Genomic DNA, 492,068 nt, shown 5'->3' on the forward strand with positions numbered 1-492,068 from the left:
TAAAATCCAACACCTGAGGTGGTTCCTTGTTTCCCTCCTTCATATTGGTACCTCTCTCATACACACAAAATAGGTTGGAAATTATTAACACTACAACCACTACCAAGAGCAAATTGATGAAGTAAAAATTTTTACTTTTTTCCCCAAGATTTTATGTCCTTAGCAAAAAAATATGTATTGTCACAACACTATGTTTAAAAGTTTAAAAGTTTAATTATTCTTTTCATTGTGGTTATGTCATCAGTTTGATACCCAATTAGATTTTTTCTATCCAACTTTAAGGTTTCCCCCTTACTGCTTTATGTTGGTATGTAAAAATCAGGGGTGCCTGGGTGGCTCAGTGGGTTAAGCCTCTGCCTTCGGCTCAGGTCATGATCTCAGGGTCCTGGGATCGAGCCCCTCATCGGGCTCTCTGCTCAGGGGGGAGACTGCTTCCCACCTCCCCACCTGCCTCTGTGCCCACTTGTGATCTCTCTCTCTCTGTCAAATAAATAAAAAAAATCTTTTTAAAAAATCAATATAAATACATAGTATATATTAACATAAATTTTCCAATTACAAATAGCACCACAACGAATAACCTTATGCATATGGGGGTTTTTTTTGTGTGTGTTGGTGGAGATGACTCGTTAGGGTAATTTCCCAGAAGTGGAATTAATGAGCCAAGGGTAAATGCGTATGTCATTTTATTAGGTACTGTCAGATGTACCTTGGGAGGGGTTACATAACAATGCCTGCTTCCCCTCAGTCTTGCCACCAAGCTGGGTTTTTCAGCTTTTGAATTTTTTGCCAAGCTGATGCATATCTCAGTGTACTTTTAATTTTCTTATTGGTGAAGTTTGATGTCTTCAAACATTTAAAAGCTTTTTGTCTAATTTTTTTGTGAACTCTACAGGTCTTTTATCATTTTTCTATCCGATTTTTTGGTCTTTTTTTTTTTTTTCCTTTTCTTTAGTTGTCTCTAGATTAGGAAGATTTTCCTTTTCTCTGTAACATTTATTCTCTCAGTTTGCCACTTGTTTTTTAACTTTGCTTTAATATTTTGCCCTGAGTTCCTTTGAAGAGCATTTTCCAAAAACACTCCGTAAGAAATCTACTCCAGGGTAAACCAGGGTCCTACTGGAAAGTTACAGTAGCACCACCAACCTTCCCAGCCAGTCCTTGGCTCTTTTTTATTACTATTATTTATTTAAATTCAATTAGCCAACATATCATTAGTGTTTGATGTAGTTTGATTCCTTAGTTATGTATAACGTCACCTGATGTGATGAGCACTGGATGGTCCTTGATTCTTAGCGGCTCCTGAGTTGAGTGGATGTTTTAAAAAACCGTTTTTCTGCTGCGCATCCTATGATCTCCCTATCTTCAGCCAGCGCCTTGCCTGCTCGAGGCTCTTTACGTGGTGGGTGATTCAGGGTACCGTTCCGAGCCGTCTGGGTCCTTCGTGGTCTTGCATTTTGGGGTTGCCTTAATGTCCCCTTAAACTAATTTCCATGTTAAAGCAGCCCCTGGCCGAGACGTGGTCCTCCTTACCCACTATATGACAGCGGTTGGATCCTGGGATTCCGTCTACCCAACAAGAACAGGAGTGTGCTGCTTTGCCTGCTGATTCGGAGGCGTGATGAGTCCCAAATGGCCGTAAGGTCATGTCGGTTTCCACAACGATGGAGCCGTTGTTGTGTTCCCTGGAGGAATCCTGTCTCCCTTAGAAACGAAGACATAAACTAGAAGATCTCAAGGGCACAGGAATAGGAAGCAAAAATTCCACAAATGCATCATTAGCTGTGATTGTGAGAGAAAAGTATTTATAGCTCCGTTTAAAGATAAATGCCAACCTAGCATATTAAAAGTAACTGTAGAATAAAGACTGTAAGCATCCCAATTGTGCTTCCCACAAGAACTTTCTTAGGACCTGCTAGATGAATTTCATTCTCTAATCATCTTTTTAAAAATGTTTATTATGTTTTTTATTGAAATATAGTTGAGGGGCGCCTGGGTGGCTCAGTGGGTTAAAGCCTCTGCCTTTGGCTCAGGTCATGATCCCAGGGTCCTGGGATCGAGCTCCGCATCAGGCTCTTTGCTCAGCGGGGAGCCTGCTTCCTCCTGTCTGCCTGTCTGCTCTGCCTACTTGTGATCTCCGTCTGTCAAATGAATAAATAAAATCTTAAAAAAAAAAAAAGAAATATAGTTGACACACAATATTACATTAATTTCAGATGTACACCTCATGATTCAACAATTCTATACAGCTGCTCTGCTCACCACAACTGTAGCTACCATCTGTCACCATATGCTATAATAACAATACCACGGACTATATTATGCCAGACCTTTCATTCCTGTGACTTCTTCATTCCATAACGGAAGCCTGCTCCTCCCACCCCTCCCCTTCACCATTTTGCCCATCTCCCCATCTGCCTCCTCTCTGACAGCGACCCATTTATTGCCTGTACTTATGGGCATTTCTGCTTTTTATTCATTTGTGTTTTAGATTCCACATATAAGTGAAATTATATGGTACTTGGGGTCTTTGTCTGAATTATTTCACTTATAATAATACCCTCCAGGTCCATCTATATTATAGCAAATGACAAAATCTTATTCTTTTTCAAGACTGAGTACTATTTCATTATATATATATCTCATCTCTATCCATTCATCTATCCCTGAATACTTACTTTGCTTCCATATCTGGGCTATTGTAAACAATGCTGCAGTAAACATGGGGGTACATGTATCTTTTTGAAGTTTTGTGTTCATTTTCTTTGGGTAATTACCCAGTAGTAAAATTGCTGGATCTTATGATATTTCTATTTTTAATTTTTAAAGGAAATTCTATACTGTTTTCTATCAGGACCAATTTACTATCCCATCAGTAGTGTACAAGGGTTCCCTCTTACCACATCCTCATATTGTTATCTTATTATTTCTTACCTTTTTGTTAATAGCCATTCTTTTTTTCTTTTTTAAATATTTTATTTATTTATTTGACAGAGAGAGAGATCACAAGTAGGCAGAGAGGCAGGCAGAGGGGGGGGAAGCAGGCTCCCCGCAGAGCAGAGAGCCCGATGTGGGGTTCGATCCCAGGACCCTGAGATCACGACCTGAGCCGAGGGCAGAGGCTTAACCCACTCAGCCACCCAGGCGCCCCCAGTTAATAGCCGTTCTGAGAGTTTTGAGGTAACATCTTATTATGACTTCGATTTGCATTTCCCCAATGATTAGAGAAGTTGAGTGTCTTTTCCTGTGTCTCTTGGCCATCTGTATGTCTTCTGGAAAAAAATGTTTCAAGTCCTCTGCCTATTTTTGATCAGATGATTTATCTGTTAGGTGCTGAGTTGTATAAATTCTTTATATAGTTTGGATGTTAACTCCGTACCAGATATGTCATTTGCAAACATCTTCTATTCATTAGATTCCTTTTTTGTCTTATTAATCGTTTCCTTTATTGTGCAAAAGCTTTTTTTGGTATAAAATGGTATAAAATGGACTTCAGTCCATTTTGAGCTTATTTTTGTGTGTGGTATTAAAAGGCGGTCCAGTTTCATTCTTTACATGTACTGTCCAGTTTTCCAGAACCATTTATTGAAGAGACTGTCTTTTCCCCTTGTATATTTTGCCTCCTTTGTAGTGTATTAACTGACTATAGAAGTATCATTTCTGGGCTCTCTATTCTGTTCCATTAATCTACGTATCTGTGTTTGTGGCAGTATCATATTGTTTTGATTACTATAGATTTGTAGTATATCTTGAAATCTGGGATTATGAGTCCTCCAGGTTTGTTGTTCTTTCTCAAGTTTGCTTTGGCTATTTAGGGTGTTCTGAGTTTCCATATGAATTTTAGGATTATTTGTTCTAGTTCTGTGAAAAACACTATTGGTGTTTTTTTTTTTAAAGAGTTTACTTATTTATTTGACAAGCAGAGATCACAAGGAGGCAGAGAGGCAGGCAGAGAGAGAGGGGGAAGCAAGCTCTTGCTGAGCAGAGAACCCAACATGGGGCTGGATCCCAGGACCTTGGGATCATGACCTGAGCCGAAGGCAGAGGCTTTAACCCACTGAGCCATCCAGGTGCCCCAACACTATTGGTGTTTTGATAGGGATTTCATTGAATGTATAGATTGCTTTGGGTAGTATGGACATTTTAGCAATATTAATTCCAGTCCATGCACATGGTATATCTCTCCATTTGTGTTGTCTTCAACTGCTTTCATCAGTGTTTTTAGTTTTCAGAGTACAGGCCTTTTACCTCCTTGGTTAAGTTTATTACTAGATATTATTTGGACTACAATTATAAATGGATTTTTTCTTAATGTCTCTGCTACTTTTTTATTAGTGTATAGAGACACAGCAGATTTCTGTATATTAATTTTGTAACCTGCAACTTTACTGAACTCATTTATTCTAATAGTTTTTTGGTAGAATCTTTAAGGTTTTCTATATATAGTATCATGTTTGTAAACAGTGACAGTTTTACTTCTTTCTTACCATTTTGCATGCTTCTATGTCTTTTTCTTGTCTGATTGCTGTGGCTATGACTTCCAATACTATGTTGAATAAAAGTTGTAAGAGTAGACGTTCTCGTCTTGATCTTAGAAGAAAAGCTCCCAGTTTTTCACCATTGAATATAATGTTAGCTGCATGTTAATCATATATGGTCTTTTTATGTTGAGGTTATTCCCTCTAAACCCACTTTGTTGAGAGTTTTTCAAATAGTTTTTCTGCATCTGTTGAGATGATCAACATCAAACATACCAACATTCACATTATAAGGGCTCCAGAAGAAGAAGAGAGAACGAAAGGGGCATAAAACAGAATTTAAGAAATAATAGCTGAAAATACCCTGAACCTGGGGAAGGAAGCAGATATCCAGGTTCAGGAAACAAAGAGTTCCGAACAAGATGAACCCAAGGAAGTCCTCATCAAGATATATAATAATCATAATATATAATATATATATAATAATCAAAATGTCAAAGATGAAATATAAAAAGAGAATTTTAAGAGGAGCAAGAGAGAAGCAACTACTTACATACATGGGACAACACTTAAGGCTATACACTGATTTTTCAGCAGAAATTTGGCAGGCCAGAAGAGAATGGCATGATGTATTCAAAGTACTGAAAGTAAAAAACCGACAACCCAGATTGCCTGGCAAGTTTATTGTTCAGAGTTAAAGAGAGATGAAGAGTTTCCCAAACAAACAACACTTAGAAGTGTTCATCACCACTAAATTAGATAAACCAACTAAAATCCGCTTCTTCCTGAAAACAAAAACATACTCCTTGGAGAAAACTGGAAAAATACTATCACAAAGCAGAAAGTAAAAATTACATTTCCTTCATATGTGCAGCAATCTACTCTATTTGCAGTCTGGCATGTTTCCCTCAAGTCTTTTTTTTTATTTTTTTTTAGTTGAAGTATAGATAACAGTCAATGTTGTATTACTTTCAGGTGTACAACATAGTGATTCAACACTGTACATTACACTGTGCTCACCACAGTAAGAGTAGTCACTATCTGTAAGTATATGATGTTATTACATTATTTTTCACCCGTGGAGTTTTGTTTTCCTTTAAATTCAATTTATTTAACATACAGTGTATTTTAGTTTCAGAGGTAGAGTTCAGTGATTTTATCAGTTGCGTATAACACCCTGTGCTCATTATAGCAAGTGCCCTCCTTCATACCCATTACCCAAATACCCCCTTCCTATACTTACCTCCCCTCCAGCAACCCTGTTTGTTCCTTATTGGTAAGAGGCTCTTATGCCTTGCCTCACCCTCTGTTTTTATCTTATTTTATTTTTCTTTTCCTTCCCCTATATTCATCTGTTTTGTTTCTTAAATTCCACATATGAGTAAAATCACATGTCATTTATCTTTCTCTGACTTATTTCACTTAGCATAATACCCTCTAGTTCAATCCTATCATGCAAATAGCACTATTTCAATTATTTTTGATGGCTGAGTAATATTCCCTTGTCTATATGCAACACATCTTCTTTATCCACTCATCTGTCAATGGACATCTGGGCTCTTTCCGTAGTTTGGCTATTGTGGACATTGCTGCTATAAACATTCGGGTGCACATGCCCCTTTAGATCACCACATTTGTATCTTTGGGGTAAATAGCCAGTAGTGCAATTGCTGGGTTGTAGGGTAGCTCTATTTTCAACTTTTTAAGGAACCTCCATACCGTTTTCCAGAGTGGCTGCACCAGCTTGCATTCCCACCAACAATGTAAGAAGGTTCCCTTTTCTCTGCATCCTCGCCAACATTGTTGTTTTCTGAGCTAATTTTAGCCATTCTGACAGGTGTGAGGTGATATTACATGGTGGTTCTGATTTGTATTTCCCCGATGCTGAGAGACGTGGAGCATTTTTTCATGTGTCCTTTGGCCATGTATGTAAGACCAGCCTTTATATGAATTTGCAATCCAGGTAGTTGAAGCCTAGGCTGACTAAGGAACATCTAATTGCAAACTGACTTGAGGTGGTTCTCAGCTGGTAGTTCCTATAAATCTATGGCAGAAACAAATGAAAAAAGCTCACTGGAGAAGGATATATTCATCTTAGGTCTCTAGGAAAGCCCACAAGTCCTTTTTGAAGGTCAGTGAATGACCAGCCAATGGTAATCAGGAACTCAAGAACAAAAACAACATGAGTTCTAGAAAAACAATAAGCAACAGCAATACACTTACTCACATTCTGAGTGCTGGAAATGCCATACCCATATTTTAAAACTGTTAAGTTCGCTATTTTAATAAATTACAAAGAATAGACTTTTTAAACTACAAAAAATAAGGAATTATTAAAAGTGACATATCTGACAGGAATCGTAGTGATGCTAGAGATGAAAAATACGGTAATTGAAATGAAAGCTGCTGTAGACATCTTTCACAGCAGACTTTTCATCAAGAAGAGAGAGTTAGTGGATTGGAAGATGGGTCAGAAGAAATTATCCCTGATACAAGACAGAGAGAGACAAATCCAGAAGTAAATAAGTAACTAAGTTAAGCAATGAGGAAGAAACAGTAGGAAGGTCTACTTTCCATTTCATCTAAGACCCATAGTTTAGGAGAGAGAATACGCAGAGACTGGATCTGACCAAACAGTGGTTGAAAATGTCCAAAACCAAGACAAGCACTAATCCACAAATTTAATAAAGAGAATTTAATAAAGAATTGAATGAAGAGAATAGAGAGAAATTCACAACAGGTAGAACACTGTGAATTTAAACGAAACTACAGAAAAAGAGAAAAATCTTAAAAGCAACCAGAGTAAAAGGACAAATTACCTTCAAAAGAATGTGAGTTAGAAATACAGGTGACTTCTCCTCAGCACCACTAGAAATCAGACACAATGGAATGGTGTTTTCAGTTGATGAAAGAAGGTAACTGTTAGCTAATTTGTTATAACCTGCAAAGGAATCTTTGAATAATGAGGGTGAAATGAAGACATTTAAAAACAAAAACCAAGAGGGCTTCTTATTAAGAGACCTGACTGAAAAAATGCTAAAGGAGATTCATCCTACAGAAGGAAAGTAATCATAAACAGAAAGTTATAGTTGCAAGAAGAAATGGGAAAGAAAGTGTTGAGTATTTGGACAAATTTACATGAAGCTTATCTTTATAAAACCATAATAATACATCTACTAAGGTTAAAGATAAGACATAAACTAGATCATGATAACAGTATGTAAGGAAGGAATAAATAAAGTTATGATGTTCTAAGGCCCTTGTATTATCCAAATGGAGGGTAAAGATTTTGATTAACTTTAGACTTTGATCATTTAATTATGTATGTTTTAATTTCTGGGATAGCTGCTAAAAGAGAGCACGTATAACTTAGAAGAGAAAAGGGGGATAATTTTAAAAATACTCTGCTGTCTCCTCATCAAAAAAATAGGGCAAAGAGGGAAAAGGGAGGAGCAGGGAGCAAAACTTAAAAAATGAGAGAGAGGGAATTTTTGAGCACAAAATAAGATGTTAGATGTAAATAAAAATATATCAGTAATTACACTAAATTCATTTTATTGAGAAAAGTAAATATAGGGATGCCTCAGGTGACTCGGTTGGTTAAGTGTCTGACTTGATTTCAGCCTAGGTCATGATCGCAGGGTCATGAGGTTGAACCCCATGTCCAGCTCTGTGCTCAGAGGGGAGTCTACTGATTATCTCTCTCTCTCCACCTCTCTGCCCATTCATGCTTGCGATCGATCTCTCTCTCAAATAAATAAATACATCCTGAAAAAAAGAAAAGTAAGTATAAACAGAGAAGATGCTTCCAGTAAAACAGTATCAGACTGGATTTTTAAAAAACCCAACTGTATGCTGTGAATAAGACACATCTAAAACATAAGGATACAGAATGTTTAAAGTAAAAGAAAAAGCATAATATGCAGATTCTAACCAACAGAAAGCTGGTGTGGCTTCTAATAATGTAATAATATAATATAATATGCGGGGCACCTGGGTGGCTCGGTCAGTTAAGCATCTGCCTTCGGTTCAGGTCATGATCCCAGAGTCCTGGGATCAAGCCCCACTTCAGGCTCTCTGCTCAGCTGGGAACCTGCTTCTCACTCTCCCTCTGCCTGCCGCTCTCCATGCTTGTGCTCGCTCGCTCTCTCTCTCTCTCTCTCTCTCTGTCAAGTGAATAAATAAAATCATATATATATGTGATTGTATATATGTATGTGTATATATATGTGATTATATATATATTACACACACATATCTATATATATGTGTGTGTGTGTATATATGGTAATACATATGCTTTAAGACAAATGATATTATTAGAAATATAATCATGGTAAATAGTTCATTCTACCAAGAAGATACAATTCTAAAATTTGTGACTTGTAATAATATTACCTTAGTATACATAAAGCGGAAATGAACAGAATTGTTAGACAAATAGAAATATCAACAATCGTCATGAGATACCAAATCATGAGTCAGAGAAGAAATTAAAATGGAAATATGAACATATTCTAGCTGATAAAAATTGTAGGATCAGTAATAATCAGATATAGTCGCATTATATAGGCTAGAAATGTTCTAAGTTCCTTGTATCATACAAATAAAAAATTTGCTATCTCAAAGTAGCACCTATCTCAAGAGGCTGGGAGTAGCTCAGCACTTGTGCCCTACAAAAAAGTACGAGCAAGGAGATGACAAACATCAGAGCAGAACTTGGGGAAATAACAAAGGAAGCTCAGAATGAGTGTATCAACAGCAATAACCATAAAACCAAAGTGAGTTTTCTGAAGACCAATAAAACTGACAAACCTCTGGCAAAATTAATGTGAAAAAAAAAGAAGAAGATACACGTATCTGGTGTCAGGAATGAAAGGGAACCTCACTCCAGATGTCTTAGCATTAAAGAAATGGTAAGAGAATAGTAATGACTTCATGCCAGAGCAAATTCCTTTAAAAAGACATAATTTATTACCAAAATTGACACTAGAAAAAAAATTTTTAATCTGAAAAGTGATAAAACCATTAATGGAAAACAATGCAGAATTTATACTCTTTAATACTCTTTCCACAAAGAAAATGACAAGCTGATTTTGTTTCACTAGTACAGTCTATCAAAACAGCGAAGGAAGAAGAAAAATCAATTCTTTACCATTTTTTTCCCCAGGGAACAGAATAATAAGGAATACTTGCCAACTAATTTATTCATTGTACCTTAATACCCAAATCTGACAGTACAGAATGGAAAAGTGCAAACCATTTTAACTCAAGAATATAGGTGTAAGATTGCTAAGGAATAATTGCAAACGGGAGTTAGGAATGCACAGTATGTTGCTAAGCCAATGTTAGCAACATATAAAACACACCCAGTAATGAGCCACATTAGAGAGAGATCGCCATGCGAACACCTAAGTATGTGCAGAAAAAGCATTTGATAAAATTCAGCATCTTTTCATGATTAAAAAGAATACCCAGCAAACTGAGAATAAGGAAACTTTTTAAAAGATGAAGGATACCTACAAAAATCTGCATGTAACAAGCATCATACTTAATAAGGGACGCTTAAAGTTTGCCTTTTCTGGTAGAAGATAAGTCCTAAATGTGTGAGGCACAGTGTAATGAATATAGAAGACAATATTATCATCATCAAACTTGCTTAGAGACTAGGTCTTCATTATTCCCACCACAAAAAAGAAGTAAGTGATAATTACATGATATGAGAGGGCTAAATGCTACAATGGCAGTTATATTACAAGATATGAATTTATCAAATCAACCTGTTGTATAGCTTAAATTGACACAATTGTTATATGTCAAATATAATTTTTAAGTAAGTTTGCCTTTAATATCAAGACTTTTCTCAGCATCCTATGCAAGGTCCTAGTCTGTAAAAAGGCAAGGAAAAGACATAAAAGATTTAAGAATCAAAAGGGAAAAAACGAAACAATGATTTTTTTTTTTTTCAAATGAGAAACCCCTACCAACCTTCATTACCTCCAGATCCATAGAATCAGATCTCAAGCGCCATATGGGGATGACCTCAGGAAGAGGTTGCTCATATGTCCTGAGGAGTACGTGTAGGAATTAGAGCAAGGAACAGAACAGAACAAAACAGAATTCTGGGTTAGGCTGCAGTTATTAATACAGGTGCACAAAGCAGAGGCTGTGGATTTAATGTTTCAACCCGAGAGGGGCTCTAATAATTTGCTTGCTTGCTTGACCAAAAACTAAATTCAGTTGGCTCACTCCATGAGGTTGGGTTGTCAGATCTTCCCAGATATGATGAAGAGGAAGGAATCCAGAGAGTTTTAAAGAGATCAAAATATTGGAATGCCTCATCACGTGCTACCACATTCCCACGACCTCCCAGTCTCCATAGTCTCTCTCAGAGGATACTCCCTTTATTAACCTGTTGAAAAACGCTGTCATGTTAGAAGGATCAACAACATCCTTGAAAGAACTCGGTGTCTGGACTCTTCAGACCCAGCGATAACGGGGAGAGGTGGTAGCATTGAAATGGGTTTTCCAGTTTGGGAATGACGAGATAACAGAGGGGCAGAGCTTACCTTCCAGGGACAAGATGGGAATAATGTGTATAGTGCATAGCATGGACGATATGGTGATCAGAATATTTTGAATTCAGACCCCTGTTTTTAATATCCATCTACATGGACCACCAGAGCAGTTGGCTTTCACTTGGTAGAGCCCGTGGTACCCCTTCGCCATTTTGCTTCTGGGCTGTGTCAAAACCTAGCCTTTGGTGGTCTTGATTATTCTGGCAACTCTTGGCGCATCCCGTCAGTCCACTATATTGATGGCATCATGCTAAATTAGTGAACAGTAAGTGGAAACAGTACCTTCACTGATGTACTAAGTCCATACCAGCCAGAGAGAGGGAGACAAGCCCTCCCCAAAACTGAGGACCTCATCACAAAAGTCAAGTTTCTTAGTTATAATAGTGTAGATAGTTTTGTGTTCTCTTCAAAGTGAAAGATGAGTTGTTGCACCTTATGGCACCTACCACGAAGAGAATGGCACAGGACTTAGGAAATGTCTTTGGATTTTGATGTTGTAGGTACCCCCATTTGACTGCAACACTTTGATCCATTTGCCAATAACCTGGAAGGCTGTAAGTTTTAGTTTGGGCAAGGAAGGCTCTCGAGTGGGCCAAATTGCTGTCCAGGATGCTCTGCACTTGGGTACTGGAACTGTCTGTAGAGAATAGAGATGCTGCCTTGAACGTCTACCATTCGCCGATAGGAAAATCCCTAGAGTTTAGGAGCAGAGCCACTTCCTCTTCAGATAATTTTTCTTTTGCTGATTAGCACCTGGCCTGCCCAACATGAACTGGGTGTTATCTGATTCATCAAGACATCAGGTTTGCTGCGTGAAGATTCAATCCATCACCAAGCAGAAATGGTATATACAGGGATCAGGTTCAAGTACGTCACGAAGGCATAAGTAAGTTGCGTAAGCAGGTGGCTCTGGTTTTCATGACACCAATTCTTGTTACACTACTGCCTCTGTCAATTCACACTTTTGGCCTCCCAGGGATTCTTTATGACCAGTTGCTGAGGAAGAAAAAAATGGGTCTGGTTTACAGATTGTTCTTTATGATATGCTGTCTTTAACCAGAAGTGGACCAATGCAGTATTACAGCATCAAGAGTGTTCTGGTGGACACCTGGGTGGCTCAGTTGGTTAAGCATCTGACTGTTAATCTCAGCTGAGGTCTTGATCTCAGGGTTGTGAGTTCAAGCCCTGCACTGGGCTCCACACTGAATGTGAAGCCTACTTAAAAAAAAGAAAAGAGTGTTCCTGAAAGACAGTGAAAGCAAATCCTCCCAATGGGCAGAACTTCAAGAAGAATATCCAGTTTTCCACCTTATCTGGATGAAAAAACAACCTGAGGTACAGAGCTATATTAATACGTGGAAATGCCTGCTGATTAGACCATGTGGTTGGGTGCTTGATAAGAAATATTAAATAAGAAGATTGGTAACAAAGAGTTTTATAGGCAAGACATATGTGGATATACCTCTTGAAATGGGCAGAATATGAAGATATCTCTGTTCCACTTGATAGCTCTTTAAAAGACACTATAGCAAAGGCTCAATAAAATGATCTCTTTGGAAGCTCAGTGTCTCTTCCCAGCCTCCCTGGCATGTGATCAATAAACTTATGCTTCCACATAGGCAGGAATACAGACTATTTATGAGCTGAATATGATAGAATTCCTCTTTGGGCACCCGGGAGGCTCAGTGGATTAAGCGTCCAACTCTTGATTTTGGCTCAGGTCATGATCTCAGGGTCATGAGATTGAGCCCCAGTTTGGGCTGCGCACTGAGCGTGGAGCCTGCTTAAGATTCTCTCTCCCTCTCCCTCTGCCCCTCTCCACTCATGCTCTCTCACTCTTAAAAAAACAAAAAAACACAAAACCTAGAATTCCCCTCATTTCTTAGACCAGTTGTCACCTGGAGGCAGGCTGAGGTGGTTTATATTGGATACATTTTGTCATGAAAGGGAAAATGATTTGTTCTTACTGGCAAGTATGTGTGTATGTGTATATATATATATATATATATATATACACACACACACACACACACACACACACACATATTCTTTTATGTGTGTACAAATGCAATACATAGATATTCTATAACTTATATTTATATAAATATATATTTACTTATATATGTGTAAAATACATGTGCACAAATTTGTATGGTGAGTTTTCCTTCTCTACGATGTTTCTGCCAGGACCACTGTCCATGTATTTGCAGAATGCCTTATTTACTTTCCTGGTATCCCCACAACTAAGGAACTAACTAACTAAAGAATGCATTTTACAGCAAAAGAAATATGACCGTGTGCTCAAGTGCATGGAATGCAACAGTCTTAGATACCCCATCACCCCAAATTAACTGAGCTAACAGAATAGTGCTGCAGTCTAACATGCCTTTGGTTAAAACAGCAGCTTAGAAACAAGTGCAAGAGGTTGGGTTCTGTCCCTATGGCTGTTTTTTGTACTTTGAATTCGTGACCAGTATATGATTCTCTGTAGAGGAACTGATGAGAGGGGTGCCTGGGTGGCTCAGTCACTTAAGCGTCTGGCTTCTGCTCAGGTGATGATCTCAGGGTCCTGGGACTGAGTTCTGCATCAGGCTCCCTGCTCAGCAGGGAGTCTGCTTCTCCCTCTGTCTGCCATTCCCCCCTGCTTCTGCTCTCTCTCTCTCTCTATGGCAAAGAAGTAAATAAAATCTTAAAAAAAAAAAAAAAAAGAAGTGATGAGAAAGCACACTTCAAACATGTAAACAGAAGCCATGAAATTACTAAAGACTGATATCCAGAATGTTTAATAAATTCATTTGTACATATTAATGAAGTAACTTAAATGATAGAAAACCTGAACAGGCAAAAGAGGAAATCTAAATTATATTAATTGTAATAATTAATTAACAATTTAAAATAAATGAAATAATTTATAAAATTTATAAAATTAATTATTTAATTATAATTAATGATTATAATATAATTACTGATTTATTGGGGTTTAAATTTAGCTTTTTTTTATTGCTTTCTATTCATACCAATTGATCTATGTTTCTTTCTTGCCTTCTTTAAGACTTTTTTTTTTTTTGAGAGAGAGGGAGATAGAGCACGCAAGGGGGTGGGGCAGAGGGAGAGGGAGAGCGAGAATTCCAAGCAGACTCCGCACTGAGTGTGGAGCCTGACCTAGGACTTGATCTCATGACCCTGAGATCATGACCTGAGCCTAAACCAAGAGTCGGTCACTTAACTGACTGCGTCACCAGGTGCCCCTCTTCTTTTAGACTTTTTACATTTTTTATTCTGTCCATTAACTGGAGGTGACACTCCCATACTGCTTTTTAGTGGAGAGTAAAAATTACCGCATGCATCGATGACTCCTCAAAATCTGACATTTCTCAGCACAAAAATCTTAGCATTTCTTAACTTCATTCCATGTCTCCTGATTTGCATGCTATCTTTGCTGCGTCTTTGTATTATATATAGTTTAAATACGATGAGATTGGTTGTTTTATAGAATCAACATTCATTTAGATTTGCCCTCATGTGTACTTTTTTGTTGCTTATTTCTCCCTGCATTTCTGAATTTCCGTCTGTGGTCACTTTCCTTCTGCCTAAAGAATGCTATTTTCTTTTCTAACAGCATATCTGTTAATAATGAATTCTCTCAGTTGTCGTTTGTCTGAAAATGGCTTCATTTCCCCTTCACCACTGGAGTATAGTTTTACTGGAATTCTAGATTGGCAGATGCTAGCGTTCAGCACTTTGAGGATTTCATTCTATTGCCTTTAACTGCCATAATTTCTGTAGAGAAGTCATACGTGATTCTGTTCTTGCTCCTTGGATGACATCTGTTTTATTTCTTCACGTAGCTCTTTCTCTTTCCCCCTCTCTGCAGGTTTATTGTGATGTGTCTGATTCAGGATTTCCTTTCATGTATCTTAGTTGGAGTTTGTAGGTCTCCTTGAATGAGTGCTGGTTTGATGTTGTTCAATGTCATAGAAAATTCTTAGCAAATCTATTTGAATACTGCTCCTGGCCCATTCTTTTGCTGCTTCGGAGACTCCAATTCCATGTGTGTTAGACCTTCCTTCTGTACCCCCTTGTCTGCTCCCTCTCTTCTGTTTTCCTTCACTTCATATGGGATATTTTTTTTTTCTGAATTTCCTTCTTGTTTATTGGTTCTTTTTTCAGCTGGGTCTAATTTGCCATTAGACTTCACCACTTAGTTCTTAATTTCATCTACTTTATTTTTTATATATAGAGGCTTCTTTTTTAAAGAGCCCAGTTTCTACAAAAAATTCTCAATTTTGTCTTTCTTCTTACTGAATATATTAATCATATTTGCTTGAAAGTCTGTATCTGATCATGCCATTACCTGGGCCTCCATAACTATATGAAGTGTATGTTGTTTCTTTTGGTTTTCCTTCATGTTGTTTTTATCTTTGTATGCCCAATTTTTAAAGAATTTAATAAAATATTGCATATACCCATGATATATAAAAATTTATAGAAATAATATATAGAAAAATGTTCTTTTGGTTTGGCAAACTAGCAATCTTGGATCACCTTAATCTAATTTCAAGAACTGAGATGATAGGAAGTTGAGTTTCAGTCTATCCCAGCTCATCTTCTCTCTTAGAGTATAATCCTCTGTGGTCTAAAGCCTAAGTAGAGGGGATATCAGGCCCTTGTTGAGCCCTAGACTATGGGTTTTGCCCCATAGCTCTCATAAATTCTACTCAGCTTTCTGATTCCTCACAGCCTTTTTTGAAATTGGCATAGTGGAGAGAGCCAGTCCAAAGTATGACATGCCTTCAACAATGTGATAAAGAATATTGATGTAATCTCTTTTATCCAGAGGATCTTGCTTCATTAAAAGTTCTCTTGCATTTATTAAGAGCATCACGATCATACTGTGTCTGGCCTCTCCAGGTGACCAGATGAATCATAGGAATTTTTTTTTTTTTTATAGTAGAAGCATTGACGAACACCTTATGTGCAGTGCCCTGTCATAAGTTCCATTACCGTCAGGGTAATATCAGCTCTGATCTCTGTTATAGAACATACAAAGGGATGTTGCTGCCTGTGCCTTGTAACTGGGGGGAGAGAAGAGGGAGGACATGTGTGAGAGTGAAGGCTGTGTGTAGAGGGGCCCCAGTTCAGGCCCCCTCATTTTGCCTGCCTAAATTCAGCATCAGGAGAGTCACCATGAAAAGAAGGAACAACTAAAACATGTCCTGTAAAATAAGGCTACAAAATAGTGGATTTAGCTGAAATTTCCAAAAGAGCCAATGGCCAGACGAATGTGCTAGTGCCAGCCTCTCCCATAGGCAGAGCCATCAGGCTGAAGGCAGGCAAGTTGTCACCACCTGTCTGCCAGGGACAGAGGCAGACACTCTCCTCTGTCTCTCTGGCTCCACTTGCATCTCCCCAGGGCATCCCATTTTTTTTTTTAAGATTTTATTTATTTATTTGACAGAGAGAGAGATCACAAGTAGGCAGAGAGGCAGGCAGAGAGAGAGGGGGGAGGAAGCAGGCTCCCTGCTAAGCAGAGAGCCTGATGCGGGGCTCGATCCCAGGACCCTAGGATCATGACCTGAGCTAAAGGCAGAGGCTTTAACCCACTGAGCCACCCAGGCGCCTTGAGGGTGTCCTGTCCTACCTACAGCAGTTACAAAGTAACCACCTGGATGCCTAGACTTTTCTGGCACATTCCCAGATTACACACATTCTGGGTTGTGTCCAAAGAAGAAATTATGATAAAACGTATCTAACATACAATTTACCATTTTAACAGTTTTTAAATATGTACGTCCCTGGTATTGAGTATATTCACCATTATTGTGCAACCAATCTCGAGAACTCTTTGCATCTTGCTTATGAAACCGAAACTCAATACCCATTAAACAATAACCCTCCATTCCTGTCTCCCCTCAACCCCCCAAAACCATCTTTCTATTTTGTTTCTGGAAATTTGATTACTCTATGTACCTCATACAGGTGGAATCATAACAATATTTGTTCTTTTGTGTGTGGCTTATTTCACTTGGTATAACGTTTCCTCGAGTTTCTGCCATGTTGTATGTACACTGCATGTCGTGTATTTTGTGTATCCATTCATCCATGGATGGAGAGTTGGGTTGTTTCCATCTTTTGGCTATTGTGAATAATGTTGCTGTGAACATTGGTGCTCAGATATCTGGTCTGGTTCCTGCTTTCACTTATTTTGTGCGCTTACCCAGACATGGAATTGCTTGGTCACGTACTCATCATATGTTTAATTTTTTGAGGAACTTCCATGTTGTTTTCCATAATGGCTGCCCCATCCTTGCCAATACTCGCTATGCCCTGCTTTGTTTTCTTTTGTTTTTTAGTGCTACCCCTCCTAATGGGTGAGAAGTGGTATCTCATTGTGGTTTTGATCTGTATTTCCCTAGTGATGAGCCAGACTACCTTTTGTTTGGCCCCACTTAACATCTAAACTGCTTTTTATATCTGGAAGCAGATTTAAAATCCTTTACTAGACCACATAAGGGTTTCTGGTTAAAAAGAAATAAGTGCCAGGGTGCCTGGGTGGCTCAGTCAGTTGAGTGTCCAACTCTTGATTTTGGCTCAGGTCATGGTCTCAGGGTCCTGGGATTGAGCCCTGCACCAAACTCAGAGGGCAGTCTGCTTCCCCCTCCCACTTCCCTCCCCAATAAATAAATAAATAAAATTTAAAAGAAAAGTATCATTGAAGTCAACCAGAGGGGTTCTTGGGTTGACCAGTCTGAGCCTTGGGCTATTTACTGAGGAAGGCTCTTCACTGAGGCCCTGTAGGCCCAGCTCCAGGAGTGCAGGTGGGACACCCTCCTCTCAACCCCTCACTGTCTCTGGAGCACAGTGAAATTTACTTCAGATGTAATGGCTGGGGCCTTTTTACTGCTGTGAACAATGTGACATTAATTTCTAAGAGGTGCCATCTTGCAGTTCAATGTGTTTCATGGGTCACATGTTCTCCGATTACTAAGGTGACACTTAGGACAATTTTATGGCAAATTGAATCCCAAATTACAGCCCCTGAAGGGGTCCACATTAATAATGGTCTGTAAGAGCACAGCAGGGGGCCTAGGCCAGGTTATGTCGCAATCAAGTACAGTTACTAAAGCCACATTGCAGTAAGACCAAGAAGAATGTGTTATTAAGACACATACGCTGATCTCCTTTCAGTGAGGGAGCAGCCAAATTGCTGTAGACATCCCTGGATTGTGGAATAATGAAGACAGCATTATGTTCACATGAATTGGAACTTCCCCGTAGCTAAGTTAAGCAGCGTGACCCACTATGAATGAATTGGAATTACTTTTTCTTTCTTCCTTTCCTTTTTTTTAAAAAAAGGATCGTACACTGATCATTTAATTTCTCCTGTGGGCATTTTACTTCTTCCAAGTGAGAAACCAGTGCCTCTAGCCTAACAGAGTGTGAGGAAGTCTACTTGGGTCTTCATTAAGCAAAACCTATAAAAATAATAAATATGTTTTATTAGAATAGGATAATCTCTGAGCGATTTCAGGATTTGAAAGCACTTGTTTGTAGCAATGCGCTAAGTTTGCGAGAGGCTAGTAAAGAAGATGGTTCTCCTCCCTTTTAAGAATCTACTGTCGTGGATGCCCAGGTGGCTCTGTTGTTAAGTGTCTGACTCGATTTCGGCTTAGGTCATGATCTCAGGGTCGTGAGATCAAGTCCTGTGTTGGGCTCCTCACTGAATGCGGAGTCTGCTTAAGATTCTCTCTCTTTCCCTCTGTCCTTCCCCACGTGCCTGCTCACGGGTGCTTTCTCAAAAAAAAAAAAAAAAAAAATCTCCCGTAGGAACCAGATACTGACATTGAAGCAAAAATAAGTGTCAGATAAGAACATTGTTTATGCCATATTAAGCAACATCACACTGGGATTTAGGTGGCTTTTTTTGGACACACGAAATATTGGACTCTTCCTGGATTCTTCTGCGGTTTCAGGGAACGCTGACTCAACACCTCTCAAGTGCATGTGAAACTGTGCTCTGGGACTTGGCTCTGTGGGTTTGTTACGTCCTACGTGTAGAGTACGCATTTCTAACTAATGTAAAAGATGAAGTATTACCCAGTTCTTTGCTCTTCTGGTTTTCTTTAAAGACTTGAGCATCCTTGTGATATGACTAATGAACGCATTCACCCACTGGAACTAGACTGCATATCTATCCTATGCGAGGTGTGTTGCTAGGTCCTGGGGAACCAGACACTGTCGTGTCTTATCTGGACGTACGGTCTAGCAGTGAAGACACACTGGGCATGCCGAACAGCAAGATGCGAGAAATGCGACATTTTTGGTCACCAGGTACCCATCCCCTGGGTGCTGAAGACACGATGGACCTTCTAGAGACTTTCCAGTGGCAGTCCCCAGCAGATAGAGCGTAGTTAAGTTGAAAAAGAAAGGATAGGGGAAAGTGAAGAAATTAACTATTACAGACTGAATTCGGTCTCCCTGCAAGTTAGTGTGGTGAGGTCCTAAACCCTAGTACCTCAGGGCGTAACTGCATTTGGACACAGGGCTTTTCCGGAGGGGGCTCAGCTAAATGAGCCGATTAGGACAGGCTCTGATACAATCTGACTGGTGTCCTCAGAAGAAGAGGAAATTCGGACCCATAAATTGGCTGTCTGCCCAGGAAAGAGGCCTCCAAGGAAACCAGCCCTCCAGGGTCCTGGTGAGACTTTCAGCGCCTCTGGAATGGAGAGAAAATATGTTTCCGTCATCCCAGCTGCCCTGTCTGTGGTTATTTTGTTGACGCAACCCAAGCAAACCAACACACTAAGCGTTATTTCTATTAGGATATTAAAAAACAAAACAAAACAAACAAACAAAAACCACCACCACCACCAACAAAAACAACTAAAAAAAAAAAAATCCCAGAAAACTTGCAAGTACAGGCCAGAAAAACTTTTTTTCCCCCCTGAACACTTTGACAGTAAGTCATTAACCTTTTTTTCTGTTCATCCTTCCTGACCTTCCCTAGCGTTTCCTTCTCTGAAAACTTATCCCATCAAAATCATTTCTCCTTATTTCACCTTCTCCCCACTAGACTCTAAACCCCCGGAAGATGGGACCTGGGTTTCTTTCTCTTTGTAGTCTCAGCTTCTGACTGTGTATTTGGCTCACAGTAGGTCAGGGCCGGACAACTGTGCCCTGAGAGGGCCGGGCACTCTGTCGGCTGGGCGGAGAATGTTCCTCCTTAGGGTGGGGGGCAGGGGGGTAGTTCTCAGGTTGGCCGGGGAGAGAGATGATAAAGGGGCAGTCACAGTGGAGGGGGGAGACCGCTACAGTGGGAGAGGTAGGCTTGATATAACCCGCAAGACGACAGGAGGGTGCCTTTCAGAATTACACTGGGCTGGACGTGCCCTTGGATATTGCCAGGGCCTTTGCCAGGGCAAGTATTGAAGAAATGTTTGCTAGACTAGAAGCTCCGTAAGGGTTTGGACCGTGTCCGCCTTGTTCATGGCTGTTTCCCCAGCTCCGGGCATACCTAACACCTTGTGGTAAGCAATAAATATTTGTACAGTGAATGCATGAGCCAGCCGACAGCCAAGACTGTCCTGATTTTTTGCAGAGGCCCTTCCCACCTTCCATGTCACTTTCTGACTCGTCCTTGTCCAAAGGTGTGAGCTAATCCTTACCTCAGTAGGGCTGGTGCCAAAGATCAAAGGCGGTCATGATATGAAAGCACTTAGCATAGCACCAGGTGCTCTGTAAACACGAGTCAGTACCACCGCCTCTTCCCTTCCAAGGGATGTGTTGGATGAAGTCGTGCTGGGCTGACCTGGTTGGGGTTCAGAGGCCCTGAGGACCTATTTATGCTCCTGTCAATGCAAAACAGACCCAGGAATTCTCAATTTACCATTCTTTAGATGTTCCGTAGGTTTTAATAAGGACCTTGGAGATTCCTTCCTTTGCAACCAGGCAAGAATAATTCAGGTGCAGTAATTAGGGTTCATGCAGTCGCTGCTCTTGGGGACGGTCCTAATGAGGGTTTTTCTTTTTTTCTTATTGAGTTGTCCTCAAGGGAGCTCTTATTAGCGGAAGAAGAGACCTGCAGTCACAGCGGGAGGTGGCCTGTGTCAGTCCGGGTTCTGCAGAGAGCCGGAGTCTGTAGGGTGTGCGTGCATATGGGCGGGGGTGTCGACTCCCCGCACACCACCGGGTCTCGCAGGAGCATGGAGGGCGCTGACCGGCCATGAATAATGAGCTCTGTGTGTGTGTGTTGGTGGGGGGATGTTTGGGGTGGGGGTTGAGGGGCTGTCATGGTCCTGCTGGAGCAGGTCCCTTGTCTTGTCTGTGCCTGAGTGACCGAAGACAGACCTTGTGGGGAGGAGCTTCCTTCCTGGAGCCGGAAGGTTCTCCGTCATTTGTCAGGGTGGAGGAGCACAGCGGCGCCCCCGGGAGACAGGAGAAGGCCAGGTGACCTCGTCAGCCTGTGGGAGCCCTGAGGGTCGTGCTGGCTCCCTTCCCTGAGCCGGATCAGCACCCACTGTCTACACTGTGTATTCAGGCCGTCCGCACACCCCTGCACCTGCCCACTGAAAGTTACGTGGTGCTGGTGAGTTGGGAGAAGGGGGTTAGGGAGAAAGCCTCCCCCCCCCCACCCCGCTGCCCAGACACGTGTGCCTGAGGATCGGGGCCAGCTGGGGTCCTGGTGTTGGGAAAGTTGCTTTGGGTTCTCAGGTGCCCAGAGGGCAAACCGTGGGGGTGGAAGCCTGGGGTGCAGATGTGGGGGCCACATGGTGACCAAGTGTCACACCCTCCTGTCCCCAGCCCTCAGCAACCAGGTGAGGGCGGCACATCACCCCCACCACCCTGGGGGCGGGGATGGGGATACAGCTTAGGCTCAGCACTAGGTATGCGAGCGTGTGCCCCGTCCCGGCAGACCCTGTCCCAGCCGGCCCCGGGCTCCCCTGGTGGTGGGGGCTGCCTTTCCTGCCGGGCCTGTGGGTGCGCGGCCTGCGTGGCCTCCGTCCCTGGGGCTTGTTGCTCAAAGGAACAGTATCAGCCAAAGACTTTTCACCTGCTCCTTTGCAGGTGGGATGGGAGGGAACAACCGCCTCGGCAGACTTTCTGCCTGCCACCAAGGACAGGGGGTGACACGGGCCGTGTGCTGAGTAGAATGAGCTAGGGCTGCTTCCCCCCAAGCCTTGCATGTGCGCGTGTGCGCGTGTGCACGTGTGCACACAGACGTTCCCTCCCGGGTGACGGAGGCAGCTTCTGTGTGACGTCGAGCCCCTGCGGGGAGGGCTGCGCTAGCTCGGGAAGGGCTCTGGCCGCGGCTCACCCTCCAGAAGTCCCTTCAGGAGGCCCCAGAAGGCTCGTGACCTCCGTCTAACCAGGATGCCCGGGAATCACCCTCTACGACATTCAGACCTTCCATTTCCTGGTAAATGAGAGGAAGTGAAGACGCGATTGCCCCGAGAAGTGTCAGCTCCCCCCTCCTTGCAGGGGGCGGTCAAGGCTCCCCTGCAGAGCAAGGCTCTGGGTCTGGCGCTGCACTCAGTTACGTGTCCCCTCTGCTTAACGAGGACCGGCCACTCCTGCCACCGGGTCTGACCTGGGTGAGCCTTTCCTGCTAGGGTGTCCCCGGAGCTCCTGAGGACAGGGTCATGGGGCATGAGTCTGCTAGGGGCTCCTTGACTCCCAACCAGCTGCGAGGGGCAGAGTCCCCCTGAGATGTCCTGTCACCAGTTAGCCCCCGGGAACGAGGCTTAGGGAGTGGGGGGGACACACACCCCACCTGCTGCTCACAGATGGGGGCCACTGACACTGGCCAACAAAGGGACAAGTGCCAAATGAGGAGAGCCGCCCAAGGTGGCCGTGGGCGAGACGAGCGTCTGCCTCCCCGCCCCCTCATGGTGGATGAGCGCTTAGCAGGCCTTGACGTCCTTCTGCGCCCGTGTTTGCCCGTCCACAAGCCCGGGGGACTGGAGTGCATGTCAGAATCCTCGGGGAAGCTTTCGGCCAACGAGCATATTTGTGAGGCATCTAAGCCTCCTTTTCTGAGAGTGGTTAGCCAAAGGCCTTCTGATCTCCCCTTTTCTTCCCGGAAACAGGAGGTAGACCTCCCACGGGCCAGATGCCCTTCCAGAACCAGGAGAACAGAAGTATTCTCATCATGGGGGGTGCGGGGGGTCGAGGCTGAGACGGACCTCGTAAGAGTAACTCCTCTTCCTCTCGCCTCCCCGTGTAATGAGTTATGTCTCCACCAAGTGCCTCTCTCTGTTCAACTGCGGATGAAAGCATTTCCGTGTTGCCCCTTCTTCGCGTTGTCCCTTAGGAAATCTCCTGTGTCGCCTAAAATGTAATCGAAGTATGTGTGTGTGCTCTTACCCTGTTCACCTGTGTGACGCCAGTTACGTTCTTGGGCCCAGCAGAGACCGAGGAGGAGGCTGACCCAGCCCTCCACACGCCTGTCGTCTGGGGACAGGGACGCGTGTCCTCCCTTCCATAGCGCCAAAGGAGTGTAGACTGAGAACTTGGGGTGCCCGACAGCAGCGGCCCCGCTCCCCCTTTAGAACCTCAGTTTGTGCTTGTGGAATAAACTGGGTCCGTGAAATGCATGTCCAGGGAGGACGAGATGATGGTCCTGAGACGGTCAGAGAAGGCCGGTTCCGGACGTTGCTCAGGGTGGAGGGAATGAAACATGGGCCGGGGATAAAACGCCTTACGCTGTTTTTGTCCTCTTGGTACAGCTGTGTCGCTTCTGGAGAATATCCTAAGGCACGTGTCAGAGAGTGGAACGGAGATTTCCGTTCAGAACGTTTATAGTGTCATTTATTAGAGCAAAAAGTACGGAAACAAGCATAAGGGCAGGGAATTGTACCTCCACGATGGTCCGTCTGATGGAATGTTCTGCAGCCGATAAGGTCGCTGTAGGAGCACACGAGCTGGTGGGAGCGAATGGCAGGCTAGGGTCATTCAGGGGGAGGAAAACAGATTCCAAAAGGTTTCTGTTCCGATGACGGAGAGTGTGTAAAATTATATGCCACTGTGTGTCTATAAAACAATGGCAGTGGTTCTCTCTGGAGTGAGATCGAAGGCCATTTTTAGTTTCCATTTCCAGAAGTCCATTTCCAACTTCCATTTTCAGAAGTCCAGGGAGAGAACGAAAGGCCTCCCTCTCAGGGCCTGGCGGTCGGTGGATCCCTTTGGCCCGGTGGAGGCCTTCCCGGGGTGGGGGGGGGCGGAGGATGGGCTGATGAGGGCAACTTAATGATTCTGACATGAAAAACACACTGTTTACCCAGCATGCGGGGACGCTGAGCACCGAAACCGTTTCTTCCGGTGGCCTCTGGGTCACCTCCCCTGCTGGGGACACCAGGTGGCCCTGGGGGACAGCTCGTGCCTTGTCCTCCAAGTCCCTCGGCTTCCCAGCTCCTTCCTGGGCTCGTGGCAAGTGCGGGGGGAGGCTTCCCCAGTAAGGCAGGAAGGCCTTGGCTGAGGGGCTCTGGGGGAGGCACTGGGGATGGTCTGGCCTGGGGCCTCTCCTCGTGCCCAGCAGAGGGGGGCCGTAGGGCTGGGCCTGCCTGGGGGCTCCCCAGGGAGTGAATTTCTGGAGCAGAAACGAAGTGACGGACAGGGTGACCTGTGTTTGTCCCCCTCCCACTCTCCCCCTCTTCTTGCCTGCCCAACCCTGGGGCCTAAGAAGATTCTTCTGGAAGTGAGGCCTGGCTAAGGGCCCCAGATCGAGGAAAGAGGGCATGTGTTGGGGGCTGGTGGGAGAAGCCTTCCTCCTTCACTGAGGGGAGAGTATGTTCGCCTGTTCGTAATGGGTTTGCCAGCCAGTCTTGCCAACGTGACCGAGTCTGTCTCACGCATCGGCAGCCCGCTGCGCCAAAGCAAACGCTCAGGAAAGGTCTTTTCAGGGATGCCTTTCTCAGTGACCAGTAGGGATCCCAGCGCTTGAGCACGACTCTTTTTCGTCTCTTGGAGAGAAAGGCTTCAGGAGGCTGGAAGCCAAGGCTGGGCAGTAGCTGGGAGGTGAAGGTTATGGATATATTGAACCCAGGGCCTGGGCTTGACCCGGTATGGACCTGGGGACTTAATCCCAACTGCGCATTTGCAAACGCAGACCTCAGAAACTTCTGTTAAGTCTGTTTGAAATTTCAACAGACTCCTGCCCAAGTGTTTTCTGGTCCCTCCTCTTTTCCCAAAGGTCATCCCGTCCGTCTGTCCATCTGTCCATCCATCCACGCATCCACCCATCCGTCCATCCAGTTAATGAGTAGCCCTCTATCCCAGACTCTGTTCTAGAGGCTGCAGTTAAAAAACAAGAGGCCCCCACAGGTGCTGGGAGCACACCAGCCGCTGACAGGCCAAAGTGTTTGCACTCTAAGTGCTCTGTGTGTTCATAAGAATATTCTGGAAACTAAGCCTTCACCTGGAAGAGCAAGTGAAAGCGTCAGACGTGGACACACTTTCTCCATGCAGGTGCCAGGACGTCCCAGTGTGCCTTGCTCATACACGGTGTCACCTTGCTTTGTTCTCATATCGGTCCAGGGTGCCCTGGTGGACAGGAGGTTAATGTTCTCCCTGAGATAAAAACGCAGCAGCGAAAGGGAAAAACAATAAAAGTAACAATATGAGAATTGAATGGTTTGAGAGACAGATAAGATCCTAGGTTTGGATGACGTTTTCCCAAGGTTAAGGGGCAGAGGGGATTGGAATCTCTTCTAGATGCTGCCTTTCTGGCCTCTCTTCTCTTGGGGGCAGTGGGAGAGGTGGGGGGTGCTCAGAGTCAGGCAAGGCCTCGGCTCACTCTAGTAGTGAAGCCTTCGTTTCTAGAAAACCCTCATGGTTTACAGCCATGGGAGCCCAGGTAGGTCTGGTGTGTGATTTGGGGAGAAGAGGAGCAGGGGGCCTGGGAGGTACAGGTGTCCAAGCCAGCTCTGCGGCGTAGGGGATGCAGAGCTGGAGCGGGGCCATGCCAGGAGCAGACAGTGTGCGGGAGTGCGGAGGGACGCTCAGATGTTTGCACAGATGTGGTACGGCTTCTTGGAATCGGCCGGAACGGCCGCTCAGGGGAGAGTGTCTGTGTGATCGGGTGAGGAAGAGCTTGTCCTTGGTGGGGAGGGGTCCTGGGAGCCCAGTGGCTGACTCCCAGGGATGCCGCTTGGTGCTGGGGCTCCGGGACTCGGCCCCCACAGTCACCCAGCCCTGGCCGTGCGTCCACACTCGCTGGACACAGGCCTCGGCCCGGGAGGTCCCTCAGGGCCCGGAGGAAGCCCCCAGCCAGGGTGTTATTCGAGGGAGAAGAACCCACCTCCCCTGCCCTGAACCGGGTCCCCCTCTAAACAGAAGAATACATTGGACAGAGAGGCATCCAGGACTCGGAATAGAATAGAAGTGAACATTTAATGCCACCATAGTTTCTTTTTAAACACCAGATTCTTTTTTGACAACATTTTACACCTCATATACCACAAGAAGTGCGAGATGGTAGCCGGCAAACAATGCCTCCCCCCGGGAAGTGGCACACAGCTTAATGGATTCAGGTCATCAGTTTTGGAGAACTAGAACTTTCTTTTCCAGAATGTTCTCCAGGTGGCCTGCTCATGACCAAGCCAACAGCCAACTTGTACATAGCGATGTGAGGGCCCAGACGCAATATCCACCCCGCCGGCCAAGAGGCTTGTTGGGACCTGCCCAAGTACAGAACGGCTAAGATTTCAGCCTTTAACACATGAACTTTATTAAGAGGTTGTAACAGCCAACCCTTGTAAGCTAAGAGCTGGATTTTTAAAACGGCATCAATCTTTGATCCAGTTAAGCAGTGAATTTAAAACCATGACCTTAGCTACGACCATTGAAACTTAAAACGAGATTCTGGGAACTGGTCTGTGAACAGGCTGTCCGTGACACAAATGAATGACTCAGCAGGCCTTGTCTCCAACTTCCAGGCTGGCCCATTTCTACAGATAAGCATATTTATATACACATACATACATTTCTAGAGCTGCAGGAACCACGATGCTCGCTGAGTACAAGGTCCTCATTTTATAGATTGGAACATGGGAGTCTCGCCGAAGTTCCGTGGCGTACCCAAGGCCGTAGGACCTCTGACACTCCAGCTTTCTGTCCCGTGCTCTCCCCGTGCTACACACCTTCTGTGCACACACATCCTTTGACGCCCCGTGCACACACGCGCACACGCCAGTACGTAGGCGTGACGTGTGGCCACGTGTTCATGGGAAGAGCCCATGATTCCAGATTCGGGGTCACGGTCCACCCCGTGGAAGCGACTCTGGACTTGGGTCTCAATCACCCGCTATTGACTTAAGTTTCTTCATCGAGCCATGATGATCCCCAACCCCTACACAGAGCTGTGATTTCTTCAAAGCACGTCCCATCACGGATACCATTTTCTCTCTACATGACCCCAGAAGGGCAGCTCCTCTGAGCTCTGATCTCCCCACTGGGAAGCCCAGGGTTGCATAGCGAGGGAGGGAACTAGGTCGGGCCCCAGCCTCCTGACTCCTGGCTCCAGGCTTTTTCTCTAGGGAGAGCTGCCTCTCGAGTGAGACGCAGGACCCCAGCCCCTCCTCGCCTCTCAGGGTCCCGGGGCGGGTTGGGGACCAGATGCTGTAGGGATTGCAGGTTGTAAACCTCACTAAAATGCTTTGGTTTCTCCAGAACAGACAGGTACAACACAAATCCAAGGGCAGGAGCTCCGGGTGCTTCTCCAGACCCCCTTTCCGTAGCACCTGAGGGGTGCTTGGGGCTCTCAGGGGACCGTGGGGACCTAATACGGTCCGTGCCTTTTGCAGAAGTTTCCCAGAAGTCCCATCCAGGCCTGTGGAGGCTGGTTTCCAAGCCCGTGGTCATCAAATTCAAAATGCAGGGACCTTCCCCCATCAGCTACTCGCTATGGAAACGCTTAGATGTTGAACGCAGCCTGATTCTTTGAGGACTGGACCCTCATCCCTGGTCTCCTGACTGATTTGTCTTTCACTCCCAGACCTCTGACTCCATTAGCGGAGCTCACGAGAGGGAGAGGCGAGAACAGCCATGGACGCACCCCGCGCTCACGTCTGTGCACTGGCCTCGGACCGCACTGCCAGCCGTGATGCACGAAAAAATCACGAAACACGGGTGAGGCTACACAACGGTATCCTGACCTTACAAATCAATTACACTTCTTCCTGCAATGAGCGGGACTGTGGGCCGTTGGTTAGCGGGACAGGGAACGGAGCGGGTGTGCGAGCCGGGAGCTCGGCGCCCACCCCGATGCGCCCGGACACGGGGCGTTCAGAGCGGGTTTGCCGGGCACGGTGAAGGCCGTCTACCGCCTCGAGCGCCTGCTCCGTGCCCGGTGTTAGGACATCAGTGTCTGGTTCTGCAGAGGCCCTCCTAGAAGCAGGGCGCATTCGTTTAGGGATGGGTAAACCAGCTTCTAAGAATGGACAGAAAACCTCTTTGAGAAGGTGGGCTTGAGTTACAAGAGCTTCCCCTGGCTTGGGTTTAGGTTTTTATCTGGAAAGAAACAGTGTGTAATTATAAAATGTGTGTGTGTGTATGCGTGTGTGTCTCAGGGAAATGGCTGAGTGGCAGAGATTGAGTTCTTACCCACAAATGTTGACAGGTATTTGCTGGAGGAGGAGAAAGATTCTAATCCAAAGGAACGTGGTATTTTCACAGCCTGTTCCGTGACACCCCACCCCCCAAACAACTTTGGGCCACTTATTGGCAGTGTCAGTGGAGCTGGGCAAATGGCCTGGCTTCGTGGGGCACAGAGTCAAGTGGGCTCTGCTGGCCGGATCTTCCGTTGGCAGTGATGAGCAGCGTCCCTCTGTCGCAGGAGGCCGAGGCCCCGGGGACAGTGGGACCGGATGTTTTCAGCATCGACTAGTTGTGACAAGTTTTGTGACTAGTTGGGACTAGTTTGTGACTAGTTTCCACCTGTTTCTTACTGACAGGTTTTGAGGTTTAAAGGAGATTGCCTTTAAAAGCGAGGGAATCCTTCAGCATGTGCTCAGAGTGGGCTGACATTCTGGAAGGAAGGAACGCTGAGTCAACTCGTGATTTCTTCTGGTTTCAGTCATGAAATGGTCTCATCTTTAGTCGTTTCTTTCACAGTCCAAAATCCTTTATGGAATTTTTGGAAACCTCCACTACACATGAGCCGTGGCCGAGGCCACAGGTCATGGTGTCTGCAGGCTCTCTCAAGCCTGGCCGTCTCTCCCACGAAGCACAGGTCCGTCACCTGCTTTCCCAGCGGGACACCTTTGGGAAGGGTCACAGATCAGCCCAGATGCGCCATCAGCTTTAGAATCTGGAGCCCACAGAAGGGCTTCTTGCTCAGCACGCACCGAAGTCTAGGAACGAGCATAAGTTGTGTGTGTGTCCGATTTCTGGAAGCACCTGCCTGGATGGCGTTTGTGGCCCCAGTGAGGTCACTGCCACCTTCCAGGGATGCGGACTTCAAGCTTAAGGCTAAGTTAGGCCCACTGGCCAGCTTCTTGCCTGCTGAGTTCCCCGCGATGGGCTGCATGGCTTCTTGTCGCAGCTTCTGCCCCCGGCCCAGCTCAGGGTCCCTTGGAGGACTACCGCCGGCGTCCACACAGACCGCCCTCTGCGTCTGTCACGAGCTCCCCATGTTCGGAATAGTGACTGGAGATTAAAGCACTCGTGGGGTGTTATGATTTCAAAGCTGGGACAGATGGAGGCCAGCAACAGCTTCCCTGTGGTGGACGGGGGACTTCAAGGACCACAGGGTCCCAGGCTGCAGCTCTCGGGTGGGGGCCGCAAGCCCGGGACAAGCCCACCGTCACCCGGTCACAGCACGAGCCGGCCTCATGAAGAGTGACCTGGATTCACTCCCTGGGAAGCAATATCTCCATTTCCCTCTTGTGGGTCTGAGTGGTGGGTCTGAGTTGTATTGTGCGGCTCCTGCCTCAGCTCCCGCGAACTATCTGGGCCGACTTCAGACAAGGAGCTTATAGATCTAGATGCTAATTTCACACAGGAAGTTTCCAGTCCTTCTCTTTGTGGATAATGACATGGAAATGGGTTCTCTGACCTTCTCCTTAGTCATCTGTCACCAGAACCAAACGGTGGTGCCACCTCAAATCAGGTCATTGAGCGAGGCGCTCCGCAGTGATTGGGACTGCCTCGGGAGAGTCGGCCAGACCTGCTTCCGTTTGTGCCCAAAGAGCATCGCCTGCTTCGTCCACCCCTGGGAAGAGCCAGGAAGCGAGGCAGCCCACAGTTCATGACGTCTTCCTATGGGTAAGCCACACTTGGTACATGAAGATGTTTCCAGCTCACTGAGGTTTCAAGGAAAGAGAAAGGAGAGAAAAAGCCAGAATGGACAACCTCCGCATGGAGTTGGCTGATAACTTCCTGAGCGACACTCACGGCACAGCGTCTTGGAGAAGCCGGTCTGACTTGTTAAGAAAGCTCTAGGTTTCATTCAACCCTTTGGCGGCTCACAAAGGTGCAGCTAGTGGAGAAACACAGGCCTGAGTAGGAAAGCTTCCAGGAATTGAGATTTTAAATTTTTGTAGATGTTTCGATTTGGTCTCGCTCCAGAAAAGGCACTGGGGACCCCATGGCTGGTCTGTTGAAGGAAGGCAGTGCTGCATGGTGACCTCAGGGCCAGGGGAGATGTGCCGGGGAAAAGCTAAGTACGTGAGTTCCTCCTCAAGTGAGTGTTTCCAGCACAGACTAGAATACTCATTTCTGACAATTCCCAAATTAAAGGCTTTTCATCAAGTGGTATATTTCAGGGCAGCGACCAAAACGGATGCAAACCCTGACTCAAAAGATGGGCATTCCTTGGGGTCCAGAAGCTTCCATAGTGTTCAATAAGCCTGTTCGTACAGGTGTGGGGAGGGCAGAGACGTGCCCAGAGCCTTGTGCTTGCCCCACAGGCTGGGGTGAAGGCTGACGAGCTGGGGGCGGCCCCACTTCCCATGGTGACAGACGACTTGTCAAGCTAAGGGGAGCACGGGCCGTTCTGGAGCCCCTTTCACCACGTTGGAGCCCGTTTAGCTGTCCAAGGTGAGCATCTTCTCCATGTGTGTTTCTGCCCAGGAGCAGGTGGACACGAGGCAGAGCTGGACCGGTCACCCATGGGGCTGGTTTCCAGGTGCACGAGCCATCGGGCCATTGGTGTCGGTTCTGACCAGTCAAGGACCACATGCCGTAGGCTCATGAGACCCCCGCTCCCGTGCACTGAACCCGGCTGAGCTCCACCGGCTGCCTGGCCAGCTCTGCTGGGCTGTGTGTCTCCACACGCGCACTCAGGTCTGATTCCTTGGGGTGCGGCTGGGTCCGAGGCACTGGGTTGCAGGGACTGTCGCACCGAGAAATTGGCTCATGGTGATCTCATGGTACACTGGAGGGCCGAGCCGAAGTATACTCTGGAAGAGCCTGAGCACCCTCCCCTCCCGGCCCCAGGAGGTGGCAGGTGGCCCCTGCAGCTCCACGGCTGTTACTGGATAATCCCTTGACCCCTTGGTGCCTGGGGGTTTCATCACTAAAATGGGTATGAGAATCCCTAAGGGAGTCGAGGCAGGGATGAACCCCGCCCCCATCTGAGAACGAAGCCCCATGTTCCTGGGACAGCTCCGTGCACGAAACTCTGGGCTCTGGCTCTCCAGGGGGTGTGGTTCCCGGCAGGAAACCTGCCTTCCGTGGCCAAGCTGGAGGGGACCAGCCTTGTTTCTTTTTGGGATGGAGGCCTTGGGACATGGGAGGTTGGGGACATTCTGCATTTGAGCAGCACTCTGGACCCCAGAGACATTATGGGGTTCCCAGCACCCTTCCTTGTTCTAAACCAAGACTGCTGCCAGTCTCTGAGCGCAGACCAGCCCGAGACGGTCTCCACGCTGGGCAAGAGCCCTTGCTTTTGATAGCGTCGCAGAACCACAGAACAAAAAATATGGCTCTATTGAGTTGGTTCAAGCTTTCAATCCAGTCTTTGGAATAAAAATGACTATGAAAAAGGTTTGGAGGGCCAAGAAAACCTGGGTCTGGGGGTAAAGGAACCAGTATGCACGCCAGGACTGGGAAGGAGAGGCTGTATCTGGAACAAATATCCTTCTCAAAGCACACGGAAGGCCCGGTCATAAAGGCTCCTTCCCCTGGGAAGGTGCGGCCCCCGTCTTCTCTCCTGTTCTCTCGAACTGACGCACCTGCCCCGCGAGGCTGCCCACCGCCCGCATCCCTGGCGAGAGGTGGCACGGAGTGTCACCCACTGTCCCCGCCGTCTTTGGAAACACACTGGCTTGTGCCCATCGAGTCTCTCTGTTCTGTTCGAATGGCCTCACCATAAGAACCGTGAAGGACAGTGAACATTTATTCAGAGGCAATACTGATTAGGGGATAGAGCTACAAACACTACTTATTTAGAAACAGCAAGTCAGAAATAGGATAAAACACCAAGAGAAAACGAGCTGTAAATACATTTCAAAAATGCGTTTGATTTTGATTTTCGTGGTGGTGGCGGCGGCGGTGGTGTTTTCCTCTGGACTAGCACCATCTGTACACAAGAAAGTCTCAACATAAACTGTGTGGATAATAAAGATTTGCAAGGCACTTAATCAGTCGCTCTGGGTCATCTGTTGTTGTGTGTCCGCTTCCGACAGCAGTCCTGCACGCGCCCTCGCCCCTTCTCGCCAAGCCGGAGAAGAGAGGGGTCCCTTGCCAGCAGTTCTTACGTTATCAACAAGTTCTCGAAAGTTCCTCAAAGTGCTTTTTCAGTCTCATGGGGCTTCCACGTCCCTTGGGCTTCCCAACATTTCCTCCTCCCACACGTGTGGTGTTTGCACCTTTCCTACAGAAAACAAAAGAAAACTGCCTTCCGCTCAGCGCTCGCTCCAGACTTGCACCAACCTTCGTCCTCCTTCCGCTGTCTCCGAGCCGCGGGCACCGAGGGCCTGCCGAGGGGCTGGCTGGGGGGGGGGGGGGCGGGGGGGGGGGCGGGGGGGGTCCCCGGGCAGTGAGGGGAGGGGCTGGCAGGCCGGGCCGGGTCCTCATCGGCGCCGGGAGGTGATGTCGAAGCAGGTGATCATCATGAGGTGGGCCTTGCAGAAGTTGACCCGGCTCTCCAGGCGCTCGGTCACGCACTCCAGCGCCTCCAGGTACTCCAGGGAATCAAGCTCCAGAACCTGCTCCAGGTCAACTGCAAAGAAGGAGAGGCCTGATGGAGCCGCGTGGGGGCGTGGCTTGGGAGGGGGCCCCGCCCCCGTCGTGGCCCCGCCCACTCCTGGCCCCACCGCCCAGTCCTGGGGCAGCACTGGACTGCCGCCTCCCTCCGCTGGCCATGCGGAGACTCCCCTCCTTTTGTGGGGGTGGCCCTCACCTGTGCGACATTTATCCCTTTGTCTACTTCCGTTTGTTCCCTAGCAGGCTGAGAAACCTGACCCTGTCTCTGGGCACTTCCTGCCTCCACACACGCCCTGGTGCTTCAGGAAACGATGAGGCCAAGTCCATAATAACTAAGCCTGCTTGTGCTCAGAAGACAAGCGGAGATTCGGGACCCAGAGGCCATCCCTCATGGTCAGGCCCGCACGGAGAACGGTCTGTTTCCTTCAGAGCCCAAGGAGCAGTGATGGGGGCCATCCCCTCCCTTCCCCAGGCCCCTGCTCTGTCCGGTGGTGACAGGATGGTGGCAGGGGGTCCAGCAGGGAGGGGAGATGGCCCCAGAAGAGGACGCCGGCCTAGGACCCCCAGCTCAGCCATGCCTCCCCGTCGCCGGCACAGGTTCCTTCCAAGGGAGAAGCACAACGGCTACTCTGCCTGCATTACAAGCCTCGAGTTGCCGTGAGGAGTAAAGCAGACACGAGAGGGGATATGTGACTGTGGCTGGGGAACCAGAACACGACGCCACGGGGTCTGTAACGCAGGCCGCCTCTACAGGTGCTCTGGCCGAGATCCCGAGGAGCGAGGCGACTTGCTCTGGGTCACAGACAATGAGGATGACAGCTGGGAATGAGACCGAGGGCTCTAAGCCTCCAGGTAGTGTTTAAAAAAAAAACAGGCAAGATCCAAGACACTGACTGAGGAGGACCCTGGACTCCCCTCCTCCCACACACACAGGCCAAGCAAATCCTCAAGACGCAGGGAGGCCGAAGGCCTTCTGTACAGCACAGGCTGGAGGGAGCACACAGAGAACCACAAGAGACGTGGAGGCACAGCACTGAAGGGAGCCCCCACCACCCACACGCCTCTGCCGGACACCAGGGGCTCCTGGGGGAGGATAGAGTCAAGGGGCCAGCGGCAGATGCGTCAGCCCTGGGGCATAGGAAGGAAGCCATGGGTTAAACATCTCTGACAAGAAGAGAAAGGAACCAGCCCCGTGCCACCCAGCGAGGGGCTCTGCTGGGACTCTCCGGGTAAGAGGCGCTGGGGAGCGCGAGGGTTTACATTCAGTCCCAGCTCGACAGCGCAGAAGCAGAGCAGGGTCCAGGTGCCGGGCCAGCCTGCCGTCTCAGTGGACCCTGGGCCCCCAGCCCACACCTGCTCCGGATGCCCTGGGGCTCTGGGACAACATCAGATGTACTAATATTCACATTATAGGGGTCCCAGAAGGAAAAGAGAAAGAAATAGGCGGAAGACTTACAAGAAGAAATAATAACTGAAAACATCCATAGCTCGGGGAAGAAAGTGCAGAGTTTCAAATGAGGTGAACCAAGACGGTCCACATCAAGACATATAATAATTGAAATGTCAAAGATGAAATATAATTTTTAAAGCAAAGCAAGAGAGAAGCAACTCTTCTCTCTGAAAGAGAAACCTCACAAGACCATCAGCTGACCTTTCGGCAAAAACTTGGCAGACCAGAAAGGAGTGGCAGGATATGTTCAAAGTGCTGAAATGGAAAACAAAAACAAAAACAAAAACAAAACCCCTACTATCAAGAATACTCTACTTGGGGGTGCCTGGGTGGTTCAGTGGGTTAAAGCCTCTGCCTTTGGCTCTGGTTGTGATCCCAGGGTCCTAGGATCGAGCCCCGCATCGGGCTCTCTGCTCGGCGGGGAGCCTGCCTCCCCCCCACCCCGCCCCCACTGTCTGCCTCTCTGCCTACTTGTGATCTCTCTGTCAAATAAATAAAATCTTAAAAAAAAAATACTCTGCTTGGCAAGATTATCATTCAGAACTGAAAAGAAATAAAGAACTGCTCAAACAAAAGTTAAAAGAGTTCATTGCTACTAAATGAGCCTCACAGGAAATGTCTAAGGAGACTTAAGTAGAAAAGGATTTAATTATTAGAAAATTATGAAAGGAAAAAATTCTTGAGTAAAGTGAACATACAGTGAAGGTATAGATCAATCACTTAAGAAAGCTCATATGAAGGTTAAAAGAAAAAAGTTTAATAAAAGCAATTATATCTAACAATCAGTTAAAGGGACTCACAAAAAGATGTAAAATCAGACAACATATATATAAAATGTGGAGAGAGTAGAAAAGTTCTTTTAGAGTGTGTTCAAACTTAAGTGACCTTCAATTTTATATAGACTGCTACGTATTTAGGATGCCATATGAACCACAAACCAAAAACCTGTAATAGATACACAAAAATGAAAAGGAAACCAAACCAAGCATAAGACTAAAGGAAGTAATCAATCACAAGGAAAAAAAGTGAGAGAAGAAGAAAGGAAGGTAGAAGAATTACAAAAACAACCAGGGAACAATTAACAAAATTACAGTAAGTATGTACCTATTGATAATTACTTTTAATGTAAATGGTCTAAATGATCCAATTGAAATACACAGGGTGATAAAATGGGTAAAAAACCAAGACCCATTGATATGCTGCCTATAAGAAACTCACTTCAGACCTAAAGACATACAGAGACTGAAAGTGAAGGGATGATAAAAGATATACCATGCAAATAGAAGAAGAAGAAGGAAAAAAAAAAAAAAGCCAGGGTGACAATACTTCTATCAGACAAAAGAAACTTTGAAACAAGAACTGTAACAAGAGACAAATAAGGGCATTACATAATGATAAAGAAATCGATCCAAGAAGGTATAACAATTGTAAATACCTATGCACCAAACACTAGAGCATTTAAATACATAAAGCAAATATTAACGGACATAAAGGGAGAAATAGTCACAGAGTAATAGTAGGAGACTTTAATACCTCACATCAGTAGATAGATCATCCCACCAGAAAATTGATAAGGGAACAATGGCTTTGAAGAACATATTAGACCACGTGGACTTAACAGATACACACGGAACAATCCAACCCAAAATGGCAGAATACACATTATTTTCGGGGGCATACGGGACATTCTCCAAGACAGATCACATGTCCAGACACAAAAACAAGTCTCAGTAAATTTTAAGAAGGGTGAAATCATATCAAATACCTTTTCCAACCACAGTGTTATGAAAGTAAAATCAATTACAAGGAAAAAAAAAAAAAGCCCTGAAAACCACAATCATGAAAAAACCCTAAACACCATGCTACTAAGCAACCAGTGTGTCAATGAAGAAATCAAGGTGGAAATGAAAAAAGAATACATGGAGAAAAATGAAAATGAAAACACAATGGCCCCAAACTGGGACAGAGCAAAAGTAGTTCTAAGTGGGAAGTTTATAGTAATACAGGCCTACCTCAAGAAACAAGAACAATCTGGAACAATCTAATCTTATACACAAATGTACTAGAAAAGAAGAAAAGCCCAAACTAGTAGAGGAAAGGAAATAATAAAGATCAGGGTAGAAATAAATGAAATAGAGATTTAAAAAAATAGAAAAGACAGATGAAACCAAGAGCTGGTTCTTTGAAAAGTAAAACAAAATTGATAAACTTTCAGCCAGACTCATCAAGAAAAAGAGGACTCAAATAAAATTAGAAATGAAAGAAGAGAAGTACCAACCAATATCACAGAAATACAGAGGATTGTAAGAGACTATAATGGAAAATATGCCAACAAATTGGACCACCTAGAAGAAATGGATAAATTCCTAGAAATACACCATTTTCCAAAACTGAATCAGGAGGATGCAGAGAATCTGAACTAATTACTCATAATAAAATTGAATCAGTAATCAAAAACTCCCAACAAACAAAAGTCCAGGGCCAGATGGATTCACAGGTGAGTTCTACCAAACATTTAAAGAAGAGTTAATACCTACTCTCCTCAACCCGCTTCAAAAAAGCAGAAGAAGAAGGAAGCTTCCAAATTGAGGCCAGCGTTACCTTGATACCATAGACAGATAAAGACACTATATAAAAAAGAAAACTACAGGCCAGTATTCCTGATCAACACAGATACTAAAGTCTTCAACAAAATATTAGCAAACCACATGAAACAATACATTAAGAGAATCATTCACCATGACGAAGTGGAATTTATTCCATGGGTGCAAAAATGGTTCAAGATCCACAAGTCAATCAACGTGATACACCACATCAACGAATCGAAGGATAAAAACTGAGGCATTATTTCAATAGTGGCAGAAAAGGCATTTAACAAAGTACAACATCTGTTCATGATAAAAACTCTGGTTTTAGAGGAAACATACCTCAACATAAAAAGTGGTGGTTTTAGAGGAAACATACCTCAACATAATAAAGGCCACCTAGGACAAACCCACAGCTAACATCATCCTCAGTGGTGAAAAACTGAGAGCTTTTCTTCTCAGATCAGGAATAAGATAAGGATGTCCACTCATTTTTATCCAACATAGTACTGGAAGTCTTAGCCACAAATTTTAGACAATAAAAAGAAATAAATAAAAGGCATCCAGATTGGTAAGGAAGAAGTGAAACTGTCACTGTGTGCAGATGACACAATACTTTATATAGAAAACCCTAAAGACCCTACCAAGAAACAGTTAAGAGTAATAAATGAACTCAGGAAAGTTGCAGGATAGGAGATTAATACACAGAAATCAGCAGCAGTTCTATATAAGAACAATGACCTAGCAGAAAGAGAAATTAAGAAAACAATTTATGATTGCACCAAAAAGAATAAAATACCGAGGAAAAAACTTAACCAAGGAGATGGAATATCTATACTCTGAAAACTACAAAATAATTGATGAAAGAAATTGAAGATGACATAAATGGAAAGATATACCATGCTCATGGATTAGAAGGATTAATATTGTTAAAATGTTCATACTATCTAAAGCAAGCTACAGATTCAGTTCAATCACTGTCAAAATACCAATAGTAATTTCACATAACTAGAACAAACTGAGCTAAAATTTGTATGGAATCACAAAGGACCTCAAAAAGCAATCTTTTAGGGGCACCTGGGTGGCTCAGTGGGTTAAAGCCTCTGCCTTTCGCTCGGATCATGATCCCAGGGTCCTGGGATCGAGCCCCACATCGGGCTCTCTGCTCAGCGGGGAGCCTGCTTCTCCCTCTCTCTCTGCCTGCCTCTCTGCCTAGTTGCGATCTCTGTCTGTCAAATAAATAAATAAAATCTTTGAAAAAAAAAAAGCAATCTTTTAGAAAGAAGAACAAAGTTGTAGGTATCCCAATCCCAGGTTTTAAGCTATACAACAAAGCTATGGTAATCGAAACAGCGTGATATGGCTCAAAGATAGACTAAAGAATAGATAGGGAGCCAAAGGAATAAACCCATGCTTATATGGTCAATTAATCTATGGCAAAGGAGGCAAAAACATACAATGGTGGAGAGATAGTGTGTCTTCCTAAAATGGCATTGGGAAAACTGGACAGCTATATGCAAAGAATGAAACTGGACCATTTTCTTACACCACACACAAAAATAAACTCAAAATGGATTAAAGACCTAAATATGGGACCTGAAACCACAAAACCCCCAGAAGAAAATAGGTGGTAATCTCTTGGACATTGGCCTTAGCAACATTTTTCTACAAAAGCAAAAAATAAACTACTGAGACTACAGCAAAATAAAAAGCTTCTGTTCAGTGAAGGAAGCCAGCGACAAAACAAAAAGGCAACCGACTGAGTGGTAGAAAATATTTGCAAATATATCTCATAAGGGGTTAATAGCCAAAGTATATAAAGAACTTCTATATCTCAACACCAAAACCCACAAATAATCTAATTTAAAAAATCGGCAGAGGATCTGAACAGACTTTTTTTTCCCAAGGAAGACATGCCAGCCAATAGACACATGAAAAGATGCTCACCATCAGGGAAATGCAGATCAAAGCCACAATGAGGTGTCCCCTTAAACCTGCCACACTGACTATTCTACACATAACACATGTGCACACACACGCACACACATGGGAATATTACTCAGCCATAAGAAAGACTAATAAGCTCTTTCCAACTGTCACAACACAGATGGACCCAGAGGGCATTATGCTAAGAGAAAAACAAATACCATTTGATTTCACTTATATGTGGAATTTAAGAGACTGAAAAATGAGCAAACCAGAACACAGAAACAGACCCATAAATACAGAGAGCAAGCTGCCGCTGGTTGCCAGAGGGGAGGAAGAGGGTAGCAGGATGGGCCGAGCAGGTGAAGGGGTCTGGGGTGGGGGCTTGCAGGTGTCCAGCTACGGAATAAATCACAGGGATGGAAGGCGCAGTGTAGGGAATAAAGCCAATAGTTCTGTCATGGCCTTGTGTGGTGACGATTGGTGGCCGCACTCGGGGTGAGTACAGTGTAATGTATAGAATCCGTATGTTGTATGCCTGAAAATAATGTAACCATGTATGTCAACTAGACTTCAATAAAGAGAGCAATAAAATTTTTGAAAATCGAAGAAAGAACCCACCAGGACATAACTCCTTCAGGCTGTTCCCAGACCACCTTAAAGGTGGCACCAGGATTAAGAATGAAAATAAAAATGGTTGCTGGCACCTAGATTTCTATGCCAATATTCGACTTATCACCCACGCCAGGGAACAGTCAGCGTGCAGCCTTATTGGTTGGTTTTTTTTCCCCCTCATTCTAGGTTTCATTTCATCTTAAAGGAGCGATCTGTGTTTCTCCTTTGATGTGGCCTCCTGTTCACTCCCTTTCTCAGCGTTAAATGATCGCTGATTCCTGACACGTATGAAGGCAGGAAGGGAGCGACTGCTTCCCGGGAGCTTGCACACGCACGTGCTGGGGCACACACCTGCCCCCATCCCAGGAAAAAAACCGTGACTTTGTGAACACCGTTCTCGAGCCTGCCTTCAGCATAAATAGTTTTCAAAAAATAAAACTTGAACACAAACTGTGCAAATGAAGGGGGGGGGGAGGCTGCCCGCATGGGCCCCCGGGATGTGAACTGCCTGGAATTCATGAACGGAGGAGACGGGAAGCCACGAGGGGGAGAGAGGGAAGCACTCGCTGATGTCCTCGTTCATGTCCTCTCCCCTGCCAGTGCCTGGGGAGGCAGGCACAAGGGAGCGGGCTTCGATCTGGTTCAGCTCTGGGATAACATAATAACATTGCTACCAGATAGCATGCCTTCCTATGGGCCCAGCAGCGCTCGTGCCTCACACCACCCTATGAAGCAGGCCCCATTATGTCTCCCTATTTGACAGTTAAGGAAATCAAGGCTCAGAGAGGTTAGGTGCCTTCCCTGAGGCCCCACAGCTAGCATGTGGGAAAGCCGGCAACCAGTCAGGTCCACGTTGCGGTCATCGCACATGACTGGTGTGCAGGGGACAGGGGTGGAGGGAGGGAGGCACAGGGAGGCTGAGGGGCTGGCGAGTGTCGGACAAGGGGAAGAAAGGAATTTTAATAGCAGTCATGCATTTCATTCATGGACTAAGTCTTCCAATGTTGCCCTGTTCCTATCAGTGAAAGAGCTGGGACCCGATTTGAGCTCATGTTTTGTGATAATATGAGACAGCTGAATCTGTCAGAGAGCGCCACATTGTTCTGGATTGTTCTGAGATGGTTACTGTCATGGTGGGCTTTCTGTTGAACAGAAATAACACAGCAAACACTGTTCTTTCCCCCTCAAAAGTGTTTTGCTTGCTTTCTGGGTTCTTTGTGAGGCTTTTCTGGGATTGCGCATTCTACCCTATTAGGAGCTTCCGAAAGTCTTGTCTAGTTTGGGTGAGACATGCAGTGTGATTTTGCGGTCTTGGAGGGGATTCGTACCTCATCTTTGTGTGTGGGGGTCTTCTGCTGTATGCGGGGAGCTGGGGGGTGTGTCTCATTCTCAGGTGCCTGGGACTGAGACATGGGGGAGGAATTCCTGCAAAGTCATCCTGGCTACGCCTTTGCTGCCTGCCCCCCAATCTTCCCCACAAGGCTGTGGGCCCCCAGAGCCCGGCACCAGCTGCGCACGCCTCCCCCCGCCCCACCCATGGGCCCAGTGGCGGGGAGGAGCCCAGGGCCTTACACTCGCTGAGCCACTTGTTGGGGTCCAGCATCAAGTACTGCTTGGTGACCTCCAGCTCCTTCATCAGCCACTCGTACTTGGCCCGGACCTCCGCGATTCTCTGCTGGCGGTGTTCCAGAATCTTCAGTTTCGCGTTGAAGCCTGTGACCTCCTAGACGGCAGAGAGAAGGATGGAGGTGCGTGGAGAGAGGGAGGAGGGCCCCCCAGCTTGGATGCAGGCTGCCTCCCGCCCCTCGCCCGGAAGCTGGGAGGGCCCCGGGCCCTCCTGGCCACGTCTGTGCCTTCTGCCCGAGCCCGCTCAGACGACCACAGCGTAGGACTGTCATTTCTTCCATTTAGGAGGCGGCTCGGGTTCCAAGCTGGAGCCAGACAAGCCCCCAGGACCAGCAGCTTCCCTGGGCTTTGAGCCTTCGGGACGCCTGGACAGAGAGGCTCAGAGCTCTGTGGCTGGGGCACAGCCACCGACACCCGCCCACCCCAGAAGCCCTCGGGCAAGTCTGCGTGGGTCTGAGCACACGGCCCCGGGCTGTGGGCAGGTGCAGGGGCGGCCGCCGCCGCGTGGGGACCAGACGGCTCACCTTGCTGCCGCCCCCGCGTCGCCGCTGCAGCCGCTCCACGTCGTCGATTTCATAGACTTTGATCTCGAAAGGTTCCCCGAGGCCCCTCTGGGTGCTGCGCAGGGGGCCGTCCACCCAGCGTACCCCGCTGCTGCTCGCGGGTTTTCTTGCAGGGGACGGGGTGTCGAGGGACAGTGCTGGGATGAGCCTCCGTCTCTGAGAACCTAAGGACGGAACGAAGCCCAGAGTTTATCTCCTTGAGTATCGGTCTTTCAAAAGTACGTGTTTTGTGATGCGCGGGCAGGTCTGTGGCAGGCCTGACCGTGGACTGTCTACTGCCCGGTCACGCACGCGCTCAACAGTTACTCCCTTCATCTGCCTTTCCTGCTCCCCCGGCTTGTGCTCCCCTCGATGCCTCGACCCACGGTGGCCTCCACCCCATCCCACATGCTCGATCCCCCCACGAGGCTGGATCGAGGTGCTTTCCCCAGCAGACTGTCACGTGGCGCCTTCCCCACGTCTGAACACTTCCCACACTTCCACCGCGCGACCCCACTCGGGACTCGGTGGTTGGCCTCAGTCACCATCCGGCTGCACGCCTCTCCTGCTCTTCTCCCGTTAGGTGACAGGCCTCCTCAATGCCGCCCGCCCCTCCCCACCACGCTCGAGCCTGCGTGTCCGCGAGCTCCAAGAGCACAGAAGACGGGGGCTGATTGAGATTTAATAAAAGAAATCCCCGTGACTGTGGGTCGCCGTAGGGAGGTCCTGTGACCACCAACATTCCTTATATTATCTGCGTTGTCTCCTGTGGCAAGCATTGGAGAGACGGTGGTGGTGGTGGCGCGCTACCCGGCCCCTTGCCTGTGTGAGCCCGGCCCGCGTCTCCCGCTCTCCAGATCTGTCTTCTCACCGCGCCACACTCTGGCTAATCCCAGGCACTTTCCACCAACGCGGGTCTCCAGGAAGGGGACCCAGAAGGTAAGCTTAATGACACTCGGCTGTTCCTCGTGCTACCCGTGCTACAAAGCCCTCGGAGGTCAAGGTTATCCTCCTTGTGATCTATTTCTAGTTCATTTTTCAACCAAAGCATTACAGTTTCCCAAATTCAAAAGCAGGGCCCGATAAGCGGTAACTGCCCGTGTCCCCTGCAGGTTCAGACATCCCTAGGAATGTTGGTACAACCCAGCCGTCCAGCTAGGAGTTTCCTTTGTGGAGTAATATGGCTTCTCTTAAGCTGCTTTTGATTTATGCCACTCACGTCTGACAGCCAGCATGTCTCTTAATAACCACCTAAATAAGTGGGACGAGGTCACCTAACCTGCAAAGCGCTTATGTCCACTGCCACGTCCATCCTGGGCTCCGAATCCCCGTCCCCTCCTCGCAGACACTGGATTCTGCTGGCGCTCAGTATCAGACCCATCTCTGGGCCCGAGCCTGGGGCTTTCCTACACCGGGGCCTCTGACAGCCTTGCCCAACAGAAGAGCCTCCGAGGACGGCTTTATGGATGGAGACAGCCCTAGGCAACGGCGGGTACAGAACCTGCTGGCCGCTATTCACGCAGCTCTGTACCCCAGCACAGCAGCCGAGCCCCAAAACCACAAGTCTCGAAGAAAGAGGAATGGAGGTAGAGAGAAAAGACTGGACCGGTCGGTAGGAGGCTCTCGACGAGAGTGGGGGAAAACATTCTACTCTCCCGACACCCGTGAGCATGCAGCTGACATCACAGTGACCCGGGTTCCGGGGCACGACGGGCGGGGGTAGGTGGTCTCAAGAAGGTTGGTCAAGCAAGTACTGGAAAGGCCAACGGATCCGCCCCACCCCCACCCCTGCAGACTCTGGCTGGGATACACTTTCTTGCTATTTTTAGCGACTAATATCAGTGTGTTTTAATGCCCTGGGCCCTGAAAAGACCCGCCTCATCTTTGACTTCCCAACAAGCCAGTAGCACCAGTTCAGGAGGACTGTGTTTTCCGAGGGCCCCACGGAAGGGCCCCAGATGGTGAAGGCCAGGCTGGGGGGGCCGGACCCTCGCGCCCGCCTCACGCCGGTCAAGGTACAGACCGCACGCGGGGCTCTGCGTCAGACGGCCTCAGTGAAAAATGTGCCCTTCGCTCCAGAACACGGAGGGAAGTGTCTGTGGGGGCCCCTGGAGAGTGGAGCTGAGTCGGGGGGGAGGAGGGTCCCCCCTAGCTCACACTGTCCTCGCTCCTTCTGTCTCCTCATCCGGGCCTCTCCTGGCGCCGTTTCCCCTCACCTGCTCCATGGCTACAGGGCCACCAGCTCTGACCTGAGTCCCCTCTTGTCCTCCCTGTCCCTTGTTACCCCAAACTCCACAAGTCAATGGCCTTTGTTATATTGAGTCTTTGGACTTTTTACTTGCCGTTTGATAGGAAATTCCTGGAGGTGGGAGACATTCTCTGACAGCATGCATTTGGGGCACCAGCGTGCTTGGTGTCCGTGTTAGTGTGCTGTGCGTGTGTCTGTGTGTGTCGTGCTGGTGCGCTATGCGTGTGCATGTGTGTGTGCTGGTGCACTGTGTGTGTATGCACGTGTGTGTGTAGTGCTAGTGCACTATGTATGTGCATGTGTGTGTGTGTGCATGTGTGTGTGTCATGCTGGTGCACTATGTGTGCGCGTGTGCGTGCATGCGTGCACAGGCCGGGCACACTTCGGGCCCCGAGGTGGCGGTGCGCGCCTGACTATCCACCGTTAACGACACCAGCGCGCTCCATGCCGCTGCGGGAGGGCGGCCGTTGGGTCCCGGGACCAGCAGTCCCACGTGTTGGTGTCCGCAGCCGCCGGGCCGCGAGCCTAGCGGCGGTGACCCAGCCCTTGGAAGCGCGCGCGGCGGGCACGGAGCTGGGTCACCGGCAGCACCCAGGCCCCAGGGCTGGGGGTGGGTGCAGGGGCGCAGGGCGCGGGGGCACGCGGAGGGCCCGGCGCCTACCTGAGTTGGAGCGCTTCTTCGGGGCTTTGAGGCTGCGGCAGCGGCCGCCCACGGAGCTGCTGTTGTCGCTCGTGGAGTCGTGCGCGGACGAGGCGCTGCCGGTGGCCTCGCTGTCACGCAGCACGCTCTCGTAGCCGCTGCTGCCGCCGCTGTGGTAGAACAGGGCGGTCTTGCCCATGGCGGGCGGCAGCTCGCCGCTCAGCACGCTGCTGTTGTCGCTGCCGTGGCCGCTGCTGCAGCGGTGCGGCCGGCGGGGCGGCGTGACCTTGCTGTAGGGCGAGGGCAGCGGGGGCGCGGCGGGCCGCTCCTCGCCCGGCGCCCCCGCGCGCCCCTCGGCGCCCCGCGCGCCCGCGCCGCCCTGCAGCAGCTCCGAGATGCGCCCGTTAACGGCGCGCAGCGGCGGCTTGCAGGCGGGCCCCGCGCCCCGGCTGCGGCTCAGGGACTGCGTGGACCAGGAAGTGGGCTTGGCGCTGGCCGCCAGGCCCGGGCTCTGGCCCACCGACTGCGGCAGCGACTTGGTGGAGAAGCTGAGCGTCTTGGTGGTGGCGGTGGCCAGGCTGCGTGCCTTGGGGCTGGCCAGCAGGAGCTTGCTCACGGCCGAGATCTTGCACGGGCCGGCCTTGGGCGACGCGGCGCCGGCGGCGGAGGAAGCGGCGGGGGGCGGTGTGGGACCCGGGGCGGTGGGCGAGGCCCCAGGGGCAGCGGCAGCGCGGCCTGGGCTCCTGCCTGTGCGGGGCATTGTGCTGTCCTTGCCCGCGTGCGCCCGCCAGCTGCCCCCGCACAGGCTCTCCGCCCTCTCCAGCGACAGGCACTCGTAGTGGCTGACGGTGGCCCGGCCCAGGGAGTTGGTCCTGCCGGCCAGCTGCTCCAGCTTGGCGCTGAAGAGCCTGCTGCTGCTGCTGGTCTCCTTCACCTTGCCGCCGGCCTCGTCCGCGAAGGGAGCCAGGAAGGGCGCCGGGGGGTGCGAGGGGCTGCTGGTGCTGCTGCTGCAGGCGCTGTGCTGGGGGCTGGCCCGGTTCTTCTGGTCCAGGCTGGACTTGCGGACCGGCGGCAGAGGGGGTGTCCCTTTGGGACGAGCCAGGACACCATGCTTGGGCGACGCCACCTTCCTCTCCAGGGTTGCCTTGCACGGGGGCACGCCCAGCCCGTTGGTCTCCGCGGCGCAGTGGTAGAACAGGCTGCCCAGGTCCTCCTGTCTGCTGGCCTTCTGGAAAGCCCGGGGCAGGCTGCTGGACTTCAGGCTCCTGTTGGGGTGCACTGGGCTCTGGGCGGCCCCACCAGGCAGAGCCATCTCACAGCCATCCACAACCCTCCTCAAGTTGTCGCTCCCGGGCGAGGCAGACACTTCCCCGCTACTGCTACTCAGCCTGTCCCCGGGGCTGGCCTTCCTGTCCTGTTCTGCCCCAGCCTCAGGCTTCGGGGGGCCTGGGGCAGCCTCACCCCCGGTCCCCTCTTCGTTGGGATAGGCACTCTCTTTTTTGACCTCCTCTTCCCGTTTTAGCCAAGGGTCCTCGAATTTCATCTCTGCCTTTGCGCCGGTCTCCCTGCTGTCCGGGGACTGCACGGCTCCCGGCGCTGAGCTGAGCAGGGGGGCGATGGGCGCCTCGGGCTCTTGGGTGGGCCGGGGGCTCACGGCGATGCAAGGATAGACCGTAATGTTGGTCTTCATGGGGATGTAGCCCTCGCAGCCGCCCAGATTTGCCGTGTTGGAGATGGTGACCATGGCTTTGCCCAGCGTGGAGATCTTGCAGCCCTTGATGGGGGCCGCCTTGCTGAAAGCGTCCTCGCCCGCGTCAGACAAGATGAGCAAATTGTCGGGCCCCACCTTGGGCTTCTCCCGGCACACCGCGGTGCCGTTTTGGAGGCTGCCGACGAGCTCCGAGGTCGGGGGCTCTGCCATGGCCTCCCCGGGCCCAAAGCACGTCTGGGCGATGAAGCTGTGGCAGGACTGCTCGCCGTCGCTGCCGGCGCTCATCTCGCTCAGCCAGGAGCTGATGGACGAACGTCGGCTCCCGGCCTCGCCGTCCTTCTCGTCCAGGGTCAGCTTCGGGAGGGGCAGGAACTGCGTGATGCTGACCTCGGAGACGGGCGCCACGCCGGAGTAGCACTCCAGGTCCTCGCTGATGCTCCCGATGATGCTGACGGGCCTGGAGCCCGAGGCCAGGGCCTGCACGGAGCAGTCGCTGTTGAAGCTGATGATGCTGGTGGGGCGGCCGCCGTCCAGGACGCCGCTGATGGTCAGCTCCTCCACCAGCGTGAACACCAGCTCGTCCTCGCCGTTCAGCTCCAGCGGCTGCTGCACTGTCACCATCGTGGTGCTCAGGATCTCCTTCTTAGAATCCGGAGACGTGGCGGCCGGAGGCTCGTCCTCGCCAGGGCTCTCGGGGAACCCCTCGCTCCCGGCGGACATGGACTTCTTCAAAACCTGGGGGCTCATTCCAACCGGGGGGGTGCGCACCTCGGGCGGCAGCAGGGACTCGCTGGAGACCGGGCCGGGATCCTTGCTCGGCGGAGGCAGGGGCGCGGGAGCGGGCAGGACGCCCTTCTGGGTGTAGACCTTGCACCTCTGGGAGGGAGAGCTGGCCGGCTTGTACTCGGAGGTCTTGGACAGGCTGGCGACGCCCAGCCGCGGGGAGCCCATGGGCCTGGGCTTGCCTTCCACGAAGCCGCAGGAGTTCAGGCTCTCTCGGCTGCTCTGCAGGCTGGACGTGCTGCTGCCGGGGATGCTCCTGGGCGAGGCCGGGGTGGGGCTGCCGGGCAGTGCGGGGCCGGGCGCCGGGCCAGGCGAGTGCTTTCTCTGCATCTTGGAGGCGGGAGGGTCGGTGCCTTCTCGGTCGGTGGACAGGCCATCAGACCCATTATCTTCCTTATCAGACTCACAGAGCGGGTCAGCCCCGGCCGCCTGGCTCAACGGGGGCGCCTTGCCGGCCTGCTCTGCCCCGAACTGCACGGGCAGCTCTTCGAAAGGGAACTGACTGGGCTCTTCGCTACCATCGATGCAGCCCAGCCTCTCCTGCAGCTCCGCGAACGTGTTGCACTTCAGACAGTCCCTTTCTGACTTGCTGGCCGCGGCCCCGCTGGCCTCTGCGGGCCGGTTGTCCCCCCGCGTCTTCTGCAGGGCCGGCACGATGGGGACGAAGTCGGGGGGGCCCTCGTTGTCTGTGAGCTCCTTGTCCGAGAGGGCCGTGCCGTTGGGCCCGATGTAGATGACCGTGTCGCAGGACTGCTCGCTGCTGGAGGAGTAGTCCGGCTCGCTGGGCAGCTGAGGGACGGGGAAGTCCGGGTCCGCCGCGGCCCTGGCCTGGAAGGGCCGCAGCTGGGTGGGCCTGCGCATCCGGCCTTCTTCGCAGGAGCTCTCGCCGCCGGAGGAGCTCGACGTGTACTGTGGGTGAGAGGAGGGAGGTGAGCGGGGCCGGCTCTCCAGAGACCGCCCTCCCCGCGAGCCCACAAGTGGACCCCATGCAGGCCCCCCCAGGCGGTCCCCCCGGGCTGGGCCATTTCTCGTGGTACGCAGGCCAGCGGGCCCCGGCCTTGCACGCCACGGCCTCTCGCGGGAAGAACAGCCCCTGTGTGGCCTGCCGGGCACAGAGCCTGCTCAGGAAAGGAGGTGACTGGCCAAGGCCCCGTCCGACATCTGAAAGGCTGAGGCGTCCCTGCCTTGGCAACTCTGCCCCCCAAAACGGAGAGACACAAACAGGAGAGGAAGAGAGCTTCCCACTTCACCCGCTGGCCCGGTGACCACAACCGTGATGGCTCTCGGACAGGCGCTCGTCACGCCCCCAGTGTTCTGGCTTTGCCTCCGAGAACACAAGCTGGTCGTTTCCGGCAGACCCCGCGCCTCAGCCAGAGACCACTGGGTTCACACGGCAACACCCAGGAGGCTAGAAAGGACTCCCGGAAACGCAGGGGAAGCGAGCAGGGCCGTGTGAGCAGGGAACTGACGAGCCCCTTCGGGCTCAAGCGCCTGAAGGATGCGGTCTTGACCTACGCGGGACCGGGGTGGGGAGACGGATGCGGAGTATTTCTCGCCGTCTCCAATTCTTCACCACCAAGGAGCAGTCGTCCCTCGAACTGTCTCAGAGCGGGCCCAGCGCTCCCGGGTAGGGGGCCAGGCTGGATGACTGAAGGCCGTCGGGGAGGGGGAAGGGACGTTGCTGGCCTGACAGCTGTCCCGGCCCGAGCGGCTGCCAAGCGGCGTGGGCAGCACCGCACACCCCTGCCCCCGGGGCTCGGGGGTTAGAAAGACTGACCCGCTCCGGGGTTGGGCTGCAAAAACGCCTTCCTCCGCTGCACCCCTCTCCCCCGGGAGCGCCTTACCTTCGTTTTCTTCTTCTTCATTCTCAAGACCCTGGAGGCGATCTGGATGGTGGACAGGGTTTCGGCGTAGCTGCCGGCGGCGGCCGAGATGTGGGCGATCATGGTGGTGCGGCAGTTCACGTTCCCCAGGGACTCGCGCAGCAGCATGGTGAGCTTGCTCTCCCTGCGGGCAGAGCGAAGAGGGCTGCGTTAGCGCGCCAGGCCGCCCTCCGGCGGGCAGGCCAGGGCCTCGGGCCGCTACGTGGCTCTTGTTGTTGAGGGCGGTGGGTTTTTTCCTCCCATTTTTAAAAAACGGCATACAAATGAACCTCATCTTTTTTGCACGGGGCTATTGGTAGTTCCGACCCCAAGGATGGAGTCCATGCAGGACACCTCTCGTCTGCGCTGTCCTGCTGCCAGGGGTAGACCCGTGTGTCTGCGTGCACGGGACATCGTGCCTAGTGGGACCTGGGGACAGGAACGAGCGGAAGGAGCAGGACAGAATGGCTCTGTGGCTGGCGGCTGGCAGGCTGCACGCACGACCCCTCACGCCAGCGGTCCCCACGGCGGAAGGCAGCCTGCCAGCCACGAGCCGGCGCGGAGGAGCCGAGGGCTTGCGATGTACGCAGCTGGTTTGCACGGAGTTGCAGGCACTGTATTACCGGGGTCTCTCACTCTCGTGTTTGCACACAGTGGGAATGCAGGAAAAGGTGTATGTATTCCTGATCACAACACAGACATGGCCCCAAGCACTCAGCCGGCCGGCCACAGAATGTGGAACTTTCTAGAAAGCCCTCCTCTGGGTGACTCTGAAGGTGCCATGTGGGGCCGGGGCCCCGAGGGGTGATAATGAGGCCTGGGAGTTCACAGATGGTGTTTCCAGGCTCTTCGTAAACTGACCTGGAGGAATGGCTCCTGTTTTTCCATTCCTGCCCTCGTCCCAGCTTTTGAAAGGCTTTTGCTTACATCGTCATCAGTGCCCACCCCTCAGCTGCCGCCAGATGTCATTTCTGCCCCAGAGCCTTCCCTGAGCCCAAGGGCAGAGGCAGCCTCTGTGTTTCTCGTGTCCTGCATGCATAGCTGTGTGTCGTGCTCGTGACACCAGGTGCAAGGGGCCTGTCCCCCCACCCATGTCCCTACCGGGCTCTCTGCCAGCTACCCCAGCTGAACTCCCTGGAGAGGGGTCGTCCAGCTTGGTAGACCCCAGGTGAGAGGCAGGCTTCTGTCAGCAGAGATTAGGCCTTCGACACGGGGAAACCATTTCACACGTGACCTGCAGCAGGCCTTTGGGGAGGAAGACCGTGGTGGACGAGCCGCCCTTTGCCTTTCCACCTGGAACCAATTAGGGTGTCCGTTCGGGAGGCTGGGCTCACTGTGGCTCAGTTACAGGGCAATTTAAAAAATACATCGGGGTTTCCTTTTGAGCAAAATTGTCAGTGATAAAAGTTGTGCAAGCAGAGTGTTCTGGGAAGAGTGTTTCGGTCCCTCAAACTTGTAGGTTGAACCCTAACCCCCCGAGTGATGCCATTAGGGGGCGGGGCCTTCGGGAGGTGACCGGTCATGAGGCTGGCGCCTTCGTGAATGGGAATGAGGCTCTATTGAGGGGAACTTGTGGGAGCTCCCTGGGCCCTGTCGCAGAGAACCAGGAAACCTCTCTCACGGGACACAAGATCTGCCGTTGCCTTGTCGGACTTTTCCAGAACGGAGAGAGAGAAAGGCCTGTGGTTTCAGCCACCCCCCCCACCAGCACTCCCTTCTGTGATATTCTGTTCTAGCCGCCTTGATGGAGTAGGACAGGTAAGAGGGGTGTGCAGGAGGACCCAGGCCCAGCGGCCCACACTTCATTTCCAGCAGACACGGCACCGGTGCTGATGGCCGGACAGGAAATCTGGGCCACCCCCGGCAGACACGCTGAGCCGAGACACGGCACTGGCGCCGTCCCGGGCTTTGTCTTCCCCGTGGCTTCGAGTGGAAGACCGATCCCGTTAGGGTGAAGCTGTGACCCTTTCGGTCCGTTCGTTCTGACTGTTCGTGGCGGTCGTGTTCGTCTAAGTCTCCGTGAACGCCGAAGTCGTGAACACTGTCCGGGAGGGCACCCAGCGACAGAGCAGTCCGTGACGCTGTTCTGGGTGTCCCTCCTTCAAGACAGCTGATTTAATGTGCCTTTCTTACAAATAATGAATTATATGCACCCTCTCTTCATAATAAAACACTAGCCGAGAGGGTGCAACGTTTTTCTGACTCTGGGTAACATGAACGTAAATGTTTTCGGCTTTCAGTCTCACGAGATTGTCCACTGAGCTTTTTTGGTTCTTTTGTTTTGTTTTTTAAAGAATTTTACCGTTCCTCTCATGGCTCCACTCAAATAGAGCCATCTTTCCCATAGCTTCGCCACAGGCTTTAGAGGATCTCTTAAACTTTCCAGAGCCTGATGTGTAGCTCACTGAATGCTTTCTTCCTTTCTCTGGATGAGGCCTAGTGTTGATTCATTAACGTTGAACTCAGGCCAACAGTACGGTAAGTCATAACCGGAACCAAGCTTCTCTACAAATGTAGAGAAACCTTCTTGCACCAGGGAACACTGGACACCCCCACAGCCCTGTGCTGGGGGCCAAGGGAAACGGTGAAACCACCAACAAAAAGCATGCAAATAGGGGCGCCTGGGTGGCTCAGTCGTTAAGCGTCTGCCTTCGGCTCAGATCAGGATCCCAGGGTCCTGGGATCGAGTCCCACTTCTGCCTCTGTCTCTCTGTTCCTCATGAATAAAAATCTTTACCAAAAAATGCACACAAATACAACGCTGGCGTTTGTTTAGAACGTAATTCGCAAATACGGAATCCGTGACGAGGGTCGATGGGGCTCTGAAGCCTCACGTTAACGCTTGTTAATCGGGGCCGGCTGCTGAGGACACGTTCCACTCGCTTCCCCGTGTGGCTGCGTGTGAGTCCTCAGGCAAAGGGGCCAGAATCAACAGGACGTGGTCACACCAAACTGTTTGCCTGGTGCATTTCCACACTATTCCCCATTCATGAGTCAATCACAGGGCGTTTTTTTTTTTTCAAGTCCATGTTGTTGGAAGAAGCCAGGGCATGTGTGTTGCTTGGCAACCGGCATTTTAGCTCTCCTCGAGGAAAGCCAGTAAAACCACGAGCAAGGCTCCTTCACGCGGGCCTCTCCAGACGCTCAGACATCTTATGGGAATGAAAAATGGTGGCTATAAAGCTTTGGGTTTTTTTCCACCTCGTGATGATCTTTTAACTTGGAACAAAGACAGTTAAGTTGGGGAGGGAAGATGAAAGAAGGGGCAGGCACTAAAGGCTGAAAACTGTAGATTTCGCTCAGTGTCTTTGGTAGGAAAATAAAGATTCAAGAGTTTCTAGGGCAAAAGCAGAGATTCGATCCGCGCCTCTGCATCGGGGCCGAGGCAAGAGGAAGGGAAATGCACAGGTGCAGAGCTAGCGGCCCCGAGCCCAGGACCAGTCTGGAGGAGAGATTTAGGGATGGGGGGGCCACATGGGAGGGGTCCTGGCTGGGCAGGACAGCTGGGGCACGAGGGGACTGGTGACAGCAGAGCCGAAGGGGGTCTAGGGAAGGACCGTGCCCCTCTTTGAAGCAGCCATGTTCTATACGTACATACTCTACCTCCCTCCCGACCCAAATGGCCCATGTCTTTTAAAATTTTTGGAGAAATGTCTTGCTTTTAGATCAAGTCAACTTTTTCTTAGACCCAGCAAGAACGGAATCCTGAACAAATGTTCATAGTGATAATGCTAAAAGCATGATGAGCATGAACTTGGGCTGACAAACCGGGGCCTGGAGGCCAAAGCCGGCCCACCACCTGCTCTTATAAATGAAGTTTTATTGGGACACAGCCACGCCCATTAACATACTGGTTCTGGCTGGTTTCGTGCCACAACAGCAGAGCTGGGTGCTTTTGTGACAGAGCCTGTGTGGCCCACAAAGCCACAGATGTTTACTATCTGAACCTTTATGGAAAAAGGTGTTTGTTTTCCCCCGTGTCCTAGAGTCACGACATAGCGTGTTCTCATCCCAGATGCAGCGCCCAAGAGTCACCAACCAGAACATGAAAGCGGGTGGTGATTTCCTTGCTTTAGATCGTCTCTTGCCGAATGGAAACCGGCAGAGAAACAAATCCTGAGCTTTAGAATCGCTCGAGCGCCGGGGCACAGCTACAGACAACTGCCCAGATCCCCTCCTACGGCTCACGGATGCAGAGCCTGTCCTCCCGAGGGGGCTGGGAGGCTGCACACACTCGTTCACTCATGTCTGCAGTGGCTCGTTCCGGAAGCACGTGGCAAGCCTGTGCCACCCGGACACATGGTGCAGGGACAGCGTGGGGACAAAGGGTGAGGCTGTGCTCCCTGAGCCGGCTACCCGGTGAGCACACACACCGGTGAACAGACACGACGACATCATTTGTGAAAGCCAACGGCAAAACATCTAACACTGCTCGTGATAAGACCTGAGGCCGAGGGCTGTCGCCACTGTCACGGTAGCTTCTTGACTTCTAGAAACGCCCTCACCTCCACGGTCTGTCTCGTGGGCTGGGATTCTCCTACTTGGCTGACATTTATTTGCCCCAAACCCCACAAAACTCTGAACTCCTTTCGGAGAGGGTGGTCCGCAGCGCGTGGTTTACGGACCCTCAGGGAAGGAAACCCTCTCAAATCCTCCCAGCTGGCGAGACGGTTCAGGGTTCTGCTGAAATACAAGCTGTCCGTGTCACCCAGCAGTGGTGGCCAGGTCATCGCGTCCAAAAGAGGCCCTTCCTTTCACGAGCAGCGCGAAGTAGCCTTTTCCAGAAAGGCAGTGACGGAACCCTGGAGGTACCGGGTGGGGCGTCTGGGAACCGAGTCCTTGTGCAGGAGACGGTGGGGGGGGAGGCTCTGAATAGGCACGACGGGCAGCCCACCCACAGCCCCACGGGACGGCCCTCCCTTGGCCCTGCTTCTCACGAGCCAGTCTGTAGATAACCACTCCTGCCACACTCTAGAAACCGACCCGCTTTCTACCCACTTTCTCCGGAAACTGCGGGAATGTGCCGTAGAGCCCGAGGTGGGCAGCCTGACGTTCTGGACAAGGACCGTGAGAGTTCTGAGCCCACAGTCCTGCCCCCAGGGCCCTGCTTCTATCCAGCAACCCCCAGGAGGAAAGAGGACAGTGAAAAGAAAGAAGGAACGGAAAGAAAAAGAAGACAAGATGTACGTCATGAACTTGACCTAGTTTTGGCCACTCAAATGGTACCCTACACTCTCTCTCCCACTGCCTCCTTCCTAGTCACACCCCATTGGTCTGTGAACATCTTTCCCTACTGTCACCCAAGGGGTCACTGGGGAATCCTGAGTTCAGCCCAAGTAGTGGGGACCAGGGTCCCCCTGGGTGAGGACAATTCTCGTCCTGTCTTCTAGGTCCCAAGCAGATGCCTTTGTGACCCCGTTGAGCTGACAGACTGAAACACACACAAAAAAGCCCTTCCCTTGAGTTTATTGTAAGGGACATGGTGGCTCCCTTCTTATAACTGTTCCAAAGACATGTGCACTTTGGGAGAAGACTCTGTCCGCCTTCTCTTTAGGGAAACCGTCTCGGCAGCATGCCCCTCGAGGGTGCCAACAGGGCCTGAATGATCTGGTTCTGTTTGCTACAAAAGAACCAAAAGCTGGGTACGAGCCACGCTAGCCTAAGGGCATTTTCGAAAGGAGTTAAGTGAAGTTAGAGCCTTCGGATGTGGTTCCCTCTGTGCTGCCTGAAGACAGACGTGGTTCGCGGGACACCAGGGAGCAGGGTGCGCAATAAAGCAAACTGGGCAGAGATCTGGGCCGAGACCGAGACTGTGACACCCGCACGTGTGTCAGAGATGCCTCTAGAAGCAATGGCATTCAGCTGCGTGAGAGGTGGTGACTTCACTTCCCTCACTGGGTGACAGCTTAGAGAAAGACCCTCTAGGGAGCCACCTAGTGCCTTAGGACCAGCCTTGGGGACCCGACCAACATGGCACCTGGTCTGGGACCTGCGGTTGGTGGAGGGCCTGACACTGGAACCCCAGAGAGTGGACAAGGATAACCGAATTGCTCGCTCACAGGGTTAGATATCGTAGAACCCTGAGGCCCGAACAGCACCGTGTTGGAAGGCCCCTGACACAGGTAAGACATGGAGAGATGGGGGGTGCGCCTCGGGGGCTCACTCGGTGGAGCGTCCAACTCTTGGTTTCAGTTCAGGTGGTGATCTCAGGGTCACGGGATCGAGCCCCGTGTTGGGCTGGACACTCAGCACAGAGTCTGCCTGAGGATTCTGTCTCTCCCACTGCCTCGCCCCCATCTTGTGTGCTCTCTCTAAAATAAATCTTTTTAAGAAATACATGGGAGTGGGGCACCTGGGTGGCTCAGTTGGTTAAGCGTCTGCCTTTGGCTCAGGTCATGATCCCAGGGTCCTGGGATCGAGCCCCACACTGGGCTCCCTGCTCACCGGAGAGCCTGCTTCTCTGTCTCCCTCTCTCTGCCGCTCTGCCTACTTGTGCTCTGTCAAATAAATAAATAAAATCTTAAAAAAAAAAAAAAAAGAAATATATAGGAGAGATGCCATCCAGCTTACCTAGGGCTGGCACCATGTGGCTCTAGGCCTTTGGTAGCAGTGTCCAATGAGAGGCAGGAACCAAAGGATGGTGCCCCACAGGGGCCTGCCATTCTAAGTATGACGAGCCATGTGACAGGCATTCCTGACAATGGGACATTGGAATATGTCTGGATGGAAAGCCAGTTCATGCCAGCTAAAGGGTTTGCATTGCACGTATGGGTTGGAGCCAAAGAAACCCGCTTTATGACTAATAGTTTACCACCGTACACACAGGAAGACGAAACCTAAGGAATTCTGGGCTGCACACATCCATTTGACCCTGGACATCAGTGTTCCATTTCTCTGAATAAGATAAAATTCACATTAATTCCACCTGCTTCGTGAGAAAGACCAAACAGTGAATCGTCTGGACAGAATATTTTAAGAGAAGTATGGGATGCAGCTTATACTGAGTTTATAGCTATCAGGAGGTTTCCAGTTAAAATCCTAGCTAACCTGCTTCAAACTCATTTAATAAGACATACTCGTGGGCTGCCTGGGTGGCTCAGTTGGTTAATCATCTGGCTTTTGATTTCGGCCCAGGTCATGATCTCAGGGTCGTGAGATCAAGCCCCGCATTGGGCCCCAAGCTCAGTGGGGAGTCTGCTTGAGATTCTCTCTCCCTCTGCCCTCCCTGCTCTCTTTCTCTAACAAATAAAATCCTTTCAAGAAAAGACATACTTGAAATGACTAAACTGATCATGACACATGGGTTCATTTTCAGAAGCTAAATGCATTCCATGAAAACTTTTTTTTTTTTTTTTTTTAACATTATTCACTTTTAAACAACTCAAGCCTCCTCATTTAGAGCAGGGAAAAACTTCCATCTGGTCTACGTTGCTGACCGGTGAGAATTAGTAGACTCTGAATTGCTCTAGATATTCTCGGTTCTGCTCAGGAAAATGTACATTCATTCCGAGGCCACAGACACACAGGGATGACATAAGATATTTTTAAAGGTAATTCATACGATGAGCATCACAGGCTAGAGATTCCAGGAGACGATTCTGAGTCAGGCTGAACAATATTTTTAGAAGCACAGAGTATCAGAGTTGAAAGGATTCTCAGAGGTCGCCGCACTTTCTGGAAAAAACTTGCCACTGTAGCAGGTGATCTGCTCTCTGCCAGAAGATTTTTAATGACTGAGAACTTACCAACTCCCGGGGCAGCCTGTGTGATACTTTTGAGGAGCCTCAATTGTGAGAAAGCTCTGTCTTATACTGAACTTAAACCTTCCTTAGGCATCTTCTTATACTGAACTTACGCCTTCAATGGGCACTCACAGTAGTCTAGGGGCAACACAGGGTAAGAACAATCCTTGTGCACACAACAGCCCTTCACATTTTAAAAGACATTCATCATATCCTCCCTTAAAGGTTCTCTTGCTTGGGAACATTCGCATTCCTTCCGCTGCTCCTCAGATATCTGGTTGGTTGTCCAAGCTCATCCTCAGCCCACTTCCATTACCACGAAGCCAGCACCTCCTCTCTGCTCAGAGTTCTTGTGTAGTGAAGAACATGGCTTTGCCCAAAGAGGTCCAGCCTTTGCCCTCAGCCTCCGGGTGGTAATCTATGTCATATCTGTCAGGAAAGGCCCTGTTTAGGGCAGGGACTGGCTACTCCAGATCAGAGGGCCACACCTGACTGTCTTAGGGTGGGGGCTGGCCACACCACAAAGACCAACTGTGTGATTTAGGTCAGGGACCTTGGGCCATGCTGTATCAGTCCTAGACTGAATGTGACCATGTGGGAAATCAATCAATCAATCAATCAATCACGCCTACATCATGTAGCCCCAGTAAAAACTCTGCATGCCAAAGCTCAAATGAGCGTTCTGGGTGGCAATACTGGTGAGTACTGTCACCCACGGACACTGGGAGGGTAGCCCACTCTGACTGCATGGGATAGGACAGCCAAAGCTTCATGCATGGAACCCTATGCCCCTCTTCCTTGGGCTAGTTTTCATCTCTGTCCTTTCTCTGTAATGAATCACAACTGTGAGTACCTTCAGCAAGTCTGGGAGTCCTCCTTAGTGAATTACCAAACTTGAAGATGGTTTCGGGAACCCTTCAAACTTGCCATTGGTGTCAGAAGTGGGAGTGCCTTGTGGAAACTCTTCTAACTTTGCAGATAGACTCTACAGAAGTCTGGGGCCAGCTTGGCAGTCTGAGAACTGTGCCCTCAAGCCCCATGGTGTGGCCAATGCCAACTTGCTCTTTTCAACAAGATCCTGAGAACCTTGAGGGTAGGAGCTGCACTTTTATTTTGATCTTTTTATGTGGACCTTTCTTTTTTTTTTTTTTTTAAGATTTTATTTATTTATTTGACAGACAGATCACAAGTAGGCAGAGAGGCAGGCAGAGAGAGAAGGGAGGAAGCAGGCTCCCTGCTGAGCAGAGAGCCCGATGCAGGGCTCGATCCCAGGATGCTGGGATCATGACCTGAGCCGAAGGCAGTGGCTTTAACCCACTGAGCCACCCAGGCGCCCCTATGTGGACCTTTCTTTATAGTAACTTGGACAATGTTGATGACATATGAGCTCTAGGACAGAAGGGAAGAGATCCTATATATTTTTTTTTTTTTTTACTTTTAGCATGATCAGGAACTAAGAATACCATCATCACTTTGACAAAAAACAAGACAAAACAAGAACTAAAAACAATAGCTCAGAAGGTAAATAAGTAGACCTTACAGACAAATAGGAAGTAGGCCCAAAGTTTCCCCCTGAATTCACAGATTGCCAAAAATTATATAGGCTAATGAGGCTTAAGATGCTATCAAGAGATGCTTAATGAGTCAACGTGACAGCCTCTGTACTTACTAGACATGCAGACAGATCTATGATGGATGCACGCTCATTATTTGACCCACCTGCAGGACCAGATTAGGAGCAATAATGTTTCTATCATTTACTGCAGTTTTTTTTTTTTTTTAAGATTTTATTTATTTGAGAGAGAGAGAGAGAGAGCGAGCGCACTGGAGAGAGCAAGCATGAGTGGGGGGCAGAGGGAGAAGGAGAAGCAGGCTCCATGCTCAGCAGGGAGCCTGACTTGGGGCTTGATCCCAGGACCCCAGGATCATGACTTGAGCCGAAGGCAGACACTTAACCAACTGAGCCACCCAGGCTCCCCATGAAGTTTCACTTCCTTTGTGAAATTCATTTGGCCTCACAAGTGATGGAAGCAGCCCAAGTGTCCATCGATCGATGAACAGATAAAGAAGATGTGGTCTCTGTATATGGTGGAATATTATTCAGCCCTAAAAGGAAGGAAATCTTGCCATTTGCAACCACGCAGGCAGAGCTGGAGAGTACAACGCTACGTGAAATAAGTCAAACAGAAAGAGAAAGACCATATGAGTTCATGCATCTGTGGAATTTAAGAAACAAAACAAACTTGGAAAGAAAAAAGGAGACAAAGCAAGAGACAAACTCTTAACTCTAGAGAACACCCTATGGTCGCCAGAGCGGGGTGGGGGATGGGGGGATGGGGGAAACAGTGATGGGGGCGAAGGACGCACCTGTCGTGATGAGCACCGGGTGCTGTATGGAAGTGTGGGGTCACACACTGTACACCTGAGAGCAACAGAACCCTGTATGTTCACTAGGAAAAAATTCCGTTGGCCTCAGCCATTAGTAATCACCGATGCTTAGCCTTTTCTGTAGTCCAGTCACGTTCCACAGAGCCACAACAGCCGTGGAGGACAACTTTACTGGGGCAGGGATGAGGGAACATCTCAATTATGTGGCGTTATAACTATTTACACATCTGCTGGGTAAACATGAGTTCACTGTTCTGTGTAGAAACTTAGCCCTTCTTCAAGAGCAAACTACCCTCAGGTTTGCGAGCATGCCTTAATTCCAAGGTCAGCGATCTTCACGGGCATCCTAAAGGGGGTCAGGCACCGACGGATGGCAGAGACGGTGGCAAGAGTCATGTTGCCATGGTGACCGAGAGCCCATCCCGCTACCTGCTCGCTCCTGTCCTTCTCCGTGGATTTTTAAAGAATTCTCAAAAAAGAGAGGAAACAGACGTTACAAAGGGCGTTCTTGACCTGATGGAATCCTACTCTTGCCTGATGCTTTCTCTCAGATCTTTGCCCCGCCTTCCTGCTGCACCGTTCCCCACTTTCTGCGTCCCCTTAGCAATACACCGACCCTTTAAGAATGTCCCCACGCTCTTCCACAAGTTCTGATGTTTGTTTCAAGTAGGGAATGTGCAGGACGGCATGCCTATGTGGCGTTTGATGGCGCCTCTTTCCAGAGCTCAGCCTGTGACTTCCCTTCGGGGCTGACATTAGAAGTATGTATACTCTGGGCTTTGAGAATTTGCAAGTGTGCTTAGAATTTTATCAAAAGAAATGTGTTTAGCAAGAAATGGCAGGGAAGCCTCTGGAAGGGATTCACCATCTTTCTTGACCAACCTCTCTAAGCAAAACCCTGAGATGACAGAGCAGTGTGGGTCCTGGGTGAATTAGGGACTTTTATTCTCCAGCCCAGGAAACCCAGGTGAGTCCCTCTCGTGCCACATTCCTTGGAAAGGCTAAAAAGAGGTCGAATGGCATTAGCGAAAGGGTCTGGGCTTGATGCTAACACTGGGTTATAATTATGACTGTCTCCAGCCTCCAGAGTTCAATTTAGCCAGTTTCATGCTTGTTCTCTCTCAGAATAAACACAGGAAATGCAAATCCGAGCCCCGAGTAGTCATGTCATTTGCATTCCCTTGACCGTGTCTGATCTCATGCACACAAAAGGCAGGGAAGTCTACTCTCGCTCTGGTCAATCGGACTCTCCATCGGTGGGCACCACTGGGTCACAGGACAGCCTCCCAGGAGAGCAGACATAAGGTGGCTCATTATTTGAGAATGTCGCCCCATTGGAAAGGATTCAGCCCAGTTCTCGGGAGGGTGGGTGAGATGATCAAATGTGTCTCCTCCTCCTGTGATATCGAGCTCCCATCACTCTCTGGGCCGTGGGTTTGCCTTCAAGTCACCAGTGTGGAGCTCCAAACAGGATTCTGACTGTCAAGGTCAGCACAAGCCATTCACCGCCCTCTCCCTCCATCCCTGCCACCTGGTTCCTGACCATCGGCCTTGCCGAGACTCAGCTGGGGGACAATGAAGATGGCCACAGGGGGAAGGGGGAAGCACCAGTGCCACAAAATCCATGACTCGCCAAGATGCGGGACGTGGGCACGTGCCCGATCAGGTGCAGACAGGCATGACCGTGGCTCCAATCCATTTGTTATTTCATTGACCGACGGTCTGCGAGGCCTCCTCCTCATCACGTGAAGGGTGACGGTGAAAGCGATTTGGCGGTTTTGGATCTGGAGCTGGACAGAGTGAGGAGGACACTGGAAAATTGTCTAGATGCCTCCCGGGAGGCGGACTCTGGCCATCCCACTACCCATAGCTCCTTGAGCAAGTGTGGACTTTGTCCTCTCCTGCACTAAGTCCATCCCAGGAGCTCGGCCTGGAATGCTGTTTACTTTGATCCTACGGAAATTCTTTCACATCCAGCTCCATTCACTAACCCACAATCATCTACCCGCTCCCCCCAAAAAACATAAGTAAAGGAAAGGAAACATCTGACTGTCCTAGCAACTCCCAGGGACTTCATGTCCTTGGAAATCACCTGTCTTTCCTACTCTTCTTTTTTATTGTAGCCAAATACACACAACATGAAATTTATTATTTTAGTCCTTTCAAGTATCCAGTGGAGCCGAATACTATTCCCATGCCGGGACGTACCACATTCTGCTTTCTGTTCACCTCCTGATGACGCTTGGAGAGTGTGCACCTGTGGGTTATTGTGCAGAATGCCGCTGGGAATGAGTATCTGTTCAAGTAGCTGCTTTTGAAGCTTCTGAGTATATACCGAGGAGTGGAATCATGCAATAATACAGCAATTCTCGTTTTAACGTGCAGAGGAACTGCCGACGGTCTTCGGCGTGGTTGCAAAGTTCACAATCCCACCAGCTGTGCATGAGGCTGCCGATCTCGCCGCGTCGTTGCCAACATTTATTTCTGTTTCTTGAATCACAGCCCTCCCCACGCATGTGAGGTGGCATTTCACGGTGGTTTTGCTTGCATTTCTCCGGTGGCTAAGCGTGCAGAATGTCTTTTTGTGTGCTTGTTGGCCATCTGTGTGTCTTCTCTGCAAAATCGTCTGTGCGGGTCCTCTTCCTATTTGTGAAGCCGAATTGCATTTTTGCTGTTGTTGTTGAATGGGAGGAGTTCTTTATATATTCTGGGCAGGAATCCGGTACTAGAGATAGGATCTGCAAAGACTTGCTCCCATTCTGTGGGGTTTCAATCGCTGGATAGTGTCCTTCAATGCAGAGAGTTTTTGAGCAACACTCCAACATTCTTAGATTTTAGCTCACATTTTGTGGTCCTTGGGGTTCAAAAACCTTCCAGTGTTGCTTTTCCTGTGACAGGCCTGCCAATAAGAGTGACCAGACATTGCCTGTGGAATTTCGTGACGATCCTTGTCCAATATGGTTCTTGTTACTCGCAGACCACTACCCAGGAACCCGCTGGGGAGAACTTGAAAGACTGTTGTTAAACGCATGTGGCGGACTGCCCGGGGATACACTTCTTTTGAAATCACGTAAAACCAACTTTCAGGAGATGACGGGGGCAACTCTGCTAGAATGCCTTCCAGGTATCAAATGTGGCTTAAAGAAACGCGACCCCACCGTCCTCACAAAATGTACCAACGGGATTGGCTCTTGGCACCAGAAGCAGGGGCCCAGTAATTGGAAGGAATTAAAAGGAAATTAAGTTTGAGAATGGTTTCCATTACTGGTGCGTGTCTGAAAAAAAGATGTTACACTGAGGCCACAATGCAAACGTTTAATAATTTGAGAGTCTGCAAAATTTTAACGGGGAATGACATGAAAAAAATTGCACATTTCTTGAAAAATAATGAACGAAGCTGATTCGAGGTTTCCAGTGATAATTATTTTGTTTGGAAAGAAAGGCCATTATGGCATGACCGTTATCTCGTTTAGGTGGATACATCTAATGGCAAATGACTCTTCACTTCTTAAACACGGGGTTCACGTGGTTTGATTTCAGAACCAAATCACGGATATCCTGTAAGATCCTTAACTGGGCAGTTTCTCAAATCTTGCCGGGGACAAGAAGCTTGCAAATTAGGAGTTCATCCCATCTTCCCATGCCCCCTTCTTTGTTCCTCTCCCCTATACAGGAAAATTTCAAAAATCTCAAAATTTCAAAACATCAAAGATTTCAGAAGTGCTCTGAAGGTTTTGATTTGACTCTCCCTGTGGCTAATGATGCTGAACACTTTTTCATGTGCTGTCAGCAATGCATACGTCTCCTTTGGAGAAGCGTGTGTTCCTGTCTTCTGGCCATTTTCTGACTTGTTTTTTGGGTGCTGAGTTTGAGGGCCATAAGGAGTAGCGTGGAGGACGGAGGAGGAAGGGAAAAATGAAGGCGGGGAAGGGGCCCTCAGAGGAGGAGAGGACCCACGAGAGACTGTGGACTCCAGGAAGCAAACTGAGGGTCTTAGAGAGGAGAGGGGTGGGGGGGGGGTAGTCCGGTGATGGGTATTAAGGGGGTGGGGCACGGAGTGCATGGAGCACTGGGTGTTACATGCAATGAATCTTGGAACACGACATCAAAAGCTAATGATGTCCTGTATGGTGACTAACATAAAAAAATAAAGTGCTCTGGAGGGTTCTCTGTGGGTCACGTATCACAGAGGACGCCTACTTGTTGAAAAACTCCGTAAGATGGGCAGAGATCACTTCTTTTCTTTCTACCCGTCTAGGGCCCAACACAGTATCCAGCATAGAGCTGCCTTTCTATAAATATTTAAATAAATATCAGAGGAGCTCCTCCCCATCAAAAGAGGTCTCCTCACCGAGCTTCTCAACTCCAAAGCACTACCTTTGCTTTTTCCTCGTAGGAGCCACGGTCAGAGTCGAACCACGACCCCTGCCACTGCCACGGACGGAGCGAGTGCTGGGGCGAAGGCTCACTGTCTCCCCCACAGGACGCCAGGGCGACTCCTCCAGCCTCCCAGACCATGCCAGAGGGGACGCCAGGGCCTACGGCCCACCGCCTTGGAGGACAGATCGCAGGCGGACACTTCTGCTCAGGTACAACATTCCCCAAAGAGGAACAGCCAGAACCACCTCGAGGCCCTCAGCTACAACAAGACTCTGGCCCTGTCAATTCTGGCCCGTCTGTCACCTGCGTCCGTGCCACCACCCATGGGTTTTCTGAGGTTGATTCTGCGTAGAACGAAGGTCTCCAGAGCAGGAATGTGTGGTCTCAGCAGCGTGTATGGGGGAGAAGAGCTGGTAAAACCAGGTCGCAGAGTCAAGGTCAATGCCTCTGGCTCTTAGAACAGGTGTTCCATGACAGCACCCAGGGATCGCCGGCCTGCCGCTAAGGGTCCGCAGAGCGGACGGCTGCCCATGTGCCAGTGCTGAGGGCCATCCTCCGGGGCCGCCCCATCCCTGTTCCTTTACACTAACACCGAGAAATATTATTCAGACAAATCAGCTTGCTGGGAGGCAGTTTGCCCGAGCAGCATGCGTGAAGGACCGAGGGCAGAGGTGGGCCCTCTGTGCGCCCGGGGATCGCAGACCCAAATGCGACACACCCCCTGGCTCTGCGAGTCTGATTCCAGGCTCCGGTTTCCCCACACAAGTCTCCATTGATGCCCCTTATCCTGCATCCTGCCCAGTTTACGTGGTCCTGGAGTTTTTCGTTGTTTAAAGCAAAGTATTATTATTAAGACTTGAAACAGCGAGATGGGAAGAATGGGACAGACCTTCACCCTTGGTCTCCACGGTCCCAGCATGTGGGACACGCACAGAGCCCAGGGCTCCCGCCTGCAGACATGCTGTTCCCTCGGCTGGAGACACATGTGCAGAAACGCGCTTGTCGCAGGTTCCGGCGCACACAGACCTCCTAACGAGGCTCAAACACACTCCTGTTTCTCCCCAGAGGAGTATGAGCTGCGGTTGTCAAAATTGGCAAGATTGACATCTGCAGAGACTGACCTTAACAAAAATGCTGTGATCAATCTTATGTTAAACAAACATCTATTTCATTAGGAGAACGGGCAGCTCTCTCTGCGGCCTGTCATCAGTGAGGTTTGAGAAACGTTGGGGCTCTCAAGAACCAGCTTAAATAATATGAAATTGCTGGGATTAGCCATTTTTGAACTTTGAAATGTATTTACCTCGGTGTTCTACCCAAAGGTACTGGAATTTTAGAAACGGGTCTTTTAAATTTTGGTTGCACTTTGTTCAAAATAAGCTGTAAGTCTGTCATCAGGTGCTCAACAAATGAAATATAAAAATCTCAGCCTCAAGGTAAACCATAAGAGACTCTTAATCCTAGGAAACAAGCTGAGGGTTGCTGGAGGGGCTGGGTGGGGGGCCGGAGTCACTGGGAGATGGGCGTTAAGGAGGGCACATGATGGAATGAGCCCTGGGTGTTCTCTGTAACTGATGAATCACTGACCTCTGAGACCAGTAATACACTATGTGTTAATCAAATTGAATTTAAATAAAAATTTTTAAAAAATAAATTCCTTTAAATAAAATAAAGAAACCCTCAGCCTCAGACGCCTGTAATGAATTGCAACTATTAAATGAAAGGAAACTTGCGCACAGGCAGGACCCTGAACACTTCCCTGCTAGAGCAAGGAATGAACTACGGGAATATTGGGCCATAAGAAACGGCACAGATTGAAACATAGAGTTTTAGATGTTCACACACAGACTTAAACACGTAGGTAAGTGAAGAAGCAAAATACTGTAGCCCTAAGATAATACTAGAAAAATATATAGTCTTAAGAAAGACACTATCACAGTAAACCTGGGTGGCTCAGTCGTTAAGTGTCTGCCTTGGGCTCAGGTCGTGATCCCAGAGTCCTGGGATTGAGCCACGCGTCAGGCTCCCTGCTCAGTGGGAAGCCTGCTTCTCCCTCTCCCACTCCCCCTCCTGTGCTCACTCTCTCGATGTGTCTCTCTCTGTCACATAAATAAAGAGAATCATAAAAAAATAAAAATAAAAAGACAGCATCGGGGCATCTGGATGTCTCAGTCGGTTGAGTGTCTAGCTCTTGATTTTGGCTCAGGTCAGGATCTCAGGGTTGTGAGATTGAGCCCCACTTCAGGCTCTCTGTTGGGCATGGAGCCTGCTTGAGATTCTCTCCCTCCCTCTCTCCCTACCTCATGTAGATGCTTTCTTTCTCACTCTCTCTCTCAAAAAAAAAAAAAAAAAGGCACGAAGGTGGATTGTGAATAACTATTCTGCTTTGCTTTATTTGAATGTTCTGAAAAACAATATAAAGAGATTTAAATTTTTTTTCTTTGGTGCACATGGATTTTTTTTTGGTCAGAAAATATTTTAGTTTTGAAGGTAATTTTAAATATAACTATCTTATAAGTCCACTAACAGAAAAGGATTTGTCAGAAAATATTTCAGAAAGTTAATAATATCAACTAACGCTTTTACTCTGAGAAGTGTCCCAGTTTGGACAGTAATTATAGGGCTCCCTTGCTGATCATTTAGAACATTGAGAAATGTGTGACGGAATGTAGAAAAGGATCAAAAACAGCCACAGGGTAACCTAGGTACCTGAAAAGAACTTCTTATTGAGTACAATGAAACATTGTGAAGAAGACATTTTCATAAATCTCATTCAGAACATCACTGAGTTTGTCAGAGTAAAGAACTGTCAGGCTAAAAGAAAGAAATGAAGTTGGGAATTCACCAGAACTGAGGAGAACGTGGACGTTTGCTATGACCCTGAAGGTATTTGCCAAACCAGGTAATACTCAGCTTAGTTTAATATGGCTTCAAAGGGCGTGCAAAACTGAAGACATAGCTGAGAACCTGCCCAACGTGAGGATTTTTAACCTGCTTCGGTAACACCTGCTCCCCTCACTATATAAGACGTGTCTGTCTTGAAGTACGGCTCTAAGTAGAAAAGAAATTGTCCCAAGAATTTGGAACCACAGGCTGGGTTAACACAAGTTGGCAGTTTGAATTCTTGGTATCTGGGGGGTCCAAAATAGTTCAAGCTGGGAATATAACACAGAGTGTCCTCAGCGGGTGGTGATCCCAGGCACCAAGCAGAAGTAAACACAAATGCTAAAAGTAAACCATCTTTATCCTTGGCCTTGAAGAATGCTCACACACACACAAAAAGTGAATGCAAATGAATCGCCCCGGGGCAGAAACACACACAGACAAGTAAGGCACCACGAGAAAGACCCAGCAGAAACAAGAGACGGCGGAATGGGATGTTCGAACACAGATTACAAGAGAACAACAAAAAGTTGATGAACATGCTTCAGGAAATGAAGATGTTTAAAGAAACAAAATAAGCAAGGAATTCATCAGAGATGACCAATTTCTGCTTCTGGCCATGGGGGGTGGGGACAATGGAACTAGATCTACCCTCCAGCCTTAAACAACTAGGAAACCAGACAGAATATTAGCACAAAAGTGGGTTTGGGATACTGGGCAAGAGCAGCAGAGAAAAGACATCTTTGAGAGGAGGAGAACAAACCACGGGAGACCTCGCCAACAGCCCAGCTCACCACCCAGACAGGCCACGCGACCGGGAAGGACGCCCAGATGGAGCCAGGCAGTCACACTACTGAGACAGGGAGACGAAGTTCAGCATTTGGGGAGGCCAAGGCAGCCACAATTTGCAGGCAAAATAAAAGAAAAAGGAGAGAGCTGGAGAGAGAGAGAGAGAGCGAGAGAGCGAGAGCGAGCATGCATTCCGTGTCTGCTCAAGCAGTCAGAGTGGGAAGATCTGCTAATATATGGGGTTTAGGATGGAATCCTCAGAAGAGACTAATAACAACCACGGCAACAACAACAACAGTAATAATAATGCTAGAGTCCTCTAATGGTGGCTCCAACTAGCCCTCTGTGCTCTGTACTTGCCCTAGCAAAGCAAGCCCCAGAAGGAGTGAACGGAATCCAAGTAACTTCGCTGTGGACATTAGTCCCATGGCTCAAAGGGCAAATAGAATGAAAACTAGAAACTAGGTTGACCTCGTGATAGTGAAAACAATCGTTATTATAAAAACTTGAGGATACAGACAAAGCAGTTCCTAGTGGGTAATGTACAGCATTAAGGGCTTATATTACAGAGCAAGAAAGAGAGGAAATTAAGCCGAGTAGCCGTCTGAAGATGGAGATTAAAAATAGAATGGCAAAGCAAACCAGAAGAAAGCAGAAGGAAGGAGACAGTAAAGCGCAAAAAGGCATTCGATGGAAACCGGCATGCCACAAAGAACCCACGGAGCCCGACGGGGCTGCGACCATGTGGTATCGACCTGGGGGGAGAGCCCGGAGACAGACCCCCCTGCATTTTTGGACACCTGGTATACGACCAAAGGAGCCTTGCAGATCTGTGGGAATTCGACAAATTCGGCAAAATAGTAGGAGCCGGAGTTTACAAAGAATTCCCACAAACCGATGAACACAAAGAAAAGCAGCTCCACAGAAAACCGAGCAAAAGATGTGAACGAGAGGACAGGGACAGAGAGTACTAAGCAACAAGCATGAGGAGATACTCAACCGTAAGGACACGGCATCCAACACCCACCTGACGGCCACTTGCTTTTCAATCAGACAGCGCAAGCGCTGATGAGGTTGGGAAGAGTGGGAGCACTCCCGGGGCCAGACCGTCCTCAGACAGGACCGTTCTAGCTGAGACGTGGCCCCATCACAGAGTCGGAGAAGCGAGTGCTGCAGGGGACCTCGGTGTTGTTGCTGGTGTGGAGTTAACAGAGGCCTCGGACCTCGGGGTCTGTCCGCCGTGGAGGGGGGAGGCGGGGAGGGCCGCGTGAGGGGCAGCCTTGAATGGAGGGGCAGCAGTGGGGCACAGGCACCAAACTTCGCTTGTTTGTGATTCTGTCCCTTACCGGCTCCACGAGCAGGGGTAAGTCAAGTGTGGCCGCAGAGCTTTCTTCGGGCTCCCGCGGGCCCCAGGCTGCTGTGACAAAGGACACTTGGAATGAACCTCCTTTGGCCGATTTCCAGTGGTGGTCCCATGGGGTTGAGGTGCAGATTAAAAAATCAATCGCGTTGGCTCCACTGTGGGGTCTTCCAAGTTGTCGTTCTAGTGAGTAAAATCGTCGTATGAGAAATGCCTTTGGGGCATTTCTTTGGGACAGTCGTGACTGGGAGCCGGTGTCTTCCCGGCCAGCCCCCGCCATGTAAGGAATTGAGTTTCAGGACCTTACACTTGGGAGCCTCTGGCTCGACTTGCTTTCTACTCAAATCTATACGGCAAGAAGTCTTGATGGGGGGGCGGGGGCGGTTCTGCTCCATGTGGTCAAACCTTGAGAGAATAGGTTGAAATGCACTAGACACCACTTTCTCATGGTGGGTCCCGGGGCTGCCATGGGGTCAGCCACATCTGTTGTCTCTGGATTCCGCAGAGACGCACCCAGCCGTCTGTCTGGACTTGGGCTGTGGCACGCGGAGAGATGTTTGACCTCCGTTTCTAACAGGTTCCTACACGTTCGCTTCTACTCTTTGCTCCTGGGAGGAGTGAGACAGAGGACAGTGGGTTTAACGTGGGGATGGCCTGAGATGAAAGTCCAGTCCCCCTGGGGAGCGAACGCAGGGAACATACCCTCAGCACATCGGGGATGCGGGCGGTGTTCGTGAGAACCCCAGGATTACGAGGCCGGCAGGGAGTTGCAGCTCACTGGTACCACGAGGACACACAGCTGAGCCCTGAGGTCACAGTCAAATTCTGTGCCTGAGCTCCTCTTGGGTTGGGGTCTATACAGGACTCCGAAAGGCCTGATAATGACCCTGAAAGAGACCTGAGAGATCGTGGTCATATTCTCGCAGTGGTTCACGGAGCACCAGATGCCTTCCTGTGCGCTACTCCCAACAAGCCGGAACCTTCTCCTCCTTGTCCAGATGGAGCCTGAGCATCCTTAAGTCACAGAGGCAGCCGGGGCAGAGCGAGGCCTGAGCCCAGGTCCGTCTGGTCTAACTCTGTGCCCTGGGGAATGGTGCGGTGAATGGAAGGGCGAGTTTTGAGCCCCAGTACCTGAGCTCTAATCTTGGCTTCCCAGTTACTCTACCTGTGAGAGCTGCTGATTTGCTAGGCCTTTCTGTGTCTCGCCATCTTCATCTCTAGAAAGGGAAGGACAACAGCTTCTACCTCTACGGTTCATGTGAAGATGAAAAGAGAATGTCTGTACCTTGTAGATGGGGCGTGTGCTCAGCAAATACTCAAAGTGGTGGCTCTGGTGCTCGTTGCTGTTGCACAACACCCATGGTTCCAAGACCCTGTGACACGGTCCTTACATGGGTCCTTGAACAGAAGACTTAATGACGTGAGGGTGATTTGGACTCCCTCCAGAAGGCTTTGAGGGGAAAAATCACATCGTTCTTGGCATTTACAAATTATAGGCTCAAATAAATGACTTTGGTGAGGAGAGCCTTTGGCTCTTGGAAAGGTCAAATTGTATGGCTTTTATTTTTTATTCGTGTTTTAAAGATTTATTTATTTGAGAGCGAGCGAGCGAGCGAGCAAGCACAGGGGGAGGGGCAGAGAGAATCTCAAGCAGGCTCTGTGCTGAGCGCCGACCCCGACGCAGGGCTCGATCTCACAATCACGAGATCACGACTTCAGCCAAAACCGAGACTCAGATGTTCAACGGATTGTACCATCCAGGTGCCCCAAATTGTATGGGTTTTAAAGGTGGCTGTTCTCCTCTTGCAAAGGAAATTGTCAAGAAGAGTCTCATTATTCTAGTAAGAAATCGAGTGGGGAAGTTTGTTTTTTTCAGAATTTTTTTTAAAAGATTTTATTTATTTATTTGACAGAGATCACAAGTAGGCAGAGAGGCAGGCAGAGAGAGAGGAGGAAGCAAGCTCCCCGCTGAGCAGAGAGCTCGATGTGGGGCTCAATCCCAGGACCCTGGGATCATGACCTGAGCCAGAGGCAGAGGCTTTAACCCACGGAGACACCCAGGCACTCTGTGCTTTTTCAGAATTTGATTGTCAAGGGCTCTGGGCTGTGGGTCTGTCCATTCCTTACGGTAGTACAGGGTCAATGAACCAGAAATGGGAAGGGCCCGCAGGCACTTTTCTGGGCTTTATACAAGAGAGACTGTCCTCTCAGCCACCGTAGGAAGTTGATCCTGGCGAACGGTAAAGCCCCATCTAGGCTGTGCGGCAGGCCAGGAAAAGTTGAAGGCAGATGTCTGACTTATACCTGCTGCTGAAAAAGGAGTGTTCCTCTATAGACTCCACCCAAAACCTCTTAGAAGTAATTAAGGCACCCGGTAAAGCTGCAGGATATAAAATAAACCTACAGAAATTGGTTGTATTTCTATAGGCTGAGACTGAAGTAAGAGAAAGAGAGTTTAAGAAAAAAAAATTCCATTTACACCTGCACCAAAAGAATCAAGTACCTTTTGATTGCTACAAAGATCTATACTCTGAAAACGATAAACCACTGATAACAAGAAATTAAAGGCGACACAAACGGAAAGACATTCCGTGCTCATGGGTTAGAGGAATCAAAATTGTGAACGTGTCCAAACTAGCCAGAGCAATCTATAGATTCGATGCCATCCCTATCAAAATACCAATGGCATGTTTCACAGAACTACAACAAATAATCCTAAAATTTTTATGGACCCACAGAAGACTCTAGGTGAAGCAGACTTGATAAGGACTAAAGCTGGAGGCGTCAGAATCCCAGATTTCAAGCTATATTACAAAGCAGGAGTCATCAAAGCAGTAGGGAACAGGCACAAAAACAGACACACAGATCAGTGGAACAGAACAGACAGCCCAGAAGTCAACCCAGGATTATAAGCTCAATTAATCTACTACAAAGCTGGCAAGAATATACAACAGGGGAAAGACGGTCTCTTCGACAAATGGTGTTGGGGAAACTGGACAGCTATTTGCAAAAGAATGAAACTGGACCACGTTCTGACACCGTGCACAAATATAAACTCAAAGTGGATTAAAGGCCTAAATGTGAGACCCAAAACCATGAAACTTCTAGAAGAAAACACAGGGCGTGATCTTTTTTATATCAGCCGTAGAAACATTCTTCTAGGTATGTCTCTTCAAGCAAAAAAAACAATAGCAAAAACAAACTATTGGGACTGTACCAAAATAAAAAGCTTTTGCACAGCAATGGAAACCATCAACAAAATGAAAGACAACCTACTGAACAGGAAGAGATATTTGCAAATGACGTATCCAATAAGGAGATAATATCCAAAATACACGAAGAACTTCAACAATTCAACGTGAAAAAAAATCCCAATAATCTGATTAAAAATAGGCAGAACAGATGTACAGATGGCCAACAGACGTGTGAAAAGATGCTCAACATCACTCATTATCAGGAAACACAAATCAAAACCACAATGAGATGCCACCTTCCTCCTGCCAGAACGGCTAGAATCGAGACAAGAAATCACAAGCGGTGGCGAGGATGCAGAGAAAGGGGAAGCCCCGTGCCCTGCTGGTAGGAATGTGAATGGGACCAGTCGCTGTGGAAAATAGTATGGAGGTTCCTGAGAGTTGAGTTGAGGATGGAAATACCGTATATTCCAGTAATTCCACTACTGGGTGTCTACCCAAAGGAGAAAAAATTATTTCAGAAAGACACATGCATCCCTATGTTTATGGTGGCATTATTTACAACAGCCAAGATACAGAAGCAGCCCAAGTGTCCACAGATAGATGAATGGATACAGAAGAGGTCGTGTACACACACAACGGAATACTACTCAGCCATGAAAAGAAAGAAATCTTGCCACTGGCAACAACATGGATGGACCGAGAGAACATTATGCTAAGGGAAAGAAGTGCAACAGAGAAAGATAAATGCCATAGGATTTCATTTATATGTAGCATCTGAAAAGCCAAAGAACCCACAGCAGAAATGGGCTCACAAATAGAGAGAACGTATTGATGATCGCTGGGGTGGGGGATGGGCAAAACAGGGGCGGGGAGCGGGAGACACAGGGTTCCAGTTATGGAAAGAATGAGTCACGGCGATGAAAGGCACAGCGTAGGGAACACAGTAGACAGTAGTGAAATAGCGTCGTATGGGGACAGACAGCAGCTACACCTGTGGCAAACCCAGCCTATCGTACAGACTTGTCGAATCACTATGCCCTATGCCTGAAACTGATGTAATACTGTGCATCAACTACATTTCAATTAAAAAAGGGGGGAAGGGGGGCACCTGGGTGGCTCAGTGGGTTAAGCCTCTGCCTTCGGCTCAGGTCATGATCTCAGGGTCCTGGGATCGAGCCCTGCATCGGGCTCTCTGCTCGGCAGGGAGCCTGCTTCCCCCTCTCTCTCTCTCTGCCTGCCTCTCTGACCACTTGTGATCTCTGTCAAATAAATAAATAAAATATTTAAAAAAAGGGGGGGGGAGGTTCCAATCAGGTTGATTTACTGCAAATTAGTGCAAAAATAAGGTACCTGGAAAAAAAAGACTATCAGTATCTCGATGCGCTCATATGATAGGAGAGATAAGTATGTAAACAAATAATTAAAATACAACATCAGTGCCTGTAATACAATACCTTCAGAATGCCGTAGAGGATTATAGGAGGGAAACAACTTTCCTGGAACAAAGACGCAGGAGGGAGGAAAGGAGACCCGGACAAGGCTTCAAAGAGGAGATAATATTGGAGGTAAGCCTTGAAGAACAAGCAGGAAGGGCTGCAAGGATTTTTAATATCAAAAAATTGATTAATGTAATATACCATATTAAAGGATTAAAGGCAGAAAACCCCACGATCATCTCATTAGATGCAGAAATGGATTAGACAAAAATTCAACAACCAATTTTCCAAAATCTCTTGGAAATCCATCAACAGAAGAACCAATACTCTGTGATATCCTCCGACAGCGGAAAAATTGTCCATCAAAGAAAATTAATAAGCTATAGCTCCACACATCAATATGGATGTCAGAAATGAAATATTGGTTGAAAAAAGGAAGTTCGAGAACAGCCACGGAGACAGTATGACTCCATTTATGTAAAGTTCAAAATCAAAAAGAACCAAACAGTATATATCGTGTTGGACGCAAATTTAGGTGGTAAAAGTATAAGGCAAGCAAGGGGACAATAAACACAAAATTCAGCATGGCGGTCACCTCCAGGAACGGTGGGAGGGCAACGTGGTCCCAGAACAGCACATGGACCTTCTAAATGTTCTATTTCCTAACCTGGGTGGTGGGCCCCCAGGTGTCTGATTTGTTGGTTTGTAGACTGGGCAGATGTGTTTCTACATCTGTGTACACGGCAGATTTCACAATGAAAACGTGTAGGAGAAATAAGCAGAAAGTCAATAACTGAAGAAGGGGATCCAGGACCGTATGGAATTACAGCACATTCTTGGGACCCAGTCACTGGAAGAATGAATGAATGAATGAATGAACGAACGAACAAGGACATCTACAGGCAGAAAAAGTAGCGTGTATACAGTCTGGAGGCCGAGAGACAGCGTGGGGGTTCGGAAGCCTGGAGGCAGTTTCCATGGTCGGAAAGGTGGGTGTGGTCCAAAGGACAAAAAGCTTCATGGGCCATAAAAGGGTTTGAACTCTGGGCGCCTGGGTGGCTCAGTCATTAAGCCTCTGCCTTCAGCTCAGTTTATGATCCCAGGGTCCTGGGATTGAGCCCCACACCGGGTTCCCTGCTCAGCGGGGAGCCTGCTTCTCCCTTTCCCACTGCTTGTGTTCCCTCTCTCTCTGTGTCAAATAAGTAAATAAATAAAATCTTAAAAAAAAAAAAAAAGGTCTGAACTCCACCCTGCAGCCACCAAGAAACCGCTGCAGGATTTGCAGAAAGGGGTGACATCAGCAGGTGCATAGAGGGCTGTGACACTGCCTTCGCCAGAGAGCAGCCTCAGACAGAAGCAGCGTATGGCCCTTGCCCTGAGTGAAGGGTAGGGAACTTTGTTCCCAAAATGGCATGCAAGTGCTCTCCACACTCTCGAAAACACCTATAGAGTTTGGTCCTCGGTGCTGGGGGCCGTGCGCAGAGACAGCCAGGTGCCCGGGAGCGGGAAGCCAGACGCAGTGGGAAGGGCCTGACTCGGGCTTCAAGGGCACACGCACGTGTAACCCTTGGAAAAAACCAGCACTTCGACACAGAACTAGGAAATGTATGCTTACAAACCCCAAACCAAGACCCACCCCCTTCCCCACTACAATTTGTCCTGATCTCGCTGCTAGGGAATAGGATAAGAGAAAATCCAAACAAAAATGAAGAGCCACGTCAGGTGCCCCCCCCAAGAGGACTGAGTATTGTCAGGTCTCCTAAAGTCGACTATCCTTCAAATTATTAACAGATTTACTCTGACCTCTGGTTCTCTCCGGTTCTCTCTTTGGTAGACCCAAATGAAACTCAGCTCTGTGTTAGTTAAAGAATTACTGGTACATTAGACGATCTGATACAACTTAACTGCTCCGTGAATGTAACTATGTGAAAATTGTTCAATTACACATGAGCTAAATTATCACCTCATTTGCATGGACAAAAAAAAAATCTATTAATGCTCAGTTGAGCCTGAACCAGTTGTGAAACAGGTGAGAATTTATGGTCGGATACTCTGATTGAAGCTCCATTAACGTTCAAGACAGTTTCTTAATGAATTAAGCCCCAATTCATTTGTATGCTCCGTCCCTTCTAATGCCTAATTGTGCCTAAATCTGGCCACCCTTGAGCGATCACGGGCGCCCAGGGGCATCTCAGGCACTCTGTGCACTGGCCCCAAACGACCCAGTTTGGCTGTTTTCTTCCAGCAGCAGCACAACTGGAGAGACGATCATTAGTTATCATTAAAAGTAACAATTAGCGGCGGACTCCGAGTCCTGCGTTCAGCTCGGCAGTAGATCATGATTTGTGTCAGGCAGGATCGACATCACTGCGGCCAAGGCCAGCGTGCCGCCAACGGCTCAGGGGATTGAGGACAAGCTGTGGGACACTTGACAAAACTGGCATGTGCGGGAACGAGAGAGCGGTGTAGACGAGCACAGGGCTTTCAGAGTCACCCCGTCTGCCCAGACAGCCTTCGTTCCGCCTTACTCGGACCCGTCTTCCCCCGGTGAGGGGTGAGCACTGGGCGCTCACACGTTACGGCGTGTGGGACCGGCTAAGTGCGCATCAGCGTCTCCACTAGAGTGTGACTTGTCCCAGAGGGGAAAGCACCTGTGTTATTTACTGCATCCCTGGGGCCCTGCATATTGTCGGGGTCCGATAAATATTTTTGAATGAGTGAGGGAAGGACTGCATGATGAATGCTGACTATATTCCAAACTGTTTCTTATGTGCTTGGTAGCCTCTGTCCGGCTTAGAACAGAAGCAGTCCAGGAAAACCGCTAGCCAGGCCCTTCGGGTCAGAATCCACCTTCCTGGGTAGAGCAGAGCTGAGCCCCGTGACGAATGGAGGTCAAGTCTATGTATCCCTTGGGCTCGGAAGTGTAGGGTGAAATCTTCATCATCAAGCTTCGTCTTGGAAATCTCTTCGGAAGAAAACTCTTCCCTTGGGGGACCCAACACGGTCAAGTTTCGTTGGGACACATCATGGTTCCAACCAAAGCAGCAAAACAACTTGCCTTCTATTGAAGGACCATCTCACCTGAAACGTCTCTGTCTTTAAAGATTTGAATCCCACCCTGGTCAGTGGGATATTCAGATACAACCGAGGGCACAGCTGCCTCTGACCCCCAACGCCCACTCGCCCTCAGGCTCCAAGGACTGGTCGAGGGAAGTTGTAGGCAGAGATGTTCCAGTGCTTAAGCTGTTACGACTCTCACGGTGCGGAGTCCACAGGGCTGGACTCTCTCAAACTAAATGTCCACATCTGGCGGCAGTCCTCCCCATATAGTCCTCCCCATTGCCCCCCTCCCCCCCCCCCAGACTCTCGTTGAATCACCTTATGAGCTTCCCATTTTAACAAAAGATTAATTACGATCCATTTGGCCTTTCAAAATCGAGGAAGACAGGATGGTCGCTCGAAGGGCCCGTCAGTGGAAGAATGGAGAAAATGTTACGCGCGCTCCCACCCACGCCCGCTCTCTGTCACACTCCCATGTGCGTATAAGTATAATGGAATATTATTTGGCCATTAAAAAGTTAGGTCCTGTCACTTGTGACAACATGGCTGCCCTTGAGGGCATGATGCTACAAGAAAGAGGTCAGAGAAGGACAAATACTGTAGGATCTTAATTATATGTGGAATTTAGAAACCCGAACTCAGATCCAGAGAACAGATGGCTGGTTGCCAGAGGGGGTGCAGGGGGGTAGGGGGATGGGGGAAGGGGACCCACACCAGGCTCACAGCTCAGCGTTGGCTCCCCAGCCCGTGTTGCAGACCAGCTCGTAGACACTACAGGCATGTGACCAGAGAGTTCCTTGGGAGCCCCGCCTGAAGAAACTTCCCAAATTCTAGCTGATGGATTGACTGCCTTTTGGGCCAGCTGTGGAAACCCCCACAGCTGCTCTTATTAGCCGGGTGTCGGAGGCAGCTCGTTATCCCGGGCCCTGACAGCCGGCTGTCACTCTCCCCCCCAGCCCCTCCCTTCCTTGCCTTTCTCATCCCCAGCAAAACTTTGAGACGCAGGCTGGGTGATAACCTCTCCTATTCTGACAGGAATCTTTTCACGCAGAAATGCCTCCACGCACTTTCTAGAAATTTCTACCTCCTAGAAACTAGAGAGGGCCAGAAACTGTCTCATCGACGGGCCGTGCCCAGCAGGGGACCCGGTCACCCTTCTCCTGCTGGAGCCCCCCAACCCAGTGAGGCAGGTGAGGGGCTGGGGTGGGGGGTCCCGGGGGCCCTGCAGCCCGAGAGAGCATCGCGGAACGTGCAGCTTCTCCCGTCAGTGCGCCGGTGGAAAGGCTCTGCCCACTGTCAGGCCGGAGCACAGAAATGAAGAAATCAAGAAAGACAAAATTAAGAAAGACAGAGGCCCTATGACACTTCACAGGGATCCCTGCGGCCGCAATACGAGTCCCACCGAGCACCATTTAAGGAGGTCAACCCAAGCCCTGTTCTCCAACCTTCTACCTCGGGGCCTGCGTGCAGACCCTGAGTGAGGAGGGTTCCGCTCAGTCCCACACCCTTAGCTGGCATTTCTGAATCGGGTTCGATGGCGTGGGTGCCCTTCCCTCCTCCACCCTCCCCATCCCACTGCGCCCACTGCCACGAGGCTCCGGGAGTCCGCCTGCCCCCCCGCCCCCGCCCCGTGGCCATCCCCAAGACGGGGAGGCCTGGACGCCGCTGCCCCTGCCCGCACCGCTGGCCCCAGCCGGGCCCCCGCCTCGGAGCTTCGCCTTCACTTCCACCGTCTTAGCGCATCGGCTCCTGCCGCCAGCCCTGACTGAGCGTGTCCGGGACACCGAGTGAGGAAGCAGCGTGGCACGGGGGGAGGGGGCCAGCGAAGCAGGCTGTCACCCGCCAGCTGTGCGGACGTGGCCGAGCGACTCGGCCCTCCTGTCTCCGGCGTCCCATCTGCGGCTCGAGCGTGCTCAGTCGGGCCTGGGCCGTGCGGCTGTGCCTGGGCCGAGCGACGCCCGTCAAGCATCTGGAGCGGTTTCCGAGACACAGTCGGAGAACAGGGACGACGAGCCATCATCCTTGGGCTCCCAGGACGAAATAAGCCGAAGTCAGGGCTCATTCACGCCCCAGGCTAACTACCCAGGACGTTGCCGGAGAACCAGAAAATAAGTATTGGAAACGATGCGCTGCTTCTCCCTACGACCCGGCCAGTCCACATTTCGGAACCTCTGCCCCCTTGGAAAGATTGAAGAACACGTTCCCGCCTTTCTATCTGCCCTTTTATTCACTTCTTCGCATGGCACAAGAAAGGTCTGCCCGGCGAGGCTGGGCAGCTCCAGCCCAACGCTGTCTGTCTGTCCGTCTGTCTCTCTCCCTGCAACGCACACGTTCTCTCCCGCACATGAGCCACGGGGCTGTCCGGGCACCTGACTGCCCTGCTGGCCCGATTCTGCCCGTGGGTGGGTCCTGGCATCTGGTCTGCGGAGGGACAGGGGCCCACCCTGCACTCTGCCGGGATTAAGCAGATAGACTGTTTCAGCTCCCCGTCGTACTCTTGTAACTCTTTGCCAACTGGTTCAGAATCTGGAGGGAAGAGGGTTTTGTTCGTAATCTCCGGGACCAAACGGAAAGGAAGGAAACTGTTGCAAGAGCCAAGAGGGAAACAAGGACGTCTCCGTTTCTACCCACAGTCCTCTGAGCACATGGCCCGTCATCCAGTCGGGGGTGAGCCATGGACGAGGGGGGAAACTGGCCCGAACAGAGTGTGTGAGCCAAGGTAGTGGAGAAGGACCGATGCTTGAACCTGGGGCTTGCAACCCTGCCGATTCCCAGACAGCCTCATTTCTCCCCGAGTGACCTGTGGGACTCTATTTACTGGGAGTGGTGGCTAAACTCTTAAGAACATAACATCGATCTCTGGAAATACCCATAATTGAATATGAAGATACCACTGGCCAGGGAAGTAAATGGAGCCAGGAGGAAAGAACAAAAGAAAGAATGTTCAAATTAAAAAAAAAAAAAAAAACAACAAGAGGGGGGAGGGGTGTCTACGTCCTGGTGATTTTTCCGGACCTGCTTTCTTTGCATCCTAACAGTCATTAAAATGTATAAAAATGAGTATTTTTCAAGCAGCCATCTAAGAATTACCATTGCTGTGGTTGCCTGGCAACCCAAGACTTTAGTTATTTTATTTCTAAACAGGGAATGCTATAAACTGGTATCCGGAGTTCGTGCAAATAGTTCTAAATTGATGTTCTCCCTGTAAATCAGGAGGAGATAATACGGCATTAATGTACATTTAAAGGTTGCTAAATATGCGTGTCTCTCTCTCTCACACACACACGCACGCACACGCTCACGGGAAGATTCTTACCAAGTTTCTGGTCCGTGCTATCGTCAGTAAACCTGGAGAACTGTGATTCCTTTACATTTTTTCCTGGAAAATACCTATGTAATTTCATACTAGGTGTAAGTAATATACATCTGGACAACCCTATCATGAACCGGGGAAATAATTTTGCAGGTAATACTGACCTATAACGCCCTTCCTGAGTTTCACGGACACCGAGTGGGTCTCGGGTTTGGGGAGAGCAGAGACTATCCCAGTGGCCACTGGGAGAAAACATTTCTCACGGCAAGAAGAGGCAGGTCTGCCTTACACAGAGAAGCAAGTCCTGGAAAGGCCTCCCGAGTTCAGGCCCGGGGCCGCGGGTGCCACCCACGGAGTCCACACCCCCCACCCCTGCCGGCGATGAGAAGCGGCGCGGACATGCCGGGAAAGCTGCCTCTGTTTAAGAAAAGTCATTTCTCCGCAAGTCACGGACTGGATTTGGAGTTTCCAGGGCTGCTCACTGGCCTGAACGAGCTGCTCTGATGCAGGAATGTTCTTAAGGTGGCCTTGGTTCCCCACCCCACGAGGGCCTGAGGAGGAGAGGTGCTCCCATCCCACACCCTCACGGCGGACTCCTTAGTGCTTCTGTGGAGTCGAAGCCCCTCGACATGGCCCCCCCGGTGGGGGTTGTCGTGAGCTCCAGCCTGCATCCCAACAGCCTGCCTCTGGCTCCCCGGTTGCCACCCACAGATTTGCCACCGAGAAGGGGAAAGCTCGGGGACGCCAGACAGGTCAGCGGCCGACGTGAACAAACAAGGAGCGGGTCTTGGTCGGAACCGCGGACCAAACCGTCGAAGCAGGGCATCGAGCATCCCTGCCTTCCTGGGGCTGCACAACAGAGACAGCTCTCAAGCTGCCTTGGGAAGAGAGTCTCAGACACAGCACGAACGAGTGTTGGAGTGATCTTCCGTGACCTCTTGCTAAACGGAAACCAAGACATCATAAAATGTCTGGTCTTTGGAATCAGAGGACAAGCATCTTGTTGGCAAAACAAGCAAACAGGTCTTTTGTCCTGCTAGGCAATTCTTTCTCCAAATGCAGTAACAGCCGTAAACGAAACTAGACGCTTCAGTGCGGAGAGTAGGTTCCCTAAGGGTCTGTACCCCTTCTAGGACAACATCTCAAAGGGCCCCAAAATTCTCTATCGAGAGACTCGGTGGTGGCTAGAATGTCCGAGTCCCTGGAAAGACCACAGTCCTGCAGATCAGTTGGGACACGAGAGCCCCGAGGGCAGAGCTAAGTTCCCACGGCCAGATCCTCGCCGTAACCCTTCCGGGGGCCGGTGTGTCTGCAATCCTGGAGTCTGGCATGGGAATTTGTAATGCCTCAGCCTCTTTCTTTTCTCATCTATCAACTGGGAAAAACTCCTGTTACGTTGGTGCCCAGGAAGGGGCGGGCGGGGGAGGGGAATGGCAAATCCCTGAAATGAGCAACAGAGGGGAGCCGGATGCTCGGGACCGCCGCAGAGATCCCCAGACAGGACATGCCCCAGAGCTGGAGAGTCACGGGTGCGGCCTGCTCGTGCAGACCTGGAGAGGGGGCTGGGGCCCTTGGTGGTCTCCCGGCCTCCCTTGCAAGCTCCTGTGAACGCAGGACGGATTTATCACGCTCGGATCGGCTGGCAAGTCTGCGGCCCGAGCCGTGCCCACCCGACGGCTCCAAAGCCAAGATCGTCTGCAAAGTCAAAACCACTCGGGGCACCCCTGAGGTGGCCACAGGAGTGCCTGGGATGGGTAATGACTCCAAACCCCCACTCTAGCTTGCTCACAAGGACAGTCAGAGAGAATGAAGAAGAAAAATGAGGACAGGCCACCTCCCCTCCGTGTGCATTTCAGTTAATTTCCCAGAAGCAGACACCAGGGATGCTGGCTGCAAGCTCCGAGCTGTCCAGGGTGACCGATGAAGGGGGGGGGGGTTCTGTGGCTCTGGGAGGGGGGAGGGTAAGGCATGTGGAGTTTGGTTTCCCTGGTGTTTGCTGCACGTGAGCAAGAATGAGAGGAAGCTGCCAGGGCAGGAAACCTCCGCCCTCCCTCCCGGAAAAGATGAGGTCTGACTGGTGAGAGGTGTTTAGTATGCTAACAAAATGCAGCATAATGTGGCTTTAGAGCCTTGACTGAATTGATAAAGGACATCCGAGCCCTCCCGCCCTTCGCTAAAGGCCCCATGCTGGGCGAGTCCCCAGCAGCTCACAGATCACGGGGCCTGATGGGGCTGGGGGAGCGGGTTGGCTAAGTGGGCCCCGTGCTGCCAAGGTCTCCAAGCCCTGGAAACTGAGGCAGTTTGATCCCGCCACCACCGGGCTTGGGGATCGGAGTACATCTTTGCCTTCTTTTCCTGGACCTTGAAAGGGGAGAGCTTCTAGTTGGATGAATGCATCTGCAAAGGGGGATCGACAGGCGCCAAACACTGGCTATGTGCGGAGGCTGAGGGGTGAGTACAGCAGGGGCCTTTCAAGGCTCGAACACGAAGATGGGCACGAGGGACTGAGGGCTGCGGGACGAGTCACTGGTAAACGAGTGTTCTGGGGAGGACGGCCAGGCTGCCATGTTTCCCGGCCCCGAGCAATGGGCAAGATCTCCAGGAGGGTCCTGACTGTGGCTCAAGTCTAGGTCTTGAGCAGACGCCGAATTTTTGTTAAGTCTGTGCTGACTCCAGACATGCCAACGATGCAGTCATCACTCCCACGGAGCTAGCATGCGAAGGAAGAAAGCTGGAGGTGAAGGAGACAGATGTCTGCAGGGGATGGTGAACGGAGGTGTCACACTCTGTCACACTCTGTCAGCCCTCCCCAGGGAGCGGGTGCCTGGTCCTTGGGACTAGCTGATGCCACATATGTTTAACTGTCCTCCAACTACTAATAAAAACAATTCTCCCTGGATGTTTACAATGAAATGCAACTAGAACCCAAAGGAAGTTACTTCGTCTGCGGTAAAAGTCATTTCACGGGTTTACTTTCACCCATCCCCTCCCTCCCCACCACCAGTTCAACAAATATTTACTGAAATCCTAAAAGCCTGTCACTCCACAGAAACAACGTGAGAGACATAGAAGTAAAATATATAATCAGTGACCGAGAATGTGGTATTTTGAATTTTTTTTTTTTTTTTAACATTGTGATCTATTCTCACTTTAATAGACACGTCTCCCTTTTTATGGACAGGGAGTCCGACTGAGGCCGGTATGCTTTCTTTCTAAGTCTGCAGCCCTGACAGGCCCCGTCCAGATCTTTCTTTTTTCCCTCTTCCCTCCCTTCCTCCCTCGTAACGACACCTCGAGTTTTTTCAGCTGATGAAATGATACTGAATAAAACTTTATGAACCTACAACTTGAAATTTTTTTCTCATAGGAAAGGGTCCTTCCAAGGGCTGGGAAAACCATTTCTGGGTTTATCCAACCAGGTCTCCAAATTTCAGGAGCTGAGACGCATAGGATTACACCTGTCACTTAAAGTGCTGAAGTCCGCGTGCGAATGGTCCTCCCAGTGAAGGAAGTCACAGCTTGGGCAGAGGGGAAGGAGAAGACGAGGACTCGTCCCGAATCTTGCTCATTATAGAACAAATGGCCCGACTTAGCTTTTCCTCCACACAGCAGTGACTTAGATTTTGCCTGATTTTACAGATTAAAAAAAAAAAAAAAAAAAAAAAGACACCGTGTACCTTTGCTTCATCCTCACGGCAACCCCATAGGTGTTCTTGCCATGACGTAGATGCAGGTAGGCCCAACCAGAGGATCATTATTCCTTCTTGGCTCCAGTGTTCTAAATTTTACAAAAAACTTCCACCCTCCTACCATTCTGAGTCTCATATCCTTGGGGTATCTCACATCCTTGTGATGCAGAGAAGACGCACAGCGGAAGCATCTGTTTACGGTGCGTGAAGGTTCCGGGAGCTCGTGAAGGGAGCACCTGGGGCTTTGGCAAAGCCCCGAACAAGCAGGGAGCACCCCGCACCATCACCACATTGTTCAGTGGCAGAGCTGAGTCAGGTGGTGGTGGTAAGGGGTGGTCCTAGGCTGGATCATTCATGGGCACAGATGACACAGCCAGGCGTTGGCCATTCCAGACACAGGAGCAGCTCTAAATTCATCCTCTCGGAGCATAATGGAAGGACAGAAGGGATCTTGGGGCTGGAGTAAACATTTGCATGGGGATGGTGTGTGGCAGTGGCAAGTTTTAGGAGCTCTCCTATGTAGGGTTGCCAGATAAAATACAGGATTCCTAGAGGTTCATGCAATACTGGGCGCATACTTCCATTCAAAAAAATTATTTGTTGCGTCTCTGAAATCCAAATTTTCCTGGGCATCCTGTATTTTTATTGGTTAAATAGGACAGCCCGACTCTTAATGGAAGGGTAGTTCGATCTTCCCGCCTTTGCCGTCATGCCCGTGAAGGGTCTGTGCGATGGCGGCAATGATCTACCAGTGGCAACTGTGACTGGAGACCCCAACCGAGATAACTTCCTATTCTCCCTGACTTGAGCCGAAGTCAGGATGGGGGCAAATGGAAGGATTTTCACAACTTTTGATTTCGGAAGAGCATGGAATACATAATCGTTAGCAAAGGCTGGTTCAGGCAAAGAGCTAACAGCGCGGTCCAGACGGTCCCTCCATCGCATGCGCCTTTCCCGAGATGTCACTGGACCGAGAGTCTCATGCCCAGCCCTGGCACGGTGTTACCCCAGCCCGTGCGTCCAGTGGAGGGATCACTTACTTGTAGGGGATGTGTTTGCTGCCGTTGACGAGAGCCAGGATGACATTGCCCAGAGCGGACAGTGAGAGGCACAGCCCTGAGCCTCCTTCCCGGTTTTTGCTAAGAGCTTTCACACAGCTGCCGAGGTCGATGAGGTGTAGACGGCTGCGGCCTCCAGACACTGACACAGAGAAGACAAGAGAGAGGTGGTTAGGTTCTGGCAAACGCTCATCTGTCCTTCAGGTAGCTCCTTGGGAAGCCGGAGGGAAAACTAGATGGGGAAGGAAAAGGATGACACTCGTGACTTAGTAGGAAACCCCCAAAAATCATGCTCGGTTGCGAACAGTGTGGTCCTCTTGAATTCTGTCTGCCACACATCACCGACCTAAAACCTCCTGACGTCCATCCTATAAACAAACGGGTAATTCCCACAGGTTGAATTGGAGGAGACCTCAGAGAAGGTAAATATCCCACGAGGAGGATAAGGTTTGCACCTACATGTTCTTTGGAGAGTAGAACTCTGAAACCGATTCGAGGGGCGTCTGAAGGGCCCGGGGGTGATTATGTGTTTGGGTTGATCGTCACAGAGCCCCTGACTGAGAGCTCAGCCAGCAGTCAGGTTGATACCCCAAGGTAAAAATCAGGAAGAAGTAACAACCAGGTGCAGAGACAGGGAACGATCCAAGTATTTGCCGAGTATCTACCAAGTGCCGGGCACTGCACAAGCACCAGTCGCATTCAGTTCCGCAGGAAAGCCATGAGCTGAATGCCCCTTGTTCTTTGTAGAAATATAGATGAGAAAACAGAAGGGCAGAAAAGTGAAGCCACTTTTTCATGAGGACTTCTGCTTCTGGCGTAGATGACATCACAGGGATGAGATCAATGGTCTTACCTAAAAACAAAATGTATAAAGCCACTGTTTCTAAGACACTAGACATCAAGCAGTGAAGGACCGTGATCCCTGGGAGGTGGCAAACAAACAAGGGGAGCACTGCCTGTGCCCAGCTTACGGCTCAGAGATGGGGAACTCCGGGGGGATGCAGTGGACTACCAGAACGGAGGAGACAGACTGGAGTCCAGGGAGACCAAGGTGGCAACAGCTGGCAGGACAGAGTACTGGAGAGAAGAGAACGTGGGATTTGCAGAGATCCCCTCAAGTATTCAACGGAGTACTGGTCAGGACAGGCATGTGAGGGAACCACACAGCTGGGGAGCTAGCCACCCGGGAAGATTAGAGGTAACAGCATACAGCACTCATGCAAGGCCAGGAATAATGCCTGTTTCCAACAGCCAGACTAGAAACCTCAAAATTCACCAGGCATGCGATAGGGGACCCAGAAGGGTCTCGCTTCTGTAGCGGGGAATGCTTTGCCCGAGATGAGCATAGATCAGGTCCCACCTACCAAATCTTAAAAGCAAGACCAGAAAGGATTGAACTGTTCAGAAATAACTATAACCCAAAACAATGCTTAAGAATATTTATAAGACACAGAGCGCCTGGGTGGCTCAGTCGTTAAGCATCTGCCTTCCGCTCAGGTCATGATCCCAGGGTCCTGGGCTCAAGCCCTGAGCCGGGCTCCCTGTTTGGCGGGAAGCCTGCTTCTCCCTCACCCACTCCCCCTGCACGTGTTCCCTTTCTTGCTGTGTCTCTCTGTCAAATAAATAAAATATTTTTAAAAAAATATATTTATAAAATACAAAGATGTCCAGCATCCATCAAGACGGCATGCAAAGAAAATGAGACTCATAACGAAAAGATAACTGAAACCAAACAGAACTGACTGATATGAGATCGTGATGGTGAAGGACATTAAAATGGCTAAGGCTGTATTGCAGGGGTGCCTGGGAGGCTACTTGGTTAAGGGTCTGCCTCTTGACTTTAGCTCAAGTTATGACCTCAGAGTCATGAGATCAAGCCCTGCATCAGGCTCCACTGCTCGGGATTCTCTCTCTCTTCCTCTCCCTCTGCCCCATCCCCCTGCTGTGCATGCATTCCCCCTCTCTCAAAAACAAAACAAAACAAAACGAAACAAAACAAAAGTGAAAATCCAGTTATGGCAATATTTCAAATGTTTAAAGACTTAAGTAGACACATGGGATAATTAAAAAAGACAAACTGCTTCTGTACCAAAAGGAAAGCTAGAGCTGAAAAGTACACTGTGTCAACGGCAGATCCCATCTCACAGCAGGGAAGCCTTGTAAATTTCAAGACAAAGTCACTGAAACTGTCCAAAATGAGGCAGAAATTTTAAAAATAAAAACACAAACAGAAGGGTGCCTGGGTGGCTCAGTGGGTTATGCCTCTACCTTCGGCTCAGGTCATGATCCCGGGGTCCTGGAATCGAGCCCCGTGGCAGGCTCTCTGCTCAGCGGGGAACCTACTTTCCCCCCTCTCTCTCTGCCTGCCTCTCTGCCTACTTGTGATCCCTGTCTGTCAAATAAATAAATAAAATAAAAAATAAAATAAAATAAAAATAAATTTTATTTAAATTTATTTAAATTTTTATAAAATTTTATAAATTTTAATAAATTTTATAAATTTATATTTTATAAATTTTATAAATTATATAAATTTATTTGTATAATATATAAATAAATATATAATATATTTATAATTTATTTATAAAATTTAAAATTTATAAATTTTATAAATTTAAATAAATTTAAATTTATTTTATTTAAATTTAAAAATTTTTATTTTTAAAAATAAAATTTTAAAAATAAAATTTATTTTTTAAAATAAAAAAAAAAAGACACAGCAACCAAGACCTTCCCAAACCTGATAAAAAACTGTAAACCCACAGACCCACGATGAGCCCCAAGCCCAAGAAATGTGAAGAAAACTATGCTAAGGCTCATACTCAAACTGCTTAACACCAGGGATAATGAGAAAAACCTTAAAAGCAACCAGAGGAGGAAAACGGGTCCCATACAAAGGACCAAAGAAAAGGATGATGACAAGTTTCTTGTTGGAACTGATACAAGTGAAAAGACTATGAAGCAACATTTCTAAATGTCAACCTAGAATAATATATCCAACACAAGTATCATCCTCAGGCAAAGGGAAATAAAGACTCTTTCAGACTCAAAGAGCTGGAAGGAGTCACCAAAGCAAACCCACAGAAGATATACACAAAGGAACGAGGAGCTCTAGAAATGGTAACTACGCCAGTAAATGTTTGCTTTTCCCCCTAGTATTTAAACTTCTTTGAAAGGTAACTTGCTGCTAAGGCCATTGTCCTGTATGGGTTCTAACATACGCAAAATTTAGAAGTTCAAGGACAATAGCACGAAGATTAGAAGGGAGGAAATGGAGGCACTGCACTGTAGGATTCTTATTCCATTCATGAAGTCCTATAACATCACTTGACAGCAGACTGTAATAACAACTTTTAAAAAAATAAGATTTTATTTATTCATTTGAGAGAGTGAGAAACAGAGAGAGCACAAGCAGGGGGAGAGGCAGAGAGAGGGAGAAGCAGATTCCCACTGAGCAGGGAGCCCGATGTGGGGCTCGATCCCAGGACCCCGAGATCATGACCTGAGCCGAAGACAGAGGCTTAACCGACTGAGCCACCCAGGCACCCCCAGACTGTAATAATTTAAAGGTTCATACTATAAACGCTAAAGAGATCAGTAAATGGAGAACAGTTGCAGCTAGGAAGCCAACAAAGGATCTAAAGTAAAATTCTTAAAAATATTCAGTAAATCCAAAAAAGGCAGATTTAAAAAAAAATAAAAGCAAAGGAAAAGAAAGAACAGGTAAGTTGAATAGAAAGCCTAGTGAAAAATAAGAATTTGGACCAAACCATGTCAATAATTACATGAAATGTAAATAGTCTGACCATTCTTATTTGAAAGGTAGAAATCGTCAGACCGCACAAAAGAGCGAGCCCTTGCCGTAGGCTGCCTATGAGAAACGCACTTCAAATATAAAGAAACAATCCATTAAAAGTGTAAGAGTGGGAAAGGCTGGACCATGCAAACAGTGCCCATGAGAGAGCTGAAATGGTTATATCAACATTAAACAAAAGAAACTGAAAACAAAAAGTGTGAATAGAAGCAAATAGGAACATTTCATAAAGGCGATGATTCATCAGCGGTCCTAACAATCAAAAATATTTATGCATCTAGTAACAGACGTTCAAATACTTGAAGCAAAACCTCATTGAACTCCAAGAATAAGCGAGTCCATAATTACGTTGTAGGTTTCAAATAACCCTTTCTCCAGAATTGATATAACGTGTAGACAGAAAACCAGTAAAGATGTCGAAGATTTGGAAAACACGGTCAACCAACTTGACATTTATAGAACACTCAACCCAACAACAGCAAAATACACATTCCTTTGAAATTCACACAAAACATTTCCCAAGGCAGACCATATTCTGGTCCGTAAACCAAGTCTAAGTAAATCTTGAAGGGTTCACATCAGAGTATGTTCTCTGACACGATGGAATTCAATCAGAAGTTGGCATGGAAAGATATCTGGAAAATTCTCAAATATTTTGAAACTCAACAGGACTGTTCCAAATAACCTACGGTCAAATAGGAAATCAAAATGGACATTAGAAAGCATTTTTAAGTGAATGAAGATGTGTGAGAGCGCTGAAGAAGTACGGAGGAGGAAATTTACAGCATTAAACGCCGTGATTAGAAAACAGAGGTCTTGGGGCGCCTGGGTGGCTCAGTGGGTTAAAGCCTCTGCCTTCGGCTCAGGTCATGATCCCAGGGTCCTGGGATCGAGCCCCACATCGGGCTCTCTGCTCAGCAGAGAGCCTGCTTCCTCCTCTCTCTCTCTCTCTGCCTGCCTCTCTGCCTACTTGCGATCTCTGTCTGTCAAATAAATAAATAAAATCTTTAAAAAAAAAAAAAAAAGAGGTCTCACAACAACAACCTCAGCTTCCACCTTAAGACAGAAGAAAAAAATGAGCAAATTAAAGTTTAAATAGCAGAAAGGAAAGAGTGAACATACAAGCGGAAATCGATGGAATAGAAAAGTAAAAACAGTAGAGAAAAATCCATGAAGCCAAGAGCTGGTTCTTCAATAAATCTCTAGAATGATAAATCTCTTTGGCAAACCTCCTCTGATCAGGAAAGGAGGAGAGAAGACATGAATTACTAATGTCAGAAATGAGAGAGATGGCCTTGCTCCCATTTCTACAGATGTAAAAGGATAATAAGGAAACATCGCACCCGTCAATTAGACAGCTTGGAAGAATGGACAAAAGTTTTGAAAGATGTCAAGTCCCAAAGCTCCTTCAAGGGGTAACAGGTAAGATGAATAGATCTATGTCCGTTAAAGAAATAGGTTCTGTAGTTAACAACAGTCAACAACCTTTTAACAGAGAATATTCCAACGTCACAAGGCTGCACTGGTGAATTCAACCAAACACTCAAGAAATGATAATGTATAAGAATGGGAAAGGCTATCCCAATTCTATATAAATTCCTCCTGAAAATCAAATAGGAGAGCGTATTTCCAACTCATTCTATGAAGCCAGGATTTCCTTGATACCAAAAATAGACAAAGACATTACAAAGACAGAAAACCAAAGACCAATATCTCTCATGAACATAAGTATAAAATTGCTAAACAAATAGAGAACCACATTAGGAAACTATCTAGGAGCATATAAGAAGGACTTTGGACCACTAGTAAGTGGGATTTATCCCAGAAATGCAAGGTTGCCTCCGAAACACAAAAAAAAACATTTACCAAAAGTCAACATCTATTCCTGATTAAAATTCTCAGCAAAATACTGCCCAGAAGGCAGTTTCCTCAGGTTGATAAGAGTTTCTGAATAATCTACTGCTAACATCACACTTAATGGTAAAAGATCAAACGCCTTCTAAGATCAGGAATGAGACAAGAATGTCCATTCGCACCATTTCTGTTCAGTGTTGTGTTGGGGTACCCAGATTGGTAAGCAAAGAGTCAAACAGTCTTTGTGGACTAACATGGTCCTCGGCACAGAAAATCTAACAAAATCCACAAAAAAAAGCAACTAGGATGAATAAAGAGAGCTTAGCAAGGTTGCAAGATACAAGATGAGCAGATAAAAATGAACCGCATTTAAAAAAAAAAAAAGAATTTATTTATTTGACAAAGATCACAAGTAGGCAGAGCAGCAGGCTGGGGGGGGCACGCTCCCTGCTGAGCAGAGAGCCCCATGTGGGGCTCGATCCCAGGACCCTGGGATCATGACCTGAGCCGAAGGCAGAGGCTTAACCCACTGAGCCACCCAGGCGCCCCTGCATTTTTTTTTTTTTTTAAAACAGGCTCCATGCCTGAAAGGTGGGGCTTGAACTCACAACCCCAGGATCAAGAGTCGCACACTCTACTGACTGAGCCAGCCAGGCTCCCCTGTATTTCTAGTATTTACAAACAACTAGAGATTGAAATTTTAAAATACCATTTACAGGAGTGCCTGGGTGGCTCAGTCGCTTAAGTGTCTGCCTTCAGCTCAGGTCATGATCTCGGGGTCCTGCAATCAAGCCCCGCCTCGGACTCCCTGCTCAGTGGGGAGTCTGCTTCTCCCTCTGCCCCTACCCCTGTTTGTGCTCTCTAAAAAAATCTTTGAAAAGAATTAAAATACCATTTATAATAGGATGAAAATACAAAATACTTTAGCGTAAATTGCACAGAAGACAGATCTATACACAGAGAACGACAGAGTATTGCTGAGAGACGTTCAGGGAGACCTAAAAACCGGAGATAGACATTGCGTTTGTGAGTCAGAAGACTCAGCATCGTTGAGATGTGAATTCTCGCCAAATGGACCTACAGATTCAGCGTAATCTCCGTTAAAATCCCAGCAGTCTTTTTCTGGTAGAAAGTGATGCTGCAAAGTCAATTTAGAAGCCGACTCTAGAATTTATATAGAGATGCATATATAGAGACTAGTCAAAACCACGTTTAAAAATAAAGACAGAACTGGAAGGCTAGTAGTACAGGATTCAATTTCAAGGGCTGTTACAAAGCCACCAGAACCCAGGACAGTGTGGTCTTGGTGTAAAGCTAGATGAAGAGATCAATGGAGAAGTGTAGAGAATCCCAAAACAGAGCCACACAAATATGAACAAGGAATTTTTAACAAAGGTAATTTAGTAGAGAGAATAGTTTTTATAATGAATGGTACTGGAACCATTACACAGAGCTCAGGGCTGCGAGGTTGAGCCCCGCATTGGGCTCCACACTCAGTGTGGGGTCTGCTCGAGATTCTCTCCCTCTCTCCCTGTGCCCCTCCTCCCGCTCTCATACGTGCTCTCTTTCCAATTATATATATATAAGCTGCATGTCTTTTCCCATTATGTTAGCAGATTTTTCAGAAACATTTTTATCAGACTGAAGAAACTGTTCTATACACACACACACACGCAACAGGAACCCCTTTAATCTATACGTTGCACCGTTTACGATAAAAATGAATCAGAGACCTAAATATAAAACCTAAAATTATAAAACTTCTAGAAGAAAGCATAGCATGAAACCTTTCTGACCTTGGGTTGGGCAAAGACTGCTTAGCTATGAAACCAAAAAGAGAACACACAGATCAGCTGGATGTCGTGAAAACTGACTACTTCTGCTCTTCGAAATACACAGTTAAGAGAATAAAAAAGCAAGCCACAGCCTGGGAGAAACCGTTTGCAAAACATCTACCTGCTAAAGGACTTTTATCCGGAGCATATAAAAACTCTCGAAGCTTAATTATAGGACAAAAACAATTTTTAAAAGGGCAAAAGACACGTTGGCTGAGAAATCTGGAGGGTGAGGGCTCTGTCCCTTATCTCGACTGTATGTTCGCATTCATGGGCTTATACACAGACCGCAAAGCCAAATATGTGGGTTGCTCTATCTCAAGTGTATCTTGTTAAAGCTGTTTTGTTTTTTTAAAGATTTTATTTATTTGAGAAAGAGCACGCGAGAGCACACGGAGGAAGGGCAGAGGGAGAGGGAGAAGCAGGCTCCCTGCCAAGCGGGGGACCCCCCCCCCTGCCAAGGCGGGGATTGATCCCAGGACCCTGAGATCATGACCTGAGCAGAAGGCAGGTGCTTAACCCACTGAGCTGCCCACGTGCCCCTGCTTTGTTCTCAACCAGGAAACCTGTCAAGACCGCCCTGCGGGGAGGAGGGAGGGGGCAGAGGGGCTTCACTCTTTCAAGACCCGTACCCCTCCATCCTGTGCAATGTGGCCTTAGCCAGTTCCCCAGATGGTGGGGGCATCGGGCTCCCTTTCTGCCCCGGCCCCACTCTCCGAGGGGAGTGCCCCCCCACCCCCGCACACAACCCCAGCCTCTAGATCAGCTCCCCACTGCCCGGCTCCCCAGGCAGCAGCAGACCACTGGATCCCACCTTCCAGGGTGGCTCAGGTCCTCCTGCTCCTGGGACAGCGACTGTTCCCTCTGCCTCCCCTGCTCTGCGTGGAAGGTAGGCAGCAAAGGTAGACAAAGAAGCTTCCAGAAGCTGTTGCAGAAACCGTGACTTTGGGGGCAAGGCGGAAAAGGGGCTGCGGTGGGAAAGTAGATGCAGGGGGTGGGATGGGCCCGGGTCTGGGTCCTGGGGACGTGGGATGAGCCTGTGGCCAGTCCCTGGGTGTCCACCGATCTGCGGGCAGAGGCCCCACGAGCACAGATGCGGGAGGGCAGGACCCTCACTTTGCCTCTACTGAGTCCCACCCTCAACGTCCACATCTAGGAGAAAGGGTGAGCATTGTTTAGGGAAAGCCCAGCATCTCCATCCACAGGGGCCCAGTGACTCGGATACGTCCACGGACAAGAACTGTTCACATCAAGGATGCTACGTTTTCTCCCCCTTCCCCTCTCCCTGGGAAAAACCCTCACAAGGGAAGATACAACACGGAACTTCTCCTTTATCCCATTTCGTATCACGCAAGATCAGGTCACAGCAGCATGCTAGGGAAATAGTTATTTTTAAAGCAAAATATCATCTGTTTTGCAACCTAATTACCTAGACAAGAGCAGCTCAGATCTCCTACCTGTGCTGCAGATTAAAGGGCAAAGACAGGGACCGGCTGGGATTTTTAGACTCTAATGGACCATTTGATGTAATGGAATAAAATGCACAATGTACACGGAGTAAAACAGAACACAGAGAACAAAGGCACAGTTTAGCCCGAGCCGAAGAACGTTATAAAACACCTATAATTAGGGCTGCGTGACTCAGAACGGGAGTCCCAGCCAGACCGTGGAAAATCGAGTCTGTCCGCCCAACCCACTCAAGTTCAAGCAGCCACAGAGTCCTGGATTCCACGCCTGGGGCGTCCTCCGAGGGGACAAGGTGAGCGCACCCAGGCCACGTGCTACCGGCAAGGACGCGCGTCACTCCGGATGGCTGGCGAGAAAGTTCTGTGATCCGCAGACAGTCCGAGATTTCCGGGGTCGCAGCGTGGGGTGGACGGATCCCAGAGGCCTTCCGCCACCCTTCACTCGCGCTCTCCTGGTTATATGGCAAGTCTGGAGCGCGGCCAGACCCTCCCCATAGGAAGCAATCCTAATTTCCCCCCATTCCTGGGCCACCCTCCTGACTCCCGCTGACCGAGGGCCCGGGAGGTGCCGGGACACGCTCTTCTGATTGCATTTAATTCCTGCAACCCTCCTGTAAGACGGACATCGGTTCCGTGGGGCAGACGAGGAAAACGAGGTTCACAGGGGTTAAATAAATCGCGCCCCCAAATAAATGAAAAAAAAAAAAAAAAAAGGCCCAACATCTCCTGGAAAAGTAACGCGGAAGCTAAGACAAAAAGCCACGGCTCACTATAAAGCGAGTAGAAGCGCCTTTAACTCACCTTCTCGCAGCTTCGCGGTTCCCAAACCTGGTTGCGCGTTGGAATCACCCTGGGAGCTAAGAAAACACGGGTGTCTGGCTCCTGCGCCTCGGCTTTCTAATTTAACCGGCCCGGAGTGCGCCCTGGGCCCTGGGATTCACTGGAATGTTCCCCCAGGTGACTCTCGGTTGCGGCCAAATTTGGGAACCGCTGCCTTGCCGCGTGGCCCTCACCTGTGAGGCCTGTGGACTGATGGGATCCACGTGGCCCGGGCGGGCTGTTTTCCCATTTGTCTGCACCCTCTTGCTCCCTGCAGGTGAGCTGCATACTTAACGGGTCATCTGGGCTCCCTCCTACACCCACGGATGCTGCTTGTCATCACGGAAAAAACAGGAGCAAATCTTATGCAAACCAGTAAGATAGGATCGTGTAAAGAGAGCTAGTGTTTCTTGAAGAGCTAAACTCAAGGGGCTCCTTGGGTGGCTCAGTCATGTCAGTGTCTGCCTTGGGCTCAGGTCATGATCGCAGGGTCCTGGGATCGAGCCCCATGTCAGGCTCCCTGCTCAGCAGGGAGTCTGCTTCTCCCTCTGCCTCCCCCAACCCCATTCATGTTCCCTCTCTCAAATCAATAAAAAAAAATCTTTAAAAAATAAAATTAAGGGGCGCCTGGGTGGCTCAGTGGGTTAAGCCTCTGCCTTCGGCTCAGGCCATGATCTCAGGATCCTGGGATCAAGCCCCGCATCGGGCTCTCTGCTCCGTGGAGAGCCTGCTTTCTCTCTCGCTGCCTGCCTCTCTGCCTACTTGTGATCACTGTCTGTCAAATAAATAAATAAATAAATCTTTAAAAATAATAATAAAATTAAATTAAATTAAAATAAAGAGATGCTGGATTAGGTGGAAATGAGAAATTATAGAGCAGGGGAAAAAATGTAAGAAAGTCTTTTGAGTTCTTGAATCACTTAGAAGAAATTTAAAGCAAGAACCAGACTATTAATATGAGCGTGGTTTATAAAAGCAGAACTTTAGATTGCAAAGTCATTTCGAAGAGAAAAATCCATATCAGAGGATGGATGAGTAAATAAATACCCATTTGTGTGTGTGTTTTGAAATATTACTGAAATAAATATTCATGAGATGAAATGTTCATGGCATGAATGTACCATTTTACAGGATCCTCCCCTCGGACTTTCTCAATTAACCATCTCCTGCTTGTGCTGCACCAAGGACTTCTCTGAACTCACACCACCTGCTGATGTGAAAGGTAACTGGATGGTCTTTCTCCTTCAGAAACGTCCCTGAATGAGGTGACAGAGAAGCACCGATGTTTTGAAAACACAGCATTCGCTCCGTTTGATTTCAACAGTGTGGACAGTCTCCTGAAAGCCCCGCTCATGAGGAGACGCTCTTGATCATTCGGGCCCTGGGGCTCTGTCCCAAGGCTGGAATTCCCATGGGGGCTCTCAGCCTTCACACATGAGCTCGGCAAAGCAGGCGAAGGTTCCAGAACCGTCGGAGAGTCGGCCCCACTAAGACTCCAAAAACTCCCTAAACCAGGGAAATATTTCAAGTGTAACCAAAGGCTATGTGTGAAACAGTACATTTTCTCTCCTATCCTGGATGGACACGTTTAAAACATTTTTGTCTGCCCCTTTTATATGTGTGTATGTCTGTACACATGTGTGCGTGTAAAATACATACGTGTGTAAGATTCAGGCGCATGCATACACGTGGCAAGCTCTTCCCGAGAGACCTGTCTGAAACCCACCATCTAAGCCACCGACGGCCCGTTGTTCACAGCAGCAGACTCCGCTCTCTGCTTCCCTGCAGGGTAACTAATTAATAAACTTTCCTTTAATTGAGTTCTGCCTGCCAGGTCCACAGGGATTATTACTTATGTATAAGTAAACAAAAATTTCCATTTTAAACAACACTCTGAATCTCCTTATTATATTTTAAGCAGATATAAATTCAATGAAGTCAAGCGAGCCTCGGGCTGGGGGCCGGCTGTGCACATCCATGCCTAGACTCCTCTCCTCCCGGGAAGCTGGGTGCCGTGGCAGGCAGGTGACGTCCCCTGGTCTCCCTCCCACCCCCCCTCCCCGACTTCTCATCTACAGATACATTAGAAAGTAACGAAAAGCGTTTTGGGGAGCCATTAATGGTACTTGCCTTTTCCTTTACCCTGAATTTATTATTTAAAAGCAATTTGCCTTCCTGATATATAAACAGCAAGGAGGCGAATGGGATCTTAAATATTCCATAAGTGCCCAGACGTGTTGCGGAGTGACTTGGACAGGGCCCAGCCCACACCTCTGTGAGGCTCGATTTCCACTTCTTACAGTCAAAGTCATTTCATTAACTGTTTATTTTCAAGAGTCCTCCCTACTTTCAGTTTCCAAATCGAGAGCAGAACCACGAAAAAAAAAAAAAAGAAGAAGAAAAACTGAATATAGTTGTTTTCAGCACGGTTTGAAACCTAGAAGGAGAACGAGATTATACTGTCTACTGAGATCTCCCGCTCAGTGCCATTTGGAAGCAATTTGGCTGAAAATGCGTACCTTTTGCAAGTCACCCTCTGCTGAAAGTACGAGCACCCACAGCAGGCTCTGATTATTAATATTGACTTAAAAGAAAAGAACAGCTTTAAAGAAATAAAGCTTAAATAAAATAAAAAAGTAAGCTTCAAAGAATAAAACATTTCTCAGACTCCCCCATTCATGAGGCTAAGACACAACCCAGAAAAAACAGTGCAGGCAGAATTGAAAGCCAGCGCCCAGACTGTTGCGGGGCGGGGGGATTCTGTGTCAAGTTTTAAAAGTCTGGATCTTCTCATCCCCGTCCTAATCCCTTGTTTCCTTCTTTGAGAAAGTTTTTCTAAACGGAAGTGCGGTACTCGGGTGTGAGCCCATCACTGGGAATCAATTTCCTCTGGAAGTTTCCCATTCAAACTCTCTTGCTCACCCCGCAGTCAGACCTCCATGACCTTGGCCCGTTTAAGAGAGATCCAGGCTGCTGCTGGCTGGCCACCTGGGATGCCCAGTGCCCCACCAGTGAGGCCAATATCTCTAGACTCCTGGGCAGCCCCCAAGCCCGGGGCATATGGTGAGATCTCAGGCCTGGGGGTGGGAGGAGGGGTAGGGGCAAGTCTCCAGTCTCCGTCGAGAAAAATAAGCAAACAACCCGTACACACAACCATGTGGGTAAGTCTCCGATGCTTCAAGCCAGATGCAAGAAGCCAGACACAAAAGGTCACACGGGGAAAACGGGATTCCATCAAGATGAGGTTCTGGATAAAGGCAAAACTTAAAGGACAAAAATCAGAACGGTGGTGGTCAGGGGCTCGGGGTGGGGGCGGGGAGCTTTTGGTGCGGACAGCTTTGTTCTCTATCTGGATGGTGGCGGGGGATACCCAGCTATACAGATTTGCCAAAACTCATCTAACAACACACCAACGGGGTAGGTTTTTCTGACTGTGAACTGGACTTCATGAAAACTGAATGACAATAACAGTTAATGGCAGACGACTGGGCCAGCGGAGGCATTGAGACTGGGGAAGGGCAGAGCTTCTCTGGGGGGCCAGAGAAGACCCGAGAGCTGTTCCCAGGATACTGGCTTCCAGGTCTTCCAGCAACAGGCAGAGAACCGGGAAGTCCAGCTCCTGATCCCGGTTCGACGCCTAACTCAGGGCCCCACAGAGAATTAGGTTTGTTGATTGCCTCTGTGTTGGTCAATTAGCTTCACGATTTCCAGGCCCCTGGGTTAGTCTCCTAGCTTGGAGCTAATGTCCGTTTTCCTGGCACCCAGTGCCCCAAGGCAATCATTTTCAGGGAATACTGGGGGGCTGACTGTCTGTGTTTTGAAAGTTCTTAGAAGTGGACATTGAGAGAGTAGGGAAGCTGTCACCCGGCAGTCCAGGCCTGTGGCTCACAGGGGAGAAAGCCCAGCCAGGTCAATGGACCACGCAAACCATGGTCCAGAATCCCACCTGAGACGCTCCTTAGAGCGCCGAGCCTACACGACTTGGCAGGCAAAGGGTCGGGTGCCGCACCGTGGTCAGTGCTGGCTTTGGAGCCAAAAGGGGCCTGTGTACCCAGCACACTGGGGTCCCGGGGGTGCCGCTCATCATGGAGCAGGCCTGTGCCCGGGTCTTACAGAGGAATGCCACCGAGGCACAGAGGAAGCCAGAACCTGGTTAGTTATCCCAAAGTCTGATTTATAGGCAATTTAGAAAAATGCTTTTGTTTCTCCCGGGTCCATAGAGTGGACTCAAGCTACTGATGAGTAACCCATCACCAGGGGGCCTGGGGTGTAAATATTAGACCTTCCCGGAGAGCACCTATAAAGTGTGTGCAAAAAAGATACAAGTCACCCGTTGTTTTTTCCGTTTAAAGTTTGTCCTCGCTCACCATCCCCTGGTAATTGCATTTGTCAATTATCCTCACCAAGGAAAACCCTTTTCTCCCAGACAGTTCAAAGGAAACCGCAGCCCAGGCTCTCTCATCGTCTGGAACTCCCAGTCAGCAGACCCCGTACCGGTGCCAGGGTACCCCGCTAAAAAAGGGTCAGGGGCACTTGGCTGGCTTGGTCGATGGACTGAGGGGGAGGGGGGCTCGATCTCAGGGTCGTGAGTTCAAGCCCCACGTCGGGCATGGGGGGGCATGGCTGCCCCAGATGGTGGGCTGGGCCAGGCGGCGCGTGCACTTACTTCCCCCTTTCCCGCTCTTCTCCATGCGGTACTGGTAGATGTGCAGGGTGAAGAGCATGTGCGAGTTGCGGTGGTCGTCCTCGTCACAGTCCTGCTGGCTGCCCCGGCGCGAGGCGATGGCGGCGTCCAGGAAGAAGGCGGCCTTCTCGGCCGTGGGGGCCCGCAGCTCGCTCTGGTTCTGCAGCTGGAAGACACAAGCCGAGAGCTGAGGCCTCCCTACCGAGGAGGGTCTGTGCACCACCCATGCCTGGCCCTCTGTTGTGCAGAGAAGCTGCATGCCTCTCGGAGGCTGGAGATCCTTCTAGAACAAGAGTCTGGACTCACATGGGGCTTTCTGCTTCACAAACCCTTTGCTGAAAGATAATATTGAGCATGCATAGGGGATGAAATCTAGTTTTAGCCATTTCACACTTTCACAGCGAGTCTTAGCAGGTGTGGAGTGTGAGGTCATATCCAAGTGACTGGGGGAGCAGGGGGCCCAGCCTGACCTCTGCAGAGCCCTGCAAACCCATGCCCTTGGCTATCCACCTACCTAAGAAAACCCGGAGGACGCAACCGCATCCTGCTCTCAAAGACTACAATGTTCACAGACAGGCAGGTGGCACGATGGGACCTCAGGCCAGACAGCACTGGCTCCCCCAAGAAGGAAAAGCCAACCCTGGTTAGCTTGAACTCCACTCCCCATTTCTCCAGCGACTTAAAGCCACTTTTAGACTTATATGTACGAGCATAGTTTTAAACAAGATGCGAAAACACCCAACATACTTGAAGGTCTCATCTCAATTATTTAAGGAATATCTATTTTTACGTTAATTTCTAAATTCACGATCATGGCATATTTAATCAATTAAGAAACCATTGTGAGCCATGTGTCTAAATCCTATGAAATCCCTTAGAAATTAGAGGAAACCTTCAACAGAACAATATTATCAGAATTGGAGGGGCGCCTGGGTGGCTCAGTGGGTTAAAGCCTCTGCCTTGGGCTCAGGTCATGATCCCAGGGTCCTGGGATCGAGTCCCGCATCGGGCTCTCTGCTCAGCGGGGAGCCTGCTTCCCTTCCTCTCTCTCTGCCTGCCTCTCTGCCCACTTGTGATCTCTGTCTGTCAAAGAAATAAATAAAATCTTAAAAAAAAAAAAAAAGAATTGGAGCAACTCTCCTTCTTAAGGGGAAAAAAGGAAACATCGGCTGTGGTCAAACAAAGAGTCTGCCGTGTATGTCTCAGGGTCGGCACACATTCTTAGAATTTTCTATTTCTGACTCTGACTGCACTATCATTCTGAATGGTGAGAGCTGATCTGGGAACCCGGCACCTTCAAAATCCTCAGACTTCGAAGAGAGACGGTTGTGTTCACGGTCCTGTACTTACTATGGTAGAAAGATAAGCTAAAGATTTTTTTGTGATTTTTCAATAAGAAGAGTTAAAATAAAGAGGACTTGATGGCTTCTTCTTAGCCTTCAGAGAACCAGATCCTTGGCCGATGTGGGACTTCCCAGGCAGAGTTTTTATAAAAGTTAATGGAGTTGTGAGTGATGAATCACTGAATTCTACTCCAGAAACCAATATTGCACTCTATGTTAACTAACATTTTAATTAAAAAAAAAAAAGTGAATGGAGGCTATAGCGTATCTGAACATCTAGGTAATTCTTGGAAAGGGAACAGAAGGCAGGTGCCACCGGACTGAGCTTCTCAAAGTGCGGTCCCTGGACCAGCCGTATCAGAGTCACATGGGAACTTGCGAGACATGTTTTTGGGGAATCTATCCCAGTCCTACAGAGCCAGAACCTGCAGGGTCACCAGATCCCCAGCGACCCACATGCACGCTGAAGTCTGAGGGGCACGGCTTTTTTTAGGCACCTGCGTGTAATTTACGAGGAGGGGCAAGAGAGGATGCTGGAAAGGTAGGCAGGGGCAGGTCACGTGCGGCCGTGCAAATCACGATGAGTTTTGCAGCTGGAGGTGGGGGGAGATTCCTAACCGAAACGGAAGGATGTGAGGTGCTCGGAACAGGAGTAGAACATGGCCAAGTGCAAGTATCCTCACCTACGCAAACAGATCCCACCTGCGATGAGGCAGGGGCTCATCAAAATGAACTTAATCTGAAAAAAAAAAAAAATCTAGGAAATAAAGCCTGCTGGAGATGGAAAGAGCCGATTCTTCTGGACGGCAAGCAGGGAGCTCAGAGCCCCTCCTCCCCCTGCAGTCAGCCAGCGAGGGACAGACCCACACGGCCGTCCTGCGTCACGCCCCGCACAGGCGGACGGGAGCTTCTCCGGGCTTCCACAGACCGAGCAATTATATCATGGTGCTAATTAGAAAGTGGTTCTTACTTTTTCCTATAGCGCTACTAATATAGCGCTACGTTTGCCGGCGGCAAAACCGGGGCCAGAAACACGGTTTATTAAAGAGCCATAAACAGCCCCCATAAGGGCTGGAGCCCTTTGTGCAGAGCAGTAAATATTTCGGCTTGTTGTTTAAACAAAAGAAACACTGGACTTCCCTTTTTGTGGAAAGGGGCGTAAAGAAAGTGAATTCCACCCCCGCCCCCCACGATGGCTACAAGGATCGCGGCTCCTGTTCACTGTCAATCAGGTCCAAGGTACAAATATTTAGGTTGGGGGAGCGGATGGCTCAGCAGCTGCAGCCACACAGCTCCCGGCCACCTTAAAGTAAACACTCGCAAGCCGGCCCCGCCCCAGGAGGGAGCCGCCGGGGGGTCACGGGCGCGCACCCCAGCCGGGAGCTGCTCACCTGCGTGCCGCAGATGGGGTCCTCGCACAGGTACACGCCCGGGGACTGGCCGTCCTGCAGGCTGCCCGTGGCCACCTCGGCCAGCAGGTCCCGCAGGTTCTCTTCCTTGCCCCACACCTCCACGGCTGAGATCCGCACCGAGAACCGGGCCCCCGTCTTCTCCTTGCGCTCATTGATCAGCTTGAAGAGCCAAGAGATGGCACAGGGGATGATGCCGAGGTTTTGCATGGAATCGTCCTTTCCGATCATGGTGTAGGATTTCCCTGGGGGGAGCGAGGCAGGAAGGAACACAGTGTGAGCATGGGGAGGGGGGAGGGGGGCATTCTATTAAGTGCGCCCCCTCCCTGCCCCCCACTGCCGAGAAGTTGGGGGAAGGAAAGGGAAAGGAGGGAAATACTAAGGGTCGAGGACCGCAACCACCAAGGGCATCTCCTAGCCCCAGGGACCAAGAACGTGAGCGCCCAGACCCGAGGAGAGGATCTAAGCCTGGACTCCGCTCGAGGACAATCCCAGACCCCAAACGCTATCCAGCTGCTGCCCTGTTTTACACGAGGAGGGAAGGCCGAGATCTTCCAGCGCCGTCATGGTTCTTTTTATCACCACCCAGATGAAACCCACAGCCTTGCCCTTTATATCCTTGCTCAAGTTAAATGCGGTGTATATTTTTATCGCAGCAGCAAATTCTATTAAAATCTGCATTGCTGCTTTGATCCGTTATCGAGAAGACCGAAGGCAGATGAAATGAGCTTTCGGTCTCAGCCTCAAATGCCCCCCCCCTTCACTGCAAGGCTTTTGTGGGAACTTCTGCCGAGGGGCACTTCCGGAGTTCCCCAAATTCCTAACTTCCCCAGCTCCTAAGGTAAGGCCTGCAGAGCAGACGGCCCCAGGACAGGATTAAGAAGGCACCTGAAGGGGGTCCAAGCATCCAGACCCTGTCCTTTCTCGCTTGGCTCAGCCTGAAGGCTGGGGACTGAGGCTGGCTGTCCGATGCCATCCCCAGATGGGTCCTGACATGGTTCTGGGCTTGGCCTGGGGGCTGCTCCTGTGCCTTGTCCTGGGCTCCGTCCACCACTGTGAACCCCAGAGCCCCGGCTCGGCGTGCATCCCCCCTCCTGGTGGCTTTCTGGGCGTGCCGCTGACCTGGACCAAGTGGGAGGGACCCTGCCACCCCTTTCAAGAAGCCTGGGTCTCCACTTAGCATGAACGCTACATTTCAAAAGCAGAAACGGTGAGGGGGGATTCTACAGTTGGGCACCTAAAGGAGACAACCTCCCCTTTCATCCGCAGACTCCGGGGCGGGAACAGAAGACCAGACCGCATGCCCGGGGATACACACGGCAGGAACAAGGAAATCTCTCACTGACCCAGCTTGGCGTGGCCGAAACAGAACACGCAGCCGTCCGCCCCGTTGACCACAGACTGGATCACCTCTGCCACGGTTCCAGCACACACTTCAGCCTGGCAGAAACGAGAAGAGACACGCGTGGTGAGTGGACCATGAGCGATGGGAACCAGAGCCCCCTTCCCTGGGACTCAGGTCTCAGGGTCACAGCCTTATAGGTGGGTCAGGCTGTAAGGCCGTTCGGGAGTGCTCAAAACCCTCTGGGTCCTCAGCCTCTTATAAACCCGAGCCTTACACACGTGACCTACAAACCACCCTTCTGCTAATTCGTGGGGCATTTCAGCTGCTGTCTCTGCAGGGCAGGCGGGAACAGGCTGCCACGGGACACAGGGTGCTGTTGTGGACCTCAGGCCCTTCCCTGATCTGCCCTTCGGGCCTCCTGGACAGGCTTTTAAACTTCCCACTGGCCATCTGTTACCTGGATCCTTCACTCACACACGCGCTTGTGCACACACACATACACCCACACAGAGCATATGAAATGGACCAAGCTTCTTAGTGGGGAAAAAGATGATGGACCATTTCAGGAACATGACCTTGAAACATTGTATTTCTAATAGAAGCTGGAGGCCTGTGATCTACGTCTACTTTCTCTCCAACCTCCTTCCTCTTTCTTGATCCACGTCCCCTTCTTTTTAAAACCAGCCTTTTCTTTCTCTCTGTGTGGATTCAACGTACGTTATCAAAGGCCACTTGTCAGGCTGTCACGGTGGGGGTTCTTCGGCTGGCCGTGTGGCTCAGCCCCCACGCCACTATCTAAATCCTGAGAGGGCGGCCAGACTCCTGATGACTTTGTGTATTTCCCCACCAAAACCCAGTAATACAGAGCTCTGCAAACCAGGGGCATTCTGTGAATTCTGCGGCTGCACCTGGAGATCCAAGAACTCTCTCTGGGCGGCAGGAGGACAAAATCACAGACGGTGTGCTGTCCCCACCACAATCCGAGCTTCAGGAATCCCTTGGAGGCGTCAGAGCCACGTGCCGCACCCCCACACCCGGGGGCCGGGGGAGTCCGAGAGCCACTGCCTTGCCAGGAACGGGGCTGCACATTTGGAAATCGATGCTCTCTCCCAGACCCAGATAGAAAACCCACACTCCCACCCGTTCTCGCGCGTTCTGGTGGTCTCCTCCGAAGCTCGACTGGGGGCTCCTCCGGGGCCGAGGGGGTGGCAGGACGAGGCTGCCGTGGGGACTGCGGGATCTGTCACACCCCTGGGACCCCTGCAGGGAGAGGCCGGCTGGAAGCCCCGAGACAGATGCCGGAGAATCTTGGTGGAATTTGTCATGGGTGACTCTGCAGCGACGGCTGGGGCAGGGCCAGGTCTGCAGGATGGCTCTGCGCACCCACGGGGTAAGTCCCCCCCACCCCGCTTCCTGCTCCGTATGGAATGTTTGTGCCCCGCCCCTTTCCCAATTCCTACGGTGAACCCCCACATCCAACGTGGTAGCATTTGGAGGTGAAGCCTTTGGGGAGGTGACTAGGAGGGCTCACCCTCCTGAATGGGATTCGTGCCCTGAAGAGAGCAGGCTTGAGCTCCTTGAGGCCATGTGAGGACACAGCGGGAGGACATCTATGAATGAGAAAGAGGCTCTCGCTGGAGCCCGGATGCCAGTGATTTGACCTGGGACTTCCCGGCCTCCAGAACTGTGAGAAATAAATTTCCCTAGTTGACAAGGCCCCGAATCTGTGCTGTGTGTTGTGGCCGTCCAAATGGACTACGACACCTTCCCAAAGCCAGAGCCTCAGCGGTCTGCCCCAGAGTGGGCAGCGGGTGACCTAAGGGGGCTCACGGGGGTAACGAGGAGCAAGGGCCGTTCTGGTCATTGCTGAGAGCTGATGTCCCGACAGACCGACAGAAAGCCAAGCTCCTTGTGGCCTGGGCCTCCCTGGCGCCTGCTGCCCCATAAGCCACAGGGAGGACCTGAGAGCAGAAGCCTACTGCTCTGTCCAGCTACCTCCTGTCCCGCGTCGGGGGCTCAGACGGAGCTCACCGCTGGGGCGCAGAGTCTGACCGTGACCAGCAGCATGACCTTCCCCGCATCAGTGACGACCTGACAGCATGAGCTCACGTGCTCGGAGCCCTCGCTGTGCTCTGGCTCTCTTCCACCAGGCGTCTCGTGTGTCTCACCTCGTGAATCCCAGCAGCCCAGGTGAGGACATGGAGGCCCAGAGAGGTCGAGTGACCCGCCCCAGGCCACACCGCCCGAAACCCGTTGGGTAGGACGGCGGGCACGTCGAGCACGACAGAGAATAGGAGGGGATATAGCAATGCTTCCCTCTTTTACGCCACAGACTTTGGGAAGAGTCAAGTGGGTGAACGTGTATGAAACTTCCCGGAAAATGCACCGTTTGTAGACAAATGCAATGTATTCTAATAGTGGCCATTTTAGCAAAACTAAAGCATTCCGAAGCCAGCGTGACTATAAGCGTCGGGCCTCTGAGCTCTGCCAACCCCGTGTGAAATGTCAGCAAACACAAGCAATAAAAATGGCTCCTTTTTTCTGGAATAAACCTAAAACCCATTAATAGTCCACACTGAATTTAGGGTTTGCCTTGGGACACTTCCAGCTTAGGGAGAATTGCTTTAGAGAAGTTTTTAACTGTGATTGTGAAATGATTTGTGGGCCACTTATTAGACACAACGTCATGGTTGGACGAGCGAGCCTGTGGGGCGGTAGAACACATTTTACGAAACGTAATAAAGCGAGGGACCATCAGACTGGCTTGTAGTATTTTGTCTTTTCAAGGTGAAACTCTTTGGGGAAGCCACCAGCTCAGCTTGTGAATGAGCGGAGCGGATGCCGTGTGCTGCATGTCTACGGGATAACATCGGGGCCTGAGCAAGTGTCCCCGAGGCCCAGGCTCAGACGCAGCACGGAGGAAATTCACAGGAGCTACTAGCCCCGTCTTCCAGTTCTGCTATAGCCATCAGTGATCCTGATGCGCCCCGCTTTATATAAATCTTGGGAAGTGCTAGAAATTTGTCCAGAAGATGCAGCTGTTGGGGCCCAACGTGTAGGCAAAGTAGGTCACTGTATACCTCTAACTTGGGTTATGGGTCTACTAGAAGCTTCCGTCGTGCCGGTTCCTTGCAGATGAATCGCACCAGATGGTGCAACTGAATCTTCCAGTAGACATCTGTTCTTCCTGGGATAGGCTCCAGGAGCTCTGGTCCAGGAATCTTGGCACCCTGGCCCCCGAGAAGCCTCCAAGTTATCATCACCGCGGTGTGGCCGTCATTCTCCACCTGTGTGTGTGTGTCTGCCCCTTGCAATGTCAATGTGCAGCTCCTTCGGTTCAGAGGTGGGGTCTCCTCCCACCCCTCAGCCCTGAGCCAACAGAATGCAGCAGAAACGACGTGCTCGCAATATGGAGCCTATGTCTCGAGAGGCTTGTATACTTGGATCGTGCCATCGGCGTGACAGCAAGCCCCAGACAGCCCAAAGCCAGCCAGTCCCCAAACAGGTGACGGCATCCAGCCAAGACTGCGATACATACGTGAGCCGAGCTAGAAACAGAAGAAGGCTCGGCCGGCCCGCAGACTCATGGGTAGTAATAAATGCTTACTGTTCTAAGCCACTGAATTTTAGAATTTTAGCGGGGTTTGTAACGCAGCGCTGGCTAACCCGGGAGGTCTCCCTAGCCTCTCTCCTTCCCTTCCACTACACTCCACTGATCTGAGCCACAGACATGTCAGCCTTAGCTTCTCGGCCTCTCACTTGCCCTAGAACCCTGCCTAACTCCAACCCAGCTCCTGGACCAGCGCCCCACACCCCCGCCACCCGTCCCTAGAAGCCCAGGTAGGACCGGCGTCCTCATGGACCACAGACGCCACAGCCTCGACGCAGGGGTTCCTAAAACCCCCACTTCCGCCTTCCATCTCCTGCTCCTATAAGCCGTCGGCTGACTGGCTCCCACTTCCTTCTCTCTTAAGATATGTTTTATTAAGATCCCGGCACAGTGATCCTGCCCAAAGTCGGACACCAGTAATTCAAAAGGACTGAGCTACTCGGGGGAGCCCTGAGTGGTTTCCAGAAGTTGTCGGGATGGAAGGATGCACAGAGCGCCCTGGGAGACCCCCTCCCAGCTCACAGGCTCTCACGACAGTCAAAGCTTCTCGAAACCAATCAGCATGGCCTGAGCCCGAGGGGACGGGAAGGGGAGACACCCACCTGAGAAGCGTCTTGTGGAAAAACAGCATCAAAGGCGAACATCTTAGGAGGAACCTGGTTGCTTCTCTTTTGGAAGACGTTCTGACCTCCACACGTCAGGGGGTCGTACAGGGTGATCTGCTTCTTCCGTGGGTCCACCTTTAAGAAGGAGCTGGATTCCGAGGAATCGCGAGCCAGCGTGGAGCAGATGCGGAGCATGACTTTCACCTGCCAAGAAACAAAGGCAGGAAAGGACGTGGAGCGAGATGACTGGATGCTTCTGGAAGGGTCAGTGTGCGCGACGGCAGGGAACCTTCTGGTAAATGATGATGAGGGTCAAGGGAAAACGAACTTATTTTTAGCTACCAGGTGAAGTATTTTGATACGTCCATTGCTTTATTATAGAAACGGCACATCCTGTTGTCTCGTTATTAATATAAAGTGAAAACCAAACGCTGGTGACCCACATACAGAGATGCAAAGGGATTCCGGACAGCTGAGGTCTCGGGGCTGGTGGAGTTCCCCTTGAAGAGAACTCGCAGATCAATAACCCACGGACATAAAAGTTAGCCCCTTAATTTACTCCTGGCCTCTGCCCGTCCGGACTCTCCGAGACAAAAACCCACAGCGATTAGCGTCATCATTAAAGGCCGGTGAAACGGCCTGTTGTTACCAGCCAGCATTTCAAATGTGTCCAAGGAGCAATGGTGATAAAAGATTTGTTTGAAGCGTGTTATTAGGGACCCCATTAAGTGAGTGCACAGAAGTTGTCATCTCAGGGAACGAAAGCGCGTCTCAGCAGGAAACAGGGGCAGCGCCCTTAAGTCGCCTCCCGAGTCATCGAAGACAGACCAGACATGACCACCACGGCCCGCTGCACCCCTGGGCCACGTGGAGGACGCACAGACCTACTCGGCCTGCCCGCAAGCCCTGTGGTGTGCAGAAGTCAGGCTGAAGACACACACACACACACACACACACACACACACGGCTCTGCAGGCGCAAGGTCTGGGGGAACTGGACAGCGTGTGCTCCCTTCCCAGCCTTTGTCACCGTGTCACTAGCTCAGTCCAAAGGGGTCGAGCACCTGCTATGTGCCAGGCCCTGGGCTAGGCAGGCACTGGGGACGCGAAGGCTGATGATACATAGAGCGCCACACAGACAGACAGACAGTCGAGACAGGTGGTTTTCATAATACCACGTGGCGAACCCTGTAGCAATGTATAGGGTTTTTTCTAAGCTCCTCTCTCTCCGTCTCGCCTTCTTCATCGGATCACCTGTCACGTCTGACGCATGTCAGTCGTGCGGTTTTGGAGAGAAGGGTTGTGATTTTTTTTAAATGAAATATTTCAGATGTGTAGAAATGTCGGGATAATCTGCATGTGCAACATGGATGAAGGCTTCTTTCTGCTTGTCTTTTTCCTGTCTTTTTCTCCTGGATCTAGGGGCCCCGTGTCACAGTGGAAGGAGCCCGTGGCTGGGATGAGGTCACCCTCTCGGGATTCAAATGCTGGTTCTCCCACCGGGAGGTCTGTGATGACTCCTGCATTTCGGGGGTGGGGGGATCTTTCATGTGCTGGGCTGTGCTCTCAGCTACAGGGCATTAAGTCGTTCTCCTAAGAATCCAGCGCCTCCGCACACCTGTCCAGATTTTACAGATGAGGGAACGGATGTTTTGAACTTGCCTCCCACCCCTGAAAATGTAGGTGGTAACGCTGTGCTCTGATCCCATCTCTGACGCCAAAGCCCATAACTTTTTCCATCACAGCCACCACTGCCTCCCCTACGTGGTGCAGCCTCTCAGAGCCTCAGTGTTCTCACCTGCGTAATGGGGACAATGAGGCTTCTCTCGTGGGACTGTGGGGAGAACGAAACCTCCCAGGCTCTGATAGTGAAACAGTTACTGCATTTACGACCATAAAGCCCCCCCGTCTACCTTTCCATTCGGGCAATTTTCTTGTTCACCGTGAATGTCCCCGGTCTTATTTCGGCGCCACTTGTTCCTCCCGCCCTCCCGCAGTGACACAGGTGTGCTGAGGGCACGTACTCGGATCGCGACTTGCAGGGGGTGTCTGGGGGCCTCCGGGCGTTCTGTAAGCAAGTCCCCTCGCCCGGTCTCTGAGCGGTACGAGTCAAGGATGAGGCCACGACAGGCAGAACTGATGGCAGTCGCGTGGCCCACTGCTTCTCTGTGTCACAATTTCGCATGCGATTTCTGGGTAACTAGCGGTGCTGAATGTAAGATATGAGCTGAGCCAGGCCAGGGCCCACGAGGAGAAGCAGGAGAGAAGGGCTGAATTAGGGAGTCTTTTGCCCGGGGGAATGTTCCTGCGCCCTAAAGAGGTCCCAAGCCTGCACTTGCATTTCTGGGGACGGGCTGAAGATCACGGTCGCTGGCCGTTTCCACACGCCTGAACTCAGGGTGGTTGGGGGTGGGGGGGATGCTACCCTCATTCTTTCCTTCACAATTCATTTCAATAAATGGATATATTTTTTTCCCCTTAAAGGAAGGAAATGGGTTTTTTCTGCTTGACTTCCTTGGTGTCATTATCCCTTCCGTCCAGCACTCCACTTCCTGCCTAATCCTCTGTAAGTAAAGTGCTTCGCAGATACCACTTGGGAGCAAGACTATCCCCCCGGACTTGGGAACGTGCCCTCCCTTCTCCCGGCTCTCAGGGCACAGGGGATGGTCTCTGATTCCAGTCCCAAAGGGCGAACCGGCAGGATGAGATCCAGAAAGCCAGGGCGCAGCCTGAGTAGGGGGGAGGGAGGGCTCGACACCCCCGTTCGGATGACAGGAGACTGGTGCTTCCTTGCCCAAGCCCTTAGGGGTCAAGACCCCACTTGGCCTCATTTACGTGATTGTGCAGTGGACAGTGCAGTCAGCTGGCGCTCGGGGTGGCTGTGGCCTCTGTGTCTTGCCCATGAATCACGGCAGCCCCTCCCCCTGGAGGGCATGAGGGACTCGGGGTGGCTCTTGGAGAGACTAGTCTGGAGAGGCAGAGCCTGGCGCCTGAGCGGGGCCGACGCTCCATCAGAGCGGAAGACATGGCCGTGCCGCTGGTCACCAGGTTCAAGGACACGGCACACACCTGGGGGTCTCCTCATTGCCCACCCCTCGACCCACAAGCTGTCCAGCAGGAGGCTTTCTTCAGACACTAGCGCTAAGGAAGGTTTTGGGCAAATGTGACCCTTGGGGGAGATCTCTCACCGCTCAGAGAAGACCACAGAGGGCAGTGGGGAGTTGGCTTAAACTCCTCTGTGGGTCCCTACGATGAAGACCTTCAAGAGACGCATGAGGAAACTGTGACTTGTCCCGAGCCACGTCCCGGCCACGGCAAATGCTCGAGGCATGTGTGTCAGTGAGGATATGTTGTTTTCCCCCACCAAGAAGGTTAGAGGCTGCAGAATACACTAAGCACTAACAGCTTTGACTTCGTTTGCATTTTTATATTTTGAATCTCTTTATGCTGATGTCCACGGTCACAAATTTTCAAGAATACGGTCAGTGGAAACGAGTCAAGGTCAAGTCAGAGCAACCTAAGAAGCAGCACCACTTGGCACCATTTTTGTCTTCATCCCAGAGGATCAGAGTTATCTTTAAGCCTTCCATACCCAGTCTTAAGTTCCTAACACGTGCCTGGGAAGGACTCAAGGCCAATCGGAGGCCAAAGTCATCGGTTCACCAAAATCCACCCACAGGAAGGAGAGCAAGAAAAATGAACAAGTGAGAGGGTCAGGGGGAGTCTAGAAGAAAGGACTCGACTGCTGAGATGGAAGAGCCAAACCGTAGAGCCCGTCAGCGTCCCATGCGTCTGCCGGGATCCCGCATCCCTCCTGCTGCATGGGGCTGGCGCCAGTGGTGGGGAGGCTGGGGTTCCTCGGGACGAATGTAAGCCACGGAAATACGATCTTCTCTGCCTCTGACAAGAGAAAGCCCGAGTTCGGGAGAAAGACAGAGTTGGTGTCCCGGCCAGGCCTGGTGGGAGTGGAGGGTGGGCGTATGTGGAGGCAGCGCCGTGCTGGTCTCAGGGTGCACCAGGACGCCTTCCCTGGTTTCTGCATGTTTTCAGATGGGGTTCAGCTCTTGAGGGACAGAGGAAGGACAACAGACGGGTCCGGTGCCTATCATGAGTCTATCTCCTTTCTTACCAATTCCAGATGTGACAAGCACACAGTGAACTAGGAACCAGGAGACTGGGTTCTTTTTTTAAAAAATGATTTTGTTTATTTATTTGACAGAGAGACACAGCGAGAGAGGGAACAGAAGCAGGGGGGGTGGGAGAGGGAGAAGCAGGCTTCCTGCCGAGCACAGAGCTGGATGCAGGGCTCGATCCCAGGACCCTGGGATCATGACCTGAGCCAAAGGCAGACGCTTAATGGCTGAGCCACCCAGGCGCCCCAGGAGACTGGGTTCTAGTCCAGATGTCCCCACCACGGAGTGGCTGTGTGACCTCAGGTGTGGGCCTTGGTATCCTTATCCCTTAAATGGGCCTGTTGTGCTACTACCCCCGCCCCCTGAAGGACAGCGGGGAGGCCTACAAATGCAAGATATTATTCTCAAAAGAAAGAAAGGATGCATATTCCTCACATCAACTAGTAGAAAATGGACTTTCCTATGTCAGATTAATCACATCAGAAGCCTTTCTCCTAGGCTTAATTTTTAAAGATTTGTTTTGTTTTATTTGAGAGAGAAAGAGAGAGCAGAGGGGAAGGGCAGAGGGAGAGAGAGAAAAAGTCTAAAGGAGACTCTGTGCTGAGCACAGAGCCCGATGTGGGGCTCGATCTCGCCACCCTGAGATCATGACCTGAGCCGAAACTAAGCATAGGACACTTAACCAACCGACTGTGCCACGCAGACATCCTAAGCTTAATTTTAAAAATTAAAGCAAGAAAGTCTTTCATGAGCACGCAGGTACATGGTGACATGAGAGATGAGATAAATTATTTTCCTCCCACCCTGCCCAACAAATTAAAGACTATGTGGTCTGCTTACAACTTTTGCAAAGGTAAGAAATCCCTGTTCAATTTTTAATCTGAACACCTAAAATCTAGATGTGGTGTTTCCCTTATATTATTCCTTTCTTTTCTGCCTCGATAAACGAGCCTGGATATGCTCACGTTGTCTCTTACAGCACATTGATCCCTTCTGGAAGGTTCCCTAGGCATTCTGAGGGAGATGACTGGAGGGACGGGAGCCGGAAACGGTGTCTTCTCACTATGCATTCTTCTCAGCCCACTCGCTTTTCCGATCTACACGAAATTAAGCAACCCTCCGTGTCCCTCCATGCTTAGGACATTCTGACAAAACTAGGGTAAAAGATTCCGGTGAAGGTCCCATTTCTAAAACACACCACAAAGGGTTTAGGGTGTAATCTTCCAGCTTTTATTCATTCATTCATTCATTCATTCATTTATTAGCTTTTATTTATTTATTTGAGAGAGAGAGCGACAGCATGAGAGAGGAGGTCAGAGGGAGAAGCAGACTCCCCGCGGAGCTGGGAGCCTGATGTGGGACTCGATCCCGGGACCCCGGGACTATGACCCAAGCCGAAGGCAGTCGCCCAACCCACTGAGCCACCCAGGCGCCCCTCTGCCAGCTTTTATTTAAGGAGCACTTTCCTCTCTATAAGCTGATTCTCTCACTAACCCACCGCTCACGCGCCGACCCCCATTCGTCTGACTTTCCTTCCCCCTTTTGATGCCCTCCATGTGCCCGTGTGACCTGATGACGAGAGCGAGGCAAAGAGGTTCCATAAAAGAGCAACTACAGCTGGGCTTTACAAACGGAGATAGTTTAAATACTTCTCTGGTAAAATGTCTAGAAAGAATCCGAAATTGCTTTCTGAAAGCAGATCATGATTTCACGTGACTGAAAGGCTCCAGAAGTTTCCTGGGAGGCCGCGGGGGTCGTGTGTCAAACAGCAGTGGTGTCGGAAGTCTCGAATGACCCTCATCCCGGGGGCTGTGCTCCCTGAGTTTACAGAGCGAGCCTTTACACAGAGCTGGCAGAGCTGGGGTCCATCGAGGCACAGTTAGCTCACAGAACTCTATCTCGTCTAACTCCAGCTCAATCGTCACTTACAGGACAAAGCCAAATCGGACGGAATTTCTTTGATCAACACACAACAGTCAGCCTCCATGCTCTGGTCAAGGTTCAGGGGGCTATTCCCCTGCGGGAGGTCCAGAGCAATAGGGTCTGGCTTCAAGTTTGGGGGAAAGGAGGGCAGGCGCCAGGAGGCTGAGTGCTGCCCTCTCGCCCCACCGCCGGACGTATTCCGGGGGTGTGTCCACTCTGTGTCAACAAAATCAATCACGCCATCGCGCACTTGGCACCTGCCCTCGGCACCGTGGCTGTAACTTCTTCACAAATGCTGCAAGTTTTGTATTTACAGAGGATTTTCTCCCTTCTAGTTTCCACCGGATTCCCTGCGGCAGCTTTACTGGGGAAAGGTTAATATGATCGTCCCGAGCATCATCCCTCCTTTACGACCGAGGTGGCTTAGGTAACCCCATGCTGGGGACTGCCATGACTCGCCCAAAGCCAGCGGCCCGCTGAGCGTCCTGGGTCGGGTGGAGCCAGAGAAGGAGCCGGTCCTCCCACCAGACCCAGCCGGGCTCTAACCCGATCAGCGCGGCTGGGCTGGGGCTGAACCAGTTTGGAGGAAAGATGCCTGCACTGGGCGGCTGGCTTCTCAGAGGGCCCGGTGGGTGAGCCCATGTGGTGCTAGACAGCAGTGATGCCACCGGGGGCGGGGCTGGGGCGGATTTACGTTATTAAAAGCCAGGCTGGGAAAGGTGACAAGTGGTGGCACAGGGAAGCTAAGTGTGAGACCAGAAAATGGAGCCCAGTAATGAGATGTGCTCACTAAGGAAGTGCTTAGGGGATGGAGGAGGAGGAGGAGGAGGAGGAGGAGGGTGGTAAGTCCCCAAGCTCCTGGCGGGCGCAGCTGTCAGCAGGGCAAGCAGCCTGGAGGGGAGTCTGCAGCCCGGGAAGGATCCCTCCCCAGAGAGGCGAGAGGCGCCGCTCCCGGCCAGGCAGCCTCTGGGAGCGAGGTCCCTCACACCAATTAGCAGGCTGCGGGGAGGGCTGGCCAGGCTGGGAGGACGGAGACGAGCATATTTCAGGGGCTGGGCTGGAAACGGGGACTGAACAGCGTGTGCAGCAGCAGCCCCGTCTCGCAAGGCAGCGGATCTGGGAACGGATTTCAGATGGAGGCGCTGGTTTAAAAAACCCGTCCTAAGACACCGTCATTCCTGGGTCCAGAGTGATGTGGGAAAAGGGGTTCTGAGGTGTCCTCGAAGACGAGCAGCTCCAAGGTTAAGGACACATGCTGTCGGCTCGTCCTCCCTACGGCCTGGAGGCTGGGAGGCAGGCTGTCCGGGTCTGAGCTCTGGCCCTGCTGTTCATGGGCCTGTAGCTATGCACCAGGGGCTTAACCGCCCACGTGCCGCCTCTGGAAGCTCGTCCAGCACTCTCCGGGCGGGGTTGTCGCGATCGGAGAAAGAGCAGACGCCTAGAGGACCCCTTACAACTCCGCCTGCTACATAATGAGTGTTCAATAAATTCTAGCGGTTAGGATTTTATAGTAACTGTATTATGTGATCCTATATTAATACGATAAAGTTTTAGTGTTTTACACATTTATAATATAAATTAAAAAATTACGATTGTGGAGGGTGTGTGAGTCTGCTGGAAAGATCGTGAGCTTTGAAGTCAGATGCCAGCTCTTTCCAGCTGTGTGACCATGAACGTATGATTTGAACATAATTTTCTCACCAGTATAGGGGGTAATAACCATCACCTGGAAGGATTTACGTGACTATTCGGCAGATAATCGTGCTACGCACTTGGCACAAAGTGTCTCTAGAAGGACGACCGTCACGGTGAACCCTCAGGAGCCTCGCCCAAGGTCATGGCTCTCTCAGCGATCCCTTCCACCGCCTTTCACCTCAGCTTTCCAGAGACCTAGTCACTGGACCCTTCCTGGTTTATGCCACATGCACGAGAGGACTGGAGAGAGAAAGTGTCCTCGTGTCACGCAGACTTGCCCCAGGCCCCCCGGTTCTTACAAATCCAAGGCAAAGCTCGCGATGTTCAATTTCCACCGCTCTTTCTTTCGCCTGAGTTTTGGTAAATCCTGGGTAAGCGGCAAAGGGAGATTTTTCTGAACATCGGGTAGGAACACTGCTGTGGTTAGCTTGTGGTTACAGTGGTTATTTTATCTTTTGAAACATTCATTCAAGAGACAAAATGGACTTTTGGAGCAAATCAGCTGTGGGCCCCCCTCACATTAGAATTCTTCCCGATGCACTCGGCTTGGCACTTACTGTTAATAAGAGCCCATTCCCCGCTAAAGCTCACTCATGTGTTATGACCGCAAAGCTAAATAGTAGATCTGTCGTTAAATAGCAAACACTCGGGGAATGCCGCATATGCGTCCGACAGACGCAGACCCCGTCTGTCACCAGGGAGGTGCTATCTGGTTTTGCAAACAACAGGACCAAGGGAACATTGCTTTCTTTTTTTGCACTTGATTATCAATATGAATATCAATATCTCATATTGATTATCAATATGAAAACCTCAGCGTGCCAACCTGACCCTGGATGTCGTGTCTTCTGCATCTCTTTACGGGAGGGGGGGTCTCCTCCCAGCCCCTAGGGAATTCACCACCTCACGGCTTCCGGCCTTTGACCGAGGTAACTAACACCCAGAACTCTGAGAAGTCAAGTAACCCAGGCTAGTGACCATCTAGAAATACCAGCTCCAGATACGCCAACAGAATTCGGTACGGCATTGTAAGAAACCACCTGGTTATCCAAAACGTGAAGACATGAGCCATGATCATCTCATAATTAGGTGTATATCTTTCTGGCATGCATTACTGAAGGCCCTTTTCTATAGAAAGCTGTCATCTAGGAAGACTGTTTCTGCTGGCTCCCAGGTTCCTGAGTACGTACATCTCCCACAAAACGATAATCTTGCTCAGGTGGGACCACACGTGGATGAAACTTGAACAGAGCCTCAGGGTACTGGCTTGGCCTGGGTTCTCAGAGTTTCCTGTGGACAGATGTCAGGTCAGCCAGATCAGAAAGAACCCCTCTGTTCAGCAGTAACGCTTCTACTGCCTATAGACCACTTGCCTGGTGGTGGGAGAGAAGGCGTCCTTCTCGGGGTCTGCAGGAAGGTGGGTTCGAAGCTCGGTGGGGAGTCCGCTCCTTAAAACGCCGAGATAGGCACACTCTGGGACTGGACTCTCGTCCAGCCTGGAGCCTGGTAGCCCTGGTTTCAGGTAAGAAAACGGGCCTTGGAGGGAACTTTGGGGTCGAGGGGTTCAAATCTGGAACAGACCTGGGTAAACTTTAGGAAGTTGGGTAGATTAACTCTCATGGAAGCCTGACGGGCCCTCGATGGATCAGCACCCCGCACGATGCAGACGGAAGAAAGGGAGTAGGAGCAGGAAGACAGCACACACATCCCCAAGCCCCGGACCCTTGGTAAGTTTGAGAGACTTTCATTCTTCTTCAATAAGAAAGGGTAAGAGAGTTCTATAAAAGAAGCACTAGCCACAATCACTCCCAATTCTGTCCCTGTGCATTCGACCCTCAGAGCGCATCGGTGCCATAAACCACATATGAAACCCACGTTGTGCCGGGAGCCTGGGCCAGGCTGGGAGGAGGAGAGGGACAGGGATAGGGTGGGAACAGAGAGGAACAGCCAGGTCCTCCTGCAACGCAGAAGGGAGACATAGGCATTGCCATTTCGGATTACTTTCTCTCTTTTCAAATTGCAGGCTTGGGATGACAGCAGCTGTCACTCGGTTTGGCAGCAGTCCTTCCTTGCTGGAAGGACTCACAGCAGGGGATCCACCTGGACAGCCAGGGGAGGTGGACGGGGCACTGGTGAAAAGGGGGTGAAGCCCAGCCGGGGGTCAACGTGAACCAGGCGCTCCTGCCTGCTCTGGCCGGAGGTGAGCCACTGACCACCTCGAGTCCCCTGACCCAGCCCCCCTGCTTGGCGAGAAGCCCTTGCCCACAACAGGACAAGTTCAAAGCAGGATGGGAAACTCTGATATCGAGGATTATTTGGAGGACATGTTTTCTCTTTACCTTCTTGGAAACGTGCATGCTTAGCAAATGGGAGGGAGATCAGGGAGGGAAGTGCTGAGCAAATGTGATATTGTTCTAACTGCATTCTGCTCCAGGGAGCGTATGGTCGGGACCGAAAAAGCAACACAACAAATAAAGTCATGTGCCCGTATTGCAACAATGACGACAAAGCTGGGGCTGCGGAGGGGTTCCAGGAGGACAGCCTTCACTCCCTCTAGGGCCGGGGGGGCTTTGGCGACCTTTAATGAAAGGCACCTGATCAATTTGAGAATTTAAAGCCTTCTAGTACGTTCTATCTGAAGGAAATTTATCATGCCTGGGGATGGGCGGTCTGCGCCTGCAGCTTGCCAGACCATGGAAGTTAAGTTTGCTGACATCCCACCATCCCACCAATACCTTCAACAGGTCCTTTTGTGCTATACGGAGTCAGCTCTCCTCCAAGACCAGGGTCCAGCTGAACGCTCCATCACGCCTCGGCAGAACGGGCACTGACTTGGTGTCTCTGTCATGGAGCTTTGTTCCCGGGACCCAGCTTACGGAGGGCGGGCTTATCTCGCCTTCCAGGGGGACCAGCAAACTGACCCTCTCAATATTTAGAAAGAGCCTGCGCTGCTGTCCCTTCATCAGATCAGAGCGTACTTTTCACCTGGTTTGGATAAAGAACCCCCGACTACAAGAAACTTGCCCAAGATATCAGACGCATCAGAGCAAGGTCAGTGCCTCCCGCAGCCCCTGACCACCCCCAAAACCAGTCTGGGCTCCATCAATCCATTCCTTCGTTCCTCCAGCATCTGCTGAGTGAGGACCTCGTGACTTGGGCCAGGCACCGTCCAGGATTACAAAGAGCTCAAAAACCAGCTGTGTCTCCAGGGGGTTTCTGATGTGTCAGGGGAGAAGGAAAAAGAGAACAGAATGTTACAAACAGCTCCAAATGGGGAGGGGGGCATTTCCACCCAGGGAGCAGCGGCCGGCCAAAGTTTCCTGCAAGCGATCATCAGCGAGGCTTGGAAAAGGAGCCGGTGTGAGCAGGGCACCCAACGCAGGGCTCAGGGACCCCGGGCAGAGGGAACGTGCGGGTGAATGTGAGTAGTGAGGGGCTGACAAGTAGCCACAGGGCTCTGAGTCAAGCTTCTTAGCTTCTCTGTGCTTCAGTCTCTTCATCTGTAAAATGGAGGTGGTCAGAGTGCCCACGCCGCATGGGAGCTGTTACGAGGATGACGCGGGAGACGGTGTGTGGCACACAGTGAGGGCTCGGTGAGTGCGGTCCTAAAACGATTTTGCTCTGACCATGGTCCAGGGTGGGCTCGGTGCAGGAGGGGTAAGACACCCAGCTGGAAAAAGCATGTTGATATCAGACGTCTGACTGCGGACAGACTTGTTTTCCAAACTAAACGCTGTCTATTTAACCTATAATAGGGAGCCACTGAAGGTTTAAGAGTGAGACTAGCAGGAGGTCCCACTGCTGTGCGGTAAATCTCCAGGGACTGATTTCTCCATCCGAAAAGCCCTCCAGCGCTCTCCCAGTCTGGGCTGCTATGGAGTTAAGGGAGAAAATGCTCAAGGGACTTGCACTTTCCGAATCGCATAACGTTCTAAAATGGGCTGACGATTTCTTCAGTGAGTTTGGGGGCACTGGGAGGAGGACCCACAACCGTGCAGTTAAGAGCCTGCTGTATGCCTCTGCACTTGGTGTTGGCAGGGGCCCCGTAACTTGACAAGAATAATGACTCAGTCAAGCAACAAATAAATATTTATTAAAATGCCAATGAGCAAGGCGCTCGCCTCACCTAGAGAAGCCAAGTATGCCAAAAGCTTTGCATTCAGGAGAGAAGCAAAGACAGATGTGTTTTGGAACTCTCAAGAAGAGGGAGCGCTGTTCTACACGAGCATACCTAAATCCACGCGACCCAGAACAACTCTCCAGGTGGCCAGGGGTCTGCCCAGGGCACAAACATCTCTCTTTGCTCTGCAGCGGAGGAGAAAGGGCAGTGCTGGCCCCTCCGTCCTCAGGATCACGTATCAGCTCACCCACTGGACATCGCCCTTCCCTGCGTCGGGGTCAGACTCGCGCTCAGGGATGGGGTGTCTAAAGCGTAAGGGAAACAGCACAGATCCTTTACTTTGTGAACTTTTATGAGGCAATTGGCCACTTGCTGTGGTCTCTCCAGGCACATTTTTGCTGAGGTGACAACAGTTAAACGCACGTCCCCTGGAACGGACTTCACATCAGCACGCGAAAGGAAGCATGTGTTGTCTTACTCAAGAGTAGCAAAGCTCGAATTGAAAGGACTGATTTAGACACAGACTGGGGGGAGGAGGGGCTCCTAGAGATGGTCACTCGAGTCAGCATTTCTAACAAGACCCTGATTTTGTCGCTGCGGGCATCTCACTTGAAGAACCACTGTCCTGTAGGGTAGGTTGGCTTCGTTCTCGTGGAAGCTTCCCCTCCGATTCCGTCGGGCTTCCGAAACACACTGGTGAGAATGTTACATTCTGGGGAAGTGACAGTCTTATTAATTTTAAACGTTCTGGTGCCTAACGAAAGAATATCTTGGTGCTGTCAGAACGGAAGTGGCTTCTGACTCTGCTCCATAGTCGATGGGAGAAAAAAAATCTCAAGATCTAAAAGTGAGCAAGCGTCGACCTTAGTAAGAAGGGCTCCTCTTCGGAAAGTAACCCAAATCTTGGATCTGTACTTCTTTGGTTCTGCAGCTCTCCTCTGGTCCCCCCACTTTTATTACTTGTATGGAAGCATAGACTTCCCCCAGTAGAATCCAAACCAACCCTTCCTTTAGGTTCTTCTCCGTCTCTCTTTCTTCAAAGAAATGATCATTTAGGATCATATAAAAATTATGCTTCTTGGGAAACCCAAGAAGTATAATCCAAAAATTATACTTCTTGGGAAATCCATTAAAGGAAGTCAACAACTATTCCAAGACCATCGTTCCTCCTAGAGAACGCTGTCCCGGCTCGGCAACGCTGTGTGAGTGCATGTGCAATGTGCATGCGTGTGTGTGTGCGCGTGTGCAAGTGGGAGCATGTTTGAGAATAACATTTAACACCTTCATTTACAACTTCTAGAACCAATCAGCATTGATGGTCCTGGAGTAGAATGGTCCATCTGAGTAGAAGGGTCTATATTTATTTCAAGTGGAAAATAGTTATTTAAATTCAAAAACCTAGGATCATTTCACCAGGGAAGGATCCTCTCTGCTTCTAGCTCACAGTTCATCCAGAATGATGTTTGAATGTGATGGAAGTATTTCAGAAGAAACCGGTCACTGAAAACACATAATACCTGCCAAGGGAGGGCAGAGGATGTGCTCATTTTGCTTTGTTGGGAGGTGAAAACTCATAACTTTCCAGCCTGTGTTTCCAGCTTTGATGTTCTCACAAGTGGGAATGATGATGTAACCCAGATCCATTTTGAAGCCCATTTAGGTACCAGAAGATCTGATACTGTCCACCTCTAACACAGTCCAGATGGCCGAGGGCTCTCTCGTATCATCGGGAAAACTCTAGAGAACGCCACTCAGAGGGAACTGATTTAATAAACCCTCCTGCATCATAAGAAACGTTCACCTACCAAAATGGAGTAAATGAGACAGTGATGAATCTCCCCCAGGAGGCTGAGTTTAGGGTCAGGGTGTCTGGGTGGGACATGTTGGCAGTAAGTCTCCAGGGAGAAAGCTCCTGGAAGGAGCTCCCCACCCTCCTAGTTACCCTTACATCCCCAGGGTCACTGATGGTGCCTTTCACCCAGCTGAAGCTCAATTCCGTGGGGCTGGTGAGTTTTCAATCTCGGAGCCAGAAAGGAGACATGGAAGCATCCAGAGATGGGATGTTCCCTGGGACGGCTCTGGATAAGGAAAAGGAAATGAAGGAGGAATGAAGGAAGAGAAGGAGGTGCTCTAGAAACAATCATGACAAGTGAGGTCCAGGGTTGGAAAGGTCTTCACCCAGATGGTGAACTCATGCTTCTTGTATTTTTAGGGGCTGGACAGGAGGTGGGAGTTGTGTTGATTGGTGGTGTGGGGGCTGAATTTACGAGACAGACAGAGATAAAAATACTCTGACTGCTGGTTTTTCTGGGGGACAGAGTGGGTGTGTGTCGGTTTCTGGGGAATGGGCGGTAGAAAATCCTGTCCACCCTAAGCTCAATGTCCGCCATTGCATGTGGTTCCAAGTCAATAAGCATCTCTTGGTGGTTTACCTCTGCTCTACGCCAGCCTCCCAGCTACCCTACATGGTCAGCCTTTCTTATCATGGGATGGAAATGGCCTCACTAAGGTCTCAGAGGAGGTCAGCAGCAGACGCGGGGCTCAAGCTCAGCTCTGGCTCTAAGTTGTGCAGCTTTTCTTCCATCCCAACTGCCTACCTGGGGAGACAAGGCACAGGGACAAATCCTAACCCTTTAGATCAAGCGGCACCTATGGCGTTTAAATCACACAAAACAGACTCCGCCCTGAACATATTTACGCTTGCCTTGGCAAGTTTTATGGAACTCCCTTAAGTCATTTTTTTCCCCAGTGTTGCTGCGGTCCGGCGTGCTGAAACGTATTTCCGCACTTCAAGAAGGCAGAAGCTGTGATTAAGTATATTAAGGGACTTTAAAAACTTAGATGAATGGCCTGGTAAGTTGTAAAACAACTCAAAATTGTGTAAATTTGTAGTCGGGGATTTTCTAAAATTGTAACTTACTGACTCTATAGATTGTAACAAGTCCTTTGAAACTATTCCGCTCTAATGATTCGACTCTTTACCAAGTGGTTTATTGACAGGTTGATGGATACAATGACCCCGTTGGTGGCCACCAGTTAAATTCACAGCTTGTGTAGACTTCCCTCAGAGGAGAACTTGCTAGTCACTCAGCAGACACGCGGTGCAGACCGCTAGGACCAAACCCCCAGTCAGCCATCTTGCCAATGGAAGCCATTCACTTGATGTGGGCGAAGGCAAGAGAATGGATGGTTCCAAGAAAACCGACCCCATTCTTTAACACACGTACACACACACACACACACACACAAACACACATGTCTATCTATCTTCTACAATTATCCATTTTATCACTATAATGCCCACAAATATATTTGCAACAAAACTCAGTGCTGTTCTGATCAAGGGCAAAGTCTCATCAGTAGCTCTTGGTTCAAACTTGGGAGAAAACGAGGGGTCGACAGTGTGGCGAGTACCCTTCTAGGCAGTATCACCTCCTGGAGGTCTCTTTGATATTGACAATGTATCTGAAGAAACAGCGTCCTGTTAAGTCACTCCAGAGGACCAGCATGACACGTCTGGAGGACGTGCGCTGTGAGATGTGCTTGCATCTGGAAGCTTCCTTTTGGCAAGCTGGTCCCACCCAGCCAGACTTGGGCCAGGCAGGAGCTGCTGAGAAAGATGGTCTATGCCACGGAAAACGGATGCCGTGAGCTCAGGGTAAAACCCCGCCCTGGGGGGGCGCCTGGGTGGCTCAGTGGGTTAAAGCCTCTGCCTTCGGCTCAGGTCGTGATCCCAGGGTCCTGGGATCGAGTCCCACATCGGGCTCTCTGCTCAGCAGGGAGCCTGCTTCTCCATCTCTCTCTCTGTCTGCCTCTCTGCCTACTTGTGAGCTCTGTCTGTCAAATAAATCAATGAAATCTTGAAAAAAAAAAAAAAAACAACCCCACCCTGGATCTGTGTCAGTCCTAACGGCCGAGCAAACCTTGCGCTGCCAGCAGGAGAACGAGATGTTTGGAAATAGCCTCTATCTGTTCTGCCCGTGATGACGGTATTGGCAGCACGAGGAATGAGGGCAGCGCAAGGGCAGGGGGCAGGGGGGAGTGGTGAGCCACATCCATCCAAGGACAGAGACGGGGGGAGCAGGCAGGAGCAGAGGCCAGGGTGCCTCTTCGGCTCAGGGAGTAGGGAGGCTATTTTGAAAGAATCGTTCTGATCCATGCTGGGCCAATTTTCTTCTGTGCCTTCCGGATGCTCCCCACCCTTCCCCCATCCTGCTGGGGCCCAGGGAGCCCGGAATGGCTGGAGCCCCGGGCAGAAGGCAGGTAAGTCCGGAGGCCTCTCCCATCTGCCCTGCTATGAAAACTGTCCCCTCCCCGGGCCCTTCAGACCCAGGGGTACTGGGACCCACTCCTCCCAGCCCTGCCTGCTGCCCCGGTCCTTCTAGTTTTCTCCCCCACCGACGGATACTTGTGTCAACATCCCTTTACCAGACTTTGCAAAATACCCAATTTGAGTGTGACACCTTTTCTTCCATCCAGGACCTGCTCTGTCCTGCTCCTTTCCCTCGCTTTGCTAGCCATGGCTGCTCTCAGGGGAGGGAGGACATAGGACTCTCTAGTTTCGACACCTCTGCTGGCCAAGGGAAACATCCACATGGTGGAGTGGGAAGAGGCCGCCCCCTCGCACCCCTGAGCGGGCGTTCTGGGGTTTTCGCCTGTCATGATGGGAGGACGTTCTTCGGTAAAAGTCTGAGCTCTTCCCACCGGCACAGTAGCGGGAGTGAGGAGGACATGGCCCCGGAGGAACGTGGTTCTCCAGTGAGCACCCGGCCTCACGCACGCCGGACGCTCACCGAGGGGAACGAGACACCACAGCCCTTCCTCAAACAGGGAAATATTCCAAAACCCAGACTGGACTCGTGACAGTTGTGGCCTCTTTTACTGGATGTCGTGGGTTTTTTTTTTGTTTGTTTTTTGTTTTTTCTCCCTCCAGGAAATTTCAGCTGTAGAGATAAACATGAGTTTTTCATTGTGCAAAATTTCTAGAATGTTCTCCATTTGTTTCATGGAAAACGGAGCAATAGGATCTGCATGCGAAAGGCAATGAGGTACGGCTCATAGATTCAATCTCATTTGTTTTTCCCTCTGGATTATGACCAAGTGGCTGGGAAGGAAATAACTCAGAAACACAGAGGCTACCCCGCTGTTCATTCAAAGAATAAAAAAAGAAATAGGGCAGGGAAAGTCTAGAAAGGACTTTTCTCTAAAGCAATGATTTACTAGAATAAAACCCCAGTTTCTAGTAGCATAACCAGAACCTATTTTCCCTTGGTTCATTAACTCTGTCCCCGGAGCCTATTTAATTCCGTGAAAGTAACTTCATGCAAAATTTCTGTTTCAATTTCAGAGTATCTGACATCATTTAAACAAAAGACTCGAAAGCTGAGGGAAATTTGGGCTTTGCCTGTAGGCACAGCCACCTAATGAAATCCTGCGTTTAGAGGAAAGTCACCTCAGGCCCGCTCCGTGGAGCCAACAGCAGAGCTCAGCAAACAAACGGGAGAATGGTTTCCATCCAGAGCCCTGACGGTGGAAGTTTCTTATTTACACCGTGGAAACCCAGGTGCATTCCAGCCCCAGAATCAGGCTCAGCACGACAACTCCTGAACTCTCACCCACGAGATGCCTGGTACTCACGGTACCGTGATGCCCGAGTACCACGAGATGCCTCCTCCATCAGGAAATCACAGAACCCCGGGGGCATTCATTACCTGCCGTGTTCTGCGCACGGTCCTGGGGTGAGTTCCAAGCCTGTGGCCAGGAGTGAAACGTGACAGAGACGTAAAGGAGAGGACGGACAGAGCCCTATGCTGCCAAGATGCTTGTTACACTTAGGAAAAAGTGCCAGAGAAACGGTGTGAATCGGGACCTGCCCCAGAGGAAGGAGATCGGGGCCAGCTGCCGTCCACCTGCGGGCGAGGAGTCACGCTCTCTCTGGGTGAGGCCCGTGGAGCCTCTGCCGCAGGGCCAGTCCCGGTTCTGGACGTGAAGACGGTCAGCGCACACGGAGCAACATTCCTCTGCCCCTTGTGTGCCCCCTAAGTCTGTTCACTCTGGACATGGATCTTACAAGTTTCTGGGACGCGTCACTTGGTGGAAATTCATGTGCAGATGTTGAATCGATGGGTCACTGGGCTGGGTTCCGCTGGTACTGAGAATGCATCTGCCCAGAGTCCCACAAAGCTCTCCCTTGCTCTGGGCTGCTCGGCCTCCTTTCCCCTTTCGCGACCCTCGAGAGCTCTGGAGGTGCTCCTGACCCTTCCTTTGCGCTCCGGTCGGGTGGGGAGCCCAATTCACCTGCTCGGCCGTAGAGGGCGGAACTGAGATTCTGGACACCTGGGCTCTGTTTCTGACCTTGTCACGACCTAGCTGTGCGTCCAGCCCTAGGCCATCAGTTCTCAGCCAAGGAGCATGGGCGGTGTCTGAGGACCTTGCACTTGGGGGATGCTATTGGCATCTAAAGGACGGAAGCCAAGAACGCCGCTCAGCTCCGTACGACACATCAGCCATCCCCAACCCCCGACCCGGAATTAGCTGATCCGAAAGGTCAACAGTGCTGCTCTCAGGAAACCCTGCTCTGGATTTCTGCCTTTTTCATCTACGAAAGGAGAGGCCTGGATCAGGTCATTCAAAAAAAAAAAAAATTTTATATATATATATATATATATATATATATATACACACACACACACACACACACACACATACATACATACACGTTTTTGGAGACCAGAATTCTGAAACGTAGCTGCAGTATTTGGGGACGTATATAATGTTAGATGAAAATCAGATACGAATCACACCGCCAGTGATGCCGAGAAGCAAAAATGAATCGCCCAACGTGTACAACCGTAAACACAGTGGCTCGCCTCAGCACTACGAAGGGAATGTGTCTTGGGGCTAAGGGCAGTCCCTTATGATATGAAGAGGTGAGAAGCTGCACGGTGTCAACCCCCTACCCAACAAGGCATTCGTTGAGAGGGCAGAAAAAAAAAAAAATCCCCAACTCTCAAATCCCAGGCTTCCACTCAGGAGCATCTGGTGGGAAGCGGCCAGTACAAACTCCTTTTTGTCTAAACAACGTGCCACACAGAGAAAGGCCAGAGGCGGTTCATGTGGAAATGGGGTTTTTAGAGGAGCTGCCATAAAGTATCCCCTTTGCTCAAGCCCTAGAGACGTGTTAGCTATGTAATCCAGGTAACAAGGCAGAAAAAGCCTGGGAAGGTTCCAGAAAAGCCTCTTCAATGTCCAGACCCTCGAAAGTCCCTGAATCCTCACAAAGACAAGTGACGGTAAAGACGGTCCTCGGGTTGGGGGGGATCTAAGGGAAAAGGGGAAAGTCTTACAGCCAGGCACCCCAGCACAGTGACTCTGCAGGCACAGATGGGTGTGGCCAGGACACAGAAGTGACATCCCCCCTGCTAACTCCAGCCCTGTCTCAAGGGACCATCTAGATTACCTGGAAATGCCTGCCTGAGCTCCCCAGGGATAACCTCTGCTTGCAGGCCAATGAGGCTGAAGTTCTGGACTTCCTTCTCTCATTTCCAGGTTGGGGGAAAGCAGGGCACACGCGAGTCACACGGACCTCTCGAAGGTCAGGGCTCCTGCAAGGTGACAGCAATGCTGAGTCCCTGCTGTGGGTATTGGCTGGACGGGCACGGGTGCTCCCTCACCTGGCGGATGCTCCCAGCCTTCTTGGCACCTGCTGTGGTCTGGAGGACAGGCAGGCAGGGGTGGGCGTGATCTCTGCAGACAGTGCTGGGACCTGAGCCTCGTGTCAGGCACGAGGTTGTTTAGGACGTAGATGCCCCCCCTCCGCCCCCGCCGCCTACCGCCCACTGATGGCTGCCTCATTTTCCTAATTTGATGAAAATCATTCAGGAAAATGTCACACAAAAAGAAAATGGATAGAGAAGGTGGCCTCTGTCAGTGACCGGTTTCCTCCTAGAAACACTGATTAAATTGTACTGACAGTGTCAATAATGTTATAGATTTTATTTTGTTTGACTTTATTTTATATTTTATTTACTTATTTAATTTATTTATTATATTTATTAGAGCACAAGCAGCAGGGGATGGGGCAGAGCAGGGCGATCCCTACACAGGGCTCGATTCCAAGGCCCTGGATCATGACCTGAGCCGAATGCTGATGCTTAGCCTACTGAGCCACCTGGTGCCCCGGTGTTGTGGATTTTAAGTCGTCATTTCCTCAACACCCTCACCCACACGACAAAGTCCCTGTGATTTGAGCAGAATCACTCTCTGAGAGGACAGAGAACACAGAAGCTAGTGCAGTCCCCAACTCCAGGACCAAGCTGGGAGCCAGAGCACCAAAAGAGCATCCAAAAACACATTCGTGAGCAAAATCTAATTTCCCTGGAACCATCAACAGACTACTGCTTTTAGTTTTATTTCATATGTTGAAAAAGATAATGAGCATGAGAATTTCCCCCAAATATCACAAGTTCTATTTTCACCAGTCTTGGAAAAGGAGGGTTGCGGTGTGCAAGGAGAAGGGAATGGCGGGCCAACAGAGAGCCCCCTGTTCCCCTCAAACCCACGATGCTGGTGTGGACGGTGCCTCCTGTGGCCTTCGCCCCTCTGCCTCAGGGGTCCCACCACAGAACAACAGGGGCGAAAGGTGGGCTCCTAGGCGGCCTGGCCTCCAGAATCTTAGCAGGGAGATACGGGACCTGATGGAGGGCGGCTGGGCGGAGCCTGCCTTGGCCTCCCGGGCCACACCCCACAGTCCCTCCGGGCACCTTCTCCCGCCACTCCAAGGCCTCCGACCTACCTTCTCTGGATACTTACTCAGATCAAATGGTCTCTAAGAACGACTGAGGTGTGATCTAAAACTGGCCCCAAAGGAAAGCATGTCAATCTTCATTCTCAGAAATGGAAGAAATTGATTTTTTTTTTTTTTTTTGCCCTTTAGCCAATTTTCAATAAGCAAGAGCCAACCTGAGTGGGGAGGGGTCAGTGAAATATCAAATAAAAGAAAAAATAAGGTATACTATGATAAAGAAGAAAGTGCATTCAGGGGAAGAAGAATCTTCATTAATTTATAATTTTTTTGAGATTTATTTATTTGAGAGAGAGAAAGAGAGTGAGTGGGGGTAGAGATAGAAGGGAAGCACATTCCTTGCTGAGTGCAGAGCCCGACATGGGGCTTGATCTCATGACCCTCCGATCGTGACTTAGACCAAAACCAAGAATCAGATGCTCAAACGACTGACCACACTGGCGCCCCACTTTCATTCATTAATCTCAAAAGCACTGTGGCCTAGCCAAACTTTGGGACTTTGACATGTGAAAAGTAAGTATTTTAACACAGATAAAATTTGCCTCTACGAGTCTCATGTATGACAATCGCAGGGACAATGGCTGAGCCTCGCCCTTGGTTTCCCTTCTGGGTTCTTCGGATCTCCCTGTGGTTTTTGAATTTTATTCTGTGTGTGTTTTAGCTCTTCCTCCTCAGGTACTGCGAGAAACGTCAAGAATTCTATCCATATGTACATTTAGAAGGCATCCGACATTACGCAACCAAGTGTGTTCAGGGCAGGCAGCTGGGAGGGGAGAGGATGTATTTCCCTCTTTCTGTATCAGGAAGGCGCCCTTTCCAACAGACAAGCTGAGCCCACTGCTCACAGCACAGACGTCTGAGCCACAGAAGGGCCTTAATATGTGGCCACGTTTTGATCAGATGGGTGTTTCACAGGTCACCCTACATAAAAATAAACCCATGGTATTCATATGTGGCAAACCCTTTTTTTAAAGGATTTTATGTATTTATTTAGAGAGCGCACAAGCAGGGGGAGAGGCAGAGGGAGAGAGAGAGAGACTCTTAAGTAGACAACGTTCTGAGCACAGAGCCCAATGCGGGGTTCGATCTCACGACCCTGAGATCATGACCTGATCTGAAATCAAGAGTTGGACACTTAATCAAGTGGGCAACCCAGGCACCTCCTGTATGTGACAGATCTTGAAATAAACTTGGGCATTAGGATGGGACAGTAGGAGGCCTCAGGGATAATACTGCTCTCAAGAGATGAGATTAATATTTCATTTTAAAAATTGTACTTGCCGTGTTCTGAGGTGAAATTCACATAACATAAAATTTTCCGTTTGCACAAGGACAATGCAGGGTTTTTTTTATGTTACTTAGAATATGATGCAACCATCACCACTACCTAATTCCAGAAGATTTCCATCACCTCAACAGAAATCCCACTCCTTTTAATAGTGACTCCCAATTCCCCCCTCCCTCGACCCCTTGGCCATCCCTGACCCACTTTCTGACCCTGTGGGCATGCCTGACGATGACTGTGTTGAGGGAATTCCAAACGGCCGCACCAACACCCTCATTCATCCTGGGAGCAGTGACAGGCGCAGACAGAGAGCAGGATGGTGGACTGTTCTAGAAGGCTGGGCCAGTGGGCCAGAAGGGTCCTCCATATGGTTAGTGACGGCCACAGGGCCAGAACGCAGGAGTTCGTGCCTGGAAACACTGCACGAAACAAGAGATATGTGCCCGGCCTCCTTTTCGGGGTCCCACCCTCCAACTAGCCCCGCCCCAGTCAGGTGGCACCTCTGTTCCCACAAATGGTCAGGAGCTAAGTGGCGAAGCCCCGGGGTCTCACCCTCGGCATCTAAAATAGGAAAACCTCATCTACCTCCTTCTGTTTCCAAAAGTGATTATTGCCACAAGAGTCACGGCCAAGTACGCAAGGCTGATATGGACCATTCCAGGCCAAAACATGCCTGGTCCCAGGCGTGGGGTACGAGTTAGTCCTGTCTGTGGGAGCAGGCACACAGGCTCCTTGCTCCTGCAACCTTTCCAAAGCCAGGCCATGCGATCTGGGCTTTGTGCGCATTGGCCGTGCTTGTCATCCTTTGAGGATAAGGCTAATTATTCCCTGAGGATGCTGCTCTAACAGGATGCTCCATTGCTAAGGCCAGCAGAACACTCATCCCGTCTCAGTCAAGGTGGCCTAAAAGAGGGAAGCCAGCCACGCGCGTCTGTCACTTGGACGATTAGCCCTTTTGACGGCTGATACCTCTTTGAAAGGCCGGCTCTCACAAGCACCTGCTTGCTCACGCGGAAATAATTTTCCTCTGTCTATCGGGGCAGAGACGGAAAAAATGTCCTCAGAGGGTGTGACCTGGAGGTTCCCAAAGGCATCTGTGTAAACCCACTGAGGATACCCTAGTCACCTATGACCACATGCAGAACCCTGCCTTGGACAGATAGAATTCTGGGGGCCACAACGCAGAATCCGCCATATACCAGTGAACCTGTCAGAATGACCCCTCTCCTGAGTTTCTGGTTCTTTTTCCAAAGCCAAGAGAAAGGCTTAATTCATTCTGTGACTTAAAGGGTAAAAAGGAAGGCAAAAGCTATCGGATAAGCACCTTCCCAGAATAGCCAATTGGTACGGAATTATGGAACGGTTTCCCCGGGGTCAGCTCATCTGTGAAGGAACAGTGCAGCGGGATGATAAAGAAGGTCTATCTACCTGGAAATCAGATTGATCTGCTTATCCTTCTAGGGATGAAATAGCTTCTCACAAATCTCTCACAATCAACAATATTTATTTGGAAGCCATGTAGGGTTGTAGTGGAAACGCAGGCTCCTGCCCCATTCATTCCCAGCACCATCATTTCCCACCCCGGGGCACATCACTGATGTCGAGCAACCCAACTCCTATAGGATGAGAGGTTAAGTGTAGAACTTTCTACGTGACAGGTACTCAACTCCATGCCTTACTGAGTAACTGAACACGTGACCCAATATGGTTCTTTGTCACTGAGGGACTCACCATCTTATTGGGGAAGAGGGCATGACAGAAACTAAAGATGACAGGAGTGCCTGGGTGGCTCAGTCAGTTAAGCATCTGACTCAGGTCTTGATCTCAGGGTCGAGAGATCGAGTCCCGCGTCAGGCTCTGCGCTGGGGGTGGAGCCTGCTTAAGATCCTCTCCCTCTCCCTCTGCCCTTCCCCCACCCTGTTCCCCTCCAGCCCCCCACTTGCACATTGTCCCTCTCTAAAAACAAAAAACAAACCAAAACAAAACCCAAAAAGCTAAAGATGACATAATGTGGTTTTGTTACTTCATAAATGAAAATGTGGATTATAAAGCAGGCAGTATTATCATTCCAGCTGACAGATTTTAGTTTATTACGGTAGATTTTTAAAATTCGGCCATAACAAAGAGAACCTCAGAATCACATGCAATGAGGTCTGGTGACACGTGGAGAGTAACATGAACTCTGTATTACGAGTGTGGATACGAGGCCCCAGTACCCACTTGGCACTCATTCTAGTAAATTCTGGGAAAAACAAAAGAATTTCAGTTTGAGCTTTCACTGATTCTGTGAGCAGACACTAAGTGACAGTGTAACAGAGAGAAATGCAGATTCATCCAACCATAGGGCTACCCTAAACAGAGGACCATGGTTCAAAAGCAGATATGAGGAGCTTTTGTGACACTGAATCATGGGTTGAGGGCACAGGTATGTTAAGACGCTCTGCAGAGCCCTTCCTCTCTCAGGCATCACGGTAGCTCCTTGGCTCTGTGCCCAGAACCCCTGGGAGTTGCCCAGTGAATGGAGCAGATGATTCAAGATCCCGGAACTCAGGGAAGATATCAAGGAAGTCACGAGATGGCATCTGTGACAGTCCAGGCACAAGATGGTGAAAGTCCCAGCAGGTGACACTGGAAGTGGACAGAAAGACACAGATGCAGGCAACCTTACAGAAAGAAGTTAACAGCGTCTGGTGATGGATTGAATGTGGGATGAGTAGTAGAAATACAAAAATGATGCTGAAGTTTCTTTTCTTAAAAAAGATTTTATTTATATATTTGAGAGAGAGAACGAGCATGTGCAGGGGAGTGGGGAGGCAGAGAGAGGACCAGACTCCCCACTGGAGCAGGGAGCCCCACACAGGACTCGATCCCAGGACCCTGAGATCATGACCTGACCCAAAAAGAGATGCTCAGCCGACGGAGCCACCCAGGCACCCCAAGGCTAAAGTTACAAAGGTAGGTGGCATCATCACCAGACATCCTTGAATTTCGGTGCTGCCGTCTATGAAGTGGAAATTGAATGCATCTGTCCCTAACTCACTCATAGGTTTGCCTCAAGGAAAAGATGAATGGTTATGGGAAAGCATACAGAAAAAGACAAAAAGAACTCTTGACTGTTCTAGAAGGCCCTAACTGGATTCTTCAATTCTCTCCAAGGAGAGGTTTTCCGAAAGGTCCAATGGGATGATCTGGGAGGACAGGCGACACATAGCAGAGAGCATTATACAAAGAGAACGAAAGAGAACTCCAGTGATCATCTGTCTAACCTTCCAGCTCCGAACATCCAAATTCAGTTTCCAGCGGTGAGACACTGCACCTTCCCCATTGGCCGATCGTAGCATTTTCTCAGTGACTACAAGGAACGATCTTTATCACACCCAACTGTCTTGACGCACCATAAGCCTCTTTCTCAGTTTAGTTCGGTGAGTGTGGAGCAAACCAACCGTCTTCATCAACTTAGACCTGGCAATACTCGTAAACCCCTTTTTGCTAAGAGTGGGGACGTCGCAGAACTAGACCTCTCATTTAAAACTCGTTCGTCCTGGGCTCCTGTATTCGCTCTGGTTCAACTCAATTCAAAACCACAGCTTGGATGGATGGCTTTAAAGCTCTCAGAGGTGGTGGAACTCCTGGGATTGCTTCTGATTCCCGATATCCCTGACCCTTGCTAGGACACCCAGCGAAGATTCAGAACATGCAGGGAAGATATAAAATAAATAAATTCCCTCATGACCTCAGTTTCTTTTCAGAACCCTTCCAAGGAGCCCCCATGAGAGCCGGTGACCCCAAGGACCCCAGTACGATGTCGCTGGTCTGGACCAACAGCTGGTCAGTAAACGCTCCCACCAGCTCCTGGTTCCTCTCCACGCCTTTGCACGCAGCCAGGAAGTGCCTCCAACTACGGAATGTTTCACACGCCTTGTGCCTTTTGGGTCTCTCGGTAGGTTTTGAGAGTCTTTACCCCTTTGAATTCCAACCAAAGACTCTTCATTTAGATGAAAGCTTTTGAACAGGGAAATGATAACAGAGAATGGAGAGAGAATGATGTGCCCCTCACCGCGCTGCCCAACCCTATTCTACTTGCCCTCTCGATAGTTAAAGGAGAAGAGCTCTGTCCTGACATCCAGCTGTGACACATCCCACAATTTTGCAGAGGTCCCATAATGGGGAGCCTAATAAGCCCATTTTTCAGTGTTTTCACTGAAAACACTGTGGGTGGACCCCAGGATTATCTGTATGGTTTGGTTTGAAGAATGCAAGGAAGCACCTCCCAACCCGAACGTTTGAGTACAGCCCGCATCCCTGCCGTTGTCCTCACTGGAGACCATGGCAAAATGTCAGCGTGTGGCTGCGGGTGGGAGAGGACACTTCAAGCCATTATCTCTCTCTCTGTCTCTCTCTGGACCCATCGGCAGCTCCTGGCGAGCAGAGGGGAGAAGGGCGCTGTGGGTGGGCTTAGCGGCTGGAGAAGGTGAGCCCGCCGCTTCACCATGTGGGAAGGTGGGACTGTGGGGCACAGCTCTGTCCCCCACCCCACACACTGAAAGGTGGCCAGATAAGAAACTTTAAGACAGCTCCTGAAAAGCTAAAAGTCCCTTCTGTGCCAACTCGCCATGAAAGAAAAGCTCTTCCCTGATGGAATAAATCAGGAGCAGGAAAGGCTGGGCCGTGCCACCGTCTGTCTCCCCGGCCGCATCTGGATTATCTCCCAGGGAAATATTAATTGCTGGCCTTTATGGGTCTGCTTATTTCCAGTCTGGTCTGCAGAGACAGTGAACGTTGGCTGTGTCCTTAGACAGGAGCCGCCTGATGAATCACGGCTGCTGCTCCTGACCCTTCCCCCGAGCTGGGGGGCCCAGGGCTCTCCGCTCCGGGAACCGAGGATGCGGGCGCGCACATGTCGCCATTTAGAGTTTGACCCTGTGCTCTGGGTTAGGGAAGGAAGTTTTAGAACTTGGTGGGTTGCACCTGAAAGCTTTTGCTTTGGAGGAAGAAGTACGAATACTTTTGCCCTTCATTTCTTTTTTATTCTCTTAAAGGTAACCCCAGCACCAGCAAGGATATTCATGCATTTGGTGTTTATGCCTTCGTTCTCGCCTTCATCCATTCACACTTCACCAGGGTCCCTGGCAGGGAGAGAACACGGGGGCGGGTGATGAGGTCCCCAGAAGGGGCACCACGGGCTGACGGGAACATGGGAGCTACGACAGGTTCAACTCTGGACTCAGGGCGGATTGGCATTCACAGAGGCATCGGAACTGTGCCGACTTCTACCTTTAATAGACGCCTTTCAGAATCCCCCGCCAGTGACCTCCCACTCACTCCTGGGACACACGTGTCCTGGGTGCCAGGTCCTGTGCAGGATGTTGGGAAAAGGCAGCAGGAGGCAGAGACTATAAGGCAGTGATTTTTTTTTTTTTTTTCAAATTTTCAAGAGGAATTCGCTGTCTCATGGGGAAGAGGAATGGCCAGGCCCCTTGGTCACTGCGTGCAGAGGGCCATGGGGCACTGACAAGGGGGACCCACACGCTACCAGGGGGCTCTCAAGGACTTCTCCAAGAACCAGGGTGGGCCAGGCAGGGAGCAGAGCTCAGGGAAAGGGGCCAGGGTCTCGATGGTGTGCAAACATGTGGATTCCGTAACTGTGCTCACACAGGGAACGGGCAGGCCAGGAAGACGCCGTGGGACCTGGGTTTGGCTCTCATGATGAGAAGGCATCAACACAGCATGAGGTTTTTGGGAAATGTCTCCCTGAAGACCCCTTTTAAACAATGTGAGGGTCTTCCCATTTTGAGGGGACAACCTAAAAATCGCCATTCCTTGCCACAAGGTTACGTGGGGTTTTTTTTTTTGAAGAGTCTGACTGTCACATTAAGTGCAAAAGGTTAAAGTCATAAAACAAATGACCCTCTCACCTTTCTCTGTAGGATTTCTGACCTTTGCTTCCACGCCCATCTCTGGGCTTCGTTCTCGGAGGAGGCTGGGAGGTGGGGTCCTGCCCTCCACACCCTCCACCCCGGGGAGAGGAAACAGAGGGTGGGGGAGGACACGGACCCAATCAGCAGTCCCATCTGGCCCCCCTGAACTTGTCCCATCAGCCCTCCAGGCATGGGCCGTCGATCACAGCTCATGCAGCAGGACTACGAGGCCACAGAGAGCAGGACAGGCCCTGGCATCCCCTCTGATCGCCCCCCTCCCACCCCCAACGACCAGGAGCCCTAGGTTACGGCTGGTTTGTAAAGGGTTCTGTCCATCTTCTGGGAGGATCAGGCGGGCTGACGGGCGCCCAGCAAACCGCAAGGCACCCACCCGTGCAGTAGCTGGTGACAGGTGCCCAGCTAGGGGACTGATCCCACCCCAGCAGCTGAGACTCTGGGGCCAGAGCTAAGCCCCGTGACCTCAGGCGCGGGATTCCCTTGACTCTGTTTCCTCATCAGCAAAACAGGGGATTGAAATGAGTTAATATAGTAAATGTATTGCATGCGTTATGGACCAAACAAATGTTTGTGTCCCCCCAAAATTCAGGTGCCGAAAACCCAGCCCACACTGGTGTTTGGAGGTGGGGTCTGGGGAGGGGATGAAATGCGAGGGGGTGGGGGCCTCAGAGAAGAGACCCCCGAGAGCTCCCTCACCCTTCCCACCACATGGGGACGCAGGGGAAGATGGCTGTCTGCAAACCAGGAAGTGGGTTTGTCTCGGATACCAGCCTCCAGAACTTTCTGTGAGAAAGAGATGTTCGTTGTGGAAACCCCCTCACCAGCCTGCGGTATTCTGTTACAACAGCAGCCCAAACAGACGAAGACGGTATGCAAATGAATTATGTATATAAATGATTTAATGTATGCAAACATTATATATGCATTATGTATGTAAATGACTCAGTGTATGAGAATGCATTGTGTATGCAAATGAGTTGGTTATACAGATGCACTGTGTATGCAAACGAGCCAACGTATGTAAAGCACTTAGCACAGCACTTTGCACAGTTAGCACTACGTAAGTATTAGTGGCTATTATCTCAGCAGAAATAAGAATGTTCTCCCGTTTTCTGCAAGAATGCAAATATCAATGCCGCGTCAGAAAGATGGACGGTTCGAGAGGTTCTCTGCAGAGGAACCCAGCCGACCCCTCAGCTAACCTGGTCTGTGTGCAGACAGATGACTCTGCCTCCCTCTTTCAGGTCTGCTCTCCCCCCGGGAGGGGAGCGTTACACACACCAAATGCCTCCCCAAATGTCCAACTCTCCTCTCCCACCCCCTACTTGCTGTCAGCTTGTGGCTGCACCATTGCTGGTTCATTACTAATCAGCCACGATCCAGCTGGAAATCGCTTTGTGCTGCTGGGTTTCGGCAACTGCCTCCTGGGTGCTGAATGGCCCTCGTGACAACCAACCACCCACGAGCTGGAAAGCTTCCCAGCGGCCCCGAACACCCGTGAGCCTCGGCAGGGCAGCTCTGGTTTCCCCTCAAAGGCGCTGGGGTCCCCCTCTGTTGACCACGTCTGCATTGGCTGCTGCCAGCCCGGCCTCCCTGGGATGAGGAGGGTCCGGCCAGCGATCCCCTTGAGCTTGGCTCCCCTTGGGGACTGGGGCTTTGAAGGGGAGACCCAGAAGTCCAGAATGTGTTCATTCCAGAATACAGGGCTGTCTCGGGGAGACTACCCGGGTGGAGAGCCTGGTCCTCCTCATCTGGAAAAAAAAAAAAACCCTGTTGGGACAGGGAGCGAGGGGTGGCAGAGAGAGGGAGCTGGCAGCCGGAGGGAAGGATGTCTCCGGGGGCAGACAGCTCCTCTGACAGCAGGTCTGACAACCGGAGATGCACATGTCAGATTTCCTCCGAGGGGGAGACTGCCAGGTTCCACACGTCTGCATTTTCCCAGAAACGGAAGGGTTCCTGAGAACCTCCGGGAAGTCTAAGTGAGATGTTTTAAGCCTCCCTACTCTGTGAAATCATCACAAAATCCAAGTTCACTCGCTGTCCCTCTTCTGATATAATTAGCAACAGGAGATAATAAGAGGATTAACATCTGGTGATCTCCGACTTTTAAAACAAGTATCACGGCAGAATTAAAATGAAATAATACCGTAAGCTACACTTTCTTTCCCGGGAAGGAGACGGAAGAGCAGGTTGTCGGGCCCAGCATCACGCGCAGATCGCAATCAGTCCTTCTCTTTTCTTAACCAGAAGGAAAGCTCTCAAGTAAAGGTCAGGGCCGCAATTTGGGGGCGTCTGGGTCTCCTTCCAAGAGGGGAGACTGCAAACAACAGCTGCTCGGTGCACTGAAGGGACCGGGCTGTGCGTGTTCAGATGAGTATGTACCGAGAAAGGCGATGAAAAGATACGGCCCCTTCCTGCACAGTTCATGGTCCGCACTGGACGCTCACACTGCGCGAGCAGGTGGTTCAAAGCGGGAGGGGCTGCAGGTGGCGGGTCACGCGGGAGCCCAGCCTCAGGGGACGAACGGCAGCATTTGTCCAGGGCAACCAGGGACGGGGAAGTACGCACCCCTGGCCCAGCCGAGGGTAGATGAGCAGACGGGGGCATGACATGGCATCAAAACCGCTTGTCTGGCACCAAACTGTAAAAAATATTGATGGAAAAGAATAGCGGAGCCCAAGAAGAAAACAAAACCTGTTGTCAGTCACTGTCCATTTGGTAGTAAAATGAGAATTCCTTACATTGTAATTTAAGTCCTATGAGCCTGCGTATGTCAAGGCTTTGCGAAAACACGGCGAGTAGTATAACGATGTGTTGTTATTCTTATAATCTGATAAAAATTCTGCCTTGACTCCCACTGCAGATTTGAGAGCATCTTCCGTAAAACTAAATCACCTGGACAGAAACGGGTGACTAACCCTCTCCCCTTATCAGCACTTCCCAAGGCGAGGGCTAAGTGAGACACTGGGAGGGAGGTCTGAGTGACAATGTCATGAGTTTCGCCTTCCAAATAAATGTGTCTTTCTCAAGCATTACGTTGTTACTCAAGTAAAAGGTGACTGCAAGCGTTCAAGCAGAGTGTTCTGAGAGGACAGGCAGGAAAAGGACCTAGTGGGCACCCTGTCCCTGCACCTTTCTTTTTTTTTTTTTTTTTTAAGATTTATTTATTAATTATTTATTTATTTGACAGACAGAGATCACAAGTAGGCAGAGAGGCAGGCAGAGAGAGAAGGAGGGGAAGCAGGCTCCCTGCCGAGCAGAGAGACCATACCGGGCTTGATCCCAGGACCCTGGGATCATGACCTGAGCCAAAGGCAGAGGCTTTAAGCCACTGAGCCCCCCAGGCGCCCCCCTGCACCTTTTTGTCTCTCATACTGAGCGAACATTTATGCAGCACCCAGGGGCAGGGTGAGGGACGGTGGAATGGGACACAGTAAGACACAACCTCCACCCTAGATGGGGCGTGGTCAGATGCAATCTCTGTCCTAGATGGGGCGTGGTCAGGCACAATCTCCCCCTTTTATGGGGCGTGGTCAGATGCAATCTCCGCCTCCAGAGAGCCGTGGGGACTGGCAGTAGGCGAAGCCCAACACAGCGGAATAAATGCAGAGTTGGAACCCGCACAGGTGCTGTGGGTCCAGCAAGAGGCCTCGGGAAACAGAAGGAATCTTCCTGCGGGGAGCAACACCCAAATTCAAGTCTGAAGGACGAAGGTGGGGTGGGGGATGGGGGTTGCATGACCAAAGGTTTGGAAGCCAGAGGAAGAGGGCCCTCCTTACAGCACTGGAAGCCGGTCAGTGGAGTCGGGGGGGGGGGGGGGGTCGGGGGGGGGGGCGATGAGGCTGGAGGGCGGGGAGCAGCCCGGCGCTGGACTGAATAATTTGGAGTTTCGATGGCAGGCAAGGGACAGCGTGGCTGGGGATCCTGTGATTAGCTGGACGGGAGCAGCGTGAAGCACCAGGGTTAGACCGTGTCAGGGCAGCTGTGGGCATAATCCAGGCTCTGTCCCCAGCTGTCCTTCCCAAGAGGAACCAGAGAAGCTGCGGGGCCGTCACCTGCTGCGCCAGCATCTAGGCAGTTCGCGCGGCCCTGGCTCTGATCCTTGGACCCTAGCTTTCTAAGAGTCAAGGGCCTTTTTGGTATCCAAGATGGATTTCTTGTCCCTGAAATGCAAGGCTAGCAGGAACCAGCCCCTTAGGAAGAGCTGTTACCATGCTCCCCAGTGTCAGCCATTGGCCCCTTGACCGTGGAGGACTGTTGGCTAAACATCTCACCTCTAGTTGAATGAACATTCTCTGAGATTGGCCTCAACTTGGCCCTTTACCGAAAAATATCTGTACCTGACCTGCGCTTCTTCCCCTTATCGTTTAAATCCTAGCTCCAGACCTAACCATGGATCCCCACCCCCCGCTCCCATCTCCTGAACAACCACCTGACGCTTCCACACCCAGGGGCCACCCGGACTCTCAGTTCCAATTTCCCTGGTCTGGAACGTCACATCCTGAGCTCCGCAGGCCCCTTGAAGGAGGTTTGCCCAGAGCTCAGTCAGCCAGCTGCCTCATTTTGTCCGGCAGTCATTGGACACTCGGCAATGACCTTCGGAGGAAGGATGATTACTTTCCCCATTTCACAGGGAAGGAACTCAGGGCCCAGAGAAATAAGTGTTTTCCTGCTATGGACTGAATGTTTGTGTCCTCTCCAAATTCATGTGTGGAAACTGAACCCCCAAGGTGATGATTTAAGAGGTTGGGGACATGGGGGGCAATCAGGACATGAAGGTGGTATCCCCAGGAATGGAGCTAGTGCTCTTATAAAGGGGACCCCACTGAGTCCCCCAGCCCATTCTGCCACAGGAGGTAAAGGGGTCTATAACCTAGAAGTGGGCCCCACCAGGCCACGCAGGTACCCTGATCTCACACATCCAGCCTCCGGGGCTGAGAGAAGTAAATTTCTGTTGTTTAAAAGCCACCTGGTCAGGGCACCTGGGTGGCTCAGTGGGTTAAGCCTCAGCCTTCGGCTCAGGTCATGATCTCAGGGTCCTGGGATCGAGCCCCGCATCAGGCTCTCTGCTCAGCAGGGAGCCTGCTTCCTCCTCTCTCTCTCTCTGCCTGCCTCTCTGCCTGCCTCTCTGCCTACTTGTGATCTCTCTCTCTGTCAAATAAATAAATAAAATCTTAAAAAAAAAAAAAAAAGAAAAGAAAAGAAAAAAAAAAGGAAAAGAAAGCCACGCGGTCTGTGGTATTTTGTTGCGTAGCCTGAACAGACCAAGACAACTCCTTGGGGTCATCCAGCAAATGTAGGAGGAGAGCTGGGATTCCAACACACATTCTCTAATTCCACGTTCTGTCCACTACACTGACCTGAATGCCCCCGACTCCTCACACTGCCGGTGGTGATGAGAAAAGCGAAGAGGCTGAGAGCTGCCTCTGGCCACCCTGATCTGCAGCCTTTCTCAGGCTTCACGTCCACTTAAAATCTATGAACCTGTTCAGCTTTTCACTGACTGAAGATGAATACACATGAATACCAATTATTGATGTTATTCAAGTGATTTGGAAACTTCTAGAATCTAAAATTTAAAAAAATCCCCCGTGTGTTTTGCTTCCACTGCACAGCAGGTGTCTTCCCCACAATGCCTGGGACTCCTGAGTGGGCTCCGAGTACTTGTGGAATGAGTGAGACCACTGCCACTCCGCTGTATGTTTCACAATGTAATCTTACAAGGGTTTACTTGGCAGCCTGTGCCATTCTGGCCAGGAGCCCCCCACCGCTAGGGAAGTGGGATGGCTGTGGTGAGCCACGGTGGGAATGGATAAAAGGAGAAATGAACATTGTCACCAAGATTGGTGTGGCTGAAATCCGGGCATTTCTGTGCAACATTTGTGCTACAGAGGAAGCCGATCGTGGCCAGCATTAACTGGTGGAAGGCAGACTGCCTGCCCAGAACCGGTGCCCCTGAAAGCCGGAGCTCTGACCCAGGGCTGCGAGTCCATCTCCTCTAAGATCCACAAGGACGTCGGTGCTCGCTGGTGTAGCCACACCCAAGTTCTCCTCCAAGGTGTCCAAGGCCTTAGATTTTCTCCCCAGTGCCCATCACCCCGTTTCACTCCCATGGCGGCTTTGCTCTAAACTCTCTTGAACACCCACATGGTTCTTCACCCCTAGAAACTGCTTAATGATGGTGCAACAGCGGTCCACGACATGAACTCCCAGAGAACTCCTTACTTCATGAGCACATAGCAAAGGCTCAGTAGCTACGGCCTGGGTCTGACATGGGTTATGTTTGAATTTAAGGCACCTCATCTCCCCACACTGACCTCTCCTCCTAGCTGCTCATTCATGCTTCCTGCGAAGCACCTGTAAATGCAGGGGATGACCTTCATTTGCCTCCTTCTGGAAGGGCAGCATCGTCTTCTACTTGGACATGCTCCTTCTCACTCCAGCCCAGAGGGAGCAGCCGCTTTCTTAGTCCCCCTACACCCAACCTAGGCCAATGCCAGCCCTTGCCTGGAATTTCAAGCTTAGGGCCAGAGAAGATCGGACCATGTCTGGTCTGGTGAAAACTGTAGGAATAATACTTGAGAGCTGTTAGCTGCTGGATGAGGCAAAAGCCAGTCTGAACTGAAGACAGAGAGAGAGAGTATGAAGTATTCAGCACATCTTTGCTCCAGGGCTCCCTGATTTCATGGTCTCGTTCCAGGAGCTGCCAATGCCCCTCGTCATTTGCTATTTCTAAAACACTTCGCATTTGTGTGGCTTGAAACTAAAAAAACTTCTAATTCATACAAAACCCTTTTCCTTTGCTCCCCTCCTCCCCTCCTCCCCTCCTCTCCCCCCTCCGGACCATTCCCCTTGCAAGTCCACATATCTTGCAGGATAACTTCAGAACCCGACCTATCACAATCGCCAGTCTCCCCGTCATAACAGGGGCATTCCCAAAGCAAAGGAGGCAACACTGGAACTTTGCAAAGTAGGAAGGCACAACCCAGAGCGGGAGCCAGCATTCTCTATGACCTTGAACAAAGCCCCTCACTTCACCCCACCTCAGAGGGGAAAAGTACAATTGCCTTAGCACCTGCTTTCAGCGCAATTCTCTCCATAAGCAAAGGACGGGTGCATTCTCCCGGGAAAGAGTTCGTGTGAATACGAATGCTTCACGTGCTGCCGTGATTCATTCATACAAACTAATTGCAGGGGAATTTCAGGAGTACATCCGTGTGTTAAAAAATGAAACAAAAGTACGTTCTTTCCTGCCTGCTGCACTATCAGTTGCCATCACAATGCAGTATGAATCCTGCAGGAATAACACAGTGTACTCAGTAGAAAGAAGTAAGGGAGAAAACTCCCCAGGAAGCCAATTATCTTGCACAAATTTCAGCCTTATCTGCCACGATATGCCAGCAAGGTGAAGATAATAATAATAGGTATTTTTAGTTTGCGTTGTCGACCTAGAATGATTTTTAACTGTCTTGAATAGCAGTTTCTGGGATTCTTAAGGACAGAGGTCATTTCGAACTCATCTGTGTAGCCACAAAGTAACTAGGACACGGCAGGTCCGCGACGCATGCCGTATCTGTCACCTGCACAGACATGTGGGTGAGTGGGTGGTAGATACATGAAGGAGGGATGAAGGAGGCAAAAGCAGGAGAAATAATCACGAAATGAAATCATCATACTCTATATTTTTTATTTATTAAAGAAAGAGAGGGACACCTGGGTGGCTCAGTTGGTTGGACGACTGCCTTCGGCTCAGGTCGTGATCCCGCAGTCTCGGGATCGAGTCCCGCATCGGGCCCCGCATCGGGCTCCCAGCTCCACGGGGAGTCTGCTTCTCCCTCTGACTTCTCCTCGCTCATGCTCTCTCTCACTGTCTCTCTCTCAAATAAATAAATAAATAAAATCTTAAAAAAAAAAAGAAAGAAAGAGAGTGCGAGAGCATGCAGGCAGGGGGAGAGGCAGAGGGAGAGAGAGAGAGAATCCCAAGCAGGCTCCATGTTCAGTGCGGAGCCCAACCAGGGGCTTGACTTCACAACCCTGAGATCATGACCTGAGCCGAAACCAAGAGTCCGACACCTAACCTACTGAGTCACCCAGGTGTCCCCATGTTCTGTGTTTTAACGTCTTTCAGTTCAGCGGATTTTCCCTGCCAGGTGTACAGCTAAGCCTTTGGGGGACATGAAAGTGGTATAAAGCTTCATGCAGACCAAAGACTCGGTGGAGGAAACAAGCTAAGGAGAAGAACCCGTGCTGGGGCTCGGCACGGCACAGAACATCAGAGTGGTGAGGGAGCCGGCATGGGGTGGATGCGGGATGTTGGTGGGAGCAGGCATTTACCCAGATCTGGAAAAGCAGACCCAAAGTGAGGGAAAAGAGGCAGAGCAGGCAGCAGGGAGGGCAAGCCCGAGGGGCTCAGGGTGGGCCCGCTCCTCACACTGCCTCCAGGAACCATAGCTCAATGCACACTCAAGACAGACGTCTTTAAACAAAAGTCGAAATGCAGCCATTTCTTCTGTCCCTGATCTGCTGTTCTAGACAGAACTCTCTTGGGACTGAATCACCCAGATAGCTCAATACAGTCCAGGGTGGGATTAAATATCCAGTGAGCTTCAGGGGGCCCGTCCCCCCCAGCCCCCAGCTCTGGCCCTGAGTTCTCACTACTCTGGAGCAGGGCTGATGTGCAAGGGCTCTTTCTCCCATGGAGAAACAGGTTTCTGTTTGTTTGTTTGCTTGTCTGGGCCTTTAAAATATCATTCTGGATATTAATTTACTTTCACTGGTAATTTGATTTTACTGCCCCGAAACCACAGAAGGCGATCCACACCAGTATAGCTTTCGGTGCAGGGGATAAAGGAACACAGTGATGAAGGCAAAGCTCTCTGAGATGTCGAGGGACGGGGATAGCGGTGGGACTCTGGCAGCAGAGGAGGCCCTCCCTCACCTGATCTGGCCTCGTGTCCACGCCCCAAACATACCACTGCACCCCTGCAGTGGGGCATGTCTGCACACCGGGCCTTTTCTGAAACCAAATGACACAGGAAGTGTGTGGAGAGACGGTATCGTGTAGTGGTGCAGAGAGCCTGTCGCAGAACTGGGCTTTGTGTCCCAGCTCCACCGTGGACAAGGTATGTCAGTGACCTCGGGCAGATGCCTCAAATCGGTCCCAGCTTCCTGGGATGTAAAAGAGGGGTGATTATCACAGACCCTGCCCTCAGGGTGGACATGAGGATTCACCAGTGCCTGGCCCAAGGAAACGGCTAATCTCTGTTACATGATCAGGAAGAGAACACTTGGAAACAAGATGCACGGTCTCCCCATCTGGTCATTCTCTTGTCCTCTCTGAATGTCAGTGCTCTTGTCTACCAGTAGGGTCAACTCTCCCCACATCCTCCCTACTGCCCACCTCTCAGGGCTATGCTGAAGGTCAAGGGAGGGGATCCAGGTGACAGCAGCTGTAGGCATCACACACAGAAGTGAAGGATCACCACAGGCCAATGGAGACCCAGGGCATGATTCCATTCTTCCACTCATTCACCTATGGGATGGTAAGGTTATGTGTCAGTTTGTCTGGGCCAGGGTTCAGATGTTTGGTCAAACATTATCCTAAATGTTTCAGTGTTCTTTGGGTGAGATTAATATTTAAGTCAGTAGACTTTGAATAAAGCAGATTACCCTCCATGTTGTGGGTGGGCCTTATCCAATCAGTTGAAGGCTTACTGACCTTGCCTGGAGGAAGAGGGAATTCTACCAGCAGACTGTCTTCGGACTCGAATTGCAGCTCTCTCCTGGGTCTCTACCTTGGACGTACCAGCCTACACACACACACACACACACACACACACACACACACACATCCTATTGGTTCTGCTTCCCTGAAAACCCTAATATACCTACCATTAACTGAGCACCTGTGTAGTGCTCTGGCTTTTGAAAGGGGACGAGAGAGAGGCGACCCTGCCATCCAGAAGTTTATAGTCAACAGAGATCCATTAAACAGTGAATGATGGAGATCAGTCATCCAAAGGGTACTAGATACAAAGAAAAGAAAGTCGGGTCCCCTAACCAGGGAAATCTTTCCCATGGAAACGGCATTCCCGCACTATCCATTGGATTGGCAGGAACCAACCAAGTGAAGGCTAAGCAGACCTGTAGATGACAGCAAGCTTTCTGGGATCACAGTCTTGCTTCCTGCATCCCCTCCTGGGCTGGGCTTCCCACATCCACTCCTTATGCGACACCCTACCTCTCACACTTGTAACCAGAGCACATGGCCATTTCAGGGCGATGGAGCCAGCAGCGGTCTGAATGGCTCTATTTGTCCTGGAGTCCTATGAAGGTGCTACTTTCTCCACTTCTTACAGAGTGCGGGTGGAGCGAGAGGCAGGCAGAGCAGCAAACCCTATCTCAGCTCCCCCACGCGGTAAAGCGTTCCCAAAGGCTCTTACTCCTCCTTCCCCACCTCATTGCTGGGGTGGTCGGGGAGCATCTGGCCAAGCAGCTGAAGGAAATAACCCTTGCGAGAAAAGAGTCTCCCCTTGTATTTTCCCTGCAAAAAAAGTCACAAGATTCCATCGAGGGCTCCCTGTTCTGAGGCTCAGAGAGAAAGAGCTTTGTGTAGTGATGATGGCTGGTGGTGTGTCTGGAGGTAACATGCCGGCCTGATCCCATTCTCACCTCGCTCCACAACAGACCTGAGGCTTTCCCAGTGCCTGGCCCCCAGCAGCTCATCCACCACGACGGCTGACCCAAACTCACCGTCTCAGTCCTCTGACTTTTGCCCCACATTGGTCTGAACTGCTCCAGGCTAAGGGTCGTGCGTACCCACTGGGTCTTCAAGGCAGCGCAAGTAAGCTGGGCCACCGGGGAGCCTCAGGATGGAGCGAGCAAGAGCGCTCCTTCCCTTGCCATGTGCCAGCAAGCCTGCGTTCTGGAGTAAGAGAACTGAATTTGCAAACCGAAGGAGCCAGCCCTGGGAAACAGAGACTGGTTTTATCATCACTGGTCTCGGCAAGAAAAAGTCTCGGGCTCGCTACAGCTGGTACAGTGCCCCAGTAAGGAACCCACCGAGTATCTCACCAGTGGTGGCAAAGAGACCTCAGCTCCAGGGGACAAAGTGTCTACGCGAGTCATTGGCTGTGGCCCGGAGCACAGAGCACACCAAGCCAACAGGAAAAGAATGTGAAAGGAATCCCGTCCCCAGCACTAAATGCTACTCTAATGGTTCTATTTCTGGTTGTTTAGAATTAGAGGTCAAGTACTCTAATTCAATGCTGGAATTTAGAGGTCAGTGTTGCGGACTGGACTGCCAGTTGGTGCCCCCCCCCCAATTCCTATGTCGAGATGCTAATCCCCAGGTAATGGTATTAGGAGGGAGGGTCACTGGGGTAATTAGGGCAGGAGGGTAGATCTCTCACCAGTGGGATGAGTGCCCTTATAAGAAGAAATGAGAGAGCTTCCTCTCCCCGTCTCCTCCCCTGTCTTCCACGTGAGATGTGACAAGATGACCACCATGTGCATGCCAGGAAGAGAGCTCTCCCTGGATCCCAGATCTGCCAGCACCCTGACCTTGGGCTTCTCAATGTCCAGAACAGGGAGAAATAAGTTCTCGTTTCAGCCGCCCAGTCTATACGGTATTTTGGTTAACAGTCAAATGGGCTCAGAGGGTATTACAGAACAGAGCTGAGATGGATTCGTAAAGCCATGGGAGAGAATGAGTAGTCGAAGGACTTTTAATTCAGCAACTATTTAGCAACTCGAGAAAATTATGGTTTGCTTTTAAGAATGCATCCAAATGATTTCCTCCCTTCCATAATGATTCATTTTAGTTCAATGAAGCATTAGAAAGGAATTCAAACGTTTTGTTATGCGAGTCATTCAGGAAGCTAGAACAGCATTTCCTACTCTGAGGCACAAAGGAAAACTTTCTAATTAACTCAGCAGTTTGGACTCACCATTTTTTATAAGGCATTACTATCAATCCCATTTTAATGGGATAATTATAGCAAATCATGATTAACTTTCCTTGCAGCCATTAGCAAGAGAAAGACACAGAAAGATAAGATTGGAGAAATGTTAGCTTAAAATATACCTACTATTCCCATTCTTTTGATATCAGTAATTGTCTAATTGTGCTGAGCCTGACCAAAATGTGGTTTTTGGACAAAGAATGATCAAAAGCCCTATTCTGGCATTATAATCCATCTTATTGCCCTTTGGTTAATTGAGAACGTGGCATTTATTCCAGGGAGAATTCCCTCATTTCATCTCGTGCTTTCATTCCATAAGTCAGGATGCTAATTAGGATTACGGGTATTCCAGGAGGCCCCAAACCTATCCAATTATGGCACAGGTTTCTAGCCTTTACAAAGTCCCTTCAGAAAAATCACCTTCCTCTTTCTCTTTCTATACGCTTGCATGTCTACACACACACACACACACACACACACACACACACAATGCCTACCATCTCCATTAATACCTTAAGAAAATACCCTAAAAAAAAAAAAAAAAAAAGGCCGGTAGACTTGAGGTTGCAAATCACAAAATGGGGAAAAAGATCAACCATCTCTCATGCAGACTGTGCCTTAAAGGCTTCATGACCGATCAGCTTCGTAAGGTAAAACTTCTCCCTTCTCCCACATAACACGGAGGCTGGCCACGGAGAGCTGCAAAGACGGAAAGAACACGATTCCCTTCTCCCAAGAAGTTTACAACCTCGGGAGAGACACCGAGAAGCCGTTTCAGCAGGAATGCAAGGATTTCAAAGCTCGCTTGGCCGCGGAGGTCTCTTCTGCAGCATGGCCGTGGAGATCAGGGTCTGCAGGACTTCCCCTCTCTGGAGCTTGAGCCGGAAGGTTTCAGAAGGCCTCCTGCTCCACCGAAAGCAGGCGGAAGTTCAGAGAACCGGAAGGTGTAGACGCTCTATGAAGAAAATGGACCTACGAATCTCTTCCCTTTCCTGAGCTCTGAACACTTCAATAATGGACCAAGACATAAAACTGGTAATTCCGGGCCGCAGGACCCCATGATCCCTCCCTGCTGGCCTGAGAACCATTTCATTCAGTTTGTTCTTTGTAGATAACCCCTGGCAAAGAGAGCCCTGAATGGAGTATTTTATATATGGTGATGCACCCTCCTGTCCAAAATCAGATCTAATGAAGCTGAAATGGGCTGCTTACCCTTCTAGTTTTCCTTCTGATTATAAAGACAACGGCAAATTACCTCCATACAAGTTGGCCAGCAGGACTAAAGGCACTCACGCTAGGAATGAAAAGCAAAATGGCGCCCCACTTTCTTTCTTTTTTTTTTTTAAAGATTTTTATTTTTATTATTTACTTGAGGGAGAGAGGAAGAGAGAGCATGAGAGGGGGTAGGGTCAGAGGGAGAAGCAGACTCCCTGCTGAACAGGGAGCCCGATGTGGGACTCGATCCTGGAACTCCAGGATCATGACCTGAGCTGAAAGCAGTCTCTTAACCAACTAAGCCAGCCAAGCACCCCACCCCACTTTCTTTATATGTGTTTCACGGGGACCCTTTCTGTCCAAGTGGCCTTTAATGGAGAATATCTTCTAATACTTCCCTCTCTTGCAAGAATGAGAGCTGCTAAATGGTAAGAGCAGCCTCTTGGAGGTGTAGACGAAAGCCCCCATGATTGAGGGCATCCAGGTTTGCTCCAGAAGCAGCTGGGTCCTTGGAGAAGCCCCGGAGTCTGGGATGGGAGGGCGCTAGGACTGCATGGAAACCTCCTCGGGGTGGGGGAGGGGAAAGGAAGGACCCACCCAGGTGGACCCGTTGGAAGTTTTCTTCCAAGCTCCCTTTCCTCAGGCGCAGCTCTGAGGAGGAGTCAGAATAAGAAAGGAAGGAAGGAAGGACAGAAAACCAAACTCCAATAACAAGAGCTCAGCCCACTCAGGCAAAACCAGCAGAGCCGAGAAAGGAATATCTGTAATTAGGGAGTAGAAGGTCACACGAGTTGACTCCCCAGAAGAGCTGACAACTTAATTTACAAAGCTATCAGGCTAGCCGTCCGGATGAATTATTTTGTATTATTTATGCAGTATTATTTATACATTCTTCCCCCTGCTCCCGCCCCCCTCCAGCACACCGAAATAGAGAGCTCACGAGTCACGTTTCCCATTTGTAGTAGCATTTGAGGATGGAGTAGTGGCTGGTGAGTGAGTAGCGGGATCCAGAATTTTCCATCATTTATATATACCTGAAATGAATGTCTAAGGCTGGCCGGGTCTTTCCCGTTCTCTCCAATGAAGCTTCAGGATGAAGAATGATTGAACCAATAATGAGGAATTTGACAATCTACAGACTGTTTAAATAACCTGGACCTTGGTGGGCTGGAAGGCATGAAATTCTCCTCCACATAACCCGGCATCACTTCCTGAACGAGGGAGAGATACACCAGCCATTCCAACTTGTTGAATAAATAAGAGCTATAGGAGTACCTTTAGAAAATGATTTTAATCAAATTTTTCTGTCTTGTTGTGCTCATCTTGTAATCAGGATATCAGAAATCCTGGCTCCCTCTTCCCCACAGTGTCACAGGGGTTCAACACGGCCAGACCTCGTTTCACTGTATTTCATTTTACTGCACTGCCCGGACATTGTGTTTTTTATGAATCGAAGGTTTGTGGCAAGTCTCCTGGCGCCATTTTCCCAACAACACCTGCTCACCACCTGTCTGTGTGTTCCATTTTGGTAATTTGCCCGATATTTCAAACTTTTTCATGTATTTGTTATGGCGATCTGTGATCTTTGTTATTATTGTAATTGGGGCATCCCACACTGTGCCCATCTAGGACGATGAACTGATCAATAAATAACCTGTCGCTTCCAAGAGCTCCACGGACCAGCCGTTCCCCATCTCTCTCCCTCTCCTCAGCCCCCCATTCCCTGAGATGCAGCTATGCCAAAACTGAGCCAATAATAACCTTATAATGGCCTCCGTGTTCAAGTGAAAGGAAGAATCGCATGTTCTCACTTTAAATCAAAAGTTAGATGTGATGGGAGTGCGGAAGGCGTGTGGAACCTGAGATGGGATGGAAGCCAGGCCTCTTGGACCAAGCATGAGCCGAGCTGAGAACGCAAAGGGAAAGTTCGTGAAGGAAACGACAAGGGCTACTCCAGTGAACGCATGAATGAGAAGAGAGCGAAACAGCCTCATAGCTCACACGGAGGACGTTTCGGTGGTCTGGACCCAAGAGCCATCAGCCACCACATTCCCTTAAGCCAAAGCCTAACCCAGAGCAAGGCCCTAACTGTCTTCAACACCAAGAGGACTCAGAGAGGTGAGGGAGCCACAGAAGGAAAGTCTGAAGCTGGCAGAGGTGGTTCACGAGGTTTCAGGAAAGAAGTCGTCTGGACAGAAGTGCAAGTTGAAGCAGCAGATGCTGCCGGAGAAGCTGCAGCAAGTTCTCCAGAAGATCCAGCTCCGAGAAGTCATGAAGGCGGCCACACGCAACATCAGATTTCAATGTCGACAAAACAGCCTTGCCCTGGAAGATGCCATCTAGAACTTTCACAGCCAGAGAGAAGTCAACGCCTGGCTTCAAAGCTTCAAAGGGCAGGCTGACTCTCCGGTGAGAGGCTCACGCAGCTGGTGACTTTAAGGGGAAGCCAGCGCTCAGGTGCCATTCCAGAAATCCTAGGACCCTTAAGGATGATGCTAAGTCTACTCTGCCTGTGCTCTGTGACCAGAGCAACAAGGCCTGGATGATAGCACATCTGTTTACAACCTGGTTTACTGAAGATTTTAAGCCCACTGTTTAGACCTACTATTCAGAAAAAAGATTCCTTTCAAAAGATTTCTGCCCGTTGATAATGGACCTGGGAAACCAAGAGCTCTGATGGAGCCGGACAATGAGATTAGGGTTGTTTTCATGAACAGAACATCCATTCTAAGCCCATGGATCATGAAGTAATTTGTACTTTCAAGTCTTAATATTGAAGAACTACATTTCATTTGGCTACAGCTGCCACAGAGCGTGATTCCTCTGATGGATCTGGGCAAAGTAAATCAAAAACCTTCTGGAAAGGATTCACCTTTCTATTTCATCCACTCTAGATGCCATTATGAATATCTGTGAGTCATGGGAAGTCATCAAAATATCGACATTCACGGGGTTTGGAGGAAGTTGACCGCAACCCTCAGGGATGACTCTGAGGGGTTCAAGACTTCAGGGGAGGAAGTCACTGTAGACGGGGAGGAAAGAGCAGGAGAACTAGAATCAGGAGTGGAGCCCGAGGATGGGACTGACGGGCTGCAACCTCATGATGGAACCTGAACGGATGAAGTTGCTTCTCATGGAGGCGCAAGGAAAGTGGTTTCTTAGACGGAATGTACTTCTGCTGAAGATGCTGTGAAGATCGTTGAAACAACAACAAAGGTTTGGAATATCCCATAAACTAAGTTGGTAAGACAGCAGTAGGGTTTGAGAGGACTCACTCCAATTCTGGGAGAATTTCTCCCACGGGTCCAATGCTGTCAAGCAGCATCGCATGCTACAGAGAAATCCCTCATGAAAGGAAGCGTCCATCGATGAGCCAAACTTCACTGTGGTCTGATTTTAAGAAACTGCCACAGCCACCCCGCCCTTCAGCGCCCACCACCCCGACCAGTCAGCAGCCACCAACGTGGAGGTGAGACCCTCCAGCAGCAAAAAGATTACGACTCCCTGAAAGCTCAGATGGGTAGCATTTTTTAGCAATAAAGCAGTTTTAATTAAGGGTGTACACTGCTTTTTTTAGAGATAACGCTACTACACACCTGACAGATCACCGTATCGTATAAACATCACTTTTATATGCACTGAGAAACCAAAAAATTCATTTGGCCAACTTCACTGTGATCTTTGCTTTTACTGTAATGGTCTGGAACCGAACGACATCTCTGAGGTGTGCCTCTAATCAGATGGCTTTGTCCGTAAAAAGGCATATAATAAATCTGTAAAAGACATAGTCTTTACTAAGAAGCTCGCATGGTTTTTTGGTTTTTTTAATCATTTTTTTCTACACTAGGAGCTTCCACATCAATCAAGAGACAGTTTAGAATGAAGCTTAATGTAGACAACGTGGGAGCTGGTGGTGACCCCGGACGTGTGTGTGTGTGTGTGTGAGAGAGAGAGAGAGAGAGAGAATTTAGAGCCCATACCTTTCAATGCAGGTCAAAATATGCTGCTACTGTGTTTGACAAATACTGATGAACACAATACAGATGGGTTAAAATCAAGGCTGAGAAGAGCGAACAAACAGCCCCAGCCTCGACGGCACAGGAGACGTAATCCAGCCAGACAAGCCAGTCTGTTTCTAAATCACAGCTCCGAGGACCCCACCAAGTCGCCTGCCTCTGGGCTGCACGGCCCGAAGAGGAAACCTCTCGGGGAAGCCCTGGAGAAATGCAGAGATGGGTGCGGGTCGATGGTGAGGGGGACGGATCCCCAGGAGCAGGGAACAGCATGGCTGGCACAGGAGCGTGGCTGAGGCTACAAACCAGGCAAACACTGTCACAGGAGCCTCGAGTTCATGGAGATCAGGACGCCCCTCCCCGCTTCCTTTACGGGGATGTGCCCAGAGCAGCCAACCAGCTCCGCTGTCCTGTGCCCTGCTGGGACTCAGGACCTCTCCAGATGGGACTCAGGAGCTCTCCAGATGATCACTGAGTGACTCAAGAACGACAAGCCCTCCCCATCCTGTCCCAGCTTAATTTTCCATCATGCCTCTTCATGATCACTCCCTCCAAATTTGTGGGATCTTTCCATATTCTGTAGGATCTGTTCTCTTGCTGCTAACACTCACCTATTAGAGTTTTCTTATATTCCCAAAACACGACTGGGGGTCGACGGGCTGAGCGCTTCTCATGGCGTGCTTTGGAGGCATTCCCAGAAATTCTAAAGAAAAAAGAAGGCTCCTTTGCGCCTTCGTGCTTCATGGATTTCCCTTTGGGAATTCTCCTGACAAGAGAAGAATTAGCCAGTATATGGGGGGACATGACTGTCACCATTACCAGTCTCGTCTTCAAAGTGCCACACGCGGGAGGCATGGCGGCAGAGCCTCACACTCAGGGAGTTAAACAGATAACGTGATTTGCTCTAGAAGCTTGTAATCCAAGACAAAGAGCTCTGACACTAAGCTGTGACAACTAACAAATGAATCTTAATCATGGATGTTAATTAATTGTGCAAATAAATTTCACGAGGAGCATTTACTGACTTAGGAGAAGGAGCCATTTTCAAACAGATTAGAGGTATCATTTACATATAAGCCAAACCAATGAAATACAAACGGGGACTAAGCTGCTTTGGTCCACTAATCATTTTTATCTATTCAGTAAGAATGTCTCTACAAGACCACTTAGTATAGTTTTGTTTATATTGCTTGGAAGTAATTCCAACTTTTCCTTAAATCAGATTGTCCTTCATTTTGGTCCAAATTGGTGAGATTTCATTTTTTTTAAAGAGATTTTTTTAAGAGATTGAGCCTGTGCATGAGCACACGTGCGTGAGCAGGGAGGGAAGGGCAGAGGGAGAAAGAGAATCTTGAGCAGGTTCCAAGCCCAACGCGGAACCCAACGCACAACCCAAAGCAGGGCTCCCTCTCTCCACCCTGAGATCATGACCTGAGCTGAAACGAGGAGTCAGACACTTACGTAACTGACGGAGCTGCCCGACTGGTGAGATTCTCACCCTACTGGTGAGATTCCTAAGACTGACTGGAATAATGCGCAAGGTTCTAAGTGCCGTGAGGACTGCCGTTCTGCCTTGTGTGTCGGCGACTGCAAGCCTAGTGCCCAGCACCGTGCCTGATACATAAAAGGTGCCCGTGGAATAACCGCAGTGTGCCCGGGAGAGCCCCAGATGCTGATGAGGTTGGGGTGTTTCCTGTGTCTGCTGAACTTGAGCTTCAAGTACACTGAAGTTATTTGCAATGTCTTCCATCACCATGGCGTCCCAAAGAGCTCCGGCCTCAAGCGGTGCTCATTGGCCGCAGGGACGCTGGGTGGACAGTCTGGGGAGCTGCTGGCACCGGCAGCACCTCTGATCTCACTGTGTGTCTGCTCTTCGCAGCTCCCCCTGCCCTTTCTCTCCCAGCCTCCTTTGCTACCACTGCGACCCCCACACATTCTTGTCTCCACCCCCAAATTGTAAAGCTCATGTATATCTCGTGGCAGCCCAGCGAGACCTAGAAAATAAAAGGGCTTTAATGCTCCTGACTCAGGGGGCACCAGGCGACCTCTTACCCTCTGGGGGCCTCAGTTACTTTGTTCATGAAAGGAGAGGGTTTGATCTAAATAAACCCATCAGCCTCTCCGGCACCAGTGAAAACCTCCCAGGTCTCCCGAGGAAGTCCTGGGGCGGCTGCGGCACAAGAGGGCGGGGCTGAGCTGGGCTTGCTTCTAGCAATTCCATCAGGCTTCCCTACCTCCAGCCTCCGGATTCCTACAGGGCACCTGCCATGCTCCGCAGTCAAATCCACCGTATTTCTTAGAGCTGTTGATACGGAAGTTCTGCAACGGAGCTCCATTGATGGGAATGAGTCCCTCCGTGTGGGGAAGGACTGCAGCTCCTTACGGTGGAGCAGCAGGGGGTGGGAAAGCAGGGGTGTGGGAAGCAAGCGCCCGCTCAAGGTCAGGCGGCTGGGTGCCCCCACGGCAGGTCCAGGCTCCTCAGCACTGTCACCTTCTGGGACGCCCAGTCTGATGGCCCAGTCCGTGACACACCACCTCAGACACACTCAGGACCTCCTGCCATTCCTGGTCAGAGAACCGCCCCCATCACCCCTTTCTCTCACACTCGAAGAAGCATATGGGATTTCATTAAAAAAATAAGTGTATTTGCAAGCTTTCCTTTACTAACGATAATAATCTTAATTGTGGTTATCCCTGGTCTCAGACCTACTTATCTTATTTATAATCCTGCTTATGTGTGTAGAATATTATTTAGTCCGCTTCTAGCTGAGCAGTGCCCTCCAATCTATTTTGAAGCAAGTGCTGGGTCATCTTCTTGGCTGGCGACACTCTGTTGGTTCAGTCCCTTGGTGACCTGGTCCCCTTGTCCCAGAAGGAGCCTACAGTGCTAAGTCTGTTTTGCCCAGGGCAGTTCAGCTCCAAACTCCTTAGCAAAACAAAAGCCCACATCCACTTAAATGGCTCAGAGGGTAAGTTACCTTACAGGTATCTTAGCACAATTACAAAGAAAAGGAAAGATTTGAACGCCCTGAGTTTACTCGTCGGCCCTCCCCAGAAGAGCTCTTGTCAACCACCCAAAATTACCCCATTGAGGGTGTCCCTGCTCTCCCTCAGTGGCTCGCCGTGAGCCCTTCCCTAGTGAGGGATCCTGATTCGTAAGGTTTTCACCATCTCCGTCCTGGCTGGTGAGACTAGGACAGCTTTATTCCCTACTCTGCTTCGGGGCTGGGAAAACCGTCAGCTGACAGCTGTCTACCCTGCCCCATGCCATGGAACATTCCAGAACTGGATGCTTACTCCACTGGGGTAAGCATTGCTCTATTCAACATAATCTTGAAGTTCAAACGCCATTGAGAAGAGTAACATGGCAAGTTGATACTTTCCCAATGGGGTGGTGAAACTGGGGTGGTGGGGGTGGAGGGGAGAGCATGGGAGAAGGCAGAGAGACAGGGAGGAGAAGGGGCCCAGGGAAGGGGTAGAGGGCCCCAAACTCCGGAAGGACTCCGAGTTATGGGAAGACCATGAACCTGACCAGCGGAGTCTGGGTCAAGGGGAAAGGGCCACAGTAAGAGCTGGGTCCTCATCATGTTTAGCCAGACCTGCGACCTTCCAGAAAGAAGTACAGGCGAATGACTTGAGGTAGGCGAGGCGCCGGCAAGGACGTGCCCCATCCTACACGCGACGGAAAGGAGAAAAGATACAACAGCCACCTTTCTGGAGCCAACTATATTCAGAAGTCTCAGCTGATTTCCCAACCGGAGAGCAAAAGCGACAGTGATGTCACCCGGACACCAAGTGAGCACAGAACATTTGGGGGTGACGTCAGAAAACAAAGTGACCCCAAACCCAGCTGAGCCCCATCTCCGAATAGCCTTGGCCGGTCGGCGGGCCTCCTTTCCGAGGGTTTGTGTTTTCCCTGGGGCTCCTGCCCCTGCCTGCGGTCTTTTTGTCTCTTCTTCAAACGGTTACAGTCGCGTCAAACACCGCACGGCCGCTTTTTTCCTGCCCAAGCCCGATCGGACCCCCAGTAACTGGAATGTCTTCATTGGCAAGGCAGTGCACGTAACCAAAGCAAAGTTTAAGGTCCTTCCAAGTGAATTTAAGTCTGTCTCCCGTTCTCCCCGTCACCCTTCGGTGTCAGCCACCCAGCCGGGCTCCGCGCCCTCATTCCCCTCCCGGCGCGACCCGCTCTCCGAGCGCCTACCTTGCCCAGGCCTGGCGTGTCCTTGACCTTGTTGACGGCCCGAAGCAGGCAGGGCGGGGCCGGGGGAGGGCAGGTCTGCAGAATGCCGCTGAAGCTGGTGGCAAAGAGAGGGGGCTCGGCCACAGACGAGGGGGAAGGTCGATGCTTCTTCTTTTTAGAAGACAGGTTTAGCTTCTGGGCCGCTCTGGAGGGAAAGAATGCAGAAGAGGGACAATGAGGGGTGAGTACGATCCAACGTCCAATCAGCTATGCCAGGCTCACTCTCTATCCTCTTTCTCTTAAAGAACCTCTGGTTCTTCCTGAGGCTTGATAGTTCCCTGTTCGCCCCCCAAGGGCTCAGCAGTGGCCCCTCACTACCGCCCAGCGAACCTAATGAGCCACCGACTCCCTTATATACAGAGAGAGAAAAAAAGCCATACAATTGCACTGAAATCTGCAATCGCGATTTCTAAAGGTTGGTTTGCGATCCACACTCAGCCATAAGCGTGGATGCAGCTGGTCCGTCTTTGGGGGAACAACAGCGCCTACGAGGCTAATGATCCCACAGCTTCTCTGGTATGAACTCCGGTGTGAGAGGCCTTACGAGTTATTTAGAAATTTGAACACCTTGTAAAATCCCAACCACCCTGGTGAAGGACCACGTGGCGACCCGTCAAGGCTCACTCTGTGTGTGGTTGTGGAAGAAAAACACACGGCCCAGGGAAACATAAATCAACCTGGTTTTGGAAACATAACACCAAACAGGACACAGTCCAGCCCGGACGTACAGTGTTGAGACTATGGGCTGCTTGTGTGGAAAATGGGGATTTGTGCGGCGGGGGCGGGAGGGGGGTGTCTTTCGATACAAAATGCAATTCATGGGGGGGCTTCGGGGGCTCAGTCGGTGAAGCGTCTGCCTTCGGCTCAGGTCATGATCTCAGGGTCCAGGGATCGAGTCCCACATCGGGCTCCCTGCTCAGCGGGGAGCCTGCTTCTCCCTCTGCCTCTGCCCCTCTTCCCCTGCTTGTGCTCTGTCTCAAATAAATAAATAACATGTTTAAAAAAAAATGCAATTCAAAGGCAAGCGCCAGGAGTGAAGGCCAGAGCCAACAAAGGTGGCATAGAGAGGGCAGATGGGGAAAGGCAGGAGAGAGGTTGCCAGCATCGTTTATAGTACTGGGAGTTTACATCGTCTCTCCTACAACACAAACGTTCTGCAACACTTAGACCATATCCTTGTTACAGCGAGCGGTGGTGGGGGGTGGTGGGAAATCAAAGCAGGTGGCCACGAGGCCACGTTACTGCAGCAACTCCGATATATTCACTTCTGGATTCATTCCAGGCTTCTTCCTAGCACCCATGCCCACCCACGCCCCACTCGGCGTGGAGGAGAGCGAGGGTCCTGGAAGTCAAATCATATGCAGGGCCCTCCCAAGGACATCATCCCAGGGTTCCCTCCTCTCTCTCTCTCTCCTGCAAGGCCCGATTTTCACTCTGGAAGATACTGGATCATTCCCAACAGCATACAAGCATGCTGTTGTTTCTCCTGTCTTAAAGGAAAAACACACACCCTCTTCTTGGTTCTTCCGTGGTCGGCTCCCGTTCTGTCTCCTTGATCATCTTTGCCCAAAACTCAGGGCAAGAGCTGTCTATCCTTGTTTTCTCTGGTTCCTCTCCTCCCCCTGCCTCTGAGCACATTCCATGGGGCGGGGGGGGGGGGTCCCCAACCCCCAGCTGCTCTGGAAGGGCTCTTGTCCCGGCTCTGACGGCTTGCGCCGTAGCTCAGTGGTGTGGTTCTCAGTCCCCTCCCTCCTGACCCATCAAAGCAGTGATTATATCCTTCGCTTTTGTGTACCTTCTTCTGGAAGCTTCCAGGACATTCCTGGCCAAGACTTTTCTGGTGTTCTTGGCTGGTTTCTTCCCTTTCTGCTCACCCCTCAGAGGCAGGATGCCTCAGGGCTCAGTCCTCAGTCCTCTCCACGTCTACCTTCTGTCTCTGGCTGTTATCTCCCAGGAACACCATTTAAATAACATCGTAATGCCTGGGACCCCTAAATTTTTATTTCCAGCTTAGACCTCTCTCTGGAAATCTGTCTTTAGTTATCCAACTACCCCCTCCACAATTCTATTTGGATATCTAATCAAGGTCTCGGACTTAGACACTAAATTCTTGATCTTTTCCTGAAAAACTGTGTTTCCTTGGCCTCCCCTCTTCCAGAAAATGACGGTTCCGTCCATGCGATGGCCCCGGCATGTCTGACTCCTCTCTCTCTCACACCACGCAGCCGATCCATCAGGAAACTTTCCGGGCTGTAACTCCAGAATGCACCCACGATCCGCTGCCTGTCGCCACCGCCTTGACGCCACTGTCTCTGTCTGAGCCACTAACCCCTCTTGCCTGGGTTTCCAGAAGAGTCTCCTAACTCGTCCTTCCTCTGTTGTCCTTCCCCAGCCTGCAACCCCACCGCCCAGGCTGTTTTCCACATGGTTGTCAGAGTGGTTCATTTAAAACACAAACTGCTCAGAAAACCCAACTCCTCCGTTTTGCTTCTCATCTCATACAAAAGCTGAAGTAATTACAGTGGACTGGAAGGCCTCCCATGGATCCTCCCTCCTACCTCAGACCACCCTTCCTACTGTTCTTGGTCTTCAGCTACTCTCATCGAGCCATACTAGCCTCCAAATGCTCCTGGTTCACTCCCGCTGTAGGGCCTTTGCACAGGCTCCTGCCTTAGCCTGGAACGCTCTGGCCCAGGTAGAGGTAGGCACGTGGCTCACTCCCCTACCTCCTTCAAATCTTTCTTCACGTGTTACCACATCAGGGAACCTACCCTGCCCACCGCGTCAGACTGCACTTTCCAAAGATGGCTGTACCCACACGTCTCCCAGTCCACATGCTCCTCCTAGGACGTGACATTGATGTGTCTCCATCGACAGGCACGGTTTACTTTCCTTCTCTTCCAACGCCATTGGAACTTCGAAATTGCCTTGACCAACAAAATGTGGTGGGAATGATGTTGCATGACCTCCAAGGTTGGGTCATAACAGAAAATACGGCTTCTACCAGCTCTATCCTTGAACCTGGCCTCTGTCTTGTGAGGAAGCCTGTGTCACATGGAAAAGGCCACGCAGAGAAGAGCTGGGGGCATCCAGTCGATAGCCAGCATCAACCACCAGACATCGGAGCAAATGAGCCTTCAGATGATGGCAGTGGCCATACTTCAAGTCTTCTGGCTGAGGCCCAAGGCACTGTGAGCCTCGATAAGCCGCCCCACTATGCCTTGTCCCAAATTTCTGAACTCCAGAGAACATGAGAGATGATAAGTGATCGTTGTTGACTTAAGCCACGAAGTCTTGGGGTAACTGGTTACACAGCCATAGTAAATGAACCAGCAGCACCCGCCCCCAATCTCCTCATTTCTCTTACCCTGCCTGCCTCACCCACCCATGCCCTGCGTGGCACTTCCTGTCTTCTAACACAGCAGGTGACTTACTTAGTCATCATTTGTGTTATTTATTGTCTGTTTCCTCTCTAGAATGTAAATCCCAGCGGGGCCAAAGGAGCACAAGGGTATGCTGAATGAATGAATGAAGACTGAAGGATCTGGGGCTATTTAGCCTGGAGAATAGAAATCAGGAGAAAAGGGAAGGAAAAGTCTTCTAAAAAACTGTTTTCAAAAAAAAGAAAAAAATGAATAGGGGCACCTGGGTGGCTCAGTCGGTTGAGTATCCGTATCTCGATTTCAGATCACGATCTCTGGGTTGTGGGATCGAGCCCCGCATTGGGCTCCGTGATCAGCACGGAGTCTGCTTGTCCCTCAGCCCCTATCCCCTCTCGAGCGCATGCGTTCTCGCTCTTTTTCTCAAATAAATACAATCTTTTAAAAAAATGAGTGAATGACATGTAGCAGGAAGAATTTTTCAAGCGATAATGCCGGGTAATTTCACAAGCCATCTTATTCGGTCTCAGAAAACCTGCCAAGGAAGACAATGATACTTCCATTTCACAAAGAAACAGGGCTTTCAAGAGTGAAATCCAGAGTCCTTTAGCATCTGACCTGAATCTGAACATCCAGCTTCTTCAGATACTGGGTAGATAATGGGCAAATCACTTCAATCCCGACTGTTCATAACGTATGTGAAGGATGTGCATAGCACCTGGTGTTTGGTTGGCATGCGAAAATATGACCATCATCACCGTCATCAGCACGGTGATCAAACTGTTTCTGTGTAGTCGGATTGAACAAAAATGGTACCTACCTTTGTAGACTTTCTAGGAAAATGAAATAAGACTGTGTGTTAGGGGTTCGGTACAAAGGAAGTTCTTAATAGATGGCATTTTGTAGGATTGTAGGAAGACAAGAGAAGACTAAAGGTAGGTCTACCTGCCCCATATTGTACAACACTGTCTCTCTAGGGAGCAAAACAGGCAGATGGGACAGAAAGACACACTTGGGTTTATAAGTATAAGGTTTATCTTTCTAGAAACTAGAGTAACCCATTAGTCCTGGGTCTGCTTCATGAAATAGTGAGCTTTCTGTCATCGGAAATGCCCAAGGAGGAGCTAGAAAACCACTTCCGGGGAATATCAGGGGGAACGAGGGATGCGTTGGGAGACTCAGATAACTTCCAAAATCTCTTCCAAGGCAGAGTTTCTGAAATGATTCCTGGAATCACTAAATTCCATTTAAGGAAGGCTCTGTTGGCTTCAATGCAGAAAAAGAGTCATGGAGGGAATTATTTTGAGAATACAGATAAAAATTACTTTCTTTCTAAAACATGTATATGAAGTAAGTGTACTAAAGAGAATTCCAGAATTGGAAAAATTAGTAAGAGCCATGTTTTATAGCTTTATGTTCTGTGAGAACATTTTACTTTAATTTCGACAGTGTCAGAGGCAGCTGTTTGATCTGATCGGTCTTGTATGTTCCAGCTTCTTGGAACTCAGCAGTTTCTGCTTTTATTATACAGCACTTCAGTGACAGGCAGAGAGGGGAAGGTTAGGGTCCAGGAATCACTCATGAATAATTGTATTACTTGGTGACATAAAGGAGACGGAGTCATGAAAGAATTCAACAGGTAAAGACATTTTGGCTAGATGTGTATTTTGTGTAATTAATGCCTTCTAATAAATTCTTTCTTCACAGGGAGAAAAACAACTTAGCGGGTCGTCTTAGAAGATTTCAAACAACCAAAAAACCCTAAAACACTACTATAAGCTATACTTACTTGTCTCATTCTTTTTTTTTTTTTTTAAGATTTTGTTCTTTTTTTTTTTTGAACAGAGAGAGACACAGCGAGAGAGGGAACAGAAACAGGGGGAGTGGGAGAGGGAGAAACAGGCTCCCCACTGAGCAGGGAGCCTGATGGGGGGCTCGATCCCAGGACTCCGGGATCATGACCTGAGCCGAAGGCAGATGCTTAACGACTGAGCCACCCAGGTGCCCCTACTTGTCTCATTCTTATCACTGATAGTATCATAGGTTACTTCAAGCTATGCATCCCAGCACCATCTCTAAATATCCATAAGCTTCATTTACTTCTCTGTGCCTTATTTCAAGAAAACAGATCGTCTCTCTAACAGGATGAAATTCACAGTTACTGAATGCATATAAGGAAATTGGTGCCACGCTAAGCCTTATGAGGCTGGGCATTTGGCAAGAATTTAAACTGGTGGGCTCAGTTTTTCCCTCTGGGTTCTGTCCCTTTCTCTCCCTAGTCTTGTCATCTCACCCAGGAGACAGCTATCCTAACACACTGTGGGATGCTCTCTGATTCTAGGAATCAGTTTGGAATTGAGATGACCTTCACGTGGGACGCTCACTTACTCTCATTGGCCAGATCTACCCAGATCTTTAAAAAAAAAGAAAAAGGGAGGTAAATAGTTACCTGGTAAATGTAATTGGTTTAGTTGGGGGAAAATCTTAGGTCTCAGTTATATAGATCAGAAGGGGATTTTATGAGGATTCTTTTTTCTTTTTTTTTTTTTTTTGCATTTGTGTTACAAACCATTTGACCTGGATTTTTCAGAATTGTGGGTGCTTAAATGGAAAGCACCTCATGACAAGTGTATCTCATGAGAATTAAATTGGGGTCTGCCACCCTTAGTATGTAGAGATTACTAAAATGCTGACTTAACAATACCTGAAGAATTATTATTAACTTCATGAGGAATAGAACTTTTTTAGGGAACGCGCAGGAGTATCAGGCATCATAGTCATTTTTTTAAGGATTCACTATCCTTTTTAGAATTTGACATACCGTGTTTTGCTGACCACATTCTGAAAGCATTTCCTCTGGTTTTTGTTTTTGTTTTTTTTTTAAAGTAGGCTTCATTCCCAGAGCGGAGCCCAATGTGGGGCTCGAACTCATGACCCTGAGATCAAGACCTGAGTGGAGATCAAGAGCTGGATACTTCACCGACTGAGATGCCCAGGCGCCCCAAGAGAGCATTTCTTCTTATCCCGGGGGGTGTCCAAGTGGGGGATGCTCAGATAGGTGGATAAATGGTTTATACAAATTAAGAGGTCATTCAAGCTCTACTAAATTGGGCCCAGGCAATTGACTGGTGAGGCCTCAGCTGAAGAACCGCTCCAGGGGAGGGTGGGGGGAGGCGGTGAGGGAGGCCCTCCACACGGCCCCATCTGCCCATCTGGGTCCTGACCCAGGAGGGGACGACAGGGATCGGACGTCCACTGTCAGCTTGTAAAAGACACCCCACTTTCATCTAACGTGACAGTGGCCCGGGCTGCCCTGGGCTGCGAGGGCTTCTGTGCCACTAGAAAATATTTCAGTGCTCGGAGGATTAAAACGGCCTGATAATGAGCCTGATAATGAGCAATGACTTGACAGATCACAGCAGCTCCTCAGAAATCTGCGGGGTCAGTGACGCAGGGGGTCGAAGAAAATAAAGCCGATTAGAAATAGAGCGGATACATGACAAGAACCAGTGGTCTGAGGCAAAGCTTCTGGAAACAAGTAGGATGTCCAAGTGTGCGTAAAAAACCAGAAACAACAGCAACAAAACACCAGTCACGCATCGTTTGGAAACCACACCGGCTGGAAAGCACTGGGGCCCGGCCTCGAAGCGTGATGCGGGGGTCGGAGACTCCCCAGCAGGGAAGAAGGGCATTCTGCTTCACCTTTCCAGGCGGTAACTGGCTGTCACCGAGGTCATTTCCATGTCTCCAGAGGCTGAAAAGCACACGGGTCTTGGGGTTTTCCTGATTTTTATGTAAATGATCCATTTCATTAGTGCGGGAAGATAATCCAGGACAGGACTTCAAATAAAATGTTTACCATCAGGAGCAAAACAACAGCTGACCATTAACCTCGTACCACGTTGCACGAAACCCTGCAGCCCATCGTGATCAGAGTTCGGAAATGAACTGACGTCTAGGGTTTAATGCACCGCGCTCACCCACAGTGATCATTTCTATGAATTCACCCATATTCTTCTCTTAAAAATCCGCCCGTTCTTCAAGGGCTCCTGTAAGTTGCCGTCATCGACTCCTTCAGCCTTCGGGGGCCCTCACCTGTGTCCTTGAAGTCTTACAGCCATTGGTCTTAAGAGAATCCATCTCAGGTTCCAACCCCTAATGAGATGCTGCTCTGCGGCGGGGGCTTGTGCTTCTCTGTCAGTGTTTCTAGCGCTGCCTCCAGCTCCCTGAAGGTCAATACCACGCGCGTCCTTTCTTCTGCACCTGCCACCCGCCCCAGAGCTTAGTGCCTTGTTGAGGGGACAGTGTGGACGCTGCTCGGAGCTGCCGGATCCATCCGGCCTTGGAGGTTACGACACACAAAAAGCTCCACGCTCAAGGAGCCTGAAGTTTTAGATAACGCTCAGACCTTGGATGGCCTTATCTTTCTAAAGCATTTTCCACCCACGGTCACACCCATCTTCATGCAGCAGTCTGGGGTAAGAAGCTGAGACAGGATCTGTACCGCAAACGACAGGTTCAAAAAAAAAAAAAAAATGAAGGCTCAGAAGTTACTAGATTTTCTCCACCATCGTGGGACTAGTGATTCTCACACTTGAGATCAGGATTCAAGCTTTTGCTCATCAGGGGCCCAGGTTGGTCCACGACGTCATGTTATTACCCAACTTGATAAATGAAAGCAGTTATCTTATTTTATTTGGGCAAAATAAAACCAGATGATAATCGTTTGCTTAATAATGAAACCACCGCCCCACAAAAAAGCAGTTATATATTTTTGTGTGGAACTCAAATCAAATCATATATAAGCATTTACCAATTACTGATCTGGTTGCCTAGCAACATACCTTCATAGCACAGGGGAAGAACGTCTCCACTGAGTGAGTCAGGTCATGCCCAGAATTAGGACGTGAATGGCAAATTAGACGAAAATGGCTTCTCTGTCCCTATAGTCCCAACCCGGAGTGAGCCCTTGCATGACAATAACAACAGACATCCGTGTGTACCATCCACCACTACCTCGTGCCCCTCCCTCTAAAGACACCCTCGGGATGCTGGAAGCTGTTTAGAATGCATCTGAGCGCTCGGGAAACTCAATCAGTCCATTGGTATTTACCGGATGGCAGCTATGCACAGAACGACTATGCAATCAATGGGCTGTGGATATCACGAAAGTCATCTGTGAGTCACCCAGCAGCCGCTCTGTGTCCAAGAGTCCACCGTGAAAATGGATAGAGGAGAAGAATCCACATAACCCAGCACGACCGGTAACTTTCTTCTGGCTCCGTGGCAGCGGAGATAAACAGAAGCGTGAAGGAGCCTGCAGACACGCGGCGGGGGTCCCTGCCACCCAGTTAAAGAGCCTCACCAGCAGGCTAGATCTGGAAGCTTCTCCCAAACGGTGTTATCTGAGTGGCACACCATTCACCCACGCCCGGGGGCACCACACAGGCAAAAAAGCAGTATCTGAAAACCACGCTGTCGGTCGATGTTGCAAATCCATTCGTGTCTGGATGTTTTTCATGGTCAGAGGGAGAGTATTATGAATAAATGAAAAAATACGGCTCACGTCAAAAATAATGGGAGCAGAAAGAACGCGTTCGTAAGCTACGGTTTTTGCAAAAGCGATTCCAAGTAAAACCTTCTTTGCGTAAAGCTGGGTACCTATGAGAGTGTTTGCTGAGCCAAGGTCCTTGTTATGAAAAGAGAGATGCTTTCCTAGCCCCAAGTAAAGAAGATGTTAAAAAAAAAAAAAAAATGCAGCCGCTGCTCACAACCCACCATTCACCGAGCTCGGCTCACTTCCACCTGTCTGGAAGCAAGATTCCGGACATTGTCACAGGTTGATCTTCTCGGCTTCCTTGGCTATTCCATGCCAGGGGATCGCTGATGGAGCGGGGAGCCATCTGCAGGAGGTGGGGTCCCCGGGCCGAAGAGAAGGTGGGGGACCTCTGCTCCAACGAGCTTGTCCCGAACTGGATGACTTGGTGCCAACTTCTATCAGCAGCCTTGGAGGCATGTGGCCTTCTCTATTCCCTTTCCTATCTCTACACATCCTACAAACCTCGTATCAGACCCCAGTACTGCCCAGATGACAAATGCCGGGGCAGGACCTGGAGGGAAATGCTCACTAGGGACCAGGAAGCTCTGTTTCTGAGATGGAGGGACCTCTGCAAGAGGCGTCTCGTTTCAAACTTGTGCGATCAGTCCTATCTCAAGAGAGCGTACGCTCACTCTTTCAAGAACCTTGGGAGATGGGATAACCCCAACCTTATCCTCTACTCCCGCCTAACAGGTCTAAAGGAGCACACTGCCAATTCGTCCACCGCCCTGGATGCCATACACCTGAACTTGACTGCAGAGATGTTCATTTCTTCATTACCTGCGTAGTCTTATTGCTCTCTACATACCTACAAAGGTACACTCCCTGTGCTCCCTGCTCTCTGGGGGTTAGGCTGCAACCTCCTGACCCACGATACACACCCGGAAGAACTTTCTCAGGGAGGAGAAAGCCCTAAGGAACCCCGCGGTCTGGAGGAGCGCCCAGGCCGTTCTCCTTGAAGTGCATTGACAACGGATACTCTGGACAGTGGCAGGTAAGGTGTGTGCCCGGTGTGGGCGCACTGCCCCGTTCCCGTGGGACACAGCCTTGCCTGCCGTCTGACATGGGGCCAGGGGCTGTGCACTGGGGCTAGTGGCTTGGTCTTCCCAGACTCCTAACCTGGCTTCCCGATCTCCCATCTCCTGGCTTCCGCTTGCTAGCTGGACTTCTGTTCCAGCCTGGGTTCATGGCCCCGGGCTTTTCCCCCATTGGCGCTTGGGTCCTTACACACTTGTCCCTGTGCTAACTGACCTTCTAGTGGTTAATCCCTTCTGACCAGGGGCTTCCTGTCCGCAGATCTTCATCTCTGGCCTGATCTGTCCAGGCCAAGCCAGCTTAGCACCCGGAAAACTAAGTGATGTAACCTCTTCCCGAGCCATACCTTTGTAAATGGGGTCCAGTCATACATAAATTAAAGGAACTGTGGGGGCACCTGGGTGGCATCTGCCTTCCTCTCAGGTTGATGTGGGAAATGAAGGCAAGAGAAAAATTAAATTTCCTTACTACGCAGAGCCAGGGACCGACAAGTCCCTGAAACAGGCAGAGTGACATTCCTCTAGGGACTAGCTGCCTCGATGTTAACACTTTGCTAAGGGCAAAAGGCAATCTTAACCCGACCCCCCAGGATCCTGGTAAGTCTACTTAAACATATAAAAATTCCTTTGGAAATTTCCTTTATCTCTAACCACCCCCTCCCCAAGATACACGGTGTCAATTACCCCCCTCACCCAGAGCATAAGACCCACCAACATGCATCTGAAGGGTGTCATGACTGAGGTTTTATTAGACTGTAGTAAATGACCTTTTCTTAACAATAGCTAGCCCTCTCAAGGTCCTGGAAACCTTGCTTCCAAATTCCTTAGAGACTTAAGCGTTCCCTAACACCCTCCCAACTTGAAACTATATAATCCGCCACTCCGCACAACCGCAGGGCAGCGGGTCCTGTCCCGGGCTGTAATAAAACCACCTTTTTGCACCAAAGACGTCTCAAGAATTCTTTCTTGGCCATGAGCTTTGAACCCTAACATCTTTGCTACATCGGGGTCATGGTCCCCGGGTCCTGGGATCGAGCCCCGCGTTGGGCTCCTTGCTCAGTGGGGAGTCTGCTGCTCCCTCTGCCCCTCTCCTTGCTCATGCTCTCTCTCTCACATAAATGAATAAAATCTTAAAAAAAAAAAAAAAAGAACTATGAGCACCTAGGACACCAGACCCAAGTAAGTGCAAATATAAGTTTAAAACTCCATCCCACACCAGATATATATGATCTTAGTGGACTACGATCCCTGGGATCTTTCATAAACACAAATAATTGAGAACTGGCTAGTCTTACTGAATGAAGTAGATGAAACCAGGTAACGACCATCTAGCTACAGACAGAAAAAGACAATCACAGGCTAATGAGAGCCCATTCCTTGGGGAATGCGGAGGCCTGATTCCTCTGGTGAGAACAATTGTCCAGTGTGTGTGTGTGTGTGTGTGTGCGTGCGTGCGTGCGTGCGCGCACGCCCATAGATCTCCTGCAGTACAAAGACCGTCCAACTAAAATTAAGATTCCTTCAAGGAATAAGCATATTCCAGATAATTTGATTTTAAGAATCGAATGAATCTAATGTTCTTTTCATTACATCATGCTGCCTTGTAAATGCTAACTCCAGTAGTTTCTAGTTAAATCCTTGATGCATATGCTAATGTAATGTTAAAGGCAGAAATTGCATGATTTACCCTAAACAAGATAGCCCACTTAAAAGCCCAGGGTGACCACTCATTCCCCAGGAGTTCTCCTTAATGTTTATCTTCCTTAGCTGTTTGGCAGGGAATTCTCCTGAAAGGCAGCAGAAATGGAACAGCCGTGGTGGTGTTCACCTTTGAGGTCTTTATTTGAAAAGAAACGGGGCTTTTTTCCCGCTCTTCCGGTATTTTGATCATGTGAAATGAGAAACTGACATGGAGTTACTCACTCCAGAAATAATTCGATGCCTGAAGCAGCCAAGTGCTATCAGGGTGTGATAGCTAGAAATGGACAGCGTGGGCAGAGGAAAAAAAGCCTTTAATCCACAACTCTTTGCTCAATACCTGTGGCTCCTTCAGATGCAAAGCTAATTAATTGTCAATGCTGGGTGACATGCTCTGTGGTTTGGGGGCTTCTTGGTTAATTAAATTTGAATATCATGGCTTTGTTTGCTAAAGGAAGTCATTTCTTTTCTCCTTTAATATCAATATTTCTTTTTGTTCAACAAATTATTTGCTATAGTTGAAACTGGAGGACATCATTAAGTAAGTTATTTCAAAGAACGACAATCCGCATGAGGTCTCCGCAATACGGTGGGATGAACTGGACGCAGCACAGGCACGGAACGTCTGTCCCTGACTGCTGCAAGGCTTCACTGCTCCTGATGCCGGGACGTCTTTTCAATTGTCGGCACCTCTGCAGCCCCACTAGAGGGAGAGAGGCAGAAATTTACACCCTCTCCTTTCCTACCTACTCAGCCACGGAGCCATGGGTTGGTGTCCATGCGGACTGTGACAACCACGGGAAAGGCACACTGGGATAAAGTGCACTCACCACAAGCATGTGCAAAAGCTCCCATGCAGAGGACGGAGGCAACTTTTATTTTCGGTGCAGAAGCGATCTCCACGGAACAGACAGTGTAGATGAGAGATCAGTCCAGAGCAAAATAACTCGTGAATGGAAAAAGAATCTATAGTAATCACAGCCTATGAGACTGGAGGGGTGAACCTTTTGTGACATTGAATCAAAGCTGCTAACAATGACCTACGCTTTTTAAAAAGATTTATGTATTTATTTGGGAGAGAGAGCACATGAGTGGGGGGAAGGGCAGAGGGGGAAAAGGAGAATCTTAAGCAGACTCAGCGCAGAGCATGAGAACCCCCCGGGGCTCAATCTCAGAACCCTGAGGTCATGACCTGAGCCAAAACTAAGAGTCAGATGCTGAAACGACTGAGCCGGCCAGGAACCCCGATAATTTACTTTCTCTTGCACATAGTGTCTTATTTGATTATTTCTGCAGGGGTAGGGCAGCTATGCTACAAGGTAGCATGGGAAGGGAAAGGAGGTAGGTCCAGGGTGCCCATCTCCATTGACAGGTTGTGACTTGAGCACCGAGAAGGGACTTCCCCTTCCCCCAATTCCTTCCCATCCCACTACTGCATTTACTGTCCCTCCTGCTGCTCCTGAAGTTCTCGGGGGCTGTGCACAAGCAGGAGTGTGTGCACATGTGCACGCGCGTGCGTACACATACATCCGTGTCGTGAGGGGAGGAGGGAGAGGGCAGGAAGAATAACAACTCCGTGGCTTCCTCTCCATTAAAGATCTTGCTACATTCTTCATACTCATTTTACCTTGCCGTTAATAAGTATTTTTGAAAAGAACGATCAAAAGATTAAACCCTGCTGTAACAAAAGGAATTGTTTTGCAATTGCAGGCAACAGAGAAATTTATCAAAGCAAATGGAGATTTTGTTCACATTTCCTGGTTAACTCTGAAACCTGAGCTGGGTGAAGCTGCCCAGTTCACTCACGTTCACCTTGGAAGGCGTATTACTTTGCAGTGGGTGAAATCTACAGATTTGTATATGTAATATGTAATTTGTATATGTAATATGTAATATTATTGGGAGCATGATTCTATTATTTTATTTAATAATTTATTTAACATGTATTTAATATAATTAATATAATAATATAATTTATATAATCTACAGATTTGTATATGTAATTTACATATACATATACATATATACATATACAGATTTGTATATTTAATATGTATATGTATATTTATATATGTATATGTTTATATATGTATATATATTTGTATATGTAATATGTAATTTGTATATGTAATATGTAATATTATTGGGAGCATGACTCTATTATTTAATTTAATAATTTATTTAATATTTATTTAATATAATTAATATAATAATATAATTTAATATTTAATTTTATTTAATATTAGTGGGAGCATTATTCTATTATTTTAAGTAGCCATATTGGTCTAAAGTAGTATCTCAACTTGACTAACTTGTTGTTAACTGCAACTATGGTTTTCTGACACTGAATCCTGGGCTAAGCACAAAATTCCCAGGCATCAGGAAGATAATATTTATTCTAACAGAACTTCTAGGAACAGATTGCATGAAAGGAAGAAAACGCCCATTCTCTAAAGCAGAATCCATCCGGCTGCATCGGTGACACACTCAACGCTCAGTCGGACAGAACGTGAGTCACTTTATGTAATCCATCAAACGATCAATCATCTTCTCGTGTGGACGCCCACGTCTGCGCAACAGACATGCTCTACAAATTGCCGGTAATTTGAGTTTTTATAAATTGAATCTTATTTCACATTGATTTCTATTAAAATTGCAGAAGGCATTTTATCTTTATGAATGATATTCAATTGAGAGTGGCTCTAAGCACTTTATCTTTAAATGTCTGTGCTTTCCTTCAACTCTATCAAACAGATAAGTAATAACCAACAGTGCAAAGAGGTGTTCAAAGATACAAAGAAGTGACTCCTGACGTAGGACTAATTACCAAGAAAAGGTTCGGAAACACATCAGAGTTTTTGCTTTTTTTCCCTAGCCTTGACTTCACGGAGAGGAGCCACTGATTTTCCACTTACAGTCATGGTTTAGATCTTTCTTAGTATTTGGAAATAAAAAATATTTGATTTCGGTTTTCCGAGGGCATAGTCTTTAGCATGAAGATGGCCACTGAAGTCGCGAGAGTGGCAGAGATGTCCAGGAGAGTGCCGAGCAGAACGAGAACAGAAAGTGGCCCAGGATAGAACCATGAGGAACCCCAACATCTGTCAAGTGATGCAGAGAGGAGAGGGTGAAGGAGCCTTAAAGGAGCCGTGGACAGTGCAAGCGAAAGACAGACAGCGGTGGGGGGAGGGTTCTTCGATGTCAAATGCCACTAAGAGACCAACAAAGCGAATGAAGAGTGTCCATGGGACCAGAACTAACAAGCTCATCATTGACCTTGAACAGAGTCAGAGGAGAGGCAGAGAACACTGCATGGGGTTGAGGAATAAGCGGGGGGCTGAAGAAATAAACAGAAGGAGGCTTACGCTGCTCTTTCAAAAGATTAAACAAGCAAAGAAAAAAGATCAGATACAGTTTTAGATCTTTACCTAAATGCCTTGGTAATTACGATGCTACGATGCGACTTTGTGCTTAAATAGGGGCTGATATAAAAGCACCCATAAAAACCATTTCTATAGCTTATAAAAATTAAAGATGACATCTTTCATCTTATTATCTATGCACTTATTTATTCATGTTATTCTACAGATACTGACTGAGCACCCACTATTTACAGGTTACTATGTTATTACCCATGGCTCCCTGCATAAAGGACCCATTAAAACAAATCCTCCGAGAAAGACTAGGAGCCTGCAGACAAACCCTATATGTCACCTTATTGGGTGAGAGTAATATAACCCAAGAGAAAAAGCCCCGTCTTAGGGATCATAGTGACTTGGTTCAAATCCTGGTTCTGCTATTTCCTTGGACACATAGGAAAATAATGACGCCCAGTGCCAAGGTCTGTTGGGAAGACAAAGGACATAACACGGGAAGTGGCCATCAGAACCACGGGCCCGCCGTAGGAGCTCAGCAGAAGTCTCGATCCCCTCTCCCCTTTCACTCCTTCCGGATCCATTTGCTTTTGTTTCCGTAAAATTCAGAGCCTAATTCATGTCCAACTGCATAATCAACTTGGTCCAGAAACTGGTTTCTCTTACTCTCTCCTTCTACCTGGTTGCCTACATGTATCTTAAGATCTAATTTATTTTGTAAGTAGTGCATTTTATAAGCCACTTAGAACCATCTTGGGGAAACTGATACGGTATAAATCCTTAAACAAATGGTATCTGTACCTATTCTGCGATTCATTGAGCTCCCAGGTGATTTTTTTTTTTTTCTTCTACTTCTATCGAGGTGGCCAAGAGGAGCTCCCCGCCCCCCGCGATGTCCTACGATAGAACGACGTTGTATTCGTCAATCCTTTCAAAATCAGTTCAGTTGGGTGGGTCCTGATTCGTTACAGGTGGCTGAGGTTCTAGATGATTAGCCGGTGGATACTCTAGACTCAATCTAGATTAGAAAATCTCTCAAAGGTGCTTTCAGGCCCATGATTTCGACGGGCCTCCGGGACCCCACAGTGAAGCATGGGTGGGGAAGAGGTATTAGCTTAGGAATCCGTGCATGTTTCAGCAAACATTTATCGAGTGTGACGATGCTTTAGTATATCGGAGCCTCTCCAGAGGCAGAAAAGAGAAACAGCCAAGAGCAGAACTTCTGGAGCCAAACTGTCTTGATTCGAAACTGCCTTCTGCCCCTCACAGCTCTGTGACCTTGTGGAGCACATTTCTTGGCTGTGTCGCGGTTTTGTCAGCTCTCAAACAAGAAATATGAGGGGCTGCACCTCATGGAGTAGTGAGATTTTAAACTGCATATAGTCTATCTGTCTGTCCGTCTATCAGTCTATCTCTTAGAACAGTTCCTGCCCCAGAGTACATACCCAGTGTTTGCCACAATTATCATCATCATCATGAAATATTAGTAAGAAAACCATGTCTTCAGCGTTCCTTTTTAAGGACTCTTTTCTGGAAGCTTCTAAATAGGTGAATAAAGACAAGAGGGGTGAAAGCCTTCGCTCCTGGGGCGGTGGACCCTGACTGCGAACACCGGCCCCACCAAGGGCTTCTGCACATTCATTCCACTCCGTGAGGCTGACTCGGATGGGGCTCAGGTCCCGGCACCTCGAGTGGGCGTTTTCGGTGTGTCGGCTGGGGGGGCCTTCCTGGTGGCCAAGAAAGGTCAGACATTCTCAATCTGAGCCAACGAACTGGGGTCTTCGGACAGCCTTAAATCAGACGTCAGGAAAATCTCCGTCAGCGCCGTTGCTCTGGCCTGAAAACCACCGGCCGGAGCTAGACCCTTCGGTCAGCCGCGTGTCTGCAGGCCCGGCGGGCTGGAGGCAATGACTGAACTTGGTGGTTGCTCCCTGATGGTGCGTCCTTGTGCGGGAATGACCAGGGCAGGACAACCGATGGTCACCGTCACCAACACACTTCAGGCAGCGCCCTGGGCCCCTCTGAGAGAGCGAGAGCCAAACAAATACACATGCCAAGCCGAAACACTGCCCCAAGCAAACTAAGGACAGTTGGGTTTAAACCAGCCCGTGACTGAAATGGGGTGTAGACAAAATCACTTTCCTTAATGCACTAGAAGTAAGTTGTCTGTGCTGCCCCCAGGCTTCGAGAACGGACTGCTGTGTTTCCTGCCCCGGCGGGAGGAGGTGGGGTGTACACCTACCAGCCACGCACCTGTTGGGGGGAGAGGGGTTCCTGGGGAAGAGGAGGAGTGACGCGTCACCAGCCACATTGCCCCGTACAACTGGCTGTGGTTACTAGTGTCCTCCTCACCAGGCTGCAGACCATCAAGTCAGGAGCCACACCCCCACCTTTCCTGCAGCTGTGTTCCCAACGCTGCACACCCACGGACAGGTGCATGGAGGACTGGCCCCAAATCATTGACCCTGAAGAGGAAATGTCTTCCTGATCGGGTCCTCACGTGTTTCCCGTCAGTGGAGGAGCTGGGAAACCAGGGGGGAGGGGATCTGCAATTACAGATGCCTCCAGCCCAGGGCTTCCGCAAGGCTATGCTTGGGGGGCCTACTGGGATGTCTGTGAGTTTCTAGATATTTCCAAAGCAAGGACTATTAACAGGTTCTTCATCATCGGTGGGAAAGATGGTTATTTTCTATTTTGTACGGGGCCTCAAAGAAGATTCTGCAGAATGCTTCTTAAAGGGTGCAGGCAGTCCAGCCTTCCGAGAGCTCTCTGGATTCCCCAGTGTTTTCTGCTTCCCTGTCTCATCCTACAGGAGGGCACGTGGTCAGAGCTGATGCTTAGTATCTCCCGCTCCGACCGGAGTCCTGCTCGCCCACAGAAGATACCCCATAAACACCTGTAGAATGAGTGAGCAAATAACCAGATTTTTTTGTTTGTTTGTTTGTTTTGATGGCTTGCTGACTTCTTAAATGATGATAATCCATGAAATACTGTGTTGTGTGGGCTTTTGCAGGCTATTACGTTCGTAAAACGAATACAATTATTGTGTTCATTATAATTATTTTTTCCACATCATTAGTCGTCCGCGTCCAACATTTGTTTTACCAAGACCTTGGGGGAGGGATGTTTTCGAAGCTGCCTCTTGAAGGAAATATCTTCCTTGGGTTCTCTGTTGAGTTAGAGACTGTAGACTTTGGATTTATAAGGTTAATTCCAAAAGTCAATTTGATTAGGTGATTCTTTTTTTTTTCCATTTTTGACCTTTAGAAAAGAAACCCTTTGCCGCCGCAGCTGCAGGGGAGGGCTCCCTTTTTTTCCTCCAGAGGGGGCTCAAAGCCCACATTTCCTTGGCCTATCCCTGGGGCCCTTCTCACGATGACAAAGCCAAGCCTGTAGGTACTGCTCCCATTTACTGTTCACTAACTGATGAATCTTTGATTTTTTTTTTAAATAGATACTTTTCAAAATTATATTTGCAAGTTAATCAAATCAATAATACGCTTGGACTCGAATGGTATGTTCTTAGGCTACGAACAAATGACAAATGAGAACAAATTTCGACAATTCGGTTCTAATCCTACTCTGCATTTCCCCAGAATAAAAACATGGGTTATGCCAAGCATTCAACGTCACCCAACTTTTCTCGCCTGCTGGACACTCAAAACTTCTTAAATGAGACAAATGTGACCGTGGCAGTCCACACTGATAGAGCAAATTCTCTATTTCAGGGGCCCATCTTCCATGTTATGGGGAAACGATTTTCCATTTTTTTCCTAGATGCCTTTCATTGTATTTTAAAAATAACTTCCCGCCTACATTCTTCACATACGTGTGTTATTCCCTTACAAAACAGGCAGCTCCTGGAGGGCACAGCCAGCACCTCCTGAAAATATTTATCCTACATGTTGCAAGGGCCTTACAAACATCTGTCGACTGGGAAACACGGATGTGCAATCAGAGCCAAGAAGGACCGTGTGGGAGCAGCCGGGTCTCTACTCCCAGGAGGCCATCCTTCAAGGATCTGAAAGCCGCCAAAATACACGACTACCCCCCCCCCCCGCCCCCAGGGCTCTTCCAGCTCAGAAATGCTATTTCTTCTGTAACACTATGATGCTCTGATTTACTCTTACAAGCATCCAAATTATTATCCTATCCTTCTTTGGTGTTTTGGAAGGGTCATTAGTATCTCCCAACATTATGAGTTTTGGGTGTTCACCTTCATAAAAGAAATGGATTAGCAGAATTCTGGCGGGCAGCGTGTTGACTATAATTGTAAAAAGACTTCAAATTACCCGAAGCGGGATGCCTGGGTGGCTCAGTCGGTTGAGCATCTGATCCTTGGTTTTGGCTCAGGTCACAATCTCGGGGTCACGGGATCGACCCCCATGTCGGGCTCTGTGCTTAGCGTGGAATCAGTTAGAGATTGTCTCTCTCCCTTCCCCTCTGTCCCTCTCTCTGTTCTCTCTTTCTAAAATAAATAAATAAAGTCCTTTAAAAAATTACCTGAAAGATACTATAAGATCCTGCACGTATACTAGAGAAAGTTTCCCAGTGACTTTTGACTTCTCAAGGGAAATCAGGTTCTCTGGACTCAATCTCCTCTCCCTTCTCCCGAATGGCTTTTCCTCTCCACGCTGTGATGCTCACGAACGGACACACAGATGTAATGAGCGGACGAGGGGTCTAAGACCACCCACCCCGTCAGTCACAGAACCCCGGTCCCGAGCACAGGTGTGGGTCTTACATCCTCTCAGTGTACTTGCCCCGCAATCCATTGTTTCCCACCAGCGGTGAAATGGGACCTGATTTCGCGTCGTATCTGATAACGCTGCTTACTCCTCATCCTCCTCATGCCACCCTATTACTGCGATCTATCACGAATCTTCGCCTATTTTGAGAATCTAGAAAATACAGTGCACCCTCAAACCCAGTCTGCACTGCACAGGACCACTTACACGTGGACTTTTCGGTGAATACGGTTCTGTAACTGTATTTCCTTTTCCTGATGATTTTCTTAAGAACATTTTCTTCTCTCTAGTTTACTTTATTGTAAGAATACAGTACCTATAATACATACGACGTACAGAATATGTGTTAATCGACTAGGTTATTGGTAAGACTTCTGGTCAACCAAAGGCTATTGGTAGGTACATCTTGGGAGAGACCAAAGTTATATGCAGATTTTCAACTGTGCAGTGGGTGCGGGTGGGGGGTTGTGTTGATGCCCTCAAGCCCCACACTGTAGAAGGCTCAACTGTTTCAGTTTTAATCATCATGCAACATGAATATAATTACATGACAGCCGTGCACTTTCATGCTTCTGTGCATAAATCCTCACGCCAACTCCTCTGTCGGAAATGCCACCTGCTTCCTCATCCCTGAGACGCACCTCTAACATGTGTGGGTCCGTCCCCACCACCCAAAGGAGACCTTATTTTTTTTCTTCCATAATGTCAGTAGTATTTTGCTACTAGGGCTACTCTGGGGCTTCCCATGAAGTATTTCAGCAGAACGGATCTGCATCTTGAGCATCCCTCCCCTTGATTCACTCTGATCCTCCAAACCTTACAAACTGCCTGCAACATACCCGATGCCCCAGGAACGTTTAGGTACCAAACCTCTGCTTCCTGCCCTGATTCTTATCTGCAGGCCTGTATTTAAAATTAGATATATAGGCAACTGTTGATTTTGGTTAAGATCCCGGCAGAGTTTTAAACATTAATACAACAGAGACTGAAATCTGTCCGGGTCCAGTCGCTGTTGCTGAGAGCCCAAAGCTGGCGACTGTTTTTCCAGCCTTCATTTACATATTCATACTCAACCCTTTTCCTACTGCTAACGCCACACTGCAAAAATTTTTGCCTACTCTTAGTAATCAAAATACCGAGAGAGAAAGCCCCCTGACGGTGGGGTGGAGGCGGAGACAGCGCCCGTGGAGAGCAGCCAGAGATCTTTCCGGAACAATCAGCCCAGCTGCCCCTCCCCACTCCCACTCCCCAGCTTTGAGTCCCCCGCATCCAGGGACAGTCTGGCAACTACAACTCTGCGTTCAGCTGACGAGAATGTGCAAATGACAGTTTTGGCTGTCAGGGAGCTTATTACCTAAGCGAGGAGTTTACATATTTATGAGCTGACATCTCGGATTTGTGGCTTTTGCAGAATTCCTCAATTTCCCTTTCGCTCGGCCAGCCAATGGGCAGAGAAAGGCTCCGCAGGCTCATGACCCCACCGCCCAGCCCCAGCCCCATGTCAAGACACAGTGGGCAGCTCATTTGCGGAACCATCGGAGAGCCAGAGTTAAGTTAAAAACGAGCCTCTCCACTCCTGGGCTGGACACGGGGAGGCGAATGATAGATATGTGGGGTGCTCCGTTGATGGCAGAGGCAGCCGCCATGGGATTTCCATCTCGGTGTGCAGGATTCCCATACACACCCCTGCAAAGCGTTCTATGAACGAAGCCTGCTCGTGGACTTCAACTCAGCCACCCTCTGGGCTACCCCGTGACCCTGCGCTGGCCACTGCGAATGACTGTTTCTCTTAAACATGCTTTTTCTTCCCCCCGCTTCTTCTGCAAAGACTCTTCCTGAGGGAAACTCTGCCCTAATGTCGAGGGAAAGCCCGCTTCATCACGGACCAGAGTCTGAGCATTGCTAGAGAAAACCATAACCTCCCGTGTGCGGGCTTGTGACACGCAGCAGAGACCTAAATGTGAGGCTGGAATCCAAGTCCAAGTGTGTGAGGCTCCCAAGTCCTTGCTGGTACCTTCCTTGACCGTGTCACCACCAGGATGAAGCCGAGGAGTGGGCGAGCTCTACCCTCTGTGCCCCAGGACCCTTTTCATTCTCTCTCCCCACCTGTCTCTTAGGAAAGCATCCCCCCCCACCCTTCACCCCCCCCCCCGCCCCCGTCCTCTCAGGCACCGATCTGCAATCACCCGCTCACCCTGGGGTCAAGTCAAGTCACGCAGTGATCCCTCCCAGGGGCACCGGCTTTCAGAGCCTTATCTCCCATTTTGGAATGAAACCTTTTGTCGCTCACAGATTTTCAAACATCAGAGCCTCTGGCGCACACAGAGCCTGTTCTGCTTCTGTGACAAAGAACGGACCTGTCTTGCAAGGACAGTACAAGAAGAGAAGATTGTTTGGTTCACTAAAGTGTATCCAAAAAAACCCACCTAAAATACTGGGACTAAAAGTACACTGTGCCTCAGACAAACTTAAAACTAAAGGCGACCCCATAGCACTCTCCACCGATCAAAGCCTTTCACACATTCTTTCATTTTATCTTTGCTCGAGACCTCCGATGGAGGCAGGGCAAAGGTCCTCGTTCCTTCTTGCTTTCATTTACGAATTCATTCAGCAAATGTCTGTTGAGTAGGGTCCTGGTCTTGACATTCAGGATGGGAGGGGGAGGTGGTCAAGGTCAAGGTGCTTATAGTCTGGCGAGGGAGACAGAGACGCACACCACGATGTCTCTGTGGTGAGGAAGCCTCCGGTGGACAGAAGCAGGAGCCACAGAATTGTTGGGGAGGGGCCCTGACCCAGGCGCAGGGGCCCAGGGGAAGAGAAGGAAGGGATTAGCCAAGACCTGGAGGGAAGGAGGACCAGCTGGCTTGAGGGCCAGCGTGAATCTCAGTGGAGTAACCCATTTAGGGAAATGAAACTATTTCCATTTGTGGAGACGGGGAAGACGTGATCAAGTTCCCAAGGTCATACAAGTGGACCCAGCTCTTGACTCCTACGCCAGCACCCTGTCTTCCCCGGAATCCCTGGGATTTAGGATCAGGGTCCTCTGTAGAAAGAACAGGAGGACATGAGGGCAGTGTCACCAACAAGGACACGGCAGGACACCATGCTAAGCACATGTCACCATTCGATTCCCGCAAAATCTCATACAATAAGATTTTATGCATTTTATTGACACCAAGAACAGAAGCTTCTAAAAGCTAAGAAATCTACTGGTCAGTAGCTCACAGGTGCATACTGACTATTGATTCCGCGGGACGTAGCTGTGATCAGATAGCTGTTCTTCCTAGAGGAAGACAACTAGAAAGTGTGCGACAGAGAAGGCAAGTCCTTCCTCCCATCAGGAAAACTCCCAGAGGCATTTTTCACAGGTCAGATTTCTTTTTCCAAATTTACTGAAGGGAGGAGCCTTCCCTGCAGCCTTTCCAAGGGAACAGGAGGGAAGATGAGGTGGGGGATGGGCGTGCTGTGTCCACACATCATTGCTCTGCAGCCAGACTCAACCTGAGAGTTCCCTGCGGTATAGACGAACTAGACAGAAACGGCGCTCGTGGTGAGAAGCGTCCTGAAGGTGTTAAGACTGTGGACCGTGAGCTCAGACAAAGAGCAAAGACACGAGCCCAAAAAGTGAGGAGGACCCTAAGGGTAGCACTTTTTCTTGGAGCTGAAGATCTGAACACCACACTTGGTTTTGGCAACTTTTGTAAGCTCCCAACCTTTATTTATTTATTTATTTATTTATTAAGATTGATTTATTATATTTTAGAGAGAGAAAGAGAACAAGCAGGAGGGGCAGAGGGAGAGAGACTCTCAAGCAGACTTCACGCTGAGCAGGGAGCCCAACGCGGGGCTCAATCTCACGACCCTGAGATCAGGACCTGAGCCGAAACCAAGAGCCAGATGGGACCCAGTTGCTAAGGAAGAGGGGTGTGCAGGGAGATCACCCTCTCACAGCCGGGACGGCAGAGCCGAGTGAGAGACCCAGCAGTTCGTTCTGGGCAAGCTTTCCGCAAACTGTGGGGTCAACACAACTCCACCTGCAAGGTATCGATCAGTTTCAGGCTCGGAACCACTGGCGTTGTCAATTTCGACCTTCTGGGCGCTTAACAGAACTTCGCCTGAAGCTCCTCGGGGGTGACCCACACCTTTCTCTTTCTCTTCTTTCTCTCACCTTGACTGTAGTACGTTTTTAGTAGCTCAGCAGTTCTGCTGATGTCAATCCGCTGCCTCGGTCAAAGACTATAAGGTATCAGCACATCCTGTCCCAATGCTCATTCACCACTAAAAAGCACTCTCCACCCTCCATGCAAACCCTGCCCTTGGCAGCTGGTTTTTTGCCCTAATAGGACACACATGAGATCCCTGGGGATTTGGAGCTGCTCACCGGGGATGCTCCCAAGGCACAGAGAAGGCGTGGGTGGGGGGGGGGGGGAGGTAGAGGAGGAAAAGCAGGAGGGGATGGGAGTCGCTTTCTCGGTTGAAGTGAGAACTAGAAAGATGTTTCTTATTGCCTTTAAGAAGGATTTCTGGAGCAGTCTCCCCTCCTCTGCCTGAAATACAGAAGCAGAATGGAAGTCTCTCCAGCTCCACAAACCCAGGAAGACTGCATGAGCGTCTGCTTTAACAGGGACCCGAGACCAACGATGGGAACTGGAACTGGGTAAGAGAATGATTCCCTTTCGAATCCGACTTTCTTAGTGATTTTCCTTCTCCCTGCAAGTGCTGCCTTAGCTTCTTCACCGCCCCCCCCCCCCCAGCCCCCAAACCTCTTCCAGATGCGCGAGCTTGACGGAATCCATATAAACAAAACACCAAAACAAAACGGCACAAGATTGAAAGCATTTCCCCCTTGTGATAACAACAACCACTTTCGGGCGCAGCAAGGCACTCACGTGACCCTGCCAACATGTGTTTTCTGTCTCAGATTTCCCTTGATAACAAAGGACAGATTTTAAAAGGCGTGGCCCTAGGTCTATTTGCCCAAGCAGGAATCCGAGAAGAGTTTGGGGATTGCGATGGGTCCCAGGCTGGTCCTCTCAGGTGCTCGGTGCTGTAACCCTTGATGATGTTGAGTGCCCATCGGTAAAGTTAGGAACACTTTGGGTTAGGTTTGTAAGATATGATCTCATTCAGTTGCTCACAGAACTGATTTCATATTCAGGAATCAACAGAGCTCATTCAATTCCAAATTTGGCAGCCCCGCCTGTTACATCACAGTGCTCCCTCTGTCCAGAGCTGGGCAGGGCTCGCTGAAGGGGATCTTTAGAAGGGTCTTTCATGGTGTTCCAAGACTCCGGGGGTGGGGGGGTTGAAGGATGGAGGCTGGGAGACAGACAGGGGGATGGGCAGGTAGGAGGGGCGGGGGCTCTGCCCAGGGTCTGGATGTGATGGGGAGGGAAGGCCAAAGGTCACTCAGAAAAGCTCGTTACAGTGTGGCTGTTAGAAGCCCCACTTCCGAATCTCAGCAAGTTTCAGGAAGTCAGAGATCTCTGCATTGAGACTGTTGTACAGACCCGAAGAGAGAAAGTTGCAACCGGCCAAAAAAAAAAAAAAAAAAAGACCAGCAATCTGCTTTGATATCCTTACCTAAGTGACTTAGAATCTTCAAAGTCTCTTAGAATATACCTTTTTTTTTTTCCATCAAGAAAGCTTAATTCACTCTATACAAAATTAACCTCATTTCAAATTTCGAAGAAAAGGCAAATCGTATTCTTTCATTTCAATTTCTAATCTTTCAGATAGCTGTTCCTTTCTCCTACGAAATAAACTGATTCTGGTCTGCAAGTTACTGGTTTCTTTCCCCCCTAAGACTGGGCAGTTTAAAGTGCTTAAATCAAGCCCCAGGACAGAAAGATGGAAAACCCTGAGTCGCCTTCAAATTGCTAGCGTCCTACAGCCCAGACATTATACGCTAGATCGCTAGATTGGGGAGGTGGTCTGTCTCAAGAAAAGCTGAAATAGAAGGGAAATAGAGTCGACATTTAACATTAGGGCAGAAAAAAAAAATCAATCTCCTATGTATGTAGCCAGAGCCTGTTCTGAAAGCCATAGGCTAACTTCATTTTTATGACCCTGCAAAGAGAATACATTTCAATTCTGGCTTTGATTGCATGGCGAGCCAATTGTCAAATATTTTAGCAACTCTGAGTAAGTCTGATTATAGCAATGATTGTCAGTTCAAAAACCCAGTTCGTTTATTTCCTATCTCAGCCTCCCCCTCCAGGGGGATGTCTGGAGATTTAGTATTCAGTCGTTTGTGGGTCTCTCTGATACAGCTCTAAGGATTCTGCAAGTCAACAGAACAAGAAGAAAGCTAGTATAATCTGGACCCTCCTAACTTCTTTGGAATACTTGATACATGGTATTTTCACTTTTCTCAAAAAGGAAATTCACTGAAAAAGTTAAAAAAAACAAACAACAACAACAACCAAGACAGACCATCTAACTACAGGCACAGAGACCGCTGTTACTTACAATGCTTTCCAATCCATCATCATGGATAAATCATGGCTAAATAACCAAGTCCAGAATCCATGTCTTCACATCTGTTAGTAAATAGCTCCTTGCAAATGTCTCCTGCAGATCTGGGGCCATCTCAGGAGGAAGGGAGACAGAGGAAAGGTAAAGGAGAAAAGGAATTCTGCAGTCCATGGGGGTCTGGGAAGGCTCAGGGCAGACCCCGGTGAAACATTCCTGTGATTCCAGCCTGAAGCTACACCACGCTCCTGGCCTCCCTGAGCTCCCAGCCACCTTTCCAGTCCAGCTCAGCCCCTGCTCCAACATTGCATTTCCCTCCAAGCGCAGGGCATCGGATGCAAGGGGAACTCGCGGGATCCTGCCCGTCGCCGCCTGCAGGCACGCTTCTCAGGGGAAGCCGCACCAGTTTCTCTCTTGTCTGCTATCTCCGAAGCGGGAGGGAGGGAAGAGCCGAGGCAGGCGGGCAGGGAGGGGGAGAGAGGGAGAGAGGCAGAGAAGAGAGGAGCTCTACTAACAGAGACCGGGAGAGAGAGAGAAACACTTGCTGGAACTCCCATTAACCCGCAGAAGCTTAGGAATTTTCTGAGCACGGCAGCTGCAGAGCAGACGATCAAAATCAAGTGTTTAAAATCTTTAATTACACATCCATATACACCCATTTGGTGCAGACAATGCCGACAGAACCAAGGTTCTGGATATGCGTGTGAGTCTGCAAGTAAATACTTGTAGACAAACAGATGCAGGCGTATGTCCCCATGAGAATAATATCTACATGCATATATTTCAGTGAAAACGTCTAGTCTCACAGTTTACGGGTCTTTCAACTATTCAAACGCTCTCAGTAATGGAAGTGCGGATCCGACAACCCACGCCCTCTGCCTGGGATATCTCCAATCATGCCTTTCCCCGTGTTGGGGGGCGGTTGCTCCTGTTCTTTTCCCTTCCTTCAGGGGGTCCCCCAAGGGAAGAGGGTAGAGAGGAGAGGCGGGGGCTGTCAGTGTGACTGTCAACTTTGCGCGCCACTCCGTCGTGTGTGGCCGCGCAGCCTGGGACGCTGGGCAGACCGAGCCAAGGCACGGATGACGCCCGAGGGAAGGAGTGGCCCGGTGCAGGGGCGGGAGCCACACAGACGGGGCTCTGGGACCGCGTGGGAACAGGTGGTGGCGGGGGAGGAGAGCGGGAGCTGGAAGGGCGAGGCGAGGAAGGCGCGGAGGACGCCTGCACGCTGGCGGGGCCGCCGTGCCCACGGGCAGCGCGAGACCCTCTCCCTCCGATTCCCCGGGCTCTCGGCAACCCTCCCCTCTCCACGCAAGGAATCCGTGCACGCGTTTCTCTAAGTGCGGTCCTGATCGTCTGCGTGGGAAATGGCTGGGGGCCGCGTGTCGACAAAGCAGATCCCTGGAGCCCCCCCCACCCCCCAGGGATGAAGTCCCGAGGGACCAGAATCTGCACGTTTAACAAGCTCCACAGGTGATTCTGATGCAGGCGGAAGTTTCCAGAGACTCCCTTCTTCCCCGGCATCGGGTGAGCGCGTGAACGAAGGACGGACGGAGGGAACGAAGCCAGAAGAGATGCGAGGGAACACCGGTGAGGACACCCCGGGGCTGGCGTGGCGGGAGTGGGAGCAGGAGCGAGGGGTCAGAGGAGCCAAACGGGAGTTGAGAGAAGGACTGGCCACTTGCCAAGCACGCCGGGCTTTCAGCTCGGAGGCTACACATGCTGTTGCCTTTGCCAAGAATTCTCTTCTTCCCCGGGCAACGCATCCCTTAAAACCCAGTCCAAAGTTGGGACGCCTGGGCGGCTCAGTTAAGCGTCCAGCTCTTGGTTTTGGCTCAGGTCACGACCTCAGGGTTGTGAGATGGAACCCGGGGTCCGGCTCTGCGCTGGGGATGGGGCCTGCTTGAGATTCTCTCTCCGGGGGCGCCTGGAGGGCTCAGTCCATTAAGGGTTCAACTCTTGGTTTCTGCTCAGGTTCTGGTCTCAGGGTCATGGGATCAAGCCCTGCATCGGGCTCTGCGCTCACTGCGGAATTGGCTTAAGCCTCTCTCTGCCCACCCCCCATGCTTTCTAAAATCAATCAATCAATCAATCAATCTTAAAAAGAAAAAATAATGGGAGGGCACCTGGGAGGCTTGGTCAGTTAAGCATCTGCCTTCCGCTCAGGTCATGATCTCAGGGTCCTGCAATGGAGCCCCAGGGACTCTGTTTCTCCTTCTCCCTCTGCTTCTCCTTTTCAGTTACGTGCTTGCTCGCTCGCTCTCTCTCTCTCTCAAAAAAAAAAAATAAATAAAACCTTTAAAAAATATTAAAAAATAATGGGACGAACGGATGGACAGATGGATGGATGGAGTGCTAGGGGACTGGAGTCCAGAACAACACCCATTTTCTAAAAGGCACTTTAAGTACTGTTTTATAGTTTTTAAAGTGTTTCATTTGGTGTGAGTCCCCCATGAATGACTGGAGAATCAGATCTCTGATAAGTTAACTCACTCACTCTTGGTCACACAGCTAATAAATTCCAGAACAAGATCTAGAATCCAAATCCTTCTATACATCATCTGCTGCGTTTCCCTCTGTACCAAATTAAGCCCCAGCGGGTGAAAATGGTCCTTAAACTTGGTGAAAGTGAAGTGAACACTACGCACAGGATTCCATCCCGAAGCACAAAAGAGAAGCAACCTAAGGTCTGGTCTGTTGGTCAGCACGTTTGTTTAGCATCATTCTCAGTACCAGTGAGCTGGGGATCCGAACCAGAAGTTCGGGGTGGCCTGGCAGATGGCGGGAAAAGCTGCCACCCCCACTGTCCTCTCCCCCATCTCTTGTGTTCTCCAGAACCTCTAGTGGCCATGTGTAATGGACGTGAAGAGGTGCCTTCTAGATCTTTCTTCAAGGGGGGGGTCTTGGTGCCCCCACTGTGTACCATTCTATGATGTTCTCACCGTCCTCAGACCACACACAAAAAAGGTAGAACAACAACACAGTACCTGAGGCCATCCACTGATTGGGACGACAAATCAGCTCGCACATAAAGACAAGATCATAATAGAGATTTGACAGCAGATGCCTTCATGGCTAAATTCTGGTTTACCAGAAAGACAGGGAACTACATAAATAATGATGGGATTAAGAATGGCTTCCCAGAAGACTTGGAAAATTTGCTAGTTTATGGGTCTATTGGAAGGATTTAAGATGGTAAAACAGGGCGCCTGGGTGGCTCAGTGGGTTAAGCCTCTGCCTTCGGCTCAGGTCATGATCTCAGGGTCCTGGGATCGAGTCCTGCATCGGGCTCTCTGCTCGGCGGGGAGCCTGCTTCCTCCTCTCTCTCTCTGCCTGCCTCTCTGCCTACTCGTGATCTCGCTCTGTCAAATAAATAAATAAAATATTTTTAAAAAAAAAAGATGGTAAAACAGAGGAAAGAGCTTTCAGTTCAACGAATTCCTTGGCTGTGGATCATAGTGATGTCCTTCCTAGCCCCCCAAAACACAAGTAGTGTGTGTGACAAAGGCTGTCTGGGGGGACAGAGGAAATTAGGCCCTGCTGTCTCTGCAGCAGGCTGGCCTAAGGGAGAGTAGTTTCCTGTTCCCTCTTGTAAGAAAATACTGCCCCAAGTATTTTAAGAAAAGAAATCGAAGCACACCAGTGACAGCTTTTACATAAAAAAGTAGGTATTCATATGCAACGAAGAAGGTTTAACGGTTGCTAAACCGTTATGAATAATGAAAAGAACTCTGAAAGAATCATGCCTAAATTACCTGTGAGTGTCCCCAAGGGAAATAGCCAATGTAAGAAAATCCTTAATCATCTCAAGACACGGAGAATAAAATGGATCCCGTGTATTCCGGAAACACAACGCAGAGGGGGTTAAAAAGCAGTCCATGTTCCTTGATGTGCCGCTGAATCCACACATTTTATGAATGTTTCCATTCGGTCATGAGTTTCAAGATCCGTGCCATTCAGAAAAGAAAGTCTGACGAAAGGAATGGAGGGACTTTATGTGCGATTTGTATGCAATGCCCTTTGTCCCTTCGAGACTTCAACTGTCCACAAGTAAGGATCCCGAGTCTGCTAATGAGAAAACATTCCCTCCCTCTCTTCGGAGCTGTCAGGCATCCTGGGAGCCGGGTATAGCATGCTTTTTTTATTTTTTTTTAAAACAATACTATGTTTTATTGCTACATTTTCCCATGTGAAGACCACTATGCAATTAGTCTTACAGTAGGAAGTTAAGGATCTGTATGTTTACGATACATAGTTTTACAAGTTCCCCCATACCTTCCTCTGGTCTTGTACTCTGTTTTCCAAGCCTGATCATGGCTTCAATTTTATGAGAAAACAAGGGAAGAAGCACAGAGGGGGTGGAAAGCGGCCAGGAAGGCAGGGGGGGGCGTGTATTGCAGAGGTCCCGGAATGGACCTGTGCCCAGAAGAGGGGGAGCCAGCGATGGGTAGGTTTGAGCCTAGCAAAGTAGGCTGGTCCTAGAAAAGAAAGCCTCACAGGAGAGATGGAGATTCAAACCTTCCTAAGGCACCACCCCGTGCCAACGCCAAGAGGAAAAGTCCTAAGTTCTAGCTCCAAATCCACCGGTCCATCCCCCTTGCCGCCAAGCCTCCTTTCACGATGATGATCGCTCTCCCGACATGGGGTGCTCTGATGCCCTTGATCTTCAGTCTGGCGGACTTGAGAGAGAATTTTTATCCCTCTCAAAAGAACTGAGGAATTCTCTCCATAGAATGGATTTGAGAACAGAGATCTTTTGTTGAAAATAGTCAGAACATCAAACATTTTTTTTTTTTTTACAATAAAAGGTCAAATACCTCTAATATTTAGTTAGATCTGTGCGGGGGGCAGAAAGGAAGTGCTTTCAAGAATGTAAATGCCGAATTTGGGAAAAGCCAGTATCTGAAAAACTTTTCGACATGCGGTATCTGCAAGGTGGTCGGCACAACCCAAAAGGGGCATGAAGATCTTGACATTTTATATAAATTAGAAGTTTAATTCATGTCATATGTGGCCACATAGACACGAAATCTTTTATGTTACTTAGGTATACGCATGAGGAAAAGTGATGCGTGGAAATCTAGATGTAATTTTTTTTTAAAGATTTTTATTTATTTATTTGAGACACAGCACAAGCAGGGGAAGGGGCGGCGGCGGGGGGGGGGGCAAGCAGACTCCCCACTGAGTGCAGAGCCCATAGCGGGACTGGATCCCAGGACCCTGGGATCATGACCTGAGCGGAAGTCAGATGCTCAACAGACTGACCACCCAAGGCACCCCTAGATGTTTTTTTAAAGACAAATTAGGAAAATGTATGTGTAGTTCAAAAAAAAAAGTTCGCCATAAGCTTCTTTCCCAGCTAGTATAGATAAGTTTGGGGGGTGATCCCATCCCACTCATGGAAGAATCTGGGACCTGCTGACGTCCTGGGTCCTTTAGCTCCTGACATTTGCCTCTCCTTCTTCATCCAGAGGCGTCCTCTTCATACCCAGACTATGTCTAGAATTACGACCATTACTGTCGTTCATTTATTCAGTCGATCAAACCAGTATGTACGGAGCGCTTAGAGCAAGACCAACCTAGGTTTGACCTTCTCTGAGCCTGCAGTATAAACTAGGCACCATTTCTAGAATAACTGCAGCTGCTTCTTCCTAAACATAACCTTCTCTCATTCCAGCGGGCCCTCAGAACCATGTAAGAAAGTGTATACGTTTTATCTAGTTTTGCATTAAATGTTAAGTCTCTAGTTGGAAGAGATCACACGCTAGTGACCCTTCTCAGTCGTTATCAAACAAGAGACAAAACGACTTTCTTATCAGAAAGAGCGGATCTGGTTATCTATCCTGGGTCTGGCGTTCGTCCAAAGTGTAAGCCACCTTGGTTGGTTTATAGGTACCGGCTTTGGGTAGTCAATGGGCCAAATTCTCAAAGAATTTGCAAAGCTGGCATCCATCTACGTGCCCCAGAGCTGTAGATACCAAAATACGAGGGAAGCACTATGTGTGTATAAGGAAGCAATTGCCTAGTTCTAAAGACAGAAGCGCAGTGGAGCCAAATTTAGGAAGAGAGGCTCAACCGTCCTCCGTGTGTGTGTTAATAAAGGACCAGAATTATTTTGGACTGCTGGGTGCCTCTAAATATGGGCAGTCTTCGCAAAAATGCAATTGTTTATACTTCAGGTCACAAAGTCTAATTTGGGTCTGAATTCTACCTACCAGCCCGGCACAGCAATTATCCTGTGTTTCAAAAGCGCTCTGCAGAGAGAAACGCGGCTCCGTGATCCGTGTGGATGCCAAAACTGGGATATCAGCTCCTTTCAGTGGTCAGAGAGAGAAAACATTTACTTTGCTCGCTTCGATAAAGTGATACAACAACAGGCGACAAAAAGCTCTGGCCTCGATGGCATCCAGGTTCAAGTCTCGGTGCCCACCGTGTTCCAGGTCTAAGCAGTGGGACTCAGTGAGTCCTAGGTCCTGGGCTCGTTAGGAAGATTTTTCTCTGGTTCTCCTGGGATGGAGGCCGCATCTGAGCTCCAAAAATAAGGACCTAGAGCTGGAGCTGGGGAAGGAAACGAATTTCACCTTCATCCTCACCCTGACACTTGGGTAAGTTACAAATCAATTAACTCCTCGCATTCTGATTGGGCGTCTTGCCATCCCGAGGCCCCGCCTCTCAACTCCTTGGAGTTCTTCCTCCGATTCAGCCTGACTCCTCAAGTTGGCCGGGAGCCAGCCCTTGCCCCGGCGAAGGCTGAGGGCTGCATAAGCTACCTGGTCTTGGATGTTCTTCTGAGAATTTGGAAGGAGCTCTAAGTCAGTGTTTGACAAGTTATTGGCAAAAGCAGAAGGAGCGCCGGCCAATTTGCTCCAGGCACTAAGTGTGTTAACAGGCATTACACCAGGTGTTATTAATATGTTACTTACAACAAACCCCATTTCAACCCCATTGTCTGAGTTCTACAGCATTACAGGTTTTTTGCACTCTATGCAGTAATGTATTTTCTCGAACTCGGAAAACGTAGAGCGTGTGTTAAAGAACTCGGTCCTCGAAGGTGCAACGTATTCACTGCAAGTGCATCTTGTTTAGGAAATCAGGATGCGGGTTAAGCGATCCACGCTGTTTGCTCAAATCAGATTGTCGCTTTATAAAGCTAAAGGCTGGGACAAGGGTCACTCCCAGGCCAGCCAGTCAAGCTCACAGGTGCGAGGTCGGTGCCCTGGAAAAGGGCCCTACTTTTACAGCTCTCCCAGCAAGTCAACAACCTTGTCCTAAGGAATTTCAGAACCGGAAGGAATGTCCCCCTGCGCTCCTCTTGGGGGCTCAGAAAATGGATGTCTGTCACGGGAGTCCTAAAAACTGCCTCTGTTCTTAGCAAGAGTCGGGGCGGTCTACATTCCAGTTAATGACAAGCAGCTCCCAGGTCCGAAACAGAGTGTGCCTTGGAAGGTCATTCTAGCGAGGCCAAGCCTCGGCAGACTCCCGAAGGACCTGGAATTTCCCCCTTAGGAAGATGAGCTCTTCCTACATCCCATATGGCTCTAGACCTCCCAGCCTGACCACCACAAGCGAAACCCCAACAAAACAAGGCTTCCGTCCAGTTTTCCATCCCTTCCGGCCCAGAGCATCAAATGATTAATCTGAAATCCGCGCGTACTGACAAGCTGCTTCCTAGAAACATGGTTTCCGAAGCCAAGCTGAAGTGGGTGCCTCCGTGCCCCCCTTCAGCTGACTCACGTGCAGAGAGTTAGCACGTCTGTGGGTAGACACTTTTCGGGTCACTACAATGATCAACGCAGCAGCTACCTGTTCATCTATGGTCCGCTGCACACCTCCAGCAATTTGGCCATGTTTACCTGTCCTGGAAAGATAAGATCAGGTGATAATAGTCTGCACCGTACTTCCCACAGAACATGGCAGGAAAAAGTCAGCATGAAGTAGGAACTCGGAGATTACTTCTAAATTCACTATTTAGGGGCGCCTGGGCGGCTCAGTGGGCTAAGCGTCTGCCATCTGGCTCAGGTCATGATCCCAGGCTCCTAGTCGGGCTCCTAGCTGGGCGGGGAATCTGCTTGTCTCTCTTCCTCTCCCCTCACACCCCCGCTCGTGCTTGTGCACACTCATTCTCTTTCACAAAAATAAATGTGTATGTATGTGTATATATATATATATATATATATATATATATATATATATATAATTCACCATGGAGAATCTATCTGGAATGACTTTTCTAAGCTCTTCATAGTCTGATCATGCTGCATTAATTTCCTTTAATTTCAATTAATTTCCTCCAGGAAAGGATGAAAGGGTACTTCCCCACCCCCACAGACAGGTGTGTGCGTGTGCACACAGACACATGCACACACACCTGATGAAAGGGGAGAAGCGTGTGCACAGGTAGACCAGGGAGCGGACAGGGGAGGAACCAGTTATGCTCCTGCCTCCTCTGTGGACACCCTCAGACTCTGTGGACGCCATCAGACTCTGCCCGCGGGAGCATGGGGCCGAGTGGCCATGGGCAGCACTGGCCTCCGCACAGGCAGCTCTTACATTCCTGAATGATCCAGACTGGAAAAAGTCAAACACTAATGACTGTGTCCTTGGGAGGAAGAAAATCGGGCCATCTGCCCAGAAGCCAGGAAGAAAGCCCAGACTCCACGATGGGGCCATCAGCTGGAACGTCGGGGAAGTCACCGCCTGTACACACGCGCGCAGAGAAGGCGGCCACACGTCCTTGCCCCCCAGAGAAGGCGGCCATGCCTCCTCGCACCCCTCTTTCTCTGGCGGCCGCCGGGGATGAACGGTTTCCAGTCATGGCTCACAAACGCTGTTTTCAGCATGTCCTTCCCGCACCCAGCTGCCTCGCAAGTGCAGGTTTGCGCAGGTGGAGTGAAGGATAATATTCCACCAGCTTCTAATTACGCACACGGAGCCAACAGTGATAACCTTCCCCTCCAGGCTGACTCATCATCTGGGCCGCCCCAGAGGTCCCTGATTCCATTTCCAGCTCCTCCGATCGCACTACGGCCATCGGGTGGAGAATATTAAGCCCCAAAATGTGGCGGAGCGGGTTCTCCTGCCTCTCCCTCCCTCTGCTCCCAGGAAGGCATCCCCCCGGGAAAGCAGTACCCAGGGAAATGGGAGATGGCCATCTGAGGCATGACAGATGATGCCTCAGTGTTGAGAGATCTCCTTCGTCTAAGCGTTGCTCTGTGTGTCCCAACTGGAAGTCTCACCTAAAGCTCTGGTTTTATCCTTGTTACGTTTAAAATACAGTCTTTCGGGGGCACCTGGGTGGCTTGGTCAGTTGAGCGTCTGACTCTTGGCTTTGATCTCAGGGCCCTGAGATCGAGCCCTGCATTAGGCTCCACACTCAGTGGGGAGTCTGCTTAAGATTCTCTCTCTCTCCCTCTCCCCCTACTCTCTCTCTCTCAAATAAATAAATCAATCTTTAAAAAAATAAAATAGTCTTTCAGCATACATATGCGATACATAGATGGTCAGTACTCATTTTCACCACAGGGACAGTTACTTAACATTTAAAATGCCTTAGACGGAAACCCACACTTCAGGCATGATGGGTTAGTTAGCGTTTGACGTATAGAATTTTCATTATTATTTAACTTCAACATACTGCCTAATTTCCACCAAGACTTCATCTTTAGCCCCTGGGTGACATAAAAGCAGACCGCTCCATTTCCAAACATTTGGGGATTTTCTATTTTCTTGGTTATGGATTTCTAGCTCAATTTCTCTTTGGTTGAAAAGCAAACTCAATGGATTTCAGGCCTTTGAAATTTGTTGAGACTTGCTTTATAAAAAGCCCACACGCGGTAAATTCTGGTAACTCGGAAGAAATTGTTCTGTGTCATTGGTCAGTCCAGTGATCCATGGACGTCAATCAGGTAAAATGAATTAATCGTGTTGTGCAGATCTTGTACATCCTGATTGGTTCTTCTGTCTGCCTGATCTATCCGCTCTTGAGAGGGGGTATTCGAGCTCCCACTGGGACTATGGATTGCGTTATTTATCCTTCTATCAATTTTTGCTTTCTCCATTTGGAGTTCTGTTATCAGAACAAATTTAGAATTGTTATAACTTCCTTGTGGAGTGATCCATTAATATTTACAAAATGTCTCTTTAATGGTGATTTTTCCCTTAAGGTCTATTTCCTCTGGCCTTAGTAGAACTCCTCCAGCTTATTTTGTTATTTACAAGGTGTCTCTTTTCCCATTCTTTTATTTTTAAAATAGAGTTATTTTTCTCGGTGTCCTTATATTTAAGTAGTGTCTCTTACAAGCAGTCCAGTTAGAGACTTTAGGGCTTTTTAAAAAATATATTTTATTTATTTATTTGAGATAGAGAGTGAGCAAATGAGCATGGGCTGGGGAGGAGCAGAGGGAGAGGGAGAAGCAGACCCCCTGCCGCGCGGGGGGGCCTCATGTGAGGCCTGATCCCGGGACTCTGGGATCATGACCTAAACTGAACAAAGGCAGACACTTAAGTGACTGAGCCACCCAGGTGCCCACCTTTCTTGCTTTCTTTTAGATGGATCAAGTGGTTGTCATTCTATTTCCCCTTCTTTGGATTATTTTACTAATTACTGTGGAGATCACGATATATGTCTCTGACTTACTATGGTCTAGTAAAATGACAACTTTTAATACTCCTGGATGTTGTTCTAACCTCACAACCCTTTCATTCCGTTTATACCTCTTCTACTTTTTGTATTACTTTGGTCAGACATTGAATTCTACGTGTACTTTAAATCCCACGTGACCTTATTTTTTTCTTGCTTTAGATGATCAATATTCACTTATATTTGTCCATATATTTTTCTCAACATTTTATTCTGAGATGAGATTTTTCAAAAATAAAGTTATACATTGTATAATTCTTCCCTCATCCAGGTTCTATAATTAATATTTTCTATATTTGTTTTATCACCTATCTGTTCATCCCTCTACCCACCTATGATCAATCCATTATATATATATATATATTTTTTTTAAGATTTTTATTTATTTATTTGACAGACAGAGATCACAAGGAGGCAGAGAGGCAGGCAGAGAGAGAGGAAGGGAAGCAGGATCCCTAATGAGCAGAGAGCCTGATGCGGAACTCGAACCCAGGACCCTGAGATCATGACCTGAGCCAAAGGCAGAGGCTTTAACCCACTGAGCCACCCAGGCGCCCCAATATATTTTTAATATATACCAGTTTAACCACGCATTTACCTATTCCATCACTCTTCATTTTTCCTGCATTTCTGGGATCATTTTCTTTCTACCTGTATAAATGCTTCCAGTATTTCTTTTAATGCTGGACTACGCTAATGAATTCTTTTAATTTTTGTTTGTCTTAAAATATCTTTCTCTTTTAAAAGATTTTATTCATTTATGGGGGCGGAGGGACAGAAAGAGAGAGAGCAAGGGAGGGGAAGACAAAGAGGGAGAGAATTAGAGAATCCCAGGCAGACTCCCCACTGAGTGCAGAGCCCGAAGCAGGGCTGGAACTCAAGACTCCAAGATCCTGACCCGAACCCAAACTAAGAGTCAGATGCTCAACCAAGTGATCCATCCAGGCGGGTGCCTTCAGGAGAACCGAATGCTTCCCTCTCCATCAGAAGAAAGCTTACAAAGCTTGTATATACCATCTTAAGCCCAGAGAACCCGAGAGGACGGGAATCCTGTTTCAGTGAAACCACCCAAGAACTAGACAGTCTGCTAACGTGACATTTCTGACAATCGTGACGGGTCTGAGCTGATAGTGTGCACGCAGGCCTCCTCTTCACGGGGTTCATGAGGAGTGGCCCCAAGAGACAGAATGAAACAGCAGACATCAGGAAGGTCCTGGGCACAGATACCATGGAATCCTCAAACTCTTAACCTTGGCAAGAACTAGAGATTTTTCTGGTTCATCACCTCCATCTTAATCAGGAAAGCAGGTCAAGAGAAGTTTGGTAACTTAGCCAAACAGGACGTAAGGCCTGATCCAGAATTAGTTTACTAGATTTTTTTTAATCCATTGTCCTGTTTAGGGTGCCTCGTTTTCTGTCCTCTGTGAGGAGCTCCTAGAGGCCAGAGGCCCCTGTTGAGGCTACAGGAACATTCTCTTGGGCTTCCTTTTATGACCTAGCGCAAGTGAGATCACCGTAACGCTGAAGCTGGCCCAGGACTCTTAGGTCACCTCTGTCTGTCCAGCTGTGTGGGGTCAAAGCAGAATGCCTTAGACAAAGGAAATCGAAGTTTTCTATCAGAGGAACAAGAAACAATAGCAAGTCAGCAATGCTACTTTTAATTCTGAAATATCAATAATTAGTCGTTTTCTTTCCAGAAGAGGAACAGGAAAACCCTGATGTCAGCCACACAAAACCACTTCGATGTTAGCTTTGACCTAGATTTTTTTTTAGGTCCTTACATCTCTGGTTGAAATTCATTTCATTCTTCGGATAATTTTGGCAGAGAGCAAATACGCTGTCTCGAAAGAAAGAATAAACAAAATTAAATCTGTTCAGTGATTTCTCATGGGACAAATGCCAATCTAAGCAACATGAAGAAGGAAAAAAAATCTTCATTACTGGAGAGGTGGATGTGTGTTTGAGTTTCCTGTAAAAAGGGAAGAATTATGACGATCTGATATACTTGATGGCCAGTCTTACAGGTATTTCAAAACACCACTTACGTCTCTCTTCCGATTTCCCCAGCCACAATTAGAGTTAGCAATGGATTCCTCCAAAAGGGAAACCACAGAGTACTTTGGAGTCTCGCTAGAAAGGTTCACATACAGCGAGAAACCACTCTCAGGTTGTCTCAAATATTTTTCATCATATGTCATTTTTCCCAAGGATTCCACATTGAGGAAGAAAACCAACCTAAAAGTAGAATTAACGGAAAGTGGGAACCGCTTTTGAGAAGACACGAATACAAAACTGCCTACTTTTTATTAGTACAGAGCCCACTGACAGGCGAGAAAAGCAAATTACGGCCCATGTGATAACAATGTGTTCTCTAGAAGCCTGCACGTGGGCCACACCGAAGTCCCCTGGGGGTAGTTTGAGGATCTCTAATATGGGAACAGCAACTACGGTTTCATCTTTCTTCTGTCCCATATCTACCCACTGTGGGTAGGACAGATCAGTTACTGACAGCAGTGTTTCCTGCCATGGTCAGGACTCAAGCTGGAGGCCAAGGTTTGGTTATAGTGGGCGAGGAAGCTGAAACTGACTTACTATGCTAGGCACTCAAGCAATTCTCCATACAGAAGTACAGTTACTACAGTATGGGCCTTGGACGAATGAGGTTTATGCACAGCTCCTTCATTTCTTAGCAAGTGGTTCTTGCTCATGTCACTTAACCTCCCTGACCCTCTGTCTCTTCTTCTGCAAAACTGAGATATGGACAGTATCCACCTCAAAATGTTTCTGTAATCATTAAGCAGGTTAATTGGTATAAAGTTCTTAGAGAAGTTCCAGGCACAGTACAAGTGCTCAATGAATGCCAGCTATTAGAATAATGAATTGTTGTAATAGAATAATGAATATTAGTATCACTGTCTAAAGAGACAGAGTCCCGATCGCTATTGAACTAAGCCACATGTGTTATACCATGACGCCCCCTGAGCGAGTTCGCTTCTTTCTCCCAATACCTCTGCATGTTACATACACCCGTAACCAAAGAGGAATCGAAAGTGGAAACATTTTTTTGATTGCAAACTTGGCAAACACTAAAATTAAATCTTTCCAGAGGGGTGCAGGGCTGTGTTTAACAGATGTCCTGATTCTGACGGTCTCAGACAATGACAGGCTGAGATCATGTTTGCAGGCTCTCCCGGAGTCCCTTCAGCCCATCATGTGGCTCAACACCTCTTAGATTTCTACCCTACGACTTGGTTACGGAATGCGTAATTTTAAAAGAAAACGAGCCCCTGGATCTACTTCCTCGCGATGGGGATAACTTTCCGGTACGTGCGTTCATGAACCCAGTCGGTGGTTATTCACAGATGACACACGATCGCAATTTAGTGAATGTTGCTTTCACTGTTCTGTTTCCGAGGGTTGAAAATCACGCATCGGTCCCCTGTGGCCTGTGTTTCAATAAGTCGGTCCGAAGGAATGCCTGAAATTCGGAAGGAGTGCTTGGTGATGGACATATTTCTACGACTAGTAAAGGGCCTTTACGTAGGTCGTCAGTGAAGATCCTAGCTACCAGAACGTGGGCGCTGGGCGAGCGGTTCCAGGCCTGGCGGTGACTTGCAGGAGATAAGAATCTGCTTTCCTGTCTAGAACCCACGGCCAGGGATTCCAGGACGAGAGTCCTACTCCTCTGAGATGGGGGGTCGAGGAGGTTTGCAGATAAACAGCGCGAGGCCTAAGGGCACGGGAACACCTTTAATCTCCCCGGCACCCTTCACATCTCCCCACTGCGAACCCAGCCCGAGGCACAGAGAATCCAGTCTGGGTGCGTCTGTGATCAAGGACTCCCTCACAACATCAGCCTCTCGGAGATCTGCCCTTTGATTTTAGTGTCTGAAGCGCAAACGAGCACCACTCCAGGGTCCCGGGATAATTATAATAATCTTCTCCAAACTCAGATGCGTCACTTGTCTGCAAGTCTCCATTACAGACCAGACCCAAGTCTTCTGTTCTTCAAAATCCAGACGGAGGAGGAAAGGAGCAGAGGAGCAGCTCATCTGTGGATCCGATCTAACCCCGGGGAGGTGGCCAGGCCCGAGGCACTGCATTCCGGGGACTGGGCTGTGGGCTGCTGCTCAGATGCCGTGGGACCTGCCTTGGCCAGGCCCTCTCCAGCTGTCATATCTTCTGAGATGGTCCCTCCCGGGCAGAGGGGAGCACCAAGCATGCACCAGTCCTCCTCAGCCTGTGTTTCAGTAAGATCGTTGAAGAAAATCCCGAAATTAGGAAGAATGCTCTATGATGGACATCTTTTTAAAATATATTTATTTATTTGAGAGAGAGAGAGAGAGAGAGCATGAGAGAGAGCACAAGCAGGGGGGAGAGGGAGAGGGAGAAACAGACTCCCCACTGAACAGGGAGTCCAACACGGCTCAATCCCAGGACCCTAGGATCATGACCTGAGCCGAAGGCTCTCAACTGAATGAGCCACCCAGGCGCCCGATGAGGGACATGTTTCTAATGATCAGTAATTTCTTCTTGGGATCTGTTGGCAAGATTGGGCGAATGTCAGCTCAACGCAAAGCCTTTTGTCCACCTTTTTCACGTGATTCGAGAATATTTATAAAAGCTAAGAGGCAGAGGGAGAGAGAGAGAGAGGGAGAGAATCTCAAGGAGACTCTACGATGAATGTGGAGCCCGACCCAGGACTCAATCTCACGACCCTGAGATCAGGACGTGAGCCGAGATCAAGAGTCCGACGCTCGATGGACTGAGCCACCCGGGCGCCTCTGGAATTACTTCATGAGTCTGAACATTCCACAAGAACAACATTCTTAAAGACACTGTACGGGATGCTCCCCTCCTCTCTTTCGTTCCTGGAACTGCCCGCACAGTCTTGTGCTATGCTGGTACCTCTTTCTTGAAAATGATTTATCAAATTGACAGATACTTTTCTTCCTTCTTTTGCTCCAAATATGACCCTCTTAAAATAAGGCAGGACTATTTTTCTGGAGTTTCTCAGTGATTTTATAAAATGCTCAGTGAATCAGTGTTAGCCCAAATGGATGGAGAAATAAAACAAGAATGTGTCAAAGGAGACTTCAATAACAGGTGCTTCAGTCAGAAATGACATCGCTTTGCTGTGCCTACATTAACCCTTGAGAAAGCGTACAGTCTTCTATTTTTAATCAGGGTGTATGGATTTCTTTAAACCTCCTCTGGGAAAGGTCAAGTCTAAGTAAATGCCAGTGTATTTAAGAATAACAGCTGCGAGAAGGTTGCTACAAAGGAAAATGCTCCCATTTAACCGGAAGATAGGAAGAGTATTGATGAAGATGCAAAGCAGTGCGGAACCCGAACGCCGTCCTCCATTTACTTATTTACTCATCACAGCAAAGGAGAAAATGTCAACATCACTTGTGTGAAAGTTTCCCTTCTGAATGCGTTACCTCCGAGGACCTGCGATCACAAGAACGGGAGACCCAGGGTCGCTAATTTATGAGAAGCTGCAGAGTTTTCTCCTTTTTCTTTTTCTTTAAACATGTAGCAGCTTTTATTATTTTTTTTAAAGATTTTATTTTTTTATTTATTTGACACAGAAAAAGAGAGATCACAAGTAGACAGAGAGGCAGGCAGAGAGAGAGGGGGAAGCAGGCCCCCCGCCGAGCCGAGAGCCCGATGCGGGGCTCGACCCCAGGACCCCGGGATCATGACCCGAGCCGAAGGCAGAGGCCTTAACCCACTGAGCCACCCAGGCGCCCCTAAACATGTAGCAGCTTTTAAAACAATTTTTCATTGGGGCGCCTGGGTGGCTCAGTCAGTTAAGCCTCTGCCTTCGGCTCAGGTCATGATCCCAGGGTCCTGGGATCGAGCCCCGCATCGGGCTCCCTGCTCAGCGGGGAACCTGCTTCTCTCTCTCTCTTCCCTGCTCCTGCTCCCTCTCGCCATCTCTGTCTCTCTCTTTCTGATAAATAAATAAAATCTTAAAAAATATATCCTCTGGGAAAACAGACCTAAATACTAAGGTATCTGCTTGTCTTTTGTCCTCTCACTTAACTCAGAAAAGCAGCCCTCAGTCCCCCAATCACCAGGTGCTCTCACACAAATCTGCTCTGTTAGAAGCTTCTCCTTTGGGAAAGGGGGGAGTTTGGGAAGGCTGGAGAAGAATCCTAAATTTCTGGAATAGCTTCCAAATCTGTGATTTAGAACAAAATCCAAATCTCCAAACCTTGAACAAGCTCTCAGATCTGTTTCATTGTGCGACGAAGCCTCCTTCCCATCAGCCTCATTTGTGAGGCAAATATTTCAAAAAGGACTCTGTCCCAGAAACTACATGGGCCAGCAGAAAGACTGGCCACTTCCAATGAAGTAGGGGAGTTATGCAGCGTCCCATCACATGGTTCCGAGGGGCAGCAGACAGAGTGACCTAGGAGACTGGGGACAGTATGTCCGTGTGGCTCCGTTGGGTGTTCTGAGTCACATGGCCTTGTGAGATCTCGCACATGCAGAACAGGGAACGTCTCATTAGCACCTTCCTTCAGTGAAGTCAGACTCAGAATACGGCCCAAAAGGGTGAAAATATAACCCAGAATGGTAACCCGTAACGAGGGGGTTAGGGCAGAGGGCAGAGGTCAGAGGTCAAGGAAGGAGAGAGAAGCGGGGTTGAGAATTTCTGGACTGGAAGCAGAGATCAGCGGCCACTTGGTATCCACTCACTCTGGACAAGAGTCGCGCTTCAGAAAGAGGCAGTGGAGTAAAGGAAAGACAGAAGAAGACAAGACACAAAGGTAGAACGAGGAAGGTAACTCACAGGCAACACCTCACTGGTATGTTACCAGGAGTAGCAAAGAAAGAGAAAAACATTTGATACACTAAGATTAAAAAAACTGTTTTTTCCGGTTGAATCCCTCATAGTTGTTCCGCATAATTAGAATATGGGGTTCCCACAGCAAACCTGATAAAATCATCAAAGCGAATGTTCCAGCACTGAGATTTTTTTAAAAAGATATATTTATTTATTTGAGAGAGAGAGACAGAGACAGATAGCTGGGGAAGGGGCAGAAGGAGAATCTGAGGCAGAGCCTGGGGTGGGGCTCGAACCCACGACCCTTGAGATCATGATCTGAGCCTAAATCAAGAGTCAGACGCTCGACTGACTGATCCACCTGGGCGCGCCCCCGGCACTGAGATTTGCCTTCTCCTTTGTGACCTCTGGTTACCCCACCCCACTGTTAGGACTGCAGCACGCAAACACGCACGGGGGCAGGCTTGCTCAACACAGCGCCCCACATTCATGAGTGACATTTCTTCTTCACAATCTCGACTTTACTCCTGCACCTCCCCCGCTCCCCGAAAGCAGGTGTAAGCGCCTGTGGGAAAGACACTGGGAGGACTGAGGCACGCGAGCCAGGTCTGGGAGGAGACTGAGCATTTCAGGGGTCAGGCAGACCCAGATTTCAATTCCAGCTGGGTGACCTTGGACCACTCTCTTGACCTCTCTAAGTTTCGTTTTTCTTTTTTTAAAAGATGTTTTTAAAAACGTATTTGTCAGAGAGAGTGCAGGAGAGCACAAGCAGGGGGAGCGGCAAAGGGGGAAGGAGAAGCAGGCTCTCCACTGACCAAGGAGCCTGACGTGGGGTTTGATCCCAGGACGCTGAGATCATGACCTGAGCCAAAGAAAGACACTTAACCAACTGAGCCACTCAGGAGTCCCTAAGTTTCATTTTTTTTTTTTTTTAAATCCACAAGTGGGGACACTAATAGAACCTGGAAGGAACTAAATGAAATGATGCAGTTAGCACACTGTTTGACACAAAATAAATGTCCTATACGTGTTAACTCTTAGTTGTTAATTTTCGGATGATTAGATCCAAGACAGCTTCTCTTCACCACCAAGCCCTTGGATTCTACAGTAAACATCAGACCCCAGGCACTCGTGTAACCCCCCGAGATCCGAAGGCAACACAAAAGGAGATGACCCACAGCCTTGCCAGCCCCCACTTCCCCACCTTCCAAAGGAAACCACGCCCAGAAGTGTAACCCAGCACATCCCCCGTGCCTTCTCTCGAAGGGGAAGCTTCGCCCCGTGACTTGGATTGGCTTGAGTTGATGAAGTCCCCTACTCCCCGAACCTAGCACCTGCTGCTCTGATTTATCACACCACACTCCCAGACATCATGGCCCCAACAACAGAGGCTATGTGTACATTCCTTGGTTCCATAGAATTGGACACTCATGGTTCACTCCTTCCTCTGAAAGCCACATGTGCATGTGGGCGAACTAATCATTGGTGGGAACACTGGTAGTAATCACAGCCTCTCCAGGTAGTAGACACGTGAGGAACATATTAATGGAGGCTTCATAACCCATCAGTGAAGGGAGTTCTCCACTGCCCCGCCTTTCCATCCCAAACCCAGCCAACAGTGCCCCTCTTCTCAATTCATCAACCCAGGCTGATGGAATAGGTCATTTGTGTAGAAAGCAGAGCGCCCTCAGACGGTCTTTCCCAAGCCCTCAGAAGAGCCTGGTTAATGATGTTTCTATTCAGCCCTCTGGATTTTCAGAGGAAAAAACATGCACATCCACCTAGTAAAACACCCAATTCTAAGGTTGGGTATAAAGGAAGACTTCGTGGGAAGCTCTCACTTAAAAATAAATGTCTTTCCCCCATGGACTGCTTGTTTGACAAGCTTTCTCCTTGGTCTGAACCTACTCCTAGAATCCAATATGGCTGCCCATTCGTTACAGGTCTCCTCCTTCGCTGTGGGTCCCATTAGCAAGGACAGTAAACACAAACCACACACCATTCCAATAGGGGTGCACTTTGGTTAGATGCTGCTGTGAGACAGAAGACCACAACACACCATCACATCAAACTGGTGCCTGCTCAAAGTGGTGGAGGCTGTTTATCAAGGTCTGTGGGTGAGATCCCCAGCCAGAGGGCTTTCGGGGAATTCTGAAGAAACAAACAAAGCTTCGCGCTCAGTTACGATAACATTTGGACTCATCTCTTACAATAATAATCAACACTTGGCCACATCTGTCCTCACTTGTTGAAAAGGAAATCTCTTCCTTGGCTTCATGGTGAGTTGACAGGAGGTCTGACACTCCAGGGAAAGAGAGAATTTTCAAATATTAGCCCCATGAAAAAAGATCAGAGTTGTGGGAAGAGGAACGAGCATTACATCTCTCTACAGTGTGTAGACCAGAGCCCTTGTGATGCTGGAATGCACATCGGGTTTCCGTGTTTAATGAGGAGTTCCCAAGCGCCGCACTCATTTTCCCAGGGGAGTGGTTCAAACACAGAGCCTGAAATTTTACATTGTCCTTTTCACATTACATTTGAGCATGAGGATGTTTCAGGACTTCCATTGTTCTCGAGACAGATTGACTGAAATATGGTAATGGGCCCCAAAATGGTTCACTTGCCAGCTGGGTTAGGGTTAGCACTCTCTAGGCTCTGTGGGGGAGGGGAGTGCAGAGCTGGTAAGAGAGCCTTTGCCAGTTGTCCCCTATGAGGAAACCCACATGGTAGGAAATATGAGAGAAAGCCGTTTGGTTCACTGTTGGTTCTAAGCAGTGGCTTCTTTCTAAAGCATAAATATTCCAAAGAGAGGGCTTACAGACGACATTTTCAATAAGCCAGTGGAGACAAAATGCATGACTAGCACAGGGCCTGGCACGCTGTAAACTACTTTCCACATGATAATTGTTGCCAAATCTTCAAATAATATAACTGTGGACAAAGCCCTTTGGAGGGAATAAGAGGAGAAGTTCTGAGTCAACCACCTGCTCTTGGGTAAACCACTATCTGGATCTTGCCTTCTCCTTTGCTACAAAATGAGATTAGACCCGATGAGCTCTGTGGTCCCTTTTATGGAGAATATTTAATGATTGCAAGGGTTTGTATCTGAACTTGAAACTTTTTTTTCAATCCTTCAAAAGTGTTAGGATTAAGCCACATGAGCTCTTGGAACACAGAAGATAAAGAAAATAAAGACACGAGATCTCTACAGAATGGAGGACAATTCAGGCACAGAAGTCCAGGGTGTATATCTAAAATGCTCTGAACTCGGTCTGCACACCCGATCACCTACCACCTCTGACTCTTGGAATGCATTGTTATGACCTACGATTCAGTTCAACCCGAGATGTGCTGGTTGACCCAAACTGGCTTATGAGCTGCTCTACAACCCTTTGAAGAACTAGGGTCTGTTTGGATCACAGAAATGTAGACACTCTCAATACCTTTCCCAAAGCCATCCCATCTTTTTAAAGAGGTGCTTCCCTAGAGTCACGGAATGTGTAAGTTGGCCCAAGTCACTCAGCTTCCACACGTCATGGCGACAGGATGCTGGATGCCCTTGGCCCAAACCACAGTTTTGTGGCTTTAATTATTTGCAAGTGCTTCCCTATTTAAATGGAAATTTGTTTAGGGGTGCCGGGGTCGCTCAGTCGGTTGGATGTCCAAGTCTTGATTTCAGCTTGGGATCATGATCAAGCCCTGTGTCAGGCTCCACACTCAGGGTGGGGTCTGCTTAGGATTCTCCCTCTCCCTCTCTTTCTGCCCCTCCCCCTGCTCATGCTCTCTCTCTCTCTAAAATAAATAAAATCTTTAAAAAAAGTTGGAAATTTATCTATTTGGAATCCTCAGCCATGAGTCCTAGTTCTATCTAGAGCTTAAAAATAAAACATAAAACAACAACAAAAAACACAAAACAACATAAAAAAACATTTAAAAAAACACAAAAAAACATAAAAAGTCACAAAAAATTAAAAAAAAAACCATAAAATAGATCTGTGCCCTTTCAAATATCTGAATATAATTCTGACTATTCCTCCTCTCTGCCTTCTCCAGGCTCAGCCTGTTGGATCTGTAATTATCCCTCCCTGGCACAGTTTCTGGGTCAGTTAGCATCCATTTGTCTCATCTGTATGGACTCGATGTTTGCTCAGTGATCTCACAAGGTAAAGGGTTGCTTTTGACCATCCTCTCTGCCCTGTCTTGCCAAACCACGTTCTCTATGTGGGAAGAGTGTAAATTCATTGTTCGGTAAGGTCACCACCCACTTTTTGCCATGTCTCAACAACAACCAGTCCTACTCCTGTACAGACCTACCACAAGCTGAGCTGTACCTGGGAGAAGAGAAAAATAACCCCAAAATGAAGAGCATAATAATTAGAACAAAGTAGTCTTCATATAATATCACTGCACGTGCCCCTAAGGTGTTGATGAGTGACTTCCGTCGATGTCCCTGGGGTGTCTGAGGCTTATCCATATTAAATATGCACTTCTAGAGAAGCTTATCTGTGATGTGTGTTTTCACTTGTGAGCTCTTTGTTGGAGCTCAACAGACAGAAAATATTACCATTCTCTATCCACATACATGTTATTTTGTCCTTAAAATAAATGGGGACCTCGGTGATCTTGCTCTGTCTCATGGTTCTAAATACCATCTCTATGCCAATGACTCCCAAATTTATATCTCCAGCCCAGACTATTTCCTGAACTCCAGACTCATTTATCCAGCTGCCTGCCTGACAGCTCCTCCCGGATGTCTAACGGACATCTCACACAGCACATCGAAAGGAGTTCCTGACCTCCCTTCTCACGCCTTTTCCATCTCGCCTAATGGCAGCTCCATTCTTCTGGGCGATCAAGCTGAAATCTCTGGATTTATCTTTATATCCTCACTTCCTCTCGTTAAGCAAAACTTCTACTGGCTCCCTGTGAAATATATCCAGACCCCGACCACTTTTCAGCACTTCTGATGCTCCCATCCTGGTCTGAGCCGCCATCCTCTCTCACCCAAATCACATGATAGTCTGACACGTCTCCCTAAGTCTACGGGGTGTTCACTCCTGAGTCTGTTCTCAACGGGAAGGCAGAGCGATTCTTTCAAAATGTAAGTCAGATCATGTAAAAAACCCATTGCACACAGGGAAAACAAACCAAAGCCCTTGCACTTGCAGCCTTATACTGAAGAAACAGGAACACACGCACACACCAAAGCTGGTATACCAATGTTCATGGAAGCCACAAAGGGGAACCCAAATGTCCATTGCTTGATGAGTGCATAAACAAAATGTGGCACATCCATACAATGGAATGTTCTTCAGCCAGGGAAAGGAACGAAGCACTGAGAGATGCTAAAACCTGGATGAACCTTGAAAACATGATGGTGTGTGAAAGAAACCAGACACAGAAGCTCATGGGGTGCGTAGTTCCATTAATATGAAATTTCCAGAACAAGGCAAATCCATAGAGTCTGAATGCAGATTAGTGATTGCTGGAGGCTGGGAGAAAGGCAGTGAAGAAGGAAGGACTGCTCACAGGGTAGGGGGTTTCTTTTTGGGGTGGTCGAAATGTTCTCAAAATCGATGGTAGTGATGGTTGCACAACTCTGCAAATGTACTAAAAACCATTGGATTGTATGATTTAAAAGGGTCAGTATTGCGCTATGTGAATCACATTTCAATTTTAAAAAATAGGCCAAGTCCTCACAGTGGCATCCTATGTAGACTCTACATAATGACCCTCCTGAGGCCTCTCTGATTCCCTCACCTCCCATCCTCCTCGGACCAGCCAACCCAGACTCCATGCTGACCCTTGAACATGACAGGTCTGTTCTCACTGCAGAGCCTGTGATCTTGCTCTGTCTGCTGGGAATGCTTCTCCCCGGGAGATGCACATACCTGCCTGGTGAACGCCCTCACTTCCTTTATGTCTTTGCTCAAGCCTGGCCTTCCAATGAGTGCTGGACACTGTATTTAACACAACCACCTGTGCCAACCTATTTCCAACACCTGCTCTCCTTTCCCTTTTTTTCCACAGCATTTATCACCTACCTACCACCTAACTGATTTAGCGTGTCTGGGGTGTAGGTTCTGTCTCCACACACAGTAGACTCAACACTTCCTGAGGATGTGTCCTGGGCATCTGGGCCAGTGCCCCACACAGTGCCTGAGAAATATTTGTTGAATGAATGAATGTTGTTCCTTGTGCTTCAGAAAAGGAGCCCTCTGAGTCAAGATGTGGAACAGGGTTTTTTTAATTTGGAAAAGAGAAATGAGGGCTCCTGGGTGGCTCAGTGGGTAAGCATCTGCTTTCGGCTCGGGTCATGATCCCAGGGTCCTCGCATCGAGTCTCGCATGAGGCTCCTTGCTCAGCAGGGAGTCTGCTTCTCCCTCTGACCCTCCCTCCTCTTACGTTCTCTCACTCTCTCTCAAATAAATAAATAAAATCTTAAAAAAAAGAGAGAGAGAGAGAGAGAGAAATGAGACAGGACTAAGCATCAAGGACAAGGCACTCATCCCAGGAATCAAAACCAAGGCTGAAAATTAGCTACAGTTTGGCAGGTTAATTTCTACAAAGCAGGAGTCCATGAAACTATTTTGCCAAAGATGTCCTGGCCCACTTAGAAACATTACGTCCCGTGCCCACCTGAGACTTCGACTCTTCCTCCCTCTCTCACCCAGGTACAATCATTCTTCCAGTTATTCTAAATAAAGAGTGTTTTTATCTGTTTCTCCAGCCCCATCAGCACACACCCTCCACCCTCTCTTTGCCCCATGATGGCCCATCTATTGCTCACGCTCGTGCCAGCTGTTAAAAATCTAAGGGCGCCGTTAAAGGCAGTTTCTTAGGAACCAGAAAAACTGTCAACTTGCTCTTCACTGAGTTTTTATTATTATTGAGATCAAATTCACATAACATAAAGCTCACCATTTTCAAGTATACAGGGTAGTGGTTTTCAGTACAGTGGCCGAGCTGTGTACCAACACCCCCAAGGTCAATTACAGACCATTCTCCACCTCCCAACGCCCCCAGTTCCAGGCACGCCAGTCTACTTCCTGTTTCAATAGACTGGCCTATTCTGGACATTTTATATACAACGGACCCTTGAATAACACAAGTTTGAACTGTGTAGGTCCATTTACATGCAGATATTTTTGTGTGTGTAAGTACAGTATAGTCTTATAATGTATTTTTCTCTTGGGATTTTTTTTTTCCTTTTTTAAAAAAAATTTATTTGACAGAGAGAGATCACAAGTAAGCAGAGAGGCAGTCAGAGGGAGAGGGGGAAGCAGGCTCCCCACTGAGCAGAGAACCCAATGCGGAGCTTGTTCCCAGGACCCTGAGATCATGACCTGAGCTGAAGGCAGAGGCTTAACCCACTGAGCCATTCAGGCGCCCCTCTCTTGGGATTTTCTTAATAACACCTTCTTTTCTCTGGTTTCCTTTATTATGAGACTCCAGTAACTAATACACGTGACATACAAAACACGTGTTCATCACTGTTTATGTTACTGGTACAGCTTCTGGTCAACAGTAGGCTGTTCATAGTTAAGTTGTGGGGGAAGTCAAAAGTTATATGCAGCTTATAACTGCGTGGTGGGGGGGATCAGTGCCCCCTACTCCCACATGGTCCAAAGGTCAGCTATAAATGGAATCATGCAACATGTACCTTTGGTGTCCGGCTTTGTATGTTACCATGACGTTCAACCCCTTTAGCATATCTTAGTGCTGGGCTCCTTCTATGGCCCAATATCATTCCATTGCATGGAAATATCACATTTTCTTTGTCCATTCATCAGTTGATGGCCATCGGGTCCAGCCGCTCTTTGGGTCCCACACAAATAATCCTGCCATGAATATTTGTGTACAACTTTGTGCAGATATATGTTTTTATTTCTCCCAGGCATATCCTGGGGTCAAATGGCAGCTCAACGTCTGAGGAACTTCCAGTCTGTTCTGCACAGAGACTGCATCATTTTACGTTCCCACCAGCAAGGTGTGAGGGCTCCAACTTCTCCACGTTTCTTTAAAGAATGATCTATACACATCCTTTGCCCATTTGTAAATTAAGTAGTTTGTGAATCTGTTGTTGAGTTGTAAGTGTCCTTTTTAATATTCTAGACCCTTATCCGACACAGGATTGGTAAATATTTTCTCCTCTTCTTCTCACTGATTTTAGTCTCACCTGTGTAGAACAGGCTGTTCCTGGGTGGGGGAAGCTGACCCCCAACCAGGACCCACCCAGAATGTCCAGGGGAGCCACCATCTATGCCCACTCAGCACTTGCAACAAGGGTAAACAATGGCACCCTCCAGTTTCATCCTAAGTTGTCAGCCAACCAAGACCTCCTCAGCAGAGCTGGGGTAAAAACACAACCCTTGATAAACATGCACAAGGATGACTTGGTTCCCATTCATCGAAAACGGGGCCTCCAGTGTTGAGTCAATTTGTCTGCACAGCTCAATCCAAGAGGAAGAGAAGCTCAAGGTCTTGGCAGGGCACAGCCAATGGCTGCCCCAGTGCCCATCAAAAGGCTGTCACGAGTGCGGGAGGATATATGGACATGGATGTTAATCAGAGTTTTTAACTTTGAACGCACACGTGGTTCTCCTCTACTCTACTCAATGGAACTAAGAACATTAGTGTGCATGTCATTATTTATCTGAGCAGTGAAATCTTCTACCCCCCCCCAATTTTTTTAAATAAAACCTATTCCCGTAAGAATGCAGCTGCCCCAAGTAAAGGCAACCAGAGAGGCCCTTGTCCTTTGGTCCCCGATCTCTTGAGCAGAGCAATTTCCACCGCTCCTTGAAACACGGACTGACACCTTTTATTGACCTGGAAATTCTCTGTTAGTGAGAAAATTGGCAGTGTGATCTTATGTGCTGTAAAATCTTAGAAATAATTTCTCCAAGTAGTTGGAGCTGTACACCAAGATCCTAACAAGCAGCTGCTGCGATCACAGGTATTTAAACTTTTCTTTTTGCTTGAGGTTCCTCCCCTGTTTCTCCCCCCTCCCCCATTAAGAATGGGTTAATTATATAATAAAAAAAGCAAGTGGGTGAGAGAGGGAGGTCCTTCAAGTGTAGACTCAGAGAAGCTCTTCAGCTCCCCACCCCCCCAGGGACAGGACGCCCTCACCCCGACTACCAGCAGCCCAGTAACGTCACTAGTTTGTTCAAGTGCCAAGGAGAGGCATCGGTGACAAGCCCTGTGCCACTCCAAGATCATGAAATTTTTTTTTTGAAGATTTTACTGACTTATTAGAGAGAGAAAGAGAGCACAGCTGGGGGGAGGGGCAGAGGGAGAAGCAGACACCCCACTGAGCAGGGAGCCAGATTCAGGGCTCGATCCCAGGACCCCAAGATCATGCCCTGAGCTGAAAGCAGACCCTTAGCCGACTGAGCCACCCAGGTACCCCAAGATCATGAAATACTTAAAGCTTCCAGGAGAATTGAGAACATCAACCAGAAAAATTGGAAATAATAAGAACGATCATAGAGAAGACATGTCAGGTAACCATGGCATCCCAGCCCTTCCAAACCCAAGAGCTTTGCATCTACCAGTAAAGACTGGAGATAGATAAAGATTGCAGGTTTGTCCCCTTCGATCAAATGGTCTTTACGGAGGAAATGGAGACAACCCGGTGATCCACGTCCGCTCGATCAGCCGATTCTCCTGTTCTGCTCCCTCTGCATTTCTCCAAAAGGACTCACCATACTGACTTGCCAGTATTATTTGCAGTTTATTTGGTTCCCTAAATGAAGGGTAAGTTGTATGAGGGCAGGGAGCAGAAGCCTAGGGAACAAAATAGGGCCACATACGTAACGGAACATGGCCAAGCTTGGTGGCTTCCATCTCGGGACTCAGTGGTTCCTCTGTATCTCCCTCTCGTCTGCGCTAGGAACATAACTTTCTGTGTGCACAGTGGAGGAGCCTGGTTTGGAGAAAGAGACGGGCACGTGAACTATAGTTCCAATTGCACTTTGGAGGTCCACACAGGAGCACGAGAACTTCCCTGATCTAGTCCAAGGGGCTCAGGAAGTTTCCCCTGGAGGAACTAAAGCCTTGAAAGGTAAGGAGGAGTCGGTGTGTTTGAATCATCTGGGGGCAAGAGGGGAAGTAAGTGCAGAGAACCAGGGCCAACCACAAAGCCACTGGCTTCTCTACCAAGTCTTCGGAGGGAAAACACTACACAAGATCACTTTTAGTAGCACAATAAAGTTCTAGAGGCCAAGAGTCTACTGGTGAAGGTTTTATGAGCAGGAAGATAAAGGCGTTCGTTCATTCATTCATTCATTCATTCACTCAATAAATGCATGAGGAGTTCCCGGGTGTGCGAAGCCCTGTGCTTTCCCGTACCTCTTACGGGAGCAGAGATGTGCCTGGTTTGCTCTCTCCCTAGATTTTTGCCTGGTAGATTCCATCATCACTTTTTCACTGTCAGATATTTTCTGGTTTAATTATTTAACCTTTCATGTCCACATGATCCATATTGTCAGGAACTCCAGAATTTTTTTTTTAAGATTTATTTATTTGAGAGAGAGCAAGCGTGCATGACCGCAAGAGTGGTGGGAAGGGCAGAAGGAGGGAGAGAGAATCCTCAAGCAGACTCCCTGCTGAGAACCCAGAGTGCGATGTGGGGCTCGATCCCAGGACCCTGAGATCATGACCTGAGCTGATCACTCAGATAACAGAGACTCCCAGGTGCCCCAGGAACTCCAGTCTTGACGATTCTAAGAGCATCTCTTTTGACTAATCCATTAGCATGGCCAGGCCCTCAGTACTTCACATCTTTCAGGGAACTGGCCCTGTCCACAAGATCTAGGCCTGAGTGTCAAGGTCCCCTCCAGTCAGACCCACCTTGCAAGGGACTGCCCTTGGGCTGAGCAACGCAGTCTCTGAATAATCGCTATATGGTGGGGAACCCTTCCGGCATCTCTAGGCCACCCGAATCCTGGTTCTTTTTTTTTTTTTTTTTTTAAGATTTTATTTATTTATTTGAGAGCATGAGCACAAGCAGGGGGAGCAGCAGAAGGGGAAGGACAAGCATGCCCCATGCTGAGCAGGCAGCCCAACACGGGGCTCGATCTTAGGACCCTGAGATCATGACCTGAGCCAAAGGCAGACGCTTAACCGACTGAGCCACCCAGGTGCGCCCCCTCCCCCCAATTGGTTCTTTAAAGTCCCGAAGACTCTCCCTGACCCTAATCCACTGTGACCACCCATACCTTTATGGGGCACATAGTACTCTTGCCAAGGAGGTCTTGAATTCCTAAAGAACATGGACTAGATCATGTCCCCCTTGCACACAGCAGCACAATGCTGCATACATTTTGGGTAGGCAGAAAAAAAAAGTTTTAGTTAATTGTTTAAGTCAGCTTGGTTTGGGATGTGTTGCGATTGGGGCTCTGCGTTGTCCATTTCATTAGAATAAACAGGCATAGCGAGAGTGTCAACGAATCAAGAACAGACAGAAATGCAAGTTTTTACAGATCTGTGTGGAATTTTTCAAAAGGTTTGGCTAGGGGCACCTGGGTGGCTCAGTTGGTTAAACATCTGCCCTCGGCTAGCGTCATGATCCCAGGGTCCCGGGATCGAGCTCCATGTCAGGCTTCCTGCTCAGCGGGGTGTCTGCTTCTCCCTCTCCCTCTGTCTCTCCTCGCCCCCCCACCCCGCTCATGCTCTCTCTTGCAAAAATAAATAAATAAAATCTTAAAAAAAAAAGGTTTGGCTCATACAAAAGTCACTTGAAGATGCTTTCAGATATCAGACACTCTTAAGTTATGCCTGGTCCAGCCTGGAATTCAGGTAACCACAAAAAAAAATCGTTTAATTCCAGGGTAAAGGATAATTCGGATTAAGCCATGACAGCTCTTTGCTACAAGGAGGGAATATTAATAATACATGCTACATATTAATAATAGATATGAGATGCCTAAAACCTCTGCCAATCAATCCAGCTTCCCTCCTCCTCCTTTTGAATGGGGACCAGAGAAAACCGAACCACAAAATCTCCACATTAAAGCCATTAATGGCTTGATTGTAGAGGAGATGAGAAGCAGACCATCCCTCCCTGACAGCCTCCCCTTGAGGGTCCCCGATTATGTGCAGTGACACAGGGACCCAGCGGGACGGCCGCAGGTGATCTGTGTGTGTGTGTGGGGGGGGTGTTGGGGCTCAACAAGGGGCCACACCGGTGGGGGCAGAAGGGAGGTCACTTAATGGCAGTCTGTCTCTTATTTACGAAAGATCTTCCGGCACAGATACCCTTCCCTTTCTACCCCAGCAGATGCTAGAACAACACAACAAAACAGCCGCACACACACTATAATATATATATATATATATACACACACACACAGAGATTGGAAAATAGTTTCAGTTGCAAAAGCAGTAACAAGTATTTCCCCTGCTAGAACCCTGACTTTCACAGTCCCGATGCGAACAGCCAAAAATGCAGAGCTAGCAAAAAAACCCAAACCAAACCACAGTGCAGAACTGAGCTTTTACCAACAGTCTCCCCTACCAGACTTTATAACTTTTTAATAAAGAGAAATGTCACTCATCTCAGTAACAAGGGCCTCTCTCTCTGTCTCGGTCTCTCTCAGAAATAAGAATTTCAAAACATAACTTTCTAAGCCTGAATTCCCTCTTTCAGCAAACAGCTCCTTTTCTTTTCGGCAAAAGCCTCCTTATTTTCTCATTCTTTTCTCTAACCTCTTTGGGTTTTTGGAGAAAAAGGCCCGTGGCTCCTGGGACATTCTCCGAGCAGGTTCTACTCTCGGGAGAACGAGACATTTCTGCGGACACGCCTGCCACCTGCCCTCTCAGATGGAGGCCTGAAATAAGGCCATTACCTCCTTCCTGGTGAGGGGATGGGGAAGTGGGTCCTCAGAAGCAGCAGGGTATGTGGTGAGGGGACGGAGGGCGTGCGGAGAGTCCCCCTCCCCCTCCTTCTAGGGACCAGTGACCTCTGCACCCTTCTCTGTCAGTAGCCGAGGAGAGGTGGTTTGTGCTAACTCCCAGTGCTGTTTCTGTCCAAGAGTTATTAGGGGAAAGGTCTTTGTTGAACATAAAAATATAGGATGGAGGCGGGGAGAGGCTGATGGAGGCTGGGAGGGCCTGATGGCGGCTGGGAGGGGCTGATGGAGGCTGGGAAGGGCTGTTGGAGGCAGGGAGAGGCTGATGGAGACCGGGAGAGATTGATGGAGGCTAGGGGGAGGCTGATGGAGGTTGAGAAAGGCTGATGGTGGTCTTAGGGAGGCTGATGAAGGCCTAGGAGGGGCTGATGGAGGCTGTAGAGGCTGATGGAGGCTGGGAGGGGCTGATGGAGACTGGGAGAGGCTGATGGAGACTGGGAGAGGTTGATGGAGGCCAGGGGGAGGCTGATGGAGGCCTGAGGGAGGCTGATAGAGACTGGGGGAGGCTGATGGAGGCTGGGGGAGGCTGATGGAGGCTGGGAGAGGCTGATGGAGGCCTGGAGGAGGCTGATGGTGGTCTGAAGGAGGCTGATGAAGGCCTAGGAGGGGCTGATGGAGGCTGGAGAGGCTGATGGAGGCTGGGAGGGGCTGATGGAGACTGGGAGAGGTTGATAGAGGCCAGGGGGAGGCTGATGGAGGCCTGAGGGAGGCTGATGGAGGCCTGGGGGAGGCTGATGGAGGCTGGGAGAGGCTGATGGAAGCTGGGAGGGGCTGATGGAGGCCTGGAGGAGGCTGATGGAGATGGGGAGAGGTTGATGAAGGCTAGGGGGAGGCTGATGGAGGCCTGAGGGAGGCTGATGGAGACTGGGAGAGGCTGATGGAGGCTGGGGGAGGCTGATGGAGGTCCAGGGGAGGACGAAAGGCATAAATGAAGTTAACTTAAGGCATAAATGAAGGCATAAATGAAGTTTCTGATAATTTCACATCATTAGAAAGGATTTTTAAAAATTCTAAATTGGTGATACCCATCCCCCAGCACTTCCTGGGAAAGTTCAACAGTTAGAGGTGATTATCAAAGTCAAAGGGCAGAGGCTTAAGAGGTTGTTCACCCTGGTTCTCACTTACATTTCACAAATGTCCTGCACCTCACACCTGGTTTAGGCCATTGCTTAAGGCAGGGGCCGCTGGTGTGAGAGCCACTGCCAACCAGTGCTAGGCCACGCTAAGTAAAATACCAGCTTTGGGGAAGCCCTTAGGAATTCAGACCCCACGGTTTCCCTCTTGGAGCCAACAGGGGGAGAAAAAAGTGGGGAACAAAGGCCTCTTTTTGTTTGTAGGCGCTCGAGTCCCAAACATGGTATGTGCCAATGGCGGTGGAAACCGGTTTTCTCGCAGAGCCAGACTGTCCCCTCGAACTCTCACAAGCAACCAAAACCAGTATTTTAAGAAACGATGGAAGCCAGGCCTTACTGCCGGCATGAAATACTCCGCGAAGCACCACCCTCATGATTAAACCAAAAACAGAATAAATGGTTTGCGGTGTCTCGAAAAAATTTTTTTCAATGGCGGTGCGGGGGAGGGCACCTGGATGGCTCAGTCAGTTAAGCCTCCAACTTTTGATTTCAGCTCAGGTCATGATCTCAGGGTCATGGGCTCGAGCCCCACATCAGGCTCTAAGTGGTGAGTCTGCTTGGGATTCTCTCTCTCTCCCTCTCCTTCCACCCTGCCTCCACATACTTGTGCACATGCTCTCTAAAAAAATTTTTTTCCATTGGGTTGTAATTGACATGTAACATTCCATTAGTTTTAGGTGTACAACATAACAATTTGATATTTGGGGATACGGCAAGATGATCACTCTAACAAGTCTACTTAACATCCGTCGCCCTAGATATTTTTTCTTGTGATGAGTACTTTCAAGATTTGCTCTCTTATATCCAATGGAAAAAAGACAGCCTCTTCAACAAATGGTGCTGGGAAAATTGGACAGCCACATGCAGAAAAATGAAATTGGACTATTTCCTTACACCACACACGAAAATAGACTCAAAGTGGATGAAGGACCTCAATGTGCGAAAGGAATCTATCAAAATCCTTGAGGACAATGCAGGCAGCAACCTCTTTGACCTCCACCGCAGCAACTTCTTCCTAGGAACATCGCCAAAGGCAACAGAAGCAAGGGCAAAAATGAACTATTGGGATTTCATCAAGATCAAAAGCTTTTGCACAGCAAAGGAAACAGTTAACAAAACCAAAAGACAACTGACAGAATGGGAGAAGATATTTGCAAACGACATATCAGATAAAGGGCTCGTATCCAAAATCTATAAAGAGCTTATCAAACTCAATACCCAAAGAACAAATAATCCAGTCAAGAAATGGGCAGAGGACATGAACAGACATTTCTGCAAGGAAGACATCCAGATGGCCAACAGACACATGAAAAAATGCTCCACATCACTCGGCATCAGGGAAATACAAATCAAAACCACAATGAGATACCACCTCACACCAGTCAGAATGGCTAAAATTAACAAGTCAAGAAATGACAGATGCTGGCGAGGATGCGGAGAGAGGGGAACCCTCCTACACTGCTGGTGGGAACGCGAGCTGGTGCAACCACTCTGGAAAACAGTGTGGAGGTTCCTCAAAAAACTGAAAATAGAGCTACCCTACGACCCAGCAATTGCACTCCTGGGTATATATCCTAAAGATACAAACGTGGTGCTCCGAAGGGGCACGTGCACCCGAATGTTTATAGCAGCAATGTCCACAATAGCCAAACTGTGGAAAGCGCCTAGATGTCCATCAACAGATGAATGGATAAAGAAGATGTGGTATATATACACAATGGAATACTATGCAGCCATCAAAAGACATGAAATCTTGCCATTTGCGACGACGTGGATGGAACTAGAGGGTATCATGCTTAGCGAAATAAGTCAATCGGAGAAATATAACTATCATATGATCTCTTTGATATGAGGAAGTGGAGATGCAAGGTGGGGGGGTTTGGGGGGAGGTAGGAAAAGAAAAAATGAAAAGATGGGATTGGGAGGGAGACAAACCATAAAAGACTCAATCTCAAGAAACAGACTGAGGGTTGCGGGGGGGAAGGGGGATGGGAGAGGGTGGTGGGGAAATGGACATTGGGGAGGGTATGTGCTATGATGAGTGCTGTGAAATGTGTAAACCAGACGATTCACAGACCTGTACCCCTGGGGATAAAAATACATTATATGTTTATTAAAATAAAAAAATTAAAAAAAAAAAAGAAAAACATCAAAAAAAAAAACTACTTTTTAAAAGTAAAAAAAAAAAAAAAAAAAAAAAGATTTGCTCTCTTAGCAACTTTCAAATACACAATATGGTATCATTAACTATAGTCACCACACCCCTGAGCTGGAAGTCTGTACCTTTTGACCCCTTTCACCCATTTTACTGCCCCCCCCTCAACACTCCCCACCTCTGGCAACCACCCATCTGTTCGCTGTATCTATGAACTTGGTTTTCTTTTCTTTTCTTTTTTTTTAAGATCTCACTTGTAAGATCATGCGGTATCTGACTTTCTCCAACAGACTTATTGCACTTAACATAATGCCCTTGGGGTCTACCTACATTGTCGCAAATGGCAAGATTTCCTTCTGTTTTATGGCTAATGATTCTGTACTGTTCTATTCCATTCTCTCCCTATATAGACATAAAGCTATAGATAGATACACATGTGTCCCACATCGTCTTTACCCATTCACACTGATGGCCCCTTACGTTGTTTCTACGTCTTGGCTATGGTAAAGAATTCCGCGAGGATGCAGGTAACTTTTCAAGTTAGTGTTTTCATTTTCTTTGGGTAAATACACAGCAGTGGAAGTGCTGGGCCATAGGGCAGGTAACTCTGTTCTTCATCTTTTCGGGAACCTCCGTACTGTTGTGCACAGCCGCTGGCCCAGTTTACATTCCCACCAACAGGGTACAAGGGTTCGCTTTTCTCCACATCTTCGCCAAGACTTGGAATTTCTTGTCCTTTTGATTTTAGCCATTCCAACAGGGGCGAGTGAGGTGGTATCTGACTGTGGCTTTGATTCCCATTCCCCTGCTGAGGAGTGACGTTGAGCATTTTCCGTGTGTCTGTTGGCCATCTATGAGTTTCCAGGGTTACGTCTTTGGAGTAAAAACAGGCATTTTCAACATTTTGAGCGGAATATGGCCATCGTGGGGCCCGAGATCCCGCATGACTTTTTTCTCTAGATGAAGGCAAAGCTAAAGCTAAAGGTTAGCGAGACCTTCTTCTTGAAGGGGCCGCCGATAATTTAAGAAGCCGGAGGATTCCGAAAGCATTTACGAGAGAAGCCTCAGACATTTCAGTCAAGAGAATCCCAACTGTCTGCCCACGCATTTGCTGTTCATTTCGTAAACCGAATAGAGAGAAAATGTATTTGGTTCACAATCTTTCCTTTCCTTCCCACAGTTGATCCCAGTTACCTTGTAAATCCCAGCCGCCGATTTTCCTTTAAATAGCCATCATTTTAGACACTCCCTTAAAATAACCGAGGGCGCTATTCTATTTTGCCACATCCTTTTTCAGGGTTTGTCTGTTCTTCTGTTACGTAGAAACCAGAAAAGAACCGCCCGCCTACTGCGCGTGTGCCGTGTGGACCAGCATGCAGGCCATTTGCTCACTCAGCTGTTACACGCTTCAAGGAGACCCCACACCCAAGGCTTTTTATCCAGGAAAAAAGACTGCCATCCATCTCAATCAGGAACTTCTACCCTGAGGCCAGGATGGGCTGAAAGGAGTGCATGAACGCACTGAAAACATATGTAATATTTTGCATGTCTAGGTATTTTTCTGATGAACAAGGAAGTCTACTGTTTCCATTAGACGCTTGAGCGGAGGACCTCCTATTTGGGCTTCCAGCCCTCTCCCCACCTTGTCCTCCTTCCTCTGTGCAGGCTGCATGAACAGACCGATGTCCTGTGGTTTCAGGAGGTCTCAGCTGATGGACCATTCTGAAGGGAGAGGACAGGGTGCTGGTGCCCAGCGGCTGCCCTGTGGGGCCCCTGAAGGCTGGCTGTGCCTCTCTGCTTTGTGCTAACGGCTTCCTTTCCTTATCCCTCAGACCTGCTCCTATCAGGGGCACTTCCGTTTCTGGCCGGAGGGGCATCTCTCCAGGGGCTTCTCTGCACCTGCTTTGGAAGCAGCCCCTCTTGAAACTGTTTATTATACAGTCTGTGCCATCTGTTTTCTGCGGGGCTCCCGAGAATGATTAAGAGGTTGCTGACCCCCAAAACTTAGGAATATGTGCAGGTTAAAGGAATCTGTATGAATCTGAAGGATAGTGAATTTGGCGAGAACTAGAAAGTGCGTCTCCAGGAAACTGGGCGGAACACCCAAAGACATTTGCTGTGTGGTTTCGTACGATCCTTTGGCTGGCGCAGTCTTTCTACTCCCCGTGCTTTCAGATGAACCCCGAGCACTAGGGGTGCGCCCTGTTGCTTCCCCCCGTCTGGTCACGAGCTTAGGCTAAGGGGTGACAGCTCCTCAAGTCTCACCCGTGAAACTGCAGCAAACACCGCACCTCTCAGGGTGTTGTTGGGAGAGATGAGATCACCCAGGCAATGCCACCCTGGTGCCCCGGGCCAGCCACACCAGCGCGCATAGGCACTGGGGCTCTGCACCACGGCTCCGCCCTCTGCTCACCTGGCCCCGCCCCTGGCCAGTCACCTGCTTTGGATACAATTTGCTAGGCCGCGCTCTCCCTAGGACACAGCTTTGTGTGCTTGTCTTCTGGAGGCTGGTGCCACAAGCTTAGTCCAGTAAGAAACACCCCGGGCTGGGGACACACACACATAGACACGCCCTCATGCACACACGCACGCGCGCGCGCGCACACACACACACACACATGCACGCATGCACGTGCACGTACCGGGTTGGGGGGAACGGGACCCACTTTCCTGTTTGGCCCACAGTCTCCTGAGGCGTCCACCCCCCCCCCCCCCACCCCCACTGCTTTTAAAACAGTCTGGAGCTACCTGGGACGGGGCCGCGGCAGCATCTTCAGAAACAGAAGCCAGCCCAGTTTTTTGAATACGCATTTTAGCTCCCGGTGTCTATTTCCTCTGGCTGGTGTGTGCTCCTCCCACCGTAGCGACAGAGGAATGGCAGGAGTTAGAGGACAGACGAGAAAGGGAGCGGACGGTGTGATTCAGTGTGGGCAGAGTCCGTGCGCGCTTTCCGGAGAGGGAGCTCATAATTCTGAAAGCTCCGTGCTAAAGGCAGTAATGAAACATCACTCATTGAGGAATGAATCATTTAAAAAATCATTATGGGGAAGCCTGGGGCAACAAACCTCACAGTCCGATATCCCCAAGTAGAAATGAGTCAGACGGATTCCTCTCGGAGGTGTTTGTACACAGTGTGGTCCCACATTGGCCACCTCCTGCTTCTTGTCGCTGAGCCACACTCCACCGGCGGGACACAAAGTGGTTCTGCTGCTGCTTCCTCTTCTCCCTTCGGTCACCCCCAGACAAGATGCAGGTCCCCAGGGTGGGGAATACGCTGAACTCCCAGGTCCCCTGATGAGCAGATCTGAAGTAATTTCTGCAATCGTGGTCTGCTTCCCACAGTCCTGGGAAGTCCTTGAGGAACAGACCCAGGAACTCCCTGATGGCCCAAATACCTTCGGGCTCATGGCTTCCCTTCTGTCACCTCCATGAGCATACCAGCCTTCAGCTCCCCTTTCCCCCCAGAAGGAACTAAAACCCAGTGCAGAACTGCTGTATTTCCAAGGGAGACACAAGCTAGCACAGGACGTTCCGGTTTCGATCGTCGGCCACACTGCCGCATGGACCCTGGTTCCACCGTTTCTCAGCTGTGAGGTGGGGCCAGTTGCTTGACCTCTCTGAGCTTTGACCTGCGAGCTGAAATACTCAGTAGCATAGAATAGGTTTAATCTCTATGTTTTAAGAAGTTACCATAAAACCCGACTTGAGAACATTCTGGAGATAACTTTGCAGAAAATGTTATCTAGGATAAGCAAGTGTGCCTATGTAATGCTTTTAGTAGGTCTTGAAGCCGTTCTGTTTGACCAGATTTTGATGAAGCTCAGTCCACTCTCAACAGTCTTTCCGAGGATGAAGGTAGATTTGTGGAGTTCGGCAAAATTCTTTCACCATAACTGGTCCAAATCTCTCATCTTCGAGATACCTACAGTTCCTTAGGCAATTGTGAAATCCCATGAACATCTCCATTCCATCACTGTTCAAGTGTTGGAGAGAGTCACCACTGACCAGGTGTGCCATCCTCACGGTCAACATGCCGCGACCACAGACCCAGTGGGGGAGGGGCACCCAGCTCCCAGCTTCCTGGGAGGTTTTGATCTGCTCTGGACGTGGCTGGAGCATTGAGCAGCTGCTGGTGATGGAACGAAAGATGGGTGTTAATGTCTCTCCTCCTCAGTGTGTTTGTCTCAACAAATCACCACCAACCACAGCCGGCTGGGGCACTCTGGGTCCTGCTGTGGGCTTGCTGAAAATTTTCTTCATGGACCTGATTGGTTGTAAGTCTGAGCAAACAAGGATGACTTTATGGGAAAGCAACAGAAAGAGTCAGTCAAGCTTTTAGGGCATCACCCCTAAGCAATCCAGGCCTCGACTTGGGTCCTCAACTGTTGTTTGAGGATTGAGAGGAGAATCCTGGGTCCTGAATGTCTGATTAGCCGTGAGCGGGAAGACAGCTGGTGGACACTTCACGTCCTCGGTGGCTGGATCGGCTCTTGGTTTTGATTCAGACACTCCTATCAGAGTGAAAGGCACCACACTCCAGAACCACAGGCTGGGCTCTTCTCTGCCTCTCCAGGCAGTGGGTGGGTTCCTGGCCACCTTGCCCCTATGCCCATACTCACCGGGATATTTGATTTGGTAACTTCTGTTTGTGAGTTTTGTCTACGTGTCTGCCTTGTCAGAAGCAGGGGGCGGCTTCTGTTTTCTCCGTCTTTTCATTGCCTATTCCAAGGGCAGAAGTCTTCAAGGAAAGTCTGTTGAACGGCTTTGGACCATGATGGTCAAAAAAACCCTAGAGAGGCACCATCATCTGGGAGCTCTGCTTCAGCTCGCGTACAGATGTGAGTGACAACGAAACTTAATTTCCAAAACCAGGTGGCTTTGGGCTGGTTTGGCCCTTGGGCCATATTTTGCTAACTCCTGATCTAAGAGAAAAATGATCCAGAGAGAACATGATAAACTAATTCTACTATAAGAAAACTCTGGTGATAATTACACTAGGGCATTTCTCGACTTCCTCATTCATCCACTTCACAGGCAGACAAAATAAAATAAAATAAAATAAAATAAAATAAAATAAAATAAAATAAAAATGAGGGGGCCGGAGAGAGACTGAATCACAGAGCTCTTCCTCCTTTCATATGCCAGGAGAGAGGACAGGCACTTAGCCCCAGATCTGCAGAATCAGATGGTATGCTGATGGTACTTTCTGTTTTTGCTGCCTCTCTTTGGAACTTGTTTTGTTTTGTTTTGCTTTTTTACCAGTTCAGATGACCCCAAAGTACCCATTCTTTTTTTTTTTTTTTATTGACTCCATCAATCCTAATGTCCTTTATGGCAAGGTCACACTGGCTTATATATCTCACCCCATCCTCCTCGTGACCATCAGTGCCCCGTGTACCAGAGATGCACTGTGTATGTGGTGGGATGGCTGTCCTTGTTGTCTTAAGGAAGGTAGAGGAATTTGGCTTTGTTGACTCTCTCAGGACATTCCAAAGTAGATAAGGCTGAACACGGGTGAGATAACAGACACCTGCAACTCCAACCACTGGTCTGGAGGCAGCTGAGAAAGATACAAGACGTAGTTGGGTGGGCATGGAAGAGGGATTAGAAACCCCACCCAGAAAAAGTAAAACCAACAGAGGGGTGGTAAGTGGAGAGCTGAACTTCACCCAGAAACATAACTGATAAGTCCACTTCGTGTTTTTGTGTTTCTCTAGCACGCAAGATGGACGTAATTGGCTGTTTGCAAACGAAATGGAGAAGGAGGAAATGCTCCCACTAAAGCTATAATTAGTTTGTCAATGGCGTGTGTCTATGATGCATCTACAAAGAGAAATGCATTCCAGCTGAAGTGGTTTCCACCGCCCCCTCTGCCTTCCCTTTCCAACAGGGGCCTGACTAATACGAGGCAACTGAAAGGAAGGCATCAGTCAGCCATTCTGCAAGCCTGACTCTCCACGTGATCCTCTTGGGGGAAGTTAAGGCCACAGGTAGGAATTCCTCACCCACGGTCACAAACGCTGATGGCAAGGATGATCCTAGGAAAATCCTAGTGTAGGAAGTTGATCAATTCTATGCCCTTATTTGCCAGCCAAGGACACTAACATCTCTCTCCTAACTGGGCTCCCGTCATATTTGATGAATGTTCAAACATGACTGTACCGGCGGCATTTTCTCTGAAAATTGCAGCGATTACTCATTAGTAAATGAGGGCCCTTGGGCAAAGAATCTGGTCTGAAGACTGAGCACCGTGTTACCAACAGATGCAACAAATTAATCCTGAAAGTTTGGCCCTCGGAATGGGGATTAAAGCACCGCAATTAAAATTTACACGTCCAAGATCCTATCCATTTCTACTCCTAAAAATTGTATTTGACCTTTATATTGCAAGCTATGTGCCCTAGACTGAAAGAAATGGGAAGCCCATGAAGACGTAGTGATACGCCTTTATGAACGCAAGGTGGAGAGAGAAGTTGAAAACAAGGTGGCTGGCATGCGACATTCAGAGCCTGGGATTCAGCCTCCGATCAGCCCCTCCCTGATCAGTGGACCCGGGATGGGTTCAGCACCCACCAGGTTCTTCTTCCTAATCTGTAGGACAGGAACACTCCAGAAAGGCTTCTCCTTTCTACAGAGGGTTCCCAGCAGTGACGACGGAGCTGGTGTCTTGGTACCACTAGAAACATGGCGGGGCTGGTGTCTCTCTGGGACGTCGAGTACAGCCTTGAGTCATGAAATCTCAGAGTTTGGAAGTTACACTGCCTGGGTCTGAGCGGGCTCTGTCGCTGGCTATATGACCGCAAGCAGGATCGCCGAACGCTCTGTACGCCAGCCAGTTTCTTCATTTGCGAAAGGAATCGGTGAAGATTAATTACGCTGCCTCATGTAAATCCCCTTAAAACATTTCCTGGCCCAGTCTACGGCCATACCACCCTGAACGCGCCCGATCTCGTCTGATCTCGGAAGCTAAGCAGGGTCGGGCCTGGTTAGTACTTGGATGGGAAACATTTCCTGGCCCAAAGTACTCCCTCCAAAAATACTCAACTGGCACTTTTTATGGAAGTGTCCATGGCGGAGCCTTAGAGAATACCTTCCAAACGTGAAAAGTCATTTGGCGCTTTCTAGAAAAGGAGGAGACGCATGTACCTATGACTTAGCACTTCCATGGCCGGCCAAGAGAAATTCACCCGTGTGAACAAGGGGAGGACGCAATCAACGACATTCACTGCAGCAACATTTTCGAGAGCAAAATATTGGAATGACCGTCAACGGGAGAGTGGAGAAAGAAGCTGTGTCTTCCCCACAACAGAATACTATTAAAATGGATCAATACCAAAAACATAATATTGAATGAAGAAGGAAATGTTGCAATAGGAGGCTTGCAGTTTCCTCATAAAAAGTTTAAAAATGGATAACAATATTCCATATGGCTTATGGACATACATCCATGTCATAAAAGTATAAAAGCAGGAACTCAAATAAAAACTACCATATTTGGAAGAACAGCCACTTCTGGAGGGGGAGGGGAAGGAAGGAGCCAGGAGGCCTTGGCAATTCTGGGATGCTTCATCTCTTTGAAAAGAAAAGAATCAGGAAAAACCCATGACAAAACGTGAAGCTTTGATAAAGCCTTTCTGATTTTGTCCTTATTTTGCATGCATAAAATATCGTTTAATTTGAAAGGAATTCTGAGCTGTGCTTTCCTTGTGATTTGTCATATTTGTCCCCTCTGATGTTCAGCTCGTGTAAGGTCACACATGTGACGACCGTTTATGTTTTCCTTCCATCTTCTTTCCCGGCGACAATTCATCCTAAAAGGCTTCCCTTCGTGTAACTCCTCATGGTCTAAAAACTCTCATTTTATTTTACAGATTTATTTATTTTAGAGAGAGAGCACAAGCGGGGGAAGGGGCAGAGGGAGAGGAGAGAGGACTGCAAGCAGACTCTGTGCTGAATGTGGAGCCCAACGTGGGGCTCGAGCTCACGACCCTGAGGTCATGACTCGAGCCAGTCAAGAGCTGGCTGTTTAACCAACTGAGCTATCCAGGTGCCTAAAAATTCTCGTCTGAGCTCTGCTCGCCAGCACTCTGCATTGATGGCATGTGTGGAAAATGGATGATCCTCTCATTAGAAATCACTTACGTAGCTCCCTGTGTGCATAATAGCTCCGTACCAGGCACCAGGGATGGGAACTCAGAAGAGGGTTACAATTACGAAAAGAGACCGACTCTTGTACCACCATGAAAATTTAAACCATTTTGCTTAATTCACACGTGACAATAATAGAATTTTAGAGTTCTTAAAAAAAAAATCACTAAGAAAAACCCAAATACTCTAACGGAAGGATGTGTGAAAGACCCAGAAAAATTTTCACAGGATAATTTAAATGACTGATGAACAGTGAAAAACAGTCAACCCAAAAAGCAATAAAATGGACAAAATTTAAAATGAGGTATCATTGGAAACTGTCAAATTGGCAAAGGTAAAATTCAGTATTGGCACAGATTCAGGGTATTGGGTACTCACATATGGCTGGTGGATAATATTCATTATACGTCAGGCACCCTAAAAACATCCACAGACTTAAACCCAGTGATTCTCCTGCTAGGATCACATATTGAGGAAATAACCCAAAATATGCACAACAATTCATGTACAAAGATACTCACGGCAACCTCATTTGTCATAGCAAAACACCTAAATAATACCGTAACAGGGTTTTCATGAAACAAAATATTATCCACACCATGTAATGATCTGCAGTCTTCAAATATTCAAGTTATATTAAGCGACATGGACAAACGTTTGAGAGACAACGCTCTTGAAGAAAATGGAGACAACACTGCCTAGAAACAAGAATCCAGTTCTGTAAAATAACTGTATGCATCGGGAAAAGATTGGAAAGAGACATCCTAAAAAGCCATTCGTGGTTATCTCTGACCCCCTGAGATCATAAAGAGCTTCTTTCCTTCACCCTCATCTATTTCTCAGTGGGCCTGTTTTATAATTAGCCCGAGACACAAATTTTCAGATAATTGCAAAAATTGAGATCCAGGGAGGACCCATTCATTTTTAGAGATGTGGAGATGTGAAGTGAAGGTGGCACCACTCCCGAGGGGGGTCTCTCCCCTTCCCGGCCTGGAGCCATATTTGGAGAAAGACCTAGAGAAGAGTGGAAGGCCTCTGCTGGGCGCCGGGGGTCCACGAACAAGCATGAACAAGTGTTTGGGGCGAAGTTCACACTCTCATTTCCAGACTGTTCATCCCTCTACATCCAGTGGGGTTGATCACCATGAGTGGGAGAGAAAGGCAGCCGCAGAAGGGCCATATTTCCCTTGGCAATGCCCCCTTACGTATCTGCTTGTAACGTAGGGTGCCAGTACAAATAGAAAGTAACATAGCATAGCTTCTTAGAAAAAAAAAAAAAAAGATAGATGTTCAGGGGTTCAGAAACACTTAATCCAATTAAAACCAAGCAAGAGGTGGTGGCAAGACATTGGAAACTGATGCAAATATGATACAGAGCCAGCCTCGTGCAAACATGCAAGTGATAGACCAGCGAGTAGAGAGCAGAGGGCCCCTGGGCAGGTGCTCGAGGAACAAGCATTTAATTTTTTGGGTCTTTGACAAACCATACGCACCACACCTACTGCTCCTTCCACCTTGAACTCAAATGTCTGTCCCACATAGGTTTGTTATAATCTGCCGTTGACATGCTAGTTCTACCGAGTGGATACGAGATCTCTGGGCATCTATCCACGTTGGCAGACAAAGCCCAGCTTCAGAGAGATTTTCACCTAAAGAGAGTTCCCACAATTCCTACAATAGAAAGGAGAGAAAACAGGACAAAGAAAGAAAGACCATTGCAGGGCCGGGGGAAGGTGGGGGGGACAACCTTCTCTCCCACTGCTGGTAGCGCTGGGAGAGGGAACTGGGCAGTTTCTAGGGCAGATCAGATCTTTTCATTGAGACCTGCTCAATAGTTTTCTCAATGTCTGCCCAGCCAAGCTCGCTGGCAAAGTGCATTGTAGGAGACCTCTCCATGCAAGGTGGCAAAGGAAAATACGAAGTTTTGTTCAGCCAGAGCTTTCCTGCTCTGTTACTGATGCCTTTGAGCACCTCAGAAGGAGACAAAGGGAAGAAAACCCGGCGGAGCGAGATGTGCTTTATTCCCCCTCCTTCCCATTCACGTAACAAGGGCGTAGCGTGAAAGCTTTCAGAAGGGGCTGGTGAAGGCGACAACGGAGGCAGATTGTATTTCCACCAGTCTTCAGATTTACGTCCCTAGGTGCTCAAAGACACAGACTCGAGAACTACTGAGGAGGAAAGTAAGAACGCCGTCTTGAAGGTTGGTGAGCTGTTTGCTCGAAACCAAGCGAATTAAGGAGAGGCTCTAAGGTTACAGTAAGAAGCACAAAAGGGAAAAGTGAGGACTCTGCTCGGTGAAGTGCCATGAAACGGCTCCCTTCTTCACTCATGAAGCTTCTAGTGGCTCAAAGAGGAGGCCCAGGATCTTGTTAAAATCCCAATTTCAAACTACTCTGAGTAGACTGAACCATCCTAATTCGACGGAATAGCCTTCCTTCAGCACACGTCCTGCATGTTGGCGTGAGTTTCAGCACTTAGCGGGGTACCATTTTCAGCCAGCTAGCCTCCCCAGCCTGCCCATCCCAAGCCCTTGGGTGGGCCTCTGGCTCGTGATATACTTGTACATGATAAGGATCATCGCTGTGATTTCCACTCAGACAATTTCAGAATGATGTCATTTCCACTCTGAAATACACCAAGGCCGTGACTCTATCAGTACATGGAAGTAATCCACATTTTTATCTGAATGAGCATAATTACTCCAACTTCTTCCCAAGTCCTTGGGCCTTAGTTTCATCGTTTACAAACTGAGGACTTGGTACACTCTCAAGTTTTCCCTTATAGTTTGTGATTCTGATATCAAGGCAAGGTGGAATCGAGGTCAAAGAACACGAAAGGAGACAGAAAACATTGTAATAGTAAAGCCATGACTCATAGCCAAAGTATAACATTTGTGAATATTTTTTGAAAGATTTTATTTATTTGAGAGACAGTGAGTGAGAGAGAGAGAGAGAGCACAAGGTGGGGGAGCAGCAGAGGGAGGGAGAAGCAGACTCCCCACAGGAGGGAGCCCAGTGCGGGACTTGATTCCAGGACCCTGGGAACTTAACAGAACTCAAAACAGGGACTTGTACGCCAAAACCAAAGGCGCCAAAAGCAACTAGTAGCAGAAGTGAAACAATAATTTGCCATCTATCATTGTTCACACGTAGCCACTGGGCCTGCTGCACAGGGCCCTACATTTTACTGAAAAAAATCGTAAGAGAAAAAAAATTAGATTACTCTTCCCAGATAATTAGCAGGATTCCTTTCTCCCTCTGACACTGAATTGGAGAGACCACAACTCATTTCCCCTTTCAGAACACCTGAAGCAACAGTGAAAATCTTGGCAGAGAAGCGTGAGTCGAGTCTACCCTTCCGATTATTGTGTTCAAATTCTTTTTTTTTTTTAAAAGATTTTATTTATTTATTTGACAGAGAGAGAGAGATCACAAGTAGGCAGAGAGGCAGGCGGGGGGTGGGGAGAGCAGGCTCCCTGCTGAGCAGGGAGAGCCAATGCAGGACCCTGAGATCATGACCTGAGCTGAAGGCAGAGACTCAACCCACTGAGCCACCCAGGCGTCCCCAAATTCTAATCTCAGTCAGTTCCTGGGGGTGGCAAACAAGCTCCTTCAGCCCCATAAACTCAGTGGTTTGGAGGGAGCCAAGTTCCATGCTTCCAAGCTAGACAGAGAAAGCAACTTGCACATGGAACCATGAAGTCCATAGAGAAGAGTGAAAGAGAACGGCTCCCAACAATACCAACCGGGGAAAGCAGTGATTTCTACATGTGGGTCAGTGGAATGAAAAAACAAGGGAAACTCACCACATTCTGCCAAACATACCCCACTGCACCTCATAGAACAATGCTAGTGCGGCCCAAGGCCAACCACATCGACACACTCTGCTCTCCCTATTAATAAACAGCACATCCATCACCTATGGACATAGCTGACGTGAATAAGAATGAAAATTGCCCACACGAGAACGGATAGATTCCATATACAGTAAATATTCTTGAACGTATCCATTAGCCCAAAGCATCGGTAGTAACCTGCGTCAGATATCAACTAGATCGTCAAAAGCATCTCATGGTAGGCGAGTGTCCTTAGGACAAACTGACGTCTGCAATTTACGTTTTTGTCTTTGGTTGGATACATTTCCCTCCCAACAGTGAGGTATCAGGGATATTTTACCTTTTTATTCAACAAGGGTTTTAATTACAGAATTCCACCATCTGGTCTAAGATGGGAAGTCATTATCAATTTTCTACCATTTTATCAAGTAGAAAGAGCTCGAGACTAGTCAGGTGTTTAGGGGAGACACTTCCCAGCTCTTAGAAACTTATCAGATTAACGATACAAAGTGGAAATGTCCGGCAGCCACAGGAGAAGGGGGTGGGCTGTAAAAAGGGTGCTCTTGGGGCACACTGAATCATAGGAATTAGGTCTGAGCAGAAAACAGAGTCCCTCCTGGTCCAGCTATGGTGGAGATGATTACTAAGACCTTTCATAAACAAATGCAATTCAAAGGCAAGTTACCTAAAGCTGCCTCCAAAAAGAGTTATTGGGTAAATGCATTTCCTTTGTGGTATGTCTACCATGATTCCTTACTCAGGCTTGCTTGTGGCTCTCCCTAATTTTTTTTTAGAAAAGATTTTATTTATTATTTGACAGAGAGAGACACAGTGAGAAAGGGAACACAAGCAGGGGGAGTGGGAGAGGGAGAAGCAGGCCTCCTGCCGAGCAGGGAGCCCAATGCAGAACTTTATCCCAGGACCCTGGGATCATGACCCGAGCCAAAGGCAGACGCTTAACAACTGAGCCACCCGGGCGCCCCACTCTCACTGATTTTAGAAAAATCTTGGTTTTTTCACCCCAATCACTTCCATATGACAGCGATCCACAGGGATGCAGAGCTCAGAGTGAGCAAAGCCCTCAGTGTGGATGGCAGCTACAGGCTTGGCCTTTCTGTATCATGATGGACCGTCTGTCACTGCATTCATTTTGGGTTCCAAATCCACTCGATGCCATTCTGAACTTGCAAGCCAAAAGCCATCGCATAGGAGCAATCCTCAAGTTCAGATGTGAGTGAACAGTCTCCTCGTTTCAGGCATTGAGGGCTCTTTACTCTGAGAATTCCAGGAATATTTTGTATTGCTGGAAGGATTTAATAGCTGCTGAGAGTTTTCTGATTTAAAAAAAAATCACAAGGTTAGCCAAAGCATAGTGGATCCCATTCTCTGGAACTGACAGGTGTTCAATATAGTTTTCAGTGAATGGCCGGCATGAAGTTATTAAAATTTAAGGTAGCTCTGTGTAGGGAGGAGAGGATTCAATACTTTATAGGTTGTGATGTCAACTCTGAATCTACCCAACAGCTAGGGACCTGCAGACCAAACTGGGATGAGCCCTGGGCTGTTTTTGCTATGCTCTACCCTGGGGGAGCGCCTGCATCTCCCCCAGGCTTTAGAACACAGCCATACCTTGAGAGTTAGGATGTTTCTTCCCAGTATTAGCCATATTCTTACTCACTTAGCAGATGCTCAAAACAAAAGACGAGCCGGACTGAATGGAATTAAAACATCAAGCCTCGAATGTTACCCATGAGCTCGTGGCACTGTCAGTATCAAGTGGCCTTGAGCAGAAGATCAAAGCACCTGGGAGCTGTCATATCGAATGTGCAAGGCCACAGAGGCGATTGATGGATGGACCCCTTGCACTGTGAGGTGAAGCACAAACAGAACCCGAGGTTGCAACTGTCGCGCAAACTACCATTCAGTCGGTTAGACTCTATCCCCAGAGTCTATAGTATTCACGGTACACACATCTTTATGGAGGAGGTCACTGGCGGTACTCAGACACTGTATCTCCAAACAGGAAAGAAAATGAAATTTGTTTCCCATTTAGCAGAACCCCCTTTCCTCCTCCAGAATCTACATCAGTGTCATGGGAACTCCCTAGGGATGAGGTCATGCTTTGTCTTTGTATAAAATGGGAGGGGCCGGGGTTTCCCTTTGATGTTTTGTGGATGGGGACAGAGCAGGATGTACAGTGCTACGTGATACCTTCTGCTAAACTTCGTTGTTGTTGTTGTTTTAAAGATTATTTATTTGAGAGAGAGAGAGATCATAAGTGGGGTGGGGGAGAGGCAAAGGGAGGGGCAGGCTTCCCACTGAGCAGGGAGCCGGATGCAATATTTGACCCCAGGACCCCGAGATCATGACCTGAACCCAGGGCAGACACCCAACCGACTAAGCGCCCTAAACTTCTTTGTTTTTTAGGAGTAAAATTCTTTATAAAAGCTTTTCTGATTACTTTTTAGATAACTCTTAAGCCCAAAGATGACTCTTTCGATTCCTTTTAATTAAGCTCCAGAACCTCCAAGTTTACCAAAAAGAAGGTGTCCCAGGGAGGGGGGTGTAAAAACCCAGTAGGGAGTCAGCAGGCTAGGACCCCAGACCTGTCGCTTCTCTGAGCCAGCCTGAGGCCTCGTCATGCACGGCTGCTCTGTTTGCTCTGTTTCTGAAGCAGCCTCCAGGACCAGCAAGGCTGGCCCTTCACAGAGTCTTTTGAAGGGATCTGTAAGTATAGACTAGTTTCATTATGGGAAATTTCAAATATATTTGAAAATGGACAGAAGCGTCTATGTCCTCATCCCCCAGACTCAGCACGGGTCAAGTCAGAGGCTACCTGTTCCACGTACACCCCCCACCTCTCTCTTCTTCTCTGTTATTGTGAAGAAAACACCATAATCGTAACATGTCATCTGTAAACACCCCGGGAGATGTCTCTAAGGGATAACCACCGCCTCAAAACACACGATAATTCCATCACCATCATCAAACACGCTGTAATTCATTGCCTTTTTGAACTGAGACACACGCCGCTTCGGTGATGTTCCAGGCTTGCCTGGAGGACCAGGGTTTCGTAAGGCGAGCGCGGGTCTCCCCACAATTCCTGAAGACCTTGGGTTTCACTCCCTGTGTTAAGGGTCGTGACACACGGGAAGGGAGCTGAGGACAGAACCAGGTTCGGCTACCGATTACACAAACATCTGCCCTTCATGTTCAGCTGGGACACAAGTGAGGAACCACCCCCCCGCCCCGCCTCCCAAAGAACTGACATTTCTTTATAATGGAAGAAATCTGTTTTCACTTAAAATAGGGTTGCTCTGGGTTCGCACGCTACTGGTTTTGAAGAGAGACACACGTGGATTTTGGACACTGGGGCACCTGGAGTCCCAGCATGGATTCCGATGGGGAGGCTCCCCGTCTTGGGCGTACCCCCCTTCTCAGTTTCCCTTCCTGTTTTCCCACCTTGTAAGAGAACATGGAGATTCACTTGGAACGACTTCCCTTGGCTCCCAAGGGACGTTCGTCGGCCCGGTCCCGTCATGTCCTCCAACGTGAAATACACCCAGCGTTCTGTTCCCCCTGCCTTGGGTTGAAAGCCAGCTGAACTTAGTGATGAGAAACGGCACCCCCAGAATTCGGGAAAACCGACCCCCTTTCTTGCGCCTCACAGCCGCTGGTGCCGCCCGGTTAATCTCTCTGGTTCCCGTCCCAGCAGCCTCTTACTCCGCTGGCGCCGTGAGACAAGGGCAAGTTCAGACACCAGTGCTGGAGCGGAGCCCAGGTCCCTCAGCCCTCTTTCTGCACTCGGTGCGTTTCCTTTCAGCGGGCTTTTGCTTCCAAGGTCCGCACCTGCTGCTCTCGGGCTATGACAGCCCCAGCGACACTGCCCAGGTCAGGATCACCCTGGGACGGAGCTCCCACCCCGGAGCTCCCCGGCAGCTAGATGCTGCCCACGGAAGGCTGCAAAGATGGACATTTCTTTGGCTTCCCCTTCCTCCTCCGCCTCCCCCATGCCCTCACCAGGCCCCCAGGGACCACACTCTCAATCAATCACCGAGCTTCACTTTCAGATCTGCTCCTGGGGAGCCCAACCTAAAAATGGCAGATCACCAAGGACTCCTGTGATTTATTTTGGGGTTCTCTGGGAAGTGTCATCCCTCCTGGACACGCATGGGGCCCAGACACCCAGGTAGGAAGGACGGTCACATGCCGAAGGATGTCACACACACCCAGAGCACAGATGGGACGCAACTTTCCCTCCTCCTTCCATGTGTGTGGCACCGTGGCACGGAACAAAGGCCACCAGGCTGGGCGACCTTGGCCTGTTCCCCGCAGCAGGGTGCCCTGGGTCCGGGCTCTGTATTTCTTGTTTTGTTTCATTTTGGTTTTGGTATTCTTTTTAAAACGGTGATATGTACCTCACAAATGTGTGGATTAAATGAGATCTCCTAACACAGCTGCCGGGCACACAGTGAGAGCTTAGGAACCGCCTGCCGAATCCGACTCGGCACTTTGATGATGCCCTTTGGGTCAGAAGTGACCCCTCAGCCCATCCCAGGAGCCGGACGCCTCCGGAGCCCGGCTCCTCCCCAACAGCCCTCTGCCTGCACCCACAGCTTCTTCACACTTCCAGGGATAGGAACCAGATGCTATTGTAACTGCAGGAAAAAAATGGTCCCTCACCAAGAAAAAAGGCCCTTGACGGACGTTAGGGAGGCTTTATGAGCCATCAAGTGCAACAGCTGGATAGTTCCGGGGAATGTTTCCACCCAACGATTGTTAAGCAGCAGGCGATATTTTATTATCCTTTCCCCTCTGTTTAATGCGCTGTTCACCTTCTGCTGGGATTGTTAGCCTTGATTATCAATCTCCCCATAAAAATATAGGAATGTCCTATTCCCGTTCCCCTCCTGGGGTCTCCCCGGGTTGCTCGTTTCTGTCGGAATCCCACACTCATTAGTGGAGTGGACGGAGACCTCTGCTGCCAGGAGCCAATGGATGAAGTGGGGGGTTGCAGGTGGGGGGTGTTCAGGGCGAGGAAGCAGGAGGAAGCGCGGACCATCCCCCCGGAGCATCGAAAAGTGGTAGAATTCCAGCAAACACGAGGCCAGCAGCAGAAAAATACTCTTACTCCTTTGTGGCTGAAGACCAGACGTTTTAGGGACAGAGTCAACTTTTTTTTTTTTTTCTAAACTGGAGGCTGCCGCACCTTTGACAAAGGAAGCCCGGCAGCTGTGTCCTTGGGGAGCCATCGGGCTTCCCTGAGTCCTCCCCCTGGCATTTCCCACACCCGGCTCCGTCGTCCTCGATGAACACCGGGTGGCAATGCCTCCAGGTCCCGCCCCACCGCTTCATTAGAGCTGTAGAGACGCTGGCGGCACCACTCTCGGGGCTCCAAACAAGCAGATGGCTGCAGTTCACAGTCCCAAAGCGGCACTTGGCAAGGCCGCACAAAGCCAAGGAGAGAGGACCGGCCCGATCCTGCCCTCTTTGCGAGGGACTGGACCGATCTGGATTTGTATGTCATCCTGTCTCGCTTCCTTTTAGGCATGAAACAGTCCAGGTGGCAGGGGGACGTGGCAGCATCTGTTAACGACACTCGTGTCGGACATCAGAGGTCCCTTGACCCCGGCCTGCCCGCGAGTCTGCTTCCGTTCAACGGAGAGGGCCATGACGTGTGTCCAGCCTGGAACCCGCTAAGCCGAGGGCTTCTCAGTCCTGGCCTGTTTGCAGCAAACCTCGAGCGCTGTGTCAGCTGATCTGTGGCTTGGTAGAAAGGCTAGGATAATACAGGCACTTTCGAAAATGCCGTAGAAAAGACTTTCAGAAACAGACATGAACAGTATCGGACTGGAAGCCTAAAGCACTGAGCAGAGGATTCTGCCTCTTCCTGGGCAAGAAAGGCAGGTGGTCACCCTCTGCAGCAGAGAAGCTGGGGCTGGGCTCCCCCGTCCAGTTCTAGTAGCTTCCAATCAGCCTGCGGGCTGTGCATGAACCCAAACTCGGAGGCTTGATATCCACTCGGTCTTAGCGCGTGGAGGACAGTCTGCTTTGTTTTTCCCTAATGCGGACTCTTCCCGGTCTTAAGAGATGACTCCAGGATTTAATGAGTCATCTGTCCGCATGTCAAGTAAGCGACTCAGTTTCCCTCCTCGATCCTGTCCTCTGGACGGAAGAGCTCTTCCAACAGCCTGTGATGGAAGGGAAGTTCCTCTACCCCCTCAGTAGTGTTTTACTTCTCTTGCACATTTTAAGGTGTATTTATTACAACTTCATAAGAAGGGTGCCTGGGTGGCTCAGTCACCCAGTGGTTAAGCATCTGCCTTCAGCTCAGGTCACGTCCCAGGGTCCTGGGATCCAGTCCTCCCTGCCCGGCGGGGAGTTTGCTGCTCCCACTGCCTCTTCCCCTCCCCCCATTCATCTTCTCTCTCTCAAACAAATAAATTAAATCTTTCAGGATAAAAAAGCCTTCATAAGAACGTCCAGGTTCTAACACAATTTTATGTGGCCCAAGGACACGATGATACCTTTCACTGGATCGCCAATATCCCTTCTGAGAATGTCCAACAGACTTTGCTATTGTTGCTTTCTCTGGTCATGATCTTGGACAGACTCCTCCGGCGGCTACGTCCTTCGGTTCTTGTCCTCGATGACAACCGGTCTCCCGGAGCTTCCATCCCAGAAGGACAGGGTGAACTGCTTGTCCAGAAACGTTTTTCTCTGCTCCCATTAAAGTTTCTGTGCTTACTTCTTTGCCTGTTTATTTTGCCTTGACGATATTATACTACCCGAAGGAACTTAGTTTTGTGCACACATTTGGAGATTTCCCGTGGTACTTTCTTATCTTGATCCTTTGCAAAAACGTTAAACGAGGCCAGTTCAATATGTTTTCCTCGGGGTTCTTATCGTTAACACTTTTCCCTCCAGAGAAAAATGATCCTTTGGCCAAACTCCTTATTTACTCTTTAAGACAATTCCCTCTCCAGCTCAAAACATTTTCTCTCGTCCCCACAAAACCTATCGATTCAGCTTCAGTGAGGGATAACTGATACGTGATAAACCGTGCATATTCCAAAGTATACAATTTGGTGAGTTCTGTCATGTGTAGGCACCTGTAAAACCGCCCCAGGATAAAGGACGTATCCATTAGCCCCCAAAGCCCTTCCGTTGTCTGTCTCTCCCCGCCCCTCCCCATTCGCAGCCAACTCCAGATATGTTTTCTGTCATTACAGATTAGTTTGCATTGTCTATAATCTTAGCTAAATGAAATCATACCGTATGTAGTCTTCTGGTTTGGGTGGGGGAGTCTGGCATCTTTCACTCACTCTAATCATTTTAAGATTCATCAGTGTTTTTCCATAAACCGATAGTTTGAATATCCCGAGTGGTACTCTGTGGTATGGACAGACCACATTTTGTTCCTCTGTTTTTCAGTTGGTGGACTCTCGTGCTGTTACCAGTTTGGGGTTACCACGGATAATATTGCTCTGAACATCCCCACGTAAGCCTTTGCATTAACGTACGCCTCAGCTGCTCTTTGGTAAACATCTAAGAGCAGAAGGGCTGGGTGGTATCATTTCTACCACTTCTGGTATGACATCTATTTTTTTAAGATTTATTTATTTGACACAGAGAGACAGCGAGAGAGGGAACACAAGCAGGTGGAGGGGGAGAGGGAGAAGCAGGTTCTCTGCCGAGCAGGGAGCCCGATGCAGGGCTCGATCCCAGGACCCCGGGACCATGACCCAAGCCGAAGGCAGATGCCTAACCATCTGAGTCACCCAGGTGCCCCGGTATGACATACTTTTAAAAGCTTTCGAAAATCCAAGTAAACTATATCCTCTCTTTCTCCTTTATTTATGCATTTTCTTAAAAAAAAAAAAAAAACAGTAAACATAATTCTCAAAGAACAAAACAAAGACATAAAGACCACGGGGCCTCTGCGGCGGGGAGGGGGTGGTCGTACTTGTTCACCAAGACTGCTCAGTCTTAACCTCTGTGAAGTGTCACAAAGCAGTTACACTGACCAGGTGACACTCAGTCCCCTTAGGAATAGGAGGAAAAAACTCATTTTTCCCTCCTGGAGGCTCTACAGTGTGCAGGTGTAGAAATATTTATCAACCAGATTCAACCCACCAGCCCTCCTGTGTGTGTTATCTGAGTACACGGAGTAATTTACGGCTCAGAACAGAATGGGAAATCAAGAAGACTTTCCTGTGTTTTGTTTCCGATGCTGTTAGGCTTGTTTTGAAATTTATGTAAACTAAAACACAGACAAAGACAGAAAGGGAGAGAAAGATGCCAGAGAATGGAGTAAAGTACCAAAAGGGGAAGGTTACAGACAAAAACATAATGGGACCAAATTCTGAGAGTCTATGCTCGAGTTCATAAATAACTCCCCTTATCCTGACACTTTTTACGCACGGTCACAAGACACAGGGCGAGTCGCTGCTTGGGTTTCAAAGCCCAGATGCAAGGACCCCGTCTGAGCCACCAGCCTTGTGGTCCTGCTGTGAAGGGGGCCATCCCAGGTGAACAGATTGTGATTTTCAAGTTCCAGGTGTATAGAAAATAGACTTGTTATTTTTAATTTACGAGCTCCTATAGCAATAGATGTAAATTAGGATTTCTTTTCCTGGACGTGTAAGGAAACACAAGCGGTGCTGAAATTTACGGCAGCTTGAACACTTGGCTTCCCTCCCCCACTTCGAAGCAGGACCCAGGCTCCATAAATCAGTTTTGCTCACAGGCCCAGCTGTAAAGGAAATAAAGAACAGGAAGGGTGTAAGTCCCCCACCGGCCTTTGGGGCTGTGGCTGGCGATCGGGACCAGAGGAGAGGCCTCAAGATGAATGATGCCCATCTCTATGTTCTCTCTCGAACGTGAAAACGAAAACAAAATGCGCAGCATTTTAAGTCATAAATGATAGGGGATTTTCCAATTTATGCAAAAGACATGAGGATTACATCGAACATGGCCCCAGGCAGGGACACTGCAGAAAAGCACAGAGACTGGGTGCAGACATGCCCCCCGACCCAGGCCTGGCAGGTGCATCCCACCCCCAGCAGCCTGGACGGAAAGACACGGCATCAGAAAACAGCCTCCGAGAGTCTCCACACACACTTGAGGAACGGCCCGGAATGAAAAGTTCTTTCCAGTTAAACTCAGGGCTGATTCGAGGTTAGATCGCCAGTTTGGCTAGGCTATGGTGCCCACTTCTTTGGCCAAACAGCGGTCTAGATGTTCCCCGGAAGGTGTCTTTTAGTGTGATTGACATTGACATCAATAGTTTCTGAACGAAGCATATTACCCCCATGCGACATGTTAAAGGAACGCGCTCTCCTCAAGCACACGGTTGGGCAAAGCACTTAGTTCCCCAGGACTGGTGACTGGAAAGAAGCCCCGGCCCTCGGGGCGCGGTGTCCAAGGGCAGGCAGGGAGCCACGCTCTTTCTCTCCTGCTCTGAGCAGAGCCTTTCTGTGGAGCTTAGCTACACTGCAGCAGAGATGAACGACCCCAGGAGGGGCAGGAGGAGGCTGACAGGCTCCCGGGCAGACTCCTATCGCTTCCCAGATGCGCTCAAATATTCACTGAGCCCCAGATCCATTCTCAGAGGTGAGGATACAACTGTGGAACAGACTGACAAGTGCCTCATTGTATGGATCTTCCATTCTAGAAGGGGAGAAGGCAATAAACCAGAGAGCAATGGATAAGATAACTTCTGATAATAAGAGGTGTGATGAAGTCCCCTTTAATATCTAAAGGATTGGAAGACTCGAGGAGAGTGATACTGGGAGTTCTGGTGTTCTTCTCTGTCCTGGGAGGGACCCTGATGGCAGCGGCTGCCCATCTGCCATCTTCAGTATCTCATATAATGCCTGGCATAGAGCTTGGGCTTAAAAAAATGCTGGATATTTGGATGGATGGCTGGATGGACGGATGGAGGGATGGATGGATGGATGACTGAATGGGGATACACCGCCGATATCTCATGCTGGGTCTTCTTAGAAGTATCTCTGGATAAGGATGAGAGAACTCGGAGGTTTAAATGGCCGGTGACTCCAGGGAGCAGCCGTAGGGGAGTAGGAGTAAGACGGGGAGGGAGGAAGCCACCGAAGGATACATGATCAAGCAGGCTGCTGATACAGGCAGCTGGGGCTCAGTCCTACATAGGAAATCTAGACCAAGGACCAGGGTCAGGGTGGACCGAGCTTCAATGACGTCCCAGATAAGGGGCAAGGGAGCTGGGGCATTTACCCCCAACTCCTGTCAGTCTTATTTGGGAGCTGTTCCCAAGAACACTGCTTCCCTGGCACTCTGGCCAGACCCACACTTGAAGGCAGTGGGCTCCGGCAGAGAAAACCCGTGGGCAGAGTTACAAGGGCTGGACCTTGGGAGCTACAAGGTTTTGTTCAGAGAATGATGTGTGGGGTACCAGGGGGTAGAGGCCAACAGTACCAGCTGCCGCCAGTTATGTTCATCTCATGAATTCCCAGGGGGGCCTGGAGGGGCTGAGCTGCCAGACCCCAGTCAGGGTCGGACTTCATGACCGAGGTTGGTAATCCTTGGCCCTCTTCCGCTATCTCTATCAAAAAAATATATATATATACTTACTTATTTTAGAGAAAGAAAGAGCATGAGCAGAAAGGGCAGAGGGAAAAGGAGAGTCTCAAACAGACTCTGCCCTGAGCGTGGAGCCCGGCGGGGGCTCGATCCTGCAGCCTGAGATCACGACCTGAGCTGAAACCAAGAGTCAGGCACTTAACCAACTGCGCCACCCAGGCGCCCCGTCTCTCTCGATTTTATCCTGACCCCTGGAGCTCCTCAACGGTGGGAACAAAGTCTTATTTTGATTTTTAAATACTGTAGGTATAAGGACTTAAGACTTTAGTATTTTTTTCATCCCTTGAAAGTGTCACTAACATTCTGCAGGGCCAAGTTCAGAAATAGTCTGCTTTCTCCACAAAGGCCACCTTGCAGCTTTAACTTGAGCACCAAGGAGACAGATAGGATAATAAATGAAAATTTACTTGAGAAAAATGAACCACATTTATTTTCTGAAGCACCTGAAAGACTAGAAATAAATTTTGAGTGATGGTCTATATTTGTTCTTTTTTTTTAAATTTAATTTTATTTATTTATTTATTTGACAGACAGAGATCACAAGTAGGCAGAGAGGCAGGCAGAAAGCAAGAGGAAGGGAAGCAGGCACCCCGCTGAGCAGAGAGCCCGATGCGGGGCTCGATCCCAGGACCCTGGGATCATGACCTGAGCTGAAGGCAGAGGCTTTAACCCACTGAGCCACCCAGGTGCCCCCCCCTTTTTTTAAATCAAAGCAGTCTGCCTGGGGCTCATGACACCCTTTTCATGATAGGCCCCAGGATAAATTATCTTTCTTTGTCATGGCCAAGGCCCTTTCCCCCTTTTGCCGGAGTCTAAAAGGACCAACTATGGACTCTTAAGGTTTTGGTTTTGGAGGGTACCAAGACAATGACACAGGCCATCGTTTCTAGACTTGTGAAATTATATTTCCCAAATTTCAGTGAAAAAGCATCTAATTAGAGTGTGATGCTAAACTCACTTTTGCATCAGCTCAATGAAAAGATGATGGTCCGAATTCAGGTGTACAGAACCTACCTGTGCTGAAATCAATAATGAAAAAAGTCTGTTTGATTATTTAGCTATCACAATGTTTCTTAGCAGTAAAGCCAGTACTTGAAAGGATGAGAAATCGGGAGACAGCATAATAAATTTGGCTATCTCCAAGTACAGTCTCAAGGTTCATTTTACATTTTAGTTTCTTTAAGCAGTTTTACTCTTTTGAGAAGCAGGACAGGCCCGAGTTTTCCCGCACGGTGGGGTCCCTGTTTCAGCATTCACTTACTGAGCTCCTACTGTATACAAAGCACGGTGCCAAGTATAGGGGGAGACTCGACACAGTTACTGTTCTCATGAGAGCTACATCTTGGTAATCAGGAGAAAAGGGAAAATTCATTATTTCCCCATAAGAGGCAAGAGAAGAAGAAGCCCTCTTTCAGGAACATCCTTGGTGTAAGAAGCGGAGACGGCCACTGGTCTCTTTATGCTGCAGTTCGACCTGTTTCTCATTAAATTATTATGACAGTATCCCTTGAAGTCCTCCTCCCCATTCCCTTGATGAGAAGCCAGTTTCTTATTTAGAGGGCAGACAAAGCCGACAAAGCCATGGACAGATTCATCAGCAGCACGAGGAACCTCTACCCAATACCACGTAATATAATACGTCTTTAGTTTCTACAACATCTTCCGCACGATTTTTTCCCCCAAATGCTTTACATACCTCACTAGGACAGTTATAGAATTAAAATAATAAAACAGGAGGCAGAAAGCAAAAAGGTTTAATCCAAGGGAGGAAAAGTCAGTTTTGCGACGAGATAGGAGGAAAGATGGTGAGCCCTACTGGGTTGTGCTGGTCCTAACTCTTTTCTCTGTTTTGACTTTTGGTTTTTTTGGTCCCGGGTGGTGCCACGCGTCCCCCTCTCTTGCAAATCTTCCTCTTGAAAAGACAGCTAGGTACTCACAGCTTTCATAAGAATCTCAGTTTCTCAGTGATGCCTTCCGCACGCTTTGTTATGATGCTATCTCCCCAGAACATCCCAAAACTACAGCAATAATGTAATTCCTGGCATGGGACTTGAACCAAGTGGGAAAAGACGTGAAATTCTCAAAGATCTTCAGTGGAGGAAAATCTGGAGACTTAGCTGCCCATCTTGCTTTTAGTCTGAGCTTCCTTCCTTCCTTCCTTCCTACTTTCCTTCCTTCAACTAATATTGAAGACAGTAGGTATTGTATGGGAGGAGGGATGCAGAGACAGGATGGTTGTACTTTTAAATAGAGAGGACGGGGGTTGCCCAGGTGGCTCCGTTGGTTAAGCGTCCGACTCTTGATTCTGGTTCAAGTCATGATCTGAGGTCGTGAGACTAAGCCCCACGTCAGGCTCTACGCTCAGCATGGAGTCTGCATAAGATTCTCTCTCTCCGCCTGCCCCTCCCACTGCTCATGCATGAGCACACGTGCTTGCTCTCTCTCTAAAAATAAATAAATAAGTCTTTAAAAAAAATAAAAATAAATAGGTTAGGGAAGGCATTTGAGCAAAGATCTGAAAAAAGGGAGGGCTGAGCTGAGTGGAAATCTGGGGAAAGGGCAGAGGGAACAGGAAAAGCAGCCCTTCTGCGGAGCCCACGGTCTTGCACCTTTTGAGAAAGGGCAAGGAGGCTGCTGTTCCCAGAACACAGTTGGCAAGAGGGCGATGGTAGAGGATGCGGGAAGAGCGGATGGCAAGTCACCGAAAAACCTTCAGCCTCGACTCTGAGTGAGAAAGGAAGCCGTAGGTTGATAACAAACAAAATTAGAAAAGTAGAAAGTAATTGGCCAAAATGTTTTTCTCTGTAGCTTCTGTGCTGGGCTTTGCCTCCAATCTCCTCTTCGGTGTCACTCACGGCCCTCGAGCGGAGGCCTCACACTGGCCCACCCACCACAACCCATCCTGAGTCTGGAGGCAGGAGAGCATGGAGGCTGAGAGTGTTTGTTTATTCACTCAACAAGCATTTCTGGAGTGCTTCTTTGAGGCACGAGGGCTTCAGCCAAGAACAAAGACACGAGCGCCCCTACCCTTAACGGAGCTTACGCTCTGGTTCATGGGCTCTGAGATCGAACAGCGGTGCTCAAGGACCGCCTCATCGGCTAGCTGCGAAACAGCCGTCAAGCTACTTCACCAGTCCAAGCTTTGGTTTCCATATCTAAGCCTTGGACTAAGAAGAGGGCCTACTCATGGGAGCTTCTGAAGTTTAAATTTGTGTCCAGAACTCAGAAACGCATGTGGCATATAGGGAACGCTCCATAAATGTTGGCTATCATTATTCTTAAATGAGTAAGTACTGAGGACTACCTCTCCGATCTAGTGACCACCAAAGACCTCTGCAAAAATGGTGAAGACCGGGCATCGAACCTCAAGAGACAAACGCTCCCCACACTGGGCTGAAGAGCATAGTTCACCTCTGAGGAACCAGGCTCCGTCAGTGACTGGAAACACCCGTGAGCCACGCAGAGAGGCTGTCCTTGGGGAGCTGCCTCCAAGGGTGGTGGTAAGAAAGAAAACAGCGGGAAGACAGGAAAGGAAGGGGTGGTGAAGAATTCTATGAGCCTGCGGCTCAGGGAGGACTCAGGTGCCAACAGCTGGGTGGGGCCACAAAGCGGATGATGAAATTGAATAAAAACAGTGGAAGCAAAAGGGGAAACAGTCTGTTTCTTTGTTGACACCCCCATGGTCTGATGGGGGAGGATGACATTCCTCGGAGTCGGTTCCGAAAGAGCGGAGGACGGATGGATGGGAGACGACCTGATTTCATTAGCGTATGCTTTTGAAATCCGTTTCCTGGTCACTAACTCAGATGAAAAAAGTGCCACGTAAGCATGAAGGTGGCCATGACAAAAGTCATCCACTCCAGAGGGAACACTGAGAATGCTCTGGGCTTCCCGGGGAGCGCAGACTTCTATCCCTTCCCTAGCATGTGCCGTCTTAACGTCGTCTGTGGGATTTCAATGACGTTTGCAAAGTGCTGTCATGTTTCCACACGCCTGTGAAATAGACAGAGTGACCGACTGCCACGGAACAGAAGGAACAGGTTTCCGGAGGCTGAGTTAGTTGCCTCGAGTCCGGATCCAGTCCGGTCCAGAATGTCCGTGGTGGGCTGTGGATCCGACCCCGGGCCACTTCCTCTCTCTCTTTTTCCCATACCCCCCTTCCCTCCCCCCAACGCTGGTCAAAAAAAGATATTCAAAAATGTGCAGGAAGAACCAGAATGTCTGAGCCTGAGAACGCTTGACAAGAATCACCGGGATCCCTCGGGCCCGTGGCCTTCGCCTCGCCTTGGAGCAGCCCCACCAAGGCATGAATTGGGTTTTCAGTGGAGGCCAGGCTGTGCAAATGATTCCCAGATGTGGTGAGCTGATTGCCAACACCCCAACCGGCCATCAGTCAGACAAAGGACTCCTTTAATCAGAAACCACCCCATTTTACGCATTCCCTGCAGCGGGAGACGGGAAGGGGCCGTGAACACTGGTCGTTTTCTTCCGTGTAGATCAGCAGCAACGAAGAACGGTGTGGGCCATGCCATGAATGCCATCTGCACTATGGTCTGCACACCCCAAAACAGAAGAGTTCTGGACGTTGCTGGGGTTGGTATGGGATGTTCGGGTTCTCTATCTCGAGCATTTTAGGATTTTTTTCTCTGTACATAAAGGATAACGGTGCAGACATTGAATGTTCCCTCAGAGCGTTCCTTGTCTCTCATAAGCAATCAAGGATTTCCTTCTCCAGGCAACAAACACCTGGAGCTCTCTCCCCGGCCCCCGAAATCTGATGGCACTCAGCATCCATTTGGCTCCTTCTTAATGTTTGCCTTTCATACGCCAACTGATGGGTGTTCAAGCGAAACCCTACTCATGCAGGTACGAATCCTACAAATTCGCTTCATTCATATACATGAGCCAGAGTCCCCTCTTTTCCGAGAAGTCCACGGAGTCTTTTCTAAGAAAAGGGAGGTTGACCTGCCAGGAGTAAATAAACAAGAAACCCAGAGAGTGGGGATTTGGCTTCGCATTCGGGCCTTCCAAACTGCGGCCTCAACCCCGCTGAGCCCCCAGTGGAGGAAGGGGGCAGGAAGCTGGTGCAGACAAGCCCACACTGTGCCTCCGGGCAGCTGACTCGCAGAGGCCCTCCTGGATAGAGGGAGCCCGGGAGGAGGCACCCCACTCGCCCCTCTAAATGTTGCTCTCGTCCCGTGAGCAAACGGCACAATTTTGCACGCTGATCCCGACCACGAATGTCCCATAGGAAGTCAGCGGGAGCTTAGCCATGGGCTAAGTCAGCGGGAGCTGGAGCAGGTGACGCAGGAGTTTCGTGGGGGGAAAAGGGGGAAGGAACAGATACGGGGTCCAAGTGCGATCCTGGCGAGGAGGTTAAGCGCAGGTAAACAGGCTTCTTTGAACTCGAGAAACAGGAAAAGCAATAATCACGGGGGCAAGTTCCGTGCGACGGGCTCTCCGGGGTGCTTCCTCTCCTGGAGGTGCTCTTTTTTTTTTTTTTTTTAAAGATTTTATTTATTTATTTGACAGACAGAGATCACAAGTAGGCAGAGAGGCAGGCAGAGAGAGAGAGGAGGAAACAGGCTCCCTGCCGAGCAGAGAGCTGGATGCGGGGCTCGATCCCAGGACCCTGGGATCATGACCTGAGCCGAAGGCACAAGCTTTAACCCTCTGAGCCACCCAGGCACCCCTCCTGGTACTCTTCTATCACAACAGACACTAACATGGAAATTTCCTTCTCTCAAGAAAAGAGTCAGATCCCCCGGCTCTCTCTTCCTCCTCCCGCATCACCGGGGACCAGCTGGGCCACGTTTGCCACAGTTCTTCTCCGGTGCTAACTGCTGATGTGTCGATCACGGGGAGACGCGCGCGTCCCTCCGGGGTCGTATCTGATGGGAGAACAAGAGGACCACGAGCAGCTTCACGGCTCCCTCTCGTCCTTCTCTGACTTCATAAACTCCTGGCGTGGAACCAAGGACTACTGTTCCGTGTTCACACGCCCGGGGTCGGAAGAAAGGCATCGCTGAGCAAGACTGTATGTTAGGCGTGTGCTCTAACCAGAGCAAACAGGCACTATCTGAATGGGCTGTCGGCAAGAACGTGCAGGGGATGTTAGGCACGGCCGCCTGTAAGAGTAATGCCTGTGCACACACAGCACACGCGTGTGCCTGGCGCGAAGAGGAGGGGCCCCAAGGGGCATGACAGATGGAGCCGCCTGGTCCCAAGGCAGGTCCTCGGAGCCAGGACACAGTTCCCGCCACTCAGCTCGGCCCCCGACCCCAGGATCCGAGCTGATCCAGGGAGAAACGGGGCTAGTCGGTCATGAACGCTCAGTGATGTGCTCTAGGGGCTTGGAGAAAGCAGTTGGGTAATCAGACGAGGGGTCCAAACTCGAGGATGCAAGAAACCATGCGACAGGTCGAGATGGACAAAAGTACAACAACATCCCTCAGGAAAGAAGGCGATCGGGCCGAAGGCAAGGGGTTGGGGGAGCTGGCAGAAGGAAACGAGGAACAAAGCAAGCAAGAAAGAGAAAGCAGAGTGAATGGGTCCCACAAAATGTATCCGAAGGCACCCCGGTACTGAGATCACCACTTTTGCCCAGAAGATGCCAAACCCAGGGCAGAGGTACTGTTAAGCAACAGCCACACATTGTGTAAAGGTCAGAAACTTCAAGAAGAGAATCGGGAAGTACAAGACAACCCTGTTCCTGGAGCGTCCGAGGGGAAGGGAGAGCGTGAGGGAGGGAGAAGTGCTAATGCATGGAACGGACCCCGCAGGGAGCCAAGGGACACACACCAAAGGGTTTGAAATCATGGAGTGATCTGAGGTACTGAGACCTGTGCAAACAGATTTTAGAGCCACTTATAGTCACACTCATCACACGTTACTCAGCCACCTCCCGTTCCTGTGGGAATCACGCACAGGAGATCCCCTCGTTCCTGAAACCAACGGGACAGCTAACCAGCCAGGTGACTCGTTGTGCCCGCCTGGTTACTATGACCATTACTATTTTTAGTATCATGCTACTATTCCCCCACTGACCCCCCCAAAAAGTGCTTTTCCCAAATTAAAAGCAAAGGCAGTCTACCCCGATGCTGTTATTTAAAGAAATAGATTCGGACGAGGCAGGCATCAAAGGTTGCCCACTTGGGACTTTGTTGCTTTCTAGAGCAGTTCTTCTCAGACCACATGCGGTGAAGAATCACTTTTTCTTTAATTTCTAATGACCTTCAAAATACAAGCTCCACTTCTGTATTCCTAGACCCAACAGCCATAAAATTCCTGTCCACTGGCTTCCAGAAGTTTCTAGAAGCTTCCTCTCCACCTCTACGCCTGTGCTAGACCAGGACTGGTGTGTGGCCCCACAGCCCCACAGACCACACTTGGAGTAGCTCCGGCCACGAAGGTACCACGGCTTACACGGAACTGGAATTCTTCATCTTTTGAGACGTTGCATCTGAAACACAGTCAAGTCCACCCCACCTTTCCCCATAGAAAGCCAACATTTACACAGAAAGGCTGATGTTGCCAAGAAAAGGGGCTGTCCACAACCCTCGACAAACTGGGTTTCTGTTCTACTCGTTTCCTCAAACAAACAGTAGCGTCCACTTGCTCCTAGTGTTGTCTCCTAAGCGGTGACCATCAGTTCCTGATTACGGTGAAGAAATCACTAATGCGTCTAATCGTGCCCGCTTCACACTGAGGGCACCAAGGGCTCACGCACGTGGGTGAGGGTCCCCACTCTGCCACTTCCTAGCTGTGCACCCTTGGGTCCGTGACTTAAACCTCCGGACACTTCTTTCTTCATCCATCCAACGGGGAAATGATAGGTTCCACCTGCCACGGCTCGTCCGAAGACAAAGGGAGAGTTTGCCCATTGGGAGCTCAGCATAGTGAGTGGTATCTACTGACCGTCCCGGAAACCTCAGCCACGCTGGCCACAAAGGTGGCCAATGGCACCCCTCCCCCATAAAGTGATGAAATGATGTCTGGCACAGCTTCCTGAGAGCTGCCCACCTTGGGTCACTTACAGCTACAAGGAGAGTTCCAGAACTTTGCAGACCCAGCTCTACGACCCGGTCTCGCACAAGGAGTTGCAAAGCGGTGAGCACAGGTGTGAGGCACAGGCGCGAACCCGGCCCCCAGATTCCCAGGTGGAAAGACCTTCCCAAGGTTCCACAGGAAACCATAACCTCTAGAGCATTTCCAGTTTGGGCATCGGCGACAGAAGCTGGTTTCACCCCTACCAAAGGCCACCTGTCCCATCATCACCTTACGTAGCTTTCCTTGATCCAAAGCAGAAAAGCCCTGACCCGGCGTTCCGAGACTGCCTGACAGCATAACTGAGGCTGGGTTTGGCCCCTCCCCCACAACCCGCATCAAATGCCCCTTGGCTTTGGGCTCTGCCCACGGTCTGACCCAGGTGGGCAAGAAAGTCACAGGCCGGGCCGCCCTGGCCCGTCATTTGCCTTCCTTTCCCTGGTGTGTGCTGGCTCGTTTGGAAATGCTCCTCGGATTAACTGAAAGCCGGCTTCAGGCTCACCGTAGGGCTGGCACGTGGCCCTTCCCAGCTAACCCCTGATCTCCTCCTGTTTCCGGTCCTGCTTCTGGGGTTTTCTGAGGGTAGCCGATCCAGAAAATTCTCTGGGCGGAGTCTGCGCTGAGGCTTCTCACATTCAAAGCGCTTCCGGTCAGGAATGTGCCCTGGATGGAAACCTCCAACTGGGCAGTGAACGTTCTGGGCAGCATCAGGGCCGGCAGCATCAGGGCCGGCAGTCCCCCAGCAGTCCCCCAGCATAAGCTTGATCTCCCTCAGCGACGGGGACCTCACTCTCTACTGGGGTGGTCTGAGCTGTGTGCAAACTCTCCCGCATCCTGAGCTGGGAGAGCGGAGCTGGAGGGAGTCGGAGCTGGGCCCCATCACCACGTTTTATTCGACCTTCGCCTACATACTTGGGTGTTTCTTAGAACCAACCAAATTCTTCGTTCACACGATGGCCCAAGAGACAGCTGAGGGCCATCTTCTCTGGACTAAACCTGCCACGACGTGGCTTCCTCCTTCCTCAGCACGTTTGTCGCCCGCCCCCGGACCTGCTCTCACCACCCGCCTAAGTTCTGGGATCTTCTGTGCTTGCGGCATTTCCCCATATTCTGTTCCACCTCTGTATTCCCTCCCTGAATGGCGTGGACACAGCCTCTCAGTTGGTTCTATCCACGGTTTCAGGCATCCCCTGGTGGGGGGATGGAGCATCTGTCCCGTGGATACAGGGACGATCTCACTTCCTGTTACTTCCCGTACACCCGAGTCGGTGCAGCTTTTCACAGGACAATAAACATGGCACCAAGACACAATGAGAACCTCAGACCCAGTCTCCCAACAGGTCCCCGTGCCGTCTTTACTGGGGATGTTATTAACCCAGGACACTGGCCTCTGTTCTCGCTCTGACTGGATCCTTCCCTGTTTGGAGCCCCGTCCTCATAGGCTAACCAGAGAAACCACGCGATAGTCCTTCCTCCTGACATATTATCGAAGTCTGTCTTAATGTTCAAAGCAACCAGGAGGAGGAAGGGCTGTCCTCGGTGCACAGACAGGGACACCAAGGCAGACCTCAGGGCTCCTCTGATCTCGGATCTGGTGCCATTTATTCTGAATCCTGCTTATCCAGGGACATGCAAATCTTAGGCAGAAAAAGTTTTCTAAAGTTAAGTTCCAAGGATCAAATACAGAATGAGTCACAGAGGGGGAAAAAAAAAAAAGCTGAGGAATCTGGTTTCTATTTCTGACTTTGCTATAAATTAACTCAAAGTTTAACTTTCTTGGTCCTCAGGCCGCTCCTTCATAAAACAAGGAGACCGAATTAGACGATCCCGAAAGTGCCTTCTGGTCAGCTGTCCTTTGTCTCCTGCCCTGTCTCGGCCACACTGCTAAAATTAGGCATAAAACATTGTCGAAATACCTTTCATTTGGGTTTCTTGTCTTATTAAAGGCCCTAAGATTCGCTGCAGGGTTTAGGGTAACTATCCTGCTCATCTGTCCAGAATGGGGAAAAAAAAAAAAAAAAAAAAAGGCTGCCATCTCTTTCCTAGTTCATCGTCAAAGCCATTCATTTGCTGTGCTAAGAACGTCAGTCTGCAAACAGCAGCCGAGGGGGGGCCGGGCCCACTGAAGCCCTCACCCTAGGGGGACATCGTGAAAGCCACATATTCTTAGAGCCGTGGTCCTCCACCCACGACACACGTGCCGGTGTGTGGAGACCTTCGCGGTCATCGCGAGTGCAACAGGTGCAGTGGGACTCCAGTGGGGGGAGGACAAGGATGCTGCTGAGCGTCCAGGACTGTCGCCCACAGCAGGGTCATCTGGACCGAGCGGCGGCAGTCTGAGGTTATGGAACCCCATCCTAAAGCGGCAAGTCCAAGACGGTCCCAAACTCTCGCTAGTGTTTCAGCTAAGCTGGAGAAGTGAGGCTCTGGACGCTTCTCTTACCTGGCGAAGAAGGAAGCGGCCACCGAGGGGCCTGTGGACGTCTCGCTGGCCGCGCAGGAGCCCTGGGAGGCCGGGGCGCCGCAGGCCGAGGGCTTGTCCGTGTTGGAGCGATTCAGCGCCGCCTCGGTCAGCCCCTCCCGGCCCGTCTCCGTCATCAGCTGGGAGATCTGACAAGGAAAACGGACACGGGGCTCGTTATCGGTGGCTCGCTGCCCTCCCCGCACCACCGATGGCATCCCTCTGTCGGGGGGGCGGGGGCCCCAGTGCAGATGGGGGGGTAGCCTGGGGGCGGGGGCGGGGACCAGGGACATGCTGCATGCACACTGGGGCTGCTTTGGGCTTCTCAGAACCTATTTTGCAGGATTTTAGCCTGGACACCTCCTTATTTTCATTAGAAATAATGGGATAAAATTAGCCCCCAACACTGTGAGTTTCAATTATGCCCGTGTCTCCCGTCCATTTGGAGCAGAAAGTGTGAGCCATTATCCACAGTTTGTGGCCCAAGACCCGAGCAGAAGCATCGACCACGGCTGCTTTCTTACTGGTACTGGCCCCAAACGCTGACAGACGAGAGGGGCAAAGGTATCATTTATTAAAGGAGAAGCGAACTGGCTAATGGAGAATGCGAGGGACTCCAACACGATCACAGCTGTTTGCTGTAAGCCGTCAGCAAAAGTGATGAAGGGAAACTCCTAGAAATAATATAGCCACCATGGTTTGCCAAGTGGTTTCTGGAAGGATTTAGATCATTTCAGCAGACCTGATGTTCCTACTCCTTCATTAAGATACACGGCTTCCGTTTTGTTTGCAATGACGGCCTGCACAACGGAGGCACCAGTGCACGGGGGCTGGGTCCGTTTTATCTAAACCCACGTGATGTGCGAGGAAGAAGCACGCTTCTGGGCAAAATGAGAATCTCACGTAGAAATACGCTTTCGGAAAAGTGGTAATTCCATGACCATATAATAATGATGCAGGCAAAGCCCAAGTGTGCTATTTGGAAAGCCTGTTGGTTTAAAACTTAAGTCCGCTTACAAAAGGGAAAAACGTTAGTTTAACAAAAAGAAGAAAAGGGAGAGGGGATTGGAGAGGAGGAAGCAAGAAAGAAAAAGAAAGAAAGGAGGAAGGGAGGGAGGGAGGGAAGAAGGAGGAAAGAAAGAAAGAAAGAAAGAAAGCGAGAAAGAAAGAAAGAAAAAAAAAGGAAAAGAAAAGAAACTTTAGTTTAAAAAAGAGTCTGCAGGCAGCTCAAACGTCTTAAATACTGAATGGAAAAATGTTCCTAATTGCCTACAAAATACAAGCGCAATAAAGCAAAGATCAGGAACAGTTTCCACTTTGTAACTGAGCAGGCCAGCGGGCCAGCGAAAGTGTCCCATTTGCTAACCTTTGAACATAAAAACATTTGTACTTTTCATTATTAGCTGCATAGCGTTACTCTGAGCCCCACTGACTTGAAACTTTGCTTCAATTCATGCCCTTACTTGGAAAGCTTTGGCATTTTCAGCTGAAATTTTGCCAACACATACTTTCTTATTCTCATTCATTCAACGCGTTGTAAGGAAACCCGACCCACATAAGCGAGCCCCAGGAGGAAGAGGCAGCGAAAGGAGTCCATAGCCTGGAGAACACTCTGTGCACTCAGCAAGAGCTGCTCCTCAGGCAAGGGCCTGCATCACCTCTCCTCTGGCTTCCCCTGCTGTGTGTGGGGTGAGGGCTCCCCTCCACTGGCTGCCACTCTCCCAGAGGGATGAACAAGAGGAGGAGATCATTCACACCTACGTCACCACTAAGCACTAAGCAGCACTTACGAAGCCCCCCGTCCCCGTGTTCCAGGACGTCAGCCCCACCAATGGCCACAAACACACCTACTGTCCCAGGACCATCGTTTTTTCATCAAGTAGCTATAATCGACCATACATAAACTGGTTTAGTTACTTATTTTTGAAGATTTTATCTATTATTTATTTGAGAGAGAAAGAGAGAGAGCGTGCACACAAGCAGGGGGAGTAGCAGAGGGAGAGGGAGACGCAGACTCCCCGCTGAGCAGGGGGCCCCACGTGGGACTCCATCCCAGGACCCCAGGATCATGCCCTGAGCTGAAGGCAGACGTTTCACCAACTGAGCACCCCCAGGTGCCTCCGTAAACTGGTTTCAGCACACAGAGGCATCTGAAGAGAGTCAGTACAGCACCGGGGATGAACCCATTGTGTGATTTGTCACCATAGATGTCCTTGGGCTCATGAACGTGGCTGTTGTCTGATCTGTCTGTGGCGTTTCCTGTGCATTTCTGTATTTCTCATCTGAAGTTTGGAAGAGCAGGAACAGGATTCTGTCTCACTATATACGTACAGTCTTCGCAAACCCACAGAGAAACCCCTGGGATGTGGGGGGTGAATGGAGAGAGGTACAGGTTTCTAGGTGGTTCCAGGTTCCTGAGTCTAGCCCAGGAAGACCATAAGCATCCTGCGGGCTCATGGCTTTCTGGGAAGTCGCTCAGCAAAAGGACTTCAATGCCCTGACCTCCTTCGAGAGCACTAGAGGTGATCTTTGCCAAGCAAGATTGGATCTCCTACTTTAAAACAAAAAAAGTGAGGATTTGTGGACATGGGACACTCAATTTCCAAACCTATAAGTAGAAGGATTCAATTATCAATTGTTCTTAGAAATCAGAAACACAGAAGGTCGTAGAGCTAGAAAGCCCCACCAAGATCAGCCTCTTCAAAACCCCTTTTTGTAAATAAGGACCCAGGATCACATTCGCCCAAGCTCATGTGAGGTTGAGAACAGGCCCCTGACTCTTAGGCCAGTGCTGGCCCCTCCCTTGCTCCTACACCCTTTCTTTCCACCCCCGTCTAATTAAAAACAATTTTTAAACAGATAGAAAAAAAATAATGAAACACATAGGGGTAGATCCAAGACCATAATCAACACATGTTAACGTTTGACTTATCTTAGAAAATATTCTTATTTATTTATTTATATATTTTTTGAGAGTGAGAACGCATGCATGAGTTGGGGCAGGGCCCGAGGGAGAGAGGGAATCTCAAGCAGGTTCCATGCTTGGTGCGGAGCCCCAAGTGGGACTTGATCCCAGGACCCTTGAGATCATGACCTGAGCTGAAATCGGAAGTCAGATGCTTAACTGACTGAGCCACCCAGGCGACCGCAGAAAACATTTTTTAAAAGAAATCAAGCACTGTATAAAACCGCAATTGCCCAGGTCCCTAAGTCACATGGTCCTTCCTCCCAGCTCTTTCGTTCTCAGACACAGGATGATAATTTGGGAGGGAGACAGCCCACACCTTCCATCACAACCAGTCCCTTCTAAGAGCCCGGCTGAGCTCACCTGGTTTCTTTTGAGCATTCTCTCATTTTTGTTCTGCTTGTTCCACAACAGGAAGAAGGCATCCCCGCAGATGCCTGCTACTGTAGGCCACCAGCAAATGCATGTTTTCATTTGTGTTTATAACCCAGTATCCTCTCCAGGGATCCCATACAAACTTTCAGAAATAACATACAAATCGCTACAGTAATTGCCAATTTATCTCCCCCCTCAATCCCTGCACTTCAGGCTTCTGGACTTCCTTAAGTTCCTCAAACATACCCACTTCCCTCCTGTCACAGGCCCTTTGCACATGCCTTCACGCTCTATCTGGCATGCTTCTACTTTTCGTCCAGATCCAAGCCCAAGCATTACTTCCTCGGAGAAGCCTCCTTCCAAACTGTTTCCAGCCTCACGCAAATGCTGTAACAGGAATGCAATCTTTACTTTCATCGTCTTTTTTTTTTTCTTTCAGTGTCTTTACCTTAGTTCCGATTAGGCATTTAATGATATGTTGTTGTTTCTCAAAACCCGGGGACGGTGTGTTGAGGGCTGGTGCGCCCCACCACTGGATCCATGGGCGTCAACACGGTGTCTGCCACACGGAGATGTTTAAACCATGTTTGTGGGATAAATCACAGCTGTTCTTATTTTCTGTTTTTTCTCTATGTTTATCTAATTAAATCTTTTTTCTTAAGGCCGTGAAGTAAGAAGACTTAGTCCTTGTTACAATTTCCTTCTTGTTTCCATATTCCCACCCTTCCTTTAACTCCGCCTGAGGGCCTCCCTGTAATCTGCTGTAGGAGAAAATGTCCCAGACAGCGAGGTACCCGGAACTTTAACTCTACCGCCTAATTCGGAATCAGGAGCCTCGGTTTTTTTTTTTTTTTAAGATTTTATTTTTATTTATTTGACAGAGATCACAAGTAGGCAGAGAGGCAGGGAGAGAGAGAGGAGGAAGCAGGCTCCCCGCCAAGCAGAAAGCCTGACGCGGGGCTCGATCCCAGGACCCTGGGATCATGACCTGAGCCGAAGGCAGAGGCTTTAACCCACGGAGCCACCCAGGCGCCCCAGGAGCCTCGTTTTTAAAGGACCACACGGCTCACCTCTGCTTCACAAGTTGCTCAGAGGGAACTTTTCTTGGACAACTCGATGAAAGGTAAACCATGTTTCTGTGAAAACTCAGATTCCAAACCTGCAGCTCTGCATCTGACATGTCTGAAAAACTTAAAAGTTTCGGCAGAAAGGATTCATCGCCACGGTTATGTGTATCTGTCACTGCCACCGTCCCCATCTAGGAGCGACGGATGGAACGCTCGCTGAGGGTCCTAATTGCGAACTTTCGGGGGGAGAGTTGATTTTCAGCACACGATCTTGTTCTGCGTAGTTCTCTCTTTTTTTTTTTAAGGTTTTAAAAAATATTTATTTATTTATTTGAGAGAGAGAGAGAGAGAGAGTGAGCCAGTGAGCAGGGAGAGGAGCAGAGGACGACCAGCGGACTCCCCACGGAGCGCAGAGCCCGACGCAGGGCTCGATCTCATGACCCTGAGATCTCAACCTGAGCTGAAACCAAGAGTCGGATGTTTCACTGACTGAGCCACCCAGCAGCCCCTGTTCAGTTTAGTTCTGATTAAAACCTGCTTTCGGCTCCAATTCAGGCACGTGGGACCTGAGGTAAGCACTAAAGGAACAGTATCTGTTACTTTGAAAACAGCACATCGCGTCCTGCCGGTGGTGGTCAGGCAAACACCCAGGTGGCCATCAAAGGAACCAGGCTGCAGGGGGAGGGTGCACGTGTGCATTTGTACACGTGTGCACTTGCACATGTGGGCTCTGTCCTTGTGGGAGAATCCCACGTGTCGTTCCCGGGTGCGGGCTGACACTCTTCACACATCTCCTGGGTAAAGCTGCTCTCTATATCTTAAGCTTAGGCAAGATCCGTGTCCGTCGACCACAGTGAAACTTGCGCACCACTCTCTCAGTAGGAGAAAGTCTCCACTTGTCCCTTAAGAAAGAGCAGATCTTACATGTGGTCATGATCTTGACCACAGAATCAAGACAAAGGACGTCAGGCTCTCCCAAACCAAGGTCGGGTCCACAGTGCAAACTGCGATCTATAAGCCTCTGCCCTTTCACTCCCCTACAGACCGGAACGGCTGAGAGCTTCCAGAGTGCGACGGCATGGGGGGGTTCATCTTAAATGGCATCACTGACCCGGAAAACCACCTCCGCTGACTCTGCCAAGGCAGCGGGGAACACCCACAGTATCCAGTTCCTGCACGGACACATCCATGGACAGCAAACCCGTTCACGCCGTCCTTACATTTAATGACATCACGACCCCCAAATCCCAGAAAATAACACTTAATAGCACTTTCTCTTAGGCGACTGCTCTCTCCCTGTTTGGGGACATCTCTTAGATGCTTATTTACTGCTCACACAGTCGCTTAATGTTTTGCAAACAGTGGGTGCTCAATAAATATTTTGATCCACGTTAACGGAAACCAACTACAATTGCCTGGAAAGCCGGGCTGCAGACAGGGCTGCGGGAAGCCCCGGCCTGGACGGAAACATCTGATTTCTGTATACTCGCCCGAGTAAAATGCCATCCTCCCTTATCTAGCTTCCTGCCCGTCGAGTCACAAGCGCTCAGCTAACCTTTCCCTAAAGCAGGGCTGGCTCCACACTGGGCTGCTTCTGGTCCCATCCTAGGCTCACTATTCACTTACAGGAATTTAAATATGTTTTATTATGTATTTACATTGATGTATAATACATTAACTATTTAAATTTAAGTAGTTAATTTTCCTACGGCTCTTGGCGTGCTGTCCCCAGAGCACAGGCTCTTGCCACCAAACCTGAAGCTTTTCCCCAGCTCGCAAGGACACAAATCACTGCTGAGACTCTGGTGCTGGCCTGGAGACAGACAGATAAGCTCCTGCCTGCACTATGCACTGCCCCCGCCTCGGCCAGCACCGAGGGGCCACGATGGGATTCTTGTGTCCCAAGGCTGGACGTTTGATTACCCTTATTATCTTAGCTTGCTTTGGCTATAAATTTTATTAGCGGCCATAAAATTATCCATCCACAGCATGTGACTCAGTGACCTCTCGCAAGAGAGAATTCCACTCACTGGGGCTGCCCAGGGCCTAGGAGGGCCGCTCGCCTTCTCTTCACCCTCGATTTACAGCCTCGCCTCCACCCAGGGTCCTGCCAACGGGAACGGCTGTTGTATTGCACGATTTCACCGTCAGGGCTGAAATCTGGCCCCTGAGCCCCTGCCCACTGCTTTCTTACGCTCAGGGTGGTGAAACAGTAAAGCAGAAAAAGACGGGGTTGCGAGATGAAGCCAAGGGTCAGTTGCGTTTCTGTCTTGGGAGTCTTCCCGGAGATTTCTTAGCCTCAAGATGTGCGGCTCAAGGCACGGCTTGGCTATCCCTTTGAAGAATGTCTTAGGACAAATGCTCTGCAAACTCTTGCCATCCAGCTCAGAGGATTTCTATAGCTTCATTTTACTTCCCCTTGCAGAGATGCGGCCTCGCGGTGACTTTAACGCTCAGTACTGGACTGCGTTTTGCGGACGTGGTTTTGGTGACATATTCGAGGACATACGATGATGCAGAGAGTCCAGCCTGGGAGAACTCCGAAAGGCAAGGGCGGGTCCCCCATCAGTCATCAGCATACGAGTCGCCATTTTGGAGCATTTTCCAGGAGCTGGGTTCTATTCCAAGAACTTTCTATACGTGTTGCTGTGTCCACTGTGACAACAACCCTACAAAGTAGGCACAATGATTACCAAGTAATAGCTTCAGCTCTGTCACGTGGAAAAGGCCTGGGACAGATTAATGCCCCTGGGCTTGGTTTCCAGCCTTGAGTTTCTCTTGCTCCCGACAAAGTACGTCCCCTCTGGCTGCCCATTTGGGAAATGGGGTCACGGCACAAGACTCGATAAAGAAGGTCATCTGGATAATTTCTCAATATGCACAATGGGCTCGTTCCTGCCAGTGTTCTGTGATTTTTAATGAGCAACTTGAAATAAAATCACATGGTCTGAATCTTGGTGAAACTGTCTTCACTTTCAATTTGCAAGAGGAAATCACCACCTTAATGAATCCAACCCCAGCATCAGGGTCGAGCCAAAGGCTCCTCTTAGGTCAGCTCCCAAGATCCGAGAGGACTAACCCCTCTTGCCCTATATGGGATCACCCAGGGGCTGCCCTTCCCCTGGGGAAGGCTATCTTTGCTTCCCACCCCCAAATGTTCAACCACCAGGCAGTCCCCAAGGAAGTGTGCCCTGGGCAGTCTTCTCCCACTCTGAATGATCAGGGCCACCCCTCTCCATATGCTTCCCCCCCAACCTGTCCTTTTGATAACGGCCTGTCCCCAGTGTCTCTGCACAACCAGAGGTGAGTTCAGGGCAGACTGGGTCTCAACCACCCCAGTATTACCCACAGCACAGTGTCTCAATACGGGCAACATTGGACAAATACATTCATTGATACATTCACTAAACACAAGCAAATAAAAATGAACTTCATTTAGTGGGGTTGGGATTGCCTGGAGTTTGTTTTTTTAAGAGATAAAGGTTCTTTTTACTTGATTTTAAAACTACGAATAGATTACATAAAGCTTTCTGCAATAAAACGAGGTATTTCAGCATAGACTTGAGTCAAGATAGTGGCGAGACAAATGACTGGGGAGGGTTGGGGGGGGCAAACAAGGAACAAAGAGACAAAGGGACTGAGACAAGGAAAAAGGGAAACAGGAGAAAAGGGACAAACAAGAGAAAAGCTAAAAGAAATACACATACATGAGAAGATGACAAAAGGAGAGGAGACCACTCATTGTCTCAGCCAGCTTGGGTATAAGCATGTGCTGGCCACTGCTGGGGAGGCTGGATGGAATTCTCTGGAATGTTAGGCCAATGCTCCTATATGGCGTTCAGAGGCCGAAGCCCCACTGGCCTGCTTGGGTTCTTCCTGGTACCAGAGAGCAGTTCCAGAACCCAGAGATGCTGGACGATAAAATGCAGGAACTGAGAAACACACAGATCCACGTCAGAAAATCGAGCCATTCTCTTTCCCTTTTCCATTAAAAAATGAAACAATAGCTCTGACCTTTGAAGAAGAAGGCTTGGCAGTTTTGAGTATCTGAACACTTGCTTTATGTAATTTTGCAGAGTGACACGGACTTTTAGTTAGGCTTCTAAGGGAACCACAGTGAGATTATGAGACTGGACAAGAGGTTTACCTGGAAAGGCTTCAGCTCGGATCCTGGCCTTTTCCACCCATTTTCCCCACCGTGTTTTGTCTGGAGAGCCCGTCACCATGCATCTTTCAGAAGCAGCCCATTCTCACCTCAATCTTGCCTAATGCTTGGAAAGCTTTCAAGAAACCCAGCCATGCGTTATGGCCTGGAATTCAAAATGTGGCTTCCTTGTAGGCGCTGTGACTTCCTCATAGTTTCCTTGTGCTCTTGTGAGAACGAGTCAAGAGGGGCCTGTAGACAATACTTGCCTGTATGTGACCCCAGAAGGGTCTGCACAAAGCAACCTTGCATTCTGGACAAAACTGAGGGGACAAGCACACGTATCACACACGGACACACGTGCGCACACACGCACCGCTCAGGACGCTAGGGAGGGCAGAAGTGAGAGCCTGCACAAGGCAGGGGTGAGGTCTGCAGCTGCTGGAGCCCTCCTGCCAGGAGCCACGAGCAAACGGGGGTGTTCAGGGCTCAAATCAGCCAAGAGAGAGGCTCTTCCTTGTTTGAAGCCCCTTCCAGGAAGCCAGCCGGCCGCACTGGGGCTGGCTTTAGATTGGGGGATGGATTCTGCTCTGCCCTGGCCAGCTCGGAACCACCGCCACGGAGGAGAGATGCCCAGACCAGGGACAGGCTGGACCACACTGGAGGGCCAGTGTCATCCCGGTGCCGGGCAAAGGGTGTGTCATGCAGTAGGCCCTCAGGAAACACGGCACTCTGAAGGTCAAAGGCGAATTCTGGGCCTTGGGGGCGGACGGCAATATGACGGACTTTGGGCAAGACACTGCCCCTCTCTTAGTCTTAATCTCCCCACTAGGGGATATCAGGAGACCATGCCCGGAACAAAATGACATGTTGCAGCTGATTGCTCTGTGGATCCACGGTCACAATCAAATAGAAAGCGGGGATGTTCAGAAATACTCGTTTTGTCTTGAAAGTGCATCCCTAATTTAACATCTGCATGGCCTTGACCCTTGACGCAAAAACATACAAGCACATCAGGGATGACAACAACCACAACAAACATTGCCCACCATGTCTCCAAGCGCCCACAGGGGACAAGGAACTGATCTGTGTAAGGGTCCGCTGCTCCTTCTAAAGCCACGCACGGGCCTCCATGCTCCGAACCGACCCAACCTCTTCGGCTTACCACACCGCAGAAATGCCAAATCCTGCAGCATCCAAATACTAATTTTTCAAAAAATTAACACGGAGCTGGAAAAGTCCTCAGATCCACCCAAGGCCAATGCTCATGTGTAAACGGGAAGAGACTCTGGGCCGGAGTGGGCAAGCGAGTTGTCCAAAAGCACACATCTTACGTGTGGTTAATTTCCGTACTCATTTGTGCCTATCGGAACAGTAGGATGACAGCACTTGCAAATGCCCGAAAATCCTCCAAATAGAGAGAGACAGAGAAAGAGACAGAGGAGAGAGTCGGTCTCTGTGGTGTGGCACTAACCAGGGGCTTGGTTCTGGCCCACTGGCTGGCTGTGGGACCTTAACAAAATCAATGAAACTCTCCACAGCGTTGCCTCCAAAATCAGATTTCCTCCATAAAGCACATTAAATAAAAACACTCTTAAGGGTCCTTCTCCTCAAATAACAACGGGCTGAAGATGCCAAACCAGTACTTGAAAGCCTCTCACTGAAAACCGGGGGAGTGGGAACCTTTTCTGGGCTCACCTACAAGAACCCCGTGAAGAGCTTTGGAGTTGGCCCTCTGCCCACCCCCTTCGAGGGTTAGGGTCACTGACTGTACAAGGCTGGTAAGTTACACTTCCCTATCCGTCCTCCAGGTCCAGAATTCAGAGAAGAGCGTGGTAGGGTTGCTTATTGGAAATCTTTAGATTATGTGTTTTTTATTTCCCTGCCTTTCATTTTTTTTTTTTTAGTTTCAGAGGTAGAGTGTAGTGAGTCACCAGTTCCCTATAACACCCAGCGCCATCCATCCTATGCCCTCCTTAATGCCCAACACCCTGTTATCCCTTCCCCCACCCATCTCCCCTCCGGCAACCCTCACTCAGTTTCCTAGAGTTCAGTGTCTCCTAGGGTTTGCATTATGGATCCTAATCAGGCCTCATCGTGTCACCAGACTCACGACAGACTTTGTACCTGGCAAGTTTCTAAATCGGTTCCCCCAGCCGATTTGGATTAAGATACGCTTATTTACGTATGCATGCGTTCATTGTGTGTTTCACTGTAAAGCTACCACGGAGCAGGCTTTAGAGTTCAGTAACCTCTGGACAGTCCTTGGCTCTTCCCTAACCCCAAGTCCTCAAATTTCAGGATATTTACAACTCCCGGGCCTTCCTGGTCGTTAACACCGAACTCCAAAATTCATTTCGTTGTTGTCAGGTTTCTTCAAGTTCATATCATTTTCTCGGCACCCCCTTGCTTTTAACGTAATCAGCAGAGAGACAAAGATGTTCTCTGTGGGCTGACACCAGAGAATCGTACAATCTCATCAGGTCCTCACTAAAGAAATATTCTAGCTCTTTCTGTCACGGCTGGAACATTCCATCCAGTGTCCTCGTTTCTTCACTTGGCGCTTCTGCTCAAATTTCCCCTCTGTTCAATTAAGACGTCGGTTTTCTCTTCCACGGTCCATGCTATGGGTTTTCCCAAAGCTCGGCTATACTTTCCACTTGTTGTAGCTCCATAATATGGGTCAGGCCCGGTCAGTACCAACTAACTTATTGTGAGCGTATCTCGCTAGATTCCCCGAGCTACCAGACCAGAGCCAGCAAGATTGGCAGGACCTCGGCATCTCAGGGATCCCAGCCAGCGCGCTTTAGTCTCGCAAAGAGTCGGCCCGGAGAGTTCGTCTCTTTCATATCTGCCCTTTTGTTACAAACCTTGAGTCCCTGGAGCTTGCTGTTTAAAACAGAAGCGTTCTTTGGGGATTCTTGTCTTTCATACACACTTGAAAAGCTATTCATCCCATCCTGAGTTAAAAGACTCGAAACTGTATTAACAAACCAGCCTCACCGCAATTCCCCCAAAATCGAGTTATTCTCTTAACAACCTCTGGAGGGACAGCAGCGCCATCCGCCTCTCCTCCGACTCCGTTCATCGTCTTTCCTCGACTTCCCCAGACCGTGACTTTACTTCACGCAAAGTAATTTGAAGTCTGCAGACCTTCCGCATGGAGGGCCATCAGACACGCAGACCCGGGGTCTCGGGGCCAGAGTGTGGGATCTGACAGGCTGTCTCAGAAACGACCTGGGGGCCCACGGCTCTAATTTCCAATATTAACGGAGAGTCCTTGGAAATTACAGTAACCCTTGTCCGCATGGATGGCAATGTGTCCGTTCTGGAAGGTCTTTTCCACGAAGGTAGGAAATCAGACTTGGTTTTGGAGTTACTTCACTGCTCCGAGGAACCCTCCTTGCAAGAGTACGGAAACTCTGCTGCGTGACTTCCTACGGGGCTAACCACCAGCACGTTCCTAAAACATCGGCAAGAGCAAACCATCATGTCTGTATTTTACAGTTAGCCTAAGATTTAGTGGACTGTGTTCTTCCCGGAGCCGAAGATGAGACCAAAGTAAACACACAGTTGAGTATACGTGTGCATGCCCATACACACACACGCGCGCGCGCGCGTGCATGCACACCCTGCTCGAATGGTATCTTTGGGAAAGGATGCCAAGAAACGACTTATAAAATGCACAAGGCACATCTGAGAATCAACAAACATGTTCACTGAGTAAACGCCTAGAATAGAGTACCTCAAATTAGAGCAGCCCTAAAAGGAGCACATCCCAAAAGGGGGCTCCTGGGAGTTACAGAAGCTCCTTGCCCCTAGAGAGACTCCGAAGGACGGCCCAAGTTGCTTGCTCTCTGGAATGGCTCCAGTGTAGATCCACAGAGAGGAAGAGCTGGACCAGCATGACTTTTCTGATGCATAAGTCCTTCCACTGTCTAGAATGGGAGCCCCTCCTGCCCTCTGATCACTGAGTGCTAATTTCACAAACGTCCCAGACGGAACTCAGCCCAGAGCGAACCCAGCGTGTTGCACGCTTGCTCGTGGTCTCAGCTGATTTCTAAGACCGTCTCCAGTGTCGCACTGTGATCAGTCTGTGTCTTTCATTCCGCAGCCCCACGCGGTTTACAGTATTTTTCTTGCTATTGTCCCCCTCGCTAGACGTGTACGTGTCCAATCGTGTCTCTTGGATTTTTGGCTCAGGACTCACACTCGCTGTAGATTACAGACTTACTTTCAATGATGAATGAGTTATTGGGAAGGAAAAGGCAAGAATGAGGAACAATGCTCCGTCTCCAAATTCTGGAAACACTTCCCTCCACTCCAGGCCACCATAGGGATCATGTGGCACATTCAAGGGTCAAGCATGAAAAGGCAGTGGTGGGAACGAGAGGCGTGGGCTCGCTCTCTGTCCAGCCAGCCTGCCAAGCCACAGACAGGAGGGACTCAGATGAAGGCACCCCGTTTAAAGGAACTTTGTTCTGTTTGGGCTTTGTTTAAATCCCAGAGTGGGAGATGACCCACAATAAGCCGCTTGAACCCTTTTTCTCTGCGAGTCTCCAGCTGAAATACAGTATGTGGGAGTTCTTTCAAAAGCAGCTATGCAGACCTTTTCAGAAACTACATTTGAATACTCCCGTGGTTACCCATCGGGAGTGTAACCGCTCAACAGCAGATCGGAGAGCTAACAGCAGCCCCCCACCAGCGTCCCGCTACTCCACGCTGGCCGAGCCTTCTGGGAGCTTCTCAACAGGCCTGCAGTCCTACCTTACTCACCCATGGGCCGGGAGTCCCCGCCCGGAGAAACCTGACCCTCCTCCCTGTTGACTCCCGTTATCTGCACTGTCGCTTATCTGTTCCAAGCTGGAGTAATAAGAACAAACTCAGCTAAACTAAATTGGTCCTTTGTTTGCCATTACCATAAAAATTTTATGTACGAACTAATAAAAACATGCTTTACGTGCACAGTTTCGTGGGTTTGCAGAAGCAATAATATCCAGCAAGTTATAGCCATAAATTCAGTTATAGACACTTAGGAATAAATATTTTATCTTTCCCAGGGTTTTTGTTTATTGGAGGGAAGGTGTGAACACAGGGGCGTATGGCTGATCTGAGGCGACGAGCGGCCCTTAAGTCTCCCCCCGGATCCCTCTGCTCAGGACCAGGAGAGTCCTTTCAGAAGTTTCTGGATCATTTTCCCGATTCTTTAGCCTCTTAAGAACTAGCTATTAATCATACCTCCAACCTCAGTAAATGGAAAGCTTTTTACAAAGCTTTTCAAAAGTAAATCACTTTTGACATGAATTCAGGATTTTCTTTGAATTCTTTTAAGCAAACAAAAAGATCCAGTTCTCTTCCCACCTGGGACCCTGGGGCAGGTTTACAGTGGATTTCACTAAAGAAGCTTTAATGAAATCCAAACCGAACCAAAAAATTGGGATCACTGGATATTTAGCTTCCCCCTCAGTGACGTACTTTCAAACTCACGAAATGAGCTGGGTTATTAGCTCTCGATTTTCTCCCCCCCCAGATCGGCACTGTCCGATAGAAGTACAATGGGAACCACACTAAAAACATGCCAAGAGGGGCGCCTGGGTGGCTCAGTGGGTTAAAGCCTCTGCCTTCAGCTTAGGTCATGATCCCAGGGTCCTGGGATCGAGCCCCACATCGGGCTCTCTGCTCAGCAGGAAGCCTGCTTCCTCCTCTCTCTCTCTCTGCCTGCCTCTCTGCCTACTTGTGATCTCTGTCAAATAAATAAATAAAACCTTAAAAAAAAAAAGCCAAGAAACAGGGGAAATTCATTTAAATATTTTATTTAACTCATTAACTCAATGTATCCAAAATATTATCATTTCAATATATATTCGATCTGAAAAGGCCCTAAGGAGAGTCTTTACATTCTCTTCTCATGTACTAAGTCCTGAACATCTAAAGTGTATTTTACAGACACCACAGTTCAGTTCAGACTAACCATACCCCAAACGCTCGATAGTCACTTGTGGACGACGGTTACCGTGTTGGATAGCAAGGACCTACAGAATCCTCGACTGGTTGGGAAAAGACAACTGCAAAGAAATCTCATTATTTATGTTTGCTTTGGACCCGGTGGACACACCTGCTCCAGGTTATAATTAGGAATCTCATTACTATAAACTCAGAAAACCTTAAAATTTTATGCAATTTTCAAAGTCCAATTTTCTCCTGTTTATAGCTCGTGGTAAAATAGGCAAAGAGTATAAAATGAACAAGGTAAAAAGAATATTCTTGGGGCAGCCAAAAAAAGTCTATGTTAAGAGCAATGAAGAGTAACGTAGAAAGTATTACCAATCTGACCATCTGTCAGTCTCCAGAGTCCCTGCAGCCTCTTCTTTAAAAATAACTTCTATTTCGGGGCAGTGGCTCAGTCGTTAAGCATCTGCCTTCAGCTCAGGTCATGATCCCAGGGTTCTGGGATCGAGACCCGCAGCAGGCTCCCTGCTTGGCAGGAAGCCTGCTTCTCCCTCTCCCACTCCCCCTGCTTGTGTTCCATCTCTCGCCGTGTCTCCCTCTGTCAAATAAATAAATAAATAAAATCTTTTAAAAATAAAAATAACTTTTATTTCAAAAAAATTTTTTATTGAAGATTTTTATTATTTATTTGAAAGAAAGAACACAAGCGGGGGGAGAGGGAAAAGAGAGAAGCAGACTCCCCACTGAGCAGGGAACCTGACGCGGGACTCGATCCCAGGCCACTGGGATCATGACCTGAGCCAAAGGTAGACACTCAACCCACTGAGCCACCCAGGTACCCGTATTTAAAACATTTTTTACTGAAGAATAGTTGACACACAATGTCATACTAGTCTCAGGTGTACAACGTAGTGATTCAACAAGAGCGTACATTACACTCTGGCCACCCTGAGCGTAGCTACCATCTGTCACTGTACAACACCGTTACAATAACACTGGCTATATTCTCTGTGCTCTGCCTTCTATTCTCAGGACCGATTCATTCCATAACTGGAAGACTGTACCTCCCACTCCCCTTCACCCACTCTGCCCATCCCTCCGCCCCCCAGCCTTCTGGCAATCGTCAGTTTGTTCTCTGTATTTACGGGTCTGTTTCTGTTTGTCTCGATTGCTCATATGAGTGAAATTGTATGGTATTTTTGTCTTTCTCCAATTTCTTTCACTTCGCATATACCCTCTAGGTCCATTCATGCTTCCACAAATGGCAGGACCTCATTCTTTTTTATGGCTGAGTAATGTTCTATTGTATATATACACCACATCTTCTTTATTCATTCATCCCTCAGTGGATACTTGGGCTGCTTCCAAATCTTGGCTATTGTAAATAATGCTGCAATAAACATAAAGGTGTATCTATCTTTTCAAATCAGCGTTTTCTACTCTGTAGCTTCTTCAATGCAGATGCTTTGGAAAACGAGAAGCCAAATTTTTTTTCCATTTAACTTTCTTTTTTTCCAAAGAAGCTATTCTAGATTTCTATAAACTTAAAAAAAAAAAAGTATCTTCCGTTACTCTTCCACCGTCCCTCTGTTATTTAGATACTAAAGGAGACATTCGGATAGGGTATTTTGAAAGGGAGGGATTATACCAAAAGGTCAGTATTGTAGCTCTGATTCTTTAAACGAGGCTTTGGTGAATTATTCAGTTCCTCTGTGGTTAAATGTTGACATCTGAAAAATCACCCCAGTGATTCTAAGTCTGTGTCAGGTCTTGCAAGTGTTGGGCATATTTTTTACTTGAAGTGTTGTAACACTTAATAATGCATATTGATGCCTGTTAAACAAGTTGTTCTTTAGGACAGGGACCAGAATTGCTGAATATACCCTTTACGGAGCTAACCGAAACATAGCATGCATAGAAATGCTTAATTATCACATGTGTTGCTGTTGTTGACTCGTATATTGTACAGAAGAGCTGAGATAAGGACTCTGAGTTAGTATAAAGGTATTTTTTTAATCTGTTTCCAGATCCATAACAGTGTGTTGTCTCAAAATAAAACAAAGACTCTCAAAATGATCTTTTTCCTCCCCAAGGACAAAGGAGAAACTTCTTGGCAAGAAGTCAGATTGACAACAGGAAATTTGAGAAGGATCTCGCGGTTTCTGATCTGTTTTTGTGCGTTTCAAATCAAATAAGGGAAAGTCAAAACCATGCCTAAAATACACACCCAAAGTTTCTCACCCCCATCTCTTCCACCCCACGTGTGAAAATATTTTCCGTAGAATCGGGATGGGCTTGGATTCTGGAGAATCTAGCCTTGGCTTTCCAGTGAATGACAGGACATGGGAAGTGAACAAGGAGAAGAGATTTTACCTAAAGATTTAGAAGAAGCCACTAAGAAGACACGTGGCTGTAATAATGTAACCATTGAAAGATCTTCAGAAAAGGGCATGAAAACCAATTGCAACTTCAGCCTAGTCTGAACCCTGTACCAGAGGGGAAACAATGTTTTAAAGGACATCACCGGGTCAGCTGAAAGAAACTGAAAAACGGGATGGTAGATGGCATAAAGTGACTGATGGATGTTAATTCCTCGGACTTTGATAACTGGACTCTGGCTACACAGACGAATATCCCATTATCTGGAGGAAAACACATGGAAGTATTTTGGCACAAAGGCTCTCAGTGATTCAGGGAAAAAAAATAGTGGGCATCAGTTAGCCTGCCGACAGGGAATATGGGTGCCCTTTGTACTGTTTATCTTCTTGCAACTTTTCTGTGTGTTACAAGTTATTTACAAAAAATTCTCATTCCCTTAAGAGTGGGGAAAAACATTCTTCAGATCGAATTTCCCTTTTAGGAACGTATGCTGGGCCATGCCTGTGCTCTCCACCGGCTTTCCACAGCAAGGCTCTGAGCTCCACAGTCCAAGATGCCATGTGATAACCGGGCTCACATTTGCTAACAGGCTGGCTTCTCCCCAGCCCAGCCCTGGCTCACCCATGAACCTGAGTCCTTTGGGGCTTCTCCAAAGGAGAAGCGTGCACGGGTTTTGGCTGCTGCGTCTCACTATCAATCCAGGTGCCAGTCTCCTGCTCTCACTTCTACAGGGAGAGATAACGGGGGAAGTCTCTGTCCACCGTGAAAGCCATCCCTAAAGTGGCTTGGAAAGTTCACGAGACTCTCCACATGGTGGCCAGCCGGCCCTGCCACCACCAGCAACCAGGATTGTTGGAGGGTCAAGGTGCCGATGGGAGCTGCCTGGGTCACGGGCATTTTTACTGCCTTCCCCTCCCGCACTCTGCTCTGCCCACTTACTGTGAAACCGCTTAGTCTATTTTAACTCCCAAACCTCCAAATGATGACGATCATGAAAGCAGAGCAGGGCTGAACCTTAGAGGGCAACCAAGCCACCCTCTCTCCTGCTGCAGAGTTCTTTTCAGGCTCCTTCTCGTTCAGCCACTTCTTGGGATTCTCCAGAGACGGGAAGCTCCCTACTTTGCAAAGCAGGACATCCCACTGTTGGATAACTCTGGTCGTTAGAAAGTTCTCCTCTGCAGTCAGCTGTCTCTGTTTCCCTAAAATGGAAGAACCTTTGAGCAGGGAACTTGTCTTCTTCTTCATGCTGTCCTGACAGCAGGCACATGAGAAATAGCTTGGGAATGAACAAATGCATTAATGGGGAGTCTACATCTTGGCTCTTATCCTATCCCTGGGAGCAATTAGTCATGGCCACTGCCTCTTCCAAAACACGGCATCTCAAACATTTGAGGACACTTTCACGGTCCCCTCTCTTTTCTTGCCTAGCCAAAAATCCTGCCAAGTCCCATTGCCATATCTCACACTACACGATTTTTTAAAAAATATTTTATTTATTTATTTGACAGAGCGAGTTCACAAGTAGGCAGAGGAGGCAGGCAGAGAGAGAGAGGAGGAAGCAGGCTCCCTGCCAAGCAGAGAGTCTGATGCGGGACTTGATCCCAGGACCCTGAGATCATGACCTGAGCTGAAGGCAGAGGCTTAACCCACTGAGCCACGCAGGCGCCCTCACACTACACGACTGATAAAACATAGCTAGTTACAGTCACTGACCTTCCCTCACTCACTCACAACTCACTCATTCATTCATTCCCCCCCAAAATGTGTCTTTTTTTTTTTTCTTAGTTAGGCTCCACATCCACCGTGGGGCTTGAACTCCTGACCCTGAAGTCAAGAGTTCCATGATCTACCGACTGAGCTAGCCAGGCACCCCAGGATTTGTAATTAAAAAAAAAAAAAAAAAAGAAGAAGAAGAAAAATACAATAAAATTAACAAAATAGAAATAATCGCATGGAAAACGGGGTCTGGAGGAGCGATCTAATAGTCCCCCCAAAAAACTTTACACAGTTCTCACAATTGACTTTAAAACTTAATTCTCGTGTTCCTGGCGCAAAGTTGAACAGGGAAACGTTACGAGTTTCACGAGCCTTTATTAAGAGGATGAAACAGACCAGTTCCTCCGGAGCGACAAGGTTATTCACTGCGTAAGGCCTCGCAAATGCTGGAAAACTGAGCCATGTAACAGATGGTCAGCTTCTGTACTCAAAATTCATAGCAAACGCCAGAGCAAAACGAGAAGACTTGTTTCTTGTAATAATTTCTGATGACTGCTTGAAGGTAGAAGTTCAACAAGCAATTCAGAGTGATGGTGGGTTATAAAAAAGGTTACGCTGATTTGGTCCAAACATGTAAATATCTATTTCGACAGAACTCAGAATATAGCTGGACAGTTTCTTAGTTGTGTTTTTAATGACTGACCTTTCATCAGACTTGTGGACTTTGGAGCACCGGAGAGAAGGATATCTGAGATCACACTCTCTTAGGAGAGTCTGAAGGGCACTGATCCTATAATCTTGAGTTAGGTGGCCTCCGAAATTTTGGAGGCGGGATAAACAACAGGGAGGGTTAGCATTTTGTTCTAACCATAAAGAAGCTAATCCAAGGTGTCACAACGCTGACACAAAACAGAAGGAGACGGCAGAAGCAACCACCCAGAAGGCCAGGGCTTTCTGCCGGACAGAGGTCGGGGAGGGCAGGCTGGCAAAGTTGCTAATGTTTACATTAATCTTGCGAGGAGGTAGACACTGTTTCCCCTATTTCCAGATTCGGTAACTGAAGCTGGGGCCACAGAGGAGCTTAAATGGCAGGCTTCAGTCTCCAAATGTGGTCCTTTGCCCTATCACTGGCCTCCCTGGGCCACCCCGTGAGGGGCACAAACGATGCTATATATGTAAATATAATGATGTCATCATGATATGTCGGGAATTCCTCGGGCTTCCTTCAGAGTAAAGTCAGGCCTAGGCATGGCGTGCTTGGGAAGACTCCAAAACCAGCATTCCAGGAAAAAAAACACCATGATTTGTTGCACTGCCGATTCCCAAGCTGTGAACACTCCCGCCATGACCTGGGTATGGGCTCCAGCAAGCGGGGTTCCAGGTAAGAGCATCCAGAAAATTCTATGTGGCTCCTGGTTTGCTCCTCGGTGAATGAGGAAGTTTTATATATTTTATATATATATATGTAAAATATAGATTACATACATATTTTATATATGTATTTATATATATATATTTTATATATATAATTTATATATTTTATATATATATGTATTTTTTATACACACACACACACACACACACATATACATTTCCCCCCTGTGTCCCATCCACCACTCCCTAACTTGTCTTTTAAATTTATTTCATAATTCGGGCTGTTTCTGGAAAAGGAACAGAAGGATAAGTACAGACAATGTATGGGTCAAGTCAAGTAAATCAAGATGCTAGAAAATTCCATCCAGGGAAGCCCAAGCATCCTTAAAACATCCCAACGGTGACCTGCCTTCAGCATATTCATGCGCCCAGATCTACCTGAGTCACAACCTTGTAACACATGCTGACTGCTTGACTTTGGAACCAAAATCAAGCTGCTTAATTTGCTTTTAGGTCTATACTATTGCAGACAGGAGTAATTTTTAAAAAAAAGAAATGTGTTCCAGAAGTAGTAGGGACTAAAGGGATGCTTCTAACTATTAGCCATTTTTCACTTACTAAGAAAGTACCTTAAAGGTATTTTTTATGCCCCCCCCCTTTTTTTAGAGAGGGTGGGGGAAGGGGAGAGGAAGAGGGAGAGAATCTGAAGCAGGCTCCCCACTGAACCCAGAGCCCAGAGAGGGGGATCGATCCCCGTTTGCACGCTTATGGAGAAAAGAACCAGAGTTCTGTGGCTGAGCTACAAACAGCCTTTATACAGTCACAGCCATACCTTGAGATAGTCTTTACATCGTCATAGTAATACTGGATATTGATCAAACCAAAATTATGGCAATATTTCTGTTTTTCCGCTTGCTTAGTGTTCTGGATCTTTTATCACTAATTCAACCCCAAACTCTCCTCTGTGTTCTGTAACTCCACCCTCAAAACGTTCAAAATATCAGGTATGGGATCATCACCTCTTATCAAGGATCCTTTCCTGGATCCTCCTGATCTGTGCCTCCCTCTTAAATCTACTGATATTTGCCATTTTAGAAATCCAACTACAACTTAAAATGCCTATTTATTTATTTTAAAATAACAAGGAGTCCATTAAATGTTGGCATATATAACATACCTTAGGAAATACACCTATTTACCCAAATAAAAAATGTAATGAGAAGACTGACATTGTTCTACGTTTTCACAAATCTCTTTTATGCCTGGTATACATTAAGTTACGTGGCTTATATCTGGTTATGTTGTTTCTGTTGTCTATACGGATGTATGTAGTTGGTAAATGGAGGGCTATTTTAATAGCCCTTCCAGATAATTGGGAACATTCTTCTTGGATACTGTACTAAAAATTGACAAGTGGTGGTCACTTAAAGGTTCACAGAAATGAGCAATCTGAAACTGCATTAATCCATGTTTATTTCTCTGCTCTACTAAAATCCATTAGGCTCCCTTGCACTTAGAATGGATATTACGTTACAAGATTCTGTAAGAATGCATAGGTCATTGGAAAATGTTTGTTTACTGAATTATGTGTATCTTCCAGATGTTGATATACTCTGTTACACAATATCAAAAAAATCACATTTGTTCATTTCACCAATCTTATCAGGAAGTCTTTAAGTCATGGATAGGTGATTGGATAAAGAAGATTTTTGTACACACACACACAAGTGCGTGCGCGTGCGCGCGCGCAGAGGAATATTACTCAACCATAAAAAAGAATGAGATCTTTCCTCTGCAACAAGGATGGACCTAGAGGGCATTATGCTAAGTGAAGTAACTCAGACACAGAAAGACAAGTACCATGCGATTTCACTTATATGTACAAACAAAAGCAGAAACAGACCTATAAATACGGAAGATGAAGTGATGGTTGCAGGGTGGGGGGATGGGCAAAACGGGTGAAGGGGAGTGGGAGACACAAGCTTCTAGTTATGGAATGAAAAAGTCACGGGCTGAAAGGTACAACATAGGGAATATGGTCAATGGTATTGTTGTGATGTTGTATGGTGACAGATTGTGACCTGAGCCCAAGGCAGATGCTTAACCGACTGAGCCACCCAGGCACCTGCATGAAGGACAGTCTTAAGTGGAAATGTGGTTTAAAAAATTTCCAAACGTGTGATGATGGAGAATACAATGACTCATAGAGTTTGGTGCCACTGCCTTGATTCGTGCACACAAGCCAGCAGTTTCACTCATCAGAGCAAATGTCAACCCAGTGAAAATGGCAAATAATGTCTGACTATTCTATAAAAATAGTTTTGATCTCACGGACCGAGGGAAAGGGTTTTGGAGATTCCACTGGTCCATGGAGGACGCTTGGAGAACTGCTATAATAGGTGATCTCAAACGAAATTAATCAAGTAGGAGCAAAAGAAGAAAGGCATGATATGGAAATAAATATTAACGAACCCCCATTGCCTTCCCAGTAGAACGGCGTCTTCTGCATCAAGTCTTATCAAATGATTTAACTCTAACTTACATGCACATATAACTTTGATTTAAAAACTGATAAAAGATGAACCTGGTTGAAAATTTTAAGCATTCTAAGAACCTGAAGCCTTCTTCCAAAGCATACTTTATTGCTTTAAATACTCAAGAGACTGGAAAACGCCTTCCCAGGGATAAACACGGTTGTGTACCATGAGCTTGAAAAATAATTTCATTTTTCATATTGATAGAATACAGCCCACCGCTCTTTGTCAGCCAATTCTAGTAATAAAGATGGATAAATTATACTTCAGTCCATTCTGCCAGAAGAGTTGTACGTTTGTGTGTTTGTGTGAACGTGTGTCCATGAAGATGGGCTTTTTCGAGAGCAGGCACAGGGAGAACGCTTGAGTTATTAAACGCTAAACGTAAGAGAAACAACTTCCCTCTTCCTTCCATATTCCATGTCCTCCCTTGGAATGAGCTTTCGTGCTGACTGCAAGGCTGACGACAAGGTCCCCCTAGCTGAGCCCAGGGCCACTGCGTCTCCAATGTTCACCGTCCCAGAGTCCCTCACAAGAGACAGGCATGCTGGGCACGTGAACATACCTCAAACCCCCACAGGGCTTTGCGGCCGGGGGTTCGAGGGTCAGAACCCACCCATCGATTGGATACCTTCCCTCCTGGAACATACAGACTCAGAGCGGCATTCCTAATAGAAATACGATTCCAAACAAACTGGAGGTGAGGGTCAGGTTTAACTCAGTAAAGAAGGGGTGGAAAAGGAAGACTGGGATTCCTTTCCCCCACAAAGTACACTTGGGTACCAACTCTCCACGAAGACTCAGCTTCCCTTCTCTCTGGGGAAGGCAGGAGACAGATGTGGAAGGAACAGGGGTCACACTCGGTCACACTCCTGCTTATGGTGAAAATGGGCTGGACCAGATTCATTAACATGGCCGTCATCATGGTAATTTTCAAACCCAGCAACACCTGCTAACAGCATCATACAGGCAAGGAGGTAGCGGGGGTGGGGGGGGGGGAGTGATGAGCAAATCTGGGCATGGAGAGAGCATGGGGAGAGCAAATCTGGGCAAAGCGGGACTATGACATTTCTGTGGCTAGTCACTGAAGGTAACCAACTTGTCCTCAGTGAGCTGAAGCACTGATTCTAATAGTCTCTTTAATCGCATTTTTCAAGGAACACTATGTTTCAATTTGAGCTGCTCTATATACCTTTCTTCTCCTTCCAAAAGTATCGATCCAGAGAGAAAGTTGTCATGTAAATCTTCCCAGAAAGTGGTTTTTCTGTACTATAGCGAAGAACCCCAGTAGGTTCATCTCATGGACCTCAGGCACAGGAGTCCCCAGGTCATTCCTGGAAACACCTCCAGTCTCACAGAGATGGGCACCAAAGAATCACCTGGACAAGAGAGAACAGACCTGCCGCTCGGTTTCTGAACGGAGACGTGGGACCAGAGGGCTTTTAGCTCAGGGTTTCAAAATGGCCTCTTCTGGCCTCAAAAATATTAATACATATTATACCCAAGTTGGTAATGCCGCCCAGAACCTGTAACATTTCCTGGGTGAGCAGCTGGGTCGAAGTGGGTGAGGGAGGTTAGCAGAGTTGACACCCTTCCCATTCTGCCCACCATGTTTGGGTCCTTACCAACGGACCGGTGGCCAGTGACACTATGGGTACGTGTAGGACAGCCCAGCCTGCTGCTATCATCATGTATACAAAGGAAGCAGAAAGAGATTTTTAAAGGTGGAATCAGGAGCTGGACTGGGTAATGCAGCCTCTACTTCATCCAATAACACAGTTATTTGCTATTTGCTTCTGGGTTATGAGTCATCCAAACGATCCATCTAATTCACAGCTTTCTAAGTAAGGGAAGTGAAAAGCATTTTTCCGGATTCCTGGAGGGAATGTGTATCTGGCTTCTGCTCTATTTTCTGGCTTCTGCCCCGGCACCGACCCCAGCTGGACCCACATCAGAGAGCCACGCTCAGCGAGACCCCTGAAGGGATCTTTCCTCATCTTTACCTCCCAGCTCCTGACACCTGGACACGGTGGGCATCTTGAAACCCCGAACGAACGAAAATACTGACTCGAATACATTCTCTGGCTGAACTGTTTTTCTTCTCCCAGGATCTGAGAGTGACATGCGTCACAGGCAAGGCTAGGGAGATTATCCATCACTTATCTTATCAATGGGTGGCTTTAAAAAGAGGTTGTTTCAAGGAGGAACAATGCTAAGCCAGGTCAGCCGGATCCCCATGACCCGTGCGGTCTTTATGGACAGGGTGGGGGAAGGGGCAAGATTCTTCTGCAAGGTGGGTGGTCAGAGTCCAGTTCAGCTGGGCAGCAGGCTCTCCTGAGCCCCACACCTAGTAGTCTGGGTCATAGCTCCCACCTACCACTAAGGACACCAGAGTCATTGACGCCCTCCCTTCCCCTACACATGGGGACATAGTAGCGCAGGAAAGGAGAGCCTATCTTCCCATAATTGGAAGAGCCCATCATCTCCTAGTGACTTCCTGCACCGAGACACACTGAAAACAGGCAAGGTGTGCTTTATTTCTATTCCCAGGCACTAGCACGGTGCCCGGCTCAAAAAAATGTTTGCCGAAGGGATGAGTACATGGATGGCTGTATAAGGTGAGGGGGAAACACAGTCACGCTGCTTTCGCTGTCTAGATATTGAAAAGACACAACGGTCCAGTGGAGAAGATGCTGATTTAGAGTCAGAAGGGTTGGGTCCCAGAAGCACTAATTGCCTAACTGGCTCTTGCTTCCCTCCCTTGCCTAGCCTCACCCGTCCCCGCCACCAACACCCAGTGCAGCCTCGCCTCCAACCCCCAGACTCACAGTCACAGCTGTCTCGGGACCCGAGGGCCCAGCAGCTCACCACCCACGTGGCAGCCAACACCGGCCGGGGGTCACCCCCAGCCCACCAATCCTTGAGGCCTTCAGCCTTAGCCTAAATATCTGTGCAATGTCACCCTTCACCCAAGCCCTCTGCTTGCTACCCCTCACCACTGCCCAGACCAGTGGCCCCCACTTTCCTATTTGTGGCAGCATGCGCCCCCCACTATCTGCCCGAGTCCTGTCTGCATACAGTTTCGCCCTGCCTCGGACAGTGGAGGGGTGAAGCCCACTCTGCCCATTCTCCCCCTCTTCTCCAGCTCCCAGCACACCTTTCCATGACACCCTGAGCCTCTAGGTCTCTGCTCCTCCTTCCATCATCTTGGAAGCTCTCCCCTAAGATGATACCTTAGCAGCGGTGTAGAATCTGGGTGCTACGATGTATGGGTGCCCCAGAGCGCGCAAATGCTTGCTTCGATGAAGCTGCGTGTGCTTATAATGTACGTGCACCCGGTGGCTGCTGTTTGGATAGATGGTGCGCTAGCAACATATAGACCTTATTAGACATTTAATGAGTAGTTACTGTAATTAACACATTCACACCAATTAACCCCAAAGGCTGCATTCGTTTGTTTTCTGCTTAGCCTATTATCTATTGGAACTTAGCAGCCCCTTAGAAGACGACGAAGGTTTGCAACGTTTCAGTAAGTGACTTTCTTGTTAATTGCTCTACTTTTGTTCCCACGGCCCTTTCTGCCAAATCTTCGGCATCAACTACTCACGGATGATGGAATGGACTGATGGTCGTTGCAGGTTCTTTGATTTCCTTTGCCTCCCCACCTCGGAGATGCGAATAAACCGTGACAAATTCAGAACAGAGGGGTAGAGTGGGGGGAAAGGTATGAGCAATTGTAGGATAAAAGATTAGGTGTTAGAACTCGCGGGAGGCGATTGCGCAATCTAAAATTAAAAAGACAGAAAGAGTGTGTGGGAGAGAGGGGATGGGGGTAAGATGCTCGAGGTAACTGAATTTGAGCAGTTGTAAGGCTGGGACCTGCTGAACACTTACACTCAGATAAGAGCTTCTTCACTGAACTTCCTCACTGTCCACTGTTAACATAAAACTTACATCGTGACCTTGTAGAAAAGTTATCTACCAAACTTCTTAATTCTAACAAATAACTAAGTAAATGCTCCACAAAATACCCGTTGGCTAATTTCTGCAGAGTCTGGAAACGTGGGATTCCTGCATGCAGGTGGTGTCCATTTCCGCACACTCGTGCCTCAGTTTCCCCACCATGACAACGATCGGCGGACCTCACAGGACCGTTACAAAGCCGCACGGCATGAACACACAGGAAGCACTAAGCGTGTTGCCCGGCAGATAGCGAGTGGCCAGCGGGCATGAGCTGTAATTATTACTTTGATTACTGAGACCACAGGGATGATATTCACCGACGGCTCCCCGGGTCGAGAGCCAGGGCACCGGAGACAGACAAAGCCTGAGGAGGGAGTGAACCGGGAGAGGCTCGGGCGGGGTCTGCTCACAGGCTGACGACGCAGAGGGCAGCACGGGAACCTCAGGCTTCCCCCCTGCAGGTGGAGAAACGGTCCAAGCTCACGATGGGAGTGGTGGGAGTGGAGTGCAATGAAGAGGCTCACTTCTCTCCGGGCCCTTCCCTGCACGCGGCTGTGTTCAAGATACTCATCACGATGGGCGCCTGGGGGGCTCCGTCGGTTAAGGTCATGATCTCAGGGTCCTGGGATCGAGCCCCACATCAGGCTCCCTGCTCAGCGGGGAGCCTGCTTCTCCCTCTGCCTGCCGCTCCCCCTGCCTGCGCGCGCTCTCTCTCTCTCTCTCTCTCTCTCTCCTGCTATCTCTATCGCTGTCTCTGTCTCTCAAATAAATAAATAAAACCTTAAAACTAAAAAAAACTACTCATCATGAGAAGACTGTCAAAACTGAGCTGCACACCCTCAGGCATAAGGGACGGCCTCCACCTAGGGGGTTCACCTTGTGTCAGGGCTGGGTGTGTTGTTCCGGTGTGCAAATGTCACCTTTCAACGTGCCGTGTGGCTGCCGGATGCCAGAGAACCACGCTGTGCACGAGCAGCCCGTGCGTGTGGGGTTTTGCAGAATTTCTCAGTATGCAATCTCACTTTGCAACTCTGTGAGTGTATGTGTGCTTATGCGTGTGTAAAATTGCATTTAAGGCCAATGCTTAGAATTAAAAAATAAATTTTAGGGTGAACTAACCCGAATCCTTAAAGCAGTCTGAGAGACAGACACTCCAGGGCAGATCTCCACATTCTGTGGTCAGAATGTTCCTCAGCAAATCGGCAGATCGGGGGGGGGGGGTCCCCTCCACGGGGCCAGAACAGAGTTCCATTTTCACTGAGATCGGTTCAGGTCCTTTTGAAAGGATATGTGTGAAGACACTGAATTTGAACATCTATCACTGTGTGAAATTAAACCCATATGATTGACAAGGAAATGGCTCCTTTCTTTTCTATTTCTTTTCTTAATCTTAGGGAATTAATTTATGATGAGGTTCTAAATATCGGTCCAGTCTCCCTCTTAGGAGAGCCAAAGTAGGTCTCACTAGAGGGCAGCATTGCTCACCCAGCCTTTTTTGTTTGGGGTTTGGGGTGGTTTTTTGTTTTTTTTGGTGGGTTTTTTTGGGGGGGGGGCATCTTTGTCTCCAGCTTAGTCCCCACTGCCTCCCCACCTCCCAGAGAGAAGATGTGACATGGAAGGTTTATCTGCCCCACCATGCAGAGCAATAAAAGAGGAGACCTGACTTGGAAATCCTGGTGACCCAGAACTGCCCGAAAGCCGTGTCTGTCGGGTGTGCGGTGGGTGTCCCTCCCCGGGGCGGCTGCACATTGGAGCAATCCAAGACCCGGCCCCCTGCCCTCGGCAGGGTGGGGAGGGGCAGGGACACGTGTGCAGGAAACGGGTGTTTGAATCCCAGCTCTGGCATTTCCTAGCCACGTGACCTTGGGCAGGTCACTTGACATTTCCGGGCTTCCGTCTGTCATCTGTAATTCCCGGGGGCGTGGCCTGCCATTCGGCTTCCATCAGTCTCTGAGGTCTGTGTGCTTTCGTGAAAAGGGAGCATGTCATGAACGGACTCATGGGCTCCGTCCTCCCAGCCTAATCCTCAGGAACCGGGGACGGCCAGCCTTGCTAACAAGGTGGTGGAAACCGTCACCATCGGATTGGTTCGTAGGGGTCATGTAATTCCAAAACTGGTTACAGCCTTGAATGCAGATGTGGGTTTGTTTCTCAAATGGTACCTTCTTTCTCCCCAGGGTCATCCCCAGGCCTCAAGATAAGCTGCTGAAGGGACCTATTAACACTTTGAGGCCCCTGTTGCAGCAGGCATGCCGTAAAAGGTCTCCAAAGTCCTAAAAATGGTGACTAATATGTGCCCTAAACACCCAGATGACTCCCTGGGAATGAGTTAGGCACATGAAATATATGACTCATTAACTAATCCCCACAAATACCTCTGTAAGATCGAGGCACGCCAATTTGTCACGCTAAAGATGGTCAGCACGGTCAAATCTTAATTTGAAGGCAATTAGGTGTGTGCATTGGGGTGGGGCAGGTAAGGAGGAGACTTCAATTTTCCAACTTATTGGCGATTCCAAATTCTATCATAATTGTAAAAGAAAGATTCTTATTTTATAAACAGATAAGTAAATAATAAGAAAGCACCTGTATTAACAATTGTATGTTACCGCGCATATATAAATAGCAAGAATGAGGGCCCCCCGGCGGGCTCACCCAGTTCAACGTCAGCCTTTGGCTCAGGTCATCATCTTGGGGTCCTGGGATCTAGTCCCGCATCAGACTCCTCACTCAGCGGGAAGTCTGCTTGTCCCTCTGCCCCTCCCCCTACTTATGCTCTCTCTCTCCCTCTCTCTCAAATAAAGAAATAAAATCTTTAAAAAAAAAAAAAAAAACAAGAATGAAAGACCTGAGTATTCTATTTCAAAGTGTTTGTCCAGTAGGAACCACGATCTAGCCCTGAATTACTCGGTATTTCAAATTAACTCCAAATAATGAGGGTTTACTCTTTTTGGGTTAGTCTAAATGCTACCTCTTCTAGTCTGTGGGCTTATAAATGATCCAAGCCTCTATGTGGCCTCCCCCTCTTCCGTATAAAGGTCTTCAAATACAAAGAAGACTGGCCGGTGGGCCTTTTAATATTTTACCAGTTGATTCCCTCCCGGAGGGAGGAGATCATTCTACTTAGGATCTGACCTCCTCGCGTCAGCCGTGGTGCCCATACGGAAAGCTGGGGTTTGGTACAGACGGCCAGTGTTGTCTGAGTCGGTGAGTACCACATAATTCATGTGTTTGGTACCCATTGTATGGTCTGGGCCTTGCTTCCTCATCTGGTTCTCATGATGGAAGAGCAGACCCTGATTCCACTCAGTCTTGAGTCTTGAACCTGGGCCGGCTGGAGGAACTGAGGGTCTCCACGCGTCAGACACAGCCCGTCCTCTCATATCGTGTCCATCACAGCTGTGCACCCAAGGGCTTGGCCGAGAGGAAAACCTGGACACATGACAGCCGGGAAGCCCGCTGCATAGAGGTCACCCCACACAGTCAGCAAGGACGCTGGGCTTTTATTTCTGGAGCATGAGCAGCAAATCTAGCGTGACCCAATGTCTAGTGCCTCATTGTTTGAGACTTGGATAAAATCATTGATAAGTATCAACCCCAGACTTTCCCAAAAACTCTGCTGACTTTGTCATTAAAACAAGAAAACAAAAGGTGGTGCCTGTCATTACCCCCTTGACCAGTTCCCTGTGGCCGGTGGGTGTTGTAGCTCTTTTCCTCGACTCCATAAAGAATGCAAATATGTCGCCCGAGGAACCAGGGCTGGGGACGCTGGCTCTGATGAGGGCGGATGTGGGAAGCTATTTAAAAAACAGATAACTGTGAAAATCCAGTCCCAGGGAATCTTCTCTCTGACCACAATTCTCAGCTCCGCCCTCCACCCCAACGCAGCCCAGGGAGAGGTGGAGGGGGAGGAAAGCCAGTCCCCAAGGTTGGGAGACAATCGTCCCCACGTCCGCCCCCTGTCACCTCCCACTGGGGAATGGGGGGCGTAACTAAAAAATACTGTTTTCCGGGTCACGGGACCTTACCCACTATTTCTAGCCTCCTTCTGGGGCCTAGAAATATTTCTAGAGAAAAGAAAAATACAGATCATGCCACCAGTTGAACCCAAACCACCAGCTCGGTCTGAGAAAAAGGCCTGGAACCCCTCCGGCAGGGGTCAGAGGAGGTCCTCGACTGAAACTGACCCCCCCCACCCCGGTAGCGCACCCGGAAGTGCTGTTCAAAATCGCACCTGTGGCTGGGACAGCGTGAATGGACTCAGAGAGTTTCATAAGCCCTGAAGAAGCGGTTATTCTCACAAGCCCGCATCTGTAAACTGGTCACTCAACCTGGTCTCTGTGAACGGTCTCTTCGCCAGCTTGCGAGGGGCTCCCCTGCAACCGCATGAGGGTGTCTACGGGCACGACTCCTCCCTGCCTCTCTTGGCTGTTCTTTCTTTAAGAGATTTTATTTATTTACTTACAGATTTATTTAGAGCGAGCGGGGAGAAAGGCAGATGGAGAAGAAGAGGGAGAATCTCCGGCAGGCTCCAGGCTCAACTCGGAGCCCCACGTGGGACTCGATCCCAAGACCCTGGGATCATGACCTGAGCTGAAACCAAGAGTTGGACGGTCAGCCGACTGAGCCAGGAGCTCCTGCCTCTTTTTGCTTTACCCTTTGTATCTGCACCCCACCCCCTCCTTTTTTACTCTCCAAACGAAGGACAAAGGACGTGAACAGGGCTCCCTTGCTGCTGACCCCGGTACCCATGGGCACCTACTCTTTTTTCCCCAGTGACTCAGCTTGAAAGGGACATGGCAGCCCAGACCCCCAAGCCCTGGGTCCCCCATTCATCCATCCTTCTGTCCATCTGTCACTTGTCGGTAGTGAGCTGCACAGGGGGCCCCCCAAGTCCACTCAGAATTCATGATCTCTGCCTTTATGTGGAGTTGGGTCTTGGTAGATGCAATTAGTTAAGGATTGAGAGGAGGTTGTACTGGATTAGGGTGAGCCCTTAATACAAGGACTGGGGTCCTTATAATAAAAGAGAGACCCCAGAAGAGAAGTTGGGGGGAAGGCAGAAACTAGAGCAAAGCAGCCACAAACCAAAGGACTCCTGCAGCCACCAGGACACTGGAAGAGACAGGAGAGGGTTCCTCCCTAGAATCTTTGGAGGGAACAGGACCCCACCTTGATCTGGGACTTCGGGCCTCCCAAACTATGACAGCATACGGTTCCCGCTGTTTGAAGCCACCTCGTTTGTGGTGGCAGCTTTAGGAAGCTGATACGCTATTGGTCTCTAATCTATCATCTGTCACCTACCACGGCCATCATTCCCACTGCCCATGAGCTGTTCTTTATAGCTGGGGTTCTTGACCCCCAGCAGCTTAAACCCAGGCCTGGGTCCCGTCCCCACATCTTCTGATTCACTTGGTCTGGGGTGTGGCTCAGGGACTGGTGGTTCGTTGAAGCTCTCTCTTCTGTCCCTAAATCGCTCTGGCTCTGATCGTCCTGCCTCCTCCTTACAAGGATCTTTGCCGTAACGTTGGACCCACCCAGGTAATCCGGGGCGACGTCCCCCCAAATCCTTAACATCATCATATCTTCCAAATCCCCCTTCCTATGTAAGGGAATATATCCACAAACTTCCTTTTCTAGGTATTAGGATGTGAACATCTTGCGGGGGGGAGGGCGCATCCCGCCTATCTCACCAAGTAGGAGAGCAGTTTTGAAATTTCCTGCTGACCTTCTGGGTGTTCGCTTCAGACCACACCCCTGCCCACAGCCAGGAGACAGGACAACCTTCTCGGAATCCCACCCTGAGCTCATGGCCTTCAGAAACTCTCCGTCCATGACTGAATATACAAACAGCTTCCTTTTTTGTGTGCCGTTTGTCAGAAAGCATCAAGATAATACTGCTCTGACCATCTATAAATAGGCGGAAACAAAAACCTAGCCTGTTTTTAAAAAATCGTTGTGATGTCAGAATTTGCCAAACAGTGACATCTCACGCTATTGCCCTGGCTGGGCGGAAGGGGCAAGAAATGGGCAGCCAGCGGACAGCAGGGCGAGCCCGAGCAGGGCACTGCGCATAGTTCAGGGCCGGTAAAGAACACAAATGCGAATCCTCTGCTCCTGACTGGCTACAGAGCTGCGCCCCGCCTGCCTGCAAGAGGTTCAGCAGGAAGGAGCACCGGTCCACCTCTGCCCCCAGGCTCAGCTACACGAGAACATGGACCCCTGGTTTCCACGAACGCATCAGAAGGAAAGCCTCCGAGTCCCAGGGTCCTCGCGAGCAGAAACTTGCTTTCCTCTTGCAGAAGCACAAGGAAGTCCTCCGTAAAAAACACCAGGACGCCCGGGTGGCTCCGTCTGTTAAGCATCTGCATGCAGCTCAGGTCATGATCTTGGGGTTCTGGGATCGAGCCCGGAGTCGGGCTCCCTGCTCAGCGGGGAGTCTGCTTTTCCCTCTGCCTCTGCTGCTCCCCCTGCCCGCACTCTCTCTCAAATAAAAAAGAAAGAAAAGAGAAAAGAAAAGAACAGGAAGGGAGGAAGGGACAGAGAAAGAAAGAAGGAAGGAAGGAAGGAAGGAAAGAAAGAAAAGAAAGAAAGAAAGAAAGAAAGATAGAAAGAAGAAAGACAGCCCAGCCCCACATCCTCCCAAGGCTACTGGCAAAGAATACCGTAGAGGTCTTACGGCTCAGTAGACCTTGACTCCTTTCTAGGCTGCTGTCACTCTTGCACTCCTCTTGCCCATGACCTAAAACGTAGACTCCAATAATGCCTGCGCTTACAAGGCATGATCAATTTCCAGAGATATAATAGAGGTAAGCCCACATCGACTTCAGCCAGAGCTCAGTCTACCATTGTCTGACATCGATTCCAATGGATGCTTTCTGAGAAAGCAGGATAATTTTTACCAAAGACATTTTCCTTTGACGCAAGGAATGCATGTCAAATACTTCATCACGTTAATGATCTGTTATGGATTTACGACTCCGGTATTAATCTAAGATCATCTTAAATTTTCTTGGCACGTCTCTTTATTGGAGTGCCATGAAATAAAGTTCTTCTGTCCCTTTGAATGCACCTACATTGAGTGTGACATCAAATGCCCCCTGGATTCTTTGCACAGCATCCGAGAATTTATTGAATATCATTAAGATATCTCAGGATAAAGATTTGCTTGGTGTCAATTAACCGGTTGGTTTCCACCAAAAATCTTGGGGTCTGGATAGGTCTTTCGCCTGGAATCTTTTCCTGAACCTACGGCTGGTCATGAGAAGCTCCATAACTGGTCCCCTGAGAGCAACATTTTCTCTAAGGAGCAGCCATTTTTGCGTGTGTTAGTTGCTGTGAGGGACATAAGAACAAAAGGCATCCATGTTCTCCGCGAGTCTGTAATCTAGCCAAAGGGATCCAACCAAGATTCAGGAAACTCTGAACAAAGAATGTGGTATTTCTCATTGTCAGGCTTCTCTTCCGGCGAATGAGGGGATTTGAATAGATCACTGATGCTGGTATCCCCGCCCTATGGTTCATAAAATATTTTCCTATTTTTAACTCTGTTGTCCAGCCACCTTACAAGGCAGGGGTTCCATAGGTGAGGAAATAAATTAAGATGTTAAGTTAGTAAGCTGAAGTTCAACGAGTGCTGGAGCCACGGACTTCTGAACCCTTGGTGAGAGGGTCTCCAGATTCCCACTGTGATGCCGAAGGCAGTGACCGTTCTGCTGGATTCTGTGATTCTGGATTGGAATTCAAACATTCTTTTGTTTCCGAGCGTGATGTGGGTACAGTCTTTCCTGCACTTATTTACCAAAATGAAGAGAAATCAGGCAAAAGCAGCTGCCGTTCAAAAAGATGAAGTTAATCCGTGGTTGACTATAAGGAAGTCACATGTCTTTAAAGTTAAAACCCATGTGGTCCATGGAAGGTTCTAGAGCATTTTCTGCTTGCCCCATTGTGTATATAGACTGTGTTAACTGTCTACAAGCTCATCAAAGAAAGTCTTTCCAGGAAATACAATTGAGGTTGCTTCTTGAAGACTGTGGGTTACAGGGGGCTGGAGGAATTTGAGGGACCTCTGTCTGACCCATGTGAAGGATTCCCCGTCACCGTTGGAAAGCCTGTCCTCGTCTCTGTCATCCTCCCTGTACTGAAACGGCAGAAGGTCAGCGTCCTCCTCTCCCTCATTTCCGCAGGCCCCGGGTCCGTGGGTGTGGAGCAGAACTGTCAGCGGCAACAAAGCCTAGATGCTTCTCTGCCCAGGGAACGGCTCTGGCACCAGTCCAGAGGGCTCTCCGCTCTGTGGGGAGGGGAGTGGGAGTGCGGGTGGGCAGGAAAAGTGAGGTCAGCTTTCAGGGCAGCCAACCGTCTCTGCTGAGCTAGCTAGACTGTGAGCTGAAGGATATTTCCTGCGGGGAGATGTCCACAGCAGGAGACATTCAGTCTGGCCAGCCCCAGATCACCCAGCCCAGGGCATCGGGATGACACAGTCACGACACGGGGACGCTGATTCGCAGCCAGGCACCGAATCGCTTTATCCCAGACGGATTCCCTTTGATCCCTTTATCAACCCGGGGGAAAGGCATGAATCAGTATGTCCTGGAGTTGGAGGGGAGCCATCAAACGTCCCCAGGAAAATCTCAAGTGGGTGGCTCGTGGGAATCACCTCTAGACCACAGCAACCCGCCCTTGGCCGAGGAGGGCTGGACCGCGAGCCCTTCTGTGTGCTCTCAGAGCAAGCTGGGATGCACCCCTGCGTGTGCCTCCCTGGTTCACCGCCTCATCCCCTGAGGGCCCCAGGACCCAAGGCGGGGAGCCCCACCAACACCTCGCAGAGCGCCCGGGGCTTGATTAGAGGCTAATACACATTTGTTATTGTCCCGGAGATTCCCTCTCATCAGAGGTGGAGGTCAGAGCACAGATGACAGAAATGCACCAATAATCCTTGAACCTGCGTGTAGGCGGCATCTTCGTCAGCCCCACTCCCGCCCCCCACCCATCCGAACTTCCCTAGCACTCTGACCCTTTCACAGGAGGTCGCCAGCTCCCAGCCCTTCTGTCCCTGCTCAGTCGTGCTGGGTGGCGGCTGGGTCTTCCAGCTGACACCGGATCTCTGTTACAAGGGCCCCGGGGCCCCGGGGAGTTCGTGAAACATGAGTTGTCTGAGTAACACGAGTATGTGGCTAGCACAGCCCGGGAGGTGTGGAAAACACGACCTGGGGAGAAGAATGTGTCCGGGAGCGTTTTATTTATGGTAGCGAAAACCTAAAACGCTAGTAATTGGCGCTCGGTTGTATAAATCGGGCCATGCTCAGATAATGGATCGTATTTATATAAGGGCGTATTATGCTACCATTAAGGGTCATATTTTAGGAAACTATTTAATGGCACAGGAAAATGCACCCAGTGTATTAAGCGGAAAGCAGATGACAGAATTAAACAACATCGCCATTTCATAAATGGTGATCCCTTAAAATACTGGGAGGACAGGCACCCACTGTTACAGAGTCTATTTCTGGGTGCGGTTGACTTTTAAAGTCTTACTTGGACTTTTTTGTATATTTTGTATGTGATCTTACAGTAACCTTCTGACTTTTTGTAGTTTCCAAAATATAAAGTATTTAAAATCTCAAGCAGAGAAGGCATGCGATTCAGCAATAGAAGGGGGCAAATGAATTCAGGTCCGGGACGGTTATGTTCCAGCATTGGACTGGCAAGCCCTGTCGGGGTGCTGTTGGCCCATCACCAGATTTATGCCACGACCCAGAACATTCCAGCCAAAAGGAAAGGGGCAGGTAGGCCCCTGGAGGTCAGGATAGGAGTGGTTTTCTTTGGTATGCCATGCCTGAAAAGGAGCCAGATCTGGGGAAGAGGTGGATAGGAGACTGCTCTGGGATATGGTGGTAAAGCTGGGAGTGGCTGAGGGAGGGAAACCCGCTCCCCAAAGCAGGGGCAAGTTGGTGCTGGCTCTCTTACCGACTACGGGGCTGCAGGTACCTCAATTTCCCTGTCCACAAAAGGAAGATGCCTCATCTATCCTGCCCGCTTACGGGACTACTGTGAGGTTATAGAAAATGATGTGGATGCTGCATTTCGTAAACTCCAAAGCACCCACCCAGTAAATGAACATGGGCAACCCAAGAATGCTAACTTCTCAAGACACCGATCTAGGCTGTCCACATTCCTTCACAGATCAAGAGGAGCCAACTACGCTCTAGAAAAGTTACCAGGAGTCGGATCAGATGCATTTACCTACCTTTATGCTTCCCCGCATCGTTGCCGCTTGTAACAAAAACCATGTCGTGTTTGCTCACCTCGCTTCCCTTCTGTCCCGGACGCATGGACAGACTGGCTTTCCCAGCCTCCCCAGCGGGAAGTGGAGGCCGAACCCCTGGACTCCAGCCACAGGAATGCAGCTGGCAGTGCCCTGTGCCCCTGCCAGGCTGGGCCCCCCTCTCCACCCCCATGTCCCCCTGTGAGATTCTCCACAATCTCTCTTCTTCCCTCATTTCTTGGCCACTTGTGCAAGAACTGGTGGCAGACTCTGAGGCCTCTGGAAAATGGTGACATGGAGAGGAGTAGAAGGCCATGCACCAAACACCCAGTACGGCAGGAACATGTGTAAGAAATACCCTGAGATCATCTGTTACACCCCAGCGAGTCTCCCTGACTAGCAGAATCCATGACCATGGCCACCCCTCCATGCGACAGCAACTCTCAATGCTTTCCGTGGCTTCCCACATACCCAGTGCAGGGAACACAGACACATATGGTAAACCCAACCCTTATCCAACAGAAAACTCACCCAAGAGAAATCAAGACAATTTTTTTTTTTTTTAAATTCCTTGGCAGATTTAGGACCTGCTCTCTTATTTCTTTAGGGAAGCTTGGGACTTTGTGCTCATTTCAATAACTACAAAGAGAAAATAAGAAAATGGGAAGACGCTTTTGGTAATGTCATCCCAACCATATTTCAAGTGAGTTGCAAACAGAAAAGGGCTCTGGTCCATTAAGGCGGAAGAGGTTAGGAAGGGAGTCCTCACCTCTTCTGGAAGGTCCAGACAGTGGAAGCAGAGAGCTAGAGGGATCACTGGTCCCTCAGTGATTTAGCAATGCCCAGCGAGGTCACCTGGGGACATCAGGCTCTGAGTTGGGGAGTTCCCAGAAGGAAAAGGACAAAGGCAGGAAGTGCTGCCCATGTCTCTGTTTGACTCCAACCCAACTTTAATTTGTTCAGAGGCCACTTACCTGGTATGGGTACAGGGTGACCCCGTTGGTTCTCGACAGGGACCAGGTACCATCCAGGTACTGGTGAGCCTGGATGGCCACAGAGCTGAGGATGTTCCCATTGCTGGGACTGGTGGCCATCTGGAGGCTGACCTTGGCCTGGTGGGTCGGGGACCCACTCTTCTTCTCGGCCCCATTGCTGACCCCGAGGCTGTTGGGTTTGCTGCTATGCTTGTTGTTGACGAAGGCTGTGTAGTTGGAGGAGGCATAGGGGGCAGGCACAAAGGCCCACTCTCTGGGCTGCTGGAGCCCACCCACGTGCCGGGGCCCCACCAGGGCGGGCATGTTGGAGAGCGGCGGGGGCGAGCCAGGGGAGCCATCGTAATGCTCGCTGCCCGCTGCCCGCTCCAAGGTCAGCACCATCTGGATGGCCTCCTGCTTCAACTGGTTCAGGTGCGTGGCACAAACGTCACAGCGATTGTCCTTGTCATTCCACGCCTTCCGGATGGTGTTGGGGACTTGGAGCTTGTCGTGAATCACAGCCGAGAAAGCAGGGTCCTAGAGAACACACAAGAGAAAAAAACAGGAGAACCCATCACTCAAGGCTGGTAAGCGCATTTCACAGAAGAGCAAGGTCCTGGGTGAAGTCAGAGTTAGACCGTCTGGTAGACAGCCGACAGGGGCGAGCAGCCAGACGGTCAGGACAGCTTCTGGTGGACAAACACAGGTGACGGATATAAGATCATGATGTGCAAACATTAAGGAAAAACTTCTAAAAACGATCTCTAAGCCTCCTCCTCACCAGGATGGTCACATAAGAACATTCTGGATTCTTTTTCTTGCGTCCACTAAAGAATTACAGCCATACCTCTCCCTCCCCAAGGTGTTCACTAAGAAGACACAAATGTTTGTGCAGGTGTGGGGGGGAGTGAAGTCGTTCTGGACCGAAGCATGGGGGGTCCCTGGTTCCCTGTGACCCACGGAATATTGGTGATTGATGGAGATTCTATTCTAAGAAAGTCTTGGCCTCATTAGTACTGTGTGCTAAGTGCCACTGTAAGAAAACTAAATGGAACGGATTCTGGACCAGAGACCCAGCAGCCTCGAAAGCCTGAAGATTCACTGATTACCATTTGCTCACGGCAAGCTTAGATACATGAGTCTGATACCCGGACCGACTCAAAGAAAATTGTCTCCTTGGCAATCAGTCCAAGATACTGTTCCCCATAAACTTCACCTACAAAGACTATTCAAATTCTTTAGCTCAGAAACCCTTATCTAAGAGAAATCAGAAACTGAACGAAAGGAGGACGATTTCTTTCCTTTCCTTTACGTGATTTTTACGGGACAACAGGACTTCACAGAGAAACACACACTAGGAGGATCGACTGGTTACAAGAATGTTCCAGCTCGGCTACCAATTAGCTGTGTGACCTTGGACAAGCTACATAGCCTCACTGAGGCCCTCACCCATCACACAAGGCCATGGCCTCTCCTTGTAAGGTCCTTCCAGCTCCGCGACCCCGGTTGTGGAGAACCTGGGACAGGAGAATAGTTTTGCGTGTTATAGGGACAGAGCCGTATGCCACCTCGGGGGCCTGATCAAACTTCTGAGAGGCAGATAATGGATGAGGCTCATCTCTAGGCTTGATTTCCTCTAGGGCATTAGAAGGAAACCTGCTCTTCTGAAACCTACTGTCAGCGTTTGTGGGGCGGCCGGGGTAGGCTGGAAGATCCGCGGTGGGAGGGCTGCCCGCAATTAGGATCCGTCTTGATTACGGGCCGCAGCATTTTGTTTTCCCTGTTTAACTACCCTGAAGAGCTCCTCAGTGTGCCCTGATTAATTGATTAATAAATCAAGAGGTCTCTCCACACAGCAGCAGCAAGGAGTGGCTCGCGGGACAGAAACTCAAGACAGCCAGATAAAATGATGGGAAATGATAGGAGGTCAAGGTTGATCAAGTCTGGTTGAGCAAGTGATGCGAACTGTATGAGACCTGTTCTGTGGTGTCCTTCTCGCTGACAGCTGCTTTGCCCAGAGTCACAGTGCAACTCAGAGCGTGTGGCATCCAAACGGGCCCCTCGGGGACCACGTTCGAGCAGACTTCTGTTTTCAGATAAGGAAACTGAGCTCCAGAAGGGTTAAAAGCTCAAACGACACCCAGACTTCTCAACCATTAGCTCGTGAAGACTCATATTCATCCCCGGACTCATATTTTTTTGCACGTAAAGTTTTCACCTTGTCGATCTAGGAAATGTTCATTTATTCAAAAGAAATTTATTTGAGCCTCCATATGCCAAGTTAGAGTTTCCTGCTTTCTTTTTGTTTTTAAAAGACTTTATTTACTTATTTGAGAGACAGAGAGAGAGAGAGCAGAGGCAGGCCGAGGGGCACAAGGAGAGGAAGAAGCAAGGTCCCTGCTGAGCAGGGAATCCAATGTGGGGCTCGATCCCAGGACTCCAAGATCATGACCCAAGTGGAAGGCAGATGCTCAGCTGACTGAGCCCCCCAGATGCCCCCATGTCTCTTGAGTTTTCATATAATACTACATAATGAGAATTCTCCCTTACAGATAAATGTCATTTGAAAATGTGATTTTTAACAACCACACTGTATTTCAGCCTTCAGTTGTTTCAAAGGTCAATTACTTATCCCCACATTCTATGTCATTTTCAACTTAGACTTTTAAGTTTAAGGGTTCTGCACCCAAAACATTCTCCCTCTCAGAAATAACAGAAATTATTTGTCCTCCACATCTGCCATGAATTCAAGAAAACACCGAGGATCCTGGTAGTGTTTAGAAGGAGGGTTAGGGAAAAGTGAAGGTCATATTCAGACCGGCCTCTGCCCCCCATCCGTGACTGCTGGAAAGGAACACAGAAAATTCTGTAAGATGGTTTTCTGACGCCTTTATGGCTCTTTTACTTTTCCAAGGGCATTTTGGGGAAAGGATCATCCTGCCAATCCCCTAAGCATCTCTTAGACTAGTGACCGTCCTCAGGTTGGCTCTCCCATCCCTCCATCTTCTAACAGACTGTTCTAAGAAATTACAACAAACTCTCTCTTCCCCAGGAAATGGCATCCAAGCCCATGGCTTCAAGAGCCATCGGTACCCCAGTGACTGAATTCTCTCTCCCTGTCCTAGCTGGACTTTCTCCAGAATTCTGAGCCTTATATCTCATGCCCTCCTGGAAAACGTCTCCCAAATAAATACTCTTCAAACTGACAAATCAAAATTAATTTTATTTGCCCCTAAACCTATTTGTATTCCAACAGTTACCATCAAAGTTTAAATAGTACCCTTATCCATTCTGGCGTCCTAGCTAGAAATCTAGAACCTTCTCGTTTCCTCCTTTCCCTGCCAGTCCAGCGGCCAAAGGCAGATGGTACCTTCTAAAGGCTCATGCCTGTCCATCCACTCCATGCCTGCTGCCATAATAAAGCTGTTAGCACTTCTCACATCACTGTGGTCTCCTCAATTCTAACCTTGACCTTGAAACTGCCCCCCCGCCAAAATTTTACTAAAAGGCAGATCAAGTCGTATCTGCTTTCCTATACTTGCACTCTAGAAGCGACCTCACTTCTGGGATTTCTGTTTGTAGGACTCTTTCTCTACTAGACCGTCGTCAGCTCTTTGAGAGGAAATAATCTTTCTTTCCATCTTTAATTCCCCCCCAGTAAGGGCTGGACGAATATTTGTGAAATAAATCAGTGAATGAAAATAACTCAAGCAAGGCAAAAACAGCCAAGTAACAAAGTTGGTCTGGGCCCACCTCTCGTTTATTTTGTCTAAGTGGGTTAGTTGCCTATTAGACAATTCTTTCAGATCCAATGTTTAATTAGATTTTTCCAACTGTATTTGTTCTACCTGGTTCAAAAAGCCTCATGTGTATCCACCATAATCCGGATGCCCTCCTTTGACCTGACTCTCCCTTAAACTATTAGACTATATCCTCCCTTCTCTTACCTCAATACACAATCTCTCACTCTTTTTCCTAAATTGCCAGAAAAATAATGTTTATATGCAAAGGTTTTTGGTTTTTGTTTGTTTGTTTTACCATCAGGCCAGCTTATCAGCAGAAAAACAAGGGAAACCTACATAAAGGAGTAGTCCAGATCGGCAGGACACCCCCGGGGGCAGCAGGGCTGGCCCCCCAGCAAGCACGTGGCACGATTATTGTCCAAGAGCGGGGAAGGGGGGATTGGGGGTGGGGGCGCGGGTGCTGGCTTTCGGCACATGAGGCGGGGCTGCTCCGGAGAGCACAGACCGACCGTGGACCCGGTGCAGGAATTACTACCCAAGCAGACCACGTGCTAAAGGTCCTCATTGCTTTCTGTCCCATTTCATTCTCTGCTCCGCCATAAATGCTAACACCACTTTCAAGGACAGGCGTGTGCGTTTTTTCCATGTGATTTTAGCCAGAAGCGTACTTTAACCGTGTTCCTCCGAAGCCTCTGGGTCTGGGAGGAAGGCAACGGCTGGAGTCAGTGTCTAACATGTGTCATACAAATTCCCGTTGTTGTTTGCTCCTGGTTTCTTTTTCTAGAGGCCCCTCGTGACAAGCTCGTCCAGATTTAAGCTGTACTTCAAAGGCAGTTTCTTTCCACTTTGTTCTTAAAACTTTCTTCCTCCGTAAACGCCGCCCCAGGAGGCCCAGGATGGCGGGTAGGACTCTGAGAATTGCAGGCAGCTTCCCAGAAGATCAATGGATTTTACCTTCACACTCCTCAGAATCTTTCCAGCGAGAGGTTGTGGTCCTGCCCCCCTCCTCCCCTCCCGACACATTCCTCATCAGTGTTCTTTCTTTCTCAAGAATCTGTGCTCTTCACAGCGGGTCTGTCCCCAAAGGCAGGTGCCCATGTGAAGGATTCTCTTTTTTTTGAAGGCGACAGCAAAATGGAAAGTTTGCAAACCAGCAGATAGCAGACCTCAGCGGCGTCTGAACCAAGAATACACACACTCTCATTCCTACCTAGCTCAATATTCAAATATTTGGACTCACATGCCCCCCAAAGAAGTGGTTCTATTTTTTTGCCCACACCTTGGTAATTTCAGAAGGTAATCTGACCACATCCTAATTAGCCAGGGGCAGAAAGGAGAATTTAAATATCTAAAATCTAAGGATGTACCCCAAATGCCAACTAGTGGGTATAACTTCCTTCTCAGGGTGATGTGGTCCCCCTGTGCTCACCAGCCCCCCAACCTGCACACCTCACTTTCCATACATCAAGTTCGTGCATCCGGGCCCGATGACTGACAGTCCTTCCCAAGTGAGACTCCACTCGTCCAGCCCTCTTGTGGAATCTGCCCGGAGCAAGTGACCAGCCACTAAACATCATGTTCTCTACTCCTGTCGATCACAGAGTCCCCAGACCCCCAAAGAGGGCATCAGACTACCCTCGAGGGAAGCCTTCCAGGGAACAAATCAGACTGTGACAAGTGATGACATCTCACTGCCCTGGGTGGTGGAGAGCGACCCCCTTCGCGGGGGCTGCTGTTCTCACTAACACCATGCAAGCTGATGAGGGTCCGAGTGGTCCCCTGTGCTTGGCACAAGGACACAAGGCTCATTCTGCAAAGTTAGGTGCTTTCGAGAGGGAGGGAGGCAGGGGGGTGTGGAAGAGAGCTCACAGGGAGTGCAATCATTAGACATCCTTCCAGGTGAGGCCTGAAAGCCAAAGCCAAAACAACAACCACAGCAGGGACAGAGGCTAGCCCTGACACCTCGGGTGGCCAGCATACTGGCTTCGTTACCGTGAAACCTCCCTCGGGCCTCTGGGGCCGTCTGAACACAAGGTTTGTCATCTCCCTTCCTCGTCTGCTTTGCAAGCCACCGGCACTCCACTCGGTAATGACAATCACACGCGGACACAGATCCTGCATGTGAGCAAGCATGAACATGAAGGCATGCTAGGTAATGAGCTCAGAGAGACCCAAAAAAAAAAAAAACCTGCCGAGGGAAGAAATGTTAAGTGTCAGACCAAAGTTGTTCTACATAAGAAACCAAATTAACCTGGGATGTAGTGATTGGGCCGAAGCAGTCTGGCACAGCATTAGGGCAGGGGGATGCAAGGGTGGGGGGCGGCTTGGGTGGAAATAACTGCGGTCCCCACGTGAGGCTGTCGGGTGCAGGGATGCAATTCACACGAGCACTGCAGCTGATAAGACCTTTCTGCTTCAAAAGAAAAGGGAGCTTTTAAATTAGAACTTAATACGATTAAGAACAGTTCACGGATTGCTTGAAAGAATAGGTATGGTGTCCCTCATTAGGACCACAGACTTTTTTAATCCCCGTGTCTCAACTTCTCTGACTCAATGGCATGGACAGGGTTTGTCCATGCTCTTGGAAACGTTCCCTTACAAGCATGCAAGGTTCGGGCCCCCGGTTTACCATTTTGGAGCTATGAAAAAACCCTCCCCAATCTTCAGTCTCCCTAAATGTAAAAATGGGAATTGAGAATTGTCCCTGCTTTATTGAGCAAGGATTAGTTGCGGTCATATGTATAAAATGTGGGGCACACAGTCCCGGTCCTTGGGAAATGCTAAGTGAAGGTTGTAATTATTATTATTTTTTTAAATTTTTATTTATATATTCATGTGAGAGAGAGAGAGAGAGAGAGAGAATAAGCAGGAGGACGGGCAGAGGGAGAAGCAAACTCCTCACTGAGCAGAGAGCCCAATGCGGGACTCGATCCCAGGACCCCGGGATCATGACCCGAACTAAAGGCAGGTGCCTCACCAACTGAGCCACCCAGGGAGTCATTAGTGTCAGTGTCATACTTCTCAGTATCTAATACCACACGTTGCATTTAGGAATTTAGTCCTTCAGGTGATGATGATGATGGCAATATGGTGACAATGATCTCAGGGCTTCCTTTCATCCAGGAGGATTTAGCAAACACCTTTGGAATTAAGAGGTGAGGACATGACAAAGATGAGGACGCACGGTCTTCAGTTAGCATCTTTCACATTCAGGTAAGTCGAGGTCCTCTTAAAAGCAACCGAAGTAAGAAGGGGTCTGTGGAATTCTTGAGCACAGAGTGCACCCTGGTTCCCAGCCTTCTTCTCTGGGCTGGGAGGCGAAACAATCTGACAATGGAACCGAGGATACAATGTTGCTCAACTGAGAACGCCTCCCCCCTCCCCCCGGAGGGAGGGCAGTGCCCCCGAAGGCGCTCTGCGGAATGTTCAGGTAGAATCCAAGACTGGTGTCTCCACCTTGACCCAGGAAAGGTGGAGAAAGAGAAAGATGGTTTTGCCTTAGTCTAACTACCTTCAAACCTGAAAATCTGCTTCCCCGGGCCCCGGGGAAGAGGATCTGTTCACAAATAGTTCAAGGCCTTAAGACAGAGCGTAGATGCTCGCTGAATATTTACCTACATTTTGCCCAGAGCTGCAAGGTTCTCGTTCAACCTGACACAAAACTAGAGCCCAGGACTCCACAGATACAAAGCACTGATGAAGACTGCGTGTGGTGCACTTGAATTCTACCTTTGAACTCTTGAAGTCCATCTGCATTAGATGTATTTGTCATGTGTGGGCTATAATGTGCCATCAAGGGGCACTGGATTTTTTTTTCAATCTCTAAGTAGTTGTGTTAGTTTAATGCTATTAAGGATTCTGTTAATTACCTAATTATGAAATTGCCTGATGCTTCTTTTTCCTTTTTTTTTTTTTTTAAGATTTTATTTACTTATTCGACAGAGAGAGATCACAAGCAGGCAGAGAGAGAGGGGGAAGCAGGCTCTCCGCTGAGCAGAGAGCCCCATGCAGGGCTCGATCCCAGGACTCTGAGATCATAACCCGAGCTGAAGGCAGAGGCCTTAACCCACTGAGCCACCCAGGCACCCCACTTCTTTTTCCTTTAATGGACTTTGGATGCGTGAAATGCTGCAAAAATGTACTTGGCGATGCTTTTTGGACTCACTACAGAAAAATAAAGTACCTACAATTTGAGATTGGTATTGTTCTTAAAAGATGGAATTTCAACAAACTGTTCCCACCATACTCTACAACATGCTTAAATATCTCTGCTGGTCCCCCTGGGTCCTAACCCTTGTGACGCCTGTGTTTCCAGCCCTGTGTAATCTGCTTCAAGTTGTCTTGTCAGAAACCTGTCTCAGGGATCCCCATGTGACCCTCCTGCATAGTCAGGGCGGGCGTCCTTCTGTCCAGAGAAGCCCTTGCATTTCCCTGCATCTGGGCCTTTGCTCGAGTCCCTGCCCTCATGATAACACCCAGCCTGCTTTGTAAATCATGAGTAAACTTGTAGGGGTGATGGAGATGTCCACGATGGCGGCAGTGGTCCCGTGGGTCTATACATGTGGCCAAATGCATCAAATTACACACTTTAGATGTGTATGGTTTACTGAAAGCCAATTATATCCCCATAAAGCTAAAACAAACAAACAAAAAAACCCTGTTCATCCAGTGTTAAGACCCAACTTGGGCACGAAATCTGACTCTCAGAAGGGATGTCTTCTCCCCGCTGACCTCCAAGGCACTTCTCTGATCTGAGTTACCCGTATCACTTGGCAGACACTTCCTTGTTACTTAGCGCTGGACGTGTTCTATCTCCATAATCATGGCAAATTCCAAGGGCGCAGAAAGCATGCCATGATTTTAATAGTAATGGTAAGTTCTACTCTTGCCCCTGGAGTCTCCTCGAGACAGCAGCTAGGGGGACCCGCTGAAGTCTTAAATCCGGTGTTGACATTCCTTGACTACAGGCCTCCCCGGCCTGCCTGACTCCCCTCAGAGGCAAGTCACAGTCTGTGAACCCGGCCTGCACGACCTGGCCTCCTGCCCCGTCCCCAAGCTGTAACTCGCAGATCCCGGGACCTCTCTTAGGATCCTGTGTGAGAATCTCGGGGTTCTGGAATCTACATTTTAGCAAGGCTTCTGGGAGGCTCTGGGGGACGCTTTCATGAACGGATGGGAAGGGAGACGGAATGAGGGAGAGCAGAGGAACAGGTGGAAAGGGTCATCCGTCCCTCCCTTTCAAGCACCCCACCCTCGCTGTGGCCTTTAGGCAGGAGCTCTCCACTCTACCTTACGAACTACGGAAAGCTCGGTGCTGGGGGCTGCTGCTTTTTCTAGACAATAATCCAAGACAACGATAGATGGCTCATGGGACAGAGCCCGGAGACTACGGGCACACAGCAGAATGTCTCTTCACCAAATTCTCTCCCCGACTCCAGGGGCTCTCAACCCCTAGAGGACATCTGCAAGACCAAAGATGGTCATCGTGGCCACAGCTGGGAGGGGGCTAGTGGGTAGAGGCCAAGGATGATGGTAAAAATCAGGATATCTGGGAAAAGACTCGCATACCCGGAATGGCCCAGTCCCCGGGGCAGCTGTGCGGAGGCTGAAGGCAGGGCCTGAGCCCTCTCCCGACTGTCCCGGGAATGGATGCGGGGCAAAGAGGCCGGCGCTCTAAATCCGGAAGCAAATCCGGCTTCTGGCCCACACTGCGGTGTGGAGTCCCCCAAATCTCAAAAGCACGGTCTCCACATGGTGACCACTCGGTCGTGGCTGACCGTCATGGCAGGTCGTGGATGCTGCCACGGGTGGGCACAGACCCCCCACGCGCCGGTGGAGAGCAGGTCCCAGGCCCCGGCCACCCTTCTATCGGGGTACACGCGCCACCACCCCCTTCTGCTGCTGACAGGGCCGCCAGCCATTCACGGGTGCGTGGTGGGAAGGGCTGATGGGGGACCCACGTCCTGTGCCCATGAAACCGTCCGTCTGCTTCACGGCACCGGCGGCTACTCACGGAGCCTGAGGTCAACAGCCTGACCACCCGGCCCGGGTTGCCGCGGACACGGCCGCGGCTGCTCTCACTCTGGAATGGCCTCAGGCCTCTGCCCAGATTTCATATCATCGTAAGTTTGCAGCTTCCCTCTGGGACAGCGAAAACCAACACTGCGATGAGAAACCCATCTCGAAGATATAATTTCATGCAATTATAGAGAAGACAGAGATTTCGCTGTCCCTGCAGAACCCACATGGATGTGGCACAGACCACGTGCCAGGCTCGGAGCTGGCCAGGTTTTGCTGGGAGGAGACACCAAGGCTTTGGCCCCATGTGCCCCCGGCTGCAGTAGACCCTTCAAGGCCGGGGCCCAAGTGGCACATGGTTGTTTCCACTCATAGTACACGTAGATGACGGAACATGCCTCTGGGCAGAGGACACGCCAGTCACAGGATGGCCAGACCACCCCAAGACCCAGTTGTGGGGTATCGGCTTGGGGGTTGGGTGTAACCATCCCTCAGTAGGCATCAGCTGGCTTATCTGGGGTGGGCTGGATCCATCCGGGATCACCAGCAATCCGTCTTACCCTTCTTCCTTCCCTAAGGATGGCTACTGAAAATTCACGGAGTTGAGCAAAGTGTCCCAGAAACAGCCTTGAGCATGGCAGGTGGCGGGGACCATGGGCAGGAGGAGCAAAAAGCCCTCATCAGGGCTTCCCCCACCTCTCCGTCCCTCCTGAGACGCCGCTGCTACAAGCTGACAGTCAGAGAAGCTGTCCCCGCCTGCATTTCAGATGCCGGACCGGGGGCGACCAGGCTGGGGGGGTGGGGGGGGGGGGTGTGTGTGCTCCATCAGTCGGCCCAGCACATGGGAGCCTCAACTTCAGCAGCTCTCCAGCTAAAGTGCTCGCTGACCTTCGCATTTTTATTTTCTTTTGATCTTTAAATTTTTAAGATTTTTTTTTTTTTTTACTTTATTTGAGAGAGAGAGAGCATGAGAAGGGGGAGGGCCAGAGGGAGAAGCAGACTCCCTGCCAAGCAGGGAGCCCAATGCGGGACTTGATCCCGGGACTCCAGGATCATGATCTGAGCCAAAGGCTCAACCAACTGAGCCACCCAGGCGCCCTGATCTTTGAATTTTTAAAGAAGGCTTTTTAATTTGTAAGCCCCATGAAAGACAGATTTGAATTAGTCACTTCATGTACATTACCCACCTGCATAGATGAATTGTATAGGAAATTGAGAACGTGACTCCACCGCCCAGACCTCTGGTGTGTTCATCCCGAGAACACGGGTACCTCCGCAGGGAGGGTGCAGAGCCAAGACTGGAGGAAAGCACTCAGGGTAGTAAAGGGGCCACACTCCCCTCCTGCACTGCACACACACCTACCACACACACATATCACATACACACTCACATCACAGGCGCTCACACGCACACACCACACCACCATCCATGAACACACACATATTACACCATACCACCACACACTTATACCATACACACACCACACACATACACATTCATATACACTCATACACCATACCATCCACTCACATGCTCACACACACCATACCACACCACCATGCACACACACCACACACACACACCACCACACACAAATACCACACACACCATACACACTCACACTCACAACCCACTACATATATACCCTACCACATACGCACTCACACATACTATATACACACAAACTACACACACACACACACACACACCACCATGTATGCACATCACACCACACAACCATGTACCCATACCACACACACACCACACATATACATACTCGCATACTACATACACGCACCACACACACCCCAACACACCAAACAGACGCACTCACACACCAAACATCACACATATACTCACACACCACACCACACACAACACATATACACACATACGCTCACAAGTCCATCTCTCCTAGAGGAAGCAAGTGACACGACTGCTGGGGGGTGGGTGGTGGTGCAGGAAAGCACCACAGAAGAGACAGATAGGAAGTGAGAGTTCAGGAGGGGGAAGAAAACCCTGCCCCCTCCTCCCACCTGCCTCCCCGGGACCCACCACGAAGTTGCAGGCCAGTGCTCCCAGCGATCTGTGTGCTCCAACAGGGGATAAGCCTGCAGAACCGCACCCACGTATGCCCTAGGTAACTTGAAAAGGGAAGGAGCAACGGAAGAATGAGAGCAGAGGGCTCACTGAAAAATAGATTTTAACTTTGATTTTGCATATGGATTCCAATAAAATTTGAGCACTTTTTAAGAAACACGGCGTGGACTGGATTCAGACCTTCCACGCTGATAGGGAGCTAGAAGAAATGAACGGTTCAGGCGTATCCCCCGCACGCACATGGCCACATTCTAAACCTCTCTAACAGGCAGATTTCTGCCCAATTCAACTATTCATTCGAAAGAGTGATCTTTCGTCTCTTCGTTCACTAATTGCAATCATTTACCAAATATGTATCAGTACCAAATGGGGCAAAGTTCTTTGCTAAGTGCTGGAAAATAAACATGGTTCTAACCCTTATGGGTTATTACAAAACACAAGGTGTTCAACATAGACCATGGTCCTTCCTCTTCATCCAGGAGCCTACGAAGGAGTTCGCGGATGAGCAGAGCTCTGGGTGAGCTGCGAGTATGAGTGTGCGCTCACGCTCCGCCGTCTCCGCCTCTCCGAGCTCCACAACCTTGACCAAACCTCTCATCTCCGTGAGTCTTAGTAAGTTCGTCTTCAGTAACACAGGGATGATACTCACCCTTGGTACCAGTGGGAGAATTAAATGGAGTCACAGACAACCGGGTAACGTAGGGAAGTGTTGAATCGCTCTGTTGTACACCTGAAACTAATCTAACACTGTAGGAGAACTACACTAGAATTAAAATTCAAAACTTAATATAAAAGGGGGAGATTAACAGAATAACAGGACCAGAAGGACCCATGCAGGTAAGAAGCCTTTGGCTCCAGAGAAAGGCCAAGGTCAAAGTGCCAAGCCCAGCTCAGCATCCAGCTCTCTGTCCAGATCTTGCCCACAGACAAGAAAATGCTCTCAGCTACGCTTATCCAAATGGACGGTTCAGGAAACATAAAGTGGCAAGTGGCTCTTTCTTCCCCATGTGTAGTAAGACTGATTCCATGTATGCCCCACGCCACACTCACTGAAACACTTGTGAGAAGTCACTCTCCTGGACTTCTTTCCTCACCGTGGTGGAATGTTCCAGAAGGACACACCAGCAGCGTCTCACACCACCTGAACTTCCACGTAATGAGCCAGGCAAACGGAATCAGTAAATGCTGTGGAGAGCTGCCAAGAGCCTCTGGGCCCATGATACCACACACGCGTGTTTGCGGGGATCATGGAATCACCTCAAAGTAGTGGGGCACAGAGAGAGCTGTTGCCTGTCGGGGGTGGCGGGGGGGGGGGCAGCTGGTGGGCCTCCCGCCACAATGTGTGGGCAACCTCAGGGACCCGACGTGGATCCCAGAGAAGGGTCTGCGTACTCTGTGGCTGGTAAAATGGAAAGCAGGGGAGGGCCAGAACATACTCAAGATGCAAAAAATACTGAGCCGCATAGTCAGGAGGCTATTCTCATGATTAAAAACAAAAACAAAACTGATGGAAGACAAAGCCTTTGGAAGTATCCTTTTTTACATGTGTTCCAGGTGTAATCCCCACCTGATTTACTGCCAAAGTTCGTTCTCAAAAGACTGTGTGACTGTGTTAAGTTTCAAATATAGACATGCTCAAGATTAACTCCACGGCGTTTGGGAGCTGAAAACAGAGCCCAGCTGGGGACGGTGGTTTGATTAATACCAGATCTTTCCACATTATTATTTACAAGCAGAGTTTTAGCTGCTTTTTCTGCAAATAGGAGAGCCTGATTTATTGCTAACTAAGCCTGGTCACTTTTCCTAGAACCTAATTCATTAAGCCAGTATCACTGAGACATTATTAAAAACCTTTAGACCTTAGGCAGTTAATATCGGGGTGGGTTTATTTGGGAGGCATTTTTAGTAAATAATTCAACATTAACGAGTATTGTGTATTTCAAAGGTTTAGGGAAGTAGTAAAATGGGATTATTGAAGTTTCCATTTTAAAAACACGGTGTTCCTTTAGTAAAATCATACCCTGTTAATGTTATTTAAACCCGTCTGGCTCTTACCGTCAACTGAAAACACGTTGTTAAACCTTCTGGAATCTTCTATTACAATTCCAGATACATTTATAAATGTCTTAAAACTTCAGGGAAGAGGAAAGAAGACTCACTTATACTTTTACTACTGTATTCACTTTGGAAATGTGAATCCATTCACACTCAAAAAGATATACTTTTAAAAAATTAAAGACGCGGAATTCTAAAAGCATCTGTCGAGGCATTTCCTGTGGCGACTTCATTCAGTCGCCCCACATACGTTGATTAAGCACCTATTATATGCCCCGCATTGGTGACGGAGCAGAGAACAAAACAGTCTCCGCCTCCTGGACTTCTCTTCTGAAGAAGAACAAGTAAACCAGCAAGTAAGATACGTCCAGCCGTGACGCGTGGAGAACGATAAAGCCGGCAGTTAGAAAGGACTTCTGGATCACAGCAGGGACTGCTCTTCACCTCGGGGCGGTCAGGGATGGCTCCTCCATCGGGGGACTCTGAACAGAGACGTGCAGGCAGCGAGGTCGTGAGCCCCAGCAGGCACCGCGGGAGAGCATCCCGGCAGAGGACAGGGGCAGAGATGAAGGCCCCGAGGTGGGGGCAGGCTGAGCAGGCCCGGGGACCGCAAGGAGGCCAGCAGGGCTGCTCACGGCTTTTACAGCCATGCGACCGGGAGAGGCCATGGAGCGAGGGTTGCAGATAAAGAAAAGGTACGAGGGCTGAGCTCTCCACGCGTTATTTCAGAGAGAGGAGAAGGAACGAGAAAAAGACACTGAGAAGAAACGGGCAGCTGTGTGTGGAGGCGTGGACGTGGGGGTCAGGGTGGAAGAAGCGGGGGTGGGGGGGCGTCAACCCAGGCTGGGGGACAGAACGTAAGGACCAGAGTCATCGGCTCTTGACATGTGTCGACATGGACGGATCTGAAAAATGGAATTCAGGGCAAAAAAGTTGAGTTGGTGAAGGAGATGCCTAGCATGATTCCATCTGGATACCATCCAAAGCTGCCCTCAGCCGACTCCCACTTGAGACCAGGGACATTGATCGGCTTTTACTGTTTGCTCGGCATAGCGTCAGCCAGAGAGAAATGAGGTCATCGAGGGGCTGGGGTCAGGGAAGAAGGACAGATTCCAGCTGCAGGAATGACGACCACAAATGAATGAGATGTACCTCCTGAACGTCTCGAACCTGCTTCCCACGCCCGCCGCTGCCCCCACACCAGCCACAGCGGCCACCTTCATCTCCCCCCAGCAGGACAGTGGATCCCTGTTCCACCATCTTCCTGCTGACCGGGCAACACACAGCAACTGCAGTGGCTTTTGGAACTTCGGGAATTTCCACCGCTGAGTCCAAAAGCCTTCCTCTGACTGTGATGTAGCTCCCGCCTCCCTTCACCTCCTTCCCCCACCACCGTGACCCGTCGGACCTTGGCTATCCTCCCGTACCCTCAGAGACATCTCCCCACCCGTAGGCTCAGGCTGACCCTTATATCCCCAACCCCGTACATTTCTTCCGGTGCCCTTTTCACAACCGTGACTGCATACTTAAGTGGATAATGAGTCATTCGATGTCCTGTCTTCCTTGAAATAGAAACTTGATGAGAGCGGGAGCCTGTCTGTCTCACCTCTCTGTTCTCCGGGTCTAGTGTGTGGTGTAGGAACTCAGGAAGCACTTAGGAATGAATTAGGGAATGCACAGTCTCCTTGGTCCAGGGCAGGATGGAGGAGGATGAGGAGTTGAGGATGAAGGCTAGCGGAAGGGGAAGTCCCATTTGCATCTAACAGAGAGCCTACGGAGAACCGGTTCGGCTAGAGCAGTGTGCCATTTCTGGTATGTTCTCCCTGCTTCACTGTCATGGAGGGAAAAAGAATCCCAGAGAGAAGGAGGTTGGTCGACCCCTGGGGTCTGAGGGGAGGGTCAAGTCCTGAACCCCCAGGCCCTGGGTTTCCCCGACACTGCAGTCCTGGGAGGAGAGATTTGATGTATAACTTGGGGACCTAGAATGGTCAAAGTCCATGTTGTGCACAGGCTGTTTGGTAAATCTGGACAGGAAGGGATGAATGCATAGATTTCAGAAGACTGTCTGTGGGATTATACAGAGCTCCTTAAAACTGAACCGAACTCCCCATATATTAAAAAAACGAGGGGCAGCTGGGTGGCTCAGTCAGTACAGCGTCCGACTCTTGATCACAGCTCAGGTCTTGATCTCAGGGTTGTGAGTTCAAGCCCCATGTTGGGCTCCACATAAATAAATAAAACTGAAAATTTCCAAAAAGGTGAGGTAACTGCATGACTTCATAAATAGAGTCAAAACTCCTGAACTGTAGACTTGAAGGGGTCGATTTTATGGCATCTGATTTATATCTCAATAGAAAAGGCACTCCCTTCCCATGCCAAGTCCAAAGAGTGTCTTAGTGCTTCTTTTAATGGTACACGTACATAGGCTACCCACTGGCGTCTATGATCTCAGAAGCCTGCCTTCTGTAATCGGTTCTGGCCCTTGGTATTTCAAAAGTAATAGCATAAAGTGAAGTGCATTAGCTAGCCTGAGCCAGGAGCATATTGAAGTCAGAAAAACTATCGCTAATGCGGGATAGCCATGTGAGCACAGAATAACCAATCAACATCCCACCAGGCTGGAGAAACTTTCCCCACTGAGTCCAGGCAAAGGCCACAAGAATAATCTGAAAGCAAAGTCCGACCTGACGAGCCACATATTATTTCTTGCCATGACAGTCGACTTCCAGTACCATTTTAATATCTCACAAAACCCACGTAGCCTGGGCTACACAGTCATTGACTCCTTCACACGGCAAGGACATCTCTCTTATAGAAGCTTCGGGTATGATCAATACACTTTGACTCACGGAGCTGTTGGAAGGACGGGGAATGTGCGGCAAGGTGTCCAAGGGAGTTCTCCAGAATGTTCTTATCCGTTGGGTCAGAGATGACAACATATCATCAGTGGAGTGAGCAGGAAGGGTAATGGCTGATTAGATCCAAACCCTTTTACTGAGCCGTGTTTGAGAAGTAAAGGAAATGTGGTGCTTAACATCTCGTTGTGCCTACCAGCACACAGAAGTGTGTCAAGCACGCACACCCGTCGATACGGATCACTCGGTAATGCATATGCAAATGAGTCAGACAGACACATAAGCAGAAACTGACATCCAGGAAAAGGCCGACGTCTCGATCGGGGATGGGCCAACTTTGACAATAAATACCTTTGGTTTTGCGGGCCACATGGTCTCTGCTTCAAGTTCCCAGCTCTGCTACTACAGCAAAAGTTGCCACAGACGAGCTCAATCTGGCTTTCAGGTTACCATTTTCTGTTCCCCGGTATAGATAACGGAAGTGTAGACTTTTTAGGAAAAGTTACTTACACCATCCAAAGGACTCTTTCTAAAGAATTAGAGGTGATCTTGTCTTCTAATAAAATTATGAGATGTAATTTCTGCTTATGATGACTCAGCGTCTACTATGAACGTTAATTAATTTCATACTGTGCAGTATGACGTCATGTCCAAGGAGACAGGAAAGTGTAAAAGGCTGTGCCCTTAAGCCATCTGGTTCCAGAAGGGTGTACTCGAGATGGCTGGGGTCTGTTTCTTGTCTTATCTCCTGCTGTCAAGCTATGAGGCGTCCCTTTGTTGGGTTTGTGTTTGCAATTATCTCTACCTTTAATTTGCATTTCTGATCTGCTCCAGGCCAAGAACAGTATCTCACCTAGGCCTGGCTCTGACAGACAGGGGCTCTCTCCGGAGTCCAGAAACAGGAGTCCCAGCTTTGTTCCCCCTGTGTGGCTACCCCATGGCCCTTTGGACAATGTTCCAATCTGTCATTTATTTTACTCAAGGTTGCTAAATAAGTGACTCATGGGAGAAGTGTGACCCTTGTCTGTGTGTGTGTGCACCCCTAACACACACACACCCACACACACACACCCATAGTTGTTTGTTTCTTTACTCAACAAGTATTTACCATATTCCTGTGTGCTCGTCACTGTCCTGAGTACTCGGAATGCATTAGTGAACAAAAGATATCACACACACACACACACACACACACACACACACACACAGAGCTATTTCTTGATAAGCCAGAATGCCCACGCACTCAATTTTCTCTTCACATCTCATTTCCTGCCTTGTTTCTCCGCATGATGGGCCCCCTTGGAAGCAAAAGTAAGTCACACACCTGCTAAAGACAGGAGGCCTGGCGGACTACCCGGGATTCCAAGTGGTCAGCCTGTTCCTGGATCATTTAAAACGCTTATTTGACTGTTAACGAGGCAATAAATTCCCATGATCTGGGAGGTGAACCCAAAGTCCTCGCGTGGGTTTCGGTTTCCTATAAAACGGGCTACTTCTCAAAGCGCCAGTCTTTCCAGTTTAATGAAGCTGCTGCTGTGGTCCCTGAGCACTTGGGGGAGAAGAAGGTTGGAAACTTGCAAGGCACCTGCGGTGTTCAGGTGAGGAAGGCCAGAAAGCGTGCTGTCGCTCGAGAAAGCAGACAGGAGCCAAAACAGGAAGTGGCCAGACCCCAGGGTCCCCTCCAGAGCGCCCAAGCCCTAGCGCTCACAGAGCTGCCACCGCCCGGCCCTACCGAGAAGCTAATCAGGACTACGGGGACGGGGTTTCCCTAAGGTTGCATCCGGGGAGATTCCACGGTCATGGAGAAAGAAACACAGCAACCTCCCCACCCCAGGAGCAGATCAAGGTCACCATGACCATCCTCAGGGGGCCAGACCAAGCAACGAGCCACCTGGACAAAGCACACTCAGACAGCTGGGACTCGCCACCCCGCCATATACCCTCGAGTACTACACACGAACCTGACAGTCCCTCACCCTATCCGTCCCCTCTCCTCTTCTGGGGAACGGGGGATGGCGCTTCTTCTGTAGACCATCCTTGCAGCACAGGATCAAGAGCTACCCCAGGCGGGGGCAGCAATCACCGCGCAGGGCCTCTCTGTTTCTTCAGGGAATTCCAGTTCTGACTCATTTCCCAAGCCCCTCCTCGGTCACTGGGCAGTTCCTTCCAGATACGTCTACCCCATCCAGTCCAAAGATGCCCACTCCTCAGATGAAGAAAGCCAGTGCCCTGGCTTGCCATCACATTTGAGGGTGTGTGTATGCGTGCGCGTGTGTGTGTGTGTGCATGTGCACACACACACACACCACTGTGCACGGTGCCCTGGGCAACAAGTGTCTAGGAGGCAGGAGTGTGGGATGCCGGGCCCGGGGAGGCCAAGTCAAGACCACGGCGGGGGGAAGGACAAGCCCAATCCAGGGCTGGACCTGGGCTGACAGGAGTTTCTCCGGAGCCAATGGAACCCTGCCCCGGGAACAGGTGAGTCTGCAGGCGGGGCTCGCCCAGTCACGCCTTCACATTTGTCCTGGAAGGGCCAGCTGGGCAGTAGAGCCCAGAGATGGGCTGGACAGTCAGAAGGGCTCACAGGTGAACAGGGCAGGCACGGGGCAGGGACACCCAGTGGCTCTGGGTCCCACTGCTTTTCTCTGTCCTTACACTTAGGATGATGACCCAGACCACAGGCCTATTGAACATACTGGGGACTCCAGATGACATGCAATTCTTCCCCTGTTTGGGGACACGAGCTTTGGAACCAAACACGTTTGGGATCAGATCCCAGCTCTGACACTGGATCCACGCGTGGCCTTAGTCCAGTTACGTCCCCTCTTTGGCTACCTTTTCCATGAAAACAATGGCAGGAACGTCTACCTCACGGGCCTACTCTGGGTCCAAGTGGAGGGTGATCACGGGAAGGGTCTGGCAGAGGCAGAGACGTGGCAAACGCTCAGAAACATCCCTCGTCAGAGAACAGGCTACCAAGGGCCACGCACTACAAACCATATTGCAAACTCAGCCACCTCCGTGGGGGTGGGCTCTGTTTCCTTGCCTGGCTAGCATCCGCCGTCCTCCCCAGAAGAGGACCCTCCTTCTCAGCCGACCCTCCAGGGAGCCCCGGCCCAGCCCGGTCAGGGATCATTAATCTGGGGGAGGCCCGAGGTCAATGTTCTGAAGACTCCCGCAGGGCACCTTCCGGCGTACCCCGGTGGCTTGTCACCTACGTGTCGGAGGAGGAGGGGCTGAGCTGGTAGGGAGTCTGCTCTTTGCAGAAGACATCTGCTCTGAGGGCAGTAAAAGACCCAGGTGGCACTGTTTTGAAGGCAAAGAAATGAAGGGCCATTTCCCTGCCATTAATCAACGGGGTTGCGAGGACTGAACGGTCTTCGTGAAGACCAGGAAAGAACATTTTAATAACATTCCTGGGTGCTAGCGGCGAGCAGAACAAAAATTAAGTTAGTAGGCAGTGCTGGGATTGCTTACAAAATGTCGGAGCAGATTTTAAAGCTGCATTGCAGAAAGCGAGGCTCATTTAGAGGCAGCTGCTGTCGCTTTGTCTGCGAAAGAAAAACAAGAGAGACTGACTCCCACACATGCTGTTTCCTGTACCTTAGTGGATGGGTAACGGGGGGCCTCCAAACTCACCTCTCGTGCTCCCCCTCCTGAGTCCCAAATGCACACCCCACCCCGCCTTCACGTGCCCTCATGGGGGAGATATTTGGGTTAAAGGTCTGGAGAGGTTAAAAGCAAAGAATCTCAGAACAGAAAATAGGGCTCCAACCTTGTAACTCTACGGAAATAGACCGAAAGTAACATGAACCGTTTCAACCCTGTTTAAGTGCCCAGTTCAGCGGCCTCACGCTCATTCACACTGTAGTGTGACCATCACCACCGTCCGCCCCCAGAACGTTTTCATGCTCCCAGACTGCAGCTCTGTCCCTGTTAAACTCTGACTCCCAGCCAGCCCCCCCACCCGCCCCCGACCCCTGCTGTTCTGTTTTATGTCCCCTAAGCCCCTCATGTAAGTGAACTCACATAATACGTGTCTTATTTTCTGGCGTCATTTTAGTGGAATGCCTTCCAGAGTCATCCATGCTGTTGCAGGTGTCAGAAGTCATGCCCTTTTAAAAGCTGAATGATATTCTGCACGGACAGACCTCATTCGGCTTGTCCGTTTATGCTGTCGACGGACACGTGGGCTGTTTCTGCCTTTTGGCTGCCATCAACAATACTGCCCTAAATGTGGGTGCAGACGCATCTGTTGGCAGTTCCAGCCGTAGCCTAAGTCCTCCCGAGTGTCCCTGTCCTGCTTTCCCCTTCCCGCTTTCCACTTCCGCATTTTCTCCCGTCCTCCGATTTTTGCTGCATAAAATATCGTCTTGTGATACCACGATGGCTCCAGCCCACATTTTGCCCTCATCTTGGGGATGCTATCTGGAGGGGACCCATGTGGAAAATACAGTCTCCCCAGGAGATGCGCCTGCACAGTCCCTTCCCACTTCTGAACCTGCCTCCCACCCCGCCGCTGACTGACAAAGCTGACCCCTCTGCAGACCTGATGTAGCGTGCTGGACGAAAGCCACAGCCACTGTCCCCAAGCAGAGCAAGGTGATAAGCCATTAGCAGAAGCCAAGTACAGTGCCTGACGCGGGCACAGCCGTCGAGAATCCTTGCCATCTTGTGCAAAACATAGACAAGCTTTGCAGACTGATGTGAGGACCCCACAATCCCTGTGGGACTCGAAGGGGCCGTGGCTACGGGACCACGAATGTGACATCAGCCATGGGCCGGGGAGGGAGGCAGTGGGCAATGTGTATGGGACATGAGCAGGGACTGTGGCTTCCAGGGGCCAGTACTGTGATGTCAGCAGGGAGGAGGACATGCCGGGGAAGGTGGGGGGCTGAAATAATCCGGGAGGGAAGGAACAGTAGAGCAGACAAAGGCTCCGTTGGTACAGAATTTCCTAGGGAAAAATAAACGAAGAGGAAGTGCTCACTTGTGACATTCGGAGGCTTGGGAAGAACACATTTCAAACTGCAAATCCAGATCTGGGGAGTGAATGCTCATTACTAGTGAGAACGCCCGCTCAGTCCTGAAACGTTATACCCACCTTGCCCCTGACCCCCGGGAGACCGGTGGGGCTTATGTCACTTTCAGTCATGTGCCTGAATGAGTCGACGACAGTTCAAAGAGAGGTTGACCTACGCACTCTTCCGCCACCAACATGAGAAGATTCGCACAGCTTAACCCAGCCCACAGGCACCTGCTTACTACATGCCCGGTCCTACCCCTCCGCTCTCAGCCTAGAATCCCAGCTAACCGAGTCCCTGCCTTTCCCGCAGGTGTAAAAAGTACACACCGTCCCCTCTGGGCACATTATTTTATGACCGCATGTTACACAGTAGAACGCGGTGACTGTGACGTTGTGGACATCTACCCATGTGTCCTCTATGTCCAATGGCAAGGTTGAGTCTCACGGCCAAGCAGGCCTTGTGGAGAGCAACTGCCTCCACCAGTCAGGTGACTATTCACGAGTCCAGCCTTCGAGCATCCGGGGGACCTGTCTCGCAGAGCACAACCGACACCTGTCCCCCACCACCAACAGCACATTAGGTCCGGGTGGATGCGACATTTTGGCCAATGTGGTTCCCTCGAATTTCCTTCAACAAATTTCAAGTCATGCCTTCAGCTAAATTCTTAGATGGCAGAAGGCCTTCCTTATGAGTACCTTGAGGTATTTAGTCTCGAATTACATATTGAGTTATAACATTCTCTTATTTTTTTACATTTTATTTTAATTCAATTAATCAATGTATAATGTATTACTGGTTTCAGAGGTAGAGGTCTGTGACTTGTCAGGCTTATATAACACTCGGTGCTCACTCCACCATGTGTCCTCCTTAATGTCCATCCCCAGCCACCCCCGCCCCCTTACCCCCTCCCCTCCAGTAAACCTGTTTCCCGTGATTAAGAGTCTCTTATGGTTTGTCTCCCTCTCTGGTTTCATCTCGTTTTATTTTTTCCTCCCTTCCCCTATGATCCTCTGTTCTGTTTCTCAAATTCCATGTATCAGTGGGGTCATATGATAGTTGTCTTTCTCTCGTTGACTTACTTCGCTTAGCATAATACCCTCTAGTTCCATCCACGTTGTGGCAAATGGCAGGATTTCTTTCTTTCTTTCTTTCTTTCTTTTTTTTTTTTTTTTTTTGATGGCTGTATATCTTGTATTTTAAATACACAGAGTGTCAAGGGCGATTAACTTGTTCAGCTTGGGCCCTGCACCGCCTCAAAGCTGGCTTGTCGGTCTTCTAAAATTCACCATGTAGGACACCCCCCCCACCCCCGCCAACGGCTTGGCTCCTCAGAAAGCTTATGCAACCCCATTCCAGGGCCCGGGCTTCACGGGTAAGAACAGGGTCCCAGGCCTTTGTCTGTGACCCCCAGCAGAATGAGAGCTGTATTTTCAGAGCAGCTGTCCTGTCACCCCAACGTGTCCAGGCCCCTCCCGACAGTCACCCTGCGTCCCTCCTGCATCGCTGCTCTGGGGCTCCTCCGTCCGGGAAATCAGCATTCGGGGAATGAGCTTTCCGATCACCTCGGGGTGCGCTTTGCCAGGCTGCCCCTCTGGGCTCTCGAACCCCTCCTGCTCCTTAGGTTGGATTTTCTGTCTTGGTTGGGGTGTCCCCCGCTTCGTTTGGGGCCAGGTCTCTCTGACCACTGAGTTTGAAACCCTTAAGAGCGCGAGTGAACGGATCAGCCGTCTGCCGGGATTCTCTGCGGGGGGTCTCGTGTGGCGCTCTGCCGTGGCTCGTCGCCCACCATCCTACCTGGGGGTCTCGGGCACCATTTCTCTGCCAGGAGAAAACAGCACCCCCCCCCCCCCGATGCCCCACCCAGGCCAGCCCGGTGGCAGAGGGAGTCTGTGCTCTGCGAGTCGACAGCTCGGCACATGGGGTCTTTGGACCGGAGAGCAAGCTGTGTCCTCTTGGAAAACACGGGCTCCGGATACCAAGGCCCCTCTTTGGTTTGAGTGACTCCATTGCCTGTGTAACAGGTTATTTCGGCAGCGTCTGCTGTGATGGGTGCTGACGAACCTCTGGCGCATTCAGTGGAGAAGGGCAAGGAGCCGTGAATGAGGGGAGGGCCACCATCGTGGCTTGCTGGGAAGAAGCAGGAGAGGGGACCAGACGGCGACACATCTGTGCTGTTGGCGTGGATGTCCAGATTGTCCCCCCCACCCCCGCTCCTTCCGGCTTGTTCTGGGGGCCTCGTCTCCCCGATCCAGGTCCCAAGAGGGCCAGCGGGGTGCGTGTATGTGGCCTGTTAGCCATTGTCAAGAGTAACGGGGTATTTAGGTAAAGGGACTCTGCCCTTCTCCTTCACAGCCCTAGTGATTGGGGCTCCCCTCTTGGACTTGCATCGGCGACAAGTGGGGGGCTCCCAGCCCCTGGGACTCGGATGCTGCTCTGAAGCCCAGCAAGACAGGGGTTAGAATGCAGACCCCACACAACCAGCCCGGCGCAAACGTTCAGTCTCCCGGGAGTCCCTAACAGGCTCTGGGGACTGGTGGCTCCTCTTCTCCTGCCCCCCCTTCACCACCAAAGGGGAAAGGGCAGGAACGGCTGATGCTTTTCAAGCACGCGGCCACCCTGAGAGCCTGTGAACTCAGCGGCTTTCCTTCCCGTGATATCCAGATGCCCGCAGTTTAATCCACAATCTACTGCCTTTTGCACAGAACTGCAAAATGACAGAAAATGAGAGAAAATTGCCCTCTAATAGATGATAATATATTAATAATTGTGCACAATGCAGCATAGACGGCGTGTGGACGTGGAGAGCTGAAGGGAGACCCCGCCCGCCCCGCAAGCGCGCGTGAAACATCCCGGGTAAGTCCGACTCGCTGCTCTGACTCCTGCCTTCACGACCCCCGGGACAGACCGCGGGAGTTGTCGGCGACCCTGGGGCCCATCCCGGGAATGGGTGAAGGGCGATCAGAGCGTCACGGTGCCGTGCCCCTCCGCCCTCGTGGGAGCTGGGCTTTTATAAACCACTGGTCGCTGACACATAAAATGGACTAAAGAGATCCAAACAGGAAGACGTACCAAGTACAATTACGACTAACTCATCACCTTAGGCCTGACTTAGAGACACACAGGTGGCCCCTGAAACACAGGGTTGAACTGGGTGTGTCGGCGTAGACGTGGATTGCTTTCCATAAACACAACACGGTCCTGTAAACGTATTTTCCTGCCTTAAGGTTTTCTTTTCTCCAGTCTAACTTCCTTTAGGGTCAGAATACCGTATCGGATCCCTGGGACATACAAAATACATGTTAACTGGCTGCTTCTATATTGGGAAGGTTTCTGGTAGGCAGGAGACTATGAGTAGTTAAGTCTGGGGTGAGTCGAAAGTTATACGTGGGTTTTCAACCGCACAGGAAGTTGGCGTCCCTAACGTCCATGTTGTTCAGGAATAAACCAGTTGAAAGAAATGAACAGACAGAGGGCTACAAAGGCCTGAGTCATAGGATAATCCCCCCCCTCCCTTTTTGGGCAAGTGTGAGGCCTGAGACCCAAAAAAGAAACCAATGATTCTCCACCAGGATAGGCTCCAGGTGGCGCAGGAATGAGCGAGACCACGTCTCCTGCCCCAGTTGGGGCCACTCCCCTGAGCCACCCTCAACTAAGTACTGTCAGCAGAGCTGCTCACTCCGGACCTCCCTGCCCTGGGTCACCTGTCACCCTCTTGCCAGCTCTGACAGGAGCAGATGGATCCACTCACTGCCACTCGTCACGCAACCCAGCTAGAGGATCAAGGCATTCCTTCAATCCCCAGCTAGCCTATTATCGCGTTCTGGAAGTCACAAGTGCTTGATGGCTGATAAACTCTACCACTGCAGATAATACCTTCATAAACATGGAGCGCGCTCGCTTTCTTTTCCCTGCATTTGTCTAGTGTCTTCAAACACTGGAAAGCACATTTAATCAAAGAAATAGCTGAAACCATGTAGATGTCTGTAGTCACTGCAGAAGAAAAAACGTCAGAGGCTAGACTCCTTGGCAGTCTATGTTACGAAACAGTGGTTCTGGGGACACCTGGGTGGCTCAGTTGGTTAAGCGTCTGCCTTTGGCTCAGGTCATGATCTCGGGGTCCTGGGATTGAGTCCCACACCAGGCTCCCTGCTCAGCAGGGAGTTTGCTTCTCCCTCTGCCTCTGCCTGCCATTCCCCCTGCTTGTGCTCTGTCTCTGACAAATAAATTCTTTAGGAAAAAAAAGAAAGAAATAGAGAGAGAGGAAGGAAGGAGGGAAGGGAAAGAAAGAAAGAAAGAAAGAGTGGTTCTAGACTCTTCATGGAGCCCTCTGGATCCTACCAAGGCAGAATCGTGCAGCAGCTGGCATGCAGGAAGTCATTCAGCACATGGGAATCGTCCGATTCATGAAAATATCGAGACCCTTCCTCAGCACACAGCATCAGGGGAGTTGGAACTCATAAATTCCATGTCAAGAGTGCTTACTGTCTATTCCAGGAAATGTAGACTTCTAGGGTTAGGTCATCGCTACAACTCGGGAAGAGGGAGAGACTAGGGCATAAATGACCTGCGAATAATCGGGGCGTTAGGAGCACCTGTTGACCAGAAGCCTTACCAATAACGTAAAGTCAATTAACACATATTTGTACATTGTATATATCATATCCTGTATTCATACAATAAAGGAAGCTAGAGAAAAGAAAGTTATTAAGAAAATCACAAGGAAGTAGGGCACCTGGGTGGTGCCATCGGTTGAGCGTCCAACTCTTGGTTTCGGCTCAGGTCATGATCTTTGGGTTGCGAGACCGAGCTTTGCATCAGGCTCCTCATTCAGCGTGGAATCTGCTTGAGATTCTCTCTCTCTCTCCCCCTCTGCCCCTCCTGCTTGCGTGGTCTCTCTCTCTCTCAAATAAATAAATAAATATTTAAAAAAAGAAAGAGAGAAAATCATACTGGATTTATTGCAATAGTTCCGCACGTAAGGAGATGTGCACAGGTCAAACCCATGTCGTTCAAGAGTCAACAGTAAAATAACCTGTGTGACAAACAGGGTCAGTAAGGCTCGTTCACCTTTATACCCCACGCTCGGATCACCTGTAAGGATACCACTACATAAAGGAAGGCTTTTTGACGGGTTTTTCAATACCAACCCTCAAAAGTCTGCCATCTGGCAAAGGGCATGAGTGGGGAGAAAACAGGAGAAACCTGATGTTCCTCACCAGAAACAATCCCTATAAACCGAAAGGAGGTTTCAGCTCTGGGGCGTCAATCGCCGGGGCCCCACAGCGCACACGCACGGTCTTCTCCCTCCTCTCCTTGTTGTCCAGCTTTGTCGAGCTGTAACTGACACGTGACACTGTGTAAGGTCAACGTGTGCAGCGTGATGACTTGATACACGTGTATACACAGTGAACACTGAGAAATGTTCCCCACCACGAGGTGAGTTAACACTACCTTCTTGTCTGGAAGGAGGATCCCCCAAATTGTAGAACGTTTCTGTCTCCCAAAACTTGGCTCTGTCCCTGGCCCCAACATCGTTGTGGTTATAACTTTTTTTTTTTTTTTTAACTTCTTTAGACTGTAAAGGGTGGTTACGGACAAGTAAGATATGAAGGGAACGTGTGGGAGAGACGGGATGAAGACCGAGGGGTGAACGTGAAGGCAGGGAGGGGTCCCACTCACCGCTGGCCTCTTGGGGCCAGATCCTCCAACTGCCTCTCACGACCCTGAGATCACGACCCTGAGATCACGACCCTGAGATCACGACCTGAGCCAAACTCAAAAATCAGACGCTTAAGCGACTGAGCCACCCAGGGGCCCCTCTTTCAGCTTTTAATATATATATATTTTTATGAAACATCTATTATGTGACAGGCACTGCACTGTGCCTTAAGTTTAAAGGTAAATGATGAAACAGTTCCATCCGGTTGGCTACAGACACATAAACAATCTAAATGAGATGAGAAAGGGATCCATTCCCCCTTGGGTATGTGTGTGAGCAGGTGGCAACAGATCGGGCTTTCTTTAGGAACCTGGTTTCTCGGATCCTCCTCTCGTGTCTGCAAGTCTGCAGGAGCCCAGCGGCAACAGGCTCGAGGCGTGGTGGCCCCTGACTCGTGCCCGGCCCTGCGGGGGGAGTCTCAGATGCCACACTCACCAAACACCCCACAGGGCACCAAAGTAGACGTCTCAAATCAAGGGAGATAGACAAGGACCTGGGCACTAAGCCAAGGAGGACTGATAAAAAAAAGAGAAAAGAATCCATCGCAACCAAAAAGCACGAGGCTTCGTTTTCTCCTCCACGGTCTCTGCAATCTCGTGGTACAGAGAACTTTCTCCACAGAGATTTCCCCAGCCCCCCACAGAGGGATCTTTCTAGAACCCCGGTGGATTTTGTAGGAAACACTATCCCTGTTTATTGCCTCTGCGGAAAGAAGTCTTTCTGGCCAGGCAGTACATCTCAAAGTTCTGTAAGAAGAGGAGGCCATGTCTTGAAGATCAGATGTCCAAAACAATATATTCTGATTTTACTTTTTTTCCGGCAACTCTGTCCACCATATGGTGCCTATCCCAGGCCTGACAACGTACTTCCTGCTCAGCCTGGACCAGGCAGGACCCCAACCAACTCCACCCACGCTGCCCCCTGTGTACTCCTTCGGGGCACACGGTAGGAGTTTACTAAATGTTTCGAGGGGAAGAATAATTACGCAGGTAGATGGACTGATTAATTAACAAATTAATTACATGAACAGGTAGTACCTTAGAGAGTAAGGCTTTTAGAGCATTTTTTTAAAGTATGGAGCCCAACATGGGGCTTGAACTCATGACCCTGAGATCAAGCTCTGAGCTGAGATCAAGAGTCGGAGGTTTAACCAACTGAGCCAGCCGGGCGCCCCTAGAGCCTTTCTTCAGAACAAATTTAAGTAGCGTTTTCAGATTGTTTGAAGACACTGTCCTGAACAGAACCTTCCTGGGAAGTCAAATCCAACATGCAAATTAGTGGTTCACTGATAGAGACGGCAGCTCGGTCTCTCCCCGTCAAGAGAGGCCTCCTCCAAAAGGCTGACCTTCTTGATTTTGGTAATGAATTTCTTGCAACTTTTCCAGACTCTCTCAGTTTGGTGGCAAAATCACTGGCAATTGTGACTTTTGTCTGCCATGAAGTTCTTTTTCCCACATTTCAAAATCATGGTAACGAGATCAAGTTTCAGGAACCATAAACTCTCTCAACCATATTTACAAAATGAATGCAAGAACACCCTCCCCTTCGGAGAGACCGCTGGGAGGGTCAAACGGGGTTATGGCTGTGGAAGGATTTTGCGAAACCGCAAAGCACAAAACACAGGTAGGGCATACGTGTACACACACACATGCGTGCACATATATGTGGATATACACACGTATGTAATGAGTGTGAACAATACATATACACCAAGTAAGAGAGACATACAGACGTATGTATATACATGCCACCTAAAATAAATATTAATGGTAAGATGTTTATTTATTTATTATTTTATTTTAAGATTTTTTTATTTGGGTAACTGACAGCTCAAAACCCCCAGCCCGTATCCCCTCATCAGTCTTACGTCAGGGCCAAGCATTGTTCCCATTTTGCAGACGTGCCAAAGGAGATCCAAAGAAATCAGGTGACCTGCCCAGGGTCACCCAAACCCAGTATCACTAAATGACTTGGAGCCAACTGGGGAAACTGACCCACGAGCTCGAGCTATTTTCTACCACACTTTGCTGCCACCTAACTGACAAGGTTAAAAACACCCAAATTTATGACCCGAGCACTAGAAGAACGAACAAGCATTAGCCATCGATGAATCCTTGGTTAGCTTTTCATTAAGGGGCTCTGTCCTAGTTAAAAAGCAAGATTTATTCAATGTCCATATTCCTTCATCTTTTTGTTACTCTGGGCCTCTCTAAGAATTGTAAACAATTACCACCCAAGCAACAGAAAGCCACAATCAATAAGAACGCATGAGCTACTAGAGGCAAGGGCACCCGGGTGGCTCCATCAGATAAGTGTCCGACTCTTGATTTCAGCTCAGGTCATGATCTCAGGGTTGCGGGATCGAGTCCCATGTCAGCCTCCTTGCTCAGCAGGGAGTCTGTTTGAGGGTTCTCTCTCTTCCTTTCCCCGACCCTCCCCCTCCAAAATAAATAAATCTTCAAGAAAACAAGTTAATAGATGCATTTGTTGTTCCTGTATCCACTCGAAGATGACTTGAGAATGTATGCTTTTCCTTCAACCAATGCCAGCATTCGGGTCCTTCAAGGAAAAGAAAGTCACGTGTTTGATCTGCTTGGGGTAGGTGTGTTTGGCTTGCTTTGTTCCTGACTTCGGGGTAAAAGGGAGCTGAGAGCTAAGCTCTGTGTCATGGTTTCCCCTTATGATCTGGCAGTACATCACGTGCCCCCCGCAGACTCCCGCTTAAAGGTGAGCTCCACGATAACCCACTGACTTCCACAAGGATGGAATCCACGGTCTGAGCCACACGGCTGCTCAGCTGAGCTAACTGGCACGCCCTCTCCTTCCGAGGTCTCTCTTCCGGAGTACTGGCCAATCGTGGCTAATCTCAGCAACATCTCGGATGGGAATAAGGAAGCCCCAGCTTTGATTTCTGTTCTCCTAACATCTTTACTTGGGCAAGACTTTCCGTCTCTCAACACTTCGGTTTTCTGAACTGAGATAGGTAAAATTCTCTTGTAAGATGATCATGGTTAGGCTATGGTGGAATTTGGCTGATTTTCTCGGAGCAACAAGATTCTTGATATGTGCTAACACTAAGCTTTGCCATATTAAGCGAGGACCTTTTAACCAAGAGCGAAATCCGTCGACCATATTCCAGCCAGGGGTAAGAATGAGCAGAGGAGATGGTTGTGAAAAACAGAGACCTCTTGATGCACCTGTGTTCCAGAAAATGTTTCAGCTCAAACAGGAACACAGTAAATTCTGTCACTGTTAACTGAAATAAACAAGGAAGGGAAAATACTGGAGTTTAAAAGGTAGTACAAGGACACTGTACAATTCCAACTACATGACCTTCTGGAAAAGACAAAACTATGGAGCAGGGAAAAAAATCGGTCTTCGAGAGGTGGGAGAGGAAACGGGCAGAGCCCGGGGGGTGTTTAGGGCAGGGAAACCATCATTCTGTATGTGTCGTAATGATGGATGGATGTCGTCATACATTGGTCAAAACTCCTAGAACATCCAACACAAAGAATGAACCCTAAGGTAAACTATGGACCTGATAATAATTAATAATAAGTATCAATCCAGGTCCATCAATTAGAACAAATCGCACTGTGGCCAAGTGTGAATAATAGGGAGGCCAGGGGTAGGATAAGAAACGCAGGAGGACTCGCTTGTATTTTTTGCTCACTTTTTTCTGTAGAAAACCAAAGCTGCTCTTTATAAAAAATAATACTAATGATATATCTCTTAAGAATTTTTTTTTTTAAAGGATAGGGTGGGGCACCTGGGTGGCTCAATTGGTTAAGCGTCTGCCTTCGGCTCAGGTCATGATCTCAGGGTCCTGGGATTGAGCCCCACGTCGGGTTCCCCGTTCAGCGGGGAGTCTGCTTCTCCCTCTCCCTCTGCCCCCTACTCGTGCCTGCTCCGTCTCTCTCTCCTATAAATAAAATCTTTAAAAAAAATAAACATAAATGTAAAAAAAGAGGGTGGTAGAGGGGTGCCTGCCTCCTTGGCCTCCGCCCTAACGACGTGACCGTGTGCACGTCAGTCCCTGCTTGTGGAAACTCCAGTCCCTCATCTGGAACAAATAAGAATAACACTAGCTGGTCGATCTCCCAGAGCCGACTGTCCTGCCAGTCAAATAAAATAAAATATATAAAAGCACTCTGCGAACAGCACCATCCTGCATACGTTCAAGTTACAGTTATTTCTAAAAACCCAGCGTCATTTCACTGTGAACACTTATGGACTGCTTGGAACAGATACGTGTTCTGAAGTCCAGGCTAATTGCAGACAAAATGGTAACACTGAGCCTGTTCTGAGCTACAAAATCATTCCCACCTGAGGGACTGGTGTCTGAGCTACAACAGAACAGTCCACGGACTCATAAACCTGACCCACAGAACACTTCCACTCACGCCTTCGCAAAGCCACGGGGCTGTATTTTCCTGTACAACATTCTCTTGTCCAAGGTGACTGCAGAAATGGACCACAGACCCCCGTAAGTATTGAGATCACAGTATTCGAGTTATTCAAAAAATTCTGGAAAAGGGCCTGCAGCTCTAACCACGATGCATCCTCAGGAATTTGTGGATACATTTTCTAAAGAGTCTATCCGTCTACCTACCTACCTATTTATTTATTTAGGGAGCGTGGGTGAGAGCGCAAAGCAGGGGAAGGGGCAGAGGGAGAGACTCCTCCAGCAGACTCCCCACTGTCAGCGTGGAGCCTGACACAGGACTCGAACTCACGACCCTGAGATCACAACCTGAGCTGAAATCAAGAGTCAGACGCTTGACCAACTGAGCCACCCGGGCGCCCTTGCGGATACATTTTTAAGGAAGGACATGGATTCCACTGCATGTACACACACAAAGTGACAAAGCTCAGAGATCACCGAATATTCTGGAATCCAGATATGGGAAATCATTACTGTTTCTTTTGATTAAAAAAATAACAAAAAACCCAGCATAGTAATTACTTTGCCAAGCATGAAGGATGTAGTAATGAAGTAACCTCAGCAATGATTTAAAAAAAAAAAAAAAAAAAACACACCACCTTGTGCCAAGTCATTTTCATGGCTGTTTGTCAGGCCGGGCACGCGGCCAGGAGCAGAAGCCTTCGTGGGGAATGCTGAGCAAGAAGTGGCCCAGAAAAATGCCACATTGTCACCGAGTCCTCAGCAGGCTGTTATCTGTACTAAATGACAGCTGTAAAAAGTCCCAAAGTCAGGAAGTCCCAGCGGATGAACACGGGAGGACGGAATTCTAGGTCCTCGAAGGCTGAGAGAGTAAGTGAATGGGATCCGGTCATGGTGTTACTTAGCCGGGTGACACGTGTTTAGCGTGCATCTTGCTTTCTGTTTGTGTGCACCTGGGGAGTTCTAACTTAAGAAGAAAAGAATACCTGTAGCTTTACTGAACCGATCTCTGCCACTGCCAAAATCCCCATTCTTCCAGCGTGTGATACTTCATGAATCTCAGATTTTTCCTCTAAGCTAACGATGCTTCCTAACCAGAGGAGAAATAAAGCTTGATATAAATCCCCAAAAGAACCATCATCCAAATATCCCTATATTTTTCCTATTTACAAAGGTCCCTTTATTTATTTATTTATTTATTTATTTTAGGAATAAAGGGCTTTTTTTTTTCCCCCTGCTCAGTCTTGGTTTAGGCTAATCTCAAGTAGGGAGCTGTCCTTTTTATTAAGAAACCCTTTTCTCTTTACTCTGTTTTGTTGGTTCTTGTCTCATGCGCCCGCATAGACCTAACCTGGCCGTGTTACAGCTCAGGGATGATAGACACAGCAGCAGGCAGAAGAATTAAGTTTGCGGGGTTTCCAGAACCACCTTCCATCCCGGAACTCTAAGGCGTGTGTCAGGGTCTTCCAAACTCTTGCTCGGTGCTTTCTGTCTTAGTCCTGTGACCTCCAGGAGTCACAGCAAAGCCCCCGCTGTGACAGGTCAACCTTGGAACGTGACCATACTCCGTTCCGGGACATTCCAGCCCCGTCTGTCACCTACAGCTCAGGAGTCAAGCAGACACTGGTGGGCAAGTCATTCTGTCGGACTGTACAGTTCCCGGGGTAAAGAGAGCCCCCCGCAGAAGCAATGTGGGCAGTCAGGCAAGCCCCTGAGGGATACTCAGGTGCTGACAAAATTCTCTTTCCAGAAGCTGCCTCTTCCTTCATCCTGCCGAGGCTAAGTGGAATTCACAGCTGTATTTGCCATTCATGTCCTGCCTCCTTCCCCCGAACAGTGAGAAATCTTCATATTGATCAATTGACTGATTTTGTCCCTCGTGCCCGACCTTCAGTGTGTACTTAATAAACATTTGCTGTTTTGACCCAGGGTTAAGTCCGAATGGGCTCCAAGATCTCCTATTTCTCGGCTCAGCGTCTGTAGCCCCCCTAACCGGGGCCGCACGAACTAAGAACAGAAACCGCAGACTCGCCCTGGCCGCGCTTCTGGCTGACCGCCCCGGAGAGAGGCCTGGCGCTGTCCCAGCCCGGAAGCGAGGAGAAGCGGAACCTGTGATCTTAGAGACTTTAGCTCGCTTCTGAGTGTTACATTCTCATGAGTGCCCCGTATTTTTTTAGGGCCACTGAAGACAGAAAGATCAAACCCGACGGCCGTTCTACTTGGGCCAAGTTTTCTTGTTTTAGGTCTTAAATCTTCCGACGGCCAGCAAGAAAGCCCCCATCCGAGGCATGGAGCGGTGGTGCTCCTCTGCTCAGGACACCCGCCCCAGCAGGCCGTGGAGACAGCCCAGGTCCGGACGGGTGGGAGCGAAATGACCAGACGTGCGCCCCGAAGAGTCAGCCTCTGGAAGGGGGCTTCCGCTCCCGGCTACGGAAGGAAACCAAACCAGCTCCCCGGTTTCCTCGGCCTGGGCACACGGGCCTCTCCCTCCATCCAAACCAAAGCACGGACGGGCCCAACTGGGTGTCCCTGACACTCCATTCTGCAAAGTGAGCGGCGATCGGGCTGTTTTTCTCAGCAGTGCCCCAAACCAACAGCTTCCCCTGTCGCTCCTGCCTCAAGCTTAGATTAAACGGATCGATCAAGCCCGAAGAAGAGAGGACCGTTGTCTGAAACCCAGACAAGGAGCCCTCCAGACCTGCCAGACAGAAAATCGCCAGGGCGATGAAGCACCCCCCCCCCCCATACTGCTCTCTGTTAGTTAGAATTTTCGAATTTGCAGAGCTGGAAGGAAGCTTCCTTCGACTCCTTCCTTCCACAGGTAAGAAAAGGAAGGCCTGGGCTTTGAGATCTTTTAATGATAAGAGGACTGAATACAGTAGATCCATTTTCAAGCAGTTTTCTAGATTTATCCTCCTCTCGCTGGGCAGGAAGGCACCGAACAACGTGGTGGCAAAATTGCAGGCAGGGAGTACAGAGAATCCAAATCACCCCTGAGATGCTGAAATCGTACATCACTGGCGCGTAACAGATCCAATATGCAGGCCTGACGAGGGCATCCATCACCCGGCCTCGGGGAGCCCCGCTCCATCGCCGGACAAGGCAGGCACCGCGACTCTTAAAGGAGACGTGCCAGACGCAAGCGACCTGCCCATCGCCTGGTTTCCCTGCAGGGGACAATGGGTTTCTTGAGCTCAGCTGTGTCTGTCGAAAGCCCCACGGACATCACACTGTTATCCATGCTTGTGCATTATACCAAGCGCAATGACTATGTCAGGTTCACGTGGAGAGACTGGCTGTCCCCGCCTGCCACAAATACCACGGGGCGGCCAGAGGGTTCTAGATACGTTGGCACAGGTAGGATGAATGAAGTGTTACTGAATTATAAAGGCAGGCAGATGAGGTCGTTGAAGCACTTTTGTATTTGTATTTTGCTTTCCTTTCATTCCAGTTAACAAACAGTGTGGTATTGGTTTCAGACGGACAATCTCGTGATTCAACACTTCCATACATCACGACAGGTGCCCTCCTTCACCCTCATCGCCTGTGTCACCCCTCCCCCCGCCCACCGCCCCTCTGGTGCCCATCAGTGGGTTCTCTAGAGCTAAGAGCCCATTTCTTGGTTTGTCTCTCTCTTATTTTCCCCCTTGCTCATTTGTTTTGTTTCTTAAATGCCGTGTATGCGTGAAATCATATGCTAAGTGAAACAAGTCAGAGAAAGGCAAAGACAGATATATAACTGTTTTTAAAAGCGAATTCTAGGGGTGCCTGGGTGTCATAGTTGGTTGAGCCTCTGCCTTCAGCTCAGGTCCTGATCCCAGGGTCCGGGAACCCGCCAGAGTCAAGCTCCCTGCTTGGCAAGAGGCCTGTTTCTCCTTCTCCCTCTCCCTCTGCTTGTGTTCCCTCTCTCGCTGTGTCTCTCTCTGTCAAGTAAATAAAATCTTAAAAAATAAATAAATAAATAATATAATATAATATAAAAGCAAATTCTATCAGAGGGGAAAAAAATGACAAGACATTGGTGATCATTCAAAAAAGATGTGCAGATCCCTGAGCTGGGTTTTTGTCTTGGGAAAAGAGGTAGAGAATTCTTCTTTTGAGCCAAAATACATCTCATCTGGAGAAGAGATTTCCTAAATAAGGATGTCAAGGAACCAAGATGTACTTGATCTCAGCAGTCTTCCTGGTTGGGCCATCCCACAGGAACCTGTAACATGAGATGGGCTGTGGTCCAGTTAGTGACACTATACTGTCCAGGCCACATTGTCCGTCCTTCACCTGTAATAGTATCATATGTATAAGAAAATGGTAACTATATACAGTGATGGGAATCTCATTTTTATTACAAGGTGGGGGGAGAGGGAGAAGGAGACCCCCTGCTGAGCAGGGAGCCCAATGTGGGGCTCGATCCCAGGACCCTGGGATCCTAACCTGAGTAGAAGGCAGACACTCAGCTGACTGAGCCCCCCAGGTGCCCCATTTCAACTCGCTTTAAGTGTACAGTGGGAAGGATTCACTTCATTCACATTATTGTACAACCATCCCTACCATCCATCTCCAGAACTGTCATGTTCCCAAAATGAAACTCTATACCCACTGAACAAGAACTCGGGGATTGTAAGTCAAATGCTTCAGGCACCTAATGACACTGAGCACTAATTTTGTATTATCACACGAATGTAAACCTTGCTAAAGAAATAGAAACTTAGGATTAAAATATGAGGGGTGCCTGGGTGGCTCCATCATTAAGTGCCTGCCTTTGGCTCAGGTCGTGATCTCAGGGTCCTGGGATCGAGCCCCGCATCGGGTCCCTGCTCCTCCTGCTTGTGCTCTAACAAATAAATAAATAAAATCTTTAAAAAAATAAATGAAATAAGATCTGTCTACCACTTTTAAGGGAAGGTAGTAGAATATCAGGCAGCTGGCAAACCCAGGATATTTACCAAGAGCACTGACACCGAGAACAAGAGAAATAGAGGCAAAGCTCAAAAATAACCATGCTTTTCTTTCTTTCTTTTTTTTATTTTTTTTTATTTTTTATTTTTTATTTTTATTTTTTTTTAATATTTTATTTATTTATTTGACAGAGATCACAAGTAGGCAGAGAGGCAGGCAGAGAGAGAGGAGGAAGCAGGCCCCCCGCTGAGCAGAGAGCCTGATGCGGGGCTCGATCCCAGGACCTTGGGATCATGACCTGAGCCGAAGGCAGAGGCTTTAACCCACTGAGCCACCCAGGTGCCCCTCTTTTTCTTTTTTTTAGAGAAAGAGAAAGTATGAGTGCAGGAGGGATGGAGGGAGAGAGAGAATCTCAAGCAGACTCTGTGCTCAGTGCAAAGCCCGACGCAGAGCTCAATCTCATGACCCTGAGACCGTGACCCGAGCCAAACCGAAATCAAGAGTTGGGCGCTTAACCTGCTGTGCCACTCAGGCACCCATCAGAAAGAACCATCTCGATGATGGCTTAGCACACAGCCAATGCAGAAGAGCGTGGGACCCAAGTGGGTCAGCTCAGCCCGCCTCTTCTGGCCTCGTTCCCCCACTCATTTGTCATCCGCGTGTTCCTTCAGCAAATGAGCACTCAGTTGCTTCCATGCACCCAGCACACCTGAGCTGAGTGTGACTCGGACCAGCTGGGGCTGCTGCCAGTACCCTTCCGTGACCCCCAGTTTGCCACCTTGGTGGGAGTTTGTGTGTCTGAACAGGACACTACACCACAAAGATGCACTTGCTGGTAAAGCTAAACAGAGGGGCTGACAGGGCACCAAGGAAGGGGTGTCCCCCAGGTGCTGAGAAGATGGTATTTGAGCTGAGACCTGAGTGTAGAGGGAGGAGGAGCTGGGAGCCAGGGAGGGAGGGAGCAGGATGGCAGGGCACAGGCCATTGTGTGTCAAGGCCAAGAGGTAAGACAGCGAGCTGGCTTGAGAGGTCAAGGTGGGGAATCACTGAAGGCTCATCAGGAAAACGGTATCCGTAAAACAGGCATCGCGAGCCTCAAACCGTAATGTAGACATTCACGAGACGTGGAGTGATTTATGTCTGTTAAATATCTGTCAGACCCTTAGATGTGCCTCCATAGTAACTTCTCGTAGTGAGAATTGCTTTCCTTGGGATCTGGGACGTGGGTGTTCATCCCGGGGGATCTGCTCCCCAGTGCGGACCTTCTGGTCTGCAGATGGCGTTGGCAGTCACTGCTAGTGGTTGCCAATATTGCTGGTTTTCCTTCCCTTCCAAGACACAGTGAAGACGAGGCTTCCTGGCCCCTTGGGCAGCTGGGCAGGGCCAAGCAACTGGCATTGAATTTCGTCTCTTCCAGGCTGAAGCATTTAGAACCAACATGCAACCCTTCAGTCCCCCTTTCCCTACCTCGGTGCGCCCTGAAGTTTCATGCTGACATACTAAGGTCAGGAGATCAAAGCGGTTTGGAGACATGGAGAGTAACAGCCCTGGAAAGTCTCCCAGACCCACAGGGGACTCTGCATAAATGAGTTAAACCACCAGAATCTGGTGTTACCACAACTTAACACAGCTTATCTTGACTGATGCAGACGGAGTACAACTATAAATCCACTTGAATCTTCAACTCTGCTCTCTTATAAACTCTCTCCTGCTATCATTACTTTGAGGCAGCCTGGTAGCGTGGAAGAGCATCAAGCTGGTTGCTACCAGACCTGGGTTCTAGTCCTGACTCTGCAACCCATCGGCCATGTGAACGTGGGCAAATCTCAATGTCACAGTGACCCACTTTCTTCCCTAAAAGGGGGAGCGATACTTGCCGCCACCTACCTAAGCTTAAGAGTTGGTGTAAATTTTAAAATAAAAAGAGAAAATGTATGTGAAAATGTTGCACACAGTACTAGGGATATAATCATTTTCTAAACTGCTAATGACGGTGTCCTGGGGGAAAGGGGAGGAATGAATTAGAATTTTCTTAATGTCCCCTCCCCTCAAGATAAAAAAAAAAGTTGGGGTGCGTGGAGCAAAAGACTTCTTTATTTATGTAGATTAAAAATCTCACTTTTGTGGCTCAAATAATTTCAGGTTTTGTGAAAGCTGATTATCACATGCAGGCTCAGATAATTTCCCCAGAGAGCTAAACAAATTAAAATATATTTTTTAACTCCAACAAGCTGACACGGGCCATCGGCTGCGGCCCTAGTACGAATCCCATCATGCAGCTTTAATCAGAAGCTGGGTGTCTAAGCAGTATTTACCTGACAGGAAGGGAGGTGGCAGGCTGATGGGCCAGGAAGCGGGTCATCAGGATCCCCGGATCCCAGTACCCATTACCTCCACACAGCCACCTCCACGCTCTAGGGTCCTGAGACCTATAAGTTGTGTCCCTACCCACCACCCCAGGAGGCCCGCAGTCTGGAACTCCTGGAGGCACACCCCGACCCAGCTTGGCGGATTCTGATCTCAGATAGAACAGGCAAGTGTGGCTCCCCAAAGAGCAGACAGGGTGCTGTCTCAGGGGAGTCGATGACACACAGGTGACTGCCCAACCTCAACTTCAGAGACAGCTTTATTAAGCACAGACCAATCCACTGATGGACCCAAGGCAGGTCGCCCTGCCACAGTGACAGAAATGTGGACCTACTCCCGGGCCTTGATCCAGAGGTCATCAGGCTCCTTGTGAGCTGAGGTTAGGATCCCGGGAAGTGGGTCATCAAAAAGGAAAAACCAGGAGGTGAGAATGTTGTCAAAGTAGGGAGACATTAGCCTCACCTCTCCCCCAACTCCAGAACCCGCGAATGCTCTCTGACCCGTTTCTCTTCACCAGCTTCATGCCGACGTGCAGACAGCCCTCAGCAGAGACCCCCGAGGTGCCGATGGACCTGGTGAGGGAGCACAGAACTTAGTGTCCAACAACTTCCCTGCCATCTCCGCTCTGGTCCTCGCAGGCTACGCGTGACCTCAGAAAGCACTTTCTAAATTTCGTGGCTGGGGGGACATCGGTGGTTGCTGTGACTACTTTTCCTTTGCAGCTGCCCTGAAGGACACCCCTCCACAGAGCCAACTGGAGGGTCCCTGCACAACAGCTCCGGTAGGTGCCCCCCTTCCCGGGAGCTCTCTCTCTGCCATCCTGCTGCCAACACCACCTACTGTTGAAGCCACATTGACAACCCACGCCACACACATGCCTGTCCCTCCTTCCCAGAGACAGAGAGGAGCCTGGGGTGGGAGAGGGGTAAGCACTGAGTGGTTCTCCACTGTGGAGCCCTCTCCAACCTTCACCCCTAAGAGCACATGGAAGATTGGCTTTACTCAGATTAGGGCCCTGAAAATACGATATCGTTTTGTGACCTTGGATGACTTCCCTTAACTTCCAAGAGCCTCAGTTCCCTTAGAATATTGTAATGAGGCTTCAGTGCGCTAATATATATAATATATATGCTATGATATGAGCTAAGAGATGTGCTCCAAAGTATGCCATAAATGTAATTATTGATATTGTTATTATTATAAGAACACTTAAAGTTAATAGATCAGAGAGTATGAAATCCTCCTGCCATTCAATGATTTCAGTTAGAGGCCTGGGAATCCAGAGAAATTTTACAATTAGAAGCTAAGGCCCATGCTATCGCTCTCTGCATATAAAATGTTTGTTTTAAGGGTCTACAGAAAAACAGAAGTGTGTGTGCCTGTGTGTGTGTGTATAAACACACACACACACATAAGATTTCATACTCTCTCATAAAAGATTTATTGTAAAGAACTGGCTTGTGTGATTATGGAAGCTGAAAAGTCCCAAGATCTGCAAGGTGACTTGGCAAGCTGAGATCCAGGAGAGCAGAGGGTATGTTCCTGCCTGAAGGTCAGGAGGCTTCAGACCCAGGGAGAGACCATGTTTCAATTCTAGTCCAAAGGCAGGAAAAAAGAAAACAAAAACAAAAACAAAAAAACAATGCTCCAGATCAAAGGCAGCAGAGGAGGGGAAGTTCACTCCTACTCAAGGGAAACTCAGCCTTTTTGGGCCTTCAACTGATTAGACTGGACCCACCCTAACTGGGGAGGGCAATCTGCTTTACTTCGGCCGTGGATTCAAATGCTAATCTCATCCCAAAACAACCTCACGGAAACACCCAGAATCATGTTTGACCACATATCTGGGAATCCATGGCCCAATAGGTTGACACATGAAAGTAACCATCACCATGCCCATGGATGCATTATTGACACTAACAGCGCTTGGTTACCGGGCATTCTTGATCCCCTTACCCCTGGTCCTCAGCTGTGCCCCCACCCCCGCCACATCACACACATGGCTCCAGCGCATTGCACACGCTGCAAGAATGTCCTGATCAGTCCCCCTCCCCACTCCATCAGGCTTGAGGACATAAGGGCCCTACATTGTGTCACTGACCCCTTTCTGTTCTTTCAACTCTGGCCTGAGAAGCCCAAGGCGAAGTCTGTGGGCCACGTCGGGGGAGCATCACACCTCGCAGCCCATGTTCCACAGACCGATGGGACCTGAGATCAGAACTGTATGTTTCCATCCCCACTTCCCCTTCCTCTTCCTTCCCTTACCTCACCATTCTCTTTCTGCTCCCCTGCAGGTATTTTAAAAAGACATCTCAAGTTTATGTTTGAACGTGGCAGGTACAGATGCAAATAAGATGCGTGTCCTCCCACACCTGTCCCCACAGAGGTCATTTTGTTTTCCTCTCCCTAGTGCCTAGTGCTGTGTCCCCTTCCCCAAAACTGCTATCGGACTGGACTGATCTGCAATTGGACAGTCTGTTAAACTGCACCAGGACGGGGGTGCCTGGCTGATTCAGTCAGTTGAGCATCCGACTCTTGACCTCAGCTCAGGTCTTGATCTTGGGGTCATGAGTCCAAGCCCCACATTGGGCTCCATGCCGGATGTGGAAACTACTTTAAAAATGGCGGGGGGGCACCCGCATGGTGCAGTCAGTTAAGCCTCTGTCTTTGGCTCAAGTCATGATTCCAGGGTCTTGGGATCGAGCCCCACATCGGGCTCCCTGCTCGGTGGGAGGCCTGTTTCTCCCTCCCCCACCCTCCCATTGCTTGTATTCCTCTTTCGCTGTGTCTCTTTCTCTGTTAAATAAATAAATAAAAATCTTAAAAAAATTCTTTTTTGCCCCATGGCTGCCACATCCAAAAGGTCCTGGTGTCACCAAACTTTCAGATTTCAAAGATAAGAGCACACAGCCTTCTTCCTCCTCTTGCCAGAATTCCAGGAATATGGTGATGAGTCCCTGTCCTCCCCTTAGCCAGACGCTGATTTAAATGAGCTTGGGTAAACCTCCTCTTCATGGGGCTCCAACATGAGCTCTGAACACGGGGAACAACGCAGACTGACACTTTGGAAATGGAAAACGGCCTCCAGACTTGACACCAAAGTTGAACCAACAGATTAATCATTTAAAGGTTTCTGCTTGAAGATAATCGTAACTTCTGAGGACGGGGTGGAGGTGGGGAGGAAGATTCAGTTGTCTGTGAAATGTTTTGCATTAAAAAAACAATCCAAAGCAGATATGGCCAAAAAAAATAAAAAAGCATTTGTTAAACATGGGTGGTACTATGCACTTCTGTATATTTTAACTACGTTTAGTTGGTAAGTACATTTCCTTAAAGAATTCTGGTTTTAAAGGAAGATCCCCAGGGGTGCCTGGGTGGCTCAGTGGGTTAAGCCTCTGCCTTCAGCTCGGGTCATGATCTCAGGGTCCTGGGATCGAGCCCCGCAAGGAGCTCTCTGCTCAGCGGAGAGCCTGCTTCCCCCTCTCTCTCTGCCTGCCTCTTTGCCTACTTGTGATCTCTGTCAAATAAATAAATAAAATCTTTAAAAAAAAAAAAAAAAAAAAAAAGGAAGATTCCCCAGAGAAGAGGAGCTTTACGCTGAACTTGAATGGCTATCAGGGACTTATCACCCAGGACAAGGGTCTCGGGGGCCCACTCATTAGCAGAGGAGCAGAGGAACAGAGCAGAACATTAATTTATTTACCAGATCACGACTCCTTCTCACTGAAATGGATGTAAGTGTTTTCACAGAACTTCTGGCACCCAGTTCCCTCTTTGTCATGGCCGTGCACATGAGACAGTTCTGTTTACAACTATGACACACTGCCAATCTCGTCAGTGACGAGTGTCCCCAAAAAAAGTACATTACCTCATCTGACAAAACTCATGTAGTCGATAAGGGATCTTAGAGGGCCGCCAAAAGTTAATTGACACTGATTTGCATAGTTACCAGGGTTACGGATATAATCGTGATGACGCCCTGCACGGTTAGGGTTTTAAGGGTTCCCCAAAATGTCTTTGTATGCTTGGTTTCATGTTGTTCTGGAAAAACTGCCGTGAAGGGGTCGTCTCCTTCAGGGTCGTCTCCAGGGTCACTTCTAACAATTTTGCAATCCAGTCACTGTATCAGGAGGTGACAATGGTCATGTAACTAACAGCTAGATAAGACCAGGGGTCCGGGGCCTGGGGTCCAGGGGATGCTAACACAAGTGAGCCCACTCCCTGATCCCAGAGAGCCCTCAATCAGATGTAGGTAACAGGACAAGCCAAGAATCACGACAGGAGGCAGACTGAGCTGGAGGCTGTGACCGAGGGACGGAGGAAGCCTCCATCCAGAAGGAGAGGCACCCAGTTCGACGCACTATGACATTTGAGCAGGTGTCTGGTTTACAGATGAACAGATGAAGGAAGAAAAATGTTCTATATAAATAACATGCCTTGAAAGCCAGTCCGAGGAGTCTGGACTTTGTCTGAAGGCAACTAGTAAATTTTACAGTGACAGACACGCCTCTATGGTGCTCTTTTCCGTGTTTCAAACAGATCTGCTGAGATGTAACTGACATGCCGTACAATTCACCCACTTAGCGAGTATGGTTTTAGGACATCAGCACGGTTGTGTAACCATCCCTACTTTCAGAACACTCTGATCCCCCCTAAAAGAAACTCTGTACTCACCAGCTGTCACTCCCCACCTCAGTCCCTGCTAATCACTACTCTGCTAATCACTACTCGCTACTCTACAGACTGACAGATCGTGGCCGCTTCATAAACGTGGCACCACACAATGTGTGGTCGTTTGTGTCCGGCTTCTTTCCCTCACCAGAATGGCTACAAGATGCGTCCACGTTCTAGATGCATCGCTACTTCCTTCCTTTTTATTGCCAAATATCATCCCATTTTACGGATAGGCCACATTTTGTCCAACCATTCGTCAGCTGGTGGACATACAGACTATCTCCACTTTCTGGCTATTATGAATAATGTTGTCGACATCCGTGTACAAGCTTTCATGTAGATGTATTTTTTCATTTCTCTTGGGTATATGCCACGGTGTGAAAATTTGCAGGGGGAGGGTCATACAGTAATTCTATATGTAATTTTTTGAGGATCTGTCTGGCTGTTTCCACACTTCCTCATTTCCGCCAGCTGCATATAAAGATTCGGTGTCTCCGTGTCCTTGCTAACACCTCAGACTGTCTGTATTCCTAGTGGGTACGAATGGTACCTCGTTGTAGTGTTCGTGTACATTTCCCTGATGAGTAATGACCTTGAGCATCATGTCACGTATTTACAGCTACTTTTACATCTTCCTTGGAGAAATGTCTATTCAAATCCTGAATTCATTTTTTTTTTTACCTGAAGTATAATCTACATATAATATTCTGTTAGGGGTACCTGGGTGGCTCAGTTGGTTAGGCAATTGCTTTCGACTAAGCTCATGATCCTTGAGCCCCAGGATTGAGTTCCGCATGGGGGTTCCCTGCTCAGCAGGGAGTCTGCTTCTCCCTCTGACCTTCCCCCCTCTCATGCTCTCTCTCATTCTCTCAAATAAATATATAAAATCTTTTTTAAAAATCCTGTTAGTTTCAGGTATACATCATAGTGACTCAATATTTTTATACACTATGAAATGATCCCCACAATAAATCTAGTTACTGTCACCAGACAGAGTTACTACATTATTGATTATATTCCCCATGTTGTACTCTTCATCTCTATGACTTATTATCACTGGAAGCTTGTACCTCCCTTTTTTTTTAAAGATTTATTTACGTATTTGAGAGAGTATGCGCATGCAAGAGTGGGGGAGGGGCAGGGGGAGAGAGAGAAAATCCTCAAGCAGACTTCCTCCTGAGTGAGGAGCCTGATGTGGGGCTCGATGTGGGGTTCGACATGGGGCTCAACGTAGGGCTCCATCCCAGGACCCTGAGATTACCCCCTGAGTGAAAACCAAGATTCACACGCTTAACCAACTGAGCCACCCAGGCACCCCGAAACTTGTACCTCTTAATCCCCTTTACCTATTTTGCCTATCCCCCACTAACGCTTCTCCCCTCTGATAACCAACAACTTGTTCATTCGTTTTTTTAATTTGGTTGCCTTTTTATTATTGAATTGTTAGAGGTCTTTATATATTCTGGATAGAAATCTCCTGTAAGACAAATGATTTGCAAAATGTCCTCCCATTCTGTGGGCTGGTTTTTTTTTCACTCTCTTGATGGTATCGCTTGAAGCAAAAATTTTAAAATTTTTCACATAGTCCAATTTACCTATTTTTAATTTTTCCACTTGTGCATATTTTGACATATTTTGTCAGTGCACTTTTGATTTTCTCTTCACACGAAAACAAACTCATAATATCACCTTTCATGGAGGGAAGAGAAACAGGATTCAGTCCTTTTCCCAGCACGGGGGTAACTTTCAAACCGATCGTTTGGAAAAGTTCCCGCAGTCCAGCTTCTGGCTCTGTACCTTTCTACCCCGCCTCTCGTGCCGATAGCAGACAAAGAATTCATCTTGGGATGGGACCTCTGGACCTGGGCGAGCCGGCACAGAAGGCAGGAGGGAGCGCTTCCTCCACAGGGATCCCAGCAATAATTTGTGCAAACACAGAAGTGACTGAGAATCACGTAAGTGTAACCCACCGCGGAATGGGTCGGAATGGGAACGGAATGGATCTCCAACTCGCCTTCCGCTCCACGGGCCGCCACCAGCGCCCACAGCTCCTCCATCCCCGCCTGCCGAGGGGAGAGCAGGGTGGACCGGGGCAGTCTCAGCCACCTTCAGTGAAAACCCAAGAGAAACGCCCCTCACCAGTGCCATGGGAAATCCAGTCTGGACTGAGGACGGACACACCTGCAGGCAGACGTCCCATCAAACTGGGGAACACAGTGCCCCCCACCAAGGAAGCCCAGTTACTACTTATTAACTCTGTGAGCAGTTTCTGAGCACTCCACGCACGTCACTCCGTTTAAGACTCTTCGGGGCCACGGGAGACAAAGCCAACACAGGGAAAGATTTCCCAGAATGGAAAGAGAACCAAGAGCATCACTGGTTTGGTGCAACCAAACCAAACCATGCAGACTCACAAAAGAGCTCAGAATTCGGTGACCAGGCGGCTGCCCGCCACACTGGTTAGAGCAGTTCCGGGGACAGTGTAAGGAATTTATGACCAATTAGTTGAGAAGTGAATTAGCTGGGAGGCAGGCGATGTTGATTTTTCTTCAGAGCATAGGCTCTTTTTTCACAAAGTCAGACCGCGGATGGGGAGAGAGGATGATGGTGAGAGGCTCACGGGCCATCGGATTCTTATTCCCGCTCGGGCTTGTCTGTAAGCTGATGGACAATCGCATGGCGCAGATCCCCAGAGAAAGGACATCCAGAGCCAAAGAGGGAAGGGGAAGAGGGATTCTTCTTCTCCCTCCCTCCAAGGATTCAGGAGCAGCATGGAGAACGACACCAGCTCCATTTTGTCTCATTAGTCCGGTGCCCCTCCCAGATTACAAAGGCCCTCCTGAGCGCCCTCCGTTTTGCCTTCAACTCTCCTCCGGCACCGGCCTGGGCCAGAGACAGGAGCGTGAGTCCCGTGATGTCTGAGCGCTTCCGCGCTTAGAACCAAGCCTGGAGGGAAGAGACCAGCCCTCGGCTCTCTGCTATCATCCGAGAATGAGACAGAAATCCATCAGGCTTAACCGTTATTAGTTCTTTGCCTTTCTCCAAAAGACGATGCAGACTGGACCCCTCGAGGACGTGGCTGGTCTGCCCTCCTGGCACGGGAATACTTCTTTACTGTACTTCGGTATAAAGTGATCGGCTCCTGGGAGCTTCCCCACGGATCCTCACTTGAGGTAGGGAAGATGGCGGAGTCGGAAAACCTTCCAACAACGTCATTGGCTTGAGAAGCATCACATCTCCTCTGTGGTGAAGCCCACGCCGGTACAGTGTCTTTAGTCTCAAACTCCCTCCCCTCTGAACATGTTGTCACACAGCCCGACAGGATGTCACTTCATGGTACAAGACCCTGAGACCTCAGGACTTGCTAAAGGGGGCAGACTGGCCTGGAGTGGCTGGAGGGTCTATATGGTCACCTCATTGGCACGCGCTCTTGAACAGTTTCTTCTAGTTCCAGTTCCTAGGGGTTCCCTTCCCTTCACAGCACCGTGAGTTAATGTAAGAAACCACCCCTGCTAGACAGTCTTTAGGTGTGCGAGCAACAATTACCCAGATGCAAACAATTACCAAGTCCAAATTAAGTCTGCTAAGATTACGTAAATAAATCAAGAGAGTTCATGCACTGAATTCAACATCAAGCTGGATAGGTTCTTCGAAACTATTCCGTCTGACAATTTCTTTTTACAGGCAAGGAAAGGCAGGTCCGGTGAGGTAAAGAAATTTGCTCAGGGCCACTGAGCATGTTCGAAGCACAAGTGAGAACAGAACTCAAATGTTCTATTTTTCTTAATCGCCATGGATGGCCATTCCCCATCTTTACCACCACATCTTCATGTTCTGGAGGGAAAAAAACCCCACAATTCCCTAATACACTGGGAAAATCATGCATGTTTCTTACTGCCTCCATGACAGACAGCAGGAATGGGGAGGTGAGCGACAAGCGAGCTATGACCTCCTATGTTGCTAAGTTTATGGATTCAACTTTCCTCAATCCTGTAGCAAAGCAGGGCAGTGTCCGGTTGACGGCTGAATAAAACTGGATGATTTCACATGACTCAATTCACAGAAGCACGTTCGTGTACTACCAACCATCCTGTTTTAGAAATAATTCCAGGGGGGCCCGGCTGGCCCAGCTGGCTAAGTGTCCAACTCTTCATTTCAGCTCAGGTTATGACCTCAGGGTTGTGAGATCGAGCCCCGCGTCGGACTCCATGCTAAGTGTTGAGTCTGCTTGGGATTCTCTCTCTCCCCCTCCCTCTCCCTCTGCTCCCCCTGCTCGTGCTCTCTCTCTTTCTGCTCTCTCTAAAATAAATAAATACAACTTTAAAAAAAAGAGAGAGAGAGAGAGAAAGAATTCCAAAACGAGCCCCACAGTCCCTTTACCACATTAGCAGCTTTTCTCTTCCAACAAGGGATTATTTAGGCCCAAAGGGCAGGCACCCTTCATGGCATTACAGTAAACTTACATTAGATTTTTCTGAGCACTGCTGATAATAACGCGTGGATGGATATAATCCTGTCCTTACGACAACGCATCGGGAAACAGGGCCTTGACCGAGAAGCAGCAAAAACACTGATGTTGTCTCCTGCGCATAAATCCAAGAGAGAGGATGGGGGATGATTGCTTGAAGACGTCCTGACAGGGGTCACAATTACGGATCCAACAAAATTCCTCGTCTTTGTTCCACTTAATAAAACGGTGGTTTAGTGAAATGTCTGTTCCATCTGATTCGAACAGCCCAGGACGCCGGCAGAGGCCCTGGGACTGAACAGAGCAGCTGAAACCGGAGGGGATACTGAGGACATGGGGACGATGCGGCTGCTTCTGTCTCGCATCTCCAGGGGCTAAGATCTGGTTTTTCACCCATCGTGACACCCATCGAGTGGTCCGGCGCTTGCGATCTTCAGGCTTTCTCGGTAAACAGTCAGGCACTCGCTGGCAGGCTGAGGGCTCGACCAGGCACTTCTGGGAGATCCGATTCAGGTTCACGGACAGGCGGTTTAAGCTCTGAACCAGACTCGCCGAGGCGGTAAACATTTGCGATGATACAATTTCCTGTCTCCTGAAGAGCTCCCCGACACAGGCTGCCGAGACGGAAGCCCGGCTGACAACGGAAGACGAGCCGGGGAGGTAGGGCACGGGGCAAGGGACCGGACGACCTGGGGCTCCGGCCACCGGCCCCGAGCCCAGTGAGTCCAGCCCCGACAGCAGCGCAACCAGGCGGGGCCGCCCGAGATCGGCTGGCAGATACTGCCCTGCCTGGCTGTCCACTTAGATAAACACACAGCTGAAGAGAATCCAGGAATATCTCCAAAAGAGAAAGCCCTGCTTTTGTCTGACAAAGCTACTCTGACCCCAGAGGAATGCACAATAGGAAATGAGCGTTGGACAGAAAATCAATCCGGACGGGAAACAGGATGATCCCTGCTCAAGCTCAATTCCAAGATATGTCACTGTAATAACGTACAGCAGCCCGGCCGGGGAGCCCCAGCCTCCCCCACCCTGCACCCCGCAGGCCGAGGAGAGAAGGGGGGCCCAGAGACACCAGCCGAGGGGGCCCGCCTCTTGGCGTCACGGTTCACTGTGCTTTCAACGAGATCAGAGGTCATTCCTGCCCCGACCAACGAAAGGATGATGATGGTGTTTTAAGAGGACCTTGAACTACGGACAGGGAAAACCTCTTTGAAAAGGAAGAGGAGAAGAAATCTTCTATCTTACCACTGTGACTCCTCATTGAGCCACAGTATCATACACCGCGATTCCCAGCCAGAAGGGAGGGGTCTGCCGAGGTTCCTGAGTTCCCGCAACATCAGGTACCAGACACAGAGAGACGAAGACACGCTCGCCCCTGGCACCGGACCAGATTTTCAGCCTATTCGACTGGCGCTACTAGAAGTCTTGGCCAGGCTTCACAGAAGTGGAGTCTGCAACATCTGATAGGCACCAGGTTCCCCGCTGGGGCAGCCGGAGCCCAGCTCCAGAGGCCAAGGCAGGGGACCTGGCAGGGGCCAGGCTCGGAGTCATCTACCAATCTGCGAAAATGGGTCAAGGGCAGACCCTTGCCCCGAGAGCTACTGAAGAATGGAGAGCATGCAAAGAGGACCTTGCAAGGTTCAAATGGCCACGGTGACTTTGTTGATAAAGAACAACGATGACCCGAACGTGGCCCAACATAGCGGTTCATGCTGAAATTCTTTACACTAAATTGGTTGTTCTCTTCCTGGAAGGGTTGTGCGATGGGGGGAAGGAATTCTGGATGTGGAACCAGAGGATGCAGTCTCCAGATCCAGCTCGGACCGACGTTAGCTGTGCAAACTCAGGCACCCCCCCTTCACTTCTCTGTGCCTCAGTTTCCTTATCCAAAGCGGGGATACCTGCTCACCTCCATCTCAGGACTGCTATAAGGACTGAAAGAGATTACATAGGGGAAAAGCGTCTTGAACATCCTGAAATGTTGTGCAAATATGACTTTTTATTACCTTTATTATGTTTTCCTTACTTGATATATAAAATGAGCTTGCTTTTCTTATGAAAACACCATCTGATGGTGGAAGGCTGGCAGGGAAGGGAAAGCCGACATGGGATTAGGACTTGTCCTCTCGCAACCCATCAGGCGGCTGATCCAAATTTGAAATTTGGAAAATATAAATTCAGATTTGAATATAAATGCAAAGTGAAAGCCATTCACTTGATCAGACCTGTTGGAAAAAAGGATTTTTTTTTTTTTTTATCTTCTCTGCTAGGCTCTGGGCAGGCAGAGGGGTCTGAAGGTAGCAGGGGCTGGCACTGATGCAACCATCATAAGGAAAAATCCAACAATGCAACTGTTCAAACCCAGCTCCGGGAATGAGGGTTACGCTAAAAGGCGGGCAGGAGGCAGGGAGCTGGGTTAGGAACACAAACAGGTTGAGTAATCAATCCAAAATCACAGTTGTGAAAACCACATAAAAAGCCATCTGGCCTCCTGGATGGAGTGGGACATTAAGCAAAGGCAGCCTTCCAGGACACATGTTCTCGCTTCTCCGAGAACAGCTCTCCTCATTACCCAATCGACTGTGAAAGCGCTACCCAGATCCTGGTCCAGTTTTCCACCCTCGCCAGAACCGCTCTGAACACTCTCGAGACAGACCACGTGTCCCGGAGAAGGCTGTTCAGACCGATACTTTGCATTCTGAAAACTGCCTGGTGACATGTGGGGTCTCTTTGGTTTTCCTGAGATGGGTTGCCACGACGATCTCCATCTCCCTCTTGCCTTAAACGTGTTGATAAGGATCATGGATGCTATTCCGGGAGATCATTTTTGGGTGTGTGGTCAAATACATATGAGATGAATTTAACCACTTTGACCTTTTTTAAAAAATATTTTATTTACTCATTTGAGAAAGAGAGAGAGAGAGAACATGAGAAGGGAGAAGGTCAGAGGGAAAAGCAGACTCCCCATGGAGCTGGGAGCCCGAAGTGGGACTCGATCCCGGGACTCCGGGATCATGACCTGAGCCAAAGGCAGTCGCTCAACCAACTGAGCCACCCAGGCTCCCCACTTTGACCGTTTTAAGGTATATAAGTCAATGGCATGGGGCGTCCACGGGAGGGGTCAGTCGGTTAAGTGTCCAATTCTTGATTTCGGCTCAGGTCATGAGATGGAGTCCCGTGTGGGCCTCCGCACTGGGTGTGGGGTCTGCTTAAGACTCTCTCCCTCTCTCTCCCCCTCCGCTCCTCCTCCACCTCTCTAAAAAAATAATAAGTCAATGGGATTTACGTACACTGGTTTGTAACCATCAACACCATCCCCTCCAGAACGTATTCTTCTTCCTGACCCGAAAGCTTGCACCCATGAAACAGTAACCCTACTCCCCGCCCATCAGCCTCTGGTATCCTCTCCTTTCTATCTCTGTGAATTTGCCTACCGTGTAAGCGGAATCGCACAATGTCTGTCCACGTGTCTGGCTTATTTCACATAACCCTGTGTCTTCAGGGTTTGTGGCACAAGTTATAGCATGGACGACGATTTTGTTCTTTTTTCAACACTGGATAGTATTCCACGGTATGTATTTGTTTATCTGTCCACCCATGAGAGCACCCTGAACACTAGTGTTTATAGAGTGTGAGCTCACTTGGAGCTCATGGAGGTCACACTGGCCCATAGGCGTACACTAGGCGTTAGTCTTCCAGATTCACAAGTAAACAGGGTATCTGCAGCTGTGGGGTCCCACCTCCTGCCCTCCCAGGCTGAGAGCTCAGGGAAGGGCAGGAACCATGTCCTCCCCTGACAGTGTCCCCATTCCCTTCAACCAGAGTGGTACCTAGAACAGGGCTGGCACCTGATGAATGCTCCATAAAGAAATAGGTAAACCTTAAGAATAACTTTTCCTAAAGGCTGAGCCTGCTCCTTTCTTTAAGTCAGGTCATGTTCTAGGAAAAAAAAAAAAAATCGTGTTCAAAAGGATACTTCCTGAGAATGAAGGCTTCCACTTTTTAAACCGTGTGCCTTACTTTTTGAAGGCAGAATTTACTTGATCGGCCAAGCGAAGGGTCAGCGTGTGGTCATGTAAAGATTACTGGACACGGAGTCAGAAGATAGGACTCAGGGGTGCCTGAATGGCTCAGTCAGTTGAACATCCAACTCTTGATTTTGGTTTAGATCATGATCTCGGGGTTGTGAGATCGAGCCCCTTGTTGGGCTCTGTGCTGAGCGTGGAGTCTGCTTGGGATTCTCACTCCCTCTCCTTCTGCCCCTCCTTTCTCCTTTCTCTCTGTCTCTGTCTCCCTCTCGCAAAAAAAAAAAAAAAAAGAGAGAGAGAGAGAGAAGATAAGGATTTAAATCCTGCCTCTTCCCCTCCCCCCAGCTGCGTGACCTTGGTTAAGTCACTGGACCTCTCAGAAGGTCGGTTTCAACATCTAGAAAATGGAAATAATAACTGCTCTCAGAGTTTGAGAATCAAATATTATCCCCAAACATGAAAATTAATATATACAGCTCATACAATTTAGTTTGAGTAGGTCAGTTCTACTTGCTTCAACATAAAAACACTCTTAAATATGCCACCTAAGAAGTCAGCCCATAGCAGTGCCCGGGTCACTCAGTCAGTTGTGTTTGCCTTCGGCTCAGGTCATGATCCCAGGGTCCTGGGATCGAGTCCCACGTCAGGCTCCCTGCTCAGTGGGGAGTCTGTTCCTCCTTCTCCCTCTGCCCCTCCCCCCCCACTTGTGTGTACTCTCTCTCTCTCAAATAAATAATAAGTCAACACATAAATGAAGTTACTAGGGAACGCTACAAGTTATATGTGGAAGGAACACAAAATTACACAGTACTGAGGTGAGGCCGTAGAAAGGATCTGGAAAGAGCTGAGTTTTGATTGAGTCCTTTCCGAAAGGGATGGGTGTGAACTACCAGGGAGGAGAGGGGATGGAATTCGGGGCAAGGGACATAAAGTTAATAAAGACGAGTGTGTGAAAAGCAAAGTCAACTTTGCTAATAAGCAAGGCTTTTTTGTTCGGACCTGACACTCCAGGCATCCCGTCAAGACGGGTGATGCCGGCAGGAGATCCTGTGGGTAATGGCCACAGGGAAGATCCTTCGGTCACAGGCTCCCCAGGACGAACCCTGGTGCTCACTGAGCAGATCCGAATCCACTCCCTGACTGCACCTTTGTTTGGGGCCTTATCATCCCCCCTCAGATGACTACCCACACCTCTGACTGCTCTGCTCGCCTCTGGTATTAAATGGCACTACCCTGTAATCATGGAGATCAGAACAGTTTAATAAGGGATGTCAACTACAAAGCCCGAGAGGAGAGACGTGAGTTAGCAAGCATGGGTATTAGCCTCTTGTTCCTAAAAGGGCAATGCCATGCACCATGCCTACCCTCCTTGTTCTCTGCCCTTGGGGTAAATTTCCTGCCCATGAGAAAAAAAAAAAAAAAAATGACTTTCAGGACCCTGAATCCTCCTTCCCCCAAAGCCACAGCTCCGAGCAGCACAGGGGGCCCAAATTGACAAATCAACTCAAGGTCTATAGGGTAGCAAACAACTGAACGTCAGAATCGTTGAAACCTACCCACCTTGAAATCCACATTAGGCTAGGTGCAGGCTTATAAAGACAAATAATGGGAGAGGCAGAGATGTCTCCACAAGTTCAAGTCTGAACCAGAGCTGTCTCAGGCAAACCTTAATTCCCCCAAACAGCCTCACACTCCTTAAGGCCTCCTTTCACCCCAAGCCATCAGGTCAAAGCAGATCTACCCACGCCATTCTGAGAATGACGTCCCCCAAAAAAGTCTCTTAGGCAAATCCAGTTTACAGAAAACTAGAGGGAGGAATTTTTCTAAGTATACTTAATGGAGATCTTCCTGTCAATTAGCTCGAGTCCCTGAAAAGGAATGTTTCCAAAAGGACTTAAGAAAAGCCCGAGTAGAATTGTCATCTCTACTGTCCAAATGCCTCCGGGAAGTTCTCTCTCTCATCACCTCCATCACGCCTGCCAAATGCATCAACGTCTTCCGTGTGCTTTTCGACAAGAAATGAAAATAGCACTTCACGTAAAATCAGAGGAGACCTCGAGGGGTGGGGATGGAGATTTCATTTCACCGGTGGAGGAGGTGTTGATTGGGCTCTGTGGTCGGGAGTTCTCCGATCTTCCTTAGGTCGGACCACGCGGCCCTTCATCATGGTGAGTTTCGCTCGTCTCTCCAGACCCCCGACCACTGCACAAGCGACCACCTGCTTCAAGCCGATGACCGGCTCAGTTTTGTCAAAAGCCCATTAAGAAGCTGACTGAATTGACCATTTGTTGAACTGAAGTATCTAATTAATTACATTAAAATGTTAAACCAACGGTGTGTATAAACATTCCCCTCAAAGATATGATGGTGTTGGGTCTAATGTTTGAAAAAGGGTCATTTCTCTGCATTCCAGATAAAGGTCTTTAACCAGTCTACGCTTCATTATTTGGGTCTTGATTGACGCGAGACACACCAGTTTGGGCTCTAACTCTTTGCGATGCTTTCCCAGGAGTTGGAAGCAACCGGGGTGTGTTTTAGAAAACATCACAGCAGTCGAAGGCTGGAATGCCCGTGAAATTCAAATGGGGTCTTCTCAAGGGCATTTCCTTTAAGAACCAATCCTAACCCTTGTCCTCTCTTGCGCCTCTACCAGTTCTGCCCCCCAGCACCAGCATAAGCAGGCCTGAAAGAGAACCCAGGGATCTTGATGGAAAAGCAAACGACTGTTCCGTACCCGATTCATTTTTATGCGGGCGTTCAAGGGCAGCCTCGTCTGCGGGACTCCTTAAGGAGACAAGCCGGCTCCCTATTTAGAGACCCATTTCAGAGATAGGAAAAAGCACAATGGCAAAATTTGAGAGGGGAGCTACTCCTTCAAAGACATAAGACAGAGCACAAGTTCACTGCTGGAAGGATTCTCTTGGATAGTTAGCCTCAGACACTTTGGTTCTTTCCTTGAGAAGAGAGAAAGAGGGGAGGGGAGGGGGCGGGGCCCTCGTCACAGATCTGCTCCCTGCTCCCCTCTTACGGCCGGGAGACTCCGTGGGAGGTTTCCAACACAACCCGCACTGCCTTCCATTTCTATGGCTCCTTTCTCTGGAAAGGGCTCTAAGTGTTTTATGAACCTTGCCATAGACTTCCTGTCCGCAGCCCCTCAGGATGCAAAACAGGGCCACCATTATGGTCCAGGCTCCTTAAAGGAACAAGTCAAAACAGTCTAACGGCCTTATTTCTCAAGGGGACACCGCCCACGGGAAATCAGAGTTTTCCTTTGCCAGTTCAAAGACCGTGTATCACGATGCTCCTCTTCCAAGAGGGCAGTTCAGAATGACTAAATTCAGGGTTGTGTTCCTCAACAACAACAACAACAACAAAAAACAAAATACAAGAAAGGAAGAAACCTCCCTTCTCTCTCGCCAGGCTTTTACCCCAAGAATTTTTTCGTGAAGGGTTGTCTAGCTGCTGCCAGGCCGCATTCTCTCTGGGGAGACGCTGAGGCAGCCCAGGCTTGGGGGAATCAGTCAGATCGCGCAGAGCCGGGCACAGAGTTCAAGTGCATGAAAAGCACAAAGTTCGAGCCCACGGCACTCCACTTCCGCCACCCGCCCCCACGCCCGAAGCACAGACCCAGCTCGGGGCACCCTCGGCACCCGACATCCCCTCTCCTCCCCGTACCGAGGCACTGCGGACACAGAGCCCTCAGGACACGGCAAGCAAAAATGAGAGCAGAATCAAAGGGCAGCCCAAGCAGAAGACGGAGGGAAAACCAGGTTTTTCTTAGCCCTGGGGACAGGATTATGAAAGATTAAACACACACCCATGCACACACACACACACACACATGAGGCTTGGGTAGAAAGCCTCTCGAAGTTACATTTCTCGAATTTTATTATATTATCTTATAATATTATAATTATAATATTATAATTATAATTTTAATAATTTAATTTTATAACTTTATAATAATTTAAATTTAATATTGTAATTATAATATTATAATGTATTATATTATCGTGACACAGTTAGTGGACATTCAAGATCACAACTCCACCCTGCAAGTAACCCAGTGTGGAACACGACCGAGAGGCAGGACCCGGGCGAGGCAGGACCCGGGCGGTAAAGAAAGCTTCAGGAGGGCCTGGGGCCACCTGGTGAGGGCATCTGCCGGCCAGAGGGAGGCTCTACATGTTCCATCAGGAAGAAGCCCCCCTGGACAAAAACGCGTCTGTTATGCCCAGAATACCACGAAGCTTGCGAAGGGGCGCTTTCAAGACACTCCCATGGGACGAGGCCAGAAGGAAGACCTTGGCTTCCCCAGAGAGCCAGGCTCCCTAGGGTAGTTAGAAGGTTCTGACAAGTTGCAAGGTTTTTCAATGATGCCCAATAAAAAGGTTAAAAAAAAGAAAAAGGTGAGGGTGCCTGGGTGGCTCAGTCGTTAGGCGTCTGCCTTCAGCTTGGGCCATGATCCTGAGGTCCTGGGATCGGGCCCCGTGTCAGGCTCCCTACTCAGGGGGAGGCCTGTTTCTCCCTCTCCCACTCCTTCTGCTTGTGTTCCCTCTCTCGCTCTGTCTCTCTGTGTCAAATCAATAAATAAAAGCTTTGAAAAAAGAAGAGAAAACGGAACAAAAAGAAAAAAAAGAAAAAAGAAAAAACGCGAGCAACCATCAGGGGCGAGGAGGAAGTTGTCCCAGGAGAACAGGCGTCAGACACTGTCCCCATTGAGATGGGCCACGTCCAAAGCCTGTCTGAGGACTCTGCGGCCCCACCGCCCTCCCCTGCAGGCACCCCGGCAGGAGAGCTCCCTCCCCGCCACTTCCCTTCCCATCCTGTCCCCTTTCCCTCAGCCTCCAGCAGCCACTGTGCGCCCCTAAGGCTGAGGCATCACTGTCCAACCCAGGCTTCCGAAGGACCTAAACGTGCTCATAAAAGGTTTATTTGAACGAGTCCTGCTGACAAGGTCATGGCAATCTTACTGTGAATTCCATTTAGTCAGATTGCTTTCTTCCTAACACCTGGTGGGGAGGGTGGGGGAGAGCGAGGTTCCTGTTTGGTTTTATTAAAGTTAAACTGACATACAATATCCTATTCATTGCGGGTGTACATCGTAAGGATTGGATATTTTTATACACTGCCAAATGATCCCCATGAAAAGCCGAGTTACGATCTGTCGCCATACAAAGTTATTACGACATTCTGACCCTACGCCCTTAGGCTGCCCGTCAGGTCCCCACGACGTATTTATTTTATAACTGGAAGCCCGTGCCTCTAAATCTCCTTCACCTGTTTCTCCATCCCTCCCTCCCTCCAAACCCTCCCCTCCGGCAACCCAGGGCAGCTCTGGGTCTGCTTTTCTTTTGTTTTGTTTGTTCATTCGTTTTGTTGTTTAAATTCCACATTGAAGGGGCGTCTGGGTGGCTGTCGGTGAAGCGTCTGCCTTCGGCTCAGGTCATGATCTCGGGGCCCTGGGATCGAGCCCCGCATCAGGCTCCCTGCTCAGCGGGGAGTCTGCTTCTCCCTCTGCCTCTGTCCCTTCCCCCCACTCATGTGCTCTCTTTCTTTCAAATAAATAAATAAATGAAATATTTTTAAAAAAATAAACAAATTCCACATACAAGTGAGATTACGTGGTCTCTGTCTTCTGCTGTCTGACTTATTTCATTCAGCATAATGCCCTCTAGGTCCATTCATCGTTGTCACAAATGGCAAGATCTCATCCTTTTTATGGCTGAGTAATATTCCATCGTGTGTATACAGCACATCTTCTTTATCCATTTGTCTGTCGATAGACACTTGGTTGGCTTCCATATCTCGGCTGTTGTAAACAATGCTGCCATAACCGTAGGGCTGCATGTATCTCTTCAAACTGGTGTTTTTGTGTCTTTGGATAAATACCCAGAAGGAATATTGCTGGATTGTAGGGTAGTTCCATTTTTAATATTTTGAGGACCTGGGGGACAGTGCTTTGATGATGGTGAATGGAATGGATCTCATGTCCAGTCTTACACGCTTCTCTCCTCTGTTCTCTATGCGGCCCAGGAAGATTTTTCAAAGTGAATCAGGTTCTATCTTTCCCTATTTAAAACCCTTCAACAGCTTTTCCTTCCCCGCCCCGGGAAAGAGCCTTTAGGGCCCATGAAGTTCTAGGAGATGGGATCTGCACACCCTCTCCTCCCCCCAGTTCCCCACACATGCTGCTCTTTCCCTCCTCGGGGACGTCTTCCAAGCTCACTCATCCCGGGAAGTGCTCCCCATTGCCTTCCTGCCTCCTCACTGCTCTTGGTTAGCATCCCTGACCGACCCTGATGGTCTTGGCTTCGACATCATACCCTCCATGGGCCAGTCGTTATTGGTTCTCTCCAATCCCACGTGTCTTCGTAACTAATCACACTGGTGGTTTCTCCTCAGACACCTTTACCAGCACAGGACAAGAATGACGTTCTCCGTGCTCGCCGCTCTATTCCTAGTAAGAGTATGGCTTGCACCAGGCGCTCGGCAGTAGTGCAAGCACCCAATAAATGATTTGTCAACTGAAGAGAAGGACTTGGCCACTGACAGGGCAACATGAGGGCCCGAGTGTGTGGCTAACAATGGCCTGGGCCAGCGAGAAGCGGGCGAAGGACGCGAAAGGGATGTAACATGAACCAAAGAGAAACTTAACCGTCTGACGGACTTGCCCAGATTTTGGCTACATCTAATATTCCTCAGGTTTAATTCAAGCTTTTGGGGTTTGTTTGTTTGCTTGGTGTATTTCCTATCTTCCAAGTATGGTAGATTGTTTAAGAAAATGTCCTCAATTCTTCTCTTCCCGGTATCCCTGTCCCCAGCAGTGTGACTTTGAACCTCCTGCCATTAAAAGGTAAAGTTCATCCCCCACCCTTTAACTGGACTTGTGATTCCTTTAGCCAATAAAATATAGCAGAAGAGGCACTTGGCCACTTTTAAGCTTAGGCCCCAAGACATCAGGCACACTTTTCCCTCTCGGGACACTGCCCTGTTGCCTCCTGACTAAGCCTGGCTACTCTTGGAAGATAAATGACCACAAGCCCCCAACTGACTTGGAAGCTGACAGTAGTCACATGAGGGAACCCAGAAGAACCACCTGCCTGAGCCTGGTCTAAACCGCCGGTCTGCAAAACCTTGGCTAAAGAAATGACTGTCCTATAAGTTGCTAAGTTTTGGGGTGGCTCATTGACGCAACCAATGATGGATACACCACGAGGGTCCCGAGGATACAGAAATGAATGAGGTATGGAAGAGCCCCCATCTTGATGAGATAGACACTACTTCCATTCATTCATTCATTCATTCATTCATTCAATACAGGTTTTCTTAAGCACCTACTGAATACCAGGCTCTGTTTTAGCTGCTAGAGATACACAGGTGGCAAGACACAGCCCTGTGTCCCAAATGGAAAAAAATTTATAGACAATAAATAGGCAATTGCAAAACAGAATACGGTAACCACTAAGGGGGAAGGGAGCCTCGCAGAGCTGGATGTAGGACTGAGTGTGGAGGAGGGCAGTTTGGGGTGCTTCCCAGAAAAAATGATGTCAAAGCAGAGGAAAACCAGAAAAAACTTTTCTAGGCGGAGATTTGATGCTTCTATTTCCAGTCTGTGCTACTTGTCGAAAGGAGGATGACATGTATCATTTCCGTTACTGCTCCTGTTCCCTCTTTGTTGGTCTTTTGAATGAACTGAGAAAACTCAGGAAATAAACTCCCAGCTCTCCTACCGAATAATCAGCAATTTGGAAGACATCGCTCCATGAAAAGAGTTTTTATTAAAACCCCTCCCACCCTCCAAATAAGAGGAAGAAAAAAATCAGGGATATGGGAAAGGAAAACACAGAAGCTCCAAATATGTAGTTATTCAAGGAAAAAAAAAAGACCTGGAAACTGCAAAAATTCATCTGAGGCACAAAGCCGCAATTGAAGTTAGCAATTTTCACCCGTGTTGTTGCACACCACTACGATTACACCAATTAATTAAAGTGGGTGCATCTGGTTCCTTCTAATTTTCTGCTCTCAGGCATCGAGCAGCTACTAATCAATGTTTATTAGATGATTTTTTTCAAGTCTATACACTCCTTAACTAGAAAATCACAATAATAATCATTGAATATGGGTAATGGAAGGTTCTACAATGCCTAGGTTCCTCTGACTCTTAGTAATTTCTCTAGTGATAGTCGTTTCATCCAAAGGACAGAAAATGCCTCCAAATCCCACCATGGGTGATTAAACCAAAATTCAGGTTTACTGCATTTCAGGAAGAAAGTTGCCTGAGACTTGATCAATCAGTTGTGGTGAGGCTTCCAAAATTACTGGTGATTCAGAGGGAAATATTTTATTTCGGAGCAACTTTTACTCAGCAGTCCTAACAGCTTTCTTTTACATGTAAGTCATGCTATGAAAAAGTAGCACAAATCTCAGGCTTGATCAAATACAATGCAGCCTATTATGTGAGATGTCTGTGTGATACTCCTGGCGGGTAGGGAAAAAGACTTGGACTATCTGGATTGAATCTCTTCTTGTGGCTCAAAACTCCCTTCCTCGAAATAAGAACAGGATATTCGAATGTGGTGGAGGTTCTAGGACTTTGGGCAAGACATCAAGACTCTTGGGTCATTCCTGGGGCGCCTGGGTGGCTCAGTCAATTAAGCATCTGCCTTCGGCTTAGGTCATGATCCCAGGTCCTGGGATCAAGCCCCACATCGGGCCCTCTGCTCAGCGGCAAGTCTTCTCCCTCTGTGATCTCCCTCTCTCTCTCTCTCTCTCTCACAAATAAATAAAATCTTAAAAAAAAAAAAAAGGCTCTTGGGTTATTCTTACTGTTAATGATTGGGAGGTTGTAAGCATTAACTTACAGATCCAGTTCAATGGATATATAGCTCTTCTTCCTCGAAGTCCAAGGAAACCAGACACAAATCGGAATCATTCTTTTCAGAACACTGTCACCCAGCTTGTGACCTTGTCTCTCTAGAAGTCCCACTGGCCCCGTGGCCCTGGAACACAGGGCAGGACTCTAGCTTCAGTGGACCCAACCTCTTCCTATGCCCCTCCTACACACGAGCACTGCCTTTTCTAGAGAAATTTGCTCAGTACTCTTTGGTGTCCGCTATCATTTCTGGTTGAGATTATGTTTTGGAGGCACTGAGGACAGATTATTAAATGGGATGCTGCATTATCCTCAATCCATTTACGCTGTCCATTTTCCTGTTTTCTGTCAGTTGCTAAGGAGATTAGTGTGAAATGGGGTCCCTGTCCTACAGGGTTAATAATTTTACACCGCTCACTCGCTGCAGAAGTCATAATCTCCGTGTGTGAAATCACTCTGCATTGCTGTGAAAATGATTGCAATGCTTGGATCGGAACGTTATGACTTCAGGTGGGAGATAGTACGAAGAGCAGATGGACTCCTGGAAAATTCGAAACTTCTTCCAGCAATAACGCTCAACGCTAAAACAGAGTGGGAGGAAAGGACGGTGTAGTGAAAAAAAATAATTTGGGATATGGAAATTGACTGTTGGTGGATTTCCTAGCTGTTTCCTTCTGTTATCATTCCTTTCATTTTTAATATTTTTATTTTATATAGAGAGAGCAATGCACACATGCATGCAAGCGGGGTGGGGGCGGGGGTGCGCGGGGAGGGCAAAGGGAGACAGAATCTCGACTCCATGCCCAGCATGGACGCAGGGCTCGATCTCACAACCCCCAGACAATGACATGAGCCTCAATCAAGAATCTGACGCTTAATGGACTGAGCCACCCAGGCACCCCTCGTTCCTTTTATTTTTAACAAAACCTACAATAGTATGACTAGGACACTCAGAAGATAATTATCAAAACCCAGAAGCTGATGGGAAAAATAAAGATGGGGAGATGAAAAGGAGCAGCAACTCTGCAATGAAATAGCTAAATTACTGTTGGAGTTAGAACTCTTTCTTCTTTGGGCATGTGCCAGTAAAGACACGAGGCTCTCCCTAACAACGTGATCTCTGTAAATGCGCTGAAAGTGCCAGGCCACCAAAATGCAGGTTACAATAATCTTTTAGTCAGTCTTGAAAACAGAGATTTAAAAAATTATATAGTTATGAAACACTAGGAAATCATTAAAATAACATGGGAACACAGTCCAATTTTAAGACATTGAAATCCTGCTTAATATAAAAATATAATGATTTAAGGTCATAGCAATTAACAAGTGTATAAAATGAACCATATATGAATCATCAAACATTTTTTAAAATAAAAATTAAACAGCTAAATATATACAGTGATCACCACAGAAAGAAAACAGTTCCAGGTCTGCAAAGATTTTCCTGTTACATGTGATGAAAAGAAAAAAAAAAAAAACCAGAAAAAATAAAAAGTTGTAAGGAAAGGCAAGACTTTTAATTGAAATTTTAAGTGTTTTGGAAAAAAACTGCTACTTCAATCTATACCAAGTCCTTTTATAAAGTGAATAACCTTTAATTTATGAATAGCCACCACCTACTTTATCTTTTTAATACATACACCAAATATCTAAAGATCTTGAAAATGAACCCATTTGTATCCCGGTAATTTTCTTCAGAATTATGATATTTTTGTTCACCACTAGCTTAAGAAGCAAAATCTAAAATATATGGGTTGGATTTTGTTTTACCTTCTCCTACCCATCCCAGGCTACAAAACACCAGGTAATCACAGGTAGTCCACAGACCAGGTGACATCCTTGGCCTGTGATGGACAAGTTTTTGGGACGAGGCTGCCACTTCAATTCCTGTTCTCAGGAACCCTCGCCTTGGCAAGCAATAAAGCAAGAGAAAGCAGGGGTCTCTTTGAGTGAGTATTCCTCTGCTTTCCTTTTTTCTTTTTGTTAATTTTAGGAAATATTCCATCTGGATTACTCTACCTGAGAGACCCCCAGAGGTAAAAATGAATATTCTTGATTAATAAATCCAACCCTCAAGATATTTAAACTTTTGACAGTGAAACTCAGTGAGGACAGATCCACACACACTGACAGATACAGAGCCATATCCCTTCAACACTAAGTTAGTATTCCAAATTCTTTATCTGCTTACCACATGACTTTGCAGTTCCTTCCACTAGAGGAAGAATGTATTTCCTACCCCACTGGGGGCCATGTGAGAGCCGTGGGCAATGGAATGTGAGTAGAAATTAAGTGTGCAAGGCCTAGAAGTTAAGTGACGTGGCATCTTTAGCCCAGCAGTCTTGGACTTCTGCCACTGCCATAAGAAGAAAATGTTCACATGATAAAAGTCATGCATGAAAAACCCACACCTAACATCATACTCTATGGTGAAAAGCTGAGAGCTTTTTTCTTAAGATCAGGAACAAGACAAGGATGTCCACTCTTGCCACTTTTATTTAACATAGTATTGGAAGTCCTAGCCACAGCATTTAGACAAGAAAAAGAAATAAAAGTCATCCAATCTGGTAAGGAAGAAGTAAAACTTTCACTATTTGCAGATGACGTGACACTACACATAGAAAACCCTAAAGACCCCACCCAAAGACTACTAGAATGCAAAAATGAATTCAGTAAAGTTTCAGGACACAAAATTAATACAGAGAAATCACTAATAACAGAGCAGCAGAAAATGAAATTTAAGAAAATAATTCCATTTGCAACTGCATCAAAAAGAATAAAATACCTAGGAATAAAATTAACCAAGGATGTGAAAGAACTGTACTCTGAAAACTCTAAACCACTGAGGAAAGACATTGAAGATGACGCAAATAATTGGAAAGATATACCATCCTCATGGATTGTTAAGGACTAACATTGTTAAAATAGCCATACTACTCAAGGCAATCTACAAATTCAATGCAAACCCTATCAATACCAACAGCATTTTTCGGAGAACTAGAAAAAATAGCATGAAAATGTGTACGGAACGTCAAAGGACCCTGAATAGCCAAAGCAATCTTGGGAAAGAAAGAAGCTAAGGAGTCGCAATCTCCGATTTCTGACTATACTACAAAGCTGCAGTAATCAAACAGTATGGTACTGGCACAAAGACAGACAAACAGAGCAATGGAACAGAACAGAACAGAAAACCCAGAAGAGAACCCACAACTCTATGGTCAACTAATCTTTGACAAAGCAGGAAAGAACATCCAATGGAAAAAAGACAGTCTCTTCAATAAATGGGGTGTGGAAAACTGGACAGCTACAAGCAAAAGAATGAAACTGGACCACTGTCTTATGCCACACACAAAAATAAACTCAGAATGGATTAAAGACCAAAATATAAGACCTAAAACCATAAAACTCCCAGAAGAAAACACAGTCGTTAATCTCTTGGACATCATTCATAGAAACCTTTTTCCAGACACAGCTCTTCAAGCAAGGGAAACAAAAGCAAAAATAAACTGTTGGGGCTACATCAAAATAAAAATCTTCTGCAGAGGGAAGGAAACAATCAACAAAATGAAAAGGCAATCTCTTAAGTGCAAGAAGATATCTGCAAAAGATATATCTCATAAGGAATTAAAACATATAATCTATATAAAGAACTTATAAAACTCAACACCAAAAAACAAATAATCCTGTGAAAACATGGGAAGAGGACCTGAAAAGACACTTTTGCAAAGAAGATAATCAAATAAGTGGTTAACAGATGCACGAAAAGATGCTCAGATCACTCATGATCAGGGAAACGCAAATCAAAACCACACTAAGAAACCACCTTACACCTGTGAGAATGGCAAGTGTCAAAAAGACAAAAAATAGCAAGTGCTGGCGAGGATGTGGAGAAAAAGGAACCCTCCTGCCCTGTTGGTGGGAATGCAAATTGGTGCAGCTACTTTGGGAAAGAGTACGGAGATTCATCAAAAAATTAATAATAGAAATACCATATGATCCAGTAATTCCACTTGTGTTTACCCAAAGAAAACAAAGACACTAATTCAAAAAGATATATGCACTCCTAAGTTTACTGTGGCATTGTTTACAATAGGCAGATATGGAAGCCACCCAAGTGCCCATTGATAGAAGAATAAATAATGAAGATGTGGTATATACATATAATGGATTACTAGTCAGCCATGAAAGATGAGATCTTGACATTTACAACAACATGGACGGACTTAGAGGGTATTGTGTTAAGTGAAATACATCAGACAGAAAAAGACAAATACCACTTAATAATAAATAAATACCACTTAACTTAATAATAAATAAATAAACAAACAAAAAAGCAGAAACAGACCCTAAACCCAGAGAACTAGGGGCACCTGGGTGGCTCAAGTGGTTAAGCATCTGCCCTCAGCTCAGGTCATGATCCTGGAGGCCCCGGGATCGAGTCCCACATTGGGCTCCCTGCTCAGCAGGGAGTCTGCTTCTCCCTCTCCCTCTGCCCCTGTGCCCGCTCATGTTCTCTCAAATAAATAAATAAAATCTTAAAAAAAAATACAGAGAACAAATGATGGTTTCCAAAAGGGAAGGGGTGGGGAGGTAGGCAGAGTGGGAGATACAGGTTTCCACCTATAGAATTACTAAGTCCCAGGCATGGAAAGTACAGCATGGGGAAAACAGTCAATGGTGTGTGTCCTCATGGTGTTGCCTGGGGACAGACGGTAGCTACACTTAGGGAGAGCACAGTGAGACATGTGGATGTGGAGTCCCTATGTTGTACACCTGAAACTAATGTAACGTTGGGTGCCACCCACATTTCAATAAAAAAAAAAAAAGACGAGAAGGAGGAGAAAACACTCGATGGATCCACAGAGGATGGGAGACGTGCGGCAGACGGAACCCAACCCGCAGGTGGGCGCCAAGCGCAGTGGAGCCCGGCCTCGATCTGAGGACCCCAGCTCACTTCCCAGACCCAAAAGCAACAATAAATGATTGGTATTTTAAGCCACCGCTAAGGCTTGTGGTTGCCTGTCATACCTTACTATGGTGAGAACAGATAACCAGTTCTATTTTGCTCTTTTATCGCTGTATACCAAACCTACTATCTCCGAAGCGTAAGAACCTAATGAGAGAATTCCACAGCAAACGGGTAGGCACCAGCCAACCAAAGGTTGACACCCTGGGTGGTGAACTAGAACGAAAATCTACCCCACAGAAGAAAACTATGGATATACACACCTCTCTCGGATTTGGCTCCAAGTGTTTGAAGTAAATAATATAATAATGTCAAGGAGTTGATCAGCCATAAATTCCGGACAAAGTTTCATCCAGCGGCTTAGAGAGGGGAAGGTACAATGAGGGAGCATTACACATGGGGCTTCAAGAGTACTAGAATATTCCACGTTTATGCTTGATGGACAGAACATGGGTATTCTTTTCAGTACTCTTCTAACTTTATATTCCCACCATACACACTTTTTGCACTTTTTTTTTTTTTTTTGCTATAAAAATAAAAGAGGTCACAGAGGCCCCCAGCTTCTACATCCCCAGGTATAGACACAACGGTCACACCATGGCCACCAAGGTGCTCAGGGGAACCTCGGGCAGCCCTCCTCTTTTCCAAGTAAGAAAAAAACAGATGGTCTGAGGCCTCGCCATCCAAAGTTGGGGGAGTGGCTCTGACAAGAGACCACAGAGGCTGTTGATATTCCCTGGAGGAGAAATGAGAAGAGTGAGCCTCTGGGGAAGGTCCAGCTGCCATGATGCCAATCAGACAGAATAAAAGTGCCAGGTGCTAAGCCCCGAATGCCTTGGCCTCAGTGTGTCATCAACAAAGGCCCTGGGCTCCAGCCTCCGGTGGGAGGGAGGTCTGAGTGGAGAAGAGCTCAGATGACCTTTGCCTCTTGGCTTCAGCCAACAGATACTTCCCCCGGAAGTCTTATTTCCCACCCAGTCCCATCAACGGAATCTAGTATCCACCACTCCTCCCCATCCCCTCCCAGAGCACCCCTGCCCCACTCCGTGCGCACGCGGAGGCCTGCTGGAACCGGCGGTCACACACGTTGCGAGGAAGCCGGGCTCTAAACAAGGAGTCGGAGGAGAGCGTGAGTCGCAGGTGTCAGGTGCAGCTGGTCTGAGACGCATCCATCACCCCCGCACACCGTGCGTCTCAGGATGGCACCTGGCACCCCGTCAATCAAAATCCCCCCCAAGATTCCGTGAGCCTCCAATTCATAGCAGAGAAAACAGGAAGACAAGTGAACTTTGGAAGCGCAGAACCGCACGTGGCAGCGCGGGGCTGGAGGTCAGCGCACAGGTGCACTGGTGGCGCCTACGAGCCTCCCTTCTTTGGAGGGAGGAACGTTCTGGATCCAAGAACTGCGCTGCCACGTGTAAAAGGCTGAGGGTAGAAGCAGGTAGAGTCCTTTCCCGGGGAAATCCCATCCCCCGTTTTTATCTCCGTCTTTCCCTCGAACAGATTAAGACCTGTTAAGTGGGCCATTTTCCACCCGGGACTTCTGGAGAGAAAAAAGAAATGCATGATTCGGGAAAGGAATTGCTAATGCCAAAGAGAGAAAGCAGGGACCTGCCTTTATGTCAAGGCTATTGATTGAGGCCCCAGATTCTGAATGCAGGGTAATGAAATAAAGAGCCTGGAACGCGATAAGTGGGGGGAAATAAGTGTAGTGAATAAGGGCCGGGACTTGCAAAAGGGGCATTTCGGCAGCCAGATCGGTGCAAAGACATGAATACTAGAAACGAGCCCATCAGCTGGAGAGAGGACACAGATGACACGGAGGGAACAATGCAGGGAAATTGTCCTCCTGCAATGTATGCACAAGGGAGAGTCTGGAGTGCAATTTCTAGGGCCGTACTTGGGGGAAATTATTGCATTCTCCTGGAGGCACTGGGTCTCTTTTTGTGATTTCCCCCACCTCCCTTCTCCTGTAACCCTTTTATAATAATCTTCCCGCCTGCCCGGCTGTTCCCCACCCCCTTCCTGCCTCTTCCTGCTCCCTGCGCACCATAACTACCAGACTCAGCCTAGAGCCCTGATGTCTGCAGGGGTGTGGCTGGCCCTCGGGAAGGGAAGGGTGTGATCCCAAGCACGGGAGGGGAGGGGGTAGTTTCAGTCTCTGCCCAGGATGATGGCAGGGCTTAAAACGGCATTTGAAGAGAAAGGAGAGAGAAAATCCAACCTCTAGAGATCTCTGGAGGTTCCCCTTCTATTTTCTTTCTTAAGTGGCAAGACATTTTCCATGCCAGATGAAACCCTATATTAAATCCCCTAAAGGAGAAAAAGGAAGTCGTCTAAGGCATGGTTGTTTTGGTATAGAAAGGTCAGGGGTTTGAAGGCCATGGGCCCAGCCTCCGCCTGGCACACTCCCTCGGACGCAGCCCCAGGGTTCCTGCACGTGCAGCCCTCGTGCCCCAAGGAACATGCCCTGCCACGCTACTGAACGGAAGACACCCCCCCCCCCAAAAACAGCCACAGACAGCGGCCACAGAGAGAGGCTGGCTCACTCGGAGCAAAGGGGTAGACTAGGCTGCCAGCAGCAAAAAAGAAAAAAATAAATAAAGTCTAAAATCCCCTACCAGGTTTTTGGCAGTCAACATCCCAAACTCATGTGCCACGTTGTGTGAGTTTCCTGTGGCTGCAGTAACAAGTGGCCTCGAACTTGTGGGCTTCAAACAAACCGACACTTATCCCCTCGTTGTTCTAGGGTCCGGAAGTCTGAGACCAGGGTGTCCGCAGGGCTGGCTCCTTCTGAGGGTGTGAGGGAGAGTCTGCCCCTGTCTCTGCTAGCTTCTGACCATCCTCGGGGTCCCCTGGCTTTATAGACACATGGTTCCACCTCTGCCACGGCATCCTCTGTGTCCCTGTGTCTTCTTTTCCGTCTCTTATCGAAGCCTTCATCATTGACTGCATTTAGGCCCCACCCTAATCCCAGATGCTCTCCTCTCAAGATCCTAATTTTAATTACATCTGCAAAGACCCTTTTTCCTAGCAAGGTCACATTCTGAGGCTCTGTTTGGACATACCTTTTTGGGTGAGCCACTATTTGACCCACCGCGCACATCCACACAGCTGTGGCCTGCCTATGCCGGGTACGCAAGGTGGATGTTGGCTGTGGTGACCAATGGTCCTAGTTTGCTTGGAATTCTTCCAGTTTTAACACTGAAAATCCTTGTTCCTAGGAAACCCCTTGAGTCCCAGGCAAAGCGGATGCTTGGCTGTCTTGGTATTGGCTCAGAAAGACTTGGATTTATACTATGACATTTATAAAAGAAAATTAAAATGTCCCACCAAGAGAGGCTAAAGACTAGACAAGATCTCTGGGCAGAGGGCCCGGACTAGTTCAAATGTCAGATCTAATCCTCCTGGACTCTGATTTCGGTCTGCTGACGCAGTCCTCACCGTGTGCCTGGAAACATGGCTTCATGACGGCCAAGGTGGGAGTGGGCCCACATGTGACATTGGAAGAGTGTTCAAAAGCCATGCTCTTTTTTTTTTTTTTAAGTTTTCTTATTTTAATTCCGGTATAGTTAATACAGTGTTATTAGTTTCAGGTGTACAATACTCAGCGAGTCAACAATTGTATACATCACTCCATGCTCATCACGATAAGTGTACTCTTTAATGAGATTTTTTTTTCTTAAAATTTTATTTATTTATTTGACAGAGATCACAAGTAGGCAGAGAGGCAGGCAGAGAGAGAGGGGGAGAAGCAGGCTCCCTGCTGAGCAGAGAGCCTGATGCGGGGCTCAATCTCGGGACCCTGGGATCAAGACCTGAGCCGAAGGCAGAGGCTTTAACCCACTGAGCCACCCAGGTACCCCTTTAATGAGATTTTTTAAAGGATTTATTTATTTGGAAGAGACAGAGAACACGTGCACGGGACTGGGGGGAGGGCCAGAGGGAGAAAGAGGAAAAGCAGCAGACATCCCACTGAGCACGGTGCAGGGCTCAATCTCACAACGCTGCGATCACGACCTGAGCCCCAGTCAAGAGTTGGAGGCTCGCCCACTGAGCCAGCCAGGTGCCCCTTTAATGAGATTTCAGGACAGGGTAGATTTGTCTCTGAGACTGCTGCCTTGAGATAGGGCCCCTGGGGTACACCTCGGATCCGTCCCCACATCAGCCCTCTGCTCCCCCGTGTTCTCTGCAGAGCCGGGTTTGTAACTTACGAGGAGCTCGACAGGTACCCAACAACAGAGAAAGAACACATCCACCCACTGCAATGACCTGTGTTCTGCATGGACACACGACTGTTCAAGGGTTGATGCTACGGCAGATGACAGCAGAGAAGACGCCACGATGATGTGAAAGCAGGGGGCGGGGAATTTCCCCATGTGAAGAGCACTGTGTGGCATGGTGTGGAGGCAGGGGTGCAGGGAAAGGGGTGTCGGAGCAGGACCTGGGCATTTTAGTGGAGACCTTGCGAAACGACATCAAACCTACACTTACTACCCATCCACGGTCCCTGCTCTGGGCAGTGACAGGAAGGATGAGACAAGGTCCTCCAGGAACTTGCCCTTCATGCAGAAAATAACAAAAGCGGCTGCCAGTTAGTGAGGATGACACTATGCCATTGATTTTAGCCCTTAGACACAACTTTCTATACTTTCACTGTACAGATAAAGGAACCCAAAAAGTCTTCTGCTCTAGGTCCTCTGACTCAGCCATGCTCAAACTGGGGTTCTACTCCTGGTCTGTCTGACCCCAAAGCTCATTCTCTTCCCACCAGAGTCTATGCCAGGGAGTCCACTGGTTGGACTGTGAGCCCATGACTTAGATCATAGGGGTCAAATCAAATTGCTTTCCAAAGCTGGTGTGTCAAATCGCAGTCCTGTCCGTGCTGTGAGAGAGTTCCACGGGCCCACATAACCTTGCCAACACTTGATAATGTCACAGACTCTTATATTTTTTGTCCATCCAGCTGACACAAAATGGAAGTGCATTATACTTTAAATTTGGGGTTCATAAATTCTGAATTTCATAAATTAGGCATGTTTTCATATGTTTATTCGCTCCTCCTGTTTTCTTTTCTCTGAAATGCCTGTTCAAGTCCTTTGCCCATCTTCCTTTGAGTTATCTTTTTCTTATTTATCTGTGCTATTTCCTCATATATTCTGGGTACCAATTTTTTTCAGCTATATATATTTCAAATAATTTCTCTGAATCTATCCTTGTTGTTTTGTTTTTACTTTGTAGTATCTTTTTACTGACATTATTAGTTAAATACAAATTTATCAATCTTTATGTTCACGTTTTTAGGCTTTGTGTGTCTTCTTCAGAAAGTCATTCCTTACCCCCAAGGTCACAGAAATACCTTTCTCTAGTCCTTCCTAAACAGTTTAGAGTTTGCTTTATACCTTTCAATCTTTAATCCAGTTGGAATTCATTTTCATATACGGTGAAGGTAGGGACCTAATTCCATGGCTTAGGTTCTCTGTTGGCTTTCAACAGTCCCAGCACTAGTTCCTTTTTTTTTTTTTTAAATTAAGATTGTGTTTATCTATTTAAGAGAGAGAGCATGCACACACAAGCGGTGGGGAGAGGCAGAGGGAGAGAGGGAGAAAGGGAGAGAGACTCTCAAGCACACTCCACGCTGACCCCAGAGACGAACAAAGGGCTTGATCCCATGACCCTGAGATCATGATCTGAGCTAAAACCAAGAATCAGATACTTAATCAATGGAGCCACCCAGGCGCCCCTCAGCACTATTTCTTAAATAAGCCTTCCTTCTCCCACTTTCCATAAGGCTCTCTGTCCCGTATTTCCCCATGTACTAGTCTGCCAGCTCTCTCTTCCACTCCATCCGTCTGTCTGTTTCTCCCTGTGCTGATACTCGTTCTCTTAACTACTTGCATAGCTTTACAGTGAGTCTCCCTTCCTCTCTCCTCTCTTTATACGAATATGTATCACATCCTCCTCCCCAAAATCTGTCGTAATTCTCACTGGAACTGCACTGAGTCTTCCAACTCCCTTGTGGACAGCTGACGCTTGACAATATCAAGTCGTCCTATTGTGAACCTGGTATTCCCTGTTTATTTCGAGTTCTTAGTGTCTATTGAAAAAAACTTACAATTTTCTCCATAGAGATTTTATGAATCATTTGTTAGATTGATTCCTGGGTACCTTTTCACTAAAAGGAAAATAAATGTAAATAATGATGTAAATAAATACAATTTAATTTTGGATTTTGAATTCTGAATCCAAAAATCTTGATAAACTCTTGTCCTAAATTAACAACTTACTTATAAATTGGAAGGGAGGGTCCTACAGACAAAATTATACTTGTAAATAATGATGGAGCTTTAATTTCTTTAAGAGCACTGATCTGAGACCAGCTGGCATGAGACCAAGACTAGTGATCTCCACTTTTTTTAAAAATAAAACTTTAATAGGACAAAGGGAAGAGACTGCAACAAACTCCAGTTGTCCACTTTTCCCAGAAGGGGAAAAAAAAAAAAAACCGGGGGGGAGAGATGCAGAGACATGGGACAAGGACTGTGCATGTTTAACCACAAATACATCTGTCTGGTCAGATGACTGACACAGATAATACCCAGAATTCGTGAGCACCTACTGTATGCAATGTGGTGCTTTCCATACATTATCACACCTAACTATACTGGTGACGATGGAAGAAAAGAAAAGGAAAAAAAAAAAACTGGAAAGACTGAGTATCTTTCACAAACTGCGGTCAGGAGCTCAGAGCTCCTTCGTGATCGACACCATGATGCAAACGCCAGGCACCGCTGTTTTATAACACAAGGAAATAATGAAACACATCTTGACGCGGGAAACAATGCGCTATTGTGTCTAGCAAAGTGGGAGCCAAAATTTCAGTTTTGCATGTGTTTGTATTTAGAGAAATAAATCTGCCTTAACAATTCTTTAATCAGGGACAGAATAACTTAGAAGCTGCCATCTGCGAGTTTAATCATCTAAATACTGGAAAAACCTGACAGCGATCCTCAGGGAAAAGCCCCAGCCTCAGAAAGCCGAGACACACAGACTGTGGCTCCAAGATGACAAAAGAGCCAGTCAGCTCGTTCAAGGCGGCCAAACCAGTTATTTAGCATTATGACATCTGTTCGCTAACTGTGCTGCTCTTTTTTTTTTTTTTTTCCCCAAGTGAATTTCTGGGTATCACCCAGGCTGGCTAAATGACTGAGGTGCGACTCTAGAAAGAGAACCTTCCACGATGATGACTGCGCTTTTAGGAGTCGGGTCTTCCAAGTCTCATGTGTCCCAAGGGGTCTGGGAGGTCCAGCGGTCTGTCAGCCCCTGGACTGCGCAGCCGGAGCTCCTGGGGCAGCCCGCAGGTGAAAACAAGCAGGGGGCCGCCCCTCGGCACCCCATCCCCGGTGCCCAGCTTCGTGCCCACAAGCACCGCACACGCAGGGGATCGGGAGCTGGATCTGCAGATCTCTTCGGAAAGTTCTTGGCTTGTACTCTCAGATCTGCTTGCTAGAGCATGTTGATTCATCACACATGCCAACACGGCGCCTGCAGAGTGAGCGGGGAGCCCTGAAATGCCAGGAACCCCAACCCGGAGCTGGCTACGGCATAGGGGACAGAGAGAGAGCCTCAGGCACGACCCCATCCACCCTCTCCCCACGCCGGGCCAACACGGGAGACGCAAACCAGGGGTGCAGAACAACGCAGCAGCTCAGGGAAGTCCACGGGGCGGGAGAAGCAGCACAAGACATAGGACATCACCATGGGCTGAGGGGTCCCCCAACCGTCCGGTTCTCCCCCGGCCTGGGACTATGAACCCAGAGCTTATGAGTCCGAGGCAGGCTTCTGACGCTCCCGCGCCACGGAACACGGACTACAGTAAAAGACGGTCGTGTTCCTAACAATGAATACTCTCGGGGTTTTTCTGTTGTGCCAGGTGTGATTTCTAAGTGCTTTAACATGCCTACATCTGAACCAATGAGGACCAAGTTCTCTTCCTGGCTAAAGCCCCAGTACTGGTTAAAATGTCACTGTTGCTGACGTTGTGTGTGTGTGCGAAACGAACATCCGTCTTCCATCCCTCTAAAAATTCCAATCTGCTTCCAGAGTGAAACTCCCAAGAGGTCCCATTAGGAAATCACCCCCTCCCCAGAGACGCTCCCTGGAAAAGCAATTAGGAAGGCAGATGTGCAAAAGATCCTTGCCCACGTCTCTTCGGCATCAGCAGAAAAGGAAAGAAGTGGTCTGACAGAGGAAATAAGCAAAATGACAACAAGTCATCAAATGTAGTGGAGACCCTGGTTTGTCCTTCCATCAGTCGGACAGTTGCTCTGTTGGGCGGCTGTCCCCTGCCCTCGGGCTGGTCCCTGGGCATTTAGGTGCACATATCACACAGGAGGCAAAGAAGGCTCCCCAAAGACAAACAGAAAGACGTGACCCATCTGTCAGCATGGGAAGCAGGGCGGTGACGTGCCCCCCCACCCTGGGAGTGTTTCATGCCCCAGTCCGGATAGGATATTTGATCAACATTGACCACACATACCAGCAACCAAAGGCGCACACGCAAGCTGCTGGCGATCAGGTTAGATCCACAGACGACTGGTGGCTCCCAGATTTCAGACTTCGCACGTGAGGAACCATCAAGAAATTCAAGGGTTAACTGCCCAGACTCCGTCGGCCAGTCAGTCATCAGTAAGCATCTGTGGGAAGCCACATTCACGGGCTTGGGCGAGGTGCCATGGGGAATCTAAGAAAGGAGACTAGGAGACAAGATGGTGCCTGCAAAAATGTCCCAACGTGAAGTCCATCGACAAAACACGATGGACATCCACAGTCAGGAGCTTGGGACTGCGTGAGTTCAGGGCGGGCTCCTACCCCGCTCAAGCCCAGTACGGACGCCCGCATGACATTTCCACTTGGCGGAAAGTAACAGACGTGGGAGAAAGAACTGCCCTCTTCCTGCCATTCTAAGGAAGCGAATTCCACCAGGTAGTGGGACGGCAAACCAGTGCCCGAGCCTCAGAAGCTGTTCATCCTCCAGGCCCCCGAGGTCTTACAGGGCCAGCGGGATTGTGTTTATCGAGAATCAGAGCGTCCGTATCGGTTATGCGTTCCGGGTCCCTAGGGAGAGTCTGACGTCGTTTGCTTTCTTCCAGGTACCTGAGTCCCAGAGGAGGTAAGTGACTGCAGGATCCGTGCGGCCTCCTGATTCCATCAGCTCAGCCCGCCGAGCTCCACGGGAAATGGGGGGGTCTCGGGGGGCAGACAGATCACCCCCTCGGGAATCCAACTTCTTGCACATTAACGCGATCAACACTCATTTATCTCATCTCCTGGCCTGGCCACAGGCCCTCCCGCCTCTCTCCCCACCACAAGGGCAGGGGAAGGCGTCCCTTCACCCTGCAGATGGCCCACGAACGGCGTCCGACTCGGTCCCAGCTGTGCGGAACGCAGGCCAAGAAGAGCGAATAGAGCAAACTCATCCTTTTTGAACAGATCTTCTTGTCAACATTGCAAAACGCTTCCTACTTTCTGACGGGTTGATTACCAAGTTCCCAGGGAGGGACCGGGTCTAACCCCAGCCCAGGGGCTCTCTGCCCCCTCCTCAGTCTCCGTCTTCATTTTCTAGAATCCAGACGGCTGCTCTGATGAGGGCGTTTGTGCTCACTGGACCTGATGGCCCAGATTCCCTGGCCGGCCACGCTGGCGCCCCAGCCCTTGTCCAACGGGAAGGGACGCAGGGGCAGGTGAGCAGGGCCAGGGAAAGAAGACACTGGGGGGCAGGTGTCATCCTTCACTCTCCGAGCCCCACCACCTAGGCAGCGCTGATTCAGGCTCCGCACCCACAAGCCGGACACTCGGATGGAAGACGGAACCGGGAAAGACCTCCAGAAACCAGCCAGCCCAATGCCTCTCCCTTCACTGAAAGCCGCATGAGGCTCAGGCCCTAGGGTCATTCCCCAGACTCACCTGGCCTGCGGTCTGATGTCCCCTGATGCACCACTGTCCCTAGCACCTGCCCAAACCCCTGCCCGGGGCCGCTAAGTTTGGCGACTGCACCAAAGCAACTGACACCGGCCGGGACCTAACATGAGGACGACTGTGGCTCCGATGCCGGCAGGCCCATCGGTGTGCCAGACGCGACAGCAGGTTCACACACCGGGCAGCTGGAGCAGAGACCGCTGAGTCACCTCCCAGACACACGGTGAGTCAGCAGCCATCCCCCGCAGCTGAGGCCTGGGACCCACGTCCACACCCGCACCCATGGGTCCTGCTCGTCCTGACCCCGCACCGCCCCCGCTGCCCCCTCCTGGAGCTGCTCTGCTCCTGTCACCCTTGGCCGGCGCCAGCGGATTGTTCCCGGAAGGCCTGGGTCAGGCGTGGCGAGAGACGCCTGGAAGGAGCCACGGCCGCTCCCCGCAGAGCAGGTGGAATTTGGAAAGGGGCCAGCTGCTACCCGCAGGGAGACCAACTTTCACGTCAGTCTCTCTCTGTGGCTGCCGTGTGTTTACCTGCTCCCCTCTGCAGGCCAGCAAGGCGCGAGCTTCGGTCCTGCTCCAATACCAACAGCCCTGTCTGCCCCCGGCACGGAGCAAAGGAAGAGGGGTGGGCTGTGCAGGGTCGGGAGTGGGCCCGGCCTCCGTCCCCCGGGGGACCCCGAGACTCCTCCCTGTGCACTCTGCAACCTGAAGGACATGTTTCCCGCAGCCCAGGAGGCCCGGGGGGGATGTTTACCTTGAACGTGTCCATCCTGCCTCTCGGCGGCATGGACACCCGCCTCTGGAAGACAGCCCTAGACGGTGTCGGGCCTTCGTGCCTGATTACGCGGCGAAACTCGCAGGTGGTGACAATGACAAGGAAATGACAATGAAAACTCAGCACAGTCTAGGACAGCAGCCCCGTCGGGGGCCCCAGGGCACCAGGGCCTGTGTGGAGACCAGGAACCCTCAGACCACCAGCCTGGTTATCCAAGACCCGGCCCTGCCCTGTGCCCTCCGGGACACTGGAAGCCTTCAGCCAGAAGCTCGGCTCTCATCTCCAGCCCTCCGCCAAGCTAGCCGGGAGCGTACATGAACTTGTGAGTCCAGCCGCCTCACTGGAATTGCAAAGTGGGAGCCGCCGCGATGCCACTGGAAGGAGCAGCCACTCACCTCGGCACGCAGCCCTCAACAGCCAAGCCCCTGGCCTCCTCATCTGGAAAATGAGACTGCTGGACAGGATGAAGGCCAAGGTCTCTCCTGAACTGAACACTGACCCTTGCCTCCAAGTGTCATGAGAACGTGTGTGTCCATTTCAGGTCTCCAGCCAACAAATGTCCTAGAGCACACTTGGCAGCCCCTGTCCCGTGAAGTCCAACCAGGATTTTAGGTCAAATCCCAAAGGTGGGTAATTTTCCTGGTCTACAGCGGTAACCCGGGGGCCCAAGTTTTATCATAAATTGCCTGGTCATTAAAGAAGAAGAGATCTTAGATTTTATAGAAGGGAAGACCCAGACTTCAAGAGGTCCGGCAGCAAGCTCAAGGTCGCACGCCTGGGAAGGGGCACACCCAAGTCCACAGCCTTCGAACACAGGAGGTGGGAGGAGGAGAGAGTTTTAGGAGCGGGAAGCCAAGAGCAAGTGCGTGCGCACACATACACACCCCCAAAACGACTGAGAGTAAGTGATTTATTTCATCTTCTTACGCATTCTCGTTTCTACTTCACAAGGAAATGTTCGACCATTCACCAGCCTTGAGTGCCGAGAAGAAATGGGTACACATGAGACCCAAGAAGCACCATGTTGAACAGTTTAGACACTGCTACTCTGTGGCCAAAAGAATGAGAATATTAGAGCTACCCTCTTGCTAAAAGGAAAAGACGAAGTTTTCCACATCCCAGATTTCTTTTAAGACTTTTTTTTTTTTTTAAGATTTTATCCATTTATTTGATAGAGATCACAAGAAGGCAGAGAGGCAGGCAGAGAGAGAGGGGGAAGCAGGCTCCCTGCTGAGCAGAGTCCGATGCGGGGCTGGATCCCAGGACCCTGGAATCATGACCCACTGAGCCACCCAGGCACCCCCACATCCCAGATTTCTTTTAAATAGTTTGCTATGCGAGATTTTTTTTTTTTTTAACATCAACAGCCTGCAGCCTCCTTAAAGAATTGTTTTAAACCAATCAGAACAGGAACGTCTCAAAAGAAGACAAGTTGCTTTTGACAAGAGAGCTTGGAACGCGGTCTTCCGGCTTCTCGGACAGCAGCAGGCCCCTGGGTCGGCTCTCTCCTGGGGGCATGGGTTGCAGAGGTTATGTGACTGCGACAAGCGGAAAACACACACGTGGCATGGCTGTATAGAGTACTTTTGAGAAAGAGCATGTGAGGACTGGTGAGGGCTCTTTCAAAGGAGAATGCACATGGGGCGCCTGGGTGGCTCCGTCCGTTAAGCATCCGACTCTTGATTTCGGCTCAGGTCATCGTCTCAGCAACGTGGGATCGAGCCCTGCGCTGGGCCCCACACTCAGCACAGAGTCTGCTTTTCCCTCTCCCTCTGTTCCTCTCCTGCTCACGCCCTCTCACTTTCTCTCTCTCAAATAAATAAATAAAAATATAAATATAAAAGGAGAATGCAAGAGCCTGACCACGTTTCTCATTTCGGTCTGGATGGGTTGCTCACAGCTCCAATCAGGAGACTCTGGCATGAGTTTTCAGAGTCTTGTACAGAGGACACTGGCTGCAGTGATGGTGGGAACTTAAGGGATTTGGGCGGTGGGTGGCGGGACGGGGAGGGATTGTCTTTATTAAGAAATGTAATTGCTGTGTCATTCGCAATTAGGGTCAAAAAATTTCCAAACCTGAGAGGAGCACTGCTTAAACCCACCCCAAGGAAGCTGACTCCTTAGTCTCGGGGTGCAGCAGAGGAACCCCATAGAAAACCATATGCTATGTTCTATGAACTGAGAAGAATAAAAGAGGAAAAGTATTTTTCCTCGGGACACTCTTCCCCCAGAACTAAGAACCCGATGCCTTTCTATGCACTTTTGGGAATCTCTGCAAATGTCTTTCAACAGAGGTGGCTCAGACCTAGAAATCTGGACTCATCATTTCAGGCAGGATGTGTTTCAAAAATAAGTCATCACTCCAAAAGAATGTGTTATTTTCCTTTAGCAAAAAGGAAAGCCTCCCCCCTTCGCCCCCGGCCATTAATTTTCATAGACCTGCCTTTATCCTCACCCAGTACAGCATGAGGAAATTCCAGCATTTTGCTCTGGAAAGTTACACTACCTGGTTAGTTCTGGGTGACTGTATGGCAGAAATTACTGTGTGCCTACTGTGTGCCTCGTGCAGCTAACCACACACGTACCCTTATGAAATCCTAGAAAGTTAACAGCGAATAAAAATCACTGCTAAATTCAATGCTTAACAGTCACCTTCTTGATGAAGATTTAAGGCTGTAGGAAACGCCCATTAAAGGAAAGAAGTTACAATTCTAGTAGCTAAATAGTTAAAATTCTACATACAGTCTAATCCAAAAATGTTTTAATCTGTATATAAAATAAGAATAAATTTTTAAAATGTAACAGTTCTATAATTTTTTTTAAAAAATTAAATTAGTGGTTAAAAACTGACACAATACTCCCCATGTCTAAACAGTTTTACAGGGAAATTCTACCAAGTTTTACCAATTCTTAGGCAAACTCTTCCAGAATAGAAAAAAAAAAGAAACCTTCCCCTATTCGTTTGATGAAGCTGCTCTAACACGGAAACCAAACCAGCTAAGGAGAGTACAAGAAAATTACAGGCTACATCGGCTCAAGAACACAGACATGAAATTCCTAAACAAAATTTTAGCAAGTGGGGCGCCTGAGTGGCTCAGCCATTAAGCATCTGCCTTTGGGGACGCCTGGGTGCCTCAGTTGGTTAAGCGGCTGCCTTCGGTTCAGGTCATGATCCCAGCGTCCTGGGATCGAGTCCCACATCCGGCTCCTTGTTCAGCAGGGAGCCTGCTTCTCCCTCTGCCTCTCTCTGCCTGTGCTCACTCACTCTCTCTCTCTCTCTCTCTGAGAAATAAATAAATAAAATATTTAAAAAAAAAAAAGCATCTGCTTTTGGCTCAGGTCATGATCCTGGAGTCCTGGGATCAAGCCCCATATGCTTTTCCCTCTGCCTCTGTCCCCTCGCCCTGCTTGTGTGTGCTCTCTCTCTGTCAAAACAAATAAATAACATCTTTAAAAAATTTGTTTAGCAAGTCAACCCCAGCAGTATATTTAATAATAATAATAATAATAACCAAAATATCTTTAACATGAATACTATAAGAACAGTTTAACATCAAAAATTATCTCTTAAGATAGCTCCCTCATTAACATATTAAGGACAAAAATTATAATGACCTCACAGATACAGAAAAAGCCTTCATAAAATTCAAATCCCATTCATAAAATTTAGAACAATAGTCACAAAGTGGGACAGGAAGTTTCTTACTTTGATAAAGGACATCTACCCGCATCACATAGCAAACACCGTATTTAATGGTGAGGTGATGGACACATTCCCTTAAAGACCCGAGAACTGACGAGGATGCTCAGTATCACAGCTCCCGCTCAACGTGGTACTAGAGAATGTAGCCAGAGGAGTAAGACAAGAAGAGTCAGTAAGAGGAGTAGAGCTTGAAGAGAGACAGATGGTCGTAATTGCAAACTATGAAAATTCAAGAGAATCCACACAGTATTGGACATACGAAGAGTCAGCCAGCTTGTTGCATATCACATGAGTATATAAAACTATATGGGAGGAAAAGATAAGGAGCTACCTTTACGAATGGGGCAGGCAAGGGCTTCTTAGGCATGACATTAAAACTATAAAACACTGAGGGGAACCTGGGTGGCTCGGTGGGTTAAAGCCTCTGCTTTCGGCTCAGGTCACGATCCCAGGGTCCTGGGATCGAGTCCCGCATCGGGCTCTCTGCTCAACAGGGAGCCTGCTTCCTCCTCTCTCTGCCTGCCTCTCTGCCTACTTGTGATCTCTGCCTGTCAAATAAATAAATAAAATCTTTAAAAAAAAAACAACAACTATAAAACACTGAGGAAAACATAGATGTTACTTACGATCAAGGACAATATAAACACAGATTAGGAAAAGATATTTAAAACGAATATACTTGGGGTGCTGGGTGGCTCAGTTGTTAAGTATCTGCCTTTGGCTCAGGTCATGATACCGGGGTTCTGGGATCCAGCCCGGCATCAGGCTCCCCGCTCAGCAGGAAGCCTGCATCTCCCTCTCCCCCTCCCCCTGCCTGTGTTCCCTCTCTCACTCTGTCTCCCTCTGTCAAATAAATGAATAAAATATTTTTTAAAAAATGAATATACTTGCATAGTAAAGCGTTTCCATAGCAGGCCTGACTACTCTTCTTAGAAATGCCCGCTTGCAAGCTTGGTCCTTGGCTGGCATCTGGGACTTGTATATAGGGAGGGTTCCCATTGATTCCGGATCTGATAGGAGTGGCTCACTGTGCCTAACCTGTTCGTACAAACGTTGTGGTTTATGCCAAACATCTGCTTTCCCTCAGGGAGTCTGGAATTCTGGTATGCAGTAGGCAGAGAATGCCTTCGGGACAAACCTCCAAGAAACATCTGGGGCATGGAGTCTCCAATAGGCTCCCCCCACCCTACCCCGGCACCCCCTCCCCCACCCCACCATAGATGACATTCCATACTTGTTGTCACAATTTGATCCTGAAGGAATTAAGGGCATCAGTGGGCGTGACTTCCCTGGCAGAGGACTCCTGGAAGCTCACAGAGTTGGTTTCCTCTGGACTTCACCGTTTTCCCTTTGCTAATTACGCTCTGTGTCCTTTTGCTGTAATGAATCTTTGCCGTGAGACTATATGCTGAGTCCCATGAACCCCACGGGAATCACTGAACCTAGGTGTGGTCTTGGAGATCCCCGAAACAATGAGCAACAAAGATCCACAGTCACACCCCCTAAAATTCAATTACGATAATGGGTATGAAAAAGACAAGCAAGACAATGAGAAAAACGGGCAAAGGAAACAAGCTGCGTATTTTTAGAAGAGAAAAACCCCATGGCTAGTAAAACTATGAAGAGATGCTCAATCTCCCCAGTCATTGGGGAAATGCACGTTAAAATGATGAAACGCCTTTCCGTGATCATCTGATTGACAAAACTTTAGAGTCTGAAAATAAACAGCAGTGGTGCAATTGTAGAGAAAGCACTGTGTAGAACTTTACGGCAGCATCTAGTAGAGCGGAGTTGTGTGTCCGGTGAGCATGTGTGAAGTAGCGCGTGCACAAGTCTTGTACAGGGTGTCTGCTGTAGCATTGGCTGTAGTAGGAAAAGCTTGAAACGACTTCAGGGTCCGTGAGAAGAGGAATAGCGAAGCAAATCACGCTTTTATTAGAAAGTTATAGTGAACACAAACTAAGCCAGCAGATAAATCTTAACAACATCAACTGAAATAAACATGTTCTCAAGGGATAGGTAGAGCATGCTATCACTGTAAATGATTCTGAAGATTTTATTTATTTATTTATTTAATTTGAGAGAGAGAGTGCAACTGCGAGCGGGGGAGGGGCAGAGGGAGTGAGAATCTCCCCCAGACTTAGCAATGAGCGTGGAGCCCAATGCAGGGCTGAAACCAAGAGTGGGATGCTTAGCCGACTGAGCCACCCGGGAGCCCCCATTGTGGCTGATTTTAAAACACACAAAACACACAGTATTATCTTTTGCTACCATACAACACTCCTACATGCATAGCTGTGCTGGTGTCCCAAAGGACAGATAGGCCAATTCCCATTATTTCTAGGGAAGAAGGGGCAGTGGAAGGGGAAGGAGAGGAAAGTGAGAGGCCTTCAGCAATGTTTTGTTACATTAAAAAAATGCTTCTCTGGGGCACCTGGGTGGCTCAGTCAGTTAACCAGCCGACTCGGACTCTTGGTTTTGGCTCAGGTCACCATCTCAGGGTTGTGGGATCGAACCCCCATTGGGCTCGGCACTCAGCATGGGGTCTGCTGGGGAGTCTCTCCCTCTCCCTCTGCCCCTCCTCACCCCTGCTCTCCAATAGATAAATAAATCATTAAAAAATGCATCTGAAGAGAAGACAGCAACATGCTAAATATGGATGGAGATTGTGGTATGCTATTTCCTGTAGATTTAGACATAATTGAAATACTGCATAGTCTGTATAAATCGGCTGACACTGAGAGGCTAAAGAACACAACCAGTTACCTTCTGGGACCTTCTGTTAGGTAGAAAAAGAGGATTTCTTCAGTTTCTCAGCATATCAGTTTATAGATACACTAGTTGAGACTGCCCTCAGATCAAACGTTAGTATCAGTCCATCCTGTCCGGTACAAACTCCAAAACAAACTGTTCCTTCTTAGATGAGATCTGGGGGTTCCGTATCCAAACTAAACTGTGTTAACCCGTACCCATAAAGCATGTGGCTGACATATGTCATTGTTTGGAGGCAGGAGTTCTGTTTGGCCACGAAGACTCATCATCCTCCAACCATATTGTGGGTCACCCTTTGCTTCTTTCTTTGCTCCTCCTGCCCCCCCCACAACTTATGAAGCCAAAGCAAATCACCTTCTTTGTTCTAACGTCAAACATCCCTCTCCAGAGCAGCCTTCATGAGTTACTCCAGAGACAGAAGATCCCCAGAAAGCCTCCTTTCATAAGAAGGGAATAGAACATACTAACTTTATTCGAGTCCCCACAACTGGGTTCCATTGTAGGTGCAGGCTGATCGACACCTGATTTCCTTGATGCGACATTTAGTTCATATTTCCATAGAAGAATTTATGTCAGGGATAGTGACAAATATCTCAAACAGAAGAGAGAAAATAAGCAAGTTCCCAAATCTAGTTTAGTGTAAACAACTGAGGGATATAATCATGTGTTAGCTTAAAAGAGACTGTACCGATGGGTTTACCCATAAAAACAACAAAGTGTTACCTAAGCCTCGATCCCCACTGTGAAGCACACATGAGCATTTCAAGCTTATGACAACTTAGTTCTTGGCACTAACGACTTTCATCATGGCGGAGCGTGCAAAAGTAAGCCTGTTTCTTTTAATAATTATCAAAAACAAGTGAATTCGGTAGGTATTGTTCCCATGTTCAGGAAGTAGCCTGAGTCTGGTCTTTGGCCAAACAGAAGTATCTTCATAGGTGAAAAGGGGTTCTAGAACAGTCCTGGAAACCCCAAGAGGATCTAGAGGAACCCAAGAACCTACAAGATCATTCTGCCTCTGTGCAGGCAGGCAGAAGAGGGCCAAGGCCTTCGGCGGCTGAGTGATGAGAACAGGCTCTCAGACCTCTGAAGGCAGCCCCAGCAGGGAGAGGGTCCTCCCGCTACAGCACGGCACTCCGAGTAATACTGTTGACGTTCCCCAGTGGGTCACAACATCTCCGTCAATGTGCTCCGTTATTTGGGGGTGTAAAAGTACACCACCAGCGGGGAGGAGGAAAACAGTGACTCTGAGCTGTAAGCCGCAGACTCGCCCAAGATGTTAAGAGGATAATGAAGCTATTTGAATGTGCATGGCTGTATTTGCACTGTTGGTGGTGTGACTAATAGAGGTGGTTTCCCTCTTCTTCCCACCCCTCTGTGAGACGGAGCATTGGAACCGGGGCGAATGTGGGATCTGGTGAGTCGCAGACGTCTGCCGTAGCATCTCGGTGCAGAGAAGTTCAGGAAGGTGCGTAGAGCAGAAGAAAAGAGAGCAAAGCTTTCTGCAGGAGATGGTAATAAAATATGTGATTGAGGGAGGGGTCCTCCCTCTGCCCTCCCCCCCTCCCGAAAAAGGTGAGCTTAACCATCCCGGGACAAGGAGCCTGCCCTAGAAATTAAGGGATGGCCGAAATGTCTTCACCGTCCCATTCTTACTGATTTTTATATTCAACCCAAACCCCAATGTTGAGCCTTCACAGTCCTGCCAGCCCCCTCTCCATCCCTCAGGCCCACTGACCATGACCTCCATCAACAGCCCTCCTGCCAGCTGAGGCTGCCACTGTGACGGGCCACGGCCGCACCCTGCCCTGCCCTTGTCCGCCTCCAGAATGTCCCCCTGTCCCTCTCCACTCACCCAACCTGCCTGAAAAATTCATTAACTGGATACTCCCCAAACAATTACATTTTTAAATATTTACCAAAATCCTATGCAGCCGTGGTGGCAGGTACTACAGGAACAAAGAAAGAAAATCGTTTCTACTCCGGAGCGGTCTGGCTGTATCTTTTACTGCCCAACCCCTTGGCATCTGTGATCTACATCAATGTCAATGGGGTGATGCATTGTTTGTTTAAACTCGTGTGTGTGTGTGTGTGTGTGTGTGTGTGTGTTCTGCCCTGACAAGCAAGCTTTTTATGCACCATCTATTATTATAATGTCTCCAAAGAACCCAGCGCATAGCTTGACATACAGTGGAATTCCTTTGTCCTCCAACCATAGAAAAGGGCCCAAATTTTTGTTTTATGATGTTTTGATCATTACGATATTTAACAATTTTTGTGGCATGGACATCTACCCATGAAAATGTATTCCTCCACAACAATGTGTGGGAGAGTGGGGCTGTGTGCACGGGTGTCTGGCTGTCTGTCTCCCTATGAGAATACAACCCAGCCAGAGTCTCCAGCAGGGTCCTGCAGGCCCTCTGCTGTTCCTGGTGTTACCCTCCAGCTGCTGACCGGAGAGGGTCATCTCAGAAATCCTGGGGGGGTGGGGACTTGGGCTCAAGAAGCAGTAATGAACCAGCGTGCGGGGCTGTGTTTCAATGTCGTAACAAGCAGTGTGACCACACAGAGCCCCACAATTCTGAGGTTCTTTCTGGACCAAGGAATGGAAGGGGCTGAGGAGGACCGAAGGGATCGCTGGTAAATCACAGAACAGGTGCATGTATATGTGCACACATGCGTGTGTGTGCGTGTGCACGCAGGTCCCTTCACAAACCCTTCACGCACCTTGGAATCTGGCTCTAATGAACACCAGACAGCTAAGACAGAAGTCAGGGACAATGTGAGTCATGCTAGAAAGAGGCGCGGGCCTCAGGCATGCCGGCAATACCCCCTGTGCTCACTCACATATGTACCCCCTCACTCTGCATCTCCCACTATGACCGGCTATGCTCTCAGTCTAGACAAGGCCAGCAGCCAGCAGCAAAAGTCTTCAGCAACTGTGGCGAAAGCCAATGGAGTCAGACCCACAGTCACAGAACTCTAAAAACCAAATGTCCACACTTCCATGGATTTAACTGATCCTTCTGTAGAATTAGATTTCATGACAATATTCAAGGTGTAATTCTGTACCTCTCAAGAAGAGACTGAAGTAATTTGGATTGTCCTTCTTGGAATAATGAAACAAACAGGCTTTAAGAAGAAATACTTTAGAGAAGTATTTCTTAGATCAGACACTTCTCTTAATATTTTATTTACTTATCTAGAGAGAGAGAGAGAATGAGAGAGAGAACATGAGCAGGGGACAGGGGCAGAGGAAGAAGCAGACTCCCTGCTGAGCAGGGAGCCCCATGTGGGACTTGATCCCAGGACCCTAGGATCATGACCTGAGCCGAAGGCAGATGCTTAACTGAGGTGCCGTAGATCAGACACTTTTAACAAGCATGAATGACAGAGGAGAATATGGATAAAACTGACTACATGGAAGTTTAAAACTTCTTTGCAACAGGGGCACCTGGGTACTGTAGTTGATTAGGCATCCAACTCTTGGTTTTGGCTCAGGTCACAATCTCAGGGTCCTGGGATCGAGTTCTGCATGGGTCCCTGTGCTCAGCGGGGAGACTGCTTGAGATTCTCTCTCCCTCTTCCTGCCCCTCCTGCTCGTGCTCTCTCTCTAAATAAATAAATACATCTTAAAAAAAAAATTCTATGCAACAACGATTCCTTAAACACAGTGAAAAGACCAACCACAGACTGGGTGAAGAAACATTCCCCATGCATAAGCAACAGAAGATTATTATTTCAACTATATAAAGAACCCCTCTATCAGTAAGAAAAAAAAGAACATCTAATAGAAACATGGGCAAAGGACATGAACAGGCAGTTTACAGAAGAGGAAACTCCACACAGTTAATAAGCACATGCAAAGATAATTGCTGTCACTAGGAATCGGGGAAATGCAAATCAAAACAAGAACCTATCATGCCTCACCCACATGATTGGTAAAATTTTAAAGTCTGACAAAAATAAGTGTTCTCAAGGGAGAAGGAAGAGGGCAGCATCTACTGGAACAATTGCTTTAGAGAGTTTGGAGAATTTGGGAATTATAGGTAAAGTTAGGGTGTACAATCTATAACTTGACAACCTCTCTCTCTCCGAAACACAAAGAGAAGCTTCCATATAGGCACGAAGGAGACATATCTAAGAGCGCACATGGCAGCATATACGTAACAGAGACGGAGACCCCAAATCAGAGAAGGTGCGGAAGTAAAGAAACCACGGATTTTCATCCTGGAATATATACAGTATATATATATGTGTCAACTTGGCCAAATCTCAAAAACAAATTACCAAGTGAAAAAAGAAAATAGTAGAATCTTGCTCTGCAAGGCATGATACCACTTACACACAACTTTTCAGTGGCTCGAGGCAATATATCTGTATTTGTTATGTGAGCAAGTAGCTGGAACAGAAGGCAGAGCACAGGGGAAACGCAGGCGTGTGACAAGTGACCACTTGAGAGCAGGAGTGGGAAAGAGCTCCCAGAGGGCCTCAGTTACCCTGTCTCTTCAGATCCGTAGAATAAAATGGGATCTGAAGCAAATATGGCCTTGCGTTAAGATATGACGAAGCTGGGGGTGGGCACTTCACACGTTATTCTCTATAATCTGTGTGACTGAACCGTTGAGAATAACCATGAGGTACAAGATGCTACTTTAATAGGCATTTCTCTCGTTTGTCTCCTGGGCAAGGAAAGACCTTGCAGGCAGTGGGAAAGGCATGTTTGAAAAGCACAGAGGTTCTAGAACACGTGGGGAATTCAAGGAACACTGACTAAGCTGGCCGGAGATGCAGCTGCCAAGTCAGGAATGAGCCCCGAAGGACACTGAGGAATCCAGCCGGAGCTCATGCTGAGGGATAAGCAGGTGAACGACCAGCGCCCACTCCCTGAAGCAAGTGCCAGTCAGACACGGCTCCTGCTGTCACCACCGCTGGAACACTTGCCCAACAGGAGAAAAGGGGAGCCGACAGCCACCCAGACAGTGTCCACCATGACTGCCTGCCCCGCGGACCTGTGACAGCCTCTAGGACTGGAGAGGAGGACATGGGAGTCCCTGTCTCTTGAGGCCATCAGGGTAAGAGTCAGTTGGGGGCAGCTTTGATCAAGACCCTGGACTGGGGGTGCCTGGGTGGCTCAGTGGGTTAAAGCCTGTGCCTTCAGCTCAGGTCATGAACCCAGAGTCATGGGATCGAGGCCCGCATCGGGCTCTCTGCTCAGCGGGGAGCCTGCTTCCTCCTCTCTCTCTGCCTACTTCTCTGCCTACTTGTGATCTCCTTCTGTCAAATAAATAAATAAAATCTTAAAAAAAAAAAAAAAAAAGATCCTGGACTGGGACCTCTAAGGGACCCGGGGTCTGTCCTCCCATCAGAAGAGCCTGGGATTCTGCCATCCCTGCTTCCACCCAGTGCCTCTGAGAGCAGCAAGGGGCAGCCTGCCCCACGCCCTGTGCCACATCTTCTACCTAGAACAAGACAGCCACGGATCGCCGACCTCAAGCCAGCGCTGTCTCTGCAGGAGCGCTGGTCCGGCTGCCTGCCTCCCGCCTGGGATTCCTCAGGCTTCATCGTCATCCCCGGGGTCCCCCTCCGGGCTCAGGACACATGCCATTCCATCTCCTGGCTCCTTGCTTCTTTCAGTGGCAACGACACCTCCCAGTCCTTTAGAGCCACACTCGGGAAACACTGACCCTCGGATGAGGGAAGACCTTCCTCATTACGGATGATTCATTTCCCAATAGAATTCTGACCCCAGAAAGAGCTGCTCAGTTAGGCCAGTCATGTTATGAACTGTCCAGCCTGGAGGCCCGGTAGGACCCAAGAGCAGGAAAGAATGGAGGAGACTCAGGATCCACGGGTGGTGATCTGGGGACACGTACTTGGCCCGGCTCCACGAGGGCCTAGAGGAGGCAGGTTTCTCACCTTCTGGTCCTCTGAGTCGCCTGTGGCTCCCTCCCAGCCTCTTCCGACCTGCCTCTACCCTCCCGGACCTCCTGTCCCAGCCCCTTCCTCCCTGGATCGTGTCTTCCATCCCCGCCTAGCTCAGCACACATGTGTCTTTCGGGCAGGACAGTCCCACCCCATGTCCCTGGCTGAGCCCCCTTTCCCCTTTTGCCTATTTCCCCAAGAAGGGAAAAGACTGAGCACAAACTCAAGAGTCCGAGAAAGGTGGGATTCCCCCTTCCCCCCAGGAGTCTTACACGCACACGTACATATAGACGCGTGCGTGTGTACACACCCAACATGCAGGATTTTGAAATTCCCAAATTTATGGAAGAGAAAACGAATTCTACCAAGCAAGTTGACAAATGTCAAGAACTTCCACAGTAACGCACTGACCGAAAACGCACAACCGTTGCAAGCCCACTCCGCAGGTTTACAACCTAGACGCGAAGGGGAAAAAAAAATAAAGAAAACGTGGTACTGGATACTGCAGAAGGGGACTCAGGAAGTCACCAAGCGTCCGAGTCATTCCTAGGTATCGAGGAGGATGGCGTGGCTTCCAGGGAAGAAACTCTTCACGTGGCAAAGGGAAAATACACCGTCAGAAAGAGCGGCTTCTGGGTGAGAAAACCCTAAGACATTCAGGAGATCATGGTGCTAACCAGAATCTTCATCAGAGGGTGAAAACTGGCTTCTAGCCACCCAGAGGGCATTTCCTCTGCGTTTCTGATAGAAGTCAATGCGAAGAAAGAATTCATTGTCTATAAATCACGAAAACGCAGCTTTTCCAGAAAGATGAGCCTGTCATTAACTCACGTTCTTTTTTTATCACTCTCATGTCAATCACTGCTTTTTGGGGGGAGTGATATGTGCAAAAATCATAATTTTCTGTGGGATTTCGGCTAACTACCTGCGTGGATGAAAGAGGATTAGGGCCTCATCCTCCGTGAGAACAACCCAAGGGCACAGGAAGCAGCCCCATTTCCTCCCGCCCCGCCTCCCTCTTCCACCCAGCGTCATGGGGTCCCAGTTGCCCAGGTCACCCTCCGATTAGGGAAGTAAAATCAGCGGATCGGGATGGGGAGAGAGAAGGGAGGCAGAAAAACAAAACCCCCGTTAGTGCACGTTGGAAAACAAACTTTGAGATAAGAGGCCATATCTCGGTATTAATGACTGCTCAACGTCGTGCCTGCCGACAGTGTACCAATGCCAGAGATAAGTACAAAATTCAGAGTAAGCATTTCCAATCTTGTGCGCCGATCCCAGTATAAGACCCATCTACTGTTTCCAATAATTAGAAAAGGAGGGCTTAGCTTTTATAGGTCTTTAAGTTTGGACTTTTGTTTTTCCAGTAATTGACTTTGATCGTATTTTACAAATGTATCAATATGGAGCATATCGGAAATTTTTAAAAACCGCTCCCTCAGCATAGACAGCATGAGAAGCACTGCTCTCTACATCTCTTTAAAATGTAAAAAGACAAGGGTTTTGTGACTTTCAAATAATGATTTTTCCGGTATGCACAGAGACCCGCAAAGTCCCTGGAATCATCCAAGGAAAACATTCTGTTCAAAAGACAAGAGTTGTCAGCAAAAACTGGGGGTGGGGGGAGATGTTTGTTTACAAAGCTGAAAGGAGGAGACTGGGAGGTCCCATGAAGGCTTTTTGGCCGTGATGTTTACAAGTCCCTGGGCCCCCTGCTTCGGCGTCACCAGTCACCAGGGCACGGTTTCTGGAAGCCAGGGAAATGGACTTCTGCACAGCCAAGTGATCACTGGCACCATTATCCACCTGAGGCTTCCGGGGTGCTGGAGAAGCACTTTCCCTGTTACAAAAACTCTACCCAGATGGCCTCCAGGAGCCAATGGCACCTTGAAATTGGTGGCAGGAGAGTGGGCTTGCTAACGGACTCGGGGACGTGTCTTGTCCATAAAGACGGGATATTACACACCCATATCTGCTCCAGGCTTGGTCTTGAGACAGACCTATAGGTCACATCTGTCTTTGTCCAAGCCCCGGTGTTGGCAAAGGACACACCACCAGGGACAGAGGCCTGGGAGGAAGAAAGAAGGGAGGGAGATCTTTCCTCTGTCCCTGCTTCTTCCATCTGCCAAATGAGAATTCTGAGCTATGGGATCCCATGAAAGGGATCCCTTGAATAAGAAACACATTGTCACTGGGCTCCTACCATGTGCTCAGAGCAGAGCAGAGAGGGTCCGTGCCCTGGTGGGCTCACAGCCACGAAGACTGGGTATCCCTCCCCCCAGCTCTAGCATCCCAAGACTCTGTATAGCGTACTTTTATTTCTACCCTCTGGTGTTCTTAGCTTTAGATTTTTTTTTTTAATCAAAAATAAGAAAGCACCAGGAAAAACCAGGTATTATGCATGGTACAATGTAAAGTCAGGTCTTCTTTAAGAAAACTCGATATGCCAAACCTTCAATTTATAAAACAAATATAATTCAGAGCTGATTGTTAACATTACAGATTTACGAAGTACTTCCTTTCAAGGTTCTTTCACATGATGAATGCTATAGGTCGCACGTTAACAATTATAATACTTACCGAGCATCAGGAATGCCTCAGGCATTGTGTGATGCTCTTTCATACCAAGTAGCCTTTCCTACAATGACAAATCAGTGATGTAAGCTACATCTCATTCCAGTTTTATGGCTGGAACAAGGTGAAGGTGAATGAAGTTAAGACCGATTTTCCCAAAGACCCACAGCTGATAAATGATGGAACCAACATATGGAACCAAATGTTCTCATCTATACACACCTTCTCCATCAAAACACAAATTACACAGTGTGGGGGCCCCTGGGTGGCTCAGTTCGTTAAGCCACTGCCTTCAGCTCAGGTTATGATCCTGGAGTCCCAGGATCGAGTCCCGCATCAGGCTCCCTGCTCAGTGGGGAGTCTGCTTCTCCCTCTGACCCTTCCCCCTCTCTTGCCCTCTCTCTCATTCTCTCTCTTTCAAATAAATAAATAAAATCTTTTTTAAATAAAATCTTTAAAAGAAAAAAAAAAGAAAGAAACGTAAATTACACTGTGCACATGAACCGCCTATGGCGGTGGTGCGTGGGAGGTGACAAGCATTTTCTTCGTTAACTATTCAGAACAACTACCCGAATGACAAGCCCTGTATTTCACTTAGATGCCTTAAAAATCCACACGTGGTTCCCATTGAGCCTAGCACCTGCTTTAGGACCTTCATACTGTACCCCAGTTGTTTTATTTGGAATATCACACCATGAAGCCATCCAGTACTCTGTGAACTTCTCCTTTCTACCCCTAACTAACAGAAGCAAATGTAACTGCTTATAAATGTTCCTATGGGACGGATATAAATTTTCATTTCCAATGGCAAAGGATGCCTACTTCTAATTAACCGTGGCCTTTAAAGTACAACCTTAAAGTAAGAGCAATGACCTAACTTGCAGAACTCCAGCATATGCAAGCACCTTCCTGGAGAGATCAAACCCGCAAAGGAAGATTCCGTGGCACCCCCGGCCGTGAAGCTCAACGTGGGGGCAGAAGAGCAGCGAGCGCAAAAGGACTGTCGGTGACGCGTCTGGGCTATCTCAGCAGACAGCAGTCTACCTCTTCTGGAAGACCCTGCCTTCTGGAAGACAGGGAGGCCACGGCCAAGCCCACGTTGGTCTGAGCGCCACTGGGCCTCCAAGAGCGGCTAACGCCCATCGCAGTTGGTGGAGGGCACGGTGCTGTCCCACTACAGGCTTTCTTTCTCTTGGAAACAAATAAGCACAAGCTGGTCTTGCAAAGCCCTGAACCCTGTAAGACGACCTTCAACTTGCAAGTGGAAGCCCAAAGCTCTGGGCTCTCCCCAACCCAGGTCTGTCTATACATGGCCCACGACACACACTGCTGTCTCACCAGCAACCCTCACGGTGCTGGGAAGCTCCCTGTCTGGGCCTCCAGCTCCAGAAACAAGCAAGTGCAGCCACGTAGCCCTGGGACATGGGCCATCTCTGTGGAGCGCCCAACAAGGCAGAGTTCCACACCCAAGCTCATCTGCAGGTGGGGCCAGTCTCCTTGGGTGCACGTGTGATGTGTGTACACACGTGTGAGAGCCCATGTGGGCACCACCCCCCCAACCCTGGCAGGTGCCTTCAGTCCATATGATTGTGTGCTTACTTTAAAGCATCAAAGGACAGTCCGAAAACTAGAAGATCCCAAAGACCCCCCACTGAGGAACAGGTGAGGGTACAGAAAGGCATTTTTAAGTCCCAAATTTTTCACTAAACCATTATGATCTGTGTCATTCACAAACCCACATTTACCCACTTGTGGATTATCTTAGCAAATCCTGCCAGCCATCCCCCCAGATACTAACAGTACTGAAATGTTATATTAGCATCTCCACTTTACACATAAGAACACCATGGTCAAGAGAGAAACTGATACGTGGAGTATGTTGTTGGTTAGGAGGAGACTTGTTTTCAGGTGTGGTTGAGGAGAAAGAGCCAAACGATAGAGCCTTGTCCTAGCTGAACACACTCCACCATGCTTCTCAGACTTTACTGTACAGATGTACAGACATCTTAATAAAAGGCAAACTCTCATACAGTTCGTCTGCTGTGGGGCCTAGGATTCTGCATTCTGCAGGTGATGTCATGCTGCTGGTCCTCAGGCCACACTTTGAGTAACATGGTTCTAGACAATGAGGGCAAGGAAATTCACTGTAGTTGAGAAACTATGCATCAGTCTCGCCATGGCTAAAAGTAGAGGTCTATGCAACTCCATGATTTTTCTACAAAGTTGACTGCCACATGATCCCCGCAATGCTGGACATAACGTAAGAGTAACACACCTACAAAGGCAAATTCCACAGACTCGCTCATTTCCTTCTGGGCTCTGAGAACCTCTTGGGAGGATGGGAATGTGTCCTAATCATTTTGTCATGCCCAGCGTCTAAGATGGTGTTTGACGTCTACTAAATGACTAATAAGTGCTTGCTGAGAGACAGGGTCTGTAATTCCCTTAGTGCCCACAAAGAAGATGAAGATGCTAAGTAATCAAACCACAGACCTACTGTTAGGGCGCAGATAACAAATACATTTCAGCTCAGAACAAATACAGCTAGGATGCTGACGGCTGCCTGGCGTGCTACTGGGAGCGGAATTCTAGCTCTTTGCGGGGGCTCAGTGGAAAACAGAACCACTGCCAAGATCAATTATTAATGTCCAGGGTTACTTAGAAGGAAAGGAGTAAAGAGCACATGTGCTGTGAATTTGCCACTATTTCTAGGTGAGGACCTTCCCAAGTCTAGATAGCAAAATTAAGGATTTTGTCACCTTAGTATATTTCTTATGTGTGTAAAAATGACAAACTCAAAAGTATCTGGGTGCCTTCTCTCGGTAAAATTGACCAAAGTCACAACTTGGGCTTCTCTCCCTAGATAACCTCTTCATCGTTTCCCACTTGTGGGGATTCAGGTCTTTCCAAAGCTCCTTTAATGACTTCTACTTTCTCCCTTCTTCCGCTTTGCACACTTGGCATCCGTAGTCTCCAAAGACACACTCAGGCTGCTCTTCAGGGATTCTGGGTTTGGTGACAACTTTGCAACCAGGCTCCATTATTGTTATGACTCAAACTACTTTAGCAAGGATCTTAGGAATGAAAACATTCCATTAGCCTCAGAAACCCAAAGTCCTCTTTCAAAGTAGCTCTGCAAATTACATTGTTCAAATTACCAGTTTACTTTGCTAAATGTCTCCACTGATCTCTTAGTTGGACTATGCCCAACCTCTAGCAGATCCTTCAGGAAGGAGCTGTTGGTACAGTATTCCCTGAGTTCTTGTAGGATTAAAAATTTTTCCGTAACCTTGTTACTTGAAGGACAGATTAGCTGGATATAAAATCCTCGGCTCACACTTCCCTTAAGTTTCTTGAAAACATTGTCACATGGTGGCCATGCTCTGCATACAGCAGTTGACGGGTCTGATACCAACCGAATTTTCTACCTTTTTTAGATGACTTAGTGTTTTTGTCTGCAGGCCCAGAGAGCTGTTTTCATCATCCTCCTCTTTCTCTTCCTCTTCCACCTCTTCTCCTTCTCATCCTCTTTAACCTCCGAGTTTACTTGGATGGGTCTAGATTTAAGCATTCTGGTCAGTTTTCCCACACACATGAAGGAACTTCCAATATATAGATTCTCAACTTTTTTGTTCCGGAAAGAATTCTTGGATTGTAATCTCAAAAGTCAATTTTATTCCATCGATCTGCTTTTTTCTTCTTCAGTTATTGGTATGTTGGACCTTCACTGCCCAGCCTCTATCTATCACTGTCTCGGTGTCCCTTTCCAGCTCATTTTTGTTGTCTCGACTGGTTTTGCTCCTCTTTTCAATATCCCTTATTATGTTTTCAGAAGGTTCCGAATGAACAACTTGTGATTTTGTCTCTATTTCTGGGATGATTTTGTCTTTTCTCTTGAATGTCTTTCTTGCATGTCATAATCTCTCATTTTCTGTCTTCTGGTCTTTGTTTCTATCCTGAGATTTTCAAATTTCTGATTTGAGGTTTTCTTTCTTCTTCTAATACTTGTTATTCGGGTCATGTTGAAAGGAGTGTTGGAGTTTTCATGTGCTTTGTGGTGGTTTTAAGGGAGAGTGTTTTATTCCTTCCATTGAGTAGGTTTTGATCTCATTTTCTGTTTCCCTATTACAGTTAGTTTTTCTGCATGTTACTTGTCATCTTTTTTTCTCATTCTTTTTTTTTTTTTTTTTTTGAGAGAGAGAGAACACAAGTGGGGGTGGGGCCAGAGGGAGAGGGAGAGAAAGTCTTAAGCAGGTTCCAAGCTCAGTGCAGAGCCCAATGTGGGATTTGATCTCACAACCCTGAGACCATGACCTGAGCTGAAATCAAGAATCAGGGACGTAACTGACTGAGCCACCCAGGCACCCCACATTTTGATCATTCTTAAATAACCTCGATGTTCCCAGAACAGTAAGATCAGATATTGCTAAAATCCTTTGGGTGGCTTACTAATAAGCTACTTAATTCAAGAGCACCCTCTTCTGCTGTTACAGTAAAGTACAGTATCTTAATAAATGCTACTTTGGGGGGAGCGGGGGGGGCTGCTGAGAAGTTGGTTTTGCTGGGTTTGGATGCTTATTTCCCCACTTACAAGCAACTGGAGTTTACAGTATTCTCTGTCTCCTAGTTACACTTTAGATGTGGGCTGTGAATGCTTTTACATGCTTTCCTTGTGGAACTTTATACAGACCAACAGGAGAATGAATAGAGAAATTTGGAAAGTAATAGCAACTTAAGTTTAGGTGACAGTGTCTTTAGTTTAAGTCCAAAGCAACACTTTGATCACAGAATAATCAAACAGTTACTTTAAAAAAAATCAAACACTTCCTTTAACTAGCATTTTCAACTCACCATCCCCATCACTTCCAGACTACAATAAGGCTACAAATGTTAGTAAAATACACACAAATACAGTAAGTATACACCAGATTAATGAATAGGACCACCAAGACCAAATTTACTGTGCATCGTCAGTGAACTGTCTGGATTTGGCTCCCACACAGAGCTCTGTTATTACCTCTGAAAGTTGTATATGGAGTGAGCTCTTTACCATCAGGGGCTATGAAATACAATCGTACCTGTATCACCCTCGGCAGTGTGTATCCTGCTTCTAAAAGATCATTGGAAGGGAAATTTGCAACTTCCCTAAAAATATAACTTGGGGCATGTAACGGTGTATCTGGTCGAAGAGGGATGAGTAAAATGAATCCCTACAGCTGGAAGGTAACCTTAGTCTCTTTTGTGAAAGCCTTCAGGCTACTTTGAGAAGACAGCATCATGCAGTGATTACAGAATAAATTCCGGAGCCAGGCAAAGCCACGTTCCTGTCCTGTTCCTCTCCTACCCTGGGTACTAGGTGTGCAACCTTTGGGGGCAAATCAACTTTGCTAAGTCCCCGCTACTAAGTGAAGGTGATATTATCTCTTTGGATCATTGTTAGGATTGACATAATAGATGTAAATCCCTACACATTACTTCCTACACACAGACCGCACTCAGCAACGACAGGTGCCCCGTGCTGTCACTGATATTATTACTCTTTTCCTCCAGTCCTAATTATAACTAGAGCAAACTTTTGTAATTAAAAGGAAGAAACTGACATTTGGCTCTTCATTCAGACACATGGGAAGATACGGACCCCAAGAGCTCTTCCTTAGAAACATCTAGATACGAAGGGGATTTGGGCTGTGGAAATACACAAGGGTAGGAAATCCATAAGGCTCTGACGGAGGGCCTGCTAAGGGGCTGGTAAGATGTCAGGAAGAAAAAGGGAGAGTGAAGACAGAAGTCCTCCTGGTGTCCCGATTTGCTATGGAATTCATCTTATAAGTGGCAGGTACCCTTTTTTTTTTTTTTTTAAGATTTTATTTATTTATTTGACAGACAGAGATCACAAGTACGCAGAGAAGCAGGCAGAGAGAGAGGAGAAAGCAGGCTCTCCACAGAGCAGAGAGCCCGATGCAGGGCTCGATCCCAGGACTCTGGGATCATGACCTGAGCTGAAGGCAGAGGCTTTAACCCACTGAGCCACCCAGGCGCCCCTCTCTTTTTTTTTTTTAAAGATTTTATTTATTTGACAGAGAGAGATCACAAGTAGCAGAGAGGCAGGCAGAGAGAGAGAGAGAGAGAGAGGGAAACAGGCTCCCTGCTGAGCAGAGAGCCCGATGTGGGACTCCATCCCAGGACCCTGAGATCATGACCTGAGCCAAAGGCAGAGGCTTTAACCCACTGAGCCACCCAGGCGCCCCACACTTTTTTCTTTTTAAGATTTTACTTATTTATTTGACAGACACACAGTGAGAGAGAGAGAGCACAAGCAGGGGGAGTGGGAGAGGGGGAAGCAGGCTTCCTGCCGATCAGGGAGCCCAATGTGGGGCTCGATCCCAGGACCCTGGGATCATGACCTGAGCTGAAGGCAGAGGCTTTAACACTGAGCCACCCAGATGCCCCTGGCAGGTACACTTTCTATGACCCTAAGTACTTGTGGCTTTTGAAGGCAGGTCTGAGAATTCTATTTATCTATTTATTTTAAGATTTTATTTATTTAGAGAAAGAGAGAGAAAGGGAGTGCATGCATGAGCAGCGGGAGGGGCAGATGGAGAAGAAGAGAGACAATCCCAAGAGGACTCCGCTCTTAGCGTGAATCCTGACTGGGGGCTCCATCCCACGCCCCCAAGATCATAACCTGAGCCAAAATCAAGGGTCGGATGCCCAACCGACTGAGCCATCCACTGCCCCAGCTATAAGAATGTTTTATCACTGTTTCCAGTGACACATACAGTCAGAGGTCTGGGGGTAAAAATACAATGGGATATTTAAGGAATAACCCGAATAAAACAAAGTCTGATATACTTAGTGACTCACAAAGCAAGGGTTCTAAACTTTTAACTGCTCTTTCCCTCTCTTGCAATTCCTGATTTTCATCTCCACGCCCCAGAGCCAAGTAGGGAGCAGGTTGAGAAGGCAGTGGCTTTGCACGGGAGGGATCATGTGACCGGAACAGGAAGGAAAAGGCCAGGACAGAGGAAAGCATGGAGACCACGCCTCGGGTCTGGCTGCAAAGACACAGCGAGGCTTCCCCCTCACACCGGCTAACCCTGCTTCTCTGTGCCTCTAGCATTGGAAGGGGAAGGGGGGGAAGCCGGGTTCTCCTCCCACTCGTGCTCTCTTCTCTCCAATAAATAAATAAAATCTTTTAAAAAAAAAAAAAAAGTGACCTAGGACTGACCCACTGTAGGGGTTGACTGAATTCACAGTCACCATCCCCTGCAGTACGTTCAGAATAAACTGCCTGCATCTCCAGAATGTGCAAAAATGCCGCAGGACACACCAGGGCACGCACCTGGACCGCCGCGCGCCTGGGAGTGAATGAAAGTCCCGTCCTCAGCCTCACTCCGGGCAGCACGTGACTCTTCTTTCCAGAATTCACAGATCACACCCCCGTGAGTCCACGAAGACCCCAGACCGCCCCGCCCCCTGCCCCTACCCCACAGGAAGGCCCCCCGCTATCCTTCCACCCGCCACGAGCTTGTTAAAGGGGTCGCGCCCTCGGCTCTGCAACCCGAGAAGACGGGCTCACCTGCACGGCCCGGGGTTCGTGGCCCGTGTTCCAGTTTCACCTCTTTCACTGACAGGGGTTTGAGTTGGAAAAGCTGTCACTGCTGGACAAAGCCTGGATTTCGGATCTTACTTACCCTCTTTTGCCAAAAATTCCTACAGGTGATAAGGCCCTGCGCTGGGCGCTGTGGCGGCCCCGGGGTCGCGGGCGCCCCCTGCTGGGCTGCAGTGGATCGGGGCAGGGGTTCGCCAAGCGCGTTGTCCCGCCCGCAGTCCGCGCTCAGCGTGTCTGGGACCACCTGCACCCCTGTTTTACCTTTTTTTTTTTTAACATAATGCGTTCAGTGAAACACAAAACAAGTTCACCAAGTGCCTGTTCCCTTAATCCGGAACCCCTTGTGCGTTTTCAGGGAGACTAGACCATATGGTTCAGATTTCGCTCACAAATAAATCAGCGTAATGTTTGTTCAGTAAAAGCAGTTTTATGCTCTTGTTTTTATGGGCCTTTTTATCCCAAGTCCTAAAATAATAATAATAATAAAAGCTAGCTGGGCTTCGCTGAGGGTGAATAAACTTGGGCTTAAATCCTTCTCTCCCCATGGATGGGGGGGGAGGAATGGGGGGTTGTGGGGAGGTGGTGTCAGGGTGCTTCTGGTCCTATAGCTACACAAGCCTCTTGCTGGCCTCCAGCCACCAACACTGGACCTGGAAAGGAGGGGAGAATCCACAGCAAGGGCATCCAGGATTGAGATGGGTGAGGGAAAGCCAACAGAAAAGTAGTGGCCTCCCAACAGAAATTCCTAAATGGCCGGAACAGAGGCTCCTTGCTCTTGTCCCACGGAGCCAGTGGAAGCAGCAAACCATGCCTTCCCCGGGAGCCACCCTGGAGGCCACAGACGGCTCCTTGGAGAAATCTGGAAGGAGGCCCAGATACGCAGAGACCGGACAGGAAAATTCAGCCCCTTGCCACATTGCTGCCACAGAGCCTGATTCCAGGAGGTGGTTTTTTTATTGGAAAGCGCCCCCTCCCTGGTATCCCTCGCCTTGTTTCATAAAATACCCAGTGCTCTAATTGTGCTTTATAATGCCTTACATCTAGCTAAATTCAAAGAAGACTCTGGCCTTTATGGAAAAACGCAAAAAGTGAAAACAGGGGTCGGCGTTTATTTCACATTAAGTGTTATAGAGACTGCGTCCCCACCCCAAGCAGCAACAGAGACACCCCCCACCCCGTCCAGTTCCTTCCCCGAACCCCACTGGGCATCTCAACCTCCAGCCCCCACAGTGCAACCTGTGCCTGTGAGCATCTGTGCTTGATCTCAATTTAGTTTGTGTCCTATGGCATTAGAGGGGGGAAAAAAATCTAAGGTTATTTTGGGGTCTGGGAATGCTTAAAAATGTTTCCATATAGATGAACAGAAATTGCTTCTTTGCTTCATGCCGCTTGGGCTTAGGAAAGTTTTCAGAGGAATGTTCTGCGGTGGGAGAGCGAGAGAAACCCATACACCTCGCAATAAAGAGGAATCAAGTACTGATCCAGGAACACGGCGCATCTTAAATGCATTGTGAAAATCAGCAGTGCAGGCTTCAGGACCACTTCGTGCCCTGAAGTATGGAGAACATCCAAAAGCTTTTGTTTGTGTGGGTTATGTTTTACAGCAGCAGAAATTAAAATGAGGACATTCCAACATATGTATTAATTTATTTAAATATGATAAAACTAACCTGTTACCAATTTATTTAACATTTTTGAGAAAAACAATTGTTTTCCCAAGCCAAAAAAAAAAAACTTTTTTCTTTTTTTCTTTTTTTTTTTACATTTTTGCAAATCTCTTTAATGTTCAGCTTATCAGAACCTAGGTCAGATCTCCTATCAGCCTCCACATTCAATCTGTCACGATTGGTTTTTGTGCTTAAAGGATATAAAGAAAATTCAGCCTCACACAGAAATGTACTTGGGAAATGGAGGAGTAGTTTAATAGCCTTTTTGGATAATTATGGCCATTCATCTTTGATACAAGTCAAAACTGCGCAACTGGCCATTTCTTTTTTTTTTTTAAGATTTTATTTATTTATATATTTGACAGAGAGAGAGAGTGTGTGTGAGCACAAGCAGAGGGAGAGGGAGAGGCAGGCTCCTTGCTGAGCAAGGAGCCTGAGGTGGGACTCGATCCCAGGCCCCTGAGATCAAGACCCGAGCCGAAGGCAGATGCTTAACCGACTGAGCCACCCGGGCATCCCTAAGTGGCCATTTCTTAAAGGAAAGCCGCAGTGTGGAAACCAAAACCTTATCAGTCAAGTGTTCATACCCTGTTATGTGAAAATTCGTTGGTCTATTTACACTCAGAATGGAACTCTGACCACAGATGATGTGACATCATACGCAGCCATCTGGAAAATAACGATCCCCTGACTTAGGCAAAATTTCCAAATGGTGACGCATGCCATCATACAATATTTTAAAAGTCAGCTGTGTTGAAGTCACCACCAAGCTCACGTGCAAAACCAGAGCAGCGATCAAGCTCACGGGGAAGAAAGTCTCCAAAATCCTGGTCCTCGTTTGAAAGTTCCAGCCTCATCCGTGGCAACAACTATCGTGAGTTATTTCAAGGGCCGGGGCCGCTCTATCTGCACACACACTAAATAGCCACAGCCTGTCTGGCATGTGATCTTCAGCTAGTTCGGGTGGCGGGTCAGTCCTGTCGCCGTTGCTGACGCCGGTCGTGACCCTGTGGGATTGAGTCACAGAGCTGTTCGCGCACCTCTGGGTTTGGCGCACGGATTAAAAAGACACAGACTCAGGGAACAGAATTTAATCAAATAAATCACGTTTACAGGCTCCTCAGGGACATTCTTAAATAATGCCAGCTTTTCTCCTACAGGTGTGGGGTGAACAACAGGTGACTTACGATTTGGTGCCACAGCCTCGATTGACCTCCCCTGCCTTTGTGTCATCAATGTCGGGGTACATGATGTAAAGGGGGGTAAGTCCTAGTGTTATTATGAAATTAACTGTGACATGCAGACCCCCCCACCCCAAAAGGGGTTAGGGACACTCCAAAGGGCCCACAAAGCACACTGAACACTGCTGTGTCACATTCTTGAGAGAGCTCTCCCGCGGGAAGGCGTGTGGTGTGTGATCCCATCTACGGGCAATTCTAGAACAGACAAAAGTGGTGTGTGCTGGATAAAATCACACCAGGGTTGCCTCGGTGGTGGGTGGTCTGAGGGACCGTGAGAGGCCTTTCTGAGACACTGATAACGTTCTCCAACCTTCTTGGAAATGCATCCAAAACCAAGATCGATTAAGGAAGGCAAGGGTCCTCCACTGGTGAACTTTAGGGCTGGAGAATTCTTTGCTGCGGGGCCCGTCCTGTGCGATGCTGGGTGCTGAGCCCACTAGATGCCACTGGCCCGCTCCCTCATTGTGACCACCGAAAACGCCCGCAGGCATTGCCCAAAAGTCCCCTCTGGGGACACACTGACCCCCAGCTGAGAGCCCGGGATCAAGGGGAAGGATGGGCGGCTGTGCAGGAAAGCAAATAAAGCAAAATGCTAATGGAATAAAGTAGAAGGTAGGCGTGCAGGTGTTCCCTGTAAAATCCTTCCAACCTGACGTCCTGTTCGAAACTTGTCCTGTTAAAATCTGGGGCGAACGTGCATCGTTCTGCCGGATACCCAAAACAAGTGTAATATTACATTGATTATACCTCGATTTAAAAATAAATGTTTAAAATGCCATTGGGCTGGAAGTCATCTTTTTTGTCCTTCATAGCATGTTAAGATTTAGACATTTCATTGTGTGTCGTTAGAGGTATTAATGTTGGCTGTGATTTTTTAAATCCCCAAATTTTAAAATCTTGAAATTTTAAAATTCCAAAATTTTAAAATTCCACCGTGGAACAATTCTACCAGTTTATCCCTTCTACACGAGCTCAAGAGACACCCGCGTTGTCTCCAGGCTCCGCCCCTGTGCCGCTATGACCATGTATCCGTGCAATCTGTGACTCAGTGGGCCCATCTCGTTCATGGGCGTTTCTTCCCTTGCGCTTTTGAGAAGCCTTCCCCACTCCAAGATCAAATAAAAATGCACCTGTATTTTCTTCTCCTTTCAGAGTTTCATTTTCTACAATTCATCCTTTAATCCCTCTGGAGTACGTTATTATGTGGTGTTCCTTCCAGAACCATGTATTAAGTGACTCTTTCTCCCTTCATGAAGTTGGTAAGTAATATTTAACCATTACGACGTACCTCTACCTCCACGGACGGGGAAAAAAACAAACAAACAATATTCCCCAGAACTGTGCTCTTCACCAGGTGGGAGAGGCCTCTGTCTGCCCTCTTTGTGCTCCCACAGCTGTGGCCACGTCCACCGGGGACCAAAGCTCCCTGGGAAAGTACACCTGACCCTGCTGAAGGCGTGTCCACTCCAGTTAGCTTCTAGAACAGCCAGACCTAGAACCCAGGGTCCTGATGTCCCTGTGCTTCAAAGGATTAAAAAAAAAAATACATTTTTAAGATTTTACTTCCAAACCCAGAATTGAATCCTTACGGACCATGCTCTTTGGTCCAGTCTCCTGAGCTTGTTGAGTGAAAAGCTGGATGCGAATCCAAAAGTTGTTTTCTTTTCCCTCGGGCTTCGGAGAAGTCTGGCCACCTCTGAGCCCGGGTCCAGCAGGCTCTGAATAAACAGGCCCCCAGTGCTTGCAGGGAAGCAAAACCCTTTCCAAAAACACAATTCTTCCTTTTGCCCATTTTTTCCTTCTCTTTCTTTGGTGTGGCCCCGGGTCCCGTGGGTGACATTTGTCACTCCCGTGTGCTGTTCCTGTGGCTGTTATTTTGAAACTGTTTGGGTGCAGAATGTGTGTTTGTTGTTTTTTTTTTTAAAGATTTTATTTATTTATTTGACAGAGATCACAAGTAGGCAGAGAGGCAGACGGGGGCGGAGGTGGGGGGGGACAGGCTCCCCGCTGAGCAGAGAGCCCAATGCGGGGCTTGATACCAGGACCCAGGGACCATGACCCGAGCCGAAGGCAGAGGCTTTAACCCACTGAGCCACCCAGGCGCCCCAAGAATGTGTGTTTTTTAATATTGGGGAGGGAAAAATTAATTTCCTGTTGATGAGCTTATTTATACAAATGTCACTTTGGAGCTAAACTGACACCATGTGCCTGCTTGGACACCAGCTGATGGGAAGGCAGTTGGGAGAGTCGCACCAAATGGGGCTATGCTGGGCTAATGTTTGGTTTTTACGGTCGCTGCTAATCCCTGGGGCCTGCTCCTTCCCGATCTCCATCTTTCCCAGGCTTCAGTTTGGGCATCCTGCAGACAGACCTTGAGGACAGCGGAGCCGTGTGAAATTCGTTACCGAGGAAGGGCAGGATGGCTCAGGCTGGGGCCGTGCCTCCCTGAGCTTTGCCCGCACCCCCCCCCCAGGCCCCCAAACCCACACCCTGCACTCCTGGAATTTCCATTGTGTTTGGAAATTCTGTGGCTTTCTGAAACAATGCTGGTGTTGCTGTGCGTTAAAGAAAACCAGCTGCAAATTCTCAACCTCTTTTTGCAAGAGGCAGTGTTTTAGCCTCAAAGAACGCATCTCAACCTCACCCGCTGGGCCCACCACACACACACACACACACACACACACACACACGCACGCACTGGGGATAACTCCGACCCTACAACGCACACCAGGGTTACTGCGGGAATGAACGTGGACGTGGATGAAAGCCTTAAGAGACTGGTCCGTGTGACTCACTATCAGGGCTTATTATTAACCGTGAGTCCAACTGTGAATGGGAAGACCAAGAATTCCCAACAAGGGAAGGCGCCACCCTGTTCCTCTTATTTTCTGGTCCACACCTTCCCCATCGCCCACAGGCACTGGGTCACTGTGAACTGGGCCACGTGCTGCTGACAGAGAGGCCAGAAGGTCCATAGGCAGGGCCTGGCAGGCAGGGGGTCCCCCGATGACCCCGCATCCTGCTGGGGTCCCTCCTGTCATCACGCCTCCTACGAAGGCAAATGAAGGAGGTCAGCGGAGCGGGGGCCGTTCAGGGCTCCTCAGAGGAGTGAGCGCAGGAGAATCCGCCCCTCACCCCAAAAGCCTATGGGCAAGTCCCAACCGCCGGGGAGGAGGTCACAGCAATCCCCTGCCACCACCACCTCTGTTGGAAAGCGGGGAGCTGACCAGAAAAGCAACAATCGGGCGGGAAACTGGGAAGACACAGTTAATACGCTCTTTCTTTCTTTCTCTTAAGATTTTTATTTATTTGAAACAGAGAGAGAGAGCACGAATGGGGGCAGAGGGAATGGGAGAAGCAGCTCCCCGCTCAGTGCGGAGCCCAAAGTGGGACTCGATCCCAGCACCCCAGGGTCCGGCCCTGAGCCAAACGCAGACGCTTAACTGACTGAGCCGCCCAGGCGCCACACAGCACCAGTTTCTAATACAAGCAGGTGTTCGGTGCCTCCTGTTGTGACCGGGCTTTCACTCTTGGACAGACACAGAGAAGAAACCGAGAGTCAGAAGGAGCCGCTCGTGACTCCGGACAAAGCGCGCCTCCCCGACAACAGCCGGTGTGCACAACGCACACTCCCGGCGCCCGCAGTCCTGGGGGGAAAGGTCCAAAATGCCCCCACGACACGGGGGAAAGGGTTTCAGGCGTGGCCACAGGACCCTGCCAAGATGCACAAAAAGCAACAGTTAAAAGCCAGTGACTTTTCTGTGGCTCATTTCCGCCCCACGCTCCCTTTTTAAAAAGGCTGGTCCTGTTCAGCGATTCACAGGTTTGGAAGTAGAAAGCCCCCTCCGGCAAGGTGCGCCGCGCTTAGAATTCTTGTTGCTTAGAATTCTTGGCTGGAGCACACGTGTGGGACACGCAGTGAAGCTGTCCTTTCCTGAGCAGCCTCGGCTCCCCCAAGTCCATACCACATGCTGCGGGGTTCCTGGGGTCCCCCCTTCCCACCGGGGCTAGCAATGGGGCCAAAGAGGAAACCTGGCTCTTGGCCTCCAGAGCAGAGTTACTCATCGGATCCCGAGATCCCACAGCTGGCCGGGCCGCCTGTGCTGTCTCACCCACCCTCCTTTTCTTCCTTCTCCGGTGGGCAGAAAGGGAAGCAGGAAGGAGGGAGGGTGCCAGGAGCTCTCTCGGTTTCCCCTGTGCTCCCCCACTCCCAAGGCAGCTGCTGGTCCCAGACCCGCTCACGTTACCCCAAGCAGACCAAAGGGACAGAACCCCATTTGCTGGAGGGGCTATAATGCACCCACCAAAGAGCCCCAGGTATGGTCTTCCTCCCAGAGCCTGATGTCACTGCTCGGGGGACATGAACACACCGACAGAAACCTGGATCCCTGGGACTCAGCCTCTGAGCCCTGGGAGTCCCAGCCACGGCCTCTGCCCTCCGCCCTCCGCCCTCCGCCCAGGGCACAGGTCATACGTCTACTGAACTGGAGGGGGCTCTCTTCAAGGGCACGGTGCAAAAGTCCCAGATCAAAATGGCCAAATACTGAATCACCATATCACCAAGTTGGGACTCAGAAAAAAAATGGAAAACACTCCGGGCTAAATTCCAGTTCCGCCACCAGCTGGATAATCACGAGCCCTCATCTGTTCTCCCTGTGCCTCTCTGGTCCTCGCTTGGAAAACTGAGGTGAAGTAAAAACCAAACAGGCAGGGTGGTGATTACCATCATCACTGTCACACAAGTCAGCAAGCTACTCTGACCTTCAGAGTCCTCATCTGAAAAATGAGGTTGATAATCTTTAGCAGCAGCCGGTCAGGATTCTTGGGGGGCCAGGGGATGCCATGAGATTACATACTGGAAATAATATGTGGGTTGCAGTATTAAAACAATTACAACCAAAAAATAGAATCTTCCACGGTCCAAATTTTAGACAGAAAGTTCTCCGGAACAAAAGACATCTCTCCTTAACACAAAGTTTCCTCTGTTTCACTGCTAAGTTGGGTACAGGTTTTTGTTGTTTTTTTAACCATTTATAGCTCTTTCTCCTCCTGAGTTCTATCGCTGGAGAGCAAACAGGGCCTCGGAGGGGAGCTAGGCATCGGGCCTCTGTCCCCAGATGAGCAGACAGCAATGCGGGGAGGGGCGCCCTCCCTGCTGAGACCAACACCCTTCCCTGCCCTAGGAATGCCTCTGAGCTGGGTCACGAAACCACAAAGCCCCAGCTCTCCCAGAAATATGACGGACACGTTGCTAGAATGGTCTCAGAGATGAAAAAAGGCAGAAGTGAAACAGTTTCATATGAAACAATTAAAAAAAAAAAAACAAAACTAAAATCACAGTGGAGGGAGAAATACAGTCTTCCTTGAAGGATCACTAAACCCAGTCAAATCTTTCCACACCTTCACTTAGTCCAAAAGGACCAACCTGCAAAAGGACAGCAGTTGACTCTTACCCAGAAGGCCGCAGAGCCAACTGAGGCTTAGTCCCAGGGGAGCAGCTTCCCATCTGACAGAATGAGTTCTTCTTCATTTAAAATCCAAAGATAATTCCCAACAACACAATGCTTTCCAAAAGGCTACAATAAATCAATTTTTCTTGCCTGCATACAATCTAGACTTAGCCACTTAGTTCATCTTAATAAACAAGTTGCTCATTCAAAGGAAAATAAATGAAATGTTTCGCCTTGAGGGACAGTTTTATTTTTAATAGTTTGGTGCTATGGTGACAGAAGTAATACTCTGCGATGTGAATTGCCTTTTGTTCTCCGGGAGCTCTTGAGGACAGACTGGGGGCAGGGTGGGCGGAAGGGCTGCCATCTTTCTGCGTTTACCCCCCGCTGGAGCATGAGCTCTGGGTCTCCCTCCTGCCCTTGTCTTTGGGACAGACACATCTGCTCTTGCCAGGAGCTCCATTAAAAGAAATGGTGCTTTATCTTCAGGAGATATCAATGCAATGTCAAGCAGTTTGGGATTTATTTAGACAAGTTGAGCCAATAAAATGGAACTCAAGGGGCACCTGGGTGGTTCAGTCAGTTAAGTATCTGAATTCAGCTCAGGTCATGATCTCGGGGTGCTGGGATCAAGCCCCACGTCAGGCTCCCTGCTCAGTGGGGAGTCTGTTTCTCCTTCTCCCTCTGTTCCTATCCCCGCTCATGCTCTCTTTCTCTCTCAAATAAATAAGCAAAATCTTTTAATAAATAAATAAAGGAACACAAGAAGAAGGGGTTTCTCCTAAAGAAATAACTAGCACTATGAATATGACGCTAGGGTCTGACTCTCTTAATATGAAATCTTGAAAGGAAGATTAGGTCATGCCAAAGTCATAGCATACCACATGATGAAGGTAGAGGGCACATTTTCAAACAATCTAAAGAATAAACATTATTAGTCCAAAAAAAAATTATCAAGTAAGACCCTAAGAAACACAAAAGCACAGAAATGATACACAGAGACCCAATTTCTACTATCACAGCTTCCTAGGTCCAAAATCCAACCTTAGGGGATGTAAGACCCTCAGGAGGGGAAATCAGGTCCAGTGCCCTTCTGCAGTCCCTGAGCCCAGTGTAATGCCTGGCATCGGGGAGATGCTGAACGATCATGTGTCAGATGGATGGATGGATGGTTGGATGGATGGATGGACGGATGGATGGACAGAGAGATGAATGGATAGATGGATGATGGGTGGATGGATGGACGGATGGCTGGATGGACAGATAGATGAATGGATGGATGGATGATGGGTGGATGGATGGACGGATGGATGTATGGATGGACGGAAAGATAGATAAATGGATGGATAGATGGATGGATGGACGGACAGATGAATGGACGGACAGACAGATGGACAGAAGGATGGATAGACAGATGGGTGGATGGGTGGGTGGATGGACAAACAAATGAGTGAGTGAACCAACAAATGAGATGAATCCTCAGAGAAGGAAAAGCTTCCATGGGCTTTCAGAAATGGGAGAGAGAGAAGTTCTGTCTCCACACGCCCTGAAGAGAGAGATCGCTTTCAGGACTGAGCACCTCAGCTCCCTCGTGTCAGCGAGGCGTGTTCCATAATTGGGGAGCTCTGTTCCTCTCCTGAACTGAATCTACTCCACAGGAATTCTTCCCGACATCCTCCCAACAACCCAGTGAAGGGAGGTCCCTAGGACCACATCTCATCGGGGCACCTGGCTGGTCACCCAGGAGCCAGGAAGTACAGTCAACCCTTGAACGACGCAGGGGTTGGGGGCACCGACACCCCTCCCTCCGTGCTGCTGGAGATTTTGACTCCCCCCAAACTAAACTATTAACAGCCTACTGTTGACTGGAAGGCTTCCTGATCACATAAACAACTGATTAACACATATTTTTGTATGTTCTATGTAGTATATGGTTACCATAAAGTAAACCAGGGAAGAGAAAGTATTTTTTAAAATTACAGCACTGGATTGTATTTACTAAAAACAAACAAAAACATACAAACATGTGCAAGTAAGACCCACGCTGTCCCAACCCAGGTGGCTCAAAGTCTAACTGCACTCAGCTGCCATTCTCTCCCCAGCGGCTGCCATCAGGCTGGCACATAAACCCAGGACCCCTCTCATCACCACCTGAGCCACACAGAGGCTAGGCAGCAGGGGAGGAGTTTCAGTCTGGGAAAAGGAAGAAAAATGGAAGGGGAGGACTAAGGAGAAAGATCTAAACAGAAGAGAAGAGGTAGCCCATCAGTCGCCAGTGAGCTCCAACTGACAGGTCACCTCCTCCTTCCCTCGTCAGCCCCTCAGACACGACGCCCCCTCTTCTGAGCCCCATTGTGTGGTTCCTGCGTTAGCACCTACCAAACCCTACCAGTTACTCATGCACTTCTCTCTGCTGCACTCCCAATAAACCACACACTTCCTCGGGACACGAAGACGTCTTGCTCACCCCCATCATCCATCAGAGCTCCAGCCTGGTGCAGGGACACGACTGGCACTTAGAAAACATCGACCGATGGAAACGGAGTCAAAAGTGAGAATAAAAGAAGAGAGGGAAGCAAATTACAGACTCTGAGGGGGCCTGGAAGATTTGAGGAAGACAGGGCTACCGCAATATGTCTTTTCAGAGATGAATAAAAAGATGGCACACCGGGAACGAAACATCAAAGGAAGACACACCAAGAGAACGATGAAGCAAAATTCAAACCAGGAAGTGCAGAAAGTAAAAACGCTGACTTTCGTTATTTATTTTCATGTCAGAAGATATTTTTTAAGATGTACCTATTCTAGAGAAAGAGAGGGGGGGTCACGCGTGCACACAAGCGGGGGTGTGTGGGGAGGGGTAGAGGGAGAGAAAGAAAAATCTCAGGCAGACCCCCTGCTGAGTGTGGAGCCCAACGCGGGGCTCGATCTCACGACCCTGAGATCACCACCTGAGCTGAAACCAAGAGTCAGACGCCCAACTGACTGCACCACCCAGGCGCCCCTCCTGTCAGAATATTACAGTAAACCCATCCACCCACACCGATATCAAAGATTTCTCTTCCACGTGGCCTCAGACACTAGAGAAAAGATTGCGACATCTGACAATGACAAGCAGAGCAGCCTTTCTCAACTCGGGAAAACGGGGGCATGCTGGTACCACCAGCGCACCGTACAGTCACGGGTGGGGAAAAGGTTTTCCCCTTAAAATGTCGTTTTAGTCGCTGGCCAACTCTGTTCGAATGTAAGTTGTTTTTGGAGTTCTGGCAGGCCAGGAAAAAAGTATACTTTGCTTAGAATTATATGGGAGATACCTACTGATACGGACAGAAGGGTCTTGTGACCACTTGCGTCATATGTTCTTTAAGGTCCCTCCCTTACAGAGCGTCGGCCTCGGATGGGCACTCACGGCCCATAATACAGCTGCCACGTGAGACACGGACACGCTAAGCCAGGCCCCTGCAAGCCCAGACGTTGCAACGGAGACTGTTCTCCTAGTTGCCCAGTCAGGCTTCTAACTTAGGCCTGAATTCTAGAACCCTGTGGGGAAGGTAGGCAGGAGACGTGCCAGTCTCCGGGAAGAAAAAGGAACACCCAGACTTTCCAGCCATGGAAGAACCACTCCGGAGGGGCCTCCCATTTCTGAACCCGAGCGCGGAGGGACCGTCCACACGTCCTCCCTTCCTCCGGAACCATCTCGCTGCTAACAGAATTTCAGCCTCTGGTTCCTTGGAAGAAGAAGTGTCCCAGGAAGGGGCACAGAAGGCCTGAGAGGGGGTCTTACTCCGTGAGAAGGAGTGAACTGCATTTCAGATTTCCAACTTTGGCAACATTTGCATGCCAGGTATATAAGGATGGTACCGGCTCCCTCGGGGTAACCCCGGGTCCCATCCTCTACCAGGAAGAGCTCAAAGCTGAGGCACCACGTCCCCCATTATCTCAGTAAGAAGCGAGATGTGGCCCAGCACACGGCCACGTTAGCATCCACACTGAGGAAATGCTTTTTAATCCTGGGGCAAGGCTACAAGGATTCCGCTCCCAACTCACCGCACACGGTGCAGTGACTAACTCCCCTCTTCCCGGCCCCTGCTCGAGGTCTGCCTGGGGCCGTCTCTTCCATCCCCGGACTCCGCCAGCGAACCCGGGGAGTAAAGGCTGTCGAGCATCCTTCTCAAGGGAAGAGAGAACAGGCCTCTTTAAAAGACAGGAAGATGGGGCGCCTGGGTGGCTCAGTGGGTTAAGCCTCTGCCTTCGGCTCAGGTCATGATCTCAGTGGTCCTGGGATCGAGCCCCGCATCGGGCTCTCTGCTCGGCAGGGAGCCTGCTTCCTCCTCTCTTTCTCTGCCTACTTGTGATCTCACTCTGTCAAATAAATAAATAAAATAGTTAAAAAAAAAAAAATAAAAAAAAAATAAAAGACAGGAAGAGCTTCAATGTCACTCGGCATTAGGGAAACACAAATCAAAACCACAGTGAGATCCCACCTCACACCAGTCAGAATGGCTAACATTAACAAGTCAGGAAACAGCAGGTGTTGGCGAGGATGCGGAGAACGGGGAGCCCTCCTACACTGTTGGTGGGAATGCAAGCCGGTTGCAGCCACTCTGGAGAACAGCATGGAGGTTCCTCAAAAAGTTAAAAATAGAACTACCTTATGACCCAACAATTGCACTACAGGGTATTTACCCTAAAGATACAAATGTAGTGATCCGAAGGGGCACGTGTACCTGAATGTTTATAGCAGCAAATGTCCACAATAGCCAAACTATGGAAAGAACCTAGGTGAATGGATAAAGAAGAGATGAATGGATAAAGAAGATGTGGTATGTATACACACACATAGTGGAATATCACTCAGCCATCAAAAAAAGAAAGAAAGAAAGAAAGAAAAGAAAGAAAGAAAGAAATCTTGCCCTTTGCACCGACATAGACGGAACTAGAGGGTGTTATGAATAAGTCAGTCAGAGAAAGACAATTTATATGATCTTAGTCATGTGCAGAATTTAAAAAACAACAGAAAAGCAAAAGGAAGGAAGGGAAAAATAAAACAAGATGAAATCAGAGAGGGAGACAAATCATGGGAGACTCTTAACTGTAGGAGGCAAACAGAGGGCTGCTGCAGGGGAGGTGGTGGGGGGATGGGTGGTGGGATGGGCTGGGGGATGGGCGTGAAGGAGGGCACTGGATGGAAGGAGCGCTGGGTGTTACGCGCAACTGATGAATCACCAAATTCTACCTCTGAAACTAACAAAAAAAAAAAAAAAGAAAGAAAGAAAAAGACAGGAAGAGCTTGAGAAATGGGGAGGTCCTCAGAAGGCACTGTGGCAGGCAAATGTTTATTTAATCAGGCAGCAAGGAAGAAAGGAGGCCGCTCCTACGGGGGTCTCCGTGTGAGAAGATGGCCCGAAGTGGTCATATGGCCCCTCTCCAGGACCCCCACCAGCCTGAGCATCTGTCTTTCGGGGTTAATTGTGGTAACCGAGCCCCCTTAGGGCCCAGTTAATTTCCTTTCCCTCCAGAGATTCATTCTTAAAAATCAGAGATTGACCTAAATTGTTTTGAACCAAAAGGAAATCAAAATTGAACTAGGTTAATTGAAAAAAAAAATAATAATGCTCCGACTACATCAGGGGTTCCCCTCCGGTCCCCCGCCTTGGAAAACCCCACTGATTTAAAGGATATTGGTCAATAGACCTAAAAACGTGTTAATGTTGTTTATTAACTTAAGCTTTCAACTAACTGGGTCAAATTCCTACTCTGCGTTGGCTCCAGGGAGGACACCCATAAAGGATGACTGGAGCCCTTCTGTACTTCTAGGCATGGAAAGTGCCAGCTGTAGACTCACTGCATCCAATTCGCGGGTATTAAGTGCTCATTAAGTGGCTGGCACTCCTGTGACCAGCAGCAACAGGGGTGAAGTAGGACGAGCTCAGCTCGGTCCCGCCCTGGGGACACCTGTCGTGGTGACTTCATGCAAAGTGCACCCGGGGAACGGATTCTGGCTTCAAAACCAGGCGCAATGTCTGCGTTCACACCAGCAGGGACCGTGAAGGCAGCCCCCCCACCAAGGTGTCTTTCCGATGGCATCAAAGGAGAAAGGCAAACCCCACGTGCCCGGCAGGGGCTGGGAATATGTGGGCGTCCCCAAGGAGGGAGGGGACAGAAAACCTACATTGGTTTTTCACTCCAGACTCCCTCCAGGCATCCAAACCTGTTGGTCAAAGGGAGACAACAGAGGACCTCGTGGCTTTGCGTCCATCCCGAGAAAGGAAGCTGACGCAGTGGCAGGTGGCAGGGTGGCCTGCAAGGACTGGGTTTCCAGGCCCAGTCACACCACCTTCTCATTTATCAGGAGCAACCCACCTCCCTCCTCTGGGCCTCCCAATGTCCAGCCTTCAACATGGAGAGGAACCGTAGGCTTCTCTCCTGGATGGGATGTGGAGGAAGTTCTTCTCCCGCGGAAGGCTCCTTGCACCCCATCTCTGAGCCCTGAACCGAAGGCCATGTCCACCACCCATGGGCAGCCAGAGCAGCCCAGATGAACGTCCTCATCCAGGAGGACCCCCGAGGGGCAGGGAAGAGTGGCGTCCTGGGGCACGGCTAAGGGGTGCTCCCTTCCTCTCGCCTCCAAACCCCTGTGCTGTGGGGAGCACTGCCTCTCATGATCCCAGGGAGCCCCGAGCTCTCTCCCAAGTCCCACACCCTCCCCCAGGGACAACCTGAGGAGCTCACATCCCTGGGTACCTACCGCATGGAAAGAAACGTGTCTGATAGGGTTGGGGACCAGCAACAAGTTCGACTGCATTTTCTAAGACACAGAGAAGGAAAAAAACTGCTCCCGAGAGACAGAACTCAATGAATCTTGATAGAAAGTTTTTTCATTGTTTGCAGGCACCATAAGGAAAAGGCAGCAAAGAGAAAGAAAAGAGGCTGTGTTTCTTGATAAAAAAAAAATTACCCTGCATTCTCCCAGACTTACTAAGGAGCGTAGGGAAGAAAACAATGAACAGCATGAATCCACAATCTGGCTTAAGAGACAAAACACGACCATCGAGTTCAAAGGTTTCTTCCAGAAGGAAAAATTCTGTGAGCAAGCACGGGGAGAAAGGCCCCAAGCTCGGGATGAAAACGGGATGCTGGGGACCCGAAAATGCCACGTTCTTCTCCCACCGTGACTAGGCCTCGGCAGCAGCCCGACTCCCAGAGCAGGCTTCCAAAGACCGGTCACTTCTAGTGCCGTCACGACAGCAGAAAGCTGGACAGTTGCGGTGGGTCTGCAGAAGGATCCAGACGCGTGGATGGTGCCTCTTACGCTCGTCTCCAGAAGCGAGAGAGATTTTCGATTGCATTCCAAACTGGGAGAAGCCTCAGGCCACACAGGGGCTCAGACAGATATTTGGGGAGCCTGCGGTGACGGTTCCCATCCCACGCCCAGCCCCGCCAGACCCCAGCTGGGCTGGAAGCTGGGCCTTCTTGTCCACAAGGGAATACTGGGTTTAGCAAGAGTTGGCTCGCCGTCCTCCTTCAGCCCACTGCTGGCAAACATCTCAACAAGAAAACACAAAGCCCACGCAAATATCACCCTGCTGTGAGCTCCGCAACAGCCAGAGTGCCCCAGGACATATTTTTGGTCTCCAAGAACAAATGAGGCTTCTCTGGTATCCCAAGGAGAAGCCAACACCGCCAGTGGTATAAAGAACAGCTGGCAGGAGGCAGACGCATCTTAGGAGAGGATTTCCCTCATCTGGGGGTTCCTCGGGGGCAGGAAAAAGCTACAGGTCCAAATGCTCCAAATGACGCTCCAAGAACAGCCTGGTGCCTCCGGGAGGCAGGAGGACCCCCGCCCTCCCACACGCTGAGGGGTGCACACGGGGATGAAGACGACCACAGGTGACCCATGACCCGACATACATGCTCCCGGGCTCCCGGCCAGTGTGAGCAAGCCCCTCCCCCGGTGACAAGCTCCATGGAAATGCTCTCAGCCTCCAGCTGCTCTTCGGGCCTGACCACTAAAGATACAGACCCCGGCGGCCCCTGCATGGCTCAGTCGGTTAAGCTGGTTGGGCTTGGTTAACTTGGTTAAGCTCGGTTAACTAAGTCGGTTAACCAAGCCAGACTCTTGGTTTCGGGTCAGGTCAGGCGGCGATCCCGGGATCGCGGGATCGAGGCCCGCACCGGGCTCCACACTCAGAACGGCGTCTGCCTGAGATTCTCTCTCTCTCGGCCCCTCCTGCTGTCACGCCCTCTTTCTAAAATAAATCAACACATCTTAGGAAAAAGAAACAGACTCTGGGCCCTCAGAACCGGACTGAGATCACCCTGAACCCTGCTGAGGAAGAGAGTAAGATGCCCCAAACCGAACACTGGATTGCTATTCAAGATACTACTCAACGCGTTCCCTTCCCCTGCCCTGCCGAAGGATTACCTTCCTGTCTGTGGCTCCTCGGCATATCTGGAGAGCAGCCCAAGGGCCAGAGGGAGCAAGCACACCTCTCCTCCCCTCCCATTTTGCACAAAGTCACCTCATTGTGAGAATGATGACCTGACCTGACAGGTTCTAACCCGCCTCCAACCTCCATTTCCCCCTTTGACCTCCAACTCCATCCTTAGACATCTCCAATCCTCAAGTCAAAGCCAATGGCAGCTGGGCACCTGGTACTGTTTCTCCCCTGTGCGCCCAGCGTTCTCTGAGTTCACACCTGCAATGCCCGTCTTCCAGGCCAGAGTCTCCAGGAAGCCCTCCCGGCTTACCCCAAACAGGACAGGCAAAGTCTAAGTCCTGCAGCCCCTTTGGGACCTTCTAAAGATCATTTTGAGTCTTTGCCTTTCCAGTTTTGCATGTAGGTCTGCACGTGACCTCTCTCCTCCACTAGACTGATCCATTTGCCAACGTTCTCTGGGTACCCACGGCGTTCCAGGTTCTAGGCAGGCTCCAAAGATGAAGCAGGGAAGACAAGGTCCGTGGCCTCAAGAGACTTACAACCCGTTTGGGAAATAACTAACCTCAGCAATGTTCAGAACGCAGCTCAGACAGCCACGGGTTTTATCTTCATTTTCCCTGAGTGCCCAGCACGGAGCAGACTGGCCACATGATGCCCAGCAGACATGTGAAAGGAGCTACAGGTTGATCTCTAAGCCCATCAGGAAGGTATGCGCTGAGCCAGCTGAGCGTATGGAGACCTGGGGCAGGGGTGGGGTGGTAAGTCTCTGCATGCCATGTGCACAGCACACAGCTCCCCACCTTACCTCCATTCCTACCCCAAAAGCCTTCTGGGGCGACCCTGAAAATCCCCTTGCTTGCTGGGTAGGAGGAAGCAGATGACAGGAAAAGCAGCTCACGTTGGATCTCCCTGTGCCTCCCCGGGCCTCTGTTCCTGGAAACCGCTAACCTGAGGACCTTCTGTGCCCACACTGCCTCGAAGGAAAGAAAAGAAGTTCCAAGCAGACGCAGCCAATTGGCTCTCTGGACAGGGACGAAGCAAGGCAGCGCTCCAGCAAGTCTGTTTATTTTACAGCTTCGAGAAGAACCACCCCTGAAAATGACCAGCTTGTGTCAATTACAGAACCCAGGGGCCCAGGGCTTTGGGAGAGGGAGGACGAATGCACCTTCCAGCATGCTGAACCCCAGCGGACTGGCTATTCAGTGCGACGATGGGCTAAAAAGACGTCGTTTGGAGAGCCTCATTAATAAAATTCAAAACTGTGTTCTGCAATTATATGCAATCATTGGTTATTTTACCCCTCGCCAAGTACAGTTCCCCGCCAATCTGCTGCTCTGGTTTCAATTGCCAGGAAAACGTCCCGGGCTCGGAGGTGAGGAGAGAAGCGGGGCCGATCCAAGGAGACCTCCTCAGCTCGCAGAGAGTAATTATCTGTTGAGGAAAGAAACCCGCGGTGAAAGGAAACCACGGTGCATCTCTCTGAGGCAGGGCCGGGGCTGCAGGGCCCACCTCCTGGGACTTCTCCATCTGCCTGCTGCGGCCAGGAAGCCACCAGAAGGGCTGCTCCGTCCTGCGTCCCCGCGTTCCTGTGTCAGCAGACCTACGGACACGTGCACCTGCTGGGGAGCGGGATGCCTGACCGAGAAGTACGCTTTTCTTTACCAAAAAGCCTGAAAGTCACAACGTGGGGGATGAGTACTGATGTACACACGTGTTAGGTGGGCGCTGCGGGACAGCAGGCGGTGGAAAGTGGGAGAAAGCTCCCGAACCCTTCAGAATGGGTTTCATCCAACATGAGTCCCCAGGGAAATGCCGGCGTGTTTCCAAGTAAGAGTCCTGCCTCCACTCGGCCCCTCTTATTGCATTTGCTTCATTTGTTCCCCGTGCAACACTCCTTTCTGCCTTCTCTGGGCTGGCCCCGAGCTAGGCACGGGACCCCAGGCTTCCTCTGACACGTGGCAGAGACGCTCAGAGCCAACCACACCCCATTTAGATACCATGTGCTGACTCAGACAGGATCATCCCGGCGGGATGAAATCACCCCGGCCCAGTTCTGGGATCTCTGTAGTGTGATTCTCTAGATGATCTTCCTACTCTTTTTTTTAAGATTTTGTTTATTTATTGGACAGAGAGACACAGCGAGAGAGGAAACACAAGCAGGGGGAGTATGAGAGGGAGATGCAGGCTTCTCGCTGAGCAGGGAGCCCGAAGCGGGGCTCGATCCCAGGACCCTGGGATCATGACCTGAGATGAATTCAGATGCTTAGCGACTGAGCCAGCCAGGCGCCCCTGATTTTCCTATTCTTGGTCTCTTTCTGTGTGTTGCACATTCTCTATATTGGGTGTATATCACTTTTATAAACAAAGCTATTTTGTTATTTAAAATAGAACTTGTTACGGATGCCTCGGTGGCTCAGTCAGTTAAGAGGCTGCCTTGGGGGGCACCTGGGTGGCTCAATGGGTTAAAGCCTCTGCCTTCGGCTCGGGTCATGATCTCAGGGTCCTGGGATCAAGCCCCACATCGGGCTCTCTGCTCAGCGGGGAGCCTGCTTCTCCCCCTCTCTCCCTGCCTGCCTCTCTGCCTACTAGTGATCTCTGTCTGTCAAATAAATAAATAAAATATTAAAAAAAAAAAAAAAAAGAGGCTGCCTTGGGCTCACATCACGGTCCCGGGGTCCTGGGGTCGAGCCCCACCCACATCGGGCTCCCTGCTTCTCCATCTCCCTCTGCTGCTCCCCCTGCCTGTGCTCTGTCTCCCTCAGATAAATAAATAAAATCTTTTAAAAAGAACAGGACTTGTTATAAGCTCATTTAAGATATTTAATTTTTAAAGAACAGAGCAAGGGGGAGCGGAAGTGGCCTGCAGCCAGAGGTCCTACCAGCCAGTCCTTCCCAGCGGCGGTCACCCGAGGCAAACAAATTTGCACAGCTGCTATGGACGGCAGCATAGCGCCCGGGGTTAGAGCCCCAGCAGCCGGCCTCGCTGTCTGGGAGTCACACGGCCTCTCTCGGTAGGGACGCACACACCCCCTCCAAGCGGCCACTGAGATGGCTTCTGTCCATCAGTCGCTGCCCACAGCTGCACACTGTGCTTTTAATGCCGAGAACACATTATTCCAGGAAGAAGACACATTGCTGCATTCAACGCTTGTCTCCTCTTCCCACTCCTCTCTGCCCCTCCCCAGGAAAATCGACTTAAGACACGTCACATGAGATGCAAGGAGTGTCCATGGAGCCCAGGGCGGAGGCAGGCAATGGACGAAGGGACAACGAGGGCTCCAGGCGTCCCCCTCCGTTTCTGGACCCGGTGATGCCACGTCTCCCCAGCGGAGCAGAAGATTTGCCCAGAGGTGTGTCTTCGGACTTTGCAGGGTGCTGGCGCTTAACGAGGGATTCCTGCTAGTCCTCCGGGAAGGACCCACAGTGGGAGTCAATGGAGAGGAGACACTGGACCCCTCGCCGGGTTCCCCGTCAGCTCCCAGCCAGACGCCGTGCAAGCAGGCGTGCACAGGGAGAAGTGCGGGCTTCTGTCACCGGGTACTTGCTTTCCCAGGTGAACGGCAGTGGTATAATTATTGTGCAAATGTGGTTTGCCTGCACATCACTCTTAGGGTAACTGCTATAGCCGGCTGAACGTATTATGGTTATTACTCCTATCGTGCACTTGAAGCTCTATCTCCCCTAGATTTTTAGGAGAAGATCCAATACGGCAAAATGATTTCTGGGCCTTTGCTGTTCTATCCTATAGGAACAAGAATTAGTGTTCTTTCCACACACCTTATTGATAACACCACCACGAATCATAGAAATAATTCTGGCACACTGTGCTTTGACTAAACTGCATTTGCAAAAGCAATAAACTATAGTAATGGTCCTTTTAATAGAATCTGCTACCGCCACGTGCACAAAACCCAGTGTTTGGGGAGACTATGTGCTAGAAGGTACTCCGTGGCCTGAATTTACAAAGGACATTAAACAAACACATTGAGTCCCTTTTATAGCCCCAATCAGGGCTGTTAATGAACAATTAAGTAGTAGCTCACAAAATAAAACCCTGTGCTAGAAAAAGATAAAAACCTGAACTTTTGAGGGGAATTATTTGCTTTGAGGTTGAGACAGAGCCATCAGAGGAATTGAAGAGATCCTTACAACGCGTAAGACACATTTCACTACAACTACAAATCAGTACAGTTTCCAGGAAGACATTCCAAATAGTGTTTTGACTTAGTGCTCCAGCTGGAAATTTTGTAAGTGAATTATTATCACCCAGGAAGCTCCAAGGTGACTTCTGTTTGTTCCTTCCTAGGTCTGATGGATCTTCCCCCCGCCTCAGGACAGCCCCGGCCTAGTCCCCCCCCCGCCCCCACCATCTCCCTGCCTCTCTGCCACCCAAGCCGGGCAGGACAGTGGCTACCCCAGGATGCGGGAAGTAAAACTCCAACATCTTGGAGGGGGGATGTAAGCTAATCAATCAGTCACTCCCTGTGAGCCATCTGTGTACAGACGTGAATAGCTTGGGGTTTATCCTCTTCTGGGGAACCAGACCAGTTCCTGATAACATTCAGGAAGCCTCGGTAGGGGCGCCTGGGTGGCTCAGTCAGTGAAATGGCTGCCTTCAGCTCAGGTCATGATCCCGGGGTCCTGGGGTCGAGCTCCCCACACTGGGGTCCCTGCTCAGCGGGGACTCGGCTTCTCCCTCACCCTCCCTCCCTGCCCCCGCTGGTGCGCTCTCTCTCTCATTCTCTCTCTTTATTAAATAAAGATCTTTAAATAAATAAATAAATGTTTGTTGAGTGAGGGCCTCTGAGGGAAGCAGGAGAGGAGAGTAATGTGGGTCCTACGTCCGGTCTGGAGATCTGCCCCGTCAGTACCCAGCCTCAGGGCAGCCCACGCGTGAAGCAACTATCCTTCAGTCCCCTTGTCTTACGGAGCCGACATCAACTTCCTTGAACCTCAACCCACTTTCAACTGGAAAAACCGAGAAAAGAAAAGCTGAGTAGCTTGTGGATCAGAATTTGGACCGTGGTCTGCCAGACATCAAAGGTTGTGCTCTTCCCCCCACATCCTGTTAGTCTCTGGACCCGATCGGCGCGAGTGGACTTTTTCAATCGCTTCTTGGAGCACTTAGTTAAGGTGGAGGTGCACAGGGGCTGTGTTCTGCAGCAAAGACAGCGGGTGGGGTAACGAGGGCCCAGGGATACAAATGTGAGTGCTCATATCTTCTGCCCATTTTTTAATATGATTATCTGTTTTGTGTGTGTTGAGTTTGAGGAGTTCTTTATAGATCCTGGATATCAACCTTTTATCTGTACGGTCATTTGCAAATATCTTCTCCCATTCCGTGGGTTGTCTCTTTGTTTTGATGACTGTTTCTTTTGCTGTGCAGAAGCTTTTTATCTTGATGAAGTCCCAGAAGTTCATCTTTGCCTTTGTTTCCTTCGCCTTTGGAGACATATCTTGAAAGAAGTTGCTGTGGCTGATATCAAACTGGTGCAGCCACTTTGGAGAACAGTGTGGAGATTCCTCAGGAAATTAAAAATAGATCTTCCCTATGACCCTGCAATTGCACTGCTGGGTATTTACCCCAAAGATACAGATGTAGTGAAAAGAAGGGCCATCTGTACCCCAATGTTTATAGCAGCAATGGCCACGGTCGCCAAACTGTGGAAAGAACCAAGATGCCCTTCAACGGATGAATGGATAAGGAAGATGTGGTCCATATACACTATGGAGTATTATGCCTCCATCAGAAAGGACGAATACCCAACTTTTGTAGCAACATGGACAGGACTGGAAGAGATTATGCTGAGTGAAATAAGTCAAACAGAGAAAGTCAAGTATCATATGGTTTCACTTATTGGTGGAGCATAACAAATAATATAGAGGACAAGGGTAGATGGAGAGGAGAAGGGAGTTGAGGGAAATTGGAAGGGGAGGTGAACCATGAGAGACTATGGACTCTGAAAAACAACCTGAGGGTTTTGAAGGGGCGGGGTGGGAGGGTGGGGGAACCAGGTGGTGGGTATTAGGGAGGGCACAGATTGCATGGAGCACTGGGTGTGGTGAAAAAACAATGAATACTGTTACGCTGAAAATAAATAAAAAATTAAAAAAAAAAAAAAAATGTGAGTGCTCCCTGCCAGGGGTTCCCAGGTCCTCCTGAAGGCACCCGGGGACAGTGGGAGGTGGCCTGCATGGAGGGGTGGGGGGGAGGGGTCCCTCCATGCAGGCCACCTCCCACTGTCCCCGGGTGCCTTTGTCCTATATAAAGGACACAGATGCTCGAATGGGGATAATTGAGTGCATATGGCCTACCTAGCACATCTAAATAAAGATACTCTGTCATGCTAATGCCCCAAGGCCAACACAACCTACCCCGACAGGCCTCCTGACTTTCAGTATTCAGAGAGACTTATAAAATAGCAACAACATCAACAGGAGCGCCTTTAAAACCCCACAGGAAGTACCTGTCTCCTCCTCAAAGCAGAAAGTGAAGCCATGGCCTTGGGTACAATCACACCCCTGTGGTGAAGGCTGGCCGGGGGTAAAAAAAATTCTCCCTATTAAACCAATCCCTACGGCAGCCTGGAGAAATTTAAAATGGGTCCCTTACCCCTCTTGCTCTGAGAAAGAGGCCTGTTTCCATTTCAGAACACGCTTTAAATGGTAGATGACGGCTTCTGGCAACATTTAGCTTTGATTTCTCCAAGGCTGTGACTCTAAGGAAGCGGAAAGCTGGTTTTATGTCAAAGCAAAGATCTAAGACCTCGAATTACAAGCCGTTTATTGCAGTGATCCTCTGCCTCTAGGTGGTTGTCTCAAAAGTTATAAAGGTGCAATTATCCAGGTGGCTAATAACCTTTCTGAATTCAGAATTCCAGTGGTCACAGACAAAACCGTAGGCAGGGCCGCAGGGCCATAAGGCAAATGGGTCAAATCTGGAAGCATCGAGAACGTGGCAGCCGGTCCCTGGCCCTCACTGGCCCGGTGAGACCTCGGTGTCCATCCTCTCTGCCAGCCGTCTCATGGGCAGGTGGCTGTGCCAGGACAGTGTTGTTTTGGGCAGAACATTCTTCTCATTATTACCCACCTTCTAAATGCTGTGTTATTTCAAACTGCAACGGACCTGGTGCATTGGTGTGTGTAACTTGTGATAACTTGAAAATGGCTAAGACGTGGGTGAGGTGAGGCGGTAGGGATCCCGGAGCTGGATCTCCCTGGGCCAGGTGAGCCAGCCCCCAAGGGCCCAGGGCTCAAGCCCAACTCCCATTCTCAGCCATGTGGCCTCAAGCAAGCAAGTCCCTTCACTGCTAGAGTCGCCAGTTGCCTCGTGGGTCAAATAAAGTGGCAACACCCCAGGCTAGGGGTGATCCTGGCATCCTGGTGTGGGACTAATAAACATTTCCTTTCTTTTTTTTAATCTGGTTGCCTTTTCCAAAAAAATCAGGACAAAGAGGCATCAGTAGGAGAGCACAAGCACCTTCAGCCTACTTGAAAAATGTGCAACCTCATAGCCTCTCCGGGGCAGCGAGAGTTATGTTTATACCTGTATGCTGTGATTTCAAGAATCCTTGGAAAATCCCATTACCCCCAAGCCAGCCCCGCCCACATCCGAAATGGAACAATAAGAGAGTGGCTCCTTCGGAGGAAAGCTCTGATTTCTCCAAAAAGGCAAGTTCCTCTGGAACACGTAACGGTCATTTTACAGTGACAATTTTTCATATCCTTTTCTGGAAACAAAGAGAAAAACATCCATGAAGGCAACCAGGGACCAAAGGAGGGAAGTCGGGGGCAGCCCCTCATGGGGAGGGACGCACAGTTGGGAGGCTGGAGAAATTCATGAACATACATGTACATTTCCACACACAAAGACAGTGACTCACTCTCCTGGGGATGGAGACTCTGCCGAGCAGCATCTGTGGGTAACACTTGAATTAATTATATTCCAAAATATTTAGGATTTCAGCCACAATATTCCTTCCTCAAAGTCCCCAGAGCTGCAAAAGATTTAAATATTTTGTCTAGGAGATTATCAGGGCTCTAGACAAGATCAACCAGACTCAAGAGACCAGAAGGGAAATAAAAACACTGGTTCACAAAATTCTGTTCCTTGCTGAATGCCATGTGCTACTCTAACCATCTCCCAACCCTCGCTGAGCATCTGTGAAAATGAGATGCAGGAGAGAAATGAGATTTGGGACTAGCACCGCCCCTATCGTGGAAATTAAAAATAAGCAAGCCAGCAAAGGAACAGTCTGGTGGGATTAACAGGGTCATATATTCCTTGTGCGGGTTAAGACCAGCCTGCACACCTCTTTGCATCCCGTAGCACACATCAAGTGTGGGTGTGTGCTAAGCTGCTGTTGATTTATTAACGGTATTTATTAGACCGTATGAAGGTAGAGACTGGGTTGGTTGGGTTGACTATCAAAAATACCTTACGCAAATGCTTGACCTATATCAAACCTTCGATAAATATTTGCAAACTGCATAGCTGGTGGATGGATGGATGGATGGACGGACGGACGGATGGAAAGACAGATGGATGGATGGATGGATAAATGAGACATGCATGGGCCAGATCATTTAAATCTGGAAACAAAGGAGCAGCCTGAAATCCCCCCCTTCAGCTACCCCTTACCACCTAACTTAGCCCTCTGAGCCCCACCAGGCCAAGGAAGGAAGCGGAAAAGAGGAAGGGAGGGAGGGCACCATGTATGCACGTGCGTGTGGGGGTCCATCACAGACACCAACACTTCGGCCTCCTTGGGCATGGGGACCTTGCATCCTGCCAGGCCCAAGTATAAAAACATTCAGATTTGCTTCCGACAGGAACTGGAAGTAGTAAGAGTTGAAGGGTAAAGGGTTTTCGAGGTACTGCATCAGGAGTTAGGGGACCTGGGTCTCGCCTTCGCTCTGGCTGGCATGGCGACCCGGAAAAAGCGACCATCCTTCAGGGCCGTGGCTGCTTCATCTCTAAGGTGGATGAGGTGACCCAAATGTCCTTGGCCCCACATGCTCTGTCCCTGCCCCGGACTCCAGCCCTGGCTCACGCGTCCTCCCTTCCCAGTCCCCTCCGCCACACGGACCTCCTTCCCACCGCTGCAGCTCGCCATGCATCCCTGACGTCCCAGGCTACATTAGGACCCCCGAGCTTCCCCTCCCACTGCATCCTTCGCCTTTGTGCCCCCCAACTGCAAATAACACTCACTGAGCATTTACCAAATATCAGGGTCCTCTCTACTCATTTGACACACACTACGTGTTTTTATTCCTATGGTAACTTTTGAGGTAGGTATTCTTCTCCAGAGACACAGGTAGCTTGTCTGAGGGCACACTGCTTAGTAAGCGCCTGGTGTGGGATGTGGACTCAGCTCTCTGCCTTCGGAGACCGCACTGACTCTGCGATCCTGAGTGCGGCAGCATGGGGCAAGCCACTCCGTGAAGATCTGCTGGGAGCGGGGAGGAAAGTGGGGAGAGACAAGGGATAATCACCAGGTAGGATCGCACACCTTCGCTTTTCTCCCAAGGAGCTGGATGAAGGGAGCTGGAAACCACTGGGAAACGCTCGAATGGAGAACTGAAACACACCTGTGACACTCAGGTCTGTATAGACATGCAAATAATCCCGAAGCCATCAGAGGAATCGGATTGTTCTCTGTACCGCAAACACCACGTGCTTTACTTTTGGGGCATTAAAACAGCAAAATCTCCCAATACATCACGTTGAATTTATAAAGGATCCATCCCCAGGGGCACTTAATCTCTAGGTCTGTCTATTTCTGGAAAGTGTGTGTTGTTTACAGTGAGCATTTATTAAGCTTGTAAAATTTTTTTTTAAAGATTGTGTTTGTTTATTTGAGAGAGAGACAGAGCACGAGCAGGGGCAGAGGCAGAAGGAGAAGCAGACTCCCCGCTGAGCAAGGAGCCCGATATGGGGCTCGATCCGGGGATGACGACCTGAGCAGAAGCCAGACGTTTCACTGACTGAGTCACCCAGGTGCCCCTTAGGTTTGTAAATTTTTAAAACCAAGTACTGAAAATAAATCCTCAAAAACGTATGTGACCTCTCCCTTGCTTATCCCTGCTTTTTCCATTCCTCCCAGCGAGCCGCTACACGGCCACCGTCCCTGGCCATAAGCAGCTTGTGCGTGTACGTCTTGTGGAACAAGGTTATTATAATTATATTGAGCTAAAATAAAAGATCGGCCTTCACTCTTCAAAGCGTTCTCCTCTGGAAAAGTAATGTCCTGGGGATGAGGGTCGGCCCCGCCCCGGTCTTCCTGGCTGACGGATACTATTCAAGCCTACGTGTTGGAAGGATAATAAATAGGTTTAAACTACGCCACACACCAGTTCATTAAAAATAATAAATGTGCTCCTGGAAGGCCCACAGTTTATAAGAAGATTAAAGGCGGAGAAGCGAGAAGGCCGGGCAGAGTTTCCTCCTTACGTCTCAGGCCTGCGGTATCCCCAGCACTTAAGCTTGTTACCCGTCCAACGAACACTTATTCCGGGCCTATATGGACAAGGAATTAGTCAAGTGCTGCAGAGGCTTCGAATATGAATAAGATATAAGCCCTGCCCTTTAAGAGTCTCAAAGCACCTGCCAGAACCTTTTAAACAGTACAGAATCAACTAGAAGGTGGGGGGGGGGGGTCTTATCTCAAAAAGTTATTTAGCCACCAAACCCCGAAGGAGTTCTATTTTGTTCCTCTCAAAGAGTTCACCACCCAGGAGGGGAAAAGAAGGTAGAATATAAATAACCGCAGCACAGGGTAGGCTCTGATAAAAGAGGTAACAGGACTGTGGCCAAAGGAAGGCGGGCTCAGAGCCATTCAGGGGGGCCAACGATCACTTCTTTCAAGGGTGGCATCCGGAAAAACTCAGATGGACGCGGAGGGTTTTGATGGGTAGAATGGGCCGAGGAGGGTACTCAAAGTGAAGGAAGCAGCTGTAAAAAGAAATTCAAGGAAGAGCCTGAGGTCCGTTAAACTACAGACAGTCTGTTTGGCTGGAACCATGGTTCACAAAGCCTCACTGGGAACCTGTTAGAAATGTAGACATACTCCGGGGGTGGGGCCCAGAAATCTATGTTTTAACAAGTCTTCCAAGTGACTCCGGAGCACTGGCCTGGAGCACAGGACACATCCAGGGCACCAGCCTCAGAAAGATGGGTAGGAGACCTGGGGGCCTAAGGAATTTGCTTCAAGTTCATGAATTTGCTTCAAGTTCACCACTTGGCACAGAGCCGGTGAAGGCTTTTGAGCAGATCCATGACATGACAAGAGCCATCCTTTAAAATGTACCTGAACAACACAGGGAATGTTGTGTTCAGAGCCATTAGGAATGGTAAAGAAAATCTGGGAGACCAGACAGGAGGCCAGGGTGCGGGCTAAGAGACAGGCACTGACATCCTGATCCAGAGCAGGGAATTGACAGGATTCGGATATGGACACAAAGTAGCTGCTGGGAGGAGACAAAAGACCACTATATTTTAAACCTCCCCTACCAGGAGAACAGCCTCACCACAGAGACAGCACCTAACCACTGTGTCATATCTCCTGCCATGACCCAAAAGTCCTAACGCCTCAGAGAAGAACACCAGAAGGGTCCCCATTCCACAGAAGGGCAGACTGAGGACCTTAGAGAGCCCTTCAGTCCCAGGCAAGGGCTCCAGTGCTCTGCTGCCCGAGAAGGAGCACAACAAGCCAACAACTCGCCTCCGGGCGCCCCGTGCAGGCCTGCCTCCCTCCCTCCACATTCAAGAGGGGCCCACGGGGCCAAGACCCCCTGCCTAGGAAGATCAAAAGCGAGGACTTCATACAAGTGGAAATGCTGACACTCGACCCCAGCACAATCACAGGTTCATATTTGCAACCACTTCCCCCAAGGATGTCAAGCAACACGCAGCTTAGAGGGTGTAGCCCACCCAGCACCCTTCACCCCAGCAGGTGCGGACAAGGCAGTCACCAGCCCTACACACCCGCTATTTAAACGATGGAGAAACGGCGGCAGGACAAATCAACAACGCTATCCCCACCTCAGAGAGAGGAACGCTCCCCGAACCGGGTGTCAAATAAGCAGCAGGAAAACGTGGGCATCACCGAGGAGACTGCCCACGCTAGTAAAAGTAACGCGTGATCCTTGATTTCCTGCCCGGATGCAGGTGGAGAAATGAAACCCAAGGTGGAAGGTGCGCAAAAGCAGCAAGACGGGAACGCACAGGCGGCTTTTAAAAGATTTGTTCATTTTGAGGGGGAGGGTCAGAGAATCTCAAGCAGACTCCATGGGGCTCAAGCTCACAACCCTGAGATCACGACCTGAGCCTCAACCAAGAGTCGGACGCCTAACCCACCGAGCCGCTGCCCAGGTGCCCCACAAAGGTGGCTTTTTAAAGGCAGTCTGCACAGGAATCTCCCAGGTCACACTGGTTCCTGCGCAAAATCCTAGAAGAACCCAAGGAGCCAGCAATTCCAAGTCGCTGCCTTTAAAAATTTCCCCATATGCTAAAGGCCCTGGAGCCCTCCATACAGAGCCTTAACCATATATAACCACAGTCAAACAGCTGTTAAATCTACAACCCTCTCCGAACACACACACTCCACGGAGTGAGATGGTTACTGGTCTTTCTACAATGGACAGATTTTGGCTCTTCAAGAAAACACCAAACTGTGGGCCGCCTGGGTGGCTCAGTGGGTTAAAGCCGCTGCCTTCGGCTCAGGTCATGATCCCAGCATGCTGAGATCGAGCCCCACATCGGGTTCTCTGCTCAGCAGGGAGCCTGCTTCCTTCCTTCTCTCTCTGCCTGCCTCTCTGCCTACTTGTGATCTGTCAAATAAATAAATAAAATCTTTAAAAAAAGAAAACACCAAACCGTGATGACAAGCATCTTTATTTTTCTGGCTCTACGGGCACCCAGGCCAAAGTTCTCCATCGGAGTAGGACGGAGTGGCTCAAACGTCAGTTTCAAAGGCGAAACACGAAATATCTCACTATTCCCCTCTCCTGAGTTCGCAGTGTTACTGTCTTACCAGAGTCGAGGCAGCTCAGCTCAGAGATGGCCTCCCTTTCCAGAACTCTCTCCCGCGTGTCCGACAATCTATGCAAAATGAAGTCCAAGTCAACTCCAAAACAAGGGGTGGATTTTAAGAACACGCTTTGCCGCTACAAGGAATCAGGCCTTCTGCACAGCTCAGTGAGGCTGGAAGAGGAAAAGCGAACTTCCTGTGGAAGGAGCAACCACACTGCTCTTCCTACGAAAATGAAGTTACCCAGCATCCTACACGGAATGCTTTAACAACCGCGTTAGTGTTATTGCGGAATTCTTCTCAAAAGTCCATGGACAACTCCCACCTGCCCATTTAAGAGCCAGGAGCAGTCTCCAGCGTGCAGATGTTAACTCTGGCTCCGCAAAGCTCCGTTGCTCGACTGGTCCATGGACACAGCCAGGGCTCGGCTCCAAACCTCCCCCTACCCCTGATCTGCCAGATGTTTCGTCAGATGCCAGCCTCGGCCTGTCTGTGCCCGAGCTGATTCCCGCATAAAGTACACGCAAACTGTCAGTGAACTTGGCACAGTGGAGAGACTCTGGGGTCAGATCACCCGGGTTTGAGTACGGGCCTCTTCACGTACTTGACTTGCTCATGTCTCAGCATTCTTACCTGCACAACTAGAATCAGAACGCTAGCTACCCAACAGGACGGCTTGTGAACAGTGAGTGACACAGCACAAGGGCAGGGCCTAGAACAGGAGCGAGCTCCGAAAGAGCTCTATTTATTACATCCCTAAAATGGGAGCGGGGGAAGAAAAGGTTTTTTGTTAAAAAAAAAAAAAAAAAAGTTATTTCAAAACTAAAGCATAGGGGTGCCTGGGTGGCTCAGTTGGTTGAGCGACTGCCTTGGGCTCAGGTCATGATCCCAGAATTCCAGGATCGAGTCCCGCATCGGGCTCCCAGCTCCTTGGGGAGTCTGCTTCTCCCTCTGACCTTCTCCTCTCTCATGCGCTCTCTCACTCATTCTCTCTCAAATAAATAAATACAATCTTAAAAAAAAAATTAAAAAAAAAACCTAAAGTATAAGCTTTCTTTTTGAGATTTATTTATATCAAAGGGAGAGAGCAAGTGGGGGGTGGGTGGAGACAGAGGGAGAACCTATAGCAGACTCTGAGCCCAGCACAGAACCCACTCGGGGCTTGCTTTCACGACCCTGAGATCACGACCTCAGCTGAAACCAAGAGACAGACGCTCAACCAGCTGGGCCTCTCAGGCACCCCTAAGCTTTCTTTAAGAAAAAAAAAAAAAAAAAAAAGATTTTATTTATTTGAGAGAGAGAAAAAGAGAGAGAGAGCACATGAGTAGGGGTGGGAGGGAAGGGCAGAGGGAGAGGGAGAAGCAGAGGCCCAGCTGAGCAGAGAGCCCAACACGGGACTCAATCTCAGGACTCCAAGATCATGACCTGAGCCACAGGCAGATGCTTAACCGACTGAGCCACCCAACTGCCGCCCCCCCCCCCCCCCCGCAAGAGTGCTTCTTCCAAAGCCAGCTGAAACAGACGACATGGTATCTGACTGTGAGCGTAGTGAGCACAGTGGCACCAAGAAGTCAAGCACGCGGGAGATGGTACACAAACCGGGGACTTCTCTTTGGCCATCCCTCCCCCGTTAGGCAGGAGTTCCTGTGGGCTGTGCAGGCACCGAAATAAACACAGTTCTTTCGTCTCTTCCGCAAGATTACATTATTTTAAAAAGCCAACCGTATAGATGATCATGTAGCAGGATATAAAGTTTGGAAGCCATGTAACTTCTCAGAAGAGGGTCATCTGATAGACAAATCCTAAAAATGGGTACACGAGAATCAAGTTTTTGCAAAATGAACCAAAATTCAAAAAAAAATTTTTTAAGATTCTATTTATTTGACACAGAGAGAAAGAGAGCACAGGTAGGCAGGGCGGCAGGCAGAGGGAGAGGGAGAAGCAGGCTCTCCACCAAACAGGGAGCCCAATGCGGGGCTTGAACACAGGACCCTGGGATCATGACCTGAGCGGAAGGCAGAGGCTTAACCGACTGAGCCACCCAGATGCCCCCCAAAATTTTAAATATTTTTAAAGTAAAATGTGCCCGTTGTGACAAATCAGAAAACGGCCCACCACGTGAGATTAGCAGCCACTCATGTTGCTCTGTTAAGATTTTAGCCAAAAGTCAGTCAATCGCTGTTTTTTCTGCAAAGTTTCTGATTGTCTATCGCTGCCCACGCAGTGTGACATCCTTGCTTTCTGCTCAATTTTTCACCCTGTGCCCTGGAAACTTTTCATAAATTTCATTTAAATGACCACAAAGTGATCAGATGGGTCATAATTCACTTAACCGTTTCTATAAGGCGGAGCATGTCGCTTCTTTCAAGTTCCTTATAATCGTCAGAAATATCTTTCCACACGTGATCTCCATAGCTACAATTATTCCCTTCAGGGAGATTCTCAGAAGTGAAGCTGCTAGGTCAAAGGCAAAGAGTCACCTGACATCTCAACAACCCACTCTCCGAAACAGGCGTCATCAACATGCCCAGGGCCGCCTCAGAGAATATCACATTTTTAAAGCCTTTGCGAGGAGCACCTGGGTGGCTCAGTGGGTTAAAGCCTCTGCCTTCGGCTCAGGTCGTGATCTCAGGGTCCTGGGATCGAGCCCCGCATCGGGCTCTCTGCTCAGCAGGCAGCCTGCTTCCTCCTCTCTCTCTCTCTCTCTCTCTCTGCCTGCCTCTCTGCCTACTTGTGATCTCTCTCTGTCAAATAAATAAATAAAATCCTAAAAAAAAAATAAAAAAAGTCTTTGTGAAGCTGAATCAGCACTGGCATCTCAGCGTTGTTGGGATTGGCATGTGTTTGATTACAAATGGGGTTCAACCATTTTCCTCGTTTTTTTTGTTTTTTTTTTTTTTTTTTTACCACTTCTGCTTTCCCTTTTGCAAAGTCTGTACATAAATTTCATCCACGTGTCTCCTGAGGTCTTACCATTTACATGAACAACATGTACAAAGATACTATATATGAAGTATGATAACGCCGTGTTCTAATTTTTCACATCCTCTACACACTGGTTTTATGTACCCAATGTGTATCATCACACCCGTCCCTGTATTCTCTTGTGATACCTTCCTTTCTCTTTTTGTCTTTCTTGTATTTATTGAGACCTATTGGACATAGAACACGGAGGAACCTTTCCTTCCTTCCCGCTTAGAATCTTCTCCATCCATTGACTAATCACCTATGTTTTTCTATATTTTTAGTTTTTTTCTTACATTTAATTCTCTTACCTAGTAGGTAGCACTTTAATTACATCTTGAGGACAACAATAATGCTCACAATTTAATGGAATCCTGAAATAATTATTACGGTGATTAAGTTCACTGTTAATTTCGTCAAGCTAATTAACAGTGTTTACAGAAGGACAAATATTGTATGATTCCAGTTAGATGAGGTACCTACAAGAAGCAAATTCATAGAGACAGAAAAATCTGACTTAGGCCTTGACTAATTATAATTAGAAGACACGCCCAACCCATCAAAAAAGGTGCCCAATAAATCAGGAAAGGCAATGGCCATAAGCAACCAGGCAGGTTTTCCTGGTACACAGCAGCTGGGTATCTGCCCTACTTCCAGGGATTATTTTATCCATATAATCAATCGTCAAATACCCTCACCCTTGGAGGTTTCCAAGACACGAAAACAAATGCCAACTAATTCTCTTGGTCAGGCATGACACCATCGGTTCAATGGAGCTGATCACAAATTTCTCTGCACAGTAAGGATCTGGTCCTATCTTCCAGAGAGCACATCTTAGCCGTACCAACTCATCCCTCATCAATCCTTTCTTCAATGGATTCGTTTAAAGGTTTTCTACACATGGATGATATCACCTCTTAGGTGTCGATTTTACTGGTGTCCGTGTTAGAACGTAACTGCTTTCCAACTGTCTTCCAAAATCTCGGCGGTCCCTTATCACAGGAAAAGCTAGGATCGCAGGTAAACAAATGTTGATATTTACACATATTTGGTAATCGTCTGTTAAAGGGAGACTGAGACACGAGACAGACTCGTGACACTAAGGGAAAATGGCCACTTTCTTTGAATCAAAGGACGCTTTACAAAGGTGCTGAAGTTTTAGGGACATCGGTGAGAAGTGTAAGATCATCATTTCAGGAATCTTACGGCGGGGCGGGGGTGGGGGAGAAGGGAAATGGATGCTGGCCCAGGAATTTGGAATTTGGAAGCTGCTCTTGGGGGAAATGAGACTGTTTCCATTGTGGGCCGGTCCAGACCTCGTGCCATGTAATTCCGGACAAAAGACCCAGAGACAACCAACCCACAAAGGCTTGGTTCTGGTAACAGCTACGGCACAGACAGAGGAAGGGTCTGGACAAGTGGGTCCTGGTGATGTGGGCAGCAGGCCTAGAGCCCTTCTGTGGGCTGTTCTCTGGGCAGCTTTCACATTTCGTTAACATTCTCGAAACTCCAGAGATCATCCTCTTCCTGACCACAAAGAGAAGACACAAAATTCTAACTTCTGGAGCGTCACACGGGCGGGATGAGGTTTACCTTCAATCTCGGGTCTCCTTCAGAAAGAAAACTCCAGCGGACATCTAGAACCCAAACCCTTACACAGTCTAAGGCCCACAAAGTACTCACTGCACCCCCAAACCCACATTTCAAGACAGTCCAGTTGTCAATATAAAACCCGATGTAAACACCGCTTCTTTGTGGCATAACGATAGCAGAGTGGGATAAAACTTGAAATGACACTTTGCAGTGTGTTATTGAACCTGTTAACAGGGTGTGCTTGGCCTAGGAAACATCATTGCATTTTTTTTTTTTTAAGAAAATGACATTAAAAAGGACCACCATAGTTAACTTTCCAGAACTGGAAAACAGAAGGAGAGAATTTTAGAATCTATATTTTCCAGGATTTCAAAGGAAAAAAAAAATCACTGATTCAAGAGAACAGTTCACCATTTCTTCCCTGTGGAATATGTAAGATTGACCATATTAGCCCTTTTCCAAGTGTGCAGTTCAGTGGTCAGTCACATTGCTGTGCTCGCTCCCAACCATTTCCCCAGACTGAAACCCTGTACCATTAGACACCAACTCCCCGGTTCCTTCCGCCCAGACCCTGGTAACCACGATTCTGCTACCTGTCTCTGTGTCTGACAAGTCCGGACTCATGATTAAGTGGAATCATAAAATATCTTCCCTTTTGTGACTGGCTTATTTCACTTTGCAAAATGTTCTTGAGGCTCATCCAACACTGTAGCATTTCAGAATGGCACTTCTTTTTGAAGGCTGAATCTTGTATGTGTGTGTTAAAATGTCCTATATATATAGTTTATATATATACACTATACAGTTTACATATATAATATATATAAAAAAACAAGTACATATGATATAAATTATATATAATATATATTAATATATGATATATAACATAATATAAATAATACATATAAAAAATATAAAATATATATATAAAAAATAAAATAAGATAAAAAGTGGAAGCAATGCCATCATCCACCAATGGATGAATGGATAAACAAACTATATATATTTATATATATAACTATATATATATATATAGTACAAATAGATCTTTGAGTCCCTGTTTCCAATTCTTTTCAGTGTACGCCCAGAAGAGGAATTGCTAGGTTGCATGGGAATTCTACGTTTAATTTCTGAGGGACCACCACACCATTTTTCTTTACCAGTTGCACCATTTGGCATTCCTACCAGCAATGCATGAGTCACCATTTTAAAGTTTAAACATTTGTGGAAGCAGAATTTGCTTGGGAGCTAGTTTCTCTAAACTCCTCTTATTAGTAGTTTGCAGAGCATAAAGGGAAATTTAAAATGTCTTCCCTAAATTGAGCTATTAAATCCAACCCAAACACGACAGTATGAAAATATAATCCTGGGGCAAATGGAGGCTGTCAGAGAGAGAGAGAGGTGGGCTTTGCTCATTCTTACAACGGCCTCACTTCTCCCCCCCACCCGCCACATCATGCAGCTCACGAAGCCATGCCTGTCCTACAGGGTCTTCAATCTGCCCTTATTTCCTATCTCAATCTTCAAGCAGATTCTCACACATTCAAACTTGAACTTCTCCAAGATCAGAAAGGTAATCCTCAACCACAGTTTTCATCAGCTCAGTCTTGAGCTGGAGAACAAGAATCAATCCCACATCCTTTGCTGGTCCTTCAAGGCCCTTAACCAACTGCCCCTGTGAAGTGACTAGTAAATGCTCCAATAACTGTTTACCATTATCTCGTCAGCCATGAACACTGAGTTACGATCCCATCACCCTCCATCACGACTGCACATTCCCACTCACAAAACTCAAACACCAACAGCCTTCCAATATACACTCTCCCAAGCACAAGTGGATGGACAGAGCATTTGGTCCAAACAGGAACCTGAAACATCCCTTTTACTGTCTCTTGAGCTGGTCAAAAGCAAGTGACCAGAGAAACACTCTACTTCATTAGCCAAACCACCAGTTATCCAGGGAAACCTGGTGGCTCAATCAGCTGAGCGACCAACTCTTGATTTCGGCTCAGGTCATGATCTCAGGGTCATGAGATCAAGCCCCCCGTCCGGCTCCACACTAGGCATGGAGTCTGCTTAAGATCCTCTCTCTCCCTCTGCCCCTCCCCACTCGCTCTCTCTTAAAAAAAACAAAAAACAAAAACATCCCACCAGTTATCCAAAGTTCTTAATATCTTTTATTTTGGACAATTAAATTGTTAGGAAATTTGAATTGTTAGAACAATTAAATTGTTAGGACCTTTTGTCCTGTATTTGTCCTGTATTATCATACCTTCCCTGTATTGTCATACCTTCCCTGGTGGTGATGATGACAATGATGTCACTTTAATTTCATAGACATTTCCATCATCACATTTGATTCTTACCTGCAAAGGTAAGCAGGACAGGTATGAAGATTCCCGCTCTATGGAAGACCGGATTGGAGGTAAGTTCCTCCCCACCTGGTTCTCTGGGCAGAAAGTGGAATAAGAGCCCCTAGGAGTCCTGACTCCTGACCTTGGCACCTCCCACCGCCCTTCAGGGTTCTCTCTACAGACAACTGGCAACACTAGCTACTGAAATTTCCTTTTCCTCACTGACACAGCAAGGCTGCTTTATCCCAGAGCGTAACTTGCGAAGGCCGCCTGGTTTAGCTGCACCCAAATAAAGTGGGAAATGCAGACTCCGAGGAAGGTGCCGGTGGGTGACACGAGGCCTAAGGTCAGGAAGCAGGTCGGTCCTTTGCTGGGGAGGGTTTCATATAACTCTCGGGGGACGTGGCCAGCATCTCTACAACCCACTTTTGCCAGCGCCTCGTCCTGGGGGGATCTTGGTGGTGGTGGTGTTATTTAGAAAACCAGCACCCATGGGAGGGGAGGGGCGGGACCCGTTTTGAGAAAACACAAACATTAAAAATATGAGTAAACTCGTGTTTTGGGGAATTCTTGACTTTGGATGTTAAACTACCAGATGACGGCCCCCCGGGACGAAGACTCCAAAGGGCTGCCCCTCAGGCTATGCAGAGAGGAAAGGCAGACGACCGTGTTCATTGATGGGGAACAGAGCTGACTTTCTGAGCAATGAGACAACCCAAAAAAGGATGTTTAGATTCACTTAGTCCCAATACAACACGCGTGTCTGGATACTGTCCAGACTCTCCCCTCACTAGACCACGCTTGAAGGCTGGAACCACGTCTTATCAAGTATCTCCAACGCTTTAGCACACAGCAGGCTCTCAGAAATGTGCGTGGAAGCGAATCTGAACTGGATGATTAGCATAATCCCAGAGAAGCAATAAAAAAAAAAAAATTGGCTCTGAAAATTAACTGTGGGTTTGAGTGTCTCAGATTCCAATCTCAAATCATATGGTTTCCTGTTGTACGGGGATATAAATACCCAGAGAAATGTTTAAGTAAGTGCTCTGGAAAGTCTTTCTCAGTGCAAACAAGAGACGCATTCAGCAACACATCTCTATCTACCGTGGCAGTGACAAGCCTATGTCAATCCTCTCGGGTTTAGAAGGAAGAAACCAAACAGCCATATTTGCTAAAAATCATCTACTACACATTATGCAGCCTCCGTCTGTACCCTGGGAGGAGGGAGGTACAGACATGCTTCCATATTTAAGGAGAGAATTCCGAAAAGTTTATTGCAATTACACCAAAGAACCTGCTCTTTAAAGGTAAATCATGGACATACACCATTTTGTGATGAGAACCGGTACTCTGCATTTGATTTGTTACACAAACTCAGAGTTTTAAATCCCGACTCTCTTCTTATTTCATGCAGGAGACATGGCCCCATTTGATTTTCAGCACTTTCCCCCAAGATATTAAACTCAAGTGGGGGATGGAGGGACAGTAAATATGAAACAGGGCTTTCCTGGAGAGTTAGGGACACAGTGCATACTTGTGTGTGCACATACAATCTGCATACGTGTGGACAAACACCAACATCAACACCTAAGACCATCCCATGCTCTCCACAATCAGTTGGTTGGCCAAAGGGCTGAGCTCTGTCCGGCCATGTGCCCAACGTGTTTTGAGACCTGGCCAGGAGCTCAGGTGACAAAGTACTAAAGTTCATCTCAACAGGCTACCACTAGGGCACCTGGGTGGCTCCGTTGGCTAAGCGACTACCTTCAGCTCAGGTCATGATCCTGGGGTCCTGGGATCGAGTCCTGCATTGGGCTCCCTGCTCAGCAGGGAGCCTGCTTTTCCCTTTCTCTCTGCCGCTCCCCCTGCCTGTACTCTCCCTCTTGCTCTCCGTCAAATAAATAAAATCTTTAAGGAAAAAAAAAAAAAAAAAACGGGCTACCACTCAACTTGCTTTTATGATTCATGCCTCAGGAGGAAACATCCCATGAGATCATTGCAACCTATGACTTCTAGCCTATGCCACCAGTCTTGATTTTTGGTAAAAATAAGACTAGCACCTCCCTTCTCCCTTCACATCCCCAAAAGTTGTAAGTAGCCGATCCCTGGGGAACATGGGAAGCAAACCAAAGATGTGCTTCAGAAAGCCCTGGCAAATTTTGCAGGACAGCGAGGGGCAAGATGTAAAACAAAACAAAACCAAATAAAAACACCAAAACACTGAAAGCAAAACTGGAGAGAGAACGTAATCAAATGACTACGTGATGGCAGCCCAGCAAAAATCTTAATCACTGTCTAACCTTCTGACAGCTTACCTGGCAGACCGCCCAAGAGTCATGACTTCATTGCGCCACCTCCACGAGGTCTCTCTCTCTGATGGCTCGTTTGCTTTGTCACCTGTGATGCTCGTCAAGAGGTCAAGCTTTCCTCTGCTTCGTGCCAAGGTCCTGGGGTCCATCTCCTGCCTGTGGGTTGCCCATGTGACTGCTCTCCCCGCCGTCCATCCAAAGACACATGAAGAGATTCTCATGTCCATCTCCACAGTCTTGACCCTTACCCAGCACAGGAGGGCCACTGGGTATGTTGTGTTAACAAGCAAGGAGCATGGAAGAAAATCTGCATCAATCTTACTGAAACCTGAATGAGTTTGGGAATAATTTTTACTGCAGGAAAAGTGAAAGAGCTTAATAAAAAATGGACCAAAGACCTAAGTTGAAGTTAAAACTACAAAACTCTTAAAAGAACATACAAGAATGTATTTTCAGGACTTCAAGTCAGGCAGTGAATTCTCAGATAAGACACCAAAAGCACAGCAACGAAAGAAAAGCTGATAAGCTGGGCTTCATCCAAAATAAAAGATCTGTGCTTCAAGGGACATCGTGAAGAAAATGAGAAGATAAGCCACAGACTGGGAGAAAACACCAGCCAATTATGTATCTGCTAAGGGACTTCTACCTAGAATATATAAAGGACTCTCAGAACTCAGTGACAACAACAACAAAAAGCCCAACTAAAAAAATGAACAAAAGATTGGATTAGACATTTCTCCAAAGAAAACCTAAGAAAGGTGAATAAGCACATGAAAAGATGTTCGACCTTACCAGGCATTAGTAAAACGCAGATCAAAACCAGGCTGTGACACCAGTTCACATCCACTAGAATCAAAAGGAATCAACAGAGGAAGAACATCTGATCCGTTGCTGTGGGAGCATAAATGGTGCGGCCACACTGCCAAACAGCTTGGAAGTTTCTCAAAACATTAAACACAGAGTTACCACACTCAACAGCAATTCCGCTCCCAAGTATCAGCCCATGAGAACAGAATATATATGTCCTCATAGAGACTGATGCCCAAATGTTCACCACAGCATTTTTCCATAACAGTGAAAACCTGGAAATAACCACATAGCCCTCTACTGATGAACAGGTACACAGCATGTATACCCACACAACAGAATGCCATTCCTCTCCACGTGATGATGTGGTGAGCCCTGACCACATCGCGCTGAAGATAACAGGTCACACTATACCACACAGTGCACAATTTCCATGCACAGGAAATGTCCAAGACAGGCAAATCCATAGAGAAATAAAGTGGAGCCATGGTTTCCTGGGGCTGAGGGGACAGGAGAATGGGGACTGACTGATAACGGGCACCGCATTTCTTTGGGGAGGAACAGAAATGTTCTAATATTCCACGGGGACAATGGTTGCAAAATTCTGGGAATATACTAAAACCCACGGGCCTGCATGTTCAAAACAAGTACATTGTGTGGCCTATAAATTGTATCTCAGTAAAGCTACTAAAAAACAAAAAAGAATGATCCCACATTCCTTAATGTGCAAGAATGTGGCCAACAGCAAACAACCTGGTCTCCAAAAGTAACACCAGCCAGCCCTCAGTGGCCAGTATCGCCTCTGTGTCTCACAAAGTTGACACTAGAAGGATCCTGCCGACTCTACACCCCATCTCATCTTTCCCTGAAGTCATGATTTCCTAAGAAAACCAGTCCTCTAGAATTTTGATAGATTCCTGCCTCACACTGTGGTCTTTTATCTATTTCGAGTTTCTCTTTGTGTATGGTATAAGAATGGTCAAGTTTCACTCTTCTATACATAGGCAATGTCGGCCACAGCAACTTCTTTCAAGAAACATCCCCAAAGGCAAAGGAAACAAAAGCAAAAATGAACTTTTTGGGACTTCAACAAGATCAAAAGCTTCTGCACAGCAAAGGAAACAGTCAACAAAACAAAGAGGCAACCCACAGAATGGGAGAAGATATTTGCAAACGACAGTACAGACAAAGGGCTGATATCCAACATCTATAAAGAACTCCTCAAACTCAACACACAAAAAACAGATAATCACATCAAAAAATGGGCAGAAGACATGAACAGACACTTCTCCAAAGAAGACATACAAATGGCTATCAGACACATGAAAAAATGTTCATCATCATTAGCCATCAGGGAGATTCAAATCAAAACCACATTGAGATACCACCTTACACCAGTTAGAATGGCCAAAATAACAAGACAGTAAACAACATGCATTGGAAATGATGTGGAGAAAGGGGAACCCTCTCACACTGTTGGTGGAATGCAAGTTGATGCGGCCACTTTGGAAAACAGTGTGGAGATTCCTCAAAAAATTAAAAATAGAGCTACTCCATGACCCTGCAATTGTATGACTGGGTATTTACCCCAAAGATACAGATGTAGTGAAAAGAAGGGCCATCTGTCCCCAATGTTCATAGCAGCAATGGGCACAGTCACCAAACTGTGGAAAGAACCAAGATGCCCTTCAACGGACAAATGGATAAAGAAGATGTGGTCCATATATACAATGGAATATTATGCCTCCATCAGAAAGGATGAATACCCAACTTTTGTATCAACATGAACGGGACTGGAGGAGATGATGCTGAGTGAAATAAGTCAAGCAGAGAGAGTCAATTATCATATGGTTTCACTTGCTTGTGGAGCATAAGGAATAACATGGAGGACATTGGGCGAAGGAGAGAAGTGAATTGGGGGAAATCAGAGGAGGAGATGAACCATGAGAGACTGTGGACTCTGAGAAACAAACGGAAGGTTTTGGAGGGGAGGGAGTGGGGGGGTTGAGCCTGGTGAGCCAGGTGAGCCTGGTGGTGGGGATTAAGGAGGGCACGTATTGCATGGAGTACTGGGTTTGGTGCATAAACAATGAATTTTGGAACACTGAAAATAAAATTAAATTAAATTAAATTTAAAAAAAAAAAAGAAAGAAAACCAGTCTTACAAGGAATCCAAAGAAGAAACCAAAACACAAAGTCCTTTAACCCTGCCGCTAGGTGTCTCCGTGCCCCATAACCCACCCACCTCCACACACGCACATCCCACAGGTTCTCTCAGAACACAGCCCAGCCTGGTGGAGCCAGGTTCCTTTTCATCTGGGTTATAATATAATGAAAGAAATCATCATTTTCTTCTCCTTCTCTCTCCGTCCCTTTTTTTGCTTTATTAGTACATTTTTCTCTCCTGAACTCTCCTGAGTGAATGTGATATGATCTTGAAAATGTACACCATGATGAGATCAAGAGAGGTTGGCAAGAGTGCGGGCAGTAAGCTGGCATTGGAGCTCATCGATAACCTACTTTCATGGGAAAAGAGTCAGGCCCCATCCATCCTGCAAGCCGAGGCCGTCAGTCAACCCGGCCCCTTCTCAGGGGGAGCACTAATTGCCACTCACAAAGCCAGGACATCTTGTCCAGGGCATCCATTAGCGGGAACCACCATAAAAGCAGCAGCAGAAGAGGGGAAATCAGGGAAGAGAGGTTAAACAGCACGGAAGCAATTTAAAGAGAGAGGAGGCACTGAGTTTGTGCATGAGGGAGACAGAGAAGAAAGCGCAGAGCAGAAGATCCGACGACGGGAGCGCGCTAAGTAACCGAGACGGGGCACGGGTCTTCAACTCTGACGGGCTGGGGAGTGCGGGGGGGAGACGCCCACCCACCTTACCCCCAGCTGAGGACGAGAGCTTGCTCGCGACTCCAGGGGAACCCAGATGCTGCTCTGAGCAGGAACGAGCGTGTTCCCACAGCTGGGGTTTGGTTCTTTGCGTTCCCCCCTCTCTTACTACTGCCACGAACCCGCAAAGCATCCTTGGCCAGAAAGACTCACCCGGGCTCAGGACTGCACCCACAGGGTGTTGAAAGCATCCTCTCGGGGAGAACTAAGGATCCACAAAGGCAGGGCTATCTGTCTTTCTTTCAAAAATGGGGGGGAATGGGCCAGGCCTTCGGGCGTCTGTGCAGAAGCTATGGCAAATGGCCTGTGGGGACCACAGCACAGCTCCCGGCAAACCACCTCCTCCCGAAAGTACCAGAGCGATACACACTTCACACTAGGTTCTGCTCAAAAGTACATCCTACAAAAGTCACAGAATGAATCGTCTGAAACTCAGCGGCGCCTGGGTGGCTCAGTCGGTTGGGCGTCTGCCTTCAGCTCGGGTCATGATCCCGGGGTCCTGCGACTGAGTCGGCAGGGGGCCTGCTCCTCCCTCTCCCTCTGCCGCTCCCCCCACATCATGCTGTCTTTCTCTCAAATAAGTAAGTAAGTAAATAAATAAATAAAACCTTGAAAAAAGAGTAAAAAAAGATCGTCTGAAATTCAGCGGCTCCATCACCCGTGGGCCCATCCCGTCAGCCGTATGTCACCCACAACAGCTGAAGTCACTGTTAATAGCAGAAGTGACCCACCAAATGTCCCCGAAGCCTTGTACTGAGCATGAAAGGCGTGAATGAGAGTCCCACCACCCCTCCCCCCACCGTCTTGGGGACAGTAGCTGGCCCGGCTTATCACGCAACACCTGTCAGGGCCTTCGGCTCCTTCTAGGCGCTCAGCTGCCAGCCTCGCCACCAAGGATGGGCAGCTTCAGTTTAGGGAATGACCAGGGTGGGTTTAGACGACAGGAGGACCGGAACCTTCTGGCTCCCGGGGGGCAGGCCCAGCTACGGCAAACACACCGGGAAACCGGGGCTAAGAGAACATTCCAGACGCCAGCAGGGATGCCGGGAGGAAAGGAAACGAAATCCCAGGCTAGACCTCAAGGACGCGTCTTTCTCGAACGTCTCTGGTCCCCTTCTGTTTCTACAGGGACCCTTCGACTCCTTCCTACTTCCTAGTAAATTCTGGTATGATCTTCATAGACCATAGATCTATTTCTTCCCAAACAAATGTTTTGGTTTGTTTTTTGTTTTGTTTTGTTTTTAAATAACCCCACCGTCTCACGGGGAATAAAAATGGAGGTACAATTTCACCACTTTGAACAAAAGCAACATTTCCACGCTTGCCACTCTACCCTTTGAACCCTAGCCAGGAAGAGAAAACAAACAGAAAGAGGCTTTTGAGGAAACACGAACACAATAAAAGAGATCTCAGAACTCAGATTATGGCCTCTTTGGTCTTTTGGGATCGTAGCTAGGCTCGGGGACTCTCTACATTTGGCCACAAAATTCTATCTTCCAATTTTTTGTGCCTTTGGGGTTGGGTGGTTTCTTTTGTTTGTTTGTTTTTTCCCCTTAAATCTCTACTTGACAGAACCTCAAGGGATCGCAGCCGATGGAAACTGGCCGTGGGCTGGTATTTCTAGGGCGAGCCTTGGGGAATCTCACCGTCAGAAGGCAACCCTGCCTGCTCCTTCATTACCTCCTTTGCAGCTCCTTATTCTGGGGCTGTGTGTTCGAGTCCCCATCTCGCTGAGGCCCCCGCCGCAGTCACACCTGCAGCACAGGTGACCTACCAGCCAGCCCCAGGAGAGGAGACTCAATGGGACCCAAGACCTGGCAAGGAGATGAGTTCCCATCTTCTATGATGGTTCAGAGCTGTGCCCCTTTCTGGGGGGCGCTAAACAACATATTAAGATTTCACCCTTTCTCAAGATTATGAAACGGAAAAAAGCCCGGGTGTGAGCCTAGTGCTTTGTAATTCACGTCTGTCCACCATGTTGTGTTCACGTATAACACACACGTAGCTTCTAGACATGCACCCTATATTCCAAGATTGTAGGACTGCATTGTTGATGTTTTTTGTATTAACGTAGGCAATGCCTTTTACAAAAATGTCTAGTGCCTGGGTCATCCTATCCTTCCTCCTTTCTCCGCCCAAATGCCTTGGAGGGTGGAGGCGGATTGGTTCCAGGCTGTAATGGGATTTGGATCCTGTCACCTCCAGGTCACCATCCTGAGTCTGGGCCACCTCGGCCACATCCGAAAGCAGCTACTGTGCCATTGATGGTCCTGCTCCAGACAAAAGCCACCACTGTACCTTTTCACCCCTGGGGGAAGTCTCAAGCAGGAAAGGCAGTACGGAGTGAGCAAGGAACCGCCCAGAGAAACTCCCCATCAGCCAGAATCCAGGAGAACGGCTTGAAGGAGCCCTTTGCGAGAGAAGCCACGAGCGTTAGAGTCTGATGTCAATGCTGTGGGGGGAAGGGGCGCTGGGGCCAAATTCCCTTCCTGCAACCTGGAAAGAGTCAGACACCTCTTTAATAAGAGCAAGGAGCTTGTGAAGCTATGAAATCCCACCAACGCAGAACAGCGTTCCAGAAAAAAGCAGGCAGCAGTGTGAGGCTCAGAGTGGGCTCACGGGGGACAGCGATCAAGGCCAAGGGCAGTGCCAGGCGCAGAGCAGATGCTGTCCAAACACTCGCTGAGCAGGAGCGGAGAAGGGTCTCTGACCTCTCTCTCCACCTTTCTTTCCCCAGCTTGTCAAATGAAGTTAAGATGGACCGCTGCCTCCGAGCCCCATATCCAGCCATCACATCCCGGTAGGGGATGTTACAGAGTCGGGAAATGAAATGGCAAAGGCCCAGGACAGTAACCCTGAAAAAGGCGGCTTTTTAAATATAAGGTGGTATGCTCCTATCGAATCTTTCAAAGTGTCCGTTTGGTCCAAGTCCAAAAAAGCAATGCCCACAAGAAAATGTGCTGACAGATTTGGAAGAGTGTCACAGCCACTGAACGTACCGCTGTCAAGAACCCGAGGGCTAATAAGTCATTTTTTTAAGTTTACTGCAAATTGTGCAATATAATTATAGTATTACATTAATAACTTTTACGCCGGGGACCACGGACATGCTGCCTTCAAGAAGGTGAATTTGCCAGCTTCTTGTGTTTACTCGGGGAGGACGACGGCCCACGCTAAACTTGCAAACTCCTACAGGCACAAACGAAAAGGCTGCTTCTTGGAAGGTAAGTGGCAGGGAGGGGCCCTTCCCGCACCCCTCCATGGGCTTCACCGGGCCCCTTCCCTCCCGCAGGGACAGCAGGGAGGTCTCCCATCCTATCCCTGCCCCGCATCCCTGGCAGGACGCGGGCCCGGGTCCCTAACCTTGCTGAGTTTCCTCATCTGTGCAATGGGGAACAGTAAGCGCACCCAGCCGTAGGATTAGATGGGACCGCACACGGCGTGCTCGGAAGCCGGTGGTGGTTAGCCCAACAGTTGCCGCGGTCACCCCTTCACGAGCCACTTCCCTGTCCAGGCAATCCGCAGGGATGTCTCTTCCCTTAGATCGCTAGGCTGTGACACAGTTCACCCTGCTGTGGGCAGCGTGGGGTGGGAATGTCCCACATAACATAACATTTTAACGATTTTCAAATGCGCAGTTCAGGGGCCTCAGGTACAGCCCGTGTTCATGCAATCATCACCCCCTCCCATCCCCAGAATTTGTTTCATTTTCCCAGACTAAAAAGCTCCTTATGGTTAAGCGTCAAGTCCCCACCCCCTTCCGTCCCCCCGCCCCCGCCCCCATCCTTCCACACCACTCTGTCTCCGAGAATCCGACAACTCGAAGCATCACCTAGAAATTGGAACCACACAGATCTGCCCCTTCGGGGACCGGCTTATTTCACTCAGAATCACGTCGAGGTTCCTCCACGCGGTAGCAGGTGTCCGATGTTGCTTCCTTTTTATACAGGAAGTAAATATCATCTCTAGTAATATCCACATGCGTTAGATATCTCCTTCCATCGCGTGTACACCACATTTAGTCTATCCACTCGCCCGCTGATGGACCCTTGGGTTGCTCTCCCCTCTTGGGTCTGGTGAAGGATGCTGCCGAGAGCTGGGGAGGGACACCGCTGTCTTGCTGTCTGACATGCTGTCACCCCAGGCTGTGGGGCTCAAGGGCAGGGCTGTGTCCTAACCACCCTCTGTCCCGGCCCCAAGTCCGGCGACCACATGACTACACAGCGACAGCCAAAGAAACGCTGGCCAAGCACACAGTCCGAAGGACGCACAGACATGGAGCATGAGAGAAGCAGAAAATACACACACTGATGTTAACTGCGTGGAATGAATCCTGGGGTCAGGAGGTCACCGTCTAGAGATGCGAGTTTTACTTTCCTCTTCTATGAAATGGCAGTTTGGATGCTAATATTTAGTGAACGCCTACTACGTGCCAGACAAAACACACCAAGGAAGCAATTGTTCCTGTTAATGCCATTATGCAAATAGGGAAACTGAGGCAGGAAGCAAGTCCCTCTAAGTTCACAGGCTACGGAACTGGCAAAGGACAGAGCCAAGATTCACAGCCTAGCGGTCTGGCTGCAGGAACCACGTTTTGTTTGTTTGTTTTTTGTTTTTTATTTAAGATGTTATTGGGGGTGCCTGAGTGGCTCAGTCGTTAAGCGTCTGCCTTCGGCTCAGGTCATGATCCCAGCCAGGGTCCTGGGATCGAGTCCCCCATTGGGCTCCCTGCTCAGTGGGGAGCCTGTTTCTCCCTCTCCACTGGCTTATGTTCCTTCTCTCACTGCCTCTCTCTGTCAAATAAATAGGTCAAATCTTAAAAAAAAATAAAAAATAAAAAAATAAAGATGTTATTTATTTACTTGAGTGAGAAAGAGAGTGAGTACAAGCAGGGGGAGGGGCAGAAGGAGAGGGAGAAGCAGACTCCTCGCTGAGCAGGGAGCCTGATGCGGGGCTCCAACCCAGGACCCTGGGATCATGTCCTGAGCCGAAGGCAGACACTTAACTGAGCCACCAGGGTGCCCAGGAACCATGCTCTTAACAGCAGAAGTCACCTAGGGACACCTGGGTGGCACAGTCAATTGAGTATCTGGCTTGAGGTTTCAGCTCCGGTCCTGATCTCAGGGTTGTGGGATCGAGCCCCGTGTAGGACTCTGCACTCAGCAGGGAGTTAGCCTGTCACTCTCTCTAAAAAGTAAAGAAATAAATAAATAAATCTTTTTTCTTTTCTTTTCTTTTTTTTTTTAAATAGCAGGAATAACCCAACCTTCCATAACCTCTGAAGCTCGTTCTCTGCTAGAGTCCCAGGATTATAAAATCCTAACGATTCAAAAGGACCGCCTCGGGTCTCCTGGAGTAGAGGTGACAGATAACACTAAAAATTCATGGTGTTCATTTAAATCGACATATTATATTGAATTCTGCCACGTGTAAGGCAGAGGGGTTTGGAAAGTTCGTGATCCTTCTACCAAGACACCGATGTGTGCTCTACAACAGAGCAGTGAACACTGCTGTGCTTCTTCTCAGAGCGAGTGCGACCCCATTCATGTCTTGGGGAAAAAAAAACCAGCCCACTTCCTTGCTACTCTGCCCTGAAGGACTTGAAACCAGGCGGGTGCGTTGCTTCTCTCCCTGCAAACCGTGGCCGTTCCGAGCAGCCGCTCCAAGGGAGCCGGGGCCCTTCGTTACTGCAGACCCCCGTCCGGCCTGCAGGTGATCGTGCGTCACCATCTCACCGAATAACAGAGCAGGGCAGCGTCGACTGCGCACATCAACTCGCAGATGAAGGGAGACATTAGACCTCAGGGGCCGGTGTCTGCACGTGAGGCCTTGGGCTTGCCCTCGCGGCTTCGTTCCGACCAGGGAAGCCAGGCGTCCTCCCTGGGATCCCTGCGACCATCCTGAGCACCCCGGGAGCACTCCCACAGTGGTGCGCTATTCTCCAGACCAGAAGTGAGCACAAGCGCGTTAAATGGAGCAAAAACAAGGTCGAGGCAACTAACAGGAAATTCAAGGGCCTCCAGACGAAGGATCCGGAAATACCCAGACCAGGACCCACCCCGGTGATGAGTCCCACTCACATTTCATCCCTGTGGATTTCACTCTTCTAGAACAGGAGGCCAGGTCAGGGGGCGGGCGTCAGGCTCTCCTCCCCACACCCTGCGGCCAGCATCCCCTCCCCCATCAGTCTCTTCCCTCATCCGTCGTAAAGTTTCCATCATACAGAAGTGGAAAAAAGGAGATATTTCCCCCCACAAAGGCCAGAAATCCTTGGAGAGTTCACATATTAAAAAATAAATAAATTACTGTCTAGTGGTGCCCGGGTACCAAGAGAAACGTACAATTCACCACACGATGATCACACGCCAGGGCTCAGAGTCCGGGAGATCCGCACGGGCCAAACAACAGATGCTACTCGAGCCCGATGGAGCCTCCACAGCCAGAGCTTTTCGGGGTGACCCCAGAGCCCCCCGCGCCTCCCCACCATTCTGTTATCTCCTCCTGCCCACCAAAAAGGGCCATTGCGGAGAATCACTAATAACAAGGAATACTTCATTTAAAAAAAAAAAAAAAAGGAAATTACCACAAACTACCACCACAGAAGAGCCCACCGCGAGCAACTTCCTTCCCGGGGTCCTGCCGCACACAGGAAGCAGAGCCCGAAGCGACAGAGGAAAGCCACGCGTTGTTATTACACTTGTGGCCCTGATCGCAAAAACGCTCGCCAAGCCCTCCTGAGCGCACCCGCCGCAGGCAGCCCCTTCCTGCGACCGCAGGCTGCCCGGACGGCCCGCCACCCCTCTCTGCTCAGTGCCCTTTGGATGGCATGGCCCACTTGGTCAGCAGCCTTGACCTCCAATAAGAGCTCGGGCCTGACAATGTCTGAAACCAGAGACGGGCGTCCTCCCGGGACTCCTGCGGAGTGTGCCCGCGCGTGCACACACGCACACAGCCCAGCCAGCGGCAAGCCGCCTTAGGAAGGCCACCGAGGGTCGCCTGAGCGAATTTAGGGGGGGAAGGAGCAGAGGAGAAACAACGGTTCCGATATCTGGGAACATAATGGAGGCAAACACGCAGAGGGGGTGCTGTGCTGAGTTGGGCGAGCCCCGCAACGGCGTGGCCCGTCCGTCTGCCCCCACCCCCGGGATAGGGGCCAAGAACCAAGTGCAAGAATGCGGAGGGTCAAGGGCATGTCCACGTCTCCGGCTGCTCCGTGCCTGCCCTGACACGTGCGGGCACCCCAGTGCCAATCCCACTCAAGGTCAGATACAGCTCTGCCCTTAGCATCTGTAGGGCTCCCTGAACTGTGCTCAGATGACAATGCGCGTACAGAGTGTTATAGTTATAAGAGTGAGGGGGGCATCTCACAGGAAGCAGACAGCTTAAAGACAAGATGGGCTCAATATAAGGGAAGAAAAATAAAATGAATAATGAATGAACAGACCTTGTTCACTGCCCCCGCCCCAAGCCAGCCACCTGTCCCCTCCTCCGAGGGCCACCCTTCAAAACAACGGGACAGTTACACCCATGTCGTGGGCGTGGGGGATGTAAATATTGGCGTAAACAATTGTGGCCTTGTCCAAACATTCATAGGAGCAGAAGGAAGAAGGGGAACCAGAGGGGGAAGAAATGTTTTAGAAAAAGTCTAGATGGTAGAGGTTTTTTAAAAAGATCTTTTTTATTTGAGAGAGAGAGCATGAGCAAGAGAGAGAAGCACACCCTCACGGAGCAGGAGCCCGACACAGGGCTCGATCCCAGGACCCTGGGATCATGACCCGAGCCAACGTCAGATGCTTCGTGGACTGAGCCACCCAGGCGCCCCTAGATGTAGAGTTTTTGAAAGAAACACAAATGAGATGTCTGGAGTTTTGGTGATCCTGGACTGCTACCCAGGATGAATGCCCCCCAGATTATTTCTAAATCCTAATCAGGGGCACCTGGGTGGCTCAGTCGGTTAAGCCTCTGCCTTTGGCTCAGGTCATGATCCCAGGGGTCCTGGGATCGAGCCCCACATCGGGCTCCCTGCTCAGTGGGGAGCCTGCTTCTCTCTCTGCCCCTCTCCCTGCTTGTGCTCTCTCTCTCTCTCTCTCTCTCAAATAAAAAAGTAAATAAAAATCTTTAAAATGAATAAACCTAATCAGTATGACAGATTTTTTCCATGTAAAACTATAAGCCGTCTTTATATCTAAGGCAGTATTTTTTCTCAGACATTCCTTAACCAAATTGCTCTTATAAAATCAATTTGTCTTTCCGTCTGCCTGAGTTTATTTCTGTGTACAAACACAGAAGACAGACAAGTAAACCGCTTTATTAAGAAACAGGAAGAATCCCGTCCGTCCGTTTCTGAACCAAACTCCAAACGCAGGAACCCCAGGGAGGACAGGGCTGGCAGCACCCGTGTGTGTGGCTGGGCAGACCCTGGGGCAGGGGACAGGCCCGGCTGGCTGGGGGTGGGAGACCTAAACCCCTGTTTGGCCAGAAAACCACCTCGGGCCTTGTCAAGCATAGCCCTCTGGAATTTGGGAGCAAGGACTGGGTGTCACAGTGCTGGGGCTCCTCTGTGGCTGCACAGAGACTTGTAGGGACCGCCGATGCTGACCCTCTTGTTTTACAAAGGAGGGACCAAGCACAGGCTGGCGGGCCCGGGATCCCAGTGCTAGTCAGCGCTGCAGACAAGATGGCAACTGTCTCCTCTTCTAAGGACAGTCTCTTCTCATCTAAATGTCCGGGGCTGTAGACAACCTGCGATGCCTACCAACCCCTACCCTTCCTTTCCTGTTTCTCTCGCCCCTCTCTTGTCCTTCCTCGTCCCCTTCATCCTATTCCTCCCCTTGCCATCTTTCATCCCTCTCGCCCTCAGCCTCGTGGCCTTGCCTCCTGGCTCGGCAGACATGGCATTCAAGGCCACCTGGGAGGCCGCCATGTTCAGGACCAGGTCGTCCCTCTGCAGAAAGGCACACAGCTGGACCAGGCAGCTGATCATTTTTGTTTTTTTTTTCTAATTTTTAATTTTATTTATTTATTTGAGAGAGAGAGAAAGAATGAGCAGGGGGAAAGACAGAGGCAGAGGGAGAAGCAGACTCCCCCACTGAACAGGGAGCCTGATGCGGAACTTGATCTCGGGACGTGGGGATCATGACCGGAGCCGAAGGCAGACACTCAACCACCTGAGCCACCCAGGTGCCCCAGCAGCGACCATTTCTCTTAAACCATGTGGTCGCTAGCTGTTTGCCTGATCGGCTGCTTATTTTCTGGACAACCAGCTGGTTAGATAACTCGACAGCTTTGGGTTGTTCTTGGTTTCTTAGTTAATAAGCAAGTCTGTTGCTGCGTGAACCCAGCATTTAGATGGAGCGGGCGGAGGGAAGCAGCAACCCCATCTCCAAAGAAAGCAACCGCTCTAAATCAGATGGTGGTGGTGCACGGGGAAGCGTAGCTGCTCATCACCGCTAATTAAAAAATGGAATCACACCGCAGGAAAAATCTCAAGCTCTTGAAGCTCGGGGGAAGGGGGGGGAGGCTGAATTAGCCATTCTAAATCTCAGTCATCACTCAGATTCGATAAAGTGTCAAAAGTTCATCACCTCTGTGGTGGCAAAGGAGACTTTATCTTATTATTTGCAGTTAATGCTTTAAGAATAAAGACATTCTGGGGCTCCTAGGTGGCTCAGTGGGTTCAGCATCTGACATTGGCTCAGGTCATGATCCCAGGGTCCTGGGTTCGAGTCCGCATCAGGTTCCTTACTCAGCGGGGAGCCGGCTTCTCCCTCTCCCTCTGGCCCTCCCCCCACCTTGTGTGCTCTCTTTCAAATAAATAAATGAAATCTTCAAAAGAATTAAAAATAAAGACATTTTGTGCATAAGAACTATCAAAGATTTTAAAAGCCCTACCATGGGTGGAAAGCTAAACCTTTTTCCAAGAACTTTCTGTGGTTGGCCACGATATCGAACTCAAACTCCATTAAGCAGAGACGATGAGTCCGAACAGCCCCTCAGCCGCCACCTGGCCGGCAACACTCGGGATACGTTTAGATAGATTTCTGCTTATCAAAGGAATTCCGTCTACCCCAGAGCCTCGGGATCCCGGGATCCGTGGACCCCCAGAGCGGCACAGGAGTATGGACGCTTTCTGGGCAGGTGAGCGTCTCCGAGGAGGCTCTGAGAGCCCAACCCCACGCAGGAGATCCCGCATGTGGGGCAGGGGGGGGGTCTCTCGTTCCAGACTCCTCCGCAGGGTCTGGTCGGAATCGAGGCGATGGGATCAGCAAAGCATAACTGCAAAGAAAACTGTCTGCGAGAGATAAAGCTGGATGCGAAGGCAGATAAGCCCGAATCCCCGGCGCTGCCCAGATCCGCAGCGGAAGCCCCCTCCCCGCTCCGGAGTGAGAACGCTGGACGGGGCGGCTGCCAAGCTCCCCGGAGGGCCTGAGACGGGCAGGCCACGAGGAAGGGATTTCCATCTGTGACAAGGGATCGCACTCCGTGTTCACAGCATCTCAGCTAAAAGGAGTGGCTGTTTTCGTCCACTGAGCTCTCCCAGAGTCTCTGCGGGGTCGCGGAGGAGTAAGTGAGGTAAATGAGGGCTTCATCTGCGGGGAGGGCAAGGCGTGGAAAAGGAGAGGGGCGCTTTGGTCCATTTCCTCTGACTGCTGCTGCCCCGTTTTTACGGTCAGACCACTGGCAAGAGGAGGGTGGGGGGGAGGGGGGAAGGAGGAAGGAAAGGAGGGAGGTGTGGGGGGAGGGAGGGAAGGGGGAAAGGGAGGGGGGAAGGGAGGGAGAGACGGGGCTTCTATAAAATTTACCTTCCTCGAGAAAATCACTGGAAAAAACGGAAAGCAAAGGTTGAGCACTATCTCGCCCATTTCACAGACCCTCACAACCACCCTGGAGGGGTCCTATCGTTGTCGCCCCTGTAAAGAGGAGAGTGACCGGTTTCAGAAAGGCTGGGCCCAAGGTCACGCCCTTTGGGAGTAACCTGATTTTGCAGCCAAGTTTTTTGACCCCAGATCTTCCTTTTTAAGGTCATAAGAGCTTCAAAAGTGGGTGTCTCTTAACGTCTTAGTGTGGTCAAGGACTCAAATGCTACCCCACATGCCCTCTTCCTCGACACCCGCTTCTGGACACACGGTCATTGCCTGCCTCTCTCCAGCACCAGCAACTCTTCTAACAAAGATCCCCAGTGACCTCTAGTCACAGAATCAAGGGAAACCTCGGTCCTTACCTCCTCGATCTCCCCGAGGCATCTGACCTTTGCCTCCCTCTGAAGCTTGCTCCTCTCTCTGCTTCTGTGGCTGCGCTGTCCCCGAGTTTCCTCCCCTTCTCCTGGCTTCTCCTTGGCTTCTCCTCCTGGCTCCTCGGGCTGCCTGTGCCTTCGCTGTCCCCGGTCCCACAGCTCCATGCTCCACTCGCTGTCCCCACTCTCGGGGGACAGCTCGGCCTCCAGGGATCCCACCACCCTCTCCACGCCAACATCCCCCGGACCCGCGTCTCCGGCTCTGAATCCCACCGGGACCCACTGGAATGTTCCACTTCAAGCCCCACAGGGTCCAGAACAAGTTTACTATCCACACCGTCCTCAGAAACCAGACCCACAAGAACAAAAGCCCTAGTCCCTCCTGTACTCTCCATCTCAATTAATGGCAGCAACTCCTCACGCCTGTCCTGGCCTGAAATCGGGGGGGAAGAAGGGGGGCAGGGAAGGGGGGGAGCCCTCTTCTTCCTCCTCTCCCTCTGCCCCATGTCCCCATGGGTTTTCTATGCACAACATCTGTCTGGTCCAAGCTGCTACCCCATTCCTACTGCCACTGCTTTAGCTCAGGCCTGCACCCTCTGTCACCCCAGCCACAGTGAGGGGCCTCCTCACGGGCTCCCAGATGCCATCTGAGCCCATGTTCCCTCAGTGACACAGCAACCTGTCATCAATGGTATCTGATCACCTCGTTCCCTTTCCGGACGCCCATCCACAGCTGCCCAAGGCCAACCGGGTCATAGGAGACTCTCCAGCTGTGAGGCCACTCGTCCTAACCCCTGCCATCTTCCGAGTGTATTACTCACCCACGCACACGCTGTGCACCCCTGCAGCTCCCCAAAGAGTACAAGCGTGCGTAGCCTTCTTGTGCTTTGTGTCTGCCATTCCCTCCGGCCGGATGTCAGCGCTGCCCTGCGCTCAACAAGCCGAACTCCCAGCCACCTGTCGAAGCCGCTCCAGCCACCCCTCCGCTCCCTGGCAGCCCGCCCAGCCTGCGGTCCGGCGCTTCCCACACTGCCCTTGTACACCAGCTCCTTGTCTGTCTCGAACCTAGACGGGAGCTGCTCCAGGGCAGGAATTTTCCTCCTTTTTGTACCTTGGTTGTAAGGTGGCAGAGCACTGTAGCCGATGCATGAGCAGGAATCAGAAACTCTTATGGGCATGTGAACATGAAAGGGAAGGCCGTAAATAAAATAGTAACACATCCAATCCGCAGCATCCTTTAAAAATACATTGTGACCAAGTGGAGTTTATTACAGGAATGCAAGGATGGCTTGTCAACAACGGTAATTCACAACAGTCATAGATCTAAGGAGAAAACTCCTATGATCACCTCCCTAAAGACTGAAAACACATTTGGCAAAACATGATACCCATTCTCGATGAAAAACACTAAATGAAGTAGGAATTGAAGAATATTTCCTTAATTTGTAAATTATGTATGCCTCAGTCGAAAAGCCGACCCCTTGCTTAGTGGGAAAAACTATACACATGTCAACTGTGTCACTACCATTTAACACTGTATCAGAGGCATGAATTAATGTAACAAAGAAGAGAAAAACCACTAAAAGAACACAAAAAAAAAAAAAAAGAAAAGAGTAGTGATATCTCTATTTATATCAGATAAATTCTTACAAAAATCCAAGAGGATGAGTTTTTAAAACTAATGAACACGTTAATAGAATTTAATAGGCTATAAAGTTAATATAGAAGTCAATATCCTTCTTATATACAAACAATTATCAATTAGAAGATGGAAGTGAGGAGCCCATTTATAATAGCAATAAAAGATCTAATACCTAGGAGTAAATTTAACAAGAAATGCTCAAAGTCTACAGGAGAAAAACCTTGAAAATTGGTTTTGGCAGGTCATGATCTCATGGTCATGGGACTGAGCCCCACATCGGGCTCTGTGCTCAGCACGGAGTCTCCTTCCAATTCATTCTCCCTCCCCCTGCCCCCTCTCTGCCCTTCCCCGCTCCACACATGCACATGCCCGCTCTCTCTAAAGTAGATAAAGATCTAAAAAAAATAAAATAAAATAAAATGGAACTAGCACATGAAGAGACAGATACATGGCACATAGCACAAGGTCCAGAGATAGACCCAAGTCCAACTGAAAAGCTGGTTTATGATAATGATGGTATCTCAGATCAGTGGAGGAAAGACGGATGCTTTAATAACGGGTCTGGTGACAACTATAGACATTTAGAAACAGATAAAATTGATCTGTACCTTTCATTATACACCGAAGTAGCTTCCCAGTGGATTAGACATCTAAATATTTAAAAAGAAGCCATAGAAACACTCAAAGAAAACAAGGGTGAATTCCTTTGAAACCTGGACTTGAAATCTGTCCTTCTTAGATGGGTTCTGGAACATCCCAAAGGCAGCAGTAAGCAGGATGACAGATATAAACTGATTTACTAATTTGATACATACATATATATTTTTTTAATTTATTTAACACAGAGAGAGAAATCACAAGTAGGCAGAGAGGCAGGCAGAGAAAGAGGGGGAAACAGGCTCCCTGCAGAGTAGAGAGTCCAATGCGGGGCTCGATCCCAGGACCCTGAGATCAAGACCTGAGCTGAAGGCAGAGGCTTAACCCACTGAGCCACTCAGGCGCCCCTGATACGTATATTTTTTTAAGTAGGCTCCGCACCCAGTGTGGAGCCCAAAACAGGGATTAAACTCACAACCCCAGACTAAGACCTGAGCCGAGATCAGAGCTGGATGCTTAACCAACTGAGCCACCCAGGCACCCTTTGATAAAACATTTTTTTTAAAGATTTTATTTATTTATTTGAAAGAGAGAGAACAAGTGAGAGGCAGAGGGAGAGGCAGACAGAGAAACAGACTCCCCACTGAGCAGGGAGCCCGATACAGGACTTGATTCCAGGACCCTGGGATCATGCCCTGAGCGGAAGGCAGACGCCCAACCAAGTGAGCCACCCAGGCGTCCCTTGATAAACTTTTTAAAGTAATTTAGGAATGTAGGCTTATTCCCTGTCCTTTGGCGTCTGTGCAAATGCCCTCTACGGGATTTCAGACTGGTGCTTAAAAGTGTGAGAGATGAATGAGAACCCATAGAATTCACGCTTCTTTGCCCCAGTAAGACCACATGGGAGGGTTAAAAAAAAAAAAAAAAAAAAAGAGGTAAAGGTCAGCCTGTGACTCAAGATAGTAAAAATGAAACCAGTTTGTATTCCTGAAAAGAGACTGGGAACCCTGACAGACACCAGCCAGCTTGCAACCTTTGCCAGGACAGAGCAGAGCTGGAGTCTGGCAGCCCTACAGACCTGGCTCGGAGACGTTCCCCTGGAGAACGCTTCCCCTCGGGAGGTCACCCGAGCCCCCTCCCGGCCCCATCCGATAGGGTTTTCCAGAAAGGGCAGGCAACAGAGGAGTCTCAAGTGAGTGACTAGAAGAAATATGAGGCAGGTCCTCCCCCACCCGCCGTGTTCCACTCCAGCCAAGAAAATTATTCAACTCACCATCCTGACAGCCCCGCGTATTTTTCCCACCCACCCCCCCCCCCACAAAGTGATGCTACCATCTGTGAGCCCAGGAAAAATAATCCGGACTCTGTCTCTCCAGGTCGGGGGTGGGGGGTGGATTCCCACTCGGGCAGTTACCCTAACAGTGACCCTCATCACTGGGTCTGGGGGGGACGGCCTCCTTAGATTTCTCTGTTCCTTGCACCTTTACTCATGCTTCCTTTTTTGTGACCCGAACCACATTGATCACTTGGAATTCCCGGGTAAAGAGACTGCATTCATCTCCACTTTGCTATTGGAGAGCTAATGGATTGTGGGGGGCGCGGGGTCCAAGTACAGTGCCCAGCACCTACGAAGGCCAGTAACTGCTCGCCCTTCATAGTCAGCATCATCACCATCACCGTTAGGATTGGTTCATGAATGGCGCGATCGGGGACATGCCAAAGAGCAGCTCATGTTGCCTAAATTTTATTGACTTAATCCTTCCAAATGCTGACAAATTACTAGCCTCAGCCATTTAAAAATCACATTTCTAATGCAATAATCCTATCTGTGAGGCGTGCAGGAGACGTTACTACAGCCCAGGGATTTTCACAAAGTGAATTAAGTTACTATAAAAACTGACCATGTTGGTTCACAATTAAAAGTCTGGTGGAATGAAATGCCATTATTCCATATCCTGCTAAGCCCGAAGGAAGAGATTGCCACTCACGGGTCTCCGCTGGGAGGGCATTTAGAACCCCTAACATGTTTCCAGAATGTTCTCATGACTGATATTATCTATTAGCTGATCTTGGATTGAAAATATTTCTGAAACAGAAAAGGCTCAAAGCACGCGTTCTGAAAATCACCATGTGTTCTTAAAAGGATTTCGGATAAATGTCTCTCCTAATTAATAAGCATTTAAAATGCAATTTGTATTGTATCTATAAAGAGTCACACCACGGCTTCTGGAGGAAACTTTCCATAGTTATTTTTTTATACCCGTTTTGGAGCTGGGAAAATACAGAAATACACACACACACACACACACACACACATATTCCCCAAGTCTAGACTTACTTGGGCTCTGGCTATTTACAGTCTACGTTTGGTGTTTTTAAACCCTTCTGACACATTCCTTTCTTTCATCTCTGTGATTCCTGGCCACCCTTTTCGGTACGACTGGCTAATCTTTCTGATATTTCCGGGGCATAAATGGGCCCAGAATACTTCACTGAGAAAAAAAAAAAAATCAGATAGCAATGTAGTTCTGGACTTTTTTTTTTTTTTTTCCTTGTGTTGATCTGGAAATGATCAGATGCCCGAGACCCTTCTGCCAATCTGGAACATTTCCACCTACTCCAGGGAATTCCTTCGGGCTGATGTTTCTTAGGACTTAGTGTCGATTCAAAAGTTCCATTCAGTTCCCCGAATGATCGAGGAGAGCCCCAAAATGGGAGATCCGTTCCTTGGCCCTTATTTCTGCTTGGTGGCTTGATTGTGCGTAAAACAGCAAAGACACTCATGCCCGAGGGTGTGAAATACACGTGGGAACGCTGCCAGGGGCAGAAGGACTGTGTTTACCCCAAATCCCAACACTTCACAAACCAACATCCTTTTATCTGACCCCTTCTACTTCCAGCCCTAAAAAAAGACACGGTATAAAACCCAGTGAGTGTTTTTTTTTTTTTTTTTTTTTTTTTTTTTTCATTTTTACCTGAAGACGCAGGTAATAGAAGTCAATCCAAAGGTTTTACAAGCCGCCACCAGACACAGGTGTTTACTCACCAGGTAAGCTGTCATTTGAAGGGACAAATCCAGAACATGAACAGGTGCAGGAGATCACGGTTGCCGTTTCTACACTGCAGAGCCTGTCCTTTTCCTCCATCTGCCTCCACTCCCTGCCTCTTTCCAGAAACCTCACACTCAGTGCAAGGAAAACCAAACCCATGAGCACCCTTCTCTCGGAGCCCCTCCCAAGAGTGCCACTCCTCCCGTTTACTGCCTCAGTTAACACCACGCCCGCCCCGCGCCCAGAAACCTCAGAGGCCAGCTGCCGCCTTCCACTCCAAAGCCCTGGGCTCCTGTGGTCACGTGACTCCTAAGAGGGCTCAGAATAAGGGTGGTCACTCTGCAGGCCACCACAGCGGCCACCCTCTAATGGCTGGGATCCGCCAGACAACCCCTCCCAGATGGGCTCACCAGCATTTCACCTGCCCTCCTTAACCAACGGTTCCTAAGACAAAACGGGGTGGGGGGTGGGGGTTCAACAGGGCTTGCTACCTACAAACAGTGCAGGGTGAGGACTCCGACCGCTGGATGATATTTGGGAAAATGTGCTGATGAAATTAGAAACTGAAAATGGATAATGTTGGATTGAAAAAAAAAAAAAAACCTAACTCTATAAAACATAAATCTAACAGTATCTTGGCTAATTAATAATCATCAACAGCCCCACGTCTTTCTCCAAAGAAACTTATAAATGTGGACAAAAACAGATTCACTCAAGGTCACAAAATAAATCAGCAGTGGAGAGAACTGAAACTAAATAAATTAGAAGATTCCCGAATGTGCTAGTCTGCCTCTGACTTCTAAATGCCCACCTAGGAGACTTTTTATGCCACCTAGTAAAGTTTAGAACTCCGTTTAAGAAAATGGTTCCCAGGGGTGCCTGGGTGGCTCAGTGGGTTAAGCCTCTGCCTTTGGCTCAGGTCACAGTCTCAGGGTCCTGGGATTGAGCCCCGCATCTGGCTCTCTGCTCAGCAAGAAGCCTGCTTCCTCCTCTCTCTCTGCCTGCCTCTCTGCCTACTTGTGATCTCTGTCTGTCAAATAAATAAATGAAATCTTTAAAAAAAAGAAAGAAAGAAAACAGTTCCCAAATACCGTTAAGTGTCTTAAGTGAATTACAATGATGATTTTTGCTAATTACCCCTCAAGAACATGCCTTCATCTTCTAGATGTTTACTCTCCAGGGTAAACTGCATGTTGGAGTCACAGTGGCATCTCTTGGGCTAATGAAATTTAACTCTTTTGGTGCCAAAGGGCTACCGAGGTCCATAGAGAGCTCATAAATCCAGCCCTGGGAAGAAGGGAGGCCTTATGTCTGAATTCTGTGGCCTCCATCCATCTTGTTCAAGAGAACACAGCATGTGTTTCCTTAAAATCTCGCAGGCTTTAAAAGGGGAGTGGAAATTGTACCTAATCTGAGGGTACCAATGTTTAAAGAAGAAGGGGAAAAAAAAAAAGCTGAACTTTTATTATTATTCCCAGAGACGCACAGAAGACTTATAATTAACCTTGAGGCCCCACACCTCCTGAGAAGGAGACAAGCCAGATCACTGTTGTTTCTGGCTAAGTCTTGTGACCCCAGGCAACTGTGGTCCTGGGTGATATTGATGTGTGCCTGCAAGTGACCCCATGTGACCTCCCAGTGCCTGACAGCTGTCCCTCAGACATGCCCACATGACTGTGAGCTGGCACAGAGCACTGAGTTCAGAGACCCCTGACCGGTTTCCTAGGGTCACTTTAATTTCATCAGGTAAATACAATTGGCAAATATATTGAACTGTAACACCGGGAATGGATTTTCCAGGTGCTTCCAACAAAACCCCAAATCAACTTTGTCACAACATAGGATGGAGGCATTTGAATTGCAAACATTTGTTTCTTCTTATAGGTTTCCTTCCCTTCCTCCATTTGCATGAAAAGAGCAGATTTTGATTTACCTTTGTACTCGGAAGCACTCAAACACCACCACCAACAAGCTGTTGTAAGAACGGTTCCTAGAGAATGTTCTAGAATGCTTGCTTCGGTACACTGCAACTTACTAGGATTGCCACCTATTGGATGGTAACTTTAAGAACCAAGGTTTTTCAAAATTTATCAGAGGGTCTAGTCTGGTTTATCATCTCACAGCGCCCCACACGCTACCTCTCAAGCGCTTACGGCAATGGGAACAAATTCTGAATGGTGCATTTTGTGGTTTGTATCCTCCATTAGAATGTAAGCTCCATGTGGACGAGGGCTGTTATTTCGCTGCTGTTCCTAACAGAGTGCCCTGGAAGCAGCAGGAAGTCAGAGATTATTGATAAATGACCAAAAGAGCAAATAAATGTGTGAATGAAGCAGTGTTAAATTGGAGAATACAGAATGCAACTATAAAATAAGCTTTTAGATTTCCTAAGATCCTTCCCGGGGGGGAGTCTGGACAGATTTATTATCAAACTACAAAAATGGCATCCTGACAACAATCCACAAGTTAATTATTCTTGGGATAAATTGGGGCTTCATAAAACCAATTCTCTGGGTGGCAATTTTCCACATGTAAAATTTTTACAACTTCTGTGGGTATTTGTTTAATTTAACCCTTGCCTGGGAAAACACCGATGTGTGTGAATTTGGATTCACAGACGAGGCAAGCAGACGCAGTTACTGCTAAACTTCACGACTCAAAATCACAGTATGCCATTTCAAAAGTCACAGAAATACAAATCAGAAAATGCCACGGAGCAGTGTCGGAAACCCCCACAGCTATGCACTCTGTTTTCTCAATATTTCTCTCCAACCACTGATAAAAACTCTTTGAAGTGGAAGAGTAAATATTATCACTTGATAGTACTTGGACCCAAGAGTGCAAATACAATCGCATTGTGTTACACTCCGGAGGCTCCCGCACACCGCACGGAGGGGCCAATGTGCCGAGCCGGCCGGGAGGCAGCCCCGCTCCCAGGCGCTCCCACCCCCGATCTCCCTCGGGCGCACACGCGGAATGTCAGGGGGACGTGCTGGCATTCGAGTACGAGTTTCCGTTTTTGTCATCCTGGGAACGAAGGCCCACGAAGAGGCCATGGGACACGCGAAACCCTAAGTATCGGCTTGCGTCTACCACTCCCACGGGCCCGTTCGTAAGGATCGCGGGGAGGACACTCTAAGGAGCCGGCCACAGTGCCGGCGCGAGGCAGAAAGCAAGCCCCCCACGAGCAGGTGTCGCCTGTCCCCGGTCCTGCCGCACCGCAAAGGTGGGCGGCGCGCGGGCAGAGGGTCCCCGGGGAGGGCGCCAGGCGCAGGTCCAATGGCAGGTGCCGGCGGGTGCGGGGAGTGGAGGGCAGCAGGACCGATGAGCTGGGGCATACCCAGTGGGCGGAGAGGCCTGGGCACACCTCCCGGCTCTGCGCCCCGGGCCGGCCTGGCGAGGGAGAGGCGCGGGCTCGCCCCCCGGGGCTCCTTCGGCCGCCGCCCGCCCGGGTCTCCCCCGCCCCGGGGCCGCCCTCCCGCCTGCCCCCCGCGCGGGCTCACCTTGCCGGGGAAGGGCCCCGGGAGGATCAGCTTCAGCGCCTGCCTCTTCAGCTCCACCAGGCGGGCGTTGCAGTTCTCGCACCAGACGCCGCGGTCCGAGCCGGGGGAGGAGCCGCCGCCGCTGCCCGAGCCCGGGGAGCCGGTGCCGAAGCCCGGCGAGCCGCCCAGGGAGCCCGGCGAGCTGGTGCCGATGCCCGGGGAAGCGGGGCCCGGGGAGCCGGTGAAGGAGCTCGGGGACGAGGTGCCCGAGCCGGGGGACGGGGTCCCCGACGAGCCGAGCGCCGAACCCGCGCCCTCGGGGGTGGGCCGGCTGCCGGCGCGCGACTCCTCGTACGCTTTCCGGTACCAGCTCTCGGGGGAGAAGGGCGCCGCGGGCTTGGTGGGCGAGCACACTTCATTCACCTGCGGGGGAGACGTGCAGAGTCAGGGGCCGCAGGGCGGCGGGCGGCCGCGCCCCCGGGCCAAACCGGGCTGGGGGCGCCCTCCCGCCGGCCGGGGAAACGCGCGCCCCCGAGGGCCGGGCCGAGCGCCAAGGAGCGCGCGTTCGGGACCGCTCGGAGCTCGGCGGCCGAATCTGCCTCCATCTGCCCCGTTAATCGTCCTTGAGTAGGTCCCGGCTTCCCGGGCGCCGGCGGACCCCTCTTCGGGTCGGGAGCAGAGGGCTCGCTCAGGGGCTTCCCATGGTTTCTGCAAGGGGAACTCATACAGTCAGCGCCCCGCGCTTTTGAACCCGACACCCATCCCAGAAAGAGCCCAGGTTCAAGATCGTGGAAGACGCTATGCCGGGGGCGGGGGGTGGGGTGGGGGGCATCTGGATTTGTATTCATTCAGGGTACAGCCCTCCGGATCCTGAAGGTAAATGCAAGGCTCCCCCGGCTCCAGGGCACTGATCCCGAGGGACGGCAGAGAATTCATGGACAACCCCTCCCCCCCGCCCAATTCGGCTTAACTCTGCCTGAAGTGCACGAATGCCGCAAAAGTTAGGGGTGCGGGAACCGCCGGGAACGCGAGGACTGGGAAAATTCCGGGGGCCAGGCCGGTGTGCGGGCGTCCTCGCCGGCAGACCCGCCTCCGTGCACGCACGCCCAGCCCGCCCGGCGGAGGCGCCTCTGCAGCGGCAGGAGAGCTCGGGGCCGCCCTGCGGGGCCGCGCGGCGCCCAGGAAGAAGGACCCCGGCCGAGGGGTGGGGGGGGTCTGGTAACGCGCCTCCGCAATGTACCCGTCCCAACTTACCCCGTATTTCTTCCCCCTGCTGGAGACCGCCAGCCTCTCTTTATTCCCGGCTACCGAATTCATGGTGGCTTTTGCAGAGCAGAGTGTCTAAACGTTCCACCAACGCTACATCCAAAAGGTCTTCCAACCCAGAAGGGTCCCCCCGTTGTCGAGGGCTGCCTCTTGGCCCTCAAGTCAAGGTCTCTTAATTGGGGGTTGGGGGAGGGAGAGAATCAAAGCAAATGGAGCCCAGAAGTAATAGCACTAAATTTGCAGAACGGGTTGGAGTGGGTGGTTTATTCTTCTCTTCAAATAATGCTTTTCCTCATCCTCTTCTGCCTCCTCCAGCCACACGCTCTCTTTTCACGGTCACATCCAGATAATTGGCATTCTCCTCGGCCAGGTGGCTCCGTTTTCCTCCACGAGGGAAGCGAGGCGGGCCGCCAGGCACACGCAGCTGCCGGGGAAGGTGGGCGAGCCCTCGCCGCGCCTCGCCTCCCGCCGGCGAGCCGGCGGTGGGAACTTGCCTCCTTCACGGAGCTCGGTAACTGAGTTCAAAGAAATTCTCCCAAAATATAAGGATCCAGACTCGGGGAGGAGCCTCGGCGCGTCGCGGAGCCAATATCCGCCGGCCCGCTCGGCCTGACAGTTCCGCGAGCGCAGGGAGACGCGGCTCGGCGTGGCCCGGGCGCCGCCGCGGTCAGCGCGCGCGTGTGCGCCCGGGCGCAGCGCGGAGCCTCGAGAACAGCCGCCCCGCCGCCCCGGAGCCCGCCGCCTGCCTGCCGCCGCCGAGCCGGCCGGGATCCATTTTATGTTGCGGCGCGCGCGCCTGACAGTGCGAGGCGAGGCTGGGGGCGGGGGGGTCGTAAATCTCGCCCCTTGCGGGGAAGTTACGGGAGAGTGGCCCGTGGCCAGGGCCCTAATGAGACGCCACTGCGCGAGCCTGGCGCGGAGGGGCAGCGCCGAGCGAGAGGGCTGGACAGAAATGCGCCCGAGCCTCCCCGCCCCCAAGTTCTTTCTCTTCCTGGCGAGGCTTGCAGTTCTGCCTTTGAAACGCCGTGTAAAAGGGACTGAGTCACAAACAAGTCCGCAAACATGCCGGGTCCTCCCCCCGCCCCCCGCCCTTTGTTCTCCTAGACCTGCCCTGCAAACCTTTTCTGGAATTGCCCTACCAGCCCCCAGGCCGGCTGGGGGGTGGGGGGAAGGGGGACACCCACTTAGCCACAGCCAAAGGGCCGGGGGCCTTCGCCCCCCGCCCCGCGCGCCCCAAGCTGCAGCGAGCCGAGCCGCCCAAGCTGGCCCAGGTGAGCCCGGGACCACGCCGGCCGCCACCGGGCAGGGGAAACTGAGGGATTCGCCGCGGTGCACACGCGCAGCGCGGGCCTGGAGAGGGGGTGTGTGCGGGGTGACCTCGCCCCGCCGCTCCGGAATCGCTCCCCGCTCGGCACCTCTCCTTCCCTTTCTTCCCGCGCCTGAGCCCCGGGAGCCCCCAGCCACCGCCCCCTGTCCGATCCCCCCCGCCACCCCCGGCGCAGCGCCGGGGAGTGCAGGAAACCGGCATATGCCAGGCTCCACACGTGGCTGCTCCGGGGTGTCATTTTTCATTTCCCGGGAGGACATTTCTCCTGGTGAGCCGGCAGGTCTGTTTTGTTGTGACCTTTAATTAACACCCCGCGAGACGCCTCGAGAAGGACCGGCCCAGCGCGGGGATCACGTGAGGTGTAATGGCATCTCCGCGCCCGGGGACACCGGCCTGGGGGTGTGCGAGGGCGCCGAAGACGTTTGGGGCTTTCCAGCCTCTGGCTTCCTTCTGAGCTAGGGAGAGGGCAGGAAGGCCACCTTCAGGGGGTGCTGAAACCCTGGGGCAACGCCCCGCCCGCCCGGCTCGGGGAAAATTCCTTCTGTGCCTCCCTCCCGCCGCCACCCACCCCCCACTCCCGCCGCAGCCCTGGCGTGGGAAGATTTCACAGCCACCAAAGCGAGGTAAGAAGGTCAAGATGAAGATGTCGAGAGCAGTATGGAAGTTTCCATGACGTTCCTGCTTCCAATTTAAAAGCGATCACATCGAGAGAGAGGACCTTAGGGGGGCAGGTACGCCTCCAGGCGGCCCACGGCAGCTCCCAGCCACATCTGTATTCCGCGGAGGGGCCGCGGGGAAACGGCCTCGCCATCCGCTCGGCGCGGCGCCTCTGCGGAACTGCGGCGTGCGCCCCCCTGAAACGCACCAGCCCCTGAAGCCGTGGCAGGGAGTGGGGGGTGGGAAGCGGAGGTGGGGTCTCGAGGGAGAACTGTTGCGGAGCTGCGAGACCCACCTTGAAGACGGAGACCGGAGCTGGTCCGCTTTGCATCCCCAAGTAGCTGGGTCCCCCAAGTGCGTTTGGCGGGCTCGGAGCGCCCTCTGTTGAGCACAGTTTCCAACCCGAAGCCCCGCCGGAGAGTTAAGTTGGTTCGAGGCTTTTTAAAATGGACCTAACAGTTGCACCCAGTGAAATGCACAAATCTTAAGGGTACAATTCTGTGAATTTTGGTAAATCTAGGCTCCCAGATAAGCCACCACTTCGGTCAAGGTATAAATTTCCGTTCCTGCACAGAGCTCTCTCTTGCTTCTTCCCAGGCCGTCCCCACGCCTCGCGCCCAGCCTTTCTGCACTGATTTCCATCTCCATTGATTAGTTTTGCCTGATCTTGAACTTTTTATTCGTAGACCCCGGAAAGTCTGCATTCTATGGCGGTTGGCTTTTGTCGCTTAAGATAAAGTTTCTGACCTTCATGTTGTTGGGTACGGGTCTGTATTCTGTCTGTACTCCGTTGTTCATTCCTGTCTCTCCTGCTTTCTTCTGTTAACTGAATATTCCAGCGGCGGGGGGGGTGGGGTGGGGGGGGTGGGATGTGTGTGCTTTCATCTCTCTACTGGCCTTTGAGCTCTAATGATTATAATGTGCATTTTTAATTCATCATGGGCCACTTAGAGTTAACATTGTGCCGCTTTGACTAAAATGTAAGAAACTCGCAAGAGTAAATTCCATTTTACCTCCCTCTTTTGTGCTAAATAAATTTTATATCTACATACATTATAAAACCCAAAATGCAGTCTTATCAATTTTATTTTAAACAACATGTTGTCTTTTAGTGAAACTAGAATATTTTAAGTGTAGATTTTTTTCTTTTTTCTTTTTTTTTATTTTTAGAGAGAGAGAGAAGGCGGGAGAGGGACACAGAGGGAGAAGGAGAGAGAAACCTAAGCAGATTCTTGCTAAGGGTGCAGCCCCACTCCATTTCGGGACTCTGAGACCATGACCTGAGCCAAAATCAAGATTTGGACACTTACCTAACTGAGCCACCTAGACACCCCAGCCTTTTTTGCTTCTGAATGGAGATCAACAGCAATCCTATAGGAATTCCCTGTAATATGTATATAATATAGTATGTGTATAATATGTCCTTTTCCTCTGGATGCTCAAGGATTTTCCCTTTACCATTAATTCTCAACAATTTGACTATGATGCTCCTAGATGTGGTTCTCTCTGTACTTATCCTGGGTAAGGTTTGGTGAATTTCTAGGACCTGTAAGTTAATCTAGAAGTTTTTCACCAAATTTGGGGTCATTTCAGCCATTGTTTAATTCAAATTACTTTCTGCCCCATGCTCTCTTCCTTCTCCTTCTGGGGGACCAATTACATGCATATTTTTATACTACTTGAATTGTCTCATAACTTACTGAGTGGTTCTATTTATTAACATTATCCTTACCCCTCAATTCTTCAATCTGGATAATTTCTATCAATCCTTTATTAAGTTCACTAAGCATTGCTTCTGCTATCTCCAGTCTCTCTTAAGAATATCCAGTAAATTCTTTATTTCAGATATTATGTTTTTAATACATGCATACATACATATATAGTTTCCATTTATCTGCTTCTTTTTCCTTTAAATTCTTGAACATAGTCATGAGAGCAGCTTCAAATTTCCTGTCTGCTCATTCTAACATCTGGCTCACTTGGGGGTCACTTTCTATGAACTGATTTTTCTCTTGACTCTCAATCCCATCTTCCTGTTTCTTTTCATATCTGATATCCAATAAAATTTAACTGCTTGCTGAATATGGTGGACATTACATCATAGAGTTGCTAGATTGTGCTATCTTCCTTTGAAGAGTATCCATTTTGTTCTAGCAACAAGCAGTTAAGCTAGTGGTGGATCACCTTAAACTTGTAGCAACTTGGCTTTATGCTTTGTTAGACCAGATCTATGTCGGTTGTAGCTTAGATATATCTAAGAAAAATTCCTCGGTCCTGAGACTTGTTCTTTACCCCTAAAGTGGAACGCATCTGGGATTTCAGTAAAATGCCCAAAATGTTTGCCAGACCCTCTTGCTCGGGATTTACATCCCAGACTCTGCTCCCCTGTAGTGACAGCAGCTGAAATCAATTCTTCCAGCTTCCAGAAACTACTTTCCCCTGACTTCCTGTAGCTCTCCCATGTACACAAAATTCAAAAATATCAGCCAATGACTTTGGGAAATTGCAGATTTTAGGGCTGCTTCTCTCCTTTCCACGATTTTTCTTCTCCCTTTCCAGCCACAGCCCTTAACTCCACCAGGGAATGCCTCACACCAGAAAGACTGGCTCTCTCCTTGAGTTATAGCCACTGTGCCCAGCAGACTTGAACAGACCCATGTAATCCTTCATTTGGGGCCTGAACCCTTGACTCCCCTCTGGCCGCTGCCTACTTCTGGCCACTCTCCCATGCCTTTAAAAGGCTTTTTGAGGTTGTTGTTATCCAGCTTGTAATTGTTTTATTTAGGGAATTCAATTGTATATATAAAATACTCCCCAATTTTAGTCTTAATGGTGGCTTTTTCAAGTCTACCTTAGGTTTTTAGAATTCCTGTAGCTTCAAGGGTTTTTATTCTGTGAATTAGCAGCCTAAAAAGTTAGTCTTTAAAGACTCTAACTGTATATCATTTCTCGGCCTTTTGGCTAAGATCAAGTGTTAAGAGTCTAACTATTTTATTTTCTGTCGGACTGAAGGATTCTAATGATGCAACTAGACCCTTCACTGATAGACAGACAAATCTATCTAGACAGAGTTATCTGTCTAGATAGATCTTACCTTTTCACATTCAAGGACATTAACAGCATTACTTCGAAAACACACACACACGCCTTATTTTATGAATGAAGAAATTACATACTAGCTTCTAAAAGCTGAGCGCTTCTCTAAACACCAATTTAATTATTCCATTGATACCCCTGGATGAAACAATATCTCCCTGTTACATCTACGAGTACAAAGTGCAAAAAAAAAAAACTAAGGTCTATCACTTGGCTAAGAATGAAATTCCTATTCCATATTCCTCGCTGCTTAATTATTAAGTGGACGTAACTTCTTTGGGAACGTTTCAGGTGACTTTTACATTGTCCAAAAATGCAGTTTAGCTTTCTCATTATTTTTATCTCAGGGACAAGTAGCTCATAAATTTTATAACTGAACTCTATTATGGCACTGTATTTTTTGAAAGTCTAAAAGAATAAATCAAAAATTACAAAAAACAAAAACAAAAACAAAATCAGCCTGGCCACTTCTAATTGCTAATCAGAGGACAACAGGTAACAGATTCCCCTTCTCTTTAATACTTTTCTTTTGAAATAACTTCCATAATAGTTCGGACACAAACATGCCAGGAGAACCGGTGGGCTCACTGCCTGTGCCAGAGGCCGCTGAGTTTCTCCTTGACAGATAATTAAAACAGCTTACACTGCCCATGTGGGATTCTTGATGAATATGCACACAATATTTGCATTTGATCTACTGGTGTTCCGGGGAACATATGATCATGTGTGGGCTGCCAAAGAGTCATCAGCAAGCTGGTAATTTTCATTTTCGTGCTTGGTCACTACTGTAGTGTAAGAGGATGGTTGTCACCCTGCGAGTGAAGGAAGGCTTTCCACTCTTGGACTATCATTTCAATCACTAATCATTTTATCCTTGTAAATTCCTTTCAGGTTAACCTCCAAGTTTGAGTTCAGTCCCAAGGTGACCATAGATAAAAGTAGAGTAAGAGAAAGGGCCTGAACGAAATTTGTGTGGCTGGAGGGATAAATGTTCTATCACTATTTTTATTTTGCTTTCAGGCTGGGGAAGAGAAGACTAGTTATGGAAAAGAGAGAAGAAGACCAGACAGTGTGTGTGTTCAGCCCACGGACGCTGGGTACCAGATGGACAGCTATGACCCATGCTGCCACTTATTGCAAGACATGACCTGCTTTGCAAAGGGATCAGGGCATCCCATGTGTCACTGTGTATAATTGTGAAGGAAGAAAAGCAACCTACACGTGCATCTGTAGGGGACGGTTTTAATAACTTACACTGTCCTCAGATCAGGAAATACCATGCAGCCATTAAAAACAAACATTTCCATAAAAGAAGAATTTTATGGAAGTAATAGAAAAACAGTGATGATGTGTTAGGACTGAAAACTTAAAGTAGGTACGGTACAATGATAACGCAGTGTAAGTATATAATCAGGAAAAAAAAGACTAGAATCCGGCATCAAAATATTAAGAGTATTATAGCTCTCTGGGAGTTTCCAATTCTGTTTTCAGCAACAAATGTAATATTATTATAAGAAAAAGATTACTAAAATAAGAAAAGAATTTAGAACAAGTTTTGATTTTTAGGAAAGGGATCAATCATTAGGTAAAGAATTGGGCTGCCCCACAAACATCCATGGTCATACATTTCCAGGCACATACACAGTCATGCACACATGCATGCGTGTGCGCGCACACACACACACATGCCTTCATACTTAGTTGAGACCGGGCTCCAAACCAAACCAAACCAAACAAAGCCAAGGAGGGAAATGAGTAGAGAATGTCGGTGATTAAATATTTTACAATAAAACAGGTTTTCCAAGCATTTCACCAAAAAAAGGGAAAAAACTAAGCATACTTCACTTATCTGTACAATTTCTTAAGTTTGGAGTTAAGACTATAATAAAGGGAACTGAGAGCTCTTCAGAGGTGAGGTGGCTGGCCCAAAGACACAGATCCAGCCAAGGGAGAGTGCCAAGGAAAAACCCAGAGCCTTCTTTGGTCCCCACTTAAGAGCCAGGAAGAACCCGTTGACGACAAGTGGGAATAAGAACGCTGCGACAGTCCGGTCCGACAGTCAGACATGCAGTAAAACCAAACCACACCTGTTGGATGACTGGTCTGATGACATGAGGGCAGAGCTGGAGCCAAATGTCATCATATGGGTGCCAGGGAACATTTTTATTTAAAATTTCTAAAACAGCACTTAGCTTACAGGCAGGTCAAGTACAGCCCAGCACGACAAAGGAAACAGAGTCAGGGGAAGTCAGGGAAGGGTGAGATACTCCCACTAGAGGGAGCAGCAAGGGACCCCCCCCACACACCCCCAGGGGGAAAGAGCCTTTGACGGGACGGGGCAAGATGCAGCAGGGATTACAAAAAGGTAGAACAGACATCAGACAAGGGACAGGGAGGTCACGAGGGCGCCGTTTTTCCAGACAGGTGTACCTGTTAGGAGGTAACAAGCAAGGGGAGATGTTCTAATTTGGTAAGCAGAAAATAAACAAACTAATCCCAAAGCAAAAGATGTGAACATATATTTCACCCCCCAAAAAGTGGACAAATAGCTTAATAAGCACATAAAACTATGTTCAACAGCATTCGTCATTGCGGAAGTGAAGATTAAAAGCCACAATGAGCTACCAATGAACAGCTGACATCAAAAACGATCATGGAGGAGATGGAGAAATGCGGGCTCCCGGGCGCTGCTGGGGGGAAAGTTAGATGGCGTGGCCACTTTGGAAAACAGTCTGGCAATTTCTCAAAAAGCTCAATAGGAAATTACTGTCCCACCCATTAATTCTACTCCTAAGTATCCACCCAGGAGAAAAAAAATAAAAACGAAGAAAACATACATCCAGGCAAAAGCTTGCACACAGCAGACTTGCTCACCATAGGCCCAACGTGGAAAGAACCTACTGTCAGTGGCCCGAAAAGGAAGGGATGGACAGGCTGAGCGAAAGAAAGCAGCCCCGAGAGACCCGCACTGCCGGATGGCTTCCATGTGAAAGACTCAGGAAGGACAGACGTAGAGACAGAAAGCCAATCTGCGGTTGCCTAAGGACCAGGGAGGGACAGGGCTTAGCTGGCCCGAGGGATCCCATGGAGTGATGGAGACTGCTGAGTGAGGATCTGGAAAAACAAAAACGAAAGTGTGCATATGAATAGGATGAGTTTTCTTTTGAAAATTCATTTATTTATTCATTTATTTATTTATAGCACGTGATGGGGGATGGGGCAGAAGAGAGACAGAATTTTAAGCAGGCTCCATGCCCAGCACAGAGCCTGATGCAGGGCTCGAACTCATGACCCTGAGATCATCACCTGAGCCCAAATCAAGACTTAGACCCTAACTAACTAAGCCACCCAGGCCAGATGACTTGTATTATATGTAAAACCTATCTCAAGAAAGCTATTTTTTAAAAAGTGGTGGACGAGGCAAAAGGGGATGGAAATGAGGAATCCATTCCAGACCATAGCCCTGGGCGAGCTCAGCGTGGAGACTAAGAAGACCTGAGGAGGAAGGTGGCGGTATCCAGACTGGTTTGCAGGCCAGTGAGCAGGACAAGGAAGACGTGGCTATAGTGTTTCTAACATAAGGCTGGTGGGAGGAAGAAGGCATGTGATTTCGAAGAGATCCGGCCACGATGACCCTCTGAAGCAGAATCCCCAGAAAGAGGGTTCATGTGTGCCATTCAGGAACCCCCGCATGGCGGGCATTGTCAGTCAGCCGGAGTAGAGCCCACCACTGGGAAGGGCATCAGGAGACACTGGCTGACTGCTGGTGGGAACTGAGGGGTCAGAAAACAAACCGGAAATGTGTGTTTTTAAAAAAAGTTGTAGTATTAGGATCTCAGTAAGGAACTGTCAGAGCAAGGTCATGGAGGGAAGGAGGAGTGGGGTGTCTGTACCCAAGCCATGTGAGCACCGGTAAGTGCAGGAGTGACCAGGAGCCACCAGCCAGCCACAAGTGACAATGGGCAGAAAGACACACACAACCCACTGAAGAGCTTCGAAGAGCACGACGGAAGGAAGGGAGCCACATGAAGATCCTGTTTGCAGAAGAGAGCTACTTACAGGAGGTGTGGCATTCCAAGAGTTCCTCCAAAGAGGACTTAAAATCAGAACCAATGTTTCTAACCAGTACTGTCATTGCCTGAACCCTTGATGGATGTCTCCCAGCTGTGTGCTGCCAGACCAGCATGAGGAGACTCTTGTCCTCCTCCGTACTGCTGACGCCTCCACTCTCACATTAGCCACCACTCTTTCTGTTGCCTCTACCTCTGGTTGCACCAGCTGCACAAATTCTGCTCTGGCTTGTCCATCACCCAGGACATCCTCTCAGTGCTGTGCCTTCCCTGCAAAACCACTAGTTCTGATTACTCACGCTTGGGCTCATTTCTAGCTCATGAGTTGGAAATGAAGTTTTTCTGGATGGATGGATGGATGGATAATGAGTGGGTGGATGGTGGTGGATGGATGAGCGTGTGAGTGGGTAGATGGGTGGGTGGATGGGGGGATAGGTGGGTGAGTGGATTGATGGGTAGGCGTATGGGTGAGGGGATGTGCAGGTAGGGGGAATGTATGGGTGGATGAATGGTTGGATGGATGGATGGATGGATGGATGGGTGAGTGGGTGCATGGTGTGTGCATGGTTGGGTGGGTGGGTAGATGGATGGATGTGTTAGTGGGTGAGTGAGTGGATAGGTGGGTAGGTGGATAGATGGGTGTCTGGATAGATGGGTGGATGGATGGATAAATGGGTGGGTGGGTGAGTGGATGGGTGGGTGAGTGGATGGGTGGGTGAGTGGATGGATGGGTTGGTATATGGGTGAGAGGATGTGTAGGTAGGGAGAATATATGGGTGGGTGGGTGGATGGATGGAGGGGTCAGTGGGTGTATGGGTAGATGAATGGGTGGGTGAATGGATGGGTGGGGGGGTTAGTGGGAAGTCAATGGATGGGTGGCTGGGTGACTGGTGGGTTGAATGGATGGGAGACATGACCTTGAACAAAAAGAAGGACCCAGTGAGAGTAACTGGATGACAGATACCTCCAGGTGAGAGGACAGCAACTCACAGTTTCTATAAAAAGGCTGCTATTGAGATCATGCCATGATCATTCTTGGTACTTTTCTAATATATATATATTTTTAAATCACAGGATTTGGCCTCATTTAAAAACAACAACAAGTGTCAGGGAATTCAGGAGTTATGGTTTCCACAGCAACCTTCACGTGGCCACCCAACTACTACCAAATAAATGAGATTAAGCACTTATATTGCCCTTGACATTCAGCCATATGCTAAGCAATCCCTTTATTGGTTTATAATTCCTTGCAGCCACCTGCGAGAGCGGCAGCCTTCTCACTCCCACATTAAGAGCGAAGAAACCACTGGGGAGCCTGGGTGGCTCAGTCATTAAGCATCTGCCTTCAGCTCAGGTCATGATCCCAGGGTCTTGGGATGGAGCCCAGTGTTGGGTTTCCAGCTCAGCCGGAAGCCTACTTCTCCCTCTCCCACTCCCCCTGCTTGTGTTCCCTATCTCTCTCTCTGTCAAATAAATAAATAAAATCTCTAAAACAAACAAACAAACAAACAATGAATTAATGAATGAAGAAGCCAAGTCCCAGGAGAAGAACGATGTGCCCAGAGAAACCCCAGCCAATGCTTTGCTGGCTAATCTGACTCTCCCCTGATAGCAGGCAGCAAGGTAAAATGCTGACAGTAGGGCTGCCCAGAGTGCACCAGTAAAACTGATTGTCATTGAATGCCTACTGTACACTGGGCCCTTCTGGAGAGCTTTTCCAAACCCCTGCCACTGAGGACTGAGTCACAAGCAACCGAATAAGGAATAATAAAAACCAGAGGCTTTTACTCTGAGTGGAAGAAATTGTATAGAGCTTTGGTTCAACTGGTTTCCACAGAACCAACTTCTTTATGAGTCCAAAACCACAATTACTTACAAAGAGAAAGAAAAAGTCCCTTCAGCGAGAAGAAAGTTCAGAAAAAGAACAACTACCCAGGTGTCAGAGAATAGAAGCCCTGGCTTGGGTACATGATCACCTTTGGAGACTTTGGTTTATTTGATAGGTGAAGAAAGCCCAGTAGAGATGCCAGATATTTGTTTTGGCAAAGCTTTTCCGGTAGCAAATCTTACAAATCTTATCTCCCAGATGAGCACAGGCATGTGGATTGAAAGCACAACCCACATGCCTGGGTGGCTCAATTGGTTGAACAATGGGATCTTGACTGACTTCAGCTCCAGTCGTGATCACAGGGTCAAGAGATCGAGCCCTGTGTCAGGCTTTGAGCCGACCATGGATTCTGCTTGAGATTCTCTCTTTCTCCCTCTGCCCTTCCCATCCACCACCTCTCCAAAGAAGGCATGATCCAAGGCCTCAGGCTACCAATTGTGACGCATGGCCCCCAGTCCTCAGACAAGGAGGGAGGACTGGGACCAAGTGTTGGCTCTGGTCTTAGCCGTCATATCAACAACTGATCTTTAAGGAGGAGTAAACAACACATGAACTGCAGAGCCGTGCTAAATTGAGAGGTATTGCCAACACTCCCGAAGAAAGTAAGAAGATGTGTGAAAATGCAGAGTCTCAGAAGTGTGAGAAAACAAAAAGCACAAAAGCAAGCCAAAAGCATCAAACTTCCGACATCAAGGAGGTGGATTTTGAGCTCCTGACTTGGAATGGTTGACAAGTAGAGAGCAGTTTTCCCTAAAAGACAAGTGAGAGAGAGTTGGCTCCAAATTAAAAAGAAACTTTTGCTCCAGTAAAACAGGCCCACTTCACGCAGGAAACTTTTCCCAATGAGTCCTGCTTAGCCACGCCATTCTCTACAGATCCGCTGGTACTGTGCTCTTAACTGTCCCCGTCCCCCCTTATCACCCAGCATCAAGCATACAGGGGCAGGACAACATGGCGGGGCAGGACAACATGGTGGGGCAGGAGCTGTCCATGGTATGCTTCCGTTCGCCCTTCTCCCCAGCAGCCGTAGAGTTCTCCAGCCACGATGTAGTGCTGGGGTGCAAGATGGTTGCCAAGAACGTCCAAATTAAGATTGAGACAGGCATTTAAGGGTTCAAAATTATGGGCACGACACCCACTGTAAGCTCCTGAAGGCCAGTGGCCACGTCCTTAATGTTCATGTCCCTAACATTCAGGACAGCCCCGGGTGTGGCTCCTAATACGCGTTTATGGTAGAAGTGAGTGTGCATCGGTATTTGAGCGCTTTGCTTTTCCCGCAAAATAACTCACTTCACACTTGATGTCAAACACCACACTGTGTTCTGAACAACTTATAGCCCAAAAGAGCAATGTGATGTATGACCACAAGTAATCAAAGAATCTAGGAGAAATCACTAAATAGTGAAGACCGAAGCAACTAGAATATGTATAAAGTCTAAAAATAACTGTGGTAAAACAAGACTGTTTTCAGTGAGTCCATTTCTAGAGGTGAGAACAAAGACAGGAACACATACTCGTTTGAGGAGATTAAAATTAAAAGTGATGGATTTAAAGTTAAGAAAGTGTAGGCAAGCTTTCAAGGTAAATATAATGACTACAAAATCTAGCAGACTGTGTAATTGTCTTCCTTCACGACTGGAGGAAAGCCCATCACTGATGAATTTTAAATGACATCTGGATGGTCCTCTAGTCCAATATTCAATTCTATGTCTGCATAGGACATTTCTCTGTAACAGTTGGATTTTCAGAATAATTTATAGTGAGTGAGTATAAAGGGAAGCTTAACATAGTTATTTCGTTTACACTGATGAGCTGCCCAAAACACAGGGAGGCTGAATGATGTGCCCAACACCAAAAAAGAAGCTAGGATGTCACAGAGAGGATTAGAATGCCAAATCACAAATCATGGTTTTCTCTACTTACCTCTTTCTTTGTGGCAGTGAGCAGGGGATGTTTTGATTCCAGGACTCCTTGAGCCCACAGGACATGCTTCTCGAGCCCTACCCCTGGCTTGGGTTTTTAGGATCCCAAGCACTACATTCAGCTAGACTTTCTTTTGATGTTATTGACAAATTCACCTAGATTTACAAAACCCTCTCCTCCTTGTGCGCCTTCATGTGTCTGCAATCCCTGGGACTGGTGTTTACATTCCGCGTAGGGCAGTGTAATCTAAGGGTTAAAAACCTCAACTCCAACATCAAATTCTAGCCGTGCAAACTTGGACGAGTTATTCAGCTTCCACTTCCTCTTTTCTCACTTATCTTCTCACCTATGAAATGAGGGTGAATAATAGCGCCTACCTCACAAGGGCTAAAATGGGTAATTTATGTGGGGGGCTTAGTGCAGCGTTGGACATAGATAACTCCATAAATTCTAGCTTAGAATCATTACCTTCTGAAAATCTGAGGTGGAACATTCCCCACAGGGGACAACAAGTCTGACATACTGCGATGCATGAAACAACTCTTTCACTCAAGAGAATAAAGTAGGAAGAGCAAAGAACGTAGACATTCCCTGCCTTCCGTGGGATGTCAGCTCTGTTCTCTACTCTTGTACAGTCCCCCTTAATGGCAGGGGCTGGAAACCTGGGAATACATTTCCCAAATACCAACCGATGGCACCAACCAGAGCACTCAAGTGACATCTAGAAGATGGAGGAAATACAAACCATGGCATGACTCCCCCTTCAGGAACAGACAGATATGGCGCACAGGACTTTCCCAGAGAATTCACACCTTGTGACACTGGCAGTGGGTCCTACGGGCTCTGAAACTACCTGTTCCTCTGTCAGCTAGTGTGGGCCAACGGCTGGTGGCCAACGGCTCTCCCTTCCCTTGGCACCCCGCCCTTCCATTTAGCACCCGGAGTGGGCTCTGTTCCTCTGATGGATTCACTGCCTAACAAGTGAGACGTCTCAACACACTCATAAATATTTATCATTTACTTATTCATTCCACACTTAAGACAAGCAAAGACACCGTTCCGGGTGTTAGGAATATGAGAGCAAACCAAGCAGAAGACGACCCATCCTCTTGGAACTTAAGTTCAGTGGCAGCGACCGAGCCGGAGTCAATGAATAAACAAATATGGCGGAGTTGGTGAGTGCGGGCTGAGGAGGACAGATGTGGGGAGGGACGGGGTGTTATTATCTTGTAGGGTAGCTGGGGAAGGCTCCTTCCTACAGTGACACTTCAGCTGAAACCTGAAGGAAGCAAGGGAGCAAGGCGTTCAGCTCTGGGAAGAGCACTTGGGGCCCAGGGAAGGGCACGAGTAGGGGAAGAGGCTGTTTGGGGAGCAACAAGTCAAGAAGTCACATGGCTGCAGAGGATGAGAATAGTTAATAGGTGGCCTCCGGGGGCCACCAGCAGGGCCTGTGGACCATGTAAAGTCTTTGGCTTTTACTCCAAGTGAGATAAAGAGCCATTTAGAGGTTTTTGAGCAGCTGATGCTTGGAATAGAGAGACGGGGGGCAGGGCGGAAGCAGAGACCAGCCTTTACAATAACGCACCTGAGAGATGAAAGCAGCCTGGCCCAGCTGGTGACCATGGACGTGGTCCGCTGCTCCACTGCTGGCCATCTTTTGGGCTCTTTGGGAATCTGTATGTAGGTCTGCATTTTTTTAATCACAGTGAAACACACATAACCTAAGATTCACCAGCTCAGCCATGTCTAAGTGTAGCGTTCAATGGCATTGAGTACGTTCCCACTGTTACGCAACCATCACCACTATCTGTCTCTAGGACCTTTCATCTTCCCAAAATGAAACTCTGACCCCATTGAACACCACGTCCCCATTTCCTCCGCCCCTGGCAGCCACCATTCTTCTTTCTGTCTCTACGGCTTTCACTCCTTCTGGTCCCTCCTATAAGTGGCATCTATCCTCCTGTGACTGCTATTTCGCTTAGCACAATGTCCCCAACACTCAGCCCTGCTGCTGGGCCACATCTGGTAGGTAGGATTCGGCAGGCCGACAGGCTGGGCGAGGAGCCCGTGCGTCCCTGTGGGACTCTGCCTCTGGTCTCTCCCACTCCAGTCTGACAAGCAGCTGCACAGAATCACCCCCTGCCCAGAGCTGGAATGGTTTCCACTGTCCAGGACCTCGGACCCTGGGCTGGAGGGGTGCTCCCTTTGGAGGAGCTCTTTCCAACTATATCCACCGCTGGAGACTCTCAAACTGCCCTCCTGAGAAGGGTGTGTTTGCAACATAGACTCCTTTGCATGGCCTTCGAGACCCTCTGTGAGCTGGCCCGTTTGAGCTCTCTGTGTCCTCCCACAGACTCTACCATCCTGCCAAGCCGAACCACTGACTCTTTTCCCCACACGTGCTACAACATCTTCACTCAAGCCTCTGTTTTTGCCTTTGCCCAGAATGCCCTTCCTTCCAGGACCGCGTATTCAGTCCTCCCTCCTACAACGCCCAGCCCCAATGCCACCTCCTCCAGGAAGCCCTTCGCGGATCCCTCCAACGGGATGCACTGTCTTCTTCCCCAAATCCCCACAGCTGTCTTGTGTGGGCTCCTGGAAGAACGTCCTTCTCTCCCGTCAGACCATGAACTCTCCCAGGACACCATTCAGCCATGTTCTGGTTGGTTCCCCTCCCTGGACCCTGTCTTTGAGGGCTCAGAGTTTGTTTGATCGATGAACAGATGGGATAATCATTCATTTGACTCAAATATGCAACTAGAAGACCACTGAGCACAGGGATTCTTGAAAATGTCATCATCGTATCTGTTCCCTTGCAACATGCCCGAAGCCCATCATCCTGCCCGGAGCCCAGTGAGATCACAGGGAAATGCACCCCAACTTCCATCATAGATGTGTTCGCACTTTCAGGTTCTTCATCGTCCTGTTTTTTTCTCAGTCATACTCCAGTTTTTTAGTATCTCCTTATGGACCCATTCATCTGATTTACTTATTTTTTGCAAAGCAAAATAAAAAACCAAAAGAGAACTTTAGATTTTGTGCAATACTCCTGAGAAACTCTCCCTCTAGAAAACGCCCTGTGTCTAAACCAAAACCACGTAAATAATTGTAGCCGGGTGCACTGTGCCCCCAGAGAGACACGTCCAAGTCCTGATGTGCCCCCGTGTGTGCGCGTGCCCCCGCCTGTGCACGTGACTCCCCTCTGTGCACGTGACCCGATTTGGAAATAGGGTTTTGGCAGATGTAATTAAGGATCTGGAGATGAGACTGTCTTGACCTTGAGGGGAGCCCTGACAGGTGTCCTTATAAGGGAAGGGGAGAGCTGAGACCCACCCGCACAAGGAAGCGTGGGGACAGACCCCCGGAAGGGAGGGACAGACACTGGAACCATGCTGCCAGGAGGCGCTCCTGGGGCCACCAGATGCTGGAAGAGGCAGGCAGGCGCCTCCGAGAGCCTTTGGAGGAAGCATGGCTCTGGCGACACCTTGAGTTTGGACTTCAAGGCCCCGGAGCTGTGAGGGGTTACACCTGGGCCATTTCCAGCCATCAGGTTTGTGACAATCTGTTAGGGCAGGCCCGGGAAGCCAACACATGAATTCACCGCATCAGTCCACAAAATAACACCCAAACCCAGTTCTCCGACCAGCCTCCTCTCTTCCTGCGCGGCCACACACACACACACACACACACACACACGCACACACGCCTTATCCTCTCCGCTCCTGCCTTTGAAATCATTTCCTCTCATCTCAGTTCACTTGACCTCCTGTCTCGTGGTCTCCGTCCCTGTCTGGGCCGCCATAGCCGACCCCAGCAAATGCTTCTCTCTCAGAGTCTGGAAGCTAGAGGTCCCGCAGGGGGGGGCGACAGCCCGGCCAGCTTCTCCTCGTGCCCTCACGGGGTGGATCTTCCTGTCGGGGCACGGCTGTGTCCTGAGGGCGCCACCTGGTGACCATGGGCCTCCGGAAGGCCCTGCCTCCTTGAGCCTGGGGGGAGTAGAGTGGGGGGGGATTCAGTGCCCACCTATGAGCTGGTGGAGACCCCGACATTCAGCCCAGGGCGGTTCCCTTTCTCTTCTCTTTCCCGCTCTTTCTGGTTCTTCCTCCAACCAGGAAAACCTCTGCAACACCTCAGGAGCCCCCATGATGGATGCCGGGGTGTGCCAAACACTTCCCCGTGAGAGCCAGAACCTCTCGCGGGGAGCAAAAGCCACAGACAATAAGCAAAGAGCTCCCCATCGCGTCTCTACAGTCTTAGGGCCCATCCACCCGCCCCCCCCCCCGCCCCCGCAGCCTCCCCACATCCTCTGGGTCATCAGCTCCTGAGGCCCAGGGAAGGCCTGTCGTGGTGTGGTATGTGGTGTGTGTGTGTGTGTGTGTGTGTTGGGGCTGGTGTGGTGTGTGTGTATATGTGTGGTGAGGACATCTGTGTGTGGTGTATGTGTGGGGGTGTAGGATATGTGTGTATGTGTGTGTTGGGGCTGGTGTGTGGTGTGTGGTATGTGGTGTGTGTGTGTGGTATATGTGTGGGAATGTGGGATGTGGTGTACGGTGTGTGTGGTGCATGTCTGGGGGTATAGGATTTGTATGTGTATGTGTGTTGGGGCTGCTGTGTGTATGTGGTGCCTGTTTGTGGTGTGTGTCTGGTGTATGTGTGTGGTGTGTGGTATGTGGTGTATGTGGTGTGTGGTGTGTAGGGTGTGTGTGGTGTGTGGTATACGGGGGGTGTGTGTGTGTGTGAATGTGCTGTGTGTGTGGTGTGTGGTGTATGTGGTGTATGTGTGGGGGAGTGGGATGTGTGTGTGTCTGTGTGTTGGGACTGGCGTGTGTATGTGGTACGTGTTTGTGGTGTGTGTGGTGTGGGAGTTGTGGGGGGTGTGGTGCCTGACGCATGAGATGGGGGTAGGGGGACAGTGTGCGGAGTGTGGGCCGGTGTGTAGGGGTGTGGTAAGGGAGTGCATGGGGGTTGTGCACAAATGCCCACTTTTTTTGTCTTTCAGACTTTCCTTAGGGGAGAAACCGCCTCCCGCCCCGCTCCAACAGGGTGCCGGCTCAGAGTACCCAAAGGTGTCTCTTTAGGTCCCGGGCCGCACCCCTGCACTGCCCGCCGGCGCCCTGTCCTCCAGGGCAACCATTTGGAACGTCCTGAGGTGTCCGCCTCCATTTTTCTTAATGTGCTGATGCTACTATTCCTGCCATTTCTTGGTTTATCCTTTTCAGACAAGGGCTCTCTAGGGCCTTGTGGCGCAGGAAGTGTCCGCTCCCGTCCCCTCCCCGTCTGCAGTGACGCCATAAGTAGAAGGAGGGGCGCATCCTGATGGCGGGCTCCCGCTTGTGACCCAGCCCCAGCACCCCGGCCTGGCTGGTCAGCCCTTGCTGGTGACAGCCATCCCCACTCAGCGGCACCCCCGGGTCCCCACCTCCCTGCTGGCTCCCTCCCAGTCCCCTCCCAGCACCCGGGGCCAGCCCTCAGCCCTCCTGTCTTCTCCCCCACCCAGGCTCCAGGCTCTGACTGGAGTCTACCAGACTCCCTGACTCCCCCACCCCCAGCCCCCGCAGACCCCTCAGTTCGGCTCTTTTCTGGAAGTTTCCACTTGGATGTCCAACGGACATCTCTAACAACACATCCCCCACCAACTCGGGCTGATCGTGGAGACAGAGGCTTCCTGCGGCCTTGGTCGTCACTGCCAATGGCGTGTCCCTGACACCGTCGCACAGGGACGAAACCCCGGGGGTGGGGGTGGGGGCGGGGGGCAGCCAAAAACCTAGGAGGCAAATGAAAATATCGACAAAGCTGGGGTCTAGTTACCTAGGGGCCGGAACAGCCACAGCCAGAGAATTCGAATTTACTGCAAGGTCGGAAAAGAAGTCAACACTGCTTAAAGGGGGACTGCTGGAAGGAAATACGGGGCCTTCGTGTCACAGAGTGCGAGGCAGACAGTGAACAAGGCAGGTATTCACGATACTTAGGAACTGGGTGTGCAGGCTCCGTTGTTTAGTGGGAAAGTGTGACACATACGGTTGCATACAGTAGGCGCCCCACCCACACGCTTGCATAGAACCCCAGAGAACGGGCGAATGCGGAGCGGGTGGGGCGGGACTGGAGTGGTGGAGGGACCAGTTTAAAAAGAAGGATTCGTGTTTGTTCTGGGAGCCTTTACGCCGTTTGAATTTTGTACCAAGTGCCCTTTAATTCATTCGAGAAGTGAATTAGATCATTTCTGATTTTGACATTCACGATCAACCTTATTTCCTTACCTAAATGGCCCCCAGCCTCCCCCTGAGTCTCTGGCACACCAGATCAGTTCCTCACTCATCATGGTCTCTTTTATCACGAAAAAGAAATCAGCTCTTCGATTTTGCATGTGCTGTTTTCTGATGGAGGACACTGGGGTTGAGAGAGCCCTCGGTGTTACATTTAAATGTGTGGTTGGCTATAATCATGACACACAATAGGACGGAGACATTATTTTACCTAAAAATCATGGCTCCGCTTTGGTCCAGAATTCCCATTGTTTATTTACTCATTCATTCACTCTGCCGGTTAATTTGAAGTACTCGCTGCAACCCGCCGTCAGCCTGGCCGTCATTTCTCATCTTGCTCCCAGCAGATCCCGGGGAGAGCAAGGGCCCTAGCGCGGTAGAAGGCTCCCACCTCCCCGTCGCAGCCAGAGGCGCGCCCTGGGCTCTGCCTACATCTCACAGCCGCCAGTAGCCTGAGCACGCCCAGTTCTCGGCCACCTCTGCCCAGCTCCTCACCAGGTGGCTGAGTCACGCCCGTCTCCGAGCTGGGGCGCTTGCCAGTCGTCCCATGCAGGCACGGTTTCCCCTTGGCACCTGTATCTGCTAGAAATCAAAGCGCCGACCCTGATGATCACGACCGCACGGCCCCGAGCTCCTTCCAGCAGCAGCTGCTTCCTTCGTTCCTCAAGAGCCCCGGAAGCTCTCCCCCCAATTCTGCAGGGACGGCACGGTGAACCTCGAGGGCACTCCGGAAACGTCGCAACCACCCCGGGCTCCCCCAGCAGCCCAGCCCACGTTGTTCCCGGCTCCTTCTCTCCCAGATTTATTCAGGGCTTCCTGGAAGAGACTGGTCTGCAGTTTCCGTCTGGAAAAAATGCATCGTAGGTGGCTTAGTTCATTCGAACTCCCTTCCCGTCTATTGCTCACGGCACAACTGGGATGTCTCTGACTCAAGGATAGTTCCGATGCCAATATAATGCAAAAATGGAACAAACAGCCCCTTCCCAGAGTTTTCAAACACAGTCAGATTTTTGTAATTCTCAGGCACCGTCCCTGCGGCTTTTGCTTGCGTCCCCATCCCCCTGCCTGGCCTCCGGTTCCTTCCCATTCGAGACCAATTTAAAACTAAAGGGACATGCTTTAGTTCTGCTGTTGTCACTTGGCGACAGAAGGAAGCCAGATGCAGTAACAACACGCCGACCACAAATTGCTTGACACTGGATGTGTTTGGGAGCTTCTCAATATTGGAGGGAAGAAAAGCAGTAATTTTCTTTACAGGGCTTAGGGGCTCTTACACTGATATTTCTGAATGTCAGATAAAATCATTGCTGGCTTTATAAGTATTAGCCACAAGAAGGGAGATAAAAACAAAATATTTTGTAACCACACAGCCCATGATAAGGAGCTAAAGAGCCAGGATTTTATTATAGTTCCTCTGTGTAGTTAGTTGATAAAATAGTTTTTACAAGACCAGCCTTTATGCTATGTTGACAGCATTTATCTTGACATCTATGGTTTAAGACAAAGATACTCAAAGTGGCTGGTGGGGGGTGGGTAGGGAGGTGGGGGATCAGCTGTCACCAGGTCCTGCCTTGAGAGCACACCCCTGCATCTCTGGGGGGAACACGGAGGAACTCTCCTTCCTCATAGCTCAAGAGTGGGCAATAGTTCTTTTAAAAAAATAATAATTTACATCGGCTGATTGATAGTATCTCCCTTTAGTACATTTTTAAGAAATGAAAAAACCGACTATACAATCAATCAGGCGGGCTCTTCGGGCATCACTGGATTTCCTCTGGGACAAGTCCTCAGCCTGACATGAAGAATGGCGGAAACCGGCATCTGGTCAACCACGGAGCTTTGCACGTTGGTTTCCTACAGGGAAAGGCATCCAAGAAGGGATCCGGAGGCAGCCTAGGAAGGCTTTTTGAGAAGGAACCCTGGCCTGCAAACCAACGAGGGCCGTGATACGAGAGGCCATTACAAAATTCAGCTGGTCTCCTCAATGCTCCCTTTTGATTTTCATTTCAATGACAGACAAAATCTAACAGCACGCGATCAGCTCCTTTAGCTCCAGACCAGACATCCTGAATGACATAACAGCGTACCAAGGGTTGTCTGCACAATGATGGGGAATGTCACCCTCGGTTCCCGGAACAGGCCGATCTCCCTTTCACCACGCCCCAGCACCTTGCCCTGAATGTCTGTGTGCGTCAGCTCTTTCCACTGTAAAATGGGACACCGACAGTCACCTACTGTCGAGTTTTTGTGAGGCTTACATGAGATCATGCGGGGGATGAACTGGTGTGGTGTTGGGCACATTACGCAAGTGCTTCATGACTGTTGGGTGTTAATATCATCATCATTATTATTAATCTAGCATATTTCCAGATTTCAGCTCTGCTTTCATATCATATGTTCCTAAGTGGCATATTAATTTTACACTGGAAATCATGTTTTCTGTAGCCAGCTCTAAATGAATGTCCTAGTTCTGTGGCATTTTTCCCCATAACCGCATTACTGTTCCAAGTGGTAACCACATTTTCAACTTTGATGTTTTCCATGGTGCCCAGTACAGTGCAGAGCCAACAATGGGCCTGAGACACGGCACTGAAGCAAATACAAGAAAACTGAAAGACTAAGAGGACGATTATCTTGGCAGGCACTGAACAATATACGGAAGTGTTGAATCCCTGTATAGTCCACTGGACACAGATGTAACACTGTATGTTAACTGCCCTGGAATTAAAATTCTTTTAAAAAGTGCCAACAATAGATTTTACCCCTAAAAAAAAAAGAAAAAGAAAAAAACGAAAATGAAAGACAATGAAGAAATACAAAGATATGGGGCGCCTGGGTGGCTCAGTGGGTTAAAGCCTCTGCCTTCGGCTCGGGTTATGATTCCAGGGTCCTGGGATCAAGCCCCACATCGGGCTCTCTGCTCTGCAGGGAGCCTGCTTCCTCCTCTCTCTCTGCCTGCCTCTCTGCCTACTTGTGATCTCCGTCTGTCAAATAAATAAATAAAATCTTTAATAAAAAAAATACAAAGATATAGCTCACACAATGGACAAAATCTGTGATCAATCTCAACAGATGAGGTTAGGAACACTAAGAGTCATTCTAGAGAAAATCCTACTCACTTTCTCTGAAACCTTACAGAAGGTTACCTGGAAACCTCATAAAACTGGCATTTCAAATGTGTCTCATTTGACTGACTCAGTTGAAAGAGACTGCAATGAGCTTTTGTGGGGGAAAAACTTCATAGGAAAAATAAAGTTGGAAGCATAACAGAATGAGCAAACATTATTTGTGGATCAAGGTAAAACATATCCTGTTTTTCAAAATAAAAGCTTTAATTATAGGAGCACCTGGGTGGCTCAGTGGGTTAAGGCCTCACTCTGCCTTCAGCTCAGGTCATGATCTCAGGGTCCTGGGATCGAGTCCCGCATCGGGCTCTCTGCTCAGCAGGGAGCTTGCTTCCTCCTCTCTCTCTGTCTGCCTCTCTGCCTACTTGTGATCTCTGTCAAATAAATAAATAAAAAATCTTAAAAAAAAAAAAAAGCTTTTATTATAAGTCATTTTAGGGGCTCCTGGGTGGCTCAGTCTTTAAGCCTCTACCTTCAGCTCAGGTCATGATCCCAGGGTCTTGGGATCGAGCCCCGCATCGGATTCTCTGCTTCACGGGGAGCCTGCTTCTCCCTTTGCCTGCTGCTCCCCTGCTAATGCTCTCTCTCAAATAAGTAAATAAAATCTTAAAAAAAATAAAAATCATTCTCAAAAAAGTATAAAGAGGGAACAGGGAGTTGTTTAATGGGTACAGAGCTATAGTGTGGAAGGAGAAACTTCTGGAAATGTGTAGTGGAGACAGTTGCACAACAATGTAAATGGGCTTAATGCCACAGAACCATGTGCATAAAATGGTTAAAATGATAAATTCTGTGTTGTGTATATTTTATCACAGTAAAAAAAAAAACTATGAAAGGGTTTAAAATCACATATCCACTTTCACACATTTCTCTAAACACAGGAACACACAAATATAGTAAAATTTTCAGTAACCTTCTCTCCCTCAGGCACAGATACCTCTTTTAAACCCCAGTAATGGTAAAGGTGACCTCAAAGGAAATACTTAGAGTAATAGGGTCATACACATTCTTTCAGATTCGCTGATGGCAATCAGAGGGTTTTTGAGAAGTCCCCCAGCTGTGGCGCTGTGTTCCCTTGGACGGACTCAAGTACGAAAGGTGTTATGTTGTTTACGCAGGGAATTTCGAAGTCAGAAGGAAAAGGCTGTCTTTTTACGAAAGTGAACAGAAGAAAGACAAACAGAGTAGGCACTGGAAACATTTCAAGAGGTAAGAAAGCGCCAAGATCCACAGATATCATGAAACTAAGACATTCACGTAGCCTTCATTAGTTGATTGATTTTTGTAGCCCTGGAAGAATCCATATGCCCTGTAAAGAGACTGTGCTTATCTCCCTCTTTTCTGCAGATGGCTTGTGGAGGATTGAGGGGGTGGTGAGTCAGACTTTTCTCTTACAAACATGTCACCCTGGGGTCAGCAGGTGGGCAGAGACTTGGGAGCTGATGTCCTGTGCAGGTCACCCTGGGCTCCCAGCACCAACCACCTGTAAGCACTTGGTCGTCTCCACTCAGTCCACACAAGCACCAGATGAACACCCAGGGCCTGGATGAAGAAGAAAGGGAGGGCTGTGTCGCCACTGCCTTTTTACTGTCTTCACTGTTCTTTCCCATTATCCCCTTTTGCCAAAAAGTAAATGACAGAGTAAATTTTTAGCAGCGAAGTGTGCATTATTTTGATCTTTGCTTTCCTAGGATATGTCTATTCGCAGGTTTAGTACCCCGTGTCAATAGGTTCTTATAAGTTTGTGCATGTAGTTATAGGCTGCTGTTGTATTGAAAAGGAAAAGCGTCCTTTTCTCAACCATCTATAAGCTGGTCGATTACAGCGAACCTGGGGGAAGTTTCTGCCCAGTAAGAAGCTTTTTCCCCCCCCAATTTTAGGGAGGATAAGTCCACACTAAAAACTAGGAACCCCCAATTCTACAGCCTTGTAAGGAACAAAGATGGTGGCGCTGAGTCTTATTGCCCTTCTGTGGTGTGAGCCGGTGAGCTGTGGGACTCAAACATGTTCTATAAACACTCCCAGCACAAGCAACAAAAGCACAGACAGACAAGTGAGGCTCGATCCAGCTTGAAAACTATTGTGCATCAAAATCAACAAAGTGGAAAAGACAACCTACAAGATAGGTGAAAATATTTGCAGATCTGATACCTGATAAGGGGTTAATATGCAGACTATATAAAGAACTACAAGTCAACAACAAAAAAATCAAATAACCCAATTTAAAAATGGGCAAAGGACTTGAATAGACATTTCTACAAAAGAGGATATACAGATGGCAAACAAGCATATGAGAAAATGGTCGACGTCACTAATCATCGGAGAAATACAAATCAAAATATGTGGTAGGAGGGCTACTATCCAAAAAAAATCCCAGAAAATAATAGGTCTTGGCAGAAACAGAAAAATTGGGGGTGCCTGGGTGGCTCTGTCACTTGAGTCCCACTCTTGATTTTGGCTCCGGTCATGATATCAGGGTCATGAGATGGAGCCCGGTGTCAGGCTCTGTGCTGAGCCTGGAGTCTGCTTGAGATTCTCTCTTCCCTCTCCCTTTGCCCCTCCCCCTGCATGTGCTCTAAGTAGATAAATAAAATATTTTTTAAAAAACATAGAAAAATTGAAATGCTTACTCACTATTGATGGGATTATAAAATGGTGGAATCATTATGGAAAACAATATGGTGGTTCCTCAAAAAATTACGCATAGAACTACTACACGATCCAGTCGTCCCACTTCTGGGTATACACCCGAAAGCACTGAAAGGATCTTGAGGAAATATTTGCACGGCCATGTTCAAAGCAGCGCTTTCCCCAAGAGCCAAGAGGTGGCAGCAACCAAGTATCCATCAACAGATGAATGGATAGACACAGTGTGGTCTGTGAATGGAGTATTATTCAGCCGTATAAAGGGAAGAAAGCTCATCACATGCTCCAACATAGATAAGCCTCAAGGACTTTGTGCTAAGTGAAATACCCCAGTCATAAAAATACCAGTTCCATATGATTCCACATATAAGGAGGGTCCTAGAGTAGCCAAACCTATAGAAACAGATAGGAGAATGGTCGCTACCAGGGGTTGGGCAGCAGGTAAGGGGAGTTGTTGTTTAAAGGAAAGCTAAGGCTGGAATCCTGGGGACAGGAACATTGAAGGGTGGGGATTGAGAGAAGCGAGGGGTTCTGGAAAGCGCGCGTCTTTGAATCCAGCAAGCGTGGGACGCTGCTGTGAACTCACACAGGCTAAGGCTGGAACTGGCAACCGGGAGGCACACGGTGAGCCGGTCAGCGGCTGCAGAGGGAGCAGAGGGCAGATGGCCGGCCAAGAGCCCCACACCGAGGGCGGGAGGGCTGGACAGAGGCCGGCGGCGACGGGCAAGAAGAGACCAGGGCTGGGGGATGTGCGTCCTAGGGAAGGCAGGTGTCCTTTAAAGGAGGGGTAGACCTGAGTGAGATCGGGTCCGGACGGAAATCAACAGGTGGATAAAGAGAAAAGGAAGGAGAACAAAGGACGGAGGCAGACGGGCAGGGAGGTGGCAGGAGGGACCAGAGCAGGAGGCTAGGAGATAAGGACGGTGACCTGCAGGCCAGCTCTGAGATGAGGGAGCACTCGGGGGCCAGGGGGTGGGGAGGCTGGGAGGGGGCGATGGAAATGCTGCTGGCAGCAGGTGTCTGGACTCGGGGACTCAGGGTCACTCCGGACCCCGCCTTGGAGCCAGCCCCCTCAACGCCGCCCGGCCCCGGCCAGGAACTAAGGCCTGTGAGCCAGGAGGGGGCAGTGTGGGGGCGGCAGCGGCACGGGCGGGCCTGGGGCCTGGAGGAGTCGTTTTGCCCTTGCCAAGGTCTTGCTGAGAGCATGCAAGCCTGTCCAATAAGAGGCCAGGTCCTCCGATCAGACAAGACGGAGGCCCAGGGGCGGGGCAGGAACGTGGAGAAGAGATGCCACCATCTGGAGCAGCCTTTGATTTCGTTTTTATTACAGGAGGTCAGTGATGGGGTGCGGTGTGCCTCTCTGGGTGCGGGGCCTGACCCCCATGGCACTGAGCCGTCTGTTACCTGCACGCACACACATCATTTTTCCTGCCTATAAAACACCTTAGCTGACCTCTGCAAGGAGCCCTGTAGGCCTCACAGTTTCCGTGTATGTGTGTGTGTGTGTGTGTGTGTGTGTGTGTGTCTCTCTCTCTCCCCGGAGCCACTCCCTGATTCCCCTCCTCCAGGTATGGTTTTTAACCACTGCTGATGGGGTCCCAGGTCTACGTTTCGGGCCCATGGTTTCTCCTTTGCTCTGTGTCAGCGCTGGTGTCCGCCCACTCATGCCCACGATTGCTATGTTGCTCCCAGGACCCGAGCCCTTGATGTTAGCCACGTACCCGGGTAATTCCATCAGGGGGTTAAAAATGCAACCTTTCTTTGAAGTTAGGTTACAACTGTTTGGAAGTAATTCTATGTCCTATGCCATATGAATTCCCGATTCCTACATTCAAGGAATTTTGCAACCGTCTGGTCCGTCCCGATTATTGCAGAAATTTACTAGGTTTTTCTCTGGCTTACAACTCCACACTGCGTGGTGTAAGCAATGCGTGTTGTCAGATGGCCAAATTGAAAATGGAAGACACAGAACCAAAAAGATGCACATCTGAGCTGTGTGGGTGGCTTTCTTATTATAAAATATACATTACTTTGCATATATAATTTAAATATGTTAAATATCAAAATATTCTAAAATATATGTGTTAGTTGGCTATTTCTATGTGTTGAGCTAGGAAAGAATGGCATTCAGGATTGTTATGAATTCTTGCTGTGCTATTAACATTGACATAAATAACTACTCTAAATCATCCTTTTCTTTATAGCCTTATGATGTTTGAAACCTGTTTGTCAATCTGCAACAGCTTTATTAAATCAAGCCAAGTCCAAACACCTCACTTCCACCCACAGGAAAAAAGATAGATTCGCTGTGACAAAAATAGCAGAGTTACCCCTAACGCAAACCTTGTCAATCACCCGAAAATGATCAAGTAAGCAGAACGGTACCCAGCGCAGCTTTGGCTAGGACACCCAACAAGTGGGGGCCCATACTTCCCGAAAGGGGCACAGGCAAAATTTCAAACCCCACCTGTCATGCACACGATTCTTTTTTTTTTTTTTTAAGGTTTTATTTATTTATTTGACAGACGGAGACCACAAGTAGGCAGAGGCAGGCAGAGAGAGAGTGGGTGAAGCAGGCTCCCTGCTGAGCAGAGAGCCCGATGCGGGGCTCGATCCCAGGACGCTGGGATCATGACCTGAGCCGAAGGCAGAGGCTTAAACCACTGAGCCACCCAGGCGCCCCCATGCACACGATTCTAAAAATAAAATGCAGGCTTTTAAAAGACATCAAGAAACATTTCTTTTGAAAAATTAATGAACCGAGCAAACTGCTTTGCTGCTCAAACTCCATTTCAAAGAAGCCAAACAGTCCAGGAAGGAAAATTATCTTTTTTAAAAAAATATTTATTTATTTAAGAGACACAGGGAGAGAGAGAGCGTGAGCAAGGGTAGCATCAGAGAGAGGGGGAAGAAGTCTCCCTGCTGAGCAGGGACCCCCCCACATGAGGGGTTTGAACCCAGGACCTCATGATCATGACCTAAGCCAAAGGCAGATGCTTAACTGACTGAGCCACCCAGATGGCTCCAAGGAAAATTATCCTTAACAGAGAATTCCAGCACATAAACACAGAAGGAATAACAGCATTTTGAAAAACCACCACTTTGCAACTCCTAATAAATAATGTTCCTGGGCAAGTATTAGGGAAAGGGTGATGGGGAACTTCATATTCACTGGATCTGATGGCAGCTGGATCTGAGCAAGGGTGGACAGAGAGACAATTCCGACAGCATGTGCCTCCCTAGGAAAGGCCATAAAAATACCCCACCTCCAATGAACTCACAAGAAGCAAAAACAAAACCAAACTGACCATGAACTTGATCAAGCCTCTAGGTTTAACCATTGGTGGACAGGAAGTACAGGGAATAGAAAAACACGTCAAACGCTACCACAGAAAAGCAATCAGACAAACCCAAAACGTGGAACATCCTATAGAACCAGTGGCCAGGCTTTTCAACAAATAAACAGCAAGAACGGAAGGGGAGGGGAGTGTTAGAGGTTGAAGACACATCAGCCACATGCAGTGGGTGGACCTTGTTGGGGCCCGACTGGAATAAACCAACAATAAAAAGGCATTTATGAGACAACGGCGAACATTTGAACAACGACCATGTTATCAGACAATATTAAAGAATCATTGCTAATTTTTTTTTGTTACATAATGGTTTCATGGTTGTGTGGAAAAAAGGGGAAGGGGGTCCCTACCTGTTAGAGAGAGTATTGAAGCCTTTCCGGAAGGAATGATGTGATGTCTGGAATTGGTTCGGAGATAATCCAGCAGGGGGGAGGGTAGATGTGGACTAGATAGGACAAAACTGACTGACAGCGAGTGATGGATATACGACAGGTAATTCTTTTTGTGTTGACATTTCTTACTAGAAGGTCCTTTTTGAATCACCCAAACGGGTGGTCAGTGCCTTGCAAAGGCAGTTCTAGAATAACATAAGCTGGTTTGCTCTCCACCTGTTCGTTTTTCTGCTCACCCCTTCCATCAAAGCACCCCTCTAAATTCCAGTGCCCCCCAAAGACTCTTGAGCTAAGGAGGAGGCCCCCTTATTGGCTGCAGGTTCCAGCTCTGTTCTCGAGTCAGGAGACATGAGGTTGCTCATAAACCTTCCTGGAGGTTCTCTGATCCCCGTGTAACCAGTGGGTTTGTGTCTGTGCACTTCTGTGTAGAGCCATGGTGGAAAGCAGGTGTCTAGACCAACCAAACCTCTCTTTCTCTACTTACTGCCTATTAATGCATCATTTGGAAAGGTCCAGTGTTGGCCCCAATTTCAGGTCACAAAGGATCGACAACACATCATTAAAAATTAAATATTGGACAACATGAGCCTAAAACATCTCATTCCCTAAACCCAGGAAGCTCTGGGAAGCCAACCTGAAGAGGTTTCCACCAAGCAAGTATGGGCAACTGTGAGCATCAGTAAGAAGAACTGCAATGGAGGGAAACACACCAAACCCACGTACGTTTACGACAGACACACATAAGTTTACGACAACGCTAAAACGCGATCAAACAAAAGCTCATTGGTCACTGTTAGAGAATGCTAGGAAACTAAATCATTATTTTCAAAATTGTTAAATAAAAAAAATTTTTAAACCCTCCTAACATTTATCCTTTTTCTTGTAGGACTGTACCACTGGGCAACCAAATAGTAGATGAGAAATAGTTTCCTTTAAACAAGAATTGCAACTAAGAAATGAAGGAGGAAGGATAGACATAGACAGCATCTAGTGTATTAATAAACCTAGTGGTCATCAATAATGGCACTGATGCCCCGACAACGTGCTGTCACTCACTCCTTTTTTTTTTTTTCTTAAAGGTTTTATTTATTTATTTGACAGAGAGATCACAAGTAGGCAGAGAGGTAGGCAGAGAGAGAGAGAGAGAGAAGTAGGCTCCCTGCTGAGCAGAGAGCCTGATGCAAGGCTCGATCCCAAGACCCTGAGATCATGACCTAGACCAAAGGCAGAGGCTTAACTCACTGAGCCACTCAGGCACCCCGGTGTCACTCACTTCTTGATGAAAGGACACAACACCTATAAAGTAATCTTATATCCCCAAAAAATCAAACCAGAATTTGATCAAGCCTAGATGCAATGGCCTATTTATGGATTAGAGAGGACAGGGGAAGGCATTTCAACCGCATAGACCGTGGGGAGGCAGCCAGCCAAATTCAGCCTCTGGGAAACTCAACAGGGCAAACATGATTTCTTCAATAATTATTTGGGGGGGGGTTGCAGATAGGGGAAAAAGGTTGGAGACAAAAATTATATGTTAAAGGAAACTTAACGTATCAACCAACCACAATACAATCAATCTTTGTTGACTTCTAATAATTCAAACTGTTATTTTTTTCAAAGCCTCTCATTACATTTATGGGAAAACTGATCATTTGAACACTGGCTGGGTATTTGATAACATTAAGCAATTTTTATTTTTTAGGGGTAATCAGAGTATTGTGGTTATGTTTTTTAATAAGAATCTTTATCTTTTAAATATGCATGCTGAGGGGGTGCCCGGGTGGCTCAGTCAGTTAAGTGTCTGCCTTTGGCTCAGGTCAAGTCATGATCTCGGGGTCCTGGGATCGAGTCCCGCATCGGGCTCCCTGCTCAGTGGAGAGTCTGCCTTTCTGTCTCCCTCCGCCCCTCCTCTCCTCATGCTCTTGCTCATTTTCTCTTCTCTCTCTCTCAAATGAATAAAAAAAAAAAAATCTTTAAAAAAATGCACGCTGAAAATATTATGGATGAGGTGAGATGATGTCTTGGATCCGCTGGAGAATAACGAGTGTGAGGACAATGCCTGAAGATGGAGTCAGGATTGGCCTTGGGGTGACAGCTGCTCAGGAAGATGGAAGTGGGGGTTCGCTGGACTTTGCTCACTGAACTCTCAGTAATAAAGCGTTTTACAAAAAACCATGTATATTGCAACCTGGTGGGATAATTTATGGAGTTATTATTTTGTTATTATTCTTATTATTCTTAACTGCTGTTAAAAGAGACCAAAAAAATTAAAAGTGATTCCGTCTCTCCTCCTCCCCACCCACCCCTTCCTGGGGGCAAGCTGTGCTTTGAGTCCCGGAGAACTGGCGCTTCCTTTGCAAATAGGGCAGGGGCAAAAGGCTTTGCTTTTAAAAGCCTTCACACAAACAAGCCAACAGCTGAACCGTCTGGAGAGAGCAGGTGGGGTTTCTGGGCTTGGGGAGGGGGAAGGACAGAGGAGGGTGGACGTGCAGGGGGGAAGGAATGTCCCCTCCTCTATAGATCGGCTTCTTCTACGGTCCACTGTGGTCTTAACACCCATCGTGTGGAGGAAGCCCCATGTTTAGAGAAGGTGCTCAACTTCCCCCTTGTTTCTTCACAAGAGCCATTCTAGTTCCCCATACAGCAACCAGAGAAGATGATAGGACTTCTCGGGTGGTGCTAGGTGACGAGAAACAACGGTCATGTTGTGGTAAATATCGTGGGTTTTAGAGGTAGTGTACAAACGCCCAGATTCTTATGTGGCACAGGTAAACTGAGGGCTCTTTGTGATATGACTGGACACGAGGCACCTGGGAGTCAGACTTGATTTAGAAAAACAAAGCTACCAGAATGTGAGGGGCATCTGCCGTGCCTCAGGGTCAGGTTGCCCGTTAATTCCTTCCTGATATTGAAACACTACGAACCCCAAGTCTCTTCGCACTTATCTTTAGACAAACAACTTTTGTTAATGGCTTACTTACTTTTGGTAGCCACCACATTGGCTCATCAAGCTCTAGCCCTTGTAATTTCTAATGAAGCCCCCAACAGTGTTAATTGGGCCTGACTAATCTTGACTCCCTTCATTCAGGGTTAAAGATCCTGAGTGTTTAAAAGAAACTGGGAAATTCGGGGGATCGTGATAGTTCACTAAGGATGTGACAAGAGGGGATATTCTCGGATTTCTCAAGCAAGTAAAAAGTTTGGCGCTGTCGTTGAGCTGGACACAAAACACCTGCAGTATTTTTCAATCTAGGTGAGTCCAAATCATTTCAGGGAATCTGACGGCCCGTTGAAAAGAAAGACCTGGGTGAGGGTCTACACAGACGGAAGCCCTCAGTGGTACGGGTGGGTGGGGATGCAGCGGGATCCGGGATCTTATCGACACTACGTTTCCTCTGTGTCTTTCTCCTCTTCCCCATCTTCAATTTTTTGGATTGCCCCCAGGTTTAGACCTCAGAGCCCTCCTCTTCCCTATCCCTCCTTAGGTAATCCCACCCAACCTCACAGCTTTAAGTCACCAAACACTGACTCTTCCAACCATAGCTTCTGCCGTGGGCTCCAGGCTCTGACAACCAGCCTGGGGTTTAGTTGGCTTCTCTGTGTTGCCCTGTCCCCCACCACACCCTCCATCTCCCCAAACCTTGACTGATGGCACCTTGTCACTCGGGCCAAATCCCTGTTGTCTTCCCTGACATTTTTCTCTTTCTCCACTCCCATCAAATCCATCAGGACATCCTTTTGGTTCTACCTCCCAGATGGATCAATGTCAACCACTTCTCACCCGATCTACCGGTGACACCCTTGTCCGGGAGGCCAAATTCCATGTGACAGGCCGTGAACTGGTTCCACACCATTCAGTGGCTTCTCTTCACTGTCAGCAGAGAGCCAAAGTTCTTTCCCAGACTATGCAGGCCTTCATGTTCTGGGATGTTCTGCCTCCCTCTCTTTACCCAGGCTACCACAGCCTCAGCGGCCTCCTTTCTGTTCCTCCAGGCCATCAAACCCTTGGCACTTGCTGTCTTCTCTGTATCGAATTCTCCTCCCCAATGTTCCTTCATTTCTTTCACTCACTGTGCAAATGTCACCTCCTTGGAGAGGACATCCCATATTGCCCTGACTGGAAGGGTACCCGAACACCCTCTTATCTTTGTCTTGTTCTCTGCAGTGTTTATCCCTGTGTGACATATAGATTGATTGACTTGTTGTTGTCTCCTTGACTAGAAGCCAAATTCTGTAAGGACTTGGTTTTGTTCGCTAGAGCAGTTTCAAGCACAGAGTATCACTGAAGAAATATTTATGGAATGAATGAAGTTAAAATGACATGTCTGCCTTTTTTCATAAAATTCCTGAGGTCACTAGTTTAGGGAAACAGCCTCCCTGATTCCCAGAAATACTCCAAGGACCTGAACTCAACCTCATTACGTAATTCTCAAAGACTTACTATGAAAGAGCATATTTCTATTGGTCACTCAACAGATAGTGACTGAGCACTTTGTAGTGACAGATACGTATCAAGCCCTTTATGCTCAGAGGATCTCTACAAGGTAAACATGATGACTGCCATTTTATAGTTGGGCAACCGAGGTAGAGACCAATCCAGTGACCTCTCCCAGGTTACCTGTCCTGCACCTGGCACAGGTGGAAACCCAGAAGCAGGTCCACTGTTTCCCCTAAGCCATGCTGTAAAGCTATTTTAGGATGAGCTTCAAGCCATCTCATTCCAGAACATTCTCTCCCACCCAGTACTAGCAGCAAAACCTACAGGAGCACAGAAACGTCTTGTGATTCATCCTGTCATCTCCTTCTATGAAGCCCTCTGGGAGTCCCACACACAGAGCTGGCTGCTTTCTGCTCTGATCCCAAAACCCTCGCTCACAATGCTGAACACCGATTGCCTGGTGTAACAGCTTGTCTTGAGGTCTAGCCCACAAGTCGGAAACCTCTCAAGGACAAGGACTGTGTCTCATTCATTGTGGCATCTCTGTGTCCAGATCTGTCTGGAGCATACTGGGAATTCAATAAACGTTGACTGAATGAGCAGATGAATTGTGTTCGGAACTACAGTTATATCTCAAGAAGCTGGTAGTGGAGCAGAGGGCCACTTAGACCCTCGTTCTGGCTTCGGTGATCACTCTTCCTCTCTTACTTGCGTGATTATTTCCCCAGCTCCTATTTCTTTGCTTGAACACGTGGAACATATCTGCCAACTGTTCTGTCTGACTGTGGGTTGCTCTTCCTCATGACCTCCTCCAAGTGGTAACTGTTTAGAATGAAATCCCAATGAATTGGGATTCTTTTTTTTTTTTTTTAAGATTTTTATTTATTTATTTGAGATAGAAAGAGAGAGCATGAGCAGGGGAGGGGCAGAGAAAGAGGGAGAGAGGGAGAAGCAGGCTCCCCACTGAGCAGAGAGCCTGATGCAGGACTCGATCCTAGGACCCCAAGATCATGACCCGAGCCACCCAGGCGCCCCTTGAATTGGGATTCGGCGTAATGATGTGCCTTGTGGGCTCCATCTCACAGCAGCTGGGGCGGGGGAGGGGGGCGGTTCTTGTTTCTGTCTGGCTGGAAACAGTCTGCGAGGGCTCAAATCGGGTGCCTCCTGGAGCTAATCCAGCTGAATCCTTCGGTACACATTGTCACGGGCCTTTAGAAAGTTCGAGTCATCCATGGAATGAAGACTTTGAAAAAATCAATAGATACTATTTTTGCCTATCAAATTGGCACTATGAAAAGCCCAAAAAACACTGAGAGTTTCGCTAGAATAGCTCGAAAGTGCATTCTTAACAATAGGCTTCTAAATACAGACATCCCCAGCCCTTTAAAGATGACTCAACCATTCCATTTCTAGGACTGAATTCTAAGCCAATAATTAAGATTTAACTACCTAGATGTTCATAACAATTTATCATAATAGAGAAAAATTAGGAATTATTTAAATGACCAGGAACAAGGAACTAGTTAAATAAATTACAACAGATCCCAACAATTAGATACTATTCTGTGATTAAATTTATATTTTGGGTAAAGATACATGAATGCAGAAAAATTGTTCAGGGTGTATTGAAGTACAGATCGCATCATAGGATCCTTGCCATAATATTTGTTGGGTTTATTTCTCCTCCCCCAGGTGGGGGCTGGGGTAGCCAGTGGCTGGATGATCTCTGGGATGACGCCTGCCTTCCGTGGGTGCCTGGGGGCAGGAAGTCCTCAGCTGCCGCCCCCCCCAACCCCGCTGTCCCTCCTGGGACTCTAACCTGAGCCTGCGCAAGGTCACTCCCCCATGACGGGCTGTGCCAGTTAGGAGGTGGTTGCTATGTCTTGCCCCTTGCTTCTTTGCCCCCAGAAAGCCCTCTTGGCTCCTGTCTGCCCTGAGCCTCCTTCCCCGGCTCCCGTGGGCTCTGTGAGCACCTCTGCCTCCCAGTGAATAAGCCCCTTTCGCTTCGCTTAAGCAGGCTTGTTTCCATCCTTACAGTCAAGAACCCCAACCAATTGACTCCACAGGGATACTTTGAAGAAGCTATATAAAGCTACATAGTCTTGGGACACCTGGGTGGTTCAGTTGGTTAAGCATCTGCCTTTGGCTCAGGTTGTGATCCCAGGGTCCTGGGGTCGAGTCCCGCATTGGGCTCCTTGCTCCGCCGGGGACCTGCTTCTTCCTCTGCCTGCTGCTCTCCCTGCTTGTGCTCTCTCTCTCCTCCCAACAAATATATAAATAAAATTTTTTGAAAAAAAAAAATACATAGTCTTCGGTTTTCTTTTCTTTTTTGCTTCCTGGTATTTTCCAGTTTCTTTTTAATAGCTCTGCATTGCTTTAAAAATACTATAACGATTTTTAGAGTATTTTACATTTTACGTTGCTTTCCCAAAAGACCCTTTCCGCTGGAGATTCTCAAAATTAGAATCAGATCTGACCAGCATGCATCGCATTGGTCACTGGGCCCATGTCTCAGGAGGCACATGTCAGGAAGGCAGGCAGGTGTCCTAAGGGCAGCACGGGGTGGCTGGGGCCCCCTACACACTCTCGCCCTTTACTAAATATATGGGTGCCTCGTGAAGCAGAGCATTCACAAATGTTATCTGGTTTTAACAAAACTAGCCTCCCTAAACTGACAGGAGGCTTAGAAAGTTTCCCACAAAGTGGCCTGGAATGGAAAATAGCAGGATTGCTGTTCGCAGAAGCAAGCACCGAGAAAATAGCAGAGCTCTGTGTCAGCTAAGTGACAAGGTCTCATCTGATTTTGTGAAAAGTAACTAAAAAATTTAGACTGTATATTATCAAGAAGACCAGTCGGCAAATCAATTTATCTTCATTCTCACTAACAACAGACTTTGCCCCCTGTGGACATCATGCCTTGGGCGGGTAACCAGGCTCCGAGTAGAGCCACCACGGCTGGCAAGATACTTAAAAACTAATTGTCCAGGGGCGCCCGGGTGGCTCAGTCAGGTAAGTGTCTGCCTTCAGCTCAGATCATGATTCCAGGGTCCTGGGATCCAGCCCTGCACTGGGCCCCCTCCTCAGGAGGAAGTTTGCTTCTCTCTCCTTCTGCCCCTCCCCATGCTCATGCTCTCTCTCAAATAAATAAATAAATAAAAGAATAAAAACTAAGCATTCAGATCACAAACCCCTGATTTTTTGTTTTTTTAAGATTTTATTTATTTGAGAGACAGAGAGAGAAGCAGGCTTCCCACTGAGCAGGGAGCCCAATGTGGGGCTCGATCCCAGGACCCTGGGATCATGACCTGAGCCGAAGGCTGATGCTTAATTGACTGAACCACCCAGGTGCCCCATGAATTTTTTTGATCAAAATAAAACACTGCTTCCTCAAATGAATGAGAGTTTTCTCCAGGAGGCAAGGTGAATAATTTATGCCACTTTAAAAGCACTATGGCTGCTAGCAAAATTTTAAAAAAGAAGAAAGATCCAGCAATCCCACTTCTGGGTATTTATCCAAGATAATCGAAAGCCGGGTCTCAGAGAGAGAGAGAGAGAGAGACACTCACGTTCATGGCGATCTTACTCACCAGAGCCGGGAAGTGGAAGCGATTCAAATGTGGTGCCTAACCCCGCACAGCCTCCTTCGGACAGGACCCATATATTTACTAGTACCACTTTTTAAAAGAGTTTTTATTTATTGAGAGAGAGAGAGAGAGAGAGAGAGAGGAAGTGTGAGCCCACAAGTGGGGGAAGGGGCAGAGGGAGAATCTTCACACAGATCCCCTCCTGAGCGTGGAGACAGATCTGGGGCTCCACATGGGGCTTGGTCTATGACCCTGAGATCATGACCTGCACCGAAACCAAGAGTCAGATGCCAACTGACGGAGCCATGCCGGTGCCTCACGAGGTGAAAGCAGTTTGGACGCCCCCCGGTAAAGAGCAAAACGTGGTAAGTATGTACGACGGAGTTTCAGCCCGCCTTTAAAACGCAGGAAATCCCGACACCTGCTCCAGCATGGATGAAGCTTGAGGACAGGATGCGGAGTGAAATCAGCCAGTCACAAAGAGACAAATACCGTGTGATTCCACTTAGAAGCGGTATCTAACTCGTCGTCGTCAAACGCACAGAAACAAAGCAGAGTGGTATGTGCTAGTGGCAGGGGGGAAGGGGTGTTGTCTAATGGGTATAAAATTCCTGATTTGCAAGATGAAAAGGTTCCGGAGACCTGTTTCACAAGAACGTACATACACTCGGCACTATTGAACTGTACACTTGACAATGATTAAGATGGTTCATTTTATATTGTTGGGTTTTTTTTACTGCAGTTTTTAGAAAAAGAAAGACCAAGTGCTGCCTAAAACCCCCTAATTTCGCAATCTAGAAGTAAACTTAAGAGCTTATAATTAATTAATAGCACCAGGATAGCAAATCTCCTGTTCTCTCTACCAGCAGTGACTTAGGTGGCTCTCTACCCTCGGCCCATAGATTAAATACATTATTACCTACCTGCCTGCCCGGGCAGTGGTCCTCACCCTCCTCTCCTCCCCCCTTCCCTCCCCTTTCTCCTTTTCCTCCTTCACTACTTCCTCCCTACCCAGGCTGGTTTCCCATAAATAAAATTTGTGCCATGACTTACACCCTTTAAAGAATTTTCACTTTTATTATCCATTTGATTTTCCCACCAGTCCTACAAGGTTGGCATTCTTCCCACTTCATAAATTGGGACACAGAGACCCAGTAGTATTAAACATCTGCACCCACTGCCTTGTCAGTCTGTGGCAAAGCTGAGCTCCAAGCCCCACGTTTGACGGCGCAATCTAATACTGTCCTAGAGATTCGGTCTTGAGGCCTGATGGGCCCCAGGAGCCCGGATTTCTAATATACACCCCTCCTAGGTGTTCTGATGCAGGAGACTGCTGACCCAACTTGCAGACACACATGGCCGCCCCGTCCGGCATGAGGTTGGGGGGTATGTGACCAGGGGGCTCTTGGCTTCTTTAAAGTGCCCAGAGGAGGCAACATAGTGACACTGACCCTTTACGGGGAAGTGGCTGTAGGAACAAGGCGCTCTCTCATCCAAAAACAACTAGAAAAGGCGAAGGAGGGAAAGTTGGAAGGAAGAGCGAAAGATCTCGATTGCATCGCATGCCACAGAAAATAATCCCGCCAGTGGAAATCCCAAACCAGCCAACTGTCTTGGACGTTCTCTTTGTCTCTTAGCATCTGACACTTGGATGCTTGGGAAGGCAGGAGAAGCTGAGGTGGGCTCTGTTTTCCAGGCGGGGTGCACGGGAGGGGGGGCCCCTGGCCTGAGTGAGTCACGGGCAACACAGGGCAAAGCTGTCTCCGCACGAGGCCCGGCAGAGCTGGGGTGTGTGGCACGAGCTCCAGAAGCCAGGGTCACAAGGACAAGCAGACCCTGCTGGAGAGACCAAGCACCCCTCTTGCCAGGAAAATGCCCTTGTGGTTGAAATCGGAGGCTGGGGGCTAAGTGGGAGAGAGAGGGAAACTATGAACCGAAATGGCTTGAGTAGAAAGGCAAATGTTCCCTTTGTGACTATGCCACATTTATTCTGGAACTGGGGGATAAAACCAGATTTCTGTGGGAAGTTTGTGTTGCTCCTTTTTGGAGGCCTTAAAAAAAAAAAAAGACAATTTGTGCTAAAGATAAATGAATCAGATTCCAAAGAGCTAACTCCTATGACTACCAGAATTTCCTTGAGATAGGCTACACAGCTGGACATCAGTCAGAACTTTCGGGAGAATTCTAGAAGGGAGTACCTGATCCTGAGGCGTCCTTCTAGGGGAGCACCAGTCCTCAGAAAGATGATGAAGATGTCAGGGTTAACTCACCAAACTGTGCTTCTCGGCGCCAGGGTCATGCAGGGCAACAGGCTTCTAGAAGAGAACTGGGAGCCACCCGTGTGTCCAAACAAGTCCACACCTGGGTCTCCGCCCTGGGCACCAGCACACGCGTCACCGCGGCATGCTGGGGCTGGCCCATGCTGCCCAACAAGGTGCCCTTGGAGGCGCCGCCTTCAAGGACCTGTCACGTCCCTGCCACCATCCTCAGTGGCTGCTGTGTGTCCCCGAGGGGTCCGAGCGCTCTGAGGGGTCACCACGCCCCCTCCCCATGCTGCTCTGCCCTGACCTAAAGGCATGGGGCTCAGACCCCCGTCTGGGAGGTGACTCTCACACACGTGGCTAAGCCAACCGTGCACTTGGGTTTTATCTTGGGTCCCATCGCTACAACTTCTGTAAGTGATGATTCCTTGCCCTCATCCATGTTTGCTATTTGTAAATGGAATGACCCTAAGGACAGGGTGAAGTCAAACTTCCAGCAGCCTAGGTTATTACCCGGGAATGGCAGGGGAGCCCGACACCGCCTCCCCTCCCGCCACACTGGTCACCGCAGCGGAGGTCCCCAGACCCCGGTCCTTCAGTCCGGTAGCTCTCCTCCCTGCCTCTGACCCAACACGCGGGCTCCGAGGGCCATCACCACCCCCGCACGCGCTGCTGGACCCAAGTGCCTTGACCTTCGGGTCCTTCCATCCCAGCTGACAAAACCCGAACCCTGAGCCGACACAGCAACCCGCCGTGTTCGCGCCTGAGCCTGGGTTATCGGACAAAATCCTTACACGGGTCGCTCATCCCCTGCTCTGTAACCCACCACCTTCTTCCTGGTGCAAACAAGAGAGAGGCCATTGGGAAGGAGCTGTCCGCCGGTTCGGCGCCCCAAGCCGTCCCCAGCAACCCTTTCCTCGCTCTGCAATCCGGCCCCCCCTGCTTCCTCGGGGCAGAGCACAAACACGCCCGCGGGTGGCCGCGCTCCTGCAAATCCCCCCTCCGCCTCGCCAGCTCTCTCCAGCCCTGGCCTCGAGCTCACGTTCCCGCAGCTTTCCGGCCCTCCAGCCACGGCACCCTTCACCCCGTCACTCACCAAACCGGCTCCCCAGAAGCCACCAGTGAACTCGGTTGTCCCAACGGGTGGACATTTTCCATCTTCAACTTACCTGCCCTCTCTACGGCCCTTGTCTTCTCCTTGGGATCCTCTCCTCCTTGCCCCTCGTGGGCGCCTCCTCCCCTGCCCGCCCTTAAATGCTCATGTCCACCACCACCCCCCGCCGGGCGGCTGACACTCTTCGTCTTCCCTGCACCACGCTTCTACTACTTTTTCCCTTAACTACTACTTACATGTTGGGGCCTCCAAAATCCATGTCTCTTGCCAGATCTTCCTCCTACTGATTCAACTGATCGGCTGTCTCCCCTGGGTACCTCACTGGCTCCCTGACCCCAGGATGTCCACTGCCAAACTCCCCATTTTGCCCACCGACCCTGACCTGCTTCTTGATTTCTTCGCTAAATAAATGGCTCTATCGTCCAGCCCCTGGCCGCCTGCTGGACTCTTCCCAACCTACCCCCTTCCACCAACCAGCTCCCTTACCACCTGGTCTCCCTGCTTCTGGTCTCGACTCTTCGAGATCATTTTCCATACGATTTACAAAGGATCTTTCTCTGTGATCTTCAGAAAAAGTCCAGTTTCTAACAAGAAAACCCAACTATATGAACAACCCGATATCCTCAATGGTATAGCTCCTATCTACCACACCATTTCATCTCTCATCGTGTTCCCCAAATCTACACTACCTTCAATTCCCAGAGGGCTCCCTGTTTCATGACACCCCCGGGGCTTCTGTACTTGCTGCTCCCCTATGGAAACCCCCTGTGTCCCATCACCAGCTTAGTGAACTATTCATCTCTGTCACTGTCGCCTGATCTGGGAGGTCCTTTCTGCTCAATAGACGGTTTTCTCGCCAGAAACTCACCCCCCAGGCCGAGTGAGCTGCCCCTCTTTTGCACTTCCACAGCGCCCTGAATGTGCCCTAGCCTGAAATGTGGTTGCTGACTGACTTGCAGATCTCCCTCACTGAACTGTGACCTCAATGAGTTAGAGCCCCCTCGCAGCCCCAGGT

General features: G+C 49.0%; 1 protein-coding gene across 1 annotated transcript; it reads right to left on the bottom strand.

The window, feature by feature from the left end:
* Positions 1-33,066: 33,066 nt before the first annotated feature.
* KIF26B (kinesin family member 26B) lies at positions 33,067-450,967 on the bottom strand (the record flags this gene model as incomplete). Its single annotated transcript, XM_080824350.1, has 15 exons — positions 33,067-33,215; positions 41,348-41,498; positions 41,926-42,128; positions 44,853-48,234; positions 49,170-49,332; positions 84,465-84,624; positions 98,937-99,120; positions 101,689-101,951; positions 103,053-103,146; positions 107,264-107,470; positions 156,556-156,739; positions 249,637-249,803; positions 287,359-287,895; positions 449,672-450,073; positions 450,905-450,967. 15 exons carry the CDS (start codon positions 450,965-450,967, stop codon positions 33,067-33,069), a joined length of 6,309 nt encoding a protein of 2,102 aa, XP_080680476.1.
* Positions 450,968-492,068: the final 41,101 nt, after the last annotated feature.

Source organism: Martes martes, assembly GCF_963455335.1.
Source record: "Martes martes genome assembly, chromosome: 15".
Taxonomy (NCBI): domain Eukaryota; kingdom Metazoa; phylum Chordata; class Mammalia; order Carnivora; family Mustelidae; genus Martes; species Martes martes.